At 43.4% G+C, this 507,714-nt stretch overlaps 15 protein-coding genes, 3 long non-coding RNA genes, 1 other non-coding gene and 2 pseudogenes across 48 annotated transcripts; 14 read left to right on the top strand and 7 right to left on the bottom strand.

Moving 5' to 3' along the window:
- The first annotated feature begins 2,922 nt into the window (after positions 1 to 2,922).
- LOC124094330 (uncharacterized) lies at positions 2,923 to 9,576 on the top strand. The gene is made up of 3 exons (XR_006852191.2): positions 2,923 to 3,348; positions 4,130 to 4,254; positions 8,346 to 9,576. It is a non-coding gene; the product is annotated as an uncharacterized LOC124094330 (long non-coding RNA).
- An 18,357-nt stretch (positions 9,577 to 27,933) lies between these two features.
- On the bottom strand, positions 27,934 to 82,197 carry Rpa1 (replication protein A1). Its single transcript, XM_046447003.2, has 17 exons — positions 82,056 to 82,197; positions 76,981 to 77,031; positions 75,673 to 75,751; positions 74,917 to 75,025; positions 64,443 to 64,531; positions 50,786 to 50,878; positions 45,688 to 45,820; positions 44,251 to 44,353; positions 42,423 to 42,491; positions 42,089 to 42,281; positions 41,798 to 41,937; positions 41,286 to 41,434; positions 38,646 to 38,778; positions 36,210 to 36,386; positions 34,411 to 34,518; positions 30,337 to 30,423; positions 27,934 to 28,878 (listed from the first exon to the last, which is right to left on the bottom strand). The coding sequence occupies exons 1-17, from the start codon at positions 82,086 to 82,088 to the stop codon at positions 28,774 to 28,776; spliced, it is 1,851 nt and encodes a 616-aa protein (XP_046302959.1). The 5' UTR covers positions 82,089 to 82,197; the 3' UTR covers positions 27,934 to 28,773.
- On the top strand, positions 46,310 to 48,300 carry LOC124094181 (14-3-3 protein theta-like; annotated as a pseudogene).
- Positions 82,198 to 82,317: 120 nt separating the features above from the next.
- On the top strand, positions 82,318 to 121,862 carry Smyd4 (SET and MYND domain containing 4). Of its 10 annotated transcripts, none has more exons than XM_046446938.2 (11): positions 82,318 to 82,682; positions 83,654 to 83,799; positions 94,332 to 94,476; positions 100,636 to 100,725; positions 102,327 to 103,470; positions 115,185 to 115,367; positions 115,812 to 115,975; positions 117,529 to 117,652; positions 118,442 to 118,558; positions 119,049 to 119,172; positions 120,982 to 121,862. In XM_046446938.2, exons 2-11 carry the CDS (start codon positions 83,666 to 83,668, stop codon positions 121,133 to 121,135), a joined length of 2,379 nt encoding a protein of 792 aa, XP_046302894.1. In that variant the 5' UTR covers positions 82,318 to 82,682; positions 83,654 to 83,665; the 3' UTR covers positions 121,136 to 121,862. The 10 variants fall into 10 exon arrangements, with proteins under 10 accessions (XP_046302894.1, XP_046302896.1, XP_046302895.1 ...); XM_046446937.2 differs by having other exon boundaries at positions 82,320 to 82,605; positions 117,529 to 117,661; XM_046446935.2 differs by having other exon boundaries at positions 82,320 to 82,682; positions 117,529 to 117,661.
- Positions 121,863 to 124,273: 2,411 nt separating this feature from the next.
- Serpinf1 (serpin family F member 1) lies at positions 124,274 to 136,902 on the bottom strand. The gene is made up of 8 exons (XM_046446934.2): positions 136,768 to 136,902; positions 132,768 to 132,855; positions 130,946 to 131,144; positions 129,599 to 129,754; positions 129,010 to 129,213; positions 127,881 to 128,023; positions 125,270 to 125,480; positions 124,274 to 124,656 (listed from the first exon to the last, which is right to left on the bottom strand). Exons 2-8 carry the CDS (start codon positions 132,846 to 132,848, stop codon positions 124,397 to 124,399), a joined length of 1,254 nt encoding a protein of 417 aa, XP_046302890.1. The 5' UTR covers positions 132,849 to 132,855; positions 136,768 to 136,902; the 3' UTR covers positions 124,274 to 124,396.
- Positions 136,903 to 144,935: 8,033 nt separating this feature from the next.
- LOC124094350 (small nucleolar RNA U83B) lies at positions 144,936 to 145,023 on the bottom strand. Its single transcript, XR_006852204.1, has one exon. It is a non-coding gene; the product is annotated as a small nucleolar RNA U83B (small nucleolar RNA).
- Positions 145,024 to 146,086: 1,063 nt separating this feature from the next.
- Serpinf2 (serpin family F member 2) lies at positions 146,087 to 154,602 on the bottom strand. Of its 6 annotated transcripts, none has more exons than XM_046446929.2 (10): positions 154,458 to 154,602; positions 153,019 to 153,085; positions 152,810 to 152,869; positions 152,649 to 152,711; positions 152,168 to 152,369; positions 151,533 to 151,676; positions 151,207 to 151,410; positions 150,655 to 150,797; positions 147,906 to 148,110; positions 146,087 to 147,249 (listed from the first exon to the last, which is right to left on the bottom strand). In XM_046446929.2, exons 2-10 carry the CDS (start codon positions 153,079 to 153,081, stop codon positions 146,837 to 146,839), a joined length of 1,497 nt encoding a protein of 498 aa, XP_046302885.1. In that variant the 5' UTR covers positions 153,082 to 153,085; positions 154,458 to 154,602; the 3' UTR covers positions 146,087 to 146,836. The 6 variants fall into 6 exon arrangements, with proteins under 6 accessions (XP_046302885.1, XP_046302887.1, XP_046302888.1 ...); XM_046446931.2 differs by having other exon boundaries at positions 152,816 to 152,869; XM_046446932.2 differs by having other exon boundaries at positions 152,831 to 152,869.
- A 1,094-nt stretch (positions 154,603 to 155,696) lies between these two features.
- Positions 155,697 to 167,711, bottom strand: Wdr81 (WD repeat domain 81). 3 transcript variants are annotated; one of them, XM_046446926.2, is made up of 10 exons: positions 163,782 to 167,711; positions 162,172 to 162,279; positions 161,716 to 161,906; positions 161,403 to 161,593; positions 160,961 to 161,126; positions 160,718 to 160,883; positions 159,394 to 160,083; positions 158,606 to 158,751; positions 158,110 to 158,289; positions 155,697 to 156,849 (listed from the first exon to the last, which is right to left on the bottom strand). In XM_046446926.2, exons 1-10 carry the CDS (start codon positions 167,446 to 167,448, stop codon positions 156,529 to 156,531), a joined length of 5,826 nt encoding a protein of 1,941 aa, XP_046302882.1. In that variant the 5' UTR covers positions 167,449 to 167,711; the 3' UTR covers positions 155,697 to 156,528. The 3 variants fall into 3 exon arrangements, 2 of the variants coding, with proteins under 2 accessions (XP_046302882.1, XP_046302884.1); XM_046446928.2 differs by lacking the exon at positions 162,172 to 162,279; XR_006852176.2 differs by lacking the exon at positions 155,697 to 156,849 and having other exon boundaries at positions 158,153 to 158,289; positions 159,380 to 160,083.
- A 6,010-nt stretch (positions 167,712 to 173,721) lies between these two features.
- LOC124094263 (uncharacterized) lies at positions 173,722 to 178,614 on the top strand. The gene is made up of 2 exons (XR_006852175.2): positions 173,722 to 174,019; positions 176,037 to 178,614. It is a non-coding gene; the product is annotated as an uncharacterized LOC124094263 (long non-coding RNA).
- A 1,430-nt stretch (positions 178,615 to 180,044) lies between these two features.
- Tlcd2 (TLC domain containing 2) lies at positions 180,045 to 181,740 on the top strand. The gene is given in 7 exon segments (XM_046446791.1): positions 180,045 to 180,170; positions 180,172 to 180,216; positions 180,441 to 180,498; positions 180,556 to 180,621; positions 180,624 to 180,658; positions 181,182 to 181,336; positions 181,338 to 181,740. Coding segments are annotated over 7 exon segments (888 nt in total).
- Positions 181,741 to 201,372: 19,632 nt separating this feature from the next.
- Positions 201,373 to 235,620, top strand: Prpf8 (pre-mRNA processing factor 8). Of its 2 annotated transcripts, XM_046446924.2 has the most exons (43): positions 201,373 to 201,453; positions 201,658 to 201,768; positions 202,239 to 202,407; positions 203,953 to 204,117; positions 204,208 to 204,426; positions 204,543 to 204,755; positions 204,985 to 205,110; positions 205,207 to 205,312; positions 208,059 to 208,249; positions 208,359 to 208,478; positions 208,569 to 208,758; positions 208,877 to 208,996; positions 209,106 to 209,240; positions 209,755 to 209,884; positions 210,208 to 210,404; positions 210,534 to 210,740; positions 210,864 to 211,027; positions 211,175 to 211,301; positions 211,421 to 211,613; positions 211,883 to 212,070; positions 212,204 to 212,442; positions 212,618 to 212,764; positions 212,949 to 213,159; positions 213,416 to 213,532; positions 224,137 to 224,384; positions 224,502 to 224,681; positions 224,931 to 225,066; positions 225,328 to 225,497; positions 225,893 to 226,022; positions 226,143 to 226,289; positions 226,673 to 226,833; positions 227,165 to 227,356; positions 227,628 to 227,865; positions 228,434 to 228,562; positions 229,508 to 229,621; positions 229,705 to 229,878; positions 230,107 to 230,300; positions 231,613 to 231,852; positions 231,945 to 232,086; positions 234,405 to 234,545; positions 234,701 to 234,840; positions 234,933 to 235,135; positions 235,294 to 235,620. In XM_046446924.2, exons 2-43 carry the CDS (start codon positions 201,669 to 201,671, stop codon positions 235,446 to 235,448), a joined length of 7,008 nt encoding a protein of 2,335 aa, XP_046302880.1. In that variant the 5' UTR covers positions 201,373 to 201,453; positions 201,658 to 201,668; the 3' UTR covers positions 235,449 to 235,620. The 2 variants fall into 2 exon arrangements, with proteins under 2 accessions (XP_046302880.1, XP_046302881.1); XM_046446925.2 differs by lacking the exon at positions 201,373 to 201,453 and having other exon boundaries at positions 201,516 to 201,768.
- LOC124094180 (POU domain, class 5, transcription factor 1-like) lies at positions 218,669 to 221,347 on the bottom strand (annotated as a pseudogene).
- A 501-nt stretch (positions 235,621 to 236,121) lies between the features above and the next one.
- On the top strand, positions 236,122 to 239,656 carry Rilp (Rab interacting lysosomal protein). 4 transcript variants are annotated; one of them, XM_046446923.2, is made up of 9 exons: positions 236,122 to 236,546; positions 236,619 to 236,712; positions 236,802 to 236,908; positions 236,993 to 237,178; positions 237,464 to 237,609; positions 238,028 to 238,150; positions 238,817 to 238,900; positions 239,161 to 239,257; positions 239,289 to 239,656. In XM_046446923.2, exons 1-9 carry the CDS (start codon positions 236,319 to 236,321, stop codon positions 239,367 to 239,369), a joined length of 1,146 nt encoding a protein of 381 aa, XP_046302879.1. In that variant the 5' UTR covers positions 236,122 to 236,318; the 3' UTR covers positions 239,370 to 239,656. The 4 variants fall into 4 exon arrangements, with proteins under 4 accessions (XP_046302879.1, XP_046302878.1, XP_046302877.1 ...); XM_046446922.2 differs by having other exon boundaries at positions 236,124 to 236,546; positions 238,028 to 238,146; positions 239,161 to 239,656; XM_046446921.2 differs by having other exon boundaries at positions 236,126 to 236,546; positions 236,625 to 236,712; positions 239,161 to 239,656.
- Positions 239,657 to 239,798: 142 nt separating this feature from the next.
- Positions 239,799 to 254,286, top strand: Scarf1 (scavenger receptor class F member 1). Its single transcript, XM_046446919.2, has 11 exons — positions 239,799 to 240,213; positions 240,534 to 240,595; positions 240,835 to 240,936; positions 242,050 to 242,572; positions 243,910 to 244,128; positions 244,506 to 244,634; positions 246,013 to 246,107; positions 246,527 to 246,647; positions 247,572 to 247,693; positions 247,774 to 247,920; positions 248,552 to 254,286. The coding sequence occupies exons 1-11, from the start codon at positions 239,996 to 239,998 to the stop codon at positions 249,493 to 249,495; spliced, it is 2,682 nt and encodes an 893-aa protein (XP_046302875.1). The 5' UTR covers positions 239,799 to 239,995; the 3' UTR covers positions 249,496 to 254,286.
- A 2,105-nt stretch (positions 254,287 to 256,391) lies between these two features.
- Slc43a2 (solute carrier family 43 member 2) lies at positions 256,392 to 300,937 on the top strand. Of its 4 annotated transcripts, none has more exons than XM_046446914.2 (14): positions 256,392 to 256,518; positions 257,407 to 257,603; positions 266,813 to 267,020; positions 268,535 to 268,590; positions 269,891 to 269,967; positions 288,058 to 288,150; positions 289,515 to 289,648; positions 289,733 to 289,935; positions 290,367 to 290,513; positions 293,704 to 293,842; positions 295,162 to 295,291; positions 296,862 to 296,935; positions 298,165 to 298,288; positions 298,792 to 300,937. In XM_046446914.2, exons 2-14 carry the CDS (start codon positions 257,444 to 257,446, stop codon positions 298,951 to 298,953), a joined length of 1,707 nt encoding a protein of 568 aa, XP_046302870.1. In that variant the 5' UTR covers positions 256,392 to 256,518; positions 257,407 to 257,443; the 3' UTR covers positions 298,954 to 300,937. The 4 variants fall into 4 exon arrangements, with proteins under 4 accessions (XP_046302870.1, XP_046302872.1, XP_046302871.1 ...); XM_046446916.2 differs by lacking the exon at positions 256,392 to 256,518 and adding an exon at positions 256,704 to 256,721; XM_046446915.2 differs by lacking the exon at positions 256,392 to 256,518 and adding an exon at positions 256,901 to 257,006.
- An 11,358-nt stretch (positions 300,938 to 312,295) lies between these two features.
- On the top strand, positions 312,296 to 351,224 carry Pitpna (phosphatidylinositol transfer protein alpha). Its single transcript, XM_046446913.2, has 12 exons — positions 312,296 to 312,532; positions 316,180 to 316,210; positions 321,011 to 321,156; positions 325,112 to 325,203; positions 331,255 to 331,262; positions 332,416 to 332,490; positions 335,146 to 335,229; positions 338,574 to 338,651; positions 338,801 to 338,911; positions 339,836 to 339,958; positions 347,483 to 347,551; positions 348,616 to 351,224. Exons 1-11 carry the CDS (start codon positions 312,513 to 312,515, stop codon positions 347,525 to 347,527), a joined length of 813 nt encoding a protein of 270 aa, XP_046302869.1. The 5' UTR covers positions 312,296 to 312,512; the 3' UTR covers positions 347,528 to 347,551; positions 348,616 to 351,224.
- LOC124094256 (uncharacterized) lies at positions 347,818 to 352,491 on the bottom strand. Its single transcript, XR_006852173.2, has 2 exons — positions 352,354 to 352,491; positions 347,818 to 349,029 (listed from the first exon to the last, which is right to left on the bottom strand). It is a non-coding gene; the product is annotated as an uncharacterized LOC124094256 (long non-coding RNA).
- Positions 352,492 to 352,778: 287 nt separating this feature from the next.
- On the top strand, positions 352,779 to 373,335 carry Inpp5k (inositol polyphosphate-5-phosphatase K). 2 transcript variants are annotated; one of them, XM_046446912.2, is made up of 12 exons: positions 352,779 to 352,984; positions 354,811 to 354,918; positions 355,226 to 355,334; positions 359,550 to 359,666; positions 359,989 to 360,164; positions 360,905 to 361,016; positions 361,647 to 361,756; positions 369,680 to 369,866; positions 370,847 to 370,984; positions 371,240 to 371,323; positions 371,545 to 371,649; positions 371,843 to 373,335. In XM_046446912.2, exons 1-12 carry the CDS (start codon positions 352,932 to 352,934, stop codon positions 371,921 to 371,923), a joined length of 1,380 nt encoding a protein of 459 aa, XP_046302868.1. In that variant the 5' UTR covers positions 352,779 to 352,931; the 3' UTR covers positions 371,924 to 373,335. The 2 variants fall into 2 exon arrangements, with proteins under 2 accessions (XP_046302868.1, XP_058436059.1); XM_058580076.1 differs by lacking the exon at positions 352,779 to 352,984 and having other exon boundaries at positions 354,819 to 354,918; positions 355,233 to 355,334.
- Positions 373,336 to 375,059: 1,724 nt separating this feature from the next.
- On the top strand, positions 375,060 to 400,206 carry Myo1c (myosin IC). 4 transcript variants are annotated; one of them, XM_046446906.2, is made up of 32 exons: positions 375,060 to 375,336; positions 382,347 to 382,502; positions 382,627 to 382,742; positions 383,300 to 383,498; positions 383,579 to 383,659; positions 384,868 to 385,047; positions 385,134 to 385,232; positions 385,443 to 385,556; positions 385,639 to 385,710; positions 386,127 to 386,246; positions 386,368 to 386,450; positions 386,663 to 386,768; positions 386,875 to 386,955; positions 387,219 to 387,310; positions 390,205 to 390,299; positions 390,377 to 390,423; positions 390,537 to 390,617; positions 393,147 to 393,252; positions 393,342 to 393,459; positions 394,447 to 394,560; positions 394,638 to 394,714; positions 395,071 to 395,139; positions 395,238 to 395,322; positions 395,426 to 395,585; positions 395,830 to 395,913; positions 396,598 to 396,691; positions 396,972 to 397,027; positions 397,526 to 397,661; positions 397,740 to 397,810; positions 397,894 to 397,991; positions 398,105 to 398,204; positions 398,879 to 400,206. In XM_046446906.2, the coding sequence occupies exons 1-32, from the start codon at positions 375,262 to 375,264 to the stop codon at positions 398,903 to 398,905; spliced, it is 3,192 nt and encodes a 1,063-aa protein (XP_046302862.1). In that variant the 5' UTR covers positions 375,060 to 375,261; the 3' UTR covers positions 398,906 to 400,206. The 4 variants fall into 4 exon arrangements, with proteins under 4 accessions (XP_046302862.1, XP_046302865.1, XP_046302866.1 ...); XM_046446909.2 differs by lacking the exon at positions 375,060 to 375,336 and adding an exon at positions 376,082 to 376,232; XM_046446910.2 differs by lacking the exon at positions 375,060 to 375,336 and adding an exon at positions 376,094 to 376,228.
- Positions 400,207 to 405,512: 5,306 nt separating this feature from the next.
- Crk (CRK proto-oncogene, adaptor protein) lies at positions 405,513 to 433,296 on the top strand. 2 transcript variants are annotated; one of them, XM_046446904.2, is made up of 3 exons: positions 405,513 to 405,886; positions 417,521 to 418,059; positions 430,702 to 433,296. In XM_046446904.2, exons 1-3 carry the CDS (start codon positions 405,646 to 405,648, stop codon positions 430,837 to 430,839), a joined length of 918 nt encoding a protein of 305 aa, XP_046302860.1. In that variant the 5' UTR covers positions 405,513 to 405,645; the 3' UTR covers positions 430,840 to 433,296. The 2 variants fall into 2 exon arrangements, with proteins under 2 accessions (XP_046302860.1, XP_046302861.1); XM_046446905.2 differs by having other exon boundaries at positions 417,521 to 417,889; positions 430,702 to 430,915.
- Positions 433,297 to 453,971: 20,675 nt separating this feature from the next.
- On the top strand, positions 453,972 to 491,291 carry Ywhae (tyrosine 3-monooxygenase/tryptophan 5-monooxygenase activation protein epsilon). Of its 2 annotated transcripts, XM_058580075.1 has the most exons (7): positions 453,972 to 454,155; positions 476,459 to 476,658; positions 479,746 to 479,852; positions 480,653 to 480,859; positions 485,051 to 485,187; positions 488,282 to 488,328; positions 490,298 to 491,291. In XM_058580075.1, exons 1-6 carry the CDS (start codon positions 454,092 to 454,094, stop codon positions 488,287 to 488,289), a joined length of 723 nt encoding a protein of 240 aa, XP_058436058.1. In that variant the 5' UTR covers positions 453,972 to 454,091; the 3' UTR covers positions 488,290 to 488,328; positions 490,298 to 491,291. The 2 variants fall into 2 exon arrangements, with proteins under 2 accessions (XP_058436058.1, XP_046302938.1); XM_046446982.2 differs by lacking the exon at positions 488,282 to 488,328 and having other exon boundaries at positions 453,975 to 454,155.
- Positions 491,292 to 507,714: the final 16,423 nt, after the last annotated feature.

Genomic DNA, 507,714 nt, shown 5'->3' with positions numbered 1-507,714 from the left:
TGAAAGGAGCCCTGTGGCAGTAGAACAAATCCTCTGGAGCCCGAAGTTGCTCCCAATGGTCTCCCTGCTCTGACCCAGGCCGGTGCCAGGGCCTGGTTGTTCCTTAGAGTCCAGGGAGGTTGTTATGTTGTTGATTTCATTTCCAACTTCAGACAGCAAGGCCCTCAGTGGGAAAATCAAGAGTCTAAGCACTTTATTAATTTTTTAAAAAAGACTTAGTAAGCCCAGTACGGTGGAAGTGAAGTGTCAGAAGGAGAAATGCTAATGTCTTCTAAAGGCTCCACTTCTGTCCAGCCCGGCAGAGTCTCCAGTTGCCCACTGTTATTACAGGCCAGGCAGCGCTGGGCCCAGGACACTGCGTATATTTTTAGTTGCTTTCTCCTCTAGGAGTTAGGAGGAATAAAGGCAGCTCTGTCTCAGATGACATCACTTGTCACTCAGCAACTCATATGCTCCACGGTTAAGATGACACCATTGCCCCAAACATCAGAGCAGGTTGACACGCCAGGGGTTAAGCAAGGCCTCTCTCACCAGATCCAGCCACCTCCTGAGTGTCCTGTCCTCCTCCGAGGGGACTGGGATCATCCCCCTCTGTTCCTGATGAGGTCAGCCCCTCTGCCATCTTTGCTTAGTACTTTTGGGGAGCCATAGGAGGAACCATCTTTTCTCCTTCTCTCCCCTCTGGGATGACAGGAGGACAGAGTCATCTCTGTCAGAGGGGCTCATGGCCCCTGGTAGTCTTTGTTCTTTCTGTGATCCCACAGCTTAGGTGACTTCTATTCATTTGACAAACATTGATCAAGGGCTTCTCTGTACCAGTCATTGCCCAGGCTCCGGGGACATAAAAAGGTGTAGATGTGACTCTCTGTATTGACCCCTGAGCCCAGATGTGGAAATGAGTATATTCTTCCTTAACATAGGATTGGAGCCTGTGTTCGCGCTCCCACTCCCCAAAAGGAAGAACTTGGCTGGGATGGGGGAATCAGAGAGGGCTTCTAGGAAAAGGTGACACTCCCAGAGGTCTCAGAGAATGAGAAATGGGCCAGAAAGGAGTGGGGGAGAATTGCAAGCTGAGAGCTGGAGACACACGCTAGCAGGGTCTCTACCAACAACCAGAGTTGAGGGCCGGAAATGCTGTTTGCCAGGGTGTTGGGAGACCAGGGTGGCAAAGGGGAGGCTCTGGGGGTCCCACTCAGAGACTTAGACTGTGCAGTGAAGTGAAGAAACCCCACCTGGGTTCTTTCTCCCGCACCCCCCCAGCCTCTCCACATGAGCATGGTCCCCACCCTGGCACCCTCGCGGATGTTCCTCAACAGTGGGTTTCATCATCGCAACTTGCCGCTTGTGCTCAGCCAGATCTTGCTGCGTGCCAGCAAGCTGGAGCGCTCCCTGGAAATCTGCCTGGGCCACAGTCCCATTCCCAGACACCTGCTGCTTCTAAGCTCGGAATGTATCCCATAACCATTTAGCCTGGAGGCCTGAACTCCTGGCTCTCTCATCCCATTGGACCCTCAGTCTGCCAGATACCCCTGTCCAAACACACCCTGGGCTACCTCCACAAGGGCCCCCTCCAGCACACCCCCCGCCCCCTCCTGCTAGGGCTGTTCATTACCAGGGAGCCAAGAACCCCACTTAGCAAATGTTTACTCATCACTTAACTAATCACCCAGCACTCCATGGCCAATGCAGGCCCAGGAAGCCCTGTGAGCAAGTCTGAGGAAGCAGGAGCACCCAGTAGAGGGTGCAGGAAATCTTCTGGGAGGATGGGCTGCAGGACCCCACCCCACAGGCCCAGAGAGAATAAGTGTGCCGGGGAGCATTTGGGAGCCCTCAGCAAATCCTCCCTCATATTCACACAAGTCCCCAGGCTGTTCCTACTCATTCCTGATTAGACCCCCACCCTGGGCCTCAAGGGACCCAGGTCTTCAATGCCCTTCTCCATGCTGACGTGGAGGATGCCCGCCTTTCTCTGTGTGCATTGGTCGATCCAGGAAGGGGGAGTGCACATTTTGATGGGGTCCTGGACAACCCCTGTTTTAAAACCTGGCCTGGCTGTGGTGGCATTCTGGCTCATCTCCTCCCAGCCTGGCTCCTCTAAGTAGAAGTTTAGCCCATCAGCCATTACTCTGTCCCATGTCACCAATCCCCCACTATCAGCTTGTAATGGGCCAATTTTCTTTTACCTTCTGCTTACTTGGAAAACATCTCAAGACCCTTTGTGCTTTAAAATATCCTTTACAATCCCATGCTCAATATCTCTTTCTGTTCCTCTAATTGTCCCTTTTAACTCACTGCACTTTCTATATAAATCTCCCAGTCTCCCCCCTTTTCAGGCAGTTAATAAATACAAGCTCCCAAAAAAATATACATAAACATCTATTGTTGGCTAAATAACTCACAGCACAATCAAAAAGCCAGGAAAAAAAAAAAAAAAACAGAGAGGCTCAGCACAATGAATGCCCACCCGTGTTCTCTCTCGAGTTGTCCTTGCCTATCTTAAGAAGGCTGCTGGAATCAGGGTAGTTGATGGGCCTAAAGAGTCTACTGGGTACAGGAACAGAGGAAGCCCCATGGGAGAAAGAGAAGGAGGGGAAGAGAGTAGCTGTGGGGCTCTATCGACGGGGCTTCCTCCAAGAGTAATAAGGGGTGGGGACAAAGGAGACCTAGTGTAGGGAGCACTGGCTCATTTAAGTGGCATTTCAGCAGACCCCTTGCCTCCAAAAGAAGTGGGTCAGCCTCCTCCAACACACCGCGTCAGTCTGCACGGCTGCGGCCCGCCCCCCCATCTCTCTCCTTTCAGCTCTCATTTCTCATTAGAGCTGTTAGTTTCTAAGCACCAGGAGGGTGGGGAAGGCTGTGCCTTTGTGTCACTGGTTTCTGTGTGGCAGTGTGCACATTAATGGCATGCCTGAATGGCAGAATTTGACATTGCTGCTGCAAAATGTGCTCAGGTCATGGTGCTTTCCAAATTGGCTGAGACTCCACGCCACCACCCCCCTCCCCTGCTCCTTTACCCAGGCAGCTCCGTGCCCCTGCCAGCCTCAGCTTCTGCAGCTCCCTCTGAGGGCCTCCGAAAAGAGGAAGCGAGACGTGTATTAAACTCTTCAATCTCTGTAAGTACCATTTCCCAGGAGACCCGCTCTGAGGAAGAAGGAAACGCCAGTGCTCAGGACCTAAACATGTAGGAGGCGGTGGGGGACCCCATGCCTTCATGTCACCTCTCCTCTCCCCCCAATCTCAGGGTTGGGGGGGGCAGTCATGGACAAGACAATGATGACCTCTGAGTGGCAGCATCCAGGTGACCACTCACCACTTCAGCCAGAGAGAGAATCAAGAGATAATCACCAAGTAAGACTTTCTCGGGGAGGGAGAGCCAGTGGACCAAACTCACAGAGGAAACAGTGGTAGGTACAGGACAGGCAGAGAAAGGGGGTCTCTGAGCCAGACTCCAAGGGTGTACACATTCAGTGGCACTTGAGAGAAAGCACAGTTCCCCAGGGTAGTCAGGGGGCCCATGAGGAAGTGTCAAGGAAAGATACAGAGACAGAAGGGAACCATAGAGAGAGGCACGCGCCACTCAGGCATGGTGTCTTGTCATTCTCCCCCATGCAGCCAGATGTGGGCCATTTATGTAGCCAACAGATCTGAGCCCTGACAACATGCAAGGCCCTCCCCAGGCCCTGGGTTGCTTCAGTGAACAAGACAAACTTCCCATGTTCGGTGTAGGTTCCAGCTGAGGAGGTAGCAGATAGAAAACCAAATCCCCCTTTATTGGATTGCAAGGGTAGTCATCAGAGGAAGGGCACAAGGGTCTGTCTCACAGATGCCAATCACATACTGGTGACTACCTTTCAGGGATATGGGCAGTTTTTTGAAAAGGTGACAGATCTGGTCTGAGCTCTGAGACTCCGTGTTCCTCCCTGAGCCTCTGGTAGCCTTGAAGGGGTTTATCTGATTCCCAGGATGTGGAGGCTCCCCACAGATTGTGAGCCCTCGGTCCCACGGCTGCCATGCCTGAGCTGGGAGTGCCTCAAAGCTCCACGCTTTCACAGACAGCTAGGCCACATTGACATTCTCCCCCCGCACGAAGGGTCATGGGGTCTCCAAGGTGTTTTTATTCTTTATCCAGGATCTGAGCCTCAGAGGTACTGAAGTCCCTGACCCCTCGTCTCGCCTGCCACCAGGAGAGTCTCTCACTGTTTTATCTGTGGCATTTAAAGTGCCACCAAGCGTCTGGCACTTAGAGAGTTGAAGGTACAGACTCATCTGAATTTCCATACCAGCCTCTTTTCCAGGAGCCAGCCTCAGGCTGGCCGCCTTACCTGTGTCTGTCAGTTGTGGCCAGAACCCATCAGAAGGGAGGCTCAAACCCACCACGGGTGGGTCCCAGTCTGCACAGAGAGGGGACTGGGCAGAGAGTGGCCGACTCTAGTTGGAGTTTCCGTGCCATCCTCCTGGTGACAAACTGCCAGGGAATAGCAGCTGCATCCTCCAAGCCTATATGAGCCATCCCTTAATCCCAAAATCGTCCTGTTGCCAGCTTCCCCACCCCTTCACCTCACCCCAAGTTAGCTGTCCCTCCTGGCCTCAGGCTGATGCATGGGGGAATCTTCTGGAAATCCTTCCTACTCAGCTGTTGCTTCCTGTCTTCTCCCTTCCAACCTCACACTGAGCCCATGTTGACCTCAGCCTTCCCAGGGGCCAACAGAACCAACCCCCCCCCCACCCCACCCTGGCTAACTCCCTCTTTGACCTTCTCCATCAGAAATGGCTTCATTTCTGAGAGTCACTGACCCATTCAGCCCCTGAGACAGGCTCCAGCCAGGCCACAGCCCTGCCTCCTGCAGATCTTCCTCCTTAATCATTTATTTTCCAAAGACCATTGGCAACTTAAAATGTGATGCCAACTTGGAGTTGGAGAGTCTTTAAGGATTTTAAAGCCCTCCCCTCAGATACAACCTCACAACAAACAGAAGAGTCCCTTCTGGGGAGATTTGATTACAATCCCCACTTAACAGTGTAAAGAAATGGGATCTTCTAGTCGTTCAGACCCATGCTTCTGAGTCCAAGACAGGCTCTGCCCCGCCGGCTGTCCTTCCTTTCCCAAGTGGAAGCAATCCAAGCATCTCTGGCAAGTCCCAAACCCCAGCTGTCACTAGTGGAGGCCCCGTGCCACATGATCCATGGCAAGATGGGCCCACACTGGGGAATACAACTCTTCCTTTTTACCCTCAGGAATTTCGAGCTCTGAAAAGGTAATTTGCAAAAGCCTATGAGAGAAAGTCAGTAGATCTTTCCTCTTGTTTTTCCTAGAGGTTCTCTCTGGGTCCCAGTCCCTCAAAATTTCCCAAACAAGGTCAACTGGGATTGCTAACCCAGCGACTGAGAGAGCTGACAAGAGCCTGTCCTTCCTGCCTTCTTTTCCATCAAAAATAGGAAAGCAGCTGCATGTGGTGGCACTCAGCTGTAGTCCAGAAATGTGGGAGGCTGAGGCAGGAGTTCAAGGCCATCCAGGGCAGTAACTTAGTGAGACCTTGTCTCATAATTTAAAATAAAAAGGGCTGAGGATGTGGCTGAGTGGTAGAGCACCCCTAGGTTCAACCCCCAGTATACAGATAGGAAAGCAAGAGAGAGAGAGAGAGAGAGAGAAGGAATGAAAGAAAAATAGATGGATCAGGAGCATAGTTGGCAGAAAATTCCCAACAAGACAATGTTGTTTCCCCCAATTTTCTTTTTCATTTTGCCCCCTCTTTTGAGTGTGTGTGTGTGGGGCGGGGGGTAGTAGTTGGGGCTGGAAATGGAACCCAGGGCCTTACCCATGCTAGGCAAGTGCTCTGCCACTGAGCCACAGTGCTCTCCCATTCAGTTACAGGGGCTGAATGGGTCAGTGACTCTGTTTCCCCAGTTTCTTAACAACCTCATCTGGATCCTTATTTTTTTATATTTATTTATTTTTTTTGTAGCTGTACACAATAACTTTTATTTATTTTTATGTGGTGCTGAGGATCGAACCCAGGGCCTTGCACATGCAAGGCGAGTGCTCTACCGCTGAGCCATAACCCCAGCCCTATGGGTCCCTATTTTTATAAGAATCTCATGTTCAATACAACAGATGCCAATAGCAGGGCAGAGAAGGACCTGGCCATGTTGTCCTTCCTCTTACAGGGCACCATGAGTCTGTTGCCACCAGGTAAATGGAAGTCCATGGACAAACGGTGACTCAAAGCTGACAGTGAGGAGTAGAGTGTCACTCAATTGTGGAGCTCTTGCCAGCATGTGTTGAGACCCTGGTTTGATCCCCAGCACCACAAAAGAAAAAAAGAAAAAAAAAAAAAACCTTTATAATGAAACCTGCAAGAACCATTTAAAATGGGTGTATTTCTAGCTATCCCCCATCCTCCATTTTTTCTTCTCTTTGTGCTTCAAGCATTTGTGCTAATCTATTTTGGGCCTCTTCTCAGAGCTTTTGTGAATCCTGTGACTCTTCTGGGAATTTGTATTTTCTTTTCATTGTTTTGGTTCATTTGGAAAATTAAGTTAAAATCTTCATATTCATTTTTAATCAAATATGTCTATTTTGCTTGCTTGGAATATTTTCATGAATTTTTAAATTTTGTTCCCAATTTTTAAAAAGTAGTTCAATAGCAAATTGGCTTAAGAAATGAACAGGCAACCATTAGTTCATGTATTAATTTGTTCCAGGTGATATTACAACTTTTTACAATTTGTTTTTAGGAAAAATTTTCCTTTTTTTTTTTTAATCTCTTAACTTTTTATTTTGGAATTAATCATAGTTTCTGGGGAAGTTGAAACAAAAAGGTACTGGGAAGTGTTACCCAATGGTAACATCATGTTGAAAGAAAGAGTCTAGCAGAGGGTGCAGGTCAGTAATCCCAGCCACTCAGAAGGCAGAAGCAGAAGGATCTCAAGTTCAGGACCAGCCTCAGAAACTTAGCAAGACCCTGTCTCAAAATAAAAAAATAAAAAGGGTTGGGGATGTGGCATCCCTTGGTTCAATTACCAGTACCACACACATACACGTACACATACACACACACACACACACACACACAGAGAGAAGGAAAGAAAAGAATAAAGTAACATGGTGTTATTTTGTCTTTCAAACTTTAATTTAATTTATTTTCAGTTAATGATATTTACTTTACCTATTTAGGTCAAATTTTCTAGTATTAAAACAACTTTGAGGGACTGGAAATGTGTCTTACTGGTAGAGCACTTGTGAAAGAGAGAGAGAGAAACTTTTTTTTCTTTTTGGTACCAAAGATTAAACCCAGGGGTGCTTAACCACTGAGCTAAATTCCCATCCCTCTTACCATTTATTTATTTATTTATTTAATTCTGAGACAGATCTCGCTAAGTTGCTTAGGGCCTCAATAAATGGCTGAACTGGCTTTGAACTTGCAATCCTCCTACCTCAGCTTCTAAGTCACTGGGATCGTAGCCGTGCACCACCACAGCCTGCAAGAGAGAAACTTTGATAAGAAATAGAGCTTCCAACAGGGACAAAGGAGGGTCAATTGTGTGTGTGTGTTTGTGTGTGTGAATTGAACACAAGACCTGGTACATGCTAGGCAAGTGATCTACTTTGAGTTACATCCCCAGTTCCTAGAAGTGGTCAATTTTGTTGCTTTCCTTTTATGAAAAAAGCTTTAGGATTTTAAGTATAATTTTATCATTAGACTGAGAAATAAGAGAAATGTTTGCCCAGAATCAGTGCTCCTTTTTTCTTTTTTTCCTTCCTTCTTTCCTTCCTTCCTTCCTTCCTTTCTTTCTTTACTATTTAAGAGAGGATCTCACTAAGTCACTGAGGCTGGCCTCAAACTTGGATCCTCCTACCTCCACCTTCATAAATAAACTGGGATTATAGGCATGTGCCATCATACCCAGCTCCAGAGTCAGTGTTCTTAACCAGGGTCTTCTCCACAAAGGCTGGGGGTATGAAGGAAGAGTAGGGAACCCATAAACCTTTTGGAATTCAATGCAAGGCCTTCTGGAATGTGTAGATGTCTGGAGAGAGCCTGGTGCAGCAGACTCCTTAATCCTAGGCATGGCTGCACCTTACACCCTGAAACGTAGGTGGCGCTCTGCCTTTGGGGTAATTTATACTTAGCTGTTCCTGCAAAATTGGTACCAGGAGCTGCAAAGGTGGTGGCAGAAATCATCATTCTTGACGAATTTGTGCTTTCAACCAATTTGGTTTTGACAAAATTGTCTTCTTCCCAACTTTCTCACCCAAGAGAAACGGGCATAGGGAAGGAAGGAAAGCCGCCCAGAAGATAGCGACAGAATTTGATCCAGGCACTTCTGTTTTCTTCTCATTCTAGAAGCTGTGCAACTGGCAGAAGCAAAGCTCCCCAGGAACAGTGTTTGCCAAATGCTAGTTTGAAGACAAGGGGAGCCTGCGACTCCGATTTCAACGATTTGCAAAGAAACATTAATGTAGTGAGCTTTTCATTAAGCCAAATTTATTCAATCTAAAGATAATCCCTTATTCTGAAATTGCATCCTCTCATTTGGTTGTAGGAAGGAGAGGGTGTTCTAAAAAGATATTTATTGTATGAACTCATGATAGTGGTGCCTAGCTGGTGCTATTTCTCAGTTGGCCAAAGAACATACTGGCAACCCAAGGAAGGACCTCCAAATTATTTTTGGAATTTTACTACTCTGTGGGGTTTCAAAAGTCTAGGAATGATGGTTTGTGGAGAGAGTCTGGCAACACAATCCTAGACCTGACACAGCCCTACTCAGGCCGAGGGGCTGCTTAGGTGTGCCAGTCCCCCTCTGCAGTCCTCTTCCCCTTTATTACCTATCTCTCCATTATTTGCAGGCAATTATCTGCCATAACTAGCCAATTACCCTTAAAGACAATTACACTCTTCCATCAGCAAACCCTGATGTTCTTTTCTTGGGTCTTTTAATGAAGCCAATATTAAGGGGATGCTTTATTTACATAAAGTCAAATGGCTCCCTTTTATGAGGGTTTGGGTTCAATGTCAAAGTTTTAAAATCTTAACTACAGAATGGGTGTTTGGGGCTCCTGGTTGGCATAGAGAGAGTTGGAAGGACTCTCCCTCCCCCCCCCAAGATGCTTTAAAAGGTAGATTGCCCAGGAGAGCAGTAGTGTATCCCCCCCACCCCTCAGCTAATGAGATCTGAAAGTGCAGATGCTGTGGGCTCAGAGCTGTGAGTGAAATCATTCAGAAGTGCAGGGCTCTGACTGACCACAGCTCCAACACTCCCCGCCCCCAGCCACCTCTGGGGACCTCCAGAGTTAATGGCTTCAGGGAGCTAGATTGAAATATGCACCTCACCCTCGACTTCTCAGAAAAGCTTTATGCTAGGTGAAGGCTGACCCAGACTGAATGTGGCATCTGCCAATCGGGGCCAAAGGTGCTGGTGGAGGCAAGATCTAGGCCTACAGAAATAACTCCATTGTGGTCTTTGTATGCAAAAAGCAGGGGGAAAGTCTATAATTTTTACTTCTGGGCCACTGCCCCTGTCTTTATGCTGTGGGCCTTACCTAGTGACTATTTGTACTTGATTTCTCTTGGGCAAAACAACAGCAAGATGCATCTTCTTTCAAAGTTAGAAAAAAATAAACCAAAGTCCGCTCCTGCTGGGCTTATAAAGAGCTGTTTTCTTGCTGAGCTCTATGGCATGGTGGCTCTAATCTGAAATTTCTTTTTAATCATAGCAGGAGTCCCAATTAGCGTGTTGGGTAATCTTTCAAGTAGAACTGGGAGTTCTATGGCCTCAGAGAGCAGAAGCAATATTATGTGTGAAGCCCCTGAAAAACAGGGAGGAGAAGGCAGCACGCACGGGCCTGTGCACACGCGTGTGTCAATGAACGTGCATTGGCGGCTGGCTTCCTACTCCCAAGTCCAGGTGCACCAGGACCAGAGGGAAGGACTGGGATGTTGCCCGTGGTGCAGAAGTATCACCCTGTCCCCATCCGTGAGCCAGCATGCCAGCACACAAACCACATACGCACCTACCCTGCCTACTAAGGATATATATAGGAGGGGAAACCAAGCTCCTGTAAGACCGTGCGCACAGAGGTCGGTGGCGTCCCTCTGCTCTCCCTGGGATGGGCTTCATCCCGGACTCAGCCGGCACCAGGGCCAGCTCTGATCTGGCACCGCCAGTGACCTACTTTCCTTTGTTGTTGTTTTTGGAAGTGCTGATGTCAATGCAGAATTCAGCAGAGAGGCTGAGTGAGAGAGAGCAGAGCAAGCGAGCAGGGGGGCAGAGAACGAGGGGAGGGAGGGAGAGGAGGGGAGAGCAGGTGAGCGACGGGTTTCGATAATGGTGGCAAGTTTCCTGCAATATCCCCCAGGGCTTGCCCAATATACTGGGCTCAGTCTGGGCCCCGTGGCTTTGGGCTAAGTAAACAGAGGAGAGGCTTCCTACAGCTTTCTCTCCCCTCCACACACCAGGAGCAGGAGGTGATGCCCAGGCAGGTGTGCCAGATGTGACTTCCCTCAGATAAGGAGCCAGGCGGGTCAGGCCCCTCCACTCTCTCCCCCAGTGCCCGGAGGAGGTGCTGGCTTCGCATCCATCTGTGATGCCATCGGACAGACGCTAAGCTGCAGCCACCCTGTCATTTGGGACTTGCTGGAGGATCTCTGTACTTGCTGGGGCTGGAGGAAATTGGTCTTCGGGGACACTGCAGGCAGTTTCCTCTGTTCGCCTGTTCCTTGGTAACCCACATGACAGAGCTCTGCCAGCAAAGTGCCTCCCATTCTCCAGTGCCCTGGGTGAGCTGTAGGATTTGGGGTAAGGAGAGCCCCAGACTCTAGGGTAGCAAGCCCACAGGGAATTATCTTGGGAGCATTGTCTGCCCCTCTGGGGTCTAAAACTGCCTGGCTTCTATATTTCACAGTCAGGATTGAACTCTAGCCCTGGGATGATAGGGACTCTGTGCTTCTGACCCATTTGCCAACCCCAGTGGTGACCGCACCGCACCGTCTCAGCATCACCTGCTGGGCAGAACCCACAGCCAAGAGACTTTCCTTCTCCCTCAGAAGCTTCAGCCCCCAAACAAGAGTGGCACATGATTAAAGTCTCGTTCTTCCCTGCTCCATAAGCTCATACATTTTTCAGATATGAAGGAGACAAAGCCCTCCTATGCTGAAATTAGACCCCGAAAAATAGGTTACCTGACAATTACTTGTTTCTAAGTGAAGCGTGATCTAGTGGCGGGAGCGCTGCCTGGGCTGCCGGGGCTGCGCTTTCTCCTCCCAACTTACTGCCTCTTAACCTCTCTGGGTCCCTTGGTTTGGAGCAGGGATAATAACTCTCCCCCTCCCTCCCTCCGCCGGCTGGTGGAAGGTGTAATGAATCAACGTCTGAAGCACTCTGAAGAGGCCAGGCTCCGGACGCCTTGTAAGTACACAGCATCACCAGCCACCTCTTGAATCTACATCGAGCTGATTTATTTACCTCCCGTGAAAGAGACAACAATCATCATATTTACACTTCATACGGCAGCGGCTTCCTGCATTTCCCCACAGCACCCCGCCCTCTGCATGGCTAAGGACTCCATTAAACAGGCTGCTTTTCCAGGGAAGAGACCCTCCCTCTCCCAGCACCTCTCTTGCCTCCGGATTGCAGCCTTCTTCCCCAGTTTGCAATCTGTTGCCACAAACCACCGCTCACAGGAGGTCGTATCCTCTCCAAGGGAGGATGAGGAAATGAATTCCATAGGCAAAAGAGGCTTCCTTGGAAGTCAAATGCTGCCAGGAATTCAGAAGGGAAGCAGAGGTGCGTGGAAGGTAAATGGATGTTGTATAAATGTTGCGTCATTTACAGAGTGCCCCATCTCTCGAGTTCCTTGTTACCACGCAGGGCCGCAGGACTGGTGGCAAGTTAGGCTGGCACAGGTAGGGCTCACCTGCTGAGTCAGGGCAGGGTCGGTTATACCTTCTGGTTATTGCTGCTGGGGACAGCATTGGATTTTCCTCTTTCTTTCTGGCTTTTTGACAGCCTTCTTCATTTTATGCAGAATTCAGTACTTGGTGCTCTTACACAGAAAATCATATTATAGGAAAAAGAAGAAGAAAAAAAAGAGTGAAAGGAAAAGATTTGAAAGGTTCTTATTAGTTCTGAGAATTTGAAAGGCTCCAGCTCTTCAGACACCCAAGCCTGGGCCAGGGAGTTTCCACAAGAGCCAGTGTATTTGACATTCTGTAGCAACAGGGTCCAGCACAAGCGTTCCTTGGATGTCACCTGCCAGGAGACAGGAAAAATGGGTAGTCTGTCCTCAGAGCCAGAGACTGGCTCCCCAGTGCTGGTGCATGAGGGTGATGCCAAGAGAGGTCCCCTAAAGAATGATGTCTTTATTTCCGTGCTCATCCTGGGCTGCACAAGAAGAAACGCTTCTGTCTGAAAAGCAGGATGGGGCCACCGGAGCTCAAAGAATCACACCCAGGGATTCTGTTCTTTTCCCAGGAGAAAGCAGGGGGCTTGGATGGAGGTAGTAGAGGGTGGGGAAGAGTAACCCAGCATCCCCTGCCTTCCTGCATGGCCACTTCCAGGCTCCTTGGGGGCTGATCATCAGCTTCTGGAAACAGAACTGGCTCAGGCTTGTCTCCAAAGGCATGTCACTGCTGGGCCTGCTGGCTTATCTCCCCAGTGCTTTTGAGATCAAAACCCCCAAACTCGTTAACTAAAAACTTTGTTGAGGGAACAATACCCACCGAGGTGCAGAATGTGGTGCCAACTGTCTCATTAGAGTGTCTTTCAGCATGAAAACTCACAGCCGATGACAGAGGGCACTTGGCCACTGCAGTTCAGAATAAGATGCTGAAGACAGAGGAAAACAGCTGTGTCCAGGTCAAAACAGATTAAATTTACGGCTGGCAGAATGTGGCCGAAAGCTGCTGATTGCATGCTTGGGTCCACTTTTTCTTTTTAAGGTGGTTTTCAAAAACATTCTTTCCCCCACTGCCTCCCCACCCTGGCACCCCACAGGACCTGGGCCCTGGGCATCAGATGGTCCTGTGCTCCTTAGTGTTGTGGCTTAAGATGTCATTAAATGATTTAAAAAAAAAAAAAAAAACCAGCCCAAAAGTGTACAATGAAATTGAGCCTGATGCGGAAGGAAGCAGACCCCGGGAAGAACTTGGGGGTAAAGAAGAGTGAGCTCTGTACTTTGCAGTGAGGATTCTAAAACAACAGCCTCCCAGGAGCAACAAATCCCACATGTTAACAAATACAATAGAAACCCCAGTGAGACCATGAGTCCCCTCAATGACCCAGCCCAAGGAACATGAGAGCATTCAAGATGGCAGAAAGATAGGCTGTATGAATTTCTTGGGGCTGCTAAGACAAGCTGGTGGCTGAAAACAGCAGAAATTCATTGTATCCAGTTTTGGAAAACAGAAATCTGAAATCGAGATTGTGGTAGGATTGGTCCTTCTGGAAGCTTCGAGGGAGAGTTTGTCCTATGCCTTCTCTTAGTTTCAGTGGCTATGAGGGCTCCTTGGTTTATCTCTGCACCACTCTGCCTGTCTTCATATCTTACCTTCTTCTCTGGGTGTCCTCCCTTCTTCTGTTCTCTGATAAGGACCCTGGTCATCAAATATATGGCCCACCCTAATTCAAATGATCTTTTTTTTTTCAGGGGGTTGGGGGAGGTACTAGGAATTGAACTTAGGAGCAGTTGGTCACTGAGCCACATCCCCGGGCCTATTTTGTGTTATATTTAGAGACAGGGTCTCACTGAGTTGCTTAGTGCCTTACTAAATTCCTGAGGCTGGCTTTGAACTCGAAAACCTCCTGCCTCAGCCTCCCAAGTGGCTGGGATTAAAGGCGTTCGCCATAGTGGCACCTGGCTAATTCAAAGGATCTTGTCCTGAGATCCTTTACATAATTATATCTGCAAAGGCCCTTTTTTTTCACATCAGGTCACAATCACTGGTTATGGGTATTCATATCCTTTGAGAAGCTACAATTCAATCCACTATGTCATCAAAGCCACCAGGAGATCTGCTCCCAGGACAATGCCTTCTCCCTATGACTTCTCCCTATTGGGTCCTCTTGCTTGCCAGAGGGAACCTCCCAGAAGCCCCTGGGGCACCTGTGATTTTTGGATCTGCAACAAAGCCACAGGGACATCTAGCCTTTCCTCAAAGCCAGACCACATCTTCCAAAACCATTGTTTTGTCTCAGAGAGTCACTCAGACCCAAGTGCCTTCTCTGGGAGGTGGTTTCTAAGGTGGCAGGCCACCGCAGAGCATCATGCTCTCAAGGCACTCTAGAGGGGGAAGGGAACCCAAAGGAAAGTGTTAAGCTTCACCTGAAGCTCAGCTTTTCTAGGGCCAAATACAAGGAGCTTTGCAAGTATTTTCCAGTCTTTTCTTAATGGAAAAGGGATGGATGTTCATTGTATTCTAATGTGACCTATTATGTCATTGCTTAATTCTGATCATTAGAACTCACTTTCTTTGGTTGAATCAAAACTGACCTACCAGGGCTGAGGGTAAAATAACTCAGTGGCAGAGTACTTGCCTAGCTTGCATCAGGCCCTGGGTTTGACCCCCAGTACTGCAAAAAAGAAAACAATTTAAACCATTCTATCTGCAATGCTCTTCATCTGCTGTCCCAGATTTGCCTACAAGAACCCTAGGGATAAAGGCCACCACCAGGCTCCAGGTTGCCCCATTCTAATCATCTGCAACTATGAAAATATTCCCCCAAAGCCAGGTGTGGTGGCACGCACATGTGATCTTGGGAAGCTGAGGCAAGAAGGATCACAAGTTCGAGGTGAGCCCGGGAAAATTGGCGAGATCCTGTGTCAAAATAAAAAATAAAAAGTGCTGGGGATGTGGCTCAGTGGTAGAACATCCCAGGGTTTCATCCTAAGTAACAACAGAAAAAAAGAAAGAAAGGAAGAGAGAAAGGAAGGAAGGAAAGAGAGGAAATATCTCCCAGGTCACAAGGCACTGGCAGCAGGGCCATACCTGCCAAAGAGATCTCTGTCCTTCTTTGAGCATGCACAATCATCAGTGCATTAAAATCATCCTGCTATATGCTAAACGCTTTCTATTATTTTCTATCTATACAATAGGCTGGAAGGCGAGCATTAATATCACCCCTGATCTATATGCAGGGGGTGAAATCCAGTAAGTGGAAAATGTGGGATTTGAACCCAGATCTGTCTGACCACAGAGTTCTCACATTGTCTTCTCCCTGTGTTGCCTCCCTCATGTGTGAAGAACAGTCTGCCTCCTACGCCCGGGGGCTGAAAAAGTAGAGAAAGGACAGATGTCCTCAAAGCAGGGTGAGGATGAAGCAGAAACTCCAACTGCAGATCTAAACCAAGCAGTAATGTTTTATTTTCATTTCCCTGAGCACACAGTTCGGTTACACTTGGTTTAAACACACACACACACACACACACACACACACACACACAGGTTCTCTAGAAATGTCAAGTATTACATTTCAGTGGACGTGTATAGAGCAATCAAAATGTTGAACATCCCCAAACAGATGCGAACCTTCATCAAAGTCTCTTCCCAAAGCACATCACTGAGGTCTGAAAAGAGCAACTCGTGTTTCCAGCCCAGTTGATTTCTCTTGCACGTAAGTGCTGACCTCCAAAGTCTGCTCACCTTGCAGGAGAAAATATAGTACAGTCACCCTGCTTATCCAGGTGGCATGCGTTCCAAGACCCCCAGTGGATGCTTGCAACCTCAGATGGTACCAGGTTCTATGTTTTTTCCCCCCTGTTTATGATAAAATTCAATTTATAAATCATAGTAAGAGATTAATAACTATAACTAATAATAAAATACAACAATTATAACAATATTCTGCAATTAGAGTGTTGTGAATAGGGCCCCTTCCTCTTCCTCTTCCCCCAAATACTGTACTGAACTCCTCTTCCTCCTCCTTATGATGGTGTGAGATGATGCAGCACCTACCCTATGTGAAGAGATGATATGAGGTGAGTGACGCGGGCCGGGCACGGTGGGATGGAGGCCACTTCTGACCTTCTCTGTCGGTCCCTGGGAAGTAGTGTGATGAAATCGCCAATCGTCCCACTCTGTCCTGCCCGAGGATGTGAATCACCCCCTGTCGAGCTTATGCACGCTGCATACACTACCCACCCACTCGTTAGTCACTTGGTGGCCATCTCAGTTGCCACGTGGTGGCATTGCAGTGCTTGTGCTCAAGGAACCCTCAGGTCCGGGTGCAATTTAAAACTTCTATAAAGAGTTTTTGGAATTTTTCATTTGGTAGTTTCAGACTCCAGTTGACCACAGGTGACAGAAAGCACAGAAAAGTGAAATGGCAGGTAAGGGGGCACTTGGGTAATTACTATCCCTTTCACAAGTGACAGAGCATTTTATGTTTTCTCCTTCCCACAAATCATTGTGTTTGGGCTTCACTTCCACCCTATGAGACTGGAGGGACAGATGTTACCTTCCCTGTACAGGTAAGAATGTCAGAAGAGAAAGTGTGAGGCCCATGGAGGGAAGCAAAAGAATAACCAGGTATCCAATCTTCTCTGCCACCCTTCTTGCAGGATTTCCACCAATGTTCAAGTTTCAGAGTCTTGAAAAGATTTGGAAGGTTTGGGAAAGGAGGAGGAAAGACAGGGGAGAGCGAGCGAGAAAGGACCATATTAGGAACAGGAAGAAGAGCTTTGATGTCACTGAAGCCAAAGACTCGATTATAGCTTCCACCAGGGACACAGAAGACAAGCAATAAGAACCAGGCTCCATCAAGGGGGTGAATCCAGAAGTCTTTTGAAATTACATGTCCTTCCCACTTGCAAGCCCTTCTCATTAGCTTGCCCTTCGCAATGACAAGAGTTGGCCCTGGAGAGATCCGGAAGGCTGGCAGATCTGGTGTGCCTGTGGCCAGAACAGATCCCACATGCAGGTGCTTCTCTGAGGTCATACTGTTTAATGAATTAAGGTTAACAGCCATAGAGCAAAAGAAAGGGCACTGAACTTTACTCGGCTGTCGTATTGCTTCTAAGTCAATACTTTGGGAATTGCTTCACTCAGTTGTCAAATATCAGTAGCTCCACTGAACGTCACATTGATGGCTGCCCATGGGCCTTCAGGAGGCATGAACAGACCCATCCTTCCTTGAGAGAGTCATACTGGTCCTTGGCTAGTGTAGAACACCCAGGGCACAATGCTGGGGATGTAGCTCAGTGGTAGAGCTCTTGCCTAGCATGTGTAAGGTCATGGGTTCAATTCCCAATGCCACAAAAAAAAAAAAAAAAAAAAAAAAACAACAAAGACCAAAACTTACTAGGGCACAGAAAAAGCTTATCAGTCATGCTTCAAAAAATTCTGTTGGTTTAATAATTCCCACCCTGAAGTGCACTAGCATCTTGCAGCAATGGATCCCCAGAGCTTGGCCCTTTTCCACTATGGCCTGGGAGAAGCCTCTCTGGAAAAAAAATTCCCCGCAGCCCACATTACCATTTTGGGGGACCACTCTGCTCTTTTCCATGGAAAAATGACAAGTTGAGGTTTATATGGTCATTTTTGTTACAGTAATGAAAGCCTTAAAATGATCACAAAAGGAAAATAGAAAAATATGCCTCCTAAAAAGAGCCGAGGCAAATTATTATAGCAACCGAATCCTAAAAGGAATTTTCAAGTAAAAATATGGCTCATGTGAAGTTGTTATGGCAACTGACATTTAAAAGTAACTGGATTTGGGCAAGTTTCTTTCTCCACCCTCTCTGCAAAGTCTTGCAGGAACTTCATGCTAAAATTATGCTTTAATTTTAATTAGCCAAATAGGTCATAAATATAGCTTATTCCCAAATCCTTACAGTTTCTACCCTTTGAGCTGCTGATCTACTAATGAGAAAATATTTCTAACAAAAACCCACTTACCATTAAGAACTCCTATCCAATATTTTTCTAATATAATTTATCAATTTAAACACATTGCATAATGTGATATTCTGTAGCATTCCATTAAAATGATAAATAGCAGTGGGGGAAAAAACACCAAGAGATTAAACATATTGTGAGCAGTGTAACTGTATTTAAATAACTCAAACCATTGCCGAGGAAAGCACACTGTTCTCATCATCAAATACAGAGCTGCATATCCTTGACTGTAAGGGTATTAATAGGACAGAAGAAGGGGGGCAATAAGAAATGACAGGCAACTTCAGAAGAAATAAAATTTCTATTAGGCTTTGTTATAAGATTACATCAAAGCAGTTCATATGTTTTAATCTGGGGAGAGCAAAAGCAACTACTTGGGGTTTGTGCCTGGGGGCTGCCTCTGTGTACTGAACCAGACAGTTTGCATAATGAACAATTTTCATTCAATCAGGATCTCAACATAGATAGCTCCCACTCAAAGGTCCCGGGAATAGGCTCATAGTTTTTATCTCCCAGCTCCACCTGCTGGAGAAACAGCGTATTACAGGTAGAAAAGAATGCAGAGCTGCATTTCCAAACCACTATTCCAAATTCAGGTAAAGTTAGAGGCCCTGCTTTCAACATCCCCATTCCAAAGCCGAAATGGCTTCTGTGAAGTACCAGAGGATACCGCCTTAACGACTCTTGTAGCAGGCAGGTAAGGTTCGAGGTGACCATGGCCTGAAAATTTTTGCCTTTTCCACTGCTGCCTGAATTAAGGATCTTAGACGTTGGTGTTTGCATTTTGAGGTAAACACCAGGCCCACTCAAGTTGCTGGAAGGCTGTTTGCCTCGAGTGACCAGTGGACAAGGTCACTGATTTAAAACCCCAAATGTAGTTCCTACCTCGCCAGTCGCCTTTCAAGTTTCCCAGATGTCTAAGGCTTCATGAAATAAAAAGGGGGATGGGGTGGAAGGGGAAAGCTACCTAAATGGAATTGCATTTTCATGCACAATGGAAAACTTAAAAGCTGAACAAATCGTTTTGAAAAACTGGCGCAGATGACATTGGCTCGGGGGAAAGAACGTCCAGGGCGAGCGGGCTGCGCCAAGACCCGGGGATGCGGCCTAATCCGCCTTTATCTGAGGGTTTAGCGCGGCTCCCGCCGCTCACCTCTCTCGTGGCTGGAGCCGCAGAACAGCTCTGCTTCACCTGGCTCAGTCCCAGGGCGGCCACTCTCCTGTGGGGAGGACGCGCCGGGAGGGGGAGCGACATCAAGCCGCGTGAAACTGTTTTCGAAAACCTGGGACGATCATTTAAATGTTTAAAATATGCACATGGTAATTCAAAACTAATTACCCTGAGCACATTTGAAACATTTATGCCATCATTTCTGGATCCTGCCTACTGATTGTGCGCTGCAGCTCACTCTGGTGTTTCTATAAACTGCTTCAGCGATTTTAACTTCCAGGCTAAATCAGGCAGCCGCAGACTCTGCCTCCCGCCCCTGGTTGGTGGAGAGACCCCTTCTCTGACTTCCAGGAGAGGAGGCAGCGCCTGTTTCCCTGGAGAGCCATTTGTCATGGTCTTGTAGTTCTGGCTGCCGAATCATTGCTCTTATTGCTGTTCATAATTGTCATTTCCATTATTTAATTTAGGTTAAAATGACCTCTCCCCCCACCGATTCCTTTTTTTCCTTGTTCCTCCCCATTACCCCTTCCTCTGTCTCAGCACAGGGCCCCCATTTCCAAATTCATCCAGGCCCATTATAGAGTTCCCTTGACATTCATATCCCACCTGGTTGCTTCTCTATTTGGGGGGTGAATGCGGGACATTTTCTGAGTCCTAAGGTGACATCCACCAGCCATCTTGAGAAGCAAGACAGAAGTGGGCCAATCTGAACACACGGCAGCCATGGCTGAGGCGCACGTGTTACGTAGCTGAGGCACACACGTGCACACAACACACGTGCACACACCGCCAGACACGTGCACGCGCGCCTCATACACAGGGCAAACCCTGCTTCTAGACTAATTAGACCTAGGCAGGTCCTGAAGCAAATTCATTTCCCCCTTTTGCAGAACAAAATGAGTTCTCCTCCTTTGGGGGTACTAAACCAGCATGCTGGTGGCTAAAAGCCCAAGATGGGTGACGTTGTGGTGGAAATCACTCCAACTTCCTAAGCCTAACCAAGGAATCTGACCTCTGGTTGGGGAGCTGAGGGGCATTATTCTAGAGTCAAGAAATTAGCTTATAAGTATGTTCCAGGAAAAAGACAAATGAGGGCTGGCGCCTTATTAGTGCTTTGAAGATGCCAGTGGCAGGTTTTAGATGTTTAGAAATTAAAAAAAAAAAAAAAAACTGGGTTAGATTCCCACAATCAGCTGAAGTTTGACAGAGTGATATTACCGGGTTTAACTAGAGCCATTAAGAGACTCTTCATTATCCCCACACCACCGCCACCAAAGTTATCACATGAGCCATAATGCAAGAGAGAATTTTCATTCCATCAACAAGAGAGGGAGCCAGTCTATCTTTGTCCAAAGGAAATGAGCAGCCCAGCATGAAGCTTGTGAGGAATCGAGTGTACAACACTCCAATAACATCCCCTGCAGGATTTCCTCAGCGATTTAGTTGGCTAAGCAGAGGCGGGCTGCGCTGGAGCAATCTTCCTGTGGACCTAGCTTGCAAGCTCACCAGCTCCATGAGCAACAGAAAGGTCAATTAACGACAAAGAACACTCACGAAGACCTACATTCCACAGGGCTTAAGTATTAAGCTCCAAGGAAATCAAGATCCAGGTCGTTCTCCTGATGTTCAGCAATCTCATTTATTATTTTTCCACGAAGATCTACCACTCAAACCAAGCTAATTTCCTTGGTATCACCTGCGCCTATTTTATATTCTCCTACACAGTGTGCTGTCCCTTCAGCATGAAATGGGTTTTTCTTTTCCTCCTGCCAATCCATTTCTCGAACCTTCACAATGACAGCTTGCAAGTTGTGTGGCTGCCTCTACCAGCTTGTCCCCCCTTCCCTCCACTAGACTCTTCTCCTGCACCACATACTCGATCTGCTCTGAATCACTCTGCTTGTTGATAAAGCACGTTCTTCCATTTTGTGAGCCTTCCCCTCCCCGATTTAACATCCGGAGAAGGGACTTCATCTTACATTTCCCGGGGTGTTTTAAGCAGTGTTCTCACATTAGAGACACCCGTGTTAGATATACTGATGGACCGAGTGGGTTGTAGCTGGACTTAGATGACCCAGCACACCCCCATACACGGAGCAAAAATTTGCACCCACCCCTTGTTCAGATGTTCCTGGCATTCTATAACTTGCCCAAAGCCAGATTTATTGCTCCTGCTGTAAAGTGTATCTTCTCTAAGCCTCACTTAAAAGCTACCACTTGGCAGAAGATCAAGTTAGAAGTGCAGGATAGCAGGTGATGGTGAGGGTAGGAGGGGATAGGGAGGGCAGGGTGGAGCAAATAATTGAAGCTCCGAGAGCTACCAGCTCAATATTTAACCTAACTGGTAATTTGCTGTGACAATTATGCCACGAATGGAACACTACTACTATGCAAGAATGTCGCTCTCTAATTAAGAGGGCTCTGCTTTTCCTAGTCACCCGCACTTTAATAACACACACAAAATGAGAATTGGCTCCAGGAGCTAAAGGTTCCATTAGGAGGCTTGTGTAGCATGCAGCTGTGGTGTGCACATCGGCCATGAGTGATGCTGGCCGGTTAAGCCTGCTAACACCTTCAATTCGCCCTCAGATGGAGACAGAGAGAGCACCGTTCAAGCCCTCACCACAAGATGACTGACAGGCATCTTCCCAGAAAGCTTGTGCGTGCCTCCACTGCAAATCGACACACTTTCCCACAGCACCTCTTTCAACCAGGAAGGCTCGGCATGGGTTTGATCCTTAAAGAGTAACTTTAATAAGGATTTTCACAAAAAATAAGTCTACGGGAACAAATCTTCCTCTTAAGAGATGGAGAGCAAGGGCTGGGGTTGTGGCTCAGTGGTAGAGTGCTCACCTAGCACACATGAGGCACTGGGTTTGATCCTCAGCACCACATAAAAATAAAATAAAGATATTGTGTCCACCTAAAACTAAAAAGTAAATAAATATTTAAAGAAAAGATGGAGAGCAAGACAGGAACAGGAATACAGACACATGCACACACACATACCCCTAGCCAAACACTCTGGTATGAGACAAAAGAATATTATTAATATCACGGCTATAAAGAAGGATGCTGCCATATTCTAAACTGACTGCTGGATTCCTGAAACATGGCTAAGCAAGACAATTTTTTTTTTTTGCTTAATTAGTGGTTCCTTTATGGAAGGTTTGCTGCCTAGAGAGAGCCCATTAGAAGAGAGCTCATTTGCAGGGATGTACCTTATAAAGCTATTCAGATTTTAAATAAACAGTGGAGAAGGAGATCGGTGGCCACGGTGGTGGGAGAGAGGGTGTTATGGAAGCAGAAATGCTTCTGCAGAAGTCAAGCTCGGCATTACAAGCCTGAGTGCTGAGGAGATCAGCTTTCCTAGGCAAAACTATAAGCCTTTAAAATTTTAGGCCAATAGAAATGACCTCTGTACCATGGCTGACTGAAGATATAAATAAACTTCAACATGAACAGCAGTGTCAACGGTGAGAGGAGATGAGAGTCCAATTGGGGCTTATTTTTAAAAAGTCCCGGTTGTTCTGGCTCCACTTCAGGGCAGGGTATTCATAAGCACAGAGCTGCTGCTCCCTGCTGGGAGCTCTCCTGCTGGAGGCACCAGCCCCTTGGTTACCTAACTACTGAAAGGAAGCTATACCACACACAAGTTAAATATAGGATGGGTTATCTGCATTTTACAAGCACCAGGCAGGTTATCTGAAGAAGCTGTCATTTTTAATGACAGCACCAACTTCCAATTACCAAACTGGGTAATACACTAGAGAACAGGTACAATTTTATAAGAATGGCCCACCATTATTAAAAGTTTACCTGATCACTTTTGAAATGGGTATAAATATTAAATGTGAGGCGGTTGGGATTAAATTTTTCACCAGTCTTTTTTTTTTTTTTTTTTTGGTGGTACTGAGGATTGAACCCAGGGCCTTGTGCATGCAGGGCAAGCACTCTACCAACTGAGCTATATCCCCAGCCCCCTCACCTGTCTATTTCAAGGCTGAAAAAACAAAAGTTGTTTTCTTTTTTGTTTTGTTTTTAAAGAGAGAGAGAGAGAGAGAGAGAGAGAGAGAGCGAGAGAAAATTTTTTTTTTAACTCCAACAATTCTTTTTTATTTTTTTTTACTTTTTGGCGGACACAACATCTTTGTTTGCATGTGGTGCTGAGGATCGAACCCGGGCCACACGCATGCCAGGCGAGCGCGCTACCGCTTGAGCCACATCCCCAGCCCCGAGAGAGAATTTTAATATTTATTTTTTAGTTTTCAGCGGACACAACATCTTTGTATGTGGTGCTGAGGATCGAACCCGGGCCGCACGCATGCCAGGCGAGTGCGCTACCGCGTGAGCCACATCCCCACCCCAAAAAGTTGTTTTCTTGAAAATTGGACATTTTGAGATTTACCATCAGCTAAGAAGTAGGGTTACAAGGTAACAGCCATAAAGAGCCTGGGCGAAACTGAAAGCCAGGTGTTTGGTTCAAAGCCTTAAATACATCCACAAGTTTGCTGGCAAGTCACCAGCTATCATGACAAGCTCCATACAAATTGGGGTCTGATGACAGTTAAAGCAAGTAGGAATCTCTCTCTCTCTCTCTTTTTTTTTTTAGTAGTTGGACACAATACCTTTATTTTATTTATCTTTATGTGGTGCTGAGGATCGAACCCAGGGCCTCACACGTGCTAGGCAAGCGCTCTACCGCTGAACCACAACCCCAGCCCGCAAGTAGGAATCTCTTATCCCAAACCCCATCAAACATTATTCACACAGGGTACCAACTTCTGGGGCCTTCTCCCAACTTCTATGGCTTCTACATAGTTTCCTCCATGAGTGACGAATGTAGAATGAGTAACTGTGATCAGCTGTGGCATGCATTCTTCCATGCAGTCAGTCAGCCCCTGACCTAAATGAAGGTTGCAGTCCAAATGTCTCAACTCACTTGTTTCTTAGTGCAGTCTTTGCTGATGACTCCCGTCTCCAGTGATCTTGCCATCTACTGAATTTTAATTTCACTGATATGACTATGTAGCCCCAAGCCTTACTCCAAATAGACCACAGTTCCTGGGAATGAGTACCTTGATTTAAAGCCATCTAGAGGGGATATAGCTCCATGGTAGAGCACATGCTTAGCATGTCTGAGGCCCTAGCTCAAAAGTAAATAAATAGCTGGGTGCAATGGTGCACTCCCATAATCCCAGCTACTCGGGAGGCTGAGGCAGGAGGATTGCAAGTTTAAGGCCACCCTCAGCAACAATTTAGGGAGGTCCTAAGCAACTTAGTGAGACCCTGTCTCAAAACAAAATAAAAAAGACCAAAGATGTGGCTCAGTGGTAAAGTGCCCCGGGTTCAATTCCCAGCTAAAAACATCACACGTTACATACACATAAAATCAAGGAGGCTAGAACAGGTGGCCAAGGAGACAACTGACCAGGTGCTTTTCTCAACGACCTACCAAAATTTCTATCACAAACATAATTAAAAGATTTAAGGATCAGTAACTAATAGCTTTAGAGGAAGAATCAGGTTGATTTATAAAGCAAGTCAATTGTGCTCCTGGGAAGCCATCTCTGCTATGCTGGCAGAAAACAAGGGTTCAGGCCTCTTGGTGGTCACCACCCGCATCCCTTGGGTAGGTGGTAAAACCAGGGATGGCTCCAAAGCTTCCCTTCCCACTCTCCCTCCATTCATCTACCAACTTCTAAAGGGTCTGCTCAAATTACCTGCCGGCTCTCGATGACAAACAGGGTAAGACGAGTTATCACTGGACTTGGGCAACAGAAAAACAATCAGAGAACCTAACAGGACAAGAAGCACAAGCGTGTATTTTCACAATGCTGTGAAGAAAACCTGTTCATGCCCATGTGAACCTGAGTTTATAACAATTTAAAAAGTAGAAGAATCTGTCAAGATCGATTCGGCTCCATAAATATACACATCCGAATACCCAAATACCACTTAAAATGATGCAGATCTATTTTCATCAAAGAAGATCTCCATCATCTAGTGCTAGATGTTACAAAATGGTATGATCCCATTTCATTCTTTTGTGACACTGGGGATGAAACCCAGGGCCTCATGCATACTAGGCAAGTGCTCTATCACAGCTGCGACTAATGACCTCCACCCTCTTTGGTTTAAAACCTGTTATTTACCCACATTTATATATACACAGAAAGTAATTAAACAAGTGGTTATTGCTGGTTGATGGGATTATGGATGATTTTTTCTTGTTTCCAAGTTATTTTTCTAAAATAAATGTGGATTACTTGCATAAGAAGTAATGATCCACCTGGGCGTGGCGTGACAGTGATCCCCTACTAAAGAGACTGAAGCCAGAGGACTGCCAGTTCAAGGTCAACAACTCAGTGAGACTTTGTCTCAAAATAAAAAATAAAAAGGGCTGGGGATATGGCTCAGTGGTTGAGTTCAGTTCAGTTCCCAGTACCAAAAAAAAAAAAAAAAGGCTGAGGATATAGCTCCGTGGCAGATTATCGCTGGATACAGAAAAATAATTATCAATGGTCCAAATTTCCCCTTTATTTTTTCTTCAGTAAGTACTAACAATTCTTTTTGTTGTTGGTACAGGGGTTGGGGCACTCGACCACTGAACCACATCCCAGCCCTATTTCCTATTTTATTTAGAGACAGGGTCTCACTGAGCTGCTCAGCACCTCACTTTTACTGAGCCTGGCTTTGAACTCACGATTCTCCTGTCCCAGCTTCCCAAGCTGCTGGGATTACAGGTGTGCACCACCATGCCCAGCAAGTACTAACAAATACTTAACAAGCTAAATAATAAAATAAATAAACTCATTGTGTTAAGATCCCTTCCAACAAGTGAAAATAAAACATCTAAACTGTTGTATTCTTTTTGAGAGAATAATTATTTCCAAAGATGTTTGTAAAAGCCAGAATTCTCCCCACAGAGTAGATTATAAGACTAAGATGTAGCAAGCCATACAAAAATGTGGAGGATTAAAAAACAACTACCAAACTCACTCTTTGAGAGAAGGAAACTATCAGTTTATTAGAGGATCAGGAGTGGCCTTCTAACAAGTGCAAAGGAGGAAAGGCTGAGCAACCTGTTTCATTTTCTATAAATAAAGCCTTGGCAGGCTTATTGCCAAAGAAACACAAGTCAATATAAACCTTTATATACTGGGCTGCCAAACTTCACTTTTAGACAGTATATTAATTATGTAGTCAATAACTATGGGTTTCATTAGCGTATTAAATACCACGATCAATATTATTTATACTTTTCAAAGACAGGCCACTCAGGAAAAAAAAAAAAAAAAGGTGGGGGAGAAGGGCAGTTTTGACCCTGCAGTTAAATAAAAAAAAAAGTCAGAACAGCACACTAGAGATTAGTAAGGCTTTAATGGAAAGCATAAAACACTGAAAATATGGACAGAAATCAGATTATTACCTTTTTATTTATTTATTTTTTCTTTTTTCACAATGAGACTGAGGAGAATTCAAGAACCATTTAAAATAAAGGCGAAATGATTAGATTTTTTCCCTAATTGCTTAATGCTGATGTCACGCTGTACGCAAAATAAACATTGATCTCTAAGTGAAAGATGAGAAATACAACAACATGAACGGCCTTTCGAGGTAAACTATATCCAAGAGAATTCTAAGAACTGTGGGCCAGAATCTACTTAGGCAACCCTCTGGGACCTAAATCTCTTAAAAGCAAAACAGTGGAGCCAATTTCTGAGGCTGCTCTGCTGGTGATCTGATTTTTTAGTAGGGAAATCTGTTAAGCATCCTCCCTCCAGGGAGCCCCCTCCCTCTCACTCCCCCTGGGTTTCTAATCGCATCCATGTAGATATGCTGCTTTCCTTGCACTGGCCAAGGACCAAGTATGGAGACTGGTCCAGCATCCTCGGACATATGCTGGTAGGGCTGCTAGTCAGTCCCCTTCACTGGGCAGACAGATACATGCTGGGGAAAAGGAGGAATGTCGGGAATAGTAGATATAAAAGACTGGTTACTGGACTGAAAGCTAGATTACCATCTCCAACCCACAATTTGTCAATCCCAAACAGCACTGAAGACTATAATTTTCTAGTCAATGCTTGATCAGCAAGGTCAGACAGAAAAAGAGTTTCCTTAAATATTGGTGAGACCTCAGCCAGAGAATCAAGTGCAACCCAATTCCCTTCTTCTGAGATGAGGGAAGGGTAAGGAGCAATGAATCTCAACCCTCAGTGGGCCTCAAAGGAAGCCATTCTGTCTGTTCTCAGCAATTGGAATCATTCAGTCTAAGGTTGGCTGCTTCCTCTTGAAAAAGGAGAGCTGAGGATGAAACAGACAGGGTGGCATCACTCTTGGGGTCCACAAAGCCTCCACATGCTGCATCTACACAAATTAAAAACCAGGACCGCAGCTGCAGGCCGACTGCAACACTGCCCGCATACTTGGAGAGATGTGCAGCAAATGCCAAGCGGTGTGTTGCAGCAACTGGATAGATAATTAATATGATTAGGAACACACAGCGCAAGCATGCTCTTGCTGACTGAAAAGCCCAGTAGCATAATTACTGTTTTCTTACTGGCTCACTGTCTGTACACATTTCAAAGCCTGGTTGGTGTTAGACTGCTGTGTAAACATCAATAAAAATCCCAAAGTGCCAGATCATCAGCATTCTTGGGCACAATGGCTTTTCTTTTTTGTGTTTTCATTCTTTTAAAGATGCATTTTGGGGTTGCAAACATTAGCAAGAATGATCTCCAGGCCTTGGACTAATCTCCAAGTTTGTAACGAGTTAACATCTCTCCCAAGTGAACATTTATTATGAAGGCTAATTAATTGCTTTCCAGTTACAAGAACCCTTTGCATTCAAAGAAAGTAGGATTCACATGCATAGAATATACTGTTTATTAAAACAAAGTAAGGGAAACAAAAGGCTTCTTCTCTTCAAAATCCTTTCTATTTAACGTAGCTTTAATCAAGAAATGAAACACACAAACACAAGAAATGATGTACAGGTAGACACAGTGTCGTTCACCAACCAAATGCAGCATTAATCGAAGTGAAAACTCCAGCAATGCTTTGTAGTTGCCTGCATGTCCCTGGGGGACAGCAAGTCAATGCTTATCAGCCATCCTCACAAGAAACAATTTTGATTAATATCAGACCCATCTGACGCAGTCTATTAAATCTATTAAACCCTGAAGGAAGGATAGTCTTCAGATATAAAGATATGCCTTTGATTAATAATTCTACCCTACCGCCATTCCAAGCTTTAACGATGATGTGGCACCTCTGGAGAGAGGCTCTGAATTCCAGGAAGACACACAGACTCAATGCCTGGGTTCCTCACCAACGCGCCTAGCTCCCTGCAGGAGGAACCCAAGTTGAAGGCGTCACCACTGGAGAAGCAAAACTTGAGTGACATAATTTAATTCACTGTTTGCAGAGTTAGGGTCAATTACTTGTGACATAATTGCTGCTTGAAGATAAAGAAATTTTAATAAAATTAGCAAAAGCCTGAAGTCAGAGGGAGGGCCTGGGTCTGAGAGTTTGCACTACAGCCCTCTGAGCACTTTGTCCTTTGCCTGGGTCCCATGAGGCACTCAGAGGGAAACTGCCAGTCCACCACAGAGGTGCTCTAACTCTTGACTATCATGTGGGGGTAGGAACGAGACTGACTCCATTTTAGCTTTCAAACTTCTGCCCAATCAGCGCTGCACTGCTCTCTTACATCGCCGCGTTTCTCCTGATGTTCATGATCAGTCTTTTGCCGTAGTCTCTATAGTCCACCGGCTTCACGTCCATCACAGTGGCCTTAATTCGAGACTCATCCTTTGAAATGAGAAAAGCGGTTTGTGAGTGATAGAAGCCCTGGCATGGAGCAGTGGTGATAACCTGCTTTGCTTCAGTGATTTCAACAAGCCCAGCAGGAGGAAACAGACACACTGATTCAGAGTTCAGTAATTCCCACAAAGAAAACACTGTGTGTGAGAGCCTAGCCCAAAATTCTCAGGGCTGGGACAGTAGCCAAAACATCTCCGCTTCGTGCAGGCCCTTTCCTTCCTATCCTCAGGCGCTCAACACTCAGAGACCTCAAAGTCTAACTGAATGGCTTTGAGGGGCATCTCTAGTCTTTATTCTTTTTACAGGGGGGCAAATAGGAGCCCCGAGAGGATAAGTGACTTGCCCAAAGCCACACAGCTTGTTTGAAAGCTGATTTTCATCTCAAGAAAAGCTGAGCTGTTGTCAAAAAAAAAAGCACCTATAGCAGAGGGGGTGGCCCCGTCTCAGCTCTGATCATTTTCCTTGTCCGTAACAAGAGGGGACTTAAGTGACCCTAAAATCCCTCTTTAGCCCAATCCATTCCCTCCTGTCATATCACACTGCTATTTGACATCCATCTCATTTAATGCTTACAAACATCTCACCCAAAGTCTGATAATACAGAATGAGTTAAATGCTGCAGCTGGCAAAGGTTGGCAGACTTCTTCCTTCTCACTCATATATTATCTCCAGGGACTGAGTAGTGCCTTTAGAGGCAGAAAGGGTGATGCCCAGAGGTTGCATGGTCCAGCTAGCAGCTCTCACACTCCCGAGTGCTCAGTACATTATTAAATATACTGATATTTTAAAAAACGGTTAGGAGAAAAGCTTGGAAGTCCAACAGCTTGGGTTGGAATCTCAGGTCTGTTGCTTGCTAGCACATGACTTTCAGGCCAGAGACTCAATCTCAGCATGCCTGCATTTTTCATTGGCAAAATGGGGGCACCACAGGGGGTACTGTGAGGATCAAGTGAGACAACACATGTAAAGGATGTAGGACAGTGGCTGACAGTGCTCAGTGAAAGCTGCTTATCATGCTACACAACCGTAGGACATGGGCAATTAAAGGAATTTTCAAGGTAATTTTAACTATATGTGACCTTTGTTTCATATGTTGATTAAACTTATAAGAGCTGTGAGTTTAGTATACACATCACCATTTTTTTATCAGTACACAGACAAGAATACCAAACCAAACAAAAACCCAGATTCTAATGAAAAGAGCCATATAGACAGCATTTCCCTGCCTAGATGTTCAAACAAGACATTGAACCTGAGTCTGTTTCCTCAGCTGACAATGGGGTAAGAGTGCCTCAGTGCAAGGAAAGTTCCACAAGTAATGAACACAGGGTGCTCAGCTGTGGGTCAGGCATTCAATAGGCCACTCAAAGACTCCAATACCGGAACGTTGCTGGGGAGCAGTCATTTCCCACTGTTAACCCTTCTGTCTCTGATGACCTTACTTACATTGTAGGTCTCCAGTTTGACCCTGATTTTGAATGTGAAAGATCGAAAGTTGGCGTTCTGGAAAACTTCTTCAAATGCCTGCTCATTCTGTAAAAAACAAACATAAAAAACTACACATGGGGGCTGGGGATATAGCTCAGTTGGTAGAGTGCTTGCTTTGCATGCACAAGGCCCTGAGTTCAATCCCCAGTACCACCAAAAAACAAAAACAAAAACAAACTACACATGGAAACTACTGGATTACTTATATAAGAGCATGTGTGTCGCATGTGTGTGTTGCTAGGGACTGAACCAGGTTCTTGCACATGCTAGGTAGGTGCTCTATCACTGAGCTATATCCTCCAGCTTTTTATTTTTTGAGACAGGGTCTTACTGTTTCCTAGGTTGGTTTTGAATTTTCTGTCCTCATGACTCACCCTGTTAAGTAGCCACTGTACCTTTAGAATTATCATGCCCCCCCAGCCCCACTTGAAATTACTGAGAAACGACTTACAAGTGATGTTTCATCACATAAAACCATTTAAGCAGAATTTTATTAAAAATTTCAACACCAGTCTCCCTCCCTTTTCCATAACCTCCCCTCAAACAAATACCAAAGGATACTCAAGTTCCTCACATAAAACAGCATAGTATTTATATAGAACCTGTGAACGTTCTCCCATACACTTTACATCATCTCTAGATTACTTTTAATATCTAATACAATGTAAATACTATGTAAATAGTTTTGTATACTGAATCGTTCAGCAAATAATGACAAGAAAAAATATGTGTTCAGCTTAGATGCAATTTTTTTTTTCCAAAAAATTTTTTTTGATCTGTGGTTGGTTGAATTTCAGATGCAGAGGGCTGACTGTCATCAAATTCACAGAAGCAGAATGGTGGTTGCCAGGTGCTGGGAGAAGTTGGGAATGGGGAGCTATTGTTTGAATACAGTTAGTGCCAGTTAGTTACATGCTTCAAAATGGTTACAATGGTAAGTTTTATGTTATGTTTATTTTACCACATATGAAAAATTAAAAACATTCTTAGAAAACACATTTCTAGGGGCTAGGGATGTAGCTCAAGTGGTAGCACGCTCGCCTGGCATGCGTGTGGCCCGGGTTTGATCCTCAGCACCACATACAAACAAAGATGTTGTGTCCCGCCAAAAACTAAAAAATAAATATTAAAAAATTCTCTCTCTCTCTTAAAAAAAAAAACACACACATTTCTAAGACTTCAAATGTTTGTGATGGAATTGAGGTTGTGGCTCAGCGGGAGAGTACTTGCCTCACATGTGTGAGGCACTGGGTTCAATTCTCAGCACCACATATAAATAAATGAATAAAATAAAGGCCCATCAACGCTAAAAAAAATTTATATAAGAATTTGGTGAGAAAGCTGGGTATGGTGGTGCATACTTGCAATCCCAGACTCTCAAAGAGACTGAGGCAGGAGGATCTCAAGTTCAAGGCCAGCCTGCATAACTTAGAGACACCCTGCTCAAAATAAGAAATATAGCCAGGCGCGGTGGTGCATGCCTGTAATCCTAGCAGCTGGGGAGGCAAAGGCAGGAGGATCACAAGTTCAAAGCTAGCCTCAGCAAAAAGTGAAGTGTTAAGCAACTCAGTGAGATTCAGTCTCTAAATAGAATACAAAACAATGCTGGAGATGTGGCTCGGTGGTCAAGTACCAAAAAGAAAAGGAAAGGAAAAAAAACCCCAAAAAACCCAGGTGGGAAAACACCAGAAAATATAAGTTCAAGTTCAAATTGTCATTTATTTCATTATTTCAGTCTCTGTATAAATACTAATTTAGTAAGTACATATAGACAGGTAGAATGGGCAAAGGTCTGGGAATATCTAAAAACACAGTCCTTTCTCTCTTATTTGCATTCCTCAATGCTACTTAAAGTTTTTGTATTGGAAAAAAAAGATTCTGGTAAGGCAAGTATGCATAAAACACATAAAATAAACTTATAATAACTTTACATATAAAACTAATAGTTGCTATAAGTAATTTGCAAGCATATGGAACATGAAAATGGCTTTATCATATGGACCTCTTTTCGTAAATGTTACTTGAACAAAATAGTCATTCTCTGGGCTATCAACATGTAATAAAATTATATGTTAAACCTTAAGAGAATTATATAGCCGCCATTATTCTTCCAGATTAGGAAAAGCATGGCTGCACACATGCTCCAAGAGCACCACGGCTCTGCACCTGGACCCTGTGGAACACACCTACAATCCCAACCTCTCTAGAGGCTGAGGCAGGAGGACCACATGTCTCGGCCAGCCTGGGTAACTTAGTGCAACCCTTATTCAGAAATAAAAAAGGCTGGGCTGGGGCTGGGGCTCACTGGGAGAGCACTTACCTAGCATGTGTGAGGCACTGGGTTTGATCCCCAGCACCACATAAAACAAACAAACAAAAGAAATTTAAAAAAGGCTGGGGGTGTAGCTCAATGGTAGAGCACTTGCCTAGCATGCATGAAGTCATGGTTCTATCCCCAGTACTACAAGGAAAAAAAAAAAAAGCCACTATGCTTCCGGAGGGAAGAGTTCCTATATATCCTTATTCACCAGCAGTAAAAACAGTCAAATATTGGGGCTGGGGATGTGGCTCAAGCGGTAGCGCGCTCGCCTGGCATGCGTGCGGCCAGGGTTCGATCCTCAGCACCACATACAAACAAAGATGTTGTGTCCGCCGAGAACTAAAAAAATAAATATTAAAAAATTCTCTCTCTCTCTCCCCCACTCTTTCTTTAAAAAAAAAAAAAAAAAAAAAAAAAACAGTCAAATATAAGCTCATAAAAAATCCTGAAAGGCTGACTGGAGCCTTAAACTCTGATATGAAAATAAAGGACCAGATGAAATAGATACAAGATACTATCACACTTCAAAGTCAATTCCAGTTATTTTTGTAAAAGAACTTGTTGCTTCTAGTAAAGCAAGCGAGATTATAAAATATATCTTACATAAAAATGCATAAAATAAACTATAATAACTTTATATAAAACTAATAATAACTTCATTATATAGACATTTTATAAGTATTATATGACCAAAAATGAAAGTTGTTCTCTAGGCTTTCAACATGTACATTAAAAGAACTTGTGACTATTTTCAGAGATCTCATGGACAATTTAAAATAGAAGTGGGGACAGAATCAAATAGAACCAAGGACAGAAAGGAAAAAAAATGGCAAATTCTCTTTTCTTTGTGACCTTTGTAAGCATTCCAATTTGGAGGAAATATGGGGAGGCTGGGGGTGGGGACAACACATATATATAGATGGATGCCGATTTTCATGGCCTAGAAAATACAGGTTTACTAGTCTTCTATGTTACATCTGAGCAATTACTAATTAGTAGTCTATTCTCTGCACTAAATAATCCTAATATGTAAAAATTCGAATTTGTAAAAATAAAATGGGTAAAATCTTATGAAAGAAAATTGCTTCATAAGAATTATATCTGATGATCTTTAATAGCAAGCACCTCATGTGTGCATTTAAAATAGAATTTGACTCAAATGTTCTGGAAGGCATTTATTATATTAAAAAGGCACACCTAAATTCTGGGTTATTTACCATCCAAATTTGAGTGATAAGAAGCACACATAGTATCTACATAGAATAAACAGGTGCTTTATTTTGTCAGGCCTGGTGGCACATGTCTATAATCGCAGTGATTTGGGAGGCTGGGGCTGGAGGATTGCAAGTTCAAAGCCAGCCTCAGCAACTTAGTGGGACACTAAGCAACTTAGACTGTGTTTAAAGTTAAAAATAAAAAGAACTGGGGATGTAGCTCAGTGGTTAATTGTCTCTGTGTTTAATCCCCAGTAACCCTTTCCCAAAAAAGGTGCCTTATTTGTAAAGCTTTTTTTATACACCTGTTTCATTACCTCATTGTTATACACATTCAAAATGGACAAAATTAGAAAAAAATCAGATGTGATAACAAATAACCACCAGACTAATAAATGATATATAACACCCAAAATTAGGAAACCAAAAAATATTAAACAGCAAAAAGTGCTCATTGTTATGAGAATAATTACAGCTATAATAAAATATGTGGCTAACCTTCTCTTTTAATTCCCCAAGATAAGCAGCGTTTTGTCCGAGGATAGCTTCAGCAGACTCCTGGAAACAAGTCACCCACTGATTTTCTTGAAAATCCGCAATATTTGCCTAAAACACATAATTTTATTATTTCAACAGAGAAATAATAAAAGACACACTGAAAGTGAGAGATTAACTTTTTCCACTCATTAAAATGATTTCCAAGAGAAAAAATATTACCGTTACATATAAACGTAGTTGCCAACTTAGGGTGATTTGACTTAATAATTTTCACCTCATGAAAAAATCATAACCATTCAATAATTGTTTTCCACATTAAGTTCAGTATTCAATAAATTATATGAGATTCAAGACTTTAATCATAAAACGGGTTTTGTAAACTGAGTGTGGTGATGTACACCTGCAATTCCTCAGCTTGGGAGGTTGAGGGAGGAGGATCACAGGTTAGAGGCCAGCCTCAGCAACCAAGCAAAACCCTCCCTCAAAATAAAGGTTGGAATGCAGCTCAGTGCCCCTGGGTTCAATCCTCCTCAATCAATCAATCAATATGGGGGGGGGGGAACCAAACAGGCTTTGTGCTGCATGATTTTGCCCAGCTATAGGCTATTAAAAATGTTCTGAGCATGTTTAAGGTAGGTAAGGCTAAGGCTAAGCTATGATGTTTGGTAGGTATAGTAAATAAATTTTCAACTTAGAATATTTTCCACTTACTATGGATTTATCAAGATGTAATCCATTTAAGCTAAGGGGCACCTGTACTATATCCTAAAAACTGTGAAAGATATAGAAAGGAGTTTAATATGGAGGCTGTGGATGTGTGATTTCAGAGCTGAGTGGGGACTGAGCCTAACCAAACTCTCCTCCAGATGCAAACTCCAGGCACATGGAATCTAGGTTACCTCCAGATGCAATGTGCTATGAACTAAAGTTTTTTTTTTTCCTTGTGGTGCTGGGGATTGAAACATATGTCTCTGAACTATGTCCCTGGCACTTTTTTTATTTTTTATTTATTTATTTTTAAATTCCAAAAAATTCATGTTTGCCTCGCATGCATAAGGCCCTGGGTTCAATCCCTAGCACCGCCAAAAAAAAAATAAAAATAAAAATAAATCTGCCATGTTGACAAGGCTACCCTCAAACTTGCAATCCTCCTGCCTCAGCCTTCCAACTTCCTGACAGGAAATATAAACATTTTTAAGGCTTCTGATATATTATTGCCAAATCATTGTGTGGAAAAATGCAAGAGTGCCTGTTTTATTGTATCATTACCAGTTACTGTCATGAAAGAAAAATGAACAATATTTACAATACAAAAAAGCAACAATCCCATAGGAGCACACAGTCACATTCCTACCATGGCTAGAAGAACAAATTATCCATAAGAAAAATAACTAAATATAGGCACTGGCTGTATAAGTACAATTACTGCTCTCCAGAAATGCCATTTCAAATTAATTTATCTTCATAACTGTTAGCAGGTGAGTGCCACCAATACTGTAAGCTGTATGACATGCACAGAAGACTGAAATCAGCCAGGGCATCTCAACATAACTTTCTGGCATTAAAAAAAAAAAAAAAAAAAAAAAAAGCTTTTAGTAGCTGAAAACAGACTGCTATTCAGTTGCGTGAAAGGCCCTTCCTTCCTTATTTATAGAACAGTAATAAGCTCTTCAGCACTTACTCATCTGTAAGCTTCCTACCATGAACGATCTTGTTTCTGCTGTTGTATCCACAGTGCCTGGCACGTGGGAATGACTCAAAAAACACCACATTGCTTCTCATCTACCTATTCTACTTACCGACAAGATCATGCGGTATTTAAAATTGGCAAATTCACTGTCGCACTTTTCACAGCGGTACAATCCATTCTGTTGGTCAATCACTTTCTTATTGCAGTCCTGAGTTGGGCAAGCCTGGTACATACAGTTCTCTTTGCGAAGATATACCACTGTTGCCACAGAGCTAAAATAGTCTGCCTTCAGAAGAAAAGAATGACAATGGGACACTGAGCACCAAGCCTATGTTCAGGACTGGACTCAATGGCAGCTCAAAGCCTACATACAAGTGGCTCAAAGCCTACATACATGTACTCAAATTCTTAAGCTCACAAAGTGAGTACAAGGAATCATGCACTCTGAATAATTCAGAAATAATTTGTACTGCTTACAAAACCCACAAAGGTAGTAAACCAAGTTTTAAAGCATATAATTCCTTATCAACACAAGAAAACATTCTAAATTAGACTCAATTAATTAATTAAAACTGACATTGTTTTCATCTTTGAAGATTATAGGCAAGACAAAACTTGTTCCTTCTTAGCCTCAGACCCTCTAGAGGCTACAAATCTAGGAAATAGACTAATATAGATCACAAAAATCTAATGCAGCTATGATTAACCAATCCTCCCACATGAAAATCAAGGACTGTGATTTCTAGGCCCTAGATTCACCTTTATCTTTGTCTAGGCCAGAGATAAAGCTAGATTTTTTTTTGCTAAAAGCTGAACAGTGAGGGCTGGGGTTGTGGCTCAGAGGTAGAACACTTGCCTAGCACATTAGGGGCCCTGGGTTCAATCCTCAGCACCACATATAAACCAATAAAATAAAGGTATTGTTTCGAACTACAACTGAAAAATAAATATTAAAAAAAAGTGAATATTTTAGGCCCAATGAGCTATTCAATAATACACTCTATTGCAACTACTCAACCCTCTATTATGGGGCAAGAAGATCCACGGTTAGCATGTAAATGGAAGCATGTGGCTATGTTCCATTAAAACTTTATAATAGGTGGCAGGTTAGACAAGACCTTAGGCCTTGTTTGCCAACCCCTGGTCTGAGTCATTCAGTAGAATACAAAAATACCAGTGCCTAAGAGATGTGCCTTCTAAGCAAAGAAATCATGAATGAGTAAATCTAGCAAGGGATAAGTCTTGTTTTGGGGATTTTTGTTGATATTTGTCTTTTCTTTTAGCACCCCATAGAGGATCTCAGATCTTAGTACTGGCAGGTAGCAGTTGACTCTGGGTGTACCCTGAATTCAGAGTCAGGTCAGCATCACCGTGTCTTTAGATACCTCAGACCAAAAGAGGCAAAACAATGTGGATGAGCCAGGGCTAGTACCCAGTTTAGATGGTTCTATGGCTGGGAATGAGCCTAACAGTAGAGCACATGCCCAGCATGCATGTGGTTTTCTGTATTTGTGGGTTAGGTCCAGACTCAACTTGGAAGTCTAGGTACAGACAGGTATTTTATATGTCTGATTTCTTTGTTTCTTTCTTTTCTTTTTTTTTTTTTAAAGAGAGAGAGAGAGAGAACTTTTTAATATTTATTTTTTAGTTTTCGGTGGATACAACATCTTTATTTTATTTTTATTTGGTGCTGAAGATCGAACCCAGCGCCCCATGCATGCCAGGTGAGTGTGTTACCGCTTGAGCCACATCCCCAGCCCTATATGTCCGATTTCTTATTACATATTGTCTACCTTTAAGTTAAGAAAGAATTTGGGTGACAGGACAACACAGCTTTGTCCAATGTTTCATTATCAAGATATTATATAACAGCGTCATAAGTTGCTGTTCATGACAATGATGGATGGGGGTGTACGGTGAAATGAAACAATAAGAGACTAAAACCTAAATCGTATATGATGACAAGAAAGGAGCAGGGATTGCTATTTGGGGAAGCATAAAAGAGAAATAAATGATTTAAATACTTTACTGACACAACAGGTTAGATCAAGATGGGATAGGGGTCATTAAGTACAAACCTTGAAAGGAAAGCTGCAACTAAGTCAAATACCAGAGCCAGTCCTCTCAGCCTATGAGAGGTTAAAGCATATGGGAACTGCTAGACACTTGACACTGAGTCTGACTAATGCTCTGTTCAAAAAATGTCTCCATGATATGTGACACTTTGATTTGCGGAAAAGAAATATGGATGTGAAGTCAGTTCATATTATACAAAGCTTGGTTATTACCACTTATTCAAGATCCCTCTAAGAAGTTTTCACATTTTCTGCCTCAACATACTAGGGGGCCACAACATATTCCCATTTGCAAGCACAGCCCTTCACTCTGGTGGTGACTCTCAACCACTGTGTCACCCTCTGGGCAGGGAGCCCTGGGTAAGAATTATGGCTCTGATCAGAAACCAGATTTCAAGACAAACCACATTTCAAAACTCATTCCTTTGTACACATTTTCTATGATCTTGTGAATGTGAGGAACAAGATACCTTGTCACCTTGGCCCAGATTCTCTGATTTAACCTCATACAAGGTTTTCCAATTGGTGTTGCTTCCTCCTACTCCTCCACTCTTCAGATCAGAGATGGAAACACCATCTAAGGCTTGTCCTTCTGAGTCAAACCTGAAAAAAAAAAAAAACAAGGACAGGCACTTCTTTATTATTATTATTATTATTTTTTGAGTTGTAGATGACCAGCATGCCTTTGTTTCCTTTTTGTGTGGTGCTAAGAATCGAATCCAGTGCTCCCCACAAGATAGGCAAGTGTTCTGCCACTGAGCTACAGCCATTAAGTGGGAAGGACAGGCACTTTATGTACTTTTCAAATGTGGGAAGGACAGGCACTTTATGTACTTTTCAAATGTGCCACCTGTTTCTATATACCAGACATAAGCTCTCTGCCCCGGCACCCAACTTTCACATCAGTCATGGTCATATGGACTCAAGTCAGTATCTTCTACTGCACCCTAAGTCTACTGAAGAAACCAAATGTCCTTTGTTATCTCATTTGCTTCGATGCCCCCCAGTGGTCAAAACAAACAGTGCCAAAGTACCATAGACCCTCTTTCTAAATTAGCCACACATATCAAGAGTGGCTGGGCTACAGCCTCAAAACAGTAACACAGGAAGTCAAAAAGAGAAAGTAATAATGGAGATCTATGGTATAATCCTTTGGGCTACTAATGCTCATCTCAGTTGGCCAGATGCCTTTTTTGTTGTTGTTGGTACTGGAGATGGAACCCAGAGATGCTTTACCATTGAGCAACGTCCCCAGTCCATTTTTTGAGACAGGGTCTCCCTAAATTGCTGAGGCTGGTTTTGAACTTTCTTCCTGCCTCAGCCTCCTGAATTGCTGGGATTACAGATGTGTGCCAATGGCTGCAGACGCATTTTTATCATCACTGAAATGTATTTAGTATGAAAAGGGGCAGTTAACATGTTGGAATAAGTTAGTCAAAAAAGATTTCTATGGTAGAAAACTTCTAAAGCCTGATAGTTTCAACAATTATATAACCCAAAGTAATCTAACAGAAGGCATTATCTCCTTTTTTTTTGAAATTACTTTCTTAGTGATATTTTACTTATGCCAATTTAAACTTAATTTGTATTGAATCATTATTAAAATTCATCATACTTCCTGATCACTTATTAGGTGATGTGAAGGAAAGGAGACCAGGTAGAAGGTGGTTCAGAAACACACCTGTGGCAGGCAGTAGTCAGTCTGAGATTAAAAACATGCCCAACATCATCCAAAAGGTGTATAACTAAAAGCTAACCATGTACAGAACAGGCTTCCTAAAAGAGACCATCTTACAGAATGGATGTTGCCCTAAGCTGCAGACAATTGCCTTCTCATTCTGTCAGGTAAGCAGCTAAATCCATCACAGAGGCATAGCAAGGTCTATAAATCTGTTTCACCACTACTAGCTATACAAGTTTACGGTTTCAAAAACTCCAAGGAGACATTTGCCACCAAAGACAGCTCATCAGGAGTCAACAGAGCAAGGAGAGAGGCAGCCCTTCTTACAATAAAAATTCCACTTTGTTAGAGTCAAGATCTAAACATCACTAATCCTTGCCTATCTGGGGTATGTGCACCAAACTTCTCTTTGATCAATGCCAAGTTATTTTGTTCTGGGGACAGCCATGTCTTTTTATGTTGCCAGGGATCACAGTTATTGACAAGTGAAATATGAACACCTTAAATGTGGGCACACAATTAACCTGGGGTCGAACTCCAGAGCTGGAAAGCAAATCAAGCAACAAGAACAAACTGAAGCTGTGGTTATTTCTAGTCATACTATAATGGGCTCTGCCTTATAATACAATGCCACCTACCAGAATAGTTAAATAGATATATGTGGACTGTACTCATGGGGATGGCTAAAGTGACGAGTATGAAATATGAGCCAATTCTGAAGTCACTTAAACCCTAAGACACAGCTGGAAGCTGACACACATGCCCCTGTGACCAGCTATACAAATTATTTAAGCCTGGGCTAGTTAAAGTTGTTTTCCCTGACCACACCAATTCTTGCATACCATGTTTCAGGGTGAAGTGCTCTTTTATAGCAGAGTCTTAATGCCTTAAAAAGCTAGATATTGTGAGGAGATTTCAACAGGCTCTCCTCATCCCTTGAGTGCTTTGGGAATAGCAATATAATGCCAACAAAAATCCCAATGTTCCACCATGCTTTACCAGAGTCCAAGTAATACTAGAGATGTGACTGGCACCAGAGAGTTCACAGAGTAAGAAAGCACATTCTCTCTCCATGCCAGATCCCCGTAGCTCACGGTGTAAGCATGCAGTCCTGCCCTCCATGCAGTCCTTCCCCACATTGCTGCTACAGTTTGGTACCCTTTTTTTGGCAGGATGGAGGTCAGCATATAGTACTCACATTCTAACAGCCTCCCTGGACTGTCCAGGTTTGTCATGGATTATGGGCTTGTCGGTTTAAGGGCTTTAAAATCATCCTCTCAGAAGGTGTAACACCACCAGGAAATATGGAAACTGCTACATTTAATAGTGAAGCCTTTTAGTTGGCAAAGAACTCACATACTGATGGTAACCTGTTCTTCTCCAAGCCTAGACTAAATAATTCATCTTAGTTTAGTCCTACAAAACCTACCATCCACGAAGCTTATAGGCCTCTGGGATGTCAGGATTCACAATGATAGTACTTGAAGACAATATGGAAAGGCTCCGTCCACCAAAATCGGAAACTCTGGCTCCTTTAATGGCCATCACGGGCTGTCTAGAACCATCAAACTTGTCAGCCTGCCAAATGAACACCAAATGCACACAAATGTCACCATCAAGAACACGCAAAGTATTTTTTATAGAAAAGAGTCAACAGTAGAGTGAATATAATCAATGTATACAAAATCTATACAAGATAGACCTCAAACAAATCTGCTCAGTGATATATAAAAACTAATCTATCATTACTTTCCTAGTGTTACAGGAAAGAACATTTTAACCAGAGAAAGCTGAAATCATAGTACATTCCACAAAAGTAAAAGAAAAGATTTCAAATAATTGCGACAGTACAACCCTTTGACACCCACATGACCAAAGCCCACAACTTATAGGACAAGACAGCTAACCTGTGGAGCATTCTACTAAGCGTCAAGTACTTACATCTTCTCCCCACAAAGTAGCATTCACCACTTTCCCTGACATGTCCATTAAATAGATATTTCTTTTAGAAACTTCTCTGTTGGTTGACTTTACTGTGATTTTAGTAGCATCTTCATAGCTCTTGCAGATCCCAATTATGTCTAAAGCACAAAAACAAAGTTTTAAAAGAGGTCAAGGCTCCCATTATAACATAACCAAGGCTTAATGACAAGCTTGTAAGTCTTTAAGCTCCCCATATACTGCAAATAAAACTGATCATCACCACCCTTTTTCTCTCAAATTTGGACTTACCTACAAGTGAGTCTTTAGGCTTATTCTCTAAGTCACCAATCCCTGTGAAATCAAACTGAACCGTAGGTAAATGATGATCATCTTCACAAGGCATGACAGAAGTCTCATTATTGAAAGTCATTTCATAGTCATTTTTAACAGCAGAGAATTGTTTGTTAGCGATCTTCAGGGTGCCTTTTGAGAAATAATACACCTGTAAAAGAAGCCAAGCCACTGAATGCAAGATAATTTATCAAATTGGGCATAAAAACCCTTTACTGCCCTCCAATGAAGGGGCATCTCTGTTCTCACTGTACCACCCAACTGCATCAATTTTAAATCAACACTTTCGTACCTTGTTAACTTCAATAAGGGGAAAGAACTTGTCCACTTGTTCATTGAATGCAGTAGCTCTGATTTCACCCTGTAGAAGCAAGTGAGGGTAGATTAGGATTGTGGTGTTTGACACTTGAGTTCAACCAATGAAAAGGCAGGCCACTTTAGCATCAAGATGACACCTTTGAGCTGGGCACAGTGGCACATGCCTGTAACTCCACCATGTGTGCTCCACCATGCCTGGCCATCTGTATGTAACATTTTGATTGACTGAAAAATAAATGTGAAAATCAAATCACAAGCAACTTAAAAATATTTCTTGAGTGACATTTTTGGTAGTAATTGCTAAATGTGAAGTGGCTCAGGAGACTGAAGTAGGAAGATCCCTAGTTCAAAGCCAATCTTAGCAATTTAGTGAGATGCTAAGAAACTCAGCAAGACCCTGTCTCTAAATAATATACAAAAATGGGCTGAGGATATGGCTCAGTGGTTAAGTGCCCTTGAGTTCAATCCCCAGTTCCAAACAAACAAACAAACAAAAAGACCTTTGAGCAGTGGCACAAGCACAAAATGGACCATTGATTGAGAAGGCTGCATATATACCAGAAACCCACATCTTAAATCATACTTAAGCCATCTGCTGACTAAACAAGAGTTCAACTAGCTGATCCTATAATCATGCTTTAATCATGCTTTCTAACCTCAAGTTAGAAACTTAAAACAAAACAATGACACGTTTAATATTCTGACAATAAACAAATTTTAGATACTAAGGACACAACTGAAGCCCACAGGAAGGATGCTGAACCAGGATGATTCAGCAGCTTCTCACACTTGCAACCTAGGTGATGAATTACTTCACATTCAGCAATCACTACCAAAATGTCACTCAAGAAATATTTTTAAGTTGCTTGTGATTTGATTTTCACATTTATTTTTCAGTCAATCAAAATGTTATATACAGATGGCCAGGCATGATGGAGCACACCTGTAATCTCAGCTGCTTGGGAGGCTGAGGTAGGAGGATTACAAGTTTAAGGCCAGGTTGCACTATTTAGTGACAATTTGTCTCAAAATAAAAAAGCTGGGAATATAGCTCAATGGTAGAGTGCCCACAGGTTCAGTCCCCAGTACCACCAAGGGGGGAAAGAAAAAAAAAGGTACAGAATAAGAAAAAATAAATGCTGGAATTTTAGTCAACTGCAGATTAGTGGAACAACTTGCAGAAAATTAGTTTTTTGATAATAATTACACTATCTTCCATAAAAGAGAAGAAAATAAATTATTCTTTCCCCTCACTTTTGGGGGTTCAAGCCAATAGTAAATATGCATCAGTTTGAAAAGAATACTTAAAAGTATAATTTAGCCATTATAAACAAAACTATGGGCGAATCAGTTATCAAAACTCAAGATTCCATGGCTCAGGAATTTTGTCCTACCATCAGGGTTCTGTTTCATTTAAATAAGGCATATATATAGACAATCTGCCCAGACAGAACCCATTTCCCACACACCGTTCACTATACAAGGTGGCTTATTGCCTGCCTTTTGTTGGGGTTCAAAGCCCCAATTTGCTTATTAGTAGATATTACATCCTAGGGCTTCAACTAAGTTTCCAGCAAATCAGACAGAACATCTCAGGTTTTTTTGTACCCGTGAGGCAACTTATACATTTAGAAAACTAATTTCTAACACAACAAATGCTTTCCTTTAAGTTCAAGGATTTTATGTATGACCTTTAACCCTCTACCCCAGATAGCATCTAAGAAGCAAAACAGAAGAAAAACCACATCTCCACCACATAGGCCAGCAGAGCTCAGCCTAAGATCCACTTGGCATATACTCACACTTTCATCAACCAGTTCTATAGAAAAAAGTTTCCCTTCTCCTCGAGAATTGCTCCAGGTACGGATTTGACTTTTGTTTGTAACACGAGCACAGATAGTCCACCTAAAAACCAAACAGGTCACATCAGTGTTTGGTGTCTTACTTGGAATAAAGATGAAGTAAGAAATCATCTTCCTATGGCCTTTCTTATCTTATGCATATTCCATTTGTCAATGTCAGCTGTACTTTAATCCAGCTAATTAAACCCCAAGATGATATACAGATTTGACAGTTTATAGGACAGACAAAGAGTAAAACATACAAGGTGATTTAACACTAAATCATTCTTCTGTCAAGTAAGTAAATGTATAAACTCTCTGCCTTCTCCAAAAGCCATCACCAAGGCAACAATCTTCCCTTAATGGAAGGATCTAAGCTAAAAAATGCAGTAATACCAGCAATTACATTTTGCCACTATTTTCAGTTTTTGGAACTGATATAACTGGTATCAAACTCCTGTTTCATTTCTAATGCATGCCAATTATAAACATAAGCCAAAGAACATTGTGTCTGTGGACCACCAAAAGAAAACACACTGAAGCTGTATGACCTTGAAAAAGCCCATTAAGCTGGGCGTGGTGGCATATTCCCATAATCCTAGCAACTCAGGAAGCTAAGTAAGGAATATAACAAATTTGAGATCAGTCCCCCAACTTAGTGAGACTTTTGTCTCGAAATACAAAATCAAAAAGGATATGGGTACAGTTCATTGGTAGAGTGCCCCTGGGTTCCATCACCACTTCTAGGATGAACAAAAAAGAAGGGAGGGAGGGGCAGGGCCCAAGAGACAAGACCCAAGCCTAGTACCCATCTTAAAAGCAGGTGCTGGGCATACTGGGTTCCTTACTTACAATTTCACAGGGGAATTTTATCTATATCACCAAATATTAAAGAATAAATAAATGCATATCTGAAAGAATTCTAGAAAAAGAACTAATTTTCAATAGAAAAAAAAAGTCACATAAAACAAATACATGTTCAGGGTATATTTACGTGATTAATACAAATAGTACAGATTATCTTAGCCAAACTAAATTATAGCAACAATTTTTAGACCAAAAGTCACTTACTTATATGAGATAAAATGCCTTCTGAATTAGCACAAATATTTATTTTTATTCACAAGCCTAATGATCTATTCTTCAAGCAGTAAATATTTTAAATTTTAAATTCTTCAAAAATGAATGAAACCTCACAGGCTATGGCAGATTGCTGTTTATGTTATTCATTTTGATAGAAAAGTTAAAGTTTGTTGTAATTTGTACTCTCCTCCCCTCAGAATAAAGAAACCCACTCTAGTGTGGTGACTGTTCACACCTAAGTCACACTAGAGCTCACAATAACTTCCTATACCATTTTGTAACTACATTCTGTACTTGACCTATGCATCAACTCACTTGGACTGGTAAGGGGTGAGGCTGGCAATGGGTACCACTTTGGACTGCGTCCCCCCAGAAGGATATGATAGGCTGGTTCCTCCAGGTTTTCCAAATGTCTTTGGAGCACCAAAAGCCTTAGATGCAGTAGAACCTTTACAAACACACAAAAGATGATTTGATTGAACTTTTATAATAAAGTTTTATAATAATTCTTATTGCTGATATACCACTGTCAAATTAAATAAAATGAAAGGCAAAGTTTTTCCTTTACAGTGTCTGAGAGATATGCAATCAGACAGACTGAAACAGGAGGCCAGAAAAGCCATTTGGAAGGAAGGATGAGCACATAGTAGTTCAGGAATCCATCTGATGACTTAAGCCCTAAGGTGAGGATAACAATGGTAATGTATGCACAAAACACTTTCTGAGATTCACCCTCCAAAAACTTTCCCTTGCATCAATGGTCAAGATAATGGGCCAGAGAAAGAAAATCAACTTTCTTGACTGGGAAAACTAATGGCAAGTCATTAGTCTCATAAGAAAAGAAAAGCAAGGGCTAAGGATATCTCACTAATACAGTATGAGACACGCCATAGGTTCTACCTCCAGCACCGCCTGCCCCCCCAAAAAGAAAGACTAGATGGTAAAGGATCTAGAGGACAAATGTGGGAGGTGAAGGACACCTATCACAAATGCATCAGCTCAAAACACCACCACAGGAAGAAAGAGTCTAGAACAAAGTCTATAGGATGCCATTTAGTTAGCAAAAGGCAAGAATCAGTTTTTGGTCAAGATAGGTAAGTGGGTGGCACACACCTGTAACCCTAGTGACTCAGGAGGCTGAGGTAGAAGGACTGCAAATGCAAGTTCAAGACCCTTTCCCAAAATTAAAAAAAAAAAAAAAAAGAATTAAAAAAGGCTGGGGATGTAGCTTAGTGGTAGAGCACTCTTGGGCTGATCTCCAGTACCAAAAAACAAATAAGCAACATAGGTGAGTGTCCTGTGAAGCCTTGCCTAAGCCTGTGTGGCTGCCCTGCAGTATTAGATGAGTTTCTTTATATGCACATTGCATCTCTAAAGCTTCAACCTCCTATTCAGAAAACCTAATTTAGTTCAATGATCTCCTACATTTTATACCAAAATGTTTCTTCCGAATAGAATTTGGCTAAAAATATAAATTCACCATTTATTTACTGAGTTTCCACAGCATGCACACACTCTTCTAAGGGTTTGTAGCACTTAGTGAGAAATACACACAGGAATGGCCCAGATCCTAAAATTCCCTATTCTAACTGGGGAGTCAGGAGAGATAAACACATACACAGCAGTCATAATGATCTTAAGATGATGCTAGGAAATACACATATATTTGACAGAATATATGTATGTGTATATACATATACAATATAAAATACACAATTTTATTACACTCATAAGCATCCATTCATCCAATTTTTTTCCACCAATTTTTTTTTTTGGGGGGGTACCAGGGATTGAACTCAGGGCCACTTGACTACTGAGCCACACCCCCAGCCCTATTTTCTATTTTATTTAGAGATAGGGTCTCACTGGGTTGCTTAGCGCTTGGCTAAATTGCTGAGGCTGGCTTTGAACTTGAGATCCTCCTGCCTCCACCCCCTGAGCCACTGGGATTACCCTGCACCACCACGCCTAACTCCACCCAATTTTTGTATGCTAGGTAGCCACCCCTCAGTACACATGCAGTCATTGTCTTTCACTATCCAATGTAGAGTATATTAAATAATCTTTATAAATAAATTTCAAGACTCACGTTGCGGGTGCGAGGGGACCAGAAGCTCTAGAGGAAGAGAACTCCCGATCAGGGCTGGCGCTCGTCCTCACTGGCCTTGCCCCCAGCCCTGGTCCCTGTGCCAAGAAGACCCAGCTGACCCAGAAGGCCAAGCTGACTGAGCAGGCCGAGCAGGCCAAGCACTACAACGACACAGCCACCTGCATGAAGGCTGTGACCGAGCAGGGCATGAGCTGTCCAATGAGGAGCACAACTGGCTCTTGGTGGCCTACAAGAACGTGTTCAGGGGTCCACAGGTCCGCCTGGAGGGTGATCTCGAGCATTGAGCAGAAGACCAACACCTCCGACAAGAAGTTGCAGCTTATTAAGGGCTATCAGGAGAAAGTGGAGTCAGAGCTGAGGTCCATCTGCACCACGGTGCTGGAATTGTTGGATAAGTATTTAATAGCCAATGCAATTAATTGAGAGAGTAAGGTCTTCTATCTGAAAATGAAAGGAGATTACTTCCGGTATGTTGCTGAAGTTGCATGTGGTGATGATCGGAAACAAACTATAGATAATTCCCAAGGAGCTTATCAAAAGGCATTTGATATAAGAAAGAGATGCAACCCACATACCCAATCCGCCTGGGGCTGGCTCTTATCTTTTCTGTATTTTACTATGAGAACCTTAATAACCTAGAGCTCGCCTGCACACTGGCTAAACGGCTTTTGATGAGGTCCTTGAAGAACTTGATACACTGAATGAAGACTCATACAAGGACAGCACCCTCATCATGCAGTTGCTTGAGACAACTTAACATTATGAATATCAGACAGGGCAGGAGAAGAATTGATGTAGCAGAAGGGGCTGAAAACTAAATGCAAACAGGGTGTTATCCTTCTTCTTTTTCTTTTTTTTTTTTTAAAGAGAAAAAGAGAGAGAGAGAATTTTTTTTAATATTTATTTTTTAGTTTTCGGCAGACACAACATCTTTGTATGTGGTGCTGAGGATCGAAGCCGGCTGCATGCATGCCAGGCGAGCGCGCTACCGCTTGAGCCACATCCCTAGCCCAATCCTTCTTCTTTCAAGAAACCTTTTTACACATCTCCATTCCTTATTCCACTTGGATTTCCTACAGCAAAGAAACCCATTCATGTGTATGGAATCAACTGTTTACAGTCTTTTCACACTGCAGCTTTGGGAAGACTCATTCCTTGATTTATGTTTGTCTTGGCTTTCCTGGTGTGCAGTTACTGCTGTAGAAAAGTATTAATAGCTTCATTTCATATAAACATAATTCCAAACACTTAGTAGAAGACTAAAAATGTATGTGGTATTTGAGTAATCTGAACCAGTTCTTAGGTAGCTGTGCTTTGTATTATGTGAAGATAAGAAAATGTAGTTAATTGCAATTTAAAGAGTGTTCTAAATGACTTCTTAATTTCTACATTTCCTTCCTTGTTCTTCTTTAAGGCTTTCCTTTCAATAAGTAACCTTTCTCTCTCTCTCTCTTTCTTTCTTTTTGTGGTGCTGGGGATTGAACGCAGGGCCTTGTGCATGCAAGGCAAGCACTCTACCAACTCTATACCCCCAGCCCAGTAAGCAACCTTTCTATACTCTTCCTGTTACTCCTTTTTAGCAGGAATCCTGAAGTATTAGATCGAATAGGAAAGCACTTGACATTTCCTGACTGCTAGGGGGGAGGGTAGCGGGTGTGTGTGTGTGTCACAAATTTAAATGTCTCCTATATCCCATGTTGTGAAGGTCATGTCTATCTGTGATAATAGGGAGTTTCCTTCACTCATCATTTGCCGCTGTTTAAGTTGACAACTTCCCTTCCCAGTAAAAATTCACTTATACTTCCTGCCTTTGTAGTTCTGGTATTCACTTTACTATGTAATAGAAGTAGCATGTTGCTGCCAGAATACAAGCATCGCTTTTGGCAAATTAAAGTGCATGTCATTTCTTAATACACCAGAAAGGGGAAATAAAAATACACAAGTCCAAGTCTAAAACTTTAGTACATTTCCATGCAGATCTGTGCACTTGTGAGAGAGTATCCAGTTTGTCTAGTGATTGTCCTCCTTTAGAGAGTTGGACCACTATTGTGTGTTGCTAATCATTGACTGTAGTCCCAAAAAAGCCTGTTATGCCCTATGAGGCTGGGGTTGTAGCTCAGCGACAGAGCGCTTGCCTTGCACATGTGAGGCACTGGGTTGGATCCTCAGCACCACGTGAAAATAAAGACATTGTGTCCATATCAAAAAAGATCTTTAAAAAAAAGTTATGCCCTATGTAATTGCAGAGTAACATAAAATAAAATTATATTCTATAATAAGTAAATAAATAAATTTCAATGTAATTCAACAGATATATGGAAAGATGAATCTGTGTAGGGAGAAGAAAGAATAAATACTGTATTATTTATATTTCAGTCTAAGGAAGAGGCTTTTGTGGTTATTTAGCATTTTGGATAATCTATTCCACTACCCCTTCAACAGTCCATAATTTGAGAGCTGTGTATAAGTAGATCCACTCATAAAGGGAGACAGATAGATGAGAGATACACAGATATTACAAGGTAGATAATAGATAAAAACAACAAAGACCAAAGGGGAAAAGTAGTATGTCCTAAAAGTTTCACAGAAACATCAATGATGTCTTAACCCTGCTGTTCTCAGAATCCTGCATTGAAAAATAGAAACTAATAATGGAAGGGAAGAGAAGAAGAGGTATAGGTGATGTTGTAACAGAAAAACAAACTTCTAAAAATAAATCCAGCCACATTCTACAAAGTGTTAAGTCTCACTATTGACTTCCAGAGCAAGTAGTCCCTAAAACAAAGGCCAGACAGTAAATAAAATGATTCCATCAGGGCCTCTCAGGACTTGCTGAAGAGAAAATTAAAAGGAGAAATTATTTCTCATCCATGAGACTGAGAAGCAGAACCTATGACCAATATAAATGATTTTGTCTTCAAGCAAACAACAAATACTCAGGAGATCCCAAAGTGAGAAACTTGGAGAGAGACAAGCCAAATTTAATAAGTGGATCCTAGATCATTAAAAGGCAAGAATTTAAAAGGTATGCAAATTCACAGGCAGAGGGTGTAAAACATAAAGATGTGAGAAACCACCAGATGAACTGAGAAGGGTATATGATTCTAATAAGACATATTGTTAAGCATCTTTCAAAGACTTTCATTTTTTCAACCACATGCTCTACAATAAGAATTGCAATTATTCTTCACAACTCTATCATGAATGGCATTTGAGAAATTCCCTTCAGTCCAGAGTAACTTTTAAGGCATTAAAAAACCTGACATACATAAACAACACACGTCCAACACATGGCAATCTTACCCACTCCCGAGCTCCCATTCTGTTGCTGGGGCTTGCTGGTTGGTGCACTGACTGCTGAGATGGGGGAAGGAACTACTTGCTGCTGCCCTTGTCCTGAAATTCAAAAGGGAAAGGCCATTTTAGCACAAATAATTTGAGCTAAGAGACTTAAATTTAAGTATAAAAAATACTCCAAGAGAGTGTAAATTTATTATTTCTCATAGGTCAGAATTCATGCTGGGGCATTCAAATGCATGTGGTGAATTTGCTAGGGGTTCGCTTTTTGTTTTCCTTGTAGAAAAGGTTAGCTTCATTTACCTTTCACCTGCTCATAATTGATGGCTTTCAGTTTTAATGAGGTTCTCCCCTAAAGCCTTGCCCATTTCTCCTGCAAGAACCTGCAGTAAAGTTACTGGGCTGAATCTGTGACACTACCACTATTTCCATAGCAACAAATAGATGTCATCAACAGAACCGTGTGTTCATGGCAGGATCTATCGAAGAAAAGGCTGGGTGGTAGGAAAATCTAAAAGCAGTTCAATTGTCTCTGAAGTGTTCCTGCTTCAAAGGAAAAGGAGACATTCAGAAAGGACTCTCCCCTTTCCCTCCCAAAGCAACCTTATTTCGCATCTGACAGTTGGCGGAAAATAAGAGTTGAAAGAGTCTTAGGTACCGTGAAGCGCTAGTGAACTGTCACAGCAGGGAGAGATGAGAATGGAGTTCAGAAGCAGTTGTGTCGAGAAAACAGGAAGATTAAAAGGAGAGGAGGGGAAATGAACATGTCTCTCAAGCAGAAAATAAAAATTTGCCCTTTGCCCTTTATACAAATGTTTATGAAGTTGAAGAATGTTAAAATGGTAAAACATGCCCCATGCTTTAAAATATTAGATTCATGGAATTTGATTTTGCCTTTGTAATTGGCTTCAAGATAGAAGTCAACCTCATCTGGGCTGCTCACCAAGAGTGCTTGCAGCACACAAGGGCAGCTCAGAAAAATGTCCTAGAGTGTACTAAAACATTAATAGTGAGCATAGCTAGCAAAGCTCCCCATTTGCCACTCTGTCTTTGCCTTCTTCAACTTGCAGGGTTCAAGTTCCTGTTGGACTTCCCAAGGTCCTAACTCAAATGGGCATGTTACATACTGATTTAATTTACTTCTGCCACTATTATGATTAAGCGGTATAGCTAAATGAGACATAACTGTGTCATTAGAGTACAATAAATCTAGCATAAAATGAAAAAGGTTAAATAGAATTATTCTTTAGTTCTTCCTATGGAGAGAAAAATTGAGATCTTATTTACATAGAAAAAGGACCTAGATTATTGACACAAATTTTCATGCTTACTTTTTAGCTTTTCTATTATCTCTGAATTTACAAAAGTGTCATAGAAATGGCATGGGAGAACTGTCTCCTTTAACAATGTGTCTTGTGAAGAAAACAGTTTTAAATTCTTAAATGAAACTTTTGAAAAAATTAGTAGGGAAAAGATGAGTTACTCAGTAAATAGTACTGAATTGGTTGGGGGAAGAACTATCTTTACTTGCTTCTTAAAATACATGCCAAAAAAATAAAGTTTAAACACTTAAAAATGAAACCATAAAATACAAACCCCTACTATCTCCCACCCCAGTTCCTCCTTTTCTTCTATATAGTCTCAAAAATGTCTAAACTATCTAAACAATCTAAAAAGTCCCTTTCCTTCTCAGGGACCAGGGAGGAGAGGAGAGTAAGGGGAAATGCTAGGAAACAATACTGACCAAATTCTATTGTGTGCATGTACCAATATGTAAAAATGAATCCCATTATTAAGTATAATTATAATGCAACAATTAAAAATATGGAAAAAAATGTCCCTTTCTCAGGGTCTTGTCTGCTGCTTCACATACTGGTGAAACAGGAAACAGTCACTGGTTCTTGTTGATTACGCATATTCAATTTCTGTAAAAATGTAACTGAGCCAGGCATGGTGCAATGGTGTATAGGCTATTTTTTTTTTTTTTTTTGGTACCAGGGATTGAACTCAGGGAGGGGCACTCAACCACTGAGCCACATCCGTGTTTTGTATTTTATTTAGAGACAGGGTCTCACTGAGTTGCTTAATGCCTCACCTTTGCTGAGGCTATCTTTGAACCTTCGATCCTCTTGTCTCAGCCTCCCAAACCACTGGGATTACAGGTGTGTGCCACCATACTCAGCGGTGCATATGCCTTTAATCCCAGCAATTTAGGGATTGGGATTGGAGGCTGAGGCAGGAGGACTGCAAGTTTGAGGCTAGTCTCAGCAATTTAGTGAAGCCCTAAGCAATTTAGCAGGACCTTGTCTCAAAAAAAATAATAATAATAAAAAGGGGTTGGGAATGTAGCTCAGGGGTAAAGCACCCCTGGGTTAAATCTCCAGTACCAAAAAAATAAAAGTAAAATTAAAAAAGATAACTTGACTCTTAGGAGGAAGCGGAAATAGTCAAATATAGAAAAGCAAAGCAGAAGAGTGGTTACCAGGGCTGGACACAGTGGCTCACACCTGTAATCCCAGCGGCTCCGGAGGCTGAGGCAGGAGGATCAAGAGTTCAAAGCCAGCCTCAGCAACTTAGTGAGGCACTAAGCAACTCAGTGAGACCCTGTCTCTAAATAAAATACAAAATAGGGTTCGGGATGTGGCTCAGTGGTTGAGTGCCCCTAGTTCAATTCCTGGTACCCCCCCCCAAAAAAAGGGTGGTTACTGGTATGAACAGGAGTGGGAACTGGGAGTTGAGTGTGTATGGAGTTTTAGTTGGGGAAGATGAAAGTTCTGGAATAGAGAGTGGTGATGGAAGAACAAAAGTGTGAGCAGATTTAATGTCACTGAGTTATGCACTTAAAAATGGTTAAGTAGCCAGGTGCAGTGGCATGTACTCATAGTACCCCATACTTAGGGGAGGCTGAGCCAGGAGGACTGCTTAAGCCCAGGAGTTTGAGACTACCCTAGGCAACATAGCAAGACCACATCTCCCGAAAAAATAAATAACTAAATAAAGAAAAAAAAAAAAGGAAGAACGAACTGCTCAGTAGCAGAGCGCTCGCCTAGCATGTGTGAGGCACTGGGTTTGATCCTCAGCACCACATAAAAATAAACAAAAGTCTGTGTCCATCTACAACTAAAAAATTAAATTAAAAAAAAAAAGAACTAAATGTAAATTACTTACCTATTCTAAAAAGCACATTTTTTACATTTTAATATGTGAACTAAAATTAATGTTACCATAATATAAGTATAGCAATGATATACAGTCTTAACATTTATTTATTTAAGCAGTACTAAGGATTCCACCGAGAGCCTCCCACATGCTAGGCAAGCATTCTACCATTGACCTATATCCCCAAACTTTAAAAAAAAAATTTATTTTCAGTTACTAAGTTATCCAGGCTAGCCTTGAATTTGTGACCCTCTTGCCTCAGCCTTCCAAGTAGCTGGGACTACAGGCGCGTGCCACCAAATCTGGCATAACCCTTGGATTATTAAGATCCGATGAAACATCTAGCAAGTCTCCATTTAATAATAGCTACCATTTTCTGAGGGCTTACTATGCACCGGGTTCAAGGTCAAGTGCATTATTCCAGGAAGTATTAGTACTATGATGTAGACAGTACTATGCCTTTTAAAAAGATGAGAAAACTAAGTTAGATATGTAAATGAAGTACCCAAAGTCACACAGCTGGGAAGAGTAAACCTAATCTTAAGCTCAGGTTTATATATGTCCATGCACATCACTATATGCAGTTAAGGGTGGGGGGCGGGGAGAGTGGGTGTGTGTGTGTGTGTTACTTGGGACTGAATCCAAGGCACTCTATCATCAAACTACATTCCTAGTCCTTTTTATTTTGAGACAGTGTCTTGCTTAATTGTCTAGGTTGGTTATGAACTTGCAATTCTCCTGCCTCAGCCTCCCTAGTCATTGGGATTATAGGCAAGAGTTAATTTCAAATTTTAAACAACTAGTCCTGGCATTAATAAATCTAATTATATAGAACATAACTAATAACCATGTCTGGAAAAGCTACTAATCGGTTTAATAGCACATTTATTTATTTATTCATACATACATATATACATCCCCTTTTAAAATATTTTATTTAGATACAGTGTCTCACTGAGTTGCTTAGGCCCTCACTAAATTGCTGAGGCTGGTTTTGAATTTACAATTCTCCTGCCTCAGCCTCCTGAGCCACTGGGATTATGGGCCCAACAAAAGAGCAATTCTTAACTCCTTCCTGCTTTGAACCATACTGGGATATGAAACAGCCCAACAAATGGATAGTAAGAATCTTGGTGCATTCTAAATAGCAACCCCTCAATTAATGCACTTCGACACAGCAGCTGCTCACAAGACCTCACATATATCAGTTTAAACTCAGCTAAAGTGCAATCTTTCTAAAAATCAAAATTATACTGCACAGCAGTAATGTTGAAACTCAGTTTCTGATAATCTTCTGCTTTATGCCACCTGCAAATCAAACCATTACAATAAGATGGATCAACATTATAATTCTTAGACTCTTGATCTGTGCTGGTTTGACATCATTGGCTCTGACACAGAAGGGAAATATTTAAAAGCAGACTCTTTAGCCATGCCTGGTGGTGGACACCTGTAATCCCAGTGACTCCAGAGGCTGAAGCTTTAGTAACTTAGTGAGACCCTAAGCAATTTAGAGAAACCCTGTCTCAAAATAAAATATAAAAAGGGCTGGGGATGTGGCTTAGTGGCAAAAAAAAAAAAAAAAAAAAAAAAAAGCCAGACGCCTTGATTTACCTGCACTCACACTTATCATTTTTATTATCTATTATAATAGTAGGTGAGTCATGAGCAGAGAAAAATTAGCTTATAGCTAATGGAGTATACAGAGCAACAAAAATCACAACTTTTACCAGAAGTACTTTCTTTCTTTTTTTTTTTAATATTTATTTTTTAGTTGTAGTTGGACACAATACCTTTATTTTATTGATTTATATGTGGTGCTGAGGATTGCGAACCCAGGGTCCTTCATGTGCCAGGCAAGTGCTCTACCACTGAGCTACAACCCCAGCCCTAGCCCCAGCAAGTACTTTCTTAATACCAACTACAAAGAATAAATATCATAATTATAATTTTCTGTTTACACAAAATAGACAAAATCAGTCTGAAAAGAATTCCAACTAATGTCAGTAATAAAATACTAATAACTAAGTTTTGGGGCTGGTGTTGTGGCTCAGTGGTAGAGTGCTTGCCTTGAATGTGTAAGGCACTGGGTTCGACTCTCAGCACCACATATAAATGAAAAAATAAAGGCTCATCAATAACTAAAATGAATAAAATAAATAATTTTTTAAAAAGAATTGTATAGTATACTTAAGTACAATATTATTAGCAACAGTATATCTGTACATAGAATTTATACACAAGCATATACACTGACAAAATTTAGTGGTAAGTATGAAAGATTTAAAATAATCCAATTCAGTATTATGTGAAGTATAAATTGTTTGAAGCTTTATTTCTTACACTTCAGAAATTCTGTAATCATCTTTATTTAATCTAGTAATGGTACTATACATGCATATTTTAAATTTCAATGCACATTTTGGAAACTTGCTTATTTCTGGGCTTGATTTAGTCAACCAATTTTACTGGTCACCTGACAAGTAACAGGTTCAGGATTATGTACTGGGAGGATATAAAAATCTGATTTTAGTTCTCTGCCTACTAACACAAGTTTCCTTACTTTCACAATAGAAAATTAGAAACCATTGCTGTGAATATACTACAAGGCAGCTGTAACAATATTCCATCATGGCCCAACAATGTCATTGATCTGGTAACAATTCTATAATAAATAATCCTGAACAGCAAAATATTTTCCTATCCTTGTGCACTTTTACAGACTCTGAAGAAAGGGAAGGGCCGTTAAACTGGATATTGAGACAAAGGAAGTATTTTTCCACAGCTATAGATCTGACTTCAAGCAATAATTATTTTTCAGCATTTCCATCTCCATCTTTATCACAAACACTTTTGTCCCTGAATCATAAAATGTCCATTCAATTAACCATTCAATTAAATACAACATAAAAAGCATTAGAAACCTGGCCAACGGTGATAAAATTTGGCTATAGGCACACTTCCCTGCCCCTATTGCACTCAATGATTTCACCAGGGATGCTAACTATTGCTTTACCTTAGCACTCCTTCTAAAAGCTGAGAATGTGATAACCAATGTGCTCATCTCAATAAAACTTTACTATTGCAAAACAAATGTGATATTCTAATTTAATTATTTGGCACTTTACCTGGTAAGTTCCAGTTTTCCCTCTCCAATTTAAAGCACCAAATTACTACTATTTGTGTAAGTAAAAATATCCGTCAGGTTCCATTACTGGGAAGAGCATGGTGATGGCCTAGTTCCAAAATCTTGCCACTTTTCCTAAAAATCATACAAAGCAATAAGAACACAAAGCTACCCTATGTATGTTCACATATGTGAACACACACACATACTACATAAAAGTTGTATCTTTAATTTAGAGAAACTAGGACAGAGCAAACCTACAAATTTTTCAAATTATGTGAAAGTAAAGCCAATAACAGCACCAGTTAAGAAATCACAACAGTAAGACAGAAGCAGCCTGGATGACTTAAATGTAAAAACTAAAATGTGCAAGTACTAGAATAAGACATGAGCTAATGCCTTAATAACTTTGGAGTGAGGAAGACATTTCTAATTATGGCTCAGAATCCTGAAGTCATAAAAAATTATTGGCAAATCCAATTACATTAAAAAAATGAAAACCCTACCACATAGCAAAATAAAAACACCATAAGCAAATCAGTCAAAAGGCTCTACAATTCATATTAGAGACAAAGGACTAGACCCTCTACTTTTTCTTTTCTTTTTATAATTCCCCTACTTTTATTTTGGCACTGGAGTTTGTAGTCTTTTTTTTGTTTTTATTTTGAGATACACTCTTGCTAAACTGCCCATGTTAGTCTTGAACTTGTGATCCTCGCCTTCTAGTCACTGGGATTACAGGTATGTGCCACCTCACCCATACCCCCTACTTTTTAAAGAACTCTTAGAAATTGAGAAGGCAAACAACGCAAAAGAAAAATGGGCAATAAGAATAGCCACTCCATAGAAAAACAAAAATAAAACCAACAGGGTGCTTAAACATTTATGCTGATCTTGCTCAGAATACATGTTAAAACTACACCTAGATACCATTTTTCATCTATCAAATTTGTAAAAATTCAAAATATTAATAGTATACTATCTTGGCATGGCTATGAAGAAACCAATATTTTTGTGTACTTCTGGTAGGAATATAAAAATGATACTATCTGATATGAAGTAGAATACCTAATTGTATTTACCAACCAGATACATTTAACAGTTAACTCAGTTATCTTATCTGTGGCAACCAAATCCCTTGAGTTCGTATACCTGCCTATGTATGAAATTGTTCACTGTAGTAATGTTTCTTTTTTCTTAAGGTGCAAGAGATCAAACCCAAGGTTTCAGACATTTACAGCACTGTTTTAATAGCCAAAGCATGGAAGCAATCCAAGTGTCTTTCAATAAAGGGATGATTAAATAAATTATGAAAAAGCCACACAAATACTTAATTTAGAAAAAAAGAAAAAAAATGCTGCAACATATATAAGGAAATATCTCTAGGTTAAAAACTTTTTTAAAAAATATTTTGATTAGTTATTGATGCACCTTTATTTATTTATATGTGGTGTTGAGAATTGAACCCAGTGCCTCACACATGCTAGGCAAGTGCTCTACCACTGAGCCACAACCCCAGCCCTAAAAAACGGTTTATAAGAGGATAAAAAAGAGGGTGTGGTAATGTATACCTGTATCCCAGTGACTCAGGAGGTTGATTACAAGTTGAAGGTCAACTTTACAACTTAGCAAGACCTTATTCTAAAATAAAAAAGTAGAGGAAAAAAAAGAGAGAAAATAGTTCCATAATATGCTGCCTTGTAAGCAAGGTGGAGTACAGAATGATAATATATAATATTTGTGCTTGGTTATACTTACATAAAGAAATATATGAAGAACAAAAATAAATCATTATAAAGGGCAGCAGTGCCATAGAGAAAAATAAAATTATATCATTTGCAGGAAAATGGATGAAACTTGAGATCATTATTTTAAGTAAAATAAGCCAAACTCAGAAGGTCAAGGGTTCTATGTATTCTCTCATTTGTGGAAACTAGAGAGAGAAAGAGGAAAAGGAAAGGGACAGGGGCAGGGATCTCATGAAAATCAAAGGGAGATTAGTAGATGAAAGGGAATAGGGGGTGGGAAGGAAGGACAGAGGAAGAAAGTGTTAGGGAATGATATTGGCCAAATTACATTGTTAAATTGTGTCCATGTGTGAATATTTAACAAAAAAATCCCATTAATATGTAAAATTATAATATACCAACAAACAAAATGTGGCCAGAAAAAAAACGTGGTAGTAGAGACAGTAGTAGGATAAGATTTCTCAGACTATATAAGTTTATAATTTTGACTTCAGAAAACATATAATTAGGCTGGGGTTGTGGCCAAAGTGGTACAGCAAGTGCATGGGGCACTAGGTTCGATCCTCAGCACCACATAAAAAAATAAAATAAAGATATTGTGTCCACCTAAAACTAAAAAATAAATACTTAAAAAATTATATATTTAAAAATTAAAACAAAAATTAATGTTTACTGAAAAAAATATCTGATCATCTTTATTGTTTCAGTTCAAAAATTATACATTTTAAAGGGCACATATACTAATATGAAATAATGATAACTTCCAATTATTTGACATTCCCATAATGGATTCACTCACACAATCTACATACCTAAATATAATTTTTACAGTAGGTAAAAGTTTGGTGTGAAGGTTAATCCTCAAAGTCCTGGATACAACAGAAAGAGGCTTCAGCTGGAAATCACCAATACTAACTCATTTCCTCAAGCAATTCACCATGTGACTTTGGGCAAGTCCCTTCCTTACTCTAACAACTCATCTCTAAAATTATTCCCTTGTTTTCCCATTCTGTAATTGTGTTCAGAATTGAAATCCAAGATTCTTTTCCCTTTCTTTACTCTACTTAGGCAAAGGCTAGGACCAAGTTTTATTTTTTTTTTTTAAGAGAGAGAGAGAGAATTTTTTTTTTAATATTTATTTTTTAGTTTTCGGCGGACACAACATCTTTGTTTGTATGTGGTGCTGAGGCTCGAACCCGGGCCACATGCATGCCAGGCAAGCGCGCTACCACTTGAGCCACATCCCCAGCGCTAGGACCAAGTTTTAGATATGATAACCATGACAGGATGTAGTTAGCCTCCAGGACAAAATTTATGGGGTTCACCTTCATTTATCTTTAATCCAAAGAAACTATGAAAGGACTGGGGTGAAGCTCAGTGTACAGCATGGCATGTGAGAGCTTGTAAAAATAAAAAAGAGGGGCTGGGGTTGTGGCTCAGTGGTAGAGTGCTTGCCTAGCATGTGCAAGGCTCTGGGTTCGATCCTCAGCACCACATAAACAGAAATAAATAAAATAAATGTATTGTGTCCAACTGCAACTAAAAAAATTTTTTAAAAAATTAAAAAGAGAGAAAGTGTGGACTGGAATTGTGGCTCAGTAGTAACTGAGTGCTTGCCTAGCACAGATGAGGCACTGGGTCCGATTCTGTGGCAACCAATAAATAAATAAAGTAAAGGTATTAAATAAAGTAAAGTATTGTGTCCTACAACTATAATTTTTTTTTTAAAGTGTGAGAGCGAAAGTGTTAAGCACAGAAGAATAAAAATGAAGATGATACAAGAGTTCACTCATTGAGGGTAACTATACATGTAAGATGACATCTTTAAAGTCCTGAAAAGAAAATAAACTGTCTACCTAGAATTCTATTCTCAGCAAAAATCTCTGAAAGCCAAAGGGAAAATATTTTCAGACACAAAAACTGAAAGAATTCGGACTGGAGATATACCTCAGTTAGTAGAGTGCTTACCTTGCATGCACAAGGCCCTGGATTTAATCCCCAGCACCACACACACAAAAAAGCAAAGAATTCACTACCAGTGGAAAGGATACCAGTTGGAAAAGTGGCCCTAGACAAAGGAATCAAGAGCACTAGAAATGACAACTATATGAGTAAATATGTGACACTTTTTCTTATTATTTAAATCTCTTTTAAAAATAATTGACTGCTTAAAAAAGATAGTAACAGGGGCTGAGGTTGTCACTCTGTGGTAGAGCACTTGCTTGAACGCATGAGGAACTGAGTTTGATCCTTAGCACCACATAAAAACCAAATAAATAAAGATATTGTGTCATTCTACAACTAAAAAAAAAATTTCAAAAAAGATAGTAGCAATGTATTATAGGATTTATTATACAGATAAAAGGAAAATTGTTGACAACCATAATACAAAGTTTGGAGAAAAGAAAAGGGAGATTCCTATACTATCCATGAAGTAGTACATTATCACCCACAATAGATCATGATAAACTAAAATGCATACTATAAACCCTAAAGCACCAATAGAATAACAAAAAATTATAGTAATGAAGCCAATAAAGAAGAAAATAATTATAAAAAACATTCTACCAAAAAGAAAATATAAAGAAAAAAAAAAAAAAGAAAACCAGATAGGACAAATAAAAGACAAATAGAAAGGAGAGACTAAACATATCACTAAGTTATGTTATAACTGTACAAAATATAAAGAGTCTAACCCCCTACCCATTAAAAGGCAGAAATTATCAAACTGGACAAAAAAGCAAGACCCACATATATACTGTCTATAAAAATACAAATTTAATATTTAGATGTATTTAAAAAATAGATTCAAATAAAAGGATAGGAAAAGATATAGCAAGGTAATATTAAATTTAAAAAAGCTAATGGGCTTTATTAGTATTAAAACAGATTTCAAAGCATGTATTTTCACAGGGAATAAAGTCATTTCATAATGATAAAGGAATCAATTCATCAAAAGAACATAATAGGTCTAGATGCTTATACACTAAATAATGGAGTTTCAAAATGTAGGAAGCAAAAGCTAACAAAAATTGCAAAGAGAGAAACCTACAACTGTAGTCAGAGTCTAAAATAAATCTCTCAAAAATAGAACAAGAGGAAATCAGTTAAGAATACAGAAACCTTGAACTACACTAACTTGACTTAACTGACAGAATACTCCATCCAACAACAAAATACACCCTTTTCAAGTACACACATAATTTACCAAGACTATAATCTGAGACACAAAAATAAGACTAAATAAATTTAACAGGATTTGAGTCATAAAAGCATGTTGCTTGGCCACAACAGAATTAAATTAAATTTCAATAATAAAAAGATCCCTAGAAAACCTTTACATTTGGTAAAAACAAAGTCAAAGAAATTAAAAAGGGAAATAATATAGTCTTTTGAACAGAATAAAAATGAGAATGTAACATTCCAGAATTTGCTGGATGCTGTCAGAGCAGTATTTAGGGGTAAATTTATAACACTATAACCTATATTAGAAAGAAGAAAGGTCTCAGTAAACGTAGCTTCCACTTTAAGAAAAAAAGACATCTAAAATATAATGTAAACAGAAGTACTAAAGATCAAAATCATAAATCACTACAATAGAAAACGTAACAGAAAAATCAATGAAACTAAAAGTTGGGTCTTTCAAATCAATAACATAAACCTCTAGTTAAACTGATCACAATAAAGAGAACATAGAGCTAGGGATATAGCTCAGTGGTAGAGCTCTTACCTAGCATGCACCAGAACCCAGTGGTACCACAAAACAAACAACAACAACAACACACACACACACAAAAAAAAAAAAAAAAAGAAAAGAAAAGAAAAGAAAGAAAGAAAGAAAAAGGAAAAACTAAAACAAGAAAAAAATTACCAATATCAGGAATCAGAGAGGTGATATCACCATAGATTCTACAGACCCTAAAATAATAATGAGGGAATATTATATACGAAACTACATATGTGTATGTTTATAAGTACATATAAGTCCATTTGATATTTTCTGCCTTTTAATTTATTTTAATTAACTAATTATTAATGTACTTATAACATTTAAACTTATACAGGCCAATAAATTCAAGAACTCAAATGTAATGGTTATATTTCTTAAAATACAATCTATTAAAGCCCACAGAAAAAGAAATAGATAACCTGAATCACCCTGTATCTATCTGATTAAAAAAAAATGAAGTTAAAACCTTTTCGGGGCTGGGGTTGTAGCTCAGTGGAAAAGCACTTGCCTAGCCTGTGTGAGGCACTGGGTTCGAATCTCAGCACCACATAAAAATAAACAAATAAAATAAAGGCATTCTGTCCATCTACAACGACAAAAAATTAGTAAATAAAATTTAAAAACAGAAAAAAGATAAATAAAGGCATGTTATCTGTCTATAACTACAAAATAAAAATAAAAATCTTTTCATAAAAAGTAACAAGGGCTAGGGTTGTAGTTCAGAAGTACAGCACTTGCATGTGAGGCACTGGGTTCGATCCTCAGCATCACATAAAAATAAATAAAAAATAAAGGTATTATGCCCATCTATTTAAAAAAAAAAAAAAAAAAAAATATATATATATATATATATATATATATATATATATATAAAAAATATAGCAAGCAAACAAAATACATTGGGCATCTTTGGTGAATTCTACTAAACATTAAAAAAAAAATTTTTTTTTTAGTTGTCAGTGGACCTGTATTTTATTTATTTATATGTGGTGCTGAGAATTGAACTCAGTGCCTCACACATGCTAGGCAAGTGTTCTATTACTGAGCTACAACCCCAGCCCACCTACTAAATATTTAAGGAAGAAGTAATGCTAATTCTATACAAACTCTTAGAAAATTTAAGAAGGAACACTTTCCAACCAATTCTGGGATCAGAGTTATTCTGATAACAAAGTCAGTCAGCCATGATTTAATAAACAAAAAACTATTGACTAATTTCTCTCAGACATATGCAAAAATTCTAAACAAAATCAAATCAAATCAAGTAGACTTAGAAAAACAAATCCAACAATATGTAAAAAGAATAATACATCATAATGACACAGACTTATCCCAGAAATCCCAGGTTGGTATAGCATTTAAAAAAAAAAAAAAAAAAAATCAATCAATATCATTCACTATATTAATCAAACAAAAACAAAACAAAACCCCCCACGATTATAATTATCAATAGAAACAGAAAAAGCATGACAAAATTGCTGAGGCTGGCTTTGAACTCCCGATCCTCCTGCCTCAGATTCCATAGCCTCTGGGGTTACAGGTGTGCACCACCATGCCTGGCTCACACTTTTTAAAAACATTAATATGCCCTAATCTTAAGAAAACACATTTCTCATTAATATTACAGATATCCTATAGTACCCTCTATTGTTATAACATCCTAGACAGTTGTTATTTTTTAGCCTACTCTAAGTGAATTTTACAGAGAATGTCTGTTACATTATCTTTTTCTTCATAGATCATTTCTTCAGTATTGAAAATAAGGCAGAATAACCTTGTTCCCAGATCCCCCAAATCATTGTGATTTTATTAAGACTAACAAACTGAATCCATAAAATAGAATCCTGGATCAATAAAGAGTTATTCTGTTGAGAGTACAAACTATAAAGAGCATTTTACCTTCATTATAGGGCACTGGATTACCAATTTTCATTCCAACTGTTTCAGCTGATTTCAAAACTTCTAAGTCCATCAAAATAACTACTCTCCTACAAGGGCAAAATAGAAACAAGATAGAATAAATCCAGAAGCATTCTAAATGACAAACTATTTAAAAAGCTTATCCTCAATAATCATTTTGATAAAAACTATTCTCCCTTTGTCAACTGTTTTTCATTGTTGAATAACTTGAGAAATATATGATATCAATTCCTACACAAATATTTCCTTTAATCTTTCACTGCATCATTATCAAGCCTTTTAATGATTGCAGGGTATTCACTTCCCATGTAGTCCTTTAATTAAAATGCTGCGTTCTTGCTACACACCATATCTTCAAGGAGCCACTGACATGATAAGAATTTAGATTATTAAACATGAGAGTATGTGGCACCAAAAGATTATGAATTCTCAGAAACATACTTATCTAAATAATTACAAAACCAATTATGACAGCAGGTATTATAAAAAATGTAATTATTACCTATCTTTAAGAACTTACAGGCCTTTGACACATCTTTACCTCGGATTAAAATTTTTCAATAACTTTCTCAAAACCTTAGACCCCAAAAACCACTTTGATGAGTAAGATAAGTAAATAAAATAAAAACCTTTGACATGTTTTACAAGGCTTTATGTGGTCTGGCCTTTCTAACCTCTCTGGTTCAACTCACCCCTCCTGAGTTCTCTGCCCTCTAAGCCAACATCTTTCTATTCCTGCCATATGCCACAAGGCCTACCTCTGTACAGACTACCCTCTGTGGCTTTTTACCCCCACTGATTCTGCTTCATCGAATACTTTTTTTTTAATTCTTTTTTAAAGTATTTATTTTTTAGTTGGACACAATATCTTTATTTATTTATTTTTATGTGGTGCTGCGGATTGAACCTAGGGCCTGGCACATGCTAGGCAAGCGCTCTACGGCTAAGCCACAACCCTAGCCCTCTAATACTTTTAACCTCTCATCTCAAACATTATTACATCAAGAAATAATTCTCCAGTCTCTCATTTAAATCAGGTCTCCTTGTTCTACTCTTTGCTATAGCTATGATTTATTTTTTTCAGAACACTCCTGTTAGTTTAATTACATATTTATTAGTAATCATTTTATTATATATCTCTCCTGGACAGGATCTCAATAAGTTCCCCAAGACCTTAAACTTGATATCCTCCTGAGTAGCTGGGATGACAGATGTGTACCAATGCACATGGCTAAGAATTCTTTAGAAAGTATTTACAAAAATATTTCTGAATAATATAATGTCTGATATTTACTTCAAATTTTTAGAGGAAAGAGGATGTGGAAAGGAGTACACAAAGCAAGATTGGATATCAGGTAAAATACGAAGCTGAAAAATGGGCTCTAATGGGAACTCACGATACCACTGTATGGTCTTTTTTTTTTGGTACTGGGATTGAACCCAAGGGCACAGTACCACTGAGATACATCCCAAGTCATTCCTTTAAAAATTTTTCTTTTTTTTTTTATTTGTAGGTGGATGCAAAACTTCATTTTATTTATTTATTTTTGGGTGGTGCTGAGGATCAAATCCAGTGCCTCAGTGCTAGGCAAGCACTTTACCACAGAGCCACAACCCCAGCCCACCCAGGTCCTTTTTTATTTTTTATTTTTGAGACAGGGTCTGGCTAAGTTGCTGAGGCTGGCCTTGAACTTGCAATTCTCCTACCTCAACGTCCTGAGTCACTGGAGTTACAAGTGTGAACCACCATACCTGGCTCTACTGTTTTAGACATTTAAAATTATTTAGAATAAAAACAGATTTAAAAAGAGAGAGAGAGAAAGGAAGCTAAGAGGATTACTTTCTAAGGCAGAATTTACTTTCTAGGAATGAAAGAACAGTTCATTATTAGATAATCTATTAAAATAATTCATAATGCTAAAAGATTAAAAATATGATTGTATCAAAATACAGTAAAAGCTTTCTTAAAAATTCAAGAGCCATTGCTAACAAAACCCTGAATAACAGAAGGACCTAAAAAATACCCTGAACATGATAAAGTGCATGCATTTATGTGATAAACACTATGGTAAGCACTAAGCATTTCCATCAAAATCAGTATACAAATATGGTACCCACTACCACCATTACTATCTAACTTTGATAGTGCTAGCTAATTCAATAAGATTAAAAATAAACAAAATGAATGACATAAATATCGAATAAGGAGATAATACAACTGTGTATCTAAAAAATCCAAGAGCCTTTAAATGGATACACACCATATTCTTACATAAAAATGCCTCCTAACATCAAATATTACATAAATGTAACACAATTATTTGTATTCCAACACAATATTTGTTTGTTTTTTCAAACTCGATAACAGAACTCTAAAATTCATATGGAAGAATAAAGATGAGGACTGCTAAGAAAACATCTGATATTTACTTCAAATTTTTGTAAACTGAAGTAAAAAAAAGGAATATATTGTCAAAAGATACTACAATACTCTACAGAATCTGATATTTTAGCTGAAACTCTATATCACATAATTACAAGGTTGGCTAGGATATGTGGAAACTTCCACACTCATATGCTGCTGGTGAGAAGGTATATCAGTAAAGCTGCTTTGAAAAATAGTTCAGTAAGTTAATATCTGATCCAATTTTCATTCTAGATACGGTTGGACCTCAGAATCTATAGCAACTAGTTCCAGGATACCACTTAACACAATCTAGTAATGTCTTTATCATCTATATTTTTCAGATAAGAAAACTAACATACTGAATTAAGTTTCTTTCATAAAGTTATACTTCTAGTAAGAGGTAGGGTCAGTATGTAAAATGCAGGTTTGTTCAGTCTTTGAAGTCTGTGCTCTTAAATGTCTCATATTTCTGTAAGAAATTAAAATTATTTAGAATAAAAACAGATTAAAAAAAGAGAAAGAAAGGTAAGAGGATTATTTTTTAGGCAGAATTTACTTTCTAGGAATAAAAGAACAGTTCACTATTAGATAATCTATTAAAATAATTCATAATGCTAAAAGATTAAAAGATTTTTTTCCCTTAAAATAGAAATATTTAAGAACCAGGCATCTGACACACTCCTGGAATCCCAGCTAGTTGGGAGGCTAAGGCAGGAAGATTGCAAGTTCCAGGCCAGCTTCAGAACTTAGTGAGACCCTTAGCAACTTAGGGAGACTGTCTCAAAATAAAAAATAAAAAGGGCTAGGAATGTGGTAGAACACCCTAGGATTCAAAACACAGTACCACTACCAAAAAAAAAAAAAAAAAAAAGGTAGTAAAATAAAGCAGATCCCATGGGAGTGGAACTGATTCCTGACTGGAGAGAACAGGCATTGAAGAGTTTCCCAGGAAGGACGGTACTCAATTCCAGCAAGGTCCTCTACCCTTTCCCATAATCATGTCCTAAAGGACAGAAAATGGATGGAAAGCACAGCTTAAGACACACAAAGGTGGCCTGGAGTGAAAGATAACAGGTCTCAAGCGACAAGATTGGCAAGAAGGCACACCTAGCATAGTTAGAGCAAACAGCAAGTCTGGACAGAAGTGTCCACATGAAGCACAAACAAGACAAAAGGAGACAACACAGCAATACTGCAAGACAATAATGCATAAAAATGAAAGGAACAAGGGAATCAAAAAGACAATGAAAGAAGAACCCAGCCTGGAAGAAAGCAGAAGCCAAGAAAGGAAATGGATACTTCCCAAAAGTGATTCACAAAATAAATAAGACTGAATTAAAAAAAAATTTTATATATATATACATACATACATGCGCCAAAAGATTAGGTGAAACAAGACACAGAACAGGGACCTTTTTAAAAAGCTAAGAAATTATTACACATCTAATACTTAAAACATAAACATTAAAGAAGAGAAGAGAGCTAAAAACTATTATGTTGAGAAACACTGATGTAATCCAACACATATTAGAAAAAGAATTGAAGCACACTAAAGACTTATATGGAGAACAAAGTTACCCAGGAATTCAATAAATTACACAGAAAACAGCATAAGGAAATAACACAGAAAAAAACTTCAAAATAGGGCTGGGGATGTGGCTCAAGTGGTAGCGCGCTCGCCTGGCATGCGTGCGGCCCGGGTTCGATCCTCAGCACCACATACAAACAAAGATGTTGTGTCCGCCGAAAACTAAAAAATAAATATTAGAAAAAAAAAAAAAAAAAAAAAAAAAACTTCAAAATAGAAGAACTGAATCTGCAGACTGAAAGAGCATTCCGTATGCCGGCAGTGGGTGGGGACCGATAAATCAGAAAACTGACATTGAAACATAACCAGGTAAGTAACTGAACATAAAGTATAAAAATAAACAAACAAACAAAATAAAAGTATTGTGTCCTTCTGCAACTAAAAAAATATTAAAAAAAGAAAAGAAAAAAGGCAGAAATTGCCAAGCACGGTAGCAGACATCTATATTCCCAGCAGTTTGGGAGGCTGAGCAGGAGGATCTCAGTGGTTTGGGAGGCTGAGGCAGGAGGATCTCGAGTTCAAAGCCAGCCTCAGCAACACTGAGGTGCCAAGCAACTCAGTGAGACCCTGTCTCTAAAATAAAATACAAAATAGGGTTAGGGATGTGCCTCAATGGTTGAGTGCCCCAGAGTTCAATCCCTGTACCTACTCCCCTCCAAAAAACAGCATAAATGCAGAAATCAGAATAGGCTGGTCTTGACTTCTATGGATCAACATTAAAATTCTGAGGGTAAAACTACAGTGGAACTCCAAAACAGATACCCAGCCAGGTTGTCATTCTAGAATAAAGGCAAATAGATTGGTATCAGGGAACAGGAGTATCCCAGGAAAAAAAAGTTTCTGAATTAAATCAAACTAGTCAAGAGAATCAAAATTAAGGAGATAAAGAGAAGGAAGGCTGGCAAAAATACAAATGTCCTTAAGTTAATTTAACAGATTTTAAAACCACTTTAATCCTTTATATTTGTTTATACATTTTGTCTTATTTAAATCTTTGTTAGGTGGGAGAGCAGGAGAGTTCTACCACTGAGCTACATCCCCAGCCCTTTTATTTTGAGACAGGCTCTTGCTAAATTGTAAAGGCTGGCCTTGAACTTGAGATCATTCTGTCTCAGCATCAGGATTCACTGAAATGACAAGCATGTGCCACCAAGCCTGACTTCTTTAAATCTTCCCAGAAATTCACAGAAGTTTCTTTCTTCTGGTAAAGAAAAATTTGTCTGATTAAACCAGTTCCTTCCATTCATTTGTGTTAAATCACTTAAAAAAATTTTAAACTAAACACAGTGTGAAACTTTGAAATTTTTAGTTCAACTTCCTAACCACAATAAAATCATCAAAATTAGGAAATTAAGCTGGGTGCGGTGGTGCATGCCTGTAATCCCAGTGACTGGGGAGGCTGAGGCAGGGGGATCACAGTTTCAAAGCCAGTCTCAGCAATGGCAAGGCACTAAGCAACTCAGTGAGACCCTGTCTCTAAGTAAAAAAAAAAAAAAGGGCTGGAGATGTGGCCCAGTGGTCAAGTGCCCCTGAGTTCAATCCCTGGTACCAAAAAAAAAAAAAAAGGAAATTAATATTCATACTTCTATCTAATCCCCATAACCCACTCCAATTTCATCAATTGTTTCAATGATGCCTTTTTTTTTGGCGGGGTGGGGGGGAGGACACTAGGGATCTAACCCATGGGTACTCTACCACTGAGCTATACCCCCAGCCTTTTTCAGTTTGAGACAGGTTTATCAAACAGGACCCTCCTGCCACAACCTCTCAAGAGGCTGGGACTACAGGTGAGCACCATGCTGCCCAGTTGGATGGTTCCCTTAATAGCAAAAAGATCTAGTTACATTTAATTATCACATCTCTTTAAACTCCTTCAATCTGCAAGTTTGTAAATTTTTCTTTTACTTTCAAGTTTGAAATTCTGAAGATCAAAGATCAGTTATTTTGTAAATATCCCTCACTTGCCTGAGGCTTCCTCATAATTGGATACAAATTATATACCTTTGGCAAGAATATGACAGAATAGTTTCTGAGTTACTACTGTATTCTATTAAGTGACACATGATGTTCACTTGTTGCATTACTGGCAATTTCATCACTGACATTAGAATATGTCAGGTTTCTTCCCTGTTAAAATTTCTTTCTAGGGCTGGGGATGTGGCTCAAGTGGTAGCGCGCTTGCCTGGCATGTGTACGGCCCGGGTTCGATCCTCAGCACCACATACAAAGATGTTGTGTCCGCCGAAAACTAAAAAAAATAAATATTAAAAAATTCTCTCTCTCTCTCTCTCTAAAAAAATTAAAAAAAAAAAATTTCTTTCTAGGGCTGGGGTTGTGGTTCAGACGTAGACAGACATAGAGTGCTCACCTAACATGCATGAGGCACTGGGTTTGATACTCAGCACCACATAAAAATAAAATGAAGATATAATGTCGGGCTGGGATTGTGGCTCAGTGATAGAGTGCTTGTCTAGCACAGGCGAGGCCCTGGGTTCGATCCCCAACACCACATAAGTTGGAGGTCAGCCTCAGAAACTCAGCAAGGTCCTAAGTAATTTAGGAGATTCTCTCTCAAAGTAAGAAATTTTTTTAAAAAGGGCTTGGGATGCAGCTCACTAGTAGAGCACCTCTGGATTCAATCTCCAGAACTAAAAAAAAAAAAAAAAAAAAAAAACTTTTCTGTTTTTAATTAATAGTTATGTTATTAAGAGGTACTTTAATTCTATAAATATCTTCTTATCAAATCTTCACCCACTTATTTTAATATTTGTTGTAGGCTGAATAATGATTCCACAAAACATACTCACATCCTAATTCCTGGAACCTGTGAATGTTACCTGATATGGCAAAAGGGGACTTGGCAAATGCAACTAACTTGAGGGCTAAAAGGAGAAGATCATCATAGAAGAGTCATAAATGCAATCACAAGTATCCTCATAAGAGGGGAAACTGAGAATTGACAGGCCAAAGAGAAGGCAATATGACAATGGTGGCACACATTGGAATGATGCAGCCATAAGTCAAGAAATGCCAGCAGCCACAAGAAGCTGGAAGAGTCAAGGACTGCATTCTCCCAAAGCTTCCAAATGGAACACACAGTCTGCTGACACTAGTGAAACATCTCAACTTCTGGACTCCAGACAAAATAGTTTGTTGTTTTATTTTGTTATTATTTGGTAAGTTTTTATTGCTTTAAAGCACCAAATTTGAGGTAGCAGCCACTAGAAACTTAACCAGCACTTATCATGCATCAGTCATTACCATGATGGTAGCCAAATGCTGATTTTCTAATTATATAATTCCTTCTTCTTTTGTAAGATGGCAGTCAGAAAAATCTTTCTATTCCAATCACATACATTCATTCATTTATCCAGGATTTATGAATTCCTATTTCCTCCAATAGGCTTAAGTCTATTACTATCTTGATTTTTTAAGTTGTCCCAATTTGGCAATTTTAAGGCCCTGACACCAGTTTCTGTCATTTTGACATGACTTCCTTACTCTTCTAGAATAATAAGATATTTTAGGATCATCTTAGAATTTTCAAGCCTGCCAATCACATAAAAGCAAAACACATACAATTATGTATAGTACACAATTCCTGATAATAATAACAACTATATTACTAAGTTAATGTATTTACTATACTTTAAAAAAAATTTTTTTTAGTTGTTGACGGAGCTTTATTTTATTCATTTATTTATATGCAGTGCTGAGAATTGAACCCAGTGCCTCACACTTGTGAAGCAAGCACTCTGCCACTGAGCCATGACCCCAGCCCCTATGTACTATACTTTTTATTGTTAGAATGTACTCCTGATTACTAGAGAAACAAGTTAAATCTAAAACGGTTGCCATGCTATGCTAGCAGCAGCTTCATTCTTTTCATGTTTGGATCTCTTGACTGCACCAAAAGCCACATCCAACGATGACCTCTCCCATCTAGGCTTGTGTAAATATACTCTATGATGTTCACACAATGACAAAATTACCTAAATGCATTTCTCAGAACAACCTCAGTCATTCTTTTTTCTTATTTGTGATGCTGGGGATTAAACCCAGGGCCTCCTGCATACAATCTACCACTGACCTACATCCCTAGCCCTGAAGTATCACAATCTTTAAGTGACATGATTAAAACTTTCAACTTAGAATTCGACACCTGATAAAACCAGCTTAACCAAAAGTCAAAATAAAGACATTTTTACATAATAGTTTTACCATTCAAACTCTCCCTTTAAGTTTCTAAAAGATGTGCTTTAGAAATTGACCAAGTTGGGGACTGGGTTGTAGCTCTGTGGCAGAGTGCTTGCCTAGCATGTATGAGGCACTGGGTTTGATCCTCAGCACTACATAAAAAATAAACCAATAAAATAAAGGCATTCTGTCCATCAACAACTACAAAAAAAGAAAGAAAGAAAGAAAAAGATATTGACCAAGTTGGGCACAGTGGCACACATCTGTAATCCTAGTGATTAGAGAGGCAGAAACAGGAAGATTGCAAGTTGGAGGCCAGCCTTGGCAACTTAGTGAGATCTTGTCTCAAAAACAAAACAAAGGTTGGGGATATAGTTCTGTAATAGAGCACCCTAGGGTAATAGAAGACCCTAGGGTTCAATCCTCAGCAATTAAAACAAAACAAAAAGAAAGAAAAATTGAACCAAAAAGGAAGGAGTGTGGCTAAAGAGGCAAAGGTGAGCTAACAAAATATAAGCAACCCTCAATAGGTGCTGACTCTAGGAGAGAATAAAGTTAACTGGAGGAAATAAAAAACAAAGTTGAACCTTCAATCCAAACAAAGTCTTAAAACTTTTTTTTTTTTTAACCATGGTAAAAACACATAAAAATATGACATGCTTTAGAACCTATGTTCCCTCAAATATAGATTTTTTTTTTTAATATAAGAATTACCCAGGAAAGCAGAAATAGAATATAAAGCTTACAAACCAGCAGGGGGAAAAGGAGGAAACTCAGTCAATCCCAGACAGGAAGAGAGAAAAATTAAAACAAACAAAAATACAGAAATATAAAATTAGAAAAAAAAGAATCAACATCAATTAAATCTCAAGTTGAATTTTATACCTATATGCTATTTATAAAAGTCATTCAAAGTTTACAATAGAAAGGTTAAAAGTTAAAAGAAGGATAAGCTGGGTGTGGTGGCACAGCCTATATAATCCTATCGTCTCAGTAGGCTGAGGCAAGAGGATCACAAGTTTGAGGCTAGCCTCAGCAACTTAGCAAGGCCCTAAGCAACTTAGCAAGACCCTGTCAAAATAAAAAATAAAAAAGTGGAGGGATTGGGATATGGCTCAGTGGTTAAGCACCCCTGGATTAAATCCCTAGTACCCCCCAAAAAGAAAAAAAACAAATACAAGAAGGATAAAGATACACCTAACAGAAATAAATTGAAAAGCTGCTTGGAAATATACAGATAATTTAACATACATTAATATATCCTTAGTCATATGGGAATGCTTGTCATCTTTGCATCTCGTGTGTTTTGGTTACATCTTACAATTGAAAAACTAGACAGGAAAATAGTATATAAAGCACCTCCCCTGTAAAATGAATCATTCAGTAAAAGGAATAAGTTTTGTTCCCCACTGTACTTCTAGCATATAACATCTACTTGGGAGGCTGAGGCAGGAGAAGCACAAGTTTCAAACCCAGCCTCAGCAACTTAGCAAGACCCGTGTCAAATTTTTTAAAAAATGCAAAAGGCTAGGGATGTTGCTCGTGGTAAAGTTCAATACTAGCAAAAATAAATAAAATTAAAAAAAAAAAAAAAAAAAAGACTCCAAAAAAAAAGGAACAATTAGGGCTGGGGCTGAGGCTCAGCAGTAAAGCGCTCACCTAGCACATGCGATGCCCTAGGTTCGATCCTCAGCACCACATAAAAATAAATAAATAAAATAAAGGTATTAAAAAAAGGAACAGCATTACGTAATTAAATATATCTTTTTGTTGTAGTAAGTGACCTCTTCTCTTCATTAAAAGATACTAAAAACAGGGAAGAAATTAGAAATGAGGTCTGGTGCAGTGGCACAAACTTTTAATCCCATCAACTCATGAGGTTAAGGCAGGAGGATCACAAAGTTTGAAGTCAGCCTGGGCAACTCAGCAAGACCCTGTCTCAAAATCTAAACAAATAAATATAGAGAGCTGGGGGTGTAGCTCAGCGGTACAGAATCTCTGGGTTCAAAGCCCAGTACCAAAAAAAAAAAAAAAGAAAGAAAGAAAACGAAATTAGAAAAAATTGTAGTTATGCATTCTGCTTTGATCTGCTCTGAGATTTCCGATTTGTTGCCATATTTCTCTTGATACCACGATTTAGACACCTGAGCTCAAACTCATTACTGCCTTTTAAAAATTCCTAATTGAATTTTGGCATCTAATAAAATTCTCTGTTCGAACTCCATTCTTTAATAAAATAAAACAGAAAACATAACACATACCTTCCATCTTTCAGAGTGTTAACAATAAATCGGTTAATTTGGCAAATACAATTACTGGACAACCGTTCTTCCTCAACAAGAGGGTTCAACTGTGTTGCCAACATAAAAGCTGAAAAGCACAAAGATTACTTTAGCCTCTAAAACAATTCAGTCTTAAGAATCTGAAAGCTAATTACAAAGAAAAAGAATGACTTAAATATGGTCCTATTCAAGGACTAATCAGATTCTGCCTACTCAAAAACAGTATAATCAACTATGTGTTCAACATCTGCTGCTATTCTTAAATGTATATATTTCTTAAAGGGCCAAAATTAATTTTTTCATCATTTAGGTTTCTTGACAAAAACTAAAAAAGTCTTTTCTAGATCTTTCACATTGTGACTAGAGATAGCAAGCCCATATTCTGAAAATTCTTTCCTGTCTTCCTTTTAAAGCTTCCTACACAGAAATAAAATCCCCAAAAATGCAAGTATAGGACAGCTAACCCATCACAGTCACTAAATGTCAATATCATCCTTAGGGAAATTAATCAAAGAAAACGTAGAGCACCAGTTAGTGAAAATTAATTAAGCCAAGTGGCAGCTTTCCACTACATCCAGTCTATTGTTAGAACACTCTCCAAGAGCTGCAATTCTGAATAAAGTGCACAGTCAAGCAAATGCTGACTTCAGGAAGGTGCTAAAATATTGAAATCTAAGTACTAGTTGTACTTTTATTATTTAAATACAAATTCTTAGATTTATATATCATACTCACATGACAGAGTGTTCAATCCATCACTCATAAGCAGTCGATAGCGCGGTGGACTATTCCCTGTTGTGATGGGACGGATGTTCTAGGACAGAAAACTTGATTCATTAGCCAGATTTGCTGCCCAATCCCCAAAGATAAGTAAACCTTAGTGGTAGGACAGTGGGTTTGCCATTAGTTCAACATAAAATGAGGGGCTGGGGTTGTGGCTCAGTGGTAGAGTGCTTGTCTAGCACATGTGAAACACTGGGTTCAATCCTTAGCACCACATAAAAATAAACAAATAAAATAAAAGTATTGTATCTATCTTCAACTAAAAATATTAAAAAAGAAGAAGAAGATAAGATTCTCATTCTCTTGCCACTTAAACCTAAACAAAAGAAAAACCGGATTAGATGATTTTCCCACCAACCTCTCTCCTCAAACACAATACAGACCAGAATAAAATGAATTGCCAATACTTCTGTGTTCCCTCTTCCCTAACTAAAATTTGGCTGAAAATCATCCCCCAAATAATAATAATTTTAAAAAACAACGTACCTAGTTTATACAAGATAATATATAGGAAACATGCTAAAAATAATAAATAAAAATTTTAAAAATCCTTGAACTGCAGGGGCTTACAATTGGGATGGAGATGGAAGCAGAAAGACACATGCAATAAATGCACCTAACGATATGGGGCAGAGCTGATACATTTACTTGAACTTGAAGTTCATTTTAGGTATCTCTCTGCAGGTTACACGTAAGGCAGATTTAAACAAGATAAACCTAAAAGCAAAGTGACAAGTAAGAATTGTACTAATGCATTACAGTCATCAACCAACCATGGAAAAGAATATAGACACAAAGCATTAAATCTGAACCCCCCAAATGTTTAACTTTAGCTCACATAATTAAAAAAAAAAAAAAAAAGGCCTGGTTTCTTTCCCAGGTATGATGTGGACTGGCCTACTTTTTTTTTTTTTTTTTTTTTTTTTTGTAGTGATGAAAAGAATTTCCTGAAGTGGACAAATCTGTATGTTCTTCATCAAACATATTTAACATGAGTCTAAAAAATGTTCAACATCCTGGGCTGGGATTGTGGTTCAGGGGTAGAACACCTGCCTAGCATGTGTGAGGCACTGGGATCAATCCTCAGCACCACATAAAATAAGTGAAATAAAGATATTATGTCCATCTGCAAATAAAAATATTTTTTAAAAAATTCAACATCCTGAATTGGAAAAAATTTCTCAAAGACCTTACTGGAACAAATGGCAAAAGACTATATAATAGCTAAAGGGAAAGAAAATTACATACAGAGGTACTTACAATGACCTGGAGTATAGGTTTTATGGATGTATCTCCCTGTTGCATTATGGCCTGAAAGAGTAAAAACAGATTGCAAGATATGCACTCAAATCACCATTAAAAACCAACATATTTTTTACAGTTTGATATATGGAATAAACTACACATAATATTGTTGTAGGAATAGTAGGGCATGGTGGTACATGCCTGTAATCCCTGCAAAATTGAGTCAGGAAGATTTCCAAGTTCAAGGCCAATCTCAGCAATTTAGTGAGACCACAAGCAACTTATTGAGACTCTATCTCAAAATACAAAATAAAAAGGGTTGGGGATGTGACTCAATGGTAAATGCCTCTGGGTTTAATCACCAGTACCAAAAAACAAAACAAAAAAAAAGTCAGAGTCAGTCATTTGAAAAATCTAATTTATCACTCTGAACAAATCACAGGAATGCCTGTTTTCAAAGAAAACAACAAACAGTATCTGTTGCCAAAAGTGTTTCCTTGTAAAAATCAGAACTTTTGAATATTTACATTCACTACTATCAACTTTAAAGTTTCACAATACTTTTCTCATGAAATCACTGGTAATGTTAATGAATTTGAGTTTTTGATATAGTGAAATACATCAACAATTGGAAGATCTGCATAAAGTAATGAGCTAATATTTCCCAAATGACTAATACATGTTAAAAATAACACAAAGTGGGGGCTGGGGTTGTGGCTCAGAGGTAGAGCACTTCACCTAGCATGCATGAGGTACTGGGTCTGATCCTCAGCACCACATTAAAAATAAAGGTATTGTGTCTATCTGCAACTAAACACACACACACACACACAGGGAGTTCAGTGTGGTAACACATCCCTATAAAGTCAGCTACTCCAGAGGTTGTGGAGGATTCAAAGTTTGAGGCCAGCCTGGATGTAGCGCAGTAGTAGAGCAGCTGGGTTCAATCTCCAGCATCACCAAAAAAAAGAGAGAGAGAGAAAGAAAGAGAGAGAGAGAGAGAGAGAGAGAGAGAAAGAAAGAAAGAAAGGCCATAAAAGGATATTAAAACACTCCTCCCTTTTTCAATTACATTATCTTGTGTGAGGCCAGATTTCCTTCATATAATTCAAACCAAACTAGACTGAATGCAGAAGTGGATATGAAAACCTACATATCATGTTTTCTACCAAGTGCCAGATTAATGAGGTGTACAAAAATGTAAAACATACCACTTTTTCACTATTTTTGTTTTGAAATGTTTTTCACTAAATGTTACTTGTGTTAATGGATGACTGTACTATTATTTTAAATGAGTAAACATTTTTAAACATCTTGGTTATAATTTCAAGTTATAAATATTACAAATATAAACCAAAACACACACACACACACACACAAACTCCCAGTGGGCCTCAATGATTTTTAAGAGTCTAAAGATGATTCTAGGGCTTGGGGCTATAGCTCAGTGGCAGAGCACTTGGCTAGCACGAGTGAGGCACTGGGTTAGATCCACAGCACCACTTAAAAATAAACAAATAAAATAAAGGTACCTATCCATTTCCAACTACAAAAGAAATTTTAGGAAAAAAAAAAGACGGTTCTAACAAAATTATGGATTGAATGTTTGTTTTTTAAATATTTATTTTTTAGTTGTAGTTGGACACAATTCCTTTATTTCATTTATTTACTTATATGTGGTGCTGAGGATTGAACCCAGGACCTCATACATGCTAGGCACATGCTCTACTATGAGCCACAACCCCAGCCTCTGGATTGAATGTTTGTGACTTCCCAAATTGATATGTTGAAAACCCTATTCTCCAATATGATTGATTGCATTAGGTAAAGCCACCGGGAAGCAACTAGTTTTAAATGAGGTCATAAACATGGAACAACCCTCCCGCAATGGGATAAGAGACCAGTGCTCTCTCCCTGCAAAAGCACAGACATCATGTGAACATATAGCAAGATGAAAGCAGTCTAAAAGCCAAGAAGTGGGCTCTAACCAAGAATCAAACCTACTGGTACCTTGATCTTGGACTCCCAGTCTCCAGAAATGAAAAAAAAATTAGTGTCTGTTTAAGCCATCAGGGCTATGGTATTTTTTTATATAGTAGCCCCAGCTGACTAAGAAGATACACAGTCCAAGAGTAAAGAATACAGCTAACCATCAATAGAGATAAATATGAATCAAGAAATAAAATACATAAATAATCCAAAAGTCAGGAAACCTAAAAACAAAAAAACCAAACCAAATAGAAAACAAGTAGCAACACAAAAAATTTAAAATCTAAATATATAATTATATTAGGTGTAAGTGGTTTGAGCATTCCAACTAAACGGCAGAAATTGTAAGAATGAACTATTTGCTGTCCACAAGAAAGGCAATTTAAACATAAAAAGACAAATTAAAAGTCAAACACTGGGCTGTGGTGGTGCATGCCTGTAATCCCAGCGACTTGGGAGGCTGAAGCAGGAGGATCACAAGTTCAAAGTAGCCTCAGCAAAAGCAAGGTGCTAAGCACCTCAGTGAGACCCTGTCTCTAAAGAAAATACAAAATAGGGCTGGGGATATGGCTCAGTGGTTGAGTGCCCCTGAGTTCAATTCCCAGTACCCCCCCGCCACAAAGTCAAACATTGGGTAACGCACAGTAGTGCAGGCCTGTAATCATAGAAACTTGGGAGGTTAGGCAGAAGGATGGCAAGTTTAAGGTCAGCCTGAGCGATTTAGCAAGACTCTCAACTCTGTCTCAAAATAAAAAATAAAAAGGGCTGGGAATGTAGCTCACTGAGAGAGCCACCCTGGGTTCAATCCCCAGTGCCCGCTCCAAAAAAACCATGAAAGTGAAGTACCACTTTGTCTTTCCCAATTTGTCTTAAAGTCTCAAGGCAATAGCTATAAATTAAATGAGGACTACCATTTGTGATCACTTCCCAGGCTCCAGCACTTAAAAATTCCAATTTACTCAAATAATCACTTGACTCTTGGAGGGCACAGAAAGTTATATTAACTAAATAAACAAAAATGTAAATATACATATATAATTATTTATAATAGGAAATATACACTAAACATTTACTACATCAGGCACCACCTGTAATCCCAGCAACTAGAGGCTGGGGCAGGAAGATCGCAAGTTTGGTAAAGCTTTTGGTAAAGCCTCAGCAGTTTGCCATGTATCAGGCAGCGGGCTAAGCACTTTAAAATGTAATAACACGGGCTAGGGATATAGTTCAGTTGACAGAGTGCTTGCTTTGCATGCACAAGGCTCTGGGTTCAATCCCTAGCACCACACACATAAAAAAGTAATAATGCACTTAATCCTCCCACTAACCTTACAAGTAACAGGTATCATTTCCCTTGTTTTACAGGAAAGGAAAAGAGGTTAGTATCTAGCCCAAAGTAACACATCTAATAAGCAAATAAAGAGAAATTAAGGTCTCAAAGTAAAGACATTTAAGCCAGCTGTGGTGGTGCATGCCTGTAATCTCAGTGGCACAGGAAGCTGAAGCAGTAGGATTGCAAGTTCAAAGCCAGCCTCAGCAATTTAGCAAGGCCCTTAGCAACTCAAGAAGACTGTCTCAAAATTTAAAAAGCTGGGGATGGGCTAGGGTTGTGGCTCAGTGGTACAGCACTCGCCTCGCACGTGAGAGACCCTGGGTTCCATCCTCAGCACCACATAAAAATAAATAAACAAAAATAAAGATATTGTGTCAATGTATAACTAAAAAAAAAAATTAAAAAAAAAAAGGCTGGGGATGAGAGTTGGGGACTAGGGTTGTGGCTCAGTGGTAGAGCGCTTGCCTAGCATGTGTGAGGCACTGGGTTCGATTCTCAGCACCACATATAAACAAATAAATAAAGGTCCATCAATAACTAATAATAAAAAAAAAAAGGCTGAGGATGTAGCTCAGTGGTTAAGCCCCTGGGTTCAATCGTTGGTACAAAAAAAAAATTATTTGTTTAGTAAGGAAAGTCAAATGAAGACTTTACTGAAACAGTAATTGATCTGAATTTGAACATTATGTTAGCTAATGAGGTAGGAGTCAAGAACAATCCAGGCAGAAGAAAAAGAATGATCAGGGCACTGAGAGAAGGCAAAGGCAGACAGTATACAGGCTAGATGGGAATGGTGGGAGCCCGGTATGCCAAATGAGAGCAGCAGGGGCAAGAAATGATGGTGCCAGTGTGGGTGGAGAAAAGTCAATGGGCTTAAAAGATCTATATGGAGATATGGACTGGGCAACCAGAGTGATGAAGAATGTAGGAAGAATGACTCCTCCATTTCCTGCTAGCATAACTTTCTAAAGGTATCATTCGCTAAAACAAGTACATCAAGAGGTCGCGACTTAGGCACCCCTTATGTAATGCATTTGCTGAATTTGAGATGGCTTTGAGAATCAAGAAGGCAGACAGACTACAGAAGCTCCTCTTTTAGAGCAAAGATGGCTGGCACAAAGGAATTAGTGCGACTGACATCTAGATGGCAATGAAATTGCCCAGGGAGAAGAGGGCCTAGAGGGAATCTGGAATGAACAGAAATTTACAAAAAGAGGCCTACAAATACGATGGGAAAGACTAGCTGAGCCACAGAACCCAGAAGACGACAGTGTTAGCAAAAGGCAGCATGGATCAATACAGGCCCAAACAATTCTGAGTATTCATCTAAGTTGAAATTTGAAAAGCGGCTGTCGAACTTGGCGACTTGGACGGGTAACTTTCATCAGTTTTCTATAGTGATCAGAGGACTGTCTGATTGGAGAGGGCTAGTGGGAGGTACGGAAATGAAACAGGGGAAAGGAACAACTCTACGAAAGTTTGGGTGTGGATGGGGGAAGAGGAGGAGACAATGTGGCCGCAGGTGGACGAGGGGGGGGTCGTTTGTTTTGTTTTCTTAATTAGAAAAGTGAGCCTGTTTAAATGACAACGAAAAAATCCTTTCAGGAAGCACTGAGAGAGACCCTAGGCTGTCCTCCCCACGGTCCTCCACTTCTCCCCCTCCAGCGTTCCTTCCCCATAGCCTGCGGCTCCCTCCCGCTCCGCTCCCCACAGCTCCGGGCCTACAGCCTCCCGAAGCCACCGGCTCGGTTTCCAGATGTCTTCTCACCGCAATGGCCCCCTCGCTCAAGGGTCCGACCATGGTTCCAGGGCTCTAACTCCCGCGCTCGCGCTCCTCGGCTCCCCAACTTCACTACCGGGGTCCCGCGGGCTGTGCAGCGATTGGCCGGAGAAACTGTGCGCGCCACTCCCGCCCCCGACGTGTGCGCGACGCTGGGGCGGGCCTAGGCGCCGAGCAGCCACCGCATTGGTCGAGGCTCGATGGGCGGTCCACGTGATTCGCCCGTGGTTGGGTCCGAGGCCAGGTGGCGGGATGGCGGGTCCTGGGGGTGAGGCATAGATCCAAATTGCGCGCGCAGTGATTGGCGGGAGCCCCTGAAGGCGCTGGCGCCCTCTTCCAGGTCCTTTCGCAGCGGGGTTTCGGAAGCGTACCCGCCAAGGCCTTTGGCCGATGGGCCGCAGGGTAGCCCAGAGAATAGAGTTGTTTTCTGATAACGGTTCTAAATATAGTCAAAGCAGTGACCTGGTTCTTTCCGCAACCCACTGCAGGCCTCCCGCCCGTGCCAGGCCCAGAGCTTGGCACCGTGGGATCCCTGAAGGTAAAGAAGCCTCAGATGTGAGCACAGTCTGTTTGGGGAATTTCTACCCAGAGGAGCCCACACTCAAGGTAGACAAGGTATGGGCCCCCAGTGCGATGCATCACAGGTGGAAAATCAGGAAGGCAACCCAGACGAGGTGCCATTTGAACCGAATCCAGTAAGTGTGGGTATTTGCCAGGTGGACTCCAAATGACTGTGGATTCTGGAAGAACAAATGGCCTATGCAAAAACATTGGAGAGAGGAAATTACCTGGCAAGCCTGGGAATAACAATGAGTAGCTCAGTATGGTAGGATACCGAGGAAGAGGAGAATTAGAAAGTAAGCCAAAGATCAAATAATGACGAATTTGTAGTGGGTTTCCCTGTATGCTAGGAAGAATGAATTGACAGAGGACTGAGGTCTCTCCCAATGTGCGGAGTAGATTTGAAAGGGAAGGAAGGATGGGATTGAGGGGATGGAGGCTGTTATAACACTCTGGAAAGAATCCTCCAATGAGCTGTGAGTGGCATAGGCCTGTGATCCCAGTTACTCAGGAGGCTGAGGCAGGAGGATCACAGATTCAAAGCCAACCTGGGCAATTTAGCCAGAGACAGACAGACACACATACACACACACGATGGTGAGAGCTTTGATGGAAAGAATGATCTGGAGATTGAAGCAGAAAACTGATTTATGGAGAGAAATATTTAACTTAATAGTTGCTAGTGTGAGTGGAAAATAAAATCTGGAGTGACTTGGGCAACTAGGGAAGATGGAAATAAAGAAGGACTGGGATGGTAGCTATCTACTGTAATCTGATTGTCTTTGTATAACCACTACCTACCATAATTCCTGGAACAAAGTAGGCTTTTGATAAATGTTTCTGACTGAGTTTGTTGAGTGGATTGGCATGACAAAATATTGATCCTTCTTCAGCATATGAACAATTACAATAGAAGACCATAAGGATCGATTTTGTTGCTTTACATTTGCTTGGATGAAATCTTGATTTTCTAGAATTACGCATTTGTAGAAATCTGAATTCTTCATTTCTTACTCACTTTACAGACCTGAAATAGAATGGATCTGCCTGTGGATGAATGGAAATCATACCTATTTCAGAAGTGGACTTTACTCCCGAAGTCTGTTCAGGTCACCATTTCCAAAGCAAAGACTTTGAGTGATATCTTTCTTCACTCCTCTTCGCTTCTTCAGTAAGTGAATGGAAGCTTTAACCAGGAAAGTTTCAATCTGAGAAATGTTCTCTTTTGTCATTTGCTGTGAAGTAATATTTCTTTGATGGAAAGGTTAAATAACTTCAGATTTATGTATTTTAGGGAATTTAGCAGTTCTTGCTATGTGATAATTTATTGAACATAGAAAACTAATTGATGTGAGTTTTGGGAGAAGAGTAACATGATCTGATTATATTTTAAAACAGAGATTAGCAAAACTACAGCCCAAAAGGTAAATCCATCCCACTTCCTGTTTTGTGTAGCCCACAACTAGTAATGGTTTTTACAGATAAACAGTTGCAATTGATTTGATGATAAGGAACACAGGCTTTGTACACTAAGCAAAATGGTGCCCATTTAAAAAAAAAAAAAAAAAGAATTTCAGTTTTCGCAATAGTAGACCTGAATTATAAAAAATTGTTATCTATTATAATTATATTTTGAATTTTGTCAATAAAAAGGTTTGGGAAATTAATTTTTGTTATGTAAGTACCTTTGTAATAGCTTTGGTTTTGTCTCTTGGCTCACAAAGCCTAAATATTTACTCTCTGGCCTATACCAAAAAAGTTTGCTGACCATTGTTTTAAAGGAATACTCTGACTGCTGTGTTGAGGATAGACAGGAGAGTAGCAAGGGTGGGAGCAGAGAGGACTGGAGGGCAGTTGTATTAACCCAGGTGAGAGACAAGATGATGATAACTTGGGCCAGTGTGGCAGTTGTCGGGAAGGGGAGAAGCAACTGGATTCTGAGGTATAGATTTAATAGCTTTCCTGACATGTGGCATGTAGTGTGTTAGAGAATGTAAAAAGCAACTCTCTGGAAGTAGAAGAATGACATTGTCATCACTAGAGAAAGCTACAGAGGTGGCTGTTTCAGGAAGGAAGACAAGGGCTTGATATTGGAGTTTTAGATATCTAGTAGACTCCCTCAGCTAAGAATGTTTTGTTTTGTTTTGTTTTGTTTGTTCGTTTTACAGATTACATTTGCAATTGGTGATATCTAAATGAGTGTGGAGTTTAGGAGAGAGGCCTGGGGTAGAGATACAAATATGAAAGTTGAGCCAAGTACGCTGGTGCACGCCTTTAATCCCAGCAGCTCAGGAAGCTGAGGTAGGAGGAGCACGAGTTCAAAGCTAGCCTTAGCAACTTAGCAAGGCCCTAAACAACTCAGTGAGACTATGTCTCTAAAAATATTAAAAAAAAAAAAAAAAAAAAAAGGGCTGGGGATGAGGCTTAGTGAATGCCCTGTCTTCAGTGTATACACACACACACACAAATATTATTGTTGAACATGGCTTTAAGAGCTGTGAATCTTGATAAGTTCACCAAGCAAGAAGGTATAGATACTTATTGCATATGATACACTTTGATATTTTCCCTTCTACTTATCTCATTTTAAAAATGCTAATCAGGACCCACTAAATTAATTTCATGACCCACTGAGTCATGACCTATAGTTTGAAAAATAATATCTAAAGCTCTACAGGATCTGTGGATTTCCTTTGCAGAATTTCCAAAAATAGAAAACTGCTGGTAAAACTTTGGAAAATAGATAGCTGTCCCAATACAGTTTATTCACACCAAAATGTAATAATCAATGAGAATTGACAGCAATATAAATTAAAGAAGAGATTTCCTGTTTGTTTAATATTGAATTCCTTAAGACTCCAGCATGGGTTTTCTTTCCTGTTTACTGTATTCTCAACTGAGGTGGTCACATTCACACCTATGACTTCAGTTATTTCCTGTATACTGATCACCTTTAAAATCATTATCTCAAACCCTTACCTCTGTTCTGAGACTCAGATATCTGAATCCAGCTGACTACTTGAAAGTCTCAAAGATACTTAAAATCCAGCTGGGTACGGTGCCGAATGCCTGTAATCCCAGTGGCTTGGGAGGCTGAGACAGGAGGATCACAAGTTCAAAGCCAGCCTCAGCAAAAGCAAGACACCAAGCAACTCAGTGAGAACCTATTTCTAAATAAAATACAAAATAGGACTGGGGATGTGGCTCAGTGGTCAAGTGCCCCTGAGTTCAATTACAAGTACCCCCCCCCCAAAAAAAAAAGATACTTAAAATCCAATGTATTCAAAACCAAACTCAGGATCCCACCCTCAAAATTATATTCCCTTTCAGTGATTCCTATCTTAGTGAATTGCATTAGCTTGTTTTTATTCATTATATTCAACAAGAAACCTAAGAGCCATTCCATATTAAACACTGAACTCATGATCTTCCCCCATGCTATGTCATATCATCTTATGTAATCTCTTAATGAATTGCACTATATCTGTCCAGAAACCTAGGAGTCATGTCTAATCTTTCCCTTTCCCTCACATCCCACATTATTCTCAAATCTTGTCTATTGTAGTACTGTGAATGCTATGTTTCTTTGGCATATGTACTTTTGCTTCTGGATAGGATATGATAGATCACAGAAGGCAACACTCTCAATGCAATTATAAATCTTTTATTTAATAAATGTTTTTAAAGATATAAGATAGCAACAAGAGCTAGAGGGACTAAAATTGCAGAAAGGGACAACTTCTTCCTAGGTGATCATTTTTTAGCATTTTCTTTCTTGGGATAATTTCAGGCCAAGGATCAGGCTGGACCCTAGCAGAGGAACTGTCCTGGAGGAAACGGAAGCCAAAAGACTCTATCTCAAAAAATAAAAAGAACTGGGGGATAAATAGCTTAGTGGTAGAGCACCTCTGGGTTCAGTCTCCAGTATCCCAAAAAACAAAACAAAATACTCTATATGTGCAAATGTACACAAAAGTGACCAATAATTAATCAGAAGAAAAATAAATAAATATTAGAAACAGACCAACTCATGTCCACATATAGGAGTTTGTAAGCAGGAATTTAAAATAACTATAATTAATATATTTAAGAAAATAGAAGGCTGAGATATTGTGTCCATCTACAACTAAAAAAATTTTTAAAAAGAAAATAGAGGAAAAAATGGACAAAGTAGACAAAAAAAGATGGAATTCAATGAAATATTGGAATCCATAAAAAGAACAACAAGCCAGACAATGTGGCACACACCTCCAATCCCAACTACTCAGGAGGATCACTGGAACTCAAAGAGTTCAAGGCCAGCCTGGGCAACATAGTTAGATCCTCATCTCAAAACAACAATAAAAGATTCAGATGTACTTCTAGAACTGAAAAATACTCATTTTAATTTGAACACTTCTGATTATTAGTGAAATAATGCTATTTTTCTGACATAACCCATTTGTATTTCTTCTATGAATTGGTTATTTGTGTTCTTTGCCCATATTTTCAATAGGTCATCTTTCTCTTATAAATGTATAGATCTTCATAAATCTGGCTATATGATTATTTGCTATATTTGTTGTTAATTTTCCTCCTAGTCTGTTTTATCTTTTAGCCCTTTTTATTGTGTCTCACCATACAGTCTGCCCTCCATATCCATGGGTCCTGTATCCATGGATTCACCAAAACTTGGATGGGAAACATTTGGGGGGATCCCCAGAAAGTCTCAAAAAGCAAAATTTGAATTGCGCCAAAAACTATACTTAATCCACACAAATGACATGATGTATGGCAAACCCTGCAGTAGCTTCCTGCCATTTCACAAAATCAAATCTCAATCTCTCTCCAGCACTCAGTGTTTGAGCATTGTTTGCTGCGTGTCTGGGCATCTTGCTCATGTAATATGTAATTAGGCCTATGGTGTTTATCAGTCCTAAGATGTACAGAATTCTTTTTTCTTATCATAGTTCCCTAAAGCATATAGCGTAACAGCTATTTATAGAGCTTTTATGCTGTTAGATATTGTAAGTAATCTAGAGACGATTTAAAGCATAAGCAATGATGTGCATAGTTATATGCAAATACTACATCATTTGATATAAGATACTTTAGCACCTGCAGATTTTATTATCTGCAGGGGCCCTGGAACCAATGCCCCTCAGGAAACAAGGGATGACAGTATATAAATTATGTGTATTTGTTTTAGCGTTTATAGCTGGCTTTTTTTATAACTTTTTTTTTTTTTAGTTGTAGTTGGACACAACACCTTTATTTCACTTGCTTATTTTTGTATGTGGTGCTGAGGATCAAACCCGGGGTCTCGCACGCGAGAGGCGAGCACTCTACTGCTGAGTCACAACCCCAGCCCCCTTTATAACTTTTATGTTATGTGTCTTGCTTAGTTAGGGTGGTCTACTTTTCCCCAGAATTACAAAGCTACTGGATTTCTCCTAATTTTTTTGATAGTTTTATGCCTTTTTTTTTTTGGCCATACTTGGGATGGAACCTAGGGGTGCTCATCCCTTTCTTTTCTTTGTTTTTTTTGAGAGAGGGCAGGGGTGGGGGGCTGCAAGTTGCCCAGCTGGCCTCAAACTTGTGATCCTCCTGCCTCAGCCTCCTGAGTCACTGGGATTATAGGCATGCACCACTACAAGCAGTTTATGCTTTACTTTAAAAAAAAAATTTTTTTTTTAGTTGTACATGGATAGTTCCTCACAAGTGCTAGGCAAGCGCTCTACCACTGAGCCACAACCCCAGCCCCTATGCTTTATTTATTTATTTAGTTAGTTAGTTAGTTGTAGATGGACACAATATCTTTATCTTTGTTTATTTATTTTTAGGTGGTGCTGAGGATCAAACCCAATGCCTCATGCTTGCAAGGCAAGTGCTCTACCTCTGAGCTACAACCTCAGCCCACCCCTATGCTTTCTTTTAACTCTGTAATCCATCTGCAGCTTTGTAGAGATATAATTGAAAAATAAAAGTTATTATATATTTAAGGTATACAACATGAAATTATGATTCATGTACATATCTGTATGACGTGAAGGAGTATTCTAACCCCCCCCCATAAACAGTTTTATCACAGCATTTATTGAATGGTCCAACCTTTCCCCAATGCTTCAAAATGCCGTACTTATTGAATCATTATTATATTTCTACTTACCATAACCAAAGGGTTTTAATTACCATGACTTTACAGTATCATTTCAGGACTCTGTTCAGTTTCAAGTAACCGAAACTCAGCTCAAATTATGAAACTGATAGCTATGAAACTAGGATGTGCAAAAGCAGATCTATTTTCAGACTGGGTTGTTATCCAGAGGCTCAGAGGATTTCATCAGACTCCATATTTTTTCATCTCAGACTCTGCATCTGGTGGATGCTGTAACTATTTGCAGCCTTGGACACACCCTGATTGCTAAATAGCTCCAAGGAAAGAGGCCATCTTTCTGGCATATTTCAGCAAAAGTTCTGAGTTGAGCTCAGAGTAACCTAACTGATCATATGCAATAACATTCACATTCCTTCAAATACAGATGTGTGGTTCCCTCCAATTTCCAGATCCTATTGTGATGTTGAGGTCAATCCTACTTCAACCCAAGGAATGATTTGTCCACTGAGATTTGCCAGAGGTAGGAGGAAGAGCCACTAAAAAGCAGGGAACTTTGTAGTATAAATGTGACTTAGCTATCTGTTAAGCCAAGTTTCCCCACATATATACATAGTCATTGTGCTTTTCTAAGAATATCTTGACTATGGTATATGCATTTCCCCCATGTGAACTTTAGAATTGGTTTGTCAAATTCCATAAAAAATGTCATTGGGTTTTTGATTGGGATTGTGTTGAATTTATAGATTCATTTAGGGAGACCTGACATGTTTACAATATTAAATTTCTTCATCCAAGTAAAGAGTTGTCTTGCCATTTATTTAGGTTTTCTTTTATGTGCTTAAGTAAAGTTTTATAGTTTTCTTTATATAGGTCTTGCACATTTCCTGTTAGATTTATTCTTACTTTGTTGTAAGGTAATCCTTCCCCCTCCCATAACATTCTCTAATTGGTGATTTGAAATGTAAATAAAAGAAATTCTTTATTATCTTAGAGCTGGCCACCCAACTGTACTTTCATGTTACTTCATCATTATTATTCTAATCCACTTGGAATATTTAGGTTGAGTAACTATATTTGTAAATAGTTATCCTCCTTTTCAATATTTGTACCTCTTATTTTACTTTTTAATTTCATAGCTTTAGTTCAACCTTTAGTACAATGTTGAATAGTTATAGCCATTTAGGATAATTACCATTGATTTGTGGTATATACCATTTAAGGAATACCATTCAGTTTAAGGAAGTTGCCCTATATTCTTCTTCTTTTTTTATGGGGTGCAGTACCAGGGATTGAACTCAAGGGCACTTCATCACTGAGCCACATCCCCAGCCCTATTTTGTATTTTTTTTTTTTTTTAGAGATAGGGTCTCACTGAGTTGCTTAGCGCTTCACTTTTGCTAAGGCTGGCTTTGAACTCTCAATCCTCCTGCCTCAGCCTCCTGAGCCACTGGGTTTACAGGTCTGTACCACCATGCCAGGTGCCCTATATTCTTTTGTGTGGGGATCGAACACAGGATGCTCTATCACTAAGTTATACCCCAGCCCTTTTTTATTTTTATTTTTTATTTTTAAAAAGAGAGAGAGAGAGAATTTTTTAATATTTATTTTTTAGTTTTCGGCGGACACAACATCTTTGTTTGTATGTGGTGCTGAGGATTGAACCCGGGACGCACACATGCCAGGCGAGCGTGCTACCGCTTGAGCCACATCCCCAGCCCCCTTTTTTATTTTTAGTAAAAATAAATGAATAAAAAATTAAGTTGCTAAGCCTGACTTTGAACTTGTGATTCTCCTGAGCTGCTGAGATTATGGGTGAGAGCCACATCACCTGGCCATTTTTTTTTTTTTTTTTTTTGGTAATTTTGAGACAAGGTCTTGCTAAACAGGTATTACAGGCCTGCATCACTGCACCTAGCTTGTATAATAATATTCTTAACAAAAAAGTATTGAATCTGATTCTAATCATGAGGAAATAATGAGACTAAACCAGAATGTGGAACATATTCCTGGTCTTGAGTCTTCAAAAATGTTACTGATTAAAAAGAATTGGCCAGACACTGTGGCACACACTTAAAATCCTAGCAACTCAGGAAACTGATGCTGGAGGATCACAAGTTGACCAACCTCAGCAATTTAACAAGACCCTGTCTCAAAATAAAAGGGGGTGGGGGAGATGTGGCTCAGTGGTAGAGCACGCCTGAATTCAATCCAAGTACCACTAAAAAAAAAAAAAAAAAAATTCAATACTTCAATACAACCTTAATCCTGGATAGGGTTGACATGAGAAAAAGATATAAAGGACATTTTAAGAATAATAGGGAAGCAGGCACAGTGGCATACGCCTATAATCCCAGCAACCCAGGATGCTGAGACAAGAGGATTGCAAGTTCAAAGCCAGCCTCAGCAAGTAAGTGAGGCCCTCAGCAACTTAGCCAGACCCTGTCTCAAAATAAAAAATAAAAGGACTGGAGGGGGCTGGGGCTGTAGCTCAGTTGGTGAATGCTTGCCTTGCATGAATGAGGCACTGGGTTCCATCATTAGCACCGTATAAAAATAAACATTAAAATAAAGGCCTGCTGTCCATCTACAACTACAAAAATATTTTTTTAAAAAAAAGACCTGGGGATGCAGTTTAGTGGGTTCAATCCCCAGTACCCCCCCCAAAAAAAAAAGAATAATAGGGAAAATGTAAATTTAGATGATATTTGAATTTGTGTTAATTTTTTTTTAGTGATAATGATATTGTATTTATATAACAGAATATCCTTTATCTTAGCAGAGGCCTGTAAATATTTAGAGGTGAAATTCAATAATGGCTATACTTACTTTCAAATGGTTCAGAGGAAAACAATATGTTTACCTGGATGTGTGCCAGTTATTAAACTACTATTTCCAATCTCAAACTTCTGATTGAGTACTTCTGTACTCTATGACTGGGACTGAAATTTTCTGCTTTGCCAACTGATTCCATAAGAGATTGCTTCTGTAGGGCTCCAGAGAAAGAAGTCAAGACTGGGGGAATAAGGTACTTGGTTCATCTGTATGAATCCACATGTAAAAGGATGAAACTGGACCTTTATTTTACACTATGTCTACACACACACACATAAATTCAAATTGAATAAAGAAAATTTAAGTGCTAAAACAGTAAAACTCTTAAAAGAAAACATGAGAAAAAAAATCTTCATGATATTGGACTTGGCAATGATTCCTTGGATATGATACCAAAAACAAGCTACAAGAGAAAAAAATAAATTAGACTTCATCAAAATTTATTTTTTGTGCATCAAAGGATTATCAAGAGAGTAAAAAGACACACAAAATGGGAGAAAAATACTTGCAGATCACTTATCTGATAAGGGATCCAGAATACATAAAAATACATAAATACATAAATACTCCTACAACTCAACAACAGAAAATCCAGTTAAAAAATAGGCAAGGACTTGAGTTAAACTTGGTACCTGAAGAAAAGAATGAATTATTGCAGCTTAGTTTTTAATTATACCAAAGAATAATTATAAAACATGAGTTTGTTATTATTTTGATCTAAAATTCAAAAAATATCTATGTTATGCAAAAACAGTTTTGCTATTCTTGCTGTTTACCACAACCATTTCATCGGAACTAGGATTTTCAGGTTTAACCTAACTTAAAACAAAAACAAATAAGAATAGATTCTATAGTGAGCTAGGTATGGTGGCTCCTGCCTGTAATTCCAGCAACTCTGGAGACTGAGGCAGGAAGATTGCATATTTGAGTCCAGCCTGGGCAATTTAGCAAGACACTGTCTCAAAATAAAAAATTAAAGGTACTGGGGTTGTGACTCAGTGGTAGAGTGCTCCTGGGTTCAATCCACAGTATCAAAAAAAGGATATGCTCTATGAAGATATACATGGGAATATTATCCCCATATGTTCTGAACTGGAGTAAATTTAGGACAGGCAATCAAGCATACCTTTTTTTATTATTTTTTTTTTAGTTGTAGGTGGACACAATACCTTTATTTTGTTTATATGTGGTGCTGAGGATTGAACCCAGGGCCTCGGACGTGCTAGATGAGTATTCTACTGCTGAGCCACAACCCCAGCCCACAAGCATACCTTTTGAATTAACTAAAATCTTTCCTAATTTTTTTTGTGTTGTGATTTTGTCTGTTATATTTAAATATTAATTCACATTTAATAGTAACAATTTTTAACTTATACACAGCAAAGACAATTTTTTTAAATATACTATATACATACATAGAAGCAGCATACCAAATCACAGTGTAAAAGGAGGTTTTTTTGTTTGTTTGTTTTGTTTTGTTTTTGCAGTGCTGGGGATTAAACCCACAGCCTATTGCATGCTAGTCAAGTGCTCTACCATTGAGCTTCACCTCTAGCCCATAGAAGGTATTTTTTATTATTGGTTCTTGAAAACAAAAATTTTAAAGCCATATATAAGCATTCTGTAGGGTTTTTTTATTTTTTATTTTTTTGTAGTTGTACATGGACAGAATGCCTTTATTTTATTTGTTTATTTTTATATACTGCTGCGGATTTAACCCACTGCCTCATGCATTCTTGGCAAGCGATCTGCCACTAAGTTACAGCCCCTGCCCCATTCTTCCAAGAATTGCTTAAGAGAATTTTTATTTTTCATATCATCTTTGTTTCTACTTTTGTTATTCATATTTTACTCTATGGCATTATAGTTAAAGAGCATAGTACAGGTTATTCTATACTGTTTCTCTTTATTGGAAAGAAGGATGTATTCTCTATTACTAATGTATGTGTGTATTTATATGTTAAATCAACTTTATTAATTCTGTTATGTAGAGTACTTGTATACTTATTTTTTTGTTTCTGTTTTGTATTGGACACTGGGGATTGAACCCAAAGGCACTTTACCACTGAGCTACATCCCCAACACTTTTGTTTTTTCATTTTCTTTTTCTTTCTTTCTTTTTTTTTTTTTTAAAGACAGAATCTTACTACGTTGCTTAAGATCTCACTAAGTCTAAGTTGCTGAGGCTGCCCTTGAACTCTCAATTTTCCTGCCTCAGCCTCCCGATTCCTGAGATTACAGGCATGTGCCACGGCACTCAGCTTGTATACTTACTTTTAAAACTTTTAGAGTTTGAAATAATATCAGACTTGCCAAAATCATACAAAGAATCGCTGTATAATAGCCTTTTTCCAGATGCCCCAGATATTAACAATTCATTACATGTACTTTATGATTCATATCCTGTCTCTCTCTCTGTCTCTCTCTCTCTCCTCGGCCATTAACAAATATTTTCAACACAGTTTAAGTGAAGAATACTCTTTGGTACAAAGAAGCCATGTGTTATGTTATTCTCCACATCCAATCTTCTTTATGATATATGATCCAAAGAATGGTTCATTAATCAATAAATATGAGATAAAGAATAAAACATTAGCATTATTTCAAGAAATCAGAAGAATACCATGAGATGTTTTCCTCCATAACATGTACAGACTTGTATGCTCCAGTGTTCTCAGGCACACATTCTTGTTTCAAGTGTTATGGTTTGGAACTTCCCTTGAAATAACAAATTTCTGTTGTCCCCCCCCCCTTCTCTCTCCTTCTTCACAAAGACCTGAGGATGAGATATTTTTAAAAAGACTTTCTAGAGACTACCTGGTGGAAAAGGACCCCAATGCTCCCCTTTTCTACAGAGAAAAAGGAAACAATAAATTCCAGGAGAAGGATTATACAGGAGCTGCAGTGCTGTACTCTAAGGTAAAATGCTCCCAGTCCAGCAATTCAACAGAGCATATTTCTGCAGAAGATAGAGCAGTATTACTAAATTTCTAGCCAGATATTTTTGTCTATAAATCGTACATTGGATTTGAAAAAAGTAAATTGACAGAATTCTGGTTTTGGTTGTATTCTGAAACAAAGGGTAGTTCATCTGTCCTGAATTTTTTTCTCTTTTTCCTTTTGTTTTGTGGTACTGGGCATGGAACCCAGGGCCTTGCACATGCTATGCAAGTTCTCTATCATTGAGCCACATCTATGGCCCTTTTATTTGTATTTGTATTTATTTATTAATTTTTTTAATATGAATTTTTTAGTTGTTGGTAGATCTTTATTTTACTCATTTATTTATATATGGTGCTGAGAATCAAACCTGGTGCCTCATACATGCCAGGCAAGTGCTCTACCACTGAGCCACAACTCCAGCTCCTTATTTATTAATATTTTGGAGACAGCATTTTGCTAAGTCGCCCAGCCTGGCCTTGAACTTGCAATCCTCCTGCCTCAGCCTCCCAAGTACCTGGGATTACTGGCATGCCTGCTCCGAATTTCACTAAGAAACTTCTGTTCCTTTATTTCTTCAGACATCTACTTAATATTCCTGACTTAGAGAACAACTAGATTTTAAGTAGCCACAGTGTCAGCTCAGAACCAAAATGACTTAGATTAAGTTTGAAAGGAAAATGAGCTGATTTGCTACAGCCCAGTTGAACTCCATTTTATCATTTGCAAGTATTTTAAATTATATTAACCATCACTGAGTAGATTTATGAGGAATCATGGCTTGTAACAATCTTACCCTTATTGGCCTGCTTCCATGGTAGAAACTAGAATAAGATCCGGAGAGACTTTTTCAATAGTTTTGAAGAGATTTGTATGATCTTAAAGCAAGTACATATCAATCCCTTCCATCAGGTCTGTGATCTTATTTATTAAAAGAATGAGTATAAGCTGGGCATGGTGGCACACACCTGTAACCTCAGCTACTTGGGATGCTAAATTAGGAGAATCACAAGTTCCAGGCCAGCCTGGGCAACTTAGAGTACAAGGGACTGGAGGTGTAGTTCAGTGATAGAGGGCTTGCCTAGCATATTGTGAGACCCTGGGTTTGATCCCCAGCACCCCCCACCCCAAAATGTGACTTGAAGGGTATACCCTTATTCTGAATCTTTAACAGGCCTATACTCAAAGTTTGGAATTAATTTTCCCAAAACTGTCAAACCTATAACAACAGCATCTGCAACTGATAAAAACCCTGCTTTGTAGTGTTATAACAAAGTATTTAACTTTAGTGATTGCTGAGGGAGTAAAATCCATTAGAAATAATGATTTAATGATAAATGGCTTATAGGTTTTGTTTGTTTGCTTGTTTTTGGTTCCAGGGATTGAACCCAGGGGCTCTTAACCACTGAGCTACATCCCCAGTCCTGTTTTTGTATTTTATTTAGAGACAGGGTCTCACTGAGTTGCTAAGCACCTTGCTGTTGCTGAGGCTGGCTTTGAACTCATGATCATCTTGTCTCAGCCTCCCAAGCCTCCGGAATTACAGGCGTGTGCCACTGTGCAGGCTGGCTTAATAGTTATTTAAAACTAATATAAGCCAGGCATGGTGGCGCACACCTGTAATCCCAGCGTCTTGGGAGACTGAGTCAGGAGGATCATGAGTTCAAAGCCAGTCTCAGCAATGGAGAGGTGCTTAGCAATTCAGTGAGATTCTGTCTCTAAATAAAACACAAAATAGGGCTGGGGATGTGGCTCAGTGATCAAGTGACCCTTAGTTCAGTACAAAAAAAAAAAAAGAAGAATTAATCTTGTCAGCTTTATACATGTGCATCATAAATGTGATCACATGGAGGGCTGGGGATGTAGCTCAGCAATAGAAGACTTACCTAGTGTGCATGGACCCTGAATTTGATTCCCAGAACCACCACCAAAAAAAAAAAAAAAAAAAAAAAAAAAAATCTGATCACCTGAAAAATTGTTGAAGGAAAAATAATAAAATAAAAAATTAAGTCAGAAAAAAAAAATTGAGTCAAATAAAAGATTAAGGTTGTTTTGGATATGAAGGGAGATGAGCTTCCTATTTCCTAAAGCTAGTGTTTGGGTAATTATGGTGCCCTGCAATTTTCTAGAAAGCTACTATTTTCTTTCTTTTTAAAAATAATACTTGTTGTTTTTGTCTGTGAAAGTAATATATGTTACTTTGGAAAATATAGAGAAGTCTAAAGAGTAAAAAAATCTCATAACCAGTGATAGACACTGTTAACATCTTTGCTTATATCCATCCATCTAGACGGTTTTTCTCTGAAAATATGTTTTCCTTTTACAAAATTGGGGTAATGCTGCACTTACTGTTTGGTAACCTGCTTTTTGCCCTCAACAATTTATTGTGTCCATTTTCTCGTATTATTAAATTTTCCACTAGAACATGATGTTTTACAGCTGGCCTAGTGTTACATTACAGAGAAGAAATGGATTTAATTTAGCATCTAATGTTGACATATGTTTGGTAAAATAGTGCTACACTAAGCACCTTTCTATGTAAATATTTGTATACACTAATTATTTTCTTAGGATAAATCTATAGGATCAAAGGCAATATATTTTTAAGGCCTTTGATACCTGATGCTGAATTGATCTCTTGGAGAGAACTAGTTGACATGCCTTCTAATAGAGCACGGAATGTTCATTTCATCTCCTAAGTAATACTGGCCATTATGGTTTTATTATTATATCTATTTATTTTTAATAGTAAATATGTTTGCATAGTTAGATTTTAAAAGTTCCGAGAATATACAGTGTAGTCTGCTTCTGCACCCTAGCCACCTCATTGCCCATCCCCATAAATTAACACTGTAACTATCATATTTCTCACACATATAAGTGAATAATCACAGTGTCAGGAGGATTGTTTGAGTCCAAGTGTTCAAGACCAGTCTGGGCAACATAGTGAGATGCTGTCTCTTAAAACAAAATTGATTTTTAATTAAATATAGGGTTAGGGTTAGGACAGGGCCCAGCAGCGCATGCCTGTAATCCCAGTGACTCAGGAGGCTGAGGCAAGAGGATTACAAGTTCAAGGCTAGCCTCAGCAACTTAACAAGGCCCTAAGCAACTTAGTGAGACCCTATCTCAAAATAACAAATAAAAAGGGCTGAGGCCTTGTTTCAAAATGAAAAATAAAATAAAAAGGGTGGTGGTACACACCTATAATCTCAGAGACTTGGGAGGCCGAGGCAGGAGGATCTCAAGTTCAAAGCCAGCCTCAGCAATTTAGCAAGGCCTTAGGCAACTTAGGGAGACCCTGTCTCAAAATAAAAAGGTCTGGGGATGTGGCTCAGTTTTTGTACCCGGGTTCAATCTGTGGTACAAAAAACAAACAAACCACGGACAGAAGTACAGCTCAGTGGTAAAGCACATGACGAGCATGCACAATGCCCTTGGCTTGATCCCCAGCCCCACAAATAAATAAATAATATTCACTCCTACACTCCCAGTCTCATTTTACACAAATGATACCATTCTGTATAAACTGTTCGACACCATATGTTTTGTATTTAACAATAAGTTTGAAGATCATCCCACATCGGTAGGTAAAGAGCTTCTTCATTCTTTTTTAATGGCTACATGATAGTCCATTAAATGGATGTATCATAATTTATTTAACCAGTAGTCTGTAGATGAGTATGTATGTTGCTTCCTATCTTTTGCTATCAAACAATTCTATGATGAGAAATTTTTCATATATTTTGTTTTATACATGTCTGTAAGATAAACTATCATATTTATAGAATCATTTCCTAGAAGAAGAATTGCTGGGTCAATGGAGATTTTGTATGTATACATAAAATGTATAATAAAGTATTGATATATATTGCTAAATTGCCCTCCATAATCATCAGACCAGTCTGCAGTGCCACTAGCAACTCAATGAGAATGCCTATTATCCCATTCCTTTGCCAACTCAACGTGCTGTTTTATTTATTTATTTATTTTTCTTTGCCAAACTGATATGTGACAGATGATATCTCAGAATGATTTTAATTTGCATTTTGTTATGAATCAGGTTGAGCATGTTCTCATATGTTTTAGAGCCATTTGTATTTCCCAAAAGAACTGTCCATATCATTTGCATATTTTCCTATTGAAAGATTGGTTGTCATCTTACTGATCTGTAGAAACTCTTGATAAAGCAATTAATTCTTGGGCTGGGGCTGTAGCTCAGTGGCAGAGTGCTTGCCTAGCATGTATGAGGCACTGGGTTCAATCCTCAGCACCACATAAAAATTAACAAATAAAATAAAGGCTTACTGGGGCTGGGGATGTGGCTCAAGCGGTGACGAGCTCGTCTGCCATGCGCGGGGTGCTGGGTTCTATCCTCAGCACCACATAAAATAAAATAAAGATGTTGTGTCCACCAAAGACTGAAAAATAAATATTAAAAAATTCTCTCTCTCTTAAAAAAATAAAAATAAAAATAAAAGGCATACTATCCATACACAACTACAAAAAACTAATTAAAAAGAAATTAACTCTTTGCCTGTAATATGACTTGTAAATTTTTTCCAGTCCAATGTTTGCTTTAAAATATAGAACATATATATATATATGTGTAATATATATTTTAGTTGTACACAATACCTTTTTTTTATATTTATTTTTATGTAGTGCTGGAGATCAAACCTAGTGCCTCACATGTGGTAAGCAAGTGCTCTATCACTGAGCTACAAGCCCAGCCCTAATGTTTGCTTTTTGATACTGCTTGGGGTTTTTTTGTTTGTTTGTTTGTTTTGTTTTTGTTTTTTGGTACCAAGGATTGAATGAAGGGGTGCTTAACCACTGAGTCACATCCCCAGCTGTTTTTTTTTTAGAGAGAGAAAGAGAATTTTTTTTTTCAATAATTATTTTTTTTGTTATCGGCAGACAGAACATCTTTGTTTGTATGTGGTGCTGAGGATCGAACCCAGGCCGCATGCATGCCAGGCAAGCGCGCTACCGCTTGAGCCACATCCCCAGCCCTCCCCAGCTCTTTTTTATATTTTATTTTGAGACAGGGTCTCGCTGAGTTGCTGAGGCTGGCTTTGAACTTTCAATCCTCCTGCCTCAGCCTCCCGAGGTGCTGGGATTACAGGCATGCACCACTGCACCTGGCTCCTTTTATTGTTTTGTTTTTTTTTTCTCTGAAGAATTTATCTTTATGTGGTCAAATTTATTAACCTTTTATGACTTCTGAGTTTAGACTGTTCTTATAATTTCCTCCAATGCTATTATAGTTGCATTTTTTTTAATGTTAGGAGTTTGATCCATTGGAAGGCAGGAGGTGGCAGAGTGAGAGGGTAATTCAGTGATAGGACACTTACTTAGCATGTGTGAGGCTCTGGGTTTAATCCCCAGCGCCCCCGCCACCAAAAAAGTTTGATCCATTTGTATTTCCTAGAGAAACACTTCTCATACATTGAGCTAACTTTACCATTTCTCAGAGGCTACCTACTTGTCCCAATACTTTCATTGAATAATCCCCATCTTTTCTCTAATCATTTGAGACTCTACCTTTGAGGTTATTATTCTTGCCAATTTGATGAGAGGGAGAAAAGTAAGCCTTTTTTGCTTTCGTTTTCATGTGTTTGGCAATCCATATGTAAATTAGCTATTTGTTTTTCATATGTTAACTCTGTTTTTCTTATTTAGTGAATTTCTGTTTGCAACAATCACACTCTTTGTTTCTATTTGGTTGTTTGTTTATTTGGCGCTAGGGATCAAATCTAGAGCCATGCACAGGTGAGGAAAGTACTCCACCATTGAGCTGTAACCCAATCCCACCCACACCCTTTGTTAAATGCAGAATTTTGCTTGCAAATATTTTCCTCAGTTTTTTCATTTGCTTTTATTGTTGTTTTCAGTTGAAGCTGTGTCTGATGCTGCTCTCTTCAAAGTGTTGAATATTTATTTCTTCACTTGGTTTTCACAGCTTTGCTCTAAGGTAGTTAAAAATGAACTGAAGCAGCTGGAACACATAAAAACGTAGTGACTTTCCCAATTTCATTCAGTCTTTATTAGTAGAGCCCTTATTATCCAGAAAAAAAAAATGTCCTTAGATATGCTAGTTTCCATTTATGCCTTTAACAATTCATTGTTTTGCAGGGAATTTCACATTCAAAGCCTAACACTGAGGACATTTCACTGTGCTATGCTAATCGTTCTGCAGCCCTCTTCCACCTGGGTCAGTATGAAGTGAGTATCAGGATGCCAGGAGCCTCGTGCTTCACTGAAGATGGCCTCCTCTCGGCTTTTTCCTTATACATGAAATCCAGCTATGTTGCAACTCATTAATTGGGAGCACATTAATATCCAAACAAACTTGTCCTTTCTCCTGATTCATTTTACCTATCACACATGACCAGAAAATCTGTGGCACACTCCATAGGGCCATGGACTATAGCCAATAGCTCAGCTGTTCTTAGTGTCAAGCTCAGCTGTACAAAATACATTGCTAATAATACTTCAGGTTCCAAGTGGGTCCCAAGTATTTGCTTGTTCATTTGTTTGTTTTAGATAAGTAAGGAGTGTTTAAAATTATCCCTGCCTGCAATAATATAGCTCACCCTAAATAAGCAACAAGAAAATAAAGGTACCCTGAGTACCTGTGAGTGCCTATGAGGTGAGCTTTCTGTGAATGGCTTTCTTCTGATCCTTTAATTGTTGAGAATTGGGTCAGTGGAGTTTTTAAAACAGAAAGTGACCAAAATCAGATTTGTGCTTTAAAAGTCACCTCTGGGACCTCTGAAGTTTATAATAGAAAGTCCTAAGTACAAGCTCTAAAGTACCATTTGGTACATCCATTTCAGAAGTCCACAGAAATTCTAGTTATACCCTACAGTTAACAACTACTAGAATAGTCACATGTTCACACTTACTGCCATTCAGACTAAAAGAGAAGAGCAAGAATCTAACTGTAGATCCTAAGCAAGAAAGTCCTGGACAAATGAGGACAGTTATTTTTTAAAAATATTTTTTTAGTTGTTGATGGACCTTTATCTTATTTATTTATATGTGGTGCTGAGAATTGAACCCAATGCCTCACACATGTTAGGCAAGTGCTCTACCACTGAGTCACAACCCCAGCCCAAGGACAGTTATTAATAGAACTTGAAAAACATTTAACTCTTTATAACTTTTCTATATTGACTGTTTCTGATTTTCTTTTTCTAATTACTGTTTATTGAGAACATACTATGTTCCAGGCCCTTCTTTCAGCACTTTGGACATATTACTTTATTTCCTCATTAAAACAATCTAGCGAAAAAAAAAAAAAAAACAATCTAGTGAGATATTATCCCTGTTTTTCAGATGAGAAAACTAAGGCATTAAGAAATTATGTTATCTGTGTAAGGTCATGTTTCTATCTGTGTCAGGTCATGCATAGTCAGTATTTGAACACAGGTTTGTTTGGTTCAAAATTGCCCTCTTAAATTCCCTATAATTCTGTAAGATATTTTCCCTCTTAGAAATAGAAACATTTAAGAGCCAGGTGTGGAGGTGTACACCTGTAATCTCAGCTTCTCCGGAGACTGGGAGTGAGGAATAACAAATTCAAGACCAGCTTGAGTAATTTAGGAAAACCCTGTCTCAAAAAGGGCTGGAGATATGACTCAGTGATAGAATATCCCTGAATTCAATGCCGAGTACCACAAAGGATTAAAAAAAGAGCTCTTGGTTATAGTTGTTTCACTTTTTTATAATTCATAACTTTCCTGTAAATTTTTGGAAGGATTTTCAGTTCACATTGAAGAGTAGGGACCAAGGATATCTTGGGATTTTCTTTCTGTTTTCAGATGTGTCTTGAAGACATCATCAGAGCACAGACACATGGATATCCAGAAAGACTGCAACCTAAGATGAATTTGCGTAAGGCTGAATGCCTGGTGACTCTGGGGAAACTTCAGGAAGCAAGTCAAACAGTCAGTGATCTTGAAAGTGACTTTGCTGCCAAACAAACCCTAGCAGCTTCCTCCTTTCAAATTCTGCAGAAAAACCTTCATCGTCTAAAAAAGAAGGTACAAGAAAAGGAAAGTCTCCCAGAGACCTTCCCACCAACTCTAGCCAAAGCCTTTGAGGATATGGACCTAAAGGAAGAGAATGAACAAATTTCCAGTGTGTCGCCATCTGTCAGCTTATGCACAGACCCTTTAAAAGGCCGCTGTCTGATCGCCACAAAAGACATTCTCCCAGGAGAACTCCTGGTGAAGGAGGATGCTTTTGTGAGTGTCCTTAACCCAGGAGAAATGCCACATCACAGCCTAGAGAACAAGTGGGATACCAAAATTGCCATTGGGGACCTCTACTGTCACCGATGTCTGAAGCACACTTTGGCTACTGTTCCCTGTGATGGATGCAGCTATGCCAAGTATTGCAGTCAAGAGTGTATGCAGCAGGCCTGGGAGTTCTATCACAGTGTAGAGTGTCCCCTGGGGGCGCTGCTTCTCACCCTGGGTGTCTTTTGCCACGTAGCCCTGAGGTTGACTCTTCTGACCAGATTTGAGGATGTTGGCAAAGTCACAAGTAAGCTGCGTGATGAAATTAGTAACAACATCTCTTCCCCTAAAAGCAAGAATCTGGTCAAGATGCTCAATTACGACCAGGAGGAAAATGACGAAGTAGTTAAGACCCCAATTCCCGGATGCGATATTAGTGGGAAGTATGAAAATAATTATAATGCTGTCTTCAACCTCTTGCCTCATACTGAAAACCATAGTCCAGAACACAAATTCCTTTGTGCTCTAAGTGTCTCTGCACTGTGCAAGGAACTCGAGGCAGCCAGCTCCCGGGCCCTTGCCACAGGTCCGAATTCCTCTAAGCTGAAAGCCACTGTGACTCCTGAGTTGTGTGCAGATTTGAATATTTGGGGCGTGGCCATGCTACGACACATGTTACAGCTGCAGTGTAATGCTCAGGCCATAACCACCCTACAGCACACAGGTAAGGCGGGAATCTCTTTTTTGGCCTTACTGTTGTTTTTGTAGCTGATGTTTGGGGGGGGGGGAGAACTATAAAGGAAAACAAACCTTCAAACAAATCAGTGACCTAGTGAGCAAACACAGCTGTCTTGTCTTATCATTATTATGCCGTAGAGAAGCCATGTGACTGTAACAAATTATTTTATCCTACCGTGCTTCAGCCTTCCCATCTGTAAAATGCATAGTTCATCTAGCCTAACTACAGAGTTGTGTATGTACACACACAAAAATCATTTAAAAAGTTAAAATGTGTGTTACTGAGATATTTTGATTTTAAAGGAAAACTCTCAAATAGTAATAACAAGTTTGTCAGAAGGATACACCCACAGAAAAAGCTAAATAGCAGGAAAGGCAAAAACAATAGTGAGGGGCTGGGGATGTGGCTCAAGCGGTAGCGCGCTTACCTGGCATGCGTGCGGCCCGGGTTCGATCCTCAGCACCACATACAGACAAAGATGTTGTGTCCGCCAAATACTAAAAAATAAATATTAAAATTCTCTCTCTCTCCCTCTCTCTCACTCTTTCTTAAAAAAAAAAAAACAATAGTGAAACGAGACTGCATAAGGATAGGGTCTGACCAGGAGCAGTGGAGAATGCCTATAATCCTTGTGACTCAGGAGGCTGAGGCAGGAGGATTGCAAATTTGAGGCTAGTCTCAGCAATTTATTAATGACCCTAAGCAACTTAGCAAGACACTGTCTCAAAATAAAAAAGACTGGGGAATGTAGGCTCAGTGGTAAAGTACCCTGGGTTAAATCCTCAGTACCAAAACAAAACAATAAAAACAGAGAATCCTTCCCAGCACAGCTTTTCACACTAGACTACACCATGAACTATTGGCCACCCTACAAATGGCCTGTCTATGGTCAGGTGGTCAGCCATCCAAGGACTACCTCTAGACACTGACCAGCCAGCCTAGCACTGCTTATCTGAACTAGGTTCTATAGCCAAAGATTTGTAAGCTAGATAAGGAGGTTGAATGTGCCCATAATCGTGAGTGAATCTCAAGTATGACTGTATTGACAACAGATCACAATTAATAGAAAGTAAATGACATTTGTAATATTTCTATTGTATTATTTCCATAGCAGAAAATGTGTTTTAATTCTATCAGTTTATCACTTAACTTTTCCAGTTAATTCATTGAAAGGGAAGAAATTAGATGTTAGCTAAACCTAAGATTTATAAACAGATTAATAGTCAAGGTAGTTTAACTAAACCATATATATTTAGCTCTTCTGATTTTTCATACTAGGTAATTTAGAATTTATCAGCATTTTAGTATGTATTTTATGTTTAATTTTAATTTAGTTACCAAGTTATATGGTATATAGATACCCACTAGAAATGTTTTGGGACCTGATACTCTTTCCTATCCAGAAGCACATGGAACATCCAAAACTAGCACTAGCCTGGTGCCATTGTATTACTGAAGGCACTTCAAAAGAGTCTGTTTTCTGCTTTGCCTTCTTTTGCTTCAATGGAATCAAAATAAAATAAAATGGACTGGGGCTGGGGTTGTGACTCAGTGTAGAGCGCTTGCCTAGCATGTGTTCTATTGTCAGCACCACAATAGCTAATAAAAATATTTAAAAAATAAAATTGACTGGGGATGAAGCTCTGTAGTAGAGTGCTTGCCTAGCATGCATGAGGTCATGGATTATTCCCAGTACCAGGGGGGGAAATATGGATTGTATACCTTTCCTATCATTTTATGTGCAGATTTGAATATTTGGGGCGTGGCCATTTTAGAGGGAAATTTTTTTTTTTTAACCTCACAGTGGGGCTGGGGTTGTGGCTCAATGGTAGAGTACTCACCTAACATGCTTGAGGCACCTCATAAATGTAAAATAAAGATATTGTGTCCGCTTAAAAGTAAAAAATAAATATTTTTTAAAAAATTAAAAATAAAAACCTCACAGAGCAAAAGATAATAAAAATGAGTTTATAATAGTAAATATAAACTGGCTAAACACCTATTAAAGGAGTCTTTTCAGGATAGATTAAAAAATTAAAATTCAACTATATTCTGTTTCCAAAAGTGACTCCTATAGCAAAATGACAGGGTGTTTGGACAAGACATATAAGGAATCACAAGTAAATCATGGCATTGGTATTATTACAAAATAATAGAACTCAAGGTAAGATACACAGTAAAACAAAGAAAGCATTTTATTTTTATAAAAGAGGCTCTCCACACTGAAATATATCATCAGCCTTAGCTCTCAGAAACATATCTATAAAACAAAAATGGTTAGGTATACAAGGAGAAGATTGTTTCCATTGTTGTGAAAAAATTTAATGTACCACTCTGACTTTGATCAAATATATTAAGGATCTAGAAACCAAGATAAAAATAATAAGCTAGGGGATTTAGTAGATATCTATCTATCTTTCTAAGCTTGTATCTCATAGATCAGAAGTCACAAACTTTCTATAAATGGCCAGATAGTAAACATTTTAGGTTTTAGTGGCAGTATGGTCTCTGTTGCAGCTTTTCACCTCACAAACAGCCATAAACAAAACGCAAATGAATGAGAAATTTGAATTTTTGAAATTTTTCACATTTTAGAAGAATCGTTCTTTTGTATTTCTTTTTCCCAACCACTTAAAAATGTAAAATCCGGGCTGGGGTTGTGGCTCAGTGGTAGAGTGCTCACCTAGCATGTACAAGGCCCTGGGTTCTATCCTCAGCACCACATAAAAATAAATAAACAAAATAAAGGTATTGTGTCCAACTACAACTAAAAAATAAATGCTAAAAAAAAAAAAAAAAAAATGTAAAAACCAGCCAGGCATGGTGGCACACATCTGTAATCCCAGCAGCTCGGGAGGTTGAGACAGGAAGATCAGAAGTTCAAAGCCAGCCCCAGCAAAATCAAGGTGCTAAGCAACTCAGTGAGACCCTGTCTCTAAAATACAAAATAGGGCTGGAGACATGGCTCAGTGGTTGAGTGCCCCTGAGTTCAATCCCTGGTACCCAAAGGAAAAAAAATGTAAAAGCCATTCTTAGACCAAAGATTTCAGTTTATAGATTCTTAATATGGACAAAGGTCTGGCAAATCCAATTAAGAAATCTGTTTGGGGGAGGGAAGGCCACAAAATTTGAACAATAAAGGAGATATTTTATAAATTCAAATGTGAAAAACTTTGATGCCAGGTACAGTTACACATGCCTATAGACTAAAGCCACTCAGGAGGCTGATGCAGGAGGATTGCTTGAGCCCAAGAGTTTCAGGCTAGCCTGGGCAATATAGTAAGACCCTATCTTGGGCTGGGGTTGTAGCTCAGTGGTAGAGCGCTGGCCTAGCACGTGTGAGGCCCTGGGTTCAGTCCTTAGCACCACATAAAGAAATAAATAAGTAAAATAAAGGTATTGAGTTCAACTACAACTAAAAAATAAATATTAAAAAAAGACCCTATCTCCTTAAAAAATAAATTAAAGTAAATAAATAACAGAATTTTAGGCTATTCATTTTGTAAATATTAAGTAGACAGCTTGCTTTTTTTGTTTTGTTTTAAGACAGGGTCTTGCTAAGTTGTGAGAGGCTTGCTAAATTGTTGAGGCTAGCCTTGACCTTGCAATCCTCCTGCCTCAGCCTCAAGAATCCCTGTAATTATAGCATGCACCACCAAATGTGGCACCAAAAAAAAAAAAAAAATTTTTAAGGAACATACTTAACTATAATTTTTTCTTTCAATAAATTTTTATTGTGCATAAAAATTAGACCATAATTTTGAAAAAAGTTATCTTAAGAACAGATTGTTTCTGTGGTATATAAACTGTTCCAGAGAATGGGGAAACCTAGCCCTCTTTCACTTGTGAATATAGCTGTTAAGACCATGAATAGGGGGCTGGGGTTTGGCACAGTGGTAGAGTGCTTGCCTCCCATGTGTGAGGCACTGGGTTTGATCCTCAGCACCACATAAAAAAATAAATAAAATAAAGTGATTGTCCACACAATGAGTGGCAAATATCTTAAAAAAAAAAACATGAATAAATCACTCCCATATCACATCCTGCAGTTGATTAAAGGAATAATAATAACTGACCATGTAAGGTTTCTCCCAAAAGTGTGAAGGGATCTAAAAGGATTGGATAAACAGACATGCCATCTTCTTATTGAAAAGACTGTAAAGGTGGCAGTTTCCCTGCATTAACCTAATCATCTTAATGCAATTTCAAACAGAATCAAAATTGGGCTTTTCTTGGAACTTGATAGCATTCTAAAGTTCTTCATGAATGAGTGAGCAATACTATAGGTGGCTGTTTTTATTTGAACACTGAAGGGTCTTGATAATATCAGATTGTATGCCAGCATTAAAGCTACAGTAATTGAAAGCAATATGGAACAGATGGTAGCCCCCAAATAAGTATTAGATTATTCAAATCATCAAAAAGTTAAATATTTAGACACGGTGCAGTGGCACACTCCTGTAATCCCAGCAACTCAGGAAGGTGAGACAGGAGGACTATAAGTTCAAGGCTAGCCTCAGCAACTTAGCAAGGCCCTAAGCAATTTAGTGACCCTATCTCAAAATAAAAAATAAAAAGAGGGGCTGCGGTTGTGGCTCAGTGGTAGAGCTCTTGCCTAGTAAGGGAGGCACTGGGTTCAATCCTCAGCATTACATAAAAAAATAAATAAATAAAATAAAGGTATTGTGTCCATCTACAACTAAAAAATAAGTGTTTTTTTTTTTTTAAATGAGGCTCTGAGCGTGTATCTCTCAAATCACCATGATGGTTTGATCCTAGAGTGGGGGTGGGGGACATCATAAAGGGTGAAGAAGATAAAGGATAACCTGGTGTGGTGGTGCAGGCATGTAATCTCTGCTACTTGGGAGGCTAAAGCAGGAGAATTGGGAGTATTAAGCCAACCTGGACAACAGAGAGAGAGAGAGCCTGTCTGTTAATTAATTAATTAAGGTGAAGGATGCAGGTGAAAGAGGCCTTCAAGGAATGAAAATGTTGAACTGGGATATGAAAGACCTGGTTCTTGAACTCTTCTGTGTCTCAGGGCACTTATATATAATGAGAGAACTCGGTGAGCCTCAAAGTCTCTGGGGAAGATTATTTACAAAGATAACCACAACTATTTCTCCCATCTCTGTTTGCCACTTTGTAGCTTGACATTACTTTTGTCTCATCAAGAAGTGGAATATTGGGCTGGGGATGTGGCTCAAGCCGTAGCGCGCTCGCCTGGCATGCATGCGGCCCGGGTTCGATCCTCAGCACCACATACAAAAAAAAAAAAAAACAAAGATGTTGTGTCCGCCAGATACTAAAAAATAAATATTAAAAAAAAAATTCTCTCTCTCTCTCTCTCTCTTTAAAAAAAAAAAAAAAAGAAGAAGTGGAATATCAGGCTGGGGAAAGAGCTCAGTTGGTAGAGTACTTGTTTTACATGCACAAAGCTCTGGGTTCAATCCCCAACATCACCAAAAAAAAAAAAGAAAATCAGAAACTAGAGTGTCTTTCCTCTCCCCTTAAATGTGGGCTAGCTCTCTAACTTGTTTTGACCAATAGAATACAGTAGGAGTAACATTATATAACTTTTGAGTCTAAACTTCAAAAAGCCTTGTAACTTCCACTATCAACTCTTTGGAATGATGGTGTCACCATGTGAACAAGGGCTCCTTAAGGAGAAAAGACCATGTGCCAGATAAAAGCAATCACATGAGTAATCCTGGATAAAACCAGCAGAAAAAAGCATTCAGCTGAGCTTAGTCAAAATTGCTAGCACATGGGATTGTGAACGAATGAAATTGTTGTTTTATCATCCTTATCCCTCAAAAAAAAACCATAAACAAAAATTAAGATGTGGATGACAAAATGAAGAACATCTCTAGCAATGATACAACTTTTAAAATGAGCTTTTAAAATCTGCATAGTGATGAAAATGTTCTAAAACTGGATTGTGGTAATGGTTGCATAACTATGTAAATTCCCCCAAAAATCATTGAATTGTACACTTAAGATGCATGAATTTTATAGTAGATAAATTATATCTCAATAAAGCTTTTTAAAATGCACATGAACAAGCACTTTATCAAAGTAGTAATAAAAATGGTCAATCTCTAATCTCATGCTAGAAATTAAAACAAGATAGCATTTTTTTGCCTCTTAAGATTGGAAGGATTGTTTTGTTGGTTTGTTTTTTTCATAATTATAATATGCACTTGTGTTTTGTTTTGTTTGTAGTGCTAGAATCAAACCTAGGGCCTCACATGCTTGGCAAGTGCTCTATCACTGAGCTATATCTCCAGCCCTGGTATGTGCATTTTAGATTAGGGTGTAAAAAAAATGACCATGATATATTACATGAAGAGAAATAAATTACAAATCCCCATGTGCACCATGTTGCCAATTATGTGAAAAATTCCATGCATAGCCAGGCACAATGACGCATGCCTATAATCCCAGCACTATCACTATTTCAAAGCCAGCCTCAGCAACTTATCGAGGCCCTCAGCAACTCAGTGAGACCCTGTCTCAAAATAAAATATAAAAAAGGGCTGGGGATGTAGGTCAGTGGTAAAGTACCCCTGGGTTCAATACCTGGTACAAAAAAAAAAAAAAATCATGCATACACCTCGAAAGAAGACTGAGAAAATTCATCAAAATGTTATACCTGTCCAACAGTATCTCTAACTTTCAAGGGGTTTGTTTTGTTTGAAGCACTGGAGATTGAACCCAAGGGATAGCTACATCTCAACCCTTTTGGTTATTTTTGTTATTTTTTGAGAGGATCTCACTAAGTTACCCAGGCTGGCCTTGAACTTGCCATCCTCTTGACTCAGCCTTCAGAGTAACTGGAATTACAGGCATGCATCATAAACAATTTTAGGTTTTAAATTTTTTTTCTGACTGCCAAGTATTTCTTTTGTAATTTAATTGTTTTTTAATATCATTTTTTTATTGTTGTTTATGTTTTATATGGTGATGGGGATTGAACTCAGGGCCTAATTCTTGCTAGGCAGGTGCTTTACCACTGAGCTACTCCCCAGCCCCTTAATTAGTTTTTTATAACAAAAATAATCCAAATGCTAAGAACTTTTTTTAATATGAGCATTTTAAGGCACTTGATACATTTTGCAAATTTGCCCTCCAGGTAAGTTGTATCAGTTACATGCCCACCAGCAATGTTCACTTTCATTTTTTTAATTCAATCTAATTCTGTTTTAGTCTGCTCATATTTCTAATCTTGTTATATCCCTCTTTATTATTTCTTTGGGGTTCCAACACCTCCCAGTTTAGTGTTCTCATTGAATTTCATTAGCAGCTGTTTCATTAGTAACACAGAAGAAGGATTAAAGTGTTAACTAGGATAGACTTTGACAAAAACCTATAAAAATGTACATTATTATCTTTTCATAAATCCTTTTTAATCAAAGCTCCTTGGAAACCTCTCTCTGGTGCCCATCTCAAGGGCTAGAACTGGCCACCGATGACATCCTAGACTTTGACACAGGTGTGCGTGGTTCTGTCTTAGTGGCACAGCCAGAGTGCATCTGGATTCATGTCAAAACAAAGCTTACTAAAGCCACAAGTAGCTTCACATCACTTCACTGCCCTTTGCTTTTACTCTTCAACAACCTAGAAATCTACTTTTAGTTTGGGTCCTTGATTACTTGACTCACATTTCTGGTTTTACAAGATGTGGACCAGAGTAGATACAGTCTACAAGTATTGTGAATGAATTTTTTTTAACTTAAATTTCGTTTTAAATGCATTAGGGATATTAGCAAGACAACCTTTGTAAAGAATCACTCCCTCTTTGTTTTTTTTTTTTTTAAGTACAAAATGTCACACATTAAATTTGTTTGATAAGGCACTTACATATTCTCACTTTCTATTATCTCTACTAATAGATGACTAATGCAAAATATTGAGCAATTTTTAAAAATCAATACTTAATTTTTTAGAAATAATTAGAGAGACATTCAACTCTGACATAAGCACCCCACTCAGTTCCTGAGCCTACTTCTACTAGAGGATAATCTATAAATAATTCACAGAGCTGACATTATTACTCACTGTATTGTGATAATTTTTTCTGGGAAAATTTTAGCAACTGTTCTAATATGGATTGCCAGTTATCAGTAGTTGGGAATGCAAGTCAACTTTTAATTATGCCGAGGCTGATTATTCAGACTCCAAATTGTTCATGCCCTGCACTGCTCCTTCCTGCTGCCTACCTTTTAGCATTTTCACTGCTCATTAGCACATACTCCAGAAGGTAGACATCGGACAAGCGGGGAGAAGGGAGGAGAGGAAACTAAAATTAGTCAAGCACTTAGGAGAAGTTCTGATGAAAGGTTTTAATACAATTTGTAGAATTATTGACTAAAATCAAGGCATTTGGATTCCCTGTGAATTGTATTTACTTGTTCTATTCTTGTCCCCCATAGCAACAGATAATAGAATTGTCTGCAGAGAGACTACATAATTCCTGTATTTAATGTTTTCCTTTATAGAACATTTTCACATGATGGTTCATGATATTTTCTATATTCATTACATTTATATTTAGAATATTTATTTCCTTGTTAATGGTTTGTTGAGATTCCTAGCATATGCACAGTAATGTCACAATTATCTAATGGCTTTCTAGTTTTCTAGAAAACTAAATGTTTTCCTTTAAGTATTAGTATCTTTCATGTTTCAACCAGATTGTTGGAAATATGATCTTTCCCATGCTTACACTGAGGCTTCTGAACATAACTTAAGCCTTTCGGGATGGCTATAACATATGTACTCCTGGGATATGTGTGGCTATTACAAAATCCTATGCACATGTGCTATCTATCTAGGAGCCTCTGGTTAGGTGAAATATTACAAGTGTGATAAAAATTGAGGGGTGCTGAGCACACCTATAATCCCAGTGACTCAGGAGGCTGAGGCAGGAAGATTGCAAGTTAGAGGCTAGCCTTTGCAATTTAATGAGACACTCAGCAACTTAGCAAGATCCTGTCTCAAAATTAAAAAATAAAAAGGGCTGAGGATGTAGCTCAGAGAAAATGTACTCCTGGGTTCAGTCCCTACTGAATCAATCAATCTGGAGTGGTACTAGTGTTGTGGGGTTTTTTTGTTTTGTTTTGTTTTTTAATACCAAGAATTTAATCTGGGGCACTTTACCACTGAGCCACATCCCCTCCCTTTTTTATTTTGATACAGGTTCTTGCTAAATTACTTAGGTCTTTGGGATGGGGCCAGGGTTCAGTGGGAGAGCGCTCACCTGGCATGCATGAGGCACTAGGTTCGATCCTCAGTACCACATAAAAATAAAATAAAGCCGGGAGTGGTGGTGCACACTTGTAATCCCAGCAGCTCAGGAGGCTGAGACAGGAGGATTGAAAGTTCGAAGCCAGCCTCAGCAATGGCAAGGCACTTAGCAACTCAGTAACTGACTCTAAAAAAAAAATACAAAATAGGGCTGGGGATATGGCTCAGTAGTTGAGTGCTCCTGAGTTTAATCCCCTGTACCAAAAAAAAAAAATTCAGAAAATACAATAAAGATATTGTGTCCATCTGCAATTTAAAGAAAATTATTAAAAATATTACTGAGGTCCTTGCTAGGCTGCTGAGGCTGACCTCAAATTTACAATCCTCCTGCCTCAACCTCCCAAGTAACTGGGATACGGATGTTCACCACCATACCCAGTGGTACTAATGTTGCTGTACTGGTGTTTTTGCCCTAAAGCTATTATTCTTATGTGAATTTTCTTTCTCCATTTTCATTCTGTCACCTGTCTCCTTTTCATTGTCAGAAAAACCTGCCTCTTATAGTCTGCTGGTATTAGTTCCCTGCTTCTGAACTTTTGTGGCCTTAGAAACTACATAACCAAATCAAGTAGCACTGTGTCCAAAGTGAAAGCAAATAGCTGTTACAGTTTGGGTCTTAAATGTCCCCCACAGGCCCATATGCTAAGGCTTGGTTACCAGGCTGTGGCACTATTGGGAGGTGGTAGAACTGTTAGGAAGTAGGACCTAGTGGAAGGAAATTAGGTTATTGAGGGTGTTCCCTTGAGGAGATCCTAGGACCCCACCCTGTTCCCCATTTCTGGCCACCGTGAGATGAGAAGCTGCTTCTGCCGTGCATTCCCAGTGTGAAGCACTGTATCACCACAGGCCCAAAGCTGCAGGGCCAGGCAAGCATGGACTGCACCCTCTGAAGCAATGAACCAAAATAAACTTCTCCTCTCTTGAAGTTGATTTCCTCAGGTCACAGAGACAGAAATCTAACACATTGGCCAGCACGTGAGCCGAACAACTCGAATGTGAACATAAGTTCAAGAGCTTTGGTGCAGAGCAGGCTCACTACAGGAGGCCTTTTTCTTTCTTCCTGATTTTCAATCATATAGTTAAGTTGCTGGTCAATTGGGCGGCAAAGAGATTATTTGGAGCATGAGACTGTCTTCAGTAAAGCTAGCACAGAGAGTCAGCTTCCATAAAAACTTCTAACTGGTTTCCCATAAAAGTGGGACAAAGGGCAGGATGGAGAAGAGAGTGTAAAAAATATGAATTTTTTGTTTTGTACTGGGGATTGAACCCAGGTTACTCTATCACGTGACTTTTCTACCACTGAGCTATATCCCAAACCTCTTTTGGCAGGTGGCGGGGGGTACCGGGAATTGAACTCAGTGGCACTCCACTACTGAGCTACATTCCCAGCCCTATTTTGTGTGTGTGTGTGTGGGGGGGGTTGTTTGTTTGGTACCAGGGATTGAACCCAGGGGCACTTAACCACTGAGCCACATCCCTAGCCCTTTTTTATAGTCTGTTAGACAGGGTCTCACTGAGTTGCTTAGGGCCATACTAAGTTGCTGAGGCTGGCTTTGAACTTTTTTTTTTTTTTTTTTAGATGTTGATGGACCTTTATTTTATTCACTTATTTATATGGGGTGCTGAGAATCGAACCCAGTGCCTCACACATGCTAAGCAAGTGCTCTACCACTGAGACACAACCCCAGCCCTGGCTTTGAACTCTTCATCCTCCTGTCTCAACCTCCCAAGTTGCTGGGACTATAGGCGTGTGCCATGGCACCCAGTCCTTTTTTTTTTTTTTGAGATAGGTTCTTGCTAAGATGCCAAGACTGGCCTTGAACTTTGCAATCCTGCTGCTTCAGCCTCCCAAGTTACTGGATTTACAGGCAAATTTCTATACACAGCAGAAATATTGATTTTTTTTTATATACACTTAAGCCTACTTAAATATATAAAGTTCAGAATGGTAGCTAGGCCACTTGTTCTGTTAATCATCCAAGGACCTGTTAAACAAAAGCACTTAGACTTTGGGAAATAATCCCAACACGTACTCTAGTTTCTGTGTCCTTGTGAATGTTATGAAACTGTCTAGAAGGCTCCCTACTGATAATGCCTTTTTTATTATTTTTTTTTATAAATTCCAATCTTGGGGTTTTTGTGCATGTGGTGTAGAGATACAATGGCTAGGTTCCAGGATTCCAGTGGACTTTTCATGTGTTCGTTCACTTTGCTTCCTGGGGACCAGAATTTGCTGTGAGTCATGTTCCATCCAATTTATATTGTATCTGACTGTGGAGCCATGACTCAGATGGGCTTCAGGCCCAGCTGCCTAGCTCATCAGAAGAATGGCTGATGAGGCTAGGACTTATGTTCTGATACATTTTTCCTTCTGCCTATTGCACTTTCAGGATCTAAAGAGAGCATCATTGCCAACAGCAGGCAAGTACGCCTTGCCACAGGTATCTTCCCTGTTGTCAGCCTCCTGAACCACTCCTGCAGCCCCAACACCAGCATGTCCTTCACCAGCACCGTCGCCACCATTCGGGCAGCACAAAGGATTAGAAAAGGGCAAGAGATTCTCCACTGCTATGGTGAGCCAGCCCTCCTCACCACTGTCTTGCCCTTCACCAACTGAAAGGACGAGGTGCAGAGGAATGAGCAAGTCGATGGGCAGGTGCCTTCCCCTGTCCAGTGTTTGTTTCCTGGAAAAGGCATCCACAGGCCAGGGGCAATAAAGAAAAAAGGTCTTCTTATCATAGTACGAAACCATATCATAACAAAGCTATCGTGTCATTCACTTAATCCCTAAAAGCCTCCGATACTGAAAAGGGGCTAGAAGCACCTTCTCAGCTTCTTTTTCTTCCTGTCCCAGCAACTTGGAAGCTTATTTATTTCAGTAGCCAGTTTTACAAATGTTTGAGTAATGCTCATTAGTCATGGTGAATGATTGTCCAGCCCCTCAGCTCTGCTAAAGGCTTTTAAGTGGTGTTGAACTCTCTTGCTTTAAGTCTCAGCCGAGGGTGATCTCTCTCCAGGACCTCACCAGAACCGGATGGGTGTTGCTGAAAGGCAGCAGAAGCTGAGGTCTCAGTACTTCTTTGACTGCAGTTGTCCAGCCTGCCACACTGAGGAGCTCAGAACAGCTGCAGGGCCCAGGTGGGAAGCATTCTGTTGTAACAGTTGCAGAACAATCATGCAGGTAAATCTCTCTTCTCCTTTCTCCATTGTTCTGAGCCCAAAGGTCATCAAACTTTAGGAGGAAGCCTAGGGGGCTTATGGGTCCTGAGAGCAATAATATCAACTCTGTTTAACACAACAGAAAACTCACACATGGGTTTTTCCCTCCAAAGGAACCACAGGGAAAGGTTGGAGTTAGTGATGTTTCTCTTGCAAATGACAGAAAATCCCATCTAAACTGATTTAAGGAGGGAAAAAAGACAACAAATTTATTTTCTCAAGTAAATCATTGTGAAGTCCCAGGGCAGTAGTGCATGCCTATAATCCCAGAAGTTTGGGAGTCTGAGGAAGGAAAATCGCAAGATTGAGGCCAGCCTGGACAATTTAAACCCTATCTCAAATTAAAATATATAATAATAATAGGAATGGAGCTTAGTGGTAGAGCACCCCTGAGTTCAATCCTCAGTACCATTTAAAAAAAAAAATCCTCCAGTAAGGCTACTTTAGATTCATTTTGATTCAGAGGCTCAAATAATGTCACCAGGACCCTATTTTTCTGCTTGCCTCTTTCAGCTCCATTCCCTCTGTGCTGGCCCCCTCCTCAGACAGACTTCCCTGTCACCATGCAAGAACATCCAGCAGCTCAGTCTCCTTATCCTCCCTGCCCAGGAGGATGAAAATGTGTGCCATTCCAACATAGTCTAGACAGAAAGTCCTATTGTGTCATTGACCAATGACTGTGGCTGAAGGAAAATCAGAGCCCATAGTTGTCCTCCAGCCATTTGGGCCAGAGGAATGGGCCACATCGGAGCCACATGACCAACACCTCAGCTATGGGATACTAGGGAAGGAATTAGGAGGATTTCCAGGAGAAATTGGATTGCTCTTGATGGCATAGATATTGGCATCTTTAACACAGCAAATGCCCACCTATAGGTTTTATCCTCTGCCAGAGGAAACAATGTTCTTCTTAGGAAGTAGAATACAGAGCTAATTATTTGGAAATCTGGAATTGCAAACCTAAGGTCAAATCCTTTTCTTTTTTTGTTTGTGCTGGGGATGGAACCCAGGGCCTTGTGCATTTGCTAGGCAAGTGCTCTACCCCGACCTATACCCCTACGTTTTTTTTTTTTTAATATATATTTTATTTTGAGACAGTCTTCCTAAGTTGCCCAGGCTAGCTTCAAACTTGAATCCTCTTACCTCAACCTCCTGAGTAGGTGGGATTATAGGCTTGTACCACCCAGCTCTGTTGGCTTTTCTTAATAACCACTAGAAATGTGTTTGTCATTCAAAGGTCTGGCCCCAAAGAGAGGTAAGAGAGGGGTGCTGAGATGGAAAGAAATTGTGAACTATTCTGGAACAGTTCTGTTCCAAAAATGAAATCTCAGGATTAGATCAGCTACTGCTTTCATTGGAGTAGCTGCTATCAGATGAAATTCAGTCAGGCTTTGATCCTGATGTATTATTGCAGGAATCTCTTTTCCCATCATGTCAGTGATCCTATAATGTAAGCACATGCAATATTAATAACTGACTCCGCTAAAGGAATAAAGACAGTGCTGACTTCCACAGGGAGATGATGTGCTGAGCTGTGGCAACAGATCTTGTACAGAATCTGTCAGCAGGGATCACCTGGTCTCTCGGTTACAAGACCTTCAGCAGCAGGTTGGGATGGCCCAGAAGCTTCTCAGAAGTGGTAAGCTAGGTGAGACTGGCTCCCTGCTTTGATCGTCCAGCCCCTTCTCTTTCGTTTATTCTCAAAACATCTTGCACTTGAATATACTCAGGAATGACTGAAGAACTGAATTCAATTATCCCCACACCAGCCACAAGATGGCTATGTAGGCCAGTGAGACTAAACCCTAACCAGCTCAGACTGGTGTCCTTGAAAAAGTTCCAGATGGTTCAAGCTGTTGTTGTCTTAGGCATCAGATAGCTAAGTTACAACTATCTGAACTTATCCTGACCGCTGAAGGGTTATCTCTGACTTCCATGAGCTTTATGCAATTCCAAAAATTCAGTGTCATTTATTTTAACTCCACAGCCTTAATGACCTAACTTCCTTTGAAGGTTGTTCTGCCCTCATAAGGGCCTGTCTCTTCTAGAGAGCAGTGAGGCATGTGCCCAGTGGAGACAAGAATCCTGTTCTTGAACCAGGGTATGGCTCAGTGGTAGAGTGCTTGCCTAGCATGCATGAGGCCCTGGGTTTGATCCTCAGCATCACCAAAAAAAAAAAAAAAAATGAAGAAGAAGAAGAGGGGAAGAAAAATAGAAAGGAAAGAATCCTCTCTTCAGAAAAGTAGTTATTGGACTCCCCCTTACCCTTTCAAATTAGAGCTTGACCATCATGGAAGAGGTAACAACCCAGGGAAGAAGGGGGAGTTTCCACATTCAGTCTAATGTATACAGAACTTGAGACCTAGATTCTCATTTCCAGGACTGGGTCTGTGTCCATAGTGAGGCTTTTCCCCCCCTCAATTAACAGAGAAAGCCATTCAGCAGTTGTTGAGATGCCAGCAAGATGCAGAGAGCTTCCTGTCAATTGAGCACACCATGGTGGGAGAAATTGAGGATGACTTGGCCCAAGCCTATGCTGCCTTAGGTATGGTGTGTGTTTTCATTTCCAGCATCGTGTGCTTTGTCCTAATCCTCTCCTTTTCTGGTTGTTTTTTTCAGTCTTTAAACTGAGGCTGTTCTCCCTTCCATTTGGCTTTCTGTACCCTGGAAATTTATCCAAGTTAACTCTGTTTTTACAGTGCTGGGATTGAACTCATGCATGCTAGGCAAGTGCTCTACCACTGAGCTACATCCCCAGCCCTTGACTATGGATATTTTTTGTGGGTTCTGTTTGTTTGTTTTGTTTTTTGTTTTTGTGCCAGGGATTGAACCCAGGGGTACTTAACCTCTGAGCCACATCCCCAGCCCTTTTTATTTTTTATTTTGAGACAGGTCCTCATTAACTTGTTGAGGCTGGCTTTGAACTTGCAATCCTTCTGCCTCAGCCTCCCAAGCTGCTGAGGATTATAGGCATGTGCCACCGCACCTGGCAGACTGTGGTCCTTTATAGAAGTAAGATTTTCCTTTTCTCACAGGGGACTGGCAAAAATCAGCTGCCCACCTACAGAAGAGTCTCCGAGTGGTTGAGGCTCGCCATGGGCCATCCAGTGTTGAAATGGGCCATGAACTCTTCAAACTGGCCCAAGTCTTATTCAATGGGTGAGTCTTTCCCTTTTCCTAGCGCTTTGCCAGGATACGTTGTCCTGTTTTTTTACTAGGCGCTTCTGTTTATGGGGTTTTTGTTTGTTTGTTTTGTTTTTTTAGTTACATAGGTGAACACAATATCTTTATTTATTTTAATATGATGCTGAGGATTGAACCCAGTACCTCACTTATGGTAGGCAAGTGCTCTACCTCTGAGCCACATCCCCAGCCCTCTGTGAATGTTTTTTATGATACTTTTAAGCATATTGAAGCTTTCTTCTTTCCTCTTCAGAAAAGATCTTTGCTTTCTGTTATACTGACAAACTTGAAGCTTTAAACTTTCCTCCAGAGAGATACAGGGAAAGCACTTAAATCTGAAGCAAATTTCCCAGGGGGACTTTCTTGGCAGCCCACCACCCACCAGCATAGCATTCCTTCTCATTCCTCTCTGGTTAATCACACCTCCTTCGCTCTTATTTCCAACAACCTCAACTCTAGGGGCTCTGCTTTTTCCCTAGTTTGCATCCTATTCCTTTTAAAGTAGTTGTTTTCAACCAGGAATGATTTTTACCCTCAGACAGTATTTGGTACTGTCTGGAAACAGTTTTGATTGCCATAACTGGGGTTGAGGGGTGCCACTAGCATCTGTTGAGTAGAGGCCAGTGGTACATACGTAAATATATAAGTGGACTGAGAGAATAGCTCAGTTGTAGAGCACTTACCTAGCATTTGTGAGGCCCTGGGTTCAAACTCCAGCACCACACACATACACAAACAAACAAACAAACATTAAGAGTAAGGAGGGCTGGGGTTGAAGCTTAGTAGTACAGCACTTGCCTAGCATGTGTGAGGCACTGGGTTCCATCCTCAGCACCATGTAAAAATAAAATAAATAAAAGTATTGTGTCCATCTACTTAAAAAAAAAAGATTAAGGAACAGTAGGGTTGATGAGGTGATGCCTCACCGACTTTCTTTACTGAGATTATTGCAGGGGATTTGATTTCAGTATTTCTGGATGTAATACCTCCAGCCTTAATAATAACTGTCATTGGCGTACATTGGTATGAGAAAGTGTTTGAAGCATATGAAGCTTAAATGTAAGATTGTGAGTCATAGGGTCAAAGAGAGAGGAAAGAGTGCAGAGTTTGGTCCGGGTAGACTTGTTTGCCCTAGGATGAACACTGTTTCATAAATATTGCATAAAAATCAGGCACGATAGCACATGCCTACAGTCTCAGCAATTTAGGAGACTGAGACAAAAGGATCACAAACTCAAAGCCAGCCTCACGAATTTAGCGAGGCCCTAAGCAATTTAGTGTCTCAAAATTAAAAATCAAAAGGTCTTGGGATGTGGTTCAGTGGTTAAGTGCCCTTGGGTTCAATAATAATAATGAAAATAATCCTTGCATAAATATCAGATTAGAGCTTTAAATTTACCTGTTTTCTCAGGATTCTGGAGTCTTTCTTTATTTATTTATTTATTTTTTAGTGGTAGATGGACAGAAAACCTTTATTTTACTTATTTATTTTTATGTAGTGCTGAGGATCAAACCCAGTGCTTCACAGGTGCAAGGGCAGCGCTCTACCGCTGAGCCACAACCCTGCCCCAAGGATTCTGGAATCTTTATACTTTTAATCATAGCTTTTTTTCCCTCAAGCTTACCTTGCAGTGTATTTGTGAAAGTGTCTTATCCTAGATTATAAGATCCTGGAGGATAGAAATGAACTTAGATGACTTTCTGTCTTTCATAGTATGTGAAAAAGCCTTCAATTAATATTTGCTCGACTGGCTAAACTAACTCCTCTTACCTCCCTTGGTCCAGGTTTGCAGTACCTGAAGCTCTGAACACCATACAAAAGGCAGAAAAAATTCTGTTGGTACACTGTGGCCCTTGGAGTGATGAGATCCAGGAGCTGCAAAAGATGAGATCCTTTTTATTGGACTTGCCACCCATTCCTGCAGGGCCTTTAGGGTAAAGTCCCTAAAGGACTCTGGCCCACTGGAAAGGAATCATGGCAGAGTAAAGAGATTCTTTTGCTGCAGACCTGTCATCAGAGAAGGCAGGATTTGCCCAGCTATTCCATGCCAAGTATTATGAGGGGCAGGGAGGACACTGCAGTTGGAGAGAGATGCACACCTATTTTGATGAATATGTCTTGAAGTAGTTAATCGCCCTCCAATAAAAAATTCCCAGGCCCCAGAAAAGACTTACAACTAGTATCTAGAGAATCCAAACCCTTTAAAAGGGTTGTAGCTGATCTGCAGGCATCTGGATGTTAGCCTGGGGTTTTGGCTACATTCCATTTCACTCAGTGATGAGAATCTGTTTCCCTGGAACATTCCTATGGTTTCTAGTAGTAATGAAATGTTGCATACCACTCCAGTGGGAACTTCAACTCTTAGTAGTTATACTGTAATTGAAAAATAATTATAAAGCAAGAAACCATCATGGCTTCTTCACCCTAGAGACACAGAATTCCACTTACAGCATCTAGCTTCCTCAAATCCTTTGTTAAAACCAGGGAAGTTTAAATTGTAACATAAAAAAATAAATATGGGGCCATTTTATTGTTGGACAGTTTCTTCCTGTAATGGCAACTCTGTATTGTGTTTTACCAGTCCTTATTCCCTGGCTTTGAATCCTTTTGGGAAACTCACTAACCAAACACTAATAAAATCAAACTCATAGGAATGACTTGATAACACATGTGCCTCTTTTTTGAGTTCTACCTGTTAGCAATTTGAAAAGAGACTACTTATTTCTACCAAACCTCCACAAGCTGACAAATGAAATACAGATTGTGTGAGTACCTGGAAGGAAGATGGAGGACTTCAAAAAATGCTGAGAGGGCCCTGAGGATGTAGTTCAGTGGTAGAGTGCATGAGACCCTGAGTTTGATCCCCAATGCCACCAAAAGAGAAATTGTGAGGATGTGTGGATGTTGCTTTTTGTAGTTTCAAACCCAAGAAACGGAAGATAGGGATGGAATTCCATGAGGATATGTAGCAATAATCCAGACCCCATCCCAATCGAGACTGTGGGAGTCTTTAGGTCTGAACCCTGCTGCTGTATCACTACTGGTGACCAAGTGGTTCAGATGAGTTAGTGGGAAGGAAGGCCAGGCCAACTCTACTTTTGAAGGCTTACCTACCCTGGCCATGCCCAAGAAGCACCCGTCAGTTGCCATGGCATTATAGTCAGGAAATGAATAGTCCTAAGCTGGTGGCAGCTTTCAAAAAACTGAATATTTAACATACAGGTTAGCATTCAAACACTTGTTGAATGGAAATCAGGCAGAATGTAGTTTCTCCTCTAATAACTCACTGTGGCAAAGGAGTAGCCAATAGATTTTTTGCTAGGGATTTTTCAAGAAAAAAAATTTTAGACAATTGCAGGCAATTTCTGTAGTTATTCCATTCCAAACATTTAGCATGTTTCATGTTCCTAAAGAAGGCTCTCTTGTACTTTGTAATACAGGTGTACTTCCTTAAAGGATACATTTATGACTAGGGTTGTGGCTCAGTGGCAGAGCGATTGCCTTGAACATATGAGGCACTAGGTTTGATCCCCGGCACCACATAAAAATAAAGAATTTGTGACCATGTATAACTAAAAAATATATTTTAAAAGATTTGTTTTTAAAAAAAAGGATACAGGGACTGGGGCTGTAGCTCAGTGGTAAAGTGCTTGCCTCTTATGTGTGGGGCACTGGGTTCGATCCTCAGCACCACATAAAAATAAATAAAGATACTGTATGTTCATCTACAACTAAATAAATATTTTTTTTAAAAAAAGGATACATTTAGAATTTTACATATCAAGACCCATTTTATGTGTACTTGGGAAATTTCTTTAAATGCTTTATAAAAAAAAATTATTTCTAGGGCTGGGGTTGTGGCTCAAGTGGTAGAAGTGGTAGAGCTGTATCACTACTGGTAGGGTACTGGGTTTGATCCTCAGCACCACATAAAAATAAAATAAAGATATCGTGTATACACTAAAACTAAAAAATAAACATTAAAAAATTGTTTCTAGCCAGATATACACCTGTAATCCCAGTTACTCAGGAAGCTGAGGCAGGAGGATCACAAGTTCAAGGCCAGCCTGGGCAACATAGTGAGACTCTAAGCAACTTAGTGAGTCCCTGACTCAGAATTTTAAAAAATAAAAAGAGCTGAGAATGTGGTTAAATGCCCCTGGGTTCAATCCCTAGTACTAAATGAGATCCAGTACTAAATAGATAAGTAAATAAATAAAATAAAAAGGGCTTGGCACAGTGGTGCAAGCGGCTCAGAGACTGAGACAGGAGGATCACAAATTCAAAGCAATCCTCAGCAACTTATTAAGGCCCTAACAACTTAGCAAGATCGTGTCTCAAAATTAAGAAATAAAAAAGGCTGGGGATATAGCTCAGTGGTTAAGCACCACTTGGTTCAATCCCCCAGTACCCAAAATTTAAAAAAAATAATAAAAATAAAAAGAATTAGGGGGATAGCTCAGTGGTAAAGCACCCCTGGGTTCAATTCCCAGTACACCTCCCACCCCCGAAAAAAATCATATTTTTTAAATATCTTTTTAGATGTATAGACCTTTATTTTATTCATTTACTTATATGTGGTGCTGAGAATCGAACTCAGTGCCTCATACATGCTAGGCAAACGCTCTACCACTGAGCCACAGCCTCAGCCTCATAGTATGTTTTATTTAAAAGCTTGTGCTACTTTGGATCTTAGTTGCCCAGGCTGTCCTTGAACTTGAAATACTCCTGCCTCAGCCTCCTGAGTAGCTAGGATTACAGGCATGCACCACTTGTACACTTGGCAAACCTTTTCCCTTACTAATTGTCTCAGGTATTTGTTATAGTAATGGAAAGTTGACTTAGACAACATGCTTCAGTGACTGTGGGTATGGGAGGTGCCCTCCAGGAGGGATTAGCAGTAGGACTAATACATAAAGACTCCCACAGCAGAAAATCAGTCCCTGCATTATACAACACAGATAACTAAAAATATTTATAAATGGTAATTTTCAGCAGAGTTTGAACAGAACCAGGCACTAAGTAGGAAATGTATCTTCATAGCTCAAAATTGGAAGCGGAACAAAGTAACAAAAGTTAAGGAGAAAGCTCTTTTATTGCAAAGTATACATTGAAACTAGGGGCATCCTTCATGTAATGTATAATCTGTCATCCCTCCTGGGGTTTTCTTCTAGGGTTCTAGAATGTTGAAGTGGAGCATTAAGTGCCCCTGGGGTCCAGAATTTTGCCTATGAAGAGAAGGGCTCCTGTGTCCGTGTCCCTCAGTACAAAGATGAAAGGTTGGTTAAGGTGATATTCCAGGGGGAAAGTGAGGTGGGCAGGCTGGAGGTCTGGGCTCGGGGTGGTTCCTGCCCCATCCTCATTCCACTCAAAACCAGCCTTGTGTTCCACTTGGGTAAGCTTGATAGGTTTGCCTGTGATCTTGGTGAAGTCTGGTGACTCAAACAAGGATTGCAGTTCTGCAAAGATAGAGATTCCCATTAAAACCCACCCATATCCAACACAACAGGATAAATCCTAAATCCTATATCCTGATTCTCAAAAAGGCAAGCAAGCTGGAATGGAGCCCTGCTTTTGATCTTCTGTGAATTATGTAGACCTCTGAGCAGGCTGAGGGGTAAGTGCTCCACCCCTGAGCACTTCAGCTTGGGGAAATCCCAGTCAAACAGGCTGCGGCTGTAGCTCAGTGGTAGAGCACTTGCCTGGCATGTGTAAGGCCCTGGGTTTGATCCTCAGCACCGCATATAAATAATAAATAAAGTAATGGCCCATTGACCGCTAAGAAATATTAAAAAGAAAAAAAAAAAAAAAAAAAACAGGTCAAACAGACCTGTCTGGAGGGGCAGTATTCTGAGCTTCTATTACAGGACCTGTGATGGGGCTGAGGAATGAGTGACAGGAAGGCCAGTTCAGTCTTCCCCTCCAGAACTAGTAAAATGGAGGACATGTGAGAACATGCGCAGGGCCTTCCACAAAGGCCATAGAGCTCTTGAGTTCTGCTTAGCAAGGCAGAATGCTTGAACATTTCATGCTACCCCACCCACCGAGAGCAAAGGGGTGTGGCAAACATACTCATCTCCTGTATGGACTTGGTAACTTCGCCTTCATAACTCAGCTTCAGCTTGGGGATGCTCAGGACTGCTTGGATAGTCTTCAGTTCTCGGTCTATGTCATGAATGAACTCAGAAGTGAGGCTCTCTTCTATCAAGGTCAAGTTCTGAGTCACTTTCAGGGGCAAGAAGAAGATGATACTCATGCTTCCGGATAAGGGCAGCTGGGCAATCTGAAACAACAGAGAGGAGGCATAAGGGTCAGCCCTTTACAGCCCAAGAGCTTAGGAATGGACATACACCAAGAGCTGTCTTCCTCTTTCTTCTGGTGGGGCCCAGGCCTTGTGTGTCCTGAGACCCTGATCTATGTAACAGTTGTCTCCTAGGTTGTTGTTTTCTGGCAGAAAGTCATCTCTGAATATTCCTTCAAAAAGTAGGCTTTGGGCCAGGTACATTGGCGCATGCCTATAATCCCAGTGGCTCAAGAAGCTGAGGCAGGAGGATCAAGAGTTCAAACCCATCTTCAGCAAAAGCAATTTAGTGAGACCCTATCTCTCAATAAAATACAAAATAGGTCTGGGGATGTAGCTCAGTGGTTGAGTGCCCCTGAGTTCAATCCCCAGTTACCCACCCACCCCCCAAAAAAAAAAACAGGCTTTAAGGCTAGGGATGTGGCTCAGTGCTAGAGTGCTTGCCTCGTGTGCAAAAGATTGAAAGCAGCAAATTAGAATTATGTATATGGGCTATTAGCATCATGGTCAATGGACGGAGAAGTATTTCTTTTTGTTTGTTTGTTTGACCTCATGTCCTGAGTTCAATCCCCAGTATTACAAAAAGAAAAAGAAAAGAAAATGCACAGAAGAACACACCTATAATCCCATTAACTCAGGAGCCTGAGTAAAGCAAGAAAATCTCAAGTTCAAGGCCAGTCTGGGTAACTTAGCAAGACTTAAGTCATACTCTTCTTAGCCTAATACCAACTGAAGTTATCTGTGGAAAGAATTTTCTGGTATAGTTCTAAAGAAGTAGAATTGAATTTCAGGTCTCTGTTTTCTCCCCACATCCACTTGCCAACATTAATTTATTGATTGATCATCTGTTCTGTGCAGATAATTGAACTAGAAATGGGAGTCTTGGACACAGCAATACAAAAGCAGCAATATCATAGAGTTTTTGACCAAAAATTGTTAACCTAAGGCCCACAGAAAAAAATAGTATCAGGGTCCCAAGAACCCCCTGGGATCTTACAGAAATGGGTTCATGTGCACAAGTGGCATTTATCCTGTAGTATTTCAGGCACTATTGTCCTAAAGACATCCATAGCCCAAAAAAGGGATAAGAACTACTGACAGAATTACAAGAAGTCAGGTATGCACGAAAGCCTTAGAAAGCCAGCAATGTGGAGTTTGTAACAGTTTGTGGAGTTTGTAACAGTTTGTGGAGTTTGGTTCTTAATTCTAAACACAAAAGTTCTCAAGAAAATATATCATTGGTATGAACATACTTTATATACAATCAGAGATATGAAAAATTGTGTTGTTTATGTGTAATAAGAATCGTAATGGGGAGCTGGGATTGTGGCTCAGTGGTAGAGCGCTGGCCTAGCATATGGGTTCGATCCTCAGCACCTCATAAAAATAAAAAAATAAAGTTATAAAAAAAAAGAATCGTAATGCATTCTGCTGTCATTTATTTAAATAAATAAATAAATACAGTGGCTGGGGTTGTGGCTCAGTGGTAAAGCACTTACCTAGCATGTGTGAGGCACTGGGTTCGATCCTCAGCACCACATAAAAATAAATAAATAAAATAAAGGTTTTTAAAAAGTCATCCAACTTATTTAAAACTGATTTAATTTAAAATTATTTAAGGGCTGGGGGTGTGGCTCAAGCGGTAGCGCACTCGCCTGGCATGCATGCAGCCTGGGTTCGATCCTCAGCACCACATACAAACAAAGATGTTGTGTCTGCCGATAACTAAAAAATAAATATTAAAAATAAAAAAAATAAAAATAAAATAAAATTATTTAAATTTAAAAATAAAATAAAAATACAAGCTTGGATTACACACAAAAAAAAAAGAAAGAAAGAAAAGGTATCAACATAGCTTATGGTAGAGAGTCCCAGGGAGTTCAATTCCCAATATCCCCCCCAAAAATGAAAAGACATCAATATTTGAGTGCCAAAATTTGAGGATCCATTTTTCATTACCTTAAACCTAATACCAAGTCCTGAGAGGATAAGTTTTTACAACTACCTCTCACCCAATTTTGAGAAGAAAGGTTTTCAGATGTATTTTGTTTTAGTTTTTGGTACTAGAGATTTAACTCAGGGTCACTTTACCCCTGATCTCCATCCCTAGCCCTTTTTATTTTTTTTATTTTGAGATAGGGTCTCACTAAGTTTCTAAGACTGGCCTTAAAGTTGTGATCCTCCTGTCTTAGCCTCCTGAGTTGCTGGGATACAGGCATGCGCCACCACACCTGACTTGAGAGATGTTATTTACTTGCTCAAAGTCACACAGCTGGCCAAATTCAGATAGCTGTAGAATTTTAAAAGTATATCTTTCTGCTATACCATTCTGCCTCTCTAAGACCTCTCCCACCACCCTCCATTGACTTCACCCCTACAGACCTTGCAGTTGAGATCAGAATCCAAGCCATAGCGTAAAATGGCCTTAGAGTCTGACATCATGGGGACTCTCACAGTCCTTTCCTCATCCAAGTGGAAATCCTGCAGAGAAGTCTTTCTGGTGTCAAACTTTGTTACCCACTGCCCTGAAATGAAATTAACAGAGTATCCTGAGCCCCAGTGACCAGAAAGGCCATGGGATCACACTGTATCTCCAAAGCCCACTACTGAAAATTGCCCAAAGAAATCTTAGTCCTCAGTGGCTCTGTATTGACACCTGAGGGAATAGCTGCTCCATGTTGGCAGGTATTGTTTGGACCTCAGTATTTCCAGGACCCTCTGCAAGCAAATAGGTCCAGAAAACTCAGAAGCTAATAAGTTGATTTGAATGGATTACCAAGCTCCTTTGGTTTAATGTGGCTTTGAATATACTGGGTCTGTGACTACGACTCTCTCACTCCCTGGAGATCAATGCTTGAAATAGGAAGCCATCAGACTTTTCTCTAGGAATTTAGGGGTTCACTCTTGCTACTTACTACCTGATTAATGGTCATAAAGCATTTTAAGGGGACGATCCCTCAAACCACTCTCTGCAAAGCCTTATCTGAATAGCACTGGCTTCAGAATGAGACCTGTGGAACAGTCTCTGGGTACGTCACTAATACCTAGAAAAATTTTGGTAGATAACTAACAATAGTTTACTGAGCACCTGTTGTGTTCCAGTTATAGCTGTAGGGGTGCTGAGAAGACATATAAAGTGTCTACGAAGTCAGCGTGTGACCTGCACATTAAAGATGAGAAATAGACTCAGAAACATTCTGAAACTTGTGCAGGGTCATGCAACTCATAAAGGCAGAGCCAGGATTTAAACCTGGTCTAACTCAAAAGCCAGAAATCTAACACAGTGCCCAACGCCAATCAGGCTTTTACACCACGTAGACACTTATCAGATACTTTCTGGGCACTTGGTAGATGACAAGCAGGCATACTTTAGGTACCTGCAGTTCTTATATCCTCCTCTAGCATTCTCCCTGGGTTTGTGTTGGGCAAGGTCTTTGACTTTGCCTCTTTCTCAGCCCCCTCTGACACCTGCCATCCACCCTTGGACAAAGAGAAGTGGAGAAACCCTCACCCTTAAAGTAAGCCACACCAAGAAGGAGGATGCTGACTTCACTGGGCACTTCCCTTGTGGACCTGGCAATTTTCCCTTTCATCTGGGCCTGTACCCAGTTGTTAATCTCCTGAAGGTCCACTCGAGGGTTGCCAGTCAGGATTCTGGGCCTGGTCCCATAGGCCTTCTCCAGTGGTGAGACAAAGCTGGATTTTATCCGCAGCTCTGAAAAGAGGTGGAACAGAGGTTAGTGTCCGAGAGCTGAGTCAGCGCCCTCTCTTTGAGAACATGCTGGGCTTAGGTTCTAGTTGACCACTCAGCAGGCTCCAGCTTCCTGCTCAGCATCTTCCCATGACTCCACAGGACCTCTGCCAGCTTCCCCAGGAACTGGACAGGGAGCAACAGATTTCACCTATTGCTGTTCTTCTTCACGTTACTGCCTTCCTCGCACCCTCCCACTGAACCTACTTCCTCTTTCTGATCCTCTTTGGGCTCACAGATCCCTTCCTGCCCACCAGTGCCAGGCCTGGCCTGAGCACACGTGGTCTGTTGTTTAAGAGAAATCCCTGGCATAGAGCACAGAGCCCCTCAGGCTGGAAAGGCAACTGACTCTTCTCAAAGACAATCCGGGAAGCACTCTTGAGGTTCTTCTGGGGGGCAGTGACGGTGGCAAGGAGTTCCTTGTAGGTGCTGTGGATGTCCGGGTTGCTGATCAAGTCATAGTAGAGAGCCCGGTGGATGGTAGATTCTGTTCGCTGTTCCGCTCCTGCCAGAGAGACAAGCACAGGAGCCTTGATAACTGCCTGCCGGCTCAGTCAGGCCTCCGCCAAGACAGGGAGACTATATTCCTATTCTTTATTATTATTATTAATCTTTCTAGTTGTAGATGGACACAATGCCTTTATGAGGTGCTGAGGATCGAACCCAGTGCCTCATGCATGCAAGGCAAGTGCTCTACCACTGAGCCACCACCCCACCCCTATGCTCCTATTCTGTTTTGTGTGCCAAAAGCCTAAATAAGCCAATACTGCAGACATTCTTGGTGGGCAAGGAATTTGAGGGCAATGGAAGCAAAGTAACTGCATGCTTAAAGATTTTCTTTGGGGCTGGGGATATGGCTCAAGCGGCAGCGCGCTCGCCTGGCATGCACAGGGCACTGGGTTCAATCCTCAGCACCACATCAAAATAAAATAAAGATGTTGTGTCCACTGAAAACTAAAAAATAAATATTAAAAAATTCTCTCTCGGGCTGGGGATGTGGCTCAAGCGGTAGCATGCTTGCCTGGCGTGCGTGCGGCCCGGGTTCGATCCTCAGCACCACATACAAACAAAGATGTTGTGTCCACCAAAAACTAAAAAATAAATATTAAAAATTCTCTCTCTCTCTCTCTCTCTCTCTCTCTCTTAAAAAAAAAGCAACAAATTCTTTAAAAAAATAAATAAATAATTCTCTCTCTCTCTCTCTCTCTCTCTAAAAAAAAAAAAAAATCTTAGTGGCACCAACCTAGAGAGAGGTAAAGGTAAGGGTGAGGCAAAGTCCCTGCACTTCCATCACCAAACCAAACACTTTTTTTTTTTTGGTAGTGGTTGGGATTGTTTTGTGGTTACCTATTCATCATTGCCCCCTGTGAACTCAGCTGTGACCCACTGAGGGTGAACTCAGGCAGTTAGATCCCACTGAGAGTGAACTCAGGCAGTTAGATCCCCAGGACCTGAGTGAATGGCTGACACATAGCACAGCTTTTTTAAGGAAGGGATGAATGAGCAGTAAGGTCATCGTGTCCATAAGTGGTGGGAATTGTGGGTGTGTAGCCCTCAAGCTCCCATGTATACAGACTAGTACCCTGCCAGGGCCACCTTCCCAACACCCCTTCCCCATCCTGGAGCCACACACACACAGACCCAGTGGGGGACTCCTCCCAGGTCCACCTGGGGCCTTTTGCAGCTGCTCACTCACCCAGTGAAAGGGCAGAGAGAGCAGTAGCCACACTGAGCGGGGACAGCAGTACGTTGGCCGTGGGACTCGCACTGGATTTCAAGCGATACAGGTCATAGCCAAAGTTGGAGACAGCTGCTGCCAGTTTGTTCACAGGTACTTTGAAGAAAGGGTCCTCCTCCTCCACTGGTTCCCCTGTGCTATCAGGAGCCAAGGAACCCTGATGGGTGACAGGAAGTCCTGGATTAGAGGATGAGGACTAGTAGAGACACACAGTGAATAATGTCTCCTGTGGCTTTGGGTGGGGTTTTTATTCTGGCCCCTTATTATGTTTAGTCTTAAGAATTGGGATGAGTTTGCTCCCTGGTAAGCAGGAGCTCTCTGCTGGGGAGAAATTGCCCAGAAGAGAAATTGTCTGGCCAGGTTTAAACACTTGTGACCTGTGAGCTGCAAGCCTGACACACTGTTTTCAAAATGGCACTTGGGCTTGGTGGCACACAGCTCTAATCCCAACCACTCGGGAGGTTAAGCCAGGAGGATTATAAATTTGAAGGCAGCCTGGGAAACTTAATGAGACCCTGTCTCAGAGTAAAAAATAAAAAAGTGTTGGGGCTGCAGCTTGGTGATAGAGTGCTTGCCTAATAAATGAAAGGCTCTGGGTTTGATTCCCCACCTCCAAAAAAGGCAAGGAACTCTCCTCCCCACTCCCCAAGAAACCCTATACTCAGGCCACACCAGGCTCCCATCTGCTCACCCTTGCTGACTGCTCCCAAGTCTCTGCCTCCCTGTCTTTCATGACCAGATGTCTTTTCCTCCATCACAAATTTTCCCTGACCACCCCTATCTAAAGGGCACTTCTGGTTTTCTGATCGTTTTGCAGCATCTGCTGCCACTTATTAGCTACCTACCATTTCTTCTTCTTTTTTTTTCCCTCCTTTCTTCTTTTAGCAATGCTGGGGATAGAACCCAGGGCCTCACACATGCTAGGCAAGCACTCTACCACTGAGCTACACCCAAAACTACCTTTTCTAGTTCTTTTTAACTAATTTCAATTCATACTGGTTGATATATGTATCTGATACCAAAAAAAAAAAAAAAAAAAAAAACTAATATCTCAAAAGAATTTGAGTTCCTTGAAAGCAAGAATAAATTCTTTTACATTTCTACCCATCCCCAGCAGCTTCAGAGTAGGTGTTCAGTAGGTAAGAAATAAATGAAAGGCCACAATGGCCCTGTAAGGAAACAGAGACTGAGGTAAGAGTCACTTGTCTAAGGTCACCAAGCCAGAATTCAAACTCAGAGTCCATGACAAAGTCCAGGGCTCCAGCTGATAGTTCCTAGCTGCCTTGTCTGACGTGTGACACAGCCAGCCACCTTACACACTGTCATATAGCAGAGGCTTTCCTCCAAGTGCCTGTATCTACCTTTGCAACCCTACTGTGCCCTCTGGCCAGGAGAGAGGTCCATCTGCGCTCATTTATCCTTTGCTGTGCCCCTGGTCAGCATGGGAACAAATACTCAAGAACATCACCCACTCAATGAACCCCACAAGTAGTACATGTAAATGAGGAAAGATCTTGACAGAAGGGGCACCTTGGACTTGTTCAAGTGCTTTTGGATTTTCACTGTTTGGGATCTTGTTTCTGTCCCCACTCTATCCCTTGAAAGACAAGGCAAGACATTTTCTCTGTTTTGCTGCTGAAGAAACCAATGCCCTCGAGGAATAAAGGCCAGAGCCTGGCTTAGAACCCAAGTGCCAGCTCCCTGTCCTATCTCCCATGCCGCCTGTTAAGGAGGGGCTGGGACAGCGGATGCCCCCACCTGCCCTCCCATCCCCACTGACCTCGGAGCTACCAGCGACATTCTGGCAGCTGCTGTACCCAAGCAGGGATCCAGTCCAGAGCAGTAGCACAAGAACCTGCATCCTGGACCTAGAAGAGATAGAGAGGAACAGGCCACTCCCCTAGCCCACCAACCAGGGCAGAACGGGGAATGAGCAAGGGAAATAACTTCCCAGCCTAGAAATGGATCCTCAGCCTGAGGATGACTGCCTTCTAGCAGGGTCCTCCCCATCCTGTACCTGCCTCTCACCCACTGTCCCCCAGGAGCTGTGCCCTTATCCCATGCTGTCTGTCCCAGGACCCACCTTAAACCTAAAACTCCAGAGCTGTAAAGACCCAGCAGTGGGCTCCTCTGCATGGAGTATGACCTGGCACAAATGTATGAGGCTTTTCCCTGGAGGCACCCCGCCAGCTCATTTGATAGGATTCGGACCCTTTTTCCCAAAGCAGTGGGGGCAGAACCAAGTCTCTGTAGAATCACTGAATATCAAGAATGGGAGCATCTGGTCCAGCCCACACAAGTTCTCAAACCCTTCTTGAATTCCTCTGGCCTGAAACCCGTGGCCTAAGGGAGTTCATTCCCTTCTCATTTCCATTTCAAGAGTTCTTCCCCTCATGGTTAGCAATGCAGGGTCGAGGGTCAGACTGCCTAGGTTCAAATCTTGATTCTGGAAGTTAATTGCTTCTAAAAAAAATAATTTTTTTCCTTGCAAAATGTAAATCAACTGGGCACTGTGGCACACACCTGTAATCCCTACTACTTAGGAGGCTGAGGCAGGAGGATTATAAATTCGGGCAGCCTGGGCAATTTAGTTAGAACTGGTCTCAAAACAATAAATAAATAAATAAATAAATAAATGGGCTGAGGATGTGGCTCTGTGGTAGAACACTTGCCTAGCAAGGCCCCTGGTTTCAATCCCTAGTATTACAATAAATGAATAAAGTACTTACCTATTGTTATGAGAATTAAAAATTAGATAATGTCTTAGCAGCACTTACAATTAGAGATTGGTAGGCACCCAGGGCTGAATGTGTCCCCCTTCAACCAGAATCCTATGGCTTCATGGCTCCCATGTAAAGCCATACCCCCACCCCAGCCCAGCCCAGCTCAAAATTAGCTCTTAAACTCCTTCTTTCCTTCAGGTTAAAGCTTCCTACTTCTTGGTAAGACCACCCACATTTTTTTCATCTTCCCCAGCAGAAGCCCCTCTGTCCAGCCTCTGGTCTGGCAGCTGGACCACAAGGGACAACTCAAATCTGGGTCTAGGGCTCTCTATTCTCCTGTATTCACCTCATCTCTGCACTCCCCTGGAGTCAGGATCTAGGGATGGGAGGGGATAAAGGCAGCTGGGGGGAGGTCACAGATATAATCTTCCAAGAGGCATTCTATTTATTTATTTACTTACTTATTATGTATTGGTATTGGGGATTGAAGCCAGGGGTGCTTTACCACTGAGCTACATCCCCAATCCTTTTTGTATTTTATTTTGAGAAAGTAACCTGCTAAATTGCTGAGGCTGGGCTCGAACTTGCAATCCTCCTGCCTCAATCTCCCTAGTTGCTGGGATTATAGGCGTGTAGCATCATGCCCAACTCCAGAAGGTCTTCTAGCTACAAAGTCAGTAGCCAGGACCATTGGCTGCTCCTTGGTCTCCCTCCATCTGTCTATCCTGCAACATACGTACCCTGAGGCTCTATCTTCATCCTTTTACACACACACATACACACACACACACACCAATTTTTCTGTCTTCCCAGAGCAAATTGGATCAGAAAAGTTAAGAGTGCAGTGTGTGATTGTTGGCTAAAGTCCTTAAAATTAAATCTGATAATCCACCAGACAACACTGTAGTACATGAAAGGCAACAAAAGAAACTCTCTGAGTTTGCTCAGCTTAAGGCAGGACGCCTGGCAGGAACCACCCTCAGCTTTCTAAGCCCTCCTTTCCCGCTGCTCTGAGTGAGAGTTCCAGGGAGCCCTGTGTTCTCAGCCAGCTGCTCTTCCACTTGGCTGCCCTGCTGCTCAGGGAGGAACCATCCATTGAGACTACAGGAAAAGCTTTCTGAGGCACAGGACAGAGACCTCAACGCCATCCACTATTGCAATTGCTCTCCACCCAGCAGACCCCACCCTGCGCTGTCAGGAGCCTCCCTTGCCTGAGCCTCAAGAGACTGGTTTATTGGAGACTGAAAATTCAGTGAGATGCAGGGGGAGGCGAGACTAGAGGGAAAGCTGTCTGCTCGGGGTTCCTCTTGCAGCAGTAGGAAATGGAGAGAAAAGGGAGGAGACAGGGTCACCCTGGCAGAGTACATAAGGAAGCAATTCTGATGCACTTGAAAAGAGGACCTTCTTGAGTCCCTACAGAGTCCAAGTGCCCAATTATGTGATAGAGAATTGTCACCAAATGGGTAGGCTGAGGACAGAAGATGAGGTGAGGGAACCTGTCAGGGGAAGGCACAGGGGTCCAAAGCCAGCCCCAGAGCTAGATGCAGGGATAGGTAGTGTAAGTGGCATGTCTTTGAATCTGCCACCTCAAGCCATAGGGATTAAGGAAGTGGAGAGATTAAAGCCAGGGGACTGAGAGGGCAGAAATTAAGGGTCTGTAAGGGGTATCCCTCAGAGCACATGCAAGGCCCTGTGAAAGATGACTGTTGTGTGGGCTGGGGCAGGCAACCATTGGCTGGCCAGGGGCACAGAGACAATGATGCCATCCTGGCCAAAGGGCAGTACTGGAGTCAGACTCCCCGCCTACAGGGTGGGGAGGGCATGGAAAGGAGGTGAATATGATCCCTGCTGCCCAAGATCAGCCTTCCTTTCTGCCACAAATCTAGAGGCACAGGAACTGTGATGACTTCAAGCTGAGAGGATAAATTTAAGCCAGTACATGTGTTTCAGATTAAACCCAGTTGTGAGACAAACACCATTGCTCCTCCTCCGCCTCCTCCCAGAACCACACAGCCTTTAAGCCACATGGCCATAGTGCAAGGAAGGGCACCTCCCTCTCCCCTGGCTCTGGAAACAAGGGTTTCTAGGGGTCTCCTCTGACCCACCCATGGTGTCACCACCAGTCCCCAGGCAAGGTTTTTTCCTGAAATCTTGGAACCTAAATGAGTCAGGGCAAGTTGCCCCAGAGTAGCACCTCTCCACACACCCCAGAAGGACCAGCCCTGGGTCCCCACCCCAGCCCACCCCCAAGGGGTCTGAAATCCTGGTGGACAGACCTAGACCAAACAAAGATGGGGTTTGGGGAAGCCTGCAGCTTTTCTTTGGCTCAGACCAAGCCTTCCCAGCTGTGGCTTACCCCAGGGAATGTGAAGGATGGGCTGGGAGAGCTAAGCCCCAAACCCCTTGCACTGGTGGAGCTAAACAGTGGTTGTTATTTGCAAAAGGCCATGACCTCATGTGACTCCCAGCCTTTACTCACAAATCATGTGGCCAAAGAGAATTGTGGGGACAGAACAGAGGGACCCTGCCGTATTCCATCCCAGTCCTCAGCAGGACAGCTGCCTGGTGGCACTGGGAAACTACCTTTGAAATCAGCACCAGTTGGTTTTGGAAAAGTGTCAGAGAGCTGAGTGAGCGGAAGCCAGGCTGGGCTGCTGGAGGGACACCTTCCCCACTGCCCCTGGCAGAGGCAGCTCCCTGAGAGTGTCCTTCCCTTTTGGGTGCTGCTCAGACCTGACTCAGAACTTCCCCATCACACCCCCCCCACTCCATTGTCCCCACTCACTCCATTCAAAAGTCCTTCCAGTGTCTTCTATAGCTGTGGGGGTTTGGGGGTAACTGGCTCCGGGTCTTCTGTCTCCCATTCCCTCTGCCCTCTCCCATCCACTCAGCCTGATGGCCAAGTTTCGGGGCATACTGCCTCACCACCTCCTCCTCTTTGCACCCCTCTTTTCTGCTCCCTGGGGTACCCCAGCCTCTTGCAGTCCCCTGGGCCCAGGGGAACCTCTCCCAACCTCCCCTGATGCACAGACACAGACGGGACAGGAGCGGCTTTACCTGAGTTTTGCTGCAGCTCCACTCCCAGCCAGGAACCTCTCAGAAGCACACAGAGGGGCTCCAGCAAGCTGCCTTTCAACCCAGCGTCCTGCAGGCTTCAGATTACAGCTACTCCTTTCTTAAAGCGACCTGCACTCATTTTGGATTCCGTGATTGCATCATTGTTTGGTGTTAACTTTAACCCACTGCTGTTTCCTTCCACCCCCCAGCCCCAGGACCCACACTCGCATACCTCCTCCACCAGATCTTCCTTGTGCTGAGGCCCCCATCTTCTTTGCTGCTTCCTGGGACTCTCTGCAAAATAGTCAACCCCAGAAGGCATCTTGGCTACCTTGGAGGACTAGACAGAGCATGAGTATTTTTCAGCAGGAGTGGGAAGAGAGCAGGTAGAGGAAACACTGGCCCAGCATGGGGATTAGGGCTACTGCTGGTCATTGACTCTGGTGCTAACTGGCATCTGGGGCAAGATAACTTTCATGGCTCTTCCTTCTCCTTGGCTGAAAAACAAAGAGATAAAAACAGAACTTTTCAGATCTGAAATTCTATGATTTCTCAAGTTCAAAAATGGAAATGGGGCAAATATCTGACCATTGGAAGAAATGAGAAATACTGTACACATCAGTGCCAAGAGGAGGCCTATAACAGAGGCTGCCTGGAGTGGAGACCACTTGTGCCCAGCTTGCTGTGGTATTTATTTATTTATTTATTTATTTATGTGGTGCCAGGGATTGAACATAAGAATATTCAACCACTGAGCCACATCCCCAGCCCCCTCCCTTTTTAAGTATTTTTAGTTATAGATGGACACAATACCCTTATTTTGTTTATTGTTTTATGCGGTACTGAGGATTGAACCCAGTGCCTCACATGTGCTAGGCAAGTGCTCTACCACTGAGCCATAACCCCAGCCCTTTTTATTTTTTGAGACAAGATCTAAGTTGCTGAGGCTAGCTTAGAGCTTGAAATCCTCCTGCCTCAGCCTCCAGGAATTACAGGTATGTGCCCGTACACCCAGCTCTCACCCATGGTATTTAGGAGCTTATACTGTGGTTGTGAAACTAAAAGATCAACATAAGAAATGATTAGATTACAGGTTGAGTATCCCTTATTTAAAATGTTTAGGATCCGAAGTATTTCTGGATTTCCAATTTTTTCAGATTTTAGAATATTTTCATTTAGGTGATGATAAATCTTGGGGATGAAACTGAAGCCTATGTGCGTAGGCTCTCTCTCATCCAGCGAGGAGGTCCAGGGAACAGGGTAGAGAAGAGTGTGGCTGCGGAGTCGCTAATCAAGACCTCTGGAGACCAAGCAGGAAGCAGGTCTGATTTTATTGCACAGTTACCGTGTATATATACTGAGGCAGTAGCTAAGCAGATTACAGGCAGCCACCAATGCAATTTCTGCTAACTGTCCTCGCAGTGACCAGTCGAGGAGTGAGCATAGGGACTGTAACACATGGCCTCATGCCTAGGGCTGTGCCTACGGGGTAAGCAGTTTGCCACTCACACGCCTAGCACTTGTCCCCACACCTATATACAAAATTCATTTATGTTTCTTATACACCTTATACACATAGCTTGGAGGTAATTTTATACAATATTATTAATAATTTTGTGCATGGAACAAAATTTGTGTACATTGACCCATCAGTCTTGTGGCATCATATCAGCACCAAAGAATTCTGAATTTTGGAGCATTTTAGATTTCAGATATTCGGATGCTCAGCCTATATAACAAATTATTTTCTAAGTGGATATGAGTCCTAGAATGAGAAAGTCCAATAGTTATTCAAAGAAGGAGATATCAAAGAAGGAAAGGGGAGTACTCTTGGATATTAAGTTCATAAAAGAGAAAACTGCTGGTGCCTATAATTCCAGCACTAAGGAGGCTGAGGCAGAAGGATCCAAAGTTTGGAGCCAGCCTAGGCAACTTAGAGAAACCCTGTCTCAAAACACAAATAAAAGGGGCTGTAGCTGTAGCTCAGTGGTAGAGTGCTTGCCTAGCATGCTTGAGGCCCTAGGTTGGATCCTCAGCACCACATAAAAATAAACAAACAAAATAAAGGCACCTGTCCATCTATAACTACCAAAAAATATTTTTTAAAAACCCACAAACAAAGGGGCAGGGATGTAGCTCAGTGGGAAAGCACCCTGGGTTCAATCCCAATACCAAAAGAGGGAGTGGCTGAACTCCAGGTGTAGCTCAATGGTAGAACACTCCCTGGATTCAAGAAAAAAGAGAGAGAGAAAAAAAAAAAAACTTACAGGAATCTATGTGTATTCTCATATAAAGACCTAGGGAGCAGAGCTGGAGTCCCTGTACCACTTTCTAGTGGGCAAGTTTCAGCTTTATAGAAAAAAGTGTGCCAACGGTCAGAGTTCAGTCTCTTCCAACAAAAATTTGTAGAGCACCTCTAGCAAATCACCATGCTACAGACTCAGTGGAGGAGTATTTAAAAAAAAAAAAAATTTTTTTTTTTGTAGTTGTAGATGGACAGAATACCTTTATTTTATTTGTTTATTTTTATGTGGTGCTGAGGATCCAACCCAGTGCCTTACGCACGCTAACCAAGGGCTCTACCACTGAGCCCCAGCCCCTGCCCACAGTGGAGGAGTGTTGTAGAGGAATGAGACTCAGGGCCCACCCTCTAGAAACTCACTGCACAGTGAAAATAGATTGTTCCTACGTAATGTGGCACATTCTACACAGCCATCTTTACAGCTGCACCATCTACTAACAGTGCCTACTAGCCACCTGTGCCTTGCTTTAATGTAAAGTGAATGTGAAATTTCAGATATTTTATATGAGAAAAACGTATCTCCAACATTTCACATTAGTTACATATATTAGGCTAAATAAAATATATTATTAAAATTTACTTTTTTGTGTGGTTCTGGGGATTGAACCCAGGGTCTCATGCATACTATACAAGTGCTATACCACTGAACTATATCCTATTTACTTTTTTTTTTTTTTTTTTTTTGTGGTGCCGGGGATTGAACCCAGGGCCTTGTGCATGTGAGGCAAGCACTCTACCAACTGAGCTATATCCCCATTTTTTTTTTTTTAGACTGGGAATTGAACCCAGAGCTACCTTACTACTGAGCTATAACTGCAGTCCTTTTTTTTTTTTTTCCTAAATATTTTTTAGTTGTCGATGGACCTTTATTTTATTTATTTGTGTGTGGGGCTGAGAATCAAACCCAGTGCTTTCCACATACTAGGCAAGTACACTACCACCGAGCCACAACCCCAGCCCCATGCAGTCCTTTTTAAAAATTTATTCTTTATTTTAAAACAGGGTCTTGATAAATTGCTAAGACTGGCCTCGAACTTGTGATCCTCTTGCCTCAGCTTCCCCAATCACTGAGGTTACAGGCATGCGCCACCGCACCCAGCTCTATTTACTTAATTTTGAACAGGCTTTTTGTTTACATGATTTAAAACTCAAAGGCAGTAAAAGCTATACCAAGAGCTGGGGTTGTGGCTCAGTGGTAGAGCATTTGCCTAGCATGCATGAGGCACTGGGTTCAATCCCCAACACCACATAAAAATAAATAAATAAATAAATAAACAAACAAACAAAATAAAGGTATTTAAAAAAAAAAGTTATACAGAGCTGGGTGCAGTGGCACACTCTTGTATTCCCACCAACTTGGAGGCTGAGGCAGTAAAATCTCAAATTTAAGGCCAGCTTCAGAAATTTAACAAGCCTCCTTATCAAAATAAAAATTAAAAAGAGCTCAATAGTAAAGCACCCCTGGATTCAATCCCCAGTACCATAAAAACAAATAGAAAATTCTATTTTACACTCATTGGATTGGCAGAATTAAACATGTGACAATGTCAAGTATTAGCGGAGAGGTGGATAACTAGGATCTCTTATGCCCAACCAGTATATTTTTTGTTTTGTTTTGTTTTGCAGTACTGGAGATTGATTGAACCCTGGGGCACTCTACCATTAAGCGACATCCCCAGCCCTTTCTTCTAAATTTTTTTTTAATTTTTTAGTTTTCAAAATATTTAGTTATTATTTATTTTGGTACTGAGGATTGAACCAAGAGGCATTTAACCACTGAGCCACATCCCCCAAACCCTTTTTTTTTCTTTCTTTTTTTTTTTTTTTGAGACAAGATTTTGCTAAGTAGCTTAGAGCCTTCCTAAACTGCTGAGGCTGGCCTCGAACTTGTGATCTTCCTACCTCGGCCTCCCCAGTTGCTGGGATTACAGGCATGCCACCACCACACCCAGCTTGGTTGGTGTTTTTGAAGACACCAAGTTGTGCAACATCCATAACTATCACAGTTATTCCAAAAGACATCCAGCACATCACCACACCATATATATGTCCTTGAGAACCAATTATATGTCCTTGAGAACCAATTATAATGGGAAGCGTTTAATTCTTTAAAAAAAAAAAAAAAACTTAGATTTTTTTTTCCCCCATGGAGTCAAAAGGTACCTAAGCAAGCCAGCTACAGTGGCACATACCTGTAGTCCCAACTACTCTGACAGCTGAGGCAGGGGATCACTTTTTCCCAAGAGTTCAAGACCAGCCTGGTCAACATAGCGAGACCCAGTCTCAAAAACAGAACAGAACAGGACTGGGTGAGGTGGCACCCTCCTGTAATCCCAGCTACTCAGAAGGCTGAGGCAGGAGGATCATAAATTCAAGATCAGCCTCAACAACTTAGCAAGAACCGTTTTCAAAATTTAAAAAAATAAAAAATAAAAAGAGCTGAGGATATAGCTCATTGTTGGAGCACCCCAGGGTTAAATGCCCAGGCCTGAAAAAACAAAACAAAGTAACTATTACATTTGAAAAGAGGGAAAAATTTACAACCATGAAAAATAACAAAGTTAAACCACATATATCCAAACAGACTTCTCTTACAAGGTGGAGGGGCACAAATTGAAGAAAGAAATGAACAGTCTGATACCTTTATGTAAGGTTTCAAAAGATGCAAGACAAACTATATATCATTCAGGGATTTGAAATTTACATAGTGAAGCTGAGCACACTGACACACATCCATAATCCCAGCTACCTGGGAGGTTGAGGTAGGCAGATCGCAAGTTCAAGGCCAGCCTGTAAAACTCAGCCAGACCCTGTCTCAAAAGTTAAATAATAATAAAGAATGGGGGTGGGGCTCAATGATAGAGTGCCCCATGGGTTCAATCCCAAGTACCTCCCCCCAATTTTTTTAAATTAAAAAAATCAAAAAGACATCTCTTTAGGCCACATCCCCTAAAGTCACACCCATTTCTTGGTCTCCTCCACAGCCACAATGGAAAGAGTTATTTACTCATGTATCTACACATTCTCAGGTCCCATTTCCTTCCAAACGCCTTGCTCCTGTGCCCACTATTCTTTGAAACTGCTGTTGCCACCTTCCTGGATGACCTGGTGTTCAGCACCAAGGGGACACCTCTGTCCTTGACAGCAGGCAGCAATGGACCATTCTCTCTCTCTCTTTTTTTAAATATTTATTTATTTATTTTTAAAGTTTTCGGCGGGCACAACATCTTTGTTTGTATGTGGTGCTGAGGATCGAACCCAGGGAGCACGTATGCCAGGCGAGCGCGCTACGGCTTGAGCCACATCCCCAGCCCTAATGGACCATTCTCCTTCCTTGAAATCCATACTCCATGCCCCTCCATTCTTTCTACCTCACGATACCTCATCTTTTCTGTCTCTTCTGCTGGCTTGACCCTGGGACCCCCTCTTCTCTATTAGCATCACCTCCCCTTAAGTGGCTTCCTATAGTTCCATGACTTTGGTGGGGAGTTAAGGATCAAACCCAGGACCTTGCACATGCTAAGGATGACCTCTACCCAGACCCTATGACTTTACATGCTCTCAGCTACGCACTTCTATTTCTGATCCAAATATCCAATTGTCTACTTGACCCAGCAATTGCACTCCTACCATGTCCACATGGATGCCAGGTAAGTACGATGAACCTATAACTGATCATTTAAACAGGGACACCTCTAAAAGCAAAAGGGGGTGCTAACTAATTATGGTAGAACCACAGGCATAACCCAAACTTTCCAAGCCAACTGGAATGTACAGCCAATCACCCTGTGTTCCTGTGGTATTTCCACCATAACTTGTTCAAAATGGAACTCTCCAACCCACCCTATAATTGTCCTTCATTCTGCATCCCATCACAGTAAAAGGGACTGTTACTAATCTATTTCCTCAAAACAAAAAAAAAAAAAAAGAGTGTGGGGGATGTAGCCCAGTGAGAACATGTGTCAGGCTCTGGGTTCCATCCCCAGGACCACAGAACAAACAACAAATAAAAGGCCTAAGAATTTGCTGGGTGTGGTGGAGCTCGCCTGTAATCCCAGTGGTTCGGGAGGTTGAGGCCGTAGGATCGTGAGTTCAAAGCCAGCCTCAGCAATGGGGAGGCACTAAGCAACTCAGTGAGACCCTGTCTCTAATAAGATACAAAATGGGGCTGAGGATGTGGCTCAGTGGGTCCAGTGCCCCTGAGTTCAATCCCCGGTACCCAACAACAACAAAAAAGACCAAGGAATTTAACGATGAGCCCCACATCCTTGAGTCTTCCTTCTCATTCTCTCATCTCCCACACCATCTATCCACAAGTCATCCTTCTCCTTCTCCTTTTTCTTTTATTCAGTACTGGGGATTGAACGCAGGAGCACTTTACCAGTGAGCTACATCCCCAGGCCTTTTTTTTATTTTTTTGAGTCAGGGTTGCCTGGGCTGGTCTCAAATTTGTGATCCTCCTGCCTCAGTCTCCCAAGTAGCTGGGATTACAGGCATGTGCCACCATGCCTGGCTCTACCCACAAATTCTATAATGTCCATCTGAAAAATACACCTCGATTCTGACTGCTTCCCCCATTTCCATAGCCAGCACCTGGGCCAAGGTACCTTCATCTCCTGCCTGTCTACCCATCTTCCTTCGCCTATCATTCCAGTCTGTTCCCCACATGAGAGCCAAGGGAGCCTTCCAGAACTCAACTCAAATCACGACATCCTGCAATTAAAAGGCTTCCACAGTGACAGAGTATTGCCATCCTCGAAAACACAGATGGTTCTCACAACCATGAGGTTGCACTAAAGAAGCCAGACAGACATGAGAGAGCACAGACTGTGAGATCCCTTTATCTAAAGCCTGAAAGCAAGTAAAAACTCATTGCTGTCACCAGAGACAGGAATGTGAAGTCTGTTTCTTGTTTGGGGTGCTGGTTGCACAGGGATATTTGATTCATGAAAATATTAATTAGTGGCTGGGAATGTCCTCAGTGGTAGAGCCCACTTGCCTAGCATGTGCAAGGCCCTGGGTTTTATTCCCCAGTAGTGCAGGAGAAAAAAAAATATATTAAGCTTATATATAGCTACAATTGTATATTTTTCATATTATATTTCAACTAAAAAATTTAAAGCGAAACACTCTTGCACAGCTTCCCTTTGTACTTGAGATAAAATGCAAACCCCTGGCTCTGGCCTGCAAGGACCCACATGATCTGACTCCATCCAGCTCTAGTTTCATCTTTTTATTTTTTCTCTGGCCTCTCACACTCTCATCACACTGTCCTTCCTTCTGTCTCTCCAAAAATCCAAATCCTTTTGTGCCCCAGGGCCTTTGCCCCTGACTGTTGCCTCATCCTGAGCACTAAATGATCAGGTCTTTCTAAATGGTCAGGTCATTTTAATATCCGTCTTGCTGCTCAGATGTCACCCTTGGAAAGGACTTTCCTAGTTACACATGTGAGTTTTCTTTTTCTTTTTCTTTTTGTACCAGGGAATCAAACCCCGGGGTATTCTACCACTGAGCCACATCCCCAGCCCTTTTTTCTTTTTTATTCAGGGTCTCACTGAGTTGTTTAGGGCCTCACTAAATTGCTGAAGCTGGTTTTGAACTTGTGATCCTCCTGCCTCAGCCTCCAGAGCCACTAGGATTATAGGCATGTGCCACCGCACTGCCATGTGAGTTTTCTTTAAAGCAGTTCTCATACTGTTTAATGGATCTTCTCTTTTTCTTCTTCCTGAGATGGAGTCTCACTAAGTTGCTGAGGCAGACCTCAAACTTGAGATCCTCCTGCCTCAGCCTCCCAAGTGGCTGGATTACAGGAATGTGCCACTGCACGGGGCTTTTTTACTGGATCTTGTTTTTGTTTTGTTTTGCTTTTTCTCTCAGTAGGAAGGCAACAAGGAACAGTCCCACAGTCTGATGAGCTGCTGTGCCTCCTGTTCACTCCAGGCTTCATCGCTGAACTTTATCTTGAATTTTTACTTACTATCTAGACCACTCCACCACTTGGGCTTGGGCTCAGGGTAATGGAGATCCTATTTTCTTTATTATTGCTGCATTTGCAGAGACTGGCCACTTGGGAGGTGCTCAGTAAAGAGTTGCAGGACAGAGGATACCATTAAGGCAGCAGATCAGCATCAGGGAGACTCAGGCAATGGCAGTGACCCTGGACAGTGATGACTAGTGGCCTGGGAACTGGTAGCTGAAATGGAGAGGAGGAGAGCACTGTGAAAGACCAGAGGTAAAACTGAAGTTGGTTGATGGGTGAGTTAACCTTCCAGTGACTTCTTACCTCTCCCAAGACAAAAACCACATTTTCACCGTGGCCCTGGAGCCCTAGCGATCCGTCCCAGCAACTCTCTGACACCATGCGCTTCTCTCTTTATCCACCTCCCCACGCTGCTAGCTCATAAGCGTGGAGAAGCCAGGTCTCTCTGACCTCCAGGCACTTGCTCTCAACCACGGCACTTTAGGACCCAAGGGGCTGCTGCCAAATGGACACCCTGCACTCACAGACGAAGGCCCAGCAGGGAGGCGTGGCCACCCCCACAGGCCCCGCCCACTTAGACACCCGTGCTGCCCCCAGTTCCTGGACTCTCACAGAGGAAGTTGCAGCCCTGTGCCAAGGTACCCCCAACCTTGTTCCCCAAATCCTCAAGCATGATGGCCTCCAGCTGTCAGCCTGCCCCCGGCTGGCGGGCGCCAGCTCCTGGCAGAGGGGCTGATGTGTAATTAAAAGCCCCACAAACCCCCTAATTGCCAGTTCTCGCAAACCAGGAGGCCGGGGCTATTCTGAGCTGCCTTTGTTGCCGGCTGCCTGAGGCATGTGGAGAGGAAAAGGCCGAGAGCAGAGCCAGGCTGGCATGGAGGTGGCCCTGGAGAGGACTGGCATTTGGCCAGAGACCAAACGTGGCACAGAGAGGGCTCCCTGCAGTCTGCTCTGTGGCCGCCTCCCTGCCTCCCCTCTGCCCCCACTTGCTCTCTGCCCTACGGCCCTACTCAGAACAGTGACATCTAAACAGCCCAGCCCATTCATTCTTTATTCAGGTGGCATAAAAATCACTACAAAAACTTTACAAAAGAGCCTGAGAGAGCTAATGAGACCCTTCCCTGCCTCAGCCCCTGAGCTCCCGGCAGAGGAAGAAGACAGGAGAGAGGAAGGAAGGGGAATCCTGGCAGTGTTGGCATCTCTAAGGATGAGGGTGTATGGACAGGAGACCGGGGGCGGGCAGGACATCTGGGATGGGCTGGAGGCTGGTAGGCCTTTAGCAGGTTACATCAGAGGTAATGTCAACCTTGACCTATGGAGAAGGATACAAGGTCCCATGAGAGGCAGAGGCGGGACCCAAGGCAATGCTCCGCCTTCTGAGCCACCACCAGGGCCTCTCTTTCTCCCCAGCCAGGGAGTTCAGGGATAAGGCCAAAGACAGCCCTCCCTCCAGTGTCCCGGCTGATTTAGGGACTAACCTAGTTTGCTTCCTGACAAAACTGGATCCACCACTGTCCTACCACCCCAGCTCCCAAATGGACATCCTCTGAGCCTCTTTGGAAGAAATGAAGAGGGATCCAACCCCAACAGTCCCTAATGCCTGCCGGCTTCCAGCCCCAGCCCATTCCCCAGACTCCCCAGGAAGAGCTGGGAGAGAATGGCTCCTCCCCTTTCCCAGAAGGCCCACCCAGTCCGCCCCCCCCCCATCCCACAAAGCTGGTTGGAAAGAGTCACACAAGTTGAGAGCTGGTCTGGGTGGGGACTCAGAATGCTGGTGACCAGGGCCCTCACTTGGGGCTGTTAAACTCAGAGTAATCCTCCTCAGAGGGTGGCATGAGTTTCAAGTCAGGGCCAAAGGGCTTATCTCTGTGGAGGAAGGCTTTCTGGTCCTGGAAGGAGTCCCTGTTGTCAGGGGAATCCTGCTGCTCCTGGAGCTCAGGCTGTGCACCAGGGTTGGGGTTCCTCACACTGCCCACAAAGAGGGGCAGGCCTGTGGTGTCCTCGAGGATGAAGAAGAGGAAGGGGCGGTTCACGCTGAAGGAGGAGAGGGACATGCGGGACATGGCCGTGCTGGTGGCTGCAGCTGCCTCCACACCAGCCTCACTGAGCTCCAGCGTGGACTGATGCTGCACACTGGATACCACTAGCCTCTCATCTGAGATCCCACGCAGGTCTGGGGACTGGAACAGCTCCTGCAGGCCTGTGCAGGGCAGCAGACAGCTGGTCAGGACCACCCTCTCTCCCCCAGGCTGCCTGGGCCTGTCTAGCACCTTGGCCAGGGAACACCTTGAACCCACAGATTGCTACTTAACTCCTGTTTAACCTTCAAGTCTTAACTTAAATATTACTTCCTCTAGGAAGTCTTCCCTGATCCCCAGCCCCAAAATCTAGAGTGGGTACCTGCTCAGTATTCCCCTGGGTGAGCCAGAGAAAAGCCCTGTGTCTTTAATCACTTACGATGGACTATAAATTCCTGAATCCCTGGGGCCCACCTCATTAGACTGAGCATTCTTTATAGTATGGGTTCTCAGTGCCTAGCACAGTGCCTGGAATATAGAAGTTGCTTAGCAAATGGCTGATAGGTAGATGCACCTCAGCTTCTCCAACCCCTTCCAGGAGAGTCAGCAAGGCTCACATGCTGCCCTGGGCTCTCTATTAGGAGTCTTTGCAGTGCTCTCTCTTGGGCAGTACTGTAGCTCCTCATACCCTGGGTTGCCCCAGCTCACCCCAGGACAGAAGGACAAAGGACTCATATAATACACTCTCACCTTCCCCCAACCTCTAGAAAACGTCAGGATTCAGAGCCAGCTCTGACTCAGTCTTCTCCTTGCCCAGCCCCACGCCAAGCCTCCTTACCCAGCTGGCTGAGTGTGGTCACCAAGTCCAGGTGGTGTTTCAGATGCAGTTTAGGCAGCCGCACCTTGGTGGGCCTCTCCCGCAGCAAGGGCTGGTGCAGAGTGTCCCAGCTCAGGTTGGCCAGTATCTGGGACACATTCCACTCAAAGTGGGTAGGCACCATCACCACAAAGCTCATGTTGTTCTTAAAAGGGAAATGAGCCACCTACAAAGAGGAAGGAGAGAATATGAGGATCAGAAAGCATCCAAACCTACCTGGAGTCTGGTCCAGAATGTATTTTTTTGAGACAGACAGACTGGGGTTCAAGTCTCTCCTGATCAAGCCTTTACCTCCTCACCTGGGAAGTGGAGCAACATCTCCTGCCCCACTGCAAGCTAACATAAGACGGGACAAGATAATGCTTTTATTCTAGCAGTGTCTGCACTCAGGCTGCACTCAATAAATAAAGGCTATCTCACTGGGTGCAGTGGCCCATGACTAACTCCAGTGACTTGAGAGGCTGAAGCAAGAGGATCACAAGTTTGAGGCTGGCCTTAGCAAGTTAGCGAGGCTCTAACTTAGTAAGAAACTGTCCAAAGACTTTTTTTTAAATTAAAAAAGGGCTGGGGATGCTGTAGCTCAATGGTAAAGCTCTTCTGGTGTTAACCCCAGTACTAGAAATAAATAATGTCTCTCTCTTCATCTTGTACATCTAGCCATGTGAATGGGCTAAAGAACCACCTGTCTTTGCTTCTGATCTTCTCCATGTGAGGGGATCACTGTTTTTATTTTTCTTTTCTTTTTTTAGTACTGGGGATTGAACTCAGGGGCACTGGACCCACTGAGCCAAATCCCCAGCCCTTTTTTGTATTTTATTGAGAGACAGGGTCTCACTGAGTTGCTTAGCACTTCACCATTGCTGAGGCTGGCTTTGAAATCATGATCCTCCTGCTTCAGCCTCCCGAGCTGCTGGGATTACAAGCGTGTGCCACCATGCCCAGCTGGGTCACTGGTTTTTAAACTAACCTAGAATTCTGTGCAGGAGCCACTGCAAAGGGTAGTCCCCTCCCCTCTCCCTCTCACTTCATGCAGTGATTTTGTCAGCTGTGTGTATACACTGAGTTTCAGGGTGAGAGTTCCTGCAGCTAAGGCACTAGGCTCAAGGTGCTTTTGCAGCTGAAACTCTTCAGGTTCTAGCAGAGCACCTGTGTGCAGGCCTCCTACCCAAAGGGAGAGGAGCACTAGGTCTGGTTTCCTGGGCCTGAGAAAGAGGAAGGTTAAGGAGGATGGGGAAATGGAGATGAAGAATGAAGGAAGAGTAGGCCTTCTTTCAGGATGAGATGGAGAGAAGCCATCCTAGGCAAGTGCTCTACCACTGAGCTATACTCTTAGACCTTTTCAAAATTTGATTTTGAGACAGGATCTTACTAAATTGCCCAGTCTGTCCTCAAACTTGCCATCCTCTTGCCTCAGCCTCCCAAATTGCTGGGATTACAGACATGTACCAATATGCCAGACTTGGATCCTTCCATTTTTTTTGTTTTGTTTTTAATTTTATTTATTTATTTATTTTTACAGAATTCTTAATATACCATTATACCATAATTTATCATATCTATTTTTAAAATTTATTTATTTTTAAATTTTGAGACAGAGTCTTGCTAAGTTCTTTTTTTTAATATTTATTTTTTTAGTTGCAGGTGGACACACATATCTTTATTTCATTTTTTTTTTTTAATGTGGTGCTGAGGATCAAACCCAGTGCCTCACACATGCTAGGCGAGTGCTCTACCACTAAGCCACAACCCCAGCCCATCTTGCTAAGTTCCTGAGGGCCTCACTAAGTTGCACAGGCTGACCTTGAATTTGTGATCCTCCTGACTCAGTCTCCCAAATTTCTGGGACCACAGGCCTAAGCCATGGTGCCTGGTTTAGATCCTTCCTTCTAAGCAGCACTGTGTGAGAGAGCAGGTGGAATTTCCAAGGCTTGGGGGTTACTAAGGCACTGAGTAGCTACATGGCTGCTGGGATTGTCTCTCTGCTGCCCCACAAACTTCAGGTCCTCGGAATAAACCCATATCACCAAAAGGCATCTAGATCTCAAGTCAGTGCCTCCTCTTGAAATAATTTTCCCTGACCATGTTACTACAGATCTCCCTTCCTTCCTTCCTTTTTTCCTTTATAGGACTTAACTCTATCCAAAATGATTGTGTGCCAGGTGCAGTGGCACACGCCTGTAATCCCAGTGACTGAGGCAGGACGATTGAGAGTTCAAAGCCAGCCTTAGCAATGCAGTGAGAACCTCAGCAACTCAGTGAGACCCTGTCTCTAAATAAATTTTTAAAAGCTGGGCATGTGACTCAGTGGTTAAATGCCCCTGAGTTCAATATCTGGTACCCCCTGCCCCGCACAAAAAAAAAAAAAATTAATATAAATTAAAATAAAAACAATTGATGGTATTGATTTATATTTGCTCATGCACTGTGTATCTTCCCTCCTAAGAGTAGGACCCTGATCTCCACTAAAACCCACTGTCTAGAACAGTATCACACACAGCAAATGCTCAGTATAATTTAATTGACTTAATAAACTTCAAAGATCCTGCAGCCTTGATTCTCCTGGGTGGAGTCACAGTGCTGCCTTTCAGAGCCTCCTGCCTCAGGGTTAAGACTGCAAGGAAAGCGGGGCATCCCCTTCACCCCTGTAGCTGCTCCACAGCCTGCCTCTCTCCTTCCCTGCCTCCCAACACCCAGGCCCAGCAAGGGTGACCTGTATCTCAGGCTGCTCCAGCAAGAACCAGCGCAGGGGGTAGGAATGGGCTTGCATCATGTCCACTGGCACTGTAAACTGTTCGTCCAAGTGGAAGGAGTCTCTCTGGGTGAGGCTTGGGTCAAACTTGGTCCTCCAAAAACCTGCAGCCAAGCAGAGGGCAGAGGCCATGTAGCCTAGGACCAGGCTCTTGCCTATCCTACCTGGAACCAAGTCAAGGGTCAATTAAGTAGAGGCCAAGACCCCAGGGGGTACTGTTAATTTGAGTTTTCTTCCCACATTTCTAAATCTGGGCTTGTAGTCCCCTCCCCCTGCAATGCTCCCAGGAACCCCCCTGGGTCTTTCTGGCCTCCGTTTTCTCCCAAGATGCTCTATCTTCAACCACCTCATCCCAGTTTCTGAGCCCCTTCCCTACTACACCCAGAGAGCCCCTTGCCTCATGGCCCAGCCTGAGATGGAAAAGAGACCCTCAGAAGAAAGCCTGCACAACCCCACTCAGCCTATAGGGCAAGGGGAGAGCTTCTAGGCAGGGACTCGAGAAGAGAAGTGTACCCTGAAAGTGGATGGCATTGAGGAGAAGCAATACGGTATTATCTGGGAGCTCTGAGAGGAAATTCTCAATCTTTCCCTCTGTGGCCTCCTTCACCCATTGGTTGATGTTCGCCAGGTCATCCTCCTGCCTTCCCACCAGGTTCATGGGCTTTGCACGGAAGAGCTGTTCTGATTGCTCCAGGAAATGCTCTTTGATGGGAAATCCTAAACACAGAGGGCCACACAAGCTGTTCCCAGGGACTGGGGCCTCCATAGCCACCAATATTCCAACTGATCACGTGAGGCCAAATCCATCTCCCTCACCATTCTCCCATGCAGGGCACTACCTTTCTGCAGGTACATTCTGGCAGCCAATCGAAAGGTCCCAGGGCCCAAGTTCTGACAGAGGTGGCTCAGCAGATGGGGGAGACAGGATCCTGAGTCTGCATGCAGTACCTGTTGTAAGCTCTGCAGTGTTTGATTCTGAGCACCTGGAGGAGACCATGTGGGCTGAGGCCCTGGTGGGGGCTTCTTTTCCACCCCCACTTCCCATTCCAGCCCTCTCAGATACCCACGATGAGTACGCCCACGGAGCACATGCTTTCTCTCTGTATCCACTGACTGACAGAACTCCTGAAGGCTACTTTCATCTATGCTGCTCACAGACTGGCCTCATCTTGCTCAAGTTAACTTTCCTCTCTGGACCTCAGTTTCCCACAAGGAGACCCTAGAGTCCAGTGGGAGATATCATAGCTATCAAAGTCTTGCACAAAAATCACTAGAGAAACTTGTAAATAAACACATTCTCAGGCCCAATCCCTGGGAATCTGATTCACAGAGACTGGTGAGGGCCCAGGAATCTGCATTTTTACCAAATGTCCATGTGACCCTGATGAAGGAGCCATCCACTGATAACCTCTGGAGTAGTGAGTTCCTACTGGCCTCTCAGTTCTGCTGGTCTGGATAGGTGTTGCCACAGTACCTAGTGCCAGGTGAGACAGAGCCAGGGCCACACTCAAGGGCGACAGGATGAGGTTGGGGCTGGTGGAACTTTGAGCCACCAGGGAGAACAAGTCAGCGGTGAAAGACATTATGGCCTGAGCCAGCCTGCGAGTCTCCTCTGGAGTTGGGGCACCTTTGCAGTCTCCTGGGGACCTCTTCAGGGCAGTTAGGCCACCAGGCTCCTACAAGGACAGATCGTGGGCAGTAAGGTCAGAAGCGTCAGCTCCAGGTACTACGTTGAATGTCTCCTTCATAGACCCTGTGCCTGATTATGGCAGGGCCTTGTCCCAGCCCTTGGGGTAGTGGGAGGCCACCTGAGGGTCCTTCCTACGGGATCCCTTCTGGCCTCTGAACACCTGAGGTTCAGCCTCACGGCCACACCTCCCAGTTTCCTCACCCCTGCTGATTGGCCTTTCTCCCTCTGGCCCTGCCCACTCTTCCCCAGCCCCACCTGGTTGTACCTGGTTGCCCAACTTGAGGAGGGCAAGCGGGGACAGCTTCTCCTGGGCCTGCCCGATAATTGACTGCAGAAGGAGGAAGCAGATGGAGAGCGATCCTCTCTACAGGTCCCACACCCTGCCCAAGCCACAGGCGAGACCCCTCAGGTCCTCCCTTCTCTCACATGCACCTCATCGCCCATTACTTGCTGGTCCAAGGGCTCCATGGCGCTCACAGGAGAGAACTGTTGAGAAAAGGGTGAGGAGAGGTAGGGGAGCCCCCTTGAGCCAAGCCCTCCCTGGACCCAAACCCCTTCAGCCCCACGGCTTTTCCCCACCAGCCACTTCTTCAACTTGACTGACCAGCCCCACCCAGAACTCAGCCCAACCTCACCACGGAGCAGGGGCCTTGCAGGCAAGACAAGCTGAGCACCAGGAGCCCTCGGAGCAGTGTCATGTTCCTGTGTCAGGGACAGGAAGGCTTAGTTTCCACCTCAAGCTCCCACATCAGGTGGTGGAATCCTACCCACACATACCCTGACTCAGCCAAGCTACAGAACCAGGATGCACACTAAAAACACAATCTGAAGGATGGGATTCCCTCCAACTGTTTTCGCCTTTGTCATTTCTAGGTCTTCCCATTTCATTCACTAAGGACAGTTTGGTTCATCGGGAGTTGTTAAAGAGTTCTCATTCTTCTAGGGCTTGCATTGTTCATCAGACATGGGTTTGCATCTAGGCTCTGCCTCTTGGCTGGAGGCCTCAGGTACCTGCCTTATCTTGGAAAATGGTGGCAGAAGTCCCCGCCTCCTCCCATGTGGATTGTGAGAACCAAAAAAGACAGTCTTTATAAATGCTGAGTACAAGGCCTGGCCCTCTGTGGAAGAAATCTGTCAGGCTAGCTCCAGGGCCACTACGGTGGGAAGCCTGTCCTGAGCCTCTCGGAAGGGCTCCCACACCAGAGAGCCTACCCAGCCTGCTGTCCGTTTGGTCAGCCTTTCTCAGGTTGGTCGGGTATTGCCAACAATAGTGGACAGGACCGTGAAGCCCTGAGGCTCAGCAGGTGTGGTGGGGTGGACAGAGGACTGCCTCCTTGACCCAGCAGCAGAGCCCAATGAATGACTGGTCCAGCCACCTTTGGACTTATGGGAATCACAAGCCTCGCCCCCTGCTCTGTTCCAGGCCAGTTCAGGAAAATCAGGCTGATAGGTGGGAATGGGCATGTCTTTTTTTTGTGGGGGGTGGGGAGTAACCATGGATTGAACTCAGGGGCACTCGACCACTGAGCCACATTCCCAGCCCTATTTTGTATTTTATTGAGAGACAGGGTCTCACTGAATTGCTTAGCGCCTTGCTTTTGCTGAGGCTGGCTTTGAACTCGCTATCCTCCTGTCTCAGCCTCCCAAGCCGCTGGGATTACAGGCATGTGCCACCACGCCCAGTAGCATGTCTTGATTTAGGGGAGGATAAATCAGCCCCAGCCTTGGCATCAGAGATGGTCTCACATCCCCCATCTCTATCCCTCCCCTATCTCAGGGCCAATCCTTCTAGAGGATCCTTCTATCATTCCTGAGCCCACCCCCATCACATACAAGGGCCCTTGGCCAGCCTGGTCTCCAACCTGGGCATTTGACTCTTCCTAGCAAGAAAGACCTTATCTTTCAAGTCCCAGAGGGACTTCTTCTGGAACCCCACCTTGACTCCTCATTACCCCAGGAGGCTGCAAAACTACAGGCTTCCTGAATAAATTCAGCCCAGACCCCTCAGCCAAGTAAGCAGCTCCCCACCTCCACTCCTGCCCCAGGGGCAGGCTGAGCCACCCCTCCACCCTACCTCGACAGGTTCCTTGCTGCTGCACACGATGTTCCTCTGGCCCAACTCGGGTGCTCCCCACGCTCTGGCGGGCTCCACCAGCCCAGCCTAGCCCTCCCCTTCCACCAGGACCTTTGCTCTTAGCCAACCCCTGTTCAGATAGCTTTCTCTTCTGGTAAATATTGACCTGAACATCCGGTTAAACATTGATATGAGTGCCAGAAGCCCCTTTTCTACAGGGGTATCTAGTCTTGAAACAGTTACCCAAAGCCTCTGTGGATTTGGATCCACCTGAGCCTGGAGAAAGGACGTTCAGAAGGAAACAGTTGAGGACGCTGGGTCTGGTCAGCCAAGACCAGGTCCTATCCAGGACACACAGGGGTCTGGCACTATGTCAGACCTCCCAGTGGAGATTATCCCTGGTCAGTCCAGCTCAGAGAGGCTACGTGCCCTGCCCAAGGACACAGAGCTGGATCCAGAGTCACATCCAGTTTCCCGCTTCCAGTGTCCCATCCTCCCCCCACAGCTGCCTCCCCATCCCAAGGGGAGGGAAGGTGAGGCTGCACAAGTCTATATAGAGACCCACCCCTACCCCTTACAAACCCCAGATCCTGGCTGGCTGCATTCAGTGTGAGCCAGAAGTCAGGGCATGGAGAGAGGGGAGAGAGAGGGTTGCAGTCTCCACAAGTGTCCTACCTCATCAGGAACAAGACTTGCTTACTCTTCCTAAGAATGAGGGTTTGGAAAACTGATTTGAGGCTGCACAAACCAGAAGCCCTGCACCCTCTGCCACCCAAAGAGCAATAGCAGTCAGGCTGCCTTCCCACCTTCCTGCCCTGTTCTTCATCTCCTAGACCCAGCTGCTGAGTCTCAATTGTCCCCACCCTGCCACCACCATTAAGACAAGTCATAAGTTTGGTTTGGTGGTGTGTGACTATAACTCCAACTACTTGGGAGGTCAACCAGGATCCCTTGAGGCAAGCTTGGGAAACATGGTGATACCTTGTCTCAAAAAAAGAGACCCAGATGGGGTGGCGCAAGCTTGTAATCCCAGTGGCTTAGGAGGCTTGCAAGTTCAGACAGCCCTAGCAATTTAGTGAGACCCTAAGCAATTTAGTGAGACCCTGTCTCAAAATAAAAAATAAAATAGGCTGATGATGTGGCTCAGTGGTTAAGCACCTCTGGGATCAATCCCTGGTACCAAAAGGAAGGAAGGAAGAAAGGGAAGAAAGGAAAAGAAAAAGACAAGGCTCACTCTACTCCATGGCTCTTCCAAAGGATTTATTGTAATATTTACATCTATTGCAAATAGTAAGGAGGCAGCAGGGGCCATGAGTCTCAGTCCTCATGTCTGCTCCAGATAAGGACCCAGAGACAACTGGTTCTGTCCTCTGGGAGAGACCTGAGATGCAGAGATGAGTCTTCTCACCCCTCTCAGGATCCTGGACACCTCCAGGGGTTCTGGGCCCAGAGGCTACCTCCTCAGCTCAAGGCACAAACACTGTGGTTAGGGGTGGGCAGACAAGGCATAGGTCACTCCTGGCAGGCACCAGGTGGCCCAGCCCACCTTTTGTGTCCAGTTCTGCCCTCTTTCTGGGGCAGGGTGGGTGAACACTTAAACCCCAGACCAAGGCCCTTAACTCCTGGATCATGGTCATCCCTCCTTAGGCTGGAATCCAAGCACCATCAGTGCCCTGCTCTGGGGCAGCTTCCTGTTCTTGAGGGACAGGGACAGAGAGAGCCCAGAAAGGGGCAGGGGCTTTCCTAGAGACTAGCTGGCAAGGCCAGTCTCCCTTCCCCTTCCTGGAGCTTCCTTGTGGATCCCCATGTGGATCCAGAGGGCAGAGCTGGGGAGAAACGAGATGCCTTCCCTGCTCTCCTTGCTTCCCGTTGACTAGGAGCAGCATCTCCCAAGCCCTGAATGGGAGACTTTCTGGCAGCCTCATAGCTTTGAGGATTCAGGGGCTGGGATCCCAGGTGGAGGCCTTAGCTGGCAGGGCAAGGGGACTTGGGGCAGCCTCGAGGGAGCTGCTGGGGGAACAAGGTTGAAGATCTAGACTCTAGGGAGATGCCAGCCCACTGGTCCCTCAGCCTATGCCAGGAGGCGAATGACACCATTGTCCGAGCCCAGCAGGAGATGGCGTTTAGTGGGCAGCAAGGCCAGGCTGGTGAGCGTGCCACGGAAGTTCTCAGAACTGAGTTTTGTGGTAGCCTGGGAGGGTGGCTCAAGCAGGGAGCAGACACCAATCTTGTTGGCCACAGTGCCAGTGACCACCTCGTTGCCATAGAGATCGAAGGTATGGATGGGGTCAGATGCTGACTTGTAGTGGTGTGTGGGCTTCTGTTCCAGTTCCTTCCAGACAGTCAAGGAGTGGTCAGAGGAGGAGCTGACCAGGACACTGCCTTCCACTGCCTGCCACAGAAGAGGAGAGTCTCAGCAACGGCCTGAACCCTCCTGTACACCCATTGCCTCCCACATTGCCCAGGGGAGACAGGCCTTTTTTTTGGTGGGGGGTGGTACAAGGGATTGACCTAGGGGTACTTAACTACTAAGCCACATCCAAAGCCTTTTTTTATATTTTATTTAGAGACAGGGTCTCACTAAGTTGCTGAGGATGGCCTCTAACTTGCAATCCTCCTGCCTCAGCCTCCCACACCACTGGAATTACAGGCATGAGCCACAGTGCCCAGCTCAGACAGGCCATCTTGAGGGATGACAGGCTGCCACCCTGCCACATCATATTAACCATAGTTAACATTGATATATTCAGTGTCATTAACCTAATCATTCTCTCATTTGAGAACTTACTATCCACAGGTATTATGCTAGGCATGCTGCCCACATTAATGACCACATTTAATCTTCAGGACAACCCTATGGGGGAGATGCTGCCATTGTCCCCATTTTTCAGAAGAAAAAATGAGGCTCACAGAAATTAATTAATCCTAATAGGATCATAGAACTAGTAAGTGGCAGAACCAAGATAAATACCAAGGCTGATCCCAGAGCCTTTCTGACACTTTCTTAGAATGTCAGAATTTAAAGATACTTGAAATCTGAAGGGAGATGGGGACAGCCTGGCCTCAGCAACAACAACACATGTCCCCTGGTCTCCACCCAAGCTGGGGAAGAGCGTTCCAGTTGCCTGTAGAAATCTTCCCCACAAGTAGCCCTCCTCCCCTGCTGGACTGCTAACTAGTCCGGAGGCCTGTGACTGAAAATGGGGTGGAGGAGAGTAGGATCCTCATGCCCAGGCCTGCTCCTGCCCCCACCAGAGCAGCCCAGCAGGGGGCATGGACTCTGCTCAGTGGTCTGGGGGCAGTAAACAGCCTCCCAGCTGAGCTTTATTTAACCTGAATTGGGTCACGGACAGGGCCCGACCCCTGACCCTCCAAGCAAGACAAATATGGACAAGGGTTACTCATTAGAACATCTCCATGGAGCTGCAGGGTCAGCTCTGCCCTTGGTCCCCGCCTCCACGGCCTGTCTCCTGCCAAGGCCCCAGCAGTGCAGCTGGCACCTGAGTTGGCCCAGAAGAGCCACCTTCCCTGCCCATCAGGCCTTGAGCAGATATAAGGGACACAAGCTCAAGCCTGTCCCTGGGTGGGCCTTGAGCCCAGGTGATGAACCGAGGTTGGGCAGTAAGGAGTGGACGGGAACCGAGCCCATCACCTTGATCTGCAGAATGTCCCCCTCATGAGCTGGCCAGCCTCGTAGAACCAGGCCTGTGCGAGTGTCCAGGAGCACCATGAAGCCTGAGGAGAAGCCAGCCACGACGCTACGGCCACTGGGGCTGACCGCTAGGGAGCGGACAAGCCCAGGATTCAGCCCGCCACCCAGGCGGAACTCGTGCTGCAGACAGAGGGAGACTCTGCTGAGGCGCTGTCACTAAGTCACCCCACCCTCTCGCCCCCAGGTCCCGCTCACTATTTAAGCTTCTACAGCCAGAAAGCCTGAGCCTCTGGCCCCATCTGAGGAAAGGAAAAGCCCAGAACCCATCCCTATCATAGGCCAGAGTCCTGTCCCCAGGGTTGCTGCTGAGGATGATTTATCTCCAAAGAGACCAGTGCCCCAGGGCAGCGGTCTGCCTTTCTGTCTTGGTGGGTGTCCTCCCTGCCAGGTCCCCAGAGAACCAGGCCTGAGCTCAGGAAACTGCATATCCCCTGACCTGAAGGCCAGGCTTCCTGCAGTCCACAAAGCGCAGGGTAGAGTCAGAGCTGGCCATGGTGATGCTGGTGTGGGGGGCAGGCATGACAGCCACAGCAGTCAAGGGCACACGGCTGTCCGATGGCTCCACTGTGCGAAGTGTCTTCCCTGAAAAGGAAGGGCACAGTGGATCTGGGGTCCTAGCTGAGGGAAGAACCCTGACTCTTTCTTGTCCCGTCTCTCATTCCCCAAAGATACTCAGAAAATGCTAAAGATGTTTCCAGACTCTCCCTCCTTCCTGCTTCCATGACCAGATCAGGCTCCCATTCCCAAAGCAATGTCTTCTCTTTACACAGTATCCCCTGATTAGATACCATCTCCCTCTCTCTGTCCCAACATTACACCTGTCCCTTTTCTTTTTTCCCTTCTCCTCTTTAACCATATTTTCCCTATGATGATGCCAATGAGTAATTAAGCAATGGTTTGCCAAACTTGTACTACATGCATCAAGCCAAACCTCTAAGTGTGTTATCTTCTAAACCACTTTTTCTAATTCCTACTTCACAGATGGGAAAATCAATGCTTCCAACAGCACAATGACTTGCTCAAGTTCACAAGCACGTAAGGTGGTGGAGCTGATGCAAATGCAAATATAAAAGATTCTAAGCCCTAACTGCTCCTCTGTATAGCCTCACTGAATCTCTCCCTAAAACATACCACTATACCCCCCAATTCTCAGGATCAATTCCCAGGGGCCTGTCAGAGCGAGGTCCAGCAGCAACAAAACAGGCCTCACCTGGGCCCGCTCACCTGTGAAGGGGTCCCAGACGTGCACAGCCCCGTCACAGCTCACCACATACTGCGGAGCCTCAAGCTGGCCTGCGTAGAAGACACTCTTCCGGTGCTGGGCATAGATGAGTCGGGGAGCTGTCTCACTGGTACCATCCCCATAGTTATACAGTGGCCAGAGGCGCACAGTACGATCCTTACTGCCACTCAGAAAGAAGTCCTCGCTACTCAGGGGTGCCACACACTTGACAGCCCCTGAGTGGCCGGTGAAGCTCTGCAGGCGGATCTGGTGGAAGTGGAAGTGGGCATCCTGCTGGTTCACACCAATCTCATACTGCCAGTACGCCAGCCAGTTCCCACTCAGCCCGTGGGCACTCCGTGGCAGCTCCCGCTTCAGGGCGTTGTCTTCCCTCCCATTGCCAAGGCCCCCCCCACCCACTCCAGAGATGGGGCCCAATGGGCCAGTGCTCTCAAGCTGAGAGTCACTGGGGATCTGTATGCGATTCCCAATGAGAACACTCCCAAAGGTCCCTGAGTGGCCATCATCCTGGGGACAGACTCCACCCTGGGGGTCCCACTCAGGGCCGTTGCTAGGCACAGCAGGTTCCACATTGGCAGGATTGCGACTGCTTGGGCTGATGCTTTCCAGATAGAGTCCTGCCAGCTCCCCAACCAGCTCGTGGTTGGGAATGATTTTCTGGATGATGTCACCTGGATGGGAGTGGAAGAGGTCCTAAGATCCGGGAAGATAGCAGGTGGCTGTCGTCACCCATTCAAGGGCTTTGAAACCACAGAAGACAGGGAAGATCTGACTGTATAACTGGGCAAGTAAGTTCTCACTCTGAGCCTCTCACTATCCTACCCAGTAACTGATTTCATCCAGTCCATATGTGTGTGGTCATTTCTACACGCTAGGTACCATGCTAAGCAACAGAAATGATAGTGAACTGGACAGGTGGTGTGTGCCCTGCCCTCCCAGCGCTTAGAATTTGGTTGGGGGGATAATAATACATCTACCCACAGGGCTACTTATCCTGTTCAGGGAGATGACCCATGGAAATGCATAGTGGGAAGCTACATAAATGGTAGGTCACTCATTCCTTCCCAAACAGCTCCTGTGGATCATCAGTACATCAACCTGCCTCCCCTTCCTTCCCCAGGGATTCTTGCTGACTAATGCTCAGTCTCCGTTTATATATCACCTTGGGACTTGGAGGGCCGAGGGCTGACCCCCAAATCTGTTTAAAACCCACTGCTGACTCTTGGCTGGAGGGGAGCATGGGGCCCTTCCCAGGAAAGAGATGTATCCACAAAGACTATGCAAGGGAACACGATAGGGCAGTACCCAACAGGCAGGAGAAGGGCACGTAGATTGTGTACGCCATCTCCAGGGTGAACACCTTCTTCAGCTCGTCCAACAGGGTGGGGTCCACTGGCCGCCGCTGCCCATCAGAGAACACTGCCTCTGGCAGCTGACCCTCACTGCAGCCCTCGGGATCCAGCTGCAAATCCTATGGGGAGGAAGCCCAGGGAGTCAGCTAGTCCACAGCCCTGGCCCAGCCTGCCCCACCCTGGCAGCCCTGCCTACCTGCTGCCGCAGCTCATGCAGCTGAGAGAAGACTTGAAAGAAGGCGGCCACAGGTTCGCTCAGGTGCTGCTGGACCATCTCCTGTCCAATCCGCAGGCAGATGAGGGCAATGAGGCTGATGGTCTTCACACACAGGACAGTCCGGGCCTGAGCCCCACTTGGAAACCTAGAAACACAGCTCATGAGCCTGGGACCTATCCTGCAGATAGGTCTTGATCAGATCTATCAAGAGCTTTAAATGGCAGGGACTCCAAGGTCAACTGATTCAAACCAGATGAGGAAACTGAGGCAAATGTTGCTTGCTCAGGATCACAGAACTGGGATCAGAACCAGGACTCCTGACACCCAACCCAGTGTTATCTTCTCTGCCCTGAGCTTCCCAGCCCCTTGGGGGGCCCCTCAGCTGGGCTGCTCCCCTCACAGGGTTGGGGCAGGGGCCTACCCGGTGACGAGGGAAGTGAGGAAGCTGAGCACAGGCAGCAGGACCTCATGGCTGATCCGGGGAAGGATGTCCATAAGGGTGGTGTCGGAGAGGTACACGATGATTTTCTGAGTCAGCGTCACTGCAGCCAGCAGCCCTGCCTCCTTACGGCTGTTCAATCGGCTGGGACTTGAGCTGCTCCCAGGGGCCACCTGGGGCCACAGAGTAGATGAGAGCTAGGCTGCCCCATAGACCCCCTAGTACCCCAGGAATCCTGAGCCAGCCCTTAAGTCCTCAGCCTCCCCACCCAAGGCTTGCAAAATCAGCAACTGACCAGGTAGCTGATGTAGGGCAGGTACTGGTAGGTGAGGACAGGTTCCCCATACAGGTGGGCAATGTGGAGGAGACAGCTGAGCACAGGCCCTGACACAATGTCGCCCAGTACTGGCCTCTTTTGGTAGATGTTGCCGGCACTCAATGGAGGGCTCTCGCCACTGTTGACTGTGAACTGCTGCCGAGTAGGCCCTGCCAAGGAAGAGTCAGCATCCTTGAGCAGCTAGTAGAGGGCAAGAGGGAGGTTGGCCTTCCAGGACCGTGGGAACTGCTCCTGCTCACTTTAGCCTAAGGTCTGCCCCATGCCCTGCCCTAAGAAGAAGCTTACAGATTGGGACCCAGGATCTTCCCAAGAAGTGGTTTGAGACAGAGGTAGGAAGGATCTCCGAGAGAGTACTGAAGATGGATGAAGGGCCTGGGAGGAAACACCATCTCCATTACCAACCGCAGGCCTTACCAACATAACAAGATGTCAGCAGGCGCAGCAGATTCCGAGCCACGTGACGAGAGGCTACTGTGGGGCCGAGCTTGGCAGACAGCCAGCGGACCATCTTGCACGCTGTATCTGCAGGGCAGGAGCAGACCCTGAACTCATCAGATAACGGTGGCTCATCACTCCTCCCACCATCCCTGATGTACCACACCCACCTAGCTGACTCTGGCTATAGCTCTGCCAATGAGCCTGGCCTAAGCTGGGCTGTCCCACACCCCTCCATTTAGCAGTGGCAGAGGGGCCAGGCCCTCTCCTTAAGCACAACCTGAAGGAAAGTCGCCCTTTCAGTGAACCTCCCCAAACTCCTGAGGCTGAGCTTGGCCCCCTTCTCTCAGCTCTTTCAAACAAACCATGCTAGCCTTTCACTGCTTTGATGAAAATGTGACAGCCTCAGAGCCCCATACATGCTGTTCCCTCAGACTTGAATCCTCTTCCTCTTCACATACTACCTTTTTTTCTTTTTTTTGTGGTGCTGGGAATCAAACTCAGGGCCTTGCATGTGCTAAGTGAATGTTTTCCCACTGAGCTACAACTCCAGCCTTTTTTATTTTGAAACACTAATTAAATTGTCCAGGCTGGCTATGAACTTGTGATTCTCTTGCTTCAGCCTCCTAGAAAGCTGGGATTATAGATGTACACCATTGTACCTGGCTACAACTATCATTTATCCATTTATTTTCCACTTCTCCTTGAACCTCAACTGTCCATACTACTTCTTTTTTTAAAAAAAATTATTTATTTATTTATTTATTTTTGCAGTGCTAGAGATTGAATCCAGGGTCTCACACATAACCAGGCAAGCCCTCTACCTCTGAGCTACACCTTCCTACTTTCAAAAAAAGCCTTCTCTGACTCCTGAAAACTAGATCTAAAGATCTAAGCCCTATTTTCCATTCAGACATAGCAACCCAGCTAGTTTTGTTTCTTTTTTATTTTTTTATTTTTGAATCCAGGGATACTCTACCACTGAGCTACATCCCCAATCCTTTTATTTTTAAGTTTTTAAATTTTGAGACAGGGTCTCACCAAGTTGCCCTGCTGGTCCTGAACTTGTAAACCTCCTACCTCAGTCTCCCAAGTCATTGGGATTACACCATACCTTGCTCAGCTAGTTTTTTTTTTTTTTTTTTGGGGGGGGGTGGGGTGGGGGCAGGGGGCAGGGTCAAACCCAAGGGTGCTTTACCACTAAGTTACATCCCCAACCCTCTTTATTTTTTCAGATATGGTCTTAATAAATTGCTTAGGGCCTCACAAGTTGCTGAGACTAGCTTTGAACTTGCAATCCTCTTGTCTTGGCCTCCTGTGTCACTGTGATTACAGGTGTGTGGCACCATTCTGGGCTCAGAAAGGTTCTTTATAGTATTTACACTACATAAGCTCGGTTGTAGAATGCTTGCCTTGCATGCACAAGGTCCTGGGTTCAGATTGTTTACCATTTGGCACCTCCTCTGCTAGATGTGTACTCCGTGTGCATCTAACTGAATACAAAGCTTGGCACAGAGCAGGAGTGCAGCAAATACTGAGAACAAAGCAGGGGAGTAACTGACCAACACCTCCCAGACCTGAGGACTCACCAAGGAGGATCTTCTGTTCTTTGCCTTCTGACTGCACAATCAGGGGCTCCTCTTCTTCCTCACCATCTCCCCCACCACCAGCAGCCACAACTGTCTCCATGGACAGCACTGTATCTGACAGAGTGAGCTCAGATGCCCCCGTGACCTCATCGGGCTCCCCCTCATCCTCTTCCAACACCACACAGCATTCGTCCTCCTCCTCTTCCTCCTCCTCTTCCTCCTCCGAGGCCTCACTTTGCTTTAAGTCCTGGCTGCTGTCGCCTGACCTGAGGCTGCTCTTGTCCATAGGAGCACCCCCATCATCTGCAACCCGCTCCTCGCCCAGGGAAGTCTCGCTGGTGCTGCTCTTGTCGCTCAGTTGGCCTAGGCTCACAGCCTCAGCCTCCTGAGGCTGTGGAGACTCAGACACATACAGCCCCGCTTGGAAATCCTCTGTCTCAGGCAGGTCAGCCTGGTCATGGAAGCTGACACCAGATGTATAGTCTGGGAGCTCCAGGCCTGAGGTGGCAGCAGGCTCTCCATCCATCTGAATCTCCTCCCCAAAGGCACAGGAGCCAGGCCCAGGCCCTGGGAGCTCACTTTCCTCATCCTCAGCAGCGCCAACAAGGCCCTTGCTCTCTTCCTGGGAGGTCTCTCCACCAGCCAGCACCTGCAGGACATGGGGCAGCAGGTGGACAAGAAAGGACTGCAAGCCCAGCCGCACCATCAGCTGAGCCACAAAGCAGTCAGTGTACAGGTAAAAGCGTCCATGTAGCCGGCAGGGGCTCTCGTAGGCACCAATGAGAGGCTTCAGGAGGTACTTATTGGCATTTTTAGGGCCAAGTGCCTTGGCAACAGGTTCAAATAGGTACCAGGCCGTGTACACAGCTGTGTGATCTTCAGACATGAGTGACAGCACGAAGGGCAACAGGATCTCCAGGCCCTCAGGAGTGATCTCATTTAGCACAGCACCCAGTTGCTGCCACAGAGTAAACACCAACTCCCGTCCCTGGGCCTCATCCTCCACGCGCCTTGCCTGGTACAGGAGGATGAACCTATGCAGTGCTGGGAAGTACGGAGGGAAGGGAACCAGGGAACTGAAGGGGCTGAGGAGCTGGGCTGGGGAGGGAGGGGGCAATCCCTGAGAGACAGGCTTGTACTGAAACAGTGGGTCCAGCTTGCCTCTCTTCACTACCATGGGACTTTTGGGTCCACTCAATTGTAGGAGTGTATTCAGCACAGGCTGCAAAGACACAGGGACCTCCTTGAGGTGGCATGTGCAGAGCCCTCGAACAGCCTCAAAACGTACCCAGAGAGGTGCATCAGGCTGCAGAGTCCGGACTCTGGTGGCAAACACCATCTCAGCCAACAGGACACCCAGTGCCTGCATGTCCCGATGGAAGAGGTCCCGCAGCTGTACTGGTGACTGGACCTGAGGCTGCTCAGGTAACTCCAACTGGCCCCCTAGGCCTTTGGCCAAGAAATTGCCCATTTTTTCCAGCTCCTCCAGGAATTGCAAGGGATTGAATCCCTCAGGAAGAAGGATCTTCCCCTCCTCAGCCTCCCCAGAGTCTGCGCCAGCAACTTTGTTTCTGCGGCCTGGTCGAGAGGCTGAGGCGGCTGAGAAAGACAGGAGGCTGGGAGGGGCTAGACTGGAGGAAGAGCCCAACTGGTCACCTGATTTCCCAGGAAGGGAGATGGAATCCAGAGCTTCTGTGGCCTGCTCCAAGTCATCTTCCCCTGCCATGGGCCTCTCTCTGGTCCAGCCAGCCTCACAAGGAGTAGCCTCTAAAACCAGTCTGCCCACCCCACTTGTGAGCTGTCCTGGAAAGTCCTCCTGGCCTGTGGTCTCCTGGATGGTCTGGACCAATAGCCGAGGAATGAGAGGAGGCTCAGGGGCAAGGGAGGGAGCACCTGCCAGGCGCTGGGGATGAGGCTGATCAAAGAGCTGCACCACGCCATAGCTGGTCAGGTGAGTGTGGGCATCTACCAGGTGCAGACACACATTCTTCTCCTTCACAGCCTCCTTGCCCTGGAGTTTATAGCCAAAGGTGAGGTCAATCCAGTGGTGCAGGTCCTGGGATACCTCACGGCTCTCTAGCAGTGCTCTATGAGCAGCCACAAACTCCTGGCTGGAGTTGCACCAAGCTGGCACATCCAGGTCAGGCATATCAGGGTGGATGGAACAAAAGATGGAAGGATCAGTGTAGAACTCAGGAATGCACTCGTCAGGTGTCCAGGTCTGCATCCGCTCCATGCTGGCGGGATATTCATGGGGCTCCCACTGGGCACGGACGTGTTCACAGAGTACTGACCGGGGTGTGCGCCGAGCCTTGTACACATAGTATGTGATATCAGAGAGAACATCTGAAATGTGGTGAGGAACATGAGGCGGTTCCCCACCACCTGCACCACTTGCTACAAATGCCTGCCGAGTCATCTCATATGTGAAGTCCAGTTGCTTATCTCCCTTGTTGAGGCGAAATTTGGACTTGCGCAGGTCTCGGAAGCGCCCATGGGGTGTGGTGAAGTCCACCACCCAGGGTAGCACTGGGTGGTAGTTAGGATCCCCCTGCCTCCGACCTGCCAACCGATTAAGCTGCATAAGGTAGTGGAAGTTGCTGATGCGGCCATGGACCCAGTCTAGCACAAGGCCCCGAAGTTCCTCCTGGCAAGAGGGACACCCAAATCTCTCCATTCCCTCCTTTTCAGACTTATGGCCTGTCCCACCCCTCTTTTCAGGGGTTTCCTTGTTCTCATCCAAAGTGGGCATCTCATAAGCACTTAGGTCCAGCCGAAGTTCACTGCAAAGTTTCTCATCCACAGCAATGTGGTGCAAAGACAGGGACCCACAGGCCAGCCCATGGCGGTGACAGGCATCCATGGCCCTCAGCACTCGAAAGAGAATGAAAAGCACCTTGGCTTGGCTGTTGATCAGTTTGGCAGGGCTGAAAGTGACTACATCATGCAGGGAGAACTGCACATAGGGGTGCACAACATACAACATCTCCAGTGATTCCAACAGGGCCTCAGCTCGCAAAAGGCTGGGGCAGGCAGGGCTGCCCCGAGAGGGACAAGTGCCATCTCTGGTATATGAGGGGCACTGGGTGGCTTCACCCACTGGCAGGAAAGAGCAACCATAGACCCTCTGCAGAGCCTGTCTTACTGAGTCCAGAGCAGGGGCAGCTGAGGGAGCAGGGCTATGACTATAGGGCTGCCCATAAGTGTGGTATGCATGGCGCCAAAGATTTCGATAATTCTGGGCAGCCACCTCCTTCATGAAGCGAGTGAGAGTCTCAGGGCCGCAGGATCCCTCCTCAAAGGGCAGGCCCCCACCCAGCGGGTAGGACAGTCTCTGCTTCCGCAGCCCGTGCACCTCCACGCGCGTCCAGCCTGGGGGCAGCCTCTGTACCGAGCGTTGCAAGAGAGTCTTGACTTCCGCTTCGCCCAGGCCCTCTGCCCGCGGACAGGGTCCCAGCCGGCGTTCACGGAGGCTAGCTAGCCAGCGCACGGGCACTAGGGCCACCACGTGGGTGCCCCCTGGGGCTGGAGCCATCTGACGGGCATCAATGTTCAGGTCCCTCTCCACTCTCCGAAGCAGCTCCTCCATGTCGGGGTTTGGGGGTGGGGACCAGTCCTCCCTCCTGGTGCTAACGGCGACTTCCCGCCCCCTGCTCCCCGGGGCCATTTCTTGCTGGCCGCCTGGGGGCAGCGCGGGGCCGAGCCCGGCCACGGCCCTCCTCGTGATGGCTTCCTGGGTGCCAGGCCGAGCGGGTTGGGATGGGCGAGGGGCAGGGTCTTGAGTACAGGTGGCTGGGATGAACCGACAACCGATGAGAGGGGCGCTCTTACCCCTCCGAAGGGTCCTGCGCTCCGGGCGCGACCGGGCGGGGGCTGCCTGGCGCCAGCACTGGGCTTTACCTTGACGGGTCAGCTGACGCGGGCCACGTGATCGTCCCGGCACGGAAACAACAGCACGTGGCTCGAAAGGGCCCGGCAAGACCCCGCCTCCTGCCGGCACCGGTTTCTGAGCCCACCCTCCCGCGGCTTTACCCCGGCCTCGTCCAGGCTTTGCCCCACCCAGGGGCTGCACGGAAATCCAGCAGCCCTGGCGGCGCAGGCGAAGGTTATCCTGACCCAGCATTCCCTCCCTTCCCTTCATTTCTTCTGGCGAATGCGGAGGAGAGAGGCTCTTCTCAGAGATGCCAACCTTTATGCAGATTATCAGCAAAGCCAGCGACAGAGCTGGGACTTGGAGCATCAAACCCACTCAGGGCTTCTATGCTGCCTTCCTAACCAAGGAGCTTTTTACTTTCCCCAAGCACTTCATCAGTAACATTGCACTTGGCCCTCACAACACTCTATGGGGTGGTGAGGACAGTTGTTATTGTTTATAGTTTACAGATGATAACCAAGAGCCACCAAAGAGATTCGCCCTAGGGGTAGAATAGAGACTTAGAAGCCGGTGTCCAGAGAAGTCTTTCTTCCCTGGAGCCCTCCCTCCTGACATCCTTCTTGGAGTCTTTTTTTCTTCTGATTTAACTCGGGGATATCTGGGCAGAGAAGTGGCCCAGGCACAGAGGCCTTGAGTTCTTGGGAGGAAATGATCCACCAAGACTTCCTGTCAAAGATCTGCCTCTGGTTGCCAGTGTGGTCTGGCTTTGCAGATGCCACTGTGGCTGCGGGTAGGGTGCAGCACAGGATAGGGAACAGAAACCAGGTAGCAGGCATTGGAACTACATGTCTTTTTCAAGGGTTCCTAGTTCTGACTCATTTGCAGTACAGACAGGCCATTGTCTACAATGAAACAACTAAGGTTTTTTGTTTGTTTGTTTTGTTTTTGTTTTTGAGTCTGGTAAGCGTAAGCGTTTGGGGGATGGAGTTTAAGGAAAAACAAGCAGGGATCTGGGCATGGTGGCAAACACCTGTAATCCCAGTCCCAGTGACTGGAGAGGCTGAAACAGGAGGATCATAAGTGTCAGGGCCTCTGCAGCTTAACTGTAAAACAGGATGTAAACTGGGGCTCACTGGCAAAGTGCCCTTGGGTTCAAACTCCAAAAAAAAAAAAAAAAAAAAAAGAGAGAGAGGCCTGGTGAAAGACAGGAATATTGCATCTGCATCTGTCTCCTTTTTTCTTTTTCTTTTTTTATTTTATTTTTTTTTTCTATTTTTGAACTAGAGATTGAACCTAGGAGCATTCTACCACTGAGCCACATTTCCAGCCCTTTGTGGGTTTGTGTTTTTTTTTTAATTGTAGAGGTGCACAATACCTTTATTTTTATGTGGTGCTGAGGATTGAACCCAATGCCTCCCATATGCTAGGCAAGCTCCCTACCACTGAGCTATATCCCCAACTGCTTTTTTCTTTTTCTTTTTTTATTTGAATCAGGGTGCCTCCCTCTCTTTCTCTTTCTCTCTCTCTCTACTAAGGGGGGGTCACCTTTGAGACAGCATCTTTTTTGTTTTTTTTCCCAACCCAGGCAGCACTTACTATAGCTACATCCCCAGCCCTTTTGATTTTTTTATTTTATTTACTTATTTTTATGTGGTGCTAAGGATCAAACCAAGGGCCTCGCACGTGCTAGGTGAGCGCTCTACTACTAAGCCACAACCCCAGCCCCTTTATTTTTTATTTTGAGGCAGGGTTTCACGAAGTTGCTGAAGCTGGCTTCAAACCTATGATCCTCCTGCCTCAGCCTCCCCAAGTAGCTGGAATTACAGGCCAGCAACACTGCAATCAGCTACACTATTGTTTTTTCACCTGGGAAATGAGATTTGATATGAATACCTGAAATGAGAAGATTCATTTTTTTATTTGTTCATTAATTTCCTTCCCCCCCCCCCACTTTTTTCCGTGGTGCTGGGAATTGAATCCAGGACTTTGCACATGCTAGGCAAGCATTCTACCTGTGGTACACCCCTAGTGCCCATAGTATTTGCGGGGAGGTGACATGGGGTTTCTTATTCTTCTTCTTATTATTGCTTGGTTCTGGAGACGGAACCCAGAAGAGGACCCATTTTGATGGTCAGGAGGTAGTGCGCCCTTCTTAGTACCAATAAAACTTGGTCCATCTGGTGTTTGCTCTAGTTTCCATTTACTTAGACAAAGCAGGGCACTACTTTTTCTTTCTGAAAGTCTGTGTTTGCCCTGCCCTCTAGTGGTGTTGGCTTGAACTACAGTAGTGACCTTGAGTGTACCTATCTTTACTTCTTGAAGTTCTTTCCCTGCCTAGAACTGAAATGTCCTTGCAATGCCTGGCCTTGGTTCTCCTGAGATTTCTGAGCTTCCTTGACCTGAGCCCTAGAGAAGGGAATTGTTTTTCTTCTTTTTGAAGCTCTGGAGATTGAACCCAGGACTTCTTGCATGACAGCTAGAATAAATGCTATACCACAGTGCTATATCTCCAGGCCCAAGATAAGTGTTTTTTTGTGTTTTGTTTTTTGGTACCAGGGATTGAACCCAGGGGGTGCTTAAGCACTAAGCCACATCCCCAGCCCTTTTTTTGTATTTTATTTAGAGACAGAGTCTCACTAAGTTGCTTAGGGGGCCTTGCTAAATTGCCGAGGCTGGCTTTGAAATCACGATCCTCCTGCCTCAGCCTCCAAGCCACTGTGATTACAGGCATGTGCCATTGTACCCAACAAGAAGTGGTTTTTAATAGGGTGTACTTTTTTATTTTAATTCATTTTTTTATTGATAGGGCTTACTTTTAATTCAGTAGACTGGAAAGGGTGAGACCTGGGAATCTGAATTTTTAACAAGCACCCAGGTAGCAGCAATCTTCAAGGCATATCTTGAAAAATAATGCTCTAGGGTGAGGGGCTATAATGCATGCCTAGGATATACGTACGAGACCCTGAGTTTGATTCCCAGCACTAATAATATTAATAAGGGATATCGTTCAGTGGTTTTATTCCCAGCACTACAAAATAATAAGAATTAATAATAATAGTGATAATAGTTTTACTCCCAAATTTCCCTCTCCCTCACCCTACAAGTTCTCTCCCTGATTCTCAACTCAAGCACCTTTGGGCTTTAGAGAATCTGGGACCAAATTAGTCAATCTCCTTTGCCAACCTCAATATTGGGTTTCCAGGAGGTCATATCTTGGATAGCTAGGGAGGGAAGCTGCAGCTGTCCTGGAAGTCCGCCCATGCTGAGTGAGGTCAGCTCTCACTGATCTGGCAGGGAGAAAAGTAAAGGAAGTTAACATTTAATGTACCAGCTGTGGGCCAGTGGGCCAGGTACTGTCCTGTTTTCAAACAATATATTTAAATCCCTACAAAAAAAAACATGAATTTATTATTCACCCCATTTTGTAGTTGAGGAAAGTATCTTCTATAAGCTTACAGCTAGAATTTGAACCCAAGTTTTCCTAACTCAGTAGTTCTCAACAGTTATATTTTGGTCCCCAGGGGCCATCTGGTAAAATCCTGAGACACTTTTGATTGTCATAACTGGGGGGTTGCTACTGGCATCTGAGGTAGAGGTCAGGGATGGTACTAATCATCCTACAATGCACAGGACAGCCCCTCCCCCAACAATAAATTACCTGGCTCAAAATGCAAGAATGTTTAGGTTGAGAAATTCTAAACTCAAAGCCTGCTTTGGGTGAAAGGTTAGGGAGCAAAACAAAATGGAAAAGGGTACCCCAAGGACCTTGTGGAGAAAGGGGATGGGATTTCTATGCTAAGGATAATGGAGAATGGGGCAGCTAATGAAACTTCTCTTTCTTCCAAGCTTGGCCAGGGCCCTGCTCAATTTCTCCCAACCTTGCCAAGTCAGTCCTGGGACTTCGCATTAAGCTTGTCCTGGAGTGACCCTGACTCCCAGCTTAGGGTTGGGGCAAAATACATACACATTTTTGTTTGTTTGTTTTGTTCCAAGGTTGAACCCAGGAGTGCTTAATCACTGAACTGCATTCCCTTTTTAATTTTTATTTTGAGACAGGGTCTTGCCAAGTTGCTTAGGGCCTTGCTAAGTTTCTGAAAATGGCTCTGAACTTGCAATCCTCCTGCTTCAGCCTTCAAACTGCTGGGATTACAGGCATATGCCAGCATCCTCAGCCAGCAAAGTGAAATATTTACCTAGGTCTTTCTGCAGGACTTCCCAGCCAAAGCCCTAGCTTCTCAGACCAGCAAATTCAAACTGCCGTCCCAGGACAGCTCCACATTCTGGGAGGGCGGATGGGGGCAGGGTACCACTTAAAGAAAATGATGAACCAGCCAGCCCAGAGGCCAGCTGGCACCCGAGAATAATTAGAAGTTTCTGAGTATATGGCAAAGCCAGGAAGATCCCCTCAGCAGGCCCCTGACTGCTGAGGAATAGAGCAACCTGAGCAGGGAGTAGAGGGCAGCTGGCATGGGAAACTGGGTTCTGACCCTAAGGTTTGCTTTCCGCAGTGAAGCTTAGATTGCAGCTTCACTGTACTGTCCCCAGTACCCTCCTCAAGGGCCCACACACCCAGCTGTCCACCATTCTGGGCTTCCCCAATAGTGGCCTCCTCAGTAGACTGGAGAGGGCGGGTCTGAGCTGACTATGCTAACAGGAAATACCTCTAGTTCCAAACTCACAACCTCTAAGGAGCTGGGTTGGAGTGACAATCTTGCAGTGATGGGAAAGAGCAAGTATCATACAGTTGGCCCCCATATTTTGGGTTCCACTTCCTATTTTCCCCTCCTCTGGAGGAGTAGTGATGGAGGAGGGCATGCAAGGAGGAGGATGTGGTAACAGCTGATTCGTCCCCTGAGGTCACACTTTCCAACAATCAGCTGTTACTGGGGCGGAAGGCAGGATGTCTCCTTAAAGGCATAATGTTCTGAACACAGAATTCTGGAGCTCCAAGGAACCATGGCAATCACCTGATGAAGTCTGTATTTAACACAGAAGAAGCTATCTTATGCTCCAACTTTATCTGTTACCGGTACCCTCAATTTGGATCTTTTAGAGGATCTTTTAAGTGATGGATCCTTACGGGCACGTTCCCTTTTGGTGAGGGTGTTGGGGGTGAGCAAGTGATGAGACGGAGTGTGTCGCAAGCTTGTCCCTTTAAATAAGCAATTCAGCAGCTTTTGCCAAGTCATTGGGTTCATTTCAGTTTGTGCCCATCCCCCGCCCTGTAGACTCTGATTGGTCTCTAGGGAAGGAGCAGCCTCTTCATTGGTCTCCACCTTTGAAATCTCTTCCCTAAGAGGCCGGAGTCTAAGGAGAGCTTTGGAGGGCCGGACAGAATGGATGTTAATCAAAGAGTGGGATTTCTGGTTACTTGCACTTTGGCACCGCCCACCCCCTAATTTCTGAAGCCTTTCCTCTAAACTGAGGACTGTGCTCTCTTCCTTTTATTAGGAAGCTGTCCCTTGAGAGGCCCTAGAACTCTTCTGTGACAGGAACAAGACATCTACCAGATAAAGCTGAGCTGGTTAGAAAGGGTTCCCCAGGAGGAGTCGACTAGTCTCTCCAGTGAAAGCTGGGGCTGGACAAGGTGGGCTACCCTCTCTCCCCCAAAAGCCCTCAAGAGGTATCCCAACGGAATAGTCTGCTGCCTCAGGGGCTGATTTCCAGCTTCATTTTTGCCCACTCCTGCTGCATCGCCTATTTCACCTTTCTTTAGAGAGTTATAGCTTCCGGCGGAGGCCAGCGAATCAGATTTGGGTTTGTCTAAAAGAAGCACTCACGGCTCCAGAAAGATGGGGCTGTAGCCCTTTAAGGATTTCCCCGGGATGGATTCAGAGAGCTGTTTAAAAATGCCAACTCACAGAGCCCGCTGCATTCTGGGAACGAGAGTGTGAGGCCGAAAACTACACTAACCAGTATGCCGTGCACACACACACGCCTTTACTTCCTTCTTCTCTTCAGACTCTGGTTTGACGTAGCACTCTTTCAAGCCAGTCGTTTGGGTGGAGGGCTAGGCCACGCCTTTTCATCTATTGGTCACTTTGTGAGCTTGTGGGCGTGGCTTAACGCAACACTGCTAGGCAAAGGGGTGGCCTTCTTGCCAATCAGAACCGAGACGCCTGGAGGGGTGGGACCAGGGAAGAAGTGAGGGCGCCCCCGCGTGGGTGTGGTCACGTTGCCCAGCAGTGGGCGGTGATTGGCCCTGGGCGGTGCAATCGCAACTTGTGCGTCACGACGCTGCCAGCTGATCGGAGACTGGAGCCGGTGTGTGCTGGGCGCTGGGAAGAGACAGCGCCGCCGGCCGTGGGGAGCGGACGCAGTGATTTGCTCTCTAACCCTCAGCAACCCCCACACCCAGCACCAGGTGGGTGTGATCTGGGGACCCGGTTACATGGGGGGGGAGTAGTGGTAACGGGGTAATGGGGTAAAGTGGGGTCCTGGCGGCCACACCCTGCCCTTCCGGGGGAGGGAAGAGGGGGTGGCGGAGGCAGCGGCGCTCGAGGGGAGATGGACCTGAACTGGGTGGAATAGTGTGTCATGAGGTTTAAAGAAAGAGTCCGAGACAAGAGCCGTGGCGGAAGGTCTGGGGGAGTAGCTGCGGGCAAGATGAGGGGCTAGAGGGCCGGGGTCGACTAAGCCAGGCGCCCTCTGATCTGAGGATCCGGAGTCGACCGTCTAGCATGGGGAGTATCTGGACTAGCGAGTAGCGGGGAGGTGCTTTGCTTCTACCGGCGCTCACTGGGTCAGGGCCAGTTCAGTTCCCTGGCAGGGAAGGGGTCCCTGGGCGGGCCGGTCCCTCCTCTCATTCCCTCCGGGGGATGTTATGTAAGGGGGGAGGGGAGAAGAGTAGGGGGCGGCGACGGTGCGGGGGCCTTATGCAACCCAAAGGTTAGGGTTTCACGCGGTTGGGCGGAGGGTGGGAGGGAGACGGGCAGGAGGAGGGCCTGGAAACTCTAACCCCCCCAGCCCCAACTGCCTGTCTTGGGCGGATAGAAGGTCACCTTTGCACCTCCCCCCAGGCTGTCCGGGTGTGAGGCCCCTAGCCCAGGCCTGGCCCTGACCGCCTGGGAAGCCGGCTAGCTGGGTGGGGCGCCTGGGTTAGTCATCACTGGGCTCCCTCTCTCCCCACCTCCCGGCCAACTCTTGGCCCCTCCCCATGGCCTCTGAGTAGGCTATCACCCCCACCTCCCTCTGGCCTTAGTTCCAGCCTCCAACTCATTTGGCCTGTCATCTTGGCTGTCAGACTGGGCTAGAAGCTGTCTGAGTGCCAGAGGGTTGATGGAGCAGCTGGTCAGAGGGTCAGTGCCCTGGGCCCACCCCTCCCTGAAGCCAAGGGCACCTGCTTGGCACAGACTCTCAGCAGCCCTGAATTCTGTGGGCAGAACAGAGCCATTTCATACAGAGGAGTTGGACAGAGTTGGATGGTCACCTAAGAGAAGGAAGATACCATAAAGTTCATGCCTCTCAAGAGGTTTTTGGAATTTGAAAACCCCCACCCCCACCCTAATCTTTCCACTCTCTTAGTATAGAAATCCCAAAGCAAAATCGCCTTGGCCTCTCAGTCTGGCATGGGCCATGCCCTTGGACAGAGTGTCACTGCAGACCCGCCCTCCCCAGCTCACAGTCCCCAACCTGCCACGCCCCCAGCCCCCTCCCTGGGCCATGCTGCAGGGCCCGGCTTTTCCTGCTGATTCATGCGTTGGAACTGTGGGGGCGGGGCTTGGAACTTGGAACAAAGTTCAGACATGGAGGGGCCGGCAGACAGCCTGGAATTCATACCAGATGTACCCGGAATGTGCAAGCGGAATGCCTGGCATCTGAGAGTCCTGAGGAAGCTGCCCAGCCACCCTGCCCATACTTCCCTCCCCTCCAGGCTTAGGTCCACTGTCCTCTCCCTTACAGTCTGGGAGCCTCTGCTGACCTTCTTCCAAACACTAGATCTCTTCCCTTCCTCACTCTTCCCCAGTCTAGGCCCCCCAAACTCTCTTCCAGCTGAATTCTCTAGGAATAAGTCAGTTGGGTTGATCACTGAACTCACATTTCTGGACCTGAGGTACAACTTCTCACCTGGTATCTGAGTGGCTGATGGGGTGTGTCCTGGGTCCTAGGCCCTGCCCTCTCTGAATGCTGGAGAGGCTGAAGTGCCCAGTGGATTGCTAAGAGTTTCTGTAGCTCTGGTCTGTAAAGAGGAGCAAAGGAAGTCTCTTTGTAGCTATCTGTCACTGAAGTTTAGAGCTCCTTCAGTCCCAGGTCCCAGCCATGAACCCCCTCATTAGAAGGCTGAAGGTCTGCTGGAGCTGGGTTTTGATGGCCAGTGGGATGGTGTCCCTGTGACACAGCCCTGCTTAGAGCTTTCCCATTTTTCTTCCCTTTCCTTATAGGAGCTTGTGCCTCCCACATCCTCACCTGGCTGAGCCGCAGTAGTTCTTCAGTGGCAAGCTTTATGTCCTGACCCAGCTAAAGCTGCCAGTTGAAGAACTGTTGCCCTCTGCCCCTGGCTTCAAGGAGGAAGAGGAGAAGGATCTGCTTTCTCTATCATCTGGAAGGTGACAGAACTGGGGCTGGGAAGATCTTAACTGCAGGGGTGATAATAGCTTTGGGGAGGAAAGAAAACCCTACTCAGAGAACCTTCACCCAGATTGTCCCAGCAAAGGAGCAGCTTTAGATAGAGATGCTGGCTGAATTGGGGAATAAGTGGCTCAAACTCTCCAAGGTTAGTTGGTCTTTGTGTGGCAATGGGAAGAAATGGAGAGAAGGAAACTCTGTACACCTGGACCCAGATTTCCTCCTTCACCTACTTTCCTTATCTCCCAATCTTCCCTACTGGCCTTTCCAAAAGTGAGTTTACTCTTTAGGGAAAGGTGATAGTAAAACTCTGACCTCTATAAGTCATCCCTCTGCTCTTTTCCCTGTGTTTTCTTAGACTGGTCTAGATTCTAGATTTAGGGATACTTACCTCTTTGGGACACCTGTTTCTCCACCTGGAGATGGGGAATCCCACAGATGAGTACGTAGGAGGGCATTAGAAACCCACCTGTGCTGACTCAGCCTGGGCTCTCCTTCCCCTGTGGGTGGGAACAAAACAGCTTTTCACATAAATTCTCCCTCCCCCATTCCTGATTACAATCCCAGGTGTTGGGGGGTGGGGAGGTAGATCGAGGGGCTTAGTAAGAGCTCAGTCTTTATATTTGACTTCCCACCATGCAAGCTTGACCTAAGGCTTCCCCTGCCACCCAACAGCCAATGGGGTTCTACTGCTGCTTCTCTCACTTTGCTTTCCAGGGTAGTGACTGACAGACACTAAGCTCCGGCTTGTACAACCGGGGAAGATGGGTTGTGGGATGTGACCCCCTTTTGGATGTCAGACAGTGTAAACCCACCACCTCTAGCTCCTCGTTCATTCTCACTTGTGGGCTTGGGCTGGGGTTCTGGTGTGATTCAGCCTTGGACCAGTCTCCCTGACAGAACTACCCAAGCGGTAGTTCTGGGGTTACAAGAAGCTGTTTGATCTGTTTGGTGAGAGGAGATGTGCAGGGGGGCTCGATCCTATTCTCCATTTATGAGAAACTGAAAGTCACAGGGGAGAGAAGATCATTGAACCCAGCTCCTCTGTAGCCTTAACGGAGGGGCAGGATGTGTAGGACTGTGGTAAAGGAGGGTGGGTAGACTGAGTCTACTCAGAGGCTGCAACAAAGATTGCTCTGTCCCTGGACATTGCTTCCACCCTTTCTTCCCCTCCTCACTTCACTGGCCACAGTGTGTCCATCCAGCTCTGAGCATATAGCTCTGCCATGTTCACCCATCACAGAGCAGAGGTGAGGAAGGGCAGCCTGAAAACACAGAGGCAGGCAGAAGACCAGTGAATGACCAGACCTGGAGAGCACTGGGCTGGATCTGGGCAGCCAGCAGTGGGGCCCATCAAGGACTGGAGTTCCCCAGGAGGAGGGAGAACAGCCAGCCTCCACCAAGGACAAGCTTCCAGCCATCTCCTACTTCACTCACCATTGTTCTTCAGTCCCATGGTTTCACCTGCCTTCTTCCAGCTCTTTCCCAGCCTGTGATTTTTATATAAGCAGCCTCAAGGAGCATGAGGCAGCTGTGAAAGGACATACACAGGAAATTCATAAAAGGAATTCAAATGTATAAGATCATGAAAAAAATGGTTTTATAACAATAATTAAGGAGGGAAAAAATCACTGAAAGCATTTTCCCCTTAGCATAATAAATAAGATGCAATATTGGCCAAAGAACTCTTATACATTGCATGTGGGAGTATAAATTGGTATAGTCTTTCTGGATGGAAGTTTGATAATATGTATTAAACACCCTAAAAAGTTTTATGTCTTTTAAACCAGTAATTCGACATTTGGGACTCTCTTAAGAAAATAATTAAAGATTTAGTTATAAAATGTTCGTTCATTCCAGGCCTAAAGAAAAATGGAAAGCAACTGTTTGGGAATTCATTCCTTTTCTGCTGTAATGAAAATTTGCAATAGGGGATTTCTTAAGTAAATTATTCTATATCTGTCCAGATGGTGGAGTACTGTGCAACCATTAAAAGTCATGTACAAGAACATTTTGACTGGAAAGAAAAATGCTCTTTGAATATTAAAGAGGTTACAAAAATAGTGTATGTGACAGTTTCATTTTAAAACCAATTTTGTTGTTAAAATATGGTTGTAGGGGTGGGGATGTAGCTCAGTGGTAGAATATTTGCCTAGTGTGCACAAGGCTCTGTATTTGATACCCAATACCACACACACCCACCCACACACAATTTTGTTGTAATGGGTGTATGCTTGTATATATAGAAAACAGACTGAAGATATACTCAGATGTTAATAATGGTTAACTTGAATGTTGGAATAAATGTAATTTTCATCTTTGGTTTTTCTGTAATTTCCAAATTTTCTACATTGTATATTGCTTCCGTATAATAAAAAAAATGTAAAAAAATCACTGATTTTTTTAAACCTTTGGATAAGATGGTGTAGAAGAAGGAGGAGATGTTCCCAGGTGAAAATATTTGGATGGGGCACCTATTGGTTTATGAACTTCATTCTTTTTTGGGGGGAGTAACTGGGGATCAAACCCAGGGTCTCCTGCAACCCTGTGAACTTAACTTTTCAGGACTGGCCCTCAGCATACAGAAAGCAGCTTTCTGACTTGCTGGCTCTTAGCCAGCTAAAAAGGTGTGGAGAGGAGTAGGAAGGAAAAATAGTAAAACAAACAAACAAAAAAAAAAACTGTCGCTCTCCAAGAGCTGAGGGATTGGGAAGGGTTTTCTTCTTAAGACTTCTGGACTGGGCATGTAGCTCAGTCTTACAGCCCCTTGCCTGTTGCTTGTGAGGCTCTGGGTTCAATTCCCAGTAACACACACGGGGTTCTAGGATCCTAACAATCCTGCTGCTGAAAACACCACTTTTTATTTTGATTCTGCACCAACCTGACATGAACCTGTTACCTTCCCTTGTCCTCTGATTGGAAGAGATTCTCCTGCCTATCCAAAAGATACCAAGCCTTGAGAAAGGAAGTAGTTCTCATGACTGCCTTGGTGAGGCTTCCCTTTTCCACCCCGCCTTCCTAAAAAAAAAAAGGGGGGGGGGATAAAAAGAGGCTAGGGTCCCCAGTGGGTTACTTCTCCAAAATGGGGGCTGTTGTTCCTTTTCGGAAGCTATGTAAGGGGGCAGGACTCCTGTAATTAACAAGTGCTGGGATGTGTCAAAGTTCTGGAAACCTTGGGAAGCAGAAGGGTGGCTCCAAGGAATTGAGGAGTAGCATTCCCACAACTAACACCGGGAGGGAAAGATGAGTCCGTACTGGGGACCGCGTTGGGCCCTAGTGCTGGGTTGCACTTGCCTCACCTTCATGTCTGTGAGGGGTGCGTGGGGAGGGGTAACAGTAGGTGAAAGATGAGGCAACAGGGAAGAGAAGGTGAGAGTTAGTGGGGCGGGGCCCTCGGGAATGTGAGGTAAAATTAGGAACCCATTTCTGAAACTTGGAGGGATTCAGGACACGAGGAGTTGAAAAAAAAAAAAAAACAACCCGCTATTTACATCCTGGCAGTCTCTCTGAACTCGGTTGCCCTGCTTAGTACCCAGAAGACCCCAAATCGCTCGCCCCAGGCTGATGCAGGACGCGATCCGTTGCCGTGGCTCCTAGGGCGGTGGCCCCACGGCTGCTCCAATCAGCGCCAGGCGGAGGAATCGGGGCGTGGACAAGCCGAGGAAAGTTATAGCAGATGCGGAGGGCGGGGACAGCAAGGGAGCCCCGCATCCTGGCCCTGTCAGGAAGCCAGACCACCCATCCCGCGGGGTGTCTTGGCGGCGTCCTGCAGGAGGGCACAGGGGCCACAGGAACCCCTCCGGATCTAGTTGACCCAGGGAGCCATGGCGCCTTCGGGATTTCTCCTGACTGGAGCCTCCTTTGCCGCCTTCCGGGGGCTGCACTGGGGGCTGCAGTTGCTGCCCATGCCGGGATCTGCTGCACAGAACCGCTGGAAGTGGCGGTACATCTGTAGTCTCGCCGATGCACAGCCTGCTCACCGGGACCGGGACCGGGGTGCTGCTCCGGTGCTGGGCCCCAGGGATTCGAGAGGCACAGGAATGAGGATGAGCAGGGAAAGCTGAGGCTAGAAGACCGGGAGAGTACCTTCAGAACTGAGTGGAGACTGCTTCAAAGTCTGAGACTGGAGTGGGGACATGAATAGGTGGGAGGGCAGTACCCAATCTGAGAATGGGTCGGGGTCTCAGATAGTCTGGCCTTGGCTCCCCCATTTCTCTCAGGACCGCCAACTGGATTCATGGCCACCGGCCCTGAGTCCTGCTGCTGGGGTCAATGTCAGTGGATCTGCAAGGAAGACTGGGCCAGTGAAGGGCAAATTTTGAGTGGGAATTTCAGGTCCCCTTCTCCCACCTTCCATAGGTTACTTCCTGGCCAATGGAACTTACATGCTGTGGAACCAGACCTCGGTCAGGCCTAGGATCTTCTTTGTCACCATTTGGTGGGAGGACTCAGAGTCCAGACAAGAAGAGAGACCTGCCCAACCTGGGTTCTGAACCTCTCTTTAGTTTTTTTCCTCTGACTTCACACAAATTCTTTGACCCTAGCTGGGGTTGATCATTCCAATCCTAGGATGAATTGGAGGAGGGATTGACCTCTGGCCACAGTTTGGAATTTGGACACTGCCCAAGAAGCTTGGATCCCTCCAAGGTGTCCAGCTGATCACAGAAACTATGAATATGGATATTTCTGATATAGGGTGTAGGGATGGGGCACAAAAGCCCAGGAATGGAAGTTGGGTGTACTCTACAGATGCTGAAGCCCCAAGATTAGACAGCCCCTGAGCCAAGGTAGTTTAGTCCCCATGACAAAGGAAAGCATAAAGGTCAGGTTTGGGGGAACTTTCACAAAATGCTCTAGAGTCCCTTGTATAGGGACTGGGAGATTGGGACATGATGGGTGCCGGTCATGGAAGGTCCTCTGACCTAGACTTCTGCTCCCAGATAATGCGCTGCCTCTCCCAGATAATGTGCTGCCTCAGCACCATTGTTCTGTCTCATTACTACATGGGCTTCTTAGTGGTGTCTCTGCTGTTGAAGCTGAACTCTGCCTGCTTGCACCTACAGAAACTGCTGCTGCTTTCTCACCAAATCCTCTTCCTAGCCTTCAGTGTGACCAGTGGCCCTCTTCTACCTGATATTCCTATGGTAGATGAGTCTGTGGTTGCTCTGGCAGCAATGTCAGGTGCCTCTTGCTCTGGTCATCCTTGGTGGAACTGGACTGGTCATTGTGTTGCTGCAAGTATTACACTGTGTGTTGGAATCCAGATCAGTCATCACTGTGGTCTTGGCCCCACCCTTCCTTGGGTTGAAGAAAACCAGGTGGACTAGAACATGTGATGTTGAGCCTGTCACCAGGGACAATTCCATTCTCAGCCTAAAAGTCTACAGAAAGTGGCAGGCTCCTCCTCTACCAGCCCTAGACAGGAGATGGGGCCAGGATAAGGAGATGGTGACCTTTACTGAACAGTTCTCCATGGGGATAAGGACTGGACTACAGTATCTCAGGTCCTCTTCCAGCTAACTAACCTCCCCCTAGTGCCCCCTTTTTTGTTTTGTATTGGGTGCTTAACCACTGAGTCACATTCCCAGCCCCCCCCCCTTTTTTTGGTGCTGGGGATTGAACCCAGGGCCTGCGCATACAAGGCAATCTCTCTACCAACTGAGCTATATCCCCAGCCCATCCTAGCCCTTTTTAATTCTTATTTTGAGATAGGATTTCACTAAAATGTTTAGGGCCTTGCTAAGTTGCTGAGGGTGACTTTGAACTTGTGATTCTCCTGCCTCAGCCTTCCAAGTCACTGGGACTACAGGCATGTGTCACTGCACCTGGCTACCTACCCCCCCCCCACCTTTAAGATCCAGGAAGAAATGCTGATGTTGGTGACTGGCTGGGAATGTGGGCTCCTTGTTCACTGAATTCCATCATCAGATACCACCCTTTCCAGAAAAAGAACTGAAGAGAACAACCAGAGCTATCAATACAAGGTGGCAAAAGGCATGAAGCTGGAAGAAATTGCCGATAGAAACAGAAACTCTTTACTCTAGCATAGGGACAGATGAGGGAAAGTGAGGTCCCACTAGAATCAGAAAGATCTGGTATGAAGGGGGTAGGACCAGAGGAAAGAGAGACCTCATGTGATCAAATTTTGTTAGTGGGAAGGGGGCACAAGAGATGATATTGCCAGTAGGAATGGGTATTACAGTTGCCAAGTGACAGAATAACAGGCCACTGCAATTACTGCTGATGCTTTTGGTTCTCAAAGCCATACTACAGGTATTGAGTTTGTGCTTAACCTAGTCCTACTATGTTCAACCTTTTTAATTATTTTGTATCTTCTGATCTTTCAAAGAAAATGTACATTCTTAGAGGAATGGGGATGGGCTAGGTCTGTCTTAAGATAGCACTGAAGCCCAGAGCCATAGATGGAACTCAATTAACCAACCTGAGTGTTTACTGTAGGACTTTCCCAGGGCCAGGGTCTCATGAAAGAATGAGGGCAGGGGCAGAACAGGTGATAGAGGTTCCCACTTGGCTGCAAATGGATAAAAGAATAGCTGGACCTCTTCTGGATCTCATTTGAGAGCTCTCCTTCCTTCCTTCCCTGATATTCCTGCTATATGTTTTCTATGACACAAGACACCTCCTTTCTCAGTCAAAACATCTACATTGAGCCAAGAGCAGTGGAACAGGCTCATAATCCCAGTGACTCAGGAGCTGAGGCAGGAGGATTGCAAGCTTGAGATCAGCCTCAACAATTTAGCGAGGCCCTAAGCAACTTAGCAGACTCTGTCTCAAAATATAAGACAAAAAACACTGCGGGGCTGAGGTTGTGGCTCATCGGTACAGCACTTGCCTAGCACGTGTGAGGCCCTGGGTTTGATCCTCAGCACCATATAAAAATAAATAAATAAAATAAAGGTATTCTGTCCAACTACAACTAAAAAATAAATATTAATAAATAAATAAATAAATAAAAAGAACTGGGGATGTGGCTCAGGAGTATGCCCTTGGGTTCAATCCCGAGTACAAAAAAAAAAAAAAAAGAAGGTATGATAAATGTAGAGCAGATTAAGGTTATTATTTTATTTAAAAAAAAAATTTTAGTAGTAGGTGGATACAATATCCTTTTTATTTTTATTTATTTATTTTTATGTGGTGCTGAGGATTGAACCCAGGACCTCATGAGTGCAAGGCAAGCACTCTACCACTGAGCTACAATCTCAGCCCTGGGTTACTAACTTACTAAGCAATGGAAGAAAGAAATAATACTATCTATCATCCACAGAGAAGATACATGAACAAAAGCAAAAGACATGGGGCTGGGGATGTGGCTTAAGCGGTAGCGTGCTCGCCTGGCATGCGTGCGGCCGGGGTTCGATCCTCAGCACCACATACAAACAAAGATGTTGTGTCCGCCCAGAACTAAAAAAAAAATAAATAAATATTAAAAAAATTCTCTCTCTCTGTCTCAAAAAAAAAAAAAAGCAAAAGATGAAATTTTTTTTAATTTATTTTTTTTTTTAGTTGTAGTTGGACATAATACCTTTATTTTTTATTTATAATGTGGTGTTGAGGATGGAACTCAGGGCCTTGCACATGAGACGTGAGTGTTCTACCACTGAGCCACAACCGCAGCCCCAAGATTTTTTTTTTAAGTACTGATAAACAAGCAGGGTATGGTGGTACACACCTATAATCCCAGCAGCTCTGGAGGCTGAGACAGGAGGATCAGGAGTTCAAAGCCAGCCTCAGAAAAAAAGCAATGCACTAGGCAACTCAGTGAGACACAGTCTCTAAATAAAATACAAAATAAGGCTGGGGATGTGGCCCAGTGGTCAAGTGCTCCTGAGTTCAATCCCCAGCAAACACATATGATCAAATTTTGTCAGTGGGAAGGGGCCACCCCTGCCAAAAAAAAAAAGTTCGTTAAGAAGCTAAAGGAAAGACAAAGAGGATGACAGAGATAGGAATGGATAGAAGGAGGCACAGGGAAGGCAGAAGCAAAGAAAGATTGAGAGTAAGCAAGAGAGACGCCTTAGCAGAAATATAGAAAAAGATGTTATTACAGAGGCTGAGAAGAACCCAAATCACAACTAGCCACAAACAAAGAAGACAAGAGAAATTTGAATAGAATAAAATAAAGGCTGATAGAAAGGAACTCCAAGTGTAAAAGGCACAGCCAGTCTAGACAGAAAAATAGTGAGAGTGAGTGATAAGGAGAACAAATAGACTCTGGAGAGATGGAGGTGATAGTGGCAGATCCAGAGATTAGCATTGGGAGGAGAGACTTGGAAATAGAGAGGGGATTAGTCAGGGGAGCTGGGAGGCAGAAGGGCAGAAGGCAGAGACGGCAGTCAGTGGAAAGACTCACTGACAGAAGAGAGGAGCAGGAAATATGTTGAACTGGAGGCAGGCAGAAAGACAAAGGACAAACAACTATAGTGCAAACCACAGGCTGACAGTGACTGATAGGCAGAGAGTGGCAGGAAGAGAAGGACAAGACAGAATCAGAGATGTACACTGAGACAGAATAAGAAGCAAAAGGGCTGACCAGGAGATTCTCAGAGAGGAGAAAGGGGAAAGAACAGAACAAATAAATATTGGAAGGAATGAAAGGAAGAACACAGAAATGAAGAGAGAGAGCGCACTGAGTGCGGTCTCACATGTCTGTAATTCCAGCAATTTGGGAGACTGAGGTAGAAGGATCAGAAATTTGGGGCTGGGATTGTAGATCAGTGGTAGAGCACTTGCCTAGCACATGTGGGGCACTGGATTCGATTCTCAGCACCACATATTTATATATATAAGTTCATCAACAACTAAAAAAAATTTTAAAAAAGAAGGATCAGAAATTTGAGGCCAACTCTGGCAAGTTAACAAGATCCTATCTCAGAATAAAAAGGGGTAGGTATTTAAAAATAAATAAATAAAAAGAACTGGGGATGTGGCTCAGGGGCACAGTGCCCCTGAGTTCAATCCCCAGTACCAAAAAAAAAAATTTTTAAAAAGTATGTATGATAAATGTAGAGCAGATTAAGGTTACTATTTTACTAAACAATGGAAGAAAGAAATAACACTTTCTATTATCCACAGAGAAGATACATGAACAAAAGCAAAATTCAAGATCTTTTTTTTTTTTTTAAATACTGCTAAACAAGCAGGGTTAGATCATTTGCCTAGTATGTGTGAAGCCCTGGGTTCAACACCTAGTACCACAAAAATAAATAAATAAATAAATAAAATTAATATTTGTTTTGGTTGTTGATAGACCTTTATTTTATTTATTTATGTGCGGTGCTGAGAATTGAATCCAGTGCCTCACACATGCCAGGCAAGTGTGCTACCGCTGAGCCCCAGCCCCAGCCCCCACAAATTTAAAAAAAATTATAAAATAAATGAAGAAAGAAAAAAAGAAATAATGGAGACCTGGAAATCAATTTAAAAAGTGAGATCTCTGTCACAGAGTCCTAAAACACTGAAGCTCAATGGGGAAGAATAACAAATAGGAGCTCAGGCACTGGGTTCAATCCCCAGCACCACATACACACACACACACACACACACAAATGTAGAGACTGAGGAGAAACTCACAGTTGGAACTAGATAAACACAGGCAGAAAATAAGAGCAGAGGATTTCCATGTAATAAGACTAGACTCTGAGAGGCACAAGTATAGAAGTTAAGATAGAGAAATAGGGGCTGGGGCTGCCGGGGCTCAGCGGTAGTGCACTTGCCTGGCTTGTGTGAGGCACTGGATTCAATTCTCAGCACCACACATAAATAAATAAAATAAAGGTCTATCAACAACTAAAAAAAAGTATATATTTTTTTAAAATAATTTATTTAAGGGTTGGGGATATAGCTCAGTTGGTAAAGTGCTTGCCTTGCATGCACAAGGCCCTGGGTTCAATCCCCAGCACCACAAAATTAATTAATTAATGGATGGATTTTAAAAAGAGAGAGAGAGAAACAATGTTTGTTTTACAATACCTTTATTTTTTATTTATTTATTTTTAATGCGGTGATGAGGATAGAATCCAGGGCCTCTCACATGAGAGGCAAGTGTTCTACCACTGAGCCACAATCCCAGCCCCTGTTTGTTTGTTTAAAGCAGTATCTCCCTATGCTGCCCAGGCTGGCCTGGATCTTCAGGACTCAAGCCATCCTCCTACTGAGTAGCTGAGACCACAGATGCTCACAACCACACCTGGACAAAGTCGAATTTTGTTAAAGAGTTTGTCCTTAATGAAGTATCTTCAAACCAGGTACAGTATTACTTGCTTATAATTCCAGCAACTCTGGAGGCTGAGGCAGGAGGACCACAAATTCAAAGTCAAACTGCAATTTAGCAAGCCCCTGTCCCAAAATAAAATAAATAGGACTCAGAATGTGGCTCAGTAGTTCAGTGGTAGAGTGGTAGCAAGCAAGAGGCTCTAGGTTCAATTCCTTGTACAGAAAAATTTTAAAAATAGTATCTTCAAAATTCAATTTGTGGCGGCTGGGGTTATAGTTCTTGCCTAGTGATAAGAGTGCTTGCCTCGCATGTATGAAATAAAGAAATAAAAATATTGTGTAGTACAACTAAAATAATTTAAAAAAAAAACACTCAATTTGCAGCTGGATGTGGTAGTGCACACCAGCAATCCTAGTGGCTCCAGAGACTGAGGCAGGAGGATTGAGAGTTCAAAGCCAGCCTCAACAATTTAGTGAGGCCCTAAGCAACTCAGTGAGACCCTGACTCCAAATAAAATATAAAAAAGTCTGGGGATGTGGCTCAGTGGTTGAGTGTTCCTAGGTTAGATCCCCAGTGCCAAAAAAAAAAAAAAACCCGCACACAAAACAAACAAACAAAAAACCCTCAATTTGCTATCTTAATTGAATACCTTGTTTAACAAAAAATGTTTTCTGTCTTGAATTTTCAAAGAAAAAGAAATCTGAAAAACCCATGTGAGGAGGGTGTTGAAGTCAATATTAATTCATCTGAAGTCACACACCTTATCTTTTGCCACTGTCATAAATTCATGGTTCAAGTGAGTACCCGCTGAGTAGAAATTGATAGTATCTGTGAGGGGTGCCCAGAAACTTGACCACTAGGGAAATAAGGCTGTTTTTGTTGTGGGTTACCTAGTAAAACCCCTTTGGAAGGATGAAGTTAGCTGGGGTTAGTGGACATCTGAAGAGTTTGGGATCATACACAAATGTCTATCATTATGGCCCAGTGAAATTTCAGAAAGACAGGACTGAATTGTGATTATCATTGAGTAAGCAGGGCTGGGGTTATAGGTCAGTTGGTAGAGTGCTTGCCTCGCATGCACAAGTCCTGGGTTTAATTCCCAGTACCACAAAAAAAAAAGAAAAAAAATTGCGAAAGCAGGAGTGAAACAACATAGTGTGGATCCAGTAAAGATGATGTGACTCAAAGAAGAATCGAAAAATCAGAACCCTAGAAAAATGGAAGCTCAAAAACGTAGAGGTGGGGCTGGGGATATACTCAGTGGTAGGGCACTTGCCTGGCATAAACAAAGCCCAGGTTCAATCCCCAGCACCACATTAAAAAGAAAAAATGTAAGAAAGAAAGATTAAAAAAAAAGTAGATCACTAAAAAAGAAAGGAAGAAAAGAAAGCAGAGATTGGCAGATGCTTTATTTGGCATGAGTCTAATCACCAAGGTGGTGCTTGCTGGATCTAACCACAACCAGGTGAAGTGGTCTTCAAGATTACTTCCTCATTAATTCTTTAGTAGATGACAGAAGCTGCTTTTCTAAACCAAGCTAGAAAGTGGATCTCTGAATAGAGGGTTGGTAGAACTGCATTTTGATGAGAGTGTAAAGTTAATTCAGTTACAAATTTGAGTATATCTATTATATATGTGCTATATGCTTTTGCAGGAGGGTACCAGGGATTGAACTCAGGGGCACTAGACCACTGAGCCACATTCCCAGCCCTATTTTGTATTTTATTTAGAGACAGGGTCTCACTGAGTTGCTTAGTGCCTTGCTTTTGCTGAGAGTGGCTTTGAACTTGAGATCCTCCTGCCTCAGCCTCCTGAAGCGCTGGGATTATAGGCGTGTGCCACTGCAACTGGCTGCTATGTGCTTTTACATAATGCATTTTTACAAATGTCATATGTATTTATACACAACACTTACCAATGAGATATAGAGAGAGGAAGAGAGATATTTTTACTAGTGGTTCCTAGATCTACAGAACTTTGTCGCGTTCCTCACGACTAAAACACTTGGGTCACTTCAGGTGAATTGGGCTGCACAAAATAATCACACAAGAGACAGAGATACCTTTTTCTTTGGGGTCCTGTGATGACTCCTCTGATCTCAAGGGTCCACAGAAAGAGAGAGTGAGAGAAAGCACTTGCTGAACCCTTTTATTGAGGAGAAGCCAATCAAGAATGAGCCAAGGAGCCAGGTTTCAGGGGATTGAGTCTAGCTTCATGATGTCTGTCAGCAGGTTGATTGACAACTAGGAAGGCCACACCCAAAGGCAGAGCAAGAGAAGGGGATACACAAAGGGCGTTTCCTTGGAACATTCTATCCCAAACAGGGCAAAGGGGTAGTATTACAGAGGAATAGGTGAGTATAGCTCAACTCCATGGGTGACACGCCTACATCTGAAGACACGCCCTCAACTTCCTGGTCAGGGACCACAGTCCAGGTCACTACAAAATGTAGTGACCAGTCAAAACCTCTTGCTTCATGATGGAAGGCGCGAATCATTCAGATTGGCTCCCCATAGAACTTATTTGACTTATATGGTGCTTTGTGGTGCACACTGCACTATTAATTTTTTGCTCTCTTTAACAATATTGTTAAGTCTCTTGAAGGCAAGAACTATGTCTTTAGCTTGTTGCATTGACTGAGTCAACAATGACAATTTTTTTGTTGCTTATGATAAAAATACACGTATATGTATACACACATATATTTGTTGTGTTCGGCTAATATCAGGCATAAATTAGAAACTCCCACTTGAATTAAGATTATACATTTTAGGGCTGAAGTTGTAGCTCAGTGGCAGAGCACTTACCTAGCACGTGTGAGGCACTGGGTTTGATACTCAGCACCACATAAAAATAAATTAATTAATTAAATAAAGGTGCCTGGGTTTGTGGCTCAATGGTAGAATGCTTGCCTAGCATGTGCAAGGCACTGGGTTAGATTTGCAGCACCACATATAAATAAACAAAAATAAAGTTCTATCAACAACTAAAAAATAAAAAATTATATATTTGATTTAGTGTTTGTAGCTTTTATGGGCTAACCTGATAAATTATTTTCATTCCTATTACATTGTTTACAGTGTACATGAGACATTTTATTAATGGACATGAATTTATGTACTTAGCCTTAATACTTCTTAAGGAATGTGATGGTGCACTAGCATAGTGTTTTAGTAAACTTTTTCACCACTGTGACTTCAGCTAACATTCTTTTTGAACTACAAAGCCCTAAAATATTCCAAGTTCTTCTACAGTCAAATTGCAAATTCATGCCAGGTGCGTTAGTGCCTAGCAGAAGGCTGAGGCAGGAGGATTACAAGCTGGAGGCCAGCATCAGCAACTTAGCAAGGCCTTTATCAAGTTAGTGAGACCCTGTATTAAAATAAGAAATAAAAGGGGTTGTAGTTCAGTGGTAAAGCATCCCTGGGTTCAATTCCTAGTACAAAATCAGCACAGGGGTAGAAATCCAAAGAATTGTTTAGCCAGATTAATCCTGCTTTTACAAGAAAATTAAACTGAAATCTTCGTAAATTAATTGTCAACACTTTATCATGTGTAAAATCCACATTTGTCAGACTGCAAGTTAGGAACCCTCATTCTGTAAGAGACCATGAAAGAGAAGTTGCTGTAAAAAGAAGACTACCTGTTGAGATGAAATGTTTCTTTAGGATGATTAATTAAGTCATAGCACCCATGGCTAAACCTTCATTGTGCTCCCACTACATGGAAGGTACTCTTTATACATTATCCAATTTAATCCTATATGTTAGATTCATCCATCAGTTTTATATGAAAGAAAAGAAAAAGGGTTCAGAGAGATTGAGCAATTTTTTCAGGTTTGCCTACTTACCTAGTGCCAAGAAAGACCTGGACACAAGGTCTTGTACCATCTGTGGCCGACACCCCTACCCCACCCCACTCTATCTCTTTCAATGCTGGGGATCAAATCCAGGGCCTTCCCCGTGCTGAGGACATTCTCTATCACTAAGCTACAAACCCAGCCCCAACATCTCTATTTTAGTCTGCTAACAGTATAGGAATTTTCTTTTGAAAACAACCCCTCTCCCACTGCTCTTCACAGTGGGCATATGATCTAAGCCTGCTCAAACAGAATATCATATCCCCTTTTGCTAAATTAAGTTTATGACACAGGAAAGACATTGAGCCTCAGTACCTTAACTTCTACTAGGGCTTTCAGCTAAGATGTGCTCTATATGTTCTGATCTTGCTAATCCAGGATGTAAAAGAGCTTTCCTGAGCAATGAAGCAACACAGAAAAAAAAGGACTCAAAAGATGGAGAGCGATTTCTAGCATCATTTGAGTATTTAGATCAAGTTGAATTGGAATTATATATGAGTCATTAAGAGTAGAATCATCTGGAGTGTGGAAAAGAGAACAATGATGAGAATCAAAGAATAGTAATCGGTTCAGTTGGGACCCTGGAAAAGAGAGGCTCAATTCAGCAAAAAACAAAACAAAACAAAAACTTAGTTGGATACAGTGGCACATGCCTGAAATTCCAGTGACCCTGAGGGTTGAGGCAAGGTGTATGGTAATTCAGGGACAACTCTGGATAATTTAGTGTGGCTCTGTCTCAAAATAAAATTTAAAAATGTCTGGGAGCCAGGTATAGTGACATATGCCTGTAATCTACTACTTGGAAGTCTGAGTCAGGATGATTACAAATTTGGGGCCAGCTTAAGCTATTTAGCAAGACCTGTCTCACAGTAAAAAATAGAAAGAGCTGGGGATGTGTCTCAGTGATAGAGGGCTACTGGGTTCAATCCCTAGTTCACACACACACACACACACACACACACACGAGAGCCCTGCCTATGTAGCTCAGTTGTAGAGTGCCTGCCTAGTGTGTACAAGGTCCTAGGTTTAATCCTCAGTACAAACAAACAAAAAAAAAAAGATTACTTAGTCTGGAGGAACTAAAGGAACTGAAGCCTGGAGAAGTGCAGCAACTTATCCAAGCATACCCACACAGTTTGCAGCACAGACAGAATTAGAATCCAGGTCTCTGATTTAGTTCAGGGCTACTTCTTATATACCAGATTGGCTCTTTCTTTATAGAAAGTCTGAGAAGTGGAAAAACTTCAGGGTGGAAAGGTAAGAGCCAGCTAACAACTGAAGATTAATCGAGTCACATAAATTGCCTCTAAAGTAGTATTTATAGGTCAGAATGTTTCAGTTTGAAAGCCAGACTTTACCCACTATTGATTTCTGCACTTTTGAAGAATACAGTAACTATGCAGGGCAGAGGTTCACTTCAGTTTTCTTCTGCAGACGTGAACAGCACTTAACTTGGTATTGCAGAGCAGTACCTGCCTCTGATCTAGCAGAAGCCAAGACTTCACTGGCCTCACCTTCTGTAGGACCTAGACACAGAAGTCCAGGTCTCAGACTGAAGGAGGTTTTTTTTTCTGCAGCAATAAGGATATCAGCCGTGTGGCTTTAGGAGCAGAAGAATCGGAGGTAATTAGTGAAGTAGGTTGTTAAGAGTCCCTAGAAGGGACTCCACTGCCAACCAAAAAAACAGACCCTGGGACAGCTTCTGACATTCCAGAAATAGTAAATAATTTCTTTGGGTTAAACTTTGTCCCCCTCTATCTGGTCTGCCTGCCCATGCCCTTGAGTGAACTTCCTCATTTCGTTGACTAGTGAAAATTGTTAATCCTAGAGGTTGAGAGAGTTGCATGGGGACTGTCCCTGCATCACATCCCAAGTCAGGGCATTGCAAAAGGAAGACAGAGAAGCTTGCACAACTGGTATGTCACAAATGCTTGATTCAGACCAACAGTGCCACCTACTTATTCATCAGCTCCCCTTAGCAGCTTGTCCAAACACCATTTTCCTCAAGCTCCTGCCCTTTCTTCCCCATTTCTGTTTGCAGAATCCAAATGTTCCTGCCTTCCACAATGAGTCAATGGCATTGCTCTGCAAGACTAGAAGAATATAGGAATTATGAATGGGGAACTAGGGTCCTGGGGAGATTGAGGAGGGAAATGGACACAGTCTAAGGCAACTGTAGCAGCATTTTCTTGACATATATCAACTCTTTTTTGTAACTGGGGCTTGAACCCTGAGGCAGTTTACCACTGAGCTACATCCCTAGCCCTTTATTTTTATTTTTATTTTTTTAGCTGTAGATGGACACAATATCTTTATTTTTATGTGATGCTAAGGATAGAACCCAGTGACACACATGTGCAAGGCAGCGCTCTACCTCTGAGCTACAACCCTAGCCCCATTCACAGTCCTTTTGATTTTTAGTTTTGAGATAGGATCTGCACCTGGCATATATGGACTCCTAAAAAATCATATGAACTTTACATTCCCCTTCAAAATCTATCATTATCTGTTTTAACATAAAAATAATATTTGAAATAAAGTTTCAATGAAATTGCAATCCTTGTGGGGTGCAATGGTTCATGCATATAATCCTAGTGGCTTGGGAGGCTGAGGCAGGATTGAGAGTTCAAAGCCAGGCTCAGCAACTTAGTGAGATCTTTTTTTTTTTTTAATATTCTTTATTTTATTTTTATGTGGTGCTGAGGATCGAACCCAGTGCCTCACGCATGCTAAGCCAGCTCTCTACCGCTGAGCCACAACCCCAGCCCAACTTAGTGAGATCTTAAGCAACTCAGCAAGACCCTGTCTCTAAGTGATCTACTACTGGAAGTAGTTTTTGTTTTGAGACAAGGTCTTGCTAAATCACTCAGACTGGCCTTGAACTTGTGATCCTTCTCTAAGTAAAATATTTTTTTTAAAGGCTGGGGATGTGTCTCAGTGGCTAAGAGCCCCTGGATTCAATCCCTGGTACAAAAAAAAAAAAAGCAATATTTGATTTTTAAAAATTTAACAAAATTTCAAGTGAAATTGTCAATATTGTGATCTAAGGAAGATATGCCATTTTATTCTGTGGTTTCAAGTATCTCTAGCACCTTTTACTTTTCCTTTTTTTCCTTTCAACAAATATTTATAAAGTACCTACTATATACCAAGCACATAGGAAGATACATAGTAGTGAGTTCCTCAGGGAGTCTGGAGTAAGATGGGAAATTGGGAAAGTAGGAATCGTCCAGGGGAGGCAAACTAGAGGTGATGAATGTAGAGAAAGGTCACCCAAGTATATACAGCCCAAGAATGAACAGATGACCTATAGATGATGAGTTGGTTTCCTTCTGACATCCCAGGGGTCCTGATCAGAATCCTTCCTCTTAAATCTATACTTTCCAGTATTCTCCTAGCCTATGCATAGCAGTGCCAGTGTGAGTCAGGAAAACAGGAATCCTCCTCAAGTTAAACTATCCACCTCCACTTCCTACATACACATGCAACTAATCACCAAGTTCAGAATGACTTTCACATCTATCCATTCCTTTCCAACTTTGTTGCCCCATCCTGGGCTAATCAGCTGTAATTGGCCTCACAAGTATTCTCTCCATGGCAGCTCATCTATGAATGGTAAAATGCAAATGTGATCATGTAATTTCCATGCAAAATAACATCCCATTTAAAAAATACCATTTAAAAATGGTATTGGGATTGAATTTAGGTGCACTCTATCACTAAGATATATCCCCAGCCATTTTAGTTTTTGTTTTGAAACAGGGTCTTGCTAAGTCACTCAGACTGGCCTTGAACTTGTGATCTTTCTCCTGTCTCAGCCTCTGGGATTACCTGCATGCACCACTGGTATTTTCTATTTCACTTTTTGTGTGACTTTCTTCAGTTTACCAAACATGTCATGCTTCTTCTTCTTCTTTTTTTTTTAATATTTATTTCTTAGGTGTAGATGGACTCAACACAATGCCTTTATTTTTATGTGGTGCTGAGGATCGAACCTGGGTCCCACTGGTGCTAGGCAAGCACTCTACCGCTGAACCACAATCCCAGCCCCATGCTTCTTCTTTTCTTAGGACCCACATCAGCAGTGCCCAGTGCCTGATATGCTTTCCATTCTCCCCACTTTGATCCTTCTGGCTTTCCTCCTTCTTCTCACTTTTTGTCTTATACATTTTCATTCTGCAGTGCTCATTTCCAACATCTCTTTCCATAAAAAAATTTCCAAGACTCTTCACCCACAATTACGTTAAATCTCTCTGTGCTTCTCATCAGAAGCATTTATTACAACTTCAATTAAATAACCAATATAGGCTTTGAGAAAAGTCCATAATAAGAAATATGTACAGAAGAAAATAAAATGAAAGAGAAAAATGGGAACAACTGTGGATAAAATACACATGGATAATAAAACTTGAGAAAAGATCTTCTTAAGTTCCTCAGAGAGACAAGGGAATATATTGTAACCACGAGAAAAGAACATGATACTACCAAAAGAAACATTCAGAAAGAACTAAACAGAGTACTTGAGAATTAAAAGTGTGATACTGGAAATGAAAAAAACTCCTAGAAGAATGAAAGATAAAGTTAAGAAATCTCCCCCCCAAAAAAGATAATAGAATGAAAAAAATAGAATTAGAAAAGATGAGACACTCATGAGACCATGCAGGAGAGCCAACATCAAAATAATGAAAGGGAACACTAAGAAAGGAAAGAAAATCATCAAATAAATAATGAAATAAATATTCTCAAAACCAAAAAACATGGGCTGGGGATATAACTCTGTTGATAGAATGCTTGCCTAGCGTGCATGAAACCCTGGATTCAATCCCCAGAAACAACCACACACACACACACACACACACACACACACACACCAAAAAACAGGGCGGGAGTTGTAGCTCAGTGGTAGAGTGCTTGCCTAGCATGTGTGAGGCTCTGGCTTGGATTCTCAGCACCACATACAAATAAATAAAAAATAAAGGTCCATCAACAATTAAAAAACAATAAAAAAAAACAACAAAGAAACAAAAACATGAGTAGTCAGATTGAAGGATTCATGGAATTCCCAGAACAAAATAAAAGGGCTGAGGATGTGGTTCAGTGGTTAGGTACCCTTGGGTTTACTCTCTGGTACAAACAAACCAAAAAAAAGAAAGAAAGAAAGAAATCAGATCCACATCAAGCAACATCAATGGACTGTGGGGGGTGGTGCACGCTTGTAATCCTAGCAGTTTGGGAGGTTGAGACAGGAGGATCACAAGTTCAAAGTCAGCTTCAGCAAAAGCAAGGCACTGAGCAACTCAGTGAGAAAACCTGTCTCTAAATAAAATACAAAATAGGGCTGGGGATGTGGCTCAGTGGGTGAGTGCCCCTGAGTTCCATCCCTGGTACCTGTCCCCCACCCCCACCCCCCCAAAAAAAAAGCTAGGGATGTAGATCAGTAGTAAAATACTCCTAGGTTGTATGTCCAGTACAGCGAGGGGGGGAGACAATGGATCGATGCTACCAAAATTCGAAGGAAAAATTATTTCAAACTGGAATTGGATACTTAGCTAAACTAACCATCAAGTGTGAGGGATGAGTAAAGGTATTATCAGATGGGCAAAGTCTCAAATTTATCTTCCATGTATCCTCTAAGAAAGCTCCTGGAAGATACATTTCACCAAAATTAGAGAGTCTACCAAGAAAGAGGAAAACATAGATACAGAAAATAGGAGATTCAGTGCAGAAGAGAAGAAAGGGAATTCCCTACAGGATAGTGAAGGAGGATTACAGGAACAGAGCTGTAAACAGAGAGGGAAACTGGCACATACTGCTTCATATCAGGAAGTTCTGGGAAAGAATTTATTTTTTGGGGGGAGTAGGTGAAGTGGATACATTAATTTATGTGTCTGAACACTTAAGTAGAGAATTAAAAACTAGTAAAGTAACAGTGGTAATTGGCAATCAGTCCATAGAAAACTGAGCAAATACAGCTACATAATGAGCTGCACACTCATGCATAACAGGTGCAGGGAGAGACATTTTAGCAAACTGGCTAAGGGAATGGCTCCTAGAGTGGGACCACAGGATTTAAATTCCAAGCCAGTTATTAGCCACATTGGTCTTTGGCACATTACTTGATGTCTGTGTGCCCCAGTATCCTTGCCTGTGCAATAGAATGACATTAATGGGATTATTGTAAGAATTAAATGGATTAATATGTACAGTGAGCCTAGAATAGTATATAATATACCCAGTGATATATAAGGATAAGCTATTTGTTTAGTCAATTTTTTTCCTTCTATGACCAAAAGTCCCAACAAGAACAATTTTAGAGGAGGAAAAGTTTATTTAGGATTCATGGTTTCAGAGGTCTCAGTCCATAGATGACTGGCTATGTAGCTCTGGACCCAAGGTGAGACAGAACATCATGCTGGAAGAGTGTGGCAAAGGAAATTAGCACAGGAGATGGTCACTAGGAAGCAGAGAAAAAGAGACTCCTCACCAGGTATAAAATATATATGCCACAAAGGCACGCCCGCAATGACCCACCTCCTCCAGCCACACCCTACTTGTTACAGTTAGCACCCAGTTAATCCCCATCAAAAGATTAATGCACTGATTAGGTTAAAGCTCTCAAAATCCAATCATTTCATCTCTCAACTATTTTGCATTGTCTCACACATGAGATTTTTGAGGACACCTCACATCTAAACCATAACAGTTATTATTGCATGTAATTACAATTATGTAAACATTGGTCTTTTTTAGTTGTTTGCTTTTTTTTGTGGTACTGAGTATTGAACCCAGGGATGCTTTGACATTGAGTCACATCCCCAGATCCTTTTATTTTTTTTTTTTATTTTAAGACAGGGTCTTGCTAAGTTGCCCAGGCTGGCCTTGAACTTTTGATTCTCCTGTCTCAGCTTCCTGAGTCGCTGGGATTACAGGCTTGAACTACTTGTGCCTGGCCACAAACATTGATTATTAATCTCACAAGGGCAGGGACTGTAGCTCATTGGTAGAGCACTTGTCTAGCACATGTGGGTCCTGGATTTTCTTCTATGACCAAAAGTCCCAACAAGAACAATTTTAGAGGAGAAAAAGTTTATTTAGGATTTATGGTTTCAGAGGTCTCAGTCCCCAGTACTACAGGAGGTGGGGGGACTTGATTATTTTTTTTATATTTATTTTTTAGTTTTTGGTGGACACAACATCTTTATTTTATTTTTATGTGGTGCTGAGGATCGAACCCAGCGCCCCGTGCATGCCAGGCGAGCACGCTACCGCGAGCCACATCCCCAGCCCTAGGGACTTGATTATTCATTGCACCAAAATTTTAACCATATTAGGAAAAGGGGGTAGTGGGATTTGAGCATACATGTATGGGAACCTGGAGGAAGGGGTGGATCTCCATTTTTCTATAGTGGAAGGACAGTAAACTCCTAACAGTCAAAAATCCAGAAGTAGCAATACATGCTTATTATTCGAAATAATATGCCAAATGTGGAAATATGATATGGAAGTAAGTGCCAAAATAGTTAGCTAAAATTAGTGAAAGTGGTTTCTTTTGGGTATGGAGAAATGGAAGAAGTGAGTATAGATTGCTGTTCTTTGTCAAATCTTTGTAACAAAGCTCTATAAGATGGTATAACTCTGTAAAAACTAAAATCATTATTTATATGACTAGGTATTTAGTGTCCATCTCCCCATGAGCAGCACACATTCTCAGTAGGCAGAATCTAGCATTGTGAACTCTCCTCTGAATTCTGGCATCCTGGAAAGTCTAGGCACCTAGAGGTGCACATTAAATCTTTGAAGAAGGAAATCTTTAAGAAAATTTATGCTTTGAAGAGACTACTTGCAATTGAATGGGAGTTTGCACAAGCTAATCTTTGATCCCTGCCAATTCTATTGTTCTAACCTACCTTCAGTCTTATTTCAATTTCTCTCTCCCCGCTTCTCTCTTCCTTCCCCTCTCCTTCTCTCTCTCTCTCTCCCCTTTCTCCCTTCCCTCCTCTCCCCTCTTCTCTCCACCTCCCCCTTTCTCTCTTCCCTCCCTTCCCTCCCCTCCCTTCCCCCCACAACTTATGTGGTACTGGATATTAAATCCAGAGGCATTTTACCACTGAGCTACATCTCCAAAATGTATTACTACTACTACTACTGCTTCTATCTATCTATCTATCTATCTATCTATCTATCTATCTATCTATTTATGTTAAGACAGGATCTTGTTAAGTTTCTAAGGATCTCATTAAGTTTCTGAGGCTGGTCTCAACTTGAAATCCTCTTGCCTCAGCCTCCCAATGTGGTCATGCATCACCATGACCAGCCATCCCCAGCCCTTCTTATTTTGTGTTTTGAAACAGGGGCTCATTAAATTATCTGGGTTAGCCTCAAACTTGCAATTCTCCTGTATCAACATCACTAGTAGTTGGGATTAAGGTGTGCATTATAGTGCCCTACTTGGTCTTAATTTATCTTTCTCTATCTTACTTTTTTTTTTTTTTTTTGGTGGGTGGCTAGGAATTTAACCCAGGGCCACTGGTTTGGTTGCTGTGAATGGTTCATAATAATGTCAGTTAGTATTTTCTCTTCAGATCTGTTCTGGTTTTGTCACTTTCCTACTCATCTGAGCTTCATCAGAAAGACTAAGTGTGAGCTGTTAAGCAATCCTGAAAGAAGTTCCATATTCTTTAAGCCTTAGTTTCTTCATTTAAAAATTTCATTTATAGGCCTGGCACGGCAGTACAGACCTGTAATCCCAGCAATTTGGAAAGCTGAGGCAGGAGGATCACAAGTTTGAAGTCAGCCTCAACAACTTAGTGAGATCCTGTCTGAAAATAAACAAACAAACAAACAAAAAAAAAAAAAAACGCCTGGGAATGTTGCTCAATGGTAGAGCACTTACCTACTTACCTACCATTAGGACTCACCCTGAAATTGATCCCCAGTATGGCTAAGAGAGATAGAGATAGAGGTAGAGATAGAGGTAGAGAGAGAGAGAGAGAGAGAGAGAGAGAGAGAGAGAGAGAGAAAGAAAGAAAATAGTACAGATATAATGTATACATGTGTGGAACCATTACATGATACCCCATTAATATGTAATTTTTATGTTTTTATGTACCATTTTAATAATGAATAATGAAAACAGTACAGAGAATTCCTACATACCCTCTACTCAGCTTAACTTCTTACATAACCGTAGTATAACAATCAAACCAGGAAATTGACATTGTATCATACTTTTTTGTTTTCTTTTGTTTTAGTTGTAGTTGTACACAATACCTTTATTTTATTTATTTTTATGTGGTGCTGAGGATCAAACCCAGGGCCTTGCACATGCTAGGCTAACGTTACACCACTGAGCCACAACCCCAGCCCTGTGTCATATTTTAAAAAATTATTTTAATTGTATATGGACACAATATATGTATTTATTTTTACGTGGTGCTGAGGATTGAACCCAGGGCCTTGCACCTGCTAGGCAGTATTCTACCACTGAGCTACAACCCAGCCCTGCAACACACTCTTAGTGAAACTACAGACCACATTAAGATCTCACCAAGAGCAATGTTTGAATGTCTGGCACATAGTGAAACTTACACAGGTGGTATTTTTTTTTTTTTTAGGATCTCACTACAATGACTGTGATAATGTTGATGCTAGACTGTTGCCAGGCTGATCTGCTGGCTGTTTCCAGAGAATGCCATGTTCATTCCTCCTTCTAAATTATTATTCTAGGGGCTGGGGATACAGTTCAGTGGTAGAGACCTTGCCTAGCATGCTGTGAAGCAATGACAAAAATAAATAAATGCATTCTAACTCCTAGTTTCTGCCACCTGGAATTAGTTAATTGCTTTCTTTTCATTTACCTGTATCAAATCCTTCACATCCACCCATCTCCATCAAATCTTTAATAATTTCACTTTCCCATTTTTTTCTTTTGGTCCCCCTTTTGCAGGCTGAAGATTAAACACTGGGTCTTGGGCATGCAAGATAAGGGCTCTGCCCCTGAGTTATATTATATCCCCAGTCTTTTTTTTTTTTTTAAAGAGAGAGAGAGAGAGAGAATTTTTTTAATATTTATTTATTATTTTTTTTAGTTCTTGGCAGGCACAACATCTTTGTATGTGGTGCTGAGGATCGAACCCGGGCCGCACCATGACAGGCTAGCACGCTACCACTTGAGCCACATCCCCAGCCCTATCCCCAGTCTTTACTCCTATATTTTCTTCTAAGATCTTTACAGTTTCAGTTCTTACTTAGAGGTCTATGATTTATGTTGAGTTAACCTTTGTGACTGGTGTAAGGATGTGTAGTCATTGCCAGAGAGGAAAGTGGAATGGAAGAGAGACATCCACCAATGAAGCTCCCCAAGGAATCTTTTGTTTTTCTAGGCTCACTGATTAACTGTCACTGGTTAACTCCTACCTGAGTTCGCAAGGAGGAGGAGGAAGCTGGGGGTGGGAGTGGAGGGTGCACCCAGGGACTCACACCTGCTAGGCAAGCACTCTATCCCTGAGTTAAAACCCCAGCTTTGCAGGTTGGATTAAATGCCCTCCTGGGGAATTCCCACCACACCGCATTGCGAAAGCCAAAGTTTTTGACCGCTTTCCTGCTACTCCGTGAGCTCAATGAAGTTGTCTTTTTCTCTGATATTCTAAATCCTTGGTACCCGATGGGCACTCAATAAAGGATGATGGAATGAATGAATGTTATAAACAAAGGACTGATTGACTTGGAGGTAGTACTGCATATCAAGTTTGCATTTATGAGAATAGACACAGAACAATATACAGTGTTGACAAGTTTATTAATATTCTGATGTCTTTGGTTGCTTGCAAGGTAACACGGAAGAGCAATTATTTATTAACTTCTACTAGAGGCCTGGGAAGCAGCCTTGGAAACGCGCTAGGCGGGGCCGACCCCGCCACACCTCCTGGCTCAAATTCTTTCCGCTTATAGACCCGCCCCCTCCGGCTCAGCTTCCAACTCTAATTGGTTTTCTCGCTTATCCATCTGAGCACGTCGGCGCCTATTGGGTCAACTTTTACACCCTAGTTGCGCACTTCCCGGCGTTGGGAACGCGGAGCGGACGTAGGCTTGCCGCCATTGCGCTGAGGAGAAAGTGGCTGTCTGTGTGAAGGGCTGCGGGGTGCGTGGTGGGCTTTCGGAGCTGGGCTGCGGGAGGCGTGGTTGGGGTCGGGCTGAACGGTCGGAGGGGTTGAGCCACGTCAGGCTGAACGTACTGTTAGCGAGGCCGGAGTGTAGGCCGTGGGGTCTCTCCGGACGCGTTCCAGGGGTGCTTTTTGAGGGCCCGGGCCTAGCTCGTTAATTTTTGTTTCCCGCCGCTCCCCAGATACTCCGGGCATGGCCGGAGTATTTCCTTACCGAGGGCCGGGTAACCCAGTGCCCGGCCCTCTAGCCCCGCTGCCGGATTACATGTCAGAGGAGAAGCTGCAGGAGAAAGGTGAGTAATGAGTGGGAGCTGCGCACGGGGACCGGGGACCGGAGACCCGGCTGGTGTGCGCACTCGCGCAAGCTGATTTGAACCTATCCTCTTAAAAATAAGAGCATGTCATCAGGTGTCAGCTCCTTGTTAGCCCCATTTAATTTCATTCAGTCAAGTTATTTTAAGAGTCTCATTTGCAGGTGCTGATACAATGGGGAGTGTAATTGTGATGGAGAGAAGGCTCCTGCCTCTGTAGGGTTTAAATTGCTTTGACAGAGAAGGACAATAAAAACCCTAAATATCTAACAAATATGCCAGTTAGTGGTAAATGCGATGGGGGGGGGACGGAATAAAACGGAGTAAGATAGCAAGATAATTAACAGGGAGTGCTGATCTCTCACAAGGCCTGATGGAGCTTACCCTACTGCAAGAGTTGGGGATAATTAGGCTAAGAGTGTGCAGTCCTTTAAACTGAGATGCTTTTGTAGCCAGAAAATGGCAGCAGTTGCAGGCCAAACGTTATGCAGAAAAGCGGAAGTTTGGATTTGTGGATGCTCAGAAGGAAGATATGCCCCCAGAACATGTCAGGAAGATCATTCGAGACCATGGAGACATGACCAACAGAAAGTTCCGCCATGACAAAAGAGTCTATCTGGGGTAAGCAACGTACTAAAATAATTTTATTTGGAGTTTGGCCTCTTTCTCTTATCTCTGTCCTACAGGTTATAGACTTGGATAAGTCCTCTGTGTTTTCAGGACAGGACCATTCTTTGACAGCATGTCTTTGCAATTATAAGAGGAAGAAAATCACTGGGATTCTGTGATAATTTTCAGATCTTCCAATTGCAATTTATTGCTGATTTCTGTTTTTAATCTGGGATTGGCACTTTAGTTTGTTCTGTTGATGCCAATATAAAGTGCCCCTGTCATTGAGCAGGTTGAAGCCCATAAAGTGTGACACTTCATGCAGTCTAGCTGCCTGCATCTTCCTAGTGACCAAAATTCTGAGGTTTAGGGGATTTAACTCCTGAGATCTTTGAACTGTTGTTTTTCTGTGCCTCAAGAACAAATTGTTGAACAAATCTCTGTTTCATTTGGAGACAAATGTTAACCACTAATGAACAAGTCTAAGCTAGACATGAAAGTTAAAGAAAAAAAATTTTTTTCCAGTGCTGGGAATGAACCCAGGGTCTCATGCATGCTAGGCAGTCACTCTAACACTTACATTTTCAGCCCCTGGGTCATGTCTAATCCCAACTACTCAGGAGGGTGAGGGAGGAGAATCACAAGGTCAAGATCAGCCTAAGCAACTTAGGCCCTAAGCAAGTTAGTGAGATCTTGTCTCAAAATAAAAAATAAGGGGCTGGGGTTATGGCTCAGTGGTAGAGCACACGTCTTGCATGTGTGAAGCACTGGGTTTGATCCTCAGCACCACATAAAAAGAAATAAAGACATTGTGTTCATCTACAACTAAATAAATATTATTTTTTAAATAATAAAAATAAATAAATAAAATGACTGGGGATGTAGCTCAGGGTGCAAGGTCCTGGGTTTAATCCCCAATACTATAAAAATAAGTAACTTTTAAAGAAAATTTTCCTGGGATTACAACATTAATACATACAGGTAATAATTATCTCCTTTCTGTAGGGTACAAGCTAGTGTTTTGTTTTTTTTTTTTTTTTAAAGAGAATTTTAATATTTATTTTTTAGTTATCGGCGGACACAACATCTTTGTTTTGTATGTGGTGCTGAGGATCGAACCTTGGCCGCACGCATGCCAGGCGAGCGCGCTACCGCTTGAGCCACATCCCCAGCCCCCAAGCTAGTGTTTTGATAGACATGAGACAAATAGTTTCAGTAAAGTATGGTGAATAATTTTTTATGGAAGGTTCAGAGGAATAGAATGTGAGATACCCTAAAAACTGTCTTCAGAGGGATAGCTATTGATTTCAGGGGACTTATTCCTAGTATTGTAGTACTGTGAAGTTTAAGAGGAAGATTGGCATGAGGTGAAGTTAGAGATTGGGAGTCAGGACTCCTAGTCATTGAGTGCCTGTGTGTTAAGTTGGGAAATTTGGACTATAAGGCACGATTTTCTGTGGAATGTGATAGTGTGATAACATGTTTCTTTTTGGCATGGGATAAGTAGCACAACACTTTGTCATTCCTAATAAGTCTTTTCTCTTTTTAATGTGATAGTGCCCTAAAGTACATGCCCCATGCAGTCCTCAAACTCCTGGAGAATATGCCTATGCCTTGGGAACAGATCCGGGATGTGCCTGTGCTGTACCATATCACTGGAGCCATTTCCTTCGTCAATGAGATTCCTTGGGTCATTGAGCCAGTCTATATCTCCCAGTGGGGGTGAGAAGGGCTAAATATGGTGTGTGGTATGGGGAGTGGTGGTTGGGGCACAGTGGGTGGAAACTGATGTGTGATATTCTTGTTTTCTAGGTCAATGTGGATCATGATGCGTAGAGAAAAAAGAGACAGGAGGCATTTTAAGAGGATGCGCTTCCCTCCTTTTGATGATGAGGAGCCCCCCTTGGACTATGCTGATAACATTTTAGATGTTGAGCCTCTAGAAGCCATTCAGCTAGAGTTGGACCCTGAGGAGGATGCACCTGTGTTGGACTGGTTTTATGATCACCAGCCATTGAGAGACAGTAGAAAGTAAGGAGTGGGTGGATACCTATAAGAGTTCTGGAAACGGGGGTCCTTGAAGAACAAGAGATGGTATGGTTTGAAAACCTGCCTACTTGTTGTGGACTCCTTTTTTTCCCCCATAGGTATGTTAATGGCTCCACTTACCAGCGCTGGCAGTTCACACTGCCTATGATGTCTACTCTATACCGCCTGGCCAATCAGCTCCTAACAGATTTGGTGGACGACAATTACTTCTATCTTTTTGATCTGAAGGCCTTCTTTACCTCCAAGGCGCTTAATATGGCCATTCCTGGAGGCCCCAAATTTGAACCTCTTGTTCGAGACATTAACCTACAGTAAGTTGGAGAGAGATTTTAGGCACTTTGGGTAGAATGAAGATTAGACGTGTGTGTGTGTGTGTGTGTGTGTGTGTGTGTGTGTATGTCTGTTGATTGAAACCAGAACCTTGTATGTACTAGGGAAATGCTCTTGTTTCTGAGCTACATTCTCAGTCCTTAAACTTGATTCTTGAGATTATGCTATAACTTCCAAATTAGTCTGCTTATCCTTGATTTTGTACTCTAGGGATGAAGATTGGAATGAATTCAATGATATTAACAAAATCATTATTCGGCAGCCTATCCGCACTGAATATAAGATTGCTTTTCCTTACCTATACAACAACCTTCCACATCATGTCCATCTCACCTGGTAAGAGAACTGAAGTGCATCAGTGGGAAAGGAAAAGGCTAATATTTAGGGTGGGCTAAGGCAGGATACTTTGGCTGACTCTTCCTTTCATTTTAGGTATCATACTCCTAATGTTGTGTTCATCAAAACTGAGGATCCTGATTTGCCAGCTTTCTACTTTGATCCTTTGATCAATCCAATCTCTCACAGGCATTCTGTCAAGGTGAGGAGGGACACTTTTTTGTTGAATTTTTTTTGAGATGCTGGAGATTGAACCCAGGACCTTGCTCATGCTAGGCAAGGGCTCTACTCAGCCCCAGCCCTAGAGAAGAGACACTTGGCCTCAGCTTTTAACAGAGAAAGTTTATGAGCTTAGCTATTACTAGATAAAAATGCAATTAGGGAGAGAGAGAGAGAGACATGGTTTCCATACTATTAAATGTTCCCCTTCAAACTATAGGTTAACTTGAGAATTTTATTTGGCTCAAAACAGGTTGCTATAAACTTGGGTTTTGTGATTATCTGTTTGGGCTTATTGTTACTCCTCTTGGGTTCTCTCTGTAGTCTATTCTTGTCTGTCTTATTGGGTTCTTTGTTTTTTTTTGAATCTTTGTTCCCAGAGTAACACACACAAGTTTATTGAAGGGATAGGACAAAGGAAAGGGAACACTCTCAAGGGAGAAAGTGGGTCCTCTCAGAGAGGAGAGAGACATTGTGCCTTTCCTGCACTCCAGTTTTATTGGGGACCCTCAGGTCCACCTCTTTACTTTTTTTTTTTTAAGTTCTAATTAGTTATACTGACAATACATTTTTGACACATCATACATAAGTGGAGTATAATTTCTCATTCTGATTGTACATGATGTAGAATCACACCTGTTGTGTAATCATATATGTACATAGAGTATTAATGTCCAATTCATTCTACTATCCTTCCTACCCCCATACCATTTCCCCTCCCATCACTCCCCTCTGTCTAATCTTCTATTCTTCCCTAGCCCCCAGCCTCCTATTTTTTTGGGGGGGGCAGGTACCGGGGATTGAACTCAGGGGCACTCAACCACTGAGCCACATCCCCAGCCCTATTTTTTTTTTTTTTTGAAAATTCATATTCATTTTATTGATTGATGAAGTTCAGTCTCAGATGTATCATCCAGGCCTTTCTGATACTGTCTCTCTGAGGCTTTTCTTCGGTAGACATCATCTGGGCCCTGGAGAACATGCTCGATTGAGGTTGTGGCTCTGGGTGCGATGGAACCAGGTGTGACTGAAGCTGAAGCCGCCCTGCCCGTCCTCGCTGGGCTCGGCGACCTAGGCGATGAGTGACCGCAGCCGAGTCACTGCCCGGCAGCTGCAAAAATTTGGGAGCTAAAGCTGACCTCCAGGCCTAGATCCCTGTGCAGCTCAGCCAATCAAACTGCTGCTGTTGAGACTCGAGTGCTCCTTGAGAAGGAGACCCAGCCCTATTTTGTATTTTATTTAGAGACAGAGTCTTACTGAGTTGCTTAGCACCTTGCTGTTGCTGAGGCTGGCTTTGAAATTGCAATCCTCCTGCCTCAGCCTCCCAAGCCCCTGGGATTACAGGTGTGTGCCACCATGCCCCGCTCTGCCTCCCCCCACCCATTTTAAAAATCTTTAATGACATATTATCATACAGCCACTTAAAGTGTATAATTCTGTGGTTTTCAGTTTATTTTCAAGTCATGCTGCCAGCACCACAGGCAATTTAAGAACATTTCATCACACCAAAATGAAGCTCTTAGTAGTCACTTTCCATATTTCCCCCACCCCCGTTTCCCTTGCCCTGTACAACTACTGATCTACCTTTTTTTTTTTAATTTTTTTTTTTTTTAAAGAGAGAGAATTTTTTAACATTTATTTTTTAGTTCTCGGCAGACACAACATCTTTGTATGTGGTGCTGAGGATCGAACCCGGGCCGCACGCATGCCTGGCGAGCGCGCTACCGCTTGAGCCACATCCCCAGCCCCTGATCTACCTTTTATCATGAATTTGTTTCTCTCTTCTGGACATTCATATATAAATTCATAGGTCATGTGGTCTTATGACTGACTTTGTATATTTAGCATGATGTTTTCAGTGTTCAGCTTTGTTCCATTGTGTGTATGTGTGTGTGTTTGCTGGTGGGGTCAGTTGAACCCAGGGCCTAGCAAGTGCTATACTAGTGAGCTACCGGCCCCATTGTAGTGTTTTTTTTTTTTTTTTTTTTCGTACCAGGGATTGAACTCAGGGACACTCGACCACTGAGCCCCTTCCCCGGCCCTATTTTGTATTTTATTTAGACATATGGTCTCACTGAGTTGCTTAACACTTCTCTTTTGCTTAGGCTGGCTTTGAACTCACGATCCTCCTGTCTCAGCCTCCCAAGCCATTGTTGACATTACAGGCGTGCGCTACAACCCATTGGTTTTTTTTTTTAATTATACATGGGCACAGTATCTTTGTTTATTTATTTTTATGTGGTGCTAAGTGCTCTGCCATTGAGCCACAACCCCAGACCCCCTTGTGTTCTTAATATGAGCAGATTTTCCCCAAGATCAGACTTTAGAGCTTGGCCAGAAAGTGATGAGTGTTGGTTTTTTTTTTTTTTTTTTTTTAAGTTGTAGAGATGCACACAATACCTTTGTTTTATTTTTATTTATGTTGTGCTGAGGATCAAACTCAGGGCCCCACACGTGCCAGGCAAGCACTCTATCACTGAGCCAAACCCAGCCCTGTGACTGGTGTTTACTATACTAACAGGATTCCCTTCAGAGGTGTTTAGTGGTAAACCAGTTGGGATATGAGAAGAGATGCTTTCTTGGCTTCTTCTTTGCTCCTTTGGCCTCCATTGCCCTAGCCCTTTGGGCTTCACTTGTTTGGCACCTCAGTTCCCGTGGCAGGTGTAGCTCTAGTGCTTACCCTCTTAAATCTGTGCTCAGTTCAAACCTTTTGGGGTTTCATTTTTCAGAGCCAGGAACCATTGCCAGATGATGATGAAGAATTTGAGCTCCCAGAGTTTGTGGAGCCCTTCTTGAAGGACACACCCCTCTATACAGACAATACAGCCAATGGCATTGCCCTCCTTTGGGCCCCACGGCCCTTCAATCTTCGCTCTGGCCGCACCCGCCGGGCTCTGGACATACCCCTTGTCAAGAATTGGTACGGCTTCTTCTACTTAGGGGGATGGTAGTGGATATATAGGAGAAAAGACTTCATCTGGGCAGGCATGCAGCCTTTTTTCAAAGCTCTGGTGGGTTTGTTTTCCCAGGTATCGGGAGCATTGTCCTGCTGGGCAGCCTGTCAAAGTGAGAGTCTCTTACCAGAAGCTGCTTAAGTACTATGTGCTGAATGCCTTGAAACATCGTCCCCCTAAGGCCCAAAAGAAGAGGTAAGTTGCTCAAGGGCCCCTGCTCCAACTTTTGTTCCAGAGAAAATAATCAGTGCCTAATTCTTACTCCATTTTTTTATTGTTGCCCAGGTATCTGTTCCGTTCCTTCAAAGCTACCAAATTCTTTCAGTCCACAAAGCTGGACTGGGTAGAAGTGGGGCTTCAGGTTTGCCGCCAGGGCTACAACATGCTCAACCTTCTCATTCACCGTAAAAACCTTAACTACCTGCACCTGGACTATAACTTCAACCTCAAACCTGTCAAGACACTTACCACTAAGGTCTCACATTGGATCTTAGGGTTCTCCTGGGTTTAGGGATGGATGACTAGTTTTGTTTGGCATGTATCCATTTGGGACCATTACTTATTAATGCCCTTTCTGTTCTTGGTACTTTTAGGAAAGAAAGAAATCTCGTTTTGGGAATGCTTTCCATTTGTGTCGGGAAGTACTGCGTTTAACTAAGCTGGTTGTAGACAGTCATGTGCAATATCGGTTGGGCAATGTGGATGCCTTCCAGGTGAGGCTAGGAGTCCCCGAATTCTTCCCAAATGGGGAGGCTGGGTGAAGCTTTTGCTGACCATAGAACTGGCTCAGGTTCATAATCTGATGGGGCAATTGTATTGCAGCTGGCAGATGGATTGCAGTACATATTTGCCCATGTGGGGCAGCTGACAGGCATGTATCGTTACAAATACAAACTGATGAGACAGATCCGCATGTGCAAGGACCTGAAGCATCTCATCTATTACCGCTTCAACACGGTGAGATCCTGTCCTTACTAACTACTTCCTTAGTTCTTTTTTCATTTTTATATCTAGTCAGGGCTCTTTACTAGGGATATATTCAGAGAGAGAGTATGAGTGTCATTATTGCCCTCACTTTGTGAATCTCAACACTTCCCCCCCAAACCTACTTTTAAGTCTGAATAGGGAGTCTCAGTCACTGACTTCTTCAGAGTTTTTCGTTTACTTCCATTTTAGATGTTGATATTCCATAGTTTTTTTATTTTTTTATTTTTTTAATACTTATTTTTTAGTTTTCGGCGGACACAACATCTTTGTTTGTATGTGGTGCTGAGGATCGAACCCGGGCCGCATGCATGCCAGGCGAGCGTGCTACCGCTTGAGCCACATCCCCAGCCCTCCATAGTTTTTTTAGATGTTGATATTCCATAGTTTTTTTCTTTTTAACGTCCACTTCCCCACTTTATCACTGTTTTCTTTTGTTATTTAATTGAAATGCTAATTTGTATTCTTGACTTCTGCTTGTATCTAGGGTCCTGTGGGGAAGGGCCCTGGCTGTGGCTTCTGGGCTGCTGGCTGGCGTGTCTGGCTGTTTTTTATGCGTGGGATTACTCCTTTGCTAGAGCGATGGCTAGGCAATCTCCTGGCCCGGCAGTTTGAAGGTGAGTGGTCTTTGTCCAGCATTTCCCATTATTGCTTCAAGGGTAGATCATGTGTGCTTCTTTCTTATCTGTTCCCTGCCCTTGTAGAGAATCCCTTCACGCTAGGTTGCTTCTAAATCCCATTATCAAATGAATTCGTCCTGTGATGTGCTGTTTATTGGGTTTCTCTCTGGGGCTTTAAGATTGTCATGTAGCTGTAAGAGTACAAATTTCTCAGATGCATGGTTGTGAATATCTGAAGTAGCTTGTCTTTTTGTATGTGCTGGGCATATGGATGCTCTGTTAATACCAATTTCCATCACTTTGGATCACTCCACTTCTAGGCCGACACTCAAAGGGGGTGGCAAAAACAGTAACGAAGCAGAGAGTGGAGTCACATTTTGATCTTGAACTTCGGGCAGCTGTGATGCATGACATTCTGGATATGATGCCTGAGGGTATCAAACAGAATAAGGCCCGGACAATCCTGCAGCATCTCAGCGAAGCCTGGCGTTGCTGGAAGGCCAACATTCCCTGGAAAGTAGGTTTCTCTCCTACTCCCAAGAAGGCATAGATATCTATCTTCCTGGGGTTAGGAGTACCACTCCCAGGCACCGTTAGGGGCTGTCTGACTTCTGTCACATTCTCAGGGTACCTTTTACATGTTCAGGTCCCCGGACTGCCAACACCCATAGAAAATATGATCCTTCGATATGTGAAAGCCAAGGCTGACTGGTGGACCAATACTGCCCACTATAACCGGGAACGGATCCGCCGTGGGGCCACTGTAGACAAGACCGTGTGCAAAAAGAACTTGGGCCGCCTTACTCGATTGTACCTGAAGGCAGAACAGGAGCGACAGCACAATTACCTAAAGGTTGGGCATAGTAGGCTGGGTTGGGTGTAGGAAGTGGGCAGGGGGGTGGAATGCAGAATTGGGACCTTGTCTTGTCCTGGGATTGGACTATAGTGTGAGGCTAATTTTATATGCAACTTATAGGATGGGCCTTACATCACAGCAGAGGAAGCAGTGGCAGTGTATACCACTACTGTGCATTGGTTGGAAAGCCGAAGGTTCTCGCCCATTCCATTCCCCCCACTGTCCTACAAGCATGACACCAAATTGCTAATTTTGGCTTTGGAGCGACTCAAGGAAGCTTATAGGTGAGGAATGGGATAGTTGGGCTCTTGCCGGGGAGGTAACTGGGAAGGAATGGCATTGTTGTTAGAGTCAAAACAAAGATTTAGTCTCAGTGCTTTCAGGGTTTGACATATTGGTTTTCTCATTCACCTTTCCTGTTGCTTTGTCAGTGTGAAGTCTCGATTAAACCAGTCTCAGAGGGAAGAGTTAGGTCTGATTGAGCAAGCCTATGACAACCCCCATGAGGCATTGTCTCGCATCAAGCGTCACCTCCTCACACAGAGAGCCTTTAAGGAAGTGAGTAACATGTCCCACAAATTTTCTTTTGGGTTGTCCTCCTCTTTCTTTGTACCCAGACGGGCAGTTTTCCACGGGTAATTGCTGGATTGATGTGAGCTGGCTCCCTTGTTCCACAGGTGGGCATTGAATTCATGGATCTTTATAGTCACCTGGTGCCAGTGTATGATGTGGAACCACTGGAGAAGATAACTGATGCCTACTTGGACCAGTATCTGTGGTATGAAGCAGACAAGCGCCGCCTTTTCCCACCCTGGATCAAACCTGCTGATACGGAACCACCTCCACTGCTTGTTTACAAGTGGTGCCAAGGTATAACTTCTGGATTGCTTTCGGGAATGGGCAATGTTTGAGTTCTGTATAAAAATTCTCATTCCAGCAGTGTGATTGGTGTACTGTTTTATTGCATAATAACAAGGCAGTAATGTTAATGTGAGTGAAGGTGACTCTTGTAGTGATCCAGGTAAATGAATGGAGTGGGTAGTGAGATTGTGTTATGGAATTTCTCTATAGCTGCTGTGGGCACTGGTCCTAAAAGGAAATTTCTAATCTGCTGGGAATATGTCTTACCTATTCTTCAGGCATCAATAACTTGCAGGATGTGTGGGAAACCAGTGAGGGTGAGTGCAATGTCATGCTGGAATCACGCTTTGAGAAGATGTATGAAAAGATTGATTTGACCCTGCTCAATAGGCTGCTGCGACTCATTGTGGATCACAACATAGCTGACTACATGACAGCTAAGAACAATGTTGTCATCAACTATAAGGTTTGTGTCGGGGAAGGGGGGATGTGGCCACTAAGTTAGGATTTGCTGAAGGGAGAACAAGAATTTGGACCCTGGAGTGACCTAGGACATAGTTATGGGTTGTTAAGAGTTGCTGGCTATTCTTTCTTTCTAGGATATGAACCATACTAATTCATACGGGATCATCAGAGGACTGCAGTTTGCCTCTTTCATTGTGCAATACTATGGTCTGGTGATGGATTTGCTGGTACTGGGATTGCACCGGGCCAGTGAGATGGCTGGGCCCCCTCAGATGCCAAATGACTTTCTTAGTTTCCAGGACATAGCCACTGAAGCTGCTCATCCCATCCGACTCTTCTGTAGATACATTGATCGAATTCATATTTTCTTCAGGTGAGGGGCTTACCTGATTCTTTTTCCTATAGGTCTCTGAAAGCAGCAGTTAACTCACTGGTGGGTTGGGGCTTTCAAGTGAATGAAGTCTGAAGTGGGGTGGGATTTCTATCTGGGCTGGAGGTCTCATAGGGCCCCAGGGTATTGAGCCTCAACAGTATACCTTGTCTGGTAGGTTCACTGCAGATGAGGCTCGGGACCTGATCCAGCGTTACCTAACAGAGCACCCTGACCCCAACAATGAAAACATCGTTGGCTATAATAACAAGAAATGCTGGCCCCGAGATGCCCGTATGCGCCTCATGAAGCATGATGTCAATTTGTGAGTCTAAGTTGGGGTTTGGGAGCTGGAAAGACATCAGCCTGAGGTCTAATGAGATTTAAGAACATTTAGGAGGTTGTGTTCTGGGTGGGAAGAATGTATCCTGGTAGGGATATTATCAGTTTGGCTTTTAAAGGCAAGTCTTTTCCAGAAGACTGACTGACCATATGTTCTTTGTGGGCAGAGGTCGAGCAGTATTTTGGGACATCAAGAACCGTCTGCCACGATCAGTGACTACAGTTCAGTGGGAGAATAGCTTCGTGTCTGTGTATAGTAAAGACAACCCTAACCTGCTGTTCAACATGTGTGGCTTTGAGTGCCGCATCCTGCCTAAATGCCGCACCAGCTATGAGGAGTTTACACACAAGGATGGGGTCTGGAATCTACAGAATGAGGTAAAGCTTGGGAATAGGATTCTGAATAATCTCACCCCTGTACCTCTGGGACAAATCTGGGTGAGGAACACAGTCATACTTTTTCCCAATAGTTGGGGGTTATAGATGTAAACCACCATGCCCAGCTTGATAAGCATATCTTTTCATTACCAGTCTATTGAGCCTTGTTGAGTGGGTAGGGCTTCATTGTGGTCATATTTGGTCCTTGCTCTTATGACAATTCCAGAGGCAAGTTAACCTTGACATTGTGATTTAGGTTACTAAGGAACGGACAGCTCAGTGTTTCCTGCGTGTGGATGATGAGTCAATGCAGCGATTCCACAACCGTGTACGTCAAATTCTGATGGCTTCTGGCTCTACCACCTTCACCAAGGTATATAAACCCCTTAGCCCCAGCTTCCCTCATATGCCTCTGCTTATTTCATATCCGATTCAGCTCTCCCCCTGGTTTGCACATCTTTCTAACTGTGTTAAGGATACCGGTCTCCATGCTGTGTGAAATAGCAGTCAATTCACATTTATTTTCTGAGAATTCCTTGTAGGGTTTCAGCAGTTTACATCTGTGGAATTGAGATTATCTTAAATAAAGGCAAAAGTAGATGTTGGATTTGAACAAAAAAAGCACATCTTAGTATTTTCCCAGAGGCTTGTTATCTAAGTTATATAGTGCACTTTAACCCAGGAGCATAGACTGCCAATTAAAACGCAGTTTTCACTAGGTATCTGTTTATTTTCCCTCCAATTGTTTCCAGAGACCCAGCTTAAAGGCAACTAGAATTGAGAAAGAATAATCCAAGGGTTTGTTGACTGTGTACACTTAGGTTTCTGCTGGACTTATAAATTCACCTCAGGGCTGGGGATATTGCACAGTGGTAGAGCACTTGTCTTGCATGCTGAGGGTTCAGTCTCTGGTACTGGGGGAAAAAGTCACCTCACTCTGGTTTCCCTTAAAGTAACTTGTAGCTGCAACATTTTCCTTTCAGTTTGACCTTTTTATCTCTTTAAATATGCAGTACATGTAGAATGCTTTATATATACATACATGTATATGTGTATGTGTATATATATATATATGTGTGTGTGTATATATATATGTGTGTGTGTGTGTGTGTGTATATATATATATATATTTTAAGAATGCTTTACATATTTTAGTAAGGCTTCTATTAAGAGTGCAATTTGGGCATTTCCCCGAATTTCTCATGATACACTTTTTTTGAGTGTAGAACAAGGAAAAAGTTTGTCTTTTTTAGGTTTGTCTTTCCCCAGAAAGAGGGAAATATCTAAGGCCAGACAACAGGAATAATGTAACTTGTATTAGTATTTGTTGGTTGCTGCTGTGTTCTAGGTATTGTGCATACACTGGATGCTACCTTCTGAGCTCACTGTCTAGTTGGAGAGACAAATACATGGTCAGAGAACTATAATAGGACATGACATTTATAGAGGTTATTATTTGGGAATCTGGGAACACCACAGAGTTGATTATTTAGGGTAAGGCTACTGAAAGAAGTCATGAGAGAGGGCAGGTGGAGTTGGGACTGTCAGGAGATGAGACTGGATAAATGGACAAGAGCTGTATCATGGAGGGCATTACCAACCTATTCAAAATCCTGTTAGGGCTGGAGCTGCTGCTCTAGTAGAGTGCTTGCGTAGCATGTGTGAGGCACTGGGTTCGACTCTCAGCACTGTATATAAATATAAATTAGAAAGATAGTGGGCATGGTCACACATACCTGTAATCCCAGCATTTTGGGAGACTGAAGCAGGAGGATCACAAGTTTGAAGCCACCCTTAGCAACTTAGCAAGCCCCTGTCTCAAAAAAAAGGGTAGGGGATTAGGGATGTGACTCATTGGCTAAGTGCCCCTATGTTCAATCTGCAGTACCCCCAAAAAAAAGGATGGGATGGAAGATTATTATGGAAGTCTAGGTAAAAAACAAACAAACAATGAAAGCAGATAGAGGAAGGAGAATAGAACAGATTTGATAAGGAGTTAGCAGATAAAGTCAGTAAAACCTAGTTTGGGATACTAGGGAAAAAAAAGAAGTAAAAAATTACATTCAGTTTCAGGCATGAATGGGTGCTTATCTGCCATTGACTGGAAGAAAATATGAAGAGCAGGGTGTCATCGTCCCCACCCCGCAATTGAGTCTCACTATGTTGCCTGGGCTGGTCTTGAGTTCCTAGGCTCCAGCAATCTTCCTGACTCTGCTTCTGTAATAGCTGGCACTATAGGCATGCACCACAATATCCAGCTTGTTTTGTTTGTTGTAGGTTTTATGTGTTAATGTACGTATGCATGTATTTTTTGGTGCAGGGGATTGAACTCAAAGCCTTACATATGTTAGGCAAGTAGTACTGTACCACTAAGCTACTCCTAAGCCCAAAGAGAGGCTTAAGAGGGAAAATAAATGAAATTAGGATATAAAAAATTTGAAGTTCATGCCAGGCATGGTAGTGTGTGCCTGTAATCCCAGCAGCTGGGGAGGCTGAGACAGGAGAATCGCAAGTTCAAGGCCAGCCTCAGCAATGGTGAGGCACTAGGCAACTCAGTGAGACCCTGTCTCTAAATAAAATACAAAATAGGGCTGGGGTGTGGCTCAGTGATTGAGTACCCCTGAGTTCACTCTCCAGTACCAAAAAAAACAACAACAACAACAACAAACAAACTGAAGTTCATGAGAACAACCATGAGGTGTCCAGCAGGCATTTATTTATATTTCTTCACTTCTAAGTCACATGTATACATGAATGCATCATATATGTGTGTGTATATGTACACACAGATATCCCCCCCTTCCTCTTAGTAGTGTCTCTTAAATTGATGATCTCTTAGATTTTATGAAAAACATTGTTTGAGGCTCTAGGGAAAGAAACAAAATAAGAAATAAGAGCAATCAGTGTTAACTTAGAGGGCTTTCCTATAGGATGTCCAAGTAATTTAGGAGTCTGTTGACATAAAGATTGAAAGTTCAAGAGTGAGCAAGATCTTGGAGCCTGGGGAACACCAAAAACCAGTGTGGCCAGAAATGGAGGGAGAGTGCCAGGACACATGAGCCAAGGCTGTAAGGAATGAGTGTCCAGAATTGGAGTAGATACGTAACAGTGTCAGTTGCCTAAGAGCTTTTCGGTTAGATAAGGACTGAAAAGCATCCACTGGATTTGCCAGTTAGGACGTCATTGGTGACCTTAGAGCTGTTTCAGAAATAGTGGGGATGAAAGCCAGATGGCAGTGGGTGAGACTTTATGGGAAGTGAGTGGAGACAAGGACTATCTGTTTGCCAGAGCTGGAGTTAAGAACATTAGATGCCACCTAGAGGGAGCTATAAGTCAAGGCAGGTGTTTTTGAATGGGAGTGACTTGATTAAGAAGGAGCTAGTTGCAGTTGCAGGTACATCACAGAAGTGTGATAATTGATGGAGCAGAGTTGCAGAGGTGTTCAGAAGGGATAAGGCAAGTAGAGGAAAACGTCCTCTGAGCCTAATAGGTGTGAATATAGGTGAAGTTAGTGGGAAGTTCAAACAGCATCTTGAATTTGTCAGCTTATTTGTGCAGGAGTGAAGGGCTTGGGTTGTGCACATTAGACGTGAGAACTGTGATGAGATGTGATAATGATTGTTGAAGAAATAAGAGATTGGCAGGTGTGCTGAGGACCCAGGTGGGTTTCTAGAAAATAAAAGTCAAGGAGAGTAGAACAGATTTGATAAGCAGTTAGCAGATAAAGTCAGCAAAACCTTGTTTGGGATACTAGGGGAAAGAAAGAGGTAAGTAAGTGGGTGTTCACTTTTCACGGAAGCACTCAACTGTTCATTGATGAGATAGAGAAAGCACATAAATTTTAGTGGTTGTTTAGAATGGGGTTTGTCAGAAGGCTGTCATAAATTTCTGGAAAAGGATTGGGTAAAGAGGAAATCAAGGATGCTGGACCACATTGGGATCCTGGATGACAGCAGAGAGGAAAGAAGGAAGAAACCAAAAGTGGCCTTGGGAAAAAATAACAGATCAGCCAGGAATGGTGGTATATACCTATAAACCCAGTCTCCTGGAAGGTGGGACAGGACGGTCACAAGTTTGAAGCAAGCCTCAGCAACTTGAGAGAGACCCTGTTTCAAAATAAAATAAGAGCTGTGGTCAATGTACCTCATTGTTAGAGCACCTTTAGGTTCAGCTACCAGTGACAGACAGACACACGCACAAACACACACACACCAACCAATTAAAAAATGAAATAGTTAGAAAGTTACTTATTTTTAATGTGATTATACATTCCAGAGCAAATCTAAACTGTTATAGCTGTGTGTGCACTATATAATTTAATATGGGTCTACATAGTACTTATAGCTTGAGGGAAAGGTATAAATAAAGTCATAGTTAAATAATCTTCATACTACGCATTTTTTTCTTCCTCTTAACTATAATTCTTGGTCACTTAAGTCTTTTTGTTTATATTGGCAAAAAGTTGAAATCTTTGGATGATTAGGAAACTAAAATTACAGATTGCTTTTTGCTCCCTCAAATGGTACGTTCGCTTTAGCAATAGATTTGAGGGCAGGGTGATGAGGGTAGGTATAGAACTATGTAAAATGTATAACATATATGGAAAAACATCCAAAGCTGTTGGAGAAGAGGAAGCAAGGATAAATTTGTTTGGATTATGTTGGATTATTATTATTTTTTCTTCCAAGCAGTGCTGTTGGGGATTGAACCCAGGGCTTTGTACTTGATAGACAAACACTCTACCACTGAGCTATATCCCCAGCTTTCCTTATTATTTTTTATTTTGAGATAGGGTCTCACTAAGTTGCTGAGGATGGCCTCACTGAACTTGCAGTCCTTCTGCCTTAGCTTTGCTAGTCACTGTGCCTCACTGCATTCCTCAAGTATTTATTTATTTGTATCAGGAATTGAACCCAAAGAGTGCTTAATCACTGAGCCACATTCCCAACCCTTTTTTATGGTATTTTATTTACAGAAAGGGTCTTGCTAAGTTGCTGAGGCTGGCTTTGAACTCCTCCTGCCTCAGTCTCCCAAGCAGTGGGAATTATAGGCTTGTGCGGTGGTGTCTGGCCCCTCGAGTTTTTTTTTTTTTTTTTAATATTTATTTTTGTTATAGGTGGACACAATGTCTTTATTTTTATGTGGTGCTGAGGATCAAACCCAGTGCCTGACATATGCTAGGCAAGCGCTCTACCTCTGAGCCACAATCCCAGCCCCAAATAAATGCTCTGACATTTCTTTTTTGTATTTTTCTTTTTTATTTTATTTACCGTGTCCCAGGCTTCTTTATTTAAGAATGAAGTATGAATGATGTGGGGATTAAAATCAAGAGCATGATTGAACTTCACCTTCCCTCCAGTCAATTCCCCAACTCCTCACCCCACCCTTTGAGCTTCCAATTCCTTCCTTAGTGAATGAAGAACTTAATCCCAAAAGCCCTGGTCCGGACTCCAGGTTCTCTCCCTAGCTCCTCTTCCCTCTGCCCCCATACCTGGGAAAAGCAGGTACCTCAGTTTGAATGCATGGGAGAGCCCAGAGTGGTGACAGAGACAGAGGGAAAGGCTTCCCCCTCAGGAAGAGGGACCAGGGAGTAGAGTATGGTGAAGGGAGGGCTTCTGTAACCTGAGGTACCAAAATGGGGCCCTGGGGCCAGAGGAAAGGATACAGGTCCCCTGAGAAAGGAGAAGCCACAGCCTCAAAATCCTCCTCGTTGGGAATAATCAATGCTTGATCATTTGCCCTTCTCGTGCCGGTTACAGAACTACATTCGGACCACCTGGGAGTGGATGACACGGGAGAGTGACATTAGACCACAAGCTCCTGGAGTTGGGTCTGGCTTTGCTTGATCATTTCACCCAAAGCCCAAGTGGCAGGAGGACAGGAGCCAGAGCTGGAGAAAAGGGAGTGGCAACTAGGGTAGCAGAGAGATGGTGTGGACAGGGACAGGTGCACTCACATCCTTCTCAAGCTCTAGGTGTTCAGCAGTGTGGCTGATCTCCTGCAGTGTGGGTTTTGGGTACTGCAAGAACATGTTCTCTAGGTTGCCTCTCACTCTGTTCTCGATATTTGTTCGCTTTCTCTTCCGGGCTTGCAGGAGGGTCTCCGCTTTGCATATCTCCTGAAGGTTTTTATTATTGTCTGCTTCCTCCACCCACTTCTGTAGCAGGGGCCGCAGCTTGCACATGTTCTTGAAACTAAGCTGCAGAGCCTCAAAACGGCAGGTGGTTGTTTGGCTGAACACCTTCCCAAAGAGAACCCCAGGGTGGGCCCCACATCGGCCTGAGTATATCCCAGGTTGATCCTCTTCTGCTTCAGTAGCTTGGCAAATTCCTCCAGTTCTTTCTGCCGAGCTTGGATATCTTGGGATTCCTCAGGGTTTTGATCCACCTTCTCCTCTCCATTTTCACCACAGCAGGGTGAGCAATGCAGGGCTTGGGGGAGGCCCCTTCAGAGTTGCTTTCCATCCCAGCTCCCACCTCGATCTCAGGCTGAGAGCTCTCCAGGCCACTGTGGGGGATCAGGCCCATTCCAACCTGAGGTCCACAGTATGCCATCTCTCCACAGAACTCATAGGGCGGAGGGCATGAGGGAATCTCATCCCCAGCCCTTTTTATTCATTTTTGAACTCCTTCAGATTTAGCTTCCCTAGTCTTGCCAGGCCTTCCTTGTTCATCTGTTTTTCTTTTTGGTACTGGGGATTGAACCCAGGGATGCTTAACCACTGAGTCAAATCCCCAGCCCCTTTTTTTGTTTGTTTTGAGACAGGGTCTTGCTAAGTTGCTTAGGGCCTTGCTAAATTGATGAGACAGGCCTTGAATTTGTGATCCTCTTGCCTCAGCCCCACCCCACCCCCACAAGTTGCTGGGATTATGGGTATGTACCACCATGCCTGCCTCTTATTTTTTTTATTTTTTTTTTTGTACTGGGGATTGAACCCAGAGGAGCTTAACCATTGAGCCACGTCCCCAACCCTTTTTGTTTTATATTTTGAGGCATAGTCTTGCTAAATTGCTTAGGGCCTCACTAAGTTGCTGAGGCTGGCTTTGAATTCATAATACTCCTGCCTCAGCCTTCCTAGTCACTGGGCTTACAGGCATGCACCACCTTGCCTGGCCTCCATTTTTTTATTTTTATTCCATCTCCTTTTCTATTTTCCTGCCGCCTATTGGGTTGAGTTATTTTAATTTTATTTTTTGTGGTACTGGGATTGAACTCAGGATCTTGAACATGTGAAGTGAGGGCTACACATTTACCCAATAAGTAAAAAGTGGAGGTAAATTTAAATTACGTTCACTATTCCTACTCTTTGTAGTATTTTTGTCCTATGTTTTAATTGTATGTGTATTATAAATGCTATACTACTTTGTTACAATTTTTGCTTTAAAAAGCCATTTGTTCTTGAAATTACAAATTGTAGAAAAAAAAGTTTTGGTTATTTTGTTTTGTTCGATGGTACTGGGGATTGAACGGAGAGGTGCTTTACCACTGAGCTATATCCTTAGTCTTTTTTTTTTTTTAAATATTTTTTAGGTGTAGATGGACACAACACAATGCCTTTATTTTTATGTGGTGCTGAGGATAGAACCCGGGTCCCGCCCGTACTAGGCGAGCGCTCTACCGCTGAGCCATAATCCCAGCCCCCTAGTCTTTTCTATTTCATTTTTTTTTTTTTTAAAGACAGGGTCTCACTAAGTTGTTTAGGTTGACCTCGAACTTGCAGTTCTTCTGCCTTAGCCTCCCAAACTTCTGTGCCACTGCCCCTGGCAAGAAAAATTGTTTTTACGTTTTACCCATATACTTAATAATTCTGATTTCTCTGTTACTTTGTCTAAATCCAAAATTTTATCTGGTATTTTTTTTTCTCCTAAAAGAATTTCTTTTAATAGAAAAATACTGGCAATGAAAGTATTCTACTTTTGTTTACCTGAAAGACTCTGTTTTGCATTCATTTTTTATGAATATAAACCAATTATTTTCCTCTGTGGTTTCCAATGGAATTTATCCCATCAGTGATTTATTGTAGTCCTAGGGATAAAACCTCAGGGTTTTGTACATGCTAGGCAAGTGCTCTTTCATTAAGCTACACTCATGTGCCCATCTGTGTATATTTGATTTTCAGATATTATAGTTTTTCCTTTAGATCCATTTGAGTCTTTTTAATATCTCTTCCTTACCTGGTTATATTCATGTAAGGTCTTTGTCTACTAATTCATCACCTTTGTTCTTTGCAGTTCTCTGTTAATCATTTTCCTTCTGTTTATGAGTAATGTAGATACATTGTAACTTTTTATTTCATGGTGGAAAGTGAATTTTATATTGTCAATTGCTGGATTTTGTTATGTTTCTTTAAAGAATGTTGTACTTGTTCCGGTGTAGTTTCATAAATGTTTATTAGTTTGATTCCTTTAAAAAAAAATTTTTTTTAGTTGTAGTTGAACACAATATCTTTATTTTTATTTATTTGTTTTTATGTGGTGCTGAGGATCGCACCCAGTGGCTCGTGCATGGGAGGCAAGCACTCTACTACTGAGCTACAATCCCAGTCCTAGTTTGATCCTTTTAAAGCTTGCTTGTGGCAGATCCAGAGCACTCTTCGTTCTGGGGCCACTTTGTTACCTTTGTTGGGACTACCCAGTTCTCCTGTATTACAAGGTCTCTACTGTGGCTGGTGGGAACACAAACTAATCTCAGCCTTATATGAGCTGTAGGTCTTGCTCAACCTACTGCTTTCCAGGGTTTCTTTCTGTGGCCTCAGGGAGTTTTACTGCATACAAATTGGTATTCAGCCAGAAACCTGATGGGTCCCTTCCAGGATCTCTTTCTTCTGCCCTACAAATTCTAGCTGCCTTGTCTTCTAGAACCCTAGTCTTTTATCTTCAATTCAGTGAAACTTTGGGTTCTCTTTTTCATGTCTATGCTACAGCTTGGAAACTGCTACTAAGCAGTTAGCTGCGGTAATAATAAGTGTCAATTCATCTGTTTCCCTTTTCCTTTTTTTTTTTGCCCTGGGGATTGAACCCAGGAGCACTTAATCACTGAGCTACATCCCCAGACCTTTGTTTATTTTTATTTTGAGACAGGGTCTCATTAAGGAGTGGAGGCTAACTTTCAACTTGGGAACTGGCAATCCTCTTGCCTTAGCCTCCCAAGCCGCAGGGATTATAGGTATGCGCTGCTGTGCCTGGCTAGTTCCCTTTTCTCTTTGGTTGTTCTCTGTGTTATCAGTTGTATAAAATCATTGTTTTAAATAGCCCACTTAATTTTCTAGCTGTTTATAGTGGTGGGGGCAATTTCTGCGGGCCCCATTATTTTTCTTTCTTTAATATTTTAGTGGTAGTTGGACACTATATCTTTAATTTATTTATTTATTTTTATAAGGTGCTGAGGATCAAAGCCAGGGCCTCGCATGTGCTAGGCGAGCGTTGTACCACTGAGTCACAACCCCAGCTCTATTTTTTAAGATATTGATTGGCCTTTATTTTATTTATATGCAGTGCTAAGAATTGAACCCAGTGCCTCACATGTTAGGCAAGTGCTTAGTTTGTTTTTGTTTTTATCACCCTGTCCCCCATCTCCCACTTTTGGTTTCCCTGGGGTTACTTGTATTTGGTTGTTTATGTTTTGCAATACTGGAGATTTAAACGAGGGTCACATGCATGCTAACTAAGTGCTGTACCACTGAGGTACATCCCCAGCCCTTTTTTAAATTTTGAGGCAAGGTCTTGCAAAATTGCCCAATCTGGTTTTGAATTTGTGATTCTCCTGCCTCGGCCTCTGGAGTTGCTGGGATTACAGGCATGCCCCACCACACCTGGTTTATTTGGTCTTATTTTCAGTCATTTATACTAGACTCTGTTGTATCAATTCATTTTTTATTGAAATGTAATTCACACAATGAATATATACACACACAATTTTAAATCTCATAATTCTGCATATTCATTAATTAGGCAGCCATTACCACTACTTCATAACATTTTTATCACCCCAGAGAAGAAATTCCCATTCTCTCTCTCTCTCTCTTTTTTTTAATACTTTTAGTTGTAAATGGACACAATACCTTTATTTAATTTTTTTATATGTGGTGCTGAGGACAAACCCAGAGCCTTACACATGCTAGTCAGGTGCTCTACCACTGAGCCACAATCCCAGTCCCAAATTTCCATTCTTATCAGCCGCAGCTCCCCCCCCCCCCCCCAACACACACACACTCTGTAGTCCCTGACAATTTTCTTTCCTTTTTAGTTTTTGAGGTTTTTTTTTTTTTGTTTTGTTTTTCTGTTTTGTTTTGTTGTGGTTTTTGTTTCATTGCTGGGGATCTCAGCTGAGGCCTCTTACATGCTGGGCAAGAACTCTACCCCTGAGCTCTACCCCCAGCTCCTCTTTCCCCTACCTCTTCCAACTACTTTGCGTATTCAGAATAATAGCCTTTTTTGTCTTTTTTTCACTTAGATAATGTGTCCATATTATAGCCTATATCCGTATTTCAATCTTTTTTATGAAGTAGTAGCATTCCATTATATGGATATTCCATGTTTTGTTTATCAACTTGTAAATTGATGTACATTTGAAAATTTTCCCACTATTTGGCTATTATTAGTAATGCTGCTAATACTTATACAGGTTTTTGTGTGGCTGTTTTCATTTCTCTTGAGTATATACCCAGGACTGAAGTTGCTTAATCAACCTTTTGATAAATGCCAGGTTCCAAAATGTACCATTTTATATTCCCACTAGCAGTATATGAGGGTGCCTTTTTCTCTACATCCTTGCTAATACTTGTCATTTTTGTTTTGATTATATTCATCCTAGAAGATGTGGAGTGTCATTATGGTTTTGATGTCTATTTCCTAATGACTAATGATGTTGAACTGTTTTCTTAAGTACTAGAGATGTAACTAACTGGATCTAAGCCATATTCACCATCACCCCATCATCATTGTTCATCTGGAATTTACTGTTTCCCTCTAACTTTAGATTGTGAATAAGTGGAATACAGCTCTCATTGGCCTTATGACATACTTTCGGGAGGCTGTGGTGAACACCCAGGAACTCCTAGACTTGCTGGTGAAGTGTGAGAACAAGATCCAGACACGTATTAAGATTGGACTCAACTCCAAGATGCCAAGTCGGTTCCCTCCTGTTGTGTTCTACACCCCTAAGGAGTTGGGAGGACTGGGCATGCTGTCAATGGGCCATGTGCTCATTCCCCAGTCTGACCTCAGGTAGGGCTTGGTTGAAAATCTTTAGCGCTAGACTCTATTGCATATGCCCTGAGGGAAAAGGGTGTTTCTTTACTTTTGGGCTTTACTTTTATCTCTAATCATGGTTGCCTAAAACAGGTGGTCCAAGCAGACAGATGTAGGTATTACACACTTTCGTTCAGGAATGAGTCATGAAGAAGACCAACTGATTCCCAACTTATACCGCTACATACAGCCATGGGAGAGTGAGTTCATCGATTCTCAGCGGGTCTGGGCTGAATATGCACTCAAGAGACAAGAGGCCATTGCTCAGAACAGGTGGGCATCCAGGACATTGCTCAGAACAGGTCGGCATCCAGGAGGGTATACCAATACTGGGGTGAGGGGCCAGAGAAGGGGTTAAACTTTGAGTCTTGTGTGGAGGTCATAGGCAGAGCATGGTATATTTTTATGGAGTAAGAGGGCAGGTTCTACTCCTGACTCTACTTATCCTTGGTCAGGAGGAAATGATTATTAGTTCTTCACTTGAGAAGACATTTTGACTTTTAATTTTACTTTCTTGGGCAGACGGCTGACATTAGAAGATCTAGAGGATTCTTGGGATCGTGGCATTCCTCGAATCAACACTCTCTTCCAGAAGGATCGGCACACATTAGCTTATGATAAGGGCTGGCGTGTCCGAACTGACTTTAAGCAGTACCAGGTATGTGGAGCAAGTAATAGGTTAAAACCTACCACCTGGATCTGGGGAGCCCAAAACAGTTTTCCAAAATGATCCATTTTATATTCCCACTAGCAGTATATGAGGGTGCCTTTTTCTCTACATCCTTGCTAATACTTGTCATTTCTGTGGAGTAGTGTACCATTTTATATTCCCACTAGCAGCATATAAGGGTGCCTTTTTCTCTACATCCCTAGGGAATTAGGCACTCACAAGTTTGAACGTATCTGTTCTTCCATCTAGGTTTTGAAGCAAAACCCTTTTTGGTGGACACACCAGCGACATGATGGGAAGCTCTGGAACCTAAACAACTACCGTACAGATATGATTCAAGCCCTGGGTGGTGTAGAAGGCATTCTGGAACACACACTGTTTAAGGGCACTTATTTCCCTACCTGGGAGGGTCTTTTCTGGTATGGATTCTTTCCTTTTTTTGGCGGGGGGGGGGGGGGGGGGGGGGGGTATACTACTGTGGGGTTGAACCAGGGCCTCACTCGTGCATGCTAGGCAAGCTCTCTACCACTGAGCTACATCCCCAGCCCTTTTTTTAAAATTTATTTTGGGACAGGGTATTGCTAAGTTGCCCAAGCTGGTCTTGGACTTGGGGTCTTTCTACCTCAGTCTCCTGAATACTGAGATTATAGGTGTGTATCAGTGTGGCTGGCTTTCTCTCCTCTAACAGGATGACACAGGTCATCCCTTCTGTGTTTTTGTCATCTACTGTAATGTTCCTTAGTCACCTTTAGGAGGTCAGCAGTGTGCTAGGAGATGGCAAGACATCAACTCACTTGGCTCTTCTGCTCCCCAGGGAGAAGGCTAGTGGCTTTGAGGAATCTATGAAGTGGAAGAAGCTAACTAATGCTCAGCGATCAGGATTGAACCAGATTCCCAATCGAAGATTCACCCTCTGGTGGTCCCCAACCATCAATCGGGCCAATGTAAGTATGGCTGTTAGACCTGAGAGATGGAAACTAAAAACAAGTGTTTCCACTGCCTTAATATGTCCTGAGAACCAGAGTCCCTTGACCTCTATTGTCATGTTTTCTTTATCCTGGCAGGTATATGTGGGCTTTCAGGTGCAGCTAGACCTGACAGGTATCTTCATGCATGGCAAGATCCCCACATTGAAGATCTCTCTCATCCAAATCTTTCGAGCCCACTTGTGGCAGAAGATCCATGAGAGCATCGTCATGGATTTGTGTCAGGTGGGCCAGCATGAGGGGTTAGGATACCACAAAAAAGAGGTCAGCTTGCTCTTTTTTTTTTGTACCAGGGATTGAACCCAGGGGTGCTTAATCACTGAGCCACATCCCCAGCCCTTTTGTGATATTTTATTTTATTTAGACATAGGGTCTCACTGAGTTACTTAGGGCCTTGCTAAATTGCCGAGGCTGGCTTTAAACTTGTGATCATCATACCTCAGCCTCCCCAGTCACTGGGATTACAGGTGTGCGGCACAGCGCCCAGCCAGCTTGCTCTTTTGCATATGGGAAATCCACCCTGGAAGTGCCAATTAATGTAAATTTTACAAACTTTTATTTTAAATGGATTTCTATAATAAGTTAAAACCTGCCACCTTCATTTTCAGGTGTTTGACCAGGAACTGGATGCACTAGAAATAGAGACCGTACAAAAGGAGACAATCCATCCCCGAAAGTCCTATAAGATGAACTCTTCCTGTGCAGATATATTGCTCTTTGCCTCCTATAAGTGGAATGTCTCTCGACCCTCATTGCTAGCAGATTCCAAGTAAGTATTTTATGAACCAGCTGTAGACATCCAGTAACCTTAGTGTTACTGTTCTTTTGGGAGACTAGTCTGTGTATGTCTTTCAAACTTGGAGTCAGTGCTACCTTTGGAGCCCATCAGTCAGATCTGTTGAATCTCTGGCTATTCCAGATCAGCAATCAATCGGTTGCAACTTGGGAGGAGGCAGAAACAGGAGAATCTGTTGATTGTTGATTTGGAATAGTCAGAGGGGATGGTTTTGGAATTCAGGTGAGTTGTAGTAATTTTAATTTCTTATGGTTTGGGGAATATTAGTTATACCTGGAAACCTGACCTCTTTTTCTACCCTTAGAGATGTGATGGACAGCACCACCACTCAGAAGTATTGGATAGACATCCAGTTGCGCTGGGGGGACTATGATTCCCATGACATTGAGCGCTATGCCCGGGCCAAGTTCCTGGACTATACCACAGACAACATGAGTATTTACCCTTCGCCTACAGGTGTGCTCATTGCAATTGACTTGGCGTATAATCTGCACAGGTGAGTTAGGGTTCAGATGCATGTATTTTCCATTAGTCCCATAGTTTAATATAGATGTGGTTTTTTTTGTTTGTTTGTTTGTCCAGGTGAGGTGAGTATTAGCCTTTTCCTCTGCTCTTCTGGGTCACTGACTCTTCTCTGTAATGTGTACATTAGCAGATTATTATTATCAGCCTGGTCAACCGTCCTTCTCCTTTGTAGAGTTGTACTTTACCTTGATATTTGGATATCAGCCTGGGATTAACTCTACTTGTCCTCTCCATTCTCACAGTGCTTATGGAAACTGGTTCCCAGGCAGCAAGCCTCTCATACAGCAGGCCATGGCCAAGATCATGAAGGCAAACCCTGCCTTGTATGTGTTACGTGAACGAATCCGCAAGGGGCTACAGCTCTATTCATCTGAGCCCACTGAGCCGTATTTGTCATCTCAGAACTATGGTGAACTCTTCTCTAACCAGATTATCTGGTTTGTGGATGATACTAATGTCTACAGAGTAACTATCCACAAGGTGAGTGTTGGGCATTACCATGGGAAGCCAGGTGTGGTGTTGCATGCCTATAATTCTAGCAACTTGGGAGGCAGAAATAGGAGAATTGCAAGTTGCAGGCCAATCTCAGCAATTTAATGAGATCTTGTCTTAAAAAATAAATAGGGCTGGGTGAGGCTATAGCTCAGTGGCAGAGTGCATGCCTAGAACATGTGAGGCACTGGGTTTGATCTTCAGTACCACATTAAAAAAATATAAACAAATAAAATAAAGGCATGCTGTCCATCTGCACCTACAAAAAATAAAATAGGGCTGTCCAGGCATGGTGGTGGATGCATGTAATCCCAGTGATAAAAGAAGCTGAGGCAGGAGGAGGAGGATCATAAGCTCAAGGCCAGCTTTAGCAACTTAGTGAGACCCTGGCTCAAAAAGTAAAAAAGGACTGGGAATGTAGCTCAGTGGCAAAGTGCCCCTGATTTCGATCTTCAGTATTACAAAAAAAAAAACAACCGGCAGAAAGGCCTGAGAGCAGTGTGCAGTGACAGGATGGTTGTTTCTAGGTCGTACTAATAATATAATCATCATTTAGACCTTTGAAGGGAACTTGACAACCAAACCCATCAATGGGGCCATCTTCATCTTCAACCCACGGACAGGGCAGCTGTTTCTCAAGATAATTCACACATCTGTGTGGGCTGGACAGAAGCGTTTGGGGCAGGTAAGCAGGATCAAGGATAAAGAGTCCATAGAACCTTGCTGGCCCTTATTGGTTGGGAGGCAGTGATGGGGAGAAAATAATAACTATTGAAAGATCAAGCATATCATTTAAACATATTCCCTAAATTACTTTACTTGAAGTATTCTGCAAGAGGTCCAGGGGAGTTTAAGGACCTTCATTACTTTTTAGCTGATCTTTCTGCTTCCTGAATCTCTCATCTTTAAACAAAGCTACCAAAAAAATTATCTTTAGAGAACAAATATTCTCTGGCTTCTCAGACATTTGATATCTCTCGGGGTTATACCTGTCCAACCATAGTTTCTTTTCCTTTATATATATACATTTTTTTTTTCTTTTTCTGTTGGTCCATGATCATATTAACCAAAAACCCTGATGTTTATCTCCACTTCTGTGGCTTTATAGGATTGGGTTTCCTATAAGGATTGTAGAGAGGAAAGGAGAAGAGCCTCAAGCAACTGACTTCCCCTTTTATCTTTCTAGAATGAACTGTCCTCTGTTCATCATCATCTTATCCATTAAGACCCATTTCTTGGGGCTGGGGTTATGGCTGAGCAGTAGAGTGCTCACCTGTCAAGAGCAAGGCCCTGGGTTCAATCCTTAGCACCACATAAAAATAAATAAATAAAATTAAGTTAAATTTTTTAAAAAAGACCCATTTCTTTGTGTAACTGTTTATGACACTAGTAACCTTAATTTCTATTGTTCCTGGAGTACATAATTGAGCATGCCATTTCTTATGGGTTTGTGGTATTATCTCATAAGGTTGAAAAACCCCTTTGGACAAAGCCATTTGTTACCTTTTCTACCTTCTAAGTACCTAATATTACACACCAGTGTTCATTAGAAACAGTTTATTTCACGAGTAGGATCTTCTGTTACAGATAGTCCAGGTAGACTCAATTTCTATTTTCTTCTCCTTTTTAGTTGGCCAAATGGAAGACAGCTGAAGAAGTAGCTGCCCTGATCAGATCTCTGCCTGTGGAGGAGCAGCCCAAGCAAATCATTGTCACTAGGAAGGGCATGCTGGATCCTTTGGAGGTTAAGAGGGTGGACAGGGTAGAAGGAAGGAGGTTTGAGACCTTCAGGCTCTGTTTGTGATCTTGAACTTGATCCTGTCTTAGGTACACTTGCTGGACTTCCCTAATATTGTGATCAAAGGATCGGAGCTTCAACTCCCCTTCCAGGCTTGTCTAAAAGTGGAAAAGTTTGGGGATCTCATCCTTAAAGCCACTGAGCCCCAGATGGTTCTCTTCAACCTCTATGATGACTGGCTTAAGACAATCTCATCTTACACGGTATGAAACCACCTTAGGAGATGATTCTGTTCCTTAGTTATCTCCACAGCCCACTTTATAGGGTCATTTTCAAATTTTTGAACTATAGATGGGGCAGGAACACTACTAATTTATGAGGAGTTAGGATCTTAAAGTTTAGAAGATTGGGTTTCCTATAAGGATTGTAGAGAGGAAAGGAGAAGAGCCTCAAGCAATGACTTCCCCTTACTCTTCCAAATCTCTTCCCAGGCTTTCTCCCGTCTCATCCTAATTCTGCGTGCTCTGCATGTGAACAATGACCGGGCAAAAGTTATCCTGAAGCCAGACAAGACTACTATTACAGAACCCCACCACATCTGGCCCACCCTGACTGACGAAGAGTGGATCAAAGTGGAGGTGCAGCTCAAGGATCTGATCTTGGCCGACTATGGCAAGAAAAACAAGTGAGCACTGGGGAGATAGATGGGAGATCCAAAAAGTTAGGTAGCTTAGCATATGGGTTCTAGAGTTTTGAAACATTAAGTTCAGAAGGTTTTCTGGAAATAATCTTAGTAATGCCCATAGAAGAGAGGTAAGCAGCCAAATGTGGTGGTGCACACCTGTAAACAGAGCTATTCAGGAAGCTCATGGTGGCAAATTCAAGGCCAGCCTAGGCAATTTAGTGAGACCCTGTCTCAAGATGGGGGGTTGGGGGGTTGGGGGGAGGCTGGGATGTAGTTCAGAGGTGGAATGATCCTAGGTAGAAGAAAAGCAGTATCTGAGATTTCAGGACTTCATTCTGACTCTTGACCATTCTTAGAGGAGGCCCCATTTTTTTTTTTTTTTTTTTTTTTTAATTTTCTCTAGTATTTCTTTCCTTTTTTAAAATATTTTATTAGTTGTTGTTGGACCTTTATTTATTTTTATGTGGTGCTGAGAATCGAACCCAGTGCCTCACACATGCTAGGCAAGTGCTGTACCACTGAACCACAACCCCAGTCCCCCTATTTCCATTTTTAGCAGGGCATTTCTCTACTGTCCTTATGTTACCAAAAGTTTATGTGTGTAAGACCCCAAGTATCACAGCTGTTGGTACACACACTCTGCCTCCCATCCCGAGCAGTTGTGGCAACCAAAAATACTCATTTGATTTCCAGTTACCCACTAGAGTGATTAATACTACTACCTTTGAGTAGGAGGCAATGTTCTACAGTTTCTGGGGTTTCCATTTTTGAAAAGTGTCCTGTGCCAGGGCGCTTTTTATATATATATTTTAGTTGTCAGTGGACCTTTATTTATTTATATGTGGTGCTGAGGATCAAACCCAGTGCTTCACACATGCTAGTCAAGTGCTCTACCACTGAGCCACAACCCCAGCCCCGCTAGGGCACTTTTTGTGGAGGAAAAGTGGGAATTATGGACACCAAATAGCTAAAAGGTACATGTGCAGAGTACTGTCCTGCTTGGAATGTGATGAATCTTCAAAGTATCAGCAATCTTTACTTCAGGCTTTTTAATTTTTTTGTAGTTGTAGATGGACAGAATGTCTTTATTTGTATATGGTGCTAAGGATCAATCGCAGTGCCTAGCACATGCTAGGCAAGCGCTCTGCCACTGAGCTACAGCCCCAGCCCCCACTTCAGGCTTTTAAAAAAAGTGTCACTGGAGAACTGAGTGAGAGTATGACCTGCCCTTTCTACCAAGTTATACTCTTTCTGTTGAGACAAAAGTAACTAAGGGGTAAGGATCCTTGTGTAACTCACATTATGCCCACAGTGTGAATGTGGCATCACTGACACAGTCAGAAATTCGAGACATTATCTTGGGTATGGAGATCTCAGCACCATCACAGCAGCGACAGCAGATAGCCGAGATCGAGAAGCAGACCAAGGAACAGTCACAGCTGACTGCAACACAGACTCGCACTGTCAACAAGCATGGTGATGAGATTATCACCTCCACAACCAGCAACTATGAAACTCAGACTTTCTCCTCAAAAACTGAATGGAGGGTCAGGTATGTGAAGGGCAAAAGGGTAGGGATGGAGAGGCTGTTGGTGCTATTGGAGATGATGCTTAGGCTGACAAGTGCTGACGTCCTGTTTTTAGGGCCATCTCTGCTGCCAATCTGCACCTACGGACCAATCACATTTATGTTTCTTCTGATGACATTAAAGAGACTGGTTACACTTATATCCTTCCCAAGAATGTGCTTAAGAAGTTTATCTGCATATCTGACCTTCGTGCCCAAGTAAGTGTGCTCAACTAGACCACAGATGCCCCTTCGTATTACATGCCTAAAACTCACCTGATATTTCCTGGAGTTTGGAATGCTGATTTCAATATTCATGGATGAATAACTGTAAAAGGATAGCCCAAAGAGGATGTGGGCCCTTATGAGATATCAAAATATTTTATAAAGCTTTAGCAATTAAGAGACTTTTTAAAAAATATTTATTTTTTAGTTGTAGGTGGATACACAATATCTATTTCATTTTTATGTGGTGCTGAGGATGGAGCCCAGTGTGTCACGTGTGCTAGGTGAGCACTCTACCACTGAGCCACAACCCCAGCCCAAGAGACTATATTATTGGCTTGGGAAGTTATTGGGAAAGAAAAAGCATATGGTCAGAAATAGATTCATGTGTTATTTTATTTTATTTTATTTTTTTTAAGAGAGAGAGAATTTTTTTTTAATATTTATTTTTTAGTTTTCGGCGGACACAACATCTTTGTTTGTATGTGGTGCTGAGGATCGAACCCGGGCCGCACACATGCCAGGCGAGTGCGCTACCACTTGAGCCACATCCCCAGCCCATCATGTGTTATTTTAAATAAACATGCTGTATCAAATCTGGGAGGTTAAGCATACCTATGATATTGAGACAGGTGGGGAAAGGCAGGATCCCTGCCTCATACTACTTGCAGAAATAAAACTAGATAGGGGATGGGACTGTAGCTCAGTGGTAGAGCACTTGCCAAGCATGAATGAGGTACTGGGTTATATCCTCAGCATCACCTAAAAATAAATAAAATAAAGGTATTGTATCCATCTACCACTAAAAATATTTTTTTAAAAAGTAAAATAAAGTTGATTCAAAATCTGAATGTTAAATACTGAACTGCAGAGCTAATGCAGTTTTTTAAATAAATCACTAAAATATTGATGACCTTAGTGTTGGGATAACTTCCTTTTAAAAAGACATAAAACAAAACTATAGTCAAAATTAATAACTTGTGATACAGAGTACTACAAAAGACAAAAATGAAAAAGTATTTCATTAGTCTAAGAGATAATGGATTAGTATGTAAAAGAGGAAATTTTCAGAAGTTAATTTTTTAAAAGTAACTGAAGAAGAATGAGTAAAGAATAAGAAGGGCATTAGGGTGTAGCTCAGTAATAGAGTATGTGCTTATCAGTAAGCATGAGACTCAGGGTTCACTCCTTAGCACTGAAAAAAGTAAAAATAAAACTGTGGTTCAGAAAGGGACTCCAAATAAGTTCACTAGTAATTCATATTCATATGTTATAAAACACCATGTTGTGGCCATCAGGTCTACTTTTTTGTTTGTTTGCTTGTTTTGGTACCGGGGATTGAACCCAGGGGCACTTAACCACTGAACCACATCCCTAGTCCTTTTAAATTTTGAGACAGGGTTGCTGAGGCTAGCTTTGAATTTGTGATCCTCCTACCTCTGCCTCTCCACATTGCTGGGATTATAGGCGTGCATCACTATGCCTGGCAGATTGGCAAATTTGAAAAGATAACTAGTATTCTATATGAGTGATTTTATAGGAAACAGTTTCCCTAATTTTGTTGATAGCAATGTAAAATTTAAAATTCTGTCAGGCTGGGGATGTGGCTCAGAGGTAGAGTGCTCACCTACCATGTGTGAGGCACTGGGTTTGATCCTCAGCACCACATAAAAATAAAATAAAGATATTGTATCCACCTATAACTAAAAAATAAATATAAAATAAAATTCTGGCTAGTGCTGGTTTTCCAGATGTGGTATTCAGCTTGTGAAAATTAATTGAGCTGGCTGGATATGGGGACATATACCTATAATACCAGCTACTTGGGAGGCTGAAGCAGGAGGATTACAAATTTGAGATCAGCCACGACAAGTTTGTGACCAATCTTCGCAATTTAATTAGACCTTATCTCAAAAAATAAAAAGGGATGGAGTTGTGGTTCCAATAAAGTACCCCTGGATTCAGTGCCCGCTACCAAAAGGTTATGAAGCTCAGTGAAGCATTGCCTCAGTTCAATCCCCAGTGCCAAAGAAAGAAAGAAAGAAAATTCATTAGCTGTGTGATTGTTTGTTTATTGATACTAAGTAATTATCAGCTGGGGAACTTGAGAGCAGTGCAGATTCCTAGATTATATCGCATATTGTGATGAAGAAAGTCTAATATTTTGAACAAGAACTCCAGGTGATTCTGATGCAGGGGGTTTTGGCTACATTTTTGAGAAACTTCATTCTTGTTCTTGGAGCTAGGGAGGGAAACAAGCTGACACCCCAACTGTGGGTTGGAACTAAGACTCCTAACCCCCTTATCTCCAGATTGCAGGGTACCTGTATGGGGTGAGCCCACCGGATAACCCCCAAGTGAAGGAAATCCGCTGCATCGTGATGGTTCCACAGTGGGGTACTCACCAGACTGTGCACCTGCCTGGTCAGCTGCCCCAGCATGAGTACCTCAAAGTAAGTGGTGGTAATGAAGCTTGGAAGTGTAGGAGCTTGAGAATATGTGCCTTTTTGCCCTCAGGGAGGAGACAGGCAGGCATGTTAGTCAAATGGGTGAGAGTTCTGTTTGCACATGGGATTCTGAACAGTTCTTTACTGGTATTTGCCCATAGGAGATGGAGCCGTTAGGTTGGATCCACACTCAGCCCAATGAGTCCCCCCAGCTGTCACCCCAGGATGTCACGACCCATGCCAAAATCATGGCTGACAACCCATCTTGGGATGGCGAGAAGACCATTATCATCACCTGCAGGTGGGCTTGGACCCTCTTATGAAGAAGTATTGTGGGGCAAGTAGGCATTTCGGGTCAGGAGCTGAACTGTCACGTGTCCTTGTCCTCTCTAGCTTCACACCAGGTTCCTGCACATTGACAGCCTACAAGCTGACACCCAGTGGCTATGAATGGGGCCGCCAGAATACAGACAAAGGCAACAACCCCAAGGGTTATCTACCCTCACACTATGAGAGGGTCCAGATGTTGCTGTCAGACCGATTCCTTGGCTTCTTTATGGTTCCTGCTCAGTCCTCATGGAACTACAACTTTATGGGTGAGTAGGCTGTGTGTGAGGGCAGCATGGGAAGTGGGGACAGGGTTGGGGATAAGTGACGTCATTACCCTTAGCACTTGGGCAGAAATGGCCCAGTGGCCCAGGCTGGTTGCGGAAAGGAGACCCTTTTAACATTTAATGTTTCCCTCTCACCTAAGGTGTCCGACATGATCCCAACATGAAGTATGAGCTACAGCTGGCAAACCCTAAAGAGTTCTACCATGAGGTGCACAGACCCTCCCACTTCCTCAACTTTGCCCTCCTGCAAGAGGGAGAGGTCTACTCTGCAGACCGCGAGGACCTATATGCCTAGTTGTTTCCTCACCTCCTCCTGTTTTGGACTTTTCAAATGCTGAAGCCTCTTATGCCCACATACAAGCTGGTGACATTCAGCAGCTTGGCCATTTTTTCCTTCGTTTTTGTGTTTGTGTCATTAATGGCTTGTATTCCTGAACAACATATAATAAATTTTGTATAAATAGAAATTCAGGGTTGGTTGCTTTCTCCCCCCCCCCCCCCCCCACCTGAGCTCAAATTCTGAATGTGGAAATGACAGGGGGCTGGGGCAGTTGTTCACAGCTTGGTGCTGGGTTCTATCTTGAGTGAGTAAAAGGCTCCCTCCTGTTCAGGGTTTTGGACCTGAATATCCCCTAGACTTAAGGAACTGATGTGGGATTGGGTTTTCACACTCTACTGACTTGACTATCTTTATGGTTTCTTTGAAAAATACTTGTAAACCATCACCATTTTTCAACATTGGAGAAGTTGCTCCCCTTTCTGGGTTTAGCTCTGTGGCTTGTGGTCTGTAGCACTCACTGGCCTTCAGTCTCACTTCTTGCCTGGAGTGCTTAGCAGCCAAGTCCACTTCTGGACTTGGGCACAGGGGTGGAGCCTGGACTGGGTGCTAGGGGGAGGGCCTGCCTACAATGACCACTAACAACACTGGGCCTCTGCTTTTGGACCCCTGCCTGGGAAATGGTGATTCAGTTCCCTGTGACCTTGGGGGTTGAATGGGACAGGGACAGGGTGCACCATGTCCCTTTCCCAGTCCTTTACCCCTTGTTGCTCCTCCCTTGTCACTTCTACCCCGCCCTTTACATTCCTAAACTTCCTGGGACAGAACTGTTTGGCATTTTCCGGTCCTAGTTGAGGCCTGGGGTGCCCTAGGTCTTCTGGGGGGAAAATGGAGCCCAGGAGTGCAGCGCCTGGGCCACCCAGCTGGATACCTCAAATAGCCTCGGGGTCTGCGACAGCAGCTGAGCTCATATACCATCTAGCGGGGGCCCTGGGCACTGAGCTGCAAGAGCTGGCGCGTCGTTTTGGCCCAGAGGCAGCGGCTGGGCTGGTGCCGCTTGTGGTGCGGGCACTGGAGTTCCTGGAAAAGGCTGCTGTTGGGCCCGCCCCGGACTCGGTGAGTCACTCCTCGCTCTGCTTACCCCACCGTAGGGATGGCAGGCTCTAATCTCAGCCTGTACATCCCCAGCTGCAGGTGTCTGCCCAGCAGGCCGAACTGGAGTTACGGCGGTTGAGGCAGGAGAATGAGCACCTCCGTAGGGAACTACGCTCGGGACCGCAGGGTAAGCCCAGGCCCCGCCGGGACCAGGGTGGGCTGGGGACTAGTTGGGGCCTCAGCTCCTGTAGGCCGCCACTAACACGCCTTCTTCAGAGGAGCACGCGCTACTGCAGCAGCTCAAGGAGGTGACGGACAAACAGAGGGACGAGCTCCGTGCTTATAACCGCGACCTTCTGCAACGTAGCCAGGAGATGGAAGCTGTGAGTGCGGTCGGTAGGCGTGGGGCGGGGCTCAGGCGGGCCTTGGCGCCCCGCCCGTCAGCTCTCTTCTCGCTCCACCCCCAGTTGCAGGAGCAGCTGCAGCGCCTCCTGCTGGTAAATGCAGAGCTGCGACACAAGCTGGCCGCCGTGCAAGCCCAGCTGCGGGCTGCACAGGACCGCGAGAGGGAGCATGAGCTACCACTGCAAGGCCCTGGCAAGCGAGCTGAAGAGCAGAGGCCTGAGCTTGATCCAGTGACTCCTGAGGACCCGGTGAGTGCAGGAGGAAGGTAGGGACCCAACTCAGACCCACACAGTCTGGCACTTATTAAGCACTGGGCAAGTTGTTGTTCCAGGCTGCATAGCAAATCCGTTGGAAAGTGACACATAGATTTGCACCTAAGACCCACTCAGCTGCAGCAGTGCCGCCCTCTACTGTTGCACACTTGCCCCCAAAGTCTTCCAGTCACTTTCCCTAGCCTTCCTGTGATAGTATTAGGGTTTAGGTAGGAAGGATAATGGAGGCTGCCCTCCTCAATCATGTCTGCCCTTTCACAGACGCATACCCCACCGCAACCAGAACATCCTCCGGAGGCAGGGCAGTGTGGCTTCAGCAGGGAGGAGGTTGAGCAGATCCTTCAAGAGCGGAATGAGCTCAAAACCAATGTGTTTCTGCTCAAGGAGGAGTTGGCCTATTTCCAGCGGTAAGAGGCTAGGAAGAGGAGGTGCCTTTACTTACTTACCTTGGGCCTCAAGTCACCCACTAATTCTTTATTCACTGATATATCCACTGTGACATATGCCAGGCTCTGCTTGGGTACTGGGAGGACATGAATTAAATAGTTCCTGCTGTCCTGGAACTTCATCCAAACGTGTGTGTGTGTGTGTGTGTGTGTGTGTGTGAGAGAGAGAGAGAGAGAGCGAGCAAGCACAAAGGGTCACAACAGCAGCAGCAGCAAGTAGGGAAGTATTCCTAGGAAGCAGGCCACCTATAAGAAGATCTGAGAAATGTTAGCAGTGCAAAGCAGTATTTCAGGAAGAAAAAGGCAAATGGGTAATTGGACTGGAACCTACAGTTGGCATCCTCACTGCTTTCTCCCTGCCACTCCCTCTCTCCTATAGGGAACTGCTCACAGACCACAGGGTCCCTGGGCTTCTGCTTGAAGCCATGAAGGTGGCTGTCAGGAAACAGCGAAAGAAGATCAAGGCCAAGATGTTAGGGACACCAGAGGAAGCAGAGAGTAGGTAGGATCCTGCCTCCATTTCCCCGATCCAGCCTTTCCTCTCTCCCTCCCAAGTTTTGCTGAGCCTGATGACCTAGATAGCCACCTCTTAGCATTTGCTGACCTAGTGGTCACCTAGCTGAGCCTGCTGACCCAGCCTGGTCACCCTTATATCAATCTCATCTAGTCACTTCTTGGACCATCTAACCTGGCCTCCTTATCCCTAAGCCTGCTGTCTAGTCTGTCCTGCTAAGCCTGCAGCTATGATTAGGTCACTCCTTGGGCCTGCTGACTTGGCCTGATCACACCCTGAGCCCACAGTCCCACTTGCTATCGTCTTTCTGGATCACACTGCTCCCACCTGCCCTGTTGTATACATCTGCTGAAGAAACCTGCTAATGCTGCTTCTCCACACTCAGTTTTCAGTTTCCTGCCTTGACTGGGTCTATCTGTTAGAGGAATGGGTCTGGGTCTGCAGCTTTGCCAGGGGCCTGTTACCTGCCAGGCTATAAAGTAAAAGCCTCAAGATATCCTGTGCCTCCTTCACTCCAGCTGGGAACCCTGAAGTCCTTCTGTCCTTCCCTGGTGCTCCTGGAGGCCATTCAAAAAGCTCCACATGAGCTGAACTCCTGTTGTCCCTCAGGGCCTCAATATGTAGCCCTCACATCTTCTCTTTCCTCTGTCTTAGTGATGATGAGGATGGCTCCTGGCTCCAGCTCTCCAGCAATAAAGGAGATGATCCCCCACCCTCTGAGTCCAGAATACAGAGTTTGTATGTTGAGGGAAGGGAAGGGCAGGAGGGGAGGTGAAGGAGAAGTCCTGTTTTTTTCCTTTCCTTTTCCACTGCCTCTCACCCTGCTGTCCTGAGCTCCAACAAACCCTCCCTCCTGACCTGACCCCATTCAGCTCCCCATGACCACACACTGCCCTTTTTCCCCTCTGTATCTCCTTTCCCACCACTCCCTGCCCTCATCCCATATCCTTGACTTCTCTGGCTTTCTGGCTCAAAGTACCTCCTGGCTCTCCCTCCAGCTTTGGCTCATGGTATCACAGTGAAGCAGAGGCCTCAGAAGCTAAGACCAGCAATACCACTCCCGGTGAACTAGGGGAAGAAGAGGAGGCCCCACAGCAACCTCACTTGGAGCCTGTGGGCACCCCTCCAGCCCCCAACTCCTGACTGGCGCTGCTCTGCTTTTGATAAACATCTTGGTCTGAGGGCCTCAGCTGCCCCAGAGGCCTGACTTTGGGGTCTGGCAGTGGGTGAATGTGTGAGCTCAAATGAGGATAGGGCTCCTACCTTCACAGCCCTCTCTGGTGCTCATCTCCTGTCCTGCCTGTGCTCACCATGACAGGGAGCTCAGCCTGCTTACCTTCCTGACTTTCCTTCACCAAGCCTTGGGCTATCTGTGCAAAGGTATTTCTTCTCCAAGTTCCAGTTTCCCCATTCAGGAGACAGAGGACTGTTTTTCTACCTGTCTGAGGATTTGTACAGCTAATGTAATAAAGCATCTGCCCACAATACCCAAAACTTCTCCATGTCTGTCTGTTAGTGGGCCGTCCCACCTCCCAAGCCTCCAGGAGCAGGGGCAGCCAGAGGTTTCCTCATGGGGTTTCCTTCTTGGTTGGTCGCTGGATGGAAGACTTCTCTCAGCTCTGGCTTCACTTTGGGAGTACGGTCTAATGGAAAGCCATGCCCACCCCCTTGCCTGTTCTCTGTATCCAAGGACATAGGCCTTCGTTCTTCCTTCCTGCCTCCAGATTAAGACCCATAAACCCACTCAGTTCTTACCATCAGCCTTTCTTTCCCTTTCGTTTCTGAGTGTATGGCCTTTCTAGTACCCATGGGGCCCTTTCAGGGCGGAGCATCATGTCAGTCCACCCCTCCGGCCTGGTTTCCTCAGGAAAAGCCTTGGGAGGAAGCAGGGAGGGGGTTGGGAGCTGTGGGAGCCAGATTAACTCAAGCCCTCCCACTTTATTGGCCGCCATGGGGCTGGGGCTGCTGTTCCTACTTCTGCTGCTCTGGACTGCAGGGATCCAGGGGTCTGAGCTGGATCCCAATGGGCAACACGTCTGCATGGGCAGCAGGTGGGTCTTGGGGAAGACTGATGGGGATGATGCCTGAATTATTGGGGCATTTCTGAGAATGAAAAATTGAGGCATTTCTGAGAATGAGGATGTAGAGGAAGAGGTCTTGGCATTAAAGGGAAGGGTTTTGAGGAATGATCTGGCAAATAGTGGATAGTCAGGGCAGGTGTTATTAAGGCCAAGGAAGGAGACTGGAGTGGACAGGCACAGCGGGGTAGATCTCCCTGGTGGTCTGAGGCAGATTACCACACCTCAGCTGGAGCCAGTGATTCACCCTGTGGGGCTGCATTGCCACCAGCTGACCCCTTTCTGCCCCACAGCCCCTCTGCTGAGCTGCAGTGCTGCCCAGGTTGGAGGCAGAAAGATCGAGAATGCACCATTCGTGAGTAGCCAGGCTGGACCCCCAGCCAAGGAGATGGGAGATATCACCCAGTGACAACCCTTTCTTCCTACTCTTTCCTCTCCAGAGCCCTAAAATCAGGGTTCATCCTGTGACACACATCCCCAGCCTTATGAGGGTGGCTTTTAAGGGAGCAAAGCCCCTGAAGTGGGTAAAAGGGAGAGGGTGTCCCCTGGTTGTGTGTGCCCCAGACTTTCAGACCTGGGTGGGATGTTTTTCAGCTATCTGTGAGGGACTGGATGCCTGCCAGAAAGACGAGATATGTGTGAAACCAGGCCTCTGCCGATGCAAACCTGGATTCTTCGGGGCCCAGTGCAGCTCCCGTGAGTCTCAACTGCAGGATGAAGTTACTGGGCAGAACTAGGTGGTGGGTGGGGGAGGGAGGGGCATGGCAGAACAGATGGAAATGTAACCTTAGAACAGCAGGGCCAGAATCCCCACAAGTCATTTATTTGTTTGTTTGTTTGTTTGTTTGGTACCAAGGATTAAACCCAGGGGAGCTTAACCACTGAGCCACATCCCCAGCCCTTTTTTTATATTATATTTAGAGACAGGGTCTTGCTGAGTTGCTTAGGGCCTCACTAAGTTGCTAAGGCTGGCTTTGAATTCATCATCCTCCTGCCTCGGCCTTCCCATTCCCCCAAGTTTCAAGTTTGAGGAAATTAAGGCCCACTTACAGAAGTGATGTACCCCTGGTAGATGCCCTGAGTCATCTGTTTTTTCTCTATATTCACAAAGCCCTGCCCACTTGGGACCTTTGCCTCGTTTTTAACTTCTTAGAGAAAATGCCTGTGATCCCTGTTAACTGTGTAATTTAGTCTCCCCCACAGATACCTTATATATGGGTGGAGGGCAGGAGACTCCAAACCAGGCTCTCTGCCCTCTCTGGCAGAAGAGGGGGATAGAAAGGGGGTTGGTGGACCCATACCCTGAAGGTAGGCCCCAGGAATCCCTGGGTGGGAAGCGCAACAGGGGTTTGTGAATAAAGCCCCCACCCACCTATGTGTGACTCTGGGAACACCCCCTTTTCACTCAAGATCTCTGAGTGTGCTCTAGAACATCAAGTGGGAGGCTGGGCCCAGGCTAAGGGTTTTTTGTTTGTTTGTTTTAATTTTTTTCATTTAGTTATAGATGGACATAATACCTTTATTTTATTTATTTATTTTTATGTGGTGCTGAGGATGAACCCAGTGCCTCACTCGTGCTAGGCAAACACTCTACCTCTGAGCCACAACCCCAGCCCCAGGCTAAGGGTTTTTGTAATTCAGAGTCTGGAGCAGGAAGTGAGCTATGCTCCAGGAGGACAGGTTGCCACATGTTCCAGGGTCTGTCCTTGTCTCTTGGAGGGTTGGCTGGACCCCTCTGCTTTGAGGAAAGGACAGGACAAGGATCTGTGCCTGGCCCTGAGCCGATTTCCGTTCCCTGCAACCCTGCAGGCTGCCCAAGCCAGTACTGGGGCCCCGACTGCCGTGAGACTTGCCCCTGCCACCCACACGGCCAGTGCGACCCAGCCACCGGCAAGTGCCAGTGCCAAGCGGACCGCTGGGGCAGCCGCTGTGAGTTCACGTGTGCCTGTAGCTCCCACGGCCGTTGCGACCCTGAGACGGGTGTGTGCCACTGCAATCGGGGCTGGTGGTCATCCACGTGCCGCCGCCAATGCCAGTGCAGTTCTACATCACAGTGCGACCAGACCACAGGAGCCTGTCTCTGCCACTCGGGCTGGTGGGGCCGCCGTTGCAGCTTCCGCTGCTCCTGCAATGGCTCCCCTTGCGAGCAGCTTTCGGGCCGCTGCATCTGCCAGCCTGGCTGGTGGGATTCCGAGTGCCGTCAGAAGTGTCAGTGCGTGCGTGGCCTCTGCAGTGCCACCTCCGGTCAGTGTTCTTGCCCTCCTGGCTTCCACGGCGCACGCTGTGAGCTGCCCTGTGCTCCTGGTAGCTACGGGGTGCAGTGCAGCAAAAGGTGAGCCCCCCTCCAAGGAGCACCAGGGAGGACCCAGGTCAGAGGGAGTGAGCAGGAAGAGCAGGAAGAGGCAGGTACCCAGTGAGAAGTGCTAGACACGGAGTGGGGATCCTAGTGCTATCCCCCCAAAATACACAAGACAGGGAGGAAAGAAGAAGAAACCCCTTGATACCCCTGGGTTGAGCCCTCCCACTCCTTTCATCCAATTAGTTAAAGATATAATACTAGCAAGCCATACTTAGAAAAAGAATCACGATTCAAAAGAATGGCCCTTTAAGACTCAGTGGCTTTCAATTATTGATCAGCTCAAGAACAAGAAACTACATCCCACATGACACATGTAGCACATTTTATAACGGAAATAAAAATAACTAGACAATACATTCTTATATTTATACATACACATATACTGTAGTGTTTTCCTTTTTCTAAATGCTAGTCAAGATTGGTTAGACTGGTTTTATAAACTCCTTTCTTCCCTTTTGATAATGGATCTGACCCAAGTCTATCATCCCAGATAATTAAGAATCTGGAGGGAGAAACTTCAAGTTACTGGTAAGCATCAATGAAAAATTTAGATAAGGTAAACTTGAAAGTATAGTAGTTAAAACAGTCATAATCATTCATTAGTCATGTATATATTTATTTAGTTGTAGATGGACACAATATCTTTATCTTATTTATTTTTTTGTGGTGCTGAAGATCAATCCCAGTGCCTCACGCATGTGAGCAAGTGCTCTACAACTGAGCCACAGCCCCAGTCCCTGATTTTTTTTTTTTTTTTTTTTTTAAGGTTGGTCTTGCTTTATTCCCAGACTTACCTTGAATTCCTGGGCTAAAGTGGTCCTTCTGTTCCAGGCACTGAAGTAGCCTTACAAGCACACTGCACTGCATGCAGTCTATAATTGACTTTTTTACATTTTCATGTTGTGGGATAGAAGATAAACCACTGAGCCCTGATCTCAGGGATGGCATAGTGTGGGAGAGAGAAAGGGGAAAGGAAGAGAAAAGGAAAGCTGGGCAGAAAGCAGGTGGAGGGTAGAGCGGTAACTTGGTGTCCTGGCTGTACTATAGCTTCAGGTGACCCTGGGACCCAGGGAAGGATGGATCATAGAGCAAGGAGAGAAATGGAACCCTGTGAGAGCCCTCAGATATCATCTATCTGATCTTTTTATTGCACAGAACAGAGAAACTGAGGCTTGAACCTGCCTGAGTCACCTAACTGGGACCTGGATGCTCTCTAGTGCCCCTGAAGATCTGAGTGGGCTATAGGTGGGTTGGAGGAGTTGGGCTCTCCATCTGTCCCTGGTGCTCCCATGAACCCTTTCTCTTACCAGCTGTGGCCAATGTGAGCAGAATGCATCGTGCTCCCCAGACACAGGCCACTGTGAGTCCTGCAAGCCAGGCTGGGATGGGACCCAGTGCCAGCAGCCCTGCTCACCAGGCACCTTTGGCAAGAACTGCAGCCAGCAGTGCCCTCGCTGCCGGCTTGGGGAGGCCTGTCAGCCAGAGACAGGCCACTGTCAGCACTGTGACCCTGGCTGGCTGGGGCCCAGGTGAGGATGCCACCCTACTGAGGGTGGACTAGACTTTTCTGTAGGATCCTTACCTTCCCCAACACACAGTCAGCCCTTGGGGCTACCTCCTGGTAAAACTGAGGGTCAAAGAAGAATTTTGAGGGAGTCCTGGGATGCACACTCTTCTAACTTCCTTACCCCTTGGGGTTTCCTTCCCCTTTTCCCTCTAGGAATTTGTAGTCTGTCACCTACTGGTTTGGTTCTAGGTTCAAGGCCCTGTTTACACCTGAGCTTCACTGCTGAGGAGTGGCCAGTTGGGTTTCTGAGTCCTGGAGCATGGGGAAGGTGGGTAGGGTCCCCACTATGGGGGCAGACCTGCTCTACCCTCCCCATCCCTGAGTCTTGTCTCCCCTCAGGTGTGAAGACTCCTGCCCAATGGGCACCTTTGGGGAGGGCTGTGGCTCTACCTGCCCCACCTGTATTCAGGGCTCCTGTGATGCTGTAACAGGAGAATGTGTCTGCAGTGCTGGCTATTGGGGGACCAGGTAAGGACTGAGCCCTGTGGGCAGGAGGGTACTGGGACTGAGTAATGGTTCCTAAACTTTCTTTCCTGGGGCTTTCCACCTCTCAGATACCTGTCTACCATTTTCATAAATCAGAAGTTAGTCCTCCTGTTATGAGGTCATCTGAGGAAAGTCATAATACCAAATCTAAAAGGACTAAAAAAAGAAAGAAAGAAGATTAAAAAAAAAAGGAAAGAAAAACAACCAGCAGCCCACTAAGTCATGTGTACAGGATAGTGAAGCAGCTAATAATTAGGGGTTTTAATAGTGTATGCTTTAGAGAGTGAATTCTAGTCATAGCTGACGAATATCTAACAGAACCTGTTACTGAGGAGCTTGACCAGTGTCAGGCAGGGTGTAACAGTGCATGATCTCAAGTTTTCTTTTTGTTGTTGTTGTTTTTTGTTACTAGGGATTGAATAGAGGGGCACTTAACCACTGAGCAACATCCCCAGCTCTTCTGTTTATTTTTATTTATAGACAGCATCTTGCTGACTTGCTTAGGGCCTTGCTAAATTGTTGAGGCTAGCTTTAGACAATTCTTCTGGCTCACCCTCCAGAGCTGCTGAGATTACAGACATGTGCTACCACATCCAGAGGATCTCAAGTTTTCTTTTTAATATTTATTTTTTAGTTTTAGGTGGACACCATATCTTTATTTTATTTTTTACGTGGTGCTGAGAATCGAACCCAGTGCCTCACACATGCTAGGCAAGCGCACTACCACTTAAGCCACATCCTTAGCCCTCAGATTTTCAATCTGAGACCTTAGGGGGAAAAAAATGAAAGAAAAATAATTTAAAAGAAAGAATAAAAAAAGGACTTACTCCCTAATTGGATGGAACCTTACTTAGGGATAGGCTCTAGACCCATTGTCATTGCCCTAAGGTCTTCAGATGGAAAACAGTGTCTCCAATCAGGTTTTCATTTATGAGACAGCTTGTAATGTCAAATAGAAGAGACCTCATTTTATAATGGAAAGGTCCAAGGCTTGGAAAGTTAGGGTCAAGGCCAGGCTTGACTCACACCTCCATATCTTGATGGCACCTCCCTGAATGCCACTGGCATCTTGCTTATTTCACATTAGTTCTGGGTGGCTAAGGGGCTGAGGATAGTCAGAGGTAGACCCTGTCCAGAGTGTTGTACATTGGCCTGCCAATAGCGGGGCAGCTTCAAGCCTGAGGGTTCCTTCCACTGCCAGAGGCAATTAGAATGTGACTCAGAAGTGAGATTCTTGGGTATCATCCAGGGAAATGGCAGGGGGTGGGTACAGTACTCAGAAATCTGCCTTCCCTCTCCCCTGCCCACCTCCATCCCTTTTCACCCAGCCTTCAGCCTGCCCCTGCTTGTTACCCCACAGCTGCAACAGTTCCTGCCCATCTGGCTTCCATGGAAACAACTGCTCTATTCCCTGCCAATGTACAGAGGGACTCTGCCACCCTGTCTCAGGGGCCTGTGAGTTGGGGAGAGTGCAGGGAGGATGCGAGGTGCTGCAGTAAACAGGGAATATCTCAGCATTTCCATAAACTCCAGGAGCCCCACTTGCTAGCAAACCTGAGCCTGCTTCAGAGACATTCCTGTTCTTGGAATCTGTATGGATGCTCTGGGACCCCAGGAGAAACCAGGGTAGATCCAGGAAATGAGTGGGCTGGCTTGGACTCTGGAATGGCAGAGTACAAGAAAATCAGGATAAGAATTTTTAGAATGGGGCCTGGACCGTCAGGAGGGGACAGACCAGCAAAGGCTGGCTGGAAGAGAGAGAGGTACCCATAAATAGAAGACTCTGGGGAAGTGGCAACTCAGAGCTAAACATGAGGCATCATGCATGGGAGAGCAGAAATTCCTGAGTGTTTGACCATCTCTTGCTTCCCCAGGCCCTTACAGTAAGGATGCCATCCTCACTACTGGCATCCTGGTCCCTCTGCTGCTGCTCCTCCTGGGCATTGCCTGCTGGGCCTACTACCGCTGGACTACTCGGTTGGACCCCAAGGACAGGTGAACACTGGCCGGTCCCATCTGGTTTCCTTTCCAGGGTGTGAAAGGGCTGGCCTTGTCAGTGCTTAGATCAGAGGTAGTGGAGACAGTTGGTGGTTCAACGGAGAATATGGCTTTCTAAGAGACAGAAGGGAGGAAGGAATGGGCCAGTGGGGTTGCCACAGGGGAGTGTTGCTCAAAGGTAGCTCTGTTCTTCACAGAACGTCCTCATGCCTCTTAACCTCTTGGAGACTCAAAAGTATGGAGGTTTGGAACAGGAAATGTGGGGGCAGGAGGATTATCATCCTCAATTCATAGAGGTCACTAAGGCCATAGGTGACCCAGCTAGTCACGGCACACACACAGACCCCAACAGGCTCTCTGGATTCTGTCCAGTTCTCTCATGGCCTGATCCTTGAGTGTGTCCTGTGTGCTATTGGGCATCCACAGATAAGCAGATCCTGTTGTCCTTGCCCCATGGCAGAGAGCCCTGGGGTGGGGAAGAAGCCCCTCCCAGGAAAATGAGGACATGTACAAAGGCCATCAGACCAATGTTGACAGGTGGAGTAGTATGACTGCTTGGGAGCAGAGAAGCATAGGGACAAGGACAGGCTTACTGGGGTTCAACTAGGATGACAATAACAAAGAGCTACATTTTGGAAAACCACTGCCAAATACTATGCGTCCTGAGAAAAACTCTGATATAAGATTGTTGTCCCCATTTTACAGGGAATGAAGTATGAGCCAGAGTTGTTACCCAGGTCTCTGTGACTCAAGAGCCATGCTGTTTTCTGTGATTCAGACCTTGGGCTCGGTAGTTAAGATTTTATTCTATAATTGATACAGAGCCATTGAAGTAGATGTAGCCGCCGTCATACCCTGCCAAGGTAATACAGGTCACTTTGTGTTTTGTGCACTGACCACCCTTCCTACTCCACTGCTTAGGCCTGTGAGAGATGGTGCTGCCTTGTCCAGGATGAAGCAGCAGGTCTGGGGGGCGCTGACCAGTCTAGGCTCTGCCCTGTCCTGTGGTTCCCTCAGCAGACACAAACTTCCCTGGGTGACAGGTAAGTGAGGACTGAGGATCGGGTACTGGGATGGGACAAAGATTCCCATCAGGCTCTGTGCTGATCTGTATCTCCTACAGTCTCTCACCATGACCCAGAGGTCCCCTTCAACCATAGCTTCATCGAGCCACCCTCTGCTGGCTGGGCCTCAGATGACTCCTTCTCTTCTGATCCTGAGTCTGGAGTAGAGGACGAAGTTCCTGCCTACTGTGTGCCACCCCAAGAAGGTAGCCCCCAACAGCCCAATGAACCCCTGAGCAGCTCTTCCCTCCAGCAAACATATAAACTTGGATCTACTTCCCATTCTATGATAGTTATTGATCCTGGCTCTGGGGACACAGTAGAGAATAAAATAGATTATTTTCAGCAAGCCTGTAGTCTGGTAGGCAGTAATCAGACACTTATAGGACAGAGTGATAGATGCTTTGATGGGGGATACACTAGGGTGGACTCATAATCTAGCCACGTCTTGGCCGACTGGCATCAGGGAACACGTCTGTGTTGGTGACAGCTGTGTTGTCTGGCAGGGTTAGCTGGAGTTAGTAAAGTGAAAGTTACAATTGGGATGGTGTTTCAAGTAAAGGGAACAACGTTTATGATAGCCCTGAGGGAGAGGGATGTGGCTCTGTGGCATTGCAAGTTTCAGCTTGACTGGAGTGTACTAGTGATTCAGAGCGGGAAGGGGTGGTAGAAGAGTGAAGTAGCAGTGTCTGCTGAATTGGCCCCTTCCTGCCTCTCTGCATCTTCCCTCCTTTCCTTGCGCCATTTTTGAGGCTTCCCAGAAGATGCTGAGCTGTAGGCGGGATGAACAGGGGTGGCCAGCCTAACTGCAGCAAGCTCTTCTGTCTCCTTTGCCAGGGATGGTCCCGGTAACCCATGCAGAGTCAGCAGAGGCCAGCCTGGCTGGTGGCCCCTTCCCTACCCCAGAGGATACCTCCACACCATTTGCTATTCCACGCACCTCCAGCCTAGCGCGGGCCAAGCGGCCATCAGTTTCCTTTGCTGAAGGCACCAAGTTTGCGTCACAGAGTTGCCGAAGCTCAGGAGAACTCTCCAGCCCATTCCGAAAACCCAAAAGGCTCTCCAGGGGGGCCCAACCAGGTCCTGAAGGTCAGGAAGCCAAGGAGTCCGCAACTCTGGAGCAAGGAAACACAGATGAGGCTGCTCCTGCTACTGCCAGCCCTGGAGATTCTGCCATTGACCACCAGTACTACCTTGAAGACCAGACAGCAGCTGAGTGTGTGGAAGCCATTGACAGTGGTGTCAAGGAGACCTCAGATCCTGTGGCCACAATCTACATGCTGGCAGGGACGCCCCAGAGATCTGAGGGTCCTGTCTTGTCTATCTTTCGGCATTTTGGTAATTTCTGGAAAGGTCAGGCAGAAGCTAAGGTCAAGACTGCCATCCCTAAGCCTCCACGCCGAGCCCTGGGTCAGAACAAGAATAGCCCTGGGCTGGCCTCTAGTTCTGCCAGTCAGAGGCCTGGTGCTATTGCTAAGCCACCACGCCGGGCCCGGGGTCAGAACAAGGGCAACCCTGGGCTGTCCTCTGGCTCTGCCAGTCAGAGCCTTGGCTTAGCTCCCAATGCCAAACTCATTTGTACCATGGAGTCTATAGGAGTTAGATCAGAGGATGTGTCTAGAGGGGTAGGGGATGGCATTGAGAGCTCAGGGAGGGCCCAGGAGCCAGTCATTGGGAACAGCCCCCCAGAACAAGATCTCCAAAAGCAGGCAGAAGAGGAAGGGCAGGAGGAGCCCTTGTATGAGAATGTTGTACTCGTGTCTGGGCCACCAGAGTCCTAAGGACCCTGAATTTGGGAACTGAAAGACTGTGGATGGGCGGAAGGGCAGGGAGGGGGCACCAGAACTACTCATGGATCAGATTATACTTTGTGATGGAAAATGATCCAGAGCCAGAGCAGTAGAGCCTCTGCCTTGGAGAAGGCCAGAGTTAGAGGCCAGTTGGCTCTGCGCCCTGGCAATGCTGGAAGCCTGGGCAGAGACCCTGCCGGATGGGGTCAGGAAGGGGGAAGAGATGGCTACAGGGACTTTTTCTCTGTTGTTCTAAATTCTGCCCCAAAGGACTATTATTTCCTTCATTTGCAAAACATTGTTCTGGAATTGGAAACAAACTAAATGTTTGATGATGAAGATAGACTAAACAAATATTTCTTAGAAAAATCGTGTACAAGGATAAAATATTTGTGCTATACTAAGTATGTAAAGAGCAATTTAGAAATAAGGGTATACAGCGTAGCTTTTTTTTTTTTTTCTTTTTGTGTGTGGTGTTTGGGTTAGAACACAGGGCCTCAGTCATGCTAAGCATGAGTATCACTGAGTACTACTGAGTTACATTCTCAATTCCCTGTGTTTCTTTATTTTTTGAGGAACCATGGATTGAACCCAGGATCTCAAGCATGCCAGGCATGAGACTTTGCCACTGAGCTATAGCCCCAGCATTTTTAATTTTTTATTTTGAGACAGGGTCTTGCTAAGTTGCTGAGTTGACCTTGAACTTACAATTCTCCTGCCTCAGCCTCCTGAGAAGCTAGGATTACAGAAGTGTGCCAACAAGCAGCCAGACCCATTGTTTTCCTTTTATAAATTTTATTTCATGTTGCCTCCAAATGAATTTTTAGAATTCTCCCTTTTTGTGTACTTAGTGACTACTTTATGAACTTTTGTGTGTGTGTGGCAGGGGGGTACTAGGGATTGAGCCCAGGGGTGCTTTTCTACTGAAATACATTCCCAGCTCTTTTTATTTTTTATTTTGAGACAGGTCTAAGTTTCTGAGGCCAGCCTTGAATTTGTGATCCTCTTGCCTCAGCTTCCTGAGTTGGTGGGATTGCCAGCATGTGCCACCACACCTGGCTATGTACTATTTTTTTTTTAAACAAATGTATGTGCATAAGAGTAAAAGACTTGAACTTGGCATGGTGGCACACAACTGTAATCCCAGTGACTCGGGAGGCTGAGGCAAGAGGATCCCAAGTTCAAGTCTGGCCTCGGCAACTTAGTGAAACCCTAAGCAATTTAGCAAGGCCCTATTTCAAAATAAAAAATAAAAAGGGCTGGGAATATAGTTCAGTGGTAGAGCCCCAGTGGGTTCAATTTCTAGTGCAAAAATAAAAAATAAAATAAAAAAAGATTTGAGGGAAAAGCATCAGCTTAAATTATATTTTTCCGGGTTGGGGATGTGGCTCAAGCGGTAGCGCGCTTGCCTGGCATGCGTGCGGCCCAGGTTCGATCCTCAGCACCACATACAAAGATGCTGTGTCCGCCAAAAACTAAAAAATAAATATTAAAAAAAAAATTCTCTCTCTCTCTCTCTTTAAAAAAAAATAAAATATATTAAAAAAAAAAAAGTATATTTTTCCTGGGAGATGACATTGCAGTTGAATATTTTCTTCTTAAACTTTTGAATAATTTGCAAATTTTCTACAGTAAACATTTTTTTTCTCACTAGATTGAATTTTTTAAAATAATTTTTTGAATATTTGTTTTAGTTGTTGCACCTGTATTTTATTCATTTTTTTATGTGTGTTGTTGAGAATTGAACCCAGTGCCTCACACATACTAGGCAAGTGCTCTACCACTGAGCCACAACCCCAACCCTAGACTGAATTTTTAAAAAAAAATTATGAAAGGTGGGGCTGGGATTATAGAATGCTTGCCTAGCATCTGTAAGGCACTGGGTTCGATTCTCAGCACGGCACAAAAATAAGTAAATAAATAAATAAAATAAAGTTATTAAAAAAATTATGAGGGGCTGGGGTTGTGGCTCAGTGGTAGAGTGCTTATCTGGCATATGTTTGGCACTGGGTTCGATTCTCAGTACCACATATAAATAAGTAAATAAAATAAAGGTTCATTGACAACCAAATATGTATATATATATTTTAAAAATTATGAAAGGTAATTTGGTTCTTTGTTAAAAAATAAAAAGTGCTAGCTGGGGCAGTGACAGGTGCCTGTAGTCCATTACTCAGAAGGTCGAGGGGGAAGGATCACTTGAGCCCACAAGTTTGAGACCATCCTAGGCAATAAAAAGAGAGCTCATATGAAAAATAAAAATAAATGAAATAAAAAGCTATAACATTACAAACATGTATAAAGTAAAATGAAGATTTCCCTTTTTCCCTAGAGGCAGTCTGGGGATAAGACAGAGGTCAGACTTATTTTTCACTGAGTGCTTGTTGGTCTTATTTGAATTTGGCTACCTGTTATATTACCTAGTCAGAAAAGAAGGGGAGGGCTGAGTCTGTAGCTCAGTGGCAGAGTACTTGCCTAGCATGTGTGAGACACTGGGTTTGATCTTTAGTCTGCATAAATAAAGTAATAAAAAGAAAAGAAGTTAAGGGAGGGGTGTCCCTTTTTATCCCAGTGTGCAGAGAATCTTACAGTTGAGATACTCTGATTTCTTTTTTTTTTTTTTATGGTACCCAGGATTGAACTCAGGGGGCACTCAACCACTGAGCCACATCCCCAGCCCTAAATAGGATGTGAGGATGTATTTTAGTTAGAGACAGGGTCTCACTGAGTTGCTTAGCGCCTTGCTTTTCACCAAGGCTGGATTTGAACTCTCGATCCTCCTGCCTCAGCCTCCCAAGCCACTGGGATTACAGGCATGTACCACTGCCTGGGCTTCAGATTTCTTTTTTATACACATGTAAATATATGTTTTAAAACATACTAAGCATACTATTTTGCAACTTGCTTTTTTTTTTTTTTTTTTTTTTGCAGAGCCATTGAACTCAGGCCCTTGTAGGTAGTAAGCATGGGCTCTATCACTGAGCTACACTCCCAGCCCTGCAACTTGCTTTCACACTTAGCAAGATATTCTCTATAACTTTTGAAGTCAGTAAATGTAAAGCTACCTCCTTTCATAAAATATGACCAGGTGGAATTCCATCATGTGGAAATACGACAGGTTATTTTATACCATGCCCATTGCCAATGGACAGCTGAGTTGCTTCTGATAAAATAAAATGTATCCACATTTCTTATTGCATGAGTATACATTTTTTTTGTAGAATATATTCCTAGGAGGGAGCTGTTGAGTTATAGTGTAAGAAAATTACAAGTTTCTATACTTCTTCCAAATTGCCCTCCAAAATAGCTGTATGGGTTTGTAGTCACAAATTAAAGGAATAAGCATGGTCAGGTGTCATGGCACAAACCTATAATCCCAGCTCCTTGGGAGGCTCAGGCAGGAGGATCATAAGTTGGAAGCCAGATTTAGCAATTCAGCAAGACCCTGTCTAAAATAAAATTAAAAACAATGCTTGCCTGGGGCTGGGGTTGTGGCTCAGTGGCAGAGTGCTTGCCTACCATGTGTGAAGAACTGGGTTCGAATGTCAGCACCACATATAAATGAATAAAACAAAGGTTCATCAATAGCTAAAAAATAAACAAATAAATAGTGCTTATCTAACATGTAGAAGACCCTGGGTTCAATCCCTAGTGTCTCTCTCTCTCTCTCTCTCACACACACACACACATACACACTCACACACACGGGCATTCATTTCCTTGTAAATCTAATTAGGTAGAAAATGGTAAGTTATTATTTTAGCACAAATGGAATAAAGTAATACATGTTAAAGTTCTTAAAATCTTTATACAAATTAAAAAACAAAACTTTATTTTAACCATCAAAAACTGATATGTCTGCGTTTGGGGATGTGGTTCAGTAATAGAGTGCTTGCTTTGCATACCCAAGGCTCTGGGTTTGATCCCCAGCACTGAAAAAAAAAAAATCTCATTTCAATTTGAATTTCTATGATTATTCTAAGGTTGAGGTCTTTTCAGACCTTAAATTGCTATTTGTATTTTTCCAATAGATAATCTGGGTATATTCAATTTTGAATTGAATTGTTCATGTTTTTCTGGTTGATTTGGAAGTACATTTTCTGTATCAAGAATATTAATTCTGGTCTGGGGATGTGGCTCAAGCGGTAGCGCACTCGCCTGGCATGCGTGCGGCCCGGGTTCGATCCTCAGCACCACATACAAACAAAGATGTTGTGTGCGCCAAAAACTAAAAAATAAATAAATATTAAAATTCTAAAAAAAAAAAAAAAGAATATTAATTCTTTGCTCAGTTTGTGATAGGTTTTTAAAACCTATTTAGAGTTTCTTCTCTTTTTCTCTACAAGGGGAAAGGTCTTCTCTACCCTAAAATTAGTGAAATAATCTAATTATTTGGTATGTTAGTGGTTTTATTTTATTGTTGTTATTTTTGCAGTGCTGGGTAGCAAACCCAGGACTTTGCACATGCTAGGCAAGCCCTCTATCACTGAGCTCCATTCCCAATGGTTTTATTTCTTTTATGATTTGGCAACAGTGCTGGTGTTGTGGCATTAGTACTCCTGACAAAAAACAAAGGTTTCACTCAGACTCAAGTCCCAGCTTCAACATTTCATTTTGTGGCTCTGGAAAAGTTGCTTAAATCCTCTGGTTTTTCTTCTGAAAAATGAAGACAATGCCTATCTCCTAGTGTGTTTGTGAGGATTAAGTGGCACAAATGATGAAAAGCATGTAGTATATGTTTAGCTCTCAATAAAAGCTAATTATTATTGGCACTACATAGGATTTGGTGTCATAGAATCTGGTACTTTTCAGAACTTTATGTTTTTATTCCACAAACCCATATTGTGTGTCTCCATTGTGCTTACTTCAGTATTAGGAGCTGGTTATACAAAGTTGAATAATACATATTCCCACCCCAAAGTGTTTATAGTCTGTGGGAAAAATGGATACAACCATGAATAAATAACTATGAAATATCATATTAGTGGACAAAGATAGCAAAAGGTATTACAGAGTGGTCAGGGAAGGCTTCCCAGAGGAGGTGCTATTCAAGAAGGGGCTATAGTGAAGGCCAGAGGTGGAGATGAGAATAGTGGCATAAGAACCACAAGCAATTTGACAGTGATTGGAGCACCAGGCAGGTCAAACAGCCCCAAAGAAGAAAAAGATGTATTGGTGGAGAGGAGCCCATATGGGTAAAATTGTGAATGTGAACTTCAACTTGCAGAACAAATGGTAAAGTTTCTGAAAAATTTTAGCAGAGGTCCTATTTGCATTTCCCACAGTTTACTGGATGGAGTGGGGAATGGATCTGAGTTGTATGATTGTGTGCTAGGGACATAAATGGACAGATTAAATATTTAAGAAATATGGTTGTACTGGTGTGGTCATAGCAAGTACCTAACAAATATTTGTTGAAAGGATGGTTCACTATATTTACCTTATTTAAGGGAGATCGGGAGTGGCATAGTTTTGAGGGAGAAACTGAATAATTATTTATGTGATGTTGGGGATTGATCCCAGGGCCTCCTGTACACATCCCTAGCCATGGAAGGTGAATTAAAAGATGTATTTGAGGTCTGGAGAGGGTCTTCAGGCAGTTGGCTAAAAGAAGGCAAGTGAAAGAAGGGAGAGCTGTCAGGTGCGGTGGAAACCTTGAATAAGAATCTATGGGGTGGGTAACCCAATAGGTAATCAGCCAGGATCCTCCTGGCACAAACCAACAATACCAACCAGCACTGTGCTGGAGAGGATGTCCCTGCAGGGAGGCCAGCGGCAGTTCACTGCAGCAGAGGGCGCACTGGGACTGGAGGAAGAGGAATAGGAGGCTACTGGGGCTCCTATAGCATTGGGATATTGAGCCAGCTCCTGGAGTACACAGACTCTGGGGAACACAGGGTTTTCCAAGGTCAGACTAGTGCCTCTGGTCAGGAAGACGCTGCCGGACAGCAGAACCCTTAGAATCCAGCAGTTCCTCGGGGCAGGGCCGGCTCTTCTGCTCAGGGAGGCCAAAGCACTCTTAATCCCTGGCGACCCCTCGCACAAAGACCACACAGATACTAGGAGCTTGGCATTGCCCAGGGCTCACTCTGCTGAGAGGACCCATACCAGAAAGAGATGTTCGGGATCAGGGAGCACAAAAATGACTGATCTGAGTTAGGCCACCCAGGGGATCAAGGAGAGCGGGAATTCGAATGGAAGCCTCAGAGTCTGAATGGAGGACCAGAGAGACAATGTCCTAACACAGGACCGATAAGACCTAAACTCCTGCTTTAAGATCCTCAAGGGACACCTATTATGGACCCAGCAGATGGCACCTAGGAGAGGGCAAGAAATCGGTGAATAAGGAGTGCAGGGAAGAGGGGTCCGAAGACCGAGACCCACAGACTGCACCTGGATGGAGACCACCATAGGCAGGAGAGCGAGGAACCAGAACACAAAGCCTGAGAAAGTCGGGATAACATCTCTGCGAGGGAAGGAGGCAAGTGGGGACTTCCGAGAGTGAAACGACCTGCGCGGAGTCACAGCATCCACGCGTGAAGCCTAAGGGCTCAAGGGAGCTGGAGACAACCTAGCGGGTCAGAGGAGAGCGGAGTGCGAAATCGGAGCTGACCGCCACGCAGCTGGGGAAGTCCGAGGAGCGCGGGAACGCCTAGCTGAGGACCCAGCCCAGGGTCAGGGCTCCGGGTGGGGCTCTGGAGAGGCGGTGGAGCAATGTCCCGGGGGTTCCCGGCCTGGCTGCGGCTCCACTTTAAAACAGCAGAGTCAAGACAAGGCCCACAGCTGCCCCAGGCCCCCCCAACTCTCTTGTTTGTCTTCAAGTCCGGCCGGAACCGGCTTCTGCTTGCCGGGGGGCGGGCGGGTGGATGATGATTGGTCAACGCCTGTTTCCAGCCCCCACTCAGCCAATCAGCAGGCAGCAGTGTTTTCATCTTAGGGTCGGAATAAAAGGGCTGGAATAAAAGAGGGCAGAAAAAACGCCGGGCGGGCCCGACACACATCAGTAGGAGCTGGGTGAGCCGAACCCCGGGGATCCGGGTCCCAGGCCAGGGAGTGGGGGGTCAGAAGCCGCACAAGAAGGGGCTTAGAAAATTTGTGAATATGAGAGGGAAGAAACTGGATACAGGATCCGCCAGGGAATAGATTAAGAACCCGGGAGGGAGCTGAGGGATGGAGGGACCGGGGTCTGCTTCTATGGAAACGGACTGATTGCCGAGGTAACAGCCCGGGATGGGGGCTCTTCGGCAGGCTCGCGCCGCCGGTTTGAACCGGCTTCGCCTCTCCCATGCGGGGTTCGCGTGGCCGCAGCGCCTAGCGACCTAGACAGTGGCCAATGGTGCGGCAGTTCCTGCGCGGTCAGGCCAATGAGCGCTCCGTGGGCGGGCCGTTCCGGGGCTTGGTGCGCTGATCTTGTGGTTGAAAGAAACAGCACTGGGGAAGGGTCTTGAGTGCGGGCGGGCGGACGGGAGCTCGTCAGAGTCCCTGGGAGTGGCAGTACTCAGGTATGCCCCTACCCAGGTGGCCATACCTTAAGCTTTTTCCCCTTCCGGCCCCCGGGCTAGCTATGTCAATCCTGAGGGGGTTAGGACTAATTCCACGTCCTTGAGCATGCGTTAAGTCCATTCCTGCCTCCATGCCTCAGTTTACCTCGGAATGCGCTGAGGAAAAAGTCTTTCTGCCTGGCCAGGGAGGCTCCAGAGTAGCTGAGGGCAGTGTGGTACGAGCCTGCCGTGGATTGAGGGGTGGCCCAGGTCTGGGACAGGGCTGGGGCTTGCTTGCCTCACCGCACGCACCTATAGCCAGGGCCGCGGAGGAGTGACCATCTCCCCGCCTTGGGACAGCGGTCGGGGGCGGCCGTACGGACTGGGTAGGGCCGGCGCTGACGCGGAGGTCTGTGCGCAGGTGGCTGCAGAGCCGGGCTGCCGCGCCGCGCCGCACCATGGCGCCCACCCTGGCCACTGCCCATCGGCGCCGCTGGTGGATGGCCTGCACCGCGGTGTTGGAAAACCTCCTCTTCTCGGCAGTCCTCCTGGGCTGGGGCTCTCTGCTCATCATGCTGAAGTCCGAGGGCTTCTACTCCTACCTATGTACTGAACCAGGTGAGATGGACTCCTTGGGCTGGGTACGGTTCCTGGAGTGGGGTCTTTGGGAGAGGGCGGATGGTAGTGAAGACCTGGCCAGCAATGCCCCCCTCGCTGCGCAGAGCGTCCCGGGTTTCAAAAGGCCCATTTGATCCTAACCTAGCTCTGCTGGGTACGTATTATTATTTTCCCGTTTCATGGATGAATAAACTGAGGCTCGGACCAATCTTTTTATTTGCCCGTGCTGGAGACTACCATAGACCCAAAACTCTCACATCCAGGAGTTTTTTCTACTAGCTAGGAACTGGACTTATGTCCTCTCTGTGCCTGGAACATTGCTGGCCTTGCAATAAACATGTTGCTCCGTGGTTATGAGAAAGAGGAACTCCTGATTTAGGGGCTGGGGTGCAGCGAGACAGAGGAAGTGGCTTTGCCTCCACCCCAAGGAGGTTTCATCTAGAATCTAGATTTTTTTTTTTTTCAGTCAGGCCATTATGGAGTCTTCTACGGGCTTGCCGGATACAATTTCTTGTCTATTTTTGCTGCTTTATGATTCTCCAAAGGCCACTTCCTCCCACGGGCTATGAGAACATGTCAGTGGCCTTCCAACCCCATGGGGAGGAAGAGGAAGGGGGACATTTATAGAAACGATGCTAGGTTTGCTCCCTTCTCTTTGCTTCACCATTGGTGTTGCAGAAGGCAGGCTGAGGATGCTTGCAGTACATGAAATCTGTCCTCTGCCCCTTCCCCTAAGGTCATACCTTCCCACCTTAATTGCTACAGATCAATAGGTTCAGCCAAAGAAGCTCCCAATTTCTACCTTCCTTCTTAGACAACTGTGTTAGGAAATGCTTCCCTCTACCTTCTCCTTATCCCAACAGAGGCTGCATAATAGTTGAACTCACATAATGTCTCTCTCCAGTGCTTGAGCCCCTTCTGATGGAGATATCCTAGATTTGTGCCCTCAGCATTGCCACTAGTGCTTCTTTTGTTTTTAGAGTTCTTAGCAGGAAGAGAAAGATTTGGACCAGCCTGCACTGCCTGTAACCCTGTCTCAGATCCCCCCTCTTTCCCTTCTCTGATCTGTCCAGAATATTCCTGAGTGTCTATGGAGAATTAGCAGAAGTTAAGGGCAAGAGAAAGGGAGGGAATGCAGAGGCTGCCTAGAAGAGGACAGAAAGTATATCATTTATAACCAACCTTTAGCCTTTAGCCACTCAAAAATATTTCCTAATAGCCTAAGGGTTCTTGGCAGGCCTTTCCCCACATCAGCAAGAAATCTTGGGAGATGGGAGAGTCAGACCTTGTTCTCTGAACAAGCTTTCTGTTTTGCCCTAGAGATGTTAGGAGATTAATGACTCTTCTGAAAGGAACAGGTTGGACTGTTTGCCTCTTCCTCTCTTTGAGGGTACAGAGAGGGTTTTAAACACACACGAAAATCATCATCCTTTGACAAAGCTGTTAGTAACTCATCCAGACCAGAGACTGTTGCAGTCAGATTTTTTACCCCACTGTGGTGTGAGAAAGGTCAGATACTAGTTTTTTTTTTTTTTCTCAGATTGTTCACTGATTTATTTTATGGTATTGGCAGCATGCGGCTGGTCACTTCATTCCTCCTGCAACCTTGGCTTCTTTCCTTTCAGTGGGAGGAGTCCCAGAGATTGTGCCAACACAGTGCTGAGTTGGTATTTAAGTCCTTGAGAGACCTGACGACAGGTTATTCCTACACACCAAAGTGAAGGTGAAGGGTCAGGATTGTGGGTTGAACATCAACTTCTTATCCTGTTTCTTTGCTCCTGCATCTGATTTTGGTTTTTCTGATTATCTGGCAAACCCGCTGACCTAGCATCCTCCTGGGGGAAGCCTGCTGATTCCTCACAACTTATCTCCCTGGCCTCCCTGCTCCTTGCATCTTGGAGTCCCTGTAACCTTTCAGAGTCAGAAACCCTTGTGCTTCGTTTAACTGGGAGTGCCTGGCAAAGTTAAGGTCAAGGTTTCCACTCAGGCCTAACATTTTCAAACTTGGTGGTTGGCTGCATTGTAGAGAAGGCCATTTACTGAATTTATTTAGACTTGAAGAGTTGACCAGTGTGCAGCTCATTGAGTTGCAAATTTCTCAGCTTTTTTGTTGCTTTCAGGACTGAAGTTGGAGTTTGTTCTCTAAAGAAAATTTACCTGAACCTGTTAAAAGGTTCCGGGAACCTTTATTTGGGACTCCAGCCAGAATCTGGCTATGGACACGGTGTTGGGTTCCAGCTTGGTGAGGTGGGAGAAGGAATTCTCTTTTGTCCCTCAACTTGTTTTGCCTTGCCCACCAGACAATCAGAAGTGACAGGGCTGGGGCTGGGAATTGGATGAACTTGGTGTAATATCCACCAGGCAGATGTTGGCAGCTGAATACCACCTTAAAACCCCTGATGTGGACAGAAGACCAGTTAGTTTCCCATCCTGGGAAGAGTGGGACTTTCCCAATGTTGTGTCCTTTTAGCCTCTAGATGGACACCATAGCCACCCACACCGACCTCTTTCTTTGTTTTTTCGGTTGTACAGTGGCCCACTTTGACAGGGTCAGCTCAGCAGGATGGAGCTACCTGTGGAAGTTCAGTCTCCTTTTTCACCAACCACACATTAGTAAACATTTATTGAGGTGCTGTACTGGGGGTGCAGAATGAGCAACTCATGAGAACCAGACTCCATGGAGCACAGGGTGCTGAGAGTGAAATCAATGATGGGAATTTGGTTGTGATCTGGTAGGAAGCTTCTCCGGTGTTGGTGAGGAGGAGTCAGGGAGCCCTGGGGCAGACCACATCTTGGAGGAAAGGAGAGGCTGGGACAGCAGAAGGCTAGTGACGTGGGGAGACATCAGAGTTTGTAGGGTCTGGGAGGTCACTTGGGAGACTTGGTTTTATTCTCAAGGAAGAAGCCATAGAAGTGGAGGAGGGGGGACTCTTCGGAGCTTTTAGGAATTGTGGAGGGTGTGCTGGGTGCTGGGTGTTGGGTGGAATGAGGGCTGTGAAGGTGGAAATCTTCATGGCCTCTGCTAGAGGAAGGAACCACCCAGCCATAAACCTGAAGGCAGACCTAGGTTCTGAGCTCTTGACTACATGGCTGCTGTGCCTGTGGTGGGAGGGAACAGGGCAGAAAGACTGCTGTCCTTCAGGGAAGCAGGGCCAGCCCTGGTCCCCACCTGGCCAAGTGGGGGTACAGATGTGGACAGGAGAGTCCCCTGCTGCTTTAGGGCCCTCTGTTTTTATGAGCTTCTTACATATCCACAGGCCAGTGGTTGACATCTTTCAACAGTCTAACATTTTGCACTTGCACACATGTATAGTTTGTGTGTTTGTGTGTGTTACTGGGATTGAACTTGGGGCATTCTACCATGGAGCTACATCCCCAACTCTTTTTACTTTTTATTTTGAGGCAATATCTTACTACGTTGCCCATTCTGGCCTCCAATTTATAATTCTCCTGCTTCAGCCTCCTGAGTAACTAGGATTCCAGGCATGTGCCACCACTCCCAGCTAACCTTTCACTTTTATCGTTGTGTATGCAACTGTTTTTACTTTTTTCTCGCTCGTTTGTTTGTTGTTGTTTTACAGTGCTGGGTATGGAATCCAGGGCCTCACACAAGCCGGCAAGGGTTCTACCTGGGCTACACCTCCAGCCCATTCCTGGTTTATTTTGAATTTTTAAGACAATCCCATTAGAACCAGTAAGAGGGGTTAGAAATTGGTGCACACAGCCTCAGGGTGTGTCACAGAGAAGAGTTAGGACCCTTGGCTAGCAGCAGCCCAACCTTCCTCCTCCTCATTTCATGACCTGATTTCTCTACCCTGTATCTGTTGGCCTCCTCTGGCTTCTTGGTAGTCCATGAAGATTTAACAGCCTGGGGTTGGCTTTCAGTGACCTCCTAGGAGATTTTGGGTGTGTATATATATATGTGTGTGTGTGTTTGTGTGTAGTGTGTGTGTGGGGATTGTTGAACCCAGGATCTCATGCATGCTAGGCAGGTACTCTGCCACTGAGCTACTTTTTTATTTTGAATAGTTATCTAGACTCGCCTTGAACCCTTGGACTCCTTGCCTCAGCCAGCCCCTCAGGGAGCTGGAATCACAGGTGTACACCACTAGGTCTCACTAGACAACATGGAGGGACACCTGGTATTGCCTGACACTGTGTGACAGGTTTTTCCCAGTTCCATTCTTTCAGCATTTTCTCCTGAGATACAGGCTGCCTCTAACCCAAGAGGACAGCATCAGCATAGCCCAAAAGTTAAGAGCAAGAGCTTTGGGTTCTGACAGCCTGCATTCAAGTCCAGCCTCTCCCAAGACCCTCTGCCAGTAACTGACCTGTGCTGAAACTCCCCATAGAGTCATGTGGAAGGAATATGGGGTGAGAGTGGGAGGGCGCTAAATGACCCAGGGGTTGAATACCCCTGAACTCTGTGGCCAGCGCACACAGGCCCTCTGCAGAAGGAGGCTGCTACTGCCATGACTATACCAAGGGGGTTCTGCCCTCTGAGTGAACGTCCTGCTTCTTGTTTGCTCTGTGACTGAGCTGACCTCTCACCCACATCTCTCCTGCTAGACTGAGATGATGCTTCCTGTTGCCGGATAGACTAAGGGTTGGAGACAGGAGATCCCAGGGCAGGTACCGTCAAAACAGGGCTGCCCAGGCATCCCACTCTGGAGGGGGGCTCAGAAAGCAGCCAGTCAGCCGGGCATGGTGGCGTGTGCCTGTGATCCCAGCAGCTCCAGAGGCTGAGACAGGAGGATCGCGAGTTCAAAGCCAGCCTCAGCAACATTGAGGTGCTAAGCAACTCAGTGAGACCCTGTGGTCTAAATAAAATATAAAACAGAGTTGGGGATGTGGCTCAGTGGCTGAGTGCCCCTGAGTTCAATCCCTGGTACCAAAAAAAAAAAAGAAGAAGAAGAAAGCAGCCAGCTAGAGAAGAGGCTGACCCCAGGAGTGCAGAGGGCCACCAGCCTCGAGCTCCTTGGCTCCCTCAAGCATCATCTGAGGAGCTGCTCTGGAGGCTTGCCACTTTCTTTCTTTCACTGGGGCAAAAGGGAAAGGAGCCACTTTGACCCAGGGAGACTTAGGGGAGCCTGAGTAGGGTCATAGCTCCCTCTTTCCTCCCCAGCTTTTTCTTTGAAGATTTTGTTTGTGTGTCTTCTGAATTGGGCTCAACAGTGCAGGGCATTGTTCTCTCTTTCTTGGCCCTGGGTCTCCTAAGTGGCCTTCATCCTGTTGTCTTCGGCACATTCTGCCATACCAACTGCTTGCCTGTCTCCTTGGTTCACCTTCCTCAGCTGGGCTAGGCCACTCTGGCCACCCACTGAGGAGGCATCTGTTTAATAAACAGGTGCAGGTGAGGCACCCCATAGGCTGGGCTGGGTGGGGGCTGAGATCTAGGCTGGGACCAGGGCAGCACCCTGGGGCTTGGCACTTCCTGGGTGCTGATCTGTTTATCTCTCTCCTGATAGCCTGCGTGTGATGGTGTTTCGGGCATCTGTTGGGGCTGAGATTATTCATGTGGGCTGTTTACTGCCAACAAAGCTCCTGGAATCACAGAAGGTTTAATTCCCTCCAGGAACAAGGATACTCTTGCTTTGCTCCCTGGGCAGGCAAGTGAGGCCACTAAGTCCCCCAACTGCCAGGCTCATCTGGCATTGGGCTTTTTACTGCCTGAGGCAGGGGGGCGGAGGGCCAGGTGGCCCATTGGCAGGGATTTGTTTAAGAAAAGAAGGCTGGTGGCCCAAAGTGCAGGTCCCTTTTCTGTGATGCTCTAGGATGAAAGAGGGAAGGACATACCCTCACCTCATCCCTAGCCCCTCTCCTTGGGGGGCCCCTTGTCTAGCTACTGGGTTATTCAGATCTCTAAACAATTTAGGATGCTTCTACTCCTATGCCCACACCTAACATGTCAGGGAGACTGCCTTGGGATTTTTTGTTTGTTGGGGATTGAATCTAAGGGATTGAGCCCATGGTTTCACTCATGCTGGGTGAGCAATTCCACTACAGAGAGATACCCCTATCCAGTGCCTTGGGATTTTATCTTCCATCTCTTATCTCTCTCCCTCTTTTTTTTTTTCTTTTCTTTCTTTTTTCTTTTTCTTTTTTTTCTTTTTTTCTTTTTGGTACCAGGAATTGAACCCAGGGGCACTAAATCACTGAGCCACATCCTCAAGCCATTTTTTTTTTTTTAAATCTTGAGACAGGGTCTCACTAAGTTGCTTTGGGACTTGCTAAATTCCTGAAGCTGGCTTTGAACTTGTGATCCTCCTGCCTCAATCTCTGAGCTGCTGGGATTACAGGTGTGCACAGCCACACCCGTCCCATCTCTTGTCTCTTGCTGAGGGAAGTCATGGATTTAGGGATCCAGCTGTGGCTCCTCTCTGAGGGTACTGGGGGTTGGGGGCTAGTTCTCTCCTTGTGGGCAGTGATGCCTTGCCCCCCTGCTCCTTGTTCCCCCATGACTTCCTATAGCTGCAGATCCTATGGACCTCAGGCCCTGAAATTTCCCACATCCCCAAGTGCAGCAACTGGCCCCTGACCATGCATGACCATGACCAGGTCTCACAGACTGGCAGTCTAGGCCCTGGGGCATGCTTGCTACCGACTACTCTGTCCCATCCATGCTGATTTGCTCATATCCGCACATTGAGCTGGAAATGGTTGTTGCATGTGGTGGCCCTGTCCCTCCACCGCAGGTCCAGTTCCTGTTGCTGCTCGAAGAGGTGACACCTGAAACCAGCACCCACCTGTGTGGCAACTCAGCCTTCCAGGAGCTGCTCCGTGGTGTGCGAGCCAGTGGCTTAAAACTATTCTGCATCCTAACAGGCTCAGGGGACCTCACCATGAATTTTGGCTGCTGGGGTGGTGTACTCAGTAGAAAACTGAGAGAAAGTGGCAGGGGCAGGGCTCTGGCTTGTTAGGTTTTGTTTCTGTGGTTTCAGGGAGTTAACTTTGTGCCTGTAATCTCACTAAATCCCCTCTATCTTTGACTTGGTTCTGCAAGTCCTATTTCCTTTCCTCTCTTGATCCTTTTGACTGTTGTCATCCAGTTCCATTGTTTTCATTCATTCAGTAAACAACCTCTGTGGCCAGAGCCTAGTGAGGTGCTGGGACCAGGGGTAACCAGAAGTAACCCGAGCACAGTCCTGCCCTCAGGGCTCACAGCCCAGTGGGAGATTAGACACCTATTCAAGCCACCCGACGTGCAGTTATAGAATTGTGGTTTCCTTTCACTGTGACCAGCTCTGCTGCTAGGCAGTTAGTTGCACCATTACCCCTACCCCCCACCCAGCCTCCAGTAAGAATAAAAACAACATTTGGGGGGTTTTTGTTTGGTACTGGGGATGGATCCCAGGGGTACTTAACCACTGAGTCACATCCCCAGTCCTTTTTCATATTTTATTTAGAGACAGAGTCTCCCTGAGTTGCTTAGGGCCTCGCTAAATTGCTGAGGCTGGCTTTGAACTCGTGATCCTGCTGCCTCAGAATCCTCAGCCCCTAGGATTATAGGCGTGCACCCATCTTTTGGTTGTTACGAACACTTTCTATGCCTGTGTGAGCTCTAGAACGCTGTCTGGACTTTCTCATTGATCTTCCTGAAAACTCTAGAGGTAGATGATATAATTATATTATGGCCATTTTACAGTCAAGGAAACTGAGACACAGAGCAAAATTAAATCACTTCTCTAAGGTTATAGAGTAGGAAGTAAAGGGACCAAAATTGGAACCCTGAAGCCAGGTTCCAGCACTGCCATCTCAACATGCCCCCCAGCAGGGCTTATTGGTCAGAGGTTGTCTGGGGCATGAATCACCCCAGGTGCTTTCTTTTCAGTGACCTTGGGGCAGCTCCAAGAGGCCTGGGCAAGCCTTTGCAGACCTCAGCTTTATAGCCCTGGCGCCAGAGGGCTGCAATTGGGAGGCAGGCCGTTATCTGAGCGAGATTTTCCTTGACTCTCCAGCGTAACCTCACAGCTAATCAGTCTGCCCCTGCTCCTGCACAGTAGTCAGCATCTCTTGACTAGCAGTCCTGACAAGGAGTTCCTCAGCTGCATTCTCAGCTTGGCCCCTGTCTTTCCATCCTTAGCTGCCACGGCCCTTTTTCCTCCCTTTTTGTGTTGTTTGGGTGCTGGGTGGACTTTGGAGGGGGTCCTTAAGGGCTGAAGTTACAACACAGGTGTGGCTAACACACCAGTTTGGGGGCTCAGCACCCAACAGAGTCTGGGTGTGGTCAAGGGGGACAGCAGTACAGTAACCCCAGTGAGATAAGAAAGATGTGTTCCTCAGCAAGTGAAAGCAGAGAACTGTGGACTCTTAAAAAGCTCTTTCCTAAGTGTATGTATACTTTCTCATTGATCATCTTGAAAACTCTAGAGTTAGATGCTATTATGTAGTAGTTTACGCTTTTCCAGGAGGAAGAGATGGCATATGGCTGGTTGTATGTTTGAGATGCCAGTTGTACTTGCCAACAAAGGAGGCAAGGAGGCCCAGTCTCTCCATACGAACTGAGGGGAACCAGGGCATTATAGTGAGACCAGCAGCTTGTCCTTCCAGAGTCTAGGCTCTGCCTCCAGGCTAGCTGAACAAAGCTGCTGAAAAGGTTCTAGTCAGTATGGGGGCCCCAGCCAAGGCTGGGTCCCAAGATCTACTGTCACAGAGTATAGGATACTCTGGAATGGGACTCCTAATTGGGATTCATGGGTGTCCCCAAAACTCTGGACAACATTTTATTTTCTTTCTTTTTTGGTACAGGGATTGAACCCAGAGACACTTAACCACTGAGCCACATCCCTAGCCCTTTTTATTTTTTATTTTGTGACAGGGTCTTGCTAGGTTGCTTAGGGCCTCACTAAGTTGCTGATTCTGATTTTGAACTCAAGATCCCCCTGCCTCAGCCCCCTGAGCCACTGGGACTACAGGTGTACACCACCACACCTGGCTGCATAGTTTTCTTTATTGAATTCTTTGAATAGTTTATGATCCTACAAAAGTTAAGAACCTCTGCATTATTGCTTTAGGGATCTTGGGCCAAATGGGTGTCCAAGCCTGCTGTAGGGGTCACTGGGATCCTCCAGGGGCCCAAAGCCAGCTCTGATATCCCACTGGGGTGACTGAACATGCATCTCTCCCTCTGATCTTTGGGAATTTCTGCCATGACCCTTTCTTCTGAACTTTGGGATTCCCTGTCATGTTCCTTTCCTCTGCCTACTCAGAAAATGTCACCAATGGCACAGTGGGGAGCACCGCAGCACCAGAACACGAGGAGGTGAGCTGGATGAATGGCTGGCTCAGCTGCAAGGCTCAGGACGAGATTCTAAATTTGGCCTTCACCGTGGGCTCCTTCCTGCTCAGTGCCATCACCCTGCCCCTGGGCATCATCATGGACAAGTATGGTCCGAGGAAGCTCAGGCTGCTGGGCAGGTCAGTGCAGGTTCCTTGAGGGAAGAGGGTGGGCAGGTGGACGTCCTGGACTGCATTCCCTGCTGGAGGGAATCCTGAAATGTGCTGTCAGGTGCACCATGGAATCCTAGAACCTGCTGTGAGATGCACTGATGTATGCACTCCCTAAACGCCTTCCCACAGCGGGATCCTACTCATCTGACACTGAATCATTAGGTACTGTGATCCTCATAGTTCACCAGTACTGCATAGAGCAAGCACAGGACCCTGGCCTACCTGGGAGGATCTGGAATTGCTTGTCATTGAAAACACGTTTTTCAGAAGAAAAGATTTTGAACATGTACAATATAAGCACATCAGTTCCAAATGATATACACACGTATCATTCTTTTCATTGTTCTTTGCAGTGCTGGGGGTTGCACCCTGGATCTCATCCATGCTAAACAAGCCTTCTACTACTGAGCAGTAGCCCCCAGCCCACATAACGCTGTTCTTAGTTTTATATGCTTTAAAATACATGTACAAAATTATAAGGGCTGGGAGTGGAGTTCACTGGTAAAATACTTGCCTAGCATGTGCAAGGTACTGGGTTTGATCCTAGCAATACAAAAAATAGAAAATAAATACAATTAATTAATTAATTTAAATGAATGACATTAAAAATCGGAAAATGGAAGTCCCAATAGATAAGCACCCTTGTGGATCATCGTGTGCACCCCCTGGGGTATGTATCTCTAGTGTATAAAGCTCCATCTCTCAGACTCAGGAAGTTCATATTAGCTGGCCCTAGCAGGCCAGGGTCCTCCCCAATCCAGTTGTCCCTGTGAATGATCACCTTGTAGGGCACTGGTTTGTAGTGGGCAAGGCCCATAACCATGAGGGGGCTGCTGGGAGATCACTTCCATTTGCTCGTTGAGGCTGAAGAGGCATCGATTGCCAGGATAGAGTCAAGTGACAAGGAATCTGGCACAGTCAATCAGTCATCTGTCATCTGTGCCCTGCCCAGTGGGGTCTGTCTGACCCTGGCTGAATGGGCTCAGGAACCTGAGGAATGAATTGTATCCTCTCTTGTTTCAGAGCATTGGCCCTCTGGGGTCTAGGAGTGGCAGGAGCAGGACAGTTTATAAAATCTGGTTTGGGGCTTCAATTCCAGCTTAGCCTCTTAAAAGATGGGACACTTGGAGAAATTTGTTTTCCTTCCTTCCTCCCTCCCTCCCTCCCTCCCTTCCTTCCTTCCTTCCTTCCTTCCTTCCTTCCTTCCTTCCGAGATTTATTTTCCTCTTAAGAAAATTTGGGCCAGTTATTCTCAGAATCACCCCTCTCTCCCGGATATTGAATCCAGGACCTCATTTAGGCTGAGCATATACTCTACTACTGGATAAAACCCCAGCCCTCGGAATTGTTAAATCAGATTAAATGATGATTGTTAGTGCTCTAAAATGACACATAGTAAATACCCCCAAAGGATAACAATGTATAATAATAACAATCAGTAATATAATAATAAATAACATACTCTTTCTGTTTGGTTTTAGTGCCTGCTTTGCTGTCTCCTGCTTATTGATTGCATATGGAGCCAGTAACCCAAACTGTGAGTTTGCCTTTCCTCCACCCTTTTTTCAGGGACTGGGGAGAGATTGTCCAGAGGTGCTCCCTGGCCCATCTATTCATTGATGCTTCTGGTCCTGGTGCTCCCTGCTGAAGTTAGAGGGGCTACCTATTAGGGCTTTACTTAGTTCCTTATCTCAGATGGGCAGCCAGGTAAGAAAGTTATCATCCTAAAAGGAAATTTGAGAGGAGCTCCTTGAGTGTGAAGCTCCCATTTCATCACAGGCTAGTCTCTGATGGCCTCACTGATGCCACCCTGAGAGATAAGCTCTAAGAGCCAGGCCAGCTGCAGGGACATGGTCCTCTGTATGTATAGAAGTCATGAGCTGAGTCCTCTCAGGCAGCTCAGGCCAGTACTTTAAGGGTGGCTTAGAAGCCACCTGTTCCCCATCTTTATTCAGATGGAGCTATTGATTAAAAAATGTTTAGAACAAGCACCAAAAATCTGACCTGAATTTTATGTCTCTTTTGGGGGGGTGAGGGAGGGTACCGGGGATTGAACTCAGGCATTCCATCACTGAGCTACATCCCCATTTAGTATTTTATTTAGAGACAGGGTCTCACTGAGTTGCTTAATACCTCGCTTTTTGCTGAGACCGAATGTTTTTTTTAAATGTATATATGACAACAGAATGCATTACAATTCGTATTACACATATAGAGCCCAATTTTTCATATCTCTGGTTGTATACAAAGTATATTCACACCATTTGTGTCTTTATACATGTACTTTGGATAATAATGTCCATCACATTCCACCATCATTTCTAACCCCATACCCCTTCCCTTCCCCTCCCACCCCTCTGCCCTATGTGTCATTTACTATGTGTCATTTTAGAGGTCATCTATTCCTCCCACACTCCCCCTCCCTACCCCGCTGAGGCTGGCTTTGAACTCACAATCCTCCTTCCTCAGCCTCCTGAGCCGCTGGGATTATAGGCGTGGGCCACCTTATCAGAGTTTTAACCAGGCTTATCTACTGGTTTTCAGGAACCTAGATTTTTGGTTTCTTTGAAGCTGTGCCTTTAGGCCTCATGCTTGCTGCTAAGTTAATGGAGAAAAGAGGATAGATGTTTACCTTTTGTAAGAAGAGCTCAAGCTCTGTGAGGTAGGCAAGAGGAGCAGGGGGAGGAAGAGGCCTCTCTGGCTCCCCAGGTATTAGGCACTAACCCTTTGTCCAGCCTGCATTTATCAGAAGCCTATCTGAGTGGGGCACTGGGCCGGGCCCTGGCTTCCCTGGACCTTAGCTGTGCTTTCCTGCTTATGCCTCTGTTTCCCTGCAGCTCTCTCAGTCCTCATCTTTATTGCCCTGGCTTTGAATGGCTTTGGTGGGATGTGCATGACCTTCACCTCATTAACGGTAAGTACTCATTTTTCTTTCTTTTTTTTTTTTTAAGATATCTAGTATCTAGTTCAGTAATCTGCTCGTGACCTTTTTTCACTTATTTGTTTCTTTCTTTATTTTGGTACTGAGGTTTGAACCCAGAGGTGCTTTACCACTAGCTACATCCCCATCCCTTTTTTGTTGTTGAGACAGGATCTTTCTAAGTTGCCAGGCTGACCTAGAACTTTCAATCTTCCTACCTCAGCCTCCTAAGTTGCTGGGGTTACAGGCATGCACTACCATGCTGGGCTGTTTGGTTTTTTTTTGGGGGGGGGGATGTTGGTGGTTATACCCAGGGCCTCTTGCATATTTGGCAAGTGCTCTACCACTGAGCACATCTCCAGCCCTGCTTATGAATTTGAGCTAGCTTTGTTTCTTCCTCTTTGCCATCCATTTGTCTGCATATGCCTGGACATCCCAAGCAGTGGAGGCATTGGGTGCAGTGGCCTGACAACAAATGTAGTCATGGCTTCCCAAGCTGGGAGGTCCTGAAGACAGCAGGGCAGCGCTCCCCTACCTTCTGGCCTTGGCTTTGGTCTGAGGAAGCAATTTACTAGCCATGTGCCCAGGAAAGACAGGATCAAGTAGAAAAAGAGATGTCACCCATTTTTCCTCTATTTTCCATGGTTACCACCTCCAGGGTGTCCAGGAGCTCTGGCTAACTGTGCAACCCAAACACAAACCTCCCTTGGGACTGCCCCAGTCCCAGCCTTTGCCTTTCTCTAGAATTGAGTGAAAAACTCAGAGGAGTACCTGTTGGGCCTTCCTCTTAGTTTTCCAAGTGCCAGGGCACAGACAGCCTGACTGGAGGGAGACATATCCACAGGATGCTGAATAACCCCTTCTTGGGAGCACCAGGGTGCCACAAAATGTGCTTCTTTTTGAGATGGGGGATGAAGAAAGGTGTAGGTGAAAGAAACCCAGAAAACAGGAAGAACAAAAAAGGGCTGGGAGTGTAGCTCAGTGGTAGGGCGCTTGCCTAGCACTCGTGAGGCACTGGGTTCGATCGTCAGCACTGTATATGAATAAATAAAATAAAGGTATGTGTCCATCTACAATGAAAATATATATATTGAAAAAGAAAAAGAAAGAACGAAAAAGTCTTCCCCAGAGAGAAGGGAGCTCTCTTTGGTTGGCAAGAGTGCTATTCAGAGCTGGCCCCTGGGAAAGAAGTAAGGGTGATAGACTCTTCAGAGAAACTTCTTTCCAACAGGGAAATCTCACCTGCTTCAGTTCACCCATGAAAAAGCTTTTAGTGTGTAATACCTACCATTATTATTTGCAGTGCGCTCTTTTCTCTCATTTTTCTTTGTTCCAGTGAGTCAGGAATCACGCTGTTGAAGGGCCCTTGTTTTGCTTTGAGGGAATGCTGGGGATTTTCGGTTTGAGGGAGGATCTTGAAAGGTGTTGGCATCCCTGTGACCCACCTTCCGGCTGTGTGAATCAAAGGCCAGGCCCAGTTTCTTCTCTGTGCACCCTTCCTCTACTTGGTTTTGTTAGCTCTGTCCTGATGAGGAGGATGAACTGTCTTTGCCTAGGTTCATAGACATGAAAAGTTCACTGCAGTTGGTGTCAGGTGAGAAGAATCTGGCACAGGGCATGCTCTGGGTGTGGGGGTATGTGTCACACATAAATATGGGGCCTCGATTGCTTTGCCTCAGCTGGTGCCACGGAGATTTACTATGTACTATTTTGGGCCTTTTTATTCTTATTTTTTTTAAGCAGGTAAATTTAAAAGAAAAATAGATACATTTCCTTTCTCTCAAATCCTCAGAGGAAAACAAATGTCGAAACTGTGAGAAATATGTTTGCACTATCAGAAGTACACACATTCCACTGAGTTGTGTAAATTGTGAAACAGGAGTCATGGATCTGTTTGTTCTTGGATAGTGTGAAAACCACCAGCCCTTTCATCAAGATGAAAAATAAAAACCTGGCATCACCCCCATTGTTTTAGTCACGCTGGGCCTCTGTTATGGCAGGTCTGAACTTCAGGGATAGAAGGATGAGATGGTCCTGGGACTTGAGGAATTTAAGTTCCAAAATGCAGAAAGATGGTTTGTCATAATAAAGCATAATATAAATAGAGACTGGGAATGTAGCTCAGTTGTAGAACACTTGCCTAGCATGCACAAAGTCCTGGGTTCAGTCCATCAGCATGGCCAAAAAAAAAAAAATGATAAAAAGCACCATACCATGAGTCCTCTTGAACAAAGCCTTTAAAGTGAACTCTGAAGTCGTTGTCCGAGAAACTTTTAGAAGAAACTAATAGGCCCATATTCTTTTATTATTCTATTTTATTTTATTTTGTTGTGTTGTGTTAGGGATTGAACCCAGGGGTGCTTAACCTCTGAGCCACATCCCCAGCCCTTTTTTATATTTTATAGAGACAGGGTCTCACTAAGTTGCTTAGGGCTTTGCTAAATTGCTGATGGTAGGTTTGAACTCTTTTTTTTTTTCCATTTTTTTATTTGTTTTAATTAGTCACACATGACAGTACAATGATCTTGACATACATTTGAATCAGATGGGATATAATTTCTCATTTTTCTGAGTGTACAGGTTGCAGAATTACATTGGTCATGCAGTCATGTATATACCCATAGCAATAATAATGTCTATTTTATTCTGCTGTCTTTCCATCCCCCCCTTCTCCTTCCCCTCCCCTCCCATCGGTTTGAACTCTTGATCCTCCTGCCTCAGCCTCCCAAGTCACTGGGATTATAGGCAAGTGATACTATACCATGATTTTTAAAAAATTTCTTTAATTTTGAGTGGGACAGCATTCTTCACCTCTTGGTCATTTGTGTCTTGTGTGAATTGCTTCTTTGTGTCATTTGTCTATTTTTTTCTGCAGAGTTCTTTATCCTTTTTTTTTTTTTTTTAATGCTTTGTAAGAGCTCTTTCAAATACAAAGGAGCTAGCTCTTTCTGAGTGAGCAAGGGATCTCACTTTAGGGTTTTTAGTCCTCTTCATAGTTCATGAATAAGTTTCAGGAGGGCTGTGCACTTCCTTGAAATTGTTTGCAAGGAAATGTTGTGTATATGCTGCTTAGGGGCATTGGGCCAGGGGAGTGTACCTTGCTCTCTTCATCCTCCCATAGGGCTGTGTGAAGGCTGAGATGATTGTGTCAGGAGCATCTCTGTCAGCTCCTGGCTCTCCCTCCTATGGGGAGGAGATAAAAGGCCACCTACATAGGGTAGGTATCAAACAGTCAAGAAAACTGTCCGCTCATCACTTAATGTGTTTGGTTACCAGGGATATGTTTTAGGGAGGCAGACAGCTAAGGTCCCCATTCTTGGATCTAGAGCAGAGGTCAACAAACTACCACCTCATGCCAAATCGAGGCCACTGCCTGTTTTTATAAGCAAAGTTTTACTGGAACCTCCCCATGCCTATTTGTACACATATTGTGCGGCTGTTTTCGTGCTATAGTGGCAGTTAGACAGTCGTGACAGAGACCATATGGCCTGAAACGCCTGATATATTTACTGTCTGGCCCTGTATGGAAAATGTTTGGCAGCCTTTGGTCTGGAGGCTCCAAGAAACTGCTACAGAACTATTCCCTGCCTGAGGGTAGGGGGGCTGACACCCTCTACTCACTCCCACATCTTCTAATTGCACAGACCAGCTCTCCAGGCGCTTTGAAAGTCTCACACACACACTCCTCTCCCTGCCTGGAGGGATCTCCTTGGACACTCCTCCATTCTACAAGGCCTCCCAGGAGACCTGAGGTCCCCTGAGAATAGCCCCTAATGGGGAAAGGGAAGCAGGTCAGCGAGGACAGGCTGGAGGTGCTGAGCAGTGTTCTGGGCTGGCCAGGGCTTCTGCTGAGCAGAGCTGAATCTCATTCTGACACAGCCCAGGCCTTTAAAAAGCAGAACTGTCAGGACCAGCTCCCAGAGATGCCGAGCTAGCAGCACAATGGAGCTTTCTGTTTGTGTCTCCCACCCATGTTCTTGTTTTGGGGACAAAGGAGTCTTCAGGGTTGCCTTTAGGAGCTTCCTAAATCAAATTCCTACAACTGCCATGGATAGGGCCATAGATAATCACTCCTTGACAACCTGAGAATGTGGGGCGATGTGTTGCCATGGAAATCCTAATTTGGGGACTTTTTGAGTCCCAGGGGGTTTTGTGTGGCATAGGGTATAGTTTAAATAAAGACAACCAATTACTCCCATTGGTGGAGAGGGGGCCCCAAGTTGGCAAAATGCCTTTTCCTCTTGGTCTGGGAAGAGATGACTGATCGCCCTCCCCACAGAGCCTGAGAGGTTTGTGCTTATGGATGATTTCTGTGGGGTACTGGGCCTTGCACATACTAGGCAAGCACTCTACCACTGATCTACATCCTCAACTCTTTCTAATTTTATTTTTGTGACATGATCTTGCTAAATGCCAAAGCTAGACTTGAACTTGAGATCCTCCTGCCTCAGCCTCCCAAGTAGCTGGGATTATGTGATGCACACTATGCCTGGTTCATGTGTGATTCTTCCTGTAAGAGTAGGGGCTCAGAAGGTAAGGGCAATCCTGTGACAGGTTAGCTGTCCAACAGCCAGGACTGACTTGTTTTGGGGACAAAGGAGTCTTCAGGGTTGCCTTTAGGAGCTTCCTAAATCAAATTCCTACCACTGCAGCCTGGGTCCTGGGCAGCATGTGGCATCCTGGAGGGAGGGTCAGGCCAGTCCAGGGGTGCAGCATGCTCCCTGTGGTGTGGAACACCAGCCTCCTCCTGGACATCTGGTGTGGCACACTCTGGTCTGTTTGCTCAATGAGTTGCATTTGTCTAACCCTTTAACTCGCTTTATCGGCCAGAGCACAAACACTAGCCGGGTGACTGAAGTGGCGTCTTTGGGCCACCACCCTTCAATCCAAGGCCTGGGTTGCTTAGAGATGGGAACAGATGCAGCCAAAATTGTGAACATATCTTTTCCACTTCATTACTCTCACCCCTGTCAGTGCGGGTGGGGTGGGGAGTTCTGGGCTGAAACACTCACAGAAAAGGGGTTACAAAGTGTTGCCAGGCTCCTTCAGGAAAAATTTCTCTGTGGGCTTTTCCTGTTTGATTCATTGAAGTCTGGTTTTTAAACCTGAGGAAGAAATGATCCCATGGGAATTGGTTCAGAGTTTGAAGAGAATGGAGTAAACATCCCTCTTCAAATACCTGAGAGAAGGGCAAGGAAGCACATGCCCTGGGGAGGAGATGGGAGTTTAGCATTTTTGCTCAGTGGACCCCAATTCTGTAGCCAGGGGAAGGTCCCACAGTGCTTCCTGCCTCCCTCTGGAGAGCCCAGGTGCCACTGGGGCAGGACTCCTGGTGCCTGGGGCCATTTTGGCTTCTGTACCTCCCTCCATTTCTGTCTGTGCCTTGGGTACCTGAAGCAGTCAGCTGATTGCCACTGGTTTGGGAAGAATTTGCCCATCAGAGGTTCCACCTCAGGGGTTTGCTCCAGCACGTGACATGTGCCGGGGTGGACAGAAAGTGCAGCGGGGGCATCAACAGAGCTAGAATGGGCAGGTAGGGAGGGAAATGACTGGGGGAAGGCAGTTTTCCTTCCCTACCCTTCAGCAATGGAGCGGAAAGGTGACCACAAGGACCTTCTCAGCAATGTGTGCTGAGAGGCGCCAGATTGTTTATGTTAGGAAACAGCCCAGCTTTGCTGAATCTGCTTGTCCAGACTGGTACCTGGATCCTGGCCTATACAGGTTGTACAGAATGCTGGGTGTGTACCTCAGCCACTTGAGGACAAGGCTCACCTCTGCAAGGGGCCTGAGGGCCAGAGTGTCAGCCCCCACCCACTGCTTGGCTCTGGAGCCTACCCAGACTGTGGGTGGCATCTCTCTGAAAGCCAGGGTGTTTCTCCAGGGCTGGTGGACTCAAGAGGCCAGAGATTTGGAAAACCAGTGCCAGGAGCTACACTTGGCCTTGGTCTGCCTGTCACCAACCCCATGGCCTGCCGTGGAGGATCCTAGGGAGAGAGGCACGTAACCTTGGGCATCTTAAGAGTCCTTCAAGGAGGACGCAGTCCTGTGGCCCTGGCCTCTGGGACGCTTGTCCAGTGGCCATGCTTTGTGCCCAGAACACCAGGGAGGGGCTGCCTGCAGCTGCTGTGTTCCCCTCTGGGAAGGTCACATAGCCTGGACTGTTTATGGTGCAGCTGAGGGGCCCAAAGAGAATGAGTCATCACAGGCTTCCGTGGCCAGTGAGATCCAGTAGCCCAGGCTGGGAGGGCAGAGGCTGCAGGGGGCAGTGAGAAGACCCCCAAAGCCCGGAGAAGGGTCTGCACTCTCCACCTGTGACTGTGCTTGTGAGTCAGGAAACAGCCTCTGCTGAGTGTTTCCCCTGGCATCTGTCACTGCAGCGCGGCTCCAGCTTCCTCTTTGGCAGTGGAGCCGCTTCTTCCCCTCTGCCAGGCCCTGGAGGCCGCACCAGGCCACTGCTCAGCACTCAGCCGCCACTCCATTATCTCGGCCTCTGAGCAGCCATTGTGTGCAGCAGAGATGAGGCTGAGGCAGAAGGAGTGAGCAAGCGAGTGGGGTCGGCCAGACCAGTGAGAGAAGAGACCAGACCTGAAGAGAAACGGGAGTCCACAGGAAAATGCAGATCACTTGGTGGTGTGGCCCAGGACCATGGGGGAGGTCAACCAAGGAAGGCCGAGGGTAGGTGAGGGCAGGGGCAGGTGGGTCATAAAGGAACACCTGAGGGGATGTCAGAAATCTCCATTCGGCTAGAGTCAGACAGAAGGCTCAACAGGAAACATGTAGGAGGCGTGAGAAGTGAGGAGAGCTGCCTTGGAGCCCCAACTGAAGGGAGTGTCAGGCAGGGCCCCGGGAGGCTCCCAGAGGCAGGGTCACCTGGTGGCTCTGCCATTTCCTTGCCCCGCATCGAATCCTAAATTTGGCCTTTGCCAGTTTGAGGAAATGCCTTGACTCTTAAGTTTTGTACCCAGTAAATAAGAATAAGTAATATTTATCTTATAGGTTGCTTTGAGAGTTTTAAAGATAATAGGTATTAAAAATAGTAGCTATTGGGGCTGGGGTTGGGGCTCAGCGGTAGAGTGTTCACCTAGCACATGCGAGACCCCGGGTTCGATCCTCACACCACATAAAAAATAAATAAATAAGGGAAATAAATTTTTTAAATATTTTTTGATTGTGTCCAACTTCAACCAAAAAATATTGAAAAATAGTAGCTATTAATATATGTTATTATTACTTAATAGTAAGGAAATCTAATCAGGTTACTACAGGGCACAGCCAGTGAGAGAAATCTCTTCTGGCAAGTATGATAGTTTTGGGAGAGAGAGAAGCAGCCTAAAGGATAAAACACAAATTAGAATTACCATTTTAAAAAGTAATTCTTGTTGAGTGTGGTGCACACACCTGTAATGCCAGCTTCTCAGGAGGCTGAGGCAGGAGGATCCCAAGTTCAAGGCCAGTCCCAGCAACTCAGCCAGACCCTGTTTCAAAAAAAAAAAATAGGGACTAGAGTTGTGGCTCAGTGGTAGAGGGCTTACCTCACTTGTGTGGGGCACTGGGTTTGATTCTCAGCACTTATATAAATAAATAAATAAATATTAAGTCCAACAACAACTAAAAATATATATTTAAAAAAAAGATAAATAAAAAAGAATTCGGGATATAGTTCAGTGGTAGAGCCCTCCTGGGTCCAACACCCAGTACTTCCCCCCCAAAAAAAATAGATAGCACCATGAATTTTTAACTTCAAAGAGGAAGTTAAACGACAAATTAGGAAAACATACTTTAGTATATTAATAAATTGTGGATGTCTTCAATGTAAAAAGGACCTCTACAAATCAATAGAAAAGGTTAACATCCCCATGGGGGTAAAAAGACAAATGAAGTGAAAATTAGGGATTTTTTTTTTTTTTTTTTTAGAGGTGGAGAAAAATGTTCAGAGTCATTAGAAATCAAATAAATGCTTTCCCCCACTATTTATTTATTGTAGTACTAGGAATTGAACCCAGGGTCACCTCTAGTCCTTTATTTTATTTTTTGGGGGGTAGTGTTGGGGATGGAACTCAGGGGCACTTGACCATTAATCCACATTCCCACCCCTGAGTCTCACTGAGGTGCTTAGCACCTTGCTTTTTGCGGAGGCTGGCCTTGAATTTGGGATCCTCCTGCCTCAGCCTTCCGAGCTGCTGGGATTACAGACCCTCATGTGCTACTGCACCCAGCTCCTCTAGTTCTTTTTAAAGCAAGGTTTTTTATTTTGTTTTTCAGTGCATTTTTACATTTAGAACAGAACAATTGAGCAGATATTACATAGTTATATGCCTACTATCCCCCACATACAATTTCCTCTATTATTACTATTTTGCATCAGTATATTTTGTATACAGTCCATAGTTCACACTAACATTCATTCTCTGTTAACACCCTCCTATAGTTTTGTGAATATCATGATGTGTCTGTCATTATAATTATAATTCAGGATAGTTTCATAACCACAAGAATTCCTTGTACTAATTTGTATTAATGCTTTTCCTAATTTGTATTAATGCTTCTCTCCCACCCCAAACCCATGACAATCATCAATTTTTTACTATCTTTATACTTTTGCCTTTTCCAAAATGTCATGTATTTGGAACCCTGCTGGCTTCTTCCACTTAGCAATATGCTCCCTCCATGTCTTCATGCTCCCTCCATGTCTTCATGGCTTACCAGTGCTGTTTTTTTTTTTTTTTTTTAATTGCCTAATAGTGTTCCATTGCATAGCTATACCACAGGTTGGTTTGTTCAGTCACCTATCGCAGGATGCCCTGGTTGGTTCCAAGTTGGGGTGATTATGAATAAAACCATTAACATCCATGTGCAGGTTTTCATGTGGACATAAGTTTTCAATTCAGCCAGGAAAATTCAGCTGGTAAATACGCAGGAGTCCAATTGCCAGTAAGACTCAGCTTAGCTTTGTAAGAACTGCCAAAGTGGCTTCCAAAGTGGATGTGTCACTTTGTACTCCCGCTAGCCACAAACAAGCATTGCTCTTGTTCTGCATCCTCGCCAGCATTAGGGATTGTCAGTTTTCCAGATTACAGTCTTCCTAATAGATGTGGAATGGCATCTGATTGTTTTAATTTGCAATCCCCCATGGTGTTGAGCATCTTTTAATATGCTTCTTTACCATTCATGTATCTCCTGTGAAGTATCTGTTCAGATCTTTTGCCCATTTTTAAAAATTTATGAGTTATTTGTATATTTGGGATTTTTATATTTGGGATACATGTTCTTTATCAGATATCAGTGTCTTAACCACTGAGCCACACCCCCAGCCCCTTTAAAAAATATTTCATTTAGAGACAGGGTCTGGCTGAGTTGGTAGGGCCTTGCTAAATTTCTGAGGCTGACCTTGAACTTGGGATCCTCTTGCCTCAGCCTCCTAAGCCATTGGGATTACTGGCATAATTCACTGTGCCGTGCTGAAAAGCTTTTTTTTTCATTTTCTGAAAAGAGGTGTTTTGCTCTTTATGAGCAATTCTCCAAAGAATAAACTGCTCATTTGGAGTCATCTGTTGGACCTTGTTTGTGAGTCCTGTCCATCACCTCTTTACTTCTGTGAAGTTGGTGCCTCATAAATATAAACTTCCTGTTGAAGGTTTCAACTAAGTGGAGACTAGAAAAAGTGTTACAGAAATAAATAAATAAAGAGCTACCTTACTCACAGAAACAAAATAAGTGCTATGTTCTTCTTCTTCTCCTTTTTTTGTTTTTGGTACTAGGGATTGAACCCAGGGGTGCTTAACCACTGGGCCACATCCCTAGTCCTTATTTTTAATTTTAAGACAGGATCTCACTAAGTTGCTGAGGCTGCCTTTGAATGTGCTATCCTCCTGCCTCAGCCTCCTGAGCCTCTGTAATTACAGTTGTGTGCCACTGTGCCCAGCTTGCTCTTTCTTTCTTTCTTTCTTTCTTTCTTTCTACTAGGAATTGATTAATTGATTAAATCCTGGGTCACTTAATACTGAGCCACATTCTCAGCCCTTTTTTTTTTTTTTTTTTTTTTGAGAAAAAGTCTTGCTAAGTTGATGAGACTGACCTCAAACTTGCAGTCCTCCTGCCTTAGCCTCCTGAGTTGCTGGGGTTACAAGCATGAACCACCTGACTGTTCTTCTTTTAATAATTAACTTTCAAGTAAAGTACATGTGGGCATTTATTTATTTGTTTTTTTGTTTATTTATGGTACCAGGGAATGAACCCAGGGGCACTTAATCATTGAGCCCCAGCCCCAGCCCTATTTTATATTTTATTTAGAGACAGGGTCTTGCTGAGTTGCTCATAGCCTCGTTAAATTGCTCAGACTGGGTTTGAACTGGCAACCTTCTGCTTCAGCCTCCCAAGCTGCTGGAATTACAAGTGTGCTTTTGTTTTTTAATGGAGTTCTCATCTCAGAGAGTTAGGGAAAACATCCTAAGATGTACGTTATAGGATGTCTTGCCTTTTTTTCTTTCCTTTTTTTTTTTTTTTTTGGTGCTAGGGATTGAACCCAGGCTCATGAGACAAGCACTCTACCACCTGAGCTACACCCCCAGCCCTTGCTTTGTTTTTTTTTAATAGAACTTTGAGACTTTATTGAAATTTGAAACACAGATATATTGTTACTTTGCAGATTTTGATTAAGTAGGAACAGAGAAGGACTTGAGTATCTGCAATTCTTATCAAACACTCTGGTCACACCAGTGCTGGTGGCCAGTGGCCACACTTTGAATTAGTAAGCCTCAGGACAGCTTTAGGACAAATGAAAGGAATACCTTGAATATCCATCATGACTGCCAAACTCTGTTAGCTAATCTGTCTCGATGAGATGGGGCAGCTTTTCAAATGTTGCATTTCCAGAGTCACCTTGGATAGATGACAAAAAAGAAAATTGCTTGACTTCCCCATCTCCACCAAAAGAAGTAAACTTTGTACAATTTAATTTTTAAAACTATTTTTTAGTCTTTTCAAGAGTAGATTTTAAAAACATGTAGTCATTATGCACTGAGTATCAAGAGAGTAAACTTGCAGCCACATTAATACAGGGTCTTGCCAGGTGCGGTGGCACACGCCTGTAATCCCAGTGGCTCAGGAGGCTGAGGCAGGAGGATCTCAAGTTCAAAGCCAGCCTCAGCAAAAGTGAGGCACCGATCAACTCTGTGAGACTCTGTCTATAAATAAAATACAAAATAGGGCTGGGGATGTGACTCAGTGGTTGAATGCCCTGAGTTCAATTCCTGTTATCTCACCCCAACCCGCCAAAAAAAAAAAGGTCTTGATACATTGCCCAGGCTGGTCTCTTACCTAAGCCTTTTGAGTAGCTGGGATTACAGGTATGTGCTACACCCAGCTCACCTTATCTTTTTTTTTTTTTTAATTTTTATTTATTTTTGAACTCAGGGCATTTTACTACTGAGCTACATCCCAGTCCTTTTCGTATGTTTTATTTTGACTCAGGATCTCACTAAGATGCTTAGGAATTTGCCAGGTTGCCAAGGCTGGCCTTGAACTTGCAATTCTCCTGCTTCAGCCTACTGAGCTGTTGGGGTTATGGGTGTGCCCCATCATGTCCAGCCCCAAAGAAGACTTCTTCTTTTTTATTTTAATATTTATTTATTTATTTTTAGTTTTTCGGCGGACACAACATCTTTGTTTGTATGTGGTGCTGAAGACTTCTTTTTTGTTTGTTTGTTTTCTTTTTTTGGTGGTGCTGAGGATTGAACCCAGGGCCTTGTGCACGCAAGGCAAGCACTCTACTAACTGAGCTATGTCTCCTCTTTTTAATTATGGACAATTTTAAACATACATGGTTTTAGAGAAAAAAGTATAATGAACCGCATGTGCCTATCTTGCAATTTAGTGCTTGTCAGTTTATAGCCAGTTTTGTTTCATTTGTAACTCCATCCACCATCCAGATTATTTTGAAGCAGATATCATGAATGACATTGATTAATATCATTCATGTATACAAAGAAATGGATTTTTTTTTTTTTTTGGCATTGCTAATGATCAAATCCAGAGCCCTTATGCATGCCAGGTAAATACTTCACCACTAAGGTACACCCCTGCCAAGAAATGGATTTTGAAACAAGGATCCTGGGCTTTTCACAGTAGTGCACACCTGTAATTCCAGCTACTCCAGAGGCTGAGGCAGAAGGATTTTAAGTTCAAGGCCAGCTTGTGAATTTAGTGAGACCCTGTCCAAAATAAAAATTTTAAAAAAGGGCTGAGGGTATAGCTCAGTGGTAGAGTCCTTACCTAGCCTGCTTGAGGCCCTGGGTTCAGTCCCCAGCACCACACAGACACACCACAGAGACACACCACACAAACACACCAAAAAACAAAAAAAAGAAAACAAACAAACACACACACACACAAATAAATAAATAAATAAATAAAATAAAAATCAAGGATGTTAGTAAAGCAGTGTATGTTAAAAATAATGGTAACACAACATTGGAGTGACTGATGAAACAGACACTTTCCGTGTTGCCGGTGGGAGTGTTAGAGTGTTGGTTGGTGGCAGGTCTTCTGAAAAGGCTGTTTGACATGAAGTATCACACATCCTTCAAAAAACATGTATTCCCTTTTGCTTAATGATTCTACATTTGGGAATTTTCCTTACAAAAATAGTTGAGCCAGATACAGTGGTGCATACCCGTATCTCAGCAACTCGTGAGGCTGAGGCAGGAGAATCACAAATTTGAGGTCAGTCTCAGCAACTTAGCAAGACCCTGTCTGAAAATTAAAAAAATAAATAAAAAGGACTTGTAGTAGAATGCCCCAGTTTTAACCCTCAGTACCACAAGAAAAAGAAAAATATATTTCATATACTCCCAGTTATATTAAAAAATTATAGGTATTAGTAGGAAGAAGATTAAAGAGAAATATATATCAAAATGGTAATATGGCTCTATAAGGGTGACTTTTATTTAATTGTTTATGTATATTTTGTTCCAAATGTTTTAAAACAAATGTACAATTTCTACTCAGGAAAAAAAGTCATAATTTAAAATATAAGGTGTAGGTATTGGCGGGAAGTTGTGCTGTGTGGTTTGCCCTGAGGCTCTGTTCTCTCCTAGGAATGGTCCTTCTGACCAGAATAACATGTTGGAGAGAGTTTTTCATAGTGTTGATAAGAATGTTCCAGGCAGGGTGAGGCTGGTCAACAGGAAGGGCAGCTGGAAAGTTGCTGTTCTTGTTCAAGCCTGAGGGCAACAGTTCACCTGCTGACAGGTGGAAAATCAGCCTGTCTCCCAGGTGCTGCTCTTTCCTGGATCTAGTACCAGAAAAAGGATCGAGAAGATCTGGGTAGGACTGCATGCTGGTGTCAAGCCACTGCTGTTCTGTCGGCATCTAGCCTGGGTGAAGGTTAAGGCAGGCTTGAGATTAAAGGGTAGAAAGAAAACAAACGGCAAGCTGGCTGTGTGCTTTTTGGAGTATTTATGGATCCCGGTTGAGAAGTTTGTGCCCAGAGGTGATTCTACTTTGGGGAATCTACCTTAAAGAAACAATAGCTATGTGCACATATGTTCATTCTCAAGGAAAAGAATGTTCACCTGGCTTAACTCTGCACCAAAGAGTCAAGGCTCTTTGCCTCCATCTGATCTTCTGGTTGGGTTCTAAGCCTTCTCTGATACCTTTCTCTTTTTATCTGTACTGGTTGGAGTGGAATCCCAGGCAGGAACAGTTCCCTCTTTCCCCATAGACCTAATCTTTGGATTTTCCCTGAGGTGGATATGGCTCCAGGATGTTCCCTTACAAAGCAGCTTTGCAGGTGGGACTAGCAAGGACCAGCCCAAGTATGTGAGCTCAGGAACCGGGCTTGTCCTTTGAAATGCAGCATACCTAGGAGGCAGGTGTGCAGAGAATGCAGTTTGGCACCTTTCCCGCTCATCGGGGTGTGTCTGGACACACATGAGCACTTCACATCTCTTGTCTGCTCTGCCTCTCCCTTTCCCCTCTCTGATCCTTCCTGAGAAGCCTAGGACACAGCACCCACTCTTCAAGGGAAGAGTTTTGGTTGTTTTTTTGTTTTGTTTTGCAAAGCCAGGAGTGCTGCCCCCCAGCCCTTTATATTTTATTTTGGGACTGAGTCTTACAAATGTCCAGGTTGGCCTTGAACTTGCAAACCTCCTGCCTCAGCCTCTTGAGTCCCTGGAATTATAGAATCTCTGGGATTATAGGTTGTGACATCAACCTGGCTGGGAAGAGCTTTTTGTGTGTGCTAGAAATTTTGCGGGGAGCCTAGGTGGGCTCCCAAGCCTCATTCTCTAAGTGGCTTAGTTGGCCACATACTATAGATTAATTCCTGTTCATTTTTAACCCTGGGATACCAAAAAATCTTAAGTCTCTTACTCTTTTTTTTTTTTTTAAATATTTATTTTTTAATTTTCGGCGGACACAACATCTTTGTTGGTATGTGGTGCTGAGGATCGAACCTGAGCCGCGCGCATGCCAGGCGAGCGCGCTACCGCTTGAGCCACATCCCCGGCCAAGTCTCTTACTCTTCTTCTTTTCTCTTTTTGGTATTAGGGATTGAACCCAGGGGCACCTAACCACTAAGCCACATCCCCAACCCTTTTTTATATTTTACTTTGAGACAGGGTCTCACTAAGTTGTTTAGGGCCTAAGTTGCTAAGGCTGGCTTTGAACGCACAATCCTTCCGCCTCAGCCTCCCAAGCCACTGGGTTTTATTAATGGCTGTATTGATGTGTGATTCACAAACCAGTTAGTTCACCTGAAGTGTACAATTCATTGGTTTTTTTTGTGTATTTATATATTTGGTATATTTTGTAGTTGTACATTCACCACTACAATCAATACTATGACCCCAGACAGAAACCCTGTACCCATTAGTTTCCCTCCCTCTTTACCTCCCAGGCCTTGGCAACTAGTAATCTTTGTTTTTATGGATTTACCCATTGGGGACAATTCATATAAGTGGAATCATATAATATGTGGTCTTTTGTGTCTGACTTCTTTCACTCAGCAGTATGTTTTCAAGATTAATCCATGTTTTTAGAGTATGTCTTTTCTTTTTATAACCAAATACTATTGATGAAGCCAGACACACACACCTGTAATCCCAGCAATTTGGGAGCCTTAGGCAGGAGAATCCCAAGTTCAAAGCCAGCCTCAACAATTTAGCAAGGCCCTGAGCAACTTAGTGGGACCCTGTTTCTAAATAAAACATAAAAAGGGCTGGGGATGTGGTGAAGCGTCCCTGGGTTCAATCCCTAGTATAAAAAACCAACCAACCAAAAAAATAATAATTGAATATACCAGATTTGTTAATCTATTCATTCATTAATGGACATTCAGGTTGTTCTCACTTTGGGCTGTTATAAGGAATGCTGCTGTAGACATTGATATACAAGTTTTTGTGTGAACATCTTTATTTCTCTTAGGTATGAACTTAGGAGTCAACTTTGGGTTGTGTGGTTAGTTTTAACTGTTTGAAGAGCTGCCGGACTGTTTTCCAAACTGACTGAACTAGGGATTCACCAGAAGTGCATAAGTGTTTCAATCCCTCTACATTCTTAACAACATGTGTTAAATCTGACTTTATTATGGCCATCCTGGTGGTGACCAACTGGTATTTTATGTGGTTTTGATTTGCATTTCTTTGTGATTAATGATGTTGAGTATCTTTTCCTGTGTGTTTTTTTTTTTTTTTGCCATTTGTATATCTTCTTTGGAGAAGCGCCTGTTCACATCTTTATCTTTCTTCTTGTTAATTCTGAGGCATTGGGGATTGAACCCAGGGATGCTCTTCCCTGTGGTATATCCCCCAGTCCTTTTTTTATTTTTTGAGACAGAGCCTCATTCAGTTGCCTAGGCTGTCCTCAAACTTCAGATCATCCTACCTACCTCAACCTCACAAGTAGCTGGGATTACAGGCATGTACCCCCTACCTGCTCCTTTGCCCACTTAAAAAATGTGTTTTCTTATTAGTTATAGGGGTTCTTTATATATCCTAAATACAAGCCCCTAATCATATATATGATTTTTGTAAAAAATTTTTTTCCATTCTGTGCATTCTGAAACTTTCCCCCCCCCCATACTGGGGATCAAACCCAGGGCCTCATATGTGCTAGGCAAGCACTCTACCACCGAACAACATCCCCAGCCTGGGTTTTTACTTTTTCAGTGGTGTCCTTTGAAGCATGGGTTTTTGTTTTTGTTTTAATATTTATTTTTTAGTTGTAGATGGACATAATACCTTTATTTTATTTATTTTTATGTGGTGCTGAGGATTGAACCCAGGGCCTCATATGTGTCAAGCGAGCGCTCTACTGCTGAGCCACAACCCCAGCCCAAGCATGGGATTTTTTAATTTTTTATTTTTTTGCAGTGTTGCAGTACTAGGGATTCAACCCAGGGCCTCATGCTTGGTAGGCACTCTACCACTGAGCTGTATATCCCCAACCCAGAATTTTTAATTTTTTTTTTTTACTGGGGATTGAACCCAGGGGCACTCAACCAGTGAGCCACATCCCCAGCCCCCCGCCTTTTTTTTTTTTTTTTTTTTGGTACCAGGGATTGAACTCAGGACCACTGGACCACTGAGCCACATCCCCACCCCTATTTTGTATTTTATTTAGAAATACAGTCTCACTGAGTTACTTAGCATCTTGCCATTGCTGAGGCTGGCTTTGAATTTGTGATCCTCCTGCCTCAGCCTCCCGAACTGCTGGGATTACAGGTGTGCGCCACCACACCCAGCCCAACCCAGAATAATTAATTTTGGTAATGTCCATTATTTACTTACATTTGAGGGGAGAAAAAAGCAGAAATAATGAGGAGCAGGCATATAACCAAGTTCCAGCTGCCTCCATTCAGCAGCAACGATTTAGCTTGCAGTAGCCATATTTGATAAAACAAAAATGATTCAAGTCAAAAGTGGGGAAGGGGAACATATTTTATGTCCCTGGAGACAACCGGAATTCAATGACATTGGATAGCATAACTCTCAGGAGAGCGTCCCCAATGACAGGGACATTGTGGGTGTGAGTCTACTGCACTGCAGCTCTCCTGAGGCTGGAGAAGAAAAGCTATGGCTAGTTGTTTGGGAGGATGTACTTTGCCCCAGATCTGTCTGAATTCATGACTCTGTAGCATTTTACTGTACCTGGGTTTCTGCAGAATCACTGAGGGTTGGGCCTTGAAGTCTTGTTCAATGGGCCATCTCTTGCCCTGCACCCAGGGTGAGCTGTCATGACACAGGGCCTGATTAATTAAGGCTAATTCCACCATTAGCCTTCTCAGGTGCCCATCGCTAGGATGGGACCTCAGGTGGGAGGAGGATCCCCTATTTGTACTTAGAAATTCAGAACCAGGAACTTGGGCTGGTTTTCTTATTAGCCCTGAGGGAACTACAGAATTCTGATGGCACCTCCCAGAAACCTGCTCTCTCAAAACCAAAAGCAGCTTTTGCTGACATCTGGTCCTTCTGGGACTCTGATATTTTTATTTATAAAGTGACGCTCTTATCCCCAAATAGATTCTTATTTTTAACGGGCTTTCTCCCTTTGAGGGATGCCTGAGGCTCTTAACTTTGCTCTCTGGCATCTCAGTGTAACCCTGAAAAGATAAGAAGGCCCCTGGCCTATGCCAGGGGCAGAAACAGGGGGATACTTGACCCCCCAAAAGTCAAACAACCATCTCTTCACATTTGGAAACCCCCTCTTTTTTGGTACTGGAGTTTGAAGCCAGGGGTGCTTGTACCACCTGAGCCACATCCCCAGCCCTGCTCATATTTTATTTTGAGACAAGTTTCTCAAGGTCTTGCTAAGTTGCTGAGGCTGGCCTTGAACTTGTGATCCTCCTGTCTCGGCATCCTGACACAGGCATGCGCCACTATTACCCAACCTGATTTTTTTTTTTTTTTAATTTTCCTTTTCTTGTCTCATCCATCTCAGTCCAGAAAGGGAAAATTTGCAATTGATAGTAATCACCCCTGGACTACCCTGTGGCTTACCCTGGAGCAGGGCAGGTGAGCGAGCGTGCCTGACACTGCCTAGGCTCTGAACTCCCTCCCCTAAACCTTGCCTCTGTCCATCTTTTAGCTGCCCAACATGTTCGGCGACCTTCGGTCCACATTTATTGCCTTGATGATTGGATCCTACGCCTCCTCAGCAGTTACCTTCCCAGGAATCAAGGTAAGGGTGTGGCCATGGGTCTTCAGCAGGGTACTTTGTGCTAGTATATGTGCAGAGGCCTCCCCCAAGGCTCCTAATCCTCTCTGAAGAGAGAAGTCATTGTTGGCCCTGGAGAAGGCCCCTCCCTTTCCACCCCTTGCACCTGGGCAGGATGCACCTGGGCACCACAGGAGTAAGAAAATAAAACCCCTAGGCCGTGGGGAACTGGAGGTTCAAGCATATCGCTGTAGTGTGTGACCACAGGCTGGGTTAGGGAAAGGAGGGTGGGTGAGTTCCCTCCGGTCTCGAGTCCCCCTAGCCTGTTGTTGTTGGGCTATTGCTCCTCATTAGCCAAAGCTCTACTCTTGGCCAAGTTGCTTCAGCTGTTTCCCTCCCGGGCAGGATTCTATGTCTGTGGAAGTCACATGGGGTCAGGATGAAGCAAACACCTCACAGTCTACCAACCCAGGTTCCCTCCCCAAATCCTGTTGCTCTGTCAGAGCTTCAGCAAGGACTTTATCCTCCCTGGGCACCAGGACCCGGTCAAAGCCACACTCCTCAGAGATGTGAAGCAGGGGAGCGGGGGTGGGGGGATGGGGGGGGGAGCTATTACTGATGAGGGGAGCCAGTCCCAGATGTGGACTGGTCACCTAGGAATCAAGGTGGTAGGAGGTAGGAATTTAGGACCAGCCATCCTGTGGACTTTGGAGGTTCTTTTGCTCCTAGATGGTGAAGAAGCCTACAAATTTCTCTACCTTTTCTCAGTATCTATAACTGCTGGCCTCCTCCCTGGGCAGCTGTAGCTGGGCAGCTGTATGCCAGTACTTTGGGGATTCTCATGTAGACACTGGAAATAATCAGTGGTACTCACAGCAGTAACTGCTAGCTGACTCAGCACTCGCATTCTCACGCCCACCTACCACACAACACTCTAAGGACCCATGCCAGCGTCACACCCATTGCACAGAGGAGCCGAGGGAGATGCATTCATATGTGCATGTATGCCTCAAAGCTACCTTGTTCACGCTTCTGTGGACAGGGTCAGCAGCCTCCTGTCCTCAGGGAGCTGGACTAACAGCAGACAAGTAAATCCATCAAGCAATGCACTGATCTCACCCAGGGCTGCTTGCTGTGGGCCAGTGAGGCAGACGTGACAGTGATGGGGTAGTAAGCAAAGGTCTCTCCAAGGCAGTGACCTTTGGTCCAAGTTAGTGACATGCCAGGGCCAGGCAAGTTGGAATTATTGGAATGCAGGGTTTTGGATGACCAATGGGCCAGGCTGCCAGGGCTGTGCCTCCTCCTGCAGGTCAGCACAGGGAAGCAGGGGCTTCCAAGTGCCTACTGCCCACTCTGACTCTGACCCTTTGTCCCCATGTGCCTGGCAGCTCATCTACGACTCGGGTGCCTCTTTCATCGTCATCCTTGTGGTCTGGGCCGGCTGCTCTGGGCTGGTTTTCCTCAACTGCTTCTTTAACTGGCCGCTGGAGCCCTTCCCGGGGCCGGAGGACATGGACTACTCGTAAGTCTGCACACTTTCGGCCCCAACCCTCATGCTAGCCAGGGTCCTGGGTGGCACCAACAGACACTATCCTGTGGCTTCCAGGGTGAAGATCAAGTTCAGCTGGCTGGGCTTTGACCACAAGATCACAGGGAAACAGTTCTATAAGCAGGTGACCACCGTGGGACGCCGCCTAAGCGTGGGCAGCTCCATGCGGAGCGCCAAGGAGCAGGCGGCACTGCAGGAGGGCCACAAGCTGTGCCTGTCCACTGTCGACCTGGAGGTGAAGTGCCAGCCAGATGCTGCAGGTATTCACCGCACGGCCCCCACCCCCCAGGTCTGCCTGAGACCTCAGTGTCTGCGCCCTGGGTGATTGGGAGGAGCTGCCAACCAGAACTGGAGGGGGCGGTTCCAGCACCCCCTTGACTAGGGCCAGTACTAACTGAGGCTCTGTGGTATCATCTCATTAAATTCCTACTTCATCCCAGAGGGCTTGGTGGCATCATCTGCCCAGTTTTACAGATGGGCACACTAAAGTTCAGGAGGGTGAGAGTTTTACCCAGCTCCAGCACCAGCACCATGAACCCCACCGGGCTCTTCCTTATTTCCCCCTGCCAGCCTCCAGTGTAGAGAGTGACTTGGTCAACATTTTGGGCCTCCCTTCCTCCCTCGCATTCAGCTCCTGGCTGCTGAGTGGGCTGTGTGCCTCAGCCCTGAGCCCTGTACCTTTTCCCTGCAGCAGCCCCCTCGTTCATGCACAGCGTGTTCAGCCCCATCCTGCTGCTCAGTCTGGTTACCATGTGCGTCACGCAGCTGCGCCTCATCTTCTACATGGGGGCCATGAACAGCATCCTTGAGTTCCTGGTCAGTGGCGACCAGAAGACAGGTAGGTGCCCCTGGACCTCAGTGCACAACACTAGGGGAAGGTGCCCCAAGAGTGCCATTCACTGCCACCAGCTAGGGTCATGCCCCACAGCCACCTCCTGGAGTGTGTTAGGCTGAGCTGGACCAGAAGGGCCCTGAAATGGCAGTGTCTGTGGCTCTGTTTGCTGTTAGAGCTATTTCACCACAGCCAGCCCTGACTGTTCTCAGGTCTCCATCAGGGTTTCCCGGTTTAGGAGGGAGGGAAGGACCAAAATAGCTCCATGTGTTTAGGGCGTGGGGTGTATGTTTTCCAGTGCTGGCTGGGAGGGCTGAAGGATGTGTCTGTAAATGAAAACAGTGCAGACTTCTCCACCTGAGTGACACAGAAGGCCAGCAAGTCTAGCCCCATGTAGACTGCAATCTCCATGTGTGGAGCTTCTGGGGGTCAAGGAGGAGTACATAGTCCTGGGTGGAGACTTTTGGGTACATACTGGAATCCGTGCCCTATATGGGTAAAACAGGAAGGCAAAGATTTCCTGGGAGCATCATAATCCAGTTAAGGCTTGTTAACTCCAGGAAACAGAACTGATAACCCATGCGAAAACAGCGAAGGTCTTCAGCTGATTAGAGGTTTTGCTCCTACAAAGAAAGTCAGTACTTCCCCAGGGCCTAGCTGAGTCAGCTTTAGTCATCCCCAACGGGACAAACACATTCGGCAAATCCTTTTATTGGCAGACTCACTGGCATGCAACTTTCTTTTGTTGGTTTACTTGTTTTTCACTGTGGGGAAGACATGATAGGCCTTGTAAGGGGTGAAACAACAGTTTATAACTAGGGTAAGAAATCCTGTTTTAACAAAGGCAAAAGATAGCAAAGGGAACTAGGTAACACTGTTCCCTCAGTACCAAAAAAAAATTAAAAGTGCTGGGGATGTGGCTCAGTGGTGCCTGGTAAGCGTAAGACCCTGGGTTCAATTCTTAGTACCAAAAAAAAAAAAAGTAGAGGAAATTGAGCCAGGAAGTTTGGTCTATGGTAGTAGACAAGGGAGTCTGATAGTAAAGCAAAGGGGAGAAGGACTAAATAGTGTGTGCAAAAATGTGTAATGAAGCCGGGTGCAGCGGCACATGTCTGTAATCCCAGCAGCACAGGAGGCTAAGGCAGGAGGATTGCGAGTTCAAAGCCAGCCTCAGCAAAAATCAAGGCGCTAAGCAACTCAGTGAGATCCTGTCTCTAAATAAAATATAAAATTGGGCTGAGGATGTGGCTCAGTGGTTGAGTGCCCCAGAGTTCAATCCTGGGTACAAAAAAAAAAAAAAAGAGTATAATGAATGTGAATGCAGTAAAGGGCCTCAGGAGCCGTATAGGGGGGAAAAAAAACCTATTTAGCTTTGTTTAGTCTAATGATGTTCTCCCAAATTTATAACATAGGAACCCTTAATTTTTTTTTTTTTTTTTTTTTAACTTGGGCTGAGTTCAGGGTTTCCTTGAACTCCTGGGCTCATGTAATCCTCCTGCCTCAGCCTCCTGCATAACTGGGGTCATATGCATATCATTGCACCCACCAGAACCCACTTTGTAGCTAGGTATAGTGGCACATGCCTGTAATCCCCTCGGCTTGGGAGGCAGGAGGATTACAAGTTCAAAGCCAGCCCCAGCAATTTAGTGAGACCCTGTCTCAAAAAATTAAAAAGGGGCTGGACGTGGTAGTGCATGCCTATAATCCCAGAGTTTTGGAAGGCTGAGACAGCAGAATTGAGAATTCAAAGCCAGCCTCAGCAAAAGCGAGGTACTAAGCAACTCAGTGAGACCCTGTCTCTAAATAAAATACAAGATAGGCCTGGGGATGTGGCTCAGTGGTGGAGTGCCCCAGAGTTCAAACCTCAGTACCAAAAAAAAAAAATAGAAAGTGCTGGGGATGTGGCTCAGTGGTGCCTGATAAGCGTAAGACCCTGGGTTCAATTCATAGTTCCAAAAAAAGAAGTAGAGGAAATTGGGCCAGGAAGTTTGGTCTATGGTAGTAGACAAGGCATTGATCTTCCCCAGCGTGTTCCTCTGGAACCCAACATCTAAAGCCCTATGGCCCTAGCTCTTCCCAGAGGGGCTGTCATAGGGTCAGGGAGCTGGTAGAGTATAAGGACCAGCTCTGGCGTCTCAGGGAGACCCCTGGTATCAAATGGTTTGCCTAGTTGTCCGGTGGATTCTTTGATCTTTCGCTTTGAGTGCAGCAGGAGGTAACTGACAGAGCAGCATTCCCACAGGGTCACACGGCAGTGGGGGATCCTGATTCTGCAAGGCCTTCTGCACGCAGCACATCACTTCCCCATCACTTTGCCCAGCCAGCACCACAGGCCTGACTCACCAGCCTGCCTGTGATGAGGCACCGGCAGACAGGAAAATGTCAGCCGGTGCCTGGGCTGGGCCTGCTCCCAGATCCACTGCAGGGAGCCTGCTGCAGTCTCAGCCTGCTGAGTGCTCTGAGCAGGTCTTGGTGGGAAGAGGTGTGTGAGCACTAGCCTGCCTCCTCCCCCATCCCCTCTAATGGCCTTTCCTACCACTAACCTTTGTCTTTTCTGCTTTTTCCGCCTTTGCTTTCTCAATGCAGTGATGGCCACGGGTAAGCAGGGGGTGGTCAGGGAACATTGCAACACCCCTCCCCGCCAGTCTCTCTTCAAAGGGAGATTTCTCACCTTGAACTCTCAGCATCCTGCTTGGGGTGGGGGTGGGGCAGGGCAATCAATTTTCAGCTATCTCCCTGAAACTGTGCTCCTGTCCTTTATAATTTTAAGTCTCTTTGCTGATGAAAGCCTTTACGTCACAGTCCCGATGAGTGGTGCCTTCCTGGGTTAGTCCTAGAGGCAGAAAACTAATGGCCAGTCACGCAAAGACTCATTCGTGGACGTTGGTAATTTTGTGGTTCCCAAGTCATAGTGACTTCCTAGAACTTATGGTGAGGGGGATCATTGTGACATACTGTATTTTATTAGCTGTTTCTGGAAAGTAGGCAGAGGATTTGGAGCAGAAAATTGAGTGATATACCTCTTGCCCAGCTCTGATTTCAGAGGTTGTCTCTGGGCTCTCCCCAAGACCTGCAGTGACAAAGGGGCTCTGAGGCAGACCCCAGAAGGACTTGTGGGTACCTTCCCAAGACCTGCTCAGCCTGTGCCCTAGGGCTCTGTGCAGAAGCCCCTGTGACGCAACTCCTTCCTCCCCAGTTGCCCTCTATACCTCTATCTTCGGCGCACTCCAGCTGCTCTGCCTGCTGACTGCACCTGTTATCGGCTACATCATGGACTGGAGGCTGAAGGAGTGCGAAGATACCTCTGAGGAGCCCGAGGAGAAGGACACTGCCCAGTGCGTAGGCAGAGCCACGGCCCTGCTCAGCCCCTGGAGAAGGCCCACTGAGTCTCAAGTTAGGCAGGGACAGCGTGGTGGGTTCAATTTTTTAGGCAACAGGAGGGCAGGAGCGGAGTGTGCTCTGTAGTCTGGAAACTCTTTGAAGATACTCATGCAGCCAGCCCTGTGCACATTCAGGTCCTCAGTCTCTTTATGGAAATTCTTTGGTATGCTAAAGTTTGGAGGCATGTGAGCCCAAAGCAGGAGAGAGACCAGAAGGGAGACCTATGGCCCCAGGATGGCCCTCAGATCCTTGGCACGAATAGCACTATGGGACCATCTTGCCCATGGGGTTTATTCCACTCAGTTTGAGTAGTAAGATTTAACGACCAATATATTAATAGATTTGTTGATGATTGGGAGGATTAAACAAGGTGCTGGAGCCCTACTTTATGGAAGGGTTGGGCTTTTAACATCAGAGGATGAGTTAAATGCCATCTTCTGTGACTCCACCTTAATATAATAAGCTGCTATTTATTGTATCAGGCCCAGTGCCAAGCACTTAACACACAATACCTCAGTTAAGCCTCCCTTCACCACAGGGAGGTGTGTACTGGTGTTATACCCATTTCACAGATGAGAGAACTGAAGCTGGGAGTCTGAGTTGTTTGCCTGAGGTCACATAGTTAGGAAGTGGTGGGCCTGGGACTCCCTGCAGATCCCTGAGCACTTGGCATTGGTTCTTAGACATGGGATCATCCATGGGGTCTAGGTGTGGGTGGTGAGACTAGACTTCGTAATAGTTAATTCACAAGGAAATAATTACAGAGCATGCTCTGTTATCTAGGTCAGGTCCGACAGCCAAGAGGTTATTTGTGCCCATCCTGGTTCCATCTGCTGCATGTTTATTTCCCCTTCACCCTCTCTGCCCCCCAAGGGGAAATCCACTCACTCCCTTATTTGGCTCATTATCTGGCTGATCCCCAGCTTCCTGTGAGATCTGGGTGAACTCAAGCCAATGGTGCAGTGAAGCTCCCCACACCCTAGCTGGGCGCATACCTCCCTCCCCCTCATTGGCGCTTCAGTGAAGCAGGGTAGTGTGTAGAGGGCCACCTTCTGGGGTTGAGACCCTCCACTGACGTTCACACCTGGTGCTCAATGTAGAAGCTGGACCAGGGAGTGTCCCTAGTTCTCTGATACAATCGCTAAGATGCACTTGGGTGGCCTGTGAGTTTTGCATCAGTCTACATGCTGGGACTCCCAAGGCCTGACTTTTGGGAAAGGTCCACCTTCCTCCAGGGGCCCTCCCAGTTCCAGTATATGTTCCATCTCCACAGAGGTGAGAAGAAGAAGAAGCGAGACCGTCAGATCCAAAAGGTCACCAATGCCATGCGGGCCTTTGCCTTTACAAACCTGCTGCTTGTGGGCTTTGGGGTGACTTGCCTCATTCCCAATCTGCCTCTACAGGTGGGTATGGGGAGAGGGAGAGGCCAGGTGGGGAATGGGACAAGAAGGAATATTGTTTAGAGACTAGAAGCCATTGACAAAGCAATGTGACTTCACTCTTTCAACTTAACCAATCAACCAATGCCAACCCACCAAACGAGCCACCATTATTTATAGAGGGCCTGCTACCTGCTAGGCTCTGTGTTCAATGGAAGAGGGAGCTATACAGGAGGGGTTTTTGTTGTTGTTGTTTTATTTTATTTTTTAAAATTTTTTGTAGTTGTAAAGGACATCATGCCTTTATTTTATAAATTTTTTTATGTGGTGCTAAGGTTTGAATTCAGTGCCTCACACATGCTAGGCAAGTGCTTTGCCTATTACTGAGTTATATCCCTTCCTGTTTATTTATTCATTTATTTACTTATTTTTAGTTGTATATGGACTCAATGCCTTTATTTGTTTTTATGTGGTGCTAGGATCAAACTAAGTGCCTCATACTTGTGAGACAAGTGCTCTACCACTGAGCATAACTCCAGCCCTCCGCCCCCCCCCCTTACTTTTTTATTTTGAGACAGGATCTTACTAAGTTACCCAAGCTGGTCTCAAATTTGCCATCCTCCTGCCTCAGCTTCCCCAGTTCTTGGGATTACAAGCACTCACCATCACACCCAGCTTGTAAAGGAGATTTGGATTGTCTTTCACAGTACTGTTCTTTGTGAAGGCACATTGTTCTCCTTAGTCTCTTGGACATCTCACATACCATGAGAACCACCATCATGCATTTACTGGAACTCTGTGGGATAGTTGTGTGGTTACTTGTTTTTCATTTGCTCAAACAGCTGGAATCTGATGTCCAAAGAGGTCTAGCCAATCTGTGGTGTGGTTGGGAGACTCTGCCTCCCTAGAACAAGAATGCCCACAGGGCCTCTACCCTGGAGACAGTGGAGAAAGACCATGATCATGGCTTGGCATCTGGGTTCAAAGGCTTAATTTCTTTGCACATATTTCTGATGTTTTTGAAACCTGACTCTTGTCAGAGATTGTAAGCAAGGTAGACCTTGTCATCTGTCTGGCCTCATCCTTTGATCTGTGAAAGTGTTCTAACAGTAGATTTTGGCTCAGTCCCAAGTTCACAAACTATGAAGGGATACAAGTGATGGCATTGCTTCCAGATGGGCGTAGCCCAAGTCCAGATGGTATCTTGTACCTTGCACAGTAGGAAAGCAAGAGTCCCTCCCTATTTACAAATGGCCAGGTGTTGAAGTATGTTGAACACACAGGTGTACACACCCACAGATTCTGTTATGTGTCTGCGTCAACACTGGGGTATAGACCACAGTAAGCCATGGGAGGCTGTGCTAGTTCTAGGTGGGAGGGTCCTTGCTTCCTGGGTGTCTCCCCTGGCCTCCTGCAATACTGGAAGACCCTTGCCCTGATCATCTTGCCTGATTAAAGGGCAGTGCTTAGTGGGTGACAGCCAACTGTTGGTTTGCCCCTGCTCCTGTGACTCAAGACCTCAAGAACTGGAGGGCAGAGGGCAAGGTGAAGACCCTAGTGGTCTTCTGCTCATTCTCTCTTCTCCCTCCCACAGATCTTCTCCTTCATCCTGCACACGATCGTGCGAGGATTTATCCACTCTGCTGTTGGGGGCCTGTATGCTGCTGTGTAAGTTCTGGCAACTGTGGGCATTCTAGCAGACAAGGAGGAGGGCATGACCTGGGGAGCTTGTTGTAGGACTGAGAAGACCCTGAGGCTGAGCCAAACTGCCAAGGCAGGGTTCATCTTCTTGCATGAGGGGATGAGTACTATGGTTTCTACTGGGCGTGTCCAGGCAAAGCCATACCTGATCCATGGTCAGTGGTCAGTGGACAGCAAGTTGGATGCACACAAGACTTGGCATTTAACATGAAATCGGTTCTCCCAGCCACAGTCAGTGACCCCATGCAGCACGTAGGGCCTCTGGGGCTGCTGCTCATCCGAGTCTAGGACTGCCCTGGCTGCTCACTGGGAAGTACAGGGATGTGTTCTGGGTGCTGAAAGCTACATGTTGAAATTCTAATGGCCCTCAACAAGGACAGCGACATAGATGGCTGAGCCCAGAATGTGCCAGACAGTTCTCACCCAGAGACTAAATGGCCCAGTGCCGGCCATAGCCTTCTCAAACTCCGGCTAAAATGAAACCCTATCTTTATTCAGAAGCCACCCAGCTGTTCCCCCTTTGACCCAGGGATTGGCCCCAAAACTGGAACCCAGATACCGTCATCCACATCTGTGACTAGGAGACCAGCTCATTCCTTGCGGGGAGCCCCTTCCCACCTCTGGGCAGCAAAGCCTGATGTTTGCCGAAATTTAACCCAGAACTCACTCCCTTTTCCAGCAATATCCCATGGGGGTCATTCCAGGTCTTCCTGGCCCCCGCCTGGCCCCCCTAGGCCTGGAGGAAGTTGTGGCTGCCCTGGCAGGACGGGAGGGAATCGGGGAGAGCAGTGATGCTGAGTTTCCGTGATTACACAACACTCCTCGGGAGGAGGGTGCCGCAGAGCCAGGCCCAGCCTCCAACCTGTTCCCTGGGCCTGTTTCCCAAGCCGCAGACTCCTGTTGGCACCACATCCCCACTCTGCTCAGCCAGACACCCACAGGCCCCAGGCACATCTGGGTGGGGCAGGTCGGGTGGGCCCTCTGCAGAGTCTGGGGCCTCCAGCTGGGCCAAAAGAGAAACTGCAGAACTGCTCAACAGAAAGTAATCCAGGGACTCGACCATCCTCTGAGGCTGTTCTGGCCTCTCCCTTCAAGCAGGTGTAGCCCAGGGCACCAGCACACCTTGGCCAGCTAAGCCAAGGCAGTGTTTGCCTGAGAATGGCCCTGACTGTGACAGGTCTCAATTGCTCCAACAGGTACCCCTCCACGCAGTTCGGCAGCCTCACGGGACTGCAGTCTCTGATCAGTGCGCTCTTTGCTCTCCTGCAGCAGCCACTGTTTTTGGCCATGATGGGTCCCCTCCAAGGAGACCCTCTGTGGGTAAGAAGGGTTAGAACAGGGTGTCACGGACATCTGCTCCACTCTACTAACTGGGAGCTGGGGGCTTCAGAGCACGGAGGATAGGCAATTTGGAACTTGGTTAGAACTATGTCCCCTCGTAAATGGTGGCCAGGCGGGAAGAGAAAAATAACCTCTCTGGACTTGATTTTGGGGTAAGTAGAAGAGAGGTCCTGTCCCAGGCCCTCCTGCATTCTTAACCAGGTACCAGGAGTTGTCACAACCCCAGCCCCACCCCGGAGACTCAGATCAATAGGTCTAAGGTGGAGGGCCAGGCCCTGAGGGCTGTGGTAGCCTATGGGGAATCGGGGAATTCAGATGCTGGAATGTGGAGTGTCGGCCCTGGGACCTCTTGAACCTTCCTGTTCATTTTTTCCTCTCCTCTCCTGTAACCAACTCTTTTCTCCTGAGTGTGAGGGGGGTGTTGAGCTGGGCGCTGCCTGGCCCCCACCCACTGTGATGGCCCTCTCCTCCCCACCTCCCAGGTGAATGTGGGGCTGCTCATCATGAGCATGCTGGGTTTCTGCCTGCCCCTCTACCTGATCTGCTACCGGCGCCAGCTGGAAAGGCAGCTGCAGCAGAAGAGGGAAGAGGACAAGCTTTTCCTCAAGATCAACGGCTCATCCAACCGGGAGGCTTTTGTGTAGCACTGACCACCTCAGGACTGTGGCCTCCTGCCCATGCTTCAGTGACTGATCAGTGTCCTCCTCCTCACCCCAGAGGACCCCATGCACCCCCAGGATCCTCTCCTTCACCATGTTGGAGTCCATGCTCCCTCTCAGGGCTTTGGTCCTGCCTCGAAGCTCTGCGGTGAAAGGATGGGAGAGGGCCCAGGATGGGCAATTTTCCTACTGTTGGAAGCAGGGCCGCCTTGGCTTTGCTCTGCCACCCCAAGGGACCCCAGGGCCTTGGGTCTTCATGGTGCCTGCAGGAGGAGCCCAAAGCACTCCCAGCAGGCAGGCTCTCTCCCTTAAGGGTCTGGATTCTGTCTTTTGCCAAAGCAAAGGGGCCTGCCATCCACTGCCCACCACCTGCCTCTCGGCTGCATGCCCACCGACCACACCTGCCTGAGGACAAAGGCTTGCACTGTCTGCAAATCCCTCGCCTGGCCCCTCAGCCTCCTCCCATGGTCAGTCTGTGGCTGCCTGAGGAAGGAAGGACCCGCTTCCTGTTGTTGGTGCTAACCCCTTTGTAATCCCAGCCCCCTGTGGCCTGTCCATGGCTTGTCCTCTCATTTGAAGCCTGTGGAGAAGCCCCCTGGCTCACAGCCTAGTGTGGGGATGGAGGGCAGGATGGTCATACTAAGCCTCAGGAGCCCTGGACAAGGCTGCTTGGTTGCTCCTCACCTCCTCCCTCAGGGCTGGGGGCAGGTGGGGAGAATGTTTCCACTGCCACCCTCGGTCCAGTCTGTGACCTGAAGGGAATTAAAGGGCACCACCAGGGTACCTCCCTGACACACACACACAGAGTTGTTCCTGTGGGGTGGAAATAAGGCTGTGCTGACAGACATGGAGGCCCAGACGTGTACAGGGAAGGAGACTGATCCATGAGGGACCGAGGGGGGGTGTGTTTGTGTGGAATGTGTGTACATGTGGTGTGTGAGATGAGGATGAGCCCTAGGGTCTGTCCTTATGCCCACCAACCAGACCAGAAGCCCACTGGGCCTGTGGCAGCCCCAGGGTTCCAGAGTCAGTCTGGATCAGGACGTGGAGCTTGTCCGGAGCCACAGCGCCCCCTGCTGGCAGATTCTGCCAGAGCCCTGGAGCTGTTTACAAGGGAGAAGCCAAGCCTGCCTGGCTGGTTACCCCACCCAACTTGACTGCCCCCAGAAATGTGTCTGAGACCTGCTGGGTGCTGAGAGGAGTGGGCTGATTTTTAGGTCTTTAGTTTTTCTTCTCTTAAGTTTTATCATACTTCTTTTTATAAAGCAATAAATCCATTTTCCTCCCAGTAAGGGCCGCCCCGCCTACCATATCAGTTGATGGCAGTATGTGTTTGTTTTGAGCCTGAAAAGAAAAGGCAGGACAAGATGTTCTGCCACTGACCAGCCCCAGCTGTACTCGGCTGCTCATCATTTCTCGGGTGACCTGACTGGGGAGGGGCAGTGAGCCAGGAAAAGACCTTACGTCTGCCTCCACCCCAGACAAATTGGGCTGTGTGGAAGTGTGGGCCACCCCCTCTGCTGCCTGTCCCAGCCAGACAAGTTAATCCAAACCCCGTCTCAGCACCTACACAGATTTCCTGTTACTGCTCCACAACCCCAAGGGTTCCTCCTGAGTGCAGGATATAGGGTGACCCAAGAGAACTGCAGGCTCAGAGAACAGTGTCAGGATATGGTGGACAAACAGAAGAGGAAGGGACAGACTCAGGCCTAATTTGAGCTCCATAGTAACAGCTGGCCACTGAATCTCTTAGGCTCAAGATTGCTTAAATATTAAAAATCACAACACATCTGGGCCACCTGTAATCTCTGAGGCAAGAAAGATGAAATATTTGAGGTCAGCCTTGGCAACTTAGCAAGACCTTCAGCAATTTAGTGAGATTCTGTCTTAAAAAGGGTTGGGGATGTAGCTCAGTGGTAAAGTACCTTGTGTTCAATAATCAGTACCAAAAAAAAAAAAAAAATAGAAATCAGAACCCAACAAATAATGGGCTTGGGTGTTTAGAATGTGTAAGGCCTTAGGTTCCAAACCCTTCATCTCCCTGTCCTCCCCCCCACCAAAAAAAACCCAAAAATACCACTGACATTTTCCAAACCACTGCCCAGGTGCTGGTCTATGATGTGTTAATGGTTATTCTAATTTAAAAGGTTTATAGTCTAATTTTGGAAATGCTGAGTTAAAGTCAAGTCTGCTCCTTTGTATCAAGCATTCTCATGGTACTCTTTGAGGGTCTCTAAGAAGGGGTATGTGTACTGTTACGGCCTGGCTCTAACCACCAGAGCCATCCCCAATGTGTGGCCTATGGCTAACTGCAGCAGAGGCTCCTGGCTGTTGGTTAAAGTTGTAGATTCCAGTAGTGGCCTCTGGTGATTCTGATGCCTCCCAAAGTCCGAGATGCACTGGTGAAGAGGAGGGCAGTTTGGGGAAATGCTGACTAGCAAGGTCCCTTCCAGCTGGAAAACCTCTATGATGTTGGGCAGATGACCTGTGCTTTGCCCAGCAGCACCCAGGCCCAGTGCCCACACCTTTAGGGAGAGGCACTTTGAGGGAAGATGCCAGCATTGAGAGACTAGAAGTGAAGGTTGAAAATAGCCTGCAGCCAGCAGTGGGTGAGGATTAGAGGCGTGAAAATGGAAGTCAGCTACAGAGGTGGTGATGAGCCAGATGGGTTGGTACCCCCAGTCAGGATGCGGGCCTGTCATGCTACCTTTATACAGTTACACATCTTCTGTCACTATCATTGAATCATGTAGAGTTAAACAGATACTATCATCCCCATTTTACAGATGGAAAACTGAGACCCAGAGAGGTGGAATAACTTGCCTAGGGTTAAGGGCAGGGCTTACATGTGGATCTTAAGACATTGGAGGAACCAAGCCCTCAAGACCAGAACATTCCATTATGAGCAGAAGTCTTAGGGCTTCTGGAGCAGGGAGACAAGCAGCCCCAGGAAGGGGATGAAGCTTAGGTAGAATTTTTATTTCTTGGAGCCAAGAGCTTCATCAGGAAGGAGAGGGTCCTTGGGCTCTGGAGGCTGATGGGTACTTGAGGGTGCAATTCCCTAGCTGCCCCAATCTCAAGAGGAGTGCCCTGAGATGGAGACTGATCGCAGGCAGGGGGCACCAAGTGGCCACAAGCCTCTCACCTTCCTCTTTGTCCTCTAAGTGGGGAAGAAACAGGAAGTGATGTCCAGTGTTGTGGTTTCAGAGTGAGGAAGGTGGCCGAGCAAAAAAGGTTTAGGAACACTGCCAGGAGCCCCTCCTGTCTCTAGCTCTGGGATCAAGGCATTCTTAGTGGTCGGCTTCCTCTAAATCCCCTAGGCCTCTGCCGGCAGCTCCCACTGCTGGGGCCTGCTCATAGAGAAAAGTTCCAGCCCTCATAAAGGCCAAAGAGAAGGTTCAGACCCTCGGGGTCCTTCCTGTTTTGCTCCACCTCTCTTTCCCTCCGGTGCCCAGTATTGTCCAGGTCAAAAGAACTGTGTAGACCTTCCTTAACCTGGCGCTGCCTGGCCCAGACAGCTGAGGAGGACATCACCCTGCCCTAAGTTGCAAGGACACTGAAAGTGGGGAGGACATCTAGTATTGGGGTCATATGGGCAGAATTGTCCCAGACAGTAGCGCACACGTTCAGCTCTGTGGGGTTTTCAATGCACTTGATGTGAACCTGTGTGAACTGGAATAGATATACAATTGGGGTGGGGGTGATGAGGGACTGGGGACAAGCTGTGAGTAACCCGAGGTGAGGGGCTCCTGCAGAGAGCTCTGCAAAGTCTTCTCATCAGAATCGGGCTTCAGGGGTCATTTCAGTAGCAGTTCCCCTTCCCTCCCCCTGAGGGGTGATAGGAGGGACCCAACTTAAGAACGATGGCCTATTTTCCCTAAATATAGACCATGGGCTTATGAGGGTTAAGAACTTAGGATCCCCCCCAAGTAAGGGTGTTATTTATCCTCGGGCTGCAGCCCTGTCCTGGGGTTGGTGGGAAGGTCAGGGTGCGCAGGCAGGCTCCATAGGCGACTCCTCCATGCCTGACTCACCCTGAGCTTCCCAAGTGTCAGGGGGATGCACCATCCTCCGTGAGGGCATCCTGCCATAGCTCCAGCCTCTTCCTGCCAGCATGGAGCCACTGCCTGTGCCCCTTGGTCACTGAAGAAGTTAGTCATTCTCCCCCACCCAAGCAGGGCCTCTGCACTGACTGCTCCCTGACCTTGACCCTTCTCAGAGGCAGGCTCCATCTCTGTCAAGGAGACAGCTTGGGAAGAGCAGCCAGGTGTACATGCAGGTAAAGCACCTGCATGGTGTTGTGCCTGGCACTGAGCAGACTGCCACACTGGCATTATTTTTATGGCCCTGACAAAGAGCAGACAGCACAGCTAGGTCCCTGCCCCACTTCCATATGACAGGACCTTGACTTAAGGCGGCTCTGACCATGACATGACCATGGCCAAGTAAAGCAAGTGAGGTCCATTCCTGCTGACCCCACTCCTCCCATAATCCCTCTCTCGGCAAAGCCTTAAGCTATTTTCCCTCGATCATGTTTCCTTTATGTCTTTCACATTTTGGTAAGAGACTTGGCCAAAAAGCATCCCGAGGTCATCTCTAAGTACTGGGCAGGTTTATACTGAGCAGAGTGACTCAGATCCCAGCCATAGGGGGAGACCCTCCTTGGCTACCGCTTGGCTGTGCCTCTGACTCCGTGTCCGTGTGTGTGTGTGTTGTATATTTGTGTGCGCGCACAAGTCTGAGATGTGTTCTGGGTATGTGGGATTGTGTGCGTGTTTAGAGGAGTGTGTAGGAGCTTGACTGTGTGCCTTGGCACCTGGGAGGGGAGGCTCTTGCCTCACTAGATCCCTTTCTGTTGCTAGAAGGAACATCTAGGCAGGCCGGGTCGAGGGCCCAGGGCCCAGCCCAGTCCATCAGCGTGGTGCCTGAAGGGTTTATCTATTCCCCATGTTAACCAGGGTCAATGTGGCATCACGGGCAACTCAACCGCTGACCCTGACTCCTCCCTGTCCCTTTGCTGTTTCTAGCACTTGGCTTACTCTTGGGCACACAGTAAGCACTCAATAAATGTATGCTGAGAATGACTAAGAACTGCTCCTTCCTTGGTTGCTCTTCTGTCTCTCTCCCTGGATCACGCAAGTCTCGGCAGATTCCCTGTTCCCTTGTCTGAGGTGCGCTCCCTGACTACGCCCTCCCTGACCACACCCTCCCTGACCACGCCCTCCCGTAGGTTGTGGTTGCTGGTTTGCCTTTCTGCACTGCCCTTGGGAAAACGGGGCAGGACAGAGTGAGGGGTCTCCTGGGAGGAAGCGCAGGGCTGCTGCTGAATCCTGGTTTTAAGGGAGCAAGAACTGCCTCTCCTACCGGTTTCCCACCAAGTTGGCCACCTGCCCACCAGGGCCCTGGGCAATGATGGCAAGAGGGAGAAAGACCCTGGGCCCCACCAGAAAAGCCCCAGGGAGATTCCCATTCTCACTGAGCCAAGGGGTGGGCGGGGTGGGGGGGGGACTGCCTGATTGTCAGAGCTTGGCCCCTGACCCTATTAGGGTGGAGGGGGCTTGAAACTCAGGGGAGGGCGTGGGTAACAGGGGTGGGCAGCTCAGGCAGGGATGAGGGGTAGTCCCCTGCCTCAGTCAGTAGCTGCTCCTTGTTAGGACTGCGAACTCCAAAGGCTCTGCCACATCTCTCTGTTGTTATCTTTCTTCCCACTGCCCCCCTTCCCCAGTACTGGGGATTGAACCCAGGGGAGTTCAACCACTGAGTTACATCCTCAGCCTTTTTTTTTTTTTTTTTTTTTTTTAATTTGAGACAGGGTCTCATTAGGTTGCTGAGGCTGGCCTTGAACTTGTGATCCTCTTGCTTCAGCCTCCTAAGTGGCTGTGTTACAAGGCTTGTGCCACTGTGCCTGATTTTTTTTTTGGGGGGGAGGAGTACTGGGGATTAAACCCACAACATTTTTCCACTGAACCACACCCCTGTCCTTTTTACTTTTTATTTTGAGACACAGTCTCACTAAGTTGCTGAGGCTGGCCTCAAACTTGCAATCCTTCTGCCTCAGCATACCGAGTCACTGGGATTACAAGTGTGTGCCACCGCCCCTGGCTCTGGGCCTGGTTCTTATTGTTACCTTTTGTTTACCCACTTTATTTTTTTGGCATTTTAATATTTTATTAGTTCTTATTAGTTATACATGACAGTACAATGTGTTTTTTTTAATATAAGTATATTCTCACTCTTCTGGGTTTGCTTTGTTTTGGGTGTTTTTTTTTTTTTTTTTTTTTTTGGACTGGAGACTGAACCCATGGATGTTTTACCACTGATTTACAACCCTGGTCATTTTTATTTATTTATTTATTTTTTTTGGTGTGTGGAGGTACTGGGCCTTGAACTCAGGGACTCTTGGCCACAGAGCCACATCCCCATCCTTATTTTGTCATTTAGAGATAGGGTCTCACTGAATTGCTTAGCGCCTTGCTTTTGCTGAGGCTGGCTTTGAACTCACGACCCTCCTGCCTCAGCCTCCCTAGCCACTGGGATTACAGGCATGTACCACCACGCTGGGCCCTTTTTATTTTTTTATATTGAGCCAGGGTCTAATAAGTAGCTAAGGGTCTTGCTAAGTTGCTAAGTCTGTCCTTGAATTTCCAATCCTCTGCCTCAGGCTCCTGAATTGCTGGAACTGCAGGGGTGTCACCATGCCTGGCTCATTTCTCCACTTTTAATGGAGATAGAACAAAAAAATATTTCTCTAATATAAGGAGAGCCATAGCATAAGCTTGTGGTCATTCAAGGGCAGCTAGAACTTGACTTCCATGTCAGGGACACAAGGGGAATGGATGGGGACCTGGATACCACAGCCCCCATTTAGAGGGACAACCTTGACACAGCTCCAGCCAATTACTGTCGTGTGGAGATGAGCCCTGTTTTGCCAGATCTGATTTTTCTTTTTCTTTTTTCGTACTGGGGATTGAACCCAGGGGTGCTTAGCCACTGAGCTACATTCCCAGTTCTCTTTATTTTTATTTAGAGACAGGGTTTCACTAAGTTTCTTAGGGCCTCACTAAATTGCTGAGGCTGGCTTTGAACTTGCAATCCTCCTGCCTCAGCCTCTCAAGCCACTGGGATTACAGGCCTGCGCCACTGGGCCCAGATTGATTTTTTTTTTTTCCAGAGAAGCTGGAAATCCTGAGTTGTACATAAAATATTCTCCGTTTCAAATGCTAGTTCTGAAGAATTTTTTAAAAAAATATCACAGCTGCTGAAATCATTTTTAACCCTATGTAGAACAAACCTGTCAGAGGTAAGAAGAGGAGAAAGTGAAGAATCTTCCTGGCCTTCTTTGGGGACCAGGGCCACCTGCCTTTGGTTTCCTCTGCCTAGCATACGCCACTCTTGTCTCCCTCCTATGGCAGACTGTGGTCCTGCGTAGGCTGGGGATCTTTTCTTTTTACTTGTCTCCCCCAGCCTGGCTCACAGTGCATGCCGTTGAGTGATCAAATGGGTTAAACACTCTGATCTGGTTTCCTGAGTGGTGCACAGTCCCTATTTAGGGACAGGCAATTGTCAGGGAAGCTCAGAACAGAGCCAATTTGCCCTCACAGGCCCAAGTCCTCGACAACTCCTGTGCCCAGGAGGATGAGGTGGGCAGCCAGGGTCACGTGTTGGCCTGTGCCTTTGTCTGGTGCCTGTCTCCCCAGCAGAGTGGGTATTCCTTGAAAGATGGCATGTGCCCACCTGGGTCAGCACTATCCCGTCATCCAGTTCCTTGGATGGTGGCCGCTCAGTAAATATTGTGGGGATGAAATTGAAAAAGAGACAGACAGAAATAAACAGAGAAGCTGAAATAGAGACAGGCTAGAAGAGGAACATGCTGTCACCAGCCAGGAAGGGACAGAACAGAAGATGGAAACCGTGAAACACAGTCTCCCCAAGATACGCAGAGCTGGGTTACAGGGGCGGCTGTCACGGAGGTGGTTACAAGGACTGTCCAGCCAGGAGACTCTGCAGGGGCTGGAGCCAGAAGATGAAGGGGAGTGGAAGGAGAGAGAGAGAACAGGGGGAAAGAAGACAGCTGCAAAGAGAAGGTAAAAGAAACACAAGGTGAAGATACACTGCCAGGGTTGGTAACAAAGATGGCAGCCACAGGCAGCCGGGGAGAGGGGTGCAGAAATAGAGAAGGGTCCAAAAAGGAGAGCGCATAAGACAAGTAGAAAGAAGCAGAGAAATGCAGAAATAAAGAGATAAAGAGATCCACACAGGTAGAGTCAGGGAACAAGGCAAAGACAGACAGAAACAGAAAGATAGTGGTGACACTCCCGAGTGATGTCTTTGTCTCCTTCCTCTTTGGGGCCTGGAACAATCAGAAGCAGTTCTGAGGAGTATTGTTATCCATCCCTCCTTCCTTGGTACACCCTTTTCCCATAATAATAACATGGAAATTTGCCATGCACTGCACAAAATTGCTGTAGGTATATTGCCTCACCTGAAGAATCAGAAACCCCATTTATTTTTGTCTCTGTTTTTACAGATGAAAAGCCTGAGGCACAGAGAGTTAAGTAATTTGCACAAAGTCACATAGGACGTGATAGGGCTGAGGCTCCAATGCATTAGTCACCAGTGTGTCAGTGGGCCAGTGGCCCACAGTGGCCACAATTGGAAAATGATGTGACCTTTGTATCTGAAAGCTAACCCAATGGATAGGTGAAGCAAATTTGCTGGAGTAAAAAGATATAAGAACCAGAACTCTCAAAATGTGGAAAAAAAAAAGATGCAGATCTTGTTTGGATACTGCATTTGTCTAAAAGAAATGATATTATAACAATTTTTAGATAATCATGAAAATTTGAAAATGAATTGGGGAAGAGATACTATTTAACAATTAGGGCTGAAGGTGCAGCTCAATGGCTGAGTGCTTGCCTAGCATGTGGCAAGGCCTGGATTCCATCCCTACTACTGCAATAATAAAAAGGAATTCTTAATCCTGGTAAGTATGACAATGACACTGTGAATTTGTAAGAAAATAGCCATATTTCTAAAACACACAAGTTGGGCATGCTGGCACAGGCCTGTGATTCCAGCAGCTAGGGAGCCTGAGGCAGGAGGATTACAAGTTCAAAGCCAGCCTCAGCAATTTAATATGGCCTTAAGCAATTTAGCAAGTACCTGTTTCAAAATAAAAAGGGCTAGGGACATGGCTCAGTGGTGAATTGGCCTTGGGTTAAATCCCAGGACTCCCGTACCCTCCAAAAAAATAAAACACACACTGAGACACAGAGGGGTGAGGTGAAATGAGATCTGAGATGGGCTTCGAAATACTTCAGGAAAGAAAAGAGATGAAGCAAGAGCTGCGAAGTCTCCATAATGGTTGAATCTGGGAATGCCGAAGGGGGTTCCCAAAGGCCCTCAAATGGCTCCACAGAACACAGGGCCAGTCCTCTCACTTGGCACTCAAGGCCCCACCTGTGGGCCACCTCACTTTCCACTCACGCTCTAACCAGCATGCTCTGCCTTCTCCTCCCACCCCAAAATCCCACGGGAGGAGGGAGCCTGCCTCTGCATCTGTCCTATGCTACTTCCTGGAGACAACTTTCCCTCTTTCTGGCCAAATCTGGCTCAAGTCCCTCATGTCCCAAGATGTTCCCTGTACCATCTCCAACCTTCCCCAATGCTGATCCTTGCATCACAGATGGTCACCTTAGCATGAACTGCCTAAGTCACTAGTGATGGTTTTCTGTGAGAGGTGACCAAACTCTCTATGGCCTCCTCCAGGAGGCCAAAGGCTTTATTTTACAGATTTTTTTTTTTTTTTTCCTTTTGGGTGGTACTGGGAATTGAACCTGGGGCAGTTTACCACTGACCAACATCCTCAGCCATTTTTATTTTTATTAATTTATTTTTCTGGTACCAGGGATTGAACTCAGGGGTAATTGACCACTGAGCCACACCCCCAGCCCTATTTTGTATTTTATTTAGAGACAGGGTCTCACTCAGTTGCTTAGTGCCTCACAGTTGCTGAGGCTGGCTTTGAACTTGTAATTCTGTCTGAGCCTCCCAAGCTGCTGGGATTACTGGTTGCGCAATCACACCCGTCCATTTTTATTTTTTATTCTGAGACAGAGCCTCATGAAGTTGCTTAGGACCTCACTAAGTTGCTGAGGCTGGCCTTGAACTTGCAATCCTTCTGCCTCATTCTCCTGGGTATTTTTCATGGATTCTGATGTTTTTTTTTTTTTCCATTTCTGCCAGTGCCCAGGACAGCCCTCCAAACACCTCAACTATAGAGCAACTTGTGTCAACTATGGAGCCAGTTTAGCAATAATTCCTCTCCTCTTTCAGGTTTCACCTAAACATTGCTTACTTCCAGGGTCTTTCCTGATCACCCAACGAATGCCTCTCACCAAAGCCTGTCACCCAATTCAGCTTCCTCATAACATCTGAGGAAGGCACCACTGAGCTGGGCATCTGGTGATCACCTGTAATCCGAGTGGCTTGGGAGCCCTGAGGCAGCAGGATCACAAGTTCAAAGCCAGCCTCAGCAATTTAGCAAGGCCCTAAGAAACTTAGCGAGACCGTGTCTCAAAATAAAAAGGGGTGGGGATGTGGCTCAGTAGTTGAGAGGCCCTGGGTTCAATCCCCATTATCCAAAAAGGAAAAAAAAATCTGTCAAACTTGAAAGGCACTTCTGCATTTTTTTAATATTATGCTTCCCTCCACTCAGCAAGGGAAGAACCTTATTTTGCTTGGTCACCCCTGTATTCTAAGTGTCTAGAAAAAGGCCTAGATGAGGGCCAGGGTGCTCAATCAATATTTATTGAGTGAGTAAATGTAGTTTCCCTATCTAAACTGCACGTTCCCAGGAGTCAGGATTTGATTACTTCCTGGACAGAGCCTGCACATGACATTTTTCAAAGAACTATTCATTGGTACGATGCAGGAAGAAAAGCCCGATGGTGGAGGATCAGGGCAGCAGGGACCAGGTACTTAATCTTGGACTTCAGATCACCATGTCTCCTTTTTTTGGCCTGGGTTGGATTTGTGGAGCCTTCCTTGCTTCTACTCTAGGATTTGATGAATGAGTGGCCAATAAGTACGATACTCAGGGTGGTTCTGGAGCACCAGTCATGCATGAATTGGCAACCATATGGCACCTGCACCTCCCTTTCCAGGTCCCTATCCTGAGCAGCTCACTCACCACCTCAGTTGTATGGCCCTTTGAGCTCCATGGACTCTGGAGTCATTATCTCTCCAATGTCAATCTGCCTTCCTGTGTTCTCTGAAGGCAATATTGTCCACCCAAGCCTCAGGCCAGACAGCCCCATCATTTCCTTGCTTCCTCCCTCCCTTTCACTTTGTGAGCTCTCAACCACTTAGTCAAAGTCTAGGGCATGCCCCCACACACTTTTGTGGAGCTGGGGATTGAACTCAGAGGCACTCTGTCACTGAGCTACATCCCCAGCCCTTTTTTATTTTTATTTTGAGGAAGGGTCTTGCTAAATTGCTGAGGCTGGCTTCCAACTTGGAATCCTGCTGCCTCAGTCTCTTGGTTAACTGGGATTATAGTCATGCGCCATCGTGCCCTGCTAGATCTTGCTCTTTGGACCTCCTGAATGCTTCCTGAATTTTAGCAGCAGCCTCCTAAGTGGTCTCTAGGCTTCTGCTCTGGGCCACTTGATTCCTCTTTTCCCTCAACTTTCTGAGTCTTTACACACTAATCATGCTGACATCACTTCTGGAAAGCCCTGAGATGCCTTCCCACGGCCTTTAGGGTGGATTCCAAATACCTTATCACCACCCACCTACCCCTACCCCACTTCCTGCAGCTCCTCAGTCCCCAAATTTGATGTTTCAGTCACTTCTTTTAGTCTCCCACGTGGACCATGGCTTTCCTTCTTGTCTGAAGCTTTTGCGTTCACTCTGCCCGATACACTTTTCCGCTCCCTGGCCCCTTCAAGATCTTAGCTTAGAATCTCTTTCTCCTGGATGCCTTCTCTGAATGCACCCCTCACACTGAATTAGGAGCCCCTCCAAGGGAAGGTGTTCTTGCTAGAAATCCTCACACCTCTCACAACTCTCTTCATTCTAATCACCTGATTCTGTCACTTACAGCCATTGCCTATTCACCCTCCTTTTGACCCTGAGTTCCCTAAGGGCTGAATGGTGTCTACCTGTTCACCCTCTCAACAAAAGCACAGGTTTGCTGGCCCACCTGTAATCCCAGCAACTCAGCAACTCGGGCAGGCTGAGGCAGGAGGATCACAAGTTTGAGGCCAGCTTCGGCAGATTAGCAAGGCCCCAAGGAATTTAGCAAGACTCTGTCTCAAAACAAAAAATTAGAAAAACCCTGGAGATGTGGCTCACTGGTAAAGTGCCCTTGGGTTCAATCCCCAGTACCAAACCAAACCAAACCAAACAAAACACAGGCAGCACTCTGCAAATATTTATAGAATGGATGATGTGACATAATAACTGCTGGGTTAAAATCAGCTCCATCCCATATAAGTTGCAGACTTAGGCAAATCTCTTTAACTCCTTCTCACCTGTAAATGGGGACAATAACAGTATCTTTCTGGTAGAGTTGTTGTGAAAAGTCAAGTACTTAGAGAAACTTGCCCACATATTCGGTTATTATGTAATTTCTTTTTTTTTCAATATTGGGCATGAACCCATTGCTTCCTGAATGCAAGGCAAGCTTTCTACCACTGAGCCGACCCAGAGCCCTACATTTTTTCTTTCTTTCTTTAAATGAGACTTTTTTAATATTTATTTTTTAGTTTTAGTTGGTCACAATACCTTTATTTTATTTATTGGTATGTGGCGCTGAGGATCGAATCCAGGGCCTCGCACAAGCTAGGTGAGAACTTTTTATTTATTTATTTTTAAATTAGCTACACATGACATTACAATGATCTTGGCAATTCATACATTTGAATCATTGGGGTATAATTTCTCATTTGAGCTAGGTGAGAACTTTACCGCTGAGCCACAACCCCAGCCCCCCTACATTCTTTCTTTCCTTTTTTTCTTTGACACAACTTTTTCCTGGGTCTCAGCCCACGCACCAGGACGCTCCATCACACAGGTACCTTCGTTCCTGCAGCACAGAACTCACATTGGACACCCTGCGGGACACCTGAACATCGGCCCTGCCTACTACCGCGGTCTGGGGCACGCCCGGGTCCACCTCGGATGCCTAAGCTGACGCCACTGCCCATTTAAGGGGAGAGGGCCGTGCCCGGGGAGGTCCCGCCTTCCCGCTGAGGTCAGCGCGCACCTCTGCGTGTGACGCTCTGGTTGCCGCAGAGACGCCCCGCCCCCGCGCGGCGCTGCGGAACCGGAGCTCCGGGCGGCGTCGGCAGCGGCGCGGGAGGCGGCGAGGCCCGGGCTGCAGGAGCCGGCGCGGCGGCCTCAGCAAGAGCGGTGGGGACCCAGCGGACCACGACGAAAGCGCACAGGCAGCCGGGCCGGGCCGCCACGGGGAGAGCGGCCGCCGGGAAGCGGGCGGGAAGCCGGGCGGGCAGCGGACAGCCGCCGAGCCGCGGAGCGACATGGTGCTGCTCAAGGAGTAGTGAGTGACCGGCCCGCGGTGCGGAAGCAAGGAGGAAGGGAGGGTCGGAGATGACGACCAAGGGGGCTGATGGCCCGGTGGAGAGGATGGAGAGCGCGGAATGGGCTGTTGGTCGGCCCAGCAGGGGCGTAGGGGACCTTAAGGGTCGGACGGGGCCTGAGGTGGGGCCACAGGGGGTAAAGAGAGCTGGACAGTACCTGAGGTGGGGTCCAAGGGACAGTGAGGACTGAATAGGCCTGAGGAGAGGCCAAGGGGACAATGAGAGCTGGACAGGGCCTGAAGTGGGGTCAAAGGGACAGTGAGAACCTGGCAGGGCATGAGGAGAGGTCGAGGGAATCCAGAGCACTGGATGAGACCTGGGGTGGTCCTACAGCGGGGGCTGAAGTGTTGAAGGAACCAGCTGGAACTGTGGAAGGGTCTGAGGGGACCTGCGGGAGATGGAGGAGTTGTCTCAGGGACCAAGGAACAGTGGGACAAGGGCAGGCAGAGCTAGTGAGCTAGCCCGTGGTGGGAAGGGCTGAGCAGTAAGGGGCAGGGAAGATCAGATATGACAGCTCTTGGAAGGGAGTTGAAATGGTGAAGAGGAGTGCTGATATGGAACCTGGAGTATGTAGAGTGGCCACCTTGACACTAGGGGAAGGATTGTAATAAATGGACCCAGAGGTCTAGGGGATCAGGGCCAGGCTTGGGTGACAGGGTAAGGGAGATAGAACAGAACAGAGGGGGCTGAGATCCGGAGGGCATCCGTGATGACACGGTGCCCAAGTGGTAAATGCAGAAGAGGAGACACTGGGAAAAGCTTGAGATGCCTGTGTTGAACTTGGGAACACCTGAGTGAGGAGTTCAGAATATATTGGGCAGTATCCAAAGTAATATGAGGGAGTTATGGTGATGGAAGATGGCCAGAAAGTTATAAACATAGATAGTCCAGAGAGTATGTTTGTGAGTTGGAGGTGGTAGGGTCCAGAGCAGGGGAAGTCTTTCTCTAGGAGATTCTCAGTCTTGGTGCTAAGGGATGGGAAATTTCTTTGAGTTATCAAGGCTGTTTCCATAAAGCCATTAGTTGAGGAGTGACATGGAAGGGTGAAGGAATTTTTAAGTAATGCATTGGGATGAGAAATTGGTGACTTTTGGCAAGTGTTGCAGGAGATTGGAGGTGGGGATGTCTGGATTGTTTAATCTTTCAAATACAAGGTGATCCATCCCTGAAGTTCATGGTTCCAAGTAAACATCACAGGACACCCTTTCCCCAAATGGGAGATTAGATGTGTGTATGTGTGTAGAAATTTCAGTGAAACTGTGCTTCCCTGGAAGGAGGGCAAGTGGGCAACATTGGGCTAAAAGCCCCAGAAATTCAGAAGTGGGAGATGTCTCAGTAGAATGAAACCCGTAAAACTCTTGTGAGCCAAGCAGGTGTATGGAGGGCTTCCCACTTTGAAGTGAAGGCACTTTGTCCATCTCCTCCTGGCTTGCTTCTTGGAGGTGTTTAGGATGTAGTGTGGAGTTTGGATAACAAAGAAAGAAGAGATCCAGGTGTCATCCCGGTTTGACACCTCATGTGAAGAGCATTATTTGGAGGTCCTGTCACCTCAATTTCTTGACACCCCATCTGATGTTATGCAGCCAGAAACTCAGAGGTTTATGTGGTAGGATGTCAAGTTTCTCCAAGAAAGAGAATATGGTGTATTTTAATGTGTGTCTAAATGAACAGGCTTTTCCCATTTTTCTGATCCTCCTTCCTATTCCTAGAATCTGTAGAAATCTGTAGTTTTGAAAAGAAGGTCAGGCAGGGGAAAGAAGGGTCTTTTAGAAGAGATCTGAGTGAGTTTTGAAGGGAGGCACTCTTTGCCCATTCTTTGTTCTCCTCTCCTTGATGCCTGCCAGGGAAAGGCCCAAGGTGCGGGGATGCAGAGCCGCCTGCATTTCCTTCCTGCTTGACTTGTGCCCTGGGTATGCTTCCCTGGGCAGGGGACAGGGCAGGAGGGGGCCATTGGAGATATTTGGCTATGTCTGCAGCGCTGCAGCTCTGGGAACAGTGCGAGTGAAGGTCACACTATAGTGAGCATATCTCCAGTCTCAGCCAGCTGTGCCTCTGTGGCCCTGTCTTTTAGAGTTGTACCCTATTGCTGCTAAAGTGGTTTTGTTCCTAAGGAGCACAGGAGAAATGTCTGGAGTGCAGTTGTAATGAAAGCAGCCTCAGAGCATCTTTTAGGAATTGGCTGATACCAGTGTCTTTTGTGGGGAGACTTGGGTCTGAAGGTTGTCCCTGTTGATTTTTGTGACACTTCCTCTAACAGGATTCTCCATGATTTGATTTCTGCAAATTCTTGGACATGATTTTTGCTGTGTTCTTGAAGATAAAAGATGCATTATTTTCTAGGAAGTTTCTTCCAAGGGTGCAGAAATTCTGGCCTCCAACTTGGGGGTATTTTTCTGCACCATCGGCTTTCTTGAACGGGAGGAGTGCATTAGTGGTAGCATCCAGTAAACTGGAGGATTTATATGTTATTTGAGTAGGTCTGGAGGAAGGCAGCAAAGACTTGGAGCCCGTTGTGTTTTTCTTGTTACTTTTCTGCTTGGCCTTTATTGTGATGATTTCCTCCGACCCCTCTGTGTGCTTCTTCCTCTGACACCTCTGTGCTTCTTGCTTCCTGGAGGACCTTTTTGCAACTAGGAAATAAATAGTAAACTATTTACCAGCATGGAGCAAGAAAACTTGTTTGAACCCACTGCATAGGAAGGAGGACATAGCAGCTCATGCTTCACCAAGCAAGCATACAAGAAGCAGAAGGGCCCAGCGGGTTCCAGCAAGGCTCTAAGGACTGAAAATCTAAGCTTCAAAACTAACTTGACTTAGAGGACACATCCAAGGCTTTTTCTCTTAAATCTATTAACTTGTAGCACTGAACAGGTGATTGGCCATTGATTTGCATTACAAATGCAAGCCACCCAGAGAAGTGTCACTAGTCTTTTCACCTCTGTGGAGTTTTGTCCCTCATGGGGCCTTGCTGGCCATGGCTTCTCCATTTGGTTATTGCTTATACTTCCAACAATTGGTGGTCATTGAAATGGAGAAGAAGAAAGTGATCAGTGGGGTGTATTTGGACAGCTTCTGGAGGTCAGGGTGGGCATCCTCTTTGGTGGTTTCATGGTGGTAGTTTGTATTGTAGTATCTGTTCCAGAGCAGAGGTGATTAGTATATACTCTTAGGGTGATTGAATCTCCAAGGAACTTGGCCCTTTCCCATCCTTTACCTTAAGGGCTGTTGTTGGGTCCACAGAGATGCAGACCCCCAGAACCTGATTCTTTGGGTCTGAATCTTAATCATGTTGGGTCCTTTTGTGTTAACATCTCTGTTTTACTAGACTCAGGGGAGATAGGATGGGTGAGGGAGGAGGAGAAGAAGACAGCTTTAAATGTGAGTCAGAGGCCTAGGAAGTAGCTGGTGGGGATTCAGGTTTGCATTGAATCACAGGGTTCTAAATGGAATGTCAGAGAGACACAGAGGGTCCTATTTCCTGCTGGATTTTTGTCAGTGAATATAGTGTCATGCAAAAAAATGTTGAATACTGTTCTAACATGATGTTTTAAGAGCCTGTGGAAGGTTTCAGAGCCTAAAGTTGACATTCTTTTTCCTTCTCTTGTAGTCGAGTCATCCTGCCTGTGTCTGTAGATGAGGTAAGTCCTTTTTCTTTCTTGCATATAGTTGTGCATAAGTTTTTGTGACTGTTGACTCAGTTGAACTAGAAGTGGTCATACTCTTTATGTAGTTTGCATATTTGTTCTAACATAGAAATAACCAGGGTTCGTTGTGAATTTTCCTGGTGCTGCTTTCAGTTGAAGGAAAACACTTGATTGGTGCAGCTGGGCAACTTTGTACAACCTGCCCCAAGCTGTTGGCATGCTGGATGATTTTGAATACCAGCCCTTTTTACCCGCTGGGACTGTGCCTGTCTGGGACATTATGATTGGGTTAGGTGTATACATCTCTGGGACCTCCATGACTCGACTGGAAAGTGTGCATGGCTCTCTCTGGTTATGCAACAAACCAGCAGAGCAGGAAATCTCTGAGGCCCTCCCTTGCCATGCAAGGTGACTGCTAGAAAGACCAAGGCAGAATCCTTCTTTTACGGCGGGCAGAGAGTGACATGGGCTTGGCTTACCCTCTGTCCTTTTATGGTTCTTGGGTCTGATGTCCCGGTGTGTGCAGATCTGGCAGCAGCATTGCCACAAGAAGGTTCATAGGCCATGCTGACTCAGAGCTCCTCTCTTAGATAGCAGAAAGCTGTCACAGAGCCTCCCTTGATCCACCCTTTCTGTGAACTTCCTCCATTCTTTTCTCCTGCCTCAGTCTTGTTCTTTGCTTCCTCTGAATCCATAGGCCCCACCCTGGCTTCCAGTGAAACTTGAGTTTGGGTGAAGTTTGTCAGCCAATATGTTGCCCTCAGTCGATGGGCTGTAGTGCCAGCAGGAGCTCCTGTGATAAATTCCACTCTTTTCCAAGTAGGAACTGAATCTTTGAAGTTAGGCCAGCAGAGCCTGCAGCACTTTAGATGAGACAGATATTCGAGCTAATTGACCCTTTAAGAGGGGTGAGCAGGCATTGGCCTCCTAGAGGATTGTCTGTAGTGGTGGACTTGCATGTCTTATAAGAATTGTGGAAACCGGGGAGATGGGGACAGAGGCAAGCTTGAACATGAGCTGGGGGCTCTGAGAAGTCTGAGAAATGAGACTGAGCTGGGACTAAGTTAGGTGTGATGGTGCGTGCCTGTAGTCCCAACTATTTAGGATGCTGAGGCAGGAAGATCACTTGAGCCCCAAAGTTCAAGGCTAGCCTGAGCAACATGGCGAGACCCTACCCCCAAAGAAAAAAGAAAAAAAGAGGGAGAGAGGGAGGAGGAATGGGGGTGTGGGGAGGGAGAAAGAAAGAGAAATGGCGGACTGGGAACCAGGTACTAAGCTGACAGGGGTTGACTTTGGGAAGGGGGGTTAATCTAACTCCTTTTAGGGCCTTGTTGTCTTTATTAAAAGTACCAAGTGATAAATTTTCCATACTGAAAGGCTAAGCAGGAAGGCCTAGCATGTCCCTTGCTCTGAAATTTATGAGGGATCCAGTGACTTCCTCTCTGCTGTACAGGATCATCCCATCCCTTATTTAGGAAGCTGTCTCCCAAGAACTTGGGATTTCTTTAGAGTAAAGTCTCTAGCAGAAACTTTTTAGAGGGAGTTTCTTGATGGACTGAAGGGTGAAAATGTCTTTGAGAAGTGCTATAGACCAAGGAACTTTCAAAAACATCTCTCTGCTGTTCTGTAGTAAGATTGGAGGTTTCAGAACTCTGATTTTTTTAAAAAAATATTTATTTATTTATTTTTAAGGTATAGATGGACACAACACAATGCCTTTATTTTTATGTGTGCCAAGGATCAAACCCGGGTCCCTCCCGTGCTAGGCGAGCGCTCTACCGCTGAGCCACAATCCCAGCCCCCAGAACTCTGATTACTAATGGTGGAGCTGAAAGCAGAGGGATAGAGGAACTCTTATGTTGAGAGCATCCACACTGGCAGTTTTTAATTTGTGGTGTTCTTTTTGCAGGCTTGAGGAAGTGGTGGGGCGGGGTGAGATAAGTCAGAGCCTAAACTCTAAGCAAAAGCTTGGGAAGTATGTACTGGTTAAGATTCATTTCTCTGTGTGGTGATGGTTGGCCTGTTTCTTGTCACCTGACAAGAAAGCAGCTTGTGGCCTGGTAGGGTTGTTCTTTTGATTACTTGAATCTTAGTTCCAGAAGATCAGAAGATGCTTGAATGGGGAGTTGAAGAAGAAATAAATACAGATTGACTCTGAGTATTTGTCAGTAACTCCATCCTGACTCATGGTTCCCATGGGAATAGCCCAGTATCATGTGACTGGTGGATTCACTTCCTAAATTGGAGGCCATGACTTGAGGCCCTTGCAGCTTCTGATTCGGGAGGAAAAGACAAAAAAGAAAAGAGAAGGTCATGTTTTAAAACATCCTGATGGTCTGAATCAATATTTGGGGGAAGAATTAGCTTCTGGCTAGCCAGTCTCTTTGGACTCACATTGCCCAGGGTTTCTAGACATCCTGCAGCACAACAAGAAAACCTTGGCTATTTGACATGGGTATGTCCATCAGTGGTTCCTGACTTAGGCCAGCCCACCTTGGGCAGGACTGTTTTACTTCTTGTTTCCAGATTTCATGGCAGCGTCCCCCTGTGGTACCTGATACAAGAGGGCCATGTGGGTGGAACCAACATCTGTACTGTTTCAGTATTTCTGGCCTACCCACGATAACTTCCTGGGCTCCCACTCCCAGATTGCTAAAGTAATGGAGTGTCTTAGTTCTTTGGGACAAGAGAACACATCTCAAGATTAGGGGAGCATTGTCCTAGGCTGAGGACTATGGTCTCTTTGGAGTTCCTTATCTGATTTAATGGTCTGACAGCAACCTCTACCATCACTCAATCTGAATCTGGCAGCTTTCCCAGGTGTTCAGAGCAACTATGTCAAAGGGAACCCTCTTGACATGAAAAGTGTCCCTCACTGTATAACCTGTTCAGGCTGGTCTTACTTTCCCCTTTGGATTAACAAAACTGCCTTCACGTGTCTCATGGGATTAAAGGATCAGAATATCAAGAGAGATTAAAGAGGGAAGATGCCAGCCAACAGGCTGATCCTCTTAGAGCCTGCCCTCTTGATTCCTGCAGCTGAAGAGAAACCCATTGAAGACAATTAGTCTGCCTGGGGTCCCCCTCCCCAAGTAGTAGCACTAGCTGGCAATCCCATCCACTCCTCTAGGCCCTCTCCCCAGCCTGCCCTGTAGGATTCCGAGTTAGTGGTTAGATGTCCTGCTCTGAAACAGGGTTCCTTGCTCCTTCTTAGGAAACATTGGTTCAGCCAGACTCTGACCCACTTGATAGGGTTTTTTTGTGTGCCTTAGTTAGGTGGTGGAACTGGAAAGGCACAGGAACAATTTGGAGTTCTGTGGGGGCATTGAGGCAGCACTGATGTTGCTTAGGATTTACAGGGTCAAGGTGACTGGCTCTCACCCAAATGTTCCTCTTTATGGGATTAACTGAGCCTTGATCGCTTGCCTGGGTCTTTCTTTGGCATTTTGTGATAGGTTTTTGCTTTGGAAATTAGGGCTCTTTGAGCTCTGTGGTGAACAGTGAATTGTCTGGGTCTACTGTTTTGCCTTCCAGACTTTGCTCCTGTTGTGCTTAGGAAGCTTTTGTAGATCAGGCTTCCAAGTGTGAGGTGAAGCTGCCCTGGAAGTCACCTCTGCATTTTGCTCTTGCCAGTAGTGGTAACAGTGGCACATGCCCAGAGGTACAACAGAGAGTTTTAATCTCAAAGAAAAAAAAAACAAAAAACTTGTTTTTTACCCCTGTGAATACCAGAAGTTTGGGAAGTGAGAGTAGAGAGTGAGGATGAGGGAAACCTTAATCTTCACCCAACAACATATTGGGCAGTCAAGTACTTGTTTTTCTCTTCCTCATCCTACCTAAAACGTTGTGCCTGGTTAGCACTGGCAGTGATGGGGGAAGACAAATCCTTTGGTATAGGTGTAACTTCCTGCATCATCTGTTGCTGTACATTCTCTCTTCACTGTATTTTTTCCTTGAGACAGCTTACTTCAGAGAGAAATGGGCAGAAGGGTTGGGTCTGGGCATTGCCCAGATCATTGGCCCAAACACCAAGCTGTCCTGTGGGGGTTAGAAGAGGCCAGTGATCTTGACTGGTGACTTGATAGGGTGGCATGTGACCCAAATAAAGGAAAAGCAGGCTTTTGCCATCTAGTAACTGCCAACCCAGAGGAGGCGGCCAGCCAGCACAGACTGGGGAAGGAATCTGTACCATCTAGCAAGGGAAGCAGGAATACTTGCTTCAGCCCCACGTGGAATTTGCAAAGCCTTGAGAGGTTTGGTTGTCTGAAAGACTATTCTTTGATCTCCTAGCAGGGTGAGGGCCTCAACACTGGAGATAAAGCAAGTAGGTGAGCCAGTTTTATAGCAAAGGTTGTCATTTCAGAGCACTGGGCATCCTTCTTTGACAAGAAGTCATGTCTCAGAATCTGTTAAAATGAATGGGATAAAGAAATTTCTAGCAACTGACCCAGATCCTGTTTTGGGGTCTTAATACCAGAGACAGGTTCAGAGTAAGCTACCTTGGACTCCAAAATCTGTTTTCTGGACAGTGATATAAAATTAACAACATTCCTCTGCCTCTTTAAGCCCAATGGATAATGAGAAATGGGAAGGATGAGATTAAATGCATATGATGGCTGAAGAGAGGCCATGGAACAGCATTCTCAGTTGATCTGGGTAGATATAGGTAAGGCCTGGTGTGAAACTCCAGGATAAGCTCCTGGATGAGGGGCCCCCAGGGCCTACTTTGACAGTTACCAGCAGCTGCACCATGTGTAACTATTGAGAATAATGCCTGTCTCTCTGTTCCTTTAGTATCAAGTGGGGCAGCTGTATTCTGTGGCTGAGGCCAGCAAAAATGAAACTGGCGGTGGTGAAGGCGTGGAGGTCCTGGTGAATGAACCTTATGAGAAGGATGGTGAGAAAGGCCAGTACACCCACAAGATCTACCACCTACAGAGGTATGTGACCACAGCAGCAGGGCAGAAAGGTGGCCGGGTTTAGAAATGATGGTAATGGTTAATTGGAGAGGGAGGGCGGTTTCCAATTTATTAGCTATTTGTTCAAGTTTGCTTCACATGTGAGAGTGGGCATAGGTGGTTCTCCTTTGTTCATTTAAAGATTTCTGTTAATTAAAAAAAAGTTTATACTTACCTAACCAGGCTCCCTGTCCCCGAGAGGTGAGTGTTTGGTTTATTGTGGGCCCTTCCGTCGTCTGTGAGAATAGCCCTCCATTGTCCTCAGTCCTCCATCCAGACTCTCAGACAACTAGTCCTTACCAAGGAATTGACAGTTGGTTAAAATAGTGCGTAAATGGGTGTTTCCTTTGTTATTTTACATAGATAAAATTGTACTCTACATTCTGTTCTGTTCTTTGCTCTTCTGTTATGTGTTATAATTGCCTTTCACTGTCAGCATATTCTGCCTCATTTTTTAAAAGTATACATAGTATTCCTAACATCACATTGTACAGATGTGCTGTAAGTTGTTTAACCAATCCTCTCTTGGGGAAGTAGTTATATTTATAGTCATTTCCAGACATCTGCATACTCCAGTAAAACTTCTTCATAAATCTTTTTGGATATACTTGTGTGTGTGTCATCTATAGTAAGTGTTCCTAAAAATATAATTGCTTGGTCAAGTAGTGTTTTAAATTCTGGTATTGTGAAATCAGCTGCCAGAGAAATTTTGGAATTTCTTTTTCAATCAAAGGCATACATATTTTTAATGACACTTGAACTAATTTGTGTATCCAGAATCCATATAAATCCATACAAATTCACACAAATTTGCTGAATCCCTAACCAAAAAGGAAATATTTTAGTAAACTGTGAGCCAGTCCAAAGGGGACTGCAAATAATAGTAAACATATACCAGCTCGAATGAAAATCAAACCAAACTCTTCTATTTTTTAATATTTTTTTAGTTGTCAATGGGCCTCTATTTTATTTACTTAATTTTGTGTGGTATTGAGGGTTGAACCCCGTGCTTTACATACTAGGCAAGTGCTTTACCACTGAGCTACAACCCAGCCTCCACGCTTATTTAGAAACCATCCAGAACTGGAAAAATAAACATGAATTTTTTAAAATTTAATCATGGTAAAGTATGCATAACATAAAATCCACCATTTGAAGTGTTCAGTTCAGTGACATTAAGTATGTTTATATTGTGTTGCATCTTAAACCTAAATCTTAATTCCTAGTCACTAAATAGAACTGACATTATTTTCATTTTCATTTGGTAAAAATCCTTGATTTTCTGTATCTGCTGCTCTGACACTGGAACAGTATTAACCCAGAGGAATGCAGGATTCTGCAGGGCTGGAGCAGGAGGAGAGCAATGCAGTGAGAGATGCCATACTTCCCTTCCTTCTTGCTGCACCCTTCGTCCTCCAGTCCTCCATCCGGACTCTCAGTTGATGTTGACTGCCAACTAGACCTTACTGAGGAATTGACAGTCGTTAAAATAATGCTGTCAAGATACGCCTTCCTGGGGCTGGAGTTGTAGCTCAGTGGTAGAGTGCTTGTCTCATATGTGTGAGGTACTGGGTTCAATTCCTAGCAACACATATAAATAAGCAAATAAAATAAAAGTCCATCAACAACTAAAAAATATTAAAAAAAAAAAAAAAAAGATATGCCTTCCTGGGCTAGGGCTGTAGCTCATTGGCAGAGCACTTGCCTAGCATGTGTGAGGTACACTGGATTCGATTCTTAGCACCACATAAAAATAAATAAAATAAAGGGATTCTGTCCATCTATAACTACCCCCAAAATTTTGTTTTATACAAAAGGATGTGCCTTCCTCAGAGTCTATTTGTATTTTTTAAAGAGGACTTTGAAAAGAGATGAGGAGGTTGGTATTTGAAGCAGAAGAGACCAGTTGGTTCCTCAGGACTCAGTGGTGCAGATGAAGTGGCAGGGAGTTGGGGTTGTATGTACATAAGGATTGTGAACCATGTCATACCATCTTCCTTAAGGGGAGAGAATAGATGTTGAGCTGTTACCTCTTTTCTTTCCTTAATACCAAGATAGCCAACTGTGGGGTAGGGGGGTGAGGCCCACAATGACTGCCTCTGCCATCTGTCCTCATGAGGACAAAAGACTTCCTAGCAAATCAGCTTCTCTTGACTCTCTCTTCTTGCCATCTCTAACACGTCCATTTCTTTCCTTTGTGTCTGACCTGGATGACTTCAGCAGCTCTCAACTGATCTCCCTGCCTTCCAGTTCTCTGCATAGCTATGAATGCTCTGCCTGGAATATCTGTCACACTGTAGCCTGAAAGCTATAAGTGGCTTCCCTTTGCCCTCCGAATGAAGTCTGTATTCCTGACATAACTCACAGAATCTGTTATGACCTGGACGCTGTGCGTTTCCTTGCACTCCTGGCCTCATACCTCACGTCTGCTCCTCTGAACTTCCTTCTCTCAGCCTTTCCCACCCTACTCCCATCTGTTTGTCCAGCTTGGTCCTATACAGTCCCTATTCCATGTGTCCTTGTCATCCTGAATTTCCTGCACATCCTGACTGGGCTCTCATGCATTCCCTGCCATGTTCATATAGTGCTCTGCTCACCACCCTCCTCAACCCTGTGCTCACTTCATTGGAACACACACTTTCAGTGTTGTCATTTGGCTGGTTAATTATACTCTCCTCTGGACTGTTTGGTTTCTGTGTGTATCCTGGTGCCTGGGACAGAGAAGTGTCTCCTGAATGAATGTGGCAGTGTGTGGGTGAATCTCAGAGGTTTGCTCTGATGTAATGCTCTATTAGGGGGAGATCTCTCTTTTGGGCCTGAGCCACTAAATTTGATGAGATTGCAAGAGCCTGTTGAAGACTTTATAGATGAGCATTTAAAAACTAAGAAAGGAAGAAAGGAATACGTGTGCCTTTTTATAAAACAAAATTTGAGTTCATGTTCTGCATCCTGAAAGGAAAATTGAATAGAAGATATTTGTCTTGGGAGGTAGACAATCCTGAGACCCTCCTGTCCTCTTGGAGCTTACAAAACTAAACTGCAAATGGTAGCACATGTCTGTAATCCAGTGATTCAGGAGGCTGAGGCAGGAGAATCTCAAGTTTGAGACCAGCCTTGGCAACTTAACAATACTCAAAATAAAAAAGGGCTGGGGATATAACTCAGTGGTAGAACACTCCTGGGTTCAATACTGAAAAAAGGAAAAATAAAAACTTACAAAATAATCTCTGGGCGCTATGGCACATGCCTATAATCCAGCAGTTTGGGAGGCTGAGGCAGGAGAATTTTGAGTTCAAAGCCAGCCTCAGCAAAAGCAAGGCACTAAGCAACTCAGTGAGACCCTGTATCTAAGTAAAATACAAAATAGGGCAGGGGATATGAGTCAGTGGTCGAGCGCCCCTGAGTTCAATCCCCAGTACCAAAAAATTTTAAAAAGCTTACAAAATAGACTAGATTATCTTGGATATCATATTCTTAAATTAGTCGCTAGTCACCCTGACCCATTAACCTAGACTGGTAGGTTCAGTCCAATACAGGTAGTATACATGTGGATGTATCTCCTTTGTATCTTATCCTTACACGTAGTATAGAACAATGCCCTGGACCAGTAAAAAATGTGTAATGGAAAACTGTGGAATGAGAATATAATGGCTGATAAACCACAGCAGCTAGCCTAAGGTTTCATATGCTGTCGTTTTCCTGGTGGGTGCTGGGGCAAGTTTTGGGTGGTATTGGTAGCCAATCAAGCTGGGGTGTCAGGGTCTGGCAGATGCTTCTCACATACACTAGTGAACCTGCTTATCTCATGGAAATTTGCTTGTCAACTCTCCATTGAAGAAGCTTATCCTGTGACCTGAAGAATGTGATATAAAAGCCCTTTGTCTTCTTTTTCCTCTTCTCCATTTCTCTTTATCACCCCCCTTTTTTATCACTATAGCAAGGTACCCACATTTGTTCGAATGCTGGCCCCAGAGGGAGCACTGAATATACATGAAAAAGCATGGAATGCCTACCCATATTGCAGAACTGGTGAGTGCAGTCTTGGTAGAAGCTGGAATTTGGGCCCCAAGGTGGATTAAGACTTGGACAATAGGCCCAGGGGTGGGGGTGTATTAGGGCTTTGTGTCCCTCCTTCATTTCTCAGATTAACCAGTGAAAGGATGGAGTTGGGGGGTGAGTGTCAGTGTTGTCCAGCATGACCTGGCAGTCAATGATTAGCATGCGTGAGCTTTTAGAATCTTCCGAGACATTTTTTTTTTTTTTTTTTTTTGGTACCGGGGATTGAACTCAGAGGCACTTGACCACTGAGCCACATCCCCAGCCCCATTTTGTATTTTATGTAGAGATAGGGTCTCACTGAGTTGCTTAGCGCCTCGCTTTTGCCGAAGCTGGCTTTGAACTCACAATCCTCCTATATCAGCCTCCTGAGCCACTGGGATTACAGGTGTGTGCCACCACATCCAGTTTCTAGACACATTTTTTACACAAAATTTAGATCCTATGATTACTGATTATTAAATTGCTCATTTTTCTTCAGCAAATGGAGACCATTTTCCCTGTCACTCGTAGTCTGTTGTTTGAAATTTGTAGCTGGATACAGTGGTTTATGCTTGTAATCTCAACAACTCAGGAGACTGAAGCAAGAGGATCGCCAGCCTGAGCAACTTAGTGAGACCCTACCTCAAAATGAAAACATTAAAAGGGCTAGAGTTGTAGCTTTGCCCTTGAAGCCCTGGGTTCAATCCCCAGTACTGGGGCGGGGGGTTAAAAAAAAGCAAAATTATAATGACTGCGTGGCTGAATGTAGAGTTTGCTGAACATACCTGTGGGTTCTACATCTGTGGATTTCATAAACCATAGATCAAAAATACATAGGAGGGGCTGGGTTGTGGCTCAGTTGTAGAGTGCTTGCATAGCATGTGTGAGGCACTGGATTTGATTCTCGGCACCACATATAAATAAATAAATGAGTGAAATAAAGGTCCATCAACAACTAAAATAAATAAATAAATAGATCCATAGGAACTAGGCCTGGTGGTACCTACATGTAATCCCAGTGGTTTGGGAGGCTGAGACAGGAGGATCAAGAGTTCAAAAGCGAGGTGCTAAGCAACTCAGTGAGACCCTGTCTCTAAATAAAATACATAAAAGGGCTGGGTATGTGGCTCAGAGGTCAAATGCCCCTGAGTTCAATCCCCGGTAACGCCCTCTCCACACACACACAAAAAATACATAGGAAAAACAGCTGGGTACACTGGCAGGCACCTGCAATTTTAGCAGCTAAGGAGGTTGAGGCAGGAGGATTTCAAGTTCAAGGTCAACCTGAGCAACTTAGTAAGACTCTCAGCAACTTATCAAGACCTATGTCAAAATAAAAAAGACTGGGGATGTAGCTCAGTGATGGAATGCCCCTGGGTTCAATCCCCAGTATCACAATATAGGTAGGTAAGTAGATTGGGTTTGATCCCTAGCACTTCCAAAAAAAAAAAAAAATGACTCTCTAGTAAATATATACAGACTATTTTTTGTCATTATTCTGTAAATAATACAGAATAACAACTATTTATATAAAATTTATATTAGCATTATGATTTGTCTAGACATGATTTAACTTATATAGAATGAAATGTAAATACTGTGCCATTAAGGTACTTGAGCATCCACAAATTTTAGTATACTGGGTGGAGGGGTGGGGATCCTGGTACTAATCAATCCTCAGTGGTTACTGAGAATGACTATACTATGGCCTTTTAAACCATTCCCTTATTGTTAGTACTGAAATTTCTAGTGTTACTGTGATATATTTATATGTGACTTAAAAAGTAGCATTCAGATCCAGGAACTCTTGGGTGGCAATCATTGGAAAGGCCCTGTAGGGTAACCTCTCTGCCCTGAAGAAGAACTAGGCCTAGAGGTATCAAAGGAGATATTGATGCCTAATTTTTAATGACAAGAGAATTTGGAAACAGCAATTCCCAAATTGTGTCATATACACGTGGAGTGTACATGGCAGATTCTTCAGCCAGAGGCTGGGATGGTGGGATCATCACTGATAAGAACTCCAAATTGATGGCTCATGCTGAATCAGCATGTTCTGTATTTGAGGATGAGGGTGGATTTATTTTCTTAATATTGGCCAGCCTCTTGCTGGAGTTTCTGGAAAGGAAAGAGTAAGACCTCCATAAAGAACTTTGTGTACTTGTCTAGACATTCTAGGATTCCTTTTGATTATTTTAGACTTCTAGCTTTCTAAGATTCCTAAGTCTTGAGGGATATCTAGAAGTAGATCTTTTGGGCCCAAGCTGGCACTAATTCATATCCCAGGGGATATGAATCCTAGAGGTGCCGTAGAACTTGTCTGAGAGGCAGATGACCTTTTATCCTAACAACCTTCATTTGTTGGCACAGTCTAGCTCTTGCATCTTCCTGCCAGCCTCTGTGTACCTGTATGCTTCACTTACTATCTGTTATGACCTGGTACTCCCTAGATCGTATTTGATAAGGATGTGATCCTTAGGTGACTCAGGTAATTCTTATTCTGAGAATGTTGGGAATGACTAAAGTCATTGCTCTCTTCAGTCCTCCATGTTTGTACACAGGTTCAAGAACCTTGTATCAGGGCTGGGGCTGTAGCTCAGGGTCAGAGCCCTTGCCTAGCATGTGTGAAGCGCTGAGTTCAATTTCTAGCACCACTTAAAAATAAACAAATAAAATAAAGGAGGCATGCTGTCAACCTAAAACTACAAAAAATGAAACAAAACAACAACAACAACAAACCTTGTCTTAGGAGATGTACAGTTATTGGTGGCACCTGAGATGTATAACACATGATTTTATTGCTGTAGCTGAACATGCAAACTTCACTATTCCTTAAGCATTGGACAGGAAGCTGTTAAATTCTTGGAAATAAGACATATACATGTTTTTAAAAGGCAGTAGGCAGTGTGGCAGGATGTGTCTGGTCTAGGGCCAAAGGTGAATTTTATTGATGTGTAAAAGAATTGCAGTGAGCATGCATTGTAAAAATCTTAGTTAACTTGGCGTGGAGGTACAAACAGTGTGGACTCCTCCATGCCTGAGGCAAGGTTCTAGATACATAGTCTGTGCCAACTGAGAGATGCCTCAGGGAGTGCTTCAGCTGGCATAGGCCTTTTTCTACACAGTAAATGTTAGTTCACTTATTGATCCTTGACCAAAAGAAAAAAGAAAGAAAAATATAATTTCCAAATACTCCATAAAGAGGACAATGAGTGGGGGGAGGACCTCATGCATAGATCTCATGGGTGCTGACCTCACAGTCACATCCACCTTCTTACAGAACAAATATGTTGAGTCTTAGATCTGTTCAGTTAGACACCCACTCTTTTAAAATAAGAGATATAAACAGGCAAGGAACTTTGCAGTTCCTTGGGGGGTCAATGGCAAAGTAGTTATTAGTTCAAACATCTTCTTGACCTAACTAAATCAAAGTTTGAGGAGAGGTGGATGAAAGAGTATGGAGTAAAATACCCCAGGCATTTTGGATGGCTCTAATCTTATTCTGAGAGGATTGAAAACATATTGAGAATACACCACTATCAGCTCTTTCTTCTGTTTTCTTAATTTCTCTCTGCCTCTTTTCCATGAAGTTGTTGGATTGAGATGGGAAGGAGATGGGGTTGAGTGGGTTGCTCTCTGGATGAAAGTGGAAAGAGGAAGATAAATATACTGGTTTCTTCTTCCATTTCCTCCCTCTGACCTCAACTCTTGGCTAGATACAGTATTGCTAGGTTAGGATTTTAAAATACCTTATTCCTGGGGGTGGAGATCAGTGGTAGAGCACTTGCCTAGCATGTGTGAGGCCTTATTAGTCTTATTTGGAAAGCCCTATTTTCCAACTGCAAAGGGTTTCCTGAGGCTTTCTGTGTACCTGGGATTGCAGTTTGAAGAAAAGGGAATGCTGTAAGTGCAGAGATGTTTGGAGGGGAAGGTGGGGCTAAAGAAGGTTTGGGAGAGATTGTTTGGTCACCCACGTTGGCATCAGCCACATGGGTTCAGAAATCCCATTTGTCAGAACTGAGTGGATTTAAGCTGGGTGTGGTGATGCACGCCTATAATCCTAGCGGCTTGAGAGGCTGAGGCAGGAGGATAGCAAGTTCAAAGCCAGCCTCAGCAATTTAGCAAGGCCCTAAGCAACTCAATGAGACCCTGTCTCTAAATAAAATACAAAAAAAAAGGGGGGTGGCTGGGGATGTGGCTCAGTAGAAGCCCCTGGAATCAATCCCCAGTACCAAAAAGAAAAAGAAAACAAAACAAAACTAAGTGTTTTTTTTTTTTTTTTTTCCCCAGTGTCTCACAAACACTAATGTGTAAAAATCTCAAATGCCAATCTTGAAATACAAATTTAGTAATAAAACCAGATATTCCTGTTTACTGATTAGGGATAGATTCTTCTACATGGAAAGCAAATTTATAATCAGAATACTAATGTGTAATTTAAAAAATGCTCACTTGGTTAGGTGATAAGATTCCTGAAACTCTTTTTTTTTTTTAATATTCTTTTTTTTTTTTTTTTTAAGATAGAGAGAGAGAGAGAAATTTAAAATTTATTTTTTAGTTTTTGGCGGACACAACATCTTTGTTTGTATGTGGTGTTGAGGATCGAACCCCGGCCGCACGCATGCCAGGCGAGTGCACTACCGCTTGAGCCACATCCCCAGCCCTCCTGAGACTTTTGATTAGCACATTCTGTCCCTCAGAGGCCAAACTAGAAGTTTTCCTACAGAACATGGATTCCGAATAAGGTGGTTAGAGAAGCTTAATGTTTAGTGTCATCAAAGCAGGCCAGCCTGACACTTGCCATTTCCAACATGGTGATGGAGCTGTGTTCTCATGACAGCATTGCAGAATTTCTGCCAAACTGGCCTCTTTGGACATTCCTCTGATGGATATTAAACCCATCATTTCCTTTTCATAACATGGTTTTCTCAAGTTGTTACTAGGGCAATTGTTTCAGGGTAGGCCTTTTAGTTACAATCTTTTTTCTTTTTCTATTTTTTTTTTTTTTTTTTGGTACTGCGGATTGAACCCAAGGGCACTTAATCACTAAGCCACAACCATAGCTCTTTTTATATTTTATTCTGAGACACAGTTTTGCTAAATGGCTCATTTAGTTGCTGTGGCTGACTTTGAACTTGCAATCCCCTTGCCTCAGCCTCAGCAGCTGGGATTACAGGCATGAGCCACCGAGCCCGGCTAGTTATAAACTTAATCTGGTACTTCCTTCTAAGATTTTTTCATTAGAATGGGGAGATCACTGACAGTCTTTTGGGTTATTCTTAAACATGGCAGATTATATCCTGTATATTTCAAGTATTCCTCATTTCAGTTTTAGAGGTAGCCTTAGTTTCACTTATGGAGTGATGGGGTTTGTTAGCCCTGTATAATTTCCAATATGTAGCATCCATCAGAAATTGAAGTAGCTCCTAAATTCAGAGGGTACAAAATGAACTGGAGGAGAGCTGGTCTGTTCCCCAGTGACATGAGAACTGCAGTAATTTTCTCTGATAAATAATTAAACCATGCTTTCCGAGGGGGTTCTATTACAATGAGCAGGTGTGCAGAGCATGAGAGGTTTGGTTACAGTGAGAGGAAGGATGCTGTGGGCAGATAGACAGCAACTGGCCCAGAGTGCCCCGATCTGCCCCAGGAGGTGGAAATGAGGGGCACCCAGGTGATTTTCTGACAATTACCCAGGTAATTTTCTTGACAATAGAGTAACGGATCACAAGATCTAAGCTGATCAGAGACAGTCCCTTTCCTTGTCCTGCTGGAAAGAACCCAAGGAGCCCAGAGTGGCATTTTTTTTTTTTAAATTAAATTCCAGGTTTGGTCTTCTGGGAGTTTTGTATGAGAGAATCTTAAGCGGGGCTTGGTGTACTGAGACAGTCCCAACTCACTGGGTCCTGGAGGTGAATATGGAATAATCCATGGGAGTCAAGAGCTCTTTGTTATTTGTGGTCCCTTGGGGTGAGGGACAGATACTTATTAATCCTCATTAACTTTTTTCTCTCTTATTTTCATGTCCTTGCCTTGGAGCAGTTATTACAGTAAGTATTATTGGGGTTTGGAATTGTAGATGATTTATAAGAAATAAAAAACGTAGCTGGGGCTGGCTGGTAGTATAGCTCAGTGGTAGATTGCTTACCTAGCATGTGCAAGGCCCTGTGTGTGACCCCCAACACCACAAAATAAATAATAAATAAATGCACTAGAAGTCCTGGATATTCTCTTTTGGTGTTGGTTTCAGTCCTGATGAAGAGTTTGTTATTTGGCAGGGGGACCTCCTGCTTTAAGCTGCGTTGACTTGTGGCTTTAACAGGTACATCCTGGCTCTGAGTCTTGTATGTACAGAATGACTCAAGGCTCTCCCCTGCTGTCCTCAGGTCATGCCTACTCAGGTTGTACAGAAATTTTGGTTCAGCTGGCCTGATTGTGACATTCCTTTCGTATTGAGCATCTGTTGACCCCAGTGAGCACTGACCTTTGGGCAAATTGTGAAGTCAACAAGATATTTCTTCTGTGATCATCCCCTTTGTCACTGTCCACACCTTTCTACCCTTCAGCATACTCATCCAAGTGCATTGTCTCTTCTAGGAAACTTAATTCCTGTTGAGATGATAATGGGTTTTTCCTCTTTTTAGTAGTTACAGTTTTTGTTTTCATTTTTTTCCCCTTTTACAGTTGTAGTTTTTAAAAAGCACTAAGAGAAGGAGACAATAATTAACATGAAGGGTTATCTCGGCCAAAGGCTAGCTGGGGAGAAAAGGGCCATGATGAATGTTTTTTATTGGTTGGAGTCTTCCTTACTCTCTCCATGATAAATTAAGCATTAGCACCCTATGCATTAAGTAATATGGAAGACTAGTTAAATACATGGACTCTAAAGTCAGACAATCTGCTTTTTAGCCAGTTCTGTGATGATCTATCTCTGGCCTTGACTGCATCACCTAACTTGTGAATGTCATTGTCCTCATCTGTAAAATGAGGATGATTCCATAGACATCACAAGCTGGAGTGAGGATTCAACTGGGGTGACGCATGTCTCGAATATGATGGGTCCCCAGTGAAGTTAGCTATTATTATCAGGCAAGGCCTGGATTCTTCCGGCTGCCCAGGGTCCAGTGATGGGAGACCATACTCTCCAGCTATGAACCTGGTGACTATAAAGTGTGTGTATGTGTTTTCTTTTTCCTCTTCCAGAATGAGTACATGAAAGAGGACTTTCTGATTAAAATTGAAACCTGGCACAAACCAGATCTTGGCACCCAGGAGAATGTAAGTAGTACTTCCCAAGGTTCCCAAGATTCAGGACAGCATCTTGAGTTTCTGTCCTATAGCTTCTGTATCCCTACCATGGGGTCCTCTCTGTGGTCCTCTTTCACCTGGCCAGGAAAGCCGGGGCTTCTTGTTAAACTTGTCTTACCCCAGGGTAAGATTGCCCCATTTTTGATTTTCAAAATGTGATCTCTGAGATTCCTTACTGCACCTTCCTGTAGTGCTGGGATAGGTCTAAAATGCAGTTACTGGCGCAGAGGAGCTGTATTTTATTTATCTGTTTATCAATCTGTCACTATTTATTTATGGTACTGGGTCTCAAACCCAGGAGCACTTTATAACTGAGCTACATCCTCAGCCCTTTTTAAAATTTTTTATTTTGAGACTAATTTGCCCTTGCTGGCCTCAGACTTGCCATCCTCCTGCCTCAGCATCCCCAGTTGCTCTGATCATGGACAAGTGGAATACTATGTCCCATTGGAGCAGGATTTTCTTTCTTTCTTTCTTTTTTTTTTTTGTGTGTGGTGCTGGGGATTGAACCCAGGGCCTTGTGTATGCAAGGCAAGCACTCTACCAACTGAGCTATATCCGCAGGCCTGGAGTGGTATTTCTAAAACAACAAAATTACAGCTTCTGGGTTGGAGATGTAGCTCAGTAGTAGAGGGCTTGCCTAGCATGCCTAGCATGCATAAAGATTTAGGTTTGATCTCCAGCTGCATAAAACAAAACAAAACAAAATAAATTATAGCTTCTATAGAACACAAATTTTAAAATACACATTTTTTTTTTTTCTCCCAGTTCAGGGCCTTGTGCATACTAGGCAAGTGCTGTACCACTAAGCTATATCCCTAGCCCCCAGCTCTTTTTGTTTTGTGTGGGTTTGTTTGTTTGGGGGTTTGTTTATTTGGAGGCAGGATTTCACTGAATTGCCCAGACTGGCTTCAAACTTGTAATACTCCCACCTTGGCTTTCTAAGTAGCTGAGATTATGGGTACATGCCATCGTGCCCAGCTAAAATACACCTATCCTTTGCCTTAGCAATTCCCTATCTAGGAATTTACTAGACAATTATTTTCTCACATATGTGTCATAACATACACAAAGAAATACATTATAGCATCTTTTTTTTTTTTCTTTTTCTTTTACTAGGGATAGAACCCAGGGGCACTTAACCACTGAGCAACATCCCCAGCCCTTTTTTGTATTTTTATTTAGAGACTAGGTTTCACTGAGTTGCTTAGGCTGGCTCTGAACTCTCGATCCTTCTGCCTTAGCCTCTCAAGCCACTGGGATTACAGATGCGTGCCATCATGCCTGGCCATTATGCATTCTTTGTGTAACCAAAGATTAAAAACAACACAAGAGCTGGGCATGGTGGCTCATGCCTGTAATCCCAGTGACTCGGGAGTATGAGGCAGGAGGATCACAAGCTCAAGGCCAGCCTCAGGAACTCAGCAACTTAGCAAGACCCTGTCTCAAAACAAAATATAAAAAGGGCCAGGGATGTGACACAGTGGTTAAGCATCCCTGGGTTCAGTCCCCAGAATCAAAAATCAAAAATAAAAAGACAATAAAGAACAATCCTCAAGCTTGTTGTTTAGGGGAAGGAAGGGAGAGAGGGAAAGGGAAGTTAACTGGGGAATGAAATTGATCAAAGTATGTTATGTGTATGTACAAGTATGGCATAATTCCACCATTATGTGTAATTATTCACCGATAAAAATATATTGTTCAGGGGCTGGGATTGTGGCTCAGTGGTAGAGCACTTGCCTTGCAAGTGTGAGGCACTGGGTTTGATTCTCAGCATTGCATATAAATAAAGAAATAAAATAAAGTTCCATCAACTACTAAATATTTTTTTTAAAAAAAGTATATATATGTTGTTCAATGAAAAAAGCAAGATACTAACAAATGTGTATATGTTCTAGTGTTTGTATTAAAAATAAAAACTGTGCATAGGGATTGATTGTAGCAACAGTGTCTATACTAGAGTGGGCCTAGGGGACAAGCAAGAAAGTTACTCTTCATTGTATCCTCTCCATACATTTTGAATTTGTGTTATAATTTCATACTATGTACCTGTACAGCATGATTAAAATAAGCATGTGTGGCTAAGCAGGCAACATCTCCAGAAATATTTAGACTTTACTAAGGGGAACATGAGGAAACAATGTAGTGCTGGGATAGGTCTAAAATGCACCTAGGAGTCCTAAGGATATTTTGACCTGTGGAAGTGGAACTTAGCTTGAAAAAATCAGCTTCATTCTCTAATTTATGTGTACTTAAAATCCAGTGTCCTATTCCTATATGTATATTTTCTGGTGATGTTGCAGATTGGATCCAGGACCTCAAACATGCTGAGCTACAACCCCCAATCCTTTAAAAAAATTTTTTTTGAAACAAGATCTTGCTAAATTGCCAGGGATTATAAGTATATACCACTGTACCCAGCTCCTTTGCATAACTTTGTACAGGCTGACTATTCCTTATCTGGAATGCTTTGGACCAGAAGTGTTTTAGATTTCAGATTTTGGAATATTTGCATATACATAATAACATATCTTGGGGATGGGACCCAAGTATAAACACAAAATTCATTTATGTTTATGGATATCTTATACATATGGCCTGAAGGAAATCCCCTTCTTCCTGCAGGTGCATAAACTGGAGCCTGAGGCATGGAAACATGTGGAAGCCATATATATAGACATTGCAGATCGAAGTCAAGTACTTAGCAAGGTAAGAACTACTTAAAGATGTTGGATGTAGAAGTGACTTCTATTAGAGAAACCAGGGAACAATATCAAACGTGGCTCAAAAGGAAGTTCTCTCTTTTATTGTTTGCTGTTTTACTTATTTTATTTTTTTATGGTACTATGGATTGAACCAGAACCTTGCAAATGCTACCACTGAGGTATATCCTTGGTCCCTTTTTAAATTTTAAAATATTTAATTATTTTTTCCTGGTACTGGGAATTGAACCCAGGATCATTCTACTACTCTAATATTACTGTATTATACCCCCCAACCCCTCACCAACATTTTATTATTTATTTATTTATTTTGGTACCAGGGATTGAACTCAGGGGCACTCAACCACTGAGCCGCATCCCCAGCCCTGTTTTGTATTTTATTTAGAGACAGGGTCTCACTGAGTTGCTTAGTGCCTCGCTTTTGCTGAAGCTGGCTTTGAACTCGCAATTCTCCTGTCTCATCCTCCCAAGCTGCTGGGATTACAGGTGTGCCCCACCATGCCTGGCTTTTTTATTTTGAGACAGGGTTTCACTAAGTTGCCAAGGCTAGCCTCAAATGTGATCTTCCTGCTTCAGCCTCTCAAGCTGGGACTACAGGTGTGTGCTACTGTGTCCATCTATTTTATTTTGAGATAAGCTCTCACTAAGTTGTCTGGGCTGGCCTTGAACTTTTGATCCTCCTGTTAAGCCTCCCAGGTAGCTGGGATTACATGTGTTTGCCACCATTCCCTGCATTGTTTTGTTTATTTATTTATTTTTGTGGTTAGGGATTTTTTGATTAGAAATTGGATCCAGGGAACTCTACCACTGAGCTACATCTCCAACCCTTTTTATTTTGAGACAGGGTCTAAGTTGCCAAGGCCAGCCTTGAACTTTTGATCTCTTGGCCTCCCAATTAGCAGGGATCCTAGGCATGTGCCACTATGCCCAGTTTATTTGTTTTATTTTTAAAGTTAGTATTTAGAATTCCCCCCTTGTCTTGAGTTGGGGATGCCACTGGGGAAATAGCAGCCCAAATTTATGTGTCCTGTTTGGCCTCTGGAAGTTATTATTAGACAGTGTAGATGCCATTGGTAGAGTGTTTTGACCTGCTGAAATGATGTTTAACCTGAAAAATCAAGGCACTAGTTTTCAGATTTATTTTTTGAATCCAGTAATTTTAAAACATTTATTGCCTGTTTGGAGTACTCTCTTAGGTTCTGTATGTTCCCAATGAGAGGAACAGAATATAGGAAAAGACTTATCTCCTGTCTTAAGAAGCTGGTAGTAGCTTTTCAGAGTAACAAATATTTTAGCTGGAAAAGGTTGGTCCACTACTAGACCACAGCTTGAAGAGACAAGAACCAGGTCTGTCCAGCTTGTTTACCCTTGTGCTCCCAGGAAGTATCTATTTAGGGAATAGAAGGGTTTGATGCCCCTTCACTCATTACTGCTCTTTTTTTGACAGAGAACTTGTTGGAATCATGAGACAGGAATTTAACTCTGCCCATTGATAGGGAGTAAATGTTTGCTTTTTTGTATCCAGGGGTCTGATACCTCTTTCCTGTGGTCACTGTGTGCACTTTAGATAATTCACTTTGTGCATTTCCAAAAAGATAAGAAAACCATCTTGTGCTTCCTTGCTAACATCCCTACCCCGTGCTCAAAAGATTGGTTAATTTTTCAAAAAGCTTTTAACTGAAGTATGACTAGCCAGATGAATATGTCATAAATGTACAGCCTGATGAATTTTCTCAAACTGAACATACCCAAGTATTTCTCAAACACTAAACTAGCAAAAACTAAGGTTTTTTGACTATTTTGTCAACTCTGGTTCTAAGAGTAGAAGGAGACCTGGAGATGTAGCTTAGTGTAGAGTGCCTGCCTAGCATGCACCAGGCCCTGAATTCAGTTCCCAGTACCACAAAAAAAAAGAGTGTCTGTGTGTGAAAGGAAGGTAGTGGTAGGGTAGAGGTTTTTATTTTTATTTTGAATACACAAATAATCCCCATAGTTTGGGAAAAGACTTTGTGTGTGCAGGTATGTGTGTGTGTGTGTGTGTGTGTGTGTGTGATATTATCTTTGTTATTTTCATCAAGTAAATACTAAGATAGTATACTAAGTTTGCTTTTCCTGAGCCCACATTAGTCAATGTGGAGTTCCAGCTCAAAATTAAACTTTTGTTGTGATTAATTAACACAGAGAATTGATTGTATTATGAATCAGTGATGTTGGGGAGGGAGGAATGGAAAGAGATTATCAATGACTAAGTTGTAGTATGTAGGATAAGAGGTTCTGGCGTGCACAGAATGACTATGGATAATGATAGTGTATTGTATATCTCAAAAAACTAGAAGAAAGGAGTTTGAATTTTTTTTTTTTTGCGGGGGTGGGTGGGTACTGGGGATTGAACTCAGCGGCACCCAACCACTGAGCCACATCTCCAGCCCTATTTTGTATTTTGATTAGAGACAGGTCTCACTGAGTTGCTTAATGCTTCACAGTTGCTGAGGCTGGCTTTGAATTTGAGATCCTCCTGCCTCAGCTTCCTCAGCCCTGGGATTATAGGCATGTGGTACTGTGACCAGCCCGCTTGAATGTTTTGACCATAAAGAAATTATACATGTTTAAGGACCTAGATAGGTTCAATCTGATTCAAACATTACAGTATACAGTGTATCAATATCACATGGCATCCATAAATATGTGTAATTTTATGTTTTTATGCATCAGATTAAAATTTTAGTTTAAATTTAAAAATTAAATAAGTCAGTGAAGTGAGACTGACCAGTAATGTTCACAAGGATAGGTCCTAGACAGTGAACACTTCTAATAGTAATTTTATTAAAACAAGTGGAGATTAGACAAGATTTCAGAAATGACGGCCAGTTGTCCTGAGCTATGGCTATGTTTTAAAATTACCTTCAGGGATTACAAAGAAAGAAAGCAAATCCATGCTGCTGTCCTCACCTGCAGATATTTTAGTCACTAGGTTTTAGGTAGGGTGACCCAGAAATCTGTATCTTGAAAGTCTTCCCTGACAATTTGGATACTTACCCAGGTTTGAAAATCTGTCTTAAAATTGGAAATACGTGCCTGCTCAGAAAATCTGGTGACAGTTTTATACTGGTAAAATTGAAAACAAACCCTGGCAGAAAACAATTACATGGAACTCTGCTCTAAGGCAAATGTAAACAGTTCTACATCTTGTTTATAACATTTTCCCCTATTTCCTATATGCCAGCAGCATCAAGACCTGATATGAAGTATACTTTAATGAAAATCTGACATCTTCCTCTCTCCTTCTCTCTTTTTCCCTTCCCCTCTAACCCTTATTCCACAACTTCTCAGGATTACAAGGCAGAGGAAGACCCTGCAAAATTTAAATCTGTCAAAACAGGCCGCGGACCCTTGGGCCCAAATTGGAAGGTGCAGTTCACATCTTTACCACCAGGGGGCCGGGCACAGAGTGGGTGGGCCTCCCCATGGAGGAGGGAATGGCTGGGGCTGGTCTACCCTACAGCCTAAGGTCTTTCCTCTTAGTTACTGGCTTGCCTCTGGCTGTGTTTCTAATGCAGCAAGAACTTGTAAATCAGAAAGACTGCCCATATATGTGTGCATACAAACTGGTTACTGTCAAGTTCAAGTGGTGGGGCCTGCAGAACAAAGTGGAAAATTTTATACATAAGGTAAGTGACAAGGGTGACAAGGTGAGGGGTGTGTGTGTGTGTGGTGGATGTTTGGCCCAACAAGAAAAGATCATACGACACACGTGACCTGTGTTATAGGTTGCCAGCATAATAATATTTCACAGTTTAATTTTTTAGATCCCCATTTTCCCTTGCATGTAACTGTCTTACAGTTTAATGTTGTCCATCTCAGGGCATCACATGCAACAGGGAAGGAAACCAAGGAAAAAGAAGGAAACAGAAAGGGTCTTGCTGTGATTGAACTAAAAATAAAACTCAGTCTCTCTTTTCTTGAAGCCAAAAGGCAAGAGGTACTGTGAGCCAAATTCTCTAGTGCCCTAAGTTACTCAACTGGGCAGACCTAAGCAATTTTATAGTCTTTTAATTATCTGAATTAGACACATACTCTTGGGTCACAATTCATAGCTGTTGGCCAGTTAAAACCTGGCATTAGGGGCTGGGGATGTGGCTCAAGCGGTAGCACGCATGCCAGGCGGTCTAGGTTCGGTCCTCAGCACCACATACAAACAAAGATGTTGTGTCCGCCAAAAGCTAAAAAATAAATTAAAACAAAACAAAACACCTAGCATTAGGCACCAAAGATAAGGAGGAAGTCTGACAGTTGCTTGGAGGCCTTAGTTTGACTAGGAGCATGATCATAGGCTGCCTGTTGATAGTATTTGGGGCAAAGGGCCTAGCTGCAAAGTAGGCATCTATCCTTTCTTGGGGGCTCCCTCATGCTTGAAGCCTTACCTGTTTAACACGTGAAGGCAAAGGTCACTGACCTATGGCTAATCCAGATAAGTCATCCAGATATCACTCCTCCCCAGTAAAATATGGTTGTTAGCATGGAGATTGTGGCGAGGAGGGTGGTAGCAGTGGCTTTCCTCTTCTTGTTCTAACTTGGTTCCCTCCTTTTTATAGCAAGAGAAGCGTCTGTTTACAAATTTCCACAGGCAGCTGTTCTGTTGGCTTGATAAGTGGGTTGATCTGACCATGGACGACATTCGAAGGATGGAAGAAGAGACGAAGAGACAGCTAGATGAGGTGAGTGGGATCCCAGGGGAGACTCTGCAGCTCTCAGAGAAATGTGAATATTAGGGAAACTGTCATTCTGGGACACTTCACTAAGGGCCACTGCCCTGTAGTTCTAGTCTGCTAAAGGTAAGATGAATTACCAGGCAATATGGGAACCACAGGGAAGAAAATAGCCCATGTTCTATGCCAAGTGCCAAGGGAATGATACAGTCACTATAGTGACTTCAGAGCCAGGTGAGGGATCATGCTGAGCTGCAGAGTTGGAGGTGACCCTGGTAGGAGGCAAGTTGGGCTGAACCACAAATACCACCCACAATACCCACAGAGGACAGCAATAGCACTCACAGAAGCTCATTGCTCTGTATGGTTGTTTTGAGCTAATTTTAGAGTTTGGAGCTTTTGCTTTTTTTTTTTTTTTTTTTTTTGGCCTTGGCATAGAAGAAGGGCTATCTACTTCATGGAATCTGGAGATCCAGCCCTTATACCTCATTTAGGGAGGTTTCCCTGAGAAGCCTATTTAGAGGAGGTGGTCAGTGAATAACAGGCACTCCCCCCTGTGTGCTAAGCACTGTTCTAGGGGCTTTTACATACACCACCTAGTGCCATCATCACAAGTCCTATGAGGAGGCACTGTCAACTGTCAGCCAAGGGAAGAGGCTCTGGGAGCTCAGTGTGGCTGTGCTGGGTCTGCAGGTGATAGAGGCAGCAGGAAAGCCCAATGTGTGACCCAAAGCCACAGCTTTTTTTTTTTTTTTTAAAACAGTGCTGGGAATTTAACCCAGGGCCTTGTTGTGCTGCTAGGCAAAATGCTCTACCACTGAGTTGTACCCCTAGCCCTACAAAGTCATAACTCTGAATCACTTCCCTTTTCTCCTCCTCTTATGTGTTATTTGGGGCACCCCTGCCCTCTCAGGGCTAAAAGCCAGGCAAGAAGCTCTGTTTCTTAACAACTGCTATTGATTACTCCCTCCTAGCCCCTAGTGGGGGTTGGTGTGAAGCCTGGGTATCCAGCAAAGACCTTACTTTGGAATAGCCTTATCCAGCTCTCTGGCAGGGCCTTAAGTGAGGACCAGGTTTGGGTTCCCCTGGTGTCCCATGCTACACAGGTGCTCTGTACTTCACGATGCTGGTCTAGTGTGGATCCTGGGTGCAGAAATCCTTCCTTCCTCTGGAGCCGCCACCCCCCCCCCCCCCAACTGTTCTTATCATCCAGGATATCACTCTTCCTGGGCTGACTTATTGGCAGGTGCTGCCCTGAATTGGTTCCTGCTGAAGGCGGATGTTTTGGTAATTCATTCAGCTGCATTTGGCAGTGAAGTGACAGGATTTCGGGCACAGTCCTAATTCTTCTGCTAAGGATCATCAGGAAGTAGTAGATTTGAAAGTTCGAGGCTCTGGCGATTTTGCCTGTATGAGAGAGAGGCTAGAATCTTTTGGTCACCCTAGTCGTGACTAAAAAGAAAAGTTACCAACTGGAGCAATATAGAGATTTTCATTAAGGTTTGGCTTGGAGCTTTAACTCCCCACTGCCCAACAAAGGCCAGTGTAAAGTACATTGGGGTTCATGTGTTTGTTGTCTTCCTTTTGCTTCTTGGGTAGAATTCAGTTACTTGATGTTAGCATGCATGAGGTACTGGGTTCAATTCCCAGCACCAAAAAGAAAGCAATGCTCAAATTCTTGGAACTAGAACTATCTCCAGAGGATCTACTGGATCTGCCGTCCTCACATTCAAAATTTGAGAACCTTAGGGGTTAGGGAGAGTTTTTTGTTTGTGTGTTTTTAACTCCCACTCCATTTTTTTGATGTTTCTCCATTCCATGGAGGATTATGCCAAATGCTTAGATTATCACTGCCCTTGAGAATAACTGCAAATGCAGGAAACTCTTTGGAATTAGAATTTTAAAACTAATTTGCAGTATAAGAAGAAACAAACCAAATCCCTGTCATTGTGGAACATGTTTTAACCTGCTTAGCAACTGAATAGAACCTTTGTATGCTAACTAAACCCCTGACTTATTTTTTTCTCTATCTAAAAATAAATTTGATGGACATGATGGTTCATGCTTACAATACTAGTGACTTGTGAGGCTGAGGTAGGAGCATTTTAAGTTTACTGCCAGCCTGAGCAACTTAGGGAGACCCTATCTCAAAATAAAAATAAAAAAGGGCTGGTGATGTAGCTCAAAGGTGGAATGCCCCTGGGTTAAATCCCCATCCCCAATACCTAAAAAAAAAAAAAACCTATTTGTTGGGCTAGCATGCACAAGGCCCTGGGTTTGATCCCCAGCCATCACACTTACTAAAATGTATATATTTGTTTTCTCAAAGTTTATTTTTATACCCACTCTGATAGTGGCTGATTGTGGTAGCATATACCTGTGATCCCAGACTGAGGCAGGAAGATTCCAAGTTCAGGGCCATCCTGGGCAACATAATGAAAGTTGTCTCAAAACAAAATAAAAAGGGGATGTTGTTCAGTAGGTTTAACCCCCAGTATGGGAGATAGGGTGGATGACTCAGTAGTATCCCAGGCTGATGAAGAAGCAGCTTTCCACATAGACCCCACTCCATAAAAGTAGTCCCTTGTAATTCTTATGGTTGTTTCTTTTGTTCATTGCATATTTCTAAATCATATGCTTATGCTCTTTTTTTTTTTTGATACCAGGGATTGAACTCAGGGGCACTCGTCCACTGAGCCACATCCCCAGTCCTATTTTGCATTTTATTTCCCTATTTTATTTCGGGGCAGGGTCTCACTGAGTTGCTTAGTGCCTTGTAGTTGCTAAAATTGGCTTTGAACTCGAAATTCTCCTGTTTCAGCCTACCAAACTGCTGGGATTATAGGCGTGCACCACTGCGCTTGGTTTAATTCTTAATTTCTGAACTTTAACTGTTGCCTTCTTCCTTATGGGAGATTTCACCCTGTTATGCCACTCATCACTCAAATACTTCCCCTTGCCACCGTTCAATATCACAAGTTTTGGTTAATTCATTATTCACTGCTTATATTATGACTTTGCCATTTTTTTTCCCAACTGAAGCCTGTAGTCTACTTAGATTTTCATTCATTCCTTGGATAATTTTTTTAATAAAATTAATAACTGTCTTCTTTTTGTTAACTCAATGATATAAACATATAAAGACAAGCTTTGTTTTTGAGTCTTTCTGTGGCTGGCTTGGTGTGGTTAGTGGGAGATGCAGTGCATGATAATGTGGGTGCTATTGGTATTGGTCCATTCTCATTCATTCTGCTCTATTAGTCTTTGAATTCAACGATTTCTGGTTCAGGAAAATGTTATTGTATTATTTATTTGATATTTTCCTCCCCTCTGTTTTCTTTGTTCTCATTCTGTAATTTTTATTAGTCAGAATTTAGCCTTCCCAATTGTTTGGTTCTGGGGATTGAACACAGACATTTTACCACTGAGCTACATCCCCAGTCTTTTTTCTTTTTTATCTTGAGGTAGGGTCTTGCTAAGTTTCTAAGTTCAGGGGCTTGCCTTGAATTTGTAATCTTCCTGCCTCAGTCTCAAGAGTCACTGGGATTACAGGCGTGCACCACCACACCGGGAAACTCTCTACTCTTCTTATTTCTCTCTCTCTTTCTCTTTTTTTGTTTACCCTCTGGAAGACTTTTTCCAATTGTTAACTTATCATCTGTTGAGTTAAAAAAAATTTTTTTTTTTTTTTTTTTTTTTTTTTGCTATTTTGAGACAAGGTCTTGGTAAGTTGTTTAGGCCTCACTAAATTGCTGAGGCCAGCCTCAAACTTGTGATCCTCCTGCCTCATCATCCTCATTCACTGGGATTAGTGTGCATCACTGTGCCTGGTGAATTTTAAAAAATTTTAAGCTAGCATGGTGGCATAAGCTTGGGAGGCTGAGGCAAGGCCAGTGTGAGCAATTTTAATCAGGAAAGACTGAATACCTGTATTTATTCCTTCCCAAAACCCTACTACAATGCAGGAAAGGAAAATAATAATAAAAATGGATAGATAATTATCTAAAATATATCCAAAAAATAAAAAGGGATTGGGGCTGTAGCTCAATGGTAGAGCATTTGTCTAGCATATGCAGGATGCTCGGTTCAATTCCCAGTAACAAAAGGAAAAAAAACTTCAAATTTCTTGTTCTGTTTTTTTTTTTAAATGCATCTTCCTTTTTTTCCTTACATGCACTATCTTCCTTTTCTAAAGCTACAGTTTCTAAAGCCATAGGATTTTTTTTTTTCATTTTTGTTTTTTGAGGTTTCTTTCTGCTCCCTGAATATTCTGTTTCCTCTGAGTTCTTTTGTCAGTTTGCTTGGACTGTTTTTTTTTTTTTTTTTGAGAGAGAGAGTTTTTTTAATATTTATTTTTTAGTTTTCGGTGGACACAACATCTTTTTTGTATGTGGTGCTGAGGATCGAATCCGGGCCGCACACATGCCAGGCGAGCGCGCTACCGCTTGAGCCACATCCCCAGCCCCTTGGACTGTTTTTTTTTTTAATGTTAGGGGCTTTCATCAAACCAATGAGAGGGCTTCCTTGTAGGGATAGTCAGGTAGTTACAATGGGGAGTCTTTTGAGGGACTGTGTTTTGCTTAGAGAGGACTCCCCAGTCTCTCTGTTTTTTTCTGGTACTGGGGATTAAACTCACAGGCACTCGACCACTGAGCCACATCCCCAGCCCCATTCTGTATTTTATTTAGAGACAGGGTCTCACTGAGTTGCTTATCACCTCACTTTTGCTGAGGCTGGCCTTGAACTCACGATCCTCTTGCCTCAGCCTCCTGAGCCACTGGGATTACAGGCATACACCACCACACTCAGCCCCAGTCTCTTGTATAGGGGTAGTTAGGTAGCCAACATTTTGGGAACCAAACTGGGAAAGGGTCCTGGCAGATTCACTGTATCACCATTGGCCTTAATTTAATCCCCTCATTTTCTGCACCATGCCTACTTTGCCCCTTACTGAATTGGGGTCCCAAGTCTAGGTTTCCCTTTGCATCTCGAGTGAACTTCCTGTCTTTTGATGTGGCCTAAAGTGGGGTGGTTGCTTGACCTGGAGAGTAAGGAGAAAGTACACCTGGACCTTTGGAGAACCTGCAGCATAAACTAATAGGTTCCTTCTTGGCTCCCTGTCCTCAAGGATACTTAGGTGTCAGCCTCTGCTACTCTGTGAATTAGTTACTACTCATCCATCCTTTTTCCATCTTCAGAATGTTACCATCTCTTATTTGCTGTTGTTGCCTCTGCTGTTGTTTTTGTGGTTTTATCTTTTTGTTTTAATTTCTTTTCTCCATCGTAGTAGGGTTTTGGGGAGGGATAAATACAGGTATTCAGTATTTCATGATTAACTGCAAGTTTGTAGTAGGAATTATGAGTTATTCTTTAAACCAATGAATAATTGTCTAGTTCATTGGTTTTTTTGTTTTGAAGGGACACCATAAGGCCACAGTCACCACTGTGGTAAATCTAGTCCCTGGAAGGGGCAGGCTCACCATTCTTGGGTGAGGCCCAACAATATGAGGGGAAAAAAAAGGATCAAGAGATTAGTTTTTGCCCTGAAAAATTATTTCTATGCCCATGAAATATGTGCTTGTAAGAGAGTAGTTTCTTTCTCACCCACTTTCTCCTCCCTCTCTGCTTTTGTTCTAAGAGAATCTTTTTTTCTTTTTTTAAATATTTTTTTAGTTGTAGTTGGACACAATACCTTTATTTTATTTATTTATTTGTATGTGGTGCTGAGAATTGAACCCAGGGCCACACATGAGCAAGGTGAGCGTTCTACCTCTGAGCCACATCCCCATCACCCCCCGCCCTTTTTTTTGTTAAATGTGGTGCAGGGGATTGACCTAGTGCCTCATGCATGCTAGGCAAGTGCTCCACTGATCCACACCCCCAGCCCATTCCTAATCTTTTGAGGAACCTCTATACTGATTTCCATAGTGGTTGAAAATTTCACCAACTTTAAATTAGTGTTTCTTTTTTTCCACATCCTCTCCAGCATATATTATCCCTCAAAATTTCTTTATGTACATGTTTATGACAGCAAAATATGCTGTTCTATCATTACCCTATATTGAATTTATTTAAGTACCTGGCCCTAACCATTGAGCCACATTCTCAGACCTTATTTATTTATTTATTTGTACTGGGGACTGAACTCAGGGACACTAGACCACTGAGCCACATCCCCAGCCCTATTTTGTATCTTATTTAGAGACAGGGTCTCACTGAGTTGCTTAGCGCTTCGCAGTTGCTGAAGCTGGCTTTGAACATGAGATCCTCCTGCCTCAGCCTCCTGAACCACTGGGATTACAGGCATGCACCACCACACCTGGCCCTTTTTATTTTGGGGGACAGAGTCTTGCTAAGTTGCTGAGGGCCTTGCTAACCTGCTGAGGCTGGCTTTGAATCTGCGATCCTCCTGTATCTAGTATGGTTTTCTGTAAGGCATGTGGCACATGCCTGTAATGCCAGTGATTTGGGAGGCTGAAGCAGAAGACCTGCCTGGGCAACTTGGTGAAACCCTGTTTCAAAGTAAAAAAAAAAACAATAAATGGCTGGGGACATAACCTCAGTGGCCCCTGAATTCAATCCCCAGTACCACCAAAAAATAAAAATCCAATTGGTCCGGGTTGGCATTGTGACCCAGTAGTAGAGCGCTTGCCTAGCATGTGTGAGGCACTGAGTTCAATCCCTGGCACCACATAAAAATAAAAACAAATAAAATAAAGGTATTGTGTCCATTTACAAATAATAATAATAAAATCCCATTGGTTCAATGGGCCTCATTTCCTAGTGGACACCACTGCTAACAAAAAAAAAAGGATTTCAATTTTTGTTGCTTTTTCTGTTCCAGGTATTTCTGTTTTCATGTTCTTCAACTGTATGTAAAGCCTATCATGGCTGTGACTGAGGAATAGCAAAATATCTGGTTAATTTCTCATGTCATTTAGGCCCCAGGAAGCAGGAAATAACCATTCTTAGGACATTTACTGTAAAAATAAAACCCTGAATTATTTCAGTGGTACCCTCGGTGGAGGACGAAACTCATCTCTGAAAGTGGGGGAAGCCGTCATGTTCCCTGATAGAAAGTTGCATCTTATTAAAGACAGTGAAAGCTGGGCATGATAGCACACACCTGCAAGCCCTGGGTTTGGGGAGACTAAGGCAGGAGGATCACAAGTTCAAGGTTGGCCTCAGCAACTTAATAAGACCATCTCAAAATAATAAATAAAAAGGGATGGGGATATAGCTCACTGTAAAAATGTCCCTGGGTTCAATCCCTGGTAACATATATATACATAAATAAATAAAGGCAGTGAGAAAATAGAACCTGGCTTTGCATTAGCAAATTACTAAGTTGTTATGAATGGTGAGACCAACAACAGAGCTTATAAATGATATAGTTTTGGCTATATATATGCAGAATTCTGCCATTCCAGTTTTTGCTTTGTGCATTAAAAATGCTCTACCCTATCTCTTGGCAGTACATATTTATGGTGGAGTTACATCAGCCTTTAATTTTTGTTGCTTTTTCTGTTCCAGATGAGACAAAAGGACCCAGTGAAAGGAATGACAGCAGACGACTAAAGCCACCCCTCCCCCTTCTGCACTGTATGTACTTTATATTTTTCACTGGGCTTGTCATAGAAGCTGCAATTAGTTTGGGTCCTTACAACCTCATCAACTCACTATGGAGTGAGAAAACTTACTTCATTCCTCATCCTTTATTCTAGTAATGATAATGACTGTCATGGTAAATGGCAAGCTTTTGTGTTGTAATGAAAGGGATTTTATGTTGTTAGGACACTTAAGGGACATATTTTACAAAGACTCACCTAGATAGATGTTAACAGGGTGGTAACAAGAAGGGTAGAGGGTTGTGGACACAGAAGCAAAGTTTATAATTCACAATAATGAATGAAATCCATCATTCACTTTCCCCTCTTGCAACTTGAGCCATAGTTGAAGGTGGCATGTTGGGGGACTTTCCTGTACTATTCATGCCAGACTTTCTAGTTCTCACATCCCTGCCCTGTTCAATTTCCTTGGACAATTTGTTGGCCAGACAGCTTCTTTTAGCATTCATCTCTGTATCTGGCATTTTGTTGCCTATTTTATATCCCCCTGTCCCATACTAAATAGCTGTCTTCAATAGAGTTAGCATTTCATATGCTAGGAGAGTTTCTGCCCAGATCACGGGACAGGAATAGGAGTGACCCTTGTTTCACATTGTCACTTTTCCTAAAGTTTCTTCCTCTTATTAGCTCCAGATTCAGGTTATTTCAGCAGCTTAGAGTGGTCTTGGTCCTAGGAAGAAAAACTTGATTCTGTTCCCAGATTAGGCTCTGAATGAAAATTACTTAATCAAATAAACTGGCTGTCCTATAGCCCCCAAAAATGAAGGAGCACCAGAGTCTCACCAGCAGTGGTGCAAACCTCTGTTTACACTCACTGCCCCATGTTCTTAAAGCAGTTTCTGGGAGACAGAAGGGTAGGATTAAGAGGATAGCTGCAATGCCAGCTTTTAGTCACTGCTGGGGCCTTAGTGCCTTCTTCCCCCACTCCCCTCCCCACAACTAGCATCCTTCCTCCTTTTGAAATTCCTCCATTCAAGATGATTTACAATGTGCTTCTGTTTTCCTGTTGCTTCCTTAATAATTGTATTTCTCTTCTAGTTTCGCAAGACAGTGGTCAACAGGAAGGCCCAGCAGCTCCACCCTCCTGAGTGACAGGCCATCTTCGGACGCAGCCTTTCTGTGCCCATTCTTCAGGCAACTTTCAATTCCTTACTGTAGCTAATTCTAGATGCCCTTTAATATTGTGAACAAATAGACCGTCTGGTATTACGGGAGCCTGTTCCTCTGAGATATGTGGTGTATAGGCTGCTGTATTTACACCTCCTCCCTCTCTCTCCATTGTGTTCTGCCCCATTTCTGGGTATGCCCCCACCTTAATTTCCAAGTGACATTTTTAGTCTTCAAGTTAGCTGCCTTTTGTGATGTGGTGATTTAAGTTCATTTGTTTTCAGCCTTGGGATAAACTGAGGTATTTTGCTTCCTGGGCAGATCCTTGAAATTTTGAATGCTCACCTGGGGAGAGAAGATGAGTTAGAAATACAGTATCCTCCCCTATTTCCCCCACCTAGTTCCACAGAATAGCAATGTGGCTTCATAACTCTTACCTCTGTTCCCAGTTACCCATTGTTACAATGTACTAAGCACGAAGGAGGTACCCAAGGCCCAGATTCTGTTTAAAGAAAATTTAACCCATATGAATAATCCCTGCCCCAGTCATTGCATCTCTGGCCACTGTTCTTACAAACAAGCGTGATTTCTTGGTCTTTCTGTTGCCCACTATGTCTGAATTTCTCTGCAGAGCCTACAAGACACCCTGGTCACCTTTCCACCTGGAGGGAATTGTCCGGCGTGGCCCTTAGAATTGAATCTGCCCCATAGATACCAATCCATCTGACCCCTGAGGAGCTAGCTCTAGGCTCCTCTTCCCTTTTGGGCTGGTGCTGCCACTCAGCAATAATTCTCTTTTCTCTATGCTTTCTTTGATCCCTGTCCTCTGTCTTTGAGGCTGGTTAGGATGCAGAAGTCCTGATCTTTTCATGCTGCACAAAATGAGCATGCAAAAATTCCCTCCTCCCCCAGCAGAACATGTACCCTCTTGTCTCCAATCACTGGAAAAGAATTTGGGAATCATGAACTCAGCTTGTCCTGCCCATGCTGAGTTCTGTCCTGGACAATCAGAAGCAAGCACTGATCGTAGTGGAAGAACTCCACTAAAGTAGACTGGTGAACAAGTCCAGGCTCCAGGGAAGTAGAAATTGCTGAGTGCTTCCCAGTTCCTTGACTCAGCAGAACCTGAGTATGCCTTCTTGATGGGAGAATATGAGATAGCTATGGTGTCACCTGACATTTCCCAAGCCTTGTGAAGTATGTTGGCCTGAGTGTGCAGTGACCCAAACCCATACTAGCCTGGGTCCCTCTGCTAATGAGAGAAACCAAATCTGTTTAGAATGAGAAGTGGGAAGGGACATTTTATCCTTAAGTTTTGTCTGTGTGTTTGCCTTACTCATTTCTAAGTGCAATAATGGAGCGTCTCACAGATTGCACCTGTGATATCCTCCTGACAGATGCTTCCCTGTGGCCCTCCTAGGGCAAGGGTAGACAGATTCGGATCCCTCAGCATGGTTAGCTCTGACCTTCATTGAGGTCCCTTTGGGACCAGGAGATATCTCATTATAGGTACCTTCCTATGTATTAATCTCCTCACCTTGTAGGGTCTTTGGTAATGGACCTGGGGCATTTCAGCTGGTGATCAGCATCTCAACTGCTAGGAGCATGTATTGGATTGGATTGGAAAAGTTGAAGAGAGACATTCCTACAGGAGAAAAATTTAAATGTTTTCCTGCAAGCTCTATATTAGCTATTAATTATATTTGTGCTTAAAGATTTTTCTTCTTCATTCATCAACTAGGTGAGGTCCAGGTGTGGGTTTTCTTGGGAGAAACTGACTCTAAGTAGACAGTTGTTTATGTGGTGTGAGGATCAGCAGATGTTAGCCTCCTTTGTTCAGTTCTTTGAGATCTACACATATCACTTCAGCTCTGGTGGGGGCTCACTCTTCGTTTGCCTTTTCTCTGGCTTCTCCCACTTCTACCTGTTGCCCTGTTTGAAAGCATCTAAATGAGCTGAGCTGGAATTTCTCAAGATCAGCCTAGATCTGGGGCTCCTGCCCACACAAACAAGAGGAGGGATATCTCTTTCTAATCCATCCCTATGGATGATGTTGCTGCTGGGCAACAGTGTTGGCTTCTTTTAAGTGGCCCCTTCCTTCTTTCCTTCTCCACCCCAAAACTGATGAGCACTCAGAGGGGCTTATGATGAGCAAAGGCTTAGCTCCAGGGATTATACCTGACGCTGTGCCATGCCCCTTCAGACCAGCTGCTTCCATTAGATTTCCAGGGTCTTAGTCCCAAATGAAAGCAGCAATGCCTCTACACAAGGGCTGCTGGGCCTCCTCATTGAGAGAGGTCAGGGACAGGGTCAGTATTGTGGGCACGTGTATATCTTCCCATGTTCTCCTTTCACAGTCCATACCAGGACTCCCTGACTTATTTTGGTTGGTTCCTAGTGCTCCTTCTTTTACAAACTACACTTTGTAGAACTGATTAGATTACCTTGTTTATTTAATGTGAGTTTGTGCCTTTTTGTCTCAATCTTCCAATACAGGTATATTGGGAAAAAAAAGCAGTCTAATAAAATCCTAGACAGAGCTTTCTGGAGTCCATCTTATTGATTTCTTATGTCCATATAACTCTAATATCTTCAAACTCTTTCAGATGTTCCCCATTTCACCAGAGCAGGACTGGGGAAAAGATACAAGCCCTTGTTGATTTACTTATGTAACACTGCATATCTGAATGTAATTTAGCCATTTTTTACTGATAGTATTCCCTTTTTTGCTTTTTTTTACCTCTCCTCTTCACATATCCCTCTTATCTACCCTACCAAGCAAAAACATTTAAGGTATAAAATATTTGTTTTTTTCCCCAATACCTTTACTTATTTATTTTATGTGGTGCTGAGAATTGAACCCAGTGCCTCACTCACGCTAGCCAAGCTCTCTATTACTGAGTCTATTACTGAGTACAGCCCCAGCCCAGTTTTTTTTTTTTTTTTTTTTTTTTAGTGTGTGTGTGTGTCAGTGCTCGGTGTTCCAAAGGCTGGCCTCAAACCTTGTGCTCAAGCGACCCTCCTGCCTCAGCTTCTAGAATACCTGGGACTGTGGACAACCGGCCACACTTTACTGGCTAAAGAAGGAGTCCTTACCCTGGTTTTAGGGTCTGTGAGCCTCATGAAGCTCCTTTGTAAACTCGCGTGCATTTTTTGCCGTGAGAAGGCATGGTTCTCAAATGAATCCCACACGTTTCCTACCTGCTGCCGCCAAGAAAGATTAAGAACCAAGGACTTTAACGAAATTATTAGGAATCTTAGGCAAAGTAAATAATCTCCATTTCATGTTTAGTCTTGAATCTAGACCAAATCTATAAGCAGTGGCTTATTTTCATTCATTGATAGCTCATCTTCAAGAGTCCAGAGAAATGTCCCATGTTTAGTAATAGGGAAAATGAGTTCAAAAGCAAAAGCCACACGGGTGCGGTGGCGCACGCCTTTCATTCCACCGACTCCGGAGGCCGAGGCAGGAGGGCATCAAATTAGTCTCAAGATTTGTCTCAAAATAAACAATAAAAAAAAAAAAGGCTGGGGATGGGCTTGGGAGTTAAGTTCCTGTGGGTTAAATCTCCAGTACCAAAAGAAAGAGAGCCACTTGAAAGCGGCAGAAAAGAACTAAATGCAGACGCCCACGACCAAAGTGAAATGCCTAGGGACTGAGTGAATTACCTGTAGTGAGGGAGAAACCGGGTCTCAGGAAGGACAGTGGCTACTGCGTGTCCCCACTCACGTCTTTCCCCTGGGTGTCTGGGTGTGGCGAGGCTGGAGGGACAACAAGGGCTGAGCGCAAAGCCTCGTACCTGACCCGAGGGCGTAGAGTTAGAGCGCGGAAACTCGCATGGGCGTGCGGGCGAGTTCCGCCGGAAGCGGTTCCCGGCTGGCCTAGCGCAGGGTAGGCTGGGAGCGGCGGCGGCCCGGCTGCGGTCCTTCAGCTCGCCTGCCGGGGCAGTGTTGCGTTGAGTTATGATGACAGGCAAGACACGCCTCTTTTACGTCCCCGGATCCCCTGAGTCCCTTTCTTAGCTTCTGGTTATTTCGCGCTTGTTGGGGAGTCCCGCCTCTTCCCTCGACGGCACCACCCGGAGCCCTTGGCGTATTAAGATCCGCCTCCTACGGAAGCCGAGGCGGACGGTCAGAATCCGGAAGAAAAACAACCCGGAGAGAGCAAGATCAGCCTCTAGAGGGGCTTCCCTGGCTGGGATCTGCTGGGGAAAGGAGACGCGAGCCCGCCTGGTCATAGCGTGGGGATGGCGGCCTTGAACCTGCGGAAGATGCCTGGGAAGAAAAGAGAGAAGCTTAGGTGAGAAGGACGCAAGGGAGCAGGTCGGCCCGCTCCGGCAGGGGATTGTTGCTTTCAACCCAATCGGGACTGCGGGCTTAGGGGATGGAACCAGAGCAGGAAGGAAGAGGCCAGAGCTACACGACTGGCTTGATTCGGAGGCTCTCTCAAATTCTATTAGGCCAGTGTCCAATGGAATAGATTGGGTCCGAGCCTCGCACGTCCTCTCAACGTAGACGGTCGAGCTCGCTCCTGCAGGGGCTTCCCATTCATGTGCCCTGTTGGTTTTTGGAGCAGACAGACAGCTGTGTTGGGCTAATTAAGGACATACTAAGGCATTTGCCACTCAGTTCTAGGGTAGAAATCTTGATCCTGCTTGTCATCAGCACATAGACCATGGGATCTGCCTGATCCCATTATGACCTCCGGAAATCCGAAATCAGATTTAGGTAAGATCTTTTAGTGAAGTGAAGCCTGGTCTTATGCTTGCTCTTTCAGGAGGAACAAAGCTAATCACCACGTAGTGTAAGTCACGATGCATGGATTTGCTGCTAATCATCAAGAGTGGGGACAAGAATTTTGTTCTTCATCCACTTAGAACAAGTCCCTGGGAAAACAGGAGGCTTTGCCTTCCTTAATCCTTTGTTGAACAGCAGGGGGAGATAATAAACAATTCAAGTATATAATCTCAAAGTTCTTGAGAATGTGGGTTTTGTATTTTATTTTCATAGAGAGGGTTTTGTATTTTATGTTCATAGCTTTAAGCTGGCCAAGAATTTCTTCAAGTCATGTTCTAAGAACAGGGTCTGGTGGAGAACAGATGTTTTGGAACAACCTGCCTTTCTCTTCCATCTACCCCTCTTAACCCCTACCCCCATTCCAGATCTTTAACTGCTGAAGGTATTCATACTCACAGTGTTCCTGGGATTCACAGGAGGCTTGGTGGCTGTTCTTGGTCTCTGCAGGGTCTGCAGTTCCTGCTTGCTCTGTACTTAGCACAGTCTGGGCATCCTTGGAATGTTGCTGTAACTTCCCTTTAAGAGATTTCTTTACCTCCTTTGAGCTTCTGATGGGATGTAGTGTTTTTGAGAGCCACTGATATAGTTCTCTTGTTTCCCTGGAATTCTTATGGAGCTGAGATGGAGAATGTTAACCAGCTGATGACTTTTTCAAGAGAGGGTAGTTTATAGAGAGATGTTGAGAAACCTGTTATTTAGAAGCTTCTCCTTAGGCTCCCTGATGGGCTTGGCAAGATTGTTGTGCTCCATGAATTTGTTAGGAAGGAGCAAGGAAGGGAATGTGGTGTTATCTCTGTTGTTTTTTAAATTTCCCTGTCTTTATAATCATGAGGCTTATCACCAGGTACAGTTGAACTCCCAGGATTTTCCTGGTGATCTTAGGAACCCCTTGGTTGAGGAGTGGGGATAGGAAGTTGCTGACTGAGCCATTGATGATTGCTGAAGCATGGATGGCTGAAGGAGCTGATGGATTAATAAATGGCTGGCTATTCAGTGCCCCTCATCTCTTCCCCTGACTAAAAGTCTTTGAGTTCTCTTTGTCATCTCTGCTGTTAGCAGTGGCAGTGTTGCTAGGTATGCACAGCTCTGGGCCTGTATGGAAGAGCCAGTTCAGAGCAGAGATTCCTGCTTCAGGGAACAAAAATGAAGATGAAGAGCTTATGTAGTTCTTTGTTCATTTTGCTACCACCAGAAGACATAGAAACACATTTTCCATTATTACTGCAATGGATTATGATGCAGCTATTAGCATGCCTAGACCCCATCCATTATCTTGACAAGGTCTTAACCCCCATTTCTCCATGACTTCTCTTTTCATCCCTTCCACAGTGTACATGTTGTGACGTGGAATGTAGCCTCAGCAGCACCCCCTCTAGACCTCAGTGACCTGCTTCAGCTGAACAAACAAGATATGAATCTGGACATATATATTATTGGGTAGGTGTCTTCAGGGCTCCTTTACCCATTCCTCTCTCTCTCTCTGGGGAGTTTCTGTAACCTGTCCTCCCTTACTCTGGAATCTAAAGGTAAAGAACTTTAAGCCTCATTGGAGCCAGTTTCATGTTTCTTATCCGGGGTCGGCAATCGCCAAGGGTTGAACATCAGTAACAGGACAGCTGGGAGAAAGAGAAATCATGCTCATCAGAACCCAGAACTTGAAAGTCTGCTGGGGCAGTACTGAATGACTATGACAGAGGCAGTATTCTTCAGGCTAGGGAATGAGTTTCTAACCTGGGATGGTCAGTTTGCAGGAAATGAACTCTGGGATCATAAGCCGCCTTTCTGACACTGCCTTTGAAGACCCATGGAGCAGTTTCTTCATGGATGTACTTTCCCCTCTCAACTTCATTAAGGTAACATACAAGTTCATGGGCAATTAAGAAATGTGTCTCACCTCCTCTGATCCCCAAATGTTCTGATGTATTCCTCTTACACCTACTCAACCTTTCATGCTTTTTCTCATTTATTAAAATTGTGCTTCTGACTCCCCGGGGCTCCTGCCTGTCTTTGCCTTTCCAAGATACCTAGATATAAGCTAGGACTCCAGAGGTTAGTTTCACACCTAAATGTTTGTCACCTTGGGAAATTTCTTAGTGGAGGAACAGCAGGGCTTATTAATACCTCAGTGCCCACCCTTGCACACTCTACTCACTTCCCAGACTAAAATCTCTGAGTTAATAATTGCTAGTAATTATAGAATTTTTTTTTTTTTTTTTTGGTATTGATGATTGAACCCTGGGAGACTTTATCACTGAGCTACATCCCCAGGCCTTTTTATTTTGAGACAGGGTCTCCCTGAGTTGTTGAGGGTCTTGTTAAGTTGCCAGGGCTGGCCTTGGACTTGTGATGCTCCTGCCCCAGCCTCCCAAGGCACTGGCATTGCAGGTGTGCACCATTGTGCTCAGCACATTATAAATAAACTCTTGGGCTGGGGATGTGGCTCGAGCGGTAGCACGCTCGCCTGGCATGCGTGTGGCTCAGGTTTGATCCTCAGCACCACATACAAACAAAGATGTTGTGTCTGCCAAAAACTAAAAAATAAATATTAAAATTCTCTCTCTCTCTCTCTCTTTAAAATAAATAAATAAACTCTTTACATACTTTATTTTAAACTCTGAACAACTTGGGCTGGAGATATAGCTCAGTTGGTAGAGTGCTTGCCTCACATGCACAAAGCCCTGGGTTCAGTCCCCAGCACCACAAAGGAAAAAAAAAAATCTGAACAACTCTTGAGATGGGGTTGTTTTACAGATAAAGCTAAAGCGCAGAAATCACATGGGCTAGCCAGGTAAGGTGGTACATGCCTGTAATCCCAGCTACTCAGGAGGCTGAGGCAAGAGAATCTCAAGTTCAAAGCCAGCCTTGCAAGACTCTATCTCTAAATAAAAAAGGGATTGGGATATACCTTGGCAGTAGAGTGCTTGCCTAGCATGTATGAGGCCCTGGGTTCAATTTTCAGCACAGAACAGGAAGGTAGGGAGGGAGGAACAAAGGACAACAGGAAGGAGTGAATTAAGGAATCACATGGGCTATTTGGGACCTGAATCCAGGTCCAAACTTCATCATCCATGTTCTAACTACTACATTTTGTTGCTATACTAGTGAGCTCTAAGACTGACAGGTATCCCATGGCTAACCTACTAATATCAGAAGGAGTCCTCTGATTTTATAAGAGACATATATGTCAGATTCCCAGGGGCCTACAGATTAAGAGAGGGGAGATAGGTGTGGGGGAAAAGGCTCTTGATCTAAGAAACCAGTATATTTTGGGAGAATCCATAGGAAGGCTTTAGGTTGCTGTTCTTATTTCTGCCTTGCACACCTGAAACATGTTCCCTTTCAAAGCACCTAGATCACAGCTTCTGAAAATGCCAGAATTCTCTCTGTTCCCTCCTCTGAGTAGCTGTCATTTTTCAGAATTAATTTTGTTACCTGTGAAGAGATGTGGCTAAGTGGTAGAACACTTGCCTCACATATGCAAAACTCTGAGTTCAGTCCTCATTACTGCCAAAAGAAAGAAAGAAAAATGAATGAATTCTGTGACCCTCAATTGCCTGAGAGTGCTAGAGAAAAGGTTTGTGTCCTTTCAAGGAAAAGGGACTATAAGGCTTAGACTTCCTGCATAGGCTAGAAAATGCCAGCAACTTAGCCTTGCTTCCCTCCAAATCTATCTAGAGACCTCTTCCTGCAGTCTTGGAGTCAACTCCTCACAGAGGGCAGAACCCATTCTCTTATTACCCACTCCCTTCTCAAGACTACAAGCCTCCTTGTGCCTTGGCTAACTGGCAAGGGATTGGTATGATGGAATTAAGCCAAGGAAATTAGCTCAGCTTGTGGCAGGGATACAACCCATTCCACCCATGTGCTCTCCTTAGGTTGGGAGGCCAGCCTGAAGGCAGGCACTCAAAATGGATGCCTCTCCTTCCTCTAGGCATGAATACAGGTAGACAGGCAAGCCTTGTTTACAGCCTGTTCTTCAAGTATGGATTTGACAGTCATAGGTGGAGAAGCCTGGGACTAATTCCTTTGCTGTTCCAGGGCTCCCAGCCACCTCCTGTCAGTCCCTTCTTCAGCTCCTCCTACTTCATTTCCTCCAACTGCAACTTCCTCTAGAAGCCTCCTGTTTTTCCCCATGGTCCCACCCTTTCTTCCAGTTTGATCCTATCCTGCCCCCACTCCATCCTCCCTGCCCCCTACTTCCTGCTGCTTCTTCACAAAAAGTAGCCTCTTCATTTTGGTGAAACTTAGTGGGCCAAACATGCTCTGTGGGCTAGGATTGAAGCTGAATCTTTCCTGAATCTTTATCGGTTTCTTGGCTGCTGTCCTGACCCTGGGAGTCAGCGCCTCATAGTCTACCCCTGTCCTTACTTATATTGTCATATATACTCCATTTGCAGCAGCTTCAGGTTCTGATTCCTCTCTTGCTCACTCCTGAGTTGGGGGTTCCACCGCTTTGACTCCTCCACTGAGTTAGGGCTCCTGGCCTGCGGGATCAAGTTTCATAATTCCTGGAAGGCTCCAGTACACGCTCCCCACCCGGGGATTTCCTCCTTGGCCTCTGCACCTCATGCTCCGGAAACAGCTACTCGGGTGGTGGGTGTAGACAGCCTGAACCTAAGAGAGAAGGTCACTGGCAGTGACCCATTCCCACCCCTCTCCTGCAGCCACATATGATGGGTATTTTGGCAATCCTGGAAAAGTCCTGCGTGTTCCTTAGCTTCTCTGAATCTAAGTCCCATATCTGCAAAGCAAGGACAATGATTACTTAGAAAGTTGGCAAAGAGATATGAAGTACTTCAGTAGATGTTAGTAATTCTCCCCAACCTGAGAGTACATGTCCTCTGTACTTACTGTCCTCCCCTGTGCATTACCTTTATGAATGTCTGACTATACACAATCTATAGTTTACTTTTTATAGCCTTTCCTTAGGGTTTTTTAACTGAGTGAGAATGTGTACAGGAATGTGTGCAGAAATGATTATACATTTTGGTGAATTTTTACGTGAGTACGCATACCTGTATTACCATCAGCTAAATCAAAATACAGAATGTTAGCTGGGTGTGGTGGCACGTGCCTGTAACCCCAGTGGATCAGGAGGCCGAGGGAGGAGGATCGTAAGTTCAAAGCCAGCCTCAGCAACTTGGCAAGGTCCAAGGAACTTAGGGAGATCCTGTCTTAAAATAAAAAGGGCTAGTATAGTGTTACCTTAGATTAGGTAAAGGGAAGTGAAGGGAGGAGAGGGGAAGGGATGTGGGAATAGGAAAGATAGTAGAATGAAACAGACATTAATACTTTATGTATATGTGTGACTGCATGCCAATAATGATTCTACAATATGTATACTCAGAAAATGAGAAATTATATCCCCTCTATGTATGATATATCAAAGTGCATAAATGTATTTTACTGTCATGTATAACTAATGAAAACAAAAAATTTTAAAATAAGATAAAATAAAAAGGTCTAGGGATGTTCCTCAGTGGTTAAGCATGCCTTGGTTCAACTCCTGGTTAAAAAATAAAAATTAAAAAAAAAAAACCTAAAACAAAATGTTTCTGGCACTCTAGAAGTATCTCTCATATTCCTTCCCTGCATTTACTTTTAAAAAATTCTTGAACAAAAAGAGAATAGCTATCAGATGACCTCCACAGCTTCTATGATGTAATATTATTCTTGCTTTATCAATGAGAAAATAGGATGAGAGACATCCAGGTACCCAAAGAATCTCAGGTCAGCATCAGTGAGAGGATTATCTAGGCATGTGTGGGGCTGGGACTGAAGATTCGTGCCCTCCTGATAGTAGGGTACTCTGGCAGCCTTATCTTCTCTCCTTTCCACCTCCAGGACCAGGAGCAAAAGCTAAAACTTCAGCTCCCAGAATGCACCATTTGGTAGCTGGGGGAAAGAATGGAAAGGAGTGAAAGTCTGAGTCTTAAACTTGCATACCATAGACCCCAGGTTAGGGTTTTGTGTGGGGCTTGGGGCTTTCTAGAGCCCCTAGCCCCAGGTCTGCCAGGGATGAACTTGGTGTGTGTAGTTTAATAAATGACCTTTGCCCTCTCCTGCAGATCTCCTATGTCCGCATGCAGGGACTCCTCTTACTGGTGTTTGCCAAGTATCAACATTTGCCCTACATCCAGATCCTCTCTACAAAAACCACTCCTACTGGCTTTTACGGGTACTGGGTAAGGACTGAGCTGTTATGTGAGGCATGAACTGGGAGAGCTAAGAGCTTTAGAACTGGACAGAAGAAAGAGAAAATAAAGTGAATCCTGGTGAATTCTGGTGCCCCATCCAGCCCAGCACCTTGCATATTCATTCTCATACCTCAGGGGATGGGCATCTCTAAGACCCCTGGCTGGGTGGACTGGGCTCTCTGAGTGGAGAGATTACACTGGGAATCTGCATGTCTACCTCTGGAGGAGGTGAGACTATCTCCCCTTGGGTCTAGGATGGGAAAAGCTACCCAGAGTAGCTTCCCACCCTTCTTTCCACCTCTCCTACCAGGGGAACAAAGGGGGAGTCATCATCTGCCTGAAACTGTATGGCTACTATGTCAGCATCATCAACTGCCACCTGCCTCCCCATGTGGCCAACAATGACCAGCGACTGGAGCACTTTGACCGGATCCTAGAGATGCAGAATTTTGAGGGACATAAAATCCCCAACATCCTGGACCATGAGTGAGCCTGGAGCTGCAAACTGTCACCCCTGCCCTCTCCCTTACACCAACCCAGGCTAGCATCATCTACCCCCAGCCAGTCAGTAGTGCTTTATCTCCCACCCTCTCTCCCCCTTCTGCTGATTTCTCATCTGCTGTCCCACCCAGTTTTGCCTGCCTGAGGTCCCCTTCCTTCAGCCCCTCTGTTCTGCCTGGAAACCCTGCACATTTCTAAACATCCCAGATCAAGAAGCTTGGGGTCCCTGAGGTTACCAGGAGGGCTGTTTTTCAGCCTGACCTGATAGCCAATAGAGGAAGAGGAAGGGAGGGCCAGAGTCTGCTCCATATTTGCCATATGCTCCCCTAGATTGGTCTTTTCAGCTTGAATGATGATAATCTAGAATAGTTCTACTAGCTTGGCCTAGTGGCACACACCTGAGAGGCTGAGACAGGAGAATTACGAATTCACAGCCAGCCTCAGCAACTTAGTGAGGTCCTAAGCAATTTATCAATACCCTGTCTCAAAATTGAAAAAAAGGCTGGGTATGTAGCTTGGCAGTAGAAGGCCCCTGAAAAAAAGAGGTCCTGCTTGACCCCGCATATCTTTGTCTTGGCCTGATCGTCTAGCATCTGGCTTTTCATTTACCCCCGAAGCTTTCTACTCTGTAGCACCCCCTTGTATTGAGCAGACCCATGCCACCTGTTGCTCTCCATTTGCTCACCTTGTTCAAACCCTCAAGCTGCCCTCCTTTCTTTCTGAAGCCTCATTCTCTGGTTCGGAGACATGAACTTCCGGATCGAGGATTTTGGGTTGCACTTTGTTCGGCAATCCATAAAAAATCAGTGCTACAGTGACCTGTGGGAGAAAGAGCAGGTATCTAATCTGAGCCCATGTGGAGGTCCATATATACTCTACAGAGAACTTTGCTCAGATTCCCTGGGGGGTGGTCTCCTCCCACCCCCACCCCCCTCTGTAGACAGCCAGCAGTTGGGGAGGTGAGTCTTGGCTAGCAGGGCTTCACACCTGGGGTGGGACAGCCATCTTTTCAGTGCCTAATCTTTGCCTGGAGGAGGCTCATGTGCTCTAGAATAGAGAGCCAGAAGTCCTTTGGCCTGCCATGGCCCTATAATCACACACCTTGCATGTCCTTGCATTCCTAGCCCACTCATATCCCTGTTGTCTTTCCTTGCCCCAGCCTTATTTGCCCCCTAGAGGATGCAATATCACTCCTTTGGGGAACCATGGCTATCCCAGGTTTCCTTCTGACATAAACCTACTAGTAACTTCCAGATAGGTGGAATTCAAAGCCTGCTTCCTATAGTCCAAGGACTAGGAAGTAGCTGGCATCTGCCTCCCCTGGGCCTGTGGGGTCAGGATTGACCTGCTCCCTGGGTGTTGGGGTGGGCCACTGAGGTAGCCACTGGGGCAGTGAGAAAATGGAATATGGGGCTGAGCCACTGGGTCAAGACTGTGGAGAGATGAGGACTGTGTCTTCATCTGCAGCTCACCATTGCCAAGAGACATGACCCGCTGCTCAGGGAGTTCCAGGAGGGCCCTCTGCTCTTCCCACCCACCTACAAGTTTGATAGGAACTCCAACAACTATGACACCAGGTGAGGAGGAAATGGGTGCCCAAATTATGTCAGTCCCAGTGCCTGTGGGAGCTGCCCAGAATAGAAGAATTAGGAAAGCAGAACTAGACCCAGCCATCACCTCAGGAGAGACACCTCCTACCTCCCACATGAGGCACTGCCTGCTGACAGTGGAAGCTGATGCAGATGGTCCTCAGGGAGAGCAGGAAGGAAAGCCAGTGCTCACAAGGGGAGCGGGGAGGAAGGGTGGGAGGAAAGGGTGGAGTCTGCCCTGACTTAGGAGGGAGTGTATTTCAATACTCTGGGAGTCCTTGCCTTCTCTTTCTAGGGCCTTCTCGTCCCCAGGCAGCTTGCAGAAAACTTGGTTCAGCCAATTACCAGTTACTAGCATTAAGCATTCCTTCCCCAACCTGTGAGCAGGCCAGTTCCTATGTGAGGAGATAAACAGTGGAGAATTTCATGGGAAACAATACAGAAACAGTATATGTAGTGTTGCACTGTACAGTACCGCCTTTGCCAGGATATGAGTTTGAGCAAGGTCAAAGTCTCTAAAAAGGTTTAAGCCTCAGTGTTGTCATCCATAAAATAGGGATTATAACAGTATACTGCAATTGTTATTTTGAGATTCATGTCTTCAGGTGGTAGTTTTACTGAATTCCTTTCTAAGAAACTGAGAAGGGACCAGGTAACTACCAAATAGAATTAGTCAGAGGGGCAAAAAAGCAATCTGGAAATAGTTCCTTAACCCAATTTAGGGCATGGACTTATCTCTTTGAAGAAAAGAACCCCTTACACACTTTGAGGTTATTTGTTTCACTGGAGCAGCTTCTTCATTCCTTTTAGCAGGAGTGTCTTATGAGGCAGGTAGAAGTTGCTTGCAGGGCAGCCCAGTTTCCTGGAAGTTAAGGAGTGAACAGGTTATCTCCACAGCAGACCAGAGCAAAAGATAGAACTCCAGGCATGATTCTGGAAGTGGTATGGCCAAGCCAGAATGTTCTCACCAAGAAAGGGAGAGAGGGTGAGCTATTTCAGGAGTGTGAAGCAAGATGGGGTGGGGCCATGATCACACAAGAAGAGGCAGTGAACACTGCAGACAGAGCCCAGCCTGGACAAAAGAGCAGGCAGAAAAGGAGGTAAGAGGGCAGTCTTACCAGGGATTGATTGGTACCAGCTCTGGGCTGGGGTTGTAGCTTAGTTGGGGGAGCGTTTGCCTTGTATAGGTGAGGGTCTGGGTTCGATCCTCAGCACCTAATAAAAACAAATAAAATAAGGGTATTATGTCTGTCTACAATTAAAAAAAGTATTTAAAAAAGAAAAAAGGCTCTGGCTGACTGGCAGCACCACAGCTTCAAAGAGACTGCCATTCTCTGCAGCCATCCATTGGAAATGAGAACCAAAATGGAAGCTGTATGGCCTTAGTGGAATTGGCTGGGGTCTTGGAGGTCAGAACCTCTACCACTGGACTTCAAAACTTCACTTGCAGGCTAGAGATACAGCTTAGTGGTAGGGTGCATATCTACCATTTGCAAAGTCCTGGGTTTGATCCCAGCACTGTAAAGAAAAAAAGAAAGTCAACACTTCACTTGCCCTGTGGCCAAGCACCCCTTTCCCTCCTTCCCCTAGGGTACCATAGGAGACAACCAAGTGACTGGGTCTGGGCTGCAGTAGTTGGCAGGATCTGACAAGGTAGATAGGTTCAAATATGGTAAAAGCCCCCAAGTGGCTCAGCTATTGAGTGAGCTGCAGTTCATACCTAAATATCTAGACTCCATAATGCTTTCCTCTAACCTCTCATACCTCAGAATTCATAGCTAAGGACTGGGGTATAACTCTGGCAGAGCAAGTGCATAGCCAGTTCGAGGACCAGCAACAGCAAAAGAGAGGGCGGAGTCAGGACAGCAAATACTTAATAAGGACAAGGTAGATACTTTATTACTTATTGTGAATGACATTGTTAAGCACTAACTATTTACTAGTTATTGTGCAAAAGGCTTTGCCAGTCAGGCATATACCTATAATCCCAGTAACTCAGGAGGCTAAGGCAGAAGGATCACAAGTCTCTAATAAATAAATACATAAAATATAAATAGGGCTGGGGATGTGGCTCAGTGGTAAAAGCCCATCTGGTTTCAGTTCCTAGTATCTAAAAATAAGAAGATGGGGCAGTGGAGAGCACTTGCCTTGCATGCATGAGGCCCTGGGTTCGATCCTCAGCACCAAGTATAAATAAATAAATAGATAGATAGATAAATAAATAATGAAGCATATTGTGTCCATCTACAACTTAAAAAAACATTAAAAAAATAAGAAGATGGCTTTACCTGCATCCCTTAGCTTTTTTTTTTTTTTTTTTTTTGGTGTGTGGGGGCAGTGGGGAGTATCAGGAAGTGAACCCTGAAGCACTTAACCACTGAGCCACATCTCCAGCTGCTAGGATTACAGGTGTGTGCTACCATACCTGGTCCTTAGCATAATTCTTTTTTTTTAATGTTTTTTTTTTTTCGGGGGGGGGGTGGTACCAGGGATTGAACTCAGGGCACTCAACCAGTAAGCCACCTCCTTAGCCCTGTTTTGGATTTTATTTATTTAGAGACAGGGTCTGAGTTGCTTAGCACCTTGCTTTTGCTGAGGCTGGCTTTGAACTCTTGCCTGCCTCAGCCTCCCCAGTTGCTGGGATTACAGGTATGCCACCACACCCAGCCTTAATAGTGCATTTAAGATGCAGTTTGCTTTTCTTATTTCCTATGAATGCCCAAAGACCAGAGAGTGAATCTGATTTGTGATACCCCTGATATGAGGCAGTGCCTAACATGTATTTGAAAGGACAAAAGGAAAAGTCATGGTAATTAAATCAGTCTATCAGGGAGATCTAGACAAATGCTATGAAGCCCAGGAGTTAGCCAGGAGGTTTCTAGAACGCTACGGAAATGCCAAAGGAGACTGGCAGCTGTAGCTAGTGAGGTTTGATCACATTTGTCAAGAAAAATATCTTTTTTTTTTTTTTTTTGTGGTGCTAGGAATGGAACCCAGGTCTTACTTTACCAAGTGCTCTATCAAGGAGCCACATCCCCACAACCCTCCCCCATTTTTTCTTTTTTTAATTTTGAGACAAGATCTTAATAAATTGTCTATGCTGGCCTTGAACTTGCAATCCTCCTACCTTAGTCTCTCAAATCACTGGGATTATTAGCATATACTTGAACTTGCAATCCTCCTGCCTTAGTCTCTCAATCACTGGGATTATTAACATATACCACTGTACCTGGCTAAAGAGAGTACCTTGAAGGAGTTAACAAGGTTGACAGTAGGAAGAGGGGCAGGCACTCAGGTCTGCAGCACTGATAAGAGATGCCTGAGGGGAGACTGACTCATCAGAGATCCTGGCCTATCTGGGTGTACAAAATGACTATGGGTGACTTGTATGCAGGGCATGATATGTAGCTTTGACAAGCCACTACAATGTCCCTGAGCCAAGATGTAATGAGAAACGAGATCAGCTCTATTACAGGAGGGTGAAAGAGCTGAGGGCAGGGCAGGCAGGAAATGCTGTTAGAGTCAGGGATTGCACTAGGGTTTTGTTACAGTTGCCGTTATTAATACAGACAGCCTCTCCACAGGCAATAAGCAGAAGATATTATGATCAAATCTCATTAAGTCTTGGGTCCCAGAAACATTAAGTGCCTGATGGGTTAACTATGGCTCAGAGTTTAGTGAGACACTTAAAAGCCATCTATGTGGGTTGCGGGTATGGCTGAGTGGTAGAGTACTTACCTACCATGTACAAGGCTCTCAGTTCAATTCCTAGCACCACCAAAAAAAATGGGGGTGCTGGGGTTGTGGCTCAGCAGTAGAGTGCTTGCCTAGCACACACAAGGTCCTGGGTTTGATTCTCAGCACCATATAAGAATAAATAAAATAAGGGTATTGTGTCCAACTACAACTAAAAAATAAACGTAAAAAAATTTTTTTAACTCACCGGGAGTGATGGCATACACCTATAATCCAAGCAACTCAGGAGGCTGATGCAGAAGGATGGCAAGTTCAAGGCCATCATCAGCAACTTAACTTGATCAAAAAATAAAACAGACTGGGGGTGTAGTTCTGTGGTAGAGTACCCCTGGATTCAAACATCAGTACCATGAAAATAATAATAAAGAAGGAAAGAAAGAAAACTCTTGCCAATCCTATGTATCATTTCCCTCAGTTGCCTGACATATAGTAAATCTTGATAGAAATAATGAACAATACAGGTACCCAATGATGAGCCTGGACCAGCTCATGAAAAAAAGGGACAGGCAGGAGAGACAGACTGTGGTCAGAATTTGGGAAAGATCCCAATGGGACAACAGATCTGACTGTTAACCATTACAGGGAAGTTGGACAGTGGGGATGCTTTGAATGACAGAATGTACATTAGTATAGTTCATTACTAGGGTTTTAAGCATTGCTAGGCATTTAGTCCCTAGAATGGGAATGCAATCAATGTTCAGTAACCTCTGAACACTCTTCCAAGTCTGGAAATGATGCAAAGATCCAACACGCAGACTGTGGTTTATCCAGAGTTAATGCTTCTTGACCACTCTCTTGATGTGCTTTAATCTCTAATCATCATGATTGGTCTTTGAAGTAAGTTCTGTTGTCACTCCATCTTAGAGTTGAAGAAACTGAGGTGTAGAGAGGTGAATTCACTTGCCTAAGGGCACATAACTCTGAATAACCAGCATAGAACTCTCCTATTGCTTGTCTGATTCTGGAGTCTTGAGTTCACCATGATGCTATCCTCCTCAATTGCTGGAAGGCTATTGCTGCTTACATGACTGGAAATTTTTTATTTATTTATTTATTTATTTATTTATTTATTGGTACTAGGGATTGAACCCAGGGCTTGTGCATGAGAGGCAAGCACTATACCAACTGAGCTATATTCCCAGCCCTGGAAATGTTTATTTTTAATAATAATTGATCTGATTTTGGTAGTGTACAAATGTATTTCTACCAATGGGGAAGCTAAGGCAGGAAGATCACAAGTTCAGGGCTAGCCTGAGCATTTTGTCGTTTTGAAGTTGTACAATCAATGAGTACTCTCTCAAAATAAAAAGCTGGGGATGTGGCTCAGTGGTCTAGCGTTGCCTATCATGCACAAGGCTCTAGATTTAATCCCCAGTACCAAACACACAAATATTAAAATAGTAATTGAGCAAGAAGGCATGGTAGTACATACTTGTAATCCCAGGAACTTGGGAAGCTGAGGCAAGGGGATCACACATTTGAAGTCAGACTGGGCAACTTAGTGAGGCCCTGTCTTAAAGTAAAAGAAGCTGGATAATATAGCTCAGTGGTAAAACATTCCTGGATTCAATCCCCAGTACTGCCCCCCCCCCCAAAAAAGTAATTGAATAAAGCAAGATACAAAAATAGTGTTTCGAAGTGATTATGAATATATGGGACTGTATACATTAAGATTGGATGGATAGAGCTGGGGATGTGGCTCAGTGATAGAGTGTCTGCATTGCCCAGCACTGCCAAAAATAAAGATTAGATGGGTCGGGCTGGGGATGTGGCTCAAGCGGTAGCGCGCTCGCCTGGCATGCGTGCGGCCCGGGTTCGATCCTCAGCACCACATACAAAGATGTTGTGTCCGCCGAAAACTAAAAAATAAATATTAAAAAATTCTCTCTCTCTCTCTCTCTCTCTCTCTTTAAAAAAAAAAAAAAAAAAGATTAGATGGGTGTATTTTTTTTTTTTTTCAGAGCCAAGGAAGGCCCAAACTCAGGGCCTTGAATGTGGATAAGTATTTCAAGGAGAGAAATTGAATTTGTCATTTTGCAGTTGCACAATCAATGAGTACCCATGTGCCAGGGTCTATACTAATGCTGAAGATACACGGGAGGCTCTAAGAGCAAGTCCTTGTTTTTAGAGTTAACACTCTAAGTCATGTGCTAACTAGAAAACAGAAAATTACAATATAATGTACTTGTGTAAGTACTGGCATAAAATACTTTGGATGCAGAAAGTGAGGTCGGGGTAGTTTATCACAGGCAGTGTTGAAATTGGGACTCTCCCTTGTGAAGAAGGGTATACCAGGTAGGAAAAAAATGAGCACAAAGGTCCAGAGGCTTGAGAGAGTTGCCAGGGTAGAATGTGTGTAGGGAAAGTGGGAGACGAGGTAGTACAGGCGAAGTCAATCTCCTGAGCCCATTGAAGGACCAACTTGGATACTTTATTCTAGAGGCAATGAAGACTCCTTAAAGGTCTTTATAGTACTGGGGATTAAGCCCAGGACCTTCCACATGACAGGCTTTAGTACTGAGCTTTACCCAAGTCCTTTTTATATTATTTGACCACAGGATCTCACTAAGTTGCTGAGACTGGTCTTGAACTTGTGATCATCTGTCTTAGACTCCTGAGTAGCTGGGATTACAGTCATGTGCCACCACCAGTTTTTTAAAGGTGTTAAAAGTAGGGAGTCATCTGATCAGGCTCTACTACTCTAGGGTTTTTATTCAAGAAAAATGATTATCCACTAAAGGGGAGGTACCCAGATATAGCTATCTCTCTCCTTTCCTACCCCCAAAACATTTCTGGAATCAAGGTCTCCATTTGGAGATCAGGGCTTGGGGGCTCAACTGGCCTTAGCAAACAACTCAGTAGTTGCTTGGGCTGGGCTGAGTAAGGGCTCAGAGACCATCTTTGACTTCAGTTACCTAGGGGAGGAAAGTACTTTGTGTCAGGGCATGTTTCTCAGGGACTGATAAGTGAAGAGTAGTAGGTCTCTCTATTGACTTAATTTTTTTTTTTAGTTGTAGGTGGACACAATGCCTTTATTTTATTTATTTATTTTTATGAGGTGCTGAAGATTGAACCCAGTGCCTCACCTGTACTGGATGTACTACCAATAAGTTAGAACCCCAGCCCCTCAATTGACTTGAGAACAAAGAATCACAATGGCCAAGGTCTGCAGAAAGTTTATTTTGGTACTGGGGATTAAACCAGAGGTGCTCTTACCACTAAGCTACATCTCTAGTACTTTTTTTTTTTTTTTTTTTTGGAGATAGATCTTGCTAAGTTGCTGAGGCTGGCCTTAAACTTGCAGTCCTCCTGCTTTAGCCAAAGTTGTGGAGAATTTATTTTGTACCAAATATTGTGCTAAACATTTTATGCACTTTCAGTCATTTAATTATCTTAGCAACCTTGTGAGGTAACAACTATTATTTCCATTTTGCAGATGAGGAAGCTGAGGCCTAAGAGGGGTGAGTTAGTGGTGAAGAGAATGTACTCTGTGGACATGCTGCCTGGAGCCTTGAGTCCTGGCTCTACCATTTACTAAATGTTTGGGGAAATTACAAATGGTGAATGATAATGATATTGATTATAGGCATCTAGTTAGCATTCCCCAAATGCTTCTCTTTCCTACATTCACACCATTAGTAAGCAGGGAAGCCAAATTCAACCTTAGGTCTAACTCCAAAATCCAAACCTCACCTTCTTTGATCTTCTGCTGCTTTTGTTGAGGAAAGAAGCAAACCTTTGAAATGGAATGTTTTTGCTGGGCATGGTGGTACACACCGGTAATCCCAGTGGCTTAGAAGGCTGGGATAAGAGGATTGCAAGTTCAAAGCCTCAGCAATTAACAAGGCCCTAAGCAACTCAGTGAGACCCTGTCTCTAAATAAAAATAGAAAAAAGGCTGGGGATGTGACTCAGTGGTTAAGCTTCCCTGGATTCAATCCCCTGTACCAAAAAACAAAACAAACAGAAAAAGAAATGGAATGTTTCTGAGTCACAATCTGATTCGTAAAAAAGTGGCCTATTCAGAGGGTCCATGGCTAAGGGGTCTTGTGGCCTGTGGTAGACCTTGAAGTTAGGGGCTCCAGCAAGCTTGTGGAAGCATATTCCTTTTGTCATGCCAATCCTTTCTTCTCTCCCCATTCTTCTCCACCTCCAGTGAGAAAAGACGCAAGCCTGCATGGACTGACCGCATTCTGTGGAGGCTGAAACGGCAACCCCAGACCAGACCCTTTACCCCCAATGTGCCAGTCACTCACTTCTCCCTATCTCTGAAGAGCTACATCAGCCACATGATGTACAGCATCAGTGACCATAAGCCTGTCACTGGCACCTTTGACTTAGAGGTGAACCCTTGGACTGCCCTACACTCAATAGAGGAGAAACTGTGCTGGGCCACATCCCCAAACCCTCTAGGCCTGGATTCTAATGTCAGCTAATCCCCCAGGGGAGACCTGTAGGAGGACATGATTGCCCTCCCTCCCAGGTCAGGTATCCTAGCTCTTCTTCAGAGCCGTTGATGGCTCTGTCTGTCAAAAACATGTTCAAGCCCTTTGTGAATAGGTTTCTGTTTCCTCTTGGTACTCTCCCTTGGGACTAATGAGTTCCATTATGCTTATTACCTACTGTGTGAAGTAGGACTTCCTTTATTTGTCTTAAACCTATCTGGATCAAGTTGCAGAAGGAACTCCCTCCATCCCTGTATCTTGCCATCTCACAAACAACCAAGACAGTGCTGACCTCCAAGCTGCTGGCTGCCCTCTCAGCCTTCAAGCTTTCATGTTGGTTTCTCTTTCCTACATCATTGTGCCCTTCCATGTTTTAATAGCTTTTCTTATCAGAGCATCCCTGCCTCAAAATTGGGTTTGGGCCTCTAGGTCAGAACCTTTGGAGGCCTGAGAACAGCTGCCCGACTTCTTTCTTAAACCTCTCAGCAAATCCCCTTCTCCCTCCACTTTCACCCTTAGCACTGGGCACCTTGTGTCGCCCATCTGGCACTCAACCCCATTCTCCTTGGCAGGGCCAGCTACTCCCCTGACAAGTTTTTGGCCCTTTCTCACACAAGTTTTTGGCCCTTTCTTTTTGGCCCTACATTCACACCATTAGTAAGCAGGGAAGCCAAATTCAACCTCAGGTCTAACTCCAAAATCCAAACCTCACCTTCTTTGATCTTCTGCTGCTGGGACAGACTTAACAAAATTCTGTGCCCACCCGCTCTGGTATCCCTGCTCCCTGTACTGCATTGGAAGGGCACAGTGAGGAACAGTTGCCTTAGAGGAGGGAATAGTGTTACTGAATTTCAACCTGCTTCTCCTCCCTGTTGTAGCTGAAACCATTGATGACTGTCCCACTGATCACCATGATACCTGATGGCTTGTGCACCATGGAGAATGACATGTTGGTCAGCTACTCCTCAACCCCCAACTTCCACAGCAGCTCCTGGGACTGGATTGGACTATATAAGGTGATGTGTGGGCAAATTGGGGAGCCTACCAGCCATAGCCACTGGTCTATCCTTCCTGATGGCTCATGGGAACTGAGCAGAGACACTGAAGAACTTAGTCTTCCATCTCACAGGTCCTAAGGGCTAGCAGGGAAGAAAGGAAGAAAGATAGTATAATGGCAAGACCATCTTCCCCCAATCAGTGAGACTCATCTTCCCTTTCTATAGGTCCTATGTCCTTCCCAACTACTGACTACCCAATTCCCTCCCCCATAGGTGGGGATGCGCCATGTTAATGACTATGTGTCCTATGTCTGGGCCAGGGACAACCAGATCTCCTTCAGTGACAACCTCAACCAGGTATATTTTTTATTTACGATTTTTAAAAATTTGTTCTAATTCGTTATACATTATAGTAGAATGCATTTTGACACATTGTATGCAACAACCAGGTACATTTTCAGCAGGTGGGCTTGTCTAAACAGTCCTGCCTTCTGGAAAGAACAGAGTGCTGGATAAATTACCCCTAAGGGCTGGGAAGCGCCCTAGAACTGACCATTTCTATCCATCATTCCCTTCAGGTGTACATGAACATCAGCAATATCCCTGAGACTGAGGATCAGTTTCTTCTCTGTTATTATAGCAACAATCTGAATTCTGTGGTGGGGATAAGCAAACCCTTCAAGGTAAGAGCTGCTGGTGGAGGAAAGGAAAAGGTATTATTAGAAAGGATTTGAGCCTATCGTTGGGTTCCCAGAGGCCATTGGCCCAGGAGCCAACCTAATCCTGTGGGGCTGCCTCCATTGGGTAGTGAAAATGATGGCAAGGTATGGAGGAAGGCCTGAATTCCATTTTTTGCCATCTGTTTTATCCCTACAGATTCCACTTCGCTTCTTTTTGAAGGAGGAGGAACCGTTGGGTGAGACCCAGCAAGTTCTGAGCCAAGATGGGAGTGAGTGAATCCAGGGTGGAGGCTTGAGCTGGCAGCCAGCTCTGCCTTACCACTGCCAGGGGTGCTGTGAACCGGGCCCAACCCCTGAGCCTCAGCCAACCAAGTATCCTCCACCTATCCACCTCCCAAAGTGAGTTCTAGCCAGACTTGTTCTCTCCAGGCCAGAGCTCTAGTATTAGCACTTAAATACAGGTTTTTGTTGCTGAGATGTGAGTGAAACCAACTAGTTTGTCAATAGCAAAGACTTGGAGACAGTCCACCGGATAGAAGAAGGATCCTCCAGCCTGCATCTCATTTCTTGATTTCCCACAAATCCAGTCCCATCCAAACAGACTTGCCAGGCACATGTCCTATCTGGCACAGACCTGCATTCTTGTCACACAATCTTGGGTCTCAGGTAGCCTGGGAGGAGGAGATGCTTCCATTTGTGCAGGCTCCATAGATTGGTTGGCAAAAGTAACATTGAGTTTCAGAAGTCATGACATCTCATAGCTTGTCCCTTTGGGAGATGATCAGAGGATCTGGGATCCCTGCTTTCAGTAGAAGAAGTATGACTAAATAGAGAGTATGGAGGGTCCCCTCTACTCAGGCTCTTATGTAGTGGTTGTAAATGGGTCCAGTGAGGGTCCTCCTACCAGCACAATCTACCCCCTGCATGGTGGAGTCTGGCCCAGAAAACACCAGGGCTTGAACAGAGAGAATTGTTAGACCCTAGGTTTGCTCCTGCAGGTGGGTTAGGCCCATGGCCTCATTTACCTTCTTATGAAAGATTGACAGGTGGCAAAGGAGCTAAAGCTACAGATTTCCAGGGTGATCCTTGACAGATCAAGCTCATCTTGTCATGAGTCCTGAGCAAGAAAATGCTTCTCTGTCTGGACCCTCTGGAACCTAGAATTGGAAGCAGGCAGAGAGCTTCAAGGGAGAGCTGGGGTTGAGACATTCTGTAGTCAAGGGATGGTGGCTCAAGCTTGTAATCACAGTGAATTAGAAGCCCGAGGCAGAAGGATTGTGAGTTCAGAGCTAGCCTCAGCAGCTTAGTGAGGTCCTCGGTAACTTAGACCCTGTCCCAAAATAAAAAACATAAAAAGATCTGGGGATGTGTCTCAGTGGTTAAGTGCCCCTAAGTTCAATCTCCAGTACTATTAAAAAAAAAAAAAAAAGATTTTTTTTTTTTTTGGAGGACCTGACCCAAGTGCTTCAGGGAACATTCTCCAGGTGCCATGTGGACATAGCTTATTCCCACTCCTGCCAAATGCCTTCTGCTGCTGGTGATTCAATAGTTCTCCCAGAAGATACCTCAGGGAGTTTGCTCTATGACTGTAACATCCATCCTATAACCTGAGATAGTCATTCCAGTTGTTCTACATTCTATACTCTACCCCGGGAGCCATGTGATTAAAAATTGTTCCCCAGCTTCTAATGAGCCATGTTCTTTCTGTTCTATTGGAGGATAATAAGAAATGTCGCTTTAAACACGTGTGATTCCTTGATGATGGGGGGAGTGGACCAGAAATACAAGAATGAGATCTAAACATCTGGGTTTGAATCAGTGTTCCATATTCAGTCCTACCCTACCCTGTCCACATAAGAGTCTCAGATGTCAGTAAAATACAAATGGGGAACTTGTTCACAAGATTATTGTGAGAGGGCAGTTGCCAAAAAAGAAAGCAGTATATTCACCTACCCATTCAAATTCATATAACCCTGGAACTGACTCTAGGGCCTCCTGTTCTTCACCTGCTCACTCTCCCCTTCATATTTTCCAGTTCTGGCCTCCTTTTGAAAAGCTGCCCCCCCATTCCCCCCCCCACGCTTGACTGGAATGGGTCCGGCCAACATGTGATTGAAAGGCGGAAAAGGGAAGGGGATTGCTCTCCCTCCTCTTGGCTCCAGTCAGGATATGGCTGCTCTGGGCCCACCCCTGACCCGCTGGGTGGAAACAGGAAATATGTGAGACTTGGTGTTTTCTGGGTCTCTGCTTCTGGCTCCATGGCTGATAAGGGCCTTTGTGTGACCACCAGGGATGAGCCTGCGCTAGATAGATGTGCTTCCCAGAGGAAGGAAGGAAGCTTTGCAGGCCTTTCCTGAGTGTGGGAAGCTGTGGGGAGGTAAAGGGAAAGTGCCTAGGGAAGATCCCTGCCTGGGGCTGTTGGTGTCAGCACAAGCCCAGTGCATACCAGCCCCTCCCTTGCCAACCTCTCCCTCTGGAAACTGTTTCCCCCATCCACTTCCCCATTCTCACTTCCTATAAGGAATGGCTGGAGCCTGGAGGGTCCAGTCCCAGGCCAGGAAAGTGTCAGCTGTGATTTAGCAACAATAAAGATAGAAAAACAGGAACACTGGGGGCAGGGGGTACAGTGGAAGAGTAACAAGCAAACGGCTAGAATTTGCACATATCCTAGGAACCCAGGAACTAACCTCCCAATGTTACCTGTTTCGGTGACAGAGGAGGATAGGACAGGAGCCTGTCCACAGTGCCCTCTTGCCCCTTGGGCCCAGGATGGCCAGCCCTGCCTCTAATAAAACTTGAGGGGTAGCCGGGCACAGTGATGCCAGGCACAGGGATGCACTGTGTAGTCTCATATCTTAGTTACTCAGAAAGCTAAATCAGAAGGCTCACTTGAGCCTAGGAGTAAGAGATGCTGGGATTGGGGCTGAAGGTCAGTGGTTGAGCATAGTTAAGTGAAGCCCTGGGTTAAGGTCCCCAGTTGGAGGGAGGGGGTGCAGGGAAGCAGTCAAGCTTGTGCAGCCTAGGCTAACAGAGCAAGACCCCATCTGAAAAACAAAAGTGGCTTATCTGTTGCTCTCAAGAGAAAGCCAAGTTGTAGGGACATGCAGGAGGGGCAGTGCCTACTAAGGGATCAAGCAATCCTCTTGGCTTAGGTGAAATAGCTCCTAGTTGGGGGGAGTGGTCACTGGGCTTTCCAGCTAATACCATAGAGTGGGTAATGGGAGAAGTCCAGCCAAGGAGCTGCTGGGAGAAAGGGGAAAGGCCTCCCACCCTTTGACCCGGACAGGCTCAGGGTCCCCCATGGGTGACTGCATCAGCTCCTCTGGTTACCTGGGACAACAGGCATTTCCTCCATGGTTCAGCCCCTCCTCTTCCTGCCCCAACCTTCCTGGCCAACAGGCCTCTCAATCAGACCTGGACTGGACTGCTCCAGCTGTGTCCTGAGGAGCTGGACCAGCCATATCCCTTGGGGCTGGAGTTGAAGCAGAACCAAGTGGTCATCCCAGCGTGAGAGTGTAGATTCCTGGCCTCGGATCGGCCAGCACCAGTAGGCAAGCAGGCCTATCTTCTCAGCCCCGGCTCAGCGATCAGCACACTGGCTTTCCACAAAGCAGAATGGCACTGCAAGTGGAGCTGATACCCACGGGGGAGATCATCCGCGTGGTTCATCCCCACAGACCATGCAAGCTTGTAAGATTGGGATGCTCTGGGCTGGGAGGAAGGGTGGCAGTGGCTCCCCTGGGCCGGGCTAGTTCTCTTAAGCACGCCCCAAGGAAAGACATGACCAGTAAGGATGGGTTCTGATCCTTGGTGGTTAAGAAACTGGAAAAGGAGTGAGTGAAAGCAGGGGATAAAGTATTAGGGGCCACCAGAAGCAGGATTTTTCAAAGCAGAGATCTGAGTTTGCATACTTCTTCCAGTTCCCTGTACCTCAGTAGGCTGGACTATGAACTGGGCATAACAAGCAGCTGAGGGTGCTACCCTGAGGTCAAAGGAGTAGTGCAAGTAAACTGGTGCGTAGTAGGATTAATGCCTCCCCTTTCCCGCCCGGACCGCGGAACTGGGACTGCGGGATTCAAGGCAAATAGGATGGAAGGGGAAATGGGTGAAGGCAGAAGAGGTAGTTAGAAATGGGGGAAGTACTGCCCTAGCCAAGCACGCAAAGGAGCGTCTGGTTTGCTCTTGGGATGTAAAGGGCCTTTAGCATGAGAAAGGGCGGACGCACCCTGCCACCCAGCACTGCAGATGGAGCGGGATCTTCTGCCCGAGTAGGGTGTGAGCGTGTGCGCTTGTGACTGAGACGCGCCTCATCCTGCGAGCTTGTTTGAGGAGTGCGGCACCAAGCCTCAGTGGATGCGGGCTAGGGCCAGCTTACTTAGGCCAGGGCCAGCTAGGGTGGGGCGGGGCCCGAGGGCGCGCGCTCGTGCGCGCGCCTGGGTCTGGGCCCTGCCCGAGATGACGACAGGCGGCGGCCCGGCCCCTGGAGGGCCCTGGGCGGGGAGAACGTGCCCGGGCCACGGACTCCCGAGGCGGCCAAGCCGGGTGCCCCGGCCCCCGCCAGTACACCCGAAGAGCCGAGCCGGTAGGTAGGTACGATGGACAAGGCATGGGGCGGGTAGCGGCCGCGTGGGTGGCCCCGGAAGGTCTCCGCTAGCTAGTGAGTTGGGGGAATGTGCGGGCGCTGGCCCACAGATGCGATGAGGGAGGCGGGGGTCTCTGGCCGGGTTGAGACTTAAGATCCGCTCGGCCTGGCACTTGCTGGTCCCAGGGTCCGGAGGCGCCGGGACTCAGCTTGGTGTGGACTTAAAATTACTTGCGGATAGTGTGAAGGCGGGGAAGAGCGACTTTGGTCGCGGGACCCGGGCACCTAGGGCGCCCTTCGGGCCTCTCCCGTAGCCTTCTCTGCCTCTGGGTTCCGGAGAAGTCACCCCAGCCCCGCCCCTTCCCGTCCACCGCCTCCTCTGGGCTAGCAGCGCCCGCGACCGTTTGTGCCGGCTGGTGAGTGTGGCGAGTGGGGGGCTTAAAAGATGAATGAAAGAGTGAATGGGTGACCCGTGGCTTTATTCAACTCCGAACGCTTGGACCCCTCACTCACACTGCTGGGTTCTGAGATTCATTCATTCATTCGGGCGCCCACGAGGGGCTTATTGAATCCCAATTGGGTGCCTGGCTGAGTGTGTCTAGAACTGGAGCAGTCTCCTGGAAGAGACTGGAAAAGGAAACAGACGATTAGTGCTGAATGCAATAAGGAGAGGGCTGTGTTGGGGGAAGTCAGGAAGGGGTTCTGGAGGTGATACCTGAGCTGTCTTCAAGGATGACTAAGAGTCAGTGAGGTGGTGAGGCAGAGTGTACTGGGCCAAGGAAGCTGCAGGTGCAAAGGCACAGCTTAGAAAGCCACGTGTGGCTGATGGCTGGCAGGGCAACAGCAGCTCCTCCTGGCTGTGTGAAGTGGTAGGGGAGGCAGAGAGGGAAGGGACTGCAGTCACACAGGAATGCAGGAACAGTAGGGTAAACTAAGGACAGTGGTGACCTCAGAAATTCATATGCTGGGACTTGAAGTTGGTGTGAAGAACAGGCTTGGCTCGTGGTGGGGTGCCCTATAAACCTTCACTCCATTAATATGAGATGTTAATTGTCAGATGTGCATTTGTAAATAGCACAGGCTACTATGAGAAAGTGGATTGGTGAGAGGAAGGCAGGGAGATCAGTTAAGAAGCTGCTATCTTGGTCCAGAACAGAAGCAGTCATAGAGGAGCAGAATGAGGTTTCAGCAGAATGTAACTAATGCAAGGAAGAGTGAGAGAGGAGACCAAGGGTCTAATACCAGGTCCTGATGATCAGCACTCTGTTAGGGGCAAGGTGCTCTGTTTACTTTGGCTGGACCCCCAGGCAGAGATATCTGGCAGGACAAATACCTGGTTCTGGAGCTACATTGTCCTTGGAGCAATCAGAGTAGATCCCTAATGTCCCTATCTTCTTCTTATTTCCCCTCACAACAGTTTCCTGAAGCCTGGAACAGTCCTTGGAGGAGCAGCCTAGGCCTAGATTGAAGATTTATATTTATATATATATATTTTAAATTTTTTTTAAGAGAGAATTTTTTGATATTTATTTTTTTAGTTTTCGGCGGACACAACATCTTTGTTTGTACGTGGTGCTGAGGATCGAACCCGGACCGCATGCATGCCAGGCGAGGGCGCTACTGCTTGAGACACATCCCCAGCCCATATATATATATTTTAAATTACAATCTCACAGTTGCAGAGACAGAATTCACAGTGGCAGGGATTCTTTTTTTTTTTTTTTAAGAGAGAGAGTTAATATTTATCTTTTAGTTTTCGGGGGACACAACATCTTTGTTTGTATATGGTGTTGAAGATCGAACCAGGGCTAAACGCATGCCAGGCGAGCGCGCTACCGCTTGAGCCACATCCCCAGCCCTAAATTTATTTATATTTATATATCTAAATTTAGTGCCTTCTCTGTGCCCAGCACCAAGCTGCTAGTGAGACAGGCTGTAGTTGTCTTTCCACTACCCCAAGAGGCCATAAGGCTGCCTCAATGGATATAAGTTTGGGGCTCCTCAAGGCAGCCCCGAGTGGACAGGGGGAACATTTGCAGCTGCCCACTCTCCCCCATTTCCACCGAGGTCAGGTTTGGAAGTACCTGGCCTACACTAGCTAAAGTGTATTTGTTGACCTAGGTCTCCTGTTGGCTCTATCCCCTGTGATGACAAACACCTCCCCAGGAGGGAGGAGATCCAGAGATGCCTTTGAAAAATAAATCCTGGGACACTCAGACCACAGATGCACCCCAGCCTGCTGCCAGCCCATAGGCCCAGAGCCATGCTTTGGGGGCCATAGCTGCCACCCCTATGGTCTACACATCAATAAAGTCACATGACACTGACAAGGACACCTGAGGAAAGTCACAACCTGGCAGGGTATCCCTGTAAACAATGTGGGCATTAGGGCAGCCCTTCAGAAGTAGAGTGTTCGGGTTCCCAGGTTCCAATCCTGCTCCTTTACAAGTCTAGAGACATTGAACAAGTCACTTCACTTACCCAGCCTCAGTTTCCCCCAAAATGAAATAATATAGACCTCATGAAGTGGGTAAATAAGAACGTGCTAAGGACGCAGAAAGAGCCTGGCTCTGTCGCCTTAGTCGCGGCATCTCCCACACCCTAGCTTCTTCACTTCCCTACCCTTCCTCTGGACTCACGCTTCTGCCCAGAGAGGCGGAGCAGGCCCGTGGGGGTTGCCAGGGCTGTGGCTCGCTTCGGGCCCGCAGGGCGGCGGCGACGCCCCCTCCTTCCGCAGCCGGGCGGTGGCTGCAGGGGCGGGAGCGGGCATCCAGAGAATGCGGCGGCGCTGCCTGCAATGGGGGAAAGCCCGCTGGACCCCTCCGCTCGAGGATTCTCCTCATTCCAGCCTCTTGACGCGGTGGGGCGGGGCTGGCACTGCGGCCGCGAAGCTCCGCCTCACTCAGCCCCTCCTCACCCGGCCCCTCCTCACTCGGCCCCCCTCTTCGCCCTAGTCAGAGCCCACTTAGGGGCTCTCCAGACCCTCTCCCGCTGGCTCTTGTGAGGCACTCGCCCGCCTGGGTGGGCTTCAAGCTAGATTGTCTCCCGGCTCCTTTCTGGATTGTAGACCTGGGGGAACCGTGGAGAGCGCCACCTCCCGCCCTGAACCTTCCTCTCATCCATCTCCCAGCTGTGGCCGGCGGCACCCAGTCCTCTTGCCCCCTCCAGAGGGCCCCATCTCCCAGCTGGTGCCCCCTCGCGGCCCCCCCCCCGCCCCCCGGCCTTAGCTTTGGCCAGGCTGTTGTTTTCGAGGTAATGAGCCTTCCCCTTGAGGCTGCAGCCCACACCTGCCGCAGCCTTAACTCCTCTCCAGGGAGCCCAGGTCAGACTGTGGGGAGTGCAGGGACTTTGGGTCCCGGCTCCGCCTTTCCCCCCTAGGACATGTCAGTGTCTGCTGCGTGCGCCTCAGATTCCTTGGCAGGCTAGGGACGGGTAAAGTACTTGGGAGTTCTTTGTGACAGACACGCCTAAGGGGCTTTCCCCACAAAATAATAAGTATGACGCTCTGTCTCCAAGCATGTGTGAAATGACTGTGGTAGAGAGAAGGAAGGGGAAGAGGGTAACGGTGTTGAGTGCCTGGGAAATGCCTCAGCGTTTTATCACAGCCTATTCCAACAACACTTCTGGCAGGTGTTAACCTCATTTTAAGGATGAAGAACAGATTCCGAGGGGATGGAAATGTAGCTCAGTGTTAGATCCCTTGTCTACCGTGGCCCTGAGTTCCATCCCTAGCACTGGGGGGAAAAACAAAAAAATCAGCCACGACCTTTGAAAGCTCTAGCCATCACCATCTCCACCACTGATGGAATCTGAGCCAGAGTCCCCCACCACCACCAAGCCAAAGGAGGGCTGATGCCTCTAGAGAGGGTGCAGATGCTGGGGGCTGATTTGGGGAGAAAAGGGACGTCCTGGAAGAGGGAATGCAGAGATCCTGTAGGACAAGACAGAAAGGTCCCTTCTAGAGGGAGAAAGAGAGGAATCCCTGGGGCAAAGAGGCCTGAGTGGGATGTCCAGGTTGCAGAAGGGTATTGGATTCAAATGTCAGGTCAGACGCGGGCTTCCCAGTAGGGAAACTGAGGCCTCCAGAAGGGCCAAGGACACTGCTCAAAGAAAGGGGGCACCCTGTGGCTGTCCCTGTCTCTGGGTTGTGCGATCCACGCTGACGAAAGGACCTAAAGAAATTTTCCCTGGGCTTAAAGACTCGCGGCCCGCCTTCCAGAGTGTGTATGGGGGTGGACAAGGTCCCACACCCAGGCTCCGCCCGCCCAGGCGCGCCGGCCGTATTTGGACATTTCGTTCTATTTTTAACTTTCCCGGGACTCGAGGTTGGTATTGGGGGGAGAGAAATCCTGTTTCCTCTGGGACCCACGGGCCTCGGCCCTCGTCCCGCGCCTGGCCAGGCCGCGTAGTGTAGACACGAGCCCGGAAGTGAGTTCCGGGTCCGTGTAGACGCGGCGGCCGCGCGGGTTCCGGGCCCCACCCTGGAACCAACGACGTCCCTCCTGGAAAACCTGACTCAGGCGGAGCACCGGCCCCGGGGGGAGCCCCGCCCCCTCTCGCGCCCGCCCCCGCCCACCTCCTCTCCAGTTCCGAGGTCCCCTTTAGCCCCTACCCCGCCCCCGCCCGCTGGAGAGGGACCCCGGAGTCCGGGCTCCGAGGGAGGCCGGCAAGGTCCTGGTCCCGCGCTTCAGAGGCCAGCGAGGGGGCGGCGCGGGGGGCGGGCCTGTCCCTCCCTCCCTCCCTGACGCCGCGGCCGCCGCCGCCACCTCCGCGGCCGAGCCCCTGAACCAGAGCGCAGGCAGAGGAGCGGGGCGCAGGGCCGGTCAAGCAGGATGCGCTACCGGGCGTCGGTGAGCTGGGGTGGAGGGCAGGGCGGGGGTCCCGGGCCTCCCGCCTAGCGGTGCCGCCTCGGCCCTGCCAGGAAGCGGGCGCGGCCCAGGAATTTCGGGTGGTAAAACGTCCCAGAAAGTTGCTGGGAGAGGAGGCCGAGGCGGGGAGGGTCGCGGGACGCTCGGACCCAGGGCCAGGCGAATAGTTCCTTGGGACAGCTGAGAACACTTAGACCCCTCGCCCTAGGGCAAAGGGGCGGGGACTGTAGCCTTATTTGGCTGCAACTTCGGGCGGGATCCGAGTGCAGCAGTGAGGGATAAGTCTGGGAGTGCCAGGCCCCAGAGGAGGGGTGCCCCTAACTGGAGATCTGGGCCATCTGTGGTTAGAACAGATCTGCCGATCTCTCTGGGATCTACACCCACCCCACCACCACCTTACCCTTTTCTGACCCTTGGCACTCTTGGTGTCAATTTCTGAGAGACCCCAGACTCTCTTTGAAGAAGAGAGGGTATGGGATGCGGGTCTTGCTAAGCCTGCCCCATCCCTGCCCAACAGTGGCAGCTGGGCTTTCCCTGGTAAAACCCGGGCCTCCTGAGGCTTTTTAGGACTCTCAGAGGAGGAGGTTTCTGAGGAGCCCAGCAGCTGGAGGGGAGGGAGTGGTCCCAGCTATGGGAGGGAAAGCCCAGCCCTTCAGGGGTGGATGTTAAGTCCCACTTGGGCTGGAGGCCCCTGGGGAAATCCCTCTCCTTGGAGGAGGAGCTCTTGCTTAGTCCCTAAGCAACCCTTAACTCCTGGAGCTTTCAGGAGTGGGAGCAGGAGAAGTGGCCCCACCCTGACTGCAGAATTCACTCTGAGAATTTGTCCTCCAAAGCACCTGTCACACGTGGCCCTGAGCTCAGGGACCTGAGGTCACCTGGTCTAACTCAACTCCTCCCTGAGAAGGAAGCAACCCTTAGAGAGGAGGGTATTTGTCCAAGGTCAACATAGCATTCTTTCCAAGCAGTTCTTTCTCAGGACCCACCTCTCCACACAAAACCAGTGCCTTCCTGAAATCCGTGGTCTTGTTTCCATGTCCGCTGGGCCCTGGGTACTCCTGTGTGCTAGGCCCTGGTTCCATGTGGTCCCATATCTTTTGTGTCCTGGACTCCTGTTACCTGGGCCCTCGATACCCAGCATGTTCTGTATTCTATGTCCACATGCCCCTACCCTCCCCTTAGGCTCACAGGTATGGTAGGAGAGTAGCCTTAACTGCTGGCTCTGACCCTCTCCCATGGCTCATTCCCTGCAGGCCCTGGGCAGTGACGGGGTGCGGGTAACCATGGAGAGTGCCCTGACTGCCCGTGACCGGGTGGGGGTGCAAGATTTTGTGCTGCTGGAAAACTTCACCAGCGAGGCTGCCTTCATTGAGAACTTGCGGCGGCGCTTCCGGGAGAACCTTATTTACGTGAGGCCAAGTGGGAAGATGGGAGGTGGGGGGTGATGCTGGGGGCACAGAGGCAGGGCTGAGGGGGGAAGAAGGTATCAGGGGCCTCTAAGACAAACTTCTGACTCTCCTCCCCAACCCCTAGACCTATATTGGCCCCGTCCTGGTGTCTGTCAACCCCTACCGAGACCTACAGATTTATAGCCGGCAGCATATGGAGCGTTACCGTGGCGTCAGTTTCTATGAAGTGCCACCCCACCTGTAAGTGACTCCTTACCCTTCAGCAGTGACCTCCACTTCCCCTGCCATCCTCATGTAAAACAACTCCACTTAACCCTCACTCTGAAATGATTCCCCTTGGGTGAATCACTGTTCACATCTGCGAGGAACCCCACAATTGCTTACCCTAGAGTTACTCCAGTCCTCACCCAGAGATGAATCTCTGAGCTCCAAATGAGTAGGACCCCTAAATCCAAGCCCAGCTCACACTTTTGACTTATTCTTCCAACTCTACCTGGACATGGCCTGTCAACCCTAATGACCTCTGATCCCCATTCATGAGGACCTCCTAGCCCTGCCTATGAGGTCTCCAACATCCACCTGAAAGTGGCCCCATCCTCTACTATGAAGTATCTCCCTTGGTACATACCCTTGAGGGACCCCCAACTCCCAACCTCAAGAGTATCCCCTAATTCTATCCACAAGTAAACTCCAAATCAATATGGGAGTACTCTTGCATCTCCTACCTGTCCGTGGGGCTTCACCTGCAGCCACTTAATCTTCTACTCCCTGAATTCTCTGATGAGTCTCTGCTCCAGGTTTGCAGTGGCTGACACTGTGTACCGGGCACTGCGCACGGAACGCCGGGACCAGGCGGTGATGATCTCTGGGGAGAGTGGGGCAGGCAAGACAGAGGCCACCAAGCGGCTACTACAGTTCTATGCAGAGACCTGCCCAGCCCCTGAGCGAGGGGGTGCTGTGCGAGACCGATTGCTGCAGAGCAACCCAGTGCTGGAAGTGAGTGGACAGCAGCATCTGAAGGGAGGGAGGGAAGGGAGCGAATGCTAGGTGCTTCTAATTCCACCATCCACTCCTAGGCCTTTGGAAATGCCAAGACCCTTCGGAATGATAACTCCAGCCGATTTGGGAAGTACATGGATGTGCAGTTTGACTTTAAGGTATCTGTTGGTGTATCACAAGAGAGGGCAGGATTTTCCAATCAGTAGGCTCAATATTTGTTGAGCACCTACTGTGTGCCAGGCACTATTCCAGGTACTGCTGGCATAGCAATGAAATCAGACATAAATCCTGCCTCCTGGGGTAATAGGCAATAAACAGAAAAATAATAATTTAGGACATGGCAGAAATGAGGTTAAGGGTGAGGAGCAGTTGTAATTTTAAATAAGGCAGATAGAATAGGCCTTTCTGAGAAGTCGTGGTTTAGTAAATGCTCAACAGAGATGGGAACAAGCGGGGCAGCTACCTGGAGGAGAGTGTGCAGGCAGCCAGAACAGCCCGTGCAGTGGGAGGATGCTTGGTGTGCTCCAGGTTAGCAAGGAGGTCAGACCTGTGGCCAGAGAAGAGAGCAAGAGGCCAAGGAATAGGAGGAAAGGCCATATGGTACAGTCCTTTTTGGATTTTTGTGGCGGGGTGGGAGGTGCTGGGGATTGAACCCAGGGCCTCATGTGGGCTAAGCACGTGCTCTACCACTGAACTACCTCCAGCCCTATGAGAACTTCTTGAACTCTGAGTGGAAGGGGGTTTTATCAGAGGGTTTTGAACAGAAGCACGTTGTGATCCAACTTTCTTACTGAAAAGGTCACTCTGGCTGCTTTGTTGGTAAGGGAACTATGCCAAGCAGGCAAACCGGTTAGGAGGCTGATGTAATAATGGAGGTGACAGATGACAGTGGCTCAGACCAGTGTGGTAGCAGTGGAGGTGGTAAGCAGTGGTTGGATTCTGGGTATTTTAAAGGTTAAGGCAGCAGGACTGAATATGATTGAATCGAGGAAATGATAAAAAAAGAGGCATCCAAGAGGACCACAAGCTTCTTGGCCTGGACAACTAGAAGGATATAGTTACTCTTGACTAAGATGGGGAGACAAAAGAAGAGCTAATTTGAGGAGTGGGGAGATCAGGAGTTCAATGTCAAGCCTGTTGAACTTAAGATATCTGTCAGGTACCCAAATGAAGCTATCAAATACATGGAGTTGAACCTGCCCATTTCTTAGATGAAGAAACTGAGGCCAGAGAGGGTGATGTGCCTGAGCCCAGACAGCTAGTGGCAGAGCTATAATTAGAGCCCAGGTCTGCAGGGGAGCAAGGGAAAGATAAGCTCTATTCCTCAGTCCCCCTAACCTATCCCCTTGCCATGCCCTGTCCACAGGGTGCCCCCATAGGTGGCCATATCCTCAGTTACCTCCTGGAGAAGTCCCGAGTGGTACACCAGAATCATGGGGAGCGGAACTTCCATGTTTTCTACCAGCTGCTGGAGGGAGGTGAGGAGGAGACATTGCGCAGACTGGGCTTGGAACGAAACCCCCAGAACTATCTGTACCTGGTAAAGGTGAGTGGCTGGCAGGCTGGCAAGACAGGTGCCACCCAGGGGACACAGTGCCAGGGCTTGACAACTCAGCTTTGCCCTTTCTTCAGGGCCAGTGCGCCAAAGTTTCTTCCATCAATGACAAGAGTGACTGGAAGGTTGTCAGGAAGGCGCTGACAGTCATCGACTTCACTGAGGACGAAGTGGAGGTAAGGGCTCCTCTGGTGACCCTCTCTCTTTCCTTCTACAATCCCCCCAAAATCAACTTATATTTTTAAAGCCAATTTCTGCCTCTAATCCCCTCCTCTTCCCAGACGCTTTGTCATATATCCCCTGTTCCATCTGACCATCTCTAGTCCCCATCATGGGGTTCCCTTCCCCCTCTATAATCACCACCTGCCACCTTTCTGCTCCCCCAGGACCTGCTGAGCATTGTGGCTAGTGTCCTGCACTTAGGCAACATCCACTTTGCTGCTGATGAGGAGAGTAATGCCCAGGTCACCACTGAGAACCAGCTCAAGTACATAACCAGGGTATGTGTGGTGGGTGGAGGGCAAGAGAGAGCAGGAGGGGCAGGGTGATTGCACCTTCACTGTGCCCACTGTCCCTTGACAGCTCCTTGGTGTGGAAGGCTCAACACTGCGGGAAGCCTTGACGCATAGGAAGATCATCGCCAAGGGAGAAGAGGTGAGCCAAGCCTTTGTCACTGGCGGGGAGGTGCAGGTACTCTAGGGTAGCTCCCATTTCCATCGTTCTCCCTCCTCCTGTTCTGTTCAGTGGTCTTCTCAGCAGTGCTGGAGGGATATAAGATGGGTGGCTCAGAGAGGCACAGTGAGCTGGCCAAAGTCACACAAGAAGAGGGTGACAAAGTCAGGCTTAGATCAAGATTCCCATCTCCAGGAATGATCACTTCTTCCTATACCACCTTCCCTCTGGTGTGGCTACTTTGTCCCCCGCTGATGTCCCAATATCACCACCACTTTCCACTCCCAGGCTGACTGGAGGCGGAAGGACAGGCTGGTCAGGACTTCCTGGTCTTCTTTCTGAGTCCAAAGGGGAGGTGGAATGGAAGGCACTCATCCTAGTCTCACTCTTTGCTGCAGCTCCTGAGCCCCCTGAACCTGGAGCAGGCTGCATACGCACGGGATGCTCTTGCCAAGGCTGTGTATAGTCGCACTTTCACCTGGTTGGTTGGGAAGATCAACAGGTCACTGGCCTCCAAGGTGAGGACCTGGTCCACGCTGCTTCCGAGGCAGTCAGGGAGGCTTGTCAGGGAGGGCTAGAGCTGGGAGCTGGGGTGGCAGACACCAAGACCCATGCTCTTGGTTGAATGACTGGCCCTAGGATGCTGAGAGCCCCAGCTGGCGGAGTACCACGGTTCTTGGGCTCCTGGACATTTATGGCTTTGAGGTGTTTCAGCATAACAGGTCAGCATTGCCCTTACCCCTTGCCAGCCACTTAGTCTTACTGTCCTGGTCCCTCTCCTCTGTCCCCCTGCCTGTCATTCAAATGATCCCCAGCCAGCCTGGGTCTGGCTCTGCATCTCTTACCTGACTGCTCAGGGGCCTTATCCTCTCCTCCCCCTGGCCCTGGCCCTGTGTCCTCTGATGCGACTATGGGTTCTTCTATTTCCCCACAGTTTTGAGCAGTTCTGCATCAACTACTGTAACGAGAAGCTGCAGCAGCTCTTCATTGAACTGACACTCAAGTCAGAACAGGAAGAGTACGAGGCCGAGGGAATCGCGGTGCGTGTGAGCCTGAAGTGTCCCTGTGCCACAGGAAGTCAGGCACTGGGACTCTGGGAGAAGGTGTGGGACCCCACGATGATGTCTGCCTTCCCTTTCCCTGCAGTGGGAGCCTGTTCAGTACTTCAACAATAAGATTATCTGTGACCTGGTAGAGGAGAAGTTCAAGGGCATCATCTCCATCTTGGTGAGTCCTCTGCTCATGTTATGGGCCAGATGGGAGAACATCTTCCCCTTTTCCTTTCTCTCCGGGCTGGTCCACAGAGGGCCAGGGTGTGGGGCTGGGCAGTGTGAGATGGATGGATGTTAGCCTGGTCTGGAAGCTCCCTGTGGGGGCTCCCTATGCTCTGCTCCTTCCCCTGCATCTTTGTTTCTCCTCACAGTACCTAGAAGCTTCTGTGCTTTCCAGCCTCTCCCCTAGTACCTCCCTCACACTGTTCCCTCCTCTAGGATGAGGAGTGTTTGCGCCCTGGGGAGGCCACAGACCTGACCTTCCTGGAGAAGCTAGAGGACACTGTCAAGCACCATCCACACTTCCTCACGTGAGTAGGGTGGCAGGGTTTCTGGGGCAAGGGCCCACTTGGGGCAAATCCTGTGGAAGGCTGGGTTCATAGTGATTAACTTCTGCTATAGGACTGGGGGCATAGTTCAAAAGGTAGAGCACATGCCTACCAGAACCTGGGTTTCATCCCACCGCCTGCTGCGCCGCCCCACACTCCCTCCCACATACAACCTCACCAGCCACAGGGAAAGTACTAAGTTAGGGAAAGTTGCACAAAGCCACCATTTCTAGAGCATGGCTTCCTCCTTTTTTTTTTTTTAAGAGAATGAAACTTGCTAAGTTTTTTTTGGTTGTTGTTTAGCTTCCTTATTTGGGACTTTTTTTTTTTTGTACCAGGGATTGAGCTCAGGGGTGCTTAACCACTGAGCCACATTCTCAGCCCTTTTTATATTTTATTTAGAGTCAGTCTTGCTTAGTTGCTGAGGCTGGTTTTTAACTCACAGGCCTTCTGCCTCAGCCTCCTGAGCTACTGGGATTACAGGTGTGCAGCATCAAGCCCTACTGAGACTTGCTTTTTATTTAAAAGCAAGAAGGGGGGGCTGGGGATGTGGCTCAAGCGGTAGCGCGCTCTCCTGGCATGCGTGCGGCCCGGGTTCGATCCTCAGCACCACATACAAAACAAAGATGTTGTGTCCACCGAAAACTAAAAAATAAATATTAAAAATTCTCTCTCTCTCTCTCCCCCCCTCACTCTATCTTTAAAAAAAAAATAAAATAAAAGCAAGAAGGGATAGAAACAGAAGCAAGCATCTTTGTCTCAATTTGTCCTATGTACTTTGTGCACATCATCTCTTAACCTATAAATGATCTTTCAAGGAGACATTCTTGGTGTTTTCCCTATTTTATAGCGAGACTCAGAGTGAAGTGCCCAAGGTTATCTCACAGCTAGCTTGCAGAGCTGAGACTTAGTCCTGGGGCTATTGAATGCCAAAGCTTTGACTATTATTTGCTTAATAACATTAAAACACTTTCTTCTGCTAGGCACAGTGGTACATGACTATAATCCCAACTTCTGATCCTTGGGAGGATCTGAAGTTTGAGATCTACCTGGGCAATTTAGTGGGTCCCTATTTCAAGAAGTAACAAAGGGGACTGGGTGCTGTGGTGCATGCCTGTAATCCTAGCAACTCAGAAGGCTGAGACAGGAGGATCTCAAATTCAAGGTCAGCCTCAGCAACTTAGTGAGGCCATAAGCAATTTAGTGAGACCCTGCCCCAAAATAAAAAAGACAGGGTGTTGCTGAGTGTGGTGGTACATACCTATAATCCCAGTGGCTTGGGAGGCTGAAGCAGCAGGATCACGCATTCAAGACCAGCCTCAGCATTATAGCTAGGTCCTAAACAACTTAGCAAGACCCTGTCTCAAATTTTAAAAATAAAAAGGGCTGGGGATATAACTTAGTGGTAAAGTTCCCCTGGGTTCAATCCCTAGTACCAAAAAAAAAAAAAGTTATGGGATATAGCTTGGTGGTAAAGTGCCCTGGATTCAATCCCTAGTGCCATAAGTAAATAAATAGTTACAAATTTTAAAAGAACTGGGGCTGTAGTTCAATGTAAGAGCATACCTTGCATGTATGAGGCACTGGATTCGATTCTCAGCACCACATAAAAATAAATAAATAAATATATCGTGTCCATCTACAACCAGAAAAAAAAAAATATACATATATATATATGTGTGTGTGTGTGTGTGTGTGTGTGTGTGAGAGAGAGAGAGAGAGAGAGAGGGAGATAAAAAGGGCTGGAGGTGTCCCTCAGTGGTAGAGCTGCCCTGGGTTTCATCCCTGGTGCTAAGAAAAAAATAGAAGCTAAAAAAAAAAAACAAACAATAAAAAAAAGCTTGCTTCTGATTGTAAAAATAATATTGCTCATTAAAAAAAAAAAAGCTGGAATATGTGCAAAAGTCTCTTGTAACCCTGTCATCCAGAGGCCATCATTGTTAACAATTCAAGGCATTTCCTTCCTGCTTTTTTCTATACATTTTTTTTCATAGTCAAGAACTTATTGTGCATAAGGCTCAGGATAATGTTAGAGCCTCAGTGTTCTCCTATATCATCAAACAGAAAATTTTTTTCAAAATGCTTCCTCCAATGGTTCTAACCCATGAATACCCTGTGGTTTTTACTTGGCCTTTGGGAGCCCCTGGCCAGCCTCCAGGTTTTTGCTGGAATAACTAAGGGCTGTCACAGACATCTTTGTACCTTAAATCTTTGCCTGTATCTCTGGTTAATCTGCTTGGAATAGTTTTTTTTCAGGTTCCGGAAGAGAAGGTCGTTGTTTTTATCCAGAAACCCTGGAAGGAGATGGTAGATGAGGGGTGAGGGAGTATTCATGAGGCCCTGGGTTCCCCAGAGCTGGAACCCAGGGCCTCATGAATACTAGGCAAGTGCTTTGCCACTGAGCCAAAATCAGCCCTGAAACAGTTCTTAAAAGCAGAAAATAGGTTAAAGGATATAAACATACTTAAAGTGTAAGTAATATCTTGGCAAATTCCATTCTGAAAATATAGTGGGCAGTTCACTTTGGGCATAGTAAAGCAGCAGCTGGAAGCAATGAAATTAGCTCTCTGCCCTGTGTGCCTGGTAGTCCAGAGGCCTAGGTCCTGGCACTGTGTGACCCTGGGCAAGGCAGGCCACCTTCCTGAACCTCAGAGATCATGCAGGGGGGTTGATGTGGGAGACAATGGGGTCAGGAGGATGAGGGTACACAGGGTGTACCCCCTGCATGTCTGCCACATGACTTGTGGGTTGTGGGGGCAGTCTCGGGGCACACCTGCTCCCTCCTGGGTGCTGGTTCCTACTCTCAAGGTCTCTTCAGCATGCAGGGGCATGGCTTGGGTCAGCAATTTGTAGCTTCATGTCCTTGTCACCCCCAGGCACAAGCTGGCTGACCAGCGGACCAGGAAATCCCTGGGCCGTGGGGAGTTCCGCCTTTTGCACTATGCTGGGGAGGTGACCTACAGCGTGACTGGTGAGGATCTTGAAGCTGGATACCCCTGGGGACTGGGAGGGACACTCCCTCACCCCTCATCTACCATCTCCTTCCAGGGTTTCTGGATAAAAACAACGACCTTCTCTTCCGGAACCTGAAAGAGGTGAGGAGGACATGGGGGTGACAGGGTGGGGGGCAGCTCTGTATGCCCCTGTGCCCAGGAATCTGTTGTGTCTGCCTCTGCTCCCACCTTAACCCCCTGTTCTGACCCCACAGACCATGTGCAGCTCAAAGAATCCCATTATGAGCCAGTGCTTCGACCGGAGTGAACTCAGTGATAAAAAGCGGCCAGAGACGGTGCGGAGGCTGTGGGACCTGAGGGAGCGTGTGTGTACCTGAGCATGGATGAGTGCCCACTTGGGGCCTGGAGTTGGCATTGTGCATGTGAGCATGTTTGTTGGTGCCCATGTGCACATCTGTGTGTGTCTCTAGGAAGCTGCCCTTTGGAGCATCTTTGCCTACTTACAAATGTATGCCTGAGTGTCCACCTGTCTCTTAGGTGTGGACCTGTTTGTGTATGCCTGTTATTGTGGAAGAATCCATGTGTGTACACCTTTCCATGTGGGTGCTTGTGAGTGCTCACCTATCAGACACTTTGTAACAGACATTGCTAAGCACTGAGGATACAAAAATGTGCAGCTGGACATGTAATTCAGTAGTAAAGTGCTTGCCTAGCACGTAGGGGGCTCTGGGTTCCATCCCCAGGAACACACAGACAAGCAAAAAAGAAAAAATAGGCGTTCTTACAGAAATATGCACAGAAGAAGAGAGGGGATGGCCAACTCTAGAGGTGAGGTGGGTGGGAGGTCAGGGAGGGCCCCTGGAAGTGGAAGTATTTGAGATAACGTCAGAATGAGGAAGTGCTTTTCAGTCTGATGGACCTGTAGTGGGAGGGGGCACTGTAGGCAGCAAGAGGGTCCAACACAGACACACATAGGCCAAAAAAGGAGGTCAGCAGGAAAGGAACGTCACAGGGGAAGGGCTGGATGGCAGGTGTGGCCAGTGGTGCTTGATGCAAGAAGAGCTCTGTGGAGCTAAGGGCAGAGACATGACTGTTGAGCTTGCAGAGGAGTCAGGTAGCCCCTGTCAGTAAAGAGATCAGGAGGGAAGTAGAAGCCAGAGTGCTGAAGGCAGAGACATGCTTGCCAGGCAGAGCACCAAGGCATTGTGTTGCCCTCCTGGGACCCTGCCTGCTCCCTGCTGCTGTTCACCCTCCCTTACCCTGTGTACCCTCACCCTCCTGACCCCAATGTCTCCCACTTAGGTTGCTTGCCTACCCACTTCTGCCCCGGAAAACCACAAATTCATACATCCGGTGATTCCCCACAACACACACAAGTGGGCCCTTGGTTACTCAGACCCCTAGCCTTGCTCATTCTGTGTCCCTAATTCAAGACAGGCATCACCCTCTACCTAGTCCTGCAGGCTGGGGATCTAGCCATCTCCCCCATTCCAACCACTGGATCTTGTTTATTGCCGGATTACTTCTCAACTCCCTCCTCTCCATCCCTTCCATATAACCACTGATCCACATTAATGATCATTCTCTCTTCTCTATGCCAGCCAGCCTCCTTCCTGATTTCCTGGCTAACCAATCCATCTTCCACACATCTGTAGAGATATTCCAAAATGAATATCTTTTTATGTCACTCCCTCTCTCCAAATTTCTCATTGGCTCCTTAGTTTTCCTCAGGATAAAATCCAATGTGTTCAGTGTGACTTACTGATGATACTACCACTGCTTGCCTCTGTAACCTCACTTGGATTCTTGTATGCTTGTAGCTCCCTGCATATATCAACCCTTTGCTAAGGCCATCTCTCTTCCTAGACTGACATTTTTACCTCTTTCTTTTTATTTGAAATAATGAGAATTGAATCCAGTGGCACTCTACCACTGAGACACACCACCATGCCTTTTTATTTTTTATTTTATGGCAGGGTCTCACTAAGTTGCCTAGGCTGGCCTTCAACTTGAGATCTTCCCGCTTTAGCCTCCTGACTTGCTGACATGGACCACTGTCTGGCCTGTCTTCTGTCCATCCATTTCCTACTTATCTTTTTAATCTCATTCCAGAAGATCTTTCCGGATTCCCTTTATATCCACAGACTAATGAGTTGTCCCTAATTGGTATTCCCAGAACCTCCAGGCACACACCACTATTGTTTATTTTCTGGTTCTAGAATTGAACCCAGGATCTTGTGTATTTTAGGCAAGTATTCTAACACCAAGGCACATCCCCAGTTTTGTTTTGTTTGGGACAGGATCTCACTAAGTTACCTGGCCTAACCTCAAACTCATAATCCTGCTTCAGCTTCCTGATTTGCTGGGATTATAGGCATGCACTACTGTGATTGATTCACCCCTGTTATTAATATAACCACAGGAGATTGCAAATTTTTGCTAAGCAGTCTGAGTCTGTTTCTTTACAGGCCTGAGGTCCTTGAAGGTCCTGCAGAGCAACATATAGAGACAATAGTTGAATGCATAGGTATAGGACTTGCTGTTTAGGAATGTAGCTCTGAAGTTCTGGGAAGAGTGGTTGCAAAAGGGAGATACAGAATGGAGGTTGCCAGGGGCCTGAGCAGGATTTTTAGGCTGGAGAGAGATTCCTAAGCTAAGGTCTGTAGCCCAGTCGGAGAGAGAGGTGTGCAGAGTCGGACCACTTCCTTTATTGTGAGGGAGGAGTAGTGGGAAGAAGTAAGGCCCAAGCAGAGAGGAGGGCCACTGCAGGGGTCAGTAGCTTTGCAGGGGTAGGGTGTGTACACCCAGAGGTGAGCGGCATTAGCTTCACTCAGACCAACTTTCTATTCTCCTGGACTCGCCAGGTGGCCACCCAATTCAAAATGAGTCTCCTGCAGCTGGTAGAGATTCTGAAGTCTAAGGAGCCTGCCTACATCCGCTGCATCAAGCCCAACGATGCCAAACAGCCCGGTAGGCCCTCCGCCCCTACCGGGTTGCGGGGTCTGGGCCTCCCCTACAGGGATGACCGGCGGCTGACCACCCCTTTACCCTTCCCCCAGGCCGCTTTGATGAGGTGCTGATTCGGCACCAGGTGAAGTACCTGGGGCTGATGGAGAACCTGCGCGTGCGCAGAGCTGGCTTCGCCTATCGTCGCAAATACGAGGCTTTCCTGCAGAGGTGGGCGGGGCTCTCATAAGAAGGAAAGGGGCGGGAGGGATCTGGGATGCTCCACGAGGGAGCATAGTCCTTCAGAGTCCAGTTTTAGAGTTGAGAACGCAGAGGTTCTGAGCTGCTGTGGGACCCATACCGAGAACCACTTTATACTGCAGGCCCAGTGTAATCCTTGGAAGAGACCACACCAGGATTCCTGTAGGCCTTGTCCTCCTGAAGTAACCGAGGAGGGTGCAGGAGGCACACATCCACAAGCCTATCACAAAACAGATGGAAAAGGGCGGGGCCAGAGTTTACAGGGAACTCAAGAGAATAAAGCAGTTTGGTTATTCTGTGTTAAAGGCCTGGGGAATTGATCAGTATGATTCCATCTCTGCAACTTTTTTTTTTTCTCCTCCCCAACCCTCTCCCCCCGCCCCCTGGGAGATTGAACCCATGGTTCCACATGTTAGGCAAGTGGTCTAACATTGAATACTTCTTCAGCCCTGTTTTATTTTGAGACAGGGTCTCCCTAACTTGCCCAAACTTATGATCCTCTGGCCTCAAACTTATGATCCTCTCTTCCTCAGCCTCTCAAGTAGCTGGAGTTACAGGCATGTGTCACTGCACTCAGCCCATCTCTGCCATTTTCTTTTTTTTTTTTTTTTTAATATTTATTTTTTAGTTTTCGGCTGGCACAACATCTTTGTTTGTATGTGGTGCTGAGGATCCAACCCGGGCCGCACGTATGCCAGGCGAGCGCGCTACCGCTTGAGCCACATCCCCAGCCCCATCTCTCTGCCATTTTCTAACCCTTGGTCTTAGGTAGATGAGGATACCTTTGTTTCCTTATCTTTAACACACACACACACACACACACACACACACCCTCTATAAGCTGTGAACAAGTCAGTAGGAATACCCAGGAGATGCCCAGGGAAAGCTGGTAGGGACCTTCAGAGAAGAGTGTTGGCTGGGGTGTGGTTAGGTGCATGTTGCTTCTCCTATCTCTAGATATAAATCACTGTGCCCAGAGACATGGCCCACATGGGCAGGACGGCCCCAGGATGGTGTGGCTGTGCTGGTCAGACACCTTGGCTACAAGCCAGAAGAGTACAAGATGGGCAGGTGAGTGGTCCTCATTCCTGGTGGCTGGGTAGATATGAGAGGTGGCAACAAGGGGCTGATTATTGCTGCTCTCCCAGGACCAAGATCTTCATACGCTTCCCCAAGACCCTGTTTGCCACAGAGGATGCCCTGGAGGTCCGTCGGCAGAGCCTTGGTGAGAAGGAGATCTACCCTTCCTGCCCCATTCTAGTCCCTTCTGGGGAACAGGGAAGAAGTCCCTACGTTTGCATTCCTTCTCCAGGAAGTCTGCCCCACCTACATTCAGCTCCCCCACCTCCTTACTAGCTCTAGCCCCAATACCCACAATCCGGCCTGCAGCCTGGTCTCTGGATGCAAACTCTGGGCATATTCCCACATTCATTTGCTTTTCTTCATTTACTCTCATTTGTCCTTTCACACAGTAGCTCATTCAGCCACTCCCTCATTCATGCACTCATTGAGTTCTGACAGTGCCAGGCTTGGTGACCCTGCCCTGACCTCCAGCCAGTTGAATTTCTTTCCCAACCATAGCCACGAAGATCCAAGCAGCTTGGAAGGGTTTTCACTGGCGGCAGAAATTCCTCCGGGTGAAGCGATCAGGTTTGGGGGCCCAGGGTTATTTGGGGTGGCAGAGTCTTGGGTTAGGGTGGGCTACTGTGATAAGGAGATAAGAGGTCAGCTATCTGTGGTCCCCACAGCCATTTGCATCCAGTCGTGGTGGCGTGGAACACTGGGCCGAAGGAAGGCAGCAAAGAGGAAGTGGGCGGCACAGACCATCCGGCGGTGAGCATGGGGACATGATGAAGGGCTGCAGGATAAGGGATATATGGTGGGGGGTCCAGTGCCAGGCTTCTTACCCCAACCCTGCCTGGCCTGCCACCCCCAGGTTCATCCGTGGCTTCATCCTGCGCCACGCACCCCGTTGTCCTGAGAATGCCTTCTTCTTGGATCATGTACGCACGTCATTTTTGCTTAACCTGAGACAGCAGCTGCCCCGGAATGTCCTGGACACTTCCTGGCCAACTCCCCCACCTGCCTTACGCGAGGTCAGTGAGTCCTCCCGGCTGGGTTAGGGACTATCAAAACACTTGGCAGAGGGGTGATTAGGGAGGGGAAGTGGAGCAGGGCTACGAAGAATGAGTTTTTAGAGAGAAAGTGCTCAGAACCAGAAGGACTATCAAGTTGAGGAGTCCTTGCTTGTACAAAGACTTGTTGGTGGGCATATGTTGCAGGTCTTCAGAGGGAAGAGAGTCAGGCTAGGTAAATACTCTTGACTTCTCTTTCCCACAGGCCTCAGAGCTTCTACGGGAATTGTGCATGAAGAACATGGTGTGGAAGTACTGCCGGAGTATCAGCCCCGAGTGGAAGCAGCAGGTGTGGGGAGCTGGAGGCAACAAGGACTAGCCAGTGGGGTTTTGGGGCAGCAGGCATCAAATGAAGAGTGCTGGCCCGGGGAAGCATTATACTTCTGATTTACCATCTAACCTTAGATGGATCCCAGGTCCCTATCACCTCATGCAGTGGAAGCTGGAGGCAAATAGTGTTCCTCTTGTGGGTTGTTTTAACTTGAGTGGTGAAGGCTTTTCAGTGCCCCATGCTGTAAAGGTTGCAGATTCACTGTGATCAGTTGTTAATGTCTGCCCTAATCATGGAGTCAGATACTGATGGGTGATGTGCCTTGTGTTTGCAAACACAGTATTGATAAAGCACCCACCCAACTCAGATAATCTGTAGTAGCTTTGAATATTTAGCAATCAGTCCTCTATAAGATTCCAAGCCAAAACTGAATCTTGGGGGCTCCAGAGCCTAACATGTATTTGTTTTGGAAATCATTCCCAAAGTCTGGCCTGGATGCTAACAGTGCTGTTATGACTCTTCTGGGGAGCTCTCTGCCTTGGTTGGTTGGGGAAAAGGCAAAGAGAGTACTGGTGGCTGGTCCCAGTTTCCTGGGACCTGAGAGCAGCTAAGGGAGGTTCTCCTGATTTCTGAGGCTGGGCCTCCATGCTCCCCATGTTCCCCACCCCTTATAACACTCCTCCACTCCCCTTGTTTCCTCAGCTTCAGCAAAAGGCAGTGGCTAGTGAGATCTTCAAAGGCAAGAAGGATAATTACCCCCAGAGTGTCCCCAGACTCTTCATCAGCACACGGCTTGGTGAGCCCCTGATTTTTTAGTCCTCCAACCTTCCATCTTGGCCAGGTGTAGTGGTACATGCCTGTAATCTCAGTGACTTGGAAGGCTGAAGTAGGAGGATCACAAGTTCAAGGTTAGCCTGGGCAATTTAGTGAGACTCTGTCTCAAAATTAAAAATATGGAATGTGGCTCAGTGATTAAGCACCCCTGGGTTAATCCCCAGTAAACCAACCAAACAAAAAAAACCATCCTGTTCCCCTCTCAACTTCTCTGACTACTCTCTCCCCCATCTGGGTTGCAGGCACAGATGAGATCAGTCCCAAAGTGCTGCAGGCCCTAGGCTCTGAATCCATCCAGGTGAGACCCTGCCTGTAGTCCCTAGCCCAGCACAATTCTGTTGCCCAAGGTCTGGAAGTGGTTGGGTCAGGGCACAGGTGGAGGATAAGAAGGTCATCCCAGGGGCTGGGGATATATCTCAGTTAGTAGACTGCTTGCCTTGCATGCACAGATCCTGGGTTTGATCCCTAGCACCAAAAAATTTAAAAAACAAAACAAAACAGAGAGGGTCATCCCATAGCTGGGCACAGTGGTGCATGCCAGTGGCTTAGGAGGCTGAGGCAGGCTGATCACAGGTTCAAAGCCAGCCTGAGCAATAGTGAGGTGCTAAGCAATTCATTGAGACCTTGACTCTACATAAAATACAAAATAGGGCTGGGGATGTTACTCAGTGGTTGAGTGTCCCTGAGTTCAATCCCCAGTACCCCTCAAAAATGAAAAAATGGCAATAAGGTCATCCCTGAAGCTGCTTAGCCACTCAGTCCCTTCCCTATCTCTCACCCTGCCCTCTGTCTTCAGTATGCCGTGCCAGTAGTGAAATACGACCGCAAGGGCTACAAGCCTCGCTCCCGGCAGCTACTGCTCACACCCAGCGCTGTGGTCATCGTGGAGGATGCCAAAGTCAAGCAGAGGATCGATTACGCCAACCTGACTGGTCAGCCAGAGTCCAAGGCTGTGTAGGGAGGGACCCTGCTCTGACCTTTGATCCCTGACCTCTGCCCTCCCCCCTTAGGAATCTCTGTCAGCAGCCTGAGTGATAGCCTCTTTGTGCTTCATGTGCAGCGTGAGGACAATAAGCAGAAGGTGAGCCTTTAGGGTTTGGGAGGTGGGAGGGGTCCTGTAGCTCAGGACAAGGCTTGATTCCTAAAGCTGTCTTGGCCATTCAGGGGGATGTGGTACTACAGAGTGACCATGTGATTGAGACACTCACCAAGACAGCCCTCAGTGCGGATCGTGTGAACAACATCAACATCAACCAGGGCAGGTAAGGCATTGGAGGTGGTGAGTGGGCTGTTTCTGATGCTAAGGACAGGGCAGGGACCCACCCTAGGGAGTCTGTCTCTGTGAAAAAGTCCTTATGTGCTCTTTTCCCTCTAGCATCACATTTGCAGGGGGACCTGGCAGGGATGGCATCATTGACTTCACACCTGGCTCAGAGCTGCTTATCACCAAGGCCAAGAATGGGCACCTGGCTGTGGTAAGGCCAGCAGGCAATACCATACTTCCTGCTGATAGTCCTTGGACTAAGGTAGAGCCTCTAGTATCCAAGCTTTCCTTGGCAGTGCTGGGCAGAGCCTGGGCATTTCAATCGTGGTCTCAATCCGAAGGGCACTGTACCACCACCCGCTTTATCCCATTGCCCATCCATGAAGGGCCAGAGGGACCATTTGAGAACTCCCATGAGGAAGCTCATAAAAATAGCAGCAGAGGGCTGGATGCTGTGGCATATACCTATAATTCCAGCAACTTGGGAGGCTGAGGCAGGAGAATCACAAGTTTGAGGCCAGCCTGGGCAACTTAGCAAGACCCTGTCTCAAAAAATAAAAAGGGTTGGCTGGGATGTAGCTCAGTGGTACAGCACCCCTGGCCTGGGTTCAGTCCCCAGTACTGCAAATAAAATAAACAAAAAACACCTAACAATATGAGGTTGTAGGGGAGAGCCAGGCTGATTGATAGTGGCCTAGATGGGAGGAGAGCCCTGCTTGTGGCTAAGGCAGCAAGTTTTCCTATGGAGTAGGATTAGAGTCTTGAGAAGTGAGGCCACTAGACCCCACCCCACCCTAGTCTGCTATTGCCTGTATTTAACCTGGGACAAGTACCCAGAGCAGCTGCTGCCCACTCACCACTTTGACTTTTCCCACACCCCCACAGGTGGCCCCACGGCTGAATTCTCGGTGATGAAGGTGCCCACTGGATCCCCTCCGAACTCTCAATGCTTTGCTTACCCATTCTCTCCTTCCCAGTTACCAAAGACTCGAGCTTCCAGACAGGGACCCAGGGACACCTCAAAGCCCACCTGCAGCCTCCTGCCTCCTGCTCACTCCTCTCTCAAGGAAACAGCAGGGGCTATGGAGCTACCCCAGGAGTGGGCCAGGCCGGGCCACAGCAATAGGAAAGCCAGGGCCAGAGCAAGCCATGCCAGCCCAATGCTGATGCCAAATATGTGAGAGAAGGGAATTTTTGCTGAGATTTTCTCTGAGATTTTTTGATGCTTTATAGGAAACTATTTTTAAAAAAAAAAAGCCATTTTCCTATCCCAAGGCACACTGGATGTGTTTTTCCTGACTCAAACAGGGCAAGGAATGTAGCTGAGAGGTTGGGTGGGCTGGGCTGTGGGCCCCTCTCCCCTGGCCAGGCCACCCTCTTCTCGTTCCCTTGGCACCTTGTCTGTCTGCCTGCCTGCCTGTCTGTCCACATATACCTTTTGCAGCCCTATCTGACCTCCACCTGGGGGCTGAGACCACCTTTGCCTGCCTTCTTCCTGCCTTAAGAATGCCCTTTTAGGGTCTGAAGGTATAGCTTGATGTTAGAGCCCATGCTTAGCATATGTGAGGCCCTGGGTTCAAGCCCCAGTATAAATAACAAATGCCCTTTTAATATTGTCATCCCCAGTCTGAGGGCATCCTGGGGTGGGAAAAGAAGTCTTAAACCATAAAATTTGGAAAACTCAGATTATATAGTCTAGCTACCTGGGGTAACAGAATTAGAGACAGAGGCCCAAAGAGGAAAAGGCATTGACCAAGGTCATACTGTAGGTTGGGGCAAAACTAGGACTGCAGCCCCATCCTCAGCACACTTCACTGCCACTCCCAGGGACAGGGGAACCCCATAAAACATGGGTCATGTCTTAAGTGTGCATCTGGCTCCCTGACCAGCAATCACCCTTGGGGGCCACCAGTTGGGAGGAACACGTCTGCCTGAGTTCATGCCTCAGGATGACAACTCCCTCCCATACACTTTTGACCCAGTTTAAGATTTAGAGTCTTTACTGGCCTGGCCTCTGCCTGGCTTGTGTGCATGGGGAAGGGGCTGACCTTGAGAAGGGGCTGGCAGGGGCATCACTTCTTTCTGCTGCTTCCCCTCTGCCCCAGAGGGCCTGGGGGCTGCCCAGCTGCCTCTGTGCCCTCCAGGGGTCTCAGCCCACTGCCGACACTTTTGCAATCTGGAGAAACACTAAATAAAGCAATATGTGTTTGCCAGCATGGTCTTCTTGTGAATATTAGGAAAGAAAGAGGTCAATCAGGGACTTTGTAATGCAATTTTTGTCTTCCAGAAAAAAAAAAGGGGGGGGGGGAACAGGGCGTCCTCCCTAGGGGCAAGAGCAAGAGTTGCCAGTGGCTGCACTGTGGATTCACTGCCCAGTGCTGTGGTCTGGGAGCAAAGAAACCCAGAGGCCCGGACTGAATAGTTTGGCAGGGCACGCCGAGCTGCCAGACAGAGGCCCAGTCCAGTGTGGTGGTGCGAGTACCAAAGGCACACTGATGAGAGATCAGCTCCTGTGGGCAAGAGCAATAAACATTTTGTAGAGAAGAAGAAATTTGAGGCAGATCCTCTAGTCCCAATTCTGTCAAAAGGGATAAACCCAATCCAAACTGATCTAAGCAGAAAAGAAAATTTGTCAGCATTAGCAATTTAACAATCTGGGATGGGGGTACTATTTCTAGGCGTTCAAAGGTATCTGAAATCGACTCTTGGCTCAGTTTTTCTCTGTGGCGATGTGAGCAGGTACCACCCTCAAGGCAAAGTGATAGCAGCAGCTGCTAGTGGCTCTAGCCTTGGAGGATAGAAAAAGAAAGTGCCCATTCCCCAATAATTTGAAAGTCTTGGGAGGTGAAAATCAGTGGACCAACTTGAATGAGGTGCTAGGCTCCGATCCAGTCCCTGAAGTTAGAAAACTGTATTTTGATTGGCCAGACTTGGGTCATGTGCCTGTCCTGCAGCCGGATGCTACCAGAACCACACCCAACCACAAGGACCAAGAGTAGGAGAGAGTAGATGACTCTCCAAAGGAAAAACAGTGTTGGCCAAGAAGCTAGGAAGTGAGTGCTGCAGGCTGCAACCACAGCTCATCAGCAGGCAGCTAAGGGCTTTCCCAAGGGTAGGAACATTGTGGGCAGAAGAAATGGCACATGCAGAACTTAGAAGCAAGGAAAAGCTTTGGTGTGGAGCCGGGCTTCAGGCCTAGGGTGTTGAGATTCCTTACCTAGGATTCTTTTTCTCTCTTTTTTTGTAGTGGGGATTGAACCCAGGAACTACATCTTCAGTCTTTATTTATTTAGTAGTTCTGAGGATTGAACCCAGGGAGTCTCTGCCACTGAAATTATGTCCCCAGCCCTTATTTTAATTTTAAGACAGGATCTCACTGAGTTGCTGTGAGTCTCACTAAGTTGCTGAGGCTGGTCTTGAAATCGTGATCCTCCTGCCTTCACCTCCCAAGTCACTGGGATTACAGGTGTGTACCAAACCATTGGGCCAGTTTAGGATAGAAGTTCTCAATGAGTACCAAACAATAGATTACTATTTGGTGCCTGTTGTCATCCTGTGAGCACATATATATTTGATACCTTCCCCTAAATTTTATTTTCAGAAAAATAAAACCACCACAATCGTTGTTTATCTACTCTTATCAGAAGTAACAGTAGTTCCATGAAGCACATAGATAAGATAGACATTGAGTTCCATGCAATTACAACTTTATAACTGTAACAACACTTCCTTCTCTAGCAAATTGGAGCATCTGCAAATGATTGAGGTCACACACATAAGGCAGGGGTCAGCTGAGGTGATTCTTCCTTTTTTTTTTTTTTTTCTGGTGGTATGGGGATTGAACCTAGGGGTGTTTTACCACTGAGCTATACTATACCCTCAGTCCTTTTATTTTGAGACCGGGTCTCACTAAGTTGCTGAGGCTGGCCTTGAATTTACAATCCTTCTGCCTCAACTTTCCATATGTCTGGGATTACAGGTGTGCACCATCATGCCTGGTTTCTATATTTTTAAAAATGGTGTTATTTTACTTTATTTGGACCTCTATTTTGTTCATTTATACGTAGTGCCGAGAATCTAACCCAGTGCCTCACACATGCTAGGCAAGTGTTCTACCTCTGAGCCACAACCCCAGCTCCTGTAATTTTTTTTTTTTTAATACAGTCTTGGGGCTGGGGATATAGCTCAGTTGGTAGAGTGCTTACCTTGTATGCACAAGGCCCTGGGTTCAATCCTCAGCCAAAGAAAGAGAGAGAGAGAGAGAGAGAGAGAGAGAGAGAGAGGGAGAGAAGAAAAGAAAAAAAGAAAAGAAAGGAAAGAAAAGAAAGAAAGTTAGTTTCTGAAGCTGGCCTTGAATTCCTGGTTTCAAGTGATCTTCTTGCCTTAGCGTCTTAAGTAGCTATCTGGGACTGTAGACATGTACTGTTGTGTCCAGTGACTCTGGTAACCAAGGATGAATTTTGACCTCGGCAGACATTCTGAGAGAAATCTAGGGGATCTCTGCCAATTTTAAGAAGCCCATTTTGACTCTTCATTCATTTCTTCATTCAGCCAGTATTTACTTAATGGCTACTGTGTGTTAGACTCTCCTTTAGGAATGGAATGAAGGAAATCACTGACTTTGTAGGGTAGGTCTCAGGCTTATCAGGGGACAAAAAACGCCATTATAGCTACAAATCCTTAGGTATGAAGGAAAGGGGAGGGAAAAGAGAAAATAAAGGAAGAAGGGGCAGGATGGACCAATTAAGTTCTTGTCTCAAGGCCACTTCTGATCCCAAATCATTGGCCTCTAGATTTGTAGACTCTCTGTGCCCCAAGTAGGGACACAGCTGGGCATGGTGGCATGCACCTATAATCCTGAGGTAGAGGGATCATAAGTTCAAAGCCAGACTCATCAATTTAGTAAAGCCCTAAGCAACTTCACAAGACCCTGTCTCTAAATAAAACAGGCTGGGGATATAGTACCCCTGGGTTAAATTCCCAGTACCAAAAAAAAAAAAAAAAGGGACACATTTTAGTGACTGGGTTTCCAACTCAGTTATGACTATTTTGCTTTTTTTTTTTTTTTTTATAGTGTGGGGATTGAACTCAGGGGTCCTTTACCCCTCGGCTACATCCCAGCCCTTTCTATTTTTTATTTTGAAACATGGTCTCACTAAGTTGCTTAGGGCCTCACTAAATTGCTGAGGCTGGCCTTGAACTTGTAATTCTCCTGGCTCAGCCTCCCAGGTCTCTGGGATTATAGGTATGTGCCACCATGCCTGGCTTCTTCCTTTTTATTTATTTATTTATTTTTTTGATACTAGGGATTGAACCTAGGAATGCTTAACCACTGAGTCACATCCCCATACCTTTTTTCTTTTTGGTACCAGGGATTGAACTCAGGGGCACTCAACCATTGAACCACATCCCCAGCCCTCTTTTTTGTAGAGACAGGGTCTCACTGAATTGCTAAGTGCCTCACCATTGCTGAGGCTGGCTTTGAACTCATGATCCTCCTATCTCAGCCTCCTGAGCCACTGGGATTACAGACGTGTGCTATCTTTTCTTAATATTTTGTCTTGTCCTTGTTCTAAGGAGGGGGCCTGGAACTTCACAGGCAGCCTCTGGATGAGGTCCTGTCTTGAACCTGGGAAATGAAGTCAGGCACTCCTATTTCCCAAAGAACAAGAATTCATATTGGGATGGCTTCTGCTCCTGTGACACCCTGTGACTAAACCAGGGTGAGGATGAGTCATCTACAGAAGGGAAGGTGCCCTTTTCCCTGCCCCCATTTCCCAGAGCAGGTTCAGGGGTGTGTGAGGTGGGTCCTGAAGATCTGTTTTTCATTAGATCATAATCCAGGAATGACTTATTTTTTAATGTAGATTTCTGCCACCCTTGCTAATACCAGAAATTTGAGGACATAGTAGAGTGATCAGAGCTCTCTTCTTCCAGGATTTGAATGTGAACTCCTCACTCTGCAACTGTGTATCTCCAGACAAGTTACTTAAACTCTTTGAACTTCAGTTTCTTCATCTGTGAAACGGGGATAGTTATAAAATGCTGGCTCATAATATTGTGAAGAGTTAAATGAGATAATGCATAGAAGGCAGTTAGCTTTATGCTTGGCCCTAGTAATCCATGAATAAATTGTTGATGTTATGCAACAATTTATAACTATGTTATGAAACATTTATGAAGCACCTCTTAGATTAGATTCTTGGCTTTTTCTTTTCTTTCTTTCTCTTTTCTTTTCTTTTTTTTTTTTTAAATGTAGGATCTGGTTACATTGCCCAGGCTGGCCTCTAACTCCAGGTCTCAAGTGAGTCTGTGCCAGCACACACCTGGTTAGATGCTTGGCCTTTGAAGAACTCTAGCTTATAAATGAAAAATTCTTTTGCAAAGGGTAAGACATAGTACTGCCAGTGCAGAGAGGGTATGATAGGGTGGTTAGGAAAGGGAAGACAATTGAATGTGGGATCCTGAAGGGGATGGAAGAGCATCCCAGGAAAAAGAAACACAGGGCTCATGTAGGAGCAGTTAAGATGGGATTGTGACCCATTTCTATGCTGTGAGCCAAACTGGGAATTTTAACACCTGAAGGCTGTTAAAAGTTTTATGCAGGGTAACAACAGATTTATATTTTTGATAACTCTCACTGACAGCTGTGTGCATTGTAATTAGGGGAAGCCAGACTAAAGAGCAACAGCAGGTAGGCTGTTCACAGAAATATAGTCAAGAGATGGTCATGAAAGCAGAAGGCAATGAGGGTAGGAGATACCTATGGCACGTTTTAAGGCTTACAGGAGTCTGGATAGGTGACCCGAGAGCCGCAATAGAGTGAAAAACTTCATTCTTCTACCTGGCCCCGCACACTTTGTTCCCTTTGCCTTGACTACCCTTCCCAGGTTGCCCTATGACATTCAACTTGAGCCACCTCTTTTGGAAAGCCCTTTTGGATTAGGGGGCTTCTCAGTATCCTTGTCAGCTCCCCATCACAACATTTGTCATTCCTTCCTCATTGTGTCCTGGTTCCTCCCACTGGTCTGTGAATTCGGAATTTGCAGCCACAAGGCAAATACAGTGTCAATAACTGCTGAATGAATCAGTGTAAACAAGAACTTTAGCTGGCCTAGCGGAAGTCAGAGGAACCTGCAGAAAGAACACAATTTATCTGGGCGCCTTGCCGAGAACTCAGGCCCTGGGGCCTCATCCACCTACTCTACGCCAATTCTTGTATGAGAGCGGCTACCTCTAAGTCTTAGGCCTTTAAAAACTTGAAGCCTGATGGAAAGAACAACTCCTCTGCCAACCCAGCAAACACTAATCTCTGCAGACTGCGGGCTGAGGCTCCGCCCCTTACCCTAGGCTCCGCCTCCCCATCTGCAGTCCCGGTTCGAGCCAGGCGGCGACGCCCATGAGGCCGCATGCGCAATATGAGCGCGAAATCTCCTTTGCCCTTCTCCCAATGGCGGGCTGCGGTTCCCTTCCCGGCAGCCTCCCTAGGGCAGAGAGCGCGTCATTTCCGGTAGGGAAGGCCCGCGGCCGCCGCCGCCATTTCGGGCGCTGCTGTAAGGGTGAGACCCGAGCCGGTCCGCTGGGCGGCGGGCGCCGGGGCTGGAGTGTCGCGCGTGGCGGCGGCGGCCCAGCGTGTTGGCGCGGAGGTGGCCATGGCGGGCAATTTCGACTCTGAGGAGCGGAGTAGCTGGTACTGGGGGCGATTGAGCCGGCAGGAGGCAGTGGCACTGCTGCAGGGCCAGCGGCACGGGGTGTTCCTGGTGCGGGACTCGAGCACCAGCCCCGGGGACTATGTGCTCAGCGTCTCCGAGAACTCGCGTGTCTCACACTACATCATCAATAGCAGCGGCCCGCGCCCACCCGTGCCACCATCGCCCGCACAGCCTCCGCCCGGTGAGGGACGGAGGGAATGGGAGGCCCCGGGCGGGGGTGAGGGCCGCGGAACTCCCAGCCTGGCCGGCTGCTCCTGTCGCGCTGACCCCCACGAGGGACATGGGCAAAGGGCTGAAGTGGTCCTGTCAGGGGGCAGCCTGCTGTCCAGGCGTGTTCCCACAGTCGAGCGGTGGTGTGTGGGGGAGGAGGAGCCGCTGACCCAGGCCTCTGGGTGTGCCTTGGGAGGACAGCCCAGGGGAAGGGGAACTGCTTCGGCCCCAGGGTGGGGCTGGCGCCCGGGCCAAGCACAAGGGCAGGGCTGGGCAATGTGGGGACAAAGAACTGAGGGGGATGTTGGCACTGCGGGGGCATCACTTGGCAGCAGTGCCCAGAATGAATCCGATAATCCTACAAGTGGCTTTTAGGCTTGAAACATTTCCTGCAGTGTTGGAGAACTGGGTTTGGCCATACTCCCCTGGTGGCCTTTGATAGGAAGTCACCACATACTGGCCGGGAGGGATGGAGACACCCTCAGGAAACCGGTCAGCTTTTTCCTTTCTTGGGCATTTTTCCAAAATGCTTTTACCGTCCTCTTCCCCTGTGGAGGACGAAGGTGGTGAGCTAAGTGCCTTGGTGATAGAAGAAAGCCTTGTATGACCAGGCCAGAATAAGTTGATGTCTGCCAGTATCCAGGATATCTTACTGTCTGAAAGACTGTCCACCACAATTAGGGGGTTCTAGTTTTCAGAGTGTTTAGTGGAAGAAAGAGCCGCTGTCTCCCACCCCCAAAATATCTCAGAAATTATCTAAGGGAACAATTCCTTCCCTGGAAGTAAATGGAACTTAATTTTCCTTGAGCTTAACATTGTCTTGTACTTCTTGGCCTCTTCTTGTTGAGTAAGTTGGGGTTGTGGCCCTTCTTCCTGGGTACCAGAAACAAACCCTCCTGGAGCAGATCCTCCAGGAATTTAAGTCATCCCATTTTGTCTTTCTTGTTAAGGATCATTGAGATGTGACTGTCTTACCCATGTAATTGGAATTGTTTGGGGAATATTAAGGAAATATATGCACTTAGTACTTGAGATGTGTGAGACACACAATAATTCTGAGGTTACCATTGTCTGTTAACAGCACCAAGAGTCATTAGTGCCTTCTCACTGTTCCCAAATAGAAGTAGTTTCTTCCTAACCAGCTGAGACTAGATCCAGGCCAGTCTCATGTGAATTAGGAGGTGTCTGTGCCTGTCTTTGCAGACTTGCCCTTTGAGGATAGTCCTAATTTGGATTTACACCCTCTGTCCAGAAATAGGGAGATGGGCAGTCTCTGTTGTTAATTGTACTATTGAGTGTGGTGTCTTTAAGTTCACTGATTATCCAAAATCTTTATCAGTCTGGTCAGTTTAATACTATTATAATGGTTATAACATGAACTAGGCATATTGATGCAACATATATTGCCCTAAACCAGATAAATTCTATTTTGATGCCATATGCAAAGTATCTAGGGTTTTGAATTAATTATAATAACATGATGGTAAACTATCATTGAAATTAATTTCTCAACAGTTTATTTATGTATGTGTATTTTGGTTGCAGAATTTGGAAATGGCAGCAGACAGGTTTGTTAACTTTGTATTTCTCTATACCTCTGCATTGTGATTTTATATCTCATTATTTACCTTGTTATTGAACTCCACCTTTTCAAAATATATAAGAATTCAGATCCTTAGCCTAGGAGAGAAGGTAAAGATTGCCAAAGTTTGTGAATGAGGTGTGGAAAGCTCATGGATAGTGTGTACCCTATTTTCCACATGCTTTGTGTCCCGTATTTTTGTGTAGGGCAGTTGGTTCAATTGTTGTCTTTATAATGATTACTTAGTCTTCTCCTCTCCATTAAGCTTTTTCTTTTGAAGCCACGCAGAGAACTTTCTTGAATTTTTGAGAAGCGTATACATTATTAATAGCTAACATTTATTGACTGGCTATTCTATACCAGGTACTTTGCTGAGTACCTTTATTTGCCTCATCACGATCTAGTGAGTGAAGTACTGTGATCTCCATTCATTAAAATATTTTAATTTTGCAGATAAGGAAACATTCAGTAATTTGTTTAAGGTTACAAGGCTTGTGACAGAATTTGAACTCAGGCATTCTGTCCCTTTTTTGTGTAACCTTTCTTGGATCCCAGTAGTGCACATAGAGGACTGTCCTCAAAACTTACTTTGCCAAGCGGGTCCCAGGTTCTTTTTAAAGACCAGAAGGAAAAGATGACAAGAAAACTGGCTTTAGCACCTGGACAGTGCACATTTGCTATCTAAGTCAATGATAAAGAGGCTTTAAAAACCTACTTGGCACATTGAATATGGGAGGTGCACTTTGTGCTTAAAATTACATAGTGTATTTTTTAAAAATCTATTTATTTATTTTGTAATTGTAGTTTGTTTATTTTTATGTGGTTCCCGGGACTGAATCCAGTGTCTCACGCATGCTAGGCAAGTGCACTGAGCCACAACCCCAGCCCTACATGGTGTATTTTTTGTACATAACCTTAGGTAAAATTTGTGTGGAGGTTTAGGTTTTGTTTTTTGCAGTGCTGAGGATCAAACCCATGCATGCTAGGCAAGCGCTGTATGACTGAGTTATAACCCCATCCCTAGTATAATTTTTAGAGGCATAGGGATAGAATAGGCTAATGATTCTCAACCTTTTCAGTGAACCTATGTTAACTTATCTTAGATCTTTAGCTCCCATAGTCCTCTGCTGCCATAGCCTAGGAGCACCCTGGCTGTGCTCCAAGGCTATATGGAAGGGTTTGATCAAGTCTACTGGTCATATTCTTTCAGGGTGAGTTTCAAGATGAACCTTTTGAGAAGACTTGCAACAATTGATCCACTAATTTCTTCCTCTTGGAACAATGAGGAACTACTGGACCTTGACCAGTAGAGTCCACAAAACTGAATGAGTGTGAGTTGTACATTGTCACTACTTGGAGTTATAAGCCTGATTTCTGGAGTCTGAGTTTGAATCTTTTTAATCTGCCTCTTATTCCTTGTGTAACTTGGGGCAAGTTATTTAACTTTTTTTCTGCTTTAGTTTTCCTCATGTGTGAAAGAGGGAAAATAGTAACACTGACCTCATAGTCAATTAAATGAACTTAAGTGTATTAAATACTTAGGAATCTGTCTTGCATATTGAATAAATATTCAACAAGATATATACACATACACACACACATAGGCTAATACTATGAATATAAATGAGGTGGAATGGGGTAGTTACAGCACAATGGAAAACCATTCTCAGCTTTAAGAGGTTCGTGGCTTGCATAGTGTATGTTGGTAGGCACTGGTGAAACAGCATGCATTAGGGAATAGGGCTGGGATAGGAGGGATGGGGCATATGAAATAGTGTGAAAGGATCTTGGGTCCAGTACATGTTAACAGCTCAACCAAAGCCTCTTACCTATTACTCTAGTGAGTGAGGATAGTGTAAAAGCTTGCCTTATTTTGTAGTGATTCCTCTTCAAGGTAGTGCTGGATCAAGCCACTTCTCTGGAGATTGGGACAACTGATTATCCACTGCACCTTTTGAACCTTCAGCTGTGTGTTTTATGTCATCTTTTCAGTTCACAAACCTGGTTTTCTTGTCTTCAGTGTCAGAATATTCCTCCATCCAGTGCTTCTAGAGAAGTTCTTCAGTGGGTTACTTAGAAATTGTATGACAAAAGGAAATGTGTATTTCTTCCGATCTTTACTGTGTACATGTGAATTATAACATGACAAGGTCCTGTTTTTTTGTTTTATTTTATTTATTTTTTTCCATTTTGTTTTGTTTGTTACTAGGGATTGAACTCAGAAACCCAGAGAGGCAACTCTACCACTGAGTTACACTGAGCCTTTTATTCTTTTGGAGACAGGGTCTCACTAAATTGCTAAGGCTGGCCTTGAACTTGCAGTCCTCCTGCTTCAGCCTCTAGAGTTGCTGGGATTAGAGGCCTATGCCACTTTGCCTGGTTGTATCAGCCATGGCCACTTCTAGAAACTTATTAGAAATGTCATTGGCCCCATTTAGCAGAAAGAGGGGCGAGGTACAGAGAATTTAAGTAACAACTCATATAAATGAGAGTCAGAGTCCATCTCATTTACACTGTTTTTAGAAAAGTTTTTCTTGCCTCAGAGACTATACTCCAGTGTATCTTTAGGCTCCCTTCTCAGTTGTTGGCCTTTTAGACCTTTGTATTGGTGTGGATATTTATTTTAGCAACCTCTTTAAATTCCACAGGCAGAGAAGGAAGAGAAGGACTGGAAAAGAAGGGAATGGGAAGGATAAAAGAAAGTGCTGTGGGGTCCAGGAGAGGCTGATGATGGGGCAACTGCGGTGGTACCTTGCCAGATGTAACCTGGCTAAAGAGACCTATGTTGTTCTTCATGAAACCTTTATGGAGTGTCATTGTAAAAAACATAGCCCAAGGGCCAAAATGCTTACAAGTAATAGATTGAGAAGGTACAGAGAACCCAAAAGAATATCTAACCATTTGTATTGATTTTAATTTCCAAATGTGTTAATTCATAATGGCATATTCAGAATCCATCCCAGATTTGATGTAGAGTAAGTCATTGAGGTTTTCTAAGTCCCAGATATCTGTAAGAATTCTTGCGTTGGCTCTATCCTTTAGACTAGTTGACTGTATCTCCTTCCTCCCTCTTATTTCCTGCCTTTGACTATTTGTGGTTAGAAGGAGACAAGGAGGGAAAAGGAGCTGGAGCACATAGCTGTGGTAAGGTTTATGCTTATCTGGGACTCATGTATATTCTTTTCTCTGTCCTTCCCTTCTGGAGTTTGGATCAATGAAGCTTGATTGTCTTATTTATCTTAACTGCCCAACAATACCCTAAACCAGGTATTCCTCTGTGAAATTACAGTGTTAGTAGCATATAAGAATAATTTATAGGTAAAGTATATAAAGGCTTCTCGTTGTTTTGTTTATTGTATTTCTGTGAGTGTTTGGGATTGCTAAGCCAAACAGTCAAGCAAGCTAAGTTCATACTATGATACTAGAATAAGAAATGAATTAAATCTCCTTCATACCTTTGTGCCAGATGACCTGCAATTTTTCTTCCACTGATCTTGCAAAGGGTCTTGGCTAAGTAGTCTTTTCTTTTAGCCCCCTCTTCTCATCCCCGACCCTAAACCCCATTTTACTTGGCCTGGTGTAGTAATAGAGGAACTATTAACAATGGATGATGGTAGGGAGTGGTTACCTTCCTTCTTGGAGTGAAAAGAGTGCCTTTGAAATGTTTAAGGATGGTCAGAGTTGCTCTCCATTGTGATTTTGTATCTCAAGGCATAGTTTGTTGCTACTTTTCATTTTTTTTTTACAAAATTTTTTTAGTTGTTCGTAGACCTTTATTTCATTCATTTACTTATATGCAGTGCTGAGAATTGAACTCAGTGCCTCATACATGCAAGGCAAGTGCTCTACCACTGAGCCACAACTCCAGCCTTACTTTTCATTTTTTATAGGAATACATCTGTTGAAATAAGAGTTGGAGTGGAGGGATCTCTTCCTAAGACATGCTCTGTGCTCACCAGCACGCTGAACTTACCTTTGTGTCTCTATGCTGTGAGCTTCTCAAAACTGGTAATAGATTTTTATTTAGTGTCTTTTACTTCATTATGTTCATTAAGAATGATATGTAGCCAGGCTGGTGGCATACAGTTATAGTCCCAGCAGCTCAGGAGGCTGAGGCAGGAGGATCGTGAATTCAAAGCCAGCCTCAGCAACAAGTGAGGCGCTAAGCAACTCAGTGAGACTCTGTCTCTAAATAAAATAAAAATAGGGCTGGGGATGTGGCTCAGTGGTCCCTGGTACTTGAAAAAAAAAAAATGATACGTAGTTGGGTGCAATGGTTCCTCCCTAGCCACTTGGGAGCCTGAGGCAGGAGGATTCAAGTTGGAAGCCAGCTTTGCCAATCCTAAGACCCTGTCTTAGAATTTTAAAAAATTATTTTAAAAAGGGCCGGGGCTGGGGCTGGGGTTGTGGCTCAATAATAGAGTGCTCACCTAGAATGTATGAGGTACTGGGTTAGATCCTCAGCACCACATAAGAAAAGTAAATAAACAAAATGAAGGTATGTGTTCATCTACAACTTAAAAAAAAAAAGATTCTTTTAAAAAAGGAGGGGGGCTGAGGATATAGCTCAGTGATGAAACACCCCAGGGTTTAAACCCCAGTACAATAAATAATAGTGATAATATGTAATGCCAGTTAAGTTGGTGTGTGCTTGTAGCCCCAATATTGGGGAGGCTGAAGTGGAAGGATTGCTTGAATCCAGGAATTCAAGACCAGCCTCGGTAACACAATGAGAATCCTCAAAAAAGAAAAAGTTAAACGAAACACTTAAGTGAACACTTAATTTCTGCCAGCCACTGTTCCAAAAGAGCAATTAGTAAAAACCATTTTGACCTGTAGTTGAGTAAACTTTAGTAAGGAAGCTTTTCTCCCCAAATGTGTGATCAGGACCAATTTCTGAGCCATAGATGCCCTACTGGATGTGAGGTAGACAGACTCCTTACCACTCTGCCCTGGAGCTTTCTTTGATACTGGGGATTAAACCTAAGGGTGCATTACCACTAGCCACATCCCCAGTTCTTTTTAAATTTTTATATTCTTATTTTTTGGTACCAGGGATTGAACCCAGGGTGCTTTACCACTTGAGCCCCATCCCCAACCCTCTTTATTTTGAGACAGGGCTGTGATAAATTGCTTAGAGCTTTGCTCAGTTACTGAGGCTGGCGTTGAACTTGCAGTCTTCCTGCCGCAACCTCCTGAATCTCCAGGATTTCAGTCATGTGCCACCATGCATGGCCTTTTTAAAAAATTTTTTTATTTGGAAACATGGTCTTGCTAAGTTCCTGAGGCTGGCCTTGAACTTGCAATTCTCATGCCCTGGAGCTTTCTTGACCAGGGAACGCTGAGTAGATCTCTATGTTCACAGTGACCCTGGCCTTAGCAGTTATTCTGTAGGCCTGAAAGATCATCCTGAATTAGGCTAGTGGTAATGCAGAAGGTGGTCATGCATCTCTTTGCCCATCAGATTGAATAGGAACAATTCCAACTCAATGAAGAGAATATAGCACTGCCACACTCTGTTACATTCATAACCAGAATCTTCTCTCTATCCTGAACTGACAGCTATTAGGGTCACATTCTGCTGAGTTGAGTGTTTGCCATAGATGGATGTTACTTGCTTTGGGCATTTCTTTTAGTGTCTTAAATTGGAAAGACAGCCAGCAATCCTGCATTTGGTCTATTAACCAGTTTCAGCTTGTAACCATGAAGTTTACAGATAGCCTGTTTGCAATATAAAAAACATGCAACTTTAAATGTGTCTTGGTCTTTCAACTTTCATGATGTTAAGGAGAAGGCTCATTCAGCTTGGCTTTTAGCTGGGTAGGACAGTGCCATTTTGTTTATACTAATGGAGAGTTATTAGGATTGGATATCAGCCACTATCCTACCATAAAGGACTTGAACAAATAACTTTGAGAGTACTTATTTCAACGAAGTACAAAGGGTCAGTAAATTTGAAAAACATCAAATGGCCAAAAGTGATATATTTTTTAAAATAACAATTCTCCTTATTAAATTGATGATGGTTTTTAAAATACTGTTTTGAGTTGGTTATAGTGGCATACACCTTTAATCCCAGTTACTTGGGAAGCTGTGGCAGGAGGATTATAAATTCAAACCCTCATGTTAATCAGCTTTCTGTTCTGTGACAAAATACCTGAGAAAAATCAACACAATTGAAGAAAGTTATTTTGGCTCATGGTTTCAGTCCATGGTCACTTGGCTGCATTGCTTTGGACCTAAGGCAAAGCAGAACATCATGGTAGAGGAAGGCTGTTTACCTCCTGGCAGCCAGGAGCAGAAAAAGAGGAAAGGGTTAAGGACAAGACAATCCCCAAGGGCACACCCCCAGGATTTATAGCCTTACAGTAAGTCCCACCTCCTACAATTTATAACACATCCCAGTAGTCCAATCAGCTGTGAAGCCATCAGTGGGGATTAGAGCCATGAATCCACTGATGGGGTTAGAACCCTTGTGATCCAATTATTTCCCAAAAGTCGCACCTCAGAACATTGCTGCATTGGGGATCAGGTCTTCCCACAGATGAAACTTTGGGGTACATGCCTTCCAAATCCCAATTATTAACTACCAACCTAGGTGATTTAGTGAATTCCTGTCTCAAAATTTAAAAGGGGAGGGGGGTTGAGGATATTGCTTAATGGTAGAATGCTTGTTTAGCATGTGAGGTGCCCTGGATTCAATCTCCAATACCTCAAAAAAATAAAATACTGTTTTGACAAGAATATGGGGTGGTGGTGGGGGAGTGTAAACTTGCACAAACTTTTTGGAATGCTTGCCCTTTGATCCAAAATTGCATTCTAGGAATTTATCCTAAGGAAATAAAAAAGTTCCTTAATAGATAAGAACAAAAACACTCATAACAGCATTGTTTATCTTAGTGAAAATTTAGGAATACTTTATGGCCATTAACAATCATGTTCTTATAGCTGAGCATGTTGGTGCAATCCTGTAATGTCAGCATTTTAGGAAACTGAAGCAGAAGGATCACAGGTTCAAGGTCAGTCTGACAATTTAGCAAGACTGTCTCAAATTTAAAAACAAAGAGTGGGGTTGTAGTTGGGTGGTAGGGCACCCCAGGGTTTATTCCCCAGAATTCCCCTTTTTCTCCCACACATTATTTTATTTTTTATTTTTTATTATGGGACTTTATTCATGAGGGACAACGTGGTTAGGACACAAGCCAGCAGGTGGTCACAGCCTCACCTCCTGCAGGGTGCGTGGAAGCATAAAGGGAAGGAGGTGCACCCAGGAACACCCATTCCACTCCTAGAGACCCAGACACACTCCCGGTGACTCAAACAGGTAGGGGTAACAAGAGATGAAGAGTGGCCAGAGTGAGGACCTGTGGGATGGGGCAGGTGCAGAACCCCCATCCACTCAGAAATCTCTTGGATCTCATTTGTCTTCCTCTTCAAGGACATCTAAAAGGTCATGTGCAAATTTCTTCAAGTTGGCTTCTGGTTTCTCACTGTGTACCCCCGCCAGGACGCAGGGCCCCTTGGGAAGGGCTGCTGCCGGGACACTCTCCGGGAGGTTCTCAGGGGCCTGGCACTGAACACAGGAGCTTCCCGGGGCTTCTTGGGCTGCAGGAGCCAGCACCTTCCGCCGATGGACTTGTGCCCCATGTGCCCCGGGAGGAGCGTGAGTGCTTCTCCCACACATTATGTTCTTAGCTGGTGTAGGGGCATTTGTCTGTAATCTCCAGCCACTCAAGAGGCTGAGGCAAAAGGATCACAAATTCAAGGCCAGTCTCAGCAATTTCACAAGACCCTCAGCAACAAATAAAACAGAAAATGGGCTGGGAATGTAGCTCAGTGGAAAGCGCTTCGTTTTGAGCCAGGTGTGATGGTACATGCCTATAATCCCAGTGACTTTGGGAGGCAGAGTAGAAGGATCATGTGTTTGAGGTCAGCCTGGAAAATTTCATGAGGCCCTGACTCAAAAAGTAAAAAGGGCTGCGGATGTAGTTTGATTGTAGAACGCCCCTGGGTTCAATTCACAGTGTCATTTTTTTAAAAAAGTATTTTTCTTGGAGGGAAAGCTCATTGTTAGAGCTCTTATCTAGCATGTGCAAGGCCCTGGGTTTGGTCCTCAGCACCATAAAAATAACAGTCATGTTCTTGGAGCCATGTAGCTCATGGTGTGTATCTTAGCATTAAAGCTCATGCATAGCATGCCCAAGGCCCTGGGCTCTAATCTCAGTACATACCCAGTCATGTTCTTGAAGTATAATAGGAAAAAAAGGCAAGGTATAAAATTACATATAATAACTCAATTAAAAGTACTTTCAAATATGTATGTGCTTTATACACCCTCAAAAATCTGGTGGGTTATAACCTAAAATGCTCAGTGGTCCTGTGGCAGGATTAAGACTTAGTTAAAAAAAAAAAAATTCTCCTGTACCCCTGCCACAAAGTTAGATTTCTGGGCTGGTGTTGTAGCTCAGTGGTAGAGCGCTTGCCTAGTACATGTGAGGCACTGGGTTCTATTCTGAGCACCACATAAAAATAAATAAAGGTGGGTTGGGGATGTGGCTCAAGTGGTAGTGCGCCCGCCTGGCATGTGTGGGGCATGCGGCCCGCGGCCCAGGTTCCATCCTCAGCACCACATACAACAAAAATGTTGTGTCCGCCGAAAACTAAAAAATAAATATTAAAATTCTCTTTCTCTCTTTAAAAATAAATAAATAAATAAAGGTACAGGTCTGTCTGCTAGTAAAAAAAAAATAATTAAAATTTTAAAAAACTCAGATTTCTACAGACCTATTTATTTATCAAGAAACCAAAAGGTAAAAAAATATTCAATGAAAATAATTTGTTATTTTGGTTGCTTAGCAGAGTGTGTACCACATCCAGTAGGAAAGAGTTTGTAAAAGAAGTGGGTGGGACAGGGGATCCAAGTTGGAGGCCAGTCTTGGCAATTTAGGGAGGCCTTATAAAGCAGAAAAAGGACTGGGGATGTAACTCAGTGGTAAAACAGTCCTGTGTTCAGTCCCTAGTACCAGAAAAATATAAAAGCATAGGAAACTCTTGTTTGGAGTGATATGTCTTCATTTATTATAGTTGAATTTTAGAATCTCAGAATAGAAGCATTCATCATATGTCCTTTGTTTGGATCCTCAGTATGTTCCCAGAGGTTGAATATTTTAATGCTTATTTTCCCAATCATCCTCGTTTATCTTCATGACCTGTTTGCTTCACAGGGAGCAATGTGGTTTCCATGTTTTATTTAAGTGAAGATCTTAGGAGTTGATTTTTAAGCAGCCAACTTAGTTTTTTTAGCTTTTCCTAATTTTGTTTTAGCTTTCAGAGATGAAATTGTGGTCAACATTCTAAGATTTTTCTTTTTTTGGAATTAAACATTCTAGATGTGAAGAGAATAAAAAAATGTATGAGCTCAATGTAGATTACAAACTTTCCCTACTTCTTTCTGAAAAGGAGAGCCTGCTATATTTTCTTAAGTTGAATAGAAGATTGCAACAAGCTGGGCATAGTTACTCCACCTTGGGAGGCTGAGGCAGGAGGATCACAAGTTCAAGGCCAGCCTCAGCAACTTAGGTCCTAAGCAATTTAAAGAGACCCTATATCAAAGAATAAAAAGGTTTAGGGATGTAGCTTAGTGATAAAGCGCTCCTGGGACAGAAGAAGGGAAAAAGATTGCAGCAAAATTTAGAACCTTTACTGGGGTGTCAACAGAATATATTGAGAGAATGAACAAAAATATTCCACATTGACTGTCTGATCTAGTATGAGAGCAAGCCCAACTGGCCTGATCTGTCCTGGCATCCTATGAGGCCAGTGGTGCTGGACATCTTATTTTCACAGGATATTTCATCTTCAGTGTATGATGATTTTTTTTGTGAGGAGAAGAGATTATTTTTTTAAAGACAGTTTTTCTGCTGATTAAATGTTGACTAAAGTGTGTGTGAGAAATGCTTAAAATCTTCATTTCATCTTCAATATAGTACATCTTTAAATAACACTCTGCTCTGTTTTTTCCAGGGGTGAGCCCCTCCAGACTCCGAATAGGAGATCAAGAGTTTGATTCATTGCCTGCTTTACTGGAATTCTACAAAATTCACTATTTGGACACTACAACATTGATAGAACCAGTTTCCAGATCCAGGCAGGGTAGTGGAGTGATTCTCAGGCAGGAGGAGGCAGAGTATGTGCGAGCCCTCTTTGACTTTAATGGGAATGATGAAGAAGATCTTCCCTTTAAGAAAGGAGACATCTTGAGAATCCGGGATAAACCTGAAGAGCAGTGGTGGAATGCCGAGGACAGCGAAGGCAAGAGGGGGATGATTCCAGTCCCTTACGTGGAGAAGTATAGACCTGCCTCCGCCGCCTCAGTATCGGCTCTGATTGGAGGTAACCAGGAGGGTTCCCACCCGCAGCCACTGGGTGGGCCGGAGCCCGGGCCCTATGCCCAACCCAGCGTCAACACTCCGCTCCCTAACCTCCAGAATGGGCCCATTTATGCCAGGGTTATCCAGAAGCGAGTCCCTAATGCCTACGACAAGACAGCCTTGGCTTTGGAGGTACATAATGTGTAAAATGTAGAAAGAAGAGATCTGCTATAGGGTCTCCCTTTCAGACCTCTTAGAGCTTTGTAGGAATGCTGAATACAAGCACCAGCATTGTGATGTTGTAGATGTTGAACCATTAAGTACTGATTTTGGCATTTAATGTTGGGTTTTCTCTTTTATATTGAAAACCTATTTTGCAATGAGTAAACTTAAAACTGTATAACTGAATGTTTTGACTTACCTACTAAGCATATTTTGATTAACAATACTACCTGAATTCACTAAAATATTTTCTCTTATCTATATTCTAATCTTTCTTGCTTTCTTTTTGTCATTGTCTAAAAGAAGGTGGGTTTACACAGATTTGAGTGTAATAAGTGGTCTTTAGCATAGCATTTAAGTATAATTTTCCCACAAAAACAAAATGTTTTTACTTTAGAGGATATGAAGTTCCTTACTATTGATTATGTTCACCAAGGATCAGGAGTGGGGCTGGGGATGTAACTCAGTAATAAGAGTGCTTTCCCAACATTCATTAGACCCTGGGTTCAACCCCCAACACTATTGAAAGAAAGCTTCAGGAGGGAACAATAAAGTGTAGTATAGGTGGGAAGTGAGCTATACCTAAAAGTGATAATTCCAAGAAGTGGCAAATTTGTATTTTTTGTTTAATGCATTTTATTGTCAAGAAGCCAGTTCTTAAGGGATTAATTTTTAGCCATTTACTGGTGAATAGTTATTGTTGGTAACTTATCTCCTTCTGGTCAATCATGACATTGTATTTATTCCTTCTTTCTTTAGCACTGCTTTGCCTCTTACCTCCTCCTTTTCTCCTCCCCCCTTTCTTCCTTTCATCCTCACTGAGTTATACAGAGCTATAGTTGAGCATAAAAACTGCTACAGGGAGAGAAAAAATGCTACAGAAGAGGCATCCTATTCCTGTGTTTCAGAGACTACTGATATAATGATTTGAATGTAAATGGGTACTAACTTTCATAAGCACAGGCTGAAGTTATGCAGAGAAAAAGTAAAAGTACATTCTTATAAACTTAAGGATCCTTTTTTTTTTTTTTTTTTTGTGATGCTGGGGATTGAACTTAGGCCTCTCACATGCCAGGAGAGCACTTTACCACTGACTACATCCCCAGCCTTCCTCTTTCTTTTCTTTGGGTCATGTTCATGCAGTGAGGAGTTGGAGCGCTCTCTGTTTAAGGGGGAGTGTTAGTCCACAGAAGGAGCTAGAATTTATTTGAACTAGTACTAGTCTCTGATATTACTGGATTTGAAATTTTTCTTTTAGTTTTTGATCTAGTAGAAGGAGGGTTAATTTTCTAGGTTTGACTGAAAATGTGTGTTTGTTTTTTTGTATTTTTTAGTTGTAAGTGGACATACTATCTTTTATTTTATTCATTTTTATATGGTGCTGAGGATTGAACCCAGGGCCTCACACATAGAAGGCAAGTTCTCCACCACTGAGCTACAACCCCAGTCCCTGAAAATATGTTTTTAAAGTTTGTATGTTTTAAGAGGATGTTTGTGACTTTTGTGTTTCTGCTTTAATGAGAAAATGAAATGTATGTTGCTAAGTCACACTGTTTTTTGTTTTTTCATTTTTGCCTTTTTTTTTTTTTTGAGATGGGGGTCTCATTGTGTTGTTCAAGTTAGCCTCAAACTCAAGATCCTCCCACCTCAACCTCCTGAGTAGCTGGGATTATAGGCATACACTACTTCTTTTTCCCAACTTAGACTTTGGAGAATAAGAAAAAACTAGAATCCAGCCTCATGTTTTCATTTATGTTCAGATGATGATAACTTTCTAACTTGTTGCTGTGCATATGATAGATGTGACTCTTGACATTTATTTGCAGATCTTATTAGCATAGGGCTGGAGTGTCAGCTAACATCCAGAAGAGGATAGTTATCATATTAATTTTGCTTCCATTTGCATTTCCTTCCTCAAAGAGAATTATTTTTAATGATGTATACCTTGGTTGAACATGGTGGCAATGGCATATGATCATGGTTCCTGCCTGTAATCCCAGCTATTCAAGAGGTTGAGGCAAGAGGATCACTTGAGTTCCTGAATTCAAGAGCATCTTGGGCAACATAGTAAGACCTCCTTCTCAAAAACAAAACAAAACAAAAAAACCATAACAAAACAAAATAAAAAACCTCAAACAAAGAGAGTGATGTCTGCCTTCACTAAGTAGGGTCTTTTAACACTAAAAAATGGTTGATCTAATCTCCCTACTATCAAATACAATCTTGTAAAATAAAGATTTACATAGAAAACTAGTTTAAATTTTCTTTTTGGTTTGGATATTTGTTTTTGAGCCACATATGTTTATTGCTAAAGAGAGCCTCTTTCAAGTTAAAACAAATACCCTAACTAGTAGCTTTAAAACACCTTTTTTTTATGTAGTTGGGGGAAAAAAAATGGTTGTTTGTTTAGCATCATAGAACTCTAGAATTGGAAAGGGCCTTAAATATCCTCATTGAAAATTGATATTAAGACTGGTTGAATGGATCATGCAAACTAATTGGTTATGGAAATGTGACAAACCTAAATCTACCTTGGCACTTTTCTACCAAACCCAGATAACAGTACTGCTGCCCTCCTCCATGCAAGTTTTTTTTTTTTTTAAATAATTTTTATTTATTTTTATTGTTTAATTTTCGGTGGACACAACATCTTTGTGTGTATGTGGTGCTGAGGATCGAACCCGGGCCGCACGCATGCCAGGCGAGCGTGCTACCGCTTGAGCCACATCCCCAGCCCCATGAGCCACATCCCCAGCCCCCTCCATGCAAGTTTTATGTGGCTTCATTGACAACAAGCATGTCCTCAATTGTATTATCTATATAGGGAAGTATAGTTCTCCTTTTCCATCTGGTTTTTTTTTTTTTTTTTTTGAGTACCATGGATTGAACCTAGGAGCACTTAACAACGGATCTACATTCTCAGCCCTTTTTATTTTAAGACAGAGTCTGGCTAAGTTAGAGGTTCTCGCTAAATTCTGAGGCTGGCCTTGAACTTGCCATCCTCTTGACTCAGCCTCCTGAGCTGCTGGGATTACAGTTGTGTGCCACTGTGCCTGGCCCCATTTCTGGTTTTCATAGAAACTAATGTCTACTCCTTATTGTGTGAGACTGGAAGATTAGGAAAGTTTGGCTTTCTGACCTTAGCATTCTCATAAGAAAATTATGCATTGACATAGATCAGTCTTTCTGTATGAAACATAATTTGACCTATTATAAATCCAGATCTGTAAACCAGCTAGGTACATTTTGGTAGCATTTTACATTTTATTTATTTATTTATTTATAATGCTGGGATTGAACCCAGGACCTTGCACATGTTAGGTTAGTGCTCTACCACTGAGTTAGTGTATACACCACTGAGCTGTATCCCAGTGATAGATCTATTTAATTTTAGATTTGGTCAAGACTTTAAGATATATTAGACCCACATTTTCAGACTGCTTTTCAATACCCTAAGAGTCTCCAGGAAAGGGTAAAGCTAAGGTTGCAAGATCTTGGGTTTCTTTCTCTTGCTTTAACCAAAGCATTTGTTTTTTTATTTTTATTTTTGTTGAATTATTTATTTTTCCAGTACTGGGGATTAAACTCGGGGCCTTGTACATGCTTGGCAAGTGCTCAACTACTGATCTACATCTCAAGCCCCCCCCCCCCCTTTTTTTTGGTGTGTGTGTGTGTGGTGCTGGGGATTGAATCCAAGGCCTTGTGCATTCCAGGCAAGCACTCAACCAACTGAGCTATATCCCCAAGCCCCTTTTATTTTTTATTTTGACACAGGGTCTCATATTAAGTTACAGAGCCTGGCCTTAAATTTTTCTCCTACCTCACTCTTCTGAATCACAGGCATGTGCCACAGGGTATGTACCCCAGCTAAAGCAGCTGCTTTTTTTTTTTTTTTTTTTTTTTGTCGTATTGGGGCTCTACCACTGAGATATCTTCCTACACCTTTGTATTTTTTATTTTGAGACAGGTTCTCACTAAGTCATCAAGGCTGACCTTGAATTTCTTTTCTTTTTTTTTTAAATATTTATTTATTTATTTTAGTTTTCGGCGGACACAACATCTTTGTTTGTATGTGGTGCTGAGGATCGAACCCGGGGCGCACGCATGCCAGGCGAGCGTGCTACCGCTTGAGCCACATCCCCAGCCCGACCTTGAATTTCTAATCCTTCCCGCTCAGCCTCCTGAGTAGCTGGGATTACAGGTGTGCGTCACTGTGCTCCAGCTAAAGCAGCTGTTTTTCACTGTTATATATTATATCATATCTCTGTAAGATTTTCTTTGAAGAAAGAGTTTCTGTGCCTTTTTATGGTTTTTTGTTCTGTTTCTGTGTTTTAAAAAATAAATTTTTAAAAGTGTTCAAGAATCACCTCTTCTCATTTTACAAATGTATGTTTCCTGCATATGGGTATATTTGTCATGACTGAAGTGTCTTACTAGAATATAAATTATTAGATATTTTCTCTTTTTCTACCCAGATTTCTCTATTAGGAATGAAGGCATTAGAGAGAAGGGATTAACTGCAGCAAATGACCAACGGGTGTTCCTCTGCCCACCCATAGATCTGTGGGTTGATCAATCAATCATATTCTAGGAACATAAAAGTGAATTAAACAGACATTAAATAAAATGCAGACATGAATGTGTTGGAGGAAAAATGATTAAATAACTCTAGAATAATGCAGAGGCCTTTTTCATTTTTGATGGGGGCTACCAGGGATTGAACTCAGGGGCTCTTGACCACTGAGCCACATCCCCAGCCCTATTTTGTATCTTATTTAGAGTCTCACTGACTTACTTTTTTTTTTTTTTTTTAAAGAGAGAGAGAGAGAATTTTAATATTTCTTTTTTAGTTTTCAGCGGACACAACATCTTTGTTTGTATGTGGTGCTGAGGATCCAACCCGGGCCGCACGCACGCCATGCGAGCGCGCTACCGCTTGAGCCACATCCCCAGCCCCTCACTGATTTACTTAACACCTCACTTTTGCTGAGGCTGGCTTTGAACTCACAATCCGTCTGCCTCAGCCTCCTGAGCCACTGGGATTACAGGCATGCGCCACTGTACCACCTTGTTGTCATGATGAATCTTGTAAATGTGGATGTTTATTTTATGCCTCTGTGGACTATGCAAAACAATCATACTTTGTTTAAAAGTGCTACTTGTGTAATTTCTATTGCATATTCAGCCTGGCATTTTGCTTTCAATAAGTAAGACTTGAGAATACTTGGGTACTCCCAGACTTGGACTTTTTCTTCATAGTACAGATGTGAAAGGTGTAAGGTGCTTTGGATTCTTTTTGATGCATCAGTGACTATAACTTGCACATTTCTGCATGTGGAACTCTATGAAAATGAGAGTTGTTGGGTCTTTTGACCTTAACAACTTGGAGGAAAGGCCAATCTGTCATATCTGTTTGATAGAGAGAAAAAAATGAGATTAGAAGGTATGAGAATATGAGAGGCAAGCCCTTTATGTATCCAGTTTCTTTTTCTGGAACCATAGCAGTAGACCCCTGTCCTGTTCATTGAGATAGGCATCTAGTTTCTCTTGCCCTTCTTTCATCCTCTTGGATGTCTGCTTCATTTCATATCATTGAATTTCAGTGGGAAGGGATGTTGGAAGTAACAGATCCAGTTATCAGACATTAAAGGCAGACTCTTTGGTATCATCTCAATGATTTTTAAGCATCTCTTTAAATATCTCTACTTTTTGGGAACTCAATATGAGCCACAACAATGTAGGCTATTGGTCCTGAACTTTTTTCATTCATACCACCCTTAGTGTTTCAGTAATATTTCATGGCTCCCTTAGGCTAAAACAAATATCTAATAGTTCCACTTATTAAGTAGGTAGGTCCAAATATCTTAAGTATTTATATCCCAATAATAGCTTTTTTTTTTCTTTCTTCTCCCTTTATGGTGCTGAGAATTGAATCCAGGTTCTCAATGCTAGGCAAGCACTTTATCACTAAGCTACATCCTCAGCACCTGACTCCCCTTTTAAATTTTTTTTTTAAAATTTTTAGTTTTAGCTGGACGCAATACCTTGATTTTATTTACTTATTTATTTATTTTTTTAATGTGGTGCTGAGGATCAAACCCAGGGCCTTGCATGTTCTAGGAGAACGCTGTACCACTGAGCCACAACCCCAGCCCCTTTTAAATTTTTACATTTAGGCACGGTTTTGTTGAGTGCCTAGCCTGGCCTTGAAAGTGGGGTCTTCTTGCCTCAGCCTCTTAATTATTTGGGATTTTAGGCATATACCACCATGCCTGGGTTTGTTTGTTTATTTGTTTTTGTGGTGATAGGGATTGAACCCTGGGCCTTGTGCATGCGAGGCAAGCACTCTACCAACTAATCTATATCCCCAGTGCCATGCTTCGGTATTTTTAATAATAATTATGAAGCTGAGGCAGGAGATCACAAATTTGAGGTCAGCTTCAGCAATTTAGTGAGACCCTCAGCAAGACCTTGTTGCAAAATTAAAGGACTGGGGGTGTATGTAGCTCAGTGGTAGAATGCTACTGGGTTCAATCCCTAGTACCAAAAAACAATTTTTTTTTTTAAATAAACATAAACCAGGTGCAATGGTGGTATATACCTGTAATCCAGCTATCAAATATCAAAATTAAAGCTGGGCACATGACACACACATGTAATCCCAGTGGCTGGGGAGGCTGAGGCAGGAGGATCTTGAGTTCAAAGCCAACTTCAACAAAAGCGAGGTGCTAAGCAGCTAAGTGAGACCCTATCTCTAAATAAAATACAAATAGGTCTGGGGATGTGGTTTAGTGGTCAAGTGCCCCTGAGTTCAATCCCTGGTAACAAGAAAAAAAAAGAGAGAAGAAGATAAAATATCAATATTATAAAGATAGTGTAGGCAAGGATGTAGCTTAGTGGTAGAGCACATAAATGGTAAACCCTGGGTTCAATTCCCAATACCATGGGGAAAAAAATAATAAATGTTTTAGTTTAGTATTAAAGGACTGTAATTACTTAACTAATGAGGTGTGATATCTCTGGTCACTGTAGTTCCTCCAACCTTGGGATCATATTAAACATTGCCACCCTTGTTTCCTATTCCACATTTATTTTCAAGAGTTACTTATTTGCTTGTTTATCATAGCAACTTTCAAAACCCAGCTTTGTAAAGACACAGTGTCTTTGAAAGAAATATAGCACGGGACTGGGGTTATAGCTCAGTAGAATGCTTTACTAGAACATGGGAGGCACTGGGTTCAATCCTCAGTACCACATAAAAATAAATAAATAAAATAGAGTTATTATATCCATCTACAACTAAAATTTTTTTCCTAATTAAAAAAAAAATAGCATGATATAATGTTGAAATTGTATACTGCCTCGAAGAGTCATATGATCAAGGCAAGCCTTAGCAACTCAGCAAGATCTTTCTCAAAAAAGGCTGGGGTGTAGCTCAGTGGTAAAGCACCCTGAGTTAAATCCCCAGTCCAAAAAAAGGGATTGTGTACTGTCTTGAGCCTAGTAGTTCATATGACATCACAAATCAAGTATTATTCTGTTTCCCTCAAAAAGACTTCATTGCATACCTGTGAGTTCACTGTGATGCCTTTAACACTATTTAGTTTGGGAACTTCAGGTCTAATTCATTGTATTAATTTTTAGAAAATACTTTATATTGAACTAAAATGTATATACTACTAGTGGTCAATTCACCTCTCACCAAGAGTTTTAGGCAGTTAAATCTAATTACTTACCAATACAAACCACGCCCATTTCAGTCCACCTCTAAGTGAATCATTAAAGCTGAATTGTCTCTTGTTTTTCACTGATTTAAAAGACTCTAGATGGGTATTATGTATTGCCTACTCTCCCCAGCCCTTTTTAAATTTTATTTTGGAGAGGGTCTCTAAATTGCCCAGGATGGCCTTGAACTTGTCCTGTCTCAGCCTCCTCAGTAGCTGGGATTTCAAGTGTGTGCCCTTGTATCTGGCTTATCTATTCTTTAGGTCAAGAGTCTGTAGACTTTCTATAAATGCCTAGAACCATATAGCTTCTGTCACAATCCTCAGTCTGCCATGGTAGTAGAAGGCAGTCAGACAAAACGACAGATGAGCTTGTGATATTCCAAAAATATCAAAAAGATACTTGATATCTTTGCAAAAAAAGAGCAAACTGAATTGGCTCATGGGCCATAGTTGCTGACCCTTGCCTTAGATTGCTGTAGTTTCCTTAACTGTTTTTCCCGTAGCCAAATCTTGGAATATTTATTGAATGTCTTTTTTTTTTTTTTTTTTTTGCATTTGAAAATGTTTGAAGACAAGGCTCCCTGTACTGCTTCTCTGTACTTGCTTTTCCAAGGTTTTCTTTACATGCATTTTTTCCCCCTTTTTCTTTCTTTTCTGTTTGGTAGTGCTGGGGTTCAAACACAGGGGCTCTGATTTGTTAGGCAAGTGCTCTACTATGAAGTCACACCCCCAGCCCTGTTTGCTTCCTTCTCTGAGCTCAGTAGAGTTATTCAGCAAGTCTGGATCAAAGGAATGCTGACAGTTGTTGGTTATCTTTCCTGTTAGATAGTAGGAACAGAAAAGCAGCTGCAAAGGAGGTCACACAGTTTGCTGATGTCTCCTATATAAGTGGGTTCCAGAAATTTGTGCTGTTTTTGTCATTATCACTGGTATTCATAAGTGGAGATCAGCTGGATAGTCTTTTTGCTCTTGAACCAGTTTTAGATTTGATTATATCTGCACCAGAATCCTGAATAACTTTGGACACTATATAGAGCTAGGGAATAAACCAGTGTTCAGTAAGTTTTCAAGGAGTGAAGAAATTAGAGTAACCAATTATTCCCCTTTATGACTCCACTAATACATGCACACTTGCTCCTGAGGATGTGTTATAGGATCAGGAGGCTGAGTACCAGCCTGGACAGTGAAACACCAATTTCTCAGTGATAAGAAGAATCATCAGCCTTTTTTCTTTACAAGGCACTACTGAGGTCTGCCTCATAAAAAGGAAGATTAAATGTGTTGTTGATACATGAAGCCCTTTTGTGTTTCTTGTCCATTGGTAATATATATTAGGATTTTTCTTTCCTTTTTATAACTTGAATTTTGAAATTACTAGTGTTAGAACTACTGTTATTATAGCATTCATTCCTTTGTATTGTAAGACTGTAACATTTCTGAGGCATATATTCAGTTTGCTTTCATTGTGTTTGAAGCAGTATGCCAAGTTTCAGACCTCACCTTTTCTGGTAAAGTCTTTGGGATTAGGCTTTAGTGAGTTGATATATAACAGAAAGAGGAGCACAATTCTGCTTTGTTTCTGAATTAAAGAACTTCACTTAGTGGAGCAACTTTGTGGTGGTGTGGTGGGGGGAACTGGGGATTGAAACCAGGGGCTCTCTACCATTGAGCCACATCCCTAGCCCTATTTTGTATTTTATTTAGAGAGAGTCTCACTGAGTTGTTTAGGGCCTCGCTAAGTTGCTGAGGATGTCTTTGAACTTGCGATTCTCCTGCCTCAGCCTCCCAAGTTGTTTGGATTACAGGTGTGTGCCACTGCACCTGGCCCCCTTTTTTTTTTAACCTTTAAATTTTATTATTTATTTATTTGTTTGTTTGTTTGTTTAATTTGGTGCTGGGGATTGAACACAGAGGTGCGCTCAACTATTGAGCCACATCCCCAGCCCTTTTTAATATTTTACTTAGAAAAAGGGTCTCTCTGAGTTGCTAAGTGCCTCCCTAAATTGCTGATGCTGGCTTTGGACTCTGAAGTACTCCTGCCTCAGCCTCCTAAGCCTATGGAATTACAGGAATGTGCCACCACACCCTGCTTTTTTGTTTTGTTTTGTTTTGTTTTGAGACTGGGTCTCATTAATTTTCTGAGATTGGCCTTTGAACTTGCAATCCTCTTGCTTTAGCCTCCAAAGTCACTGTGATTATAGGTGTTGTTCCACTCTGGGTGGAAAAACATTCTTAGAACAACCTATTCATATTCTCCCAGGGTTGACAGCTACTGTTTCTTAACAAGGTCTTCCTTTGAAGTATTGGTATCCAGTACCACTTGGGCAGGTTAATTAGCCTCGTTGACCAGCTACCACTTTACTTTTTTTTTTTTTTTTAAATATTTATTTTTTAGTTCTAGATGGACACAATATCTTTATTTATTTTTAATGTGGTGCTGAGAATCGAGCCCAGTGCCTCACGCATGCTAGGTGAGTGTGCTACCACTTGAGCCCCATCCCCAGACCCACTTTAATTTTTTATCCATTTAAAATCAGAATAATTTCCATCATGGCATAGCTTTTCTTTCACTTCTAATGTTTGTATCTTTTTGCCAAGAACTTCATCAACTATTAAAAAAAAAAAAATGTGTAGACCAGCCTAGCCTGCACTTCAATGCATCCTTTCTTTCTTAGAGCTCTATGAACTGTCACTTGAATGTTTAAGGATAAAGACAATGTAACATTGAGAGAAGAGAGGAGTTTTGCATCTGAATTTTGTTATGGAGTAGAATGGTTGACTTAAAGCTATATCCTAAAGAACTGTCTTCTCAATACCTAGAAAAGCTGTATAAAATATTGATAAACATCCCTAGTCCTTTTTAAATTTTTGTTTTGAGACAGAATCTCACTAAGTTGCCCATGCTGGCCTTGAACTCGTGACTCAGCCCTGTGTTGCTGAGATCATAAATGTGTGCCACTGCAGCCGACTGTAAGTCCCCTTCTTAAGATCAGTGACTTATGTTAGTCTTAGTACAGCTACCAGAATAGCACTTTATATTTGAGTGTTATAAATACTAAAAATTGGGGAAAGAAGTACTCATTTGATGTAATGGACCTTACCACCAAGTAACTGGAAATATCCAGGCTTTAACTTGAGTAATGTGTATAATGTATAATATGTGCATGTGTGTGAAGGGTAGAAACTCAAGGGTAGCTGACAGGTCATAAACAAGACAAAGTCACTAAAATAGTTTGCTATTAGGAGATAGCGCAAAGCCTCGCATCTTATAACATTGAAAGGAACGAACCTAGGGCCTTCTGCATGCAAAGCCATTGCTGTATCACTGAACCATATCTCTAGCCCTGCCAGATTTTTAAAAAGAAGGGAACAAGTGAGATAAATTGAGAATTAGAATTAAGGTTAAAGGAACACATATTTCAGATTATTTTCACTAACAAAACTTCACTTTGTCATGGTCTCCAAAGACAGTGTGAAAATCTTTGATTGTCATAGTTAATTACCTTACTTGGGTGTCAGGAGGTTAAGCTGGAAAATTGTTAGGATGACAGAATCCTGGTACTAGCAGCCTATAGGGCTTGGTGATTATGTTAGCCAAGCTTGTGGCACTCGCCTATAATCCCAGTGGCTCGGGAGGTTGAAGCAGGAGGATTGAAAGTTTAAAGCCAGCCTCAGCAACTTAGCAGAACATAAAAAGGGCTGGAATGTAGCTCAGTGATACAGTGCTTTTCTAGCATGTGCAAAGCCCTGGGTTTAATCCCTAATACTATCAAATACTCTCCCCTGCCCCCACCCCCATAAAAACCCTCCACTGTCTATATAATTAAATCAGTAATAGTTCTTAATTTCATAAAACCAAATGAACAGTAATAATTAGAAACCACTTGTGTGCTGAGAACTTAAGTGTTAATAATTAAGGGATGGTCATGGTCTGTAGTTCAAGAGTTTTATCTCACCATTATTCAATATTTTATTATAGGGTGAATCTATTCATCAGACTTACTTAAGTTTCATGGTAGGCTAAAGGTATATGTCATATTATTAAAATTTTACCTTTAATGTTTAAGAGACTTTTTAAATTGGGGCTGGGGGTTTAGCTCAGTGTTTTATCACTTGCCTAGCATGTAAGAGGCTTTGTTTGATCCCCAGCACTATTTAAAAAAAAAAAAAAAAGAAGAAGAAGAAGAAAAAAGAGACTTTGTTTTTGTTTTTTGGTCCCCTCACTGGGTAATGAATAGTGCCAAGTGGCATTGAGGGGTCAAAAAAAAAAAAATCTGTTAGTAGATGAGGAAGAAGGTGGGGATGAGCAGGGAGCTGACAGGACTTGGAATTTGTGCCTGTGCCTGCCCTAGTGGCTTGCCTTGGTGGGAAGGTCATGGAATACTTCATTTTCTGGGGTCAAATGAAGTGAACTTGCCATGATTGCCTTATGCTATGCAAGCAATACTAGGCCAGGATGTGTGTGAGTGAGGATGCTAGGAGATTGTGCTACTATGTGCCATGGAGAATCAGGGATTCTTTCCTAGGCCAGGGCCTGGGGCAGGGAGGAAGCTGAGAGTAGTGGGTATAAAGAAAAAGAATATTCCCTTAAGCTGACATTGCTTATTCAGAGACACTGAGATTTCCCAAAAGTATAATTTTCTAGGATCTTTTCTACTTTGCTATGTTCTCTTTCTAAACTGCTAAAATCACTTCTTCCTTCTGTCTGCATTAACCACAAATAATCATTCTGGTGGCTGGGGTTGGGGAGGTAGTGAACAGCCTTTTCTGTAACATCAGCCCTAGAGCAATCACGTGGGCAGGGTTTGCCTAACCAGAGAGAATGGAGTTTTTCAGCTTGCATTCTTAACTGGAAATAAAGTGCTCTCCTTATTCTCCCCTGCAGGTCGGTGAGCTGGTAAAGGTTACGAAGATTAATGTGAGTGGTCAGTGGGAAGGGGAATGTAATGGCAAACGAGGTCACTTCCCATTCACACATGTCCGTCTGCTGGATCAACAGAATCCCGATGAGGACTTCAGCTGAGTATAGCTCAACAGTTTTGCTGACAGATGGGAACAATCTTTTTTTTTTTTTTTCCAATTACCATCTATATAATTTTCTTACAGGTGTCAAAAGCAGTCTAGTTTATATAAGCATTCTGTTACCTGTGATCTTTTTTTAGACTGAACTACTCCATTCCTAGTCTTATTTACCATATTCAGGGTACGAAACTGGAGGGCTTGTGTGGTTATTTCTGAATTGGCAGTTTAGGTGGTAGTGGCTGTGCCTGTATCAGAAGGGATAGGTGTTTTACCTCCTTTCTCTCAAGCAGTGCAGAACAACCTGTGGGATGCTGATGGACAAGGGAGGAGTGTTACACACTGGTTACCCTGACTTATCCAGTGGTTTTGTTTTCATCTGAAATCATACTATCAAATGGCAGTAGACTGTTCCCTTCCACCCCCTTGAAGTAATCATGCACCATGTGAATAGTGCCCAGTGGGATTGCTTTTTCATTTATGGAACATGACCATTGTATGACTCATTCTGACATTTAAAATCCTGAGAATTCTGAGAACACTACTAGAGGCATTTGTCTTCCTTCCCAGTCAATGCTTCGTACTTTTTCTTGGGATTCTTTCAACCCTTGTTATTTTCCCCAAGACCCATAAGTAGGCTGATTCTTAAGATAATGTATATTTTCATTCCAGATGAGGAGCAGGATGTGCAGAGCACTTTATTCAGTGCATAGCTTTAAGCCAGTATTGGATTCACTAAGTGGACAGCCAAACTCCCAGCTTCCTTCCCCTAAGGGGTCATACTAGATTCACACTGCTGCAGCAGCTAAAGAGATTCCTGCCTGATGGGTATCAACAGGGCCATTTCTCCTGAGTGCCAGTATCCTAGAATTCTCAGATTCTACTTGGAGTAGAAGGACCAATCACTTATAATATTCCATGAAAGGTTTCAGGGCCAAATTCTGCCCTCAGCGTTCTGTGCAACTTGTATAAAAGACAAGTTAGAATCATGAGTTTGGGGGTAGAGTTAGTGCTTTGAAAGATGTTTGAACCAATCATGAATTACTTATGTATTATTAATTTTACATGGCCAGAACAGTGCTTGAAGTACTGTCTTCATTTTTTTTTTTTAATGGCTTTTTTTTTTTTTTAATGTTCAGGTTTAGTTTATAAACCCTTTTAAAAATAGAATGGTTTATATGGGGTCAGGTGCTCCAAAGAATAGACCTATGAGACCAAAAATAATCTAAGCTATTTTAGACTACAACATGAAACTTTTAAAGTTAGTTCCCAGTTGATAAAGGCACTTGGTGGTCTCTGGTGTGGTGTGACATAGAAACACCTGATACTTTGCTTTGGACCTCATTTTAGAAACATAATGTGTACCTTTCTAATTGCTCTACATAGGTTAATATGATAAATCTTCATTCTTTGAATATATACCAAATCATGGTTATTTCAGTGCACATTGCCTGGCACACAGTGTGCCAATGTTTGTGTGAGTGAATGAGGGTAATGCAGGAGCTTGTTACATGGCCCAGGGAAGCCAGCTGGCACGGGAGTTACATACATTACCACAGGCAAACTTTTGAGTTGACGCTAATTTAATGTATTTTTACCTCACACTAAGGTAATGCTTGATGAAGATATTAATAATCAACTTTTAAAATATTAGCACAGTGCTGTGCACATAGTGGGTGCTCAATAATGTCGAATGAACAAATTTGCATACTCAATATAATTCCATCTGACTACTTTTGTTAAATTTTCAGTTATCATTCATACTGTAAAATCCAAAAGCACATTAAATCTTGTTTTCCTGGAAGTATGGCATCTAAAATATTTGTAGAAGAACCTTGTTACAACTGATTTGAATGTTTATATTTTCCTTTGCCTTTGATATTGGCTTGTAATGTCTCTTTTCATCATGTAATATTAGTGGAATATGCAACTCTACCCAAATCATAAGAATTTCTCAATGATAAGTTGTCTGGAGCCATTACATAAAGTGTTGGGTTGGATTTGGCTGGGTGTGGCAGTTATTGGATATCAAGAACTCAAAGGACTTCTTATAGATAAATTCCAAAAAACATGCTAGAATCCCCATTCAAGTGCATATTCATTGTCACATAATAAACTGAAATTGGCTGCTATATTTTATATAATTGTTTCTGCAAAAGCCCATTTTTTGGATACTAATGTTTGACATGGTTAATTCTTATTAATTTGTTGGACTTCTTTATTGTTAATAATGAAAATAGATAATTTTTAATTTTCCACAAGTAACATATCACTATTAATGGTTTGAAATGGGTGATAAGCAAACCAATTTGAAATAAAATATGAACATTTGCCATTGTATTATAACACTATACACTTTCTTGACAGTTAAATTTTAAAAAATGTTTTTTTGTAGCATGTATTGTATATGTTTATAGTATATGTAGTAAATAAAAATATGGCCAAATGTTTGGCTTGGTGATCTTTTGGAGAAAGTATCTTTGAATATTTGTCACAAACAAGTTAAATCTTTATGCTTAGGGAATAAGAGGTATATGTCCTTAACAGCCCGTGAGCAGTCACATCAAATAATCATACACACCGTGGGTGCTTATTAAAGATAGGATTAAACTAGATGCTGTGGTCCAAGCCTATGATCCCAGCATCTCAGGAGGCTGAGGCAGGAGGATTGAGATTTCAAAGTCAGCGTCAGCAACTAAGGGAGACCCTAAGCACTGTGAGACCCTGTCTCAAAATGTAAAGAGGACTGGGGATGTTGCTCAGTAGTAAGTTTCCCCCGGGGTCAATCCCTAGTACCCCTCGCCCCCAAAATTGGATTAATCATTGATGATGGGTTTAAAGGGTTTCCAGAAATTATGAAATACTGATTGAAAGGGAGCATAAAAGGGATCATATATATGAAGATCTAGAAACTGGACTGTTGTACAAAGAACATCATATTTGTCCAGGTATGGATATGTGTGGACTTAAGAAAATAAGGATGTTAGGGGGCTTTTTAGAGCAAAAGAGAAATTTGGTGTTAAACATCATGTCTTTAAAATATTAGTGTAGATATCTAATATCTTCCTTTTTATGTAATACATGCTCAGGGTAGGTAATATAGGAAATAACAACAAAAAAGTAGATTAAACATTAATGTATATTTTTGCCATTCTTCTCAAAACATGTATACAGAAACACAAAATGTGTACATCTGTAAACCTAAAAAGTTGACTTTTAGGTCAACCTTTTTGTGACCTGTTGGTGATATTTTAAAATAAGGACAAATTTTGCCTATTACTTATGCAGTATTCTATGTTAGACTTAAAACGGAACATCGAGTTACTGCATAGAAATAGCACTATGTCAACCCAGAGGTAAAGGCAATTCCTCTAAGAGGATCCACCTTCAGCATGCATGAGTTTAGATTTAAGTATGTTTAATTTATGTGTGAGGGTAGGGATTGAACCCAGGCCTAGTGCAAGCACTCTTTCACTGAGCTACATCCCTAGTCCATTTTATATTTTATTTTGAGACAGGGTCTCATTAAGTTGTTGAGGCTAGCCTCATACTTTGCCTCCTGAATTGCTGGAATTATAGGTATGCACTACTGCACACTGATTCTGTAGGTATATACCATCTAGGTATGCTTCAATTTTTTGTCAATAATAAAGGTACTACCAGCCAGGTGTGACTCAGGAGGCTGAGCAGGAGGAGTATCTCAAATTTTGAGGCCAACCTCATTAATTTAGGAACCCCCTGTCTCAAAACAAAAAAATAAAAAAGGATGTTAAAGCACCCCTTGAGTTCAATCCCCAGTATGACCAAAAAAAACAAAAAACCTGCCAAAATCTTGTTTTAATATGTTGAATGTTGGGTTCCTTTAGAGTGGAGTGCTCATATCAGCTCACATTTTATGACCCTGGCCTTTAGGTTACATTTTATTCCTCTTGAAGATGTGAAGAGAGAAAATGCCTCTACTACTAGAAAAAATGCAAAAAAATAATCCAAAGTTTGGGGTGGAGGAGGCTAAGAATTTGGAGCTCTGCTGCCACTCATGTTCTAAAGAAAAACAAAGTGAAAAGATGGGAGGGGGCGCGGGGAGCCAACAAGAACTGAGATTCAAAAAGAACCCTGCTGTTGGGGCTAGGATTGTGGCTCAGTGGCAGAGTGCTTGCCTCACATGTGTGAGGTACTGGGTTTGATCCTTAACACCACATAAAAATAAATAAGTAAAAGGTATTGTGTCCATCTACAACTAAAAAGATTAAGGAAAAAGACAAAAGATCCCTGCTGGGCTGGGTGTGTAATTCAGTGGCAGAGCAACTGCTTAACATGTGCGAGGCTCTGGGTTAATTTTCCTATACTGCAAAAAGGAAAAGTAGTGCTAAAGAATCCTCCAGGAATACAGGAGGAAAACTAGCAAGAATAATGCACATCCATCCGGCCTTTGGTCAACGGAATGCTTTTAGTGTTTCTATGGTTGGCCTGATTCATTTGATTTGAATCCTGGACTAGTAAGCACTTGAGTATTTTTAAATTTTTATTTTTTTTTATTTTTTGTAGTTGTAGTTGGACATAATACCTTTACTTTATGTATTTATTTTTATGTGGTGCTGAGGATTGAACCCAGTACCTCATATGTGTGAGGCAAGTGCTTTACCACTGAGCTACAGCCCCAGCCCCTAACATTACCTTTTAAAAAATCATTTCCCTGTGGTGTCAGAGATCAAACCCAGGGCTTTATGGCATGCTTAGCAGGCATTCTGCCATTGAGGCAGGAATATTGCAATTTAGAGGCAACCTGGGCAACATAGTGACATCCTCTCTCAAAATATAAGGCTGGAGATGTAGCATAGTAGTAGGGTACTTGCCTATCATGTGCAAGCCCCTGGGTTTCAATCTCTGGTACTGGGGAAAAAAAAACCCAAACATCCTTTATTACCAGAAGGCTTTGACTCCATCTTTTGTTGGCTATCAGGGCTGACTGGGTACTTCATCAAACAGGAATTTTATCAAATTATAACATCCGAAGTGTGGTAGGTCCTATGGAATAGACTGCCCTTGTGAATCTTACATTCTAAAAGATGGGACAAAACCCACCTCTATAATCTGCCCCCTCCAGCCTCTTGTGGCTTTACAAAAGTAAATGTTTGGCCTGTTTCAGGGCATCCCAAAGGCAGGCAAGATTGTGATTTGGGTTTCTCTCTGGTACTGGTATCAAGGTTTGAACCCAGGGGCACTTAAACACTGAGTCACATCTGCAACCCTTTTTATTTTTCATTTTGAGACAGGGTCTTGCTTATTTGCTTAGGACCTCACTAAGTTGATGAGGCTGGCTTTGAACTTTTGATCCTCCTGCTTCATCCTCCTAAATTCATAGGATTACAAGTACACGCAACCATGCCCAGCTGGTTTGGATTTCAAACCTTGTCACTTCAGCTGATCCTCCTTGTATAGTGCACAACTGTACATGGCACTCAGCAAATATTAGCTTTGATTATTGTGCTTCATTGTTCCACTTGGCTGGCTACTTATAGACTTCCTTCTCCCCCAAGTCCAGCTCGTCTCCAAGTCCTGTCAGCTCCACCTCCAAAATATTCTCTGTCACTCATTTTTATGCCTCTCTTACCACCATCCAAATAGCTGCCATCTTTTCTCTGGACTACTGTAACAATCTTCTTTCTTATCCTCTTTCCCCAAGTAGTTCATTACAGAGTAACCAGGATAATCTTTCTACAAGCAGACTTATCCTCTTTCCTCAAGTGGTTCATTACAGAGTAACCAGTATAATCTTTCTACAAGCCTATTTGTTCATGGCACTCCCTTATTTCAACCTGTTGATCATAAGAAACCATCTGTGTTCTCTAAAATGGCCTACTTCTCTGTGTTGACATTTTTTTTTTTTTTCTTTCAGTCAGTTGTTTTCTCTGAGTTTCTGGCAGGTTTTTCCTTCAGTTTCTCAGACTGGAAAACTCTTTCCCATTCCAAAAAATACCCCCCTTTTTCTATTTTCCTCTTATTCTCTTGGTTACAACTTGAATGACACTTCATTAGAAATGTCTGAATCCCACTTACAAAACATCACATTACCTTCGTGGTGTTCATTACAGAATTTAATCATATATTTCCATGATTATTTAATTCTAGCTCTTCTATTCAACTATAACTCCAGTGAGGCAACAGCAACATCTGATTTTACTCATTATATCTCCAGAGCCCAGCACAGAGCCTACCTCAGCAGACAAGAAATAGTGTTGAATGAATACTGTTTTCTTTAACATGGTGTGGTGCTGGGAAATAGGAACCCAGCAGGATACCTCTCAGCCACTTTCCCTAGCATCTCTGGTCTTATGTATATTCAAATACTAGGATCATTTTAATATTAGTTAGAGTAAACCCCAATAAGAAAGGTCTTTCTGTTGCAAAAATATGAATTCTGCCAGATGTGGTGGTGCATGCCTATAATCCCAGGAACTCAGGAATCTGACATAGGAGGATCACAAGTTTGAAGCCAGCCTCAGCACTTTATTGAGGCCCTGTCTCAAAAAAGGATATGGCTTAGTGGTTAAGTATCCCTGGGTTCAATCCCCAGTACCAAAAAAGAAAAGAAAGAAAGCAGTTAACAAGGGCAGGGTCCTTGTGAATTCTCTCTGTGCTTAACGATTAAGGTTCTGTCCCCATCCTAATGTCAATGTAGATTCAAAATAAAATGCACTTCATGAGTTTGGGGACAAGTCCTTTTAGGAGGCAGGTAACCAAAAAAAAAAAAAAAAAGAAGAAGAAGAAGAAAGTGTATCTGGGCATGGGCATGGTGTACATGCCTGTAATCCCATGTAATTCCAGCAACTCAGTGGTAAAGTATCCCTGGGTTCAATTCCACCCCCCCCCCCCAAAAAAAAAAAGTGAAACGAGGAAATTATTTATTCACATTCTTTGCTCATTTATTTTCTTCCACTAGAATCAAAGTGCCTTTTCTACTTTCACTTTTTCTTTTGAATCTAAAGTTGCCCCAGTTTCTCAGTTCCCTAGTTAGGCATGCCTGTGGGATTAGGTTAATGTCTGAACTACCTAGTAGCTTGTTCCTTAGCATAGGCTCTGCCATATGATGAAGGGAAGTCTTTTTTTTTTTTGGTGGTGTTGGGGATTGAACCCCGGGCCTTGTGCATGCAAAGCCAGCACTCTACCAACTGAATTATATCCCCAGCAGCCTAAACACAAATTCATTTTGCACAATGCTCAACTACATTTCCCAGACTTCCCTGCTATCATATACTGCTATGGGACTGTGTTCCTGCCAATGGACTATGTACAGAATTGCCTTCACCACTCTCAGGACTGGCCTGTAGAAACCCCCACAATTGATAACACCCAGGGCAGTCTTTATTCACTAGAGCCTTAAAAGACTGCATAGAGAAGGGCTTCTCCAGCTTGTGACTAGTTAGGAAGAAATAAACTGTACAACTATTGAGTATTAGGGCCAATAGTTACAACAATTCTACTCAGATTTATAGAAGGAATTGAAATGGACAGGTAAGAATTTAACCAACTGGCAGGCTGTAATTACCACAATGGTGCTGAAGCTTTGTAGGCATCTCAAGTAACCAAGAATAATTTTTTGTATAGGTGTCTCATGTAATATCTGAAAGCCACACCCCCAATCCATTTAATTTAAAATTTAACTTGGCACCCTGTATTTTTATTAGGTAAACCTATCAACTCCTGCACAGGAGTGTTGCTCTTTCCTGCAAAGGAACAGAATTCCCTTCAAAGCATAAGCAATCCATATCAGGACAGCTGGGGCCAGCCAGCACATTTATAGCCCACATTCCCGTCATCTTTACCAAGAGTGTAAGTCCTTATCACCTCTCCTCTTTTTGTTGGTATCCTTAAGCTGTTCTGGGCTTTCTATTTCTTGGCCATACAAACCCATAATTTTGTACTTTACTCCATCTTGGAAACTCTTGCAATCCTGTTATGGTCACTACTTGCCCTTTACTGTCATCAGGCAACCTTCCTCACTTATTAAAGATTTTTATATCACCCCAGAGTCTGCTTATCATACGGTGGGAACCAACTATTTCCCCAACATCTCATTTGTTTTGTGTGTGTGTGTTACTTGGGATTGCACACTGGTATACTCTACCACTAAGCTATATCCCAATCCATTTGATTTTTAATTTTGGACAGGTTCTTGCTAAATTGCCCATGCTGGCCTCAAATTTGTGATCCTTCTCCCTCAGCCTCCTGAATTGCTGGGAATGTGGGCCATGTACATGGCCCCTGCCTTGGCTCTCTCATTCTCTTGGACCATTTTTTTTTAATTATTTTAAGTATATTTTTAGTTGTTGATGGACCTTTATTTTATTCATTTATTTATATGCAGTGGTGAGAATTGAACTCTGTGCCTCACACATGCTAGGCAAGTGCTCTACCACTGAGCCCATGCCCCAGCCCTCTTGGACCATTCTAAAGTCCATTATCCAGTACTATTACACTCCTTGAATACTAAATGCCCTATTTTCTGACTTCTACCAACAGCCTTCCATTTCTGTCCTTGTTTTTCCATTGTCCTTGCTCTTCAATTCCAGGGAGGCTTCTAGTTCCCCGACTCCTCAACTATCAGCACTTCCTATCCTTCCCTTTTAAAAATTGGATAATAAGCAAATATAGAAAACATTGTCAGGTCTTTCTGGATAGATGTCTCCATTTAGAAGTCCTAAAAGCATCATATTCCAAGCTGAATTTATCATCCCTTTCCCCATCTGTTCCTCCTCCACTTTCCCCGTCTCAATATCTATCACCATTTGGTCAAAGCCCCAAACTATAGACCATCCTTATTTTTTCCCCTCATTCTTCATCGCATATCTAGTCACCAAGTTTTAACTCTTGGCCATCTAAAGTCAGTTCATTTCCTTCTGTAACCACTGCTGCCACCTTACTTCCAACTGCCAATCTCAACTAGATGACCTTGACAAGCCACCTAATTGATCTTCCGGCCCCTCCATACTGCAACCCTCATAAGCATCCTATAATTCATGTGACAGGAGATTATGATTCTCCTTCAGCACATATTTAAACCCCCTGTAAAGGGAGACAGAGTTATTTGTGCTCTCGTTCCTGTTCCCTCTTCAGCTTCATCCTTCCTTACTCTCCTTCCTGTACTCTAGGCTCCAGCCATACTGAATTTCTTTACCGGATCCACCTGCTTTCCCCTGCAGGCTCTTGTACACTCTGTACTTCTAGCTGGCTTCAAATGCCAGTCTTATTTGATTGTATTAGTAATTGTCCTAAGCATGAGCACTCTCTATTGGTGCTGGGGATTGAACCCAGGGCTTCACACAAGCTCTCAACCACTGAGCTACATTCCCAGCCCTTTTTATTTTTGTTTTGAGACAGCATCTTGCCAAGTTATACAGGCTGGCCTTAAACTTGCAATTTTCCTGCCGCAGCCTCCTGAGTCATTGGGATTACAGGTATATGCCCTGGTGCCCAACTCCTATGTCCTTTCTTGCTGAGAAATGCTTACTATGGTAACATCACACTGAAATGAAATTGCCTGTACATGCACCCATCACAATACCAAGGCTCTGTTCATTGTTGTATTTCTGACATCCAGCCCATGTGATACATATCAGATATGTGTATGCCAGGGATTGGGAGGGTTGTAGAGGTACAAAAGGATATTGCAAATACTAGTCAAGTGCTTTACCACTGATTTACATCAGCCATGTATTTTTTCTTATTTATTTATTTGGTATCAGGGATTGAACCCAGGGGCACTTAACCACTGGAGCCACATCCCCAGGCCTTTTGTATATTTTATTTAGAGATAGGGTCTCACTGAGTTGCTTAGGGCCTCGCTAAGTTGCTGAGTCTGGTTTTGAACTGAGATCCTCCTGCCTCAGCCTCCGAAGCTGCTGGGATTGCAGGCATGTGCCACCACACCTGACTAACCTCTAGGTCATTGATGGGAGGGACTGTAAAATCATATTGAAAATGGGTGTGGATATAAGAAGAGTGAAATATTGAGGCCATTTTAACAATCTGCACAGATATCCCATAATAAGCAAAGAAACTGACTTAAAAGCACAGATTACTGAGAAGTGTTTTCACTGGAAAATGTTCATAGTTTTTATTTTATATGCATGTATTTTAGTTGTTGATGGACCTTCATTTTATTCATTTATTCATATGCAGTGCTGAGAATCGAACCCAGTGCCTCACACATGCTAGGAACGCTCTACCACTGAGCCACAACCCCAGCTTCTGGAAATATCATTTTTAATCTTTTTCAAAGTAAATGTTTGGAACTGGGTCATGGGGACTGTCTGAGACAGAAGACAATGTTACTGTGAATGAAAACTTTTTACATACATGTATGAGGTGCTGGGGACTGAATCCAGGGCTTCACACACGATGGGCAAACACTTTACCACTCAACTACATCCTTGGACATAGAAAGGCTCTTGACAGTAAGCTTCCTAAGGGCAAGGACTGCATCCCACATGATGAAGGAAAGCAAGAATGATAGTAAGCCTCTCTTTAGTGTTGTAAAAGACACTGTGAAGGACCAAATGCTTTGTCTTATTGGCAGTGCTGCTGCTTGTGGATGTGCAAGGTGAGTCCCACTCAAGAACACACAGAGAGACAGGAGTGGAGTGAAATCTGGCCTGTTCTCTGCTCTCTAGGAAGCAGGACCTTCCCTGGCTTTGACTGCTTGGAAGCTCATGTTTTTTATTCAAACAAGAACATATTTTGTTTACCAAGCTGCAAGTCCCCAGGGCTGCATCTGCTTGGAAGGGTTTATGAGTCTTGTTTATGAGTCTTACAAAAGTTCCCTATGGGGTAGCAGGAACCTGGTATTCAATCTAAGAGCAGTAGAGATCTGGTTACTAAGGAAGATGAGGCAGCACTGAGTATGCGCAGCAAGAAAATAAAGGAAGGTGGCACATGCCTGTAATTCCAGCAACTCTGGAGGCTGAGGCAGGAGGATGGCAAGTTCAAAGTCAAACTCAGCACTTTGTAAGGCCCTAAGCAAGTTACTGAGACCCTGTCATAAACTAAAATATAAGGTCTGGGGATGTGGCTCAATGATTAAGTGCCCCTGGGTTCAATCCCAGTTACAAAAAAATAAAAATAAAGAAAAAGAAATATATATATACATATATACACATATATAGTAAAAAAAAAATAAGCACAAAACTAGAAATACAGTTCTCATAAATGGATCAAAATAAATTAATGAGAGAAATATGAGTGAGGCAAAAAGCCAAAGACAGTGAGGTTAATACATCTGAATGGAATTCAGAAGACAACTGAAAGTTTAATAGAAAGGCCAGAACACCGAAACACACACAAAATATTTATTTTCTACTCATGAGGCTGAGGCAGGAACATCACAAGTTTGAGGCCAGCCCTTGGCAACTTGTCTCAAAATTTTGAAAGTTCTGGAGTGTAGTTCAGTGGTAGAGCACCCGTCTAACATTTGCTTGGCCCTGGGTTCTATCCTTAAGTACTAGAAAAAATTTGATTATTGCTTGTTAGTCTTTTTTTTTTTTTTTTGTACCAGGGATTGAATTCAGGGGCACTTGACCACTGAGCCACATCCCATTTTATATTTTATTTAGAGACAGGGTCTCAATGAATTGCTTAGCACCTCTTTTTTTGCAGAGGCTGGCTTTGAACTCATGAACCTGCTGTCTCAACCTCCCAAACTTCTGGGATTACAGGTGTGCAACTCTGTGCCTGGCTAAAATACATATATATATATATATTTTTAATTTAAGAAATTAAGTAGGTCTGGGTTGTAGTGGCTAGCATGCACAAAGCCCTGGGTTCTATTCCCAGCAGAGCCACACACACCAAAAAAAAAAGGTAAACTTTTTTTTTTTTTTTTTTTTTTTTTAACGAGGTGTTGTGGATTGAACCCAGGGCCTCACATACGTTAGGCAAGTGCTATACCTCTGAACTACATAACTACATTCCTAGCCCATTTTAATTTTTTTTATTAATTCTTTTTATTATTTATTTATTGTCTCAGTATTGGTGATTTAAGCTAGAGATGCTCTACCACTGAGCTGCCTTTAAATTTTTTTTTTTTTTGGAGATAGGGTCTTGCTCAATTGCACAGGCTAGTCTTAACTTGGGATCTGCCTGCATCAGGATCCTGGGAGGGGCCTCATTACAAGTGTACACCACCTAGCCCAGCTCAGAAGCCGTCTTTTTTTTTTTTTGTACTGGTAATCAAACCCAAGGACCTAAGAACACTTGACCACTGAACCACATCCCCAGCCCTTTTTATTTTTTATTTTAAGACAGGGCTCACTAACTTACTTGGGGCCTCATTAAATTGCTGAGGCTGGTCTCCAACTTGCAATTTTCTTGCCTCCTGATCTGCTGGGATTATAGGTGTGTCCCACTGCACCTGACTAAAAGCTATCATTCTTAACGGTGAAGTATTAGAGATGTTCACATAAAAAAAAAATGGTGGGCCAGGTTCTATGGCACATGCCTATAATTCCAGTGGCTCAGGAGGCTGAGGCAGGAGGATATCAAGTTCAAGGCAAGCCTCAACAATTTAGCAAAACCCTATCTCAAAAAAATAAAAAGGGTTGGGGATGTGGTTCAGTAGTTAACCATTCCTGAGTTCCATCCCTGGGTTCCATCCCCAGAAAAGGGGATTAAAAAAAAAAAAAGGAAAAGAAAAGGTTATATAGCAATATTTGAAAAGAATTTTGAATAATGTATTTCTGAGTGGGAAGATTTCCAATTTTTATCTAATTAATCTGGAAATTCAGGGCATCCCATTCAAAATGCAAGTGAATCTGGGCGAGAACTTTTCAAGCTGATTTTAAAGTTCATTTGGAAGAATAAAAGTATAGTATGAGTGGATTTTTTTTCTTTTTAATACTGGGGATATAATCCAGGGGTGCTTTGCTATTGAACTACATCCCTAGTCCTTTTTTATTTTGAGGCATAAGAAAATTTAGTAGAGTGAAGATACTATTTTAAATCAGTTATGATGATTTTTTTGGTACTGCAGATTGAACCCAGGGGTAAAACTATATCCCAGCCCTTTTTAATATTTTGAGATAAGTTCTTCCTAAATTTCTTAAGGCCTTGCTAAATTGCTGAAGCTGGCTTTGAACTTGAAATCCTCCTGCCTCAGCTTCCTGAGTTGCTGGGATTATAGGCATGTGCCATTGCTCCTGGCTAGGTTATGATGGATTTTTTAAAGTGGCATCATGCCTATTGATTTTTTCATTTTTTTTTTTTTTTTAACCAGGGATTGAACCCAAGGATGCTTTACCACTGAGCCACATCCCCAGCCCTTTTCATTTTTTAATTTTGAGACAGGTCTCATCTATTTACTGAGGCTGTCCTTGAACTTACAATCCTCCTGAGACACTGGGATTATGGGCACACACTACCCAGCTGCCTATTGATTGTTTAAAACTCTCAACCTGGGGTTGGGGCTGTGACTCAGTTGGCAGAGTACCTGCCTCACTCATGTGAGGCACTGGGTTTGATCCTCAGTACCACATAAAAATAAATAAATAAAAGAATTGTGTCCATCTATGACCAAGAAATATTTAAAAAACAAACAAAACCTCTCAACCTTTCTAACATACACTATTTTAAATATATTAAAATATCTAAATTTAAAATTAAAATTAGAATAGAGCAGGAATGAAGCATAGGCAGACATTTTTATACTGTTGAGGATCTGGAATACTTTTTTCTTGATGGTACTGGGGATTGGACTCAGGGGAATTTACCATTGAGCCACATCCCCAGTACTTTCTATTTTGTCTGGAAATGAATTTTTGGTATGTATGGTGCTAGTAATTTAATCTAGGAGTACTGTACCACTGAACTACATCTCTACCCCTTTTTTATTTTGAGACAGGATCTCTAAGTTGCTGAGGACTTCACTAAATTGCCCAGGCTTGGGGCTGGGGATGTGGCTCAAGCGGTAGCGCGCTCGCCTGGCATGCGTGCGGCCCGGGTTCGATCCTCAGCACCACATACAAAACAAAGATGTTGTGTCCGCCAATAACTAAAAAAATAAATATTAAAATTCTCTCTCTCTAAAAAAAAATAAATAAATAAATAAAATAAATTGCCCAGGCTGATCCTGCCTTTGCCTTCCAAATTGCTGGGATTACAGGTGTGTACCTCTGCCTGGTGCTGAGTATCTGGAAGACATTTGAAGCCTGACACAAAACTGAGAGTCTGAAAAGGAAAAGATTGAAGGAACCAACTACAAAATATTTGAAGCTTCTTTAATTTGAAAGTCATCAAAAAGTTATGTCACTGGCACTGTGGCAGACACCTGTAATCCTAGTGACTCACTGACTCAGGAGGCTAAAACAGGAGGATTTAGAAGACCCTGTCTCAAAACAAAACAAAAAGAAGGGCTGGGGGTAAGTGCAGTAGCTAAGAACCCTGGCCTTAATCCCCAGCACCAAGAAAAAAAAGGTAAAAAAGTCATCATATTAAAAAAACAGCTAAAGAGTTAACATTCATTAAATCTAAAGATTTCAGCCAGGTGCGGTGGCATACACCTACAATCCCATCAGCTGGGTAGGCTGAGACAGTAGGATCAGTAGTTCAAAGTCAGTCTCAGCAAAAGCGAGGTGCTAAGCAACTCACTGAGACCCTGTCTCTAAATAAAATACGAAATAGTTCTGGGGATGTGGCTCAGTGGTTGAGTGCCTCTGAATTCAATCCCTGGTACAAAAAAAAAAAAAAAAAAAAAGAGTTCCTATAAAACAATAAGAAATGACAATCCAGTAGAAAATGAACATGGTAATAAAATACAGGTTACAGAAAAACACAAATGAATAATAAAATCCTCATCCTTCTTAGAAACCAAAGAAATGCATATTATTAATGAGACATAATTCTTACTTCACTCATCAAATTGTTGCAAATTTTTATATGGGTAATGCCCTTTGTTGAAAAGGATGTGGGAAGCACTCTACTACTGAGTCCTTAGCCTTTTCTTGATGTATTTAATGACCTTTTTTCTAAGTATAACCTTTTTTCTAAGTACTTTTAGTTTGCAATAATACTGAGTATGTCATTTTATTTCTCATTTTTATACTAATTCATAAATCATGAGAAATTTCCTGTGACAATATTCATAAATATTTTATATAAAACAGCAGTATATATTGTTTAAAAAGAAGCAAAATTTAATGCATACAAAATAAAAATAATTAGCATATTTTTACAAGTTACAACAAAATAGTGATAATGACTTTTTTTGTAAAAGCACTAAATGCAAATTCCTGAAGTCAATGACTAATCATATATATATTTTTTAACATCTTATTTCCATCTCACAGTGCTTAGCAAACTGCCATGTATCTATGGATGGGTCAAGTGAGTTCTTGTTTCTATTAAAGTGAATTCTTCAGTAAATGGAAACTTCAATAAATAAATAATTAAATGTGCAACCTAATGAAGTACTGAGTATTATAAAGGATTTTCAATGGTGAGAAATGCAATGGCCTATAGTGAGTCACCTCAGTGTACTATAGGGATTTTAAAATTTGTTTATGATCCCAGATGCTGTATCAAAAATATTTGTTTATAATTTGGTGCCCTAACAACAATCTCTGTCCCTTTTAGTTCTGTTTATTGAGAGAACAGCCTGTACAGAGAATCAATCTAGGTTTAAGATTTCTGCCTCTCAGCAGTTTCTTAGGAAGCAGCACCTTTGGATACACTTCAGCTAGTCTTGGGAGACGCTGTTCAGGAGATTTTTTGTCGATTTTTTTTTTCCCCCTTTTCCCTGTGGTTGCTGGAGATTGAACCCAGGGCCTGGAATTTGCTAGATAAGCACTTCACCACTGAGCCATACCCCCAGCCCCACAGGAGAGGAAAAGAAGACCCAGTAGGTGGAAGGTTACTCCTAATATCCGCAGGTCTGTGACAGCCCTGTAGTCAGCCTGGCAGAACCAGTTTTGTAGAGTAGGGCGAGTTTTGTGAACAAGGAGAACCAAATTTATTATTTGTGCATCCCCATTAGTTACTCATTTGTCATGAATTATCGCCCCCTCTCTCTCCATTCTTATTCTCATGAAACCTCTGCACTTGTGACTTCCACTTTCTCAATGCCTTTGTACTTTAGTCAAACACAGACTGGCTCTCAACATCCTTTCGAAACTGCTCTTGAAGGTCACTAATGACCTAATTGCTAGATCCAATAGCTTTCCCCTGGCTCTCTAATCTTACTTGATGTTGCTGCAGAATTTAATGTCTGATAATTCCCTTTATTTTCACACTTATATATTTTATATTAATTTCTGATGCTCACTCAAGGTTGGACCAAAGAAACATTAGTAAATATACCTAATATTCATTGAGTATAAGGCACTTCTCACTTAATTCTCATTTGTGTAAGGAAAATTTTATTCCTGTCTTTTTTTTTTTTTTTTTAGTACTGGGGATTGAACTTAATCATTGAGCCACAGTGGTTTTATTTTATTTAGGATCTCACAGAGTTGCTTAGCGCCTTGCTTTTTGCTGAGGCTGGCTTTGAACTCTCCATCCTTCTGCCTCAGCCTCCCAAACTGCTGGGATTAAAGGCGTGTCCCAGCTCATTCCTGTCTTATAGGAGAGAAAACTGAGGCTTAAAGGAGTTGAAGAACAGAACCCATGACCTTACCTGCTTTCATGTGTCCTACAGAGCTGAAAGGAATTTTGAGAGGTCAGCTAATACAGTCCAGTTCTTTTACTTTTTATGTATGTATGTATGTATGTTTGGTACTGGATTGAACCCAGGGGCACTTAACCACTTAGTCACATCCCTGGTCTTTTTAAAATTTTGAGTTAGATCCTTGATAAGTTGCTGAGGCTGGCTTTGAACTTGTGATCCTCTTGCCTCAGCTTTGTGAGCCACTGGGATTACAGGCATGCAACCACTCTCAGCTACAGATCACTTTGTGTAGTACTGTCATCTTTTTTTTTGATTCTTCAGCTAAAATAGTAGAAGAGATGATTTACTATGCACATGTTACACTTGGACACAACCAATAACAAACTAGTTCAAAATGCCACAGGTTCAGGGCAAAGGATCAACAGGGACTGTTTTGGTCATGAGCAAGGTGGGGGTCTCTTAGAGGTGGTCTTGGTGATCTGATGGTGATGGAAATTCTAGATCACCGAGAGACCAATCTGGACAGTAGCATGCTGTCCAACAATTTATACCAGTTTCCCAGTACTCTGGCATTTCCTATTTTTGCTCCTTTGGCCTCCATGGGTGCACAAGTTAGCTTGAATATCTGCTTTGTCTTTCTTTTATGCTGAAGAATTTAACGTCTGCACATTCACTTTTTCCTCATCTTGGCTCTCATGGTGCAGAGGTTTCTAAGATGATGCTAAGGTTAAAAGAACAGTATTGTTATCTTAATATCAAATCTTGTAGGGCTGGGGTTTTGGCTCAGTGCTAGAACACTTGTCTAATATGTGCGAGGCACTGGGTTTGATTCTCCAGCACCACATATAAAAAAGTAAATAAAATAAAGGTCCAGGAAAAACTCATAAAGATATTTTAAAAAATCTTCTGATCAATGAACACAGGATGTCTTTCAATTTCCAGATACTTAATTTCTTTCAGCAACGTTTAGTTTTCAGTGTACAAGTCTTTTACCTCCTTGGTTAAATTTATTCCTAAACATTTCATTTTTTCTGATGCTATTGTCATACTTGGGATTAAATCCAGGGCCACATGCACGCTAGCCAAGCACTCTATCGCTGAGCTGCACACCCAGCCTTTTTTTGTTTATTAGTGTTTTGCAGTAATGGGGAATACAGGGTGCTCTGCCACTGAGCTACATTCTATTTTCAAACAGGGTCTTGCTAAATTGCTGAAGCTGGACTCAAACTTGACCCTCCTGCCTTAGACATCCCAGATACAGGGATTATAGGCCTGTGCCACAATATGTGCCAAATGGAAGGTATCCCCTGCTTTTTTTATCCCCCCATAGTAAGATACATATAACAAAAAAATTTACCATTTACCTATTTTTAAGAGTACAGTCAATGACATTGAACATATTCATTATTGGGAGGTTTTTGATTACTAATTCAACCTTCTTGCTATGTCTATTCAGACTTTCTATTTGTTTCTTCTTTTTTTTTTAATTGTAGATGGACACAACACCTTCATGCAAATTATTTATTTATTTTCATTTGATGCTAAGGATCGAACCCAGTGCCTCTGCCACTGAGCCACAATCCCTCCTCTATTTGTTTCTTCTATTTTTTTAAAAAAATATATATTTTTTAGTTGTCAATGGAACTTTATTTTATTTATTGATATATGGTGCTGAGAATCAAACCCAGTATCTCACACATGCTAGGCAAGCGCTCTACCACTGAGCCACAACCCTAGCCCTCTACTTGTTTAAGTCAATTTCGATGGTTTGTTTTTAGGAATTTATTCATTTCATTTGCTATGAAATTTGTTGGCATATTATTTGTGTTTATTTGGTAATAAAACCTAGGGCCTTGCTCATGCTAGGCAAGTGCTCGACCACTAAGTATACCCCCAGCCCTGTGATGGTTAATTATGCCCATCAACTTGACTAGATGTTGGGATGCCCAGATAGCTGATAAAATATTATTTCTGGTGTGTCTGTAAGGGTGTTTCTGGAAGGGATGAGAATTTGAATCAGTAGACTGAGTAAAGATCTACTTTCAACAATATAGGTGGTAATCATCCAATTTGTTGAAGGGCCAGATGAAATAAAAAGTAGAGGAAGGGTAAATTTCATTTGAGCTGGGATGTCCATGTTCTGCCCTTGGACATGAGAACTTCTGGTTCTGAGGCATTCAGATTCCTCAGGTTATATTATTAAATTTCCTGTGTTTCCACTTTGCAGATGTGTATCACAGGATTTTTCATCCTCCACAATTGCTTGAGCCAATTTCCACAATTCTCTCTCTCTCTCTCTCTCTCTCTCTCTATATATATATATATATATATATATATATATATAAAACATTTATATATATGTGTGTGTGTGTGTGTGCGCGCGCGCGTATATATCTATTAGTTCTGTAGAGCATGCACAAGGCCTTGGATTCAATTCCTAGCACTACGTACACACACACAAAGAGAGAGAGAGAGAGAGAGAGAGAGAGAGAGAGAGAATATCTGTGTGTGTGCCCAAGTCTTTTTACTCATGGTTTCTTTTTTTGTACTGAGAATTTTTAAATTTTATTTTGTAGAGTAGTCAGGAGTGCTCTGCCACTGGGCTACATCTCAAGATTTTTAAAATTTTTTTTTCATTTTTAAAAATTTTTGATATAGGGCCAGGTGCAGTGGCGTACACCTGTAATTCCAGTGGCTAGGGAGGCTGAGGTAGGAGGATTTTGAGTTCAAAGCCAGCCTCAGCAATTTATCGAGGCACTTAGCAACTCAGCAAGACCCTGTCTGTAAATAAAATATACAAAAAAGGGCTGGGGCACATGTGGCTCAGTGGTTGAGTACCCCTGGGTTCAATCCTCTACCAAAAAATTTTTTGAGATGGGGTCTTGCTAAATTGCAGAGGATGACCTCAAATTTGAGATCCTCCTGCTTCAGCCTCCCAAGTAGCTGGAATTATAGGCATGTGCCAGTGTGCCTCCTTGACTCTTAGTCTTTTACCACTGAAATTTGATAAATTATGGTAAGAATGGAATAGGGAGCCAGTCAATCTTCTTGTCTGGCTTTTCTGTTTTTACCTTCCTCTTTTTAATTTATTTATTCATTTTTTTAAAGCTCAGCATATTTATTATAGAGGTTCATCAAAAGGTTATTTGTGGGAAAGTTTTAGCAAAACAGGAAATCTGAAGGATGCAGGACTAGTAAGACATTAGAGTTATCTTGTTATGCTCAGAATTCTCTATCCCTGGGAGTTGGTACTTGAGCTCAAGGTCCAGACTGAAATAATTGCGCCTTTACAGAGAGTTTCTTCTGGCTGGCATCCCCATAGCAACTGAGCCATCTTGACCTACACCTTCCCATAGGAAGTTCCCAGTGCAAATGCAGTCACAAGGGAGCCAGAAAGACCATGATTCAAATCACTGCTTTCCACAGGGTATATTAGGCAGGAGGAAAGTTATTTCATCTATGCTGAAATGTACCCAATTTATCTTTTTTAAAAAATTTTATATGTATAGGGCTGGGGATGTGGCTCAAGTGCTAGCGCGCTCGCCTGGCATGCATGCGGCCTGGGTTCGATCCTCAGCACCACATACAAACAAAGATGTTGTGTCCACCAAAAACTAAAAAATAAATATTAAAATTCTCTTTCTCTCCTCTCTCTCTCTTTAAAAAAAATTATATGTATATATATATTTTAGTTGTCAATGGACCTTTATTTTATTTATTTATTTATATTTGGTGCTGAGAATTGAACCCAGTGCCTCACACATGCCAGGCAAGTGCTCTACCACTGAGCCACAACTCCAGCCCCAAATTTATCTTAATATTATTGTCAGGAACATACCTGTTACCAAGGTCCAGTAATAAAGCTCCACCTATCACTCTAATGCTTTATTTATGGTTGCTGGAAAACTACACAGGGAAAACTGACCAGGGTCTCACAAGGGAGATCATGGCAGTTACAGCTCATGATGGCTTCAGTCATGTCAAACTCAATCCATGAAATCAATCTGTTCTAACACATCTCTGAGTAGAAACTTGTGTTTTCAACTTTCTTGTTCTTTGGAATAAACATCAAGACTTCAACTGCTAGATTTTAAGAGCATTTACCTGTCTCTTAAAATAGGTATATTCCGGGCTGGGGATGTGGCTCAAGCGGTAACGCGCTCGCCTGGCATGCGTGCAGCCCGGGTTCTATCCTCAGCACCACATACAAACAAAGATGTTGTGTCTGCCGAAAACTAAAAAATAAATATTAAAAAATTCTCTCTTTAAAAAAAAATAGGTATATTCTGATGTTTTGCTTTTTTTTTTTTTTTTTTTTTTTGGTACTGAGGATTGAACCCAGGGGCACTTTACCCCTGAGCCACATCCCTAGACCATTTTATATGTAGAGATAGAGTTTTGTCAAGTTGCTTAGAGCCTCAATACACTTGAGTGTATTTGAACTTGCAATCCTCCTGCCTCAGCTGCCAGAAACACTGGGATTACAGGAGTGCGCCAATGAATGCTGGGCTCATTGGTCTTTCTTTTTTTTTTTTTAAAATCTCCACATACTTTCTAGCCACTTCCATGGCAGCCTCTTTTTATAAAGATGTAATGACAAGGTATCATTATGTTGTCCAGGCTAGGCTGGAATTCCTGGGCTCAAGAAATTCTACTTAAGCCTCCCAAGCAATTGGGACACCAAGTGCGCCTCATTGCATCAGGCTAGTCTCCCTTGTTTGAATGCTAGTCTCTCTTTCCAATTACATGCTAGTTATTTCTACCTAGGTGATCCTTGGGGACCTCAAAACTGACATGTGCTAAATGAGACTCATGTCTTTGCATTATATCAGCAACTCTTTCAAGCATTCCTATTATTCTGTTAATGACTTAGAGGGGGAAGATAGGAAATCATTTCTTCTTTTTTAATTCTCCCCCAAAGAGCTCCAAATCTGTTGAGCTGCAAACAAATGTTTGTGACTTTTCTATGTAGTGCCATTTCTATTTGTCCTTTTCTTTCTATTCACTCTGCTACTATAATTTACCCTCCTCTTTAATCATTGCTAGACAATACAATACTTATTCGTTATTTATTTATTTATTGGCAGTGTTGGGGATTGAATTAGGGCCTTGTGCATGCAAGGCAAGCACTCTACCAAATGAGCTATATCCCCAGACCCTTAGTCTTTTTTTTGGTACCTGGGATTAAACCAAGGGACACTTAACTACTAAACTATGGAGCCACATCCCAAACACTTTTTGAGACAGGGTCTTGCTAAATTGCTGAGGCTGGCCTTGAACTTTGGAACCTCTTGCCTCTGCCTCCTGAGTCACTGGGATTACAGGTGAGCACCAGCAAGCTTGGCACTTATTAGTCTTTCTAAAGTACAACCATGATGTCATCCTTCATGCAACATCATCAGAATAAATAGCTCCCTAGACTGGGGGTGTAGCTCACTGGCAAAGCAAGCTTGGTCCATGACTTGGGTTCAGTCCCTAGCACCAAAACAAAATAACTACCATGTGCTCACACAATACAAGGCAAACCTTTATCTTGTCATCCAAAGCCTTCTCCTCCCTACCTTATATTTTTTAAAATTTGAAACAGTTTCTCGCTGAATTGTCCAGGTTGGCCTTGAATTTGTAATCCTTCTGCCTCAGCCTCCCTATTCACTAAGATTAGATAAGTGTACTCCACTCCTGGCCATCCAATGCTTTTCATAATTTGCTTCCAATTTTTAATTTCATATCTGTACCTGCCGCAGTCATACCCACCCCCAAGTTTGGCAACAGTACAAGGTGCTAGGAATCCATTGGGAAACAAAACAGACAAGGTCATTAACCTGTGAAGCAATTCCTTTTCAGAGTTGTTCCTGCTTCCCGAATTTGAACTTGATCTTGGTCCAACTCTTTTGCTCCGTTTATCCTAGACCAGGCACTTTCTAAGAAATTACCTGCTACTATCCATGGCGATTCCTAAAGTGCTGGGCATCCAACTTAGCGCCTCATGCCTACTGAGCAAGTGCTCTATCACTTAGCTATATCCTCATCCAGAGGCCCATTTTTTTTTTTTTTTAACCCCAGGTTTAAATAGGTTCAAAATGTCCCAGGAATTAGGATTGCCTGAGAAAGGGGCAAGATAGAGCAGAGTAAGTTGATTTCAGTGAGAAAGGCCTGCCTTTACCAAAAATCATTATAGCCTCTCGCTTTCTCTTCCCGCAGGCCAGGACTCGGCCCTCTATCGTGGTCAAGGCTCTTTCGCTCCTTCTCTTCAGGCGCAGCCTAGGCCAACCTTGTCTCCAACCTCCCTCGCTCCCTCGGGAGGGTTCTCCCTTACCGAAGTTGCAGTTCCCGCCTTGGTGCTGGAAAGCCCGCTAAGCTCACGGAGGAGGAACTTTTCACTGGTTCCAGCCTCTTCTGGCGCGGAGCTCCAGGACCCGCCCCCCGCGCCAGTTGCCAGGGAGCGGTTGCCATAGAGCTGAGCAGTTGTCCGCGTGCGCAGGCGGAAGTCCCGGATTGAGGCGCCGCCATTTTTTGCTGCCCGGACGCGGAGCGAGAGGCAGAGAGAGTCGGAGACGCTATCCGCTTCCATCCGTCGCGCAGACCCTTCCGGAGCCGCTGCCGCTATGGATGATCGGGAGGATCTGGTGTATCAGGCGAAGCTGGCCGAGCAGGCTGAGCGATACGACGGTGAGTTGGGGGGGCAACGGGGAACTGGAATTCTCGGACCCTCTGCCGCCGCCCACAGAGGCCGGGAACAGGAGACAAAATGGCGGCATCGTCTCCGAGCTTGGCCTGGGGACGTGGATTCGGGAAGTAGGAAATGGCCTGTGCGCTCCTGGAGCTATGGGAGGCCCCAGGCCCAGGGACTTGACCCCGTCTGTGTCCTCAGCTGCAGACACTCTTGAGGTGGGAGGCCGAGGTGATAGGGTGGAGGTGTTGGTTGTAAAATGGCGGCTGGGGGGGGAGGGCGAGTCCCCGGGCGGGGGAGGGGGAGGAGATGGCGGGTGCTGTCTCCGGGCGAGCAATCCCCAAGGGAGCTTCTGGGACAGCCTTGAGATATGATGAACAATTGGGTGGGATGAAGGGGGAAGAAACACCCGCCACATGGGGGAGAGAGCGGAGACTGGGAGCTGTAGCGCGGGCGCCTTTCAGGGAAATATGGCGGGTGGGGGCGGTGGCTTTTCCCCGGAGGCCCAGTGTGGGGCGGCGGCTGTGGAGTCTCACAAAGGAGAATCCTTCCGAGCGGAGGGCTTCTTTAGGCTTACTGTGGTGGGTAGTCTTGTGGGAGAGTGGGAATCACAGCAGATCATCCTTGGGTGGAGGCAACCGAGATGGTGCAATCCGATTTCTTGCCTTAGGCCGGCACACCTTGCAGTGTGGGGTTTTGGGCTTTTCAGCCTCGGCTTTTGGGAGATGTCCTGAAAAACCTCACTCGTGCACCCTTCCCTCGGACTAAATGGCAGAGGCCGAAGTTTCTGTAGTATTTTTCAGGCTTGATGAGCACTAGGTTCTGATGGATAGAACAGGAGACAAGGGGACCATGACTTCTTAGTTCTAGCCTTTGTAACGCCCGTGCCTCCGTCTACCCATTTGTAAAAATGTTGACTTAACTGTACGCACCATTATGACACATGGAAAGACCTGTGGAGAAATAACGTTATTTCAAATAATGTTCTGTAATTGGATTTTGGTTGACTCCCCAGGTTTGGAATGCGTGTTCCTACTTCGTGTTGGGATCTTAACGTATTCCAGGCAGTCAGCTGAGGTTTGGGGTTTGGGATTATGAATGTAGGAGATCCTACTATTTTCTTGTTTTCATTTTAAGTACGTGATTTTACCCACAAATTTCTTTGTTCATTTGGTTTTGAGAGGGTTGGTGCTGGGAATCAAACCCAGCATTCTCTACCACTGAGCTAACACCCCCACCCCCCTATTCATTTGATTTTTTTTTTTTCCGTCCTGTTTTAGAACTTTATTGTGTCTGTCTACTCAGTTATAGCAGTTTTATTTTTTAATCCCACCTCCCAATGGTCCACTACGTTTGGGATCTAGATACTTGAGTTATCCCCACCTCTGTTAAACTAGCACTAAAAAAGGTAAAAGAAAAAAAGTGTGGCTACGGGTTTTAATGCTTTTGTGAGGAGAGGTGGGATGAACCGTTTATTCTTAGGGTTTTCTTAATATTTAAGCCACTTTACACTTTTCAAAATATTATGTAGTGCCTCCCCTTTGAATGCCAATTTGGTCATGTGAATAACTTTAGGGTCAGTCCAGGTGTATATCATCAGAAATTAGCGTTCTGGAATTTGAAAAGGAGAAAAGGTCCAAAACTCAAATTTAGGAAAGTTAGCTGATTGAAATTTTGTGTTGTGGATTTTTAAATTGCTGTTTATATTGAACAAGTCCCTGTTGGCAGGAGGAGGGGAATAAGATGGGGAAGTACAGCTCAAGGTCAGCTTTGTCTTTATTTCAAAGTGTTTAAAAATCAAACAAGTGTAGGTGTGCTTGTATGGAAGTCCCACTGCCCCCCCCCCCCCATGCTGCACATAGGTTCCCTTGATAATCTCCTGCCCTTGGGAGGAAACTTGAAGTTATATTTGCACAATTTCTGATTTTGGGGGATTTAGGCTCTGAATAAACTTGATATAGTAACCGAAAAGCAGGTAGGAGAAGTTTCTTTTTTCCCCTCCACTATTTATTTTTTTTTAACTCCTTTAAAAAACTGATTTGGAAGCCCATGATAATAGTAGCTTCTAAATAAATGACAGATTTAATGATCATCATTTTTGTGATTTGAGTGCTGAGTATTTTTGACCAAAGCTCTTCATAGGATTCTACTCTTAAGATAAAGCCAGATATTTGTTTTGTTCCTATCAGGGTTTAAACAGGGAAGAGAAAATAGGATATATAGGGTTTACAAGGTACTCCTGTGACTTAGGGCGTAAGGAAGGGATTCAGTGGAAAAGTAGTAGAGGAAGACAGTCACTGGAAATCGGCCCCTGTCCACTACTTGATTGACTGCAATAATTTATTTTGTTTGAAGGGGTACTAATAACTAGCTACTACAGAACTTATCAGGTGTGGGGAGTGAGAGTGCATTGTAATAATTTAGATTTTGGGTACTTGGTTATAAATGTTGGTTCTCCATTAGCCCCTTCCCTTTGTTACTGCCCTAGGCTTATCTTTTATTATTTTGCATCTTGTAGAACCTAGTGCTTAAACTTCATTCTCATTTAATTCTAACCTGGAGAATTGAAATTTTTATGGAGAATTGAAATTAATAGATTAACTAATGGTACTCCAGAAAAAGCTAAGCTGTATTCAGGAATGAAATGATTTTAGGATTGCATATAAATGATATTGAAGTTTGGGGCTAGGGCTTTGATTAAATCTAACATCCCCTCCCTTATAAGTCAGTAGTCCTTAAGAAATAGTTTTTTGAATCATTTGTAGCCACGTTAAGCAAGTCTCTTATCTCCAGAAACCAATCTTGCCTTGCCTTCCTATATATGAAACATACTATTATAGGAAAGTAAGGACAATAGAGGGGGAAAATGAATACTTCCTTCATTTTTGGCAGGGGAAAAGGGAGTAAAGATATTCACATACACTATTTTTGGGCTTGTATGGCAGTTGCTGTTCTTGTCCGTCCCTCACCTATCTTCACTTGTCAAGATTGGGTGTTGGGGTTTTTTGAAACAGGGGTCCTAGGATTGAACTTCGGGGGCACTTGGCCACTGAACCACATCCCCAGCCCTATTTGGTATTTTATTTAGAGACAGGGTCTTACTGAGTTGCTTAGCGCCTCACTTTTGCTGAGGCTAGCTTTGAACTCCAGCTCCTCCTGCCTCAGCCTCCTGACCTGCAGGGATTTCAGTTGTATGCTAGTGCGCACAGCTTGGTGGAGGTTTTGATAGTCATTTTTGGCTCACTGAATATATCAACACCAGAATGAGTCTGTTCTGAGAAACTTTTGAGTTGTAAGAACCCTAAAGCCTCAGGGCTTGGGTTGTGGGGTTGTGGCTCAAAGCCTCAGGGATTGGGTTGTAGGGTTGTGGCTCAGCAGTAGAGCGTTGCCTAAGCATATGTGAGGCCCTGGTTTTGATCCTCAGCATCACATACAAATAAAATAAAATGAAGGTATTGTGTCCACCTACAACTAAAAAAAAAAAAGAAAGTGAGAACCCCAAAGCCTTAACAGCTTATTCTGCTGGTGGGTGCAAAATGGGGGGCATGTTTTGAATGAACTCCTTAATAAATGTCTTGTTAGGGAAAAAATAGTGTTTAAAAACCATTTGGACTACCAATTCTTTGAATATAGGCCAGTAATAATTTTTTATTGCTATTTCAGTTAATGAGCTATATTGAATAAATTTTATTTTTCCTCCTGCCTAACTGCATAATAATTGATAACACAATTTTAAGAATCCCTTCTATAGGTGTTTTTAGACTATGTAGAAGGGTTGCTCTTCTGTGTACTTTAGATTTTTTTTTTTTGTAGTTGTAGATGGACAGAATGCCTTTATTTTTTTTATTTTTATATGGTGCTGAGGATTGAACCTAGTGCCTTAGGCATGCTAAGGTGAGCACTCTACAACTGAGCCACAACCCCAGCCCCTGTACTCTAGATCTTTATACAGCATCATGCACGCTTCATTTTTATTCTGGTTTACACAATTTTGAATTATAATGAAATCATTAAACATTACAATTCAAGGTGGATGAGTACATTTTAAATACTGTAATTACTCTTAATCTTCCTATAAAATGGTCTGAATTTGAACCCTGGTACAGGAAGAACATTTATGACAAGTATTTAAGCTGAGCAAATTTTGGAATCAGTTAAGTGCAAGCAAACATTGAAAATCCATATAAATGGACTTTTCATAATTGTTTTATAACTTGGTCAAAGGAATAGCATTACTATTTATTTAAGCAGTTGTAGGGATTGAACCCAGGGCCTTGCACACTTCAGGCAAGCACTCTGCCATTGAGCTACATCCATCCCCAGCCCTACGAAATAATTTTAAAGTTTCTTGTCTTTAAACTGATTCTGGTAAGTGAAATTTCAGCCCAGTAAATTAATGTATCTAATTTTATAAATTTGCTTTAATACTTTCAGAAGGTGATCTGAAGTATGAATTTGGAAAAGACTAAAATACTAACTTTGCAGGGAAGAAAATGAAGTACATGTGTATACACAAACTGACAGGCATAAGATAATGGCTAAATTTTAAAACTTTTATGTTGTATTTATTAAATACTATTTTATTTTTGTACTAGGGGTTTAACCCAGGTATGCTTTACCACTGAATCATATCCCCAGCCCTTATAAATTTTTAATTTATTAGCTAGGCACAGTGGCGCATGCCTGTAATCCCAGCGGCTTGGGAGGAGCAAATGTTCAAAGCCAGCCACAGCAATGGTGAGGTGGTAAGCAACTCAGTGAGACCCCGTCTCTAAATAAAATACAAAAATGGACTGGGGTTATGGCTCAGTTGTTGAGTTCAATCCTCAGTACCAAAAAAAAATATATTAAAATATTTTTTAGCTTATTTTATGCAGTGCTGAAAATGGAATCCAGTGTCTTGCACGTGGTAGCAGACACTCTACCACTGAGTCACATCCCGCCTTTATTTCTTTTTAATTTTTTTTTTTTTTAGTTGTTGATAGACCTTTATTTTATTCATTTATCTCTATGTGGTTTTGAGAATTGAACCCAGTGCTTTATGCATGCGAGGCAAGCTCTCTACCACTGAGCCACAACCCCAGCCTCCTTTATTTATTTTTTGAGACTGGGTCTTGCCATGTTGCTGAGGCTGTCCTCAAACTTGAGATCTTCCTGAGTCACTCAGATTACTGACATGTACCACTGTGCCTGCATAAATATCACATTTATATAGAGCATCATAACTCACAGACCATTTTCAGAAAGTTTTTACTTAATTCATGTAACAATATTGAACTAAGGTAGAGTTGTTACTTTCCTTTTATGGTTCAGGAAATTGAATTTGAAACCATATCAAAGATTTTTCTGTTGGCAACTATTAAATGGTAAAGTCAGAATTTGTCTGCTGACCTTCAGACCAGCACTCTTTCTCTTTACCCACTGATAAAAGTTCTGTTAGTAACCAAGTAAGCCTTTTGGGAGCAAAATGGGTTATGTTCATTTAGTGATTACCTCAACTAGCGTCTTTATGTTTATGACTTGTCTAGTATCCACTGTAATTATAGATAAAATATTGTCACACTTTTCTAAAGAAAGTGTGCTGTCTTTGAGAACTTAAAATTCTATCCCAGAGGGGCTGGGGATATAGCTCAGTTGGTAGAGTGCTTTCCTCATGTGCACATAGCCCTGAGTTCAGTCCCCAGCACCCCCCCCCCAAAAAAAAAGAAAAAGAAAAAAAAAATCTATTCCGAAGAGAATGTGTGTGTTCACATGCAGGTTCCATAACCCCTACCTTTCTTAAAAACCATAGTTTATCGTGGTGTTTATATTAGAATATGGCTGATGGCATGAGTTTTTCGTTTTATTTATTTATTTATTTTAATTTATTTTTTAGTTGTAGTTGTACCCAATATCTTTACTTATTTATTTATTTTTATGTGGTGCTGAGGATTGAACACATGCTAGGTGAGCATTTTGCCTCTGAACTACAGCCCCAGCCGGAGTTTTTGTTTTATATTAGCAAATACTTTTAAAAGATGCCGGAACTTTGAGGACGGGATACCATTGGCATATGTATGATTCATAAATGTCGTTGCAAGTTGTGTAGCTCTGTAAAACAGTCCATTAAGGAACAGTGAGGAATAGCAACAAATGGTGTTTTGGTGGAAGGGGTTAGTAGGAAATGAACTCTTGTACAACTAAGCTCTGTCTTCAGTTCTTTGCATTTTTTTTTTTTTTTTTTTTTAACATTTTTAAGACAGGGTCTTACTAAGTTGCTTAGGTTGACCTCAAACTTGAGGTCGTCCTGCTTCAGCCTACCAAGTCAAGTCTGGTGTGTGCCTGTCTAAAATCATTATTCTTTTTTTAACATTTTTATTCGTTGATGAATTTTAAAAAAAAATTTATTGGTATGTGGTGCTGAGAATACAACCCAGTGCCTCACACATACATGCTAGGCAAGCGCTCTACCACTGAGCCATAATCCCAGCCCTAAAAAACACCCCTGTGTTAAATCTCCAGTAAACTGCCCCTACCCCCCAAAAAAATTATTAATGTTTTTGAAATGAGCATTTAGCACTTGGATACAATTAAATACTTGTCAATATAATATTGTGGTTTGACCTCATTAACCAAATGTGCGTGTTTAATCACACCCCTAGGAACAGTTTCAGAAGCTCATCTAAATATACTAAATAGTACCAACTAATAATGCACAATTAATTAATTTACCTTCCAAATCAGAACACTTTGAAAAGAGGGGATACTAATTCATAATTGTTCTGGAAAAGCTGGCATAAAAACTGGGATCATCCTGGGCCACAAACTTGCCCTAAGTCATCCTACTTATTGCCATTTGTTTTCTTACGCTAGTTTTCTCATAATCAGACAGATTTCCTAAACTTTGTTCATCTCTTTAACATATTAGCTCTTCATCCCCAGAAGTTTTTTTTTTTTTTTCTTTTTCAAATAAGATTAGCATTTAGCATAACACAAGATAAAGGAAAAGTGGAAGATTTCCTTTGTCCCTTTACCCATCAGAAGGGGAATGGAAAAAGTCAAAGATATGGTGGTGGCTGAAAATAGAACTTACTGGCTGGCATACAACCAGTCAGTCTGATGGTGTCAAAGTCAAATTGGTGGTTTCTTTATAACTACTAGTTTTGTGTTTAGAATGTAATAGATCCAGATGTTAGCAAACATGCTAAGATCAGAACTTTTTCTCCACATTTTTTTTTTCCTTGTGGTGCTGGGGATTGAACCTAGTATGCAAGGCAAGCACTCTACCAACTGAGCTATATCCCCAGCCCCTTGTTTTTATTTTTGGGTACTGGGAATTGAACCTAGGGTCGCATAACCACTAATCATATTTCCAGCCCTTTTTATTTTGAGACTGTTCTGTCTAGAACAATGAATCCTATACAGTTCAGAAAACGTACCTGGTTTATCTTTTTCCTTTTTTGCAGTGCTGGGGTTTGAATCCAAGGCCTCTCTCCACATCCTAAGCAAGCACTCTACCACCAGGCTTTTTTTCCCAGCCCCTGGTTTATGGTTTTTGAAATTTAATCTTGAATTTATTGCTTTTCAAGTGATCTTCAACAGCATTTTCAAGTGATCTTCAGAAACAGCAAATCTGGCTGGGATTTTGGCTCAGTGGGTAGTATGCTTGCCTAGCAAGTGTAAGGCGCTGGGGTTCATCCTCAGCCCACATAAAAATAAATAAAATAAAGATGTTGTGTCCATCTACAACTACAAAAATATTTAAATAGAAAGAAACTGCAAATCTGTCATAGAAAGTCTTGATTTATAATTAAGTCAGCATTTTATATAAAGCAATATGAAGTATGTTTAATTCTTCGTTTGCATACAGTATTTGGAGGAGACATTATATTTGAATAAGGAATTATGCCTTTCATATTTTGGCAGATATGGTAAAATGCAAAAATATTGGAATTATTAGATTCCTCATCTGTAGAATGGAGATTAATGTCTGCATTGTCTATTAACAGGGTTGTTAGAAAATACTGAAATTGCAAAACATAATACTTGTATTTTTTTAATATATATATATCTTTAGTTGTATTATTTTTATGTGGTGCTGAGGATCGAACCCAGTGCTACACTCAAGCGAGACAAACTCTCTGCCACTGAGCTACAACCCCTTATGAAACATTTTTATCCGTTGTGAAAAGTCAAATAATTGATTTTGGTACTGAACTACTAGGATCATATTAGAAGATAACTTTTTTTTTCTCTTTTTTGAGGCAGAGGTGGTACTGGGAAATGAACCCAGGGGTGCTTTACCACTGAACTACATCCCCAGATCCCCTTCCCCTTAAAAAAATTTCAAGACATGTTCTTAAGTTGCTGAGGCTGACCTTATGCTTGAGATCTTCTGCTTCTGCCTCCCAAATTGCTGGGATTGTGCCACCATGCCCAACTCTGATAACCTACCTTTTGATGATGTAATTCAATAAAAATGATGAAAAAAAAGTTGACTTTGCTCTCCTCCTCTTCTCCATACTTTAATTTTTTGGGTCATTTATTTTCTTAGTCTTTACTTTTTATCTCTAACTTCTGTTGGAGCCTCAACTTTTTGGTTCTACTGCGGCCAACTAGCTTCCTGGCAGGCAGTATTCCCTTAAATTCTGAGAGGATATATCTGTTTCAGTGGAGTAAGAGGGATTCCCCTACCCCCACCCCAAATTGTAGAATCTTGGTAGGAGATTGTGGACGGTCAGGGAAGGAAGGTCTTTTAAGGCTAAACAATTTACATTGTCCTCTTTTTAGGGAATGTATTATTGGTATTAAGATTATTGAGCTGTACTGGGCATGGTGGTGCACAATTGTATTTCCAGCTACTAAGGAGACTGGGCAGGAAGATTCCAAGTTCCAGGCCAGTTTAGGCAATTTATTGGGACCCTCTCCTAAAAAATGGTGTGGGTGGGTGGAGGTGGCAGCAGCAGAGCTGGGTATGGTGGTGGTGCATGCCTGTAATCCTAGCCACTAGGGAGGCTGAGGCAGGAGGGTTGCAAATTCAAGAGCAGCCTTAGTTACTTAGCAAGGCCTTAAACAAATTAGTGAGACTCTGTCTCAAAATTAAAAAAAAAAATTAAATTTGTGGCTGAGCACTCCTGGGTTAAATACACAGTACAAAAACAGAAATCCATGTTGGGCTGTCTGGGGGTAGCTCATTGGTAGTAGTGCTTTCCTAGCTAGTGTGATTCAATACCTAGCACCAGGGGCTGGGGATGTGGCTCAAGCGGTAGCGCACTCGCCTGGCATGCGTGTGGCCTGGGTTTGATCCTCAGCACCACATACAAACAAAGATATTGTGTCCGCCAAAAACTAAAAAATAAATAAATATTTAAAAATTCTCTCTCTCTCTCTTTAAAAAAAAAAAATACCCAGCACCAGACTTTGCAATAAAGAAAAATATTGTAGGATATTTTCCCCCCTTTTCTTTGTACTGGGGATTCAACCCAGGGGCTCTCAACCACTGAGCTATTTTATTTTTTGAGGCAGGATCTCGATAAATTGCTTTCTAAATTGCTGAGGCTGACTTTGAACTTGGGATCCTCTTGCCTCATTCTCCCCAGTTTTTGAGGTTACAGGCATGTGCCACCATCCCTGGCTAGTAGACTATTGTGTTTTTAAAGTTTTAGCATTTGAGCTGATGGTGCAAACCTGTAATCCCAGCTGTTTGGGAGACTGAGGTGGGAGGATCACTTGAATCCAGGAGTTCAAGGTCAAATCACCTAGGAGCGCAAAAAAATAGAAAATTGATGAGCTAAAGAAAATATCACTGTTAACTCTGAAATATACAGGATTAAAGTTTTATAAAAGACTGGATAAGATTTGGAACTTATGGACTGGGGGTGTAGCTCAGTGGTAGAGGGCTTGCCTAGCACATGTGAGGCATTGTGTTGGATCCTCAGCCCCACATAAAAAATAAATAAAGGTATTGTGTCCATCTACAACCAAAAAAAAAAAAAAAGATTTGGAACTTAGCAGTGCAGCAGCATGATCCTTTATTTATTTATTTACAGTGCTGAGAATCTAACCCAGTGCCTCACACATGCAGGAATACTGCCTGCAAGGGAGCTAGTTGGCCGCAGTAGAACCAAAAAGTTGAGGCTCCAACAGAAGTTAGAGATAAAAAGTAGAGACTAAGAAAATAAATGACCCAAAAAATTAAAGGCAAGTGCTTTGTCACCGAACTACAGCCCCAACCCTGACACCCTCAATTTTATAAATAATTTTCAGGGATGTGGGGGAACGAGCACAGGGCTTTCCTCTAAAATAGTTAATATTGTTTTCTCCCCTCTCCCTCCTCCCTCTCTCCCTCCTCTCCCTCCTCCCTCTTCTCTCTCCTCCCCTCCCCTACCTCTCTCCCCCTCCCCTCCCCTCCCCTCTCTCCTCTCCCTCCTCTCCTCTCCTCCCCTCTCTCCTCTCTCCTCTCTCTAGGGGTTGAACGCAGGGTAGCTTTGCCATTGAGCTATATCCCCAGTCCTTTTTATTTTTTATTTTGAAACAGCGTCTCTAAATTGCTTACATCCTCACTAAGTTGCTGAGGCTGATCTTGCAATGTTTGCTCAGCTTCCAGGGTTGTAGGGATTAGGATATGCACTACCTTACCTGGTTTACTGTCTTTCTTACCTAGACTAATAACTGGTCACCTTTATCATCATACTGCTGCTTGCTTACACGTGTATATGTGTGTGAGAGATAATTTGTTTTATTGGGGGATTAGGACGTGAGCTGGAAAATGTCACCTTGGGGTATGCCCCTCTGTTTGCTCTTGTGACCTTGATCTTTCATTTTTTTAATGGTGCCAACATTTCTCTTTGATCCTTTTACCTGTTATCCTTTTTTGTTACAACTACACAGTGTTTCCCAATTTTCTTTCCACTGTTTTAAGAGCTGAAAGAATTTTGGTGCATTAGTAGTACTGTTGAGATGTTTTACTTTTGTATGACTTATAAAGAGATAGGAGACTATTTGATTGGCAGCTATTTTAGAGGTCCTTGTATCAAGTCTGGATATGTGCCCAAGCCCTCTTTTTATTTTGTTTTTTTTTTGAAACAGGGTCTCATAAATTGCTCAGACTGTCCTACAATTTGAGATTTGTGTGCCTCAGCCTCCTGAGTAGCTGGGATTGCAAACACCTACCACCATGCCCAACTCACAAACTTTTAAAGTATGGTTTAATTGGCTTTTGAGGGGGCACATGGCAACATTGTAGTGTCCCCAATTCCCAGCCTCTTTTACTTAATTGACAGGAGCATGTGAGTGTTTGGCTAGTAAAATATGAGCAGGAAGTGTATGCAAAAGTGGTTGAAAGTCTCCTGGTTATTCTGTGTTCTTTTGGTTTTTTGACCAGGGTGTCTTCAAGTAGCAGGTGGTACAACTATAGCTGCAAAATGGTGGACCCTCAGACATGTTGAGGAAGAAATAAGCCTTAGTTGTGTTCAGAATTCAGTGGTCTGAAATTCAGTTCCCCTATTGGGGGAAATATAGAATTCTTATTTGCAAATCAGAACTTTGAGTCCACCCCCACCCGCACCCCCCACCCCTGTAGGAATTAACCTAGGGTCTTACACATAAAAAGTGGTAGAGCACTTTAGACATGTGAGGCTGAGCAAATGCTTTACCAATGGGACATATCCCCAACCTGAATTATCAGTTTAGAAATGTTAAAAACATGTTTACTGTCTCTTATGCTCTCAATTTTGAGATTCCAAGTATAATACATCCAGGCTTCTTTGCCTTATAGAATCTTAGGGGAGGCAAAGCTGTTCCAAAATTATGTGCCAGTTTCTCTTAAGAATGAATACAATTCTTTGGCTGGTACGTTAAATATGTGCATGCTATATAAAGGACGTTTGTATTTCATGGCTTCTGAGTGAATCATAAACTCCCCTGGTGCAGCCTAGTTCTCTGGTGGAGATCCTTTGTATCCCTTTCTAAACCACTTACTTTGAAACTTGTGACTTTAAGGAAGGTATTGGTTCATGGAGTTCTCTGTCCATCTGAGCTCTTTCATCTTTGGTGTTTTAATATTCCCTTGGTCTTCAATATAGGCATTCCTCCCAATGTTGTTTTTAGCACCGATTTGGTTTTTATGTCATTTGGGATCTCCCCTGTCCCCATGATAGATCATATTTTCTTATCTGTTGTGCCTTTTTTCTCTGAAACATTTTTTCTACGGTGTAAAAAGTGTTTCCTCTTCATCCAGTGATTTTAAGCTCTCAATGTTAACAGGTTTTCTCTGATAAGCTTAAACCTGAAGTATTTCTAAAATGTAGACTACTGATATTCCTTCTACTCCCACTTTATCTCTCATTTCCATCAAAGGACCAAATCCTTTTTTCTTCATTATGCAGCAACTTGAAAAATGCTTTTATTTTATCTCCTTCCTCTTGTTCTTTTCTACTTGAAGAATAGCTTTCTCTTGTGGAATTTTTTTTCTGTTTATATATACAAGTTTTGGGGGTTCTAATTAGTTATATCTGATAGAATGCATTTTGATTAGTTGTACACAAATGAAGCACAACTTTTCATTTCTCTGGTTATACACTTTGTACAGTCACACCACATGTGCAGTTCATTCATGTATGTTTATAATATTTTGAGGCTAATTTTGTGAAGCATCTAAAAAGTAGTAACCATCATGATATAAAGGAAACTGTGAGGGAATGACAATGACTTTAATTTCTTCTAATTATACCTGACATTATTAAAAGTGAAGGTCTTAATGCTGACATTTCTATTTCAACAATGGATTTACTTAACTCTTTGTAGAGCTTCTGTTTCATTGAGTTACTTTTAAATTATTTTTTTCTTTGGGATACACTCCTTCCGTTATCATGTGCATGTAATATAGTAGGGGTTTTTTTTTTTTTAGGTTGTATATGGACACAATATCTTTATTTTTATGTGGTGCTGAGGATTGAACCCAGTGCCTCACATGTGCCAGGCGAGTGCTCTACCACTGAGCCACAACCCCAGGCTAGATTTTAAAAGTTACAATTTCAGATAGCCGTAAACTGATGTGGTTGGGTTTTTACCCAGATGGTTTTTATTTATTTTTTTGTACCTGGATTGAATCCAGGGACTCATAGCCACTGAGCAACATCACCGGCCCTTTTTTATATTTTATTTAGAGGAAGGGTCCTGTTAAATTGCTTAGGACTGGGGCTGGGGTTGTGGCTCAGTGGTAGAGTGCTAGTGCGGGGTCCTGGGTTTGATCCTCAGAACCACATAAAAATAAATAAACAAAATAGAATGTATTGTGTCCAACTATAATTAAAAAATTAAATATTAAAAAAAATTGCCTAGTACCTTGCTAAGTTACTGAGGCTGACCTTGAACTTGTGATCTCCTGCTTTCATTTCCCAAACTGCTGGGTTTATAGGTGGCTCTGAGGTGATTTTTGTGAAGTGGTGAATTTTACAGTTCTACAATTTACAGAGATTTAATTTTTTTTTTTTTTTAATTTGGTACTGGAGATTTAACCCAGGGACCCTTTATCACTGAGCTATATCCCCAGTCCTTTTGATTTTTTGAGACAGGGTCTTGTTAAATTGCTAAAAGCTTTGAACTGACCTCTAACTTGGTAATTTTCCTGCCTCAGCCTTCCTAATTGCTGGGATTACAGGAGTGCCTCACTATGCCCAGTGGTATTCTGCTATTTTCCCTGGCTCTTCCCATGATAGTTCTGTACCATCCTTTTTTTTTTTTTTTTTTTTTTTTTTTGCAGGGTGGGGTGGGGGCCGTGCTGGGTATTGAACCCAGGGCCTTATGCATGGGAGGCAAGCGCTCTACCAAATGAGCTATATCTCTGGCCCCCAGAGTTAATGCACCATCCCTAAAGTAATTTTGAGTTCTTTCCATTTGACATAATAGTTAAGGAAACTGTTTCATTTTGGGGTACTGGGGATTGAACCCAAGAATACTTACCCAATGAGTCACATCTGTAGCCCTTCTTCTTTTTTATTTTGAGGCACAGCCTCACTAAGTTGCTAAGGATGACCTCAAACTTGAAATCAGCCTCCCCAATTGCTGCACTAGCATGCCCAGCTCATTTTGTCTCTTTTCGATATTGTTGATGGGCTTATTCATGTCTCTCTCTCCCTTTTTACTGTAGCCACTCTTCTGTGTGAAGACAAGTTGTAACCCTACACAGTCTTATTTTTTTTGATACGATATTAGAAAAATCAGCAAGTTTCTAGATATATACTTATTAGGTCTCAGAATATCTCAGAATGTCTTAATTTCTTCTTCTGGGAAATCTTCTTGGTTTTCTTTTAGTTACTCCATGTATAGGATTTAAGATTTATGTAATAGTAGATGTTTTGTATAATGTCTTTGTAGATGTGATAACCCCATGTTAATTGGAAATATTATGACTCTAGGCACTTTTGCTAAACTGGTAACATAGGACACATATATTAAATTTTACTGTAACACATAGTTGATGAATAGACCTCAACCCTCCAAATGAGTTTTAGGGTCTTAGAGATTTTAGGGTCAGATACAACTAAATTTCCCATAAAATAATAATGGACTGTAGAAGTAGGGTCTGTTGAAATTGCCTAGAAAGTATCAGAATTCTGTTTTTGTGTGGAGAGATCCTTACAGAGGTTTTACTTTAGGACATATAGGTCAGTTTAATAAATAAATGTGCATGTGTTTTAATTTTTGTGTGTGGGGGGGGCACTGGGGATTGAATACATGGGTGTTTTGCCAGTAAGCTGTGTTGTGTCCCAGCTTTTTTTTTTTTTTTTTGAGACAGGTTTTCATTAAGTTGCCGGGCTGGCCTTGAATTTGCAATCCTCCTGCCTCAGTTTCCCAAATAACAGGTGTTCATCTCTGCATCTGGCTTAAAATATATTCCATTTCTAACACATTCATCTAGCCTCTTAATTCTTTCATCAAATATTTGTGTCTTTTTTTAATGTTTATTTTTTTGTTATAGGTGGACATAATATCTTTATTTTTTTATGTGGTGCTGAGGATCCAACCCAGTGCCTCACACAAGGAAGGCAAGTGCTCTACCTCTGAGCCACAACCCCAACCCCTTGTGTGCCTTTTCTGTAATTAGATATTATGTTCTTCTGGGAATGTAGGGATGAAGATATAGTTCATGCCTTTGTAGAAAGGTAATATTTGATCAGAAGACAAATAGTAATAATCCTCAATACTGAAGTGTGAACCTAGATGAGAGTGCAAGAAGGCTTCACATAGTAAGACTTTTAAATTTGATCCAGAGGGCTGGGATGAGTAGTTTCCTCTGCAAGGGGTCATTGGCCAGTTAACTTAAAAACCAAACAGCTCTTTAGAACCTTGAGTGACAAATTTCCTTCCTTTCTTTTGTACTTGGGATTGAACTCAGGGACACTTGGCCAGTGAGCCACATTTCCAGCCCTATTTTGTATTTTATTTAGAGACAGGGCCTCACTGAGTTACTTATTAGTATATCACCATTGCTGAGGCTGGCTTTGATCTCAGGATCCTCCTGTCTCAGCTACCTACGCCTCCAGGATTACAGGTGTTGGGAAACCTCTCTCATTCAAACCATAACAAATACTTGGTTCAGAAAGTCAGAGTGGTGATTAGGTTCCAGGTGCTTAAGTTACATTGTCTAGGTTTGGATTTTTGTTTTGCTGTTTTGTGACTTAAAGCAGATTACCCTTCGCTTCAGTTTTCTTTATTTAAAATTAGGATTTGTAGTTCTAATACTGGACACTTTTTTTTCCCACATTGGGAGAAGATGGGTTATGACCCTGTAGGCTTTGGTATGAGGTAATTAATTCTGTAAACCAGTACAAAGGGTGCTGTTTTTTCCCATCACTGATTCTGAACTGTTTGCTTCCATCCTGACCTAAATCTCATTAGAAACTGTAGAGTTGAGTTTTTTGATAACTTGTCAGTTTGATGCCCCATTTTTTATTTTTTTGTTTTTGTGATTGATACTGGGAATTGAACCCAGGGCCTCCTCCATGATAGGTAAGTGCTTTGCTACTGAGCTACACTCCAAGCCCTTAAGTTTTGAGTCTTGCTAAGTTGCCCAGGTTGTTGTGGAGAATTGTGATCCTCCTTCCTCACCTTCTCAAGTAGCTGGCATTATAGGCGTGTGCTACTGTTTTTAGGTTTTTTTTTTTTTTTTTTTTTACTTTCTTTAATTAAAAACTCACCAGAGACTTTCTTTTACTTTTACTAGCTGGCAGGGACAATCTGGGAAAATCATGTTTTATTGGGATGTTGATGTAGAGTAATAAATTAGTGGCATGAGAGTAAGCTTTTTGGAGATAAGGGTCTAGAGGGTTAATTTCTAGGTAGAAAAAAATGTGTTATAAACAGGAATAAACTTTTTTTTTTTTTTTCCCACTGTACTGGGAATTGATCCCAGTGTCTTGCATGTTCTAGGCAACTGCTTTACCACTTAGCTACATTCTCAGTCCCCAAAATACATGTTTCTATATTAAATGTTTGTGCCTCTGGTAGATATAAAAACCAGTTAGTCAATGTTTCATTTTTCTTATTTTTGGTACTGGGAATTGAACTCAGGGTCCTATGCATGCTAAACACATGTTTTGCCACTGAGCTTTACTTCTAGCCACTCACATCTGTTCTTATTGGAACAAATAATGGAATACCCATACACATGAATTCAAATCCAAATGTGATTAAATGAAGACACTAGTTGGGTTAGATTGTCTAGTTTTATTCCACTGATGTGATCTTGAACAAGTTTAAAAACCATATTTTTTAGTTTCCTCATACAAAAGGGGAGAGAGTACTGTTACTTGTTCCAAAAGTCTGTTGGATGCATTAATACAATCAGAGCATTTGGTGCAATACCTAGGAAGCATGGTGTGTTTTATTTGTGAATGAGTTATTGAATGAATGTGCAAAATCAAGGATCAAAGTTAATGAAAGTCAAGGTGAAGAAACATTTGACTCTTCTGTCAGTAACATAAACTGGCTCCATGTTGTAGGTATCTAACTAAATTATTGTCACAGAGGGAGGAAGGAAAGTTAGCCATGAAAAAACAGACTTATTGTGTTTGATTTAATATGCTCTTTAACTTGAGATGATTCAGAATTTATACAGCAGGTATTTTCATTGTTCCCAGACTTCATACACCAAACTTGCTTGAGTTGGGAGTCCTCTGGTCTACAAGTTATGATCAAACCTGCTGCAGATACTTAAAACAATTTTCCTCGACACCAGAAATGTTTGTCACATTGACAAAATATTTGCAGCAAAGATTTCATGATGTGCTGGTTGTGCTGAATAATTTTATATGAATATAATAGGTGGTGTTAATTTTGTACTAATGAAGGTTTTTTTGTTGTTTGTCTTATGGATTGAACCCAGGGATGTTTTACCTCTGAGCTACATCTTCAGTCCTTTTTTATAAAATAATAATAATAATAAGTTGCTGAGGCTGGCCTCCAGTTTGTGATTCTCTACCTTAGCCTCCCTCACAACTGAGATTACAGGTGTGTGCTACTGCCTGACTCTAACTCAGGTTTTCTTTCTTTCTCTCTCTTATTCACCCTATGTCAGCTTTACCACTGAGGTCTCTCACAAGTTGCTAAAAGTTGCTGATGCTGTCCTCAAACTTGTGATCCTTCTGCCTCAGCCTCCTTAGTCACTCTGCCCTGCTCTAATGCAGGTTTTAATGACATGGTTCTAGAGTTTGGGATAAATCAGAGCTTTCCTATAAGATTTTGGGGTATATTGTGATTCATATTATTTCTTTTGCTGGTGTTAAAAGGATAAGAATGACACTCTAATCTTGAGAGTGCCCCAGTACTGGTTGTAGGAATTTAGGGGGTATTAAGAAGCTGCTTATTCATGTAATGCTGTTAGTACACTACCTAAAGTAATGGTTAAATTCCCAAACGTGGGAGGGCTAAGAAAAGTTTGTTAGGATCTAAACACTTGGTGGGTATGATGGTACATGCCTGTGATCCCGCCTCAAGAGGCTGAGGCGGGAGAATGCCAAGTTCAAGGTGAAGTTTTGGCGATTTATTGAGACTTTATAAAAAAATAAAACAAGGGTTGGGGATGTAACTAAGTGGTAAAGTGCTCCTCTTAGTCCCCAGTACCAAAACGAAAAAACAAATGAATAAATTTGCTGAGGCTGCCTCAGCTTCTCACTGGGGTTATAGGTGTGTGCCACTGCAACTGTAACACAGATTAACTAATAGGCAAAATGTCTAAATTATCATTGTCCAAAAGAAGGTTCACAAATGGCTAATAAGCACATGAAAATGCTTAACACATTATTGCCATCAAGGAAGGGCAAATCAGAACAACACTTGGGGTGCAGCTCAGTAGTAGAGGTCTTAACCTAGCATGGTTGAGGCCCTGGTTCAAATCCCCTCCCCTCAAAACACCAGTGAGATACCATTTCAAACACAATATGATCACTTTAAAAAGGGAGTGGGGTGCAAGTGTAGATGAGGATGTGGAGTTTAGAATCCTCCTACATTGCACAGCCCCTGTAGAAAACAATTTGGTGTATTGTTCCACAAAGAGTTAATTATACTCTTAGTTATGTACTCAAGACAACTGAAGTCATATATCCACACAAAAAGTTTTACATGAGTGTTTATTGTAGCATTATCCATAATAGCAAAGTGGAAATATTATTATCTGGTGAATGGATAGATAAAATGTGGTATATTTACATAGGTAAGTAAAGTATTAATACAGTGTGGATGAACCTTGAAAATATGCAATGTGAGAGAATCCAGTCACCAAATACCACATGCACAGTTCTAGGTTATACAGATTTATAGAAACCAAATAGATTGATTTTTCTCCTCACCCCTAGTAGTTGGATTTGGGGGTAAATGATGACTTCTAATTGTTCTGGGGTTTTTCTTTTAGAAGTGAGGTAATGGTTGTAGAATTACATGAATATACTAAAAACCATTGAATTGTGTGCTCTAAATGTGTAAATGGTTATAGTATGTAAGTTTTATCTCAGTAAAGCTGTTAGTTAATGAAGGGATAATTACTGTTTCTATAGTTTTACCACATAGTACTCTTTGCATTGTTTTGTCACTAATGAAGGTAATTATATAGTTGAATCTAGAATAGTAGATTTATCACTTTTAAATACATTTTCCCTTGTATTATAAAATACTAAATGTTCATTGTTGGGTATAGATAGGGCTGTAGCTTAGTGCTTTATGGCTTGCTCAGTTTGTACAAGGCCCTGAGTTCTGTCCTTAACACCACCCCCTCAAAAAATGTTGAAATTTTGTAATGCACAGCAAAATGAAAAATAGATTTAGATTAATCATTTGGAATAGTATCCAGAAATCACTGGTAAAACTTTATATCATTAGATAGTTGTGTTTAGTTTTTTTCATACATAATGCATAATCTTGCAATAAAAAAATAAATAATGATACTTTCTGGTATATCTGGGTTACTTTATTTTATTAATACTTTGTACCAATTTGGAAAATTGAATTACTGGTTTTCTCAGGTATGTTTAATTTGTTGTTTTTTGAAAATAAGCCGGAGTGGAACTGAACTGAACTCCATTGCCTCCAAACTTAGTCTTCGTGCTGGGCACACACCTGTAATCCCAACAATTTGGGTGGCTGAGGCAGGATTGCAAGTTCTAACTTCAGCAGCTTAGTGAGGCCCTGTCTCAAAAAATTAAAAGGGCTGGGGTTGTAGCTCGGTGGTGAAGCACTCCTGGATTAAATTACCAGTACCAAATATAAATTAACTAAGTAATTTGATTCAAATGGAATCATGCAATGTCTTTTTTCACTTAAAAGTGTTTTTGATATTTACCTTAATTATCTTTCAGTTTTAATTAATCTGTGATATAGGTGTGTACCACAGTTTATTCATTTCACTTCTTGATGCACATTGAGTTATTTTCACATTTTTGCTGTTAGGAGAATCAGATTGCTATTGACATAATGCAAAAGTCTTTATGAAGATAATGTTTTCCTTTCTTGTGGATAATACTTAGAACTGTGATTGCTTGGTCACATAATGGTTATTTAAAAAAAAAAAAGCCAAACTGCTAAACTGTATTCTAAAGAGCTTTATTGCATCTTAATACTTCTATTTTCTGGTATTCTGAAGGGATGATTTTTGCGGGGGGGGGGGAACCAGGGATTCAACCAGGATCACTTAACTACTGAGCCACATCCCCAGCCCTTTTTAAATTTTATTAGAGACATCTCACTGAGTTGCTAAGTTTCAAAGTCTGCTTTGAACTAAAAAATCCTCCTGTCTCAGTCTCCCCAGCAACTGGGAGTACAATTTATACACCACTGTGCCCGGCTGAAGGGATGGTTTTTGAGGCATTTTCCTGGGGTTGCACATTTGGAAGACTTCCTTATTTTTACCATACTGTTAAACAGTGAAGGTGCTGTCATTTTACCTATTTATTAAGGTATCCTTATGCTTAAGGAATTAATATATGCTTGTTAAAAAAACAGATTTTTATGTCTCATCACCAAAAATTCTGAATCTGTAAACATGGAGAGCCACTTGATAGTGATGGCATTAAGTCTTTTCTAAAAGCATCATTTTTGTTGTTAATACATTTGTTTTGTATTATTGAGCTGTTTTTGGTTCTTTGTTTTCTCGTAATATTTTTTAAGTATTGGGATATTCCAAAGATTATTTGGGCCCTTTTCTTTGCTTGCCACCTAGTGGTAACAGATAGTAACCATTAGCGATTTACCAGTGAATGAATTCTTAGGTAGATTATGCTTTTCTAAAAGGAGGGTTAGAAACATCAAAAGTTTGCCAGGGTACCATGACACATGACTGTAATCCCAGTGACTCAGGAGGCTGAGGAAGGAGGATTGCAAATTTGAGGGCAGCCTCAGCAATTTAGTGAGGCTCTAAGTGACTTAGTGAGACCCTGTCTTAAAAGAAAAGGAAGAAAAAAAGAATTGGATTATATTTCAGTGGTAAAGTACTCCTGACTCAAATCCCCTACCCCCACCCCAATCACAGGTTTGTACTTGTGACTCATGTGCTCAGTATACTTTTGTTGTTTGAATGAATCCCCCCTTCCTCTTGAGATTTTGGTAGGTTTTTTTGAAATACAGTTCAATTTGTAGTTACTTGTAAGGCAACATGTTTTAGAACATGTAAACTTTTTTTTTTTTAATGGGGTACTGGGAATTGAGCTCAGAGGCACTTTACCTACAAGCTACATCCCCGGATCTCTTATTTTATATATTTTTTTATTTAAAGGTGGACACAATACCTTTATATTTATATGGTGCTGAGGATTAAACCCAGTGCCTCACGCATGCTAGGCAACTGTTCTACCTCTGAGCCACAACCCTACGCCGTTTATTTTTGAGACAGAGTCTTGCTAATTTGCTTGGGACCTCGAACTTTGGTGATCCTTCTGCTTCATCCTTCAGTTGTTGGGATTTCAGATGTGTGCTACTGTGCTTGGCTAGAGCCTGTAAATTTTTAATCCTTTTCTCAAACTGCCAGCCTGATTACTTTGACTGGAGAATGGATAGGTGTATATTCTTATTTAATTTGAGATGCCTCCAAATCATAATATAAATCATACTAGACATTGCATGAAGTTTTCCTGATTCCATATAACTTATGCTCTATATTCTCTTGTTGGCTCTTCTAATTTTTTTTTTTTTTTGAGAGAGAGAGAGAATTTTTTAATATTCTTTATTTTTTAGTTTTTGGTGGACCCAACATCTTTATTTTTATGTGGTGCTGAGGATCAAACCCAGTGCCCCACGCATGCCAGGCGAGCGCGCTACCGCTTGAGCCACATCCCCAGCCCTCTTCTAATTTTTTATTATTTCCACAGCACTAGGAATTGAACCCAGGTGTGCTCTGCCACTAAGCTACATCCCCAGTATATTATTATTTTATCATCATCATCATCATCATCATCATTATTATTTATGGAGACAGGATCTTGCTAAGTTGCCAAGGCTTACTTTGAGCTTGACTGAGATTGACTTCAGTCAGTCTCAGTAGATAAGATTATAGGTGGCTTTTTCCTGGTCCTTCTGTCCCATTAGTTTTTATGATTATGAGGTTATTTTTGTTAAAATTTCTTTTTTGTTACCATCAAGGAGGTGCTGTTGATTGATCCTAGGATCAATCAACCAGGGTCCATGTGCTCTTCTGTTGATCTATACACATAGCCCCTATTTTTGTTAAATATTTTAGCTCTTGCTTTCTGTTAACTTGGGAAGGGAGTGGGCACTGTGAAAGGGATATTAACAAAGATTTTTAAGTTTGTGTGGACTGATTTTGTTTCTCCCATTTAGAAATGGTGGAATCAATGAAGAAAGTAGCAGGGATGGATGTGGAGCTGACAGTTGAAGAAAGAAACCTCCTATCTGTTGCATATAAAAATGTGATTGGAGCTAGAAGAGCTTCTTGGAGAATAATCAGCAGCATTGAACAGAAAGAAGAAAACAAGGGAGGAGAAGACAAACTAAAAATGATTCGGGAATATCGGCAAATGGTGAGATGGTTGCATTTTTCAAGGAAAATGATTGTTATTTCTTACATGTAGAAGTTGACGTTGGGTTAATTTGTAGAATTTTGTACATTCTTCTATTGAGAGTCTTACTTGAATTAGTCAGCTGCTTTTACTGTAACAAAATATTTTAGGTAATTAAATTATATAAAGGTTATTTTGGCTCATAGTTTTAGAGGTTCCAGTCCATGATCAGGAGGACCCATGCCCTCTGGTAAGTGTGTGGGATTAAATGTGTCCTGACCTTTGCCTTTTGTGTTTATAGTTTAAAAAAAAAATTCTCCAAGAGAAAGGAGGCTTGTTTTTTTGTTTTTTGTGTTTTGTTTTTTTTTTTAAAGTGGCTTAAGTCTCAGGCTTATGGCTGTAAGTAATTTGGCCTTAGACATTGAATATTTTAGGTCATCCTATAGCACACATTGAATATTCATCTTTTTATTCACCTGAATTAGAAATTACAGCTACAGAGTATTTCAGGACTACAAGCATGTGCCCTGTGTCTGGCTGTGTATAGTTTTGATCAGAGCACAACTAGAAAACAAATTTAATTGTTGCTTTTATTATAATAAGTATTAAAACATCATTGACAACATTTAGGGGCAATTTTGTATGGCTCTTGTGTGCCACACAATTTAAAACATACTGTCACTCTCCATATGGAGTCTTATTCTAGTCATTTTTAAAAAATATTTACTTTTTAGTGGTAATTGGACACAATACCTTTGTTTTTATTTATTTATTTTTATAAGGTGCTGAGAATTGAACCCAGGACCTAGTGCCTGCTAGGCGAGTGCTCTACCACTGAGCCACAACCCCAGCCCCTAGTTATTGTTTTTTAAACAGTAGAAATTATCAGAGGGTTTTGGATTAAGAATTGTTTCATGAGGTTATTTTAGATCATGTTCGTTTATACATGCATATAAAGGTGGGGCTTGGGATGTATCGGTGGTAAAAATTTGGCTAGTTCGCTCTAGGTTCCTAGGTTCAGTGTCACCAAAATAAATAAATAACCCTGAAAAGGTAGATATTATCCCAATGTATAGATGGCAAAAACAGGTTCTAAGTGTTAAATAACATACTGAGGTAACATAGAATGTAGTGAGTTAGGATTGGCATTACCCCCACCCTCAAATATGGTGAAACAAATAATATGGGTTGGCAGTAGACAAGTTTGAACCAGAGGGCTGAGGAAATGAGAAAAGATGATGAAGAAAAATGCTATGAGCTAGTTGTGGGATTTTGTCTAATGAGTGAAGGGAAGTATGAATTGAGCACAATAACTGATAACTTGGGAGAATATGAAATCAATAGAATGGAGGTTTGCCCACTCTCTAAATAGGAATAATGAGTTTAAAAAGCAAAAGAAGAAGTTATAGGCTAAGAGTTGGAATATTAGAATTTAGGATACAGCAACACAGTTGAGGTTAAGGTCATAGATAGAGATCAATGAATTGTTTATGCTGGGCTTGGTGGTGCATGCCTTTAATTCCAGTTATTCCTAGAGGTTGAAGTAAGAGGAATGCAAGTTCTAGGCCAACCTCAATCACTTAGATAGTATCTCAAAAAGGGCTGAGGCTGTAGCTCAGTGGTAGAGCATCCCTGGATTCAATCCACATTACCACAAGCAGGAGAAAAAAAAAGGCTGTGCTGAATGGAACATGGAAGATAATACCTTGGTGCAGTATCAGTTATTGGAGAAGTAGGCTATATATATTTCATGAATGTGGGAAAGGGCCTGGAGATTTGCTTTGGAGTAATAAAAGCAGTCATATCCAATAGGCGAGATTTAAGAGAACTTAGAAATCTTCATACTCCTAGGACATTCTCTACTTGAAAATTATCAGGCAGGTACTTTATTCAGAAGACAGCTAGTTTTACTTAGGTTAAGGACAAGACTAGGAGAAGAGAAAGAGGGAGAATTCTTTATTAATGCAAAGGAGATCAAACTAGAAAGGTTTAACAGTATTACTGAGAATTAATAGGAAATTGATGACAAGATGATCATGTATATTTGGGGGGGTGCTGTGTATTTTTGGCATTATAAATTGATAAGAAATGAGTGGCAGTATTTACTTTGGCCTGCAGATTTTTGGTGCCATAACTGTTTGTGAATCACTTCCACTAAAGTGATTGGTTCTTGGAATATAGTTAGGAATGTGAGTATTGAAGATAAACTAACTAACTGTTGATTTTTTTTTTCTTTGTACCCTGTCTGGGTTCATATATTAGGGGAATTAAATCCAGGTTTTGATGGACGAGGCAAATTGCAGCCCACTTGAGTTTTTGTTGTTGGACTTTAGGATAAGTAAGGAATCTTCTCTTTTTCCTCTGTAAATGGAGGTAATAGTTGATAGTTCACATAAATGCCCAGCATTTAAAAGCAAGGGGTGTTACATTATTACTGGCAATTCTGTTGCTGAACTGAGAGGTGTGGTGTAAGTACACCCTTAAGGAATAGCATTCAGAGGGGAAAAGTTACAGTTAATAATCTGGAGACAGTCTTTCTGTAATTTTGGGTCAAGAAAGGAGGAGGTTTAAGAGAGGGGTGTGTGTTCTATTTTATACTAGACTTTCCCTTTTTTTTTTTTTGGTACTGGGGATTGAACTCAGGGACACTCAACCACTGAGCCACATCCCCAGCCCTATTTTTTTGTATTTTATGTAGAGACAGGGTCTCAACTGAGTTACTTAGCATCTTGCTTTTGCTGAGGCTGGCTTTGAACTTGTGATCCTCCTGCCTCAGTCTCCTGAGGCGCCGGGATTACAGGCATATGCCACCATGCCCGGCCTAGATTTTCCTTTCTTTTCTTTTTTTTTTTTTTTTTTAAAGAGAGAGAGAGAGAGAGAATTTTAATATTTATTTTTTAATTATCGGCGGACACAACATCTTTGTTTGTACGTGGTGCTGAGGATCGAACCCGGGCCGCACGCATGCCAGGCGAGCGCGCTACCGCTTGAGCCACATCCCCAGCCCTAGATTTTCCTTTCTTAAAGCCAGAGGTAGGTGGTCAAATGTGTAATACTTTATAGAATTTCTAGACTTAATCTGATTTTTTTTTCCCCCCACCCTTACAGGTTGAGACCGAGCTAAAGTTAATCTGTTGTGACATTCTGGATGTACTGGACAAACACCTCATTCCAGCAGCTAACACTGGCGAGTCCAAGGTTTTCTATTATAAAATGTAGGTTCCATATTAGAAGGGAAAATGTAAGATTAAAAGTTGGCCTTAGAATCATGACATTTTTTCTACATAGGTTTTCAGCTTTTATTTTAATGAGTTATTTAATGTTAGAAGGTTATATGGGAGGAGTGATTCTTAAAACTTAAATAGCTTGATATTCATTTGCAGATTTCACTGCTATTAGAGAATTGATTTTAAGATGATCAGTCTATTATAAAAAATATATTGGCTTTTGCTTTATTTACCTTCTTTTGCTTTGGGTTTCTTCTACCATCTACAGCTTACACTTCACTATCTAACCATCCATCCACACCCCCCCACACACCCCTGTAGTACAGGAATCAAATGTGTGTGGGGGGATGTCTCACATGCAAGTCAAGTGCTGTAGCACTGAGCTGTATCCCCAGCCCTTTATTTTAAGATGGAGTCTTACTAAATTGCTTAGACTGGCTCCAAACCTGCTATCCTTCTGCTTCAGCCTCCTGAGTAGCTGGGATTATATGTAGGGTCCACCACGCCCAGCCCATGGTGCAGTTTTAACCATTATATAGAAACATTTTTGAGGGCTGGGGATGTCAATAGTAGAACACATGCTCAAGGTCTTAGTGCAAACCCAGAACCACATTGGGGGAAAAAGAAGCATTTATTTCATGATCAAGGAGACAAATCTCTAGTTCCTCATTCCTGGGTTTTTAAATCCTTTTTTTTTTTTTGCTATATATTTTATTTTATATATTATAAAAATTTTAAAGTTTTTCTATTTCAAATGCATTCCTAATTTTGGTTTTGTTTTGTTGTAGGAAAGGGGACTACCACAGGTATCTGGCTGAATTTGCCACAGGAAATGACAGGAAGGAGGCTGCAGAGAACAGCCTAGTGGCTTATAAAGCTGCTAGTGATATTGCAATGACAGAACTTCCACCAACGCACCCCATTCGTTTAGGTCTTGCTCTCAATTTTTCCGTATTCTACTATGAAATTCTTAATTCCCCTGACCGTGCCTGCAGGTAAGTCATGGAGGAGAACAGAAGCTCTCAATGTGAAGTGAAAAGGTTCTGGAGGAAGAGATAGTTACTTGTTTTGTTCATTGGAACCATCTTTGTAGTCTCAGTCACATGAATTCTTTTGGTTCTTGCTGAAACTGTTGGGGTAACAGACAGACACATAGCAGTTAATAATCATTGTGTTGATTGTTTCAGTTCTGTAGATCTGAATTTTAGATTCAAAAGATTTTAACATAATGTATGTGGGAAAGGAATGAGGAACTACCATAATAAAATTAATTTTTGTATGTCACCTTTTATTCTTTATGGGCATGCTTTTAATTAGTTATTTTCTGGGATTGGGGGTGTAGGGCACTTGTCTAGCAGACATAAGGCCTGGAGTTTGATTCCCAGCACCTCTGGGAAGGAATTATTATTCTCTTAGTGAATATATTACTAGTATTTTTTGTCTTTTTTTTTTTTTTTTTTAGAGAGAGAGGGAGCGAGAGAGAATTTTAATATTTATTTTTTAGTATTTGGAGGACACAGCATCTTTGTCTGTATGTGGTGCTGAGGATAGAACCCGGGCCGCATGCATGCCAGGCGAGCGCGCTACCGCTTTAGCCACATCCCCAGCCCCTATTTTTTGTCTTAATAAAAACAATTTTCAATGTCATTAATGTAACCTATTCTCTTGTTTTTACTTTAGGTTGTTCCTAGTTTTTGATATTGTAGATACAAATTTTAGTGTTTTTGATTAATATAGATAGATTTCAAAAAATTGTGGTTAAGTACACATCACATGAGTTTTTATAATTTATAACCATTTTTAAGTGTAGGATTCAGTGACATTAAGTATAGCCACAGTGTTGTGTAACTGACTTTCTGTTTCAAGACTTTTCATCAGCACTCTGCTCCAGTTTTTCCTCTAACCCAGTTCCAATTGCCCAGGCTTGCCTTGAACTTGGTTATCCTCCTGTTTCAGCCTCCTGAGTAGCAGGGATTATAGGTGTATACTACACACCTATCTGTTTTATTTTCTGCTTCTGAATTTGCCTGTTCTAGGTACCTCCTATACATAGAATCATAATATTTGTTCTTTTCTGTATGGCTTATTTTATAAGCATATTTTCAAGATTTATTCACATTATAGCATGTATCTCTACTAAAGTCCTCTGTTTTCTTTGAAGCCAGGGCTTTGGGCATGCTGGGCAGGTGCTTTACCACTGAGCTACAAAGGACTTCAGGGGTTTGAAGGGTACCCCTGAAGTCCTTTTTGTGGCTGAATGTTCCATTTATAACACATTTAGTTTATTTTTTGATGACTAGTTGTGTTTTGTTTTTTGGTTTTTGTCTTTTTAAATAATGCTATCATCATCAGTATACCAAGTATCTGTTTGAATCCCTGTTTTTAATCCTCCCTAGAAGTAGAATTGATGGGCATGGTAATTTTGCTTCAACTTTTTGAGGAGTCCGACCTCTTCTACAGAAGTGAATCATTTTACATTCCCATCAGCAAAATTTGAGAGTTCTATTTTTTCCATGTTTTTACTAACATCTGCTGTTTTTTTTATTTTACTTTTATTGTCTTGGTACTATGAATTTTGGACTTAAAGTGCTCTATCTAACGTTGAACTATACCCTGGCTTTTTAAAATTTTTTATTTGTTGAGACAGGGTCTCCCTAAGGTGTCCATGCTGGCTTCAACTTAAGAATCCCTCTGCTTTGGGCTGGGGTTGTAGTTGAGTGGTAGAACACTTGCCTTGCATATGTGAGGCACTGGGTTTGATCCTAAGCACCACATAAAAATAAATAAAATAAAGATATTGTGTCCATCTACAACTAAAAAAAGAAAAAAAAAAGAATCTCTCTGCTTTAGTTTATTATGTAGGTAGAATTATACTTTTGTACCATTGTGCCCAGCTTGATACTACTTTTTGATGTGTAAATGTTTTTAATCTGATGAAATCAAATTTATCAATTTTTGAAAAAATTCCCATGCTTTGTCATGTAAGAAAATAAAATCCAGGGCTGGTGATACAGCTCAGTTGGTAAAGTGCTTGCCTTGCATGCACAAGGCCCTGGGTTCAATCCCCAGCACTAAAAAAAAAAAATCCACCAAGTATGGTGGCGCATGTCTGTAATCCCAGTGACTATTGAGGCTGAGCCAGGAGGAATGCAAAGTTCTAAGCCAATCCTCAGTACCTTAGCAAGACCCTTTCTCAAAATGAAAAGTTCTGGGGCTGTGGTTCAGTGGTTAAGTGCCCTGGTGTTTAATTCCCAGTACTGTCCGCACTCTTGCCCACCAAAAAAAAGGCATGTTCAGATCCAGTGCCATGAATGTTTTTATCCTGTTTTGGTTTTTTCTCTTCCAGCATTTCATAGTTTTAGATTGTAAGTTTCTAGGTCTTTGGTGTGTGTGTGTGTGTGTGTGTGTGTGTGTGTGTGTATACATACTTGTGCTACTGCTGGTGGTCCAACTCAGGGCCTTAATGTGTACCAGGCAAGTATTCTTGTTAATCCCCAGCCCTTTGATCCTTTTTTTTTGTTTAGTTAATTGAAAAATTTTTGTAATAATGCAAGAGTTCATTGTCATGCATGTGAATATCTAGTTTTCTTAATAACGTTTTGTTGAAGTTGCTTTTTGTTGTTGAAATATTTTCGCACCCTAATTTATGAAGTTAACTGACAGTTATGTATATGACAGTTTTCTCCTGGGCTCACTTCTGTTGTTTATAGCTGATTTTTGTTAGCCTCTTTGCATGCATTTTAAGAATAGTTTTTTTTTAAAGGTTTTATCTATTTATTTATTTATTTATTTTTTGAGAGAATTTTTTTAATATTTATTTTTTTAGTTTTCGGCGGACACATCTTTATTTGTATGTGGTGCTGAGGATCGAATCCGGGCCGCACGCATGCCAGACAAGCGCGCTACCACTTGAGCCACATCCCCAGCCCAAGAATAGTTTTGTTATATTACAAATTGTAAAGTCTTTTCTTTTTTTGTCATAGGAAATTTTATTATTGGTGGTGGTGCTGGAGAACACACACAACCTCATATATGGTAGTTATTCTACCACAGCCTCTCCCACTTTTTTGTTCTTGAACCCAGGGGCATTGTACCACTGAGCTTAGTCCTCAGTCCTAAGGACTCAGTCCTAATGAGACAGAGTCTCATTAAATTGGTTAAGGCCTCAATAAATTACTGAGGCTGGTCTAAAACTTGTGATCTTACTGCCCCAGTTTCTCCAGTCACTGGAATTAGAGGCATGTGTCATCCTGCCTGGCTTCCTCACTTTTTTGTGTGATATTGGTGATTGAATCCAGTGGTACTCTACCACTGAGCTACACTCTTCAGTCCTTTTTATTTTTTGAGAACAGTTCCCCTAAGTTGCTGAGGCTGGCCTTGAACTTGTGATCTGCTGCGTCACCCTCTGGAGTTAGTAGAATCACAGGCATACGCTTCCACCCTCAGCTTCCTATTTATTTATTTTATAAAAGTTTTTGTCTTAAAAAAGTTTTCATAATATTATAGCAGTAAAAATCCTTTTTTACCCCTCTTTTCAATGGAAGTGATTTAAAGAATAAGGAATGGAGAGAGCAATTAAATTTAACTTTTAGAAGTGATTTGTGTGTGTGTGTGTGTGTGTGTGTTTTACTAGGAAAACATTAAGCCTAAAGTTCCTTTTATGCTAGTGTACAGCTTTACTACCAAGTTCCTGGGTATTGTCTTGAGACTTTCTTTTGCTATAAAACTTAAGTAATTGAACCATTAACTAGAACTTGCAAAAATGCTTTTATTATTTTGCATATATTTTGATGGTGGTTTCCCTTGGAATTTGTACATGTTGTTAGCCTATATAGAATTAGGTCTGTATATTGTAGCCAGTGGTAAGATGCTTGCAGAAAGCATAGTAAAAAGTAGTGCTCAAAATATATTTATTCCAAATTAATTCTTTTTTAAAATAATGTTTTCAACATCCATTCGTGTTATAGTATGTATCAGAACTCCACCTCTTCATTTAGGTGGTGCTGAGGATCAAACCCATCACCTCGAGCATGCTAGGCGAGAGCTCTACTGCTGGGCCACAACCCTAGCCCCCCAAATAATTCTTTTTAAAAAATCATTGTTACCATTATTCAACTGGAAGGGTAAGATTGATATCTCATTATTTTTGCACTGTTAATTTTTGTAATACATTTATTTAATTTTAGGTTGGCAAAAGCAGCTTTTGATGATGCAATTGCAGAACTGGATACACTGAGTGAAGAAAGCTATAAGGACTCTACACTTATCATGCAGTTGTTACGTGATAACCTGACACTATGGACTTCAGACATGCAGGGTGATGGTAAGTAAACTTTCTGTAGTTAATTGTATCTGAGTTGCTGGATCATTTTACTCATTTTTAAAATTTCTTGTTTTTTTAACATTAAAATACAACATAAATTCAGGGCCTGTCTGCTACCAAATATCAATTACTGCCTTCATAGGAAATGGTACCAAAGAAAAGCATAGAGATAAAAGACATATTTAGAATAGGGGGATCTTATGTTAATATTTAAAGATTTTAGAGTTTTGCCTCTAATTAAAAATGTTTTGTTAAACTTAGTTTACCTCTTTCACAGTTCTTTGAAGGCTGAGGAAAAGAGGGATGGGAGAGCAAACAATTTCATCTTCTCAGATTCAGTTTGGGGAGGTAGAAGTTAATTGTATTTCAAACTTGATGATATTGGTAGCTATTTTTGATGTACCTTTGTTTGGAAATCTTTCATCTAAAAAGGGACTAATTTTCCTCCTGAAGTCTGTAGAGAAATGAAATGTTTTGTCCTTGGGTATTTATTTAAGGGGTCTGATGGAGTTATACTTGGAAAGGTTTTCAGTTCCACACAGTTACTAAGAGTGTTTTATAAAATTTAATTGCGATTGAGGGAATGTGTACAAATCTTTACTTTAAATGTGGAGATCCAAACTTGTAATGTTTATTTTGCTGGCAATTAAACTCATGCTCTACCACTGTGTTACAACCCTATCCCCCTATTGAAGGTGGGCTGGAGAGAGGACAGTGTGATATGACCATTATGAGATAGTTGTATGGTTGCTGGTGATGGTGGTAAAGGGTTAGAACAGAAAGTGTGTTGACAGTTTTAGCTGCAGTTTCTAAAGTATCCAAATTGAAGTATATGTTATGTTGCTTGAGGATGGCTATATCCTCTGTTGGCTAAACCCACATGCTGTGATGTCTGAAATATACTTATGTATTGGGGTATATATATATATATATATATGTTGTCAGTTTGTTTACTCTCCAAAGATTGAATTAAATTTCTGACTTAGGTTATGGTACTAACATGAGAATGAGGTGGTTTAGCTTCTAAATTCTAAAGCTCATGTGTTTATGAAGTATTCATATGTTTGACTAGGTCTGAATTAATAAGATTTGAAATGTAACTGACTAGAACAAATTCAGAGGAAGCCAAGGGTGCTTTTCCAAACAAAACTTCAGAAAACCACTATTAGTTCTTTGGAACACAAAACTAGTTTCCCATATCTAAACTACAATGACTTCAGGTTCCTTCTAGCTTTAAAATTCTATGGTTTTTTGACAATAACTGTTAGAAAGAATGGCCAGTCGCCCGCAGCTTGGTGAATTAGTATTTCTGTGCCTCTTTGAGGGAATAAAAGGGAAAGCAAAATGAAAAGGAAAGCATGTGGAGAGTTTGGTAAGCAGGAACAACTGCTGCTTTCCTTTAAGTAAACTCTACTCCTCCAACCTCGGGACATGTTTTTAAGGCTGAAAGTAACAGAGGTGACCTGCGTTGAAATGCCTTTTTAAAGACACTTGATGCCAGACCTTACAGTATCTAAGTTGCTAGATTTTCCAATTAAATATAAATTAAATTTATATTCTCTAATACACCTATAGCTCATTCTCACAGATAATTGAGAGTTGATTAGTCAAAGTAGACTATATGTCATCATTCCATTTTTATACAGAACTTAAATTGTTAGGGTTAGGGTTATTGTATGGTTTTTTGAAGTGGACCATCTTAAAATTGGAATATCTTCTTTATACTATTTTCATGATAGGAAAGATTTTTGTACAAAGATTTCTTGTGATATTTTAGCATAGGTTTTTCTTTAATCTGAAAGTTAGTTTTAGTGTTCTCCCCTTCCTCTAAACCCCCTTGAGCCCTGTTTTCACTGTCCATGGTCCTGTTGGCATTCTGGTCTTCTGAGCTCCCACTGGAATAGCCAACTTGCACTGCTACACATTTCAAAATTTCTCCAACCAATTCCAAAAAGTTCCAGAAGTTGTGAACCCACATGGTCAGGTTTGTCAACAATAATCCCCACTGCTGGTACCAACTTCTGTTTTATTTAGCTTTTTTCCCTCTGAGATGAAACCAGAACAACTATAGAGGAGGGAGAGTTTTATTTGGGGGCTTATGGTTTCAGACGTCTCAATCCATAGAAAGCAGACTGGGCTCAAGGTGAGGCTGAACATCATGGCAGAAGAGTATGGCAGAGGGGAAGGAGCTCATATAATGATCAGAAATCAGAGAGTGAAAGTTATTTTTAATCTGGAGAAATTTAGTTGTTTCAGTTCCTTATTCAGTCTATAATTTGAACAGTTGATCAAATTTAGTAAAAACAGTATTAGTTATTAAATTTTTTGTTTAAAAATGCTTATAGTTAAGGAGCATGATAGTATTAACAATAAAAAAAAGATTGTTAATATTGTAGTAAGCTTAAATTATTAAGGGCATTAGGAAATTTTTTTTACCACTTTTGCTTAAAAAAATAAGTATAGTACTGTATGTTCTCTTAGGTGACTTGTAATAGATTCCATACTAAATATAGAATTATTATCATGAAATTCGTGATTTTCCAGAATGTTACTTGCATTTAGTTTATAAGTATTATTTAGGTGGTTTTCTCCTTTATTTCTAGCTGTACAAAGTAGTGTCATGAAGGATTTGAATTGAGCGTTTCTAAAGGAAGAAATGTATGCAGTTTACTTACATGCTTTTATGTCTTGTTACTACAGTGTATGTTAATGTCTGTCCCAGTGTTTTGGAACATAGTTCTTTAAAGGGATCACTGCCCTTTCTTCTTGGGGTGATTTCAGTCCTTTTCTCTAAGAGGACTGTTTCATACAAAAGAATATGTGTGTGCTATCTGTTCCTCCAAAATCTAGAAGGAATAGGCACAGAAATACCTGTCACTTTTCTGTGTACTTTATAAAAGAAAATTATTTTCTTAGAAGTAAAAGGAAGGATTGGACAGATTATTTCTTAGAGGGCAGTATATACAAAGTGAAAGATCAAAATCTGACTCTCCTTGTATCATTGATGTTTTCCTTTGTCCTGCTCTCTTGGTTTATTTTTCTTGTAATGTTGCTTTCATATGATTGTCTCCCTCCCTCTCTCCTTGCAATATAGATTCCTAAAGGAAAATCCAACTCTTCCTTTCCTAAAAACTCTACTTTGTAAGTCATTATCATGGCACAGTGAATTTTGCTTTCAGTTTGGGTTCTTCACTAATCATGCCTGCATATTTATCATCTTGTTGCTTACAAACTGCCTGTTCTATATTTCAAGGTGCTAAACTTTCTAAGACGTCATCGGCCTGCTACCCCTGCCTATGTCTGGTTGGGTGTGACTTACACGATGATGTGATTTATATATGTGTAGGACTTATATGCCAAAGTTATTTGGAACTTTTGACAAATCTAATGATTGCTTATGAGTAATTAGAGTGTGTCCTAGGGTTAACTTATATTGGCAATATATTTCTGTAGAAATGAGAATAAATGTGAATGCTCCCATGATGTTTCCTGAATTTTGAACACAGGAACAATTTGTAGAATGAATCTTTGGGGGAACAGCTGGGTGTCTTTTGAGTTCTTTTTTTTTTCTTTGCATATTTTTTTCTGTATTACAAGTCAAAAAGTTTTGATGTTCTTGAGGTAACTTGAGAGCCACATTATCAAGCCAGATGTTTTTATCACAGGAGATTTGAAAACTACCGTTACTTAACTCATAATACTATAATAGCACTTATTGTTTATCACAGAGGTCTTTAAAAAGATTGAGATGTTTTCAGTATAAATACTTAATATTTATAGACATCCAGTATTAATTTGTCCATTCTAATTAAATAACGAGCATTATGAATGAGTAGGTTGTGATCTGAACATTTGATTGATTTAAAAAATATTAACTCTGTGTGGTGGCACACATCCCAGCTACTTGGGAAGCTGAGGTATGGATCACAAAGTTCAAAGCCAGCTGGGGCAATTTAGTGACATCCTGTCCCAAAATAAATAAAATCAAAAGGACCAAAGGATGTAATTTAATAAAATACTTGCCTAGCTTGTGCAGGGTCCTGGGTTCAATCCTAACTACTCCCAACATGACCCCACCCTCAGGTGTTTAGATTGTGTGTGTGTGTGTTTTTTTTAATTTATTTTTATGTGATACTGGGGTTCAAACTCAGCCTTGCATGTGTTAAAAGCACATGTTCTGCCTCTGAGCTCTGCCTCCTGACCTCTGGTTGATTGATTTTTTTGAAAATTTAGTTTGAAACTAGTAACTCTGTAGAAGTTATAAGTGATTTGTTTAAAGTACAAAAGAATGTAATTTTACCTGTTTGTTCCTTGTATTATTAAGCAAAAGCCTCTGCATGTTTCTTTATTATGCTTGATTTGTTTAATGCTTATTAATAGGAAGATGTTCCACTAGTGAATAAGACTGGCTTTGTGTTGCATGTCATGGTGCAGTTGAACTCAGGCTAATTGTCATGTTCAAAAAGAAGAGAATAGCATGAGAAAACTGGTCCAAATGCCCTTCTTTAATAACCTCAATGGTCTGGTTTACTTTGAGCATGCTGTTTCACTCTGATGTGAGGAATCTGATGATAGATTGATGTATCTGGCCAAGAGAAAAATTGTTAAGTGTTCATTTACAACAACAGAATATCCCCCACCAAACACCATAGAACTCCTTTGGAGCATTTTATTACTCAGTTCAGTTTTTGAGACATTTCTGATAATTGAGTTTCTGGGTAAATTAGATTTTGCACCAAAAAAAAAAAAAGCAAAATACTCTTGGTTTAAAAGGGGTGAGGTTATTGAGAAAGAGTATTTTGACCCAAGATATACATAAAAGCTTGAAAATTATTTTAAGACTATGGTTACTTTGGCTGTGTACTTTTAAGAGCTTCTTTTAAACATAAAATCATTGATTTGTGCATCAATTTCTTTTTTATGACTATTGACTATTTCAGGACCGTGATTAGCAGCCCTTCTTAATTTAGACATCACTCAGGTATCAAGGATGATAGAAGTCCTTTGCCTGTCTGTGTTCAATACCGATGGTATCAAATATGTGTCTTTTGACTTGGAACAACAACTTTATGAATATTATAGCTTCATGAAATATTGTGTTTCTTTACAGGTGAAGAGCAGAATAAAGAAGCGCTGCAGGATGTGGAAGATGAAAATCAGTGAGACATAAAAGCCAACAAGAGAAACCATCTCTGACCACCCCACTCCTCCCTGTCCCACCCCTTGGAAGTTCCCCATTGTCACTGAGAACCACCAAATCTGACTTTTACATTTGGTCTCAGAATTTAGGTTCCTGCCCTGTTTTTTTTCCCCCCTCCGTATTTTTTGTTTTGTTTTGATTTTTTTTTTTTTTTTTCCCTTTTTTTTTTAAACCGTTTCCAAAAGTTCTTAAAGGCAAGAGTGAATTTCTGTGGATTTACTGGTCCCAGCTTTTAGGTTCTTTAAGACACTAACAGGACTGCATAGAGGCTTTTTCAGCATTACTGTATTGTCTCCGTGCCAGAAGTGGCAAGATCACCATTAGAAATGGAAATTATATTTGAAAGCCATTAGACTTCTAGGTGATGCATCTGAGAGAGAGATTGATCACACTTTAGAGGCATATGTGGTATCATTTTTTTTTTCCTTTTTCTAATTGTTTGAATTTTATACCAATGTTTAAACTTAATTGGGTGTTAGCTTGAGGTGGTTAAAAGGTTGTTTGGGGGGAGGTTTGTTGTTATGGTTTTGCTGTAAAAAGTGTTTCAAATTGTGCTGAAATGTTGCTGAAAAGCGTGGTGCTGGTAACAGTTCAACAATCCGTGGCTGCTCATTCTTGCCTACTTTTTACTCTCCCTCTGAAGCAGGTTAGCATTGAAGGTGGTATGGAGAAGCCTGCATGCGTGTTCAATTCTTTGTTTCTTCTCCTTCCCTTTTCCCCTGCCTCCCCTACCCTCCTTCGCTCGCTCAACCTCTTTTGTTCAGTATGTGTAACTTGAAGCTAATTTGTACTACTGGATATCTGACTGGAGCCACAGATACAGAATCTGTATTGTTCTTACTGAAACACAGCATGGAATTAACATTAAACTTAAATAAAACAAACCTAAATTAAAAATGCCAAATATACTGCGCCTCCATCCTTTATACTTCTAAAATAAAATCTGTAGTTCAAACACATTGACAGTATTACATTTGCCTGAATGTGAAAAGATTTCTCCTTTTTTCTTCCATAAATTATTTATCTGTCACCCAAAGATGTATATTTTGGAAAAAGAAATACTGCCTGTAATCTGGTTGTGAAGAACACTAAATAATCTTTTAAGTCAATTGATTACATGTCCTGTCTTCCAAACCAGTTAGCCACCCAGTATGTTGATCATTAAAGTGCAACATGAATATTTAACACAAGGTGTAACTATCGGTCATTTTCTATGATGGAAGTTTGGGTTGTGTACAACCAAACAAGGTTGAATGTGCCAAAATAATTCTCATTGGGCTGACATATACTATATACTCCTCCCTGAAAAAGTCAGTGGCAGGTGAAGAAAAAAATTCATTTTCTGTTATCCTTTACCAGAAAGACTCGTAAGTAGTTTCTTACAGAGGTAGTTTATGCATCGATGTTTACATTGTATTGATCATTTTACATTGGGCAGTTAGATCTCTTCATTTTAACATTGATGTACACCTGAACTGTATTTTTTTAAAAATTTTTTAATATTTATTTTCGGCAGACACAACATCTTTGTATGTATGTGGTGCTGAGGATCGAACCCGGGCTGCACGCATGCCAGGCGAGCAAGCTACCGCTTGAGCCACATCCCCAGCCCACTGAACTGTATTTTTAAAGTTTACTTTTGGACAAGTAATTTCTAACCTTGCTATTATGAAAGGTACTGCAGTAAATACCCTTGGAATAGTTTCTGCTTGAGTATTTGCATCTGTAAGATGCATTTCTAGCTTTCCTGTGTCCTAGGAAACATTTTTTATTTGGTACATGTTTTCTTAACCATATTTGACTTTTTTTCCTAAAATGACACGTTGACATAAGTATACTCCAGGCCTCAATTCTTAGTAGCAGGGATTTAGGATAGTAAAAAGATGGGTAACATTCTAGTAGTTTTTATCTTAATCATCTGCCAGCAGTTAGAAAATATCATTTTATGAATTGCTTTTCTCATCAAATGGTATACAAATCATTCTCTACTACCCATTTAGAGCAGCCTGGGAGGTTTTCAGTTTGATTTGTTCTGTTACCAACACAAGATGGCCAGATACCGTTGCATTGAAGGCCAAAATAGGAATTCATAAAATTCTGTTACAAGTTCTTAAAACCATTCATAGCATGCAGGTTTTGTAGACTGTCTCCACACTGAAACTAATGCCTGATTCATGGACATAAAGGGACCAAGTAAACAGAATTAGTGATTTTAATTTTTGTTTTTAACAGAAGAGTCTCTTATGTACTCATATGTCGGGTTGGCCTGTCAAGTGAGTTTGCTTTGTGAAAGGATTAATTTCGTTGGCTGTGTAGCCTTTATGTAGTCAGCAAACTGAGGAATCCTCTAGCATTTTTAAGAGGTGGCAATTTTAGTTATGGAGAAAGAAACCAATAAAGGTAATAATGCATGGAAGAGGAGGTAGATACAGGTTTTTTTTTTTTGTTTGTTTTATTTATTTTTGTGTAGGGTCTCACTGTGTTATCCAGGGTGGTTTAGAACTCAAAACTCAAGTAAGCCTTTTGAGTAGCTGGGACCACAGGTGTGATCTACCATACCCAGCAGGTGTTTAGATCCCTATCAAAATTGTAAGGTAGGCAACCAGGGAAGACTGCAGAAAGTGCCTGGTCCCTCCCATGACCTAGAATTGTGGGCTGGAAAGTTTGGGAGTTTCCCTTGAAGTTTCAGTGCTTGATTTAGTCATCTTTCAGGATCATTTAAGTAAAAACTTTACCGTCATAACTTGAATGCAACTAATTTGTGTTAATTACAGGTCCTGTGGTATTTTGTCTTAAAATGAAGTTTTAACCCCGAAATTTTCTAAAATAGTAGGTGTACTAATAAATGAGTGATATCCTTGCTTGTGTTGTGAAATGTGTGGCTTGGAAAGCAGATTTCTAGTGTTATATTTTGTTGCTTATAGGAAGATGAGAAAGAACTTTGAGGGGTTTTGTTTGTTTTTTGGTACTGTGATTGAACCCAGGGGTGCTGAACCACTGAGCCACATCCCTAACTGCTTTTTATATTTTATTAGAGACAGTTTCACTGAGTTGCATAGTGCCTTGCTAAGTTGCCTAGGTTGGCTTTGAACTGGAGATCCTCCTACCTTATCCTCCTGAGCCTCTGGGATTGTTTGTATCTTTTTTTTTTTCCCCAAGAATTCAGCCTTTCTTTCTTTCTTTCTTCATTCATTCATTCATTCATTTTGTGTGTGTGTGTGTGTGTGTTGCTGAAGATTAACCCAAGTGCCACGTATGTGGTAGGCAAGTGCTCTACCACTGACTTACAGGCCCAGCCCTCCTCTCTTGTTTGAGACAGGGGTCTCAGTTGCTTAGGGCCTCCCTAAATTGCTGAGGCTCACCTTGAACTTGAGATCCTCCTGGCTCAGCCTCCCAAACTGCTGGGATTATAGGCAACTGCTGAGTTGAATGGGGAAATTTGTGGAATAAGTCAACAATTTAACTTGATTTCCACAGACATGCCAACCTTGTTATAAGATCCTTAGAGTTCTTAAGTTAGCTGTTCTGATTCTAGGATAGTAGACAAGCATACTGAAGAATTGGGATGAAGAAGACCCCTTTTGTTTTGAAAACTAATAACTGTTAGGTTGTTAAAGGGATCCTATGCAAGCACCTTTAGAAAAGTGATCCCCAGTTCTAACCTGAATCAGGAAATCAAATCCGATCTTTTCTAAAATTTCATTGAGTTTTACTAGGCTCGTAATTGATACAACTAATACTTTGACATTGAATGTCAGCTGTGTACCAGGTAGGAATCTAGCACATAGCATAGAAATGATCAGATGAGGGGCTGCAGTTGTGGCTAAATGGTAGAGTGCTTACCTAGCATGTGTGAGGCACTGGGTTCAGTCCTCAGCACCACATAAAAATAAAGGTATTGTGACCATCTGCAACCCCCCCCCCCCCCCCCCCCGCCAAAAAAAAAAAAGATGTTGCCTCTGGTTTGCAGATAGGAAAGCTGAATAGGAGAAAAAAACTTGCCCAAAGCAATGGAGATAACGATTCAGTTTTTGTATGACTAATGACTAAAGAGCCTGTGTTCAACCATTGAGCCATTTGTTTTATTTAGATACAGCGTCTTGGTACCTTGCTAAGTTGCTGAGGCTGGCTTTGAACTTGTGATCCTCCTGCCTCAGCCTCCTAAAATGCTGGGATTATGGGTGTGTACCACCATACCTCCCCTGAGCTTTTCTTTTTCAAAATTCTGTTTTGTTGAAACATTTTAGTCTAGTCTTTTATCAAAACTCAGTGTTTTGTTGAAACATTTAAATCTAGAGTGATCATTAAAATATTTTAACATTTCTGAAACATTGTAATGTTTTATTTTTATGTGGTGCTGAGGATCGAACTCACTGCTTCACACATGCTAGGGAAGCGCTGTACCAGCGAGCTACAACCCCAGCCCTATTTAGGACTCAAGGTGGCTCCTAAAAAAAAAAAAAAAGGAAAATTTTTTATTAATTTAAGATTGTTTTTAGCCAATTTTTAGTCTAGCTTATTGTGGGAAATTTTTTTTGTTCTGATACTAGAAGTTGAACCCAGGGGCATGTTTCTACTGTGCTACATTCTTAGCTGTTTTTATTTATTTTTAAAATTTATATTTATTGGTACCAGGAATTGAACCCAGGGCACTTAACCATTGAGCCACATCCCCAGCCCTTTTAGAGATAGGGTCTTGCTGAGTTGCTTAGCACCTCGCTTTTTAAAAAATATATATTTTTATTAGTTGTTGATGGACCTTTATTTCATTTACTTATTTATATGTGGTGCTGAGAATCGAACCCAGTGCCTCACACATACTAGGCAAGTGCTCTACCACTGAGCCACAGCCCCAGCCCAGGACCTCGCTTTTTGCTGAGGCTGACATCAAACTTGGGATCCTCCTGCCTCAGCCTTACCAAAACGCACATGCCACCATGCCTGCATTAACTTGGAAATTTTTAAACGCATGATTTTGGTGGTGTTTTAAAATTTTTTTAATAGCACATGGAGCAGTTCTTCCAATTTCAAATAATTTAGTTTGACCCAATAGAGCCACAGTCCATAGAAATAACTAGTGATGACAGGTTGTCAAGTAATCTCAGTGCTGTGTCAGTTTTCTTACAGTGTCTTCAAGGTCAAACTCTTGGAGTCGTTTTTGGTGACTAAAATGTAATACATTTTACTAAAGTGTTCCTAGATTGGCACATGAATGAGCTCATTGCTAGGTGCAGGTATAGGCCTGCTATATGTAAAAAGGAGCAAATTTTTCTTTATAAAGATTCCTTGTTTATTTTTGTGTGTGTTTTTTATTTTTTGTGGGTTTTTTGGGGTGTGTGTGTGTGTGTGTGTGTACACCAGGGATTGAAACCAGTGGCACTAAACCACTGAACCACACCCCTAGCCCATTTAGTATTTTATTTAGAGACAAAGCCCAGCTAAAAATTCCTTGCTTTTGGACATTTCTCACAACTGAAGTTAGGAGTGTGTCATTTTACAACAAGGCAATATGAATCATGTCCAGCAATAATTTTCTTCCCCTGTCCAAAGCTGTCATTTACAATTTTCCAGTTGTGCTATAGTTTGTGGCACTCCCTTGGCACTCATGCTTCTGTCCCATATTACTTGTTTCTGATCTTTATATATATATATATATTAAAGTGGGGGGGTGCACTTGGAATATAGTTTAGTGGTTAAGTACCCCTGGGTTCAATCCCCAGTTCAAAAAATTTGGATGCTATTAAGGTTGGGATAAGTCTGGTTTTGTGACTAAATTATCTTTCCCATTATTGGCACATCTGTAGCCATGATCACAGGTTACAATAAATACCATAGTCCCTTAGAATTTAATTTTGAGATTATTATTTTTTTAAAAAATTTATTTTTTTATAGTTGTAGTTGGACACAATACCTTTACTTTATTTATTTATATGTGGTGCTGAGGATTGAACCCAGGGCCCTGCATGTGCAAGGCGAGCACTCTACCACTGAGCCACAACCCCAGCCCCATAATTTTGAGATTATTTAAGGAGCCAAACAAATTATTAAATATCAGGCTACCATTAAGGAACTGTAAGCCAAAACAGAGAGAAAATTTTATCCTGATGTGAGGATTTAGAGGAACTTTTTTTGGGGTGGGGGGTACTCAGGGTCATTCAACCACAGAGCCATATCCCCATGCCTTTTTTCTATTTTATTTAGAGACAGAGTCTCACTGAGTTGTTTAGTGCCTCGCCATTGCTGACGCTGGGTTTGAACTTGGAGTCCGCCTGCCTCAGCCTCCTCCAGATCCACTGGGATTACAGGCATGGGCCACTGCACTCAGGGAAAACTTTTTATGTGTATACTGTTTGTTTCTGTTTTGTTTTTGGTACCAGGGATTGAGCCACATTCCCACCCCTTTTTTATATATATATATATATATATTTTATTAGAGACAAGGTCTTGCTGAATTGCTTAAGGCCTTGCTAATTGCTGAGCCTGGCTTTGAACTCTCAATCTTCCTACCTCAACTCCCTGAGTCTTTGGGATTACAGGCATGCACCTGGTTTACTGTTGGTATTTTAACTTTGATTCAAGTGCTAACATATAGAAAAAATACAAATAATATAGCAATGAGTTTTCTGAAAGGGAACACAATATTTAGCCACCACAACACATTAAAAGATAGAATAGCCCCAGGACCTGCATTCTTGAAAACACTTTAATTTTTCATCCAGAAATGGTAACCGGTATTTTATCAGCACTAATTAGTTTTCCCTGTTTCTGAACTTTGTAATCAGAGTTTTCTTGGACTGCTTTCATTTCCTTTCCAGTGGATCCCTTTTTGGGATCAAGAATGCCCTTGAATACTGGGCAAGTGCTCTGCTACTAAGCTACATACAGCCCAGCCTTTTATCTTTCTCAACATGTTTGTGTGATTAATCCATGCTATTGTCTATATCAATAGTATGCTTTCATAGCTATGTGATGTTCTACTGCATTAGTGTTCCATTATTCTGTAGATGGACATTGGATTATTTTCAAGTTTTTTGGGATTTGTGGGTTTTTTACTTTTTGGTGGTACTGGTGATTCAACCCAGAACCTCATGCATGCTCGGCAAATATTCTACCAGTGAGCTACATCCCTGTCCCTGTTTTCAAGTTTTAAGTAACACATAATGTGAACATTGTTTTTTTTTTTAATATTTATTTTTTAGTTTTAGGAGGATACAATATCTTTATTTTATTTTTATGTGGTGCTGAGGATCGAACCCAGTATCTCACAGGTGCTAAACGAGCACTCTACCACTTGAGCCACAACCCCAGCTCCTAATGTGAACATTCTTTTCGTAGATACATGCATACATTTATGTTGTATACATATCTATGAGTAGAATTACTAGGTCACTGAAGACTCAGATTCAACTTCAGTAGGTGATTACAAAACATTTTTCCAGAGTGGTTAAACTATCATACAGTTCAAGAATTAGTTCCATATCCTCACTAGCATTCACTGTGGTCACTTTTTAGTTAGAGTCACGTTGTTAGGTATGTAAGTGAATTCAGGATTTAGTTTGTTATTTCCCTGATAACTAGTGAAGTTGAGCACTTTTTATATAGTGAACATTTGTTCAATGCCCAATTTTGCCTCTTTTTTTCTGTTGGATTACCATTTTCTTTTTTTAATTTTTATTTTTATTAGTTGCTCAACCATTTTCTTATTTACTTGTAGTCAGTGTTTTAGGAATAGAGTATGTTTTTGGTCTGTTAATTGCTATCTTTTCATATTCTGTGCCCTGCTTTTTCATGTGTTAGGTTTTTGAAGTGTGTGTGTGTGTGTGTGTGTGTGTTATCTTGGGATTGAATCCAGGGCTTTGTGCATGCCAGATAAGTAAGCTCCCTAACACTGAGGTATAAACTCCAGCCCCAATGATGTCTTTTGATAAAGTTCTTCATTTTAATATAGTCTAGCTTATCTGCATTTTCCTTTAAGATACTTTTACATATACTATTTACAAGATTTGTCTTCTCCAAGATAACAAATCTTTTACATTATTTTCTAGAAGTTGTTTTACCTATCATATCTAGATCTAGAAACATGGAGAATCTGTTATGCACAATATGAGGGAGATGTTACAACCAACTTTTTGGAGTGGGATACAGCTCAGTTATAGAAACTTGCCTAGCATGTGTAAGCCCTGGGTTTGACCCCCAGCACCAAAAGGAAAAACAGAAACAGACTATCAAATGACCTTGCGCCACTTATTGTACAATGAGTCTATTCATCATAGAGCCAATGCTACAGTGTAGATTTAAAAGAATGAAGTATTGGAGGGGGGGGCTGTGGCTCAGTGGTTGAGCACTTGCCTCACGTGCATGAGGCATGGGGTTCGATCCTCAGCATCACATAAAAAATAAGATAAAAAAGGAAGGAAATTCTTTTTTTAAAATGCAGTATATTTTTTTTTTAAAGAGAGAGTGAGAGAGATAGAGGTAGAGAGAGAGAGAATTTTTTTTTAATATTTATTTTTTAGTATTTGGCGGACACAACATCTTTGTTTGTATGTGGTGCTGAGGATCGAACCCGGGCCGCACACATGCCAGGTGAGCGCGCTACCGCTTGAGCCACATCCCCAGCCCCAAAAAATGCAGTATATTTTTGATGTATCTTCTAGACTTGTTCTTTGAGATTGTATTGGTTATTCATGACTCTTTGTGTTTCCATATATATTAAGAATCAGTTTGTTATTTTCAGTATTACAACACCAACAATGAAAACCTGGAATTTTGATTAGAATTTTCTTGATTCTGTAAATAAATTTGGGGAAAATTAACATGTTGATGCAATTATGTCCTCTAATCTTTGGACATGAATGTAATATTTCCTCCATTTATTTAGATCTTTACTATTTTTCAGATTTTTTTTTTTTTTGTGTGTGTGTGTGCCAAGGATTGAACCCCAGGGGTGCTTAATCACTAAGCTACATCTCCAGCCCTTTCTAACTTTTAATTTTGGCGGGGGCTGGGGGGTACTGGGGATTGAACTCAGCCACTGAGCCTCATCCCAGCCCTATTTTGTATTTTATTTAAAAACAGCACCCTGCCATTGCTGAGGGCAGCTTTAAACCTTTGATCCTCCTATCACAACCTCCCTAGCCGATGCTATTACAGGTGTGTGCCACTGTGCCCAGCCTTTAACCTTTAAGACAGCATCTTGCTAAATTGCTGAGGCCGGGCTTGTACTTGTGATCCTCCTGCCTCAGTCTCCTGAGTGGCTGGGATTATAGGTGTACACCATGCCCAGCTTGGATTTGGTTTCTTTTCTTTCTTTCTTTTTTTTTTTTTTTTTCGGGGCCGGGGGGAGGTCCTGGGGATAACTGGGTCTTTACCACTACATTTCCAGTCCTTTTTATTTTTTATTTTGAGACAGGGTCTCACCAAGTTGCTGAGGGTCTTGCTAAGTTACTAAGGTTAGTCTTTTTTTTTTTTTTTTTTTGGTACCAGGGATTTAACTCAGGGGCACTAGACTACTAAACCACATACTGAGATTAGTCTTGAATTTGAGATCCTTCTACCTCAGACTCCTGCATCACTGGGATTACAGGTGTGTGTCACCATGCCGGACATGTGTTTTGTAGATGGGTTTTTTGTTTGTTTGTTTGTTTTGTTTTGTTTTGTTTTAAGCAAACATGAATGTATTAGAATGGATAAGTAAAAGGAAAAAGGAGACACTCTCGGGGGGTGGGGGGAGTCATATCAGAGGGGAGAAGGGACTGTTTTGTAATTTGTTATATATAAATCTGGTATCTCTTATTGGATTTCATTACTTTTATTTATTCTGATTTGTTATACATGATGGCAGGATGCAATTCATTTCAGATTATACATATAGAGCACAATTTTTCAAGACCCTGGTTGGACACAAAGTATTTTCACACCATTCATGTCTTTATACATGTACTTAGGGTAATGATGTCTCACTCATTCCACCATCATTCCTACCCCCTTACCCCCTCCTTTCCCTCCATCTCCTTTGCCCTATCTAAAGTTCCTCCATTCCTCCCATGCTCCCCAACTGTTGCATCCTCGTATCAAAGAAAACATTCAGCCTTTGGTTTTTGGGGATTGGCTTGCTTCACTTAGCATTATATTCTCCAATTTCATCCATTTATCTGTAAATGCCATGATTTTATTCTCTTTTAATGCTGAGTAATGTTCCATTGTGTATGTATATCAAAAAGTTTCCCTATCCATTCATCTACTGAAGGGCATCTAGGTTGGTTTCATAATTTAGCTATTGTGAATTGTGCTGCTACAAACATCGATATGGCTGTGTCCCTGTAGTATGCTGGGTTTTTTTAATATTTATTTTTTAGTTGTAGATAGATAGCATGCCTTTATTTCACTTATTACTTTTTAATGTGGTGCTGAGGATCGAATCCAGTGCCTCACGTATGCAAGGCGAGCGCGCTACCACTTGAGCCAAATCCCCAGCCCCTGTAGTATGCTGTTTTTAAGCCCTTTGAGAATAAGCCCAGGCATGGGATAGCTGAGTCAAATGGTGGTTCCACTCCAAGTTTTCCAATTTGGCTGAATCAATTTGCAGTCCCACCAGCAGTGTATGAGTGTGTGTGCCTTTTCCCCACATCCTCGTCAACACTTATTGTTTGTGTTCTTGATAGCTGCCATTCTGACTGGAGTGAGATGAAATCTTAGGACTAGTTTTGATTTACAATTCTCTAATTGCTAGAGGTGTTGAACATTTTTTTCATATATTTGTTGATTGATTGTATATCCTTTTCCAAGAAATGTCTGTTCAGTTCCTTGTCCCATTTATTGATTAGGTTATTTATTGATTAGGTTGCTTATTGATTAGGTTGTTTTTTTGGTGTTAAGGTTTTTGAGTGCTTTATATATCCTAGAGGTTAATGCTCTATCTGATGTGCTTGTGATGAAGATTTGCTCCCATTCTGTGGGCTCTCTATTCACCTCACTGATTTTTTCTTTTGCTGAGAAGAAGCTTTTTAGTTTGAATCCATCCCATTTATTGATTCTTGGTTTTAATTCTTGGGCTACAAGAGTTTTATTAAGAAAGTTGGGGCCTAATTGGACATGATGGAGATTGGGGCCTACTTTTTCTTCCACTAGGTGCAAGGTCTCTGGTTTAATTCCTAGGTCCTTGATCCACTTTGAGTTGAGTTTTTGTGCATGGTGAGAGATAGAGGTTTAATCTCATTTTGTTACATGTGGATTTCAGTTTTCTCAGCACCATTTGTTGAAGAGGCTACCTTTTCTCCAATGTATGTTTTTGGCACCTATATCTAATATATGATAACTGAAGTTATGTGGGTTAGACTCTGTGTCCTCTATTCTGTACCATTGGTCTACAGGTCTATTTTGTTGCCAATACCATGCTGTTTTAGTTACTATTGCTCTGTAGAATAGTTTTAGGTCTGGACTAGTAATGCTACCAGCTTCATTCTTCTTGCTAAGGATTGCTTTGGCTATTCTGCTTCTCTTATTTTTCCAGATGAATTTCATGATTGCTTGTTCTATTTCTATGAAAAATGCCATTGGAATTTTGATTGGGATTGCATTGAATCTGTATATATTGCATTGAATCTTTCCATATTCTTAGGTCTTCTTTAATTTCTTTCTTTAACATGTTGTAGTTTTATTGTAGAGGTCTTTCACCTCTTTCATTAAATTTATTTCCAACTATTTTATTTATTTATTTTTTTGAGGCTATTGTAAATGGGTTGGTTTTCCTAGTTTTTACTTTCAGTGGATTTGTCACTGATGTACACAAATGTGCCACAGTCTGGCTGGGCACAATTCAGGAGCCACTTGTCAAAAGAAACGAACTTTATTTTTAGAACACACACGCCAAACCACACAGCTCTTCAGGAAAACCTTCAGAGCCCAACTGCCACCACTGGCTTCCCACAAGCCTCTCAACCTCCCCCACTCCTCCTGCTCTTGAGGCCGATTGGCTGGGTCACGTGGGCGGAGCAAAAAAAAGTCCCCCAATGAGCAGCTCAGTTGTCTGAAAGGGCGGGGAAACAACCCAATGAGCATCACTGCAGAGGAGCCACTCAGTTGGCAGCTAGAAGTTTGCTGGGGCTGCTGTGAGCCAATCATCAGCTGACAGCTGGAAGTTTGCTGGCAGCTGGAAGTTTGCTGGGGCCCCTTCGGCTGTGGCTCTCAACACAAATGCCTTTGATTTATGGGTATTGATTTTATATACAGCTACTTTGCTGAATTTATTCTAGGAGATTTCTTGTGGAATTTTTTGGGTCTTCTAGGTATAGAATCATATCATCTGCAAATAGTGATAATTTGAGTTCTTCTTTTCCTATCTGTATCCCTTTAATTTCTTTCTTCTGTCTCTTTGCTCTGTCTAGAGTTTCAAGAACTATGTTAAATAGATGTGGTAACAGAGGGCATCCCTGACTTGTTCCAGTTTTTAGAGGGAATGCTTTCAATTTGTCTCCATTTAGAATGTTGTTGGCCTTAGGCTTAGCATAGATAGCCTTTACAATGTTGAGATATGTTCCTGTTATCCCTAGTTTTTTAAGTGTTTTGAACATGAAGGGATGCTGTATTTTATCAGATGCTTTCTTAGCATCTATTGAGATGATCATATGATTTTTATCTTTGAGTCTATTGATATGATGTATTACATTTATTGATTTCTGGATGTTGAACCAACCTTGCATTCCTGAGATGAATCCTACTGGATTGTGATGCACTATCTTTTTGATATGTTTTTGTATTCAATTTGCCAGAATTTTATTGAGAATTTTTGCATCTATATTCATTAGAGATATTGGTCTGAAGTTTTTTTTTCTTTGATGTGTCTTTGTCTGGTTTTGGAATCAGGGTGATATTGGCCTCATAGAATGTGCTTTGAAATGTTCCCTCTTTTTCTATTCTTTTTTTTTTTTTTAGAATTTTTTAAAAAAAATTTTAGTTGTAGATGGACACAATATCTTTATTTATTTTTGTGTGGTGCTGAGAATTGAACCCAGTGCCTCATACATGCAAGGCAAGTGCTCTACCACTGAGCTACAGCCCCAGCCCCCCTCTTTTTTTATTCCATGAAATAGTTTGAGAAGTGTTGGTGTTAGTTCTTCTTTAAAGATCTTGTAGAACTCAGTTGTGTATCCATCGAGTCCTGGACTTTTCTTGGTTGGTAGACTTCTAATGGCATCCTCAATTTCCTTGCTTGAAATTGATCTGTTTAAATTGTGTATATCATCCTAATTTAGTTTAGGCATATCATATGCCTCTAGAAATTTGTCGATGTCTTTGATATTTTCTATTTTATTGGAGTACAAAGTTTCAAAATAATTTCTAATTATCTTCTGTATTTCTATAGTGTCTGTCACATTTCCTTTTTCATCACAGATGTTAGTAATTTGAGTTTTCTCTCTCCTTTGTTAGCATGGCTAATGGTTTATTAATATTATTTATTTTTTTGAAAGATCCAACTTTTTGTTTTTTTCAATTTGTTTCTTTTGTTTCAATTTTATTGATTTCAGCTCTAATTTCAATTATTTCCTGTGTCCTACTGCTTTTGGGTTTGATTAGTTCTTCTCTTTCTAGAGCTTTGAGATGTAATGTTAGGTCATTTATTTGTTGACTTTTTCTTCTTTGAAGGAATGAACTCCATGTAATGAACTTTTTTCCTCTTAGCACTGCCTTCATAATGTCCCAGAGATTTTGATATGTTGTATTGGTGTTCTTATTTACTTCTAAGAATTTTTTAATCTCCTCTTCAATATCTTTTGCAACCCATTGTTCATTCAGTAACGTATTATTTAGTGTCAGGTGTGTCTTTGTCTGGTTTTGGAATCAGGATGATATTGATTTTTATTGGAATAGCTTTTATTTTTTATTTTATCACTGATTTCTAATTTCATTCCATTGTGGTCTGATAGAATGCAGGGTAGTATCTCTACTTTTCTGTATTTACTAAGAGGTGCTTTGTGGCATAACATATGGTCTGTTTTAGAGAAGGATTCATGTGCTGCTGAGAAGAAAGTGTATTTGCTCATTGATGGATAATATACTCTATATGTCAGTTAAGTCTAATTATTGATTGTATTATTGAGTTCTACAGTTTCTTTATTTAGTTTTTGTTTGGTAGATCTATCTATTGATGAAAAGGTGTGTTAAAGTCACCCAAAATTATTGTGTTGAGGGCTGGGGATGTGGCTCAAGCGGTAGCGCGCTCGCCTGGCATGCATGCTGCCCGGGTTCACTCCTCAGCACCTCATACAAACAAAGATGCTGTGTCTGCCAAAAACTAAAAAATAAATATTAAAAAAATTCTCTCTCTCTCTCTCTCTCCCTCCCTCCCTCCCTCTCTCTCTCCTCTCTAAAAAAAAATTATTGTGTTTTGATCTATTTGACTCTTGAACTTGAGAAAACTTTGATTGATGAATGTAGATGCTCCCTTGTTTGGGGCATATATATCTATAACTGTTATGTCTTGTTAATATATGATTCCATTAAGCAGTGTGAAATGTCCATCTTTATCCCTTTTGATTGACTTTGGCTGGAACTTTACTTTATTTGATATGAGGATGGAAACCCCTGCTTGTTCACATAGGCCACGTGAATGTTATATTTTATCCCAACCTTTCACCTTAAGTCTGTGGGCGTCTTTTTCCTGAGTCTCTTGAAGGCATCATATAGTTGGGTCTTTTTTTAATACAATCTACCAGCCTATGTCTTTTGATTGGTGAGTTTAAGCCATTAACATTTAGGGTTATTATTGAGATATGATTTGTATTACCGGTTGGTTTTGTTTATTTTTGGTATTTAGCTTTACTTGGTTTCTCCTTTGGTTGGCTTTTCTTTTATTGCAATTCTTCCCTTTGCAGATTTTCATTGTTGTTTTTTATTTTTCCCCCTCATGGAATATTTTGCCACGAATGTCCTGTAGTGCAGGCTTTCTTGCTGTAAATTTTAGTTTTTGTTTATCATGGAAGGTTTTTATTTCATCGTCAAATTTGAAGCTTCATTTTTCTGGATATAAGATTCTTGGTTGACATCCATTATCTCTTAGAGTTTGGTATTTGTTTTTCCAGGATCTCCTAGCTTTGAGAGTCTGGGTTCAAAAATCTGGTGAGATCTGAATTGGTCTTCCCTTTTAGGTAATCTGATTTTTCTCTCTTGCAGCCTTTAAAATTCTATCCTTATTCTGTATAATAGACATTTTCATTATAATGTGTCTTGGTGAAGATCTGTCGTAATTTTGTACATTTGGGGTCTTATATGCCTCTTGTATTTGATTTTTCCAATTCATTCTTCATGCTTGGGAAATTTTCTGATATTATTTCATTCAAGAGATTGTGCATTCTTTTGGTTTGAATCTCTGAACCATCCTCTATCCCAATAAATCTTAAATTTGGTCTTTTGATGGTATCCCATAATTCTTGGATGTTCCGTTTGTGGTTTCTTATCATCTTCATTGTGAGGTCAAGATTGTATATTCAGGATTGTATATTTTGTTTTCATTGTCTGAGATTCTGTCTTCCAAGTGGTCTAGTCTGTTGGTGATGCTATCTATTGAATTTTTTAATTGGCTTATTGTTTCTTTCATTTCAAGGATTTGTGTTTTGTTCTTTTTCAGTACCTCTATCTCTTTCTTGAAGTAATCTCTTACATCCTGAATTTGCTCTCTTATCTCTTTGTTGGAGTGATCTGTTTTTGCCTGTATCTGCTCACTTAGGTCGTTCTTTAATTCTCAAATCATTTTAGTTATGTATATTCTGAACTCCTTCTCTGACATTTCACCTACTTCACTATCTATGGATTCTATTGTTGTAGTGTCTTGGTTTGTCTGGGGGCACTTTCCTCCCTTGTTTTCTCATGATGTCTATGAGTTTTCCTCTCTTGCATGTAGATTCGAGGTATTAAAGCTTCTTCCCTATTGTCTTATAGTGTCCCTATAGGTTACCAATATCTCACTTTTAAGAGAGAGATCAGCATTACAGCACTCAGTGTACCTCATATGCAGCCATAGATCAGTTAGCTTCTATTTTTACATTTACAGTTTTGTCACTATAAACAGAAATGATGAGTTCCGTTATCTTCTACCTTATAGTTAATGGGTTGCATAATAGTTTACAGTTTCTGATGGTGGAAGGGGGGGATTGAGGTAGGTTGTGAGAATATAGAGGTTTTAGATTATATGACAAGTGAGATGTTGGCTATTAGTAGAAGAAACAAGAGATAGGCAACCCCATGCAAGACTCCCTGTTCCCTCAGCAACAGGCTACCTGTTAGCATCCCTAGTAGAGAAACCGCTGGTGCAGCCAGGCCCACAGGGACCTTGGATGAGGTCTTACCACGTCCTTATTGTTGTCCTTTGATAGAAGCGGCGATATCCCAGTTTCATGGCAGTGGCAGCCTCAAGCCTGTATGTTTCCTGGTGTTGGGCTGTGGAGCCACGCTTTGGTGCCCGGCACAGGGTAGCTCTCCGCGTGGGCGTGGGGTGGCTTTGCCTCCAGAATGCCAGGCCGTGGTGGCATGGGCCCTGGATTTCATTTTTAAGTATTTGATTCTTTTCATTTCTCTTAAACAGTTTCAATTTTCAAAATGCTGCTACTTCTAGGAATATTGATTATTTATATATTCTGTGACCTTGTTAAAATTATTTATTAATTCTAATAGTTTGATATAGATTTGATGGGGAAGGTTTTTTTGTTTGTTTGTTTTTTAGTACTGGGGATTAGTACAGGGATACTCTATTATTGAGCCACATCCCTAATCCTTTTTCTTTTTTCTTTTTATTGTTTTATTTTATTTATTTATTTTTTAAAAATATTTTTTATAGTGGATGGACACAAACACCTTTATTTTATTTTTATGTGGTGCTGAGGATCAAACCTAGTGCCTCACATGTGCTAGGCATGTGCTCTACCAACTGAGCTACAAACCACTATTTTTTATAGTGGATGGACACAAACACCTTTATTTTATTTTTATGTGGTGCTGAGGATCAAACCCAGTGCCTCACATGTGCTAACTGAGCTACAAACCCAGCCCTTATTATTTTGACATATGGTCTTGCTAAATTGCCCAGGCTGGCCTCAAATTAGCCATCCTCTTGTCTCAGCCTTCTGAATACATCAGATTTAAGGCCACTGTGTCTGACTTCTCTCAAAACTGTCAAGAAGAATTGACACGAATTGGCACTAGTTTTTCTCAGACCTGTTCCAGAAAATTGAAGAAGAGATAGTACTTTGGCTCGGGCTGGGGCTCAGTGCAGAGCACTTGCCTGACTCATGAAGCACTGGGTTCCATCTTCAGCACTGCATAAAAATAAAGGT

The sequence above is a fragment of the Marmota monax genome, unplaced genomic scaffold (assembly GCF_021218885.2).
Source record: "Marmota monax isolate L192 unplaced genomic scaffold, Marmota_monax_Labrador192_F-V1.1 WCK01_AAM20220418_F8-fsc00138, whole genome shotgun sequence".
Classification (NCBI taxonomy): Eukaryota; Metazoa; Chordata; class Mammalia; order Rodentia; family Sciuridae; genus Marmota; species Marmota monax.
The sequence above is the reverse complement of the archived record's forward strand: the minus strand, read 5'-3'. Positions and strand labels throughout refer to the sequence as shown.

Excerpts from the sequence above, each read along its gene's own strand:
- Inpp5k (XM_046446912.2), top strand. The coding sequence starts at position 352,932 with ATGGCGGCCTTGAACCTGCGGAAGATGCCTGGGAAGAAAAGAGAGAAG. Across the intron at positions 355,335-359,549 it reads CCCCTCTCAACTTCATTAAG|ATCTCCTATGTCCGCATGCA; the intron begins GTAACATACAAG and ends CCTCTCCTGCAG. Across the intron at positions 360,165-360,904 it reads CCCAACATCCTGGACCATGA|CCTCATTCTCTGGTTCGGAG; the intron begins GTGAGCCTGGAG and ends TTCTTTCTGAAG.
- Scarf1 (XM_046446919.2), top strand. The coding sequence starts at position 239,996 with ATGTCAGTCCACCCCTCCGGCCTGGTTTCCTCAGGAAAAGCCTTGGGA. Across the intron at positions 244,129-244,505 it reads CCTGGCTGGCTGGGGCCCAG|GTGTGAAGACTCCTGCCCAA; the intron begins GTGAGGATGCCA and ends GTCTCCCCTCAG. Across the intron at positions 247,694-247,773 it reads CAAACTTCCCTGGGTGACAG|TCTCTCACCATGACCCAGAG; the intron begins GTAAGTGAGGAC and ends TATCTCCTACAG.
- Slc43a2 (XM_046446914.2), top strand. The coding sequence starts at position 257,444 with ATGGCGCCCACCCTGGCCACTGCCCATCGGCGCCGCTGGTGGATGGCC. Across the intron at positions 268,591-269,890 it reads TGGAGCCAGTAACCCAAACT|CTCTCTCAGTCCTCATCTTT; the intron begins GTGAGTTTGCCT and ends GTTTCCCTGCAG. Across the intron at positions 298,289-298,791 it reads TCCAAGGAGACCCTCTGTGG|GTGAATGTGGGGCTGCTCAT; the intron begins GTAAGAAGGGTT and ends CCCACCTCCCAG.
- Rpa1 (XM_046447003.2), bottom strand. The coding sequence starts at position 82,088 with ATGGTCGGACCCTTGAGCGAGGGGGCCATTGCG. Across the intron at positions 77,032-82,055 it reads TGAGCGAGGGGGCCATTGCG|GCCATAATGCAACAGGGAGA; the intron begins GTGAGAAGACAT and ends TTACTCTTTCAG. Across the intron at positions 41,435-41,797 it reads CTACTTTGTGGGGAGAAGAT|GCTGACAAGTTTGATGGTTC; the intron begins GTAAGTACTTGA and ends TTCATTTGGCAG.
- Myo1c (XM_046446906.2), top strand. The coding sequence starts at position 375,262 with ATGGCACTGCAAGTGGAGCTGATACCCACGGGGGAGATCATCCGCGTG. Across the intron at positions 382,503-382,626 it reads TCCGGGAGAACCTTATTTAC|ACCTATATTGGCCCCGTCCT; the intron begins GTGAGGCCAAGT and ends CCCAACCCCTAG. Across the intron at positions 385,557-385,638 it reads AGCTCAAGTACATAACCAGG|CTCCTTGGTGTGGAAGGCTC; the intron begins GTATGTGTGGTG and ends GTCCCTTGACAG.
- Prpf8 (XM_046446924.2), top strand. The coding sequence starts at position 201,669 with ATGGCCGGAGTATTTCCTTACCGAGGGCCGGGTAACCCAGTGCCCGGC. Across the intron at positions 208,479-208,568 it reads CCTAAGGCCCAAAAGAAGAG|GTATCTGTTCCGTTCCTTCA; the intron begins GTAAGTTGCTCA and ends ATTGTTGCCCAG. Across the intron at positions 209,241-209,754 it reads TCTATTACCGCTTCAACACG|GGTCCTGTGGGGAAGGGCCC; the intron begins GTGAGATCCTGT and ends GCTTGTATCTAG.
- Serpinf1 (XM_046446934.2), bottom strand. The coding sequence starts at position 132,848 with ATGCAGGTTCTTGTGCTACTGCTCTGGACTGGATCCCTGCTTGGGTAC. Across the intron at positions 131,145-132,767 it reads ATGTCGCTGGTAGCTCCGAG|GGTTCCTTGGCTCCTGATAG; the intron begins GTCAGTGGGGAT and ends GTCACCCATCAG. Across the intron at positions 125,481-127,880 it reads ATTCTGATCTCAACTGCAAG|ATTGCCCAGCTGCCCTTATC; the intron begins GTCTGTAGGGGT and ends CTGTTGTTTCAG.
- Rilp (XM_046446923.2), top strand. The coding sequence starts at position 236,319 with ATGGAGCCCAGGAGTGCAGCGCCTGGGCCACCCAGCTGGATACCTCAA. Across the intron at positions 236,713-236,801 it reads ACTACGCTCGGGACCGCAGG|AGGAGCACGCGCTACTGCAG; the intron begins GTAAGCCCAGGC and ends CGCCTTCTTCAG. Across the intron at positions 237,179-237,463 it reads CAGTGACTCCTGAGGACCCG|ACGCATACCCCACCGCAACC; the intron begins GTGAGTGCAGGA and ends GCCCTTTCACAG.
- Wdr81 (XM_046446926.2), bottom strand. The coding sequence starts at position 167,448 with ATGGCCCCGGGGAGCAGGGGGCGGGAAGTCGCCGTTAGCACCAGGAGG. Across the intron at positions 161,907-162,171 it reads GCTGACATCTTGTTATGTTG|GGCCTACTCGGCAGCAGTTC; the intron begins GTAAGGCCTGCG and ends CTTCCTTGGCAG. Across the intron at positions 160,084-160,717 it reads GCCCTTCTCCTGCCTGTTGG|GTGACATCATCCAGAAAATC; the intron begins GTACTGCCCTAT and ends ACTCCCATCCAG.
- Pitpna (XM_046446913.2), top strand. The coding sequence starts at position 312,513 with ATGGTGCTGCTCAAGGAGTA. Across the intron at positions 321,157-325,111 it reads AAGATCTACCACCTACAGAG|CAAGGTACCCACATTTGTTC; the intron begins GTATGTGACCAC and ends TTATCACTATAG. Across the intron at positions 339,959-347,482 it reads CGAAGAGACAGCTAGATGAG|ATGAGACAAAAGGACCCAGT; the intron begins GTGAGTGGGATC and ends TTTCTGTTCCAG.
- Crk (XM_046446904.2), top strand. The coding sequence starts at position 405,646 with ATGGCGGGCAATTTCGACTCTGAGGAGCGGAGTAGCTGGTACTGGGGG. Across the intron at positions 405,887-417,520 it reads GCCCGCACAGCCTCCGCCCG|GGGTGAGCCCCTCCAGACTC; the intron begins GTGAGGGACGGA and ends TGTTTTTTCCAG. Across the intron at positions 418,060-430,701 it reads AGACAGCCTTGGCTTTGGAG|GTCGGTGAGCTGGTAAAGGT; the intron begins GTACATAATGTG and ends TCTCCCCTGCAG.
- Smyd4 (XM_046446937.2), top strand. The coding sequence starts at position 83,666 with ATGGATCTGCCTGTGGATGAATGGAAATCATACCTATTTCAGAAGTGG. Across the intron at positions 94,477-100,635 it reads CTGCAGTGCTGTACTCTAAG|GGAATTTCACATTCAAAGCC; the intron begins GTAAAATGCTCC and ends ATTGTTTTGCAG. Across the intron at positions 100,726-102,326 it reads TCCACCTGGGTCAGTATGAA|ATGTGTCTTGAAGACATCAT; the intron begins GTGAGTATCAGG and ends TTCTGTTTTCAG.
- Ywhae (XM_046446982.2), top strand. The coding sequence starts at position 454,092 with ATGGATGATCGGGAGGATCTGGTGTATCAGGCGAAGCTGGCCGAGCAG. Across the intron at positions 454,156-476,458 it reads GCAGGCTGAGCGATACGACG|AAATGGTGGAATCAATGAAG; the intron begins GTGAGTTGGGGG and ends TCTCCCATTTAG. Across the intron at positions 485,188-490,297 it reads TTCAGACATGCAGGGTGATG|GTGAAGAGCAGAATAAAGAA; the intron begins GTAAGTAAACTT and ends GTTTCTTTACAG.
- Serpinf2 (XM_046446929.2), bottom strand. The coding sequence starts at position 153,081 with ATGACACTGCTCCGAGGGCTCCTGGTGCTCAGCTTGTCTTGCCTGCAA. Across the intron at positions 151,411-151,532 it reads CAGAATGTACCTGCAGAAAG|GATTTCCCATCAAAGAGCAT; the intron begins GTAGTGCCCTGC and ends CTCTGTGTTTAG. Across the intron at positions 148,111-150,654 it reads TGGAGCAGCCTGAGATACAG|GTGGCTCATTTCCCTTTTAA; the intron begins GTCACCCTTGCT and ends TCCTCTTTGTAG.